We start from the raw sequence: 564,994 nt of genomic DNA on the forward strand, positions 1-564,994 counted from the left end.
TGCTCTGATCCCTATCACCCGTTCTCAGGGCAGGATCTGCAGCTCACCACTGGGAAATCCTCCTCCTGGAGAGGGTTCCTTAGCTGAGGATGGTGCCTCAGGTGGAGCATGAAGGCAAATCCTGCCTGTGCTCCTCAGCCCCACTTATGTCCTGGGATTGGGTGGGTGGAGGTGCATAAGGGCATTGGTGCTTCCTGGGACAAGGAATGCTCTAGATGGGATGAGTGACTTCCTGAGTTCAAGCAGGGAACCAGCAAGCTGAATCCTTGGTAGCCAAACTGAGGTGCCAAACTCTGACCAAATACAGCTGCTTCATTCCTGGGGGGATTCTGTGCACCTGCATTGATGCTCCTTGATACCTTGGAGGTGTCAGGGGTAACATCTGCAGCCTAAAGCTTCCAGATTTTGGAAACTAAATCTCCAGGTCTCCCGGGGGTTGCCTCTCTGGCTCCTGAACACACAGCAGGCAGGTCTGATGAAAGGTTGTAATTTATTGCTGAGGCTTTAGAAACGTGTTCTTTACACCAGGCATGCTTGGAAACTCGAGAATCAGCCCGGCCTCTGGACTGCTCACAGAACCGGTGGAGTGATGCAGATAGGGAAATGTAACAAAAATAATTATCCTTTTGATCTGGCCGAATCTCTAAATCTCCTCCCCACCTTCTGAACCTTGTTGAACAACCTCTCTGCTCCCTCCTGGGTTTCTGTCTCTCCGGCATCCTCCTGCTTTGCCACGTGTCTGCTCTGAACTCTGCAATTCACCCAGGACGCACAAGGAGCCAGGATTTGCCTCTGCCTTGCCCTACTTTTTTTTGTAGCGCTTTCTTAAAATTTATACAGGCGCATTCGTTTCACAAAAAACACAGTTTACATGTGCAAAAGAACCATATTATTCATGGAAAACAACTCGCTGGGACTCGGTTCCCCTCCAGGCAGAGCAGGCAAGCGGCGGCTGCTGCCGGTGGGCTTCCGATCGGGATAAAACAATTATGGAGACCTGCCACCTTGTGGGAGCTGCGAGATGTGGCAGGACCCTCCCTCCAGCCCCTCACCTTCTGAGCTGGCTGGGTTTGGGGGCATCTTCAGGCTGGATTTTGGGATGTGCACCTCTGTGGAGGCAAGGCACGAGCTGGAGGGTGGGGATGGGCAGTGCCATGTTTGACGTTGAGTTAGGCTGGATCCCTCCGAATGCCTCTGTACCCAAAAAGGGGAAGAACAGCTTTAGCCACCAAAAAAAGAGGCTAAACCCCACCTTCCCTTAGAAAAACAAAGGACGAGGAGAAAGAAACAAGTGAAGGGAGATGGTAGGAGGTGAGCCGTGGGGATGGGTTATGGGAGTGCCATCCATCATGTTCACTTCCTCCCGATGGGAATTTTCCACTCTGCCTCTCCAGCCAGCGTTCCAGCTCTGTGAGTGCCTCAGTGAGAGCCTCCCCAGTGCCCCAGCGCCTTGTCCTGGGTCAGTGGCCCATCTTCTCCTGCTCCAGAGGGCTGTCAGGGGGAAGGTGAGGAGCATTTGTAGGAGTCAAAACTGGAGTTTGGGGCAGCTTGTTTTTTCTCCAAGAGTTTGTGATCCTGGAAGAGAGGTGGATGTGGTGAGGCATGGAAAGCACTCCCCCGTATTGCTCAGAGGTTTCCCTCCTTCTGCTCCCCTCTCCTTTATTGAATTTCCATTTTCTTTTGAATTGGGGTAGTTAGTTTTTCTCTCACCTGGATGCCCATCCTCCCATGCCCAGCCAGCCTGTGCTCTCAGAGCATCCCCCTTTCCTGCAGGGATGGGATAGGATGTTGTTACAGGCATCTCTGACTTCAGGTGGGCACCAGGCAGCAGGAGGATCATTTTCCTCTTTCAGAATGATTCGGTCTGTGAGCAGCTCCAGTGACCGAGTGGGGGGAGAAAAGGAGATGCAGGAAAAAAAATAGAATGAATTAAGTGATTTCCATAAATAGCTCTGAGCTGTTAAATGAAATACTTTTCATGGCTGGTCGTGAAACATCTGCGGGGTTTGTTTAATGCCTGGGTTTCTCCATCTGTCCAGCTCTGCTGGCAGATCTGTCCTGCTGTTTTGGTTCCCCCATCTCATCCTGGTGGCTGGAGGCTGTGCCTGTGGCAGTTTGGGGAGAGGGGAAGGTGTTTATTGTCCAGCAGAGCTGTGCCTGCAGATATGCATTCCTGCCTGGATGCCAGGGCAGGAGGAAAGTGGCAGCCTGGGGGTGCCTCCCCATGCAACATTTTGGTGCCAGGAGCAGCCTGAGAGTGCCCAGCACTGCCCTGCTCCTCATTGGAGCTGAGAGGGCTGAGGAAAGGGAGAGGAGCAAGGGGACACACAGGGAAAGAAAAGTGATGGTTACTGGGTGAGTCCTGGGGTACCACAAGCCTTGGCTGGGCACAGAGGGGTGGCAGCCCCTCATCTCACAAAGGGACACCTGGGCTTGGTGCCACCCCAGGGCTGTGACTTGGGCAGTGTGGGCAAGCAGGGCATTACTGGGAGGAATAAAATGAAGCTCCCTCCTGAGTGGGAGGAGGGGATAAGAGAGGAAATCCTCATGGAAATTTCCTTTCCTAAAAGGAAAAATATGTAATTGCCCAGATGGCTGCAGGAGGAAAACTCCAGATGGGGCAGGCAGGACCCAGCCATGGGCACTGGGTATCCTTGTGGAAGTGGTGTCCATCTGGAAGGACCCAGGGAATGTGGTTATTACCACTTATTAAATGTTTTAAGCTGGCCAGCCAGACCTTGGAGCTCATCCCAGTGAAAACTCGAGTCACAGAAATCTGCTGGTTAACTGGGAATTCATCGGGCATTGAATCTCTGAAGGTTTTTGAGGTTTTTTTTGGATTAGATTGCTGACACCTCCCAGCTTCCCTGAGGCTGAGCAGGCACTTCCAGCAAACCCGAGCATCCAGATCCCCCCTGTGCCAGCTAAAACATTCCAGGATGCCTTGGGTCACCCCAAAACTTTTTCCTGGGCTGTGGCACATGTGCTTTTACTTCTGACAGGGACGGGGAGGCAGGAGGAAGGAAGAATAATTAATCACCAAAGATACTTTGCTCGTTTATTTTAACAACTGGAGTTTAGCTTGAATTATTTATGCTGAAGCTTCATAATGCACTAGGAAATGCACTGCAACATATGTCATCCAAGGAATGAAGCCTGGGAAATGTGAAACCACGCTCCAGCCCTATTAAACCTGAGTTTAAGTGGGAAGAGGAGGACCTTTTTATTTTTTTTTTCTTTCCAGCAAATTAATAATGTGTGCTGATTAGCACAAAAGAGATTAGCAAGGTTCCTCTCCATGTGCTTTGTTTCGTCAATAGAAAGTTAATTAACAGCCCTCTGCCTTCTGATACCGAGTTATAAGACAACACTCTGGACCTTAATCTTAGATTATGAGTTTGTTCTTTTTCTTTAATTTTAGATACGAGCTGGTCAGGAGGTGTTTTCAAAGTTTGGATTTACTCATGCTTGCCATAGTTCAGGGTGATGCCACATGGGGTAGAGCACTGGGGCTCTCTCTTCCAGCATGAAATTATGACCTGTTTTACCCCAAAGTGTTATTAAAACGGTGTGTGGAAAATTTGGGACATGCCACAGATAAGCAGAAGTGATAAAGACTGAAAAATACAGCATGGCTTGGGAGACAGAGAAGCTCTAAAGCATTTTTAATAACAGGATAAAACTTTGTAAAATAAGAACCTCACCCTGTTAGAGCCCCATGGACCCAGTGAGATACAGAGACTCCAGCCCGAAGGTGCAAATCCCTGGAGGGAGGTAAGGGTTTTCTGAGCTCAGGGGGAGGAAATGTCCTGTCCTGTAGCATTGTGGTGCTAGACCCAAATTAAACATTAAATGAAGGCTAAATGTCTTGGAAGCTTTGGCACCTGACTATGTTCTGCTCCCCCAGATAGACACATTGTTAGAGCACTGGAAAAAAATGACATTATACCATGGTCCTTTCTCATGGTGCCTTCAGCCAAGGCCTCTCTTTCTCAAATCCCTCAGTGGTTTGTTTTCCCACATTTGCCTTTACTTTCACATAATTAGCACTCTCTCTCCATTAAAGCCCTGGCAGAGCTGCAGGCCCCTTCCACATCAAACCTGCTCCTGTCCCCCTGCCCGAGGGGAGAGTCTGGACCATCATGTTTTACACCCGGGCATCAGCAAACCTGCTCCAGGTGCCACCCAAATTCCTCCTCTTGTTCTTCCGTAAAGGAGCCGAGCCCAAGTCCTTCTCCCAGCTCCCCCTCCCGGGTTTCAACCCTCCCTTTCCAGCCCAGCGTCCCGACCGCCATCCGTGGAGAAACCACAAAGAAGAGAGGCTTTCTGCCCAAAGACGCTGCCCAAATTAAGGGCGAGCCGGGAGCTCCCGGCCTTTGATCTCACACTTGGGGAAAATAGCTCATCTGGCTGGCAGCAGCTTCGCCCTCCCCTCGCTTAATTAAAGGGAACAAAGAAAAAGTTGCTAATTAAAAGGAACAAGGGGAGGAGGAGGGAGAGAGCACGTGGGAGGGAGAGAAGGGGCGGCAGAGCAGTGTCGGTACCGGGACACTGGGATTGGGAAGGAGCTGAAAACAAAGCTTTGTTACTCGTGTTACAGGTGCAGGCTGACCCGTGCTGTCGGATCTGGGAAAAGGGGTGCTGCTAAAGCACTCCAGCCCTCCAGGGGATTAAATCCAGGGGCAGGAGACAGCCAAAGGAGCCGTCTCAGGGCCTGCTGTGCCGTGATGCTGTTTAATCGCAAAGCCGCCTTTTCCCCACCCTCCAGCTGCTCTTTCCAGGATGCAGGAAAACATGGCCCGTGATTTTGGCTGGGTGCCCACTGGGCATGGCTCTGGTGCCTGTCTCCCTGCTCATGGCAGCCCATAAAGTGGAGGTGGTTGTGGAAGAAGGACTGTGAGGTGCAGTTGTGGAGTGAATTTGGAGGCAAATAAGTGGCGGTACTAATGTGTGAAACATTCGGATCTGAAAAGGTCTTCTGTGACTTTCAGAGAGGAAAAAAAAATTATAGCCTCTAGGTCCAAAACCCCCTTCTAGCTGTAATAGCCTCTCCTGGCTTTATCTCATATGCTTGCTCTTAAGTGACTTTGCAGAGTCTCTTCCTTCCCGAGAAGAATGACATGACAGCAAGGATCCCAGGCAAGGTCACCTGCAGGACAGCCATTCCTGCAAAGCTTCAGATTGTAGGTTTATTCCTGCTGCCCAAGAAGGCTGGCTCTCCTGTGAAAGGTCTGCTGATTTGGGAAGCAGGCAGGCCAGAGGAGCACCTCACTTGGGAATGTGCCAAGGGAGGCCAAGGGAGGATGCTCAGGGAGAAGGTAGGAGGCAAAGGATGGGTTTAGCTCTGCTCATACACAACCTGCCAACAACTTGCAGTCCCCAGCAGAGGTCCATGTGCATCCTCCCATCTTATCCCTGCTCCATGTGTTCCCATGAAGAACGTGTCCTATGCAGGGCCAGGAGCTGGACTCGGCAATCCTTGTGTGTCCCTTCCAGCTCAGGATATTCACAATTCTGTGTTCCCCTTCCAGCTGATGCTGGAGGGCCCTTTCAGAAGCACAAATCAAAGCTGTTTCCATCTTTACCTCCAAGCTGTCCCTGTGCCTGGTTTTGTGCATAATTCATGTCTTCAGGCAGATGTGGCCTGCCCCTCCACAGATAATGCCCAGCTCCCACTGAAGTTGTTCCTATCTCTACTGCCATGTGTCTGAATCCTACCACCTCGCAGGCCAGGGGCATTTTTGGAGGGAGACCCTTGAGCAATTCTGCATCCTCTCTGGGAAAGTCTCAACTCTTTGGGGGGATTTTTGTGTGTTTGTTATGATGGTGATGATTTTACTCCTTGTTGTCTTCCCTGTGAGTCATCCTTCATCTGCTGGCAACCTGATGTTGTGCTGACAGACAGTCTGACCTGACATCAGTGGGGTCAAAAAAAACGTTTAAAAAAACCCCAAAACAACCAAACCCGAAGTTTAACAATAAAATAAACAGCCAGGGCTGGCAGAAGGAGAGGAGAGAATCAGAAGGGCTGCTCAGGGAGCTGAGCAGCTGCCAGCAAGCAGAGGGGTGGAAAAGCAGTGCAGGACAGCAAGAGGGCAAAAATCTTGTGGAAGCCAAGGAGAAAAGGAGGACATGAGGAGCTGTAGGGAAGCAGGAAGAGTTTGTGAGGGTGTCAGGGCAGATTTCCTCAGCATAGCTCCATCTATGTGTGCCAGGAGTGCAGGGGTCCTGCTGAAGCTCAGCACTGCCCAAACCATCCTGGGCTCCATGGAAAACACCACTCACACCTGCACCCTGTCCCACCTGTGTGGCCATCACAGAGGAGCAACAGGAGACAAGGGAAACAACAACTTCCATCCAGGAGCCATGGAGGAGAATGGCAGGAAGGGTGGGGGGACAGCCCATCTCCCTGCCTCCTTGTCTGTCATTAACCCAGGTGTTAATGAAGTGCAACCAGACAGCTTCCTTCACCTGATGGAAATCTCACCAGGAGCACCACTGGCTAATGAGGACATTAGAGGCTGATCTCTCCCTTGTCACCCTCCCATCATTTTAATATCAGGCTAATTTCACTATAATGTGGATTAATTGGCACCTTTCTGCCTGCCAATTCCTCTGACAGTCAAAAATGTTTTTGTTTTTCTGAAATTGTACTTCCCACCCAAACAAGACAGTTGCCTTGGATTTGGAAGCGAGGCGGAGAAAAGGGGAGTATCTCTGCTGCAAACCAGAAGCAAGACCCAGATAGAGGCTGAGCAGGAGGAAAAAAAAAAAAAAAACATTTCATTATTCAGTGAGCAAATTTGTCTCCTCCATTCCCTCACTGGGCAAGTGCCATTCCCTCTTTGCTCAGTGTGATGGCAAGGCAGGATGAAAGGAGGCTAAATATGGCAAATAATGTGAGGAAAAGGCAGAGGCAAGCGTCATCGAGTGTCTGGCCCCGCAGACCAAAGGAGCCAAAAGCTGTTCTCTTTGTATAAATCTCTTTGCTCGTTTTCTTCCTGGGGTGAATTTGGCAATCCCTCCATTTCCATGTGGTGAGCAGCCACAATCCAAGCCCTCGCTGTCCCACCATTGTGCTGCAAGGCTGGAAAAGGGAAGGGTAATTGCACAGATCCAGATGCTGGCTGTGTCCAAATGAGGCAAAAGTTGTGATGGCATGGAAAGGAGCTGTGAGGGAAACCTCCAGCTCTTCTTTAGAAGGTTGTCAGAGCAAGGCTGTGTGGAAAATCCAACACAGGAAACCAACACAGTCCTCTGAAAGCTGTCTAGAAGCGGGACAGCAAATCTGGCACAATGGTTGATCCGTCACTGCTATGAGGGAGGAAGGGTGATTCAGAAAGGGAAACAACACTGGAGGAGTTTTGCAAATATCCCTCAGATTTTGTGGACCAGGCTTCTGGGGAATCCAGCTGGGATCGTGTGGAGTGTGGGCTGAACAGTCCAAGGCAAAGCTGTTCCCTTGGTGCATCCATGTGTCCGTAGGATGTGTAGGTGGGGGAAGGAAGCACAGCCTTGAGGAGTAAGGACTGGCTTGGCCATGGATCTCATTCTGTAGGCAATATGGACACACCTGACATCTGCCAGTGGGCTGAACGCAAGTGCAGCTGGTGACAGCCGTGACAGTTCAGGCAGGACTTTGGGATCAATGGTTTTGTGCTGTGAGAAATATTTTCCACTCCCAAGCATGCAATTCTGAGGTAATGCTTCCCATTAATAAGGGAAAAAACAGGTTTCTGCAACCTTGGATGCTCTTCGTATTTCTCATTACTGGTGCCCTAATCGTGTCCCCAGAAAGGAAAAGCAAGATTCTTTTACACCTGACTAATTCTGCTGCTGTTACTCAGTGCTGCTTTCACACCACTTCCCAAGCCTGCCAAGACACCCTTGAACCTGTTTAGAAAAGGTTAGGATGCTAATTAAGAAAAGCTATTCCCCCCCACCCCAAACCTGAGGGAGAGATGTAAAAAAGCTGTGGTTGGATCTATTATTGCTCTTTCTCCTTTTCCTGTGTTATGAGACGTGTGTCCTATTTTTCCCTGGGGGAATCCGCTGCTCCGGCGGGCCTCGTGTGCCAGTGTGGATACGGGACAAGAGGTTAATTTGCAGCCCTGTGATGCACGAGCTTTCCCTTTGCACAAATATTGATCCAAGGCTGTTCAAATATCCATCCTGGCTGGAATAGCAGCAGTGTGATATTGCTGCTGGAGATGCACAAGGACATTGGAGGGGAAGTGAACGGGTAAAGAATGGAGAGCTGGGTAGAGCTGCGGGTTGGGCATCCATGTTCTCCCTTTCTCCCCTCCCTTCCCAACTTAGATTTCTTTTTATTGACATTTGTCTCACTGGGCTGAGCAATCTTTCAAAGGAGAGGGAAGCAGCAGCGTTGCTCCACCCTGGGCATTCATTAGATGATATTGTTTCAGCACTTGAGTTGTCTGAGCTGCCCGGGCAGCATTTAGGAGAAGGTTAAATAGAGCTGTTGAGTCCTGGGCAAATAAATCTCCCTTTGCCAGCTCGAAACAGAGGAGAATCCTGCTCTCCTGCCTCTTGCCCAGAAGAAGAGCAGTCAGAGCAGCTTCCCCACTGAAGGGGCACGAGCAGGGCTGGTTCTCCCCCTGAGCAGCACAAAACCAGCCAGGCTGAGGAGATGCTGATGTTTTAACCCACCCCAGTGGGTTCTGAGCGTGCCCTGCTCTGGACGGAACGCCCACTCCCTCTGCCCGGTGGGCTCATCTTGCTCCACGCCAGGGCTCTCCAGAATTCCTTCTCCGTCAATACTAATGAGAAACCTTTGTAAATTAGCTGATTAGTCAGCTCCCCTAATTAACTAATTACCCCGCTCTGCTTTCACTGGCGCTCTCCCGTTGTTTCCCCAACCTCAGGTTGAAGGAAGGAGCGCACGTGGCTGCGCCGAGATCTTATCCTGCTTTGAGGGCTTTAAACTTTCATGATTCAGCCGTGCCGGGCTGACACGTGGCCGACCTTACACAACTTCTCTCTTTCCACCCTTTTGTGTGGAGTGCTGTACCTGCCTCCTGTGCCAGGGACCGGGAGTCTCCAGTGCCGGCTTATGCAACCGTTCCCTCCTCCGTCCCCGCTGCCAGCAGCTATTCCCGTTAAGCTCCGATCCCTCTCCCTGCTCCGTGTGACATCTTGCCGTTGCCTACGGATCCGGCAGGTTTCCCCCAAAGCTGGAGGAGAGGGGATGTGTTGTCTGGAAGCAGCGAGGTGTGAAGGCACGACAGCAGTCGTGTGGGGTCAGACCAGGCATCCCCCAAACACGAGATCCTGTCTCTGATTCCGGTAATGGAACATTCCTGGAAGCCTGTTAAAGTGCAGGGTCATCAGCAGTGGGGTTTCTCTGGAATACTTCCCCAGCCTCCCGTGGTTTGTAGATCAGGGACCTCCTCACCCACAAGCGATGTGTTTGTACGTAACAGCTTCTGTGCACACAAGCTCTCGGCTAGAGAAATCCAGATTTTTTTATGAACTCTTCTGAGCTCCAGGCAGGCACTATTCCTCTCTTGAGGAGTCCCATGGCATAGAGACAGGGGCTGGGTACAAAAATAGTTCATTTCGTTTGTTCTGAACTGGTGAGTTTCCTCTGATGCCCCCACTCCTTGCTCCAGGAGAAATGGAAACAGCTTTTCTTGTGATTCTCAAATCTCTGTCGTATCCCTTTCTGAGGCTGAGAAGCCCATACCCAGCTAACATTCCTTGTTCCTTTGATCATCTCATTGCTAGCCTCTGAAGCTGCTGCTCCCTGAATCTGTGATAGTTACCCTATAACCTTCGGATGGGGAGGAGAGGGACACAACTTCGTGGAGAACTCAAGGCTGGGACAGTGCTTTCTGCCTTGTCTTTTGCTCTTCCCCCTCTGCAAGTCTTTTCCTTGATCCTCCGTGGAAATTTATGAGCATGACAGAAACCTGAGAGGGTCAAGGAGAGGAGGCTGTCTTGGTCAGGGGGCCCCAGGAAGGGAGACTTCAGGGGGAAAGTTAATGGATTGTGAAAGAGAGAGAGAAGCATTAATGGGAGAGAGAAAAAAACAAGGGAAGCACCAGGAAAGAAAAGCTCTGATAATCTTCAGGTGGACGTTTTTATGTGGCTTTGGCTGTCGTCCATGTGTTACATCTTCTGTCCCTTCTGCAGGGAAGGTGTGGGAGTTGAGGAGGCACTGCAGGTCACACCACAGTAGGGACCTTTGCCTCACCAGGAGCGGCACAGAGAAAGCTGAGTTTCATTCCAGCAGCATCTTGGAGCCTGTTCTGAGGTATTCTGGGGTGACTACAAGTGTGGGTGACACACAGGGGTTGTTAAGCAAAGACCTTCCTCACCCCATACTTGGTGTTGGCTTTGAGAGTACTGTTAAGTTGACTTTACTCTTTTGTTGCTGTCACATCATCCTCCTGAAGGGCTCAGTGATGATCCCATCTGCAATCAGGGGCAGGATTCCCCCCTCCTGCTCCCGCCCTGCCTTTCCCATTTACGGATAGAAATGAAGTCTGTGGTACAGACCCTTAAGCTGGTTAGACACTTGAGACTTGGAAGTCCTTAAGCACATTAGCAGCTGGAGGTCCATTATTATTCATTGAATCTCTCCGGGCCGATTGGAATCCTCCTTTTAATTGTGTGCATTTCCCTCTGTCCTTTTATCATGGAAGAAAGAAAGAAAGAAAAAGGGCGAGAGGCACAGCAATCGTGTTATCTCATTACCCATCCTGGCCCTGGAATGGGACACAGGCTGGAGTCTGTTCTTCCCCTCCAGCAAAAGGAGGGAGAGGTGCCCATTTTACATATTAATGGCAAAATGTCATCCCCCAGCTTCTATCTCCCTTAGCACGCCGCAGTTAATAATTCACATTTCATTAACACGTCTGCCTGGCCTTAGAGTGTTTCCCTCCTGTCAATGAAGAGATATTGGGAAAGCTTAGAGGAGCAGGAATTGGGGCAGGACCAGATGAAAGCAGCTGCTTCAGGCTGGACTTGAAGCAGACAAGCTTTCAGAGCAGGAGAGTTTTGGGCTCTCCTCTATGTGTTTATGTATCAGAGGTGCCGGGGTCACAGCTCCTCACCAGCTCCTCAGGAGGCAGAGGAGGTCCCATTGGTCAAGCAGGAATAGGGCAGGAGAAGTGCTGTGGACCATCACAATGTGGCCTGGCTGCAGTGACAGAGGGCAGGGAGCTGGGGACACCACAGCAGGGCCACCCCACACTTGTGGGTCAAGCCCTGAGCTAACCATACTCTCAGAGTACCAAGGCAGGAGTGGTTTTGGAGGGGGTTAAACCAAACACACCCTCAGAGAAGTTGGCCATACAAGTCCTGCTGCCAGCTTAAAGAATTTTACATGAGGAAACTTGTCTCTTGAGCTTGGTTTTCCACACACTGAAACATTAATCAACTTTTGAACCATGTACTGCATGAAATATTCATCTTTTCTCCTTGCAAAAAACAAACCAGAAACCCCAGCTATCTTCAAAGCTGTCTCGCGGTGTTCCATGCTCTGATCCTTTAGGAATTGCTGTGTCATTTTCACCTAAGTTTATTCTGTGATTGCTCAAGAGCGAGCGAGCTAAAAGTCACTTCAAGAGGGACTGTACTGGTGAGTTTGGGTTTGAGAGAAAAGTGGGTTTTGCCTTGGAATTTGTGGGCCAGACCCAGGCTGGTTTCGTTTCCCTGAAGGAGAAGAAAGGGGTTTAATGCCATTTTCAAACCTAATTTCATGGGGAGCCAATTCATGCTGTGATCCATAGGTGGGTGATTTCTTGATTAAAATGTTGGAAGAGAAAGCAGCTTAGATCAGCCACCCTTGAAAGGGGAAAATTCTGTCCTGCTGGTCCTTTAAAGTGGTGGAAAACCCTTCCCCAGCAGGCATTGACGTCTTTCAGGAAAGGCAAGAGCCATGAGTCTTGAAGGGATGGTCTTTCCTTTCACAGAGATGGGTAAATATATCCTCAGCAAGGCTGCTCCTCTCAAACTTACTGAACTACGTGTGCTTGGAAAGGAGCCCTCATAAATAAGTGTAAAACAAAAGAAAATAAAAGACCAGATATAAAATGTCCCTTCCATTAGCAGACCTTAAGGCACTTTTAGAAACGTTGGATGAATGAAGTCTCTTCCTTGCCCTGTCTGGGGTAAACAAATCCATCCTGTCCTTCAGCTCGATCTTGCAGTAATGTCATAATCCCACCTTTATTGCATCACTGTTGTCATGGAAATAACTGTGATTTCATAAAGTCTCTGTAATGACTTTACCACAAGATCCATTAGGATGGGAAGATGGATTGTGAAGGCTAGAAAAATGCTTTCTTTAAGCAAATGCATACTGGATAATTAGCAAATGCAGCAAAGGGAAGGAATGGAAATTGGATGGGAAAAAATAAATGGATCCATCTTTAACATGGGCTATTTATGAACATTTTCTTTGATTTGGCTTCAAATGGCACAAAGGCACTATTATAATACTCCAAATCAGTCTAGAAGTCCCATACTTCAGGGCACAGTCAGCACATGTTGAACAAAAAGCTGAGCCTTGCCCTAACCTTTTCCCATACTTGAAATACAGGTTTTGGGCTTTCCCTGGTGGCCCAAGAGCCTCCTGCTTTACGTTTGCCTGGCGGAAGGGGGGAGCAGGTTGGACACATGCTGAGGAGGAAGATCCTGAGGGCTGTCTTGGCCAGGAAGACTTTCATGTCTCCAAGGTCTTTGGATCTGCCTGGACTAGGGAGCCTGGAGTAGGCAACCCCTCCAGGGCCAGAGGGGTGCTTGATGCTGGGATCCTGGACATCTGGAGGAGGCAGATGGTGGGATTAAACCTTGGATGAGCGGGAACTGGGCTACAAAGTGGCAAAGAAACTGCTTTGGCTTGAGTCTCGTTCAAGGTGTTGAAGGAAGGCTGTGTAAACATGCCGGGAGTGCTTAGAGGTGCAGTGCTGGATGCAATTCCTGCCTGGAATGCCTGCATGTGCCCCTTGCATTGCACCCTCAAAATACAATGGGCTGCTGCCCATTTCTTTGAAGGGAGACAGAGGCAGGTGATTAAAGGCTTGATGGAATATCAGAGCTTCCCAAATGAGAGTCCTGAATCTCTCAGCACTCCATGCATCAAAGTGACCTTGCACTAACAGTGACTGCATGGAGGGATTCCCACTCTGGCTTCTTCTCCCCAAGAACCTTCTGATGCAGATGGCTTTTTCCTTATTTCTGCTTCCCTTAGGAGTGTCTCAACCCCTTACTGAGATGTATTTATTTTTAATTTCTGGAGAATAATAGTGTATTTTTGATGGCAAGGCACACATGGCTTGATGAACAGCCTGGCCCACAGTGTCAGAGGAGGCTGCAAAGTGCTGGCAGTGGATTCCTGCTCTGACCTGTGCAATCTCCTCCCTCCTGTCCCAGTGCCCTTGTGGCACAGCTGGCAGCACCACATGTTCCTGGGGACACTCAGGGAACCAGGAGGAGCAGGGCACCAGGGTTCAGGGAGGAGGTGTGGGCACACCGTGCTTGGGAAATGCACGGAAACACACGGAAATGCTCAGCTGAGGGCTGCTGGTTCAGTGCTCACACACCTCTGGGTGAGCAGGGGCTGCTTGTGCTGCCCTTGCCTTCAGAGTTCAGCATCTCTCCATCTCCTCTTTGCCAGCTCTGCCTGGCCTGGGAGCAGAGATGCAGAAAAGCACTCGTGAGCTAATTGAAGTGGTCACATCCTCGCCAGCAGCATTTCCCACATTAGCCAAATTTGATCTAAAACTAATCTCCTAGTCAAGACAAATCTCTTCTCTGCAATCCTCTTATTATATTTACATATTGGAATCCAGGGATGGTTAGTGAACTGGGCCATGGTGACACTTGTGCGGATGGCTCCTGAAGTCCCTGGCACTGCTGGCTGGAGCAGGCACAAGGCACTAGTGATTCCTGCATTCCCTAAATCCCTGTCTGCCCCGAAGGGCTCTGAGAAGTGGTGTAACTGGAGCTCAGTTCAGCTGTATAAAGCAGTCGTGAGCTGATGCTCCCTGTTCCTCCTGGTACATGAAAAATACCAGCTAAGGGAAAAAAAGCCCTGTGGTTGGACTCGACACAGATACATGATGATCAGTGAACATTATCTTGTTAATCAGATCTTGCCTAACTTTAATTGCCAGCACTGTTACTGACTGCTGTCAGACCCGTGATGGAGACAGAACATGGCTTGGCTTTGAGAAATAGCAACTTTTGGTGATTAATTATTGCTGCCGGTCACGTGCAGTTGTTAATGATCTCCTGGGATGTCTGGCTGGAACAGGAGGAGACGGTAGGAGCCCCTCATCCTGGCTGGACTCCAGCTTTGGCTGTGCAGCTTGGCCAGACAAAATCCCTGCTGCACTGTCAGCCACCCATCGTGGTGAGAGCAGCCAGCCTCAGGTTGTGCCAGGGGAGGTTTGGGCTGGATATTGGGAAAAATTTCTTCATGGAGAGGGTTGTCAAGCCCTGGAACAGGCTGTTCAGGTAGAGTCAGCATCCCTGGAGGGATTTAAAAGCAGTGTAGATGTGGCATTTGGGGACATGGTGAATGGTGGGCTTGGCAGTCCTGGGGGAGTGGTTGTACTTGATGATCTGAGAGGGTTTCTCAAACCAAACAACTCCCATGTTCCTCCCTTCTTTCTGGCAGGGGCAGGGCAGGGTAATGTGTGGTCTGGAACGTCTGTTACAGTTCATAAAAGCAATGCGTTAAGGGGAGGGAATTATTCTGTCTGCCACAAGTGTCGTGAAGCAAGTGACCATCGATGCTGACGGGGGAGGGAAGAGATTGGCACAGCCAAAATGGGAATCACCTCACCCCTTCCCACGGCAATACCTCAGCCCCACCTATAAACCAGCTCTTGGACACATCCCAAGTTGCCTTCAGGTCCTTTGCTGGAAAGCAGCAACATCCCAGTGCTGACTCACAGACCAGGAATGCCACATCCTGGCGCTCAGACCCCAGCCCTGCTTCCGCTTTTATTCCTCCTTACATCACACTGGGGCTCACCACCCTGGGCCAGGGAGCTTCAGCTCAGAAAGGTGGTCAAGAGGGTTTTTTTCCCCAAGCTTCATATCTGAGTTTGGAAATAGGGCACTGGTGAAGGAAATAAATAGTGTTTTCATTTATTCTGTAAAAAATATTATTTTAAAAAACCCATGTAAATCAACTGAAATCAGAACCAAACCTCCATATTGAGGGTGAAACAAAGCATTTTGATTCACCTTGAAATTAATTTGTTGACTTCCAGAGCATTGGGTTTGGGGTGTATTTTTTTACACTGCTAATGATTTTTTACCTCTGCTAATGAGGTCCTGGGATCTGAAGAATTGGTATTGTATTGACACCTCACTCCCTTCCCGTGTCTGATCCAAGCTCTGTGGAAGTCAGTGGGAAAGAATGCCTTTAACAGGAGTCAAACCAAGCCTTTAATCTGAGTTTTGTTTGGGCCTGGCAGAAGGATGTGGCCATCCTTTAGGATGCATTATGAACAGAGTCCATCTTCTTCCTTCCCTGAAGTCTCTTCTTGGGCAGCTCTCAAACAACACTGATTTATTCAGATGGGCTGCTCAGGGCTGCAAGTTTTGCCTATTTATTACCAGGATTTATTTTCCTCTTTAAACATGCTCTGCTTTTGATGAGGTCTGTAAGGAATGCTACTTTTGCCAGTGTGGTGATGTCTCATGGAGACACCAAGGAGCAGCAGGACAGGACTCATCCTGTCTCCTTTGCTGCCTGTTCCATCCAGGAGAAGAAGTCCTTCCACTGGGAGAGGTGTCCCTGCAGCACCAGGCACACATGCTGCTTGTTTATGCACTTAGCTTATTAGCAGTAAGAAACGACCCTTTTGGCAAATCACCAGAGACTGGAGAACTGCTCCCTGCCAGGGCTGAGGCTGAAAAAGGTTTTAAACTTAGTCCTGATCTCAAACTTACCCTGCTGTGCTCACTTTGGAGCATCTTGTGAGACAAACACCTTATTTACCACCCGCAGATGAGTTGCAGAGGGGTCAGGCATGTCCTGGCTTTCTCCCCGTGTTTAAATGGACTTGGATCATGCAATTTGCAGAAAACCCTTGGGAAATCAATGACACATTAGTAGCATTGGGAGCAATCAGGTGTCCAAGTGTGCTTTTCTTAGGTACAGTCACCTTCACACCCCTCAGTGTACCCATAAAGGACACCCTGGGTCTCACAGAGTGGGATGGAGAAGGGAGAACACAGACAACTTTTCTTTTTTTTTTTTTCTTATAAGATGAAGTTCAGGAAGATCTGACTTGTCTTTTTTCCCTGACTAAAAGCATCCAGCTGCTGCCATGATTTTGCTGTCAGAGCCTCTGTTCTAGGCAAGGGAAACAGCCAATGCCCCTGCAAGTCCCTTCCCTCTCTCATCCTTGGAAGTGTTCAAGGCCAGGCTGGATGGGGCTGTGAGGAACTTGGTGTTTGAGGTGGAATTAGGTGATTTTTGGAATTCAAGCCATTCTAAGACACCTGGCTGAGGGTTATCCCTCTCCTGCTGAAGATGTGCTACATCTGTGACTGCACTTGTGTATCAGCCTTTAAAGATGATGGGGCTAATTTGCTGTGGTGCTGTACTCGTGTTTTCCCTATCCTTTGGTTTCCCAAGGAGTTCCTGCCACGCTGGAATCCTGCAGCCACAACCAGGCCCGTGTCTGACCCCAGGAGAATGGAAGGAGCGGATCACAGACATCCCGAGTGCAGCAAACACACGAGGCAGAGGGTCAGCCTCAGACCCGAACAGCCACTCCTGACCCAAACCTCGGGCCGGGCTGTGAAACCAGCTGAGACTTGTCCCTGCAGCACCGCAGGCTTGGAAATCAAAGCTGAGCTCCAGGGAGAGCACGGGCGGCGTTCGGAGAGTCGGGAGGAGCTGGTGGATCTGATTAGCCTGACACGCCGGCGGGGAAAGCGTGGGATCCCTCCAGCCCTTACCATTCCCCTCTCCAGCCCTGCCTCTAATCACGGCTGCCTTGATTTGCGCCGGGAGAAGGGCGAGGAGGAAGGGATGGGCTGGATTTTCCCCCTGTGCCTCTGCAGAGGGGCCACTGCAGGTCTGAGAGATCAAGAGCTTTCCCCAGAGCGGGGCTTTGGAGGCATCGCAGCCCCGAGCAGTGCAATCCTTTCCTGCTTCCCTTTTCTATTTTCATTTCATCACCATGTTCAGGGCTGAGTGGTAACGAGCAAGTCCCCAGATAACCTGATCTCCAGCAGCAGCCTCACTCTGCCACTGCGAGGAAAACCTGTTCCTGGCATAGCTCATCCCCATGTGTGTCCTGCATGACCCCACAGGAGCTGTGGGCTCTTTGTAGGGGCCTGGGACAAGACCCAGAGCAAAGCAAACCTCTCTGAATTCACCCCATGAGGTTCACAGCCCCACACACCAAAAAGGTTGAAAAATCCCTGGCTTGGAGTCCCGAGTGCAGGGAAAAGCCTTGGGAATACACAGCCAGTGGTTTGTGTGAGGGAGGATTTCGCTGAGCAATAAGGATTCAGACAAACTTGCAGAAGTGGAAGTGCAGCTTAACAGCAGAGCTGGGTTCATTTGTCAAGCCCCTTCCTTGCTTCTGTACTTAGGAGAGTGAAACAATAATTGGGAGCAAAGCTTAGGTTAATCTACGCTGAGAACACGATATCCAGTAGCTTTATTAAAAGGGGTGGGGAAGGAGGAGGCACGGGGCTGCTTTGGCTCATTTTAATTTCCAGCTTCATCTCTGGTGCTCACGAGTGCTGGAAAATAATAAAATAAAATAACCCCGTGCTCCCCCGACCGTGTGAGGAAGGAATCTCAGCTGGAGAGGATGGAGCAGTTGCTCCCTTTCAGAGCAGCCTGCTGATTGTGAAAGTGCCATTAGACAGCTTGTGGAAGAAGGCTCTTAGGTGTGAAAACTGCTTTTCCCCGTGCAGGCTGAAAAGGCCAACGTGGCATTTGCAAAGCCTTGGTGAGCGTCATGGGTGTGAAACTTCCCTCTGTCCCCTTTCCAAACCCAGCTCCCTGCCAAGCTGTCCCTGAGCATCATCCCTTCCCTTCCCACTGCAAGCCAGGGGAAAGCTGGCTTCTCCCCCTTGCTTGCTCTCACAGCTGGCTGCTTGTTCCTACATGGATCCTTACTGAACCCCCTTGGTGTCTTTTCCATGGGTTTGATCCATATGATCCAGGGGGCTTTGCCACGTCAATGTTCACCCAAGAGGAGGAATAAATGCCTAAATAATAAATAATATTAATAAATTAACATAAATAAATAAATAAGGCCTAAATAATAAAAAGTGTCTTCCAAGTCAGGTTTTACTGAAATAGAAGTGGAAGGGAACATATCAGAAGCGTGAGGGAGGCAGCAGGGAGGGAGGACATGGACATCCCCCTCCCCTTCCCTTCCACCCAAGCCTGGTCAGGCTGCCCTTGCACCAAGCTGATAAAAGTCTTCTCAGGTGTTGGGTTGTCCCTGGGATCCCTCAGAGGAATTATAGGACCATCATTCACAGCTGCTGTGGTGGGGAATCGCCATATATATGACCACCTGCCAGACATTTATCCCTTATGTATTTTTACAGCAGCCTTTACAAGAGGTAGAGAAAAACTCCAGCTGCCTCTAGTGACCTTTTAGTCACCAAGGGATGCCTTCAGCTAAAAGCCCTGCACCTGAGGTGACAAACACCCAGCCCATTGCTTGGAGCCACTTGGCTTGATGGGAGCTGCAGGGCTCGTTCTGTCTCTTGTGGAAGGAGAACAGAGCTCTGCATCCTCTGTGCCAGCAAAGAAATCAGTTCTGGAATGCAACGAGTGTGGCAATGCCTTTCCTGAGTCAGGAAAGTCATGGCATAGAGTTATTTTTCATCTGAAGGCCCTCAGGTGAGTACTTGGGTACTGTGTTTGCCAGCAGGCTGCCTGCAGTAGTGCTGGGGAATCAGTTTTCCTTGCTGCATGCTTTGGGAGAATCCTTGTGGTTGTATCAGTACCAAAGGAAGGGACAAGGGGCAGCCCACTGAGTTCTGCTCCAGCAGTTCTGGGTGCCAGTGCAGATAATGGGAAGGGATAAATGTCTTTGCAGGCTCTAGAGGAGCCCTCTCAGGTCTCCAAAACTGAGGCAGACCAAGATCTGCTCCAGGAGAGTCCCAGGCTGCAGGAGCTTGGATCTTCCTCCCTAAATAAATCCTGGTATCAGTCAAAACAAGAGAGCTACAGCAGTTTGCTCCAGATAAGTGGCTTAAGAGCCTAAACTTCTGTTCTCAGGGAAATGCAGGTCTCCTTACCAGGTTGGCTGGAAGTGTAGAGAACAGAAGTAGGAAGGAGATAAGCAAAGAGCTTGGTGCTCTAAAAGCCAAATCATTATCTCAGTGTCTCAATAACTGGAAGATGATGTATGAGCATGCAGAGAGATAAGGGCATGGGAGGTCCTGAGATGGTCTCATGCTATTTTAAAGGAGGAAAAAAGAAAAACAAAAAAAACCTGATTACTGGAGTCCCACATACACTGTAAGAAAAAAAACACTCAGGTTTTTTGGAGCTCTCTTCCCACTTGCTGATGGAAGACAAGGGCTTTGTGTCAGTGCAAGAGTTGGGCTTCATGTGACCGAGTGAAATCACCTTAGTAAAGACCTCCTTCTTGCCCAACAGGGCTTCCCATGTGGATTTTATTCCCCATTTTTGTAGAGGTGTCTTGTCTCTCTGCCTCGGCCAGCCCTGGCACCACGACAGGAAAGGGTACGGGTTGGTAGCAGGATGAACCTCACTCATCCCTTGGGTTCTTGTTTGCCTGAAGGAGTCAAGTGATGACAGCAGGAAAGAGAGAGGGAGTCTGCTTAGGGTTAACTGCTGCCTTTATTCATCCCCCAGTGGGGATAACCTCCGTTCAGGGTATCTGCCTCAGCAGACACCCCTCAGCAGAAGCAGCAGGGAAAAAAGAGTAGGAAACCCCCCAAAGTAACATCTTTTATTGGGGGGAGGAACTCAGGGATGGGTTTAACTGGGGACAAATCAGGGATCATGGGGGCATGGCTCTGCAGGTAAATGACACATATTACAACAAATCAGTAACTCTGCTGGGGAGACAACTGAAGTCTTGTCCAATCACTTGGGGTCCTTACTGGAACTGTCCAGACTTTTGGGAGAGACCCCAAAGTGACAGACAAGACCCAGGGCTGTATAACTTAGGATTGACATATAACTGGGGTTGGGGTAAAACCAAGAAGGGTTAAACATGGGTGACATGGGGCAAACCATTACAACTTATAAAAAACAATACAAAACAAGGAACAAATACATACATAAAACTGATAAAACCAAAAACACACCACTGCACATTTGAATGGGAAATTGAGAAGAAATGGGATTAAATTTCCGTTTACCAGCATTGCTGCTCCTCACCTGAGTTTACCACCCACCTATTTTAGAACCTAAAACAAGCACTGCCATGCAGATAATGGGGTTGGTGTCAAACAGCTTTGTGCAGGATCTTCTGGAATTCCAGATTGTTGGTGGGCTCCAGTAGTGATGAGACCAATCTGAAGAAAGGGTCCAGAGTGGGATTTTAAAGAGCAGCTAAAAGCCAGCCTCTGGCTCAGAGCATGGAGAGAGCAGGTTGCTGGGAGGGTGTTGGGTTTGCTCTATTTTATTCCCTTTCCCAATATTTTTGTGCTGGTGAGCACAGCCTGGGCAGGAGATGGGTTAGATGGACTTTGGGTGTGACACTGAGCAGCCACACTGATGGATGTGCCTCAAGGTGTGCACACCTGGTGACAGTGTCACCACTAGCTGACAGCAGGGAAGAGCCCTGCACCAGCCCTTTTCCCTAACACCCCTAGGAAATCCAGGCAGCTTTCTCTTGTAAAGCCTCTTCCAGGCTTTTGTTCCTCCACCAGGCACAGCCATAGCTCCTGGAAGCTTCCTGCTCAGCGAAGAGCCGGGTTAAATTCAGTGTTCCCAGGAAATGTCTGTTGATACATTTTACAGTTTAATATTTGTCCTCTGTGAAGCATCTTCCTTTCATGCTAAATGTGCACCTATTATACGCATGGCTTATTTTCAAATTCCTGGAGGAGGCTGGAGGCTCAGGCTGTCTGCAGCACAGAGGAATGCATCCCTCCAGCAGGAAGGCTCCCAACTTTGCAGAACTCTCAGTCCTGGGAGCTGAATTTTCCCTGTGCCTCCTGGATTCTTGACTAGAGGCTCCATGTGCAGGCTTTTCCCAGGTACAGGCCATGAGCATTAGCCAGAAAAAAAACATTCTTGAAGGGCAAGGTGGTGTTTTTTTCCACCTGCTGGGAAAAGCCTTTATCTCTGGATTTGGAGCCATGACCTCCTGCAGTTCCTCTGTGGATTTAGGAACCTTATCCCACTGACAGTGATATTTTTACCCAGCTTTCCAGGGCTTGATTTTTCCACTCTTAAAGCTTGGCTTATTTGTCATCAGCTCTGGGGTCCTGCTAAAAGAAAAACAAAACCTGAAAAACCAGCAAGTCCTAGATATTTTCTTTGCTGATTGATTTAGGACTGTAGGCTGTAGATGCCCCATCCCTGGAACTGTTCCATGCCAGGTTGGGTGGATCCCTGAGCAACTTGACCTAACCAGTGGCATCCCTGCCCATGGCAGGAGGCTGGAACTGGATGATCCTTAGGGTCCCTTCCAACCCAAATTATAGGTTGGAATAAACTCTGTGATTTTATTAAAAAATCTCCTCCAGTGCTCCTGAATTTCAGTGCAGGCTGTATTCTCACCTCCTTGGAAACATCAATCCCTGTTTCCACACTCCCTTTTTTCTCTTGACAAGAATCTGACCGTGCAGGAGATCAATCTCTTCTTTCCCCTGTGGAAAATGGACAGCCCAGAGAAAATTCCCAGGAGAAACAGCAGGTACAAAGTCATGGTGGGAAGCTGCTCCAGGTGGAGATCAGGGCCTGGGTTTGGCACCCAGGTGGTCCCCACCAGGAGCATTCCCAGTGCAGACCAGCTCCGACCACGACGGACTCGTGGGAAGGTCTCTTTCCCTTGCTGCTCATTCAGGGCTTGCAAGACAAATGTCGGATTTGAATGACTACACTGTGGGCAGCCAGTGCAGAAAATCAATTAAAATACCAAGCAGCTTAGAAACAGGAGCTTTAATTACTCACAGACAGGTCTCGAAAGGGGAACGAAACCATCAGCCCAGAGCAAGGCCTCCTCTGCCCTTGGGTTTTGTGTTCCAGAGGTCTCAGGACGTCTCCATGGAGTGTTTTCTGAGCATCCAGAATAGGTGGCTAGATCTCTGTGCCTCCTGTTTGGTGGTGTGTAGCTCTGTCACCCTGGGACATTGGTGAGGAGGGGGCTCTCTGCAGGCTGGCAGTGACCAGGTGTTGGCAGCTGGGTTTTCAGCAAGGGATGGAGCTGCCTGGCAGGGTGTCCCCATCTCTGTGATGGGATTTAGGCTCCCCATCCACGGGGAAGGCAGCCCAGGGAGGATTTTGTATAACAGTAGTTTGGGTCTGCAAGCCTGGGGGACAAATGATGCCCCAGCACACACAGACTTGCTGACAAAGTAATGGGCATTAGAGGGAAAAACAGCAGCAACAACAACAAAATCAACAAAAACATATTAAAAAAAAAAAAAAAAAAAAATCACTTTTCTCAGGGAACATCAGGCTGCAGAGCCTGTTTATCCTGTCTGCCTGTTTATTTGCTTTCTGCTGACTTGCTGCAGTGTCTCCAATGTGGGCCCTCAGTGAGGGCAGGAACCGCAGGGATTTCGGTGGCTCTTCGGTGGCCAGCTCCTCCTCCCCCTTCAAAGCAGCCCAGCGCTCTTTGTGGGGCTGTTGCACAACCAAAGCAGCGTGGTAATAACACCCCGAGTGTGGAAAGCACAGAAGAAAACAAAGCACTGATGAAACTCTTGCAGGCTTTCCAGATGCCTGTCCACATCAATGTCCTGCTGGGAAGCACACAGGGTGAAATAAAGCTCAGTGGGAGGCAGCCAGGGAACGGGGCTGAGCTTCTCCTCTCCTTTCCCAGCCCAGTGGAAGAGTCTCAGGACACAAGGTTGCTCTGCAGGATGTGCTGCTGGCTGCCAAAAAGGAGGAGGGAGCCTGGGTTTATTTTTATGTAACTTCGGGAAGGAAAGGCAAGACAAGCTTTGCTTTGTGCTCAGAATCAGAAGTTTGGACACACAAAGTTTTAGCTCTTCTTCCTGCCTGCCTGCCATAAGCAATTCTGAGTCCTCCTGGGGGCTGCCCCGTGACTGTCATTCCTCCACCCTAAAAGGAGACAGGATGATTTAAACTCCTCATCAAGAGGAAAAATAACAACAATAATAATAATAAAAGGAATCTGCCTGGGAAGAACAGAGGAGGCTTCTGCCTGCCTGCAGGGAGGAAGGCATTTAAAAATATTCCCTGTTGACAGTGAGATGAGTTATTGCAATGCCTGAGCAGCTGGGGTGGGGCAGAGCTAAGGAGCTGTGCTGGGCAGGGAGGGGGCTATTGGGGGTCTGCTAAAGGGGTTCCCACCAGAGACTGCTGCTTTTTGTGCTCCTGGCTTGGATTGCTGCAAAACTTGTCATGAATAGCTCAGGGTATTTGCACCACAGTCTGTGGTTTCCAGGGAATGATGGAGCCAGACTGGGGAAGCTGGAAGGGACACACACACTGGCACTGTGCTGTCACTGAGAGTGCTGCAGCTCTCTCCTGCTCTGTGATGTTCTCTGCTTTTCCTTTCTAAGGAAACTTCCCAGGCTTGAGGGTGCAAAGGACATTCTGCAGGCAGGAAGCTGAACTCACCCAGTGGGTTAGGAACAGCAGTGGGATCCATCACTTCAAATCTCTTCCTCCTGCTGAGGGGGAAAGGACTGAGTGTGCCTGCCTTGTGGATCACTGGGGTGCAGCTGGTGCTGCTCTGGGATAAATGGAATGTGGCTGTTGGAGAGAGTCCAGAGGAGAGGGCTGTGAAGGTGATTAGAGGGATGGAGCCTCTAATGAGGAGAGGTCCTCTCCTGTGAGGAAACGCTGAGACAATTGGGATTACTCAGCCTGGAGAAGAGAAAGCTCCAGGGTGACCTAGTGGTGGCCATTTAGAGTTTCTTAGTACTTAAAGGGGCTCCAGAAGAGCTGGAGAGGGGCTTTGGACAAGGGGAAATGGCTTCATGCAGACAGAGGGCAGGGTTAAATGGGATATTGGGAAGAAATTCTTCCCTGTGAGGGTGGTGAGGTGCCCAGAGAAGCTGTGGCTGCCCCTGGATCCTGGAAGTGTCTCAGGCCAGGTTGGATGGGGCTTGGAGAACCTGGGATAGTGGAAGGTGTCCCTGCCCACGGCACAGGGAGTGAAACTGGATGATCTTTAAGATCCTTCCAACCCAAACCATTTTGTGATGGTTTTATGACAGGATTCCCTCTGGAGTCTCTTCCATGTCCACATCAGGGACTTGGGGTGTGCAATATCCAGCATAACCCCCACTCCCAGCTGGTGTCCCAGCTCAGGCCTTTGGAGGGTGTTATTTGGGCATGGAGCTGTGTGCCACAGCCTTGTCCCCATCCAGGGCCACAGCACCCCTGGTGCTCCCAGTGCCTCAGGAGTGCCAGGACACGCGGCCCCATCGGAGCTGTGTGGTGTCAACACCGGCTGAGGAGGCTTCCCACGTGCTGGAGCCAAGAGATGACATTGCAGAAACAGTCTAGGTCAAAATAAATTGCTTTCTGGCATTCTGAGATTATCTAAACCCTTCTTTTTCCCAGGATGAAAGGGAACAAAGGCTCTTGCCTGCTTAGGAAAGAGCCTGGAATACCATTTGCTGTGAGCCACAAGAGCTTCTTAGGGGTGAGGGTAAACAATGAGACTTGGGGTTAATTCACTCAGGACAGGGAGGGGGGAAGCAGAAGCTGCTGGGTTGTGAATCCTGCCGTTCCAGGGTCAATAGCAGCAGGTGTCTGGTGTGGCTGTCACAGGCTGCAGTGTCTTTGCAGGGTATTAACTGGCAGGCCTGGGTGCTTTCTCTAATGGTGCATTGATCTTCCCCAGACCCCTTCCAGCTCCTGGGGATCAAAGTGATGGCAGCACTACCCTGTCACTGCTGACAGGGCTGGAGGGGGCTCTGACTCAGCCCTGCCTGCTGGGGGGGATTGGTTTTCCCAGCACAGGGACTCCTGTGGTCTTTTTCCACCACTGCTGACATTCCCAAGGCTCCCTCCTCTGCTCTCTCTGACAGCAGGTGCCGGAGCACCTTTAGAGCCAGAGGGTGCTGGATGTTTTCAGAGCTGGCAGGCTCTGAATCCACCAGCAACTCCCCATCCTGGGTAGGTACAGCTGTTGGCAGCTGCTGGAAGCTGTTGGTGGCACCCAACAGCTGTGCCAGGACCTCACCACCCTCACAGGGAAGAATTTCTTCCCAATATCCCATCTAACCCTGCCCTCTGTCTGCGTGAAGCCATTTCCCCTTGTGCAAAGCCCCTCTCCAGCTCTTCTGGAGCCCCTTTAAGTACTAAAAGACCTCTGATGGTGGCACTGGAACTTTCCCTTCCTTCTGCTGAGGTACAAAACCATACGGAAAAAAGTAATGTATCAACCTATATGTGGGCTAAAAGTAATTTAAAATTTAAAAGGGAATGACTATGTCGCCCTGATTTTTCAGCCTTCTGATTGTTTCTCATTTCTACTGAAGTATTCTCACACTTATAACAAAAACAAAGACTGATGTTTGGTAAATAATGCATTCCTTTCCAGGGAGAAAGACAAATTGATGGACTTCTGAGTTGACCTTCTGAGGTGTTACTCTCATCCCCCAATCCTTGACCAAATCCCAAAGACTATATAAGTCGAGATCCCCAAATAAATTTCCCTTCTTTTCTCATCTCACATCCGGAGGGGTGAGTGTGGTTCTTTTCGTGTCCTCTTGAGACACGACTCCTCTGGGACAAGTGGCAAAGTCAAGTCTTTTCCAGAGCAGTGTGCTGAGCCTCCACTGCTGCGGATTTTTCTCTGAAGTTTCATGAAATCTTCATTTTTTTGACAGAGTCACAGAATGGTTTGGGTTGGGAAGGGACCATTGAGATCATCTCATCCCAAGTCTCATGCCACGGGCAGGGATTGATGGCTCTGGCTGCTGCAGCCAGGTAACAGAGAGCGTTCCTAGGCCTTGGTGTAGCACAGAGAATTTGCTGTACTGGGTTTGGGAACTAGAGGGAGATATGGAGAGAAAAACAGAATTTTTAGAAATTCTTAAGAGTTTGGAATGCTGACCATTAGCCACAGCTATGGCTTTTTTTTTTTAACCCCTTTTTTTTTTCAAAAGTTCCATGTAACTGCAGTCCATGGAGAACCATGGCATGAAGGGAGAATTCCTTATTCTTTGCTCTGAGCTTTCCCTTGGAAGCTGTGAACTGAATAAAATCCCCTCTTCCTCTTCCTGGGATTTTTTTTTCCCCTTTTCCCCTAGTGTTTCTTCCTATTTGTTTTTTCCCTATTTCTCCCCTACTTCCCCTTTTTCCTTTAATGTTTTTTTTCCTGAGTTCATTTCAGCAAGTGCTTTTCTCCTGCTTGGAAATGGAAGGAGAAGGGGCTGTAGCTTAAAGACCAATCTTTATGTCCCCACAACTGCTGCTGAGAGGGCTGCAAGAGCAGCTTGAAGGGTGATTGTATCCACCAGAGCAGGGCTGACCTGCCTTTCCCCCTTGGAAGGAAACCTTTGACTTCCAGAGCAAATTTGATGCAAAATTGAGAAATCTTTGATTTAGCCATGGAAATACCTTGTTTTAGCAAAGAAAAAAAAAAAGAAAAACTTTCCTTTTCTCCTCCCCTCACCCCTGGTTTGTTATAGCACAGCAGATTTGCCTGCTGCTCCAGCTTCTTCCAGCTGCCTGTGGGATTCCTGGAGAGGAAAGGCCACAGTTCCCACCTCTAGTGTAGAGCTGTGCGTGTGGGTTGGTTCAGCAGCAAACATCTGCAGCTCCTCCTGCTCGGCAGCACAGCCACATCCTGCGTGGCAGGAGCAGCACGGAGCAGCAGGAAGGGCTGCCTGGGCCCCTGCCAGGTGAGTTGGCAGGAACCTGCACATCACTCCTTGAAATTCTCCACGGGGTTTGATGGATGCAGAACGTTTGGGGTCTGTTTAATTGGCAGGTTTTGGCCAAGCAGCCGCCTGGGCAGGAGGCTCTCAGCTCTCCCTAGGGAATTCCCAGGGCTGGCAGGAGCCGTGGGGGAACAGCCCCTCAAGTGCTTTCATTTCTGCATTTTGTGTTTGGAGCAAACAATTCCACATGGGCTGAATTTTAACAGGGTCATGCTTGGTTATCCTCATCCAACAGTAAAAGCTGGCTTTTGTAATTTGGCTTTTCCCACCTGCACCTTGGACAGATGAAGCTGTGTTAGAAACGGACCCTCAGTGTGTGAAAACAAAAGTTTTCCTGACAGAAAACTACCCTCAGCTTTCCATCAAATTTCCTCTGGAAGTCAGAGGTTTCCTTCCAAGGGGGAAAGGCAGGCCAGCCCTGTTCTGGTGGATACAAACACCCTCCAAGCTGCTCTTGCAGCCCTCTCAGCAGCAGTTGTGGGGACATAAAAAATTATCTTTAAGCTACAGCCCCTTCTCCTTCCATTCCCAAGCAGGAGAAAAGCACTTGCTGAAGTGAACTCAGGAAAAAAAAACCTGCTGGGAGACTGGAGCTGAAAGTCACCTTTTAGGGTGGACTCAGAGCTTCCAGAGAGAATCCCAGTTCTCATCCAAACCTAATAGAGAGAAAATTTCCCTAGGAAATAGCGACATGGACCTGGGAGCATTAAACTGGAACTTTACACCAATTAATAGCCAGATAATTACAACCCATCCCCTCCTACTTACTGCTGACTTCCCCGTGTAATTTTCTTTTAATTTTTGCTTAATAGGCACACAGGAAAGATGAGTTACTCAGTGTGCTGCTTGCATTTGATATGTGGAGAACTGAGCAGTAGGGAAGAGTGATGCCCTCCATCCACCCTGGATCAACCTCTGGGTAGGAGGAGTGTGCTGGAGGGACTGATGGTGCTTCCCAGATTGTCAAGGGATGGAGAAACTTAAAGAAAATGGAGGAGGAAAAAAATTAGGGCTGGACAGAAAAGGCAAAATGGTGAGTAGAACCGGGTGCTGCTTCAACAGCATCACAGATTTTCCTCCCTCTTCCCCCAGGCCCTTACTCTGCTCTGCGTCTGTTGTAGCAGCCAGAACCCTCTGGTCTTGCACATTTTCACATCTGAAAATGCAAAACTGGCATCTTCTCTACCCATAAGAGTGCCCCTCTCCCTTGCAGAGGGAGGTGAGGCCCTGGCACAGGGTGCCCAGAGCAGCTGTGGCTGCCCCTGGATCCCTGGAAGTGGAAATGTCCCAGGCCAAATTGGAAGGGGCTTGGAGCAACCTGGGATAGTAGAAGATGTCCCTGCCCATGGCAGGAGTTGGAACAAGATGGTCTTAAAATTCCCTTCCCACCCAAACCATCCTGTGAGTATGTGATTCCATGCCAGCCCTCACATAAAAGGCAGAGAAACTTCCAGCAGCCAGGCTCTGCCATACCAATTCCAAGGAGGGAAAAAGAAAAAGAAGAAAGCAGAATTGCAGACTTTCATGAGCAATAAATTAAAGCAGTGCACAGGGTCTGTTTTGGTTCCCAGGCACAAACACAAAGTCTCAATTCTCCCCCTGACTGCTCTCTGATAACAGTGGTACCCATAGGCTAAGCTCAGCCTGGGGGTGATATGCAAAAGAGGGAAAGAAATAAAAAGCACCATCCCTGTGTAGCCTGGTAAATGTAATTTCAGGTGTCTTGGCCTCCCTCATTGCTCCTGTTCCCTGGCTTCCAAGAAATTAATTCTGCAGAAGGAAAAACCCCAAAGGTCTGGGTCTCATTTCCCTGGGAGTGGTGGGAGCTGGGAGCTGCTCAGCAAACTCACCTGTGTTAGACAGTGGGAGCAGGGATTTCAGGGAGTCATGGAGTGGTCTAGGTTGGATCTTTAAAGCTCATTGTGTTCCAAGTCTCCTGTCATGGGTGCTCTGAGCTTTCTCCAACCTGGACACTTCCAGGGATGGAGCAGCCACAACTTCTGAACAGCCAGTGCCTGGGCCTCACCTCCCTTATGGTGAACAATTCCTTCCCAATATCCCATCTATCCCTGCCCTCTGGCAGTGGGAAGCCATTCCCCCTTGTCCTGACACTCCAGGCCCTTCTCCAAAGTCCCTCTCAACATCTCTTGGAGCGCTCCAGGCACTGGAAGGGGCTCTGAGTTCTCCCTGAAGCTTCTCTTCTCCAGGCTGAACAATCCCACTCCTCTCAGCCTTTCCCTATAGGATACCTGTTCCTTCCCTCTAATCATCTTCATGGCTCATCCCTGGACTTGCTCCAAAAATCCTGTCCTGTCCCTTATCCCAGGGCAGGTCGTTCTCCTGCTGCTCCACGGGGTTGGATGCCTCTCCACGATGCACTTGTTAAGGTAATGAGATAACTGCTGCCAACACACTGTTCATTTAATAACTATGCTAATTGCTATTGACCAACGTGTGGCAGGCACTTTGTCACGTGCCAATTAGCAGTGCTAGGAGCTGCTCCAGAGCCTGAGGATCCACAGGAATGCCCAGGCAGGGTGGAGTGAGCACAGGGGTGTGTCAGGGCCTGGTAATCAGCCCTGTAATCATCTAGGGCTTGCCTGTCAGGGATTAATGTGATTGGTATCAACCACACACACACACACACACACACACACGGTGGTTTTGGTTATGCCACCAGGGGTGTGGGAGGTGGGATAAAACACCTGGATGTGATGCCTTGGGAAGGCTGACCTGAAACAGAGACTGGGCAGAGCTAGTGAGGATAAAGTAGGTATTTATTCAAAGGCCTCCAGGATACACCTTGGGCAGGGCAGGGCCTGACCAGGGCCACACCCAAGGGGGACTAAGAATGGTCACAAAATGGCTGACCAGTCACAAGATCTTACACTTCTGTAAGTTTTGGTCCATTTTCAGATTGGGGTTTAATTGTTCAATTACAGCTCCAGGTTGTGAGGTCTCATCCTTGTTGTTCCTCTCTTCAGCCCACCCTTGTTTGTGCTGTTGGGCTGAAAGTTGTCCTTGGCCTTCAGCAGGAAAAGGATTTGTTTTGTTTCCCTACTCTATGCAGAGAGCTGGCTAACACTTAATATGAGGCTCAGAACTGCACCCTTGGGCAGCACAGAATCTGAAAAACATGAAAGCTCAAACTTAAGGCACAAGGCAGAGTCAGGGCAGACCAGGCAGGATTGTGGCTGTGGAGGAGAGTCCTTGGAGTCCAGCTGCACCTGGTGGCAGAGCTTATGCTGAGCACAGAAAAGGGACAAATGGCAGCCCCAGCTGCTGTTGTTCCTGTGGGATGCTCCATGCTGGCCCATCCTCCTCCTGCAGCCCCATATCACTCAGTCTACCCAAAAAAAGTGAGTGTGAGCTCTTCTCCATTTATGCCTTCCCCAGAAATGTACTGCAAAATGTTCTCCTTTCCCTGTTTTCTCTTCCGTTGTGCCGGTGGCTGCTGGGATGCTCTCATTTGTCTGGGGTGGTTTATTTATTGCCACCATTAATTAATTTCATTTGGCTAGGAAGGACACATCCTCTGGGATTGTCTGTGTGCTGGAGACCATTACTGCATTGGTGTCACAAAAGTCCCTGGCTGCTCCTGGCCTGGCACAATTAATCAAAGTGGCACCGCTCAGGCCTGTGTTTAACGAGGGATCTTTTCCCGAGCAGGAGCCCAGGCATGGCATGGAAAAGGCCACCTATTTCCCCAGGTGGGACTCTGCAGTTCCTACCTCCCTCCCAGCCCAAAATGGGAGCTCCTGCTCCTGCCTTCTGCTGTGGGATGGGCTGAGGGCTGAGCTCAAAAGCCAAAGCAGAAGTTTGTGATGGCCCCTCTTGTCTTGGCCCAAGTTCATCCTTTGCTGGAAGAGAGCCACCCTCGCCTTCCCCAGGCTGTGCTGCTGTCTTGGCACACGTAGCCGGTCCTGGAGCACCACAGGAAGTGTGAAGTTTGGGTTTATGAGCTATCAGGAGCACATTTCTCAGAAATACAGTGACCTAATCTCACTCCTATTGATTTTGAGCTATATTTGTACACACACATGGGGACAGACCAGCGCTGCTGAAAATACAAAATCCTGTACCCCTGGAAGGGCAAAAATTGTTTCCTCCAGGTTTGTTTTCAAGCCTAAGGAAACAAAGGAGCAGGCAGGGAGCCTGACCCAGTTTCTGGTGGGTCTGTGAGACAGACCATTCCCAACCCCTGCCAGCACTCAGGAGTATGGTCCAGGCTGTATTTTAAGGAGGTGCTCCTTCCCAATCCCAAAGGTATCCGGCTGCTCTCTGTTATTACTGCCTCCCTCCCTGGAATATGCAAAGTGGGAAGAGAAAAAGCCCCAGAAAATTAGGCAGAGCACTTTATCTGGCAGGCCAGTGCTCTCTCAGATAAAGGAACAAACAGAGTTTGTCTCCTGGTCAGGGTGACACTTTGCCACAAAAGAGGAGCAGGGAGAAGTTAATTAAACTCTGAAGAAGCCATTTATTAGGAAGGGGAAGTAAGACATGGCTTTTCTTCAATACTGCAGAAAGGTTCATTATAGAGGAAACCCATCCTTTAGCAGTTAATAAACTATTTTCTCCCACCTGGCTTTGAGGGATGGCTAATGGAGGGCCCATGGCTCATTTTAATGGGCACTTTTCCAAGGTGTCCATGGCCCATTGGCTAAAAGGGTCTAGAAAACAGCTGTTTCTGAGAACCAGGGAACCAGAGAGAATGGCAGGGCTGTAAACAAAGGCAGAGCTTTTTGTGGGGCATTTCCCATTTCCTTTTCCAATGCCTCCACACTTTGCTCTGCTGGATATGCCAGTGACACATTCTGTCACTGGGAAAAAAGGGTTTTTCTCTGTTCATTCCTCCAGTGAGAGGACAGGAGCCTTCATCAGGGACAGCCTTTTCCTGCTGAGCCTGACACTTAAAGGATCCATTGCCACTGGATACACATTTCAAAACAAACAAACAAAAAACCCTCAACCAAACCTGATTTTAGATGATGAGGCCCTAAAGCCCAGAACCTCCATGCTGGGAAACCCTTTACATCCTGAGTCTCTGTTTGCTCCCTGCTGCACTCGATTTACTCTGGTAACTCTGAGTTTCCCCTGGGGTGGGAAACTAAAACCTCTTGCTCTCCCCAGGCTCTGAGATCACCCACTTTCACAGAGTTGCTGGTAAACACCGCAGTGAGAATTCCAGAGGAGAATTTACAAGGAATTTGAAAAGCCTTCTTGTTTTAGAGTATTTTTCTCATTTCAGCTCATGTTAGCCATGCTAAAATTCAACAGCCTTGTTGCCTATAAAGCCACTGTGAATGGTGGTAGGTGTGACTTTGTCACCTGGATCCTCTGCCCTGTGGAACCTTGAGAAGGTGCTTTTGTACATAGTGACAATTTAATATTGACAGGCCTTTCCTTGTGCATCAGTCCCCTGAATTTGGGGAGTCCAGGTGAGTCTGGGAGAAAATAAAAAAATAAGTAAGAACATTTGATGGCAATACTTAGTTAATACCAAAGATATTAAAACACAGTCAGCCTCCAAGAACAGGAAAAGGACCTCATGATATTTAGTGAGCAGATAATAAAATGGTAGATGAAATTCAAGGCTGCTAAATGAAAAACAATGCACAGGGGGGAAATCACTTGGCTCTGAACTGGCTGCTACTGCTTGGGAAGGAGATCTGAGAGTTATGCTGGAAATATCTGTCAAAATGACACTGCTGATCCATAGTAGTCCAAAAAAACCAGAGAGGTAAGAGAGGCTGAAATGGGGAATGTTATTGTGCTGCTTAATGGATGTCTGGTTTCTCCTGCCTTGAGTAATTTGTGAGTAGCCCACAAAAAAATGGATGGGAAGAAGCCTAGAAAATTATCCACAGAAGGCAAGGATTGATAAAGGAAGGGCCAGACATGAAATCGTTTGTGTTGTAAAGCTGAAGAATTAATCAGCAATGATGGTTTAGGTCAAGAAACCCTTGGAATCAGGAGTATACAAAATCCCAGAATGGTTTGGGATGGAAGGAACCTTGGAGATTATCCAATTCCAACCCCCTGCCATGGGCAGAGACACCTTCCAGTGTCTCAGGCTGGTCCAAGCCCTGCCCAACCTGGCCTGGGACACTTCACCTGTTGAACTTCATGAGGTTCACACAGTCCCACCTCTCCACCTGTCCCTCTGGATGCCATCCCTTCTGTTCTAGATACAGGGAAGATCTCCAGAAGCTCCAAGAAGTGAAGGCAAACTCTTTACCCAGTAGCCTGTTAAAAAGCAGCTCTCATTGCCATAGGAAATTTTAGGTACTGAGGCTTACACAGACTGGGGAAGGGGCTAGGTATTTTCACGGGGGGGGAGGGGGGGGGGGGGAAGGGATGAAATGGTTGTTTCTCCCCATCCTGTTCCAGAGCAGTTGGTGTGAGAAGACAAAGGAGCTTTGCCAGAGGCTCACTAGGAGCTGCCTTGTGTCCCGTGCACTTGGTGTCTTGGACTCTGCCTTTTCCACCTCAGACCTGCTGAGCTGCTTCCTGAGGATTCCGAGTGGACAGAAACAGCCTCTGGAAGAACTTTGCTAGCCAAGGACGGAATTCAACTGGTTATTTTTACTGTGAGTGTTTAAACCATGTGCTGAAGGCTCTTGTGGTGTTTTCCCTGTGCTGCAAATCCATCGGGAGCAGCCTCTGAGCCTGACCAGCCACCCTCTCCCCAGGGGATCTGTGGGGTCTGAGTCTGGTTCCCTGCCTCAGGGGGACCCAGGCAGGGTTTTGCAGGCACAGCATGCTCTGGGAGGAGGGAGGTGATGCTCCATTCCTCAGCAGGGCCTGGCTGCCGGATACAATCTGCCCCATGGTCCCCTTTATGGCCAGGCAGACAGGCTGAAATTCACGGCCACCACTTACCAAAGAATAATGAAACATTTCCTGAGATGGCAATAAATATCCCCTGCCATGACAACACTCACCAGAGCCTCTTCGATCCAGGGAAATGCTTTAAAACTCAGCAAAGTGGGATTTTTTTGGTTTTGTTTTAATGCCTCTCTACTTGCTGGTTACAGCTGCCCTGGCTGTTCCCAGGTAGGGTGAGGGGAGCATGGATGGGGTTTGTGGTTCCCTGGGGAGGCACAACACTGGCCCAAGTGGCCCTGGAAGGCAGAGGATGACTCTGAGGAAAACTCCTGATGGAAAGGGACAGGTTTGCAGCTGCTGTCCCCTTCCAAGGGGGTTTGTTCTGGTCCAGAGCAGCTCTTTCCCACCACGAGGAGGTGATGACACCACAGTGTGCTTTCTGCACATCCAGCTCAGCTCCTTTGCCCCAAGGACAGCTTTCCAGGAGTAGGGGTGCCCAGTGTGGCCTCTTGGTTGCTGGGCTGATGCAGATTGCAAAGAAAAGCCATCAACTGGGACAGAAATTCTCTCTGAGGGTCTCTGGGCCCAGCCAAATGTGGTCAAGTCCTCTTTAGGCAGCAGCAGGTCTGACTGTACTGCAAACCAGTCTGTGTTGGTTTTCCCAGGGGGCTGGGCTTCCCTCACCCCACAAAATCAGAATTGCCACAGCCAGGAGAATTGTCCATGCCAGAGACCCATCCTGCCTCTCCTGCCCTGAGGAAAACCAGCCTGGAGCCCAGGCATGGTGGCTAAACCCAAGGCCTGTGCACAGACCGAGGCCAGGAGGAGAATGGGATGTGGCAGCACCAGGCTGGGGGGGTTTGCTCACTCTGATCTGGGTGAGAGCCTTGGGACAGCCCCCCCAGGGAGAAATGCTCTCAATGGCCACAGAGGGAAAAGGACATGTTTGATGGCAGGGGAAAAGCTCTTGGTGGGAACAGTGTGGGGAAGTGATGGATTTTTCAAACCCAGCCTCATGGTTGAGGTCACTTTAAAATGGATCAACAGAAATAAAAGTGGGTTTAGATCTACAGTGGGAAGAGGCATCACGAAGCAAGGGGAGACATCAGATGGCAGCAACCAGCAGAGAAGATTGACTTAATGGGATCAGCCCTCGTTTTGTTCTTATTATCAGCACCTTGGGAGTGCAGCTTCTCTTAATTAATTCCTTTGGTCTCTCAGATGTGCAGCTGAGCCCTGTGTTCCATCAGTGGCTGCTTGGGCTGGTGCCTGTGAGCCAGGACAGGCAGGGAAGCACCAAGGTCCCTCTGCAGTCAGTCAGTGCCAGAATCCCAGAATGGTTTGGGTGGGAAGTGACCTTAAAGCTCATCTCATTCCAACCCCCTGCCATGGCCAGGGACACCTCCCACTGGACCAGGTTGCTCAGAAGAGGTCTTCTTAATCCTGGTTGGGAAAGCCTGGGTGGCTTTTCCCACAAAACACTCGTGGAAGATTCCAAAATCAGCATCTATGTGAAATGCACTCAGTTGTAATGTAGAATTCTCTTGCTGGCTGCATATCTGGGCTGAAAACACAGCCAAACCTGGCTCTCCCTTCTCCTGCCATGGTGTGGCCACCAGTTCACTGGTTGGTGGGGGAAAGTGCTTCCCTCAGTCTCCCTTCAATGGCTCACAGGGTTTTTAATGTGGAGCAGAAAGAAAGAAAGAGAAAGAAAGAACAAACTCAATTTATGCTCTTGGTATCACTCAGCATTTTCTATGCCTATGGTTAAGTTGTGATTGCTATCAAGGCTATCAAAATCTCCAGAGGCTGAAAATCAAGGTGAAAGCTTGCTTTCATGGATTATTTCCAGTCACTTTTCTTCTGGCTGGGCTAAAAATAACACAGGAATAGCTTTCTTCGAACATTCCTATTCCCTCCTGGCTGGAACAGAGAAGGTCAGGAAGATGAAAGTGAACAGCAGTGGGGGGAAGGAGTCACAGCACACTCCTTGCTTGTATGGGTTTGGATGGGATTTGTTTGCTGGTTCGTTTGGGTTTTTCACTTTGATCTCAACCTGATTAACTTTCTTTCTGCATTTCTCCCCTTTAGCCCGTGATGGGGAAGGCTGGGTGCTTTGGTCCTACTGAAGCAAAAAATGTACATTTCTGTTTAAAAATCCATGAGAAACATCCCCAAATCTAGATGGGGATGACAGTACTGCCTCCAGTATTTTAAGATCTTTATCCAAGACTTGGGATAGTGCTGTGCTGAGTATCTTGTGTCAGGATAGCAGACCTGCTTTCCCTTGCAATGGTTATGGATTTTCTTAATTGCTGGCCTGGTCCCTAAATCTCCTGCATCTTTTTAGTCTGGAGTGTTTCATTGGATCTGACAGGAGATAATGGCACCCCAGGAGACAGCCAAGGTGTCAGGGTGGCATCCAGGAGAGGAGAGCTCCTGGAGGCCACTGGGAGGAGGAGATCCCACTGCAAGGCAGCTGGAGCAGGAATTTCTGCTGTGGCTTGGCTAATGAGAGCCTGGCTCCAGTGCCTGAATGGCCCTTGGGTTAATTAGAGGTGGAAACAGCCTTTCACTTGCAGATGAAACACATTTCCTGCTGCTCTGCTGCTCGCCCTGAGCTGGCACAGCAGCAAGAGGGAACTCTCAAGAGGTCCCAACCCTTCTTTCCACAAAATTTCTGCTCCTGGGCCATGCCAAGGACACCCAAAGAGCTGACTCCCACACGGAGGAGATTCTCCCACGAGAAATTTTCATCAGGGTGGCCTCTGTGGAGCCAGGAGGGCCCTGCTGGTCCCACAGGAAGGCTGGTATGGGAATTTCCTTTGGTTTGTGCCAAGTGCAAGTACCAAGTTTCTTTCATCCTGGGTTATTGATACAAGCACAGGAGTTTCTGCCATGTGTTGTCCCAACTTTTGCAAGGATGGCTTGCCAGAGACATGGCCCAGGATGCAAGTGGTGGGAGGATAACCCTGGAAAACTAAAATATGTGTTTCTCCAAGGGTTGTGATACAAGCCCTGGCTCAGGCAGAGCTTCCTGGAGAACACATTCTTTTTATCAGCTTTCTGAGGGGGGAAAAGCCAGAGTTTTCCCTGTTCTGGAAGAAAGGTTTAGGTTTTGAAGCAGCATGTGTATAAGACAAGGGTCTTTGAGGGTGTTGGAGATGGGCCAGGGGGGACTAGAAGGGAGCAACAGCCAAATCCTGAGGCAGCAATAATCCCTTCAGCCCTGGAAGGCACCAGGACATAACTCAGGGCAGAGGTAGCACCATGGGAGAGGATTCCAAGGCAGCTGGGAGCATCAGGTGGGATACCAAGAGCTCAGGTAGACTTCAAAAAGGATTTTTTAAAAAAAGCAACATGTGGAAGCATTTGGCAAAATTCCTGCTGAAAGGAGGAAATACATATTTATATTTATGTGTGTAGATATAATCCAGCAGCTCTGCCAAAACTGTGGTTCCCCTTATTTTTCAAAGGGGAAGAAAGCCTATAGCACACCTGACAGGTGAGATAAGGCAAATGCTATGCTGTATTTTTAGGGGCATGGCCATCATGAAGAGTTAAGCTGGAACTGCACCTGGAATATGTTTCCAAAGATAAGGACCAGGCAGGCATTTACAGTATGGAATCCTCGAGTGGCTTGGGTTGGAAGAGGCCTTAAAGACCATCCCATTCCAACCAACAGGGACACTTTCCACTAGACCAGACAGCTCCAGACAGCTGGATCCAAAAGCCTGCAGTAAAATTAAATAGCATTGTCTTGTGGTGTAGTTCTGTACCTCATTCTTAGACCAGGAAACTTTCTCTTCATAATAACTCTTTCTGTCATTCCAGGATGCAAGAGGCTTCTTTTATATTTTATCAATTTTCTCCTCATCTCCTGAGCGAGGTGCTGGCAGGCAGAGGAGGGAACTCGGCCCTGATCCAGAGGCTTGTGCTCACATCTGGAATGTGTAAATAATCCAGGCACTGATGGGATGGGCAAGGCTTGGCATTTGGGATGGCCTTGAGGGTGTGTTCAGTGGGCACTGAGCCAGCATCAGCCCGTGGATCATCTGCAGTGGTCACTGCAGCTGTTTGTCATTCCTTCCTGGAGCGTGTGACTGATCACTGGCATTACCTGCTCTGGCTTCTGTGCTCTGATTAGATCCCTGCAATTTGGGGAGAAGTAGGATAACAAATAACAAATCCTGAGGAGTGAATAACAAGTGCCTCTGCTTGTTCCAAGGGGTCCTTCTTTGCATGCCAAAACGAGGACTTACCTGCTCTTGCTCTCCTCTGCCCACAGCGTTTTATTGGTGTGATGGCTTTGGGGATGTTGTCCCCCTGGAACTGAAGGCAAAGAGCTGCTTGGATGTGCATTAGCCAGGAGAGCTGGTGGCATTTTGGACAGGGAAGTTGTGGGTGACACCTGGACGTGTTCAAGGGTGGAGCTTTCAGCAGTGGAAGGAGTCCATGCCCATGGCAGGGCGTGGAACAAGATGAACTTTAAGGTCCCTTCCAACCCAAACCATTCTGGGATTCAGCCAACTCAGAATCCACTGTAGAGCCTTTAGGCAAAGGAAAGCAATATATAATAAACCTTGGGAGAGAGGTGGAACCTGAGCCTAAAACTTTTTGTTCTACCAGTTAAATAAAGAACCAAATATGATCAGCCAGATAGCAAAATGAAATTAAGATGAGGGTTTGCTCAACGTTGCTGCTTTTTTGGCTGAGTTTTTCTCCCTGTGCACACAAAATGCCACTGCTGACATAGCTCTGGCCATGTCAGCAAAGGCTGGGAGTGTGTTGGGTTGTTTTTTCCTCTGGTGCTCTCTGCCTGCTGCTTTCAGCTGCTGGGATGGAGTCACCTCCTGCGTCACCCCTGCTCCAATGTCCTTTGAAAGCCAGCGGTGTCACCTTTTCAAAAGCCAGTGAAAAGCTGAAACTCTCTGCAGCTTTGCTGAAACACTGGGGGAAAGTGGCAGGAAGGGTAGGGGAGATAAATTGCCTTTTCCTGCCCACCAAAAAAAAGAAATAAAAAAAATCTGGTCCCCACAATGCTGGCTAGCTGTGCTGGGGATGTGATGCCATGCTGGAGTTTTTGGGGTGGCCGCAACCAGGTTTGCCTTTTTATTAAGGCTGTTCTGCATGCTGAGCAGGGCAGGGTGATGCTGGAGGCACCAGTGATGCTTGTGAGGCAGCTCCCTGGCAGCCCAAAGCATTCCCAGCCTCTTCCCTACCAAGCAGGGAGACAAAGCACCTGCAAACCCCAGTGTCTTGCTCTGGACTCTGTGCAGGGTGACAGCGTTGCAGGATCCTTCTCCCTCCTGTTTGATTCCCTCCCTCGCTTCTTATTCTCCCTAAGGACTTTTGAAATATTCCATTGATTTTTTATTTTTTTATCCCTTCTACTTTTAAAAAGGCCACCAGGAAGGTCTTGTCATCAATTTAATGGGGAGATAAAAGAAGATGGGGAAGAGGGATTGTGAGCAGAGGGAGAGCAAGCGCCTGACATCTGGACGGGGCTAACGTGTGATAAGGCAGGAAGGCTGTAGGAAATCTGCTGTGCTTGATCTCTGGCCAAGGCAAGGCTTGGACCCAATGGCTTTAAAGCCAGGCCTGTGTGGATGGAGCCTGGCTTGCCCAAATCCCTGGCAATGCCTGCAGATCAGGTAGAGGGAGGCCCGAGGTCCCGCTCGCCCAAGTTAAAAGTCTTTTCTGATTGACTTCAAAGGGCTGTAAGCCCAGATTATCTGCACTGTCCGTTTTGACTGGGGGAGATAAAGAGTGAAATAAATAAAAAGGAAGCTGCTGCTTCCAGCCTGAGTCCCCAGAAGATGGAAAATGCTTGTAGGGCCAGCCAGGGGCTTGGGTGTGCTGATGTCCTTGCAGAAAGCTCTGTGGTCCACCCAATCCTGCACACGGATGTGGTCAGAGCAGGCACTAGGAAGGGCAATCACTGCCTTTTTAGTTATTGAGCCTGTTAATTATTTAGTTTATCGCAATGTTTTTCCATTTCTCCAAGGACTTGGGGCTGGAGCAGCTGATTTTCAGTAAAATCCAGGCAACCAAACAGGGATGTGTTTGGATGCAGCTTTGGGGCCTCAAACACCCTTTGGCTGCTGTGGAATTAAGTGCCAGTGCTTCAGCTGATTGGGTTTGTAGCAGGTTCCTCACCTTGTCCCCAAGGATCTGTGAGGCAGCTCCAAGTCCAGGCTCAGTTTTGTCACTTAAGCCCCATTTTGGGTTTCTGCTGGTCTGCTTCTGCAAAGTTTTGCTCTGTGCCAGAGAAAACCCGATGACGGCAGCTCAGCTTTTGGGGAAGGAGTTTTCCCATGAGTACAGAAGTTTGTGTGCATGGAGAGCAAAGAAATTGTAGTCGTATGCACAATATCCTTTTTTTTTTTTTTTTTTTTTTTTTTTTTTTTTTTTTTTTTTTCTTTTCTTTTCTTTTCTTTTAAGGACAAAGAAAGCAATGATTAGGCATGGAAATAATTTGGGCTACTGCCTGTGTTAGAGATAACTCTCCATAAGAGATGCTGGCTCGGATGTTTATTTCTCTCCATCCACAGGTGAGAATAACTGCAAAACTTAAATCCAATACAGAAAGGCAGAGAGGGAAAGGTTTAATTGTCCCAACTCTGCTGCAGGCTGATAAGCTCCCATTGATTTTCTGTAGCCAAGTCTCCAGAGTGAACGTGGGTGATGTTCGTGCAAGTGAGTGCATGAAAAGTTTTCACTCCTTAGATATTCCTAATTCTCTATTTCCTACTTCTCATGGAGAGAGCTTGATGCTTCCTCCAGAAAATTACCATTTGCAGCACAATTTTTTTAAGGTTTGGGTGTTTTTTTACACCTCCTTTTCACCCTTTCTGTTGGCTTCCTATGAACTTCCCACCAGAGTAGGGAGAGAGATCTCAGGAAAAGATGTCCTCTCACCAACATGTATCCCTCAACCTGAAGCTCAAAGCAGCTTCGTATTCACCCTGTCGTTTAAAACCATCTGTTCCAGTGGTCTAATCCCTGCCCATTTCTGCCTGCAAACTCAGACAGAGGGAATAACACAAATAAGGGCAGTACCCAACCAAGGATTTCCCAGTAACTTGAACTACTTTGTCCTGGTGAAGACAAAAATATCCAGTTGACTCTTTATCTATTCATTTTGAGGGTTTGTTGGAAAGAAAAATAAATTAACACAGGAAGAAGGGATGGTCCAGCGAATTTTTTGTTCATTTCGGGAGCCTCCAAGCTCCAAAAAGTTTGAATGTCTAGCTGGAACCTGGCTGCTTATCTCACCTGAGCCTCCAAACCCACTGAGATTTTTTTCTGTCAGTGCTAATTATAAAAAATTGGTTTATAGTGATGGAGAAATGTCCAAAGGAGCTAAAAAGGCGACAAGCAGCATGCAGATGTGGGGGGGGATAGGAAGAAGAGAAAGCACCAACCTCCCTGGAGATGTAATAGGCTTAGTGGTCCTGCTTGACACATGTCAGATAAAATAAAATAAAAAAACCCACAACAATGTTTATAAGAAGATTAGCTCGAACACGGTGTAATTTCTCCAGGGACTGGCCACGTTTGAAGCTCAAACCACCAACTCCCTGAGCCTTATCAGAGTAATGAATTTCCACCACTTTGGGCCATTAAAAATGCTCAATGCAGCCCCTTTCCCCACCTGAAATGTCCTGGATTGGGGGCACGTCAGCTGGGGCTGGTGGGATTTGTGCCGTGCCCTCCTCGTCGGCCGGAGCGCAGCGTTGGGAGTTAACTCGCTGGAAATAACCCAATGTGACTGTCCAATTTGTGCCTGCCATCCCTCCGGGGGAAAAAAATCCCTGTCTCTGGGCAGCAGATTATCCTCGGGCTCATTACAACATTGTTCCCAAACAAATCCCCCAGGCTTCTGCCTGTAATCACTTTTACCTACGTGTGGGCAAATATCCCCCTGTCTGTGCCTGCAGGTGGGGACGGAGCCGCAGCCACGTGAGACATGGGAGAAGGGATGGGCCACAACCCCTTGGGCAGTGGCTGGAAACCAGCAGTACTGACCACTGGTCAAATTTTAGCCAAAACCAGGTTGGAATCGGGTTTGATTTCTCTGAAAAACAGCAGACATAGGGCTTGTTGGCCTTTTTTTTGGTTCACTGAGTTTGTTTGGTTTTTTTTAAGAAAGGCAACTAAACAGCAAATGTGAAGCAACCAGCTTTTAGAAATTCAGCGGAAATTCTCAGCAGGTATCAGTCTAGGGGAGAGCAGAGAGGTTATCCTGTCCTCCCTGTGGCTGTTTCAGCATGATCCAGCTGGGCCGTGGAGCTGCTCCAATGCTTGGTCCCTGCAAGCATTGCCTGGGGCTACGTTCCTTCAGCCCACTTTTTCCAGGAGTGGTCATGTGCTAAAATCCATAATTCTCATGGCTGTAACTCATATGTTCTGGTGTATCAGAGCCAAGACACAGCAGCCAAGTTGCTCTGTGATATCTGCTCATTAACAGAGGGGATGTACTGCATACGGTGCCAACCCCAAAAGCAGGAGGGTCACCTGTAGCCAGTCCTTAGAGCCTGTTTGGGGACCTCTTTGGTGATATTTTGGGGACAGCCTCTGGGGGAACATGTCGGGAGATCAGTGGGCTTGAGGTATTTTGAAGACGTGTAGCAATGGTGATGATGTTTGTAGGGTGTGGAGTGGGGAGTTTGTGAGGTTTGGGATGTGTATGGGATGTGGAGGGCAGCCTTGTGGTACTCAGGAAATTCGGATGGGATTTGTCATATTTTTGCCTTCTAGTTTGGAAGGTCTGAAAGAGCTTGTGGCATTTTGGAAATGCCCAGATCCACACTGGAGCAGCTGGTGGGGGAAGATCCTTGTATCCCACTCACCCATCCCTGCAAACCTCCTTCCCTGGGACTACAGGTGATTAAGCAGGCGTGGAAACACAGCCACCCTCACCTGGCAGGCAGAGAGGCAGGAGCAAAGGTGAGGAATCCCTTCACCCTTCTTCCCACTTTCCCCCTGCTCTCCTGGTTATCCACAGGGATGGATTTCCTGCTGGCCCTGCAGACTCACATGGGAAGAGCCATGCAAAGAGGCTTGGAAGTTGTCCTTGCTTTAAAAATTGGTTTTGCAGGGATTCTCAATGGCCAAAGTGCCCTAGCTGGAGCAGATACTTGGACTGGGTGGTGCTCTGTGAGAGACTCCCTGAGAGACCTCTGCCTTTACCTCCTTTCCGTGACTTATGATCCTCCTCCTGTCACCTCCCAGCTCCACACGGTGAAGAAATTATTTATTTAGGAAGGGAGGGGCTGTAAGGGAGATGGATTATGCATTTGTGGTTTAAATACAGGGAAAAGGGAGAAAATACTCTTCTTCCTTCTTCCCCCCCCACCCCCCTCCTCCATCTCCCTTGGTGGGCTTGGGCCTACATCCCCTATTTTTCATCCAAATGGAATGGTTTATTTTTATCTCTCCAGAAAAATAAGCGTTAAAAGTTCCAAGATGGATCACCCAGGTGCAGATCTTCCAGGGCTGCAGGGCAAGGAGGCTGTGGGGAATATCGCGGCTGAGAGGAAGCCGAAGGAATAAGTCAGGAATATGTGTGGAACTGAAGGGTGGCTGGGCCATTCATTCCCATTAGGGAGAGGTGCAGTGCCATTAATAATCATTTTAACAAGAGCTGGCCTGAGCCAGCAGGGCCGGGCTGCATTTCTGAAGAGGGAATTTTTGTTTAATAAAAGAAATAATGCCACGAATACAAATGAGAAGGGGCGGTGGGGCTCACTTCTCCTACCTGGTGTTTATTAGTGCTCCACCTGCCTTGAAATGGGAGCATTTCTTTGGCTAACACATATTAAGAGGGCTCTGCTTGCCGTGTCTCCTTTCCCACCCCAGAATCCTGGGGCTCGAAGCTCCCAAAGTGCTGGTTTCTGAGCAGCTGTAACCCTTCCCAGGGAGGAAAGGGCCATCTCACCTGGCTGAAAGCATCCCACCAGCAGAAATCCCATGTTTTCAGGGGGCTTTTGCACATCTCAAAAGCCTGCACAGCGAGGCTGGAGTTGGCCAAAACTTCTCATTTTGCTCAGGTGTGCTTTTTGGAGCTCATTTTTTCCCTGGAAAATCAGCGTAGCGCGGGTTCTGGAGATGTGGCGTCACTGCCTATTTTACCCATAAACCCATAAATGGTTTAAAATAGATAAGGCATTCCTTTTTAAAAGAATAAAGGGGAGTAGAAACCTTTTGGGTCTTTTATGAAGCAGCCATCAGGAAGAAAGCTTTTAATCTTGGTGATTTAAGAGGGCTGGGGAATTAGCTTTTAACCAGTTTCTCCTTGCCTACTCTATTTTTTAAGGGACAAAGCAGAAAGGCAAAGAGCCAAACCTGAGATGGGATTGGGAGCTGAATGAAGTGCTACAATCCCTGCTCCAGCTGTCTTCACAAGGTGGTGGGGATGTGAGAATGGGGAGGGATGGGAGCTCTCTCTGCTCTCAAATCACCCGTGCTCCCAGATTTTGTCATGGAGCCCCAGTATTGGTGTCCCCACGGGCCAGGGCAGGGATGTGGAGGTGTAGAACCAGCAGATGGGGTGGGCTGGGACACCTGGGAGTGTCACTGGGAAAGGTTTAAAAGGGCAGAGAGGCTGGGCAGTGCAAAGTTCATTTAGATATGAAGGTGGGTGAGAAGCCTCTCTGTCAGGAAAACCCTGGAGGAGGATTATCCCAGGGAATTTTCCTGCCTTGGTGATGCCAGAGCTGTCCTGTTCTCCTGGGAGCTGACTCCGTGCCACCTCTGTGGGCAGGCTCTTCTCACAGACAGACCTCCAGCTCCATTAAGGTACCTGGATTTGGATACAGTTTGCCTGATGCTGCTAGCACTTTGATTCCAAAGAATAAAACCAGTTCATCCTCAGGAAAGTATGAGGTTTTAATTAATACAGAAGAAAAAAAAGATTGAGAACACATCAGCTAGACTCCTGGTACGTCTGACACCTTCATCTTCCCCTCCTGGGGAAGCTCTTGGCCAGGTTGTCTAGGGAGCACGTTTGATGTTTCCTTCTCTAGAAAGGCAGGGATAAATGATCATGGTCCCCTGCTGAGCACAAGGAACCACCCCTGAAGTGACAGACCCACCCTGGGACCAGTACTGACTGCAAACCCCTTATTCCAGGTAAAAACAGGATCCAAGGAGATATCTTCTCCTCATTTAGCTGAGCCACTTCAGTCCTCTCTCCAGAAAGATCCTGTCCCATGGAACTCCTTGCCCTTAGCAGGGACACTCACAGGAACAGCCTCAAATTGAGGGAATCAGAACCATGGAGTGGTTTGGCTTGTAAGGGACATAAAAGATCATCTTGTTCCAACCCCCTGAAAGGGCTGGGACACCTTCCACTAGACCTCAGTGGCTCCATCCAGCCTGGCCTTGAGCAGTTCCAGGGATGAGGCATCCACAGTTTCTCCAGGCAGTCTGTTCCACCTGTTCTGGGGATTTGTTTCTCTCGGGGCAGTGGCCTCTCCACAGATTTCCTTTAAAAGAAAACAGGGTGAAAATAGCAGGGGCCAGGCAGACAGGAGGGAGATCCCACGTGCCTTTTCTCCGTAGGAAAGGAGAAAAAAAGTAAATTACTGAGATTTAAGTTTCCTCTCTGATGATCCACAGCCTCTTGCCTCGCCCAGTGCCCCCAGCTCTTATCTCATACCTGCTCCTTCCATCTCGGAGAGTTTGGAAATTCGGCTCCATCTGGTTTTTTCTGATGGAAAGATAGTGTATCACAGGCCAGGCAGGCAGGGCTCTGTTAATTAATGGTAATCCCTTAATCCCGGGGAGATGTGAGAGACTGAGCTGCCCACGGAGTGCACAGAGGTGCCAGACCCAGAGCAGGAAATCTGCCCATCCAACACAGAGAGGTTTTCTCTCCTCTGATTGTCTATATTTCTGTTTTCTATAGTTCAATAATCAGGTATTATCACAAGAGGTACCTTTTCCCCCACAGTTGGTTGTCATAATCTGGTGAAACCACTTTTTGCCACAAAAAAAAAGGAAGGAAAATTATTTCTTTTGCAGTTTTAAGGCGAATTAGAGGTGAAGTTTGCTAGGACAGCTTTTCTTCCCTTCTGCTTTTCCTCCTGGCATCAACATTTTTATTTAGAGAAGATCCCTGATGCCAAAAATCACCGTTTCACTTGGACAATTTACCACGTTTAATCTGGAACATTCTTCAGTGCTTTCATCCAGTCAATCAAAACTGTTCAGCTCTCAGCTTTGCAACATAAAAATACCCCTTTACTTTCTTTTTAAAAATTTTATGCATGTCAGTTCTTCAACACCAAAAACAATCAAGAGCAGAAAACATCCAGATTGTGTAATTCACATGGAAAATTGCATTTGAATGAAAAAAAATTTTCTCACTAGAATGTTAGTTTATATTAAAAAATAATTATATATATATATATATATATATATTTTTTTTTTTTTTTTTTTTTTTTTTTTTTTTTTTTTTTTTTTTTTGTCTAGTTCTGCTTCTGCTGGTGCCTGTGTTTCCTTTTCCAGCAGGAAAGCACCACATCCCAGTGCATGGCAGGAGGCACAATTGGGCTGTGGGATTAAGGCCACAGTGACACATCCTACATCCTTTACCTCTCCTATTTCCCACTGGCACACTTTGAGCCTTCAAAGTCACTGGCCCAGCAGGAAACAGCAGGGCAGTGTTTTGATGGCCTAAATTTCTTCTGAGTCACCTTAGCCTTGCCTTTCTTCTCTTCAATTAGCTCTGGGTTTGTTGTGTTTTCTGTTTCTGGGGTTTCCCATTGTCACTCAGCCCTGGGTGGAGGCCAGCATTAAGGAGTTTGTTGGGTCTGGCACAGGGGTGAGTTTTACCCCTGGATTGTGCTGACCTGGAATTTAACAAGGTTGGGAGATCTCCCCAGCTGGGGAGTGATGGAGCTGTGCCCAGGCTGGATGCTCACACCAGCTCTGTGGGCTGGGATGAGGTCAGGCAAAGCAGGGCAGGAAAAGGAGGGTGATGTTCTGCTAAAATTTGTCACCTCGTGGTGTGGAGCTCCTCGGGGTGGCTCACACCCTCTCCAAGGATTCTTGAGGGATCTTCCTCACCAGGGTGGTCTGTGGCCTCTGCCAGCATTCCCTACACCTCCCTGTGCTCCTCAGGAGAGGAGGATCCACCCTGGATTTGCCAGGGATGTAAGATGTAGCAGCTTTTACTTTTTTTCTCAGCATTAGCAGGGTTGTAGGAATATGAAAACCTGGCCTTCAAATGAAAAATTAAGACCAATACCATCCCTGGTACGTGCCATTAAAAACCTGCTGGGTTAAACTGCACAGTTCCACACACCCAGGAGTGCTATTCCAGGTCTAATGAAACCTTTCCCTCGAACACTGGGAAGCCTGACTGCTTCCCCAAAGCACTTTCCTGCATAAATCCATCTCTGCTGTAAATTCTGCTTGTCTTTGAGGGTCTCTGACCTTCCTTTGGTGTTCAACTGCAGGGGGGGGGGATGGGAGGGGAGGGGAGGGGAGGGGAGGGGATGGGAGGGGATGGGATGGGATGGGATGGGATGGGATAACAGGTGAGGCACAATCCCAGATAAGGCTGTTTTGTTGAGTGGACTCAGCTCCTGGGGGATAAGTAGGACCACCTGAGCAGCCCTGGGTTAGTTGGGGGGCTGCTGGCATGGCAGGAGCTCCTCTTTACTGGGTGTCTGCAGGAAAAGCTCTGGTCTGTAATTAAGGCCAGAATTTACTAACTTTTCCTTTACTTTAAGAGCCAAAGGAGTTTCTGGCTCTCTGCAGCTTTTCTTTCGTGGTACAGGAGAAGATTTTGGAGAAGTGGAGCTCATCTTTTCATCAGTTGTTAAGAGAGTGAAAAGCACCAGCTTTTCTTTCTCTTTGGTGCCTGAATTCCCTTATCTTGTGGCACTGGCAGCAGCCTTTTGGTTTGTGGAAGCTGCACATGGGGAAGGCTGGGAAGCCATAAAAGGTGCCTGATGGGAAGCCAGGAAAGATGCCTGCTAAAAAGCATCTTGGCCTGAGCATAGGAACAGCAGCAATCCTTGATATGGGAGGGAAAAATTAGCCCTGGTGCTGTGAGATGTGCTGATGCTCTGTGTGTGTAATCACTGGGATATGGATAAAACCCCAGCTGTGTTTAGCTTTAGTTTTATATTGCTTTGGATGGCTGAACCGGAAAAGGAAAGAAATGAAAAAAGAGCCGTACATGCATAAAAGATAGAGATGGATAAGACCTAGGTCATCTACTCAATACTTCCCTGCCACCAGATGATTGTTGCTGGACTCAAATCTCTGCTCTGAGTTGTGGCTGGGAATACATTAACCTTTAAAACAATAGTATTAGAATTTTATATGTTTTCTTTAACCAAAATGCTGCAAACCTGAAGGTAAATGTGAAGGGCAGGTCACACTGAGCGAGCGGTCCCCCAGGAAATTGGATTTTGGGGGGTTTATTTGTGAAGGAGTACTCAGTCTGTTGGAATTCCCTTGGAGGTGGTGCTGACCTGGAGTCCAGCTGGCCAGGCCCTGACCTGGGGGACTGGGCTCTGTCCTTCCAGGACTTTGTGGCCACCAGGGCGGCCCAGGCAAAGGCAACAGGGTCCCTGTGGCAGCAGTGCTGGTCCTGCTGCCTGGTGTGTCCGTGAGAATCCCAGCTGGAGCTGCAGGAGCAGCTCATGACAGTCCAGGAAGAGGAGAAAGTGTTGCCTCAAGGCGTGTGGTGGTTTTTTAACCTCTCACATAAAGTAATTAAAGGGGAGCTGTAGAGCTCTTGTGTGATTTCCACTCCTGTTTCTGTGGCTGTTTCCTGGAATTGGATGGGAAATCATGGAATGGTTTGGGTTGGAAGGGACCTAAAAGTGCAACTAATTCCACGCCCTGCCATGGCAGGGATGCCTTCCACTATCCCAGGCTACTCCAAGCCCCATCCAGCCTGGCCTTGGACACTGCCAGGGATCCAGGGGCACCCACAGCTGCGCTGTGCACCCTGTGCCAGGGCCTGCCCACCCTCCCAGGGAACAATTCCTTCCTAATGTCCCATACATGCTTGTCCTCTGGCAGTAGGAAGCCATTCCCTGTGTCCTGTCCCTCATTCCCTTGTCCCCAGTCCCTCTCCAGCTCTCCTGGAGCCCCTTTAGGTCCTGGAAGGGGCTCTAAGTTCTCCCCCAGATCCTTCTCCTCTCCAGGTGAGCACCCCCGGGTGTCCCAGCCTGGATCCAGCCCCCGGACCATCTTCATGGCCTCCTCTGGACTGGCTCCAGCAGCTCCACATCCTTGTGTTACCTTTTCTTCCTCTTTCCTCATTTCACAGCAGCATGGAAACCAGCAAGGAATGTGTCCCCTGGAGTTTTGTTAGTGCCCAGGAAGTGAATAGAATTATTTCAGTAGGAACGATTTGCTAGTGGCTTTTGAAGCTGTGGCCTTAAATTTCCATCATTGTTTTTTTGCTTGTGTTTCACAGGCAGGACACCAGGTTAGAGGAGCTCTGTCTGGTGCCTCATCTTCTGAGAATTTCTTCCCATCCTGAGCCTCTGCTTCTGAATTCTTGTGTGCTGAGAAGGTGCTGCAGTTCTAAGTGGCTGGAAACTTTTTTCCAAAGGAAGAGCAGGTCTAGTGTGGGAACAACATCTTTTTTAATCTTCTCTCTTGACTGTTGTCTCCTGCTTTTCTGAGTTATTCAGCAAGTTGCAACACAAAGACACAAAGAGAGATGTACTGCTATTATTGAGGTTGTTGTTCCTAAGTCTTTATTGATTTTTATGAAAGAAATAATAACAATGTGCATGAGGTATCCAGCTAACAAAAGAAGTCCTGGAGTACTCATCTCAAATTAAATATAGAGAAGCAGAATCCAACTGGGATATTGACAGAGAAACACAAAGCTTTGTGTTCCAGGGTAGTGCTGGAGTGAAAGCAGGGCTCTGCCTTGCCACAGCCCACCTTGATGAGGAGACAGCATTGTTCTTCTCTACAGCTCCTCAACAAACATGTCCAAAACGTCTCCTGAGGCCAGAGAGAAGGATTTATTGATGGGAGGGAGCTGCTCCCTGAGATTGGACTTTGGGGGAAACTGGGATGTCTCCAGGGCAGCAGGAGCAGGGTGTGCCCCCAGGTGACCCTGTCAGACAGCTGAGCTCCAGCTCACAGGTATTTCTACAGAGGGCTTCTGCTTTTCTGGTGTACATCAAAGCCAGGCTGGAGGGGGCTTGGAGAGACCTGGGATAGTAGGAGGTGTTCCCTGCCTATAGCAGGAGCTGGAAGATCTTAAAGGTCCTTTCCAACCGAGACCATTCCATGATTCTGTGATGAGCTCAGGGTATCCTTTCAGCAATGAGGAGGGAAAGCAAAGAGGAAATCTGTTCCTCATGGTTGGTCTGACCTCCTTCCTGGTGGATCAGCTTGCCAGTTCTGAGTCAAGGGTTTATGCATTCCCAAGCAGGGAAGGATGTGAGGGGCCAGCTCTGACATGCTGCTGGTCTGAACTCCATCCTCTTTACCCAGCCCTAACAGGAGGCTTGGAGAAGCTCCCTCTTCCCTCTTCCCTCTTCCCCTGCATGTTCTCACATGAGTCAAGATGGACACAAGAGGGATGGTGTTGCTGCTGTTCACCTGAGAACAGGAGCTACCAGACACCACATAAAAATAGTGTCACAGTCTTTGTTGTTGGATTCTCACTCCAAAAATACTCTGATAAGTTCAACGAGGCTCAGGTAATGTCAGAATTTGTCTCTCCCTTGGCTTCACAAGGAATTCCTGAGCACAATATTAAATCACAACCATATTGAATCACAACCGTATCTCTGCTCTTAAATCATTTCCTCCAGCCAAACATCACCCCACAGAGGAAGTCCTTTCAGCGAAGACAAAAATGAAAGTGTTTATTGGTTTGAAAAGATCCCTCTGTGTGCCAGAATCAGTGTGAGAGAGAATGGAAGTGTGAGTGCCTCTGGCAATCCTTTCTCAGGGCAGTTTGTCATCCCGGCACGAGAAGGAGCTGAGCAAACACAAATATTAAACTAATATTTTTGGCGCTTGGTGAATTTTGATTGTCAGCTCACGGTGCCTGAGGCAGCAAACAGGAATGAGATGCAGTATCCCTAAGCTTTGTATTCACGGCTGAATTGATGCTCCTTTTCTATTTATTTACAAGTGTGTGTGGCTCTGGGTATTGCTATTTATCTGTTGTGTGAGGGGGAGATGCTAAAGAGGATCCGGCTGAGGCTGCCAAGCCAGGAGGTAGAACAGCAAAATAAACGGAGTTTGGTCCTCAGAATACCTAAATCTACACCAAATTGGTGATGTGGCAGTTTTCTGCTCAAATGTGATTGGAGAGAGGGCCAAGAATGTGCAGGGGAAAACAGATCCCACGTTTTCCAGATCTCTGCACTTCAGTGTCAGAATCCTTCATCCTACCAAGGTGTGGGCCAAAAAAAGGGAAAGCTGAGGACTGCTTGGTCACCAGGTAAAGGCTAATCCTGATGTATGCACATCTGTGGGATGTAAACCTGTCCTCTTCCTCTAGCTGTGCCCCAAATTGGTGCTGCCAGGCTAAGCTTTGAGGAGCTGGGATGGTGTTTTTGGTTGGTTTGTTCTCTTCTCTTGGACAGACACTGAGGAAAATAAACAAGGTTGTCAACCTATGACCCTTCTGAAAAGACAGGGCCACCTTTCGAGCTCCAAATCGTCCTGCTGTTGGTTGAGAGGCACTTTGTGGAGGCTGCACCAATTATGTGGGATTTTTCAGAGTGTGGGAGCTGTTATTTTCTTGAGTGAGCGAGGAAGAGGCTGAGAGGTGATAGACAGCTTTTCATGGGAACTGCAGTTAACCTGGAGTTAAATTGAACTCCTTGGGAACATGGGGAGCCAAGGACAAGCTCTGTGTGTTGCAGCACGTGGGGAGGAACACTTCCCATCTCACTGCATGTGGCTCCACAGGGAAAGCTTGTCCAGCACCAGCTTTGTTCATCTCCCAGGTCTTCCTTATGAGAAAATGCTAGAACTAAGCTCCTTCCTGTGGGGAGATTCAAGAAAATTCCTATGTTGTGCTCCTTACTCAAAGCTGGGTTAAAAAAAAAAAAAAAAAAAAAAAAAAAAAAAAAAAAAAAAAAAAAAAAGGAGCTGAAAGACGAAGAGAAAAAGGACAAGAGGTTGTCTCTCTGTTTCTCTTCTCAGCTGTCTTTGAGGGTGATTCACCCTCCCCAAATTCCTGGCAATTTCTCTCAGTGACCAGCAGCTCTATCTTGTGTTTCTGACTCATAAACTGCTGGAAGCTTCTTTGGCAGAGTTCAGGCTAATGAAAATGTAAGCATTGAGTTTGATGCTGCATGAAGTTGTTTTGTAGAGGGTGAGGGGCAAACCAAGAGGAGAAAAAGCAGATGTAGTGAGGAAGAGGTAAAGATGAAGGAACAAGAGGTAAAACCCCAAAAAAGAAACCTGTATGTGGATTTTGAGCGATGGAGGAAAAAAAAAATCATCTGTTCTGAGGCCAAACAAATGAACAAAATGATGAAGAATCAAAACTCAGAGCTGTGGTTGGTTTCCTATTGTGGCAGTGATATTAGTAATAAAATCAATACCAATACTTAGCTCAGCCTAATAACTACACAGATCAGATTGGATTAGATGGATATTACTTCTCCTAATAACCTGCTTTTGTTGCCATTGAACTCTAGGATGGCACAGGTATCGTGTCTTTTAATTAAAGCAGCAGCTTCAGCACTTTGATTCACTTGTAGTCATAACTGGAAATGGCTGGTCCATACCCCAGCAATTAAACCTATCCTGAAGGCTCTTATAAATGAAAATAAAGGCAGATTCCATGGAGAATCCTCTGTCTGACAGCCTTGTCCCTTGTGGCACGTGTGACAACCCAGTGCAAGGCATTGAGAATCAAGGTAGTTTAAACTAGACTTGCCCTGAGCTTTGGACCACTACAACTCTCCCAAAACGGGCTTTGCAGTGATTTTTGGAGGTTCTAGCATTAGCTGCCAAGGTTCCATTTGCTGTTGGAGCAGCACCAAAGCCCTCTGGAGGTTTGTTGAAGAAGGCTGTGCTGAAATGTCTGCTCCCAGGTGAGGCCACGGGGATGTCACCTCTTCTCCCAGCTTGGGGTGACCAAGACTCATCTTGAAATCTTCCTGCCAAGCTCTCAGCTTCAGCCTATGCTCTTCCACAAGGAACACCAGCTTAGAGAAAACAGAATATTTAAAAGCAAAAGGCACACTTGGGTTTACTGAATTTGTTCCAAACACTTCTACATTCAATTACCCAGAAGCTGTCCCTCTGCAGGCAACAATATCTTTTACTAATGAGTCTATGGAATAGCCAGGCTTGTATTTCACAAGTTGTTCACTCTGACTCTGTGTTGGGGCTCTTCCATCCTTTTTTGGGGGTGTTTTTGGGCTGCTTTGTGTCAGTGAAATCATCAGCAAAGGTAGGGGAAGGAAAAAATAAGGGGCAAGGTCGCTTTAGGTCTGAAACAAAAAGGGTGTTCCCCTCAAATCTGGGCCCTCTGAGCTGGAGAAAGGGACTTTGGGTTAAATAATAAATAGTAATAATAAATTTAGAAATGAAAAAGGCAGATTGTCCACTTCAGCTGTAATTACCAGCTGGAAAGAACTGGTGGGGAACAGGAGGGCTGGAGGGTGTAGAAGGAGGTAGAGAAAGAAAGGGGGAAAGGGAGAAAGCAGCAAAGAAATGCATTGCAGGGTGGATTTGTATCTGATATACCAACATGTGTACAAATATAAATCTGATGTATAAATTCTGATTTGTGTCCCTCATCCAGGTTGCTGCCTGTGGACCCTGTGAGGGATCCCACACCAGGGAGGCTGGACCTGTGACTTCCCTGGGATGTAGAGGAAGGGCTTCTGCCCCAAATTATTCATCCACCCCATTCCTGCATTTCCCAGCAGGCAGGGCTGGCTGGGGTTGCTTACCCTTGCCCCAGGGCCAAGGCAGGCTCTTCTTCAGGCAGCATGGAGCTCTGTGGTGTCTTTGCCTGCTCTTCCATCAGTCCTGGCCAGTGGAAAATGCACATGGAAGAGGGAATTTCCTCTTGACAGAAGCCAGGACTGAAATACACAGGACTGCTGGATCCATGAGAATTTTTCAGGGTTTTTTGGGAGGCTGGGGTGGTTATTTTGCCACCTTCTCCATCCCATATGTGTCCTGATCAGTCATGTCCCCATTTCCCTGCAGCCTTTAAATACCAGCCTCCCCACCAGCCAGGTCCTATTTGTAGAGCTGTGGTCTGGATTGTGCTTATTTCTTTTCAAGTTTTTGAGTGTTTCTGCCTCACTGCTGCAGGAGCTGATGATCTGAGACTGGGCTGGTGAGGAGGGGAGTCCCAGTGGTGCCACCATCCCTTCCCCTTGCTCCAGCCTCAGGGAGTGAGGAGGTGATGAATGAAGTGGGAAAACTGGAGCAGCTCAAGTGACTTTTCCAGAGTTGCTGACACTTCCTGGCACTGCAGGATCCTGGGGTGACCAAGGGATCAGCCAGGAGAAGGCAGTGATGGTATGGCAGGGAGGTTTTGGGGATGCCAAATGCGTCCATGCCTGTATTTCCAGATTTTGAAGAGAGAGGATAGTTTAAAGTACTTTGTCGCACTGTTTAACTTCTTCGGTAGTTGGTGTATGATATATTTATTTAGTACTCTGGTTTTTTGGTTTAGGTGTTTATAAGGCTGTTTTTGAAATGAGTCTTATTGTTTGACTAGATTTTTAGCAGTGTTATGTGTTTACAGGACTTGCTTTTTAAGGCTTAGGATGGTGTTTTGAGTAGTAATGTGAAGTACAGGGTGGTTTTAACTATGGTTAGTACATAGTGCTTGCTTTGGTGGGTTTGGGGAGGGTGATGTATCTTTGTGAGCCAGGAATGCACCCTGGGGACAGTCACCCTCTGGCTTCCCACCTCATCCAGCACCCAGGAAGGCTGGGCAGCCCATGCAGAAGCCGCTGGGATCTCAGGGAAGCACTGGCCAGAGAGGCAGATGGAGTGCAGAGCACACCCCGAGCCCAAAGCTCTGGCTGTGCCGGTGCTCTCCTTTAAATTCCAGTGATGTCCTGCCGCTGTCAGCTAATGCCCTCTAATGGGTCCATTAAACAGCTCTGTCTTTGCCTTGGCTCCTAATTCCTCCCTCCCCTCCTCATCATCAGGCAGCATTACCTGCTCCAGAAGATACGATTACACTCCCTAAATCTGTCTAAATGACAGCCCTGAGCCAGCAGCAGAGACACGCTCACCCTTCCTTGGCCAAGCCCTGGAAGATCCATCTTTGGCACCTGGCATTCCCTGCAGGAGCCCAGGTGTCCCCGAGGGCACCTGCCTGTAATTGGAGCAGATTTACAGCAAATAGTTCCTCCATCCTTGCAGAGCAAAGGCATCTTTGCTTCCTCTCCACCTAAAGCAAGCCTTGCTAACCTGCTCTTGACCTCGAGCTTTTCTGCCCTTCCAAACACTCCAGCCCAAATCTTTGCTCACTGCTGGGGCAAAATCTTCCATGAAACCCAGCAGGACAGACACCCATCCCTGGACCCTGTCTGCCTCTGCATGGAAGCATCTCTTTAAACACCAGAGGAACTGGAATGACTCAAAATCGACTCCTTTTTGCTCAGTACTTGGTTGGCTTTTCTCTGGAGTTGGGGGAAATTTTTAATAGCGCTGACTATTGATAATCTGTCACTGGGAATTTGCTCAGTGCTAGGCGGCACCAGCGCTAAAAATACAAGGTGCTGCTCCCCAGAGTGCCTGGAAACACTGAGGGAAAGCAAATTTGGGGAAGTGGTAAGGTTACGGGCAGATGTGGAGCTCCTGAGAAGGCTGTGGGGACAGGACCAAGCAAGGCTTGGGGGGGACTTGGAGGAGAGAACCGTGGGTCTGTTGGAAGCTCACTGCCTGTGCTGAAGTAGCATCTTGATTTTGGGGTCCACCACATGACCTGGAGTCACATCATTTGTTTTTCTTTGCTCCCCTTTCCCTGGAGATGGGGGAAACGGGGCTCTGGGAGCTGTTTGAGGCCCACGGGTAGAACCACAGTGCCACTTTTGGTTATCAGGAGGATACAGGTAAGAGAAGCCCCAGACTGGAGAGAGATGGAGAAGGGCAAGCACAGCTCCGTGTCCCCTGGCAGACGGGTGTTTGTGGCAGCAGGCGAGGGCAGAAATAGCCTTTAAGGCAACCTTGCTGCAAACTTAAAGTGCATTTAGCTCTGTTTTAGTGTCAGTTTTATTCCTGCTGACCTGTGACCCAGCAGGCAGGCCCTCATTTGCTCCCATCCACGCTGGACTGCGTGCTCCCAGGTTTGTTTCTCCCCCTTCCCTGTGTGCTGCTCCCTGATAATGTCATGCTGAGCTGCTAAAGCCAGCTGCAGTTTTGACAGATGATGTACCAGTTCCCTCCGCTTCAGATTTGACATTTCCATGAGCACTAAACACACATGCTTACAGATTTTAAAAGGGAAGAGAAGCCCCACTGCCACTCTCTCCTGGTTTGGTTTGTTGGGGGTGGTTTTTTTGTGTGTCTGTCATTTTGGAGTTGTTGAAAAATGCTGGTGAATAGATCTTAGAATGAAAACCTTCTGTGTGGGGGCGATGGAAGCCACTGTGGGTGATGCTCCTCACCCCGGTGGCAGTGCCATCCATGGCACCTTTGTGCCATGACTTTTTTCCATCATCCATGCAGTTAGGCTGTCTCCCATTACTCCGTGGCTCTGGATTTAGCACACAAAGCTCTAAACATTTCAGGGCTGTGCTGCAAGACACAGCAGCTCCTTCCTTCTTTGCAGTGAAACACAATGGTTGGGGAAAGATGATCTTCTGGAAGATGGGAGGGAGGGCTAACCCCAGAAGTGAGCCTGTGCTTGAAGCTTGGTCTCCTGGCAGAGGAAGAACAGGGGGGAAAGGTGGGAAGAACTTTAAAACCACCAGCTGATATCCTCTGAGCTTTCATGCTTTCAGAAGAAGAAGCCAAGGGGAAGTTTTCCTTCCATGTGGATGGAAGCAGGATCAGGCTATTTATCTTTGATGAAATGCCAAGAAATGGTTGATTGTGTTTAGAAGCAGCAAAAATATGTAATAAATAGTGCTTCCTGCTCTGAGAAATGAGTGAGGAGCCCAGATCTGATAACTGCCTGCACACATCCATTCTTTTGTGCTGTGGGTGATGGGACACACTGCTGTGGGCTGGAGAACATGCCGAGGTCTGACACTTGTGCCGCCTGAAGAGCTGACTAAACTTGCCTTGGAATGTTACAAAAGGAGTTGTAGGGGTCCCATTTCCACAAGGCAGTTCTGGAAGAGGAGGATGCTCTGAGTCAGTCACTGCACAGAAGAAAAGCAGCCCCAGTGCTGGGGCTCACCTCACCTGGGGAAATCAGCTGATGAAAATCACCTTCAGACTCCAGCCAGGGCAGAGAAGAGCTCCAGGCTGCTATTCCTTGTGGGAAAGCACAGTGAAGAGAAGGCAGTGAGGGTTTGCTGTGGAATCAAGGGCAGCTGAAGGAAGAAGGAGAAGAAGCTCAATGCCTGTGAAGAGAATCCATCTGAATTCACAGTCAGCACCACCTCAATTCCTGTCTAACAAAGTGCTGCTCCTGTTGCTGTGGGACCTGAATGTGAGATTTAGGAGGTTAGTGAAGACATTGTGTTGAGCTGCTTGATGCCACCTCAGAGAGTGAACACCACCACTGCCTTCCCCTGAATATTCTGCATTGAAAATTGGTAGCAACTCATCAATCCAAAATCCCATTATTGGATTTTTTTTATTATTATTTCTTTTGTAACAGAGCCAGGGGAGCAGCACACCCTGCCCATTTCCAGCACCCTGGTTTTCCCTACGTTTTGCCTGCATGGGAAACACCAACCCATGGCATTACACAGGCAGACAAGCAGTATTTCCCTTCACTAATCACAGAAATGAATGCTGGCTCGGGCATAAAAGACGAGCAAAGCCAAAGGATTTGATCTTCCTTGCCCCAGCAGTGGCATTCACCTCCACCTCTCGCCTTTTGGCAGCTGGGCATCACATCCATGTCTCTTTCCCTGCCTGGAATGTGTTTGAACATCAGCCCTGGGGATGGCAGGGAAAGGTTGGAGGTGGCAGAGCCACCCCAGGCGAAGGGACAGGAGGTGACAGCTGCTCAGGTGACACCTCCTTGTTTTTGGAGTGATCCTGGGGAAACACGTTTGTTTGGGAGCTTTGGACAGGAGTGCCAACAGATGCACTGTGCAATAAAAACACCAAAACCTCTATTGTGCTTTCAGGAAGGGAACAGAGGGGAGAAAAACTGCAGGTACCGGAGATAAACCTGGGCAGAATTATGGAAAGGCAACATTTAATAGTTCACCAGTTGTGTTTCCAAGGTGTGTTACCCCTAGAGCTGAATTAAATATTGATCTTTTTTGTTGGTTTGTTAAAAAAAAAAAAAAAAAAAGAAAAAAAAAAAAGGGCATGAACCCAAGCATCTCCCACCACCAAAAATTTTAATGTTGGCTGCTGTCCCTCCTATTTCTCACATCTGAACAAGTGCATTCCCCCCTTTTTAGGCTGCCTAGGTCACGTGTTGTTTGGCATCCTCTGGCAGCCCTTTCCCATTGGCTCTGCCCAGGGTTTGATCACCCCACTGCTTCCTGGGGCTCTGCTGAGAGCCCAGAAAGGGAAATTGGGAAATGTTTTGGGAGACTTTTCATCAGGAGTGTGTTTTATCATTCACACCTGATTTTTTTTTACTAGCACAACTGCAAATCTAGAGAAACTCATGCAGCTGAGCGAGGATGGGAAGGTGCAGGAGCTAAAGGGCAGTTCTGGGAGCTTCTTGTACCAACTTCACCTCTAAAAGTTGTAACGGGGCCTTTTGACACTGCATTAATACCACAAATGAAAATAACCATGCCTGAGTGGTCTAGCTCTTTTGAGGAGGCATCAGCTTTGATAATTTTTAAATTTGTATAAGGCAGCTTGGAATTACCTCCAAAGGTCTCTCTGTAAAGCCAGGTTGTGCTGCATTTAATACATATACTTTTAGCCCTTTCTTCCCTGATTTCCTTGGACTTTGATTGATATTTCTGTTGAGGACTTTATTTTTTTCTCTTTTTAAGTGCCTGTGCTGGCTCACAAGTGACTCAGTACTTGATCAATACTGCTAGTGGCTGTTGGTGCAGCCACTGATGGGAAGCTGGAGGAGAATTATCCCAGTGAAAGCCTCCGAGAAAAATCAGTCAGAGAAAGCTGGTGAGTTTGCTTGGCTTAAATCTTCAGTGTTTTCAGAAATGAGGCGGGGAAACTGCCAGAAAACAGGTTTTGGAGAAGGCCAGAGGTATCTAAATACTCAGTGGAGGGAGTTTATAGTGACAAATCACATTACCAGCAACCCCTAAATAAGCATATTCCCAGTGCCTCTGCCCTTGGCAGCAGGGAATAGCCTGTAAGGACATAAGAAAGGCTTTTCTGGTTCAGCTGAAGAGCACGTCTGTGCTTTCCACAAAGGCTGTCCTGACCTCCAACTGTTTTCCTCTCCAGGGGATCCTGGAGTCTGATGTGATTTCTCTGCCTAGTAACACCCAGCAGATTTTCCTCCCTGCATCCCTCTGCGAGCCCACACAAATCTCCTCCTCCCCAAGGTGTAAAATGTGCAGAGCAATGCTGCTGAGATTTGCAGACAGGCACAAGGTGTGTCTGGGGGGAGGGAGTCAAAACCTCCTTAAAGGGTCAAATTTCCTGGTATCCCTTTATGGAATCAGACTGGTTTGGGCTGGAAGGGACCTTAAAGACCAGCTGGTTCTATCCACTGCTGGGGCAGGGACACCTTCCACTACCCCAGGCTGCTCCAAGCCCTGTCCAGCCTGGCCTTGGACACTGCCAGAGATGTGACTTTTACCTTGGCATGTGCCCTGCTTTCCTTTCCTCTCATTCCATCCCCAAGCTATGGATGCTGTCCTACACACCCTGTGGGCCATCCATCTTCCCAACTATGTGCTGTCACATCTCCCAGGAGGGGGCAGATTAAAAAAAATTGGTCTGGACAGGGGTCCTTTGTTAAATGGAAACAGTTTTAGTGGGAAACCAGGAGCCTGTGTCCCTCACCGAGCACTCACAGGTGATGTTTGTACATTTAAGGTGATGTTTGTACATTTAAGGTGATGTTTGCACATTTGAGGGGGGAGGAAAAGCTGTGGGGCCAAATTTTGGGGGGGGCCCTGCTTAAATCCTTGGCAGCACGTGGCTGCAGTGGCCTGTGAAGATGTGTCACCCCCGGGTTAAAGGCAGCCCAGAGAAACCTGACAGCCCAGGTGAAACCAGCCAGAAGTGACTTCTCCCGTCCTCCTCAGGAGGGAAGATAAATGTCATCAGTCATCAGCCGTCACAGCTTATACAAGTCACATTTTTCTCTCCCTGGTGCTGGGCTGGAACAGCTCTGCTGGGAGGAGGGAAAGCACGGGGAGGGCGAAGGGGAGCTGTGAATCCTCAACTCCTCCTGTCCCTTGGGTGGCTCTGTCAGTGCTGGGAGAAAAATGTGAGTAAAGCTGGGGGAAACAAGGCGTGTGACCAAGGGAGGCAGCTAAAGCAGGCAGATAAATGGATGCAAAAAACCAAAAAAAGACCCTCCAAAAGTTATCCCAGCTTCTCCCAAGCAAGGTGGGGGAAAGGGTTAGAGCAAGGGGAGGGGATGTGGAGCTGCTTCTCACCCAGCTCCCAGGTAGTTTAAAGCTAATGGTGAGGAACAATTCCTGCAAACCAGTTAATTCCGGTCCCCAAAGGCAAGGAAATGGTTTCAGTCCAGCGGGTAGTGCTGGGCTGTGCAGCTGGGCAGGCAGGGATGGGGATATTCATCCCAAGGGACAGGTGTGTTTTCTGGGAGCCAAGTTCTGATTGGAGTGAGCTTCCCCTGCCTTGAGTTCCTATGGGAGATAAAATAATGGGTCTTCTCTTCCTTGAAACCCTGGCTCCTGCTGCTCAGTGTCCCTTGGCAGGGCAGGGGAAGATGATGCTCTGCTCAATTCAGACATTTCCTCGGGGATACCTGGCACCAAAACCTTTTCTGTGTATTTAACAGTCTGAGGGGAGCCTTACCCATGACCTTGTCCAGTCTCTCCTGGAGCTCAGGCAACCTCTTGGTATCTGTGGCATCCTGTAGGAAGTGATCTCACTCCAGAGTCTTCTGTTCCATGGGAAGAGGTGGAGCCACCATCCCTGGAAGGATTTAAAAGCCGTACAGAGTGGCCCTTGAAGACATGGGTTGGTGCTGGATTTGGCAGTGCTGGGGGAATGGTTGGACTTGATCTTGGAGAGCTTTTCCAAGCTAAATTACTCTGTGAAGAATCATTGATCCCTTTGCAAGAGCATCCCCAAGCCATGGGCTCTGCCAAAACACCTCCACCCTGGGCAAGGCCCATCCTGGTATTTCTGCTCTCAGCTCACCCAGGGAGAAAAGGACAAATCCTGCTGAACCCAGGATGGCTTCCAGGGTGGTGCAGATAAAACTCCACCACCAAACTCTGCCAGGGACACAGCCTGCCACTTAATTCCATGTGGAAAATAACTTGCTAAGTGAATTGAACTCTCCTCACCTCTGGAAAACCACTCCTGAACTTGCTGCGACCCGTGGTGTCCTCGGGTAAACCAGATATTGGAAATCATTCCCTGCTTCAGGACTTGTTCTTGGGCTTCTTCTGCTCAATAGGTGACCTGAGCAGGTTGGCAGCTCCTGGTGGCAAAGACCATGGGGTGTTTCCTTCCCCTTCCCAAACAGGGCAGGGGGAAACAAGGGATGAGTCCTGGAAGCAGTGGACACATGGGATTACCAGATTTCAGAGTGTTTCAAACCCGTTGCCTCCCTGAGCAATTAAACTTTGTGTGACACATAGCTCGGAGGGAGAATGGACCCAGGCAGAGAACGTGGCTCAGATTTAATCACCTTGTGTTGAGTTCCCACATAAATAATTACCTGGGAACTTGCTGCTTCGATCTGCCCCACTGACCAGCCTCGGTCACGGCCTGGGAAATTCTCCTCAGTGAGGTGATCTGCATAAGATGAGCCAGAGGAGAGGTGCCAAGGAAAAGAATGGGTTTATTTTTATTTTTTTAAACGCATCAGGCAGCATTTGCAGCATTTGCCCAGAGGATATTCAGTTCTGGTATCGCTATTTTCGTGGTGGCTTCTTTGCAGTGATTAATTGAAAGTGCCAGCATCAGGAATCATGGGAACATATGAGAAACCCAGTTTCTCTTTTAAAATAGAAGTTAAGTTTTCTTCCCAGAGCCAGAGAAAAAAAAAAAAAAAAAAAAAAATCCTGGAAAAAGGTCATTATTAAAGAGATGCAAATCTCCCCTCTGCTTCTCATCTAATCTCATACTTTTTCATTCCATTTCTTAAATTGGAGGAGAAGAAACTCTCATGCTTGAAATGCACCAGATGGTTGCATAGCACCAAAATGGAAAAGCTGGTATCATCCAACCTTTGGGAGCAGATGCCCTGGTTTTCCACACAGGCATGGCAGCCACCACCTTTCCCTGTCTTTCAAGAGCCTTCCTGGCAAAAGTTGGGCTGGGCTGGTGGTTCCCAAACCAGTAAGTGAGATGTGAGGACTGGGGAGGATGTCTCCACCCATGCACATAAATGGAATTTCCCCCCTTCCCACCCAGCAGTCTGGCACTGAGCTGCTCTTGGTCAGGCAGGAGAAAGACAAGCTTTTCCCAAATCATTCCTAGACAGGGCCTAATGTGGGATTAAAGCCACTCAGGTGTTCAGGCTCAGGTTTGGTACAGCAGGTCCAGTGTGCTGAGAGTCATGTCCACCACAGTTTTCTTTATCCACTCACTTAGGGTCACGGAATTACAGAATTGTTTAGGTTGGCCAAGAGCAGAGCCCTCTCAGCTGGCTGCACCCTCCTGTCAGGGAGTTGTAGAGGGCAAGAAGGTCCCACCTAAGCCTCCTTTTCTCCAGGCTGAGCCCCCTCAGGTGCTCATGGAGCTCCAGCCCCTTCACCAGCTCTGTTCCCTTCCCTGGACACGCTCCAGCCCCTCAGGCCCTTCCTGAATGGAAAGCCCAGACCTGCAGTGAGGGTTTGAGGTGCCTCAGCAGTGCCCAGCACAGGGGACAACGTGTGAGGCATCAGCTTGGAGCTGGGATTTCTGGGGAGTTTCTGCCACATCCTTAAACTCAAACCCCTCCACTTTCATCGATGTGCCCACACATACACTGCTTCATTCCCAGTGATCCATCCCTGCCTCAGCAAGTCCCCTCCTCGTGTCCCCATGCCTGTCCCAAGGCTTTTCCATCCTCTTCTGTGTGTCACCTTGCATTTGTCATGCTTTGTGCATCCCTCCCCTCTTGTTTATCCCACTGTTTTAGCCACCTTGGGCTGAATCCCATCCCTGATGGCAAACCCTTCAGAAGCAGAGGGTCTGCAGCTATTTACCAGGGGAAGGATAACAAAAACCATAATTCTGCCCTTTCCCTCCGCATTTACCAAATTGATTTCTGAGCTGCTTGCAGTCAGGTTGTAATAAATACACTTGAAACCCCCTGCACGTAATGGTTGATAGATTGTGGATCATAATTCAGCATGGGTTTGGTTTGCTGGCTGCTGCCAGGCCACACGTGCATGCCCCTGTTTTCCTTTCTCCAGCCCTTCATCCCATGGAGGAGTAAATTGGGAATAATGGAAGCTCTGCTGGATGAATTTCACTTGTCAGTCAGAAAATTTAGTCCTGGGCATGAAGTTCTTGCAAATAGAGCAAAGTAAAAAGAGATAAAATGTCAACCTGGGTGGGAGCAGCTTTGCTAATCCCCCAGGAATTTGAGCTTTGGGAAGGAAGAGTGGCTTGGGAAGAAAGAGCATCCTCCAACAGGGCGACACCTCTTGGATGGGGATGGGGAGGATTCCAGTGAGATGACCTCAGCACAACCCTATCCCTGCAGCCACCACCCCCAAAAACGCAGTGGCAAAGGCAGTGGGAGGGGTTTGAGCAGACAGAGATCCCCTTGGGATGCAGAGTCGGAGCTGGAACTCGGCACAGCACCCAGGCAGGAAAATCCATATCTGCCTCAGCCTGATGATCTGTCGGGGGAAATGGAGCACAGGTATTTTTAAAACTTGGGGCCCATTAAGCTCTCCAAATGGGCCAGCTCACCTGCTATTTTAACAACACGCTGTGACAACATCTTATTTTATAATCGGTCCTTTCGGACTTATTAACTCTCAGCTGTCTCATCCCATTTGGAGCAAGGAAAATGCCATCGAGATGACCCCTGAAACTGTTTAATGAGCTTTTATGGGGCACAGGAAATTTAAACACCAGCCCAAGACTTCAGGAGTCAAAAAAAAAAAAAAAAAAAAAAAAGGATCAGGAGTGGTAGTTGTGGTTTTAGGTTTACACTGTTTTTCCTTTTCCTGCTCTTCTCATTCCCTCTTCATGGCCTTGTGTTTATTGTGGGATGGGTGTGTATGAGTCCATGAATTTCATCTGGAATCCAGTGGCTGCAACACGATGAAGAGGATGGGAATATTTCAAGCACACGTGATGTGTCTGCAATGGTGATACATCCCCCTTTTTTTTTTTTCTGCCAAAACCCCTTTTCCTTAAGGAATACATCCCCTGGGAGTGTGCCCTTGGGCAAGGGGAGAGGCAGCGCCAAGAGAAACGAGGGTGAGATCATGGAAAAGGGAAAACCAGCTGTCTCTCATCTGGGAATTGGCTGCCAGCATGGAAGAAGGGTGGAAAAAGGGACTTTGGGGCTTCCCAGCCTGTTGCTGGTAGTGGAGGCAGCCTGAGGGTGGGATTGGAAACTCAGCTCTGCACTGGGGTTTTCTGCCCAAACAAGTTTATTTCAGATAATAATAATAATAATAATAATAATAATAATAATAATAATAATAATAATAATAATAAATGAGAACAATAACAGGCTTCAGGAAAAAAAACATGTCTTGTAATGAAACTGGGAAGCAGGTGAATTTTCCCAAAGGATCCTGTGATGCTCCATCCCTGCCTTTCAGGGATAACCACAGCCACCTGCAGAGGCTTCAGCCACACCAGGGCTGAGATTCCTTCACCTTGTCCTGGCCCTGCTCTCAGCTCTAAAGGAGGCTTGTGGGAGCTGGTGGGTAAGAGGTGCTGGATGTGGGTGCTCAGAGCCTCTTCTGGGCCCTGTGGGATGCACAGGTAGGAGATCCAGCAGTTCTGGAACATCTGTGAGGGTTGAGTGTCACAGAGATTTTTTTTTTTAATTTTAAAAATCAGATAGTCCTTAATGATAATAATTTGCTGAGGTCTCTGCTCTGTTTCTAAGGGTTTAGATTTTCCTAGGGTGAGCACCTTCTATTTTTCACCCTTAGGAATGGAAAAGGAAACCTTGCTCCTAATTCTTGGCAGAGCATTCTCATGCTGTGCTCCCATTTTATTTATGTTACAATCACAGCAGAGCTTTGCTTGGGAAAACTGAGAAAGTAGCCAAGAAGAATACACACAACTGCCCAGGAGAGATAATCAGTTGTTAAAACATGTCTGCTGCTCTAATTAGAAAGGAAATGAAATTTGGTTTAAAGTGGAATTAACTGAATGCTCCCTTATCTTGTCCATCTCCTCTGCTTGCCCAGCCCTTCTGGACAAATATGATGGAAACAAAAAAAAAGAAAGCTGATCTCTGAAACCCTCACCCCCTGGGCTTGAGCCAGGGAAAGACATCCCTTCCAATCTGCTCATCCCAAAGGTACCTTCAGCTTGGGTGCCACCAGAGGTTCTTGTTCAGCTCATGGTTCTCCACTGCCTTGTACTAATTTTTGGCCTCCAGGGAATAGGCAGAAGTGGATGGATTGTGCCTAATAGGTGGTTTAAGCTGTTAGAAAGGATTTTTTTCATTTATTAAATCTGAGTTGATCCCATTTGATATTGTCTCCTTCTCCGAGGGAAGGGTTAAAAGGGTCATTGCTGCTGGTAGAATGGGAATAACATCAAGAGGCCCCTGTGAGAGAAGGAGGACTCTGGCCCTCAAAAAGGGGGAAAGGGTGGAATAGGCACTACTACTGCTGGCTTTTCCCTTGGCTGGAACTCACAGGATCACTAAATGGTTTGGGATGGAAGAGACCCTAAAGATCCTCTAGTTCGATTTGGGATTCAAACAGATCCCAGCCTTCTGCTTGGCTCTGAGGAGATCCTTGCCCATAAATGAGCCAATTGCTGGATGGCTAAAAAAGTGTCCCATCCACAACCTCTGTAATTTGTACTTCCACAAAACTGTCAGGGAAGCAGAATGCAATCGATGGCTCAGACCTGAGGGCTTCAATTTAATCTCTGCAAAGATTAATCTCTGAAGAGTCAAAGTTTTCTCTTGTTATCTCTTTTTTTTTCAGTGCCACCAGAGCCCCATCCCATCCCACTCAAACAAAATCCTCAGGTAATTTCATACCTTTGCACTTGTTGTTTCCTTTCTTTAAACACACCACCCTCCTCACCCAGAGTGTCAGAGGCACCAATAAATTCCCATTGAAATCCTGTTCTCTGGTTGAGGGATTGGCAAAAATGAACAAGGGGGATGTTCTGTTCCGGGGTGCCCAGAGAAGCTGTGGCTGCCCCTGGATCCCTGGCAGTGTCCAAGGCCGGGCTGGATGAGGCTTGGAGCAGCCTGGGGCAGTGGGAGGTGTCACTCCCATGGCATCTTGTTGGGTTAAGCCCAGACATGGCCCAGCCCTCGGATGCAGCACTGTGAAAGGAAATCCCATTCTCCAGGATTCTCTCTGCCCTCTCCAGTCTGCACAGCTGTGAGGAGTGCACAGTGTATCAGCTGTGAGGTGGCTGATCCCACCATTTTGTGGGTTTTTTTACTTGTTTCTGGGTATTTTAGTCTGTTGCCATCAGCTCACAGGCCTTGCTCCCTTTGTGACCATTTGTTGTGCTGATTGTTAGCCATGAAAATTTGGGGCTGAGCCAGGGAGAGAGGCAGTCTGTAATCCAGCTGGTACCTGGAGCAGGTCAGAGCACAGGGATGATGCACAGCTTGTTTTGTGATGACTTACTTCCATCCAGAGCCATCAAAAGGTGAAGGTTTGACCTTTACCAGATGGGAGTTATCACTCCCCTTAAAAAAAACCCACAAAACCACAAACTCCACCAAAAAACTTCAAGCTCTACTCATTGACCCAAACATTTGGCTCCTCCTTCAGGTCCTGTTCATGCTGAAAAAGCTGTGAATAGCTGTTCCATAGGAGTTGAGACTTTGTACTGGTTGGTGGTCCACAGGAGAGGGATATGGGTTTGACCCACACTCTGGGGCCAGCCTGGCAGAGATGTGGCTATAAAAATGAGTGAGAGGCTGATTGAGAGTGCCTTAAAAAAATCAAAAAGGTTTTAATAAAGATGGGAAATAATACAAAAAATAAAACAACAAAGCCGAGCACAGCACAGAGACAAACCCGTTGCTGCTACAGCACCTCAAAAAGCATGGAGTTCCTTTGTTCTCTGTCTTTAGTACTTAACAGCTTAGGTGGCTTTTTGGCCCTTGGCCCAATGCATGTAACAAGAGTCTTTGAGTTACATTCTCGGGGTCCAATCTACACTTCTGGGCTGCAATTGCAAATTTTTGCAGTTGCAAAGAGAAATCCACAGAACTTTCCAGCTAACTTCTTAACATGTCAAAACGTAAAGTGAGACCCTTCCCCTATTTGGAAGCACCTGCTAGAGGTGTAGGGATTGCATCACCACAGAGGGAGATTTTGGGGTTGCTCCATGAGGATGTTGGCAGGACATCGGGACAGGAGGAAGCATCACTGATAACTCCTGCTTATGTGACCCGATTGGTGCCAGCTCAGAAAAGACTTATGGTTTAAAAGACTGAAAATTTGGTCTCAGAAAAACTAGGAGGCAAAAAAAAAAAAAAAAAAAAAAAAAAAAAAAAAAAAAGGGGGAAGAAGATGAAGAAGGGGTGCTGGGAAGTGTGAGCAGTTTTTGGGTCTCCCTGTTGCCCTCAGGGTGCTCCTGCCTCCCCCAGGTGCAGTTATGGCAGGGGGATGACGTTCCCCCATCGCTCCCAGGGATTTGGGATGTCCATCTGGGAACTTGGACTGCTCAGGGCTCTCGCTGTGCAGGACATGGCACAGAGTCAGCGTGGGATCACAGTGCTGCTGGGTTAGAAAGAAGTAATAATTCATGTCTCTGTTCCTGGGTCACACTTGAAATTAATGAATGGCTTTGCAAAAATTGGCCACTTTCCTTTTATTAATATGGTTTGGACTCTTTCTTCGCCCATGGGTGTCCGAGCACAATTAGGTCATGCTTTTGAGCTCTCTTCCAGCCTGGAAAATACAAGGTTTTATTTTGTAATGAGATGCTCTGCTCATCCCACGACTCCTGAAGCAGGGTCTTCATTGCAGGGGGGAAAGCAAATGTAGTGAGCAAATTGTGGTAAGACTGAGATGTGGATATCCATCACTCACAGGCATAAAACTCCACACCAGGATTCTCACGGATGTAGTGAAGCCATCCCAAAGTATTTGCTGCCTGATGCAGGTCTAGCTTTTAAGTGGTCTTAAAGGGCCAAATAATAGGAGGCTGTCACAGGGAGGCTGAAGCAAGGCCCTGATGGTGAGGCAGAGGGGTGGAAGTAGCTCAGAACCCCGAGTTTTGTGTTACAGATGGACCCTTTGAGGCCTATCTAGCAAATGTCATCCCATTTCCTGCTCAAAAATATGCCAAAATTCCTCTAGAAGAGCGATTCCAAAGGCAGCAGTGGAGTAAGCAAAGTTGTGCTTTGTCTGAGGGGAGGGGAGCAGCCTTCCTCCCATCCCAAACAGAGAGGAGCAGGGGAAGTGTGAGGGCATTTCTGTGAGACCACATTGCAGAGGGGGATTTGGCAGGCACCATGTCAGGAAGGACTTCTCGCTGGGCAAAGAAATATTAAGGGGAGTTTGGAGGTTTTCCTTCCCTAGGAGACCTTGAGGGATGTGTGCATGTAAAAAGGAAAAGCCTCACAAAAACTGCTGTGGAATATTGATCATCACAACCTTGAGCATCACAACCTTCTCACCACCCACTGGGAGCCTCAGGCCACTATTCCCTCTCCAGCACCACCAATCTCACCCAAATCTCAGTTTGGGGGGATTTGAATGTTTAGGCTGACCCCCCTCCTCCTGCTTCACCCGTGGGGGCCGAGTGCCTGGCTGATGGTGACAGCAAAACAAGAGGAGATAAAAGAAACCACCTGCACAGGAGGGGAAAACAATCAAGCCGAGGGGAAGGAAAAAAAAAACAACCCAACTTGTCCTCTCATAACATCCAAGCCCTCCTCCCCTGGAAAGAAATAAAAGCCAGAGTGAAATGAAGGTAAATGCCAGAGGTTTAAGCACCGTGCTGCCGAGTGTGTTTTAAAGGTTACCTTTCAGGGGGCTGGAGAGAGAGAGCGGCAGAAAGGGAAGGAGCTGGAGCACTTCCCATTGCGAGGGCCACTCCAACTCTTAATGGGTTTTTACATCCCTGTCTGCTTTCTGTGACATTATTGAAATTGCTTATTTTTAATTTTTTTTCCCCACTTTCTTCATCTGGGGGAAGGGGTGGGAGAGGGGAGCAGGAGGACAAACTCTGTTGCCATGGCAATATCCAGCTGCACTCCTGCATGGCTGATTTGGAGCAAAAACAAAGTTTGGGGTAGTTTTTGAAGAGGAGAGAAAGGAGCTGTGTCTAGGTGCGTGGGCATGCTGGGACAAAAGTCACAGGGTTTAATTACAGGCATGGGGAGGTGACATTTCCAGCTCTTACCTGGTGAGGATCGAGAAATGAGGAGCCTGAAGGAAGGTAAACACCTGTGTATAATGGGAGTGCTGTATGGCAGAGCCCTCCTTTGAGGTCCTTCTAGTAAATATCATCCCATTCCCTGCTCAAAAACATGCCAAAGTTCCTCTGGAAGAGCCATTCCAATGACAGCACTGGAGAAAGCAAAGTTCTGCTCTGTCTGATGGGAGGGGAGCAGCCTTCCTCCTATCTCAAATCCAGGAAAACCCATACTAGGGGTGTAGTGCTGTGCTTAGGAATCCTGACTCCTCCTCCCAGTTCCTCAGCCCTTGGACTGGGTTTGCTGCCTTTAATTCCATTTCCCTGGCAGCAGCTCTGTGCCCAGTGGTGCTGGGAATCCCTGGTGGCCAAATGAGCTCCAGATCACTCAGAAGGAGCTGTCTGCCCCAAAAATCCCATTTCCCCCTCCTGTCCAGCTGTTGGGGAAAATCCTCTATCAACAAAGCTTTGTCATCTGCATGGGTGAGGTCCTTACCTCTCTAAGTGCCTCATCCTCATCTTCAGCTGAGATGGGAAAGGATCTTGGGGTGCTCTGAGTGCTGGGTGGGGGAGATGCCTCCCCTCCACTGCCACAAGAGCAGGTTTGCTGGAGCAAGAGCTCATGGAGAGCTGGGCTGATGTTCTGGGATGGTTTAACATGCCCTAACAGCATCCCACAGGCATTCCTGACAGGACACATAGGTGCCAGCCTGGCCAGGGGGGCTCAGGAGGTGACACAGAGCCCCCAGCACCACGGCAATCCCCACCCCTGCAGGCACTGCTGGGCACCTCGCTGGATGTCAGGTGGCCTCCCTGAAACGAATTATCACCCTGGCGGGGAGGCTGGTGCCATTTCAGCTCCTGCTGCTCTCATCAGGTGCTCCTGGAGCCCAGCAGCAGGGCGGGTGTGGCACCGGGGGAGGTGGGAGGGCACGGTGGAGGGGCTGCTCCAGTGCTGAGCTCAATTTTAGCCTCAATCCCACAGCTCCTGCAGTGAGGAGTTTGTGATAATCACACCTGCAGACAGAGAAAGGGCAGGAAATCCCTTGCACAGGGTGCCCAGGCAGAGCTGTGGCCCTTCCAGTGGGACATGGGGGCTGCAGAAGCCCCTCTCCCACCCGGCCACAGGCTTCCCTCCATGGAAAAGGCTGCAGCAGCAACCCCTCAGCTCTAAGAAAATGAATCGAATCTTTAATCCAAAGTAGTGGTGCTTTTGGTTGGGTTTGTTGTTGTTGTTTTTGGCTTTTTGGGGTTTGATGGTTTTTTGGTTTGTGTGGGGTTTTTTGTTTAGGATTTTTTTGTTTGTTTGTTTTGTTTTTTGGGGTTTTTTGGGGGATTTTTTTGTTTTACCTGCAGGGTCTAAGTGATTTCTTTTACTACTTATTCTCTTGTTCCTTTTGCTCTGATTTAATCTGAAATCCCACCATAAAAACACACTGGAAACAGGAGGGGAAAAGCAGCAAAACAAGCAGTTATCAGGAATATATTGAGCTAACACAGAAGTCATGGAACAACAGAGTAGTGACACCATGGGAAAGGTGTTAACCTGTTTGTTTGTTTGTTTGTTTTTTCTCCTTCTGTCTGTTTGGCTGGGTTTTTTTTTGTTTGTTTGTTTGTTTGTTTTTGTTTTGATTGTTTTTGTTTTTGTTTTTGTTTTGGGGGGGCGGTGTTTGTTTGGGTGTTGTTTTGTTTTTTTTTTTGTTGGAGTGTTTTTTGGTTGTTTTGTTTTGTTTTGTTTTTCCAAGAGCAGGGTTGGTTTGGTATTCTCCCTTAAGGGAAGGACCAGCTCCTCCTTGGGCTTGTTTCTGGGGTGGTGTCAAAGGAGAAAGGATGGGGTCTCCAAAAGGGTACAAAAGCACTGGTTTCCCCCTCCTGAGATTACTTGCTGCATGCCAGTGTATATATTTAGGTTGGGATGAATTTCTCCTGCCTCCCAGCAGCCCAGAGAGCCAGAGCAGCCCTGCAGGGTCCCCAGAGCCCACAGTGACAGCTTAATGTGGCCAGCACTCCATCAGCACCCGTGTCTATTGCTCTGGGTGATAATGCCACCCCAGTGGGAGGGGTAAAGCCACAGGAGCAAGGCAGAGATGGAGATTTAATTGGATAATTCTCACTGAAGCATCTCCTGGTTAACCAGGCAGAACCCCACCTGCATCTTTCCATTATTTTGCATGTTAACAAGGCCTGCATCCCGGGAAGTGGCTGGTGGGGCGTGAGGGGGGATTAAACCTGGCAGCTCCACTTCCATTTATTCTCCAGAGGACTAAAGGGTGGGGCTGGATATCACTGCTCCCATGCAGCAGCCCTTGGGGAGCTAGGTGCCTGGCTGGGCTCTTCCTTGGCATGCTCACACACAGGCTTGGAGCAAAATGCAGCTGCTGAGGAGCTTGGGCAGCTTTGGTGTCCTCAGGAGTTGAGAGCACCAGCAGCAGGGAGAGGAATGATGGGGTGTTGGCGTGGAACTGCCATCAAATCAATAAACAGGAGTTTATTTTGCCTTTTCCCCTGTGTTTGACCAGTAACAGCACAAAGCAGGGTAGTGGGAGCAGAAGCAAAGAATCATTTAGGTTGAAAAAAGGACCTTTAAGACCCTCAAGTCCAACCAACTGCCAAACCCACCACTAAACCTTGTCCCCAAGTGCCACATCCACATGGCTTTTACATCCCTCCAGGGATGGGGGGGTCCAGCTCTCCTCTGGCAGCCTGTGCTGGTACCTGATGACCCTTTCCATGAAGGATTTTTTCCCAGTATCTGATCGAAACCTCCCCTGGCACAGCTTGAGGCTGTTTCCCCTTGTTTTTTACCTGGTAGCAGAGCCTGACCCACCCTGGCTGTCCCCTCCTGTCAGGGAGTTGTGCAGAGCCACAAGGTCCCCCCTGAGCCTCCTTTTCTCCAGGCTGAGCCCCTTTCCCAGCTCCCTCAGCCTCTCCTGGGGCTCCAGACCCTTTCCCAGCTCTGTTCCCTGCCCTGGACATGCTCCAGCCCCTCAATGTCTGTGTTGACTTGAGGAACAACTGCAAATGTCTGGACCTGTTTATTTTGCACTTCTATCTATCCAAAATAGCCTGAATGGATGAGTTTCTTTCTCCCAAGGCCAGGCTGGGCACAGACATCAAGCTGAGTGGGAAAGATCTGCACAAGAGAGCCACGGGAACAGGTTTAAAAATACAAAGAAATATCCCTGGAAATTGCTGGAGCATTTCCCATCCCAGACAACCTGACCTTCAACTGGTTGAGCTCCCTCCCCCAGTTTTCACGGCTGTCAGTGCAAACACAAGGTGGCTGTTCCTGGAAACACTGAGCCATCCCCCCAGCCTCGAGAGAAATTCATGCTGCCCTTGTCCCTCCGAGGAGGTTTCGTTCCAAGAGCTTTATTTATCTCAGGAATATCACACTGTTCTCTGGGAGGTTGTCCTCTGCTTTGACCCTCAGGAAACATGTCCTGAAAGATGCCACTCGGTGGGGCAGCAGAAATGTCTTTGCCTGGAAAGCTGCAGGATCAGGCTGAGGAAACAAACCCCAGGAAGGTGCAGGAAGATCCCCAGTTCTCCCCAACAGTCCTAAAAACAGTGGGGAAAGCTGCTGTAGGACCCTCCTCTTCCATAGGACCCCCCACAAGGTGGATATTTTCCACACTGGAAGGGGAAAATCTGAGTAAGAAGCTGATAATCCCCAATTCTCAAAATGACTGTGGGTAGTACATTAGCAGCAGCAGGTGACTCAAGCTGACTCAGAACGAGTCACAGGGAGCATCCCTCTCCCAGAGCCTGGTCACAGCAGCCTCTCACAGGTGTCCTTTAGGCAGAGGGGACCTCTCAGAATGCCATCAAATGCCATCAGGTTTGCCCACTTTGGTGCTGAGCTCTGCTCTCAAGGCAATTAAAATTAATGGCCTCTTACAGCCTGGCTCCACCCAGGGTTCAGAGTCCACAGGAGAAGTGGCCACAGCAGGAGCTGCACAGCTCAGACTGAGAAGGGGCATTTAAAATCCCTGAGGACCCCAATCCAGATGCAGATTTTAGCCCAGGGGCAGGGGTGGCAATAGGCACTAGAGACCCTCAGCAACACCCACCTGCTCCACAACCTCCATCCCAAACCAGGCACCACAGAGAGATGTCAGGATCCCCCAAACTCCTGAGTGGATCATTTTTTCATCACCTGAGTCCAAATCCCAGCAGCTGTGACCCTCCTACACCTCTCTCCTTTCCCCAACACAGGGCTGTGGGTGCAGAGACCTCAAGCTCCATTTCAGTATGTGAGGATGAGAACAATGAGAACAGCATTAAAGAGAGCTGGAAAATGTCTTTGGACAAGGACATGGAGTGACAGGGTGAGGAGGACATAGGGCAGGGTTAGATGGGATCTGAGGAAGACACTCTTCCCTGGGAGGGCAGTGAGGAACTGGTATTGACTTCCCAGAGAAGCTGTGGCTGGAAGTGTTCAAGGCCAGGCTGAATGGAACTTGGAGCAACCTGGGACAGTGGAAGGTGTCCCTGCCATAGGAACAAGCTGATCTTCAAGCTCCTTCCAACCCAAGCCACTCTGTGATTCCATGGCTTCGGGTAGGAAGAAGAGCAGGAAATGCTGACTCCAGGCTCATCACAAATAGAGATGCACTGGGATGTGTGGCTGGAGACCCCAGCCCCTCCACCTGTGACCTCCCCAAGGCCAGGCTGCCTGGCGGGTCCCCCTGCAGAGCCCTGGTGTTGGTGGCAGGTAAAGTGCAGGAGGAAGCTGGGGAGCAGCTCATGTCACTCATCAAAGGATGCTCCCAGCGCTGGGCAGTGACACACATTGTTAGCAGGGCCAGGCTGAATCAAGAAAAACAAGTGAGATGACACCCAGAGATCAGTAATTCCTCCCCCTCACTCATAATTCTGTCAGCCCTTTCAGCTGGATTGTCAAAATACGTTTGTCACAGAACAATTCCTCCTCTTCTTTTATTTTCTATGATTATTATTTTTTCCTTTCTTTCTGACGCTGGCTGAACTCATCCTTTTGGAGCAAAACCCAATATTCATTTCCTCTCTGGGCAGTTGATTTTATTATTGGCTCACCTGCCCCAGCAGTTGAAAAGCTATAAGACTGGCTGGGTCTTCAAAATTAAATTCTGCTGGATTTTTTTTTTTTTCTTTCCCCCAGCCTCACGTATTCCATGACTGCAGGTTACTGGCAGGGATTTGAAGACGTACTTGGCAAAGGTACTTTCTGTCTGGGACAGGGATGAGCAAAACAGGAAGCCTGTTTCTTTCTAGATCAGCATCTTTCCAAAGGCTCAGGCTGTTCCAGAGCAACACAGACCTTGCCTGTGCCTTGCCCATCTCTTTCTGGGGATGAAGTGGAGCTGTGGGCAGTCACTGATGTTCTGTTGAGAAAATGGAGCTAAAAGAGGAAAATGTAGGATACTTTGAGGGTTTTTTTGAGGGGAGGAAAGCTGCAGCTCACCTTCAGCTCAGCAGCTGGGAGCTCTGCCAGGCTAGGAAGGGCTTGGGATGATGCTTGGTCTTGGGCTTCTTCCCAGGTTCCCCAATTCCTGCCACGGCAGGATGAATTTTGCTGCTTCAGGGAATGGGTTGAAGAGGCTAGGATAAATTCTGCCTTCCACTGCCAGCTCTGCTTATTTTAGCCATTTCTCGTCCCTGCTAGGAGAAGAGAAAGATCTCGGGATAGGGAGGGAGAGATCCATATGTCCCATTTCATCGCTACCACCGGCCCTCCCCATCCAGACCCAAAATACTCCGAGGGCTGCCGGGAGAGCTGTGGGGAGCTCTTGGAAACTCCACATCAGCCACCTCTGGATTAAACCCCTCACCTTTCCTCGGGCAGGTGATGTCACCTCCATCCTGCAGCTGGAGGGCAGGAACAGAGCCCTAATCCCTGCTGACACCAGCTTTCACCTCCTTGGTGATATTCTCTGCCTCATTTGTCCACACATCCTTTTCCACGCCTCTCTTTTCCATGGGGACATTTGCTCCCTCGGAGCTGCCCACAGCTGCTGAACCAAGGGCCCAGGAGCTGAGCTGGTTGTTCCCCAGCAGGAAATGTGTGTTGCCAACGAGGAGTGCTCTCAGTGCCCTCTCACCGTGGCAGTTCTGCCTCCCGTCCTCCCGGGAAGCGCCAGCCAAGAGACAGCGCCGGCAGCGGCAGCCGGCGCTTTTACTGGAAGGGATATTTTTAGCCTGGCGAGGCGTTGCCCGGGGAAGTTTATTTTTTCAGACAGTCGTACCTTGGTCTGTCACAGCCAGCACAGGGAATCTCCGGCTGCGGGAGCCCAGGGAGCAGCCCAGCGAGGAGGGGATGGCAGCAGCAGCATCCCAGCGCATCCCCAGCCGGGGATCCAGATGGATCCAGACCTGCCCGCCTGGATCAGGGCTGGGCACGTTTAAGACACGAAAATCAATCAGAGCCGAAAATGAGAGCAAGGGGAAGTGTGAAGAAAACCCGGTGGGTGTCAGACGAGCCTGCCATGAGAGATCTCCCACACGGATAACGCCCAGGGAGGGGGCTAACGCCCCTGGATTACTGCTCCGGGTGAGCTGGGGGTGCTGGGCGATGCTGCCACTGCTCCCCGAGCTGCCAGGAAATCCCTCACTGGGATCGGTATCCACAGGTGAGCAGGGCCATGCACCCACCCTTCCTTCAGGCTGGCATTTCCCCGGTGACCCTCCCGGAGAATGAGGAGCAATATGAGCTGTTATCTGCTGCTCCTGAAGGTCGGCTGAGGAGGTCAGGAGCTGGCAGACTCTAATTACAACTGCAATCAAGGAGTGGGCAGGGCCAGCCTCGTTAGTGGGACTGGGGGACGGGCTAGGCTGGGCTGTGCCTCTGTGCCTGCTCACCTGGAGCTGGCTCCCAAACTAGCCTGAAACCCAGCAGGAGAGGATCAGTCCCAATGGAGTGCATGAACCACCTGGATTTTAGGATGAGGCGGCTGCAGGAGGCCTGAGGGGATGCAGAGGATGTCTGTCTGGCTGGGAATACCTCTCTGGCCACACATCTGCACTCTCAGGAAACACAAAGCAGTTGCTGCCTTTGTGCTGGTCTTTTATCAAACCCCCACCACCGTCCCCCCGCTAAATAAAGACCTCCAGCCTCCCAGCCACCCTGCAGAGACCTTGGCTGCCCTGCCCAAGGCAGAAGCAGCCGGGACAATGAGCGGAGATGGGGCGGCGGATGGATCTGCAGGTGATTGTTTTATCCTTTTGGGGACAGGAGGAAGCAGTTGCCGTGTGGCACAGCCCGGGTTTACCTGGAGGGTGCAGCTGATGAATAGGAGTGTTTCACTCGCCGCAGGCTGAGCCACGCAAAGCTCAGGAGAGTTTTTTTCCTGAGCTGCTCCATTAACACAAACAGACAGCAATGCGAGCTGCTGACACCGGGGTTAATTAAATCCATCTCTCCATCAATTCTTATTCAGCTATTATCGATGGTCATTAGATCAGCGACAAAGTGACAAGCAAACAGTAATAGACTCATCTTAACCCTTGTGGTGCTGGAGGAGGGGAAGTGGTGCAGGTGAGTGGGGAGGTGGCCGGTCTGCTCAAATTCTGTCTGCTCTCCCCCAGGGCATCCCCACCTGTATCTGTGTGAGTCCTCTGGATAGGACAGGTCACCAGCCCCAGTCCTCCAGCAAGGGGTCTGTGCCTCTCTGTCCTTCTCCCACTTCATGGCCCAAGGTCACACAACCCCAGAAGGGTTTGGGCTGGAAGGGACTTTAAAGGATCTTCTTGTTCCATCTCCCTGCCATGAGCAGCAACACCTTCCACTATCCCAGGCTGCTCCAAGCCACATCCAACCTGACCTTGGACACTTCCAGGGACCCAGGAGCAGCCACAGCTTCTCTGGGCACCCTGTGCCAGGTCCTCAGAGGGGCTGCATTGTTCCTCAGGGATGCTGGAGACAGCAGAGTTGGTGACATGGTGACACAAAAGCTTAAAGCAGCAAGGTCCCACTGCCATGGCACAGACAGAGCAGGATGCTCTGGGGCACCTGCACCTTAGTGTTGGTCCTCTGGGTCACAAAATGCCTCTGGTCACAAAGCTGCCCCAAACTGCCAGGCAGAGCAGTGGGGTGATGCCACCCTCAGCAGAGACCCACAGAACTGCTGTGCGCACCTGAGCAACCACACAAACCATGAGAACAAAAAACCGGGATAACTCCACCTGAGAAAGGACTAAGAAGAAGAATAAGGGAATATTCAGCTCCCAAAGCCATTCCCTCTTAGAGGAGGCAGAGCTGCTCCCCACCCCCGCCCTATATCCGTGTCCTGCAGGCCCTTCCAGTGCCACTCACACTTTCCCAGTCAAGCTCATGGGGAAAAGCTGCTGCTGCTGCTCTCCTCTCTCTCCCCCTCTGATTAACAGCCTAAATGAGAACTGAAGGCTGCCCAAGGGCTGCAATACATTTTCACGCTCCCGCCGCCGCAGCCAACAAGGCAATGTCCAGCTCCCTCTAAGGTCATTCACAACCTTCAAGTGACTTTCCCGGTTTTAACTCCTGGAGGGAAGAGCTGGGCTCTCGCTGGGAGTGCTGGGGCTTGGTGCTGGCTCACATGATGATGGGCTGTGAAATGTCAGCAGTAAAATAAACAGGTAGTTTTGTGCAGGTAAATAACTCAGGATTTTTTTTTTTTTTTTTTGTCTGCTTGCATATCATAGAATCACTGAATGGTTTGGATTGGAAGGGACCTTAAAGGTCATTTAATTCCAACAGCTTCCCATGGGCAGGGACACCTTCCACTATCCCAGGTTGCTCCAAGCCCTCTCCAACCTGGCCTTGGGCACTTCCAGGGATGGGTCATCTTCCACCTCTCTGTGCCTGTATTCTACCACCCTCACTTAAAAATCTTCTGAACTGTGTGTAAGGTGACAGACAATAAATACATTTAAAAAACAGATTCATTACCACTTTTCTCCCTCTTACGATCCTCCTTGTTCTCATGCTGTTGGGATTGGTGTGGCCGTGGCAGTAGGGATGTGATTTTTCTGGAGAAGACGCCTGAAATCCCTCCCTCCAACCTTTGATGCAAGGACAAGGTTCCTGAGTGCTGGCACAAGTATCCCATCAGCACTGGCAGGGGAAGTGTGTGTTCCTGCAGGATTGTCTGGGATTCCTGGAAACAGTTAATGGCTCAGTGCTGGTTCATCCCTCTTCAGGACACGCTGCTGCATTGTCACTGTTTGTGTGGGGTTCAGAGATCTTGGTGTGTGCCACAAATAACTTTCTTTGTGTCGCTCTTCACGGCAGCTTTTAACACTTGCAGAAGCCGCAACGTGCTCGAGAGCCAGTGTAGAAACAATTTATGAGCTGGTGAAGCTTTCCTTGCCAGAGTGGGGAAATGGGCATGCACAGAGTGCATTCCCAGGGGGACAAGAAGGCAGGATGATGTTGGAGGTGAATGAGTGACACACCTTTGTCTCCAAATACAGAGAAGGACCTCCTGGATGGCATCCCAGCACACAGCAAGGGTGATGGAATAGGTGATGTTTAATGTCCCTTCCAACCCAAACCGGTCTGGGATTCTAGATGAGTCTAATCATCCCCCTGTGCACATAGCCAAGGTGGGATTTGATCCTTGCCCTTCTTCAGTGAAGGGATACAGGATGGGCACATCAGGGAATGTCCTTTATTCCTGAGGCAGGGGGAAAACAGGGATGAAAGTTGATTCCAGCTCAAGGGCTGATCTGAAGAGGAGAGGGATTGCCCCCTTCAGCACAGCCCCTGATCCAGGAAAGGGCCTGTGGACGTGTTTGGGATCCAGTTGAGCCTGATCCCACATCACTGGGGAAAGGGAAGAGGTGGAATGGGTGTGAGCAGGGGACAAACACTGCTGAGCCAAGCCTGAGCTTATCCCTGCTCTGGGAAGGGAGTGTGGCTCTGCTCAGCAGCTCAAACCTCACACACATCCCTCCCCTCCTCTCCCCAAAAGGGAAATAATTGCCATATTCATTTGTGGAGGGAAATAATCACTTCATTCATGACACAAAGTCAATTTTTGTCCTGAACCAGAGGGAGCCCTGCACTGACAGAGGGAATTTCAAGGAGAGCAAAAACCAGGCTGGCATTTATATCCTCAATTAAAGGCGAGAAGGAGCCAGCAGTGAGTTCTGGGGGCTTTTTTTTTCCCCTCTCCCTCTGTTTTTTCGCACATCAAATGAGATAACAGCTAAAATGTTCTGGCTTCTCCAGCTCAGGCTGGGGGGAGAGGAAAGGTCTCCTGTAACTTCGTTAGCCATACTGAAATCAAAAGATGACTGAGGCAGGAGCTCTTTCCCTCCCTCACTCCATGGCAGCTGGGTGAGGCCCCATGAGCAGATAGGGGCAACCTCTTGGTCATTTAGTGGGGCCAGGAGAGGCACAGGGCAAGTGCTTCACACAGGTGAAACTGTTTATAGGAATTAAAAGGGAAAAGATCTTTGAAAAGCACCTGGGGCCAGCCTGCTGTGGGTGATGGTGTCTGGGAATGTGGCTACTGAGTGGAAAGTGGGAGTCCTGGGTGAGGGGGAAAGGGGAGCTGGCATCCTGCACTGGGAGCACAGGTGCTCTTGTAGGTAAATGATAAACTGGAGCCTTTGGAATGGCTGCTGGGCTCTGGGATGGCTCGAGCTGAGTGCCCAGCACCTCACTGCAAAAGGTAGCCCGTGTTCCACCTGGATTGCCCTCTGCAGTCACTCCCGTGTCACCCTCCCCCAGAGGGAAGCTGGGGCACTGCTGCCTCACCCGGAGCAGAGGGAAGGGGATGTCTGCACGGGCTAATTGGTAGCTACCAAATTATGTGGGGAAAGAGGCAACTGGAGGTGGTTGGTTGTGTAAATATATCTGATTTTCCTCATCTGCACCACTGTGACTGAAGGTAGTGTCAGGGGTGATCTGTGATAGAAAACTGATGGAACATTGATGCCAGGTGGTGGATATTACAGGAGGAGCCATGTACATTGTATAGGGCTTTTCTTAAACCTTTAACCACCCTTGGGTAACCTTGAGAGGGGTGTTCAGGAGTTTGTTCAGCAGCAGTGGGCACAGGGAGCCCAAGGGAGGTTTGGGTGTGATATCCTTGTATGAGGCCCAGCACATCCCTTTGGATGGGGCTGTCCGGCTCAGGGACTGTCACAGAATCATATGATGGGTTTGGCTTGGAAACAGACCTCACAGACCATCTACTTCTAACCCAAATATCCTTAAGGCCCTCCATAGGGCAAACTTTCCTTGCCTTCAAAATCAACTGTGGAATGTAAAGATCAGCCCTGGCTCCATCTTCCTCCCTGCATCCCTCAGAGCATTCCCAGCCTGTGTTTCTCCTGGGCACGAGCTGAATCCATTTCCTGAGCCTCACATACTCGAGCACAACACTTTCAGAACGATGGAGAACAGCTTTGCAAAGCTGTATTTTTTTCTCCTCCAGGCTGACTTTTTAAGCATCAGCACCTGGCTTCAGCAAGGAGGTTGTCCTTGTTGGAGTGATCTGAGATGGAGGTTTGGGGCCAGGCTGGGCACAGCCAGCCCAATCCATGAGCATTTGCACCACGGGGGAAAGCTGGGAGCAGCTCACAGCCTGGTGAGTAGAGAAGTCCTGCTGGCTCGTAGCTATTTTGAGGTAAGGCATTAATTGAGGACCAGGGGGAAAACAATAAAGCCATCCCTGAAATAGAAGCTGTCAAAATGTCGTTGCTAGGAGTGAAGCCGAGCACGATTTGTGGTAATTTTTTTTTTTCCTGTTGCAGGGCTTCAAAGCAGCTGTAAGGAGCTCCAGGTTTGGGGGTTTCTTTGCTCCCACCAAACCCAAAGTTCCTGAAGATGTCGGCAGTGCCCAGAGCCGGCGCCGGGCAGGCAGCGACAGCCGGGCACGCGTTAGGGCTGATGATTTTCCCTGACATTTAGAAAACGCCGTCGGGGCCCTCTGCATTTGCTGCTGCAAAGATTTGCTTGTTTGTTTTGGAAATGAGCAGCGTTCAAGCTTTTTTTTAATTGAGAAAGCTTCTAAGAAAAAGGTTTTTTTCACATGGAGGGGGGATTGCCTGGAGGGCAGAGGTCCAATGGCAACGGGGTTTTGCTTCCAGGATAGGGAGAGGGAGGAGGTATTTTTAAGGAGCAGTTTTGATGTTTCATGTACAAAAGCAGTGTTGGTGGGTGTGTGGTTCTGGAAGCACGCCCTCCTGCTGCATCATTCCTGGGGTTGGGACCTGGGAAGGGTCAGCATCCCACCAGGACTGACTGCTCCCAGCAGCCCCAGGTGGGAGCAGGGTGCTTTATGCTTCTCCCACCCCACCTTGCCTCTCCATAAACAGCATTTCATCTGAAGAAGCAGGATGAAGACCAGTGAGGGCAGAAAGGAAGGAAAAATCCTGCTCTGCCTCGTGTCCCACCCCCAGCCCACATGTGAGGGCTGTTGGTGTCAGGGCTCCTCCTGCAGAGTCCTTTTGGTTTGTTCCCCTGCCACAATTTCCAAGGATCCCTCAGGAAAAGCATTCTCCTTCCACCAATATTATGTCACAGCACTTGCCATCTCTTTTTTTTCCTCCCCCCATGCAGAAAGCTGCAAATGGAGACCCTGAGGCACCTGCCCAGCGCCAAGACAACTCCAGTATCTCTCTTTTAAAGATATATTTTCCATTTTGCAGTGTTCAAACACCATCTGCTGTTTTGCACGGCGGCGCTTTCACAGGAGGGGAGCGTTTTTAGGTGTAAATTGTTCTTTAAAGTACATATTGACAGTGCTAGAGGCTGGAGAGGCTGGAAAAACCCCACAGAAAGTAGCACAGCCCTGGTCTGCAATGGCCACCCTCACTGTAGGGGGACTTCATGATCAGCTGGGATATTGGGAAGGAATTGTTTTCTGTGAGGAAGGCCCTGGCACAGATTCCCAGGGAAGCTGTGGCTGCCCCTGGATCCCTGAGAGTGTCCAAGGCCAGGTTGGACATCGGGGCTTGGAGCAGCCTGGGATAGTGGAAGGTGTCCCTGTCCATGACAGGGGCACTGGAATGACTCTTTAAGGTCCCTTGCAACCCAAACCTTGTAGGATTCTGTGAATCAAGGCCAGTGTCGCCCCAAAAAGACCCCTTGGGTTTATAATAATTAACTGCCAATGGTGCCTGTGACATGTAACTTTTGGAAGACCAAGGTTATTCAGAGCAACAAGGCTTTGTTTCTGAGGGGTACTCCTGGCAAAAACTGGGATAATGATACCACCCCTCAGCTAATCCTCTGTCTCTCTTTCAAGGCAAATAAAGGAACAGCAAATAACTGGTGAAGAAATTTAGTCCCTGATCTGCAGCACTTCAACCAAATATGATTAAAGTAATTGCAGCTGCAGGGTGGCTGCTCTCCATTCTCTGTTCCATGTCCCTGGGATGTAATGACCCTGCGCTGTCCCAGCTTTAACTGAGTGTCTCATTGCCACCTATCCCCTTATTTCTTTAAGGAGCTGTAATTTATGTTGGACCAGGTGTGCCAAGTGGCCCAATTACACCAAGGTCAGGGAGTGGCTGCTGTGGAAAGCCTGAGAGCCGGAGCCAAGCCGTGCAGCAGCCTCCTGCCCAGCCTCTCCAGGAGGATGCTCCCAGCTCCCTGCATGGCCCAGGCTCAGGCACACCCCACACACCATCCCCAGCCAAGTAGAGGGAAGCAAGCAATGATTTTCACATGTGATCTTTATTTTTTGTCCCATTTTTTCTATTTCGTCTTCTCTTATTTTTTTTTTTCCTCTTGTGCTGTTCCAGGTTCTTGCTGGCAACAACAGCAGTTGTGTTTTGACGAGTTAATAAACATCTCCCCCAGGAGCCAGGGAGCTCCAGCATGCTCTGCTTCACCGTGTTTTACGTCTGACTAACAGAGTTTGCCGAGCAAGAGGTGTTTTTCTAATCTGAGAACTTGGTGCCTCACGTTTCCCACCTCTCCCTGGAGCTGCTGCACTTCCCTGCTGATACTGTGATGCTTCTGTGATCTCCTGGAGGGCAACCCAGCCCCTTCTGCCACCCCCAATCCCAAGTTATCACTTGGATCCCGTGCCTTGGAACCCTTTATCAGCCTTGAAAGTTGAGATTCCAGCGTTCATCTTGCTCTGGGACCTGTGTGCTCCCACAGCACAGGATTCTTGTGCTGACAGGATTCCCTTTGGTGCTGAAGGGCCACCTAAAACACGACCAAGGAGCTGCTGCTGAACTTCAGGGCTCTGCACTGCTGACACAGCTTGTCTTGCTCCTCCCAAGCACCTCCATCACTGGCCCACTGACACAGAGCCCCACAGCGTGTGGGTTTTGTCAGTCTTGCTGACCAAAATGCAAGACTTCTTCATTATTTTCGGGCCAGCATGTGAGGAAGGACTTGGAAACCTGAAGAGCAGGCGCAGATGGACACTGCTGTCACTAGGATGCCCCCCAGGGCTGCATCCACCTGGAGGTGGCTGATGCCTTTGTGCTTTTTGGCAAGAAGGAGCGAGTCCTTGGAGGTGGCGTGAGGCAGCCCTGGGAAGGCGGCGTGTGGCCCACGGAGCCAAATTGCCAGTTCCGACTTGTAGAACATTATTGCTCATGAATTATAGATGGTTATTGCACCTCCTGGACAATAAATTATTGAGCTGACACACTGGGTGGGGAGTGAGGGGCAGGGGCCGTGCTCATGGCAGGTGGGTCTGCAGTGTGGTGTCTTCACAGGGAGTGGGGGAAGATCTTTTTCCTCCCTTCCTTCCTGAGCAAGAGCATCCTTCTAGCCTGAAGCTGTGGAACAGCAGAGCCCTGCTCACCCTGTCTCACCCAGCCAAGTGTGAGGGCAGCCCCAGACAAAAATCCCTGCTGAGAGGTCCTGGAGAATCCCTGCTCGGGACAGGGACAGAAACTCTGGGGTCCCCTCTCTGCCTTGTCCTGTAGCATCACCATGGGCACTTCTGAGCACAGTAACCTCTCTTTGCCCTCAGGGGGATTTGGGACATGGTTTATTTGGGTGATTAGAGGCCATTTATCTCCCAGGCTGTGCTGGCCCAGCACTGCTGGCAAGGCAAGGCAAGGCAGGTCTGAGCCCCTTGTCCGACACGTGCTGCCGGCAGCCCTGGGCTCTGGGGACTCCCTGCGGTGGCTGTTCCATCATGTTTAACAGACCTTGACAGACCCGTGTGCCCCGAGTTTGCCTAAATGCTTTCTGGGGGCCACTTAGGCTGCAGGTCTCCATAGCACCCTGTGGCAATGAGTTCCATAATTTAATCACGGGTGGCGTGGAAAAAGCGCCGTCTTTTGTTTGTCCCTAAATCTGCTCCTGATAACTCGATTTGGGCACTCCTGGTTCCTCTCTTGGAAGAAACAGGGAATTATCACTGCCTCTGCACCTGCTCCACGGCACTGGTGCTTTTATACTGTCCTGCTGTGGCTTTTCTTCCCCTCTCCCTTATTCATCCTTCCTGGCAATTTCCATCTCTCCTGCCAGCTCTGCTTCACACAAAAGGTGGAGATGGGAAGGTCCCTGCTTTGCTCGGTGGCTGTGCCGATCTTCCTTCTCCCCTGCTCTCTTCCAGATGCTCAGGAGGCACTGCTGACTCTGGTCCAGGTGCTGACAGCTCCCTCTGGAGCAAACCCTGGCCTCAGTGAACCCCAAGGCATTTTCTGGTGGTTTGGGGTGCTCGTCCTCCCCATCAGTTCCCTGTGTGCACACATGGAGCTGTTCCCAGCCACCCAGCCCAGCCCCTGGCATGGGAAAGGGTTCCTAACGTAGGTTACGGTCACCTTGGGAATCACCATCTCCTAACCAGGCTTTCCTGGCCTCGGGGGAGCAGCTTTCACCTCCACCCTCCTGTGGGACACAGATGCTGTGAAGCACCATCCAAGGTGGAGGAGAGAGGTGACATCCAAGAGGACACAGGCGCATGGGGGGTTTGTGCTTGCCTCTCCCCATGCCCAGCAGGATTTCCATCTCATCTCAAGCTGCAGCCAAGGAGACTCTGGAGTGGGGAGAAAGTGAAGTGCTTTCCTTAATCGAATCACACGCCAGTGTCACTTGTAAAGCTCTGCAAAGCAGAAAGGACTTGGGAGCCACTGAACCACAAACTCCCACTCCCTCCCCAGTGCCTCCATGGAGATCCTGCCTCTCTTCTTCACCTCCTGCCAATAAGCTCAGCCTAGGAGGGGGCCAGGACTCCCCTTGTTCCCCACACCTGGTGCAGGCCCTGAACACCAGGTATCCCATGGACTGGAGGATTTGGGGATATGTAAATGGTGTTTCCATCATCATGGTCTTCATCTTGGGGTGTTCTCTGGTCATGTCCCTGACAGGGAGGGCCCCTTGGGCATGCATGATGTCCTGCTAATCACGGGGGTCTTCTCCATCCTCAGCTTCCATGAGGGTGCTGCATCTTCTCCTGAGCCTTGCTCAGCTCCCTCAGGAGCCCCTAGCAGCCCAAACATGGAATGTGCCTCCCTGATTGAGGAGCAGGACAGTCCCTCACCTTCACCTCCCTTCTCTGAGCTTAAAGGCGTAACTTCGGGAGCCCCAGTGTGGGGTGGGGGAGCCCATGGAGAGGGGAAGGAAGGGAAGGGGCTGGGTGTTTTAGCCTCAGAGAGCATGGGAGAAAATCAGCAGGGAATCAAGGAATGGTTTGGGTTAGAAGGGACTATAAGGATCACCTTGTTCTATCCCCCTGCCATGGCCAGGAACAACTTCCACTGGGCCAGGTGGCTCCAAGCCCCTTCTAACCTGGCCTTGGACACTTCCAGGAATCCAGGGGCAGCCACAGCTGCTCTGGGCACCCTGTACCAGGGCCTCTCCACCCTCACAGGGAACAATTTCTATCTTACATCTCCTCTAAATCTCTCCTCTTTCAGTCTCAAACAGTTCTCCCATGTGCTATCACTGCCTGCCCAGGGAAGCTGGCCCATGGCAAACTGAGGGGACACGATGGCTCCATCCTGGTGTCCTCCAGCAACAACCTACCTGTCATAATACACTGGGCCACCTGTTTTGCAGAAGAGCCTGCTCTGTCCTCCTCTGACCCTTTTTCTGCCCCGACTTTCCCTGTGTTTTATAGAGGAGCAAATTCCCTGTCCTTTTCAGGCAGCATCCAGGACTTCTCTGTGGCATTAACAGCATCCTTGCAGCAGGTCTGTCAGCAGGAATTTCTGCAGCCTCCTTTGCTGCTCCCAAAGCTCTCAGGTGAGGAAATCATCAATAGTAGGGAAAAAAAATGGAACTAAGGACAGCTAACTCAGTGTTTACTTTGTGCAACAACAAGCTCCCTGTTAGAATTCCCTCTTTACAAAAAGCAAGGGGATTTCAGCCTGGTGGGATTCCCAGAGGAGGGAAGGAGCAAGAGATGTGGCAAGGTGAGCTGGTGGGGAGGCAATGCCAGGGCATGGGGGCAGCAGCAGCAGGGAAATCAGAACTCTGTGCAAGGCTTTTCTGTGCTGGGGAAGCCCTTCCCAGTGCCTCCAGCCCACGTTTATCAGAATCTGTTTCCCCTGTGTGCTGGTCTTCAGATGCTCTCTCCTTCCTAATGCCTAATGAGGTTGGCAGGGCTGTTTGTCCCGATAGCGCAGCTATGGATAATGCCATGCAAATTGCCTCCAAGACCTCTGAACCCCCAAATGAAACAGCACCTCTGGCTACCCCTGGCTGCAGCCTTTCCAGCCGATCACGGCTGTAAGTGATGTCTGAGGGCCTAAGAGAACAAGCTCTTAAAAAAAAAGAATAAATAAAATTGTCCTTCTTCCCACCGATTGAAATGTTTTTTCTACTGTAAAGATGTCTTGATAACTTGGTGCCAGCAAGCCCAGCCTTATCCCAGATCACTGAGATATTTAGTGAGGGGCAAGGTCTGAAATGAAAGGAATCAACAGAGGATGTCTCAGCCCACCTAAGGTCTGCTCTGCCTCCGAAGTTTGGGTGGGGAAAGAAACCCACCCCTCCCATGACGGTGCGGCCGGAGCTGAAGGGCGCCGTGACCTCGAATCCCAAACAAGTGAGCCTTTGTCTCACCTCCTGATTAAACCCTGAGAGTTTCCTCTGTTTATTACTCATCTGATTGCCATCTTTTTTAACGCTTTCGTGCACCCCCTCGCTCCCGGCTGTGCCGGAGACCCGAATGTCCAGCCCAGCGAGGTCCCTGCCCGCGTGCCGTGTGTGTCCCGGCGGGATGTGCTGGTCCTGCTGAGCCGGGAGCCGTCCTTCCCTTTGCCTGCTGAGAACGCCAACACCCCGGCTGCCAGGGTCCCTTTCCCGAGTGCCATCCGCTTCCCCCTGCCTGCACCCGGCCCCTCTGGGGTTGATGACGGGCTGGATCCTGCCGGTCCAGCGGAGCCCGGTGCGGCTCCTCACACCTCGGATGATGGATGGGCCGCTGGGAGCGGTCCTGCCGCGCCGGGGATTTGATTGACACGTTCATGCCTGGCCATCAGAGGGAAAACGAGGGCTAGTGCATAAACACCTGGGAGGAAAACCAGCCCTTTGCCTTAATGATAGTTTGTCATGTCGTATTTTTCTCAAATTGCGCAATAGGGGTAAGTGAACCTTTCATTTGCATCGCTTTAATTCGTATTTTGAATACCAGACTGCCTTAAACGCTGCCTGGTTTAACCCACCCGCTCTCGCTCATTTCTACAAGCGGCACACTCTGCTTCCCAAAGCAGGCACTTCGAAATTCCACTCATCTGGCCCGATCCAGCTGGAAAACAACTTTTCGTGCTGCTTTATTTTCCCAGAGCTCTTACCCCCGTGCCAGCACTGCTGGGTTTGCATCAGGTGCATCCCTTCTCCTCTCTGCCCAGCCAGGCTCTTCCCTCGACAGCAACTGGAAATGAGATTTTTTTTTTTTTTTTTTTTTTTTTTTTTTTTTTTTTTTTTCCGCTCTTCAGCCTTTTCCGGCACGTCCCACTGCTCTGTAAATCCCGGCTGAAGTGCAGCCGAGTGTGGGATGCTCGAGGTAGCACTCCAGGCAGCTGCATCGCCAGTGCTGTGCAGGTGGCCCGAGCGGCGTGCCACGAGCCCTTCCCGGGTTTTGGGGGTGCCTCTGGCCGAGGGAGGGGGCGAGAGGAAAAATCTGGGCAGCAGGAAGAGCTCACGACAGCTCCGGGAGGTCCCCAAAGGTCCATTTTCACGTTTGGGTGAGGGTTTGCACGCAGCATCCCGACGGAACATCCTGGCGGGGGTTTGCACTCGGCTCTGGGGGCGAGGAGCGGGCTGAGCCCCGGGACCGGCCCGTGGCCGGGGCAGCTGGCGGGGCCCGGGGAGCTCCGGCGCCAGAGCCGCGGCCCCGGCAGCACCGGGCTGGCGGCGAGGCACAGCCTGTAATTACCAGGGCGCCTTCGCCCCACTGCCCTACCCCCGGGAACTGAACAGCTGCCAGCAATTAAAAGTAGTTAGCAGTTCCCATGCTATTTTAACCATTTCTAGGCGGCCCTGGCACAGCCCCTCCGTCCTCAGTGGAAAAGAGTGGGTCTTGCTGGCACTCTGAGTGCACAGACGGTGCTGCAGCATGTGGCTTTGCTGAATTTGGGGGTCTCTCTCCCCCCAAAAAGCCTTGCCGAGCCCTTTTGCCCTCTCCTTCCTCCACTGAGCCAGGGTGGGGTTTAAACCCGTTCTCAGGAGGGACTCCCCAGCTGGAAAATCACAGCCCCACCAAAGCCTGCAAACCCCTGAGTTTGTTTAGAATTCTTTACAAGGAGGGAGATGCGGGCATATCATGGAATGGTTTGGGTTGCAAGAGCCCTTAAAGATCGTTCAGTTGCAACCCCCTCCATGGGCAGGGACACCTCCCACTACCCCAGGCTGCTCCAAGCCCCATCCAGCCTGGTCTTGGACACTCTGAGGGATCCAGGGGCAGCTACAGCCTCTCTGGGCACCCTGTGCCAGGGCCTCTCCACCCTCCCAAGGTAAAAATTCTTTCTAACATCTCCTCTAAATCTCTCCTCTTTCAGCTGAAAACCATTCCCCCTGTCCTTGTACTATCTGTCCCAGTAAAAAGTCACTCTCCATCCTTTTTATGAGCCCCCTTTAAAACCAAAAGGCCACGTATCAAGAAGCAGTTGCAGGATACCTCCCTCAAGTGCGTGAATTTTCCCTTTTATTATTTGTGTGTGTCTGCATCTGTTATTTTTATGCTCCTGCAGGTACATCCTGCAGCCTGGATTTTAATGCTCATTTTTTAGGAGGGGTGAGAGGAGGAGTACGAGAAAGATGGAGAAAGACCTTTTAAAAGAGCATGTAGTGATAGGATGAGGGGGAAAGGCTTCAAACTGAAACAGAATGGGGATATTACGGGAAGGTGGGAAGGTGCTGAGGCCCTGGCACAGGGTGCCCAGAGAAGCTGTGGCTGCCCTTGGATCGCTGGCAGTGTCCAATGCCGGGTGTGACGGGGCTCGGAGCATCCCGGTCTGCTGGAAGGCGTCGCTGCCGATGGAAGGAGATGATCCTGCAGTCCCTTCCAAGCCAACCGTTCCCGGACACCGTGACGGGAGCGCGGCAGGACGCCGCTTTCGGCGCCCCAGGGCTCCCGCGGGGCGCTCCGCTCCGCTCGCGTTGCGCGGCTCCCCCTGGTGCCCGCCGCTCCCACTGCGGGGATGCGCTCCCGGCTCCGGGCTGGGCTGGACCCGCGCATCCCGGGCTGGGCCGGGCGGGGCGCGGCTGAGCCCGGGCACAGCTCATCGCACGGCCCGCCCCGGCCCCGCCCCGGCCCGCCCCGCCCGGCGCCGGGCAGCCCGGCAGTGTGGCGAGGCGGGCGGGCAGCGCTCGGCTCCCGGTGCCGCTGCTGATCCCGCTGCCGCCGCCATGCCGCCGCCCGGCCCCCGCCGCCTCTCCCTCCTCCTCCTCCTCCTCTCCTTCCTCCCCGCGCTGCTGCTCCGCCGGGCGCTGGCCGCCGCAGGTAAGGGGGCACAAGTTTGGGGGGCGATGAGGGGCTGCGGGGTGGGCAGCGTCCCTCCAGAAAAGTTCGCTGCGGTTGAGGTGCCCGGCCTTGGGACGCCGAGTTGGCTTTTTTAAAAATTATTAATTTAATATAAAGGTTGAGGGGTTGGCGGTGGGAGGGTGGGGGGGAGCTGGCCGCCCTCCGCGCCGCTGCGGGGGGATGCTCCCGGGAGGAGGATGCTCGCGGGGGATGCGGGCTGGCAGCGCCCTGCGCGCCGGGGGGATGCTCCGGTCCGGGAGGGATGATGCTCTGGGCGGGTGGGGGCTGGCAGCGCTCCGGGGGGGATGCTCCGCGGGGATACGGGCTGGCAGCGCTCCCCGCTCCGGGGGGATGCTCCGCGGGGATACGGGCTGGCAGCGCTCCCCGCTCCGGGGGGATGCTCCGCGGGGATACGGGCTGGCAGCGCTCCCCGCTCCGGGGGGATGCTCCGGGGAATGCGAGCTGCCAGCGCCGCTCCCTGCTCGCCTCGCCGTGCCGCTTCCTTATATTTCTCTCTATGTGTGCGTATGTATATGTATATTTATTTATTTTTCTTGGCAAAAGCAAAACAAACCCAGCCCTGTTTGTAGTAGCGCCGGCGTGTGATTTCCCCGGCGGGTCAAATAAGTAACTATTCAGCGTGGATTTTTTAAATCTTTTTTTAAAGGTGATTGTTATTAAATCTGCATTTTTATAAGCTGTGCGATTGAAGGCCGGGCAGCCGAGTGGTCTTTTCCTACGGCTGTTCAAAGTTTCCTGTGCGCAGCCCGATCTTGTGATTGAGGTGCACTTAAATCCAGCCCTTCCGTTAGTAATCCCTGCCACGGAGGAGCGGCAGAGGCGCATCTCTCCTGCTGCCCTCTCTCGTTAGGACTCCTGGATCAACCTCAGCCTCTCCGCTGTATGTTCCCCCTCACACACACCCACTGCACGGCTCACGGACACCCTCAGCACCTCAGGACTTTGTCCTTTGTCATCCTCCGGCGGTGGCGAGGCAAAGCTGCCTGTGTTTGTTCTCCGGGTGTAAAAAGATGTGCTCGAGTGCAGGGCTCGGAAGAGAAGCCCTATAAAGTTTGATGGCTTTTTGGAGGCTGAGAGAGACCGCAAGCGCGTTGGGCAAGGTCGTCATCCCGGCGGGACTTGGGGATCCCTCGCTCCCCGCAGCCCCTGGCGAGGGCTTGACGACGCGTCGCGAAGAACAGATCGGTCTTGTTAAGGAGTTGAAAGCGTCTCCTGACAAGCTGATTTTCTAGGAAAATGAACCAAGCCTTCTTTTCTGAAGCGTAATTAAGGTGACGAGGAATTTTAGGGAGGGAGTCTAATTAGATTAATATTTTTTCCGCCTCCGCCACACAAAGATCCAGTGTGTTTCGGCAAATGGGAAACAGGAACGGCACTATTGACTTATCCAGGGGCCTGGACGTTGCTGCAGCAGCGTCCTCCAGCCAGGAGAAACTCTCCCTCCTCGGTGGGAAGGGAGAGGTTTGAGAGCTGGCAACTGGTGTCCTGCTTGGCTGGGAGCGGAGCCGCAGGGACGGGCAGTGAGGTGTGGGATGCCAGGGGTTTGGGAAGGCTGGATCAGCCAGGCTGCTGTGGGTCAGGGTTTAGCCGTGGATGCTGAGGGAAGCTGGGGGGAATAGCACTGTGTTCGTGCCTCCTCTTATTTTTGTCAGCTCCAGGTTCATGCAGGGGTTGAAATAAAACTGGGCAGGAGGGAGGGAGCGAAGAAAAAAAACAAGTTAAACCTGACCCACCTGGCTCAGTTTGAATCTGGGGAGTACTCTCAAGGCATGCTGTTAATCTGGCATATGTATGTGTGTGTATAATAAAGTTTTTAGCTGGAGAGCTATAATTAGTGTTTCTCCAGGAGGGTTGTATAGAGGTGGCATGTGATGATGCAGAGGAGGGAGCCGAGATGGGTGCTTAGCCCGGGTGATCATCCACTCCCTTCCCCATCCTTGCCTGGTTTTTAGGGAGAGGCATCACCCAGAGAACAATTTTCTCTTTCAATAACAAAGAATGTACACATTGTTTGTGTTGGGTTTGCAGTGTGGGGGTAGAAAGGTTGTTTTGGATGGGGGTTTGAACCCCAGAAAGCATCTGGTGCACTCATCCATCCTCAGGAGCTCTGCTGGGGGAACCCAGCCCCCAGCATGTCCCCCCTCCCTGAGCCTGGGGCTTTATCTGCTCTCCAGGCTCCATCCTGCTCCCGTGTGCGATCCTCTGGGTAGGAAAACTATTTGGTGTGAGGATTTGGAGTTTGCATGAGGGTCTTTCCCTGCAGGGCTGCACAGAGGCTGTGCAAGGGCGGCTGAAATCCTGAGGGTAATGATGCTGGAGGGGCTGACAAAGGACAGTGTGACACTGCCATCCTGGTGAGGGAACATCCTCCCACCCTCCTGCCCTACCACCAGCAGGAAAACACGCAGGGACAGAGGGATGGAGAGGGAATAGCAGCACTGCTGTCCCCCAGCAGCATGAGGACATGGGTGGCAGCCTGCCTGCTGCTGCCATCGTGAGCAGATGGCTGCGGAAAAGATACTCTAAGACCTGTTGCCCATCAAATGCTGCCCTTTGGAAGTGGAGGATTAAGGGCAGGGGTGTGTGGAAGGATCTGCTGGGGAGTTTTTTGTCTCCTTCTCCTTCAGCTGCTTGGTTGTGGAGCCCTCTCTCTCTTGGAAGCTCTCTGTGCATGGTAGCAGCAGAGCAAAGCACTGGAACAGCAGCAAAAAAAAGGAGAGAAATGGAAAAATACTACTTTAGAGAGGGCAGGATCACTTGGAAATGGTAGTTGTGGGGGGCAGGGAGGAAATCCAGCTTGCATTTTCTCTGCTTACAAACCCAAAGCTGACCCTGTAAGGAGCTTGGAGGGTCCAGCTGTGTCCTTCATCTCTGCACGGTCCCATGGGTCCCTTGGATGCTGTAGATGCTTGTTCCCTTTCCATCCCGTCCTAGTCAAGGAGGAATCATATATATATATATGTAATATATAAAAACCAGATCTGTATTTTGGGTCAGTTAAGTGAGCCAAGGTGCTGCAAGGAGCTCTGTTTTCCTTCCATTTCTAGCAGTGGCATCCCCAGGGCGATCATCCTGGCAGCCTTGTGGAGTTTTGGGAGAGTCCTGAGCTGGGCTCTGCTGGGCAAAGGCAGGCTGGCAGAGGCCAGTGCCAGGCCAGGAATGCTGTGAGGTGAGGACAGAAGGGGCTATGTGGAGTCTGAGGAGTTCATTACAGCAGATGTTGGTGCCATAAAGCCACAGGTCCCTGCTGTTTCCTATTCATTTATATCTTCCCAGCTTTGGCGATGCTAATGCAAGTGAAAACATTTGCTGGAGCAAGGTGGGGGGAGATAAATCATGAGCCCATTCCCTCTGCCCCTCCTGCCATCCACCCCGTGCATCTCACCCTGGGAAAGGGGGATTCACAGGGGTGCAAGGGAAGCCTGAGCCGCTCAGTGGCTGCCATCAGCTCCTCTGTGGCATTTGAAGGCCCACTGGCTCCAATTTTGGTTTTCCACCATCTGCAGAGCTGTAATTTGCTGTAATCAGTTGTATTGTGCAAGGCAGCCCTGCCTGTGAGTCAGAGCACGGTGGCACCGAGCTGACACAGCCCTGGCCCTCGGGATGCTGGGCTCTGTGCAGGGGGTCCGTGTGTGGTGCCATGGAGCCTTATTCCCCCTGGAAGTGTTGGAGGCCAGCTTGGATAGGGTCCTGATCTGGTGGAAGTTGTCCCTGCCCGTGGCAGTGGGGCTGGAAGGAGATGAACTTTAAGGTCCCTTCCAACCCAAACCAGTCTGTGACTCCCTTCTGTTCACCTTGGGCTGAGGGGAGCCTGGGTGATCCTTCCCTGGCTGTGGCAGAGCTCAGGACCTTGAGGAAGTGCTGTATGAGCTGCATCTCCAAAAAGCAGAGCCTCTGTGCTGTCCCAGAGGCAGTGAACCAGCAGCTCCTGAGCGATGTTTCTGCTCACATTAGGCTGGAGCACTGGAGAAAATCCTGTACGACCTGCAGTGGGGCTGGGAATCACAGGGCTTTGGCTCGGGAGAGGCAAGAAAGGCCCAGAGAGCTGCTCTGATGTTTGGTGTCACACCCACCCTCCCAGAGACCTCTCTGGTGGGAGCCTGGAGGCCCCTGGCTGGATGCAGCACCCTCCCTAACACTCCCTAAATCCTCCCTCTCCCTGTCCCCACAGCCCCGCAGGCTTGGCTGGCGCTGGGATTGTTACTGTCGAGGCAGTTGTGGAGTGTGGCTTTGCTCTCAGCCTCCCTTTGCCGGGCTCCCTGCACGGGGAGCGATGCTGTCCTGGAGGGTCCCAGCTGGGCTCCGAGATAAAGCAGCTCTGCTCCCTCCTCCCGCTGGGGAGCAACACGGGGAAAGCCAGAGGGCCAGCAAAGCATCCCAAAGGCTGCGTGGTTTTTGAAGCCTCCTGGTTTTTCAGAGGCCTGACTCACGGCCCAGGAATGCGCTGGGCTGGCAGCCCCAGACCTGCTCCTCAGCCAGGGGAAGAGCTGCCGTCTCCTCCTCCTCCGGAGCCCGTTCCCCATCCCAAACCGCTGGGCTGGGCTGGTAGCAGCCACATGTTTGCTGAGCTTGGAGTTTTAGGGGATGGCGTATTTTGGTTTTTGTTTTTTTTTCATCCCTCTCCTATTTGATTTTTTTTTTTTTTAAGGGGCTCAACCCCCCCTTTTTTTTTTTTTTTTTTTTTTTTTTTTTTTATTTTCACTGGGCTCAGCACCTCTGCTGAGGGAAAGGCAGAGATCAAACGCCAGCCAGGCTGGGAAAGGCTGGGTGAAGCCAGGCTGGAAAACGAGGAAAGGGAAGCAGGAATTATTTAGCACGGGGCTTGCTCCAGCGTGTCCTGCACTCTGCCTTTAATCTCCTGCGAGTCCCTCCCTGCTGCAGCCCGGCCCCGCTCGGGTCTCCTCTGCTCCCTCCTGCTTTGGGTGCCTTCTCCCACTCTTAGGGAGGCTGTTCCCAGTTTCAGAGGCAAAAAATGGATTTGTTTTGTGTGTCAACTCTGCTTCCCACCTTTCCATGGGCTTTGCCAGGCTTGCCTGGCTGGAGCACCTATGGAGGACTCACTGTCTTCTCGTGTTCCCCTCTCTGCTGGGGACTGATGGCCAAGCTCTCCCTTGTTTGGGTGCTGGGAAACATCCCCTTTTCAGCTAATTCCTTGCAGCAGGGAGGAGGAATTACCAGGTCCCAAGGTCCCAAGCCTTGGGAATGGCTGTGAAGCCACGTGGGGTACAAGTATGAGCATGGCAGACATGGCAGTGGCCCTGGAGTCCCAAAATTGGACTGTGTCCATGGCACTTGTGTTTTTCCAAGTAAAATATAAAATCAGGGGGTGCATCCCATTGTCTGCCATGCATAGCTTGATGTGGTTGGACATGACTGACACAGTCCCCCAGCATTTAAAATTCAAATGGTTTTGAGCTGTATTTCCTCTTTGGCTTTGCTTGCTATGTAAGTTTAAGGCAGTGCTGGTGTGTTGTCTTGTTTGTTGTCGCTTTTTATACCCTGGGAGATGAAGAGTGTGAGCTGAGACATTATATTATTACTTAAGAGTAATAATATACCTGGTTACACAAGAAGAAAAGTAAGCAGAGCTTTTCTCTCCTGGAATTCAAAGTCTGGGCTGTCCCTTTCTCCAGGGAAGCAAGTCCCTTCAGAAAAGGAAGAAGACCCTATGAATTTGGGGAGCATTTTTGCAGGGCTGTCCCTTGGCCCCACAAGTCCATAATACCTGGTACACACCCATACAGTACAGCTGTCCTCCCTCCTCTCCCCAGTTTATTCCCACATCTTGTGGGAGTAACAGAGGAGGAGGAAAAGGGCTGGTTTGTACCACAGGTGATCTCTTCCCAGTTGGAATACCCGGGGCCAATCAGTACAACCCCCTCATGGAGCCAGACACCAAAGTCAGATCCCGGCATTCTCCTGCCTCTGGGGGGTCCTGACAGTGTGGTTTCCACAAAGACCCCACAAATAACCTTTGCTGCCCCCAGCTCCCCTCCTTCACGGGCCTGCACCCAGTGTGAAAGCTGAGGGATTGTCCCCCTTTGAAAGAGCGTGGAAAATCTCATTTTGAGATGTTTAATGCGTATTAGATCCATCTGCCTCCGTGTCAAGCGGGGGCCACCACAGGAGGAGAGACAAGGACATTCCAGTGCAGGTGGGTGGGCTTGGAGAGCGCTGTGGGAATGATGCTGTGGGCATCAGCTGGGGATCCATGCAAGTGGAAAGTAGGGAATGCTAGAAAGAGGCTTGGGGAGCGAAGAAAAGCTTCCATAGAGGTGGAGAAATGCTCTTGGAACTGATGTTGCTGCATGTGACATCATTTTTGGATGGTTTGTCACGTCCTAGGGATGAGTTTCAGCACACCTTGATGTGTTCAACCTAAGGCTGTCCAGGTAAAACATGTGTGAGAGGGTTTGAGTGCAGGATGGGAAATGGGGAGTGCTCCTTCCTGGAAGGCACGAGGATGATGCTCCTCCCTGTTGGAGCTCTATGGAGACAGGCGTGGTGGCTCTTAAATGATGGGAGGTGAGGGCACAGCTGAGGTGAGAGCAAGGTTCTCTGCACCCAGACTTTGTCCTGCTACTGCTTTGTGTGAGTCTTTCCTTTTGTGGAGTGCCTCTGGTCCCTGGGAGCTGCCCCTGGCAAGGAAGTGACCCCTGCCTTCCCCCTTCTCACCGCATCAACAGCATTGAAATGCCTCTACAGGTCCCATCCCACCACTCAAACGAGGAGCAGTTTGGGCTTCCCGCCTGGCTGTGCCTGCACCTCCTGGGGGGGTGGCAGGTTGGAGGGACAGGACATTTCCAGGCAGATCTAGGCTCCCCAGCAGGGAGGCTTGTGGAGGCGGGAGGCTATTAAAAGGGTTGTGTTGTACTGTACAGCGTGGGAGTTTTCCTTAGGCAGGAGGTTGCAGAGCCCAGAAATTCCTCGGGACAGATTGAAGTGGGAGAAGGGACACGCCTGGGATGCAGCATTGCTGTCAGCAGTGTCCTCAGTGCTCTCTGGGCTGTGAGGTTTGGTGTGAGGACGGTGGGCAGTGTGAGGACATCCACAGCAGTGGCTGAAGGCACTAAGGTGAAGACTTTTTTTCACTGACCCTCCAGTGGACTCACGGGTTGTTTGGGAAACTGCAATTCTTCCTGACTGGTGGTTGGAGGACTGGGAGCAATTGGGATGGAGGACAATCCCATGGCCAGCAAGGTGGTGTTTGGTCCAAGGTTGGGCTCAGTGATTCTGGAGGTGTTTTTTAACTTTTCATGAGTCATACCAGGACTTCGGAGGGTTTTAGGGAGATGGATGAACCAGACGAACCACTGGGTTGATGGGCTCTGCCTCCCTGCCATCTTCAGGGGGTTTGGTCCCCCTTCTTGTGGCCTGTGAGCAGGGGCTGCTCTCCCGCGATGAGCCATCACCATCCTGCGCCATCACCCGGCTGCGTTATTGGCTCCATCTGTTTGGGTTGGCTTGGGCAACAGAAGGGAGGGTGTTTTCCAGCAGCCAGAAAGTGGTTGCTATTTAAAACAACCGAAAAAAAAAAAAAAAAAAAAAAAAAAAAAAAAAAAAAAAAGAGAAGAAAAAAATGATGCTTGCTTTTCATCAGTGGAGCCGAGCAAGCGTCCCCACCCTCACCTGGAGGGGCATCTCCCAGAGCTTTGCAGGGCCCTGCAATCAAAGGTGGTAATTAGTGCTGGTCATGAGGGTGGATCCGTGGCCATGCTGTCTGCCAGTGGTCTGGCCTGGGGCCACTGCTGCCTTTGGGATGGCTGCTCCCCCAGCTGTGGGATCCCAGCACCTCCTTCCACCCCTGTTTATCCCAAGCAGGCCGGGGGTGCAACCTTTGCCTCCCCGCTGCCACAGCTGGTTTGGCAGTTGCTGGATGGTGCTACAGTGTTCTTGTGCTGGAATATTACTTTTGAAGGTTTTTCTTTCCCCCTTTTGACAGATGTAAGATGTAGAGACAGGCTTAAAATGAAAGCATGGCTACCAGAGTCCAATTACAGAGCAATTAAAAGTAATCAGTGGTCTGGGTCGCTGTGCTGGAGACGGGGTTTGTGGAAGGGTTTTCTCTTCCAGCTTATCTTGGAGAAGCTTAAATGTCCTGTCTCTTCTGCTGTCTGGCCCCTGGCTAGGGGGCATCTTCACAGAGTGGCTCAAGCATTGCTGGAAATCTGAATTAAGCTGGGATTAAGCTGTTCCCAGTGCTCCCAGCTCCTCGCTGGGGCTGTGGCATCCCTACGCTGCTCTGTGGGGGTCTCCTCTGAGGAGTTCCATCACTCTGTTTTGGGAAGAAGCATTTGGTGACGTGGTGTCACTGCTGGGTGCATACCTGACTCTGATGTCACTGCTGGGGCCGCTCTGGGCTGGAAAGAAGAGGTGGCGTTTGGGGCCCCCCGGCCAGGTCCGTCCAAGTGCATCCCCCCAGGCCTGCAGTTCCTCCTGTCCTCCCCTAGTCTTCAGGAGGAGATGCTGACTCAGTTGTGGAAGCAGGTTTTCCTGCAGGATGTCTGATTCCTCTTGCGCATCGTTTTGGCCGCTTTTCTGCAGTCAGAGCCTTGCAAATGCCTCCTCCTGCGCTCCGGCGTCGCTCTAACGGGATTTGTTACAGGAGAGGGGATTTGGCTGCCGAGCTGCTCGGGTGACTGGGATCCTGAGTGTGATGAAGTGGGGTGTGGGCTGCCAAGGGCTATAAAACTGTTTTCCTCTCCTTTTTCATTCCCTCTTTTCTTTTTTTTTCTTTTTCCATGTGTGTCTGTGCTTAATGGTTTGCTACTGGTGAATGACTAGGTTTGGATTTCAGGACTTACAGCCTTGTGGCTAATCCCTATCTTGGGCTTCAGATCCTTTGGATACCCTGATATACATAAAATATATATATTATATGTATATGTGTGTGTGTATATATATATATAAAAAACAAGTCATTAAGGCACATATTTCATGTTTCTAAAATTTACACACCAAGATAAAAATGCTGGCTGTGCCCAAATCTGGAAAAGCAAGATCCAAAAGCTGGGAAGAGGGTTGGGTTTTTGCTTGGGCTGAACAGTGACTAACCAGAGTTGAGCTTTTAAAACAAATGCTTGGGATAAACTGGTTATGCAAACTGGGGCAAATTGGGCAGGTTCCTTTGTAGTTTATAGCAAAACCCCGGGAGTGTGGGGCGTGTTGGGGCCGGTCCTGCCGGGGATGGAAAAACCCACACACCGGCTTTGCAGATGGGGTCGCAGCTGAGGGGGCAGGATCCTGAGGGATCAGGGGTAGGGGAAGTCACAGGTTACTGCAGGGCCTCCTCTGTTCACTAAAACCTCCAGTGACACCAATCCTAAACACAGAGCGGGTCACAAACAGATGGCTTTTTTTTTTTTTTTTCTTTTGAGAGTGTGGTTTTTAATACCTGCTAAGAGGAATCCGTGCTGGCCTCCAAGGAGCTGTTGGGCTTGCTGGTCCTGTGCTGCTGAAATGCAGCAATTCATAGGATTGGGGTGGTTTCTTGCCTCAGACGTGGCCGTGTGGGACACGCAGGCGCGCCGGCAATGCTTGGCATGCCTTGGGAAGGCAGTGGGGCTGGCAGACCACAGGGCTTCTGGTTTCCATCACAGCCGCCGCTGTTTTGGCCAGGGGCATCCACCCATCCATCCATCCGTCCATCCGTCTGTCCATCCCACAGCCCTCCCAGGCTCCGCAGGGCTCCTCTCCTGTGCGGTGCTGTGAGGACACTGGGCGGAAGACGGGGGTGCCCTGGTGGATTTTTCACTCCACCCAGCCCCGTGGGCAGGGAGAAGGTGATGCCTCGCTTTTTGGTAATGCTCCATGAGAATCCCTTGCCCCTTCCCACTGGATTGGGCTGTACAAAGACCAGCTTAGGCTGCCGGAGTCATTTTGAGGGGGAAAAGCCTGGTTGCTGGACGAAGCAGAAAATTAGATGAGAACTGCCTAACAGGAAAATAAAAGATGATTTTCGCATGCAGGGAGGGGAAAAGAGGAGATGAAGTTGCTGCTTAACCCTGAATATCCTCTGAGCACTGCTGGACCCGTTTGCCATCCCTGGATCCTAAAGGATGCTGGTTTTGGCTTTTGCAGAGCGATGAGGTCGGATGTGGGACCCCAGTGGTCCCGGGCTGGCTGGGGAAGGAAAAGCTTCCCTTGTAGAGCGAGTTCTTGTTGTGTTGCTCCCCGCCCCTTTCCATCTCCACATCACCACGACACAGTGGCTCTGTTTTCCTCAGTATTTATGGACTGGCTGGAAGAGGCTGCAGCAGCTCCAGCCGGGTTGTTAATGACCCCTGCATGGAACAGCAAAGCCCACTTAGCGGTCTCGGCCGAGGGGTTTTACTGCAGCCTCGTCTCCTTCCCTTGCACAGGGATGGGAAGGGCTGCCGGCACCGTTCCCTGCTCAGAGAGAAAAAGGGCTCGGGTTTGTGTGCCACGGGGAGGCGGGGGAAGGAGTCTGTGGAAAGTTTACGGGGGGAGAATGCAAACCATATGTTTCGCCGAGGGTCGAGTTGCAGAGCTGAAAGCGGCAGGGAAGCCAAAGGAGCCGGAATCCTGCAGTCTGCCTGGGCTTTGCATCCCTGTAGGTGTGGGGGGGAATCCAGTGTGGCCTACTGAAGGATGATTTTATAAAATAAACCCTCCCTCAAAGGTCATCTGGGGCTCTTGCCTGGCAGTCTGCTGTTCTCTGTGTTTAGGATTGGGGTCCAGGGCTGTTTCCAAGCCTTGGGGTTCCTCTAAATAAACAACAGGAATTCTGGGAAGAAGCTTGTCTAGGTTATTGTGAGTTCACAGTGTTTGCAAGCTTGATAGGAAGTTGAAGGAAAAAATTTTTGCCAGAAAGGGAGTGCCTGCAGCTCACTGGAAAAGCAAGGGTGATGTGCCCTGTGCCAGGGCCATCCTTGTGGTCTCTTTCCAGCTACAGAGAGGAAAGTCAGAGGAAAAGTGGAAAAAGTTATGTGCAGGCAGCTTGTAGAGTTGTACAGACATCAGACCTGAGCGATCTGAGCTGGGTGCAAGTGCTTTGAAAAGAAACCCAAAAGCAGGAGGAGCACCAAGGTCTCCCAGCAAACTTTTTTTAGCTGGGACATGTCTTTTGTTCCCTCAACTAAAGGCATGGAGACAATATCTGATTCCCCAGCCGGCTCCTCGGAGCTGTTTGCAACCTGTCAGCTTGGAAACCATCTGCTCACAGCTCGTGGGGACTGTGCTGTATGTGGGACACAGGGGGAGGGAGGCACTGCCGTGACCCCCATGGGGTCCAGCCCCTCTGGACCACTTCATCCCCTGCCCCATGAGGAGCTCCTGTGCCTAAAACGCCAGAAGTCCCCACGGATTTATCTGTGGGCTTGCTGGATTGTTTGTTTCTTTTTGTTGCTTGTTTTTCTGGGGGGGAGGGGGGTTCTTTTTTTAGCTTCATTTCCTAAAAAAAAAAAAATTAAAAATCCAGACTTTTTTTTTTTTTTTTGTTAGCTGCCATGCTGTTTGTATGTCTGCATCCTTCTCCCTCTGACTCAGAAGTAGATGTCTCGTAATTAAGCGCCTGTCTGATTAGGAAATTAGCAATAAAGTTTTTTATCTAGGCTGGTCGGCCAGTGAGAGGGATCTATTAATATCCCACTAAAAAAAAAAACAAACCAAAACCCAAAACATCAACAAGATAACACTTGCCACCTACTATTGGGGAACACAAATGCCATGTGGGAGGGAGTATTTGGAGCAGCAGATCTATAGGAAAACAGGCTTTGCTCTGCTGCTCGTGGGACCACGGTGTGAGCAGAGATGGGGCACCTGCAAGTAAGTGAAGGACTGAGAAAAATGCTGGGAAAAACCTTAGGCAAGGTGAGGGAAGCACTGAAGGCCACTCTCAAGGCATGGCAAATGGCACTTGTTGGCAGGTGACCTTTATTTGAAGGAAATGATCCTTGCTAATGATGTTTGAGATGGAAGGGGAAGCAGAAGAGCATCCCACGTCTGGGTCAGCAGGGAGAGGTGGGGAAACTTCCTTCTAGCTCTGGAAAAAATCACTTGGCACGTTGGATGTGGGGTATTGATGTCAACCACAGGCTCCAAAGGTTGGAGGAGTTTGGGTCCTCATAGACTTCTGGGCCAGGATTATCCTGCAGCTTTGGCTTTCCATGTTTTTGGGGAGCAGCAGTTCCTGTCCCCTCTGAAAATGGAGCACCAAGGGGAAAGTTGGTGGGGGGAAGAGACTCTTCCACTGAGATGGACTTCTGCAGGTCCTCAGGGTGCCCCCAGGGTTTGATCTGGCTGGTGTTTGTCCCCTGGTTAGAATAAACCTGGCTCTTGCCTCGCTGGTTTGTCGCAACCAAGCTGCCCAGGAGAAGCTTTAATCCAAGAGGAGCTGAACCTCAGGGAGGACTGGGGTCACTTGGTGGTGAAAGGAATCCTTGTCCTATTGCAGAGTCCCCTGGGTTGTAAAGCACGTTATTTTTTTGCAGAGAGGCTCTTAATGCAGTGCAGGAGAAGTCTTGGAAAACCAGGAAGAGGTTCTCAGGGAGCTGGTGGGAATGAGAACCTGGAGCTAGGAAAGATGAAGTGTGCTTTCTCCCAGCACCAGGATGTTTATCCCAGATAATGCAGAGGGATGGCATCTCTTTTAATAATAATATAAAAAAAAGAAAAACAAAAAGAAAAACAACCTCTATTTTGGGACTGCTGAGAAAGTGACTGCCCCTTGTGATGTTTCACAGCTGAGATCATTTCTGGCTGAGTGAATCCGCTCTGGAGGTTTTAGGCTCGATGTGTATGAGTGAGCTCAGAATCTGAGTTTTTATGGGGTGTGGGGTGGGGTAAATCTCAATCACTTTGGACCAAAAGATAAAATAAAGCTGTGAAGATGCATCAGTGAAGAGGAGACTTTCATTCACTTTTTTGGGTGGATTGTGGTCTGGAGCTGCTCTGCTGTGAGGGAAAACAAGAAAGAAGTGTTTGCTGAGAGGCACATTAGCAAAAGCTGGAAGGAATTACTCCTCTTTTCAGAAATAGGCAATGGACATCATTTCATCATTTTGGGAGACACTGAATTTCACCACTACTCGTTCAGAACCAGATTCAGTCCGTTCCCTGTGCTGCAGACTTTGGGAGAAGAAATTAAGTCGGAGGCAAAGCAGGCTGCCTGTGGGAGGGACTGAGGCTCGGAGCAGGGCTTTCATTTCAGCGGTGTAGCAGTGTAATAGTGTTGTTTATAAGCTCCTCTTGCCACATGAAAGCAACGTTGCATTATCCTGGTTGGCCCTAAAAGCAGGGAAGCAGCCAGAAGAGGCCTGATTACAGAGCAGCAGCTCTTTCTTCCCATCGCTACAAAAGAATAGACAATAGAAACTGGGATCCAGTTTTAGCTCCAGCAATGCAATGCCCTCCTTCTGGTGGTCATGTCACATGCTGCCTGAGTAATTCCTATCCTTGTTTTGTCTGGAAAACCAGCCTTGAAGGGAGGGAAGGAGGGAGGAAGCCATGGCTTGGGCCGGATGATGCTGATAGAGGTGCCCAGCTGTGGGTGGACCTTGTCTGTGGCCACCTCTGGGGAATGAGGTGACCTTCACCATCTGTAGGGGCAGCAGTGGAGCTGGTGAGCTCTTGGTTTCCAGATCACCAGCCCTTGGAATGGGAGGTGGTTTGGCTGGAGCCTGGGATGTGCTCGGAAGGCTGAGCCTGAGGGGCTGGAATAGGAACTTACAAAAGCAGCTGTGTGGCTGCTACTTGCTCATGCCATGAGCTTCCCATCCACATATGAGGGGGGCTAAGACATCAACAACATGGGTTTCATTTTTTTTCCCCTCAAGAATAACTAACTTGACCATTTTAAGGTGGTTTGGAAGCAGGATGGGGGATGTTTCCAGCTTATTTTGTGTCGCATGGCTTCCCCAGGTTGGGTGATCTGTGTGGGATTTGAGAGGTGAGCAGAGAGCAGGTGATTGCCAAAGAGAAAGGGGACCCCTCTGAGGCTGTGTTGTCATCTTCATGGCTGCAGGAGGTGTGGAGATAATTTTTTCAAAGGTCATGGCTGGCTTGCTTTGTGCTCTGGCATTCCCAAAGAAGCCAGATGGGAAAGCAGAGAGAAACCCAGAACAGAGACCTCACAGCTCTTTGTGCCCGTGACAAAGGGCTGGTTTGGAGTTACAGGGAAGAAAAGAAGCTGTGTTTGTGGCAGTAAAGATGTTGTAAGATGGGTATTGGGACTGGGACATAGCAGGGGAGCCAAATGAGGCCAGAATGAGAAAAGGCGTTGTTGAGGATGATTGAGGATGGTGGCCCTGGGGAAATCTTTCACCAGCCTCGTGGTGCTGTGGATGCTGATTTTCCCACTTCTCTGCAGCTTTAAACATGCAGGTGACAAACTGTCGCTGGACATTTGTGTGGCAGTAGGTGGGTGCCCACTATCAGGAGTGTGTGCTGGGGATGGCACCGAGCCCCAGAGCTGCTGCTACTCCCCAGCCTTTGGCCTTTGTGGGTTTTTAACCCCATCTCCCCCTCCTCCCTCAGTCTGCAGTCAGGGGCACCTTTTATTACACCTTTCTTATGCCCAAGACTAATGGTTCAGCCTGAATATGTTATCAGAGCAGTGTCTGATAAGTTTTCTGCCTCGAAGCCCTGGGGAAGCGCTCGTTCAGGGCCACTGCAATAGATTTTCCTCCTCTTTCCCAGCTGCCTAAAAATGGTGTGATTTTTAACTTACTCCTTAACTGAGCATTATTACTTTAATCAGTGGGAAGAAAAATGCAGGGCCCAGCCAGTGTTGTCCATAAAGGCTTGCAGTGCCTCTTCCCCCTTTCATAAATCCATAAATGGTTGGCAGGATGTGCTGTGAGGATAGAATGAATCCCTGATTACTCGGTGTGAGGAAGGTGATGAGGTAAAGGGTTGGGCTGGGTGGGTGGTGGAGATGGTGGTTCCATTTTGGATGTGGAGGTGATTGAGGGTGGTGGTGGTGAAGAGGGTTTCATGTGGATGTGGAGCAGTGGAGGCACCAGGACGTTGTGTTTTACAAGAGGAGGGGGATGTAGAGGCCCCAGGGGGAAGCTTGGAAGACAGGAGGAGGTCCCACATGGAGTGGGATGCTGAGCATCCATGGAAGTAGCCTCATGTGCATTAATGCAGAAGCTGCCTGCAGCTCCCCTTTCGAGCTGTAACAGCCAGAGCCCAGAGAGTCAATCCATATCTATTTAAAGCACTTCAATAAATAAAGATACTAAATGAAATCACAGTGGCCCTGCACTCTCTCAGCGCTTCTAGGATTTCCCTTTCCCCTCCCCGCATTTGCTTCTGGATGCATCCGGAGGTGAAGAAAGGGAAGGGATGGGAAGGCTCAGGAGTCTCAGCTTGTGAGGGTGACCCACACCCCAGGCACCAGCCTGGGCATCCTCGGTGATGGCAGCGAGGGTGTGCTGAGCCCCTTCACCACCCCGAATGAGGCTGGGAGAGGGGGTTACATTTCCTCAGGGGTGTTTTATTAAAGGCAGTTTTCCCTGCACAGCAGAGGGGTTCAGGGGTTGCTGTTTTCTGTGCCAGGGAGGTGACACAGGTGGGAAGCTGTCTTTGCGAGTCCTCTGTAATGCTAATGGATATGCAGGTTGAGTTTTTGTTGTTGTTTGGGTTTGTTGTTAGTTGTTGTTTTTTTTTCTTCCCTCCTGCCCCTCCCTTGCCAAAGACTAACCGGGGAACACTTGTTGGAGGATACAATTAAAAAGCCCGTGGTGGTTTGTTTGGAGGGCAGCGTGTTTGCTTTCACTTCGTGCTGGAGGGAATTGCTCTGCTGCTGTCAGCAAATAAATAAAATAAGAGCTTTGTTTTAAATTAGACTTTCTTCTGGTAGCTAATTAGGCGAGCTGATACCTGCAGCTGCATTACCCAGGCACAGACTGTACCCAGCATATTCGAGGCATATGGCTGCTGTCTGCAGCTTCTAAACTTCATTAGCCCCTTATTATGACTTTTTAAAATATCCCCTTAATTGGCTGCGAATTCCCTGGGGCTCCGATGGCATCAGGAGTCCTCCCGGAGTGGCTGCCCGTCCTGGCGGGGATGGAGCCGGGGCTCGCTGTCCGTGCCCCTACCGCACGGATTCACCAGGGCACTGAGGGCAAAGTTCTGGGCTCCTAATTGTGAAAAGAAGCTCTTTTTGGGTGTTAAGAGCATCCAGCCCTGAGGCTGGGAGGGAGCAGAGGGAGCGCCAGGCTGGAGCCGTGGCTGCTGTCCCACCTGGCAGCGGGCGGAGGAGAGCCGGGAGCTTGGCTCTCCCTCCTCTCCTGCTCCCCGCCGGTGCTGGGCGGCTGGAAGTTCCTGTCGGTCCTGTTGGGGATGGAGATGAGCCCCGGGCAGCTCCCGAGCCGGGGAGGAAGGCTCTGTGCTCCCGTCCTCTTCTCCCTCCCACGGCAGACGCTGCGAGGGTCCCCGAGCTGAGCCGAGTGTCCTGGGCTGCTTTGGGAATGGCCCACCGCTCCCACCCCGCATCCTTTCGGAGCGCGGGGAGGGCGGGCTGCCCGCCGGGCTGGGGCCGTGGCTGTCCCGGCTGTCGCCTGGTGTCCCCTCGGCTCATCCCCGGGCTCCCCGCGCCCAGCCCTCGGCTTTATGGGGAAATGAAGAGGGTAATTATCCCCGGGGATAATTACCGGCCCTTGCGCAAGGCGGGGGGGCTTCCGAGCCCTCCGGCCGTGCCGGGAGCCGGGGCTGGGCCCCGAGCCCTGCGCGCCCCTCGGGGGTCCCCGGGTGCCCCCGGCCCTCCCCAGCTCCTGCTCCCTGCAGGGGCCATGGCACAGGGCTTCTCCCTCCCCCTCCTCCTCCTCCGGCTGGTCCGGGAGCCGCTGCAGGGGCAGCCCCCATCCCGCATTCCTGCTCGGGAGGAGATAAGGATCCAGTCTGGCGCCGGGGTTTCAATGCGCTCCCTGATTATCGGCAGGCGCCGGGCAGAGCCCCGGGCAGCGATAAGCGGGGAAGGGGAGCGGGGAGGGGGCTGCCCTGGCTCAATCCCACTTAGAAGGCTTTTGCTTTATTTTCCTTTTTTTTTTTTTTTTTTTTTTTTTTTCCTATGCGCCAGGGCTGCTGGGCGTGTGTGGGGATGGAGGGGGATGAGGAGGGAAAGATGTCCCCAAACTCAGCTGCTGGGCTTATAGAATCACTGAATGGTTTGGGTTGGGAGAGATCATAAAGCTTAAAGGCCATGGGCAGGGACACTTTCCCCTTTCCCAAACTGCTCGAAGCCCTGTCCTGCATGGCCTTGGACACTGTCAGGGATCCAGGGGCAGCCACAGCTTCTCTGGGCATCCTCTGCCAGGCCTCTCCACCCTACAGGGAAGCATCTCTCCCTAATATCCAATCTAACCCTGCTCTCTGGCAGTAGGAAGCCATTCCCTGTGTCCTGTCCCTCCATCCCTTGTCCCAAGTCCCTCTCCAGCTCTCCTGGAGCCCCTTTAGGCCCTGGCGGGGGCTCTGAGGTCTCTCTGGGTATTCTCCAGGTGAACACCACTAGCTCTCCCAGCCTGGCTCTGTGCAGAGCCCTGGGAGCAGCTCCATGGCCTCCTCTGGACTGGCTCCAGCAGCTCCACGTGCTGGAGGCCCCAGAGCTGGACACAGCACTGCAGGTTGGGAAAGCCACCAGGGATCATCGAGTCCCAGCCTTTGGGCACAAGGATGTCCCCACCTCCCCACCAGGCACACAGGGGTGCTTTCGTCCCCTGGAAGCTGGGGACATGCATGTCCAATGTCACTGCAGTGGTGCAGCAGCAGGCACTGTGTCACACTGCCATGGCACACGGCTCCCTTCCCCTACCAGATGTTGCACTGCACATCTGGGCCTCCCACGTTGCCCACCAGTCCCTTGCAGCTCTTCAGCCGAGGTCCCTGCTGGGTTTTAGGAGCTCAGGGCAGGGTCTTTATCAGCTGGATGAGCCCTCCACGGGGACAAAGGGGACAAAAGCTCTTATCATGTTTGTGTCAGGGCTGTGGCATCTCTATGTGCAATTAAACCCCATGTGTCTCCTCTCTGCCAAGGAATCTGGAGGCCAAGGAAGAGCCTTATCTTCCTGCTGGTGGCTGGAATGCTCTTGCAGCCCAAAGGCATTTCTCTGCTGTGCTAATGCTGGGTATTAAAAAAAGAAAAGAAAAAAAAAAAAAGAAAAAACAAATCAAAGCCAACAAAACCAGGGAGTTTTGCTCTCTCTTTTCACTCTTAAGCTTATAAATAACAGTGCAGCGTCCTGGGGAAGGGTGGTGGGGTTCAGATTCTTTTTCCTTAAGTTTTTTTCCTCCTCTAAGTGTAACTCTGGGCTGATATCCCAGGAATGTGATCCCTCATGCTCGTAAAAAGTCAGCTTCTGGCCTCCTTCTTCCTTCCCAGGCATTAAAGAGCCGGCCTTGGGGATGAACTGGTGGGATCTTGCATCCAGTGGGATACTCCACAACAGATGGGGCCTCTGATTTCCGGTGTGAGCTCTCTGAACCATCCTGCATTAATATTTGATGCTTTTCCTTGGGGTGAACATTAACAAGAAACGAGCACCACCAAAAAAGGTGCGTTTTAGTTTTAGTGGAGGGGAGAGAGAAAGGAGGAGGGGGAGGAAAAGCTGAAATGCAATCGTTTTTTATGGCTTTCCGGAATGGGCTTGGATGTGGGTTGGACAGCATCGGGTCAGGAGCAGAAGGAGCAGATAGCCCCCAGATCGTCCTGCCTACTTGCATCTTTCCCTTTCAGGTCGTAAATATAAAACCACTACTTGAAAAACAAAAAGCTCGTTAAGCTGTCAGCGGGCTCCCTCTTGGAGGGTTGTAAACGTGTCTCTTAGCAGTGGCTTTTGTTCCTGTCATGACTGGGCTTAGGAACTGGAGGGAGGTCAGGGGAGGGAGGTCACTGCCCGTAGGGGTGCTGGTGGTGGGGATCTGACCCCACTAACGAGGGCAGTAACATCCCACTGGCGCAGGTTGGAGACTCCCCATCCCTTCTTGGTCTTCCACTGGACTTTGAGCTATGAAGGTGCTCCAGGGGAGCTCGACTGGAAAGGTGGCTGCTGATGTCTTTACAAACAGCTCGATGAGTGAAGGTCTTCAGGAGAAATGGGTGCTAATGTCTTCCAAATGGGGTTATGTCCATACGGACCTCAAGTTTGTCACAGAACCCAGGCAGTTTGAACTCCTGAGCTTGAGGGTTATGGGAAAATTGGTCCACAAAGGCTATTGCAGAACCAAGACAGCCTGAACTTCAAAACTTTGGGGGAAAATTATGTGTTCCGGGGGAAAATGTGTGGTAGGCAGTTCAGGCAGGCTGTACCCTCCTCATACCTTAGCCAGAGGGGAAAGGAAGAGGGCAACACACGGCTGGGAGAAGCCTCCGAGTTGGGCGATGGAGTCCCCATCCCTGGGGGTGTCCAAGGAACACCTGGACATAGCACTCTGTGCTCTGTTCTGAGTGACAAGGTGAGGATATGTCACTGCTTAGACTCGATGGCCTTGGAGGTCTTTTCCTACTGAAATGATTCTGCAAGTCTGCTTTAGGGTTGTGCTGGCAGTGACAATCTCGGTGACTGTCCCCTGGCAGGGCCGGGTGGCAGGGGTAGGGGCTCAGACTCTGCCTCTGCATCACCTCATTGATTCCATCACAAACAGCTGGGCTCAGCTCCTTGCAGCTCGCTGAGACAGGTGTTAGAGATGATCCAAACAGCTCAGCAAACAGCAGGGAGGAGGAGGAGGAAGTGCTGGGGAGAGCATTCTGTTGTCTCCTCCTGGGAGATGCTCTGCAAAGGGGCAGCCAGGAGAGTTGGTTGCTATCAGGACTGAACAAAACTCAGGTTGTTTTGGTGTGTCTTGTGCTGGTGGGGTTTTCCCTTTGCCCCTGGATAGGCAAAACAACTTTGGAGATCCTTCCTATGGGCTGGTGAAGAGGCTGGATGTGGAGATGGAAAGGGAGGAGATGCAAAGCTGGCACTGATGTGACCCGTGAGTGTCAGGAAGCTGCTGGTGGCTGCAAGAGTAATCCACCTCGGTGTGGAAAGGAGATCAACATTTTACGGCCTGTTTTGCTTCCAGAGGGAGATTTTCCATGCCGAGAATAAGGACCCCCATTGCTGTGCTCTGGTTGTCATTTAGGGCCCCGATGTTTCTCTCCTTGCTCACACCACGAGCTGCAAACCAGCCGCCCCCACATTAACATCTAATTAGCAGCAGCGAAGGGAGGGGAAAGAAAAGGGTGAGGAATTAAAGATGCAAAAGACCTGTTAGATCATCTGGTCTTTCCTTTGGGATTGTTCCCGTGGTGTTTTGTCCAGTCTTGCTCGAAAGTCTCCAGGGCCATTACTGCTTCCCTCAGAGGGCTGTTTCATTGTATACTGAGAGAAACCTTCAATAAATGTAAAAGCTTTATACAATTGAGGTAAAAGAAACAGATTGAGTCATTGTATTGTTCTTTGTAATCAGCTTTGCTTTTCATTAATTTCCTCCCCAAAGCCTTATTTAGGCTGGGAATTTGAAAGAAAAAGCACGTGTGAGGGATGGTGGGAACAGGCTGCCTGGCTCCGGTGGGTTCCTGTGCATCACCCTCCTGCCCCGACAGCCTGAATGTGTTCAGACACCTTCAGGAGCTGGTCTGCCCCTGAGCCGGGCCAAATTTAGCTGCAGAGATGCTCTCAGCACCTCCTGCAGTGGGGTCTGACTCTTCCGGGCAGCTCCTGATGCTGGAGCTTCCTAATGTAGCTGGTTTTTAAAGTAATAACACACCAAAAAAAAGCTACGGGTGGGCATCAGCTGGTGCAGAAATGACCAGAAATGAGAAATCAAAATGCTCACCCTCAGTGGCAGTGGGGTTTGGGAGCTGTGCCCTTTGCTGCAGGGTGTGCAGTGACGCGGGATGGGACACTCAGCATCCGATGTCTCTGTCCCTGACACATCAGATGCTTTTTGCTGGTGGCGTGTTCTGGGTGAGGCTTCTTTAATTAGGTCTCCCTATCCTTCCATGCCTCAGTGTTTTTGGTTTTTTTAACCTTGCCAGCCTGCTGGATAATTTTTTCCTTTAATGTGCCTTGCTTGTTTCCCTTTCCAAACACTGTCCTTCCTCCTCTGGTATTTTAGTGGAAGGTGTCCCTGCCCTTGGCAGGGGGCTGGAATGAGATGCTCTTTAACGTCTCTTCCAAGCCAAACTATTCTGTGATTATTTTCCACCCTCTCTGTTTTTCTCCCTGACATCCCTAATGCTTCCCTTCCCTCCCAAGTCCCCTACACTGTGTCAGGGCTCTTCCAAGGGGAGGTGCTCCATATTCAGGCCAGCTGCCAGTGTGGCTGCAACACACCCCAAACAATGTGTCCTTGTCCTTCCTGTCCTTGTGGGACACCTGGGCCATGAGCAGTGTCACTGGTGACCCTCACCAGTCCCACGTGCTGCTGCCCACGGGTTCACAATGGGGAATAAATGAGCAGCAGTGCCAGATGTTGTGCAGCCAGCTGCTGCTCCCTCTCCAGCGTGGGTCCAGCCTTGCACCAGCTTTAATCCTCCCCACTGGAACATCCCAAGTGCTAATCCTGGGCTCTGCCAGAGCAAATGGCAGAGAAAATGCTGAGAAGACATTTTGGGAAGAGCTGAGGGTGCTTTGGGGTGGTTGGTGGGCTGGAGGGATCCCAGCCCATCCGAGGAGCTGAGGGAAGCTGGCTTCCCAGGAGTTTGGTGCAGCCAGTGTGGCAGTGAAGGACGATCAAAGGAGTCTCTCTAGGTGTCTTGAGTGTGGCTGTTTGCACTTCCTGGCTGGAAATGCAACTGGACTTGCACAGGGGGACAGAAGTGACTCCCGCTGTGATCCAGACCCGCTCCTGAGCATCGCTGCCCTTTTCACTACACCTTCCCTTGCTATCTAAGAGCTCTGTGGGGTTTCTTGCACCCCCCTTTTCTTGCCCCCAGAGCACCCCGTTGGCAGTGGGCGGGTGGAGAGGGAAGGTGTGGGCTGGCAGCTCGGGCCGGCAGCCACGGGGGAATTCCCCGGTGAGGAGAGCCGGGGGGTGATCCTGCCGAGCCAGCTCTCCTCCCTCACAGCCTGGCTGGAGCCTTCCCAGGCATCAGGCCCTGCAGCCTCCCCGGGCTTCCAAGTTCCTTGCATGGGGCACTGCTGGGAGGCTCTTTCACAGGGCTTTTGGAGGAGTAAGAGCAGGAGGTGAGAGCCAGAAGGAAGAAAATACCTCCAGTCCCTCTGACTGCTCAGCAGGACCTCCTCTGTCCTGTGGAGAAGGATGTGGGGCATCTCTTAGGGCTGGGAAAGAGTGTCCTGGTGCCAGCTGGCCAGCCTGCCTTCCTCCTGCAATACTCAGAGCCCTGGACCAGAGTGTCCTGAAATTGTCAGGGCGTCCTTTATTGCTCAGAACCTTTCTCAGGGCTGGCCTGTGGTGCTCAGAGCCCTGCACCAGGGTATCCTCCATCCATTTATGCTCAAAGCCCTATTCCAGGGATGTTCCGCAGTGCTCAGGGGGCGTCCTGAGATGCTCAGGGCCCTTTTCTGGGAGTGTTCTGTGGGTGCCCTGCAATATTCAGAGCCCCAGATCAGCCTTGCACTGTTCAGGGCATCCTTAATGCTCAGAACCCTTCTCGGGGGATGCTCAGAGCCTGTGCCAGGGTGTCCTGTGCTGCTGGGGCATCCTTGCCCTCAGCACATTGTCCCCTCTTGGAGCAGAGGTTTTGGGGACCTCCTCTGGTTGAGAAGTTGGGAACTGTAGGAGCAGGTACCGGGAGCTGTGCCGGCGGCCGGGCTCGCAGCTCAGCCGGGGCCAGATGTTTCCCAGATGTTACTCACTTCCTGTCTGGCTTCTCTGCATTTAGCTTTTTATGTACTTGTTTGTTTTGGACTACAAACAAAATAAAAAGGGTTTTTATAACCCTGTTCCCATGGGGCTGCGAGTTCAGGATATAATCTGGAGTCTATTCACTATTGTCTCGAGCCCCCCTTGCCCTCCGTGCCGTCCCCGGACACGCACAGACTCACACAGACTCACGCGCTGCTTTTGTTAAAATCCTGTTTTTCCCACATGACGTCTTCCCTCGGCGGACCATTCTTCCTTATGACCTCTCTCAGCTCCCAGGGAAGTGCTGGGAATATCCCTGGCCAGTTTGGGATGGAGGCTGGAGGAGGAAACACCGTGTTTCTCAGCCTCAACCCGCTGTATTGTTAGGAGAGTTCTCCAGAACACCTGAGGGTGGGAATCATCATTGCACTGATGATATCCAGCATCCTGCTGGGTTGCCTTTGTGAGGAATTGTAACCACTTTGCCTCGCTGAGGATGTTTGGAGAGGGAGGGGGCCGGGGTGCAGAGAGTGAAACAGTCGTGTAGACCACCTGAAATAGAAAAAAAGAAAGTGAAAACACTTGAAATAAATGTGTTTGTACTTAAATCAAGTTAAAAAAGGAATCAGGAATGGTCTTACAAAAGGGAATGCTGTCAGCTTAGGGGTAGAGAAGATGAAAAAAATTATCTAAAAGTGTTGTTTTGGCAGGCCAGGAAGTTCTGGTAGTCACTGTAACCAAGAGGTGTTACAAAGAAAGCCATGGAGTTTTTCTCTCTGGAAAAGATGTGGATCAGAATCTGTCCTGCTTGGTGGGGTTGATTGGTGGATGCTCCTCTCCCTGTCCCCCTGGATCTGGGGGCATCCACTGTAACACCAGCCTGGCTCAGACAAAATAAACCTGGCAGCTTCGCTTTAAAATGTGTATGTTCAGCTCTTTCTGCTCTCCTCACACTTCATTTATATTTTTTTCTGCCTGTTGGGGTTAAGGCCCCTTTTCCTCTTTTCTTTCTCCTTCGCTCTTAATTGCCTGTTAAATAATTTAAATATTTAGGACTAAAGGGCTTCAATTATCCATTAATTTACATTAGTAATTTATATATCAGGCTGAATGGACACACTGTTACTGTAATGGGTCCCTGTGGACGGCAGGGAGGGGGCTGCAGTGCGTTTTCCTGGAAGCATGGATGTTCCCTTACACCTCCCAGCCTGGACATGAAAGGTGTGAGAGGGACCCCTGCTGTGGAGTCTGGGGTCTCACCTCCTTGGGATGGAGTTGTTTGGGTGTCAGAGGAGTGTTTGTGCTTCTTTTTCAGTTTTAACTGTCCCTGCAGGTGGTTCAGTGTGTTGTGTGTTAAGGGATATCATGGGAGCATGGAATCGTTTGGGTTGGAAGGGACCTTTGAGGAACTTTCCAACCCCCCTGCCACTCTCCCAGGCTGCTGTTCAGCCTGGCCTGGGACACTTCCAGGCATCCAGGGACAGCCACAGTTTCTCTGGGCACCCTGTGCCAGGGCCTGCCCACCCTCACAGGGAAGAATTTCTTCCTAATATCCCACTGCTCTCTGGCAGCGTCCTGGCACTCCAGGCCCTTCTCCAAAGTCCCTCTCTTGCCCTCTTGGAGCTCTTTCTGGCACTGGAAGGGGCTCTAAGCTCTCCCTGGAGCCTTCCCTTCTCCGGGCTGAATACCCTCAGCTTTCCCAGCTGAATTAAGACATCTCCCTGAGCAGGGCCAGGGTTAATTTGGGACGTTCAGGGCAGGGCTTTGGGGGCTTCCCGAGGCTAAGCCCCTTGGCAGAGCTATCCCTGTGTGCTTTGGGAATGCTGGGAAGCAGATCCAGGCACGGGGCTTAGCCTGAGAGTCTCCTGGTCGGTGACAGCTGGCTCTTCCCTCCTGTTCCCCTGCCCCAAGACTGGGATGGGGCAACACCTTTTTCCTACGTTCACAAAATGTCTGAGGAGGATTTGGGGGTTTTCAGGTGCTTGGTTTGAGCCCAACCCACTCCCCACCAGCCCCGGGCGAGGTGGCGGTCGCGGTGACAAGTCACTGTGCGGTGGCACTGCCAGCAGCCCCTCCAGCAGGAACCCTCAGGATCCATCCCCGCGGGGGCTCAGGAGTCGGGCAGCATCAGACTCCCGCTGCAGGGCAGGACAGAGGCCATTCCCTGATGGGGCTCCAGGGAGGAGTAAATTGGAGCCGAGCGGCATCCCCGTGTCACGGCGGGGCTGCGGGAGCCGTGCCCGGCCCGCCCGGCCCCTCTCCCGGAGCAGAGGTCACTTAATGACTCTGATTACCCGCAGCATGGCCGTAGTTAAAGCAATTAGTGCGAATCGCTTATGGAAATGCAGCCGCTGGGGGACAGCGAGGAGAAATCACCGAGGCTGGGGGACACCGGGCTTTTCTCCTGCTTTTTTTCCATGACACTCAGTCTGGGTGATGCTTTGCTTCTGCTCCCTAGGGAGCGTTCTGGGTCACCCCCGGTCCCCCTCTCTGGCTGCACATCCCTCGGAGGTGCCCAGGATGTCCTGCACCCACCAGAGCCAGGCTCCTCTTTTGGAGATGCTCGGCGTGTTTGTCACTGAAACATCTCTGATTTCAACACCCCAGACTTCCTTTTACTTGTCAGTACTGCGTATAGTTAAGGTCAATTTTTATCAAAACTTTGGGTCTTGTATATTATAAATACATGTTATATTGTTGGCTTTTTGCAAGTATTAAGATGAGTGCTGTATGTATAATGTTAAAGTGGCTTTGCTGTATAGTTTTTATTTCTGTTTTATTATTTTTAATAAATAAATTTTTATTTAATTATTTTATTAAGCATACTAGTATACTAGTAATAACTAATATAGTATGCTTAAACTGTCTACTTAGTTGAGATAACATCCAGTGAACATATAATGAACATATAACATATAATGACATATAATATACAACATATAACCCTGCTGCTGACATGCCAATCATCAACATTTACCATCTATGGAAAGTGTAGACCACGACCCAAACTAAAAGTAATAATAAAAATAAAAACCAAAACCAAGAAACGTGCATGCTCTAAAAAAGCAGACCCAAAGAGTGGCTGTACTAAACAGTTCCTAAAAGATGTAAACTAGTTGCTAAAAAAGTTGTAGTATGCATAAAAGCCTATAAATATGCAACAAGCTAATATAATAGAAAAAGTATTTTAAAGGTATCTCCAAAATAATGAGTATGCTCTTGGCTGAATGCCAAGCACCCAGTCATTAACTCTTTGCTTTATCTCCTGTTGTCTTTAATTACACTTTTTTAAAGTTAAAAAAAAAAAAAAAAAAAAAAAAAAAAACAAACCCCAAAAACCAACTCATTTTTTACATGTAGCACCAGGAGAGGGAGAGGAAGGTGTGGGTGGAATTATGGACTTGTTGGTGTGTTGGACACAGGTGGCAGCATCAGTAGGAATCTTTCCAGGTGGAGTCCCAGCTGCACAGGGTGGCACAGACCCCCAAAATTGGGGCATTTCCAGCAGCCTGGGCACCAAGGGGTACCCACATCGAGACAAAAAGGATGCTTGTGGGAGTTTGGGCCACCTGGGAGTTTAGTTTGGTGCACAGGGGCAGGAATGTGTGTGCCAGAGGACAAAGGGAGGAAAGAGAAGCTTGACGGTGTGGGAACATGGGCTCTGTCCGGAGAAGAAAAGGTGGAAATTCCCAATGATGAGAAAGGAAGAAACCTGTGGCAATGTGGGGTCCCGTGGTATTGAAATGACAGAGAGGGGAGGAGGGTGCCAAACAACGCTAGGAAGCTCCTGAAGGCTCCCCACCTCCATGGAAATGGGAGCCTGAGGGGAAAAGGCTTTGTTTTTTGTAGGGGTTTCCTTCCATGGGAGCATGGCGTGTTCCTGCTCCCACTCTGGATGGTGATGCCAGGCACTGAGAACAGGCACCCCCCAGGAAAACCCCAAAACCTCATGGCTTTTATCAAATCACAGCTTCTTTTTTCCCCTCTGTGTTAAAGCAGGTGTGAGGTGCTGGGAGCCCAGCTGGCTGCAGGGTTTAGAGGGAAAGGAATAAAACTAATCAAGGTAATTGCTAAAATCCTTTTGCCACCGGCTGGACACCCTCTCTCTGTGCCACAAAGGGCTTGAGGTACCTGCCCTCCATCCCTGGCTTCAGGGATCAAATCCTAACACAGAAAAGGGGATGGGGGAGCCTTGTCATCTAAGCTAGTCTCACTGATGGTTTGGGGACTTATTCTTTAATAAGGATATTGCTGAAAGAGGGGGGAGAGAGAGAAAAATCTTAATATTTGACATTCAACATCAGCAGGGATTATTTTTTTTCCCTTAAATCTTTTTCTATCCCTGTTTCTCCCCCTCCTCCCAGTTTTTCCTTCTATTTGTCCCTGCAGTAAAACAAGAAGGGAAGAAAAGGACAGAGAAAGGACAACGAAAAGCAAAATATTTCCAGCCTCTGTTTATGGTCGTTATTTTGTTGTTGTTGTCATGGTTTTGTTGGTTTTTTTTTATCGTAGCAACAAATCCGAAAGATTAAGGGCAACTTTAAAGACTGTTTAATAAAGGGACCTTAATCAGCCTCTCCTGTGATGTTCCTCCCCCAGCTCCATTAATGGGGGATTTGAGGCACGGAGTGGACCTTTTCTCTTGTTGTTTCTTTAATGATTAAACAATAACGGTAATAATAATAATAATAATAATAATAATAATAATAATAATAATATTGTGATGATTAAAATTATTTCAAATTGGAGTGGTGTTGCTTGATTTGAGCAGCTCAGCTCTGCTGGGCTGGCCTGTCCTGGGGGGCAGGAGGTGATTCTGGAGGGTGGCACAGGGAGCTCCAGGACAGGGATCCCTGGCATAGGGAGCCCTTGGCACAGGGAGCTGTGGGACAAGGATCCCCGGCACAGGAGCCCTTGGCACTGGGAGCTCCAGGACAGGAATCCCCAGCAGAGGAGCCCTGGATGCTCCAGGTACCTAGTCGGGTACCAGCCCACGCCTGTCACTGAGCGAGCTGAGGGAGAAGAGTGGGAAACACGTCAGGAAAAGTAGGGCAGCAGCTGGCGAGGGGCCTGAGGAGGAGAGGCTGGCTGGAGGCGGCGAGGAGTGTCCTTCCAGCCTGCTTTGGCTTCCCGGGAGAGGAGAGTGGGCGAGAGAAAGACAAAAAGGATGGGGAATATAAAAATACCCCAAAACCAAACACAACCCCCCCGACTTTCTGTTCCTTTTCTACTGCTGCTCCCTTCTTTGTAGCCACTTGCCCAAACTTTTTGCTTTACCTTGTTGGGCTCGTTCCAGTGCCTCGGCTTCCTTGGGGTGGGATGTGCACAGCCACTTTCTCTGGGTTTTGGGACAGAAGTGCCATCATCCAGGGATACCAAACCTTGTGTGGCACTTTTAGAGGGTCTGGCTGGGTTGTCCCCACCTCCATGTTTGGCATGGGGGTGCTCAGAGGGTGAAACCTGCACCCCTTTGGGCCATGGTCCTGTGGGATATGCGTGCCCAGGGAGGGATGCTCCTAGCTGGGGTGCCTGATGGGCAGCAGAACATCCCTGTCTTCCCAAGGAGCACTAGGTGGTTCACAGCCCTGCTTGCTGCTGCTGCTGCTGCTTTAAAGTCACTTTTTGTGCCCAAAGCCAAGGTGGTCGCCTCCAGATTTGCACGTTCAGGGGAAGAAAAAAACCCACTCATTGCAAAATAGCCGCCTGAAAGTTGCACTCTCAAGGGGAACGCTGGGGAATTTACATTTTGAAATGTGTATGTAATTTGGGTGAAGGGGAAAACTCTCTCCGTCTGCAAAACCATCAGCTTTCTTTCTCCTAGAGTTAGCATTTTCCAAACTGCAGTGCTCAGTTGAACAAGACACCCTTTTTCTCCCCTTCTCCGTGTTTTCCAAGGAGAGCTCGCAGCTTCCAGTCGGTTTGCTGCAGTTTGAAGGGTAATTAATAATTCTTTGGACTTTCTGGCATTAACCAGGGCAACAAGTCCCTGTTTGTTCCTTGTTTTCTTCTCCCTCCTCTCTTTTTTTTGTAGAAATGATTATTCTTCTCACAACAGGAGCCCGGCACACGCCGTACATGTGAATAAACAGCGCGTTGCCGCCTTCTCCGCTGCTGGCGCTTTTCTTTCATGGGCCAGAGCAAATAAATAAAAAAGTTCATATAATTATTATATCCATTAAAAATAACGTTGTCGCTCAGTAAACAGAACAAACTTGACAAGAGGACCGTGACAATGGAATTAAAATAGCACAAAGGGAAGTGTCTTTGCCTGTAACAAGAACCAGCACTAGATGAAATTTGGAGATAGTTTTCCAACAGAACTGCTTCCCTGAAGGGAATGTATAAAACAGCACAAAAGAAGCCAGCACAATAGAGTGTAACAGGGATTTGCTACATAATTCCTCCTCCTATTTTTTCCTTTCTTTCTTTTTTTTTTTTTTTTGGTTTTAATTCACTCCCTTTTACGTGGGTATTTGCGGGGATTCGCGCAGCCCATGGCTCCGCTGAAACCAGAAATAAGGAACAATTTACTCCAATCTGCCTGTGTCGTGTTGTAAATCCATAAAATGAAAAATGAAGAGATTTGTACCATGAGGGATCTCAGCTGTTTACACTTCTCAGGAGGCTTCACCTTTGATTATCATAATCATAAAGATAAACAAAAGAGTAGTAGCTCCATAAATACTCTGGTGTAAGGCATAATCAACGAGATGAATCTCTCTCTTTCCAGCTCCCAGGACGGGAGGTGCTTCCAGAGCCCTGGGTGTTTCTCCTCTGGGGATTGGGGATGGTTGGGGTTTTGGTTGGACTCTAGAGGCTTGCAGGGACACAGAGGTGCTGCAGTGGGGTGTGCAGGGGTTCTGTGGCAGATGCCCAGGGATGCTGCAGGGGGATGCACAGGGATGCTGTGGTTGGATGCCCTATGCCAGGGCACCCTGCCTTGGTTTGTCTTTCAGGCTGCTTTGCAAAAACCTGACCTGAGGATTTAGCTAAAAAGTCGATTTATTTTTATACTTGTTTATAAATAAATTAAATAGATTTATTTTGGGGATTTTGATCAATAAGGCCGTTGCGTGCAGAAACATCTGTGGGCCTGCCCAGCTCCTCTTCCCCACCCTTTCCTCAGCACAGACTTTGCTTTCTTTATTCCCTTCCCTGTCCCCATCCAGTCCTGGTTTAATAAAGGTACGCAGCGAGGGAGACCAGCTGCAGGCTCTTCCTTTAGCTGGGAGAGGAGGAATCTGCTTATTTTTTTTTCCAAGGGTGTAATTAGGGCTGGCTGGGTGCACCCCCTCATTACCCACGCTGAGGAGGAATGCTCTCTAATTATGAAGTTTGCCTGTCGCCGGGCAGGAGGGACAAGGAGGGACTTCTAATCCGCTGGGAAATGCCTGTCTGTCCATCCCTCTCGGGCTGGGTGGGCTCTGGGAGGAGCTGGAGGCCGTGGGAGGGAGGGATGGGGCTGGCTCGGGGCTGGATGATGCCAGGTTTGGCAGGAAGGGACTGTGAAGCTGCTGGAAGAGGGCAGCCGGTGGGGGAAAAGGAGCTAGGTTGTCAGGCAGAGATGCTTGGGGGAAAGGTTAAGTGGTTCTTTCCAGGTTTAGTCATTGATAGGAGTGGTGAGAATGGAGAGGCCAGATGTGGATTCCAGGTGCTTTCCTGGCTGATGGGAGCGGGAGGGGGTGGGCTCCAGTTTTTGGGGGACCAGAGAGGCAGAACAACACCTTCTGCACACCCCAGCACACCCCTGGACAGAGCAGCACTCTTGTGCTGGGTTTCTGGCTCCAGCCCCTGCTGAGCTGCCAAGCTTGGGGGCATAAGGGTGGCCACCCCATGAGCATGGCATCCCCATGGCTTTTTGAACTCAAAATCCAGCCCTGCTCCAGACTGGAGGTGAGGTAGACTCGTGGAATGGTTTGGCTTGGAAGGGACCTTTAGAGATTGTGGACTTCCAACCCCCACCCTGAGCAGAGACACCTTTCACCAGACCAGGATGCTCCCAGCTCCATCCAGCCTGGCCTGACACTTCCAGGGATGGGGCAGCCACAGCTTCTCCAGGCAGCCTGTTCTAGGGCCTCACCACCCTCACAAGGAAGAACTTCTTCCCTAAATTTCACCTTGAGCCCGAATGAACCCAGGAGCTGGGTACTGCTGGTTGTCCTTGCTACCGCTGAAGGTTCCACACTCAGTTTCGTGGCTTCTGCTGGCAGCTTGGGGCTGCCCCATCCCGGGAGGGAGAGGTTAATGAGGCACACTGAGTTAATGAGGCCGGGGGTTACATCAGCCAGCTGCAGCCCTGGGGACCTGTTACATTCCCTGCATCTCACATTCGTCAGCACTTCCCAGCCTGTGTCTGAACAACCCCAGGCTTTCCAAGGCACAGGATTTTGTGGGCTCTTTGCAAGGAGGCAGCAGGGAGAGGGTTGGCTGTGAGTGCCTTCAAATCTCCCAGACCCATGCTCAGTTACACCCTGTATATTGAGCTGTCCTCCTTTCTCCCTGCTGTGTCTCCAATGGGATGTAACCCTGGAGAAGGGGCAGTGGGCTGTGGCTCTGCCTTGTGGAGACTTTGCCTTTGAAGGTGCCACCTGCTGCTGTCACCTCCTCAGAGATGGGGCTTCGTGTTGGGTGTCCACAAGGGTGTGTAGGAGGCTGAATTTGGCAGAACAAGGGTGAGAAGGGGATGGGGAAGAGTGGATGATGTTTGGGGGAGGAAGGATGTTTTTTAGGATGGAAAGTTTGGGGATTTTTTACCACTGGACACAAAATAGTCCCAATGGCAGTGAGAAGCCCATGGGAATAGGACAGGCTTGGGCTGGTGATGTCGGTTCCCTCTGAGCTCAGGGACAGACTGGAATGTGGTAGGATGCCTTTGTGTCCCTCCAGGGCTGGCAGCAGGGATGCCCTCAGTCAGGCAGAGAGCCATGCCATGGCTCCAGCGTCAAAATTTGCTGGAGTTTAAATGGCAACAGCACTAATCTCTGAATGATCCTGTTCATACATTCTCCCTGGCAGCAGTAGGAGGGGGGATTTGGGGTGGGGGGACAGCCCTGCTCCAGCCTTTCAGACACCTCCTGGAGCCAAGCTGGTGGCTGGAGCATTCCCACCATCTCTGTCTCTGGAGCCAGAGCCATTCCCATCCCTGCTGGGGGATTGGGAAGGGGGATTGGGAAGGCAGATGACTCCTCCTGTGGTGCTGGAGATAAGCTGTCATATATTTTTTCATTTCTACAGGAGGATTTTAACCCACCTGGCAGGTTTAACTCTTCCCTGCCAGGCCCTCCCAGGAGCCAGTGCCTGCCCTGAGGCAGGCGGGGACGTGGGGAGGTGGGGACAGAAGGGGTTAAGTGTCCACAGCCACCGAGATTTAGCTGGAGAAACCCAGGCATCCCAGCCTAATCCCTGCATCCTTACATCCCATCCCTGCCTGCCTGGTATCGGGAGGAGGGATGGTGGTGACCGTGGGTGATGGGCAGCCACTAATGCTCCTGTAATCTTCCAAATATTTGGAGGTATAACAATTGCAGGAGAGAGGATTTTAACGCTTTCCGGGGGAGGTTTCCTTGGCCATTGCTGCATGAGGAGTTGCTTCCCGGGCTGCCATCGCTGGTGCTGCGTGTTTGGGGTGATGGAGGTGGGGATTAAGGCTGGATCCCAGCTCCCTTTAGGGGTGGGGGGGGTTTGGGGTCACGGATCTTGACAAGTTGCAAACGCTGGCTGCAAACATCTGCAAATCACCCTCCAGGGAACAGATGCTGCGGATAATCCAGCTCAGCCCCAGCAGATTAAAATGTGTGATGAGGGATGGCGAGAGGAAAAGAAGTGCCTGTTCCCCTCCTCCCTTTTCCTCTCGTTGCTCCTACTACACTCATCCCTGAGGCTTCAAGATTTGGTCCCGTGGGTCGAGCTGGGAGCTGCCCCCTCTTTGCCTCTCCCCTGCCACAAAGAGCTGCAGACACCCTGTAACACCATGGCCCGAGTAGTGTGAGATTGTGGGATGGCAACAGCCTGGGACTTCCAAAAGAAAAAAAAAAAACAAACCAGGAGAGATCTGGGAAGCAGGCACCCACCTCCAGCAGGAAGGAGGGAAGCCGGCAGATGGGAACCCCCTGCAGACGTCTGCCAGGGAGATGATTACAGGCAGCGGAGCGCGCTCTCAAATATTTATTAGTTTGTCACTGCTGGGAGTTTTATTGCCGGTGTGATTGCAGGACTGGAAATCCCGGCTGTGCAGGGCTCCTTTCCTGCTTTCCCATGCAAAGGCACCTCCCGTGCCTGCTGCTCCTGCGGTCACTGGGCCACGGTGTCACTCGGGTGGGGCCGCAGTGGCCTCTGGAGGTGACGGGGTTGCGCCACCGGGAAAGTGCCTTTTTCTGGGGGGGTATTTTGCAGTTGTTGCTGGGCAGCCAGGGCACGCAGCAGCAGCAGCAGCAGTTGTTCCTGCACAAGCAGGGGTGTTTCTCCCCCCACCGACTGTTGTGTGGATTTTTGGGGGCCCCCCATGAGCGTCGGCAGAGCGAGAGGTTTCCCATGCGGCGGGTGGCCGGGCGTCGGCAACGGGGATGAAAGACTGGCTTGATGGCTTATGATAAATGTGCCCAGCATGGTTCTCCTCCCTTTTCTCATCTAAAGTCCCCGTTGTTCCTATGCCTTAATTCTTCCCCAGTGTGTTTAAATAGCAGCGGCCGTTTCATGCTGGAGGAGAACGCCCTGCCCAGCTGCAAATGCTTTTCCCCAGCTAATGTCTGAATGGAAAAATCACCCTCCCCCTCGATTTGCTCCCCTCCATGAGTCTGGGGAGTCTGTGGGGTTGGGGCGCCATGGCATGGCCCCAGTTGTGAGTCTGCCATGAAAAACCCATCATCCTTTTCCCCTGCCTCCTGTTAGAGCTGCTTTTTTGGCCCTAGATCTTTCCTGGCCAGAAACAAAAGATCTCTCAGCTGTTGTGAGTTTGCAGGATTTTAACTTTCCCAGCATGCTCCTTGCTTAAAAGGTTCAGATGGTTTGGGTTCAAACCTTAAACCCAGCAGGTTTTAGTAGCCATCAAAAGCAGATGTTGGATCTGGCTGGTGACACCATCCTGTTCCCACACCCTTGTCCCCAAAGTCACTGTGCCCACGTGGAGAAGAAACTTGAAGACCCAACATTTATAGGGGCAGACCCCTCTTGGAGCAGGGTCTGGATGGGATTTTGGGTACGACCAGGAGTGTCTCAGCCCCAAACCTTGTCCTGGGGGCCCAAGGTGGCTCCCACTGCAGCCTTCACCCTTCCTGCTGCCGATGATGCCCGTGAGTCACAAATCCGGTATTTTCATCCGCATCCGGACGTGACTCATCCCCTCCCAGTCCCAAATCTTCTTGGATGACCTAAAGTCTTGTTTAGCATCACCAGAGTGGTGGTGAGGTGGGAAAAAACATATCCTTGGTGTTGGCTGTTGGAGAAGGAACTCTCCTCCTGGCCCGTGGTTTTGGATCAGGGCCACATGCACTTCGGGATGTCACCTCCATAGGGGAAGATCCTTCCAAAAACTGGCTCTTTAGGACACCTGTGCCCATTCCCAGCTCCCAAGCCCAGGTCTGACTTTGCCACAGGGATGCAAGGGAGCATCATATCAGGGAGGTTTTCACACGAGCCCGTGAGTGAAGTTTTGTTGGCTGCCTCTGTTGCCAGTTTGATGATCTCCTGCCAGCCTCCTTTGCCAGGGAATTTAGAGCCGTGGCGTCGAGGCGGTTTTTGGAATTAACAAAAAAACCCAACACACGACCAACAAAACAACGACCCAGTGGATGAAAAATTGAGCAGCAAATTAAAAAAGGGGATATTTGCTGGTGTGACAGGTAAAAGGCTGCTCAGCAGGAGAAGGGAGCAGGAACAGCCTGAGGCGGTCACAGGGAGCAGCAAGTGGGATTGTTCAGGGTGGGGGTCGCACACCTCGGCATTCCCTGTCTCCCTGCCTGCCACAGGGCCTGGGAAAATTACAGGTCTGCAAGTGAGATGGGGAAGGAAATAACCAGCAGCAGAGAGGTGGGGAAGAGCCAGCCAGAGAGAGAGAGAAATTAGCCCGGAGTTTAATTCATTGTTTCCAAAAGAGCAGTTAATGGATTATGACAAATGTCCTACTGCTCTCCCTTAGTGCTGTGTTAAATGGAAATGGAAAGTCAATTTTCCTAAATGGATTTTAAACGACTGACCTCGTGCATTTTTTTTTTCCCCTCACTGATTTTTGCTCAGGAGGAAGCTTGGTCATCTTGTTTTCTTGATGCATCTGATTTTTTTTTTTTCTCCTCCTCCTCACAGCTTGGGATTCTGATCCTCTCTGTGCAGCACTGTTCCTTGCCAAGGGTGATGAAGGGAGTGGGCTCCTTTCTTTTCCCTGCCAGCTCTGGAGATGTTATCGCAGGGCTGGGGATATTTACTGTTTCCCTGCAGGCTGCAGTGCCTGGAGTTGAGAATCACAGCTCTGACTGGGGGAAGAGAGGAGGAGGAAAAGCTCATAACTCCTTTGAGTGTAAAGAAAAGCCTCGAGATGTGACCTGACTGCTAGTGAGATTCCCAGGAACAACAGGTTAAGCAGCAGCATCCCTGTGAACCTGTGTGGAGGGTTTTATTACTCCTGTGATATTTGGGGTTGATCTTAATGGGCTGGAAACAGGTCTCCTGCAGATGATGTTCAGCTTCAGTCAGAGCATCTTCCCAAGCTGCTGCTGGGCTCCCACTGCTAAGGGATAACATTCCTGTGTGAGCACTGAGCTGCTCACCCCTTTCCAAGATTTTTATTGGCCTGGCCTAAGCAGACATGTCCTCCAGTTGGTTTTGCATTTAAATGTTTTTTTTAAGCAAACAAGCAGGAATATGGAGCTCCCTGGGGCACAAGCCCATTTTCTGGGATAGTGTGAATCCTGGTGGCACCTTTGGGTGATGTTCTCTGGAGGTGGCTGGGCTGGGAGCTCACCTGTTGGGTGATGCTGAAATCCAAGTGTTGGCAGGGGGTGAGATCCCAAATGCAGCTCCAGTGGAGGTGGAGGTCTGACATTTGTGCTGGGGACGTGGTCAGCATTCCCAGTACAAGCCCTGCCAGCATTTTACTTGGAGCATGCCCATGCATTCCTCAGGGCTGTGAGGCTTGGACTGGGGGACACCAGCCCCTTTGGAGCCTCTCCGTGTCCTTGTCACTATCCCTGGGTTTGTTTTGCTTTTCCCCTCGCAGTGTCCCGCAGTGAGATCACCCAGGCTTTGGGCTCGGGATACAGTGTAACAGTGTGTCTTTTTTGGGGTGCAGCTAGGGCCCTGCTATATTCCAGTCAGCCTCTCCAGTGGAGAAACTCCTTGAGAACTATTCAGGCAGCAATTCAAGCTCACACATCCACACATGTTACAAGGCTGGCTCAGCAGAGAGGCAGAGGGCTCCCAGCCTCAGAGCAATTTCCAGCAAGTGTTTATTCCATGTGCCGAAGGTGAATCTGGAGCCAGGGAGAGAGACCGTGTGGTTTCTCTCAGTTATACAGGGTCTCAGGTTCATGGGTGGTACAATGGGCAGGGCAGGGGGCAAGTGACCATAGGAAAGACAGTAAACTGGACACCAGGCCCCATAACCAATGGGGGAACAGGGAAAGGGGATACCATGAGAAGGGTGATGCATTTGTGAAACCCAAAGAGAAGATTGCACAATGTTTGCAAGGAGCCATGGGGGCAAAGCCTTTTGTTACACCTGGGAGGGGAAATCTTCACTTTTCCGGTTGGGAATTCCTTTAATGGCACAAGGGATTCCACAGTACAGATGGGGGGCCGGTACCCAGGTGAAACCCACAGGGATCGATCCCATGGCTCCGCAGCTTTGCTGGATTTTGAGGAGCCTCCAGCCCTCTCCTTGCTTTCCCTCACATCCTGAGCTGTTGCTGCATGTGGGGCAGGGAGGGAGCAGCGGGGCTGGGGACATGGAGCACCTCCTGACCCTCTGGGTGTCCTGGCAGGGCCGGAGTACAGTGATGTGCTGCCTGACTCCTTCCCGTCGGCGCCGGCAGAGACGCTCCCGCACTTCCTGCTGGAGCCGCAGGACGCCTACATTGTGAAGAACAAGCCCGTGGAGCTGCTGTGCCGCGCCAACCCTGCCACGCAGATCTACTTCAAGTGCAACGGCGAGTGGGTCAACCAGAATGACCACGTCACCAAGGAGAGCCTGGATGAGGTCACCGGTGAGCAAAGCCGCCCCAGCATCCCTCTGCCTTCCCATCTCTCACTGTGTTCCACGTCCTTTTCCCTCTTGCCATGACCAGACTGGTGATGGTTCTCCTCCAGGTAGGCTTCCCAGGCCATTGGTGAGAGCACCCTGATGGTGCTGTGGTCACCACACACCCCCTAGAAGCTGGGGGAAGTCACCCTGCCTGATTTCATGCCCACCCTTGTGCAGGACTTAGGGTTCTTAAAAGGGATTTTCAAGGCAGCATGTTTAAATTGGACAAAAAAAACCAAAAATACACCCCCAAACCCAACAAAACACTTAAATAAACAAAACCAGCAATAACACAATCAAACAAACAAAAACTCCAAAAAACACAAAAAAAACCCAAAAAATAAAAACAAAAAAATCCACAAAAAAATCCCACAAACAAATAAAAAAACCCAACAAAACAAACAAACAAACAAAAACCCAACAAAAAGAACCAACAAAAAAACCCCACAAAACAACAAAAAACAACAACAACAAAAAAAACCCAAACAAAAAACCCGCACCAACAAGAAAACTAAAAACCAGGACTGCTTTCCTATGAAATGCCTAATCAACATGTAGGAGTCATTGCCAAGAGGGGTGGCAGAGGCTGGCAGCTTATGCAGGTTCGCAGAGGGATTAAGTGTTTAATGGGTAATGAGAGCAATTGCAGGTAGGATTTGAAATGCCTGTTGATGGCAAATGAGCTCTTTTCTGCCTCAGAGGATAAGTCAGCCTCTGGCTGCCTGGAACGGGGTGAGAAGGTGGCTTAAGCATTTTAGGGGGGGGTCTTACTCCATGGGATTGGGCTCTGCAGAGCTGCTTGGTCCATGCCTTGGAACATCCTGGCGTGAGAACAAGATGTGGAGTTGGATATAGCATGTAATCACATAGATTTGCTAATATTGGGATGCTTTAGCTCGACACCCATCTTTTCTGCACCATTTTTGGTACCTGTGGCTGATCAGGAGTGGAGGAAAGCAGTCATGTTTCCCCTGCAAGATCTGTCCTCTGCAAATCTCTGCACATGTGGCATCTGGAGGGCTTTAAATCACACAGGCTTTTGAACTGCAGTGGTGCTGGCCTTGGAAGACAGGCTGGCCTTAGAGGAGAGACTTCATCAGCCTTGGAGGAGCCACTAACATTTTGACACAATCTCCTCTTGTCCCTATGATTTTTCCCACAGCCTTGCCCTTCCCTGGTATCTCCACCTGTAGTAGCCATGAGCTGGTCTGTGCTCAGTGCATCCCTGAACGTGTTCTGTAAAGGGAAGATCCTTTCTTTCCTCTGCAGCTTTTGGAGCCTTTCCTCCTAAAGCTGTTTTAGCCATTCATGGGGTAGAGGAAAAACAGTGAGACATCCCAGGCAGGCTGTCCCTTTGCTTCTCTGGAGGCTGACAGGAGCAGGGGACACTCTGTTTCTCTCTCGAGGTGCATCTCCACCTCCCAGCTCTTGCAGAGGCCAGGTCTGAACCCCTCATCACTGTAGGGCAGAGTCAGTGCTGGTCAGTGACCGAACAGCCTTTGCCAAGGGGTTTTTAATTTATTTATAACATCTGACCACACTGGGTTGAGCCAAAGGTCTGCACGCAGCACTGGAGGATGCTTGGGGGAAGATCATGGAAGCAGGACAAGGAGGGAGCAGTGGAGATGCCCTGTCACCCTCCCAGTTTTCCACCATTCACAGTCAGGGACTCCCAGCTCTGGTGGCAACATCTGAACAGTGTGCTCCAGCCCTGAGTGGAATCTCCCCTTGTTAAGTTGTCTAATTGCTGTCAGGACTCATTTCTCTGAGGCATCCCAGAGAAAGGGATCCCCCTGTAGGAGGGGGTCTCATCCCTTAGTGATGTGCAGTTTGTGGAAAGAAACTCTATTTCATAGACTCATGGAATGGTTTGGGTTGGAAGGAACCTTCAAGATGATCTAGTCCAACCCCCTGCCATGGGCAAGGACACCCTCCACTAGCCCAGGTGGTTCCCAGCCTTGTCCAGCCTGGCCTGGAACATTCCCAGGGATCCATCTGGGCAACCCGTTGCTGTGGGAACTCATTTACTTTGGTCCAGCATCTCCCTCTCAGAATCCAGTCTGCTGTGTGCGGGCAATTTGGGAAGGAAGCGGCACACACCTCCTTCATCCAGGCTTCAAAGATGGCACTGCTGCTATCAGGGAGTGAACTGACAGCGCCTGCAGGTGATGTTGTGCATGTAAAAGCTGCTGGTGTGGGCATCTATGCACGGCAGCCTCCCTAAGGAAAATGGAGCTGGAACCAAAGTGGTTTAACATGCTAAAAAATCTGCATTTGCAGCGCCTGGCGTTGTTCAGGAAAGCTGCTGGAAAGGGCACAGGGGAGAGCCAGGCATAAAGGCACAGGTTAACATGGTTACTTTTCAAGTGTCCTTGGTTAAAAGCTTGGGAAAAGGGACCTTTAAGAAGAAGGGGAGAAAAAAAAAAAAGGAACTTTTAAGATGACGTGTCTTGAATGAGCCTGGCTCAGTAATGATCTGACTGCGTCTGATCCAAAACATTTCATGCGGAAGAAAGCAAAAATAGGCCAAGTCAGAGAGAATAATTCAGCTGGGTGAGGAGGGCCAGGCGGGAAGAATGGGTCTGTTTGGGTGCCTGGCAGCCCTTAGGAAGTCACTCCTGTGTGCCATGAGCTGGGTCTTCAGTTTTGGGTGTCACTGTTTCCAGTGGGGACAGAGGTGGGGCATTTGCAGGATGCTTCCCACCTTTCCAGGGTGCTCATCCCACCAGAGCTTCCCACACAGACAAGATGGATTGGAGCCATATCTCCGTCCTGGGTCCTTTTAAAATCCTGTGCTTGGCCCAAATACCTTTGCTTTTGGGTTTTTCTTATTGGGTTTTTTAAATATATTTTTTCTTCCCCTGAATAGTGACAAAATAAATTGTATTTCCCTGTCAGCTCTTCTGCAGGAAGGTGGCAGGGAGACAGTAATTGCTCCTCACACACTGGGAGTGAGCTGCAACAAAATTACAGCTGGGGAGCGTAGGGCTCTCGATCACTGTGAAATTGAGGCCTTTTTAAAATAGAAAATGGAAAGAAAAAATGGGCAGGTATTGCTTAAAATAAGGACAAGTAAGCCCTGAGTCCATCCCGGCCTTAGGGATCATGGACATTCCTGCAGTCCAGGGGGCCATGTCCTGGTTGTGGTGGTGTCACCTTTGTCATTGCCCCCCCCGCCATGGCCAGGCTGATTTCTCTGAGATTTTATTTGTCTTGTTATACTTGTATTCAGGTGGCCCAGACAGGAGTGGTTCCCCCCACAACAAAGCCTGGGGGAAGCTTTCTTCAAACCCTGGCAGGTGGAAAGGAGTCAGGTGGACAGGGATGTTGGTGGTGTGGGAGAGAGCTGGTGAAGGAAGGTGATGCCTTGAGAAATGGTGAAGAGATTCTGGTCCTGTTCAGGCAGACTGGGGGGAAAAAAGAGGCACTTCCATGTGATCCATTGCCCTGGCTTCATCCCCATCCTTCAGAGGGAACAGTCTCCCTGATTTTTCAGGTGCCAACCCCAGATGAGAAGCCTCCAACTCTCTGTCCTCCAGTGTTGTGGGGTTTTTGGTTGGGGTTTTTTTTTTTTTTGGTGGTGGTTTTTTTTGGTTTTTTTTGGTTTTTTTTGGTTTTGGTTTTGGTTTTGGTTTTTTTTGCTAGCGTTGAGGTTAAATGTGTGAGATAGTATTTTTGGCTTGGACTTAGATGTTTGTTAATTTTTATTTATATTACAGTTTTACAAACTGTGAATTTTACAGTACTTCTAGCTAATAAAGTAAAAATGGCCCCTATCTTTTTTTCTCTAAGGTTTTTTAAGGATAAACTGTTTAATTATTAAGAAATAATATTTATATTATTTTTACTTTTAATTTAATAACTAGCCATTTGTGCTTTGTAATGTGGACTTTTCCATTTAGTTATAAAATACAACTTAGATTTATGAAGAAGGGGAAAAAGAAGGATTAAGTTTTGCCTTAAAATCTTTATTATTCTTTTTAAATTTCTATTTTCTTTTATATATATAATAGATAATAGAAAATAGATAAAACCAAATTATATTTTTTATAAACAGAATTGTTATTTTTATAAAACAAAAATTATTTGTTTAATATTATATATATGTTATTATTATATTTTAAAACTTTTAATTTTAAGTTTCCTACTATGTGACATTGCACACTTTTATTTAAACTACGTACTTATAATCTTCGCTTTATTATTCAATTTTAGTTGTTTTTTTTCTATGTTTTTAGGTCAAATGCAGTGTTTTCTTGGGGGTTCAGTGCTTGTCAGCACAGAAAGTCTAAAACTCTCAGTGGCCAGGGTTCCAGCACGCCAGCTTTGCACAGGCACTGCCCCCCCGGGTGCTGCCTCAGTTTCCCCACTCCTGTCTGAGGGTGTTGCTGTGTCCCTTGCAGGGCTGCTGGTGCGGGAGGTGCAGATTGAGGTGTCCCGGCAGCAGGTGGAGGAGCTCTTTGGCCTGGAGGATTACTGGTGCCAGTGCGTGGCCTGGAGCTCGGCGGGCACCACCAAGAGCCGCCGCGCCTACGTCCGCATCGCCTGTGAGTGCTGCTCCCCTTTCTGATCAGTCTGGGATGGCCCATCCTCGCTGGAGGAGCCCGGTTTTCTCTCCCCACCCACCTCCCAGGTGTAGCTTTGCTGCTGAGAGTCCCCATCCCCACCTGCCGGGGGGGGGGGTGAACGCCGCATTGCCCAGCAGCGTGCTCAGCGCTTCCTGGGGTTTTATTATCCTTAATAACCTGGCGGATGGCACCTTGCACGCCTGAATCAGCAAGTCCGCGTCCTCCGGGTCCCTGCTGACACATGTCACTGCCTTCAGCTGCTGTTTGGGGCTGCCAGCCTGATGAAAGGCAAGTTAGTCAGGCTGGGCCCGCCTGAATTTGCTCGATTAGCACGTGAGATGCCGGAGCTGCAGGAGGACAGCCAGGCTTCCCCGGCCCCAAACGGATTTTGCTATTACAGGGGCAATAATCCTGCATGTTATCCAAAACAGAGAGAGCTGATGGATCAGCTGTGCTGCTGAAGGGTTTAATCTGGGAAAACCACAGACTCAGAGAATCGTAGAATCACAGGAAGTCTTGGGTTGGAAGGGACCTTAAAATTCACGTCATTCCAGCCCCATGCCATGGGGAGTGACACCCTCCTCTAGACCAGCTTGCTCCAAACCCCCCAAGCCTGGCCTTGAACATTTCCGTTTTTTGGAGCAAGGGGTTCAGGAGCCACATGGAGAGGTCTGGGGGTTGTAGCAGAGGATTGCAGCACCATCTAGTGATGCTCCTGCTCCTTCCCAGCCTCCGGAGCAGGACCCTGCTGTGTCCCCTACATCCTGAGGGATTCTACTGGAAGGGATGAAGAAACAGTGGATAAGCTGAGGTTAGCCCCAGAAAGAAAAGACAGGATGGGGTATAAGCTTGCAAGCACATGAAGGAGGAAATGTATCATCCTCGAACACTGTGCGCTGCCCCAAATCCATCCTGGAAAACATGGTTCTTCAGCTTCTTCCTCCCAGGGCACATTTTGCCCTCGCTGTCTATGCCAGAGGGACTTCCTGACTTTGAGGGTGCTTGGTGCTGAGGTGCTCACCAAAGTTTTGGAGGCTGCCCTGTTCCTGCTGCAGGCTGGTAACTCCTGGCTTTTCCTTCCCCTCCCAGACCTACGGAAAAACTTTGATCAGGAGCCACTGGGCAAGGAGGTCCCGCTGGAGCACGAGGTGCTGCTGCAGTGCCGCCCACCCGAGGGGGTCCCGCAGGCTGAGGTGAGCAGCTCCTCAAGGAATGCACAGTGGGGTGTCCCATCCCATCCCATCCCATCCCATCCCATCCCATCCCATCCCATCCCATCCCATGATCTCCTGTCAACTCTCATTCAGCAGAATGGTTTATTTGGGCAGCACCCACTCAGCATATTTCTTTCACACTTCCTGAGGTGCCTCAGAGGGAAGATCTGACAAGGAGGCTCCCAGTGAGTTGTCTGGAAGGGAGCGGTCACCAGTGGGAGCTGAGAGCTGAGAAAATCAGTACAGATGAGTTTTCTTTCCATGGTAGTGGAGCTTTCCTTGTCCACAGCTCTATCAGCTGCTGGGAGCTGTGTGTTGGAGAGGGGCAGAGGGTTTCATCCTTGGTGAAAACACCAGTAAGGTGCCCCAGTCAGGCCTGGTTTGGCCCAGTTTTTGAGGAGAAATAAATCCAGTCAGAAGCAAGGTTGTCCAGTCAGTGATTAAAGTGCTGAGGACATCACTGTTCTTGGTGATGGCTTAATCCCCACCTCTTCCCTTCCTGCCAGGTGGAGTGGCTGAGGAACGAGGATGTCATCGATCCCACCCAGGACACCAACTTCCTGATCACCATCGATCACAACCTCATCATCAAGCAGGCCCGGCTGCTGGACACTGCCAATTACACCTGCATGGCCAAGAACATTGTGGCCAAACGCCGGAGCACCACGGCCGCCGTCATCGTCTACGGTACCGGCCAAGCTCCGGGGAGGGGACCTTTGGTGCTGGCTGTGTCTCCAAGCCAGTGGGGAATATGGGCATTTTCTGGGAGTGGCAGGAGTGAATTGAGTGCATTACATTAGATGATAACCAATATCTGCAGAAAAGGAGCCTCTAATGGCTTCCACAAGCAGTAAGGAGAGGTTTGAGGGGTGGGGGTGGAGGTATTTCCAAGCATTCTCAGCTGGCTAGGAGGTTGGATCCAGATTGATTGTGCTGACTCTCAAAGAAGCTGGAAAGATGTATTTGGCTGAACTTTGCTATGAAATCAAAGCTCTCCTCAGGGCCAGTCACAAAAATACTTGCCAAGGGGAAAAAGGACCAAAGCAGTCTTGAGCATCTCGGGCATGGGGTGACACAAGAGGAGTTTTGTGGTTTTCTGTTCATGAGCCTGAGCTGTAACAGGGGGTCACAGAAGATATAAGAACTCAACGCTTAGCTGCAGTCCGAGGCTTAGGTGGTGGATTGGGCTCCAGAGTTAACTCTGCCCATCTCCCCTGCAGTGAATGGTGGCTGGTCCACCTGGTCCGAGTGGTCTCCGTGCAATAACCGCTGTGGCCGGGGCTGGCAGAAGCGCACCCGCACCTGCACCAACCCCGCGCCCCTGAACGGCGGCTCCTTCTGCGATGGGCAGCCCTTCCAGAAAATCACCTGCACCACCCTCTGCCCAGGTAAGGAGGGCTCAGAAACTGCCGTGCCCCCACTGCCTGTACCCCAGGCTGTGGTTTGTATGGTTGGGATTGTTCAGGCTGGACAAGAGGAGGCTCTGAGGTGACCTAATTGCCGCCTTCCAGTGCAAGGGAGCCTACATGAAACATGGAGAGACATTATTTACAAGGGCCTGGAGTGAGAGCACAATTGAGAATGGCTTCACACAGACAGAGGGCAAGATTAGATGGGATATTGGGAAGAAAGTCTTCCTTGTGAGAGTAGGGAGCCCCTGGCACAGAGAAGCTGTGGCTGCCCCTGGATCCCTGGAAGTGTTTAAGGCCAGGTTGGATGGGGCTTGGAGCACCCCGACCTAGTGGAAAGTGTCGCTGCTCATGGCAGGGGGTTGGAACAAACTGGTCCTTAAGAAGTGCAGGGATAACACTCCCCAAAAGTGGGAAGATTTTCCTGACACGCTGTGTCTGGTGCCCACAGTGGACGGCGCATGGACGGAGTGGAGCAAGTGGTCAGCGTGCAGCACCGAGTGCACGCACTGGCGCAGCCGCGAGTGTGCCGCGCCCGCGCCGCGCAACGGTGGCAAGGACTGCAGTGGGGTGCTGCTGGACTCCAAAAACTGCACCGATGGCCTCTGCCTGCACAGTGAGTACCCAGGAGGGTGGTCACGGGCATGGGGACATGCCACAGGAGATGCCACTGGCTGTGCCACTCTGGCATTTGGCCACGCTTGGTTGGCTGTGCCTCCAAGCTGATGGAGCAGCCACTGCCACCTGAGTTTTAAGCTGTGTCGTTAAAAAGGTGTTTTCAAGTAGATTCACCTCTTCCTGAGTTATTTCTTACCTGGAGGAAGAGATAATTGGGAAATTTGGGGGGTTTGGGGGAATCTAAATGTGCAGGGGCATTGAGGCCCCTGTTGTCACCCCCATAGGTTTGGGGTCTCTGCTGAAATAAAGCTGGTTGTGGGTAGACAGGGCAACAGCAGGGGTTTCTCAGCCACATAATGAGAACACCTACCCTGGGTCACTGCTGAGAGTTCTGGAGGTGTTTTTTTAGGAAATAAACCCATAATGATAATAACAGTGCTGATACGTGTGAGTGGGCATGCTGAAGGCAGCCAATGCTGCCACCTGCTGCTGTGTGACACCACTGTCCCCTGTGCTGCCTGGGCACGGGGATGTCCTTGTCACCATGCTTCTAACTGGCTTTTGGAATGCCCGAGGGAGTGATGCTGATCTCCCACACCCCACCCCGGGCTGGCTTACCTCCTACTTTCTGTTTCATCTCATCCCCATCATCACCTTCACCTTTTTCTTTTCTAACTTTGTTTTTCCTAACAGATAAAAGAATTCTAAACGAGCCCAAAAGCCACCGTAAGTGTTCATTTCATGGCCATTTTTTTTGTTCCTTCCTGTGGTTTTGTTCTGTTGAATCCATGGTAGGGGTTCCCTGGCAGCTGGGCAAGAACAGGGTGGGAAGACGGAACAAGTAAAGCCCACTCCAAAAGTCCTGTGGGCTCCTTGGGGTTGTCTCTGTTAGGATGTGATGGTTGCTCAGGGCTTCATGAACCTGAGCTGCAGAAACCTGATGTTTCTGGCACCCTTGGTGCTCAGGTGAAGTTTGCATGAGCTGTGGCCAGGTGTCCTCCAAAGGTCTGAGGGCTTCACCTCTATCTCATTCTCTGGCATTGCTCTTGACTTCCTGCTCTTAGAAAACACCTTCCATCCTCTTGCCAGCCTTTCCAGCAGACCCAGGGCACATCTTTCTGCCCAAGCCTGAGTCAGTGGTGGGACTGGGGAACAATGGTGGGTCTTGATCTGCTTTTCTGCTGCCCCTTTTTTCACCTCTGTGTCTTTAATTCCTCTCAGTGCTGGAGGCCACGGGCGATGTGGCCCTGTATGCCGGGCTGGTAGTGGCTATTTTCGTTTTCATTGTGATCCTCATGGCCGTGGGGGTGGTGGCGTACCGGAGGAGACGCCGGGATTTTGACACGGACATCACGGACTCCTCGGCCGCTCTCACCGGAGGGTTCCACCCTGTCAACTTCAAGACGTCCCGGCATGGTAAGAGCCATGGAGGTCCTCACCAGCCTCAGGTCAAGCAGAAAGAAAGTCACAGGAGAGGATGGATCCTCACTGGGCTCCCAGTCCCGTTTTCCCGGGGGAATATATCGATTTTTGAAGGCTGCATGGAAGTGGTCATGTGTTGATGGTGGGGCAGCCTGGTGTACTGGAAGGTGTCCCATGGCAGGGGTCTGGAACAAGATGGTTTTGAATGTCCCATCCAACCCAAACCTGCAGGGAGGAAATGGGTCACTGAATAACCGAACCAATATGATTCCAACAGAAGCCATTTATTGTTTACGTTACATGTCGGATATGGATTCTGGGTCTATTGTCCACGTGGGCATCTCTGGGTTGGCTGAGCTGCTTCTTCATGAGGCAGGCACACATCCTTCAGAACATCCAGTTGGTCAAATGTCCTTCCTCACGTGCTTCCCCTATCCAGGGTTTACGTTCTTTTGCAGACATTTTCTCAGGCTCTCTTCTTATTTTTGATCCTGTTGTTTTCTCAGTAACTTTGATGAATTCCTGAGAGCGCTAACAACAAAACTGCAGGTGGTTTGATAATATTACTCAAAATATTTGGCTGGTGCATCAGAATGGCCTGTTATACAGATACATTGCTACACAAACCATCCTGGGATGTCTTCCGCTCAAGCACTACTTTTCTGTGCCCTTGTTTCCACTGCTGTCTCCATCCCACCCGTGTTTCCTGCCCCCGCAGACAACCCTCAGCTGCTGCACCCGTCGATGCAGCCGGACCTGACGGCCAGCGCGGGCGTGTACCGCGGCCCCATGTACGCCCTGCAGGACTCCTCCGACAAGATCCCCATGACCAACTCCCCGCTGCTGGACCCCCTGCCCAGCCTCAAGATCAAGGTGTACAACTCCTCCACCGCCTCCTCCTCGCCGGGGCTGCACGACGGCACCGACCTGCTCGGGGGGGTCCCCGCCACCGGCACCTACCCGGGGGACACCACCAGGGACGGCCACTTTGCCAGCTTGAGGAGCAAAGGCCTGGGCTCCCAGCACCTCCTCAGCCTGCCCCGGGAGCACGGCTACAGCGCCAGCGGCACATTCGGCTACCTGGGGGGAAGGCTCACCGTGCCAGGCACAGGTAAGCCACAGGCTGGGCTTATGTGGCTGCTGAACCATCGAGGAGTTGCTCTTGTTCCTGCCTGAGCAGCTGTCCCAAACCTGGCTCAGGGAAGGAAGGCAGAAAGCCATTCCCAAGCCCGATATCTTAGGCTGGAGGTTACAGCCTCCCTGGTCTTTCCCTGCCATTGATCATGGCAGGGAAGGGATCATGCCAGGGATCATCCGTTGATCCAAGGGCCAGCACCTTGCAAAAACCCCAAGGATTAGGATTTTCCTTCCTAGTGAAGAAAAAGCATTGGCCTGGCTCATCCTTGCAAGCAGTGCAGCCTTGAGGCATCCCAGAGAAGCTGTGGCTGTCCCATCCCCAGAAGTATTAAAGGCCAAGATGGACAAAGCTTAGAGCAGCCTGGCATAGTGGAAGGTGTCCCTGCCCAAGGCAGGGGGCTGGAACTGGGTGATCTTTAAGGTCTCCCCACCTAAAGTATTCCATGTTTCTGTGATCTGGAGGTGTTCCTCTCTGTGCTGCCCTGGCTCCCTGCTCTCCTTGTGCTCTCTGTCTGGGGTGGAGGGTGGTTTCTCCCTCATTCCCCTCTCTGCCTGTGACTGACACCTGTGTCTGCCATTCCAGGGGTGAGCCTGCTGGTGCCCCACGGGGCCATCCCCCAGGGGAAGTTCTACGAGATGTACCTGGTGCTCAACAAGGCTGACACCACCCTGTAAGTCACCCTGCTGGCGACCCACTCCTCGTTGGCCACCACGGAGTTCCCCCTGTCCAACCTGTGTCCCTGTCTCTCCCCAGGCTGCCCTCTGAGGGCACACAGACAGTGCTGAGCCCAGCAGTGACCTGTGGCCCCACGGGCCTGCTCCTGTGCCGCCCTGTCGTCCTGACCATTCCCCACTGTGCCGATGTCAGCTCTTCGGACTGGATCTACCAGCTGAAAACACAGTCCCACCAGGGAAACTGGGAGGTAAGGGGGGAGTCCAGGTCCTGCAGACAGCAGGTGCCCACACCAGCAGCTTTTACATGCACAACATCACCTGCAGGCACTGTCAGTTCACTCCCTGATAGCAGCAGTGCCATCTTTGAAGCCTGGATGAAGGAGGTGTGTACTGTTTCCTTCCCAAATTGCCCGCACACAGCAGACTGGATTCTGAGAGGGAGATACTGGACCAAAGTAAATGAGTTCTCACAGCAACAGGTTGCCCAGATGGATCCCTGGGAATTTCCAGGCCAGGCTGGACCAACCTGGAATAGCCTGGGCTAGTGGAGGGTGTCCTTGCCCATGGTGGGGGGTTGGACTAGATCATCATTCTTTCCACACCACAGGGGCACAGCCCCTTGGATGACAGGCTGACCCTCAATCTTGATGTCTCTGTAGGAAGTTGTGACCCTGGATGAGGAGACCCTCAACACTCCCTGCTACTGCCAGCTGGAAGCCAAGTCCTGCCACGTTTTGCTGGACCAGCTTGGCACCTACGTCTTTGTGGGGGAGTCCTACTCCAGGTCAGCCATCAAGAGGCTCCAGCTGGCCATCTTTGCCCCCACTGTCTGCACCTCCCTGGAGTACAGCCTCAAGGTCTACTGCTTGGAGGACACGCCAGATGCTCTGAAGGTAAACATCCCCTTCCCAAAGCTGTTTGTGCTGGCAGCAGGATGCTGCCTGGTGCCTCTCAGGATGGCCTGGCCCCAGGGAGCAGACAGCCTGATGCAACTGCCTGCAAAGTGACCACAGTGAAATAATGAGGTGTTTACTGCTTTGCCTGTCCTTCCATGTCCTCTGCAAAGGAAACAGGGAGGGTGTTGTGTAGCTCCTCTGCTGAGGCCCCTCCTGCAGGCATTGCACAAGAGGTTGGGCTGCCGATCAGTGGGTTTTTTATAGATCCTGTTATTCCTGCATGGATCCATGTCTCTCCCTGCTGGGGAAGGGTTTTGTGGCATAGATAACATTCACTGTATCATGGGAAACAGGAGTTTGGGTGCTTTGGCTGCCTGGACCCACCAGTGCTGGGGCTGTTTGATTCCCTGTGACTTGTCCAGTGGGTCCTGTTGGGATTGATGTGGTGCCTCTAGGTGCAGATGTAGGCAGGCCTCTGGCTCCTGGCTCATCTTTTTCTCCTAAAAGTTGCTGGTGTGGTGAAAGGGTGGTGTTAAAAGCAGATAGAGTGAAACCCTTCAAGGGAGTGCCTGAGTGATCGGAGCTTTGTGTTCTCCAAGGAGTACGGACTCATTTGTGGATGCTCACATTGGGAAATTCAAGTTTTAGGTGGGGCTGGTGTATGAGATGATCTGGCAAGTTCTGTTGGGGTGACAAAAGCTGTTTTCCATGGGCTTGAGGCTGCTGCTGGCTCTTCTTGACAGCTCCTCTCTACACTCCATCCTGGCTTTGAGCATCCTGGAGGTGGGCAGAGGAGCAGCCCCTGCCCTTCTCCTGAGTCTTACCCTACCTGTCCTGCTGCCCACAGGAGGTGCTAGAGCTGGAGAGGACTCTGGGAGGGTACCTGCTGGAGGAGCCCAAGCCCCTGCCCTTCAAGGACAGCTACCACAACCTGCGCCTCTCCATCCACGACATCCCCCACGCGCTGTGGAGGAGCAAACTGCTGGCCAAGTACCAGGTGAGGGGCAGACCTGGGAGCAGAGGGGCTTCCAGACCAGGAGCACCATCTCCAGCCAGGCACCACAGGGCTCTGGGTGTCCTGAGTTGTCTCCCAAGGGGACAGAGGAGGAAGGAGACTGGTTTTCTGGTCTTCTTGGTGGAATGCTCTCTGTGAGGTCCTGCTGTCCCATCTCATGGGATAGCATGGGACTGATGGGGTGGCTGGAGGAGGTGGGATCTCCACGGGAACTGCTGGAGCCTTCTCTGAGCCCCTGCTTTGGTGGCCCACAGGAAATCCCCTTCTACCACATCTGGAGTGGCAGCCAGCGGGCACTGCACTGCACCTTCACGCTGGAGAGGTACAGCCAGGCCTCCACTGAGCTCACCTGCAAGATCTGCGTCCGGCAGGTGGAAGGGGAGGGGCAGATCTTCCAGCTCCACGTCACGCTGGGGGAGGTGAGCGGAGCGGAGGTGAGGGGACAGCAGGAGACACGCTCAGACATTTCAGTGATGCCTTGAGAGGCTACCTAGAACAGTATTAAAGGAATAAAGTAGGTATTTATTAATTTATTTTTAATAAATACCTACTTTATTCCTTTATTAAAGGAATAAAATAGGTATTTATTAAAAGGCCTGCAAAGGTTACACCTTGGGCAGTACAAGAGCCTGGCCAAGACTACACCCAAGGTGGACGGCGGGTCACAAGTTTTCACATTTCTATAAGTTTGATCCACTTATATATTGGGGTTAATTATGCAATTACAGCTTCAGGTTATGCAGTCCCATCTTCCCAGGTTGTTCTCCTCAGTTTGCTGTTGTTTATACTTTCTGGGCCTGAGGCTGAAACAGTGTCCTTGGTTCTCAGGCTGGAAAAGGATTGTTTTGTCTTACTAAACTATGAGGAGAACTTGCTAACACTCTATATGAAGTTCAGAGTTACACACTAATACAGTACAGAATCTAAAAAATATGAAAGCTAAAGCATAAGGCCTCATCAGCAGTGCCTCACCCTGTCCTTCCTCTTCCAGCACGGCTGCTCCTCCAACACCCTCCGCTCCCACCACAGCAGTGCCAGCACCACCACCACCACCACCCAGGTGGGACCCTACGCCTTCAAAATCCCCCTCTCCATCCGGCAGAAGATCTGTAACAGCCTGGATGCTCCCAACTCCAGGGGGAACGACTGGAGACTTCTTGCCCAGAAGCTTTCCATGGACCGGTGGGTTTCCCCAGAGTTTGCTTTCCCTTCCTGTGCCCCGGGCAGGGAGGCTTCACTCTGTGCTCCCTGTCAGCTGTGGACATCCAGTGGGGTTGTGTCCAGCTGTATAGGTCCATCCATAAATGGGGATATAGCTCTGTATAGTTCTATCCCTCTCTATCCTCGGATATAATTTTAAACTAAAAGAGGAGAGGTTTAGATGTGCTGTGGGGAAGAAATTCTTCCCCTGGGGGCAGTGAGGCCCTGGCACAGGGTGTCCAGAGAAGCTATGGCTGCCTCTGGATCCCTGGAAGTGTTCAAATCCAGGCTGGATGGGGCTTGGAGCACCCTGGGATAATGGAAGGTTTCCCTGCCCATGGAACTAGATGATCTTGAAGGTCTCTTCCAACCCAAACAATTCTGGCATCCATCTATGCCACAGTCCTGCATCTCCTGTCACTTTGAATGGCCCTTATTTATCTGGGACAATGGCTGTGCTGTTCCCACCTGGTTTCACCCCAGTACCAAAGGGAGAAAAGGGAGAAAGGGTAATTTCCGGCAAAACAAAGCTTACATTGCTTTTGCATGAATACCAGCTCTGTCTAAAAATTGCAGACGGTTTCTCGAGGGCTTTGGCATTTGTGTTACAGCTTTCCATTGAAGTTCATGTTCCAAACAGGTTTGCTGCTCCAGCATCCTGCCCCCTGCCATCTCCAAAGGGCACCACAGCAACCCAACCCTCTTCTGCTTCTCCCTTTCAGGTATCTGAACTACTTTGCCACCAAAGCCAGCCCCACTGGGGTGCTCCTGGACTTGTGGGAAGCCGAGCACCAGGACGACGGTGATCTCAACACCCTGGCCAGTGCCTTAGAGGAGATGGGCAAGAGCGAGATGCTGGTGGTCATGGCCACGGAGGGAGACTGCTGATATGGTGCTCCCCACGCCTGGGGGGCCAGGAGGACGAAACAGGGGGTGAGGAAAGATCCTCCCCCGATGGCAGGGGGAGGCACATCCGTCCTGAGCAGGGAGGGCCGAGGCTAGCGCTTCTCCCGCATCACTGTCAGCCTTAGAGACCCATCCTCAGCGTTTACAAGCAATTCAAGTGTTACAAAGCATTCCTCCTCCTCCTCGTGGCACAGGGGAGGAATTAGGGCTTCTCCAGTCGGGATGGGGGCTTTTCTTTTCCTTCTTCTTTTTTGGGTTCCCTTCCTCCTCCTTTAATAGCATTTTTGCGTTGAAGAGACGAATGCAATCCAGGCTTAACTTCTGTCAGAGGCTTCAGGCAGCTTAATGAGGCAAATAGGAAAGAAAAAAAGAAAAAAAAAGTTTCTTAGGAAACGCAAATAATTTATTATCCAGATCTTTGGATGTGTCCTTTTTAAAAAAGAAAAAAAAAAAAAGAAAAAAAAGAGACAGATTTATAAATCTTTTTTTTTTGGTGTATGAGAGAGCAAGAGCGTCACTGTGGTCAGGGTAGCAGAGAGAGAGATTTCAATGGACACACTTTTGTAGGGAAAAGCGTGTGATCCAAGTTGTGCAAAACATGTTTACATGTCTGAGGACCCCCAGGGAGTCCAGAGGGTGAAGTGCCTCCCCACCCCTCTGGTTCAGGGCCAGCTCAGACCTGTCCCAAGGCTCGTGTCCTTGCAAACTCCCTTTTCCCTGGCAGCGGGAATGACGGGTCCCACTCCACCTGCAAGGAGGGATGAGGGATGCTGCCCTGTGTTTAGGGTTCAGGGTGGGGAGACTGCATCCAGATATGGATATTTTTAATGAATTCTTCCCTGGCATGGTTTGGGGGAGCTTTTTAGGATGACTGCGCCTTCATTTACATAACTTCACTACAAACCAAAGATTTTAGTCCTGCACCAGTCTCTGGCCTTGAGGCTAAAGGGGTGGATCCCAGCAGGATTTTGCAGTGAGCACCCCAAACCTGGGCTTGGGGGTCAGAGGGAGGTGATAAGCAGGTGTGGAGGGGTCAGGGGAGAGCAGGAGTTGGTGGGCTGGGATATGGCCACGTCAAACCACCTCCATTTCAGGTCCGTGCACTCCTGCCTGGGTTTTGATGCAGTATTTCAGCATGGATTCAGGGAGGGATGCTCTGGTATTCCCAAGCTGCAAACTGGGCTGAGCATTTTCACATGAGGGACAGCATTGTGAGCAGTGCTCAGGTTTCCATCCTTCACTGCAGCTCCTGTTTTTCCCTGGAATAGGCTTTTTATAACAATGGAGAAGCTGTGGGGTGAACGGAAAGTAATCAAGTGGTAGGCAGGAATGAGGTTCCTCACACAGATAGTGTCTTGATGAAGGTAAAAAATTTAGGTTGCCTGCAGGTAGAAATAGTTACTCACCGAGTGCTGTATCTTAGAAATTTGTCTGTTCAAAAGAAATAAAAGAGAAAGGGGGTGGTAAGCTCAGGATTAGACTAGGTCACATGGTCAGGCTGTGGATTCTCCATCAGTGGAAGTATAAGGAGCAATGTCCTGCTCTGGGCTGCAGAGCCCTGGATCTGTGTCGTGGAATGCCTGTGTCATCACACATAGTGGGCACAGGAGCACACTCAGGGAGCCTGGAGAGCATCACCTGCACAGGGCAGCTCGGGAGGAGCTTTCAGTATTGCTGGAGTATGACAGGATTCCTCTGGGCAGCTCCTGAGGCACTGATGGAAAGCATTGAGCTGCTCCCTGCTGTGTCTCGGGGTCCCTGGGGTTCACTTCCTGCTGGCTTTTCAAGGCTGTGGGAGAGAAGGGATCTTTTCCCCTTGTGCTAGATGGGAAAACTTGCTGCTGGGTGAGCTCCTGTGTCACATGGGAAGGGGCTTATCCATCCTTTGCGTTGCATTTGACCATTTCTGGGACCCTCTGAGCTAAGGAAGGATAAGCAAATTTGGAGAGCAATTAAGACTTGATGGATCAATCCAGCTGCCCGTGGTTTCGAGGGCTCCTTTCTCAGTTCCATGGTGTTCTCCGAGGGATGAGATGCTCTTTCAGGTGGTCTCAGAATCTCTCTCGCTCCCATTCCCTGGTTGATGGATCACTGCACTGGGGTGTGTGTCTGTCTGTCCGTCCATCCATCCATCCATCCATCCATCCCTCTGTCCTGCCTGCAGGTGCCTCTCTCCATGCCCATCCGTCTGTGTTCATCTTCCCTTCCTTTGGGCAGGCAGCAGCCACCTGGCTTGGCTGAAGTGCATGTTTGGGGAGATTCTCCCCATTTTCCTGACCAGGGAACCTGCAGCAGGAGCAGGGCAGGGGGGATGCAGGGTTTGCCTCCATCTCCCGTGGGTGCCAGCTCCCAGAAGCTCCCTCCACACCTCCCTCCACGCCCAGGGGTTTCTCCAGCCAGGCATTTTGGCACAAGCAGCCCCATGGTCCGTGTCGTGCTAGCAGTGTCCATCTCTTGCTCCAAAATGTGTTTCCATATTTATATGTCCAGGGGATGGGCCTGGTGGCGTCCTCTAAACCCACATCTGTTTGTTCTGTAAACTAAAGAACTGTAAATAAAGTTTAGCATTCCTATTGTAACAAATTAATTTTTATGCAATAAATTATATTTCCTAGTCTAATTAAAAAAAAAAAAAGGAAACAATCTTCTTGCTCCTCTCCTGTTCATCACTCACCAGTTCCTGCCGCTTGGCATCTGCAGGGATTGGGGATCCCTGTGAGCATCCCTCCAACCTGCTTTGGGCTCCACTGCTGCAGGTGTGCCAGTGGGAGGGTGTTGCTCTCACAGTCCCTGTGTTGTGGTTTGAAAGCAAAACGAATGAGAGGCTCCAAGTCAGAGATATAATTTAATAAGAAGAATGGTAAAAAGGTAAAAGTAAAATAAAATAAATGCAATAACACGAAGGATCACTGACAGAGTCAGAATACAACCTGAGCAGGATGGTGGTAGCAGTCCAGGTGAGGTGCTCTTCCTGAAGCAGTGATCCTGTAGAAAGGTCTGGTAGCTCTGCTCCTCTGGGAATCCAGTGGATAAGTGCTACCTGCACTGTCCCACATACCAGCTTATATCCAGGTGAGAATGCTTGGCTCCTCCCCCTGGGCAGAGCATCTCACAATAGCATGAGAAGTGTGAAATGGGTCCTTGATGGCCCATTAACAGAGATAACCCCTGGAGGGAGTTACCTGTGACTCATGGGCCATTAGCAGAAGACACCCCAAAGGTCATTAGCAGAAGACACCCCAAAGGCCATTAGCAGAAGAGGCAGGGGGCTTGGGAAAACACTAGCCCATCTGGTTTCAACAGTTCATGAAGATGGTGATAGAATAAAGACTTTGTGTACATCCTACACTGCAACACACTGCAACCCAGGACACCCTGGTGGAAGTAAGCTGGAGATCGATGGATGGTTTGTTTTGGGCTCCCATGGCTGCTTCCAAGGCAAGAGATGAGGGCTACAGCTGTGGCTCGTGGGCTAAGCCAACCTCCCAAGCAGTTCATTCCCTTCCCCAAGGGCTAGCCTACAGAAAGCAATGCCCCTTCCAGCAAAGAGCGGGACTGGGGGGGATAATTTGAGAGGGAGGAATGGAGCACAGAGCTGCAGCTGCAAGTGGGGCTTCCCTGTTCTCCAGCATCCCACTTCTCTTCCTCCTCTGCTTCAGTCCCAGCAAGGGAACGAAGCCAGAAGGGTTTGCAGGGAGGTTCAAGCAGCCCACTGCCCCTGCCTGGGCCGCTCACCTCATCTTGCTCACGGGGACCAGTTGCTACCAGGAGATGGCAACATTGTCCGTGCTCTGGGCAGGAGTGGGAATTCTGCAAGCAGTGTGAAAACACGAGGACGAAATTGCTGTCCTGCCACCACAGTGATTGTAACATAGCCACACGAATATCCTCAACCTTCCCAGCGGGGCTTTCCAGCTCTGGTCAGGATGCCGAGGCAAATGCCTTCTCAGAAGATTTTCAAAGGGTCCTAGAATGGTTTGGTTTGGAAGGGATGGTATAGACAGTCTTATTCTACCCCCTGCCATGGACAGGGACACCTTCCATCAGACCAGGTTGCTCCAACCTGGTCTTAAACACTTCCAGGGATGGGACAGCCACAGCTTCTCTGGGCAATCCGTGCCAGGGCCTCACCACCCTCACAGGGAAGGATTTCTTCCAAATATCCCATACAAACCTGCCCTCTTCTCAGTTTAAAGCTATTCTTGCTTTAACCTCCACCTCCCATGTTGCTTTCTCTGGGCACTTTTTGCACTAAACCATTTTCCCAACGGCCCATATCTGTGGACAGCTTTGACCAGCTGGTGCTCAATTCCACCTGCTTTTCTCCCATTGGAACACCCAGTTTGCTAATTCCTCTTAGAATTCAGCTGCCCCAAACCCCTGCAGTGACACATTGAGCTCGGCCCCCATGGCAGGCTCAAAACCAGCAGCTGTCCCATGAAGTGCCATCAGATTTATTCTGCAGGAGAGAGGACACCCAGCAGCAGCACAGCGGTGTCCCCAAACCTGCCCCCGGCCCCTGTGGGGGGCTGTGTTGTTGCAGAGGGTCTCTGGAGTGTGGGTAATGCTGTCTGGAGGGGCTGTGGTGGCTCTGGCCCAGCATGGCCTGGCTTTGTCCCCTCCCCCGGGCTGTCACTGTCCCTGTGCTGATGTGATGCCAGGCTCTTCTCCAGCAGTGGGTTTGTTGACATGATGGATGGCAGCAGGTCAGAAATATCAGGCCAATCCCTCAGAGCTGCCGAGTTACTGACTCGGATAGGCCGTGCCATCTCCCCAGGTGCTTTCCCAGCCTGGCATGTCAATGCAGATGAAAATCCCAAGGAGAAACCTCTGCAGAGAAACCCACATGCTCTTCTCAAGCCTTTCCATTTCAGCACATCGCCCGTGGGCCGGCTGCGTGCTGCTGCTTGTTTTGCTCACAAAAGAGGAAAAAACACTGGAGCGTGCCTTGGGTTGTTGTGACATCTGTGTGGCCAAGGCCATCTGACCTGCTCTGCTCCAAGGCTGAGGCTGGAGATGGCTGGTGGCCAGCTGTCTGTGCACCGAGGCTACTGGGAGGTACCTGGGTCCCTCTGTATTTCTCCCATGAGTGAAAAAAACATCCGGACTAGACCATTTGGGGCCTTCTGCAGAAAAAAAAAAAAAAAAAAAAAAAAAAAAAAAAAAAAAAAAAAAAAAGTATTTTGCTTTGATGAAGGGTTGGATACACGTGCATGTCCCTGTGTGGCTGCTGAGGAGCCAGACACAGCTTTGGGGAAAGAAACAAGGAAAAAAGAGGTAATGATGTTTTCCTTCACAGTCACACCATGCCCTCAAGGTGAGTGTCACAGTGTAGTTTGCAGGGAATCAAGGACTTTACAGTGGAATTCATGCTGATGGGGCATTGCAGGAAGCACAGGGAGTAAAGGAGGAGCCCATATCCCATCCTGCAGAACCTGCAGAAGATGCTCCCCATTCCTCACCCTCCCATACTCAGGAGGTGGTGTTTTGCTAACTTCTGACAAAAATCATGCCCAGGCAAAAGCTTTTATTACTGCTGTGCAGTAATCCAGGCTGTGATTAACACTGATTTTCATGGAATCATGGATTGATTTGGATTAGAAGGGCGGGCATTTAGGATCATCTTGTTTCTTTCCTGTGCCATGGGCAGGGACACCTTCCAGTAGACCAGGGTGCTCAGAGGTCCATCCAGCTTGGGTTTGTACAGTTCCAGGGATGGGACAGCCAAAGCTTCTCTGGGCACCCTGTGCCAGGGCCTCCCCACCCTCACAAGGAAGAATTTCCTCCCAATATCCCATCTATCCCTGCCCTCTGACAGTGGGAAGCAATTCACCATTGTCCTGTCCATCCATCCCTTGTCCCCAGTCCCTCTCCATCTCTCCTGGAGCTCCTTTAGGGACTGGCAGGTGCTCTGAGGTCCGCCTGGAGCCTCCTCCAGGTGAACACTGGCTCCATACAGGGGGTTTCCAGCCCTCGGAGCAGCTCCAGGGCCTCCTCTGGACTCGTTCCAGCAGCTCCACGCCCTTCCTGTGCTGAGGATGCCAGAGCTGGACGCAGGGGCAGGTACAGGTGCGCTTCCATCGGAGCAGGGCAGAATTTGGGGTCAAGAGGCGTGGCCGAGGGGGCGTGACCAATAGGTACACACGGCCTCTGTCGGTGGGGGCGTGGCCAACGCCAAGGGGGCGTGGCCAGTATGAACATCCATCCCCGCCGATGGGGCGTGGTCAATACCGGCGGGGGCGTGGCGCTGTGGCGAGTGGGCCTGGCCTGCCCACTAAAGGCGCGGCGGGGCGGGGCCGGGGCCCTGAGGCGGCGGCGGGGCCGAGGCCGGGCGGGACCCCTGTGAGTGCTGCTCTGGCGGGGCCGGGCCGGGCGGAAGGGGGACGCGTGGGTACAGTGAGAGGCTGCAGGGAGGGAGACGGCTCTCCCCGCTCCTGAAAGTCCCCGTTTGTGTGCAAAATCCGCAGTTTCCGGCATTTCCGCCTCCCCGCGCCCTGCCCGGCCCCTCTGGGCGGGGGTTTCGGCTCCGGGCTCCTGGCGCGGCCGCGGTGGGTCCCGGTGTCCCCGGCCAGGCTCCTGCGGCGGCCACAGGTGGTGTTCCTGCGCCACGCCACGCCGTGCGTCTCTGTGAGGCATTTCACACCGCCGGGTGAGGTCGCGGTGGGTTCGGGAGCCCAGCCCGGGCGATGCTGTAGTAGTTTACAAGTCGTGTCGGAAAGCCCGGCGGTGTTACTGCGAGTTTACACCTTGCTCTGCGCAGCCCGACAGCGATGTTGGTTTGGCAGCTGTTGGGTCGTTTGGGGGGTTTTTTGAGCCTGACGTGAGCGAAGCGAGGTTTCTTACTCCTGCAAGTCCAAGGGGAGAGGTTAATTATTAATTATGGACGGAAGTATGGGTGGAATCTGCTGAGTCTCAGTCCCTTTCCTCATGCCTTTGCGTCCCTGACTCACTCATCCAGTATTTGGCACAGGGTGCCCAGAGGAGCTGTGGCTGCCCCTGGATCCCCGGAAGTGTCCCAGGCCAGGCTGGACAGGGCTTGGAGCCACCTGGGACAGTGGAAGGTGTCCTGCCCACGGCTGAGGGATTGGAGTGAGCTGGGCTTCAAGGTCCCCTCCAACCCCAACCACTCCGTGGTTCCGTGGTTTGCTGGGGCCCAAAGGGGGACGAAGCCACAGATCGTGAGCAGCACTTTGGAACCCTGTTGTGCCAACGTCCTTGTGGGCGGTTGTTTTTCCCAGGTGCTAGCACGATGATCCCGGCAGCCGGCAGCTTTCCCCCGGACCAGGAGCCCCTGCTGGAGGATGCCGCGGGGAGTAGGTACGGCCGGCAGAAGCCAAGGGACCGCTGGCATGGCGCCTACCTTATATTTTTCCTCCTGGGCATCGGGTCGCTTCTGCCCTGGAATTTCTTCATCACGGCCAAACACTACTGGAGGTACAAGCTGCAGAACTGCTCGGATGAGCCAGGCCCGGTGGGGCAGGCGGCCTCAGACCTGCGGGTGAGTGCTGCTTTCTAGGCTGAAAAAATTAATTCTTTTCCTTCCTAACTTGCTCATTTTCCCCTTCCACTTCCCCAGAAGGTGTGTGAACATCCTCTAGAGTCTCACCTGCTGCAAACCAGAGGGAAGGGTCTATTTGGTATTTATTTACAAATAACTGCAGGGAAGATGCCTCAAATAATTTTGTGGTCTAACTTTTGCCTGTATTTGGACTGCTGAGTGTTAAGGTAAAAATCTGAATCAAGAAACATAGGGCTTAACCTTTCATAGGGCAGTTTCTACAGTGCAAGGCTTCATTGTGGTGGTCCTTTTTGTGTCCTTCATGGTCTGGCAGGTGTGCCATGAGTATCTCCTTGCAGTGACCTATATCTGGCTTGTGGCTTATGGAGTGAGGAGCTTGTCCTGGGGTGATGGATGAGGCAGCCTTGGGGTGGCAGGTTGATGGCCTCTTTCTGTCCCCAGCAAGGCTGCTTTCTCTTGCTCCTCTTGCCACAGCAGGATTGTCTCCCTGTGCCTCCCTGACAAAACTGTGGGTTTTTTTTTTTGTGGCTGGAAGAAGTGTTGGAGTGATGAGGCTGCATCACATCCTCCTCTCATGGCAGAGCTTGTTCAGGTGGTTTGGACACTTTTGTTTTTATATCAACACAAGGCCAGGTGTGACACCCACATTTCCCCTCAGATTTCTCACTCCAGTACACCCACAGCTCTTTCAATTTTCATAGTTGTTAAGTGTCAGCTGCTTTTTTAATGGGGAGGAAGGGAAGTGCTTATACCAGGATGCCACAGGTGTGCTGCTGTAAAGCAAGAAACTGATTTAAACTGATGGTGCCCCAAGTCCTGCACTGCCTGAAGACCAAAATTACCTGTGTCTGTGCTAGTGAAGGTGCTCAGAGAGGGCTGAAAGGTGCTGTGTCACCACATGGCACGGTGTTCCCACATATTTCCTGCATCCCACATGTTCCTTACTGCCTCTACACTGTGCTGATCTCTTGAAAAAAAGCTGGGTTTAAGTAAAGTGTGTTAAAGTAGGTGTGTGCTTGCATAGCTGTACTCCTGGCTAGATCAGGAGTAGGTTTCTTTGCTGAAAAGATGTTTCTCCTCTTCCTGTGTGGCCATGGAGTGATGCTTTTCCCTTTCTCCAAGGAAAAGCTGCGTGGCTGTTGTGTGGCAGTCGAGTGGCACAAACCAGTCAGCCCAGTTTGTGCCCTGCTGCTGCAGCAGGAGGGTTCACCTGCATAGGGAGCTGGAAGGATGCACCTCTGACTGACAGCCTGCTCCTGGCTCCAGCCTTTCCACTGCTGCTAATTTCATGCCCCGTGCTCAGTAACACTCCAGTGCCTTCAGCCACCTCACAGTCCTGGATTCCTTTTCCAGCCTGGCAGGAACCCAGCTGCCAAGTCCAGGCTGGAGCAGAATAGAAACTACATTGCACCTTGTGTGGGATTTGCCACCACAATGCTTTGTTCTTGGTTTGGGGCTTTTTCAGGCATGGTGTTTGAAGTTAATATGGGCTTAAACGCTTCCATTGTGTGCCTCAGCTCCGTGGCTGAGGGATGGCACCTTCCCCCGTTAGACCTGAGTGTGGGAGAAGGTGTCAGGTTTGCTTTGGGGTTTATTTTAAGGGCTCAGCAAAAAGGGAGAGGAACTAGGTATATCCTGCAGTGCCAAAAATGAAAGCATATCTGTGATGGGTGGGAATACCCAAGGAGGGAGAAGAGTTGCCACTGGAGATGGATTAAAACCTAGCAAGCAGGAAAGATGAATATGGAATCTGATATTTTCCACTGGTCCAGGCATGGATTAAATTTGCCACCCACCATGCTGCTGCTGCATTAAAAATGTGCTGCAAGGGCTCTTAAGTACTTGCCCAATTCTCTTGTCACTGCTGGTGTGAGCCCATTTGCTGGGAATGAATGAATATTTCCCTGGGATGCTCAAAATGCAGCATCTCTGCTGGGTTACTTTGAGTACACTTCTGCTTGGAGCAAAGCTTTAGAAAGTAATTTTTCCTCCCCAGAAGCAGAAGCAAGTTAACTTGGAAGTTTATTGAGTATCCCCAGGATGATTGGGAGGTTTGTTTTAAGTAGGTGGGTAAATAAACGGGAGTTTTAGCAGCTGGCTTTGGATTTTGCTTTGTCTTTTCTCCTATGATTCATTGTGTGGCCACAGAGCTTCGAGCCTCCTGCTTGGCTGAGCTGATGCCATAAGCACAGGTATTTAAGTCTCTGCCTATCTGGACCCTCTAGGAGTGATTATTAGATTTCCTGTTGCTTCCAGTGAAGCTTCTGATAGGAAAGAAGAGACAAACGTGCTTGTAAACTGATTAAAAAGGATGCAATGCCATAAAAAATAATGAACTGTGCAGAGAAAACCTGCCAAGTGCCTTTTTCTGGTTAGAAATGATGAGACCCCCATCTCTGTAGCTGGATAAGTGCAGAAAATGAAAACCTGTCATGATCAGGGTGGACACATAGATCATCATCCCCTTTGTGTGCATCATCCTACCTGCTGGCTGAGATCCCTGCAGCAAAACAATGGGATTAAACCCCTTGAGGGGAGGAGAGGGAGCAGACATGCTTTGATGGTGCACAGCACCATGGCGGCTATTTCTTTCACTGTTTATTCTTTTCCTTCTGAATTTATGTCCCTGGTTTCCTGAAATAGCCCAGGGCTATGGGAGGGCAAATCCCAGAATTCCCATTGCCCTGAGCAGTTTGCAACATGGGCTACAATACAACGAGGTGGATACCTACACCGTAACTCCCTGTTGTGTCATATTCCAGACTTGAAGCTCATGTGTTATTCCCCCCTACAAAGTTTTTTACTTTGTTTTGGGGTTTTGTTTTTTTTCTCCTGGCAGGACTATTTTGAGAGTTACATCTCCATTGCTTCCACCGTGCCCTCAGTGCTGTGCCTGATTGGAAACTTCTTGCTTGTCAACAAGTAAGTGTTGCTCTGATCCCAAGTGCCTGAGCCATGTTTCTCCCTGGCTTTTCTCTTGTCTTCTTTCCAGTTTCCCAGCTCAGGCTGCCCTTCCCTCAGGGGGAGACCATCCTGAACTCAGCCTCCCTGTGCAGCCAAAATTCCCCTCCTGGCTCCTGCCTGAGTTGCAGCCAGCTGAGATGAAGTGGGAGAAGCACCTTGCTCCACAAGTGCCTGCAGTTGGCTTGAGTAAATAAATTCCTAATGAGTTCCTTGCTTAATTGCTTGGACACTGTCTCCCACAGCACGCTCCTGGAAAAGTTGGTAGCCCACGGCTTGGACAGGAGCACTCTTTGCTGGGTTCAGAACTGGCTGCATGGCTGGGCCCTGGATGGATGGGCAGAGTCCAAGGTGATGAAGTTTAATAAGTCCAGGTGCCAAGACCTGCATTTTGGCCACCTCCTGCAATGCTCTAGGCTGGGGAAGATGTGGCTGGACAGTGCCCAGGCAGAAAGAGACCTGGGGGTGCTGGTGACAGCGATGAACATGAGCCAGCAGAGTGCCCTGGTGGCCAAGAAGGCCAAGGGCACCTGGCCTGGATCAGGAATGGTGTGGCCAGCAGGAGCAGAGAGGTCATTCTTCCCCTGCACTCGGCCCTGGTGAGACCACACCTTGAGTGCTGTGTCCAGTTCTGGCCTCTCAGTTTAGGAAGGACATTGAGACACTTGAGCGTGTCCAGAGGAGACAACGAGGCTGGTGAGGGCTGGGAACACAAACCCTGTGAGGAATGACTGAGGGAGCTGGGGTTGTTCAGCCTGGAGAAAAGGAGACTCAGAGGTGACCTTATCACCCTCCACAACTCCCTGAAATGTGGTTGTGCTCAGGTGGGGGTTGGTCTCTTTCTCCAGGCAGCAACTGACAGAAGGAGAGGACACAGTCTTAAGCTGCACCAAGGGAAATATAGGTTGGATATTAGGAAAATGTTTTTTACAGAAAGGGTGATAAAGTACTGGAAAGTACTTCCAAGAGAGGTGGGGGAGTCACCATCCCTGGATGTGTTTAAAAAGGACTGGATGAGACACTTGTTGCCATGGTTTAGTTGAGATGTTAGGGCTGGGTTGGACTCAATGATCTTGAAGGTCTTTTCCAACCCAGTGATTCTGTGTGAAACAGAATCTTAAAAATACCTTTGTTGTCATCAGGGGACTGAAACAAAAGCCAAGTCATCCAGGTAGGAGTAACATCCTGCCCTGGTCTTACCAGCCCTTGAACTGGGATAAGAAATGGACCAGCTGCACCTTGTTGCAAGCTTGGCTTAAAATCCCCAACAGCCTCATGCTTTCATTTGTACCCTTCCTTATCCCATATCAAATTCCTGCATGCTTTACAGGCATGGGTTTGCATGCCTAATCTCAATTCCAGCTCCCTGCCTCACTGCTTCCTCCCACCTCTCTTTGTTTTCTTTGCCCCTTGTGCCAGCACAGGCGTTGTCCTCCGGTGTCCAACCTTCCCATTGTGGTTTGAAACGCAGGAGTGACTTCTTCCCCTCGTCCCCAGGGTTCCAGCCAGTGTGCGGATCCTGTCCTCCCTCTTTGTCATGCTCGGTGTTTTCCTGGTGATCACGGTGCTGGTGAAGGTGGACACCTCCTCCTGGACCACGCCCTTCTTCGCCCTCACTGTTGGCTGTGTGGCCGTGGTCAGCAGTGCCTCCACCATCTTCTCCAGCAGCATCTTTGGCCTCAGCAGCTACTTCCCCATGAGGAATCTGCAGGCTCTCATCTCAGGTTGGCTGATCCCATTGGGATTGTGCTCTTGGACTTTCCCTGCTTGGCTTTGTGGTTTTCTCTCTGGGGTTTTGTCATGTGGGGTTTGTTTTAGAGGTTTAACTTTGCCCTAATGATAAAGGGAAGTTGCTGAAGGAGAAACTTGCTCGGTCACGGAAGCTTTGGTTTCTGTAAATAGCCATAAACTGACCCTGGAGAGTTGCTGGGTGCAGGGGGGAAGGAGATGACAGCCCCCTGCCCTGCCATTTCCAGAGAGGGATCCGCAGCTTTGCCTTGTCTGCTCCTTTCTGATCAGCATTTCCATGAGGGTTGGGAGCAGTGATTGATGAGCTCCCTGGAGCTTTGATAACATTATAAATGTGCTGTGGAACGGTTGACAAACCAAGAGGAGAAGGGGGGGAAAAAAATCAAGACAAGGAAGTTTTTCCTGGGGCCAAGTCAGGAGTGTTTTAATGAGTCTATCTCAGGGAAGGAAAGCACCACGTCCCTGAGATGGCATTCCTGCCGCTGGTGGCTTGAATTCTCATCTGGGGGAGTGCAGAAGAGAGGCTGATTATATGTGTGCTGGTGGAATGCCAGGTTTCGGCTTTGGAAAAGGTCTGGACTTTTTCTGCAGGACTGGAGACCTGCAAGCCCAGCAGGCTGGGTCCCATCCTGACCCCTGTGTGTGCTGTACTGTGTTGGAAGGAGGTGCAGGGTGGCACCTGGGTTGTGCTGCAGCCCCACAAACACCTGAGAGGAGGAAAGAAAAAACGTGACAATCTTCAGGTTCATAAAAAATGTCTGAAAAAGAAACCAAACAAGTTGTTCTTCATCTTCAGGAGGGTTAGACAAGATTAGACAGAAAAACTTTTCAAGTCCTTAAGGGCTCCTCTTAAGACAGAGTGCTCTGTGGAGATCACACAGTCACAGAATGGGTCAAGTTGAAAAGGACCACAGTGGAGAGGAGGTGGTTTGTGCAGCTGCACCCCAAGCTGGCTTTGGGGCAGGGCCTGAGCTGTGTCCCCTGGGGACCTGTGTGCGTCACAGGAGAAGGTTCTGGGCTCCCCCCCCCTTGTTCTCTGTCCCTCAGTGTGCCCACCTGTGTCTCCTGCAGGCCAGGCCATGGGTGGCACCATCAGCGCCGTGGCCTCTGTGATAGACCTGGCAGCGGCGGCCGACGTCACTGACAGCGCCCTGGCCTATTTCCTCACCGCTGACATCTTCATCATCGTCTGCATCATGGTCTACCTGCTCCTGCCCAGGCTGGAGTACTCCAGGTGTGTGCCAGGGCATCCCACCGAGGGCTGGCACTGGGATTGCTGGGGGATCCAGGGGATGCCGTGCCGCTCCCTGCTCCACCGCCGCCAGCCACGCTTCCCCTTTCGCCGAAACCACAGGCCGAAACTGGGCGCGTGCTGAGTTTCTGCCAAGCTTTCCCAGGGCTGCTGCTGCTCCCAAAATGTCTGGAGTCAGCAGAGAGCCCTAATCTGGAGGCAGCCAGCCAGGAGTGTCTCCATATCCTGCCTGCTACTCAGATGTTTGTGCCCCATTGGTCTGATTGGTGCTTGTAGCCCCGCCCCCCCCCAGAGCCCCCTGCTCCCAAGTGCTGCATGCAGTAGGGTCCCCTCTGTGAACACTGAGGGTGCAGAGAAATGGGGAGAGGGGATGGTGGGTCTGCAAGGGTCACCTCTCTGTATGAAGTGGGAGCTGGAGGTGTGGTGGAGTTGCTGGGTCCAGCAGGCATACCTGTGTCTCCAGCTTCTCTCCTGCCCTCTCTCCAAATCTCAGTTGCATTCCTGCCATGCTTCCCTCTATCTCTTTATCCAGATATTACCTGAGCAGCCAGAAGGAGAGCCCCTCTCTTGTCACTGTGCCACCTGACACCTCGGCGGAGGATACGGCAGAGAACTCCACCACCAATTCCTCCTCCCTCACAAGAAGCGCTGGCATCCCCCCGCTCCGCCCCATCCTGCAGAAGACCGCCCTCCTCGGCTTCTGCCTCTTCTACGTCTTCTTCATCTCCATCATCATCTTCCCTTCCCTTTCCTCCAACATCGAGTCTGTCAGCAAATCCTCAGGCAGCCCCTGGAGCACCAAGTACTTCACACCACTCACGTGTTTCCTCCTGTACAACTTTGCTGACTGGTGCGGGAGGCAGGTCACAGCCTGGATCCAGGTGCCTGGCCCCAAGAGCAGACTGCTGCCTGCCCTGGTCCTCCTCAGAACCATCTTCCTCCCGCTCTTCATCCTCAGCAACTACCAGCCCCGGGCTCACATCCGGACCGTGGTGTTCAACCGGGACATTTACCCCGTGGTCTTCACGGCACTGCTGGGGCTCAGCAACGGCTACCTGGGCACGCTGGTCATGGTCTACGGCCCCAAAATCGTGCCAAAAGAGCTGGCTGAGGCCGCAGGGGTGGTGATGACGTTTTACCTCGTGCTGGGGCTGGCTCTGGGCTCTGCCTGTGCTGTTTTCGTGGTGCACCTTGTGTAGAGGGGTGGGTAGAGGAGGAGGATGCCCTCGGTTTGTGGTGCTGCTGCTGTTGTGGTATTTAGGGTTTGGGTTTTTTCCCAAAAGGTCAGGTATCCTGTGGTTTTGAGGCAGGCTGCCTGTCTGGGGAGGTGGGTAGCTGCATCCAGGGGGGATGCAGAGGGAAAGTCTCCCTTCTGGGAAGGGGCATCCCCTGTGCTTGGGAAGGTTGTGTCAGACATTGTCACTCCCCAGTTTAATGGAGCAGGGACCAAAACAGCCTCATCCTCCCCAGGGAACTCAGGGAAATACCAGGGATACCATCCCTTACTCTTGTGCCAGTGGTTTTAAGCTGAACCCAGGGCTTTTGGGGTCACCTTGGGTTTTACTGCCACGTTGTTTTGAGTGCAGCCCTTCAGGAATTGGGTGGTCTTTAGGGGGGTCACCTCTCACCAAGCTGTGATGGTGGTGTTGAACTAAAAGGGATTTGAGTCCTGGAGCACCTTCCCACAACTTAGGGAGTGAGTAGCAGCTGCCCCAGGGATCAGGGCACAGTTTTGAACAGATTTCATACAATCATTGCACAATATATATATAAGGGAATAATATATGTTTAAGGGAAACCGCTCCACTTGAAATTTTGCTTACTTTAATTTTTCCATGTGAAATTGAGTTGAGGGATCATCTACCTCCTAGCGTGGTGCCGCTAGCGCTGGGGACTATTCCCTGGCCAAGCTGAGAGGAGCATTTTTCCTGCTGCGACTGTGGTGTGACCCCCAAGGGAAGTGAAATGCGGAGTGGGCCTAACCTGAAGTTTTTGAGATGTCTTCAGTCTGTGTTCAGAGAGCTCTGTGAAAACCAGGGAGAGGTATGAGAGGGGCCCTGGTGTGAGGTTCACAGCAGAAATCTGGTTAATTCATGTAGACAGGCACCATATGGCCTCCAGATGTTTTCAGATGGGTGAGCTACTGTGACACCCAAAATTATGGCCCACCCAAAGACAACTGGCTTTTAAAGCCATTTAAACTCCCATATGCCAGCACAGCCTGGACTAAATCTGATTATTGTGTTTATTTTCTCAAATTGGCTGGATTTATGGCCTCCAAGAGGTGAACTGATAAGCAAGGGTGTAATGGCAGAGCTTGGCAGTGCAGTGATGCCTCAGAGATGTTGTCTGTGGAAATTAATTCCTTTAAGACTGGGTTAGGAGCAGATGCTCTGTTTCTGGGATGCTCTCTCAGCACCTCGTGCTTGCCCATGTAGTGGTGGAGCAGCAGGATTTGGGGCTCTGCTAGGAGAACAGCAGGATCCATGGTGGTTACTGCCCTGGGGTGCCATGTGGGTGTGGTGGACATTGGGTTTTTTACATCAGTCCTTTCCAGTGTTTAGTTTGGCAACACACACACGCTGTTTTTACTTTATGGCTGATTTTTATTTCAGTGTAAAATCCAGACACAAGTGGGGAATCTGTTGGGGGTGCAGTAGTGAGGAGCAGCTTTAGGGAATGTGTGAGCTCTTAATCCTGTCCCTTTGGTGGGTTTGGAGCACTTGGCCAGGAACTGCCTTGACCCAGGTGAAGGCCCAGCCAGGGGCTGAGGGTCGGGATGCTGGGAGCCCCTCCTGGGGGTCAGTGCTCCCATGGCCTCCCTGGTGCTGGAATAATGCAGCCTTTGGTCAAAAAGCCCAACCCAGCCTGATGTTGACAACCAAAAAGTCCCTTTGTGGCCTTCAGTGGGCCTGTCTTCAACCTGAGCATTTCCCCCCGATCCAAGGAATGATGAGATTTTGCCTGGATTTTTACTGCTTTGCATCTCTGATCCTCCTCTCCATGTTACAGACCAAATTCCTCTGGAGGGAGAACTTAATTATCTGGTACCGTTGCTAATAAAGATAATTCTTGATCCTCTACAACTGCTGGTGTCTGGAATAATTTCTCTTGGACATGCAATGATGCATGCAGTTTTAGCTTGCATTTTTCCTCCTGGTCATCCTTCTCTCCCAGCTTGGATTGCAGACTCAGAGAAATTCCTGGCAAGAGCTGGGTCGAGGAACCCTGAGAGCACAGTTATTCCAGTGGGATAACCCCAAAAGCCATGCAGGCAGGTGTGGAGAGCATTCCTGTGGCAGGGGGGAGTGAGCAAAAAGGGGATTTCTCCTTTGGTTTTGGTGGCATGCAGCTAAGGAAGGTTAAAAAATGAGGGGGGAAAAAATCCATACAGATGCAAATTGGGCAAGAACCAGGCCTGGGCATAAAGCAGGGAATGCTGGTGGGAATGCCATGATATGGGGGTGGCTGCTGCCAGGCCTCTGAGCCATGAGCTGTGGGTGATCCCCCTGCAAAAGGGGAGGGATAAGTTATATTACAGTGCCTGGGAGAAGCCACAGCTGCTGCTTGGCATGGGCCATACCAAGGAGCTCCAGGTAAGGAAAAGTGGGATGAGGAGGGAAATTATGATGGCATGGTGAAGTGGAGGCTGCTGTATCTGGGGTGCACCAAAGTGCAGCTCCATCTATGCCCTGGGTGGGGTGAAATGGTGTCCCTGCCCACGGCAGGGGTTTGGAACTAGATGATCAGCACAGTCCCTTCCAACCCAAGCTTATTCCATGATCCTGTGATAAATGCACCTTTGACAACAAAAGCAGCCATGGAACCCAGTTCCCAGGCCTGGAATGATGCTCTATCCAGGAGGAGCACTGCAGGGATCCAAACCTGCCTTCTTGGTCTCCAAGAGCTGTATGAGAGGGAGTTGCTCCCCAAAACTGGGGCACCAGAGTTCCAGAGAAAGGCCCTGGGTTGTGGGCAGGGCTGGAGCTGAGTTGGGTCCATGTCTCCTCCTCACCTGCCTAAAAATGCATTCCAGGGGGTTGCTTATGTGATCACCACCATCCCCTCGGCCAGCAGGGCTGGTTTCCCATCTCTCAGGTTGTTTTCCAATCTCCCAGCCAAGGAAGGCAGGTGTTGATCCAGCTGGAACGGGAAGGGCCTTGTGCTTTCCACAGGGCTTGGCCCCCTCTCAGCTGTGGGTGTCAAAAGAGCCGTGCAGGCACTGCAGAATTCCTGAGGGTGAGCCCACGATGTGAAATGGAGTCAGACACAAATCCCTGTGTGGTGCCCAGCACTGCTGGCACCGTGACTCGGGGTTTGGAGAGCCCCAGTCCTGCTGGGCCTGGCAGCCCAGCACAGAGAGGATGCTGTGCCTGCCCCATACTGCCTTTTCCAGCAGCCTTTGGAGTTCAGTCCAACTGGCCAAGGGGGAGAGAAAGCTGGGAACTGGCAAAGCAGCAGCAGCAAAAGCAGCAGGGTGCAAGGGAGAAGGAGAGGAAGGGATAGAAGGGCACAAAGTGGAGGAGATGCATCCTCTGTAGCTTCTGCTCCAAGGAGACCCACTGAGCCCACACCTGACCTGGTTTTGTCCCCTCTCACCTCTGTGGTGCCAGTTCCCCCTCCCTGCTTCAGACCTGGACCTGGACCCTGGTATTGAAGCAAATAAATGTGCTGGAGGAAGAAAGGGAATTTTTGTCATGTTGTAACTGGTTTTTCATCAGTTTACATCAGTTGCAAGTGATTTTTCCTCTTTCTGTCTGACCTCCAAAGCCTTGTCCTCCCTCAGTGGAGTTCCCATGGGGTAGGAATGCTACCCACTCTCCATCTGTGGCACCAGCCTGTGCAGTGCAGAGGTTTTGGTGGAGAGTTGTGGCCCGCTGGGAGGCACCTCTGAAATGGTCTTTAAGTCCCCTTCCCATCCAAACCATTCTGTGATTCCATGAAGCGTCACTGGGGGCTTAGGAAGAAGGGCCACCATCCCCAGCAGATGAGCTGAGCTGATCCTGCCCCTTCACGGGTGCCCCAGAGGAAAAAAAACAAACCTTGGCTTTGAAACCTTGCCAGCCAGCTGCAGGATTGCCCGGCTGCTGTTCTCCTTTTACATGTTTTATGGAGTAATTTGTACTATATTTACACAGCAGTGATAAACAGTTTTTAAAATGGAAGCAAAGAAAATGCTGCTGGATGAATTGTTACAAAAAAGCCCCGTTTTGCCATTCCAGCAGGGGGAAAAAAAAGGGATAAAAATCACCATCCTAGGGACATGCTGTTCATCAGATCTGGGTATTTTTTCCCTTGATTTGTGTGCCTAATGTGAGCAGAAGAAGTCGCAGATGCATGCTGAATTCTGCAGGGAACATATGCATGCATTTAAATCATTTACAGCATTTACTGGTGCAATTGTAAAGCACATTATTTTTCTGCATTTGTAATTAGGCTCCAAACAGATGGTGAAGGACTGCAGCTCCTGATTAGACAGGCTTGTGCTCTGTTGGACGGCGCTGCGAGAACAAACTGAGATGAGAAACTTTTCTCTCTAATTTATCATGCCAGGGCGGGGGAGTGCAGGAGCCGGGGCTGCCGGAGGGTGAATTGCAGCGTGCCCGGAGCAGGCTGGGCAGAGCTGGGTGAGCCATCCCTCTGCCATCCATCCCCCACTGCTGATGGATGGGGGAGCCCGGACCCCTCTCCCAGCTCCTCTTCCATCCCGGATTTTGTGATCCCGCCTCGCTGCACGGCTCGGGACACCCGGCAGGGCGGGATGGAGCGTCTGCTGTGACAAATGCCTTGGAAATGAAGCAGGAGCTGGGAGGTGAGAAGGGTTTTTAAGGCAGAAGCAAGCTCCGGGCTGGCGGCTGTGTCGGAGGAGGGATCCCACCTGCCTGGCCTCAGCTCTGCTCTTCTTTGCCAGCCTTGGCTTGGCGGGATGGGGAGAGCTTTCCTCCTCTCCTGGGAGCAGCCTTGAGCCTTAAACAGCACCACGAGCCCTCCCCTGGTCCCTGGCACTCACCCTCCTCCCCGCAGTCCAGGAGTTCCCCTGCTGTTGTCACCCCGCTGTCCCCTACTCACAGAGGGGACAATTTATCCGCTGTTATTTGCCTTTCTTCCTGCAGTTTCTTACTTTCCTGCCTCGCCTCCTTAAATCACAAACGTGTGGACCTGATCCAAAGGGGTTAAACGGGAGGCAACTGGAAGAGCAGAGGGGGCAGAAGAGGAGCCCGATGCCAGTCTGAGACCCACGGGGCTGTGGGACCCTGGGGGAGCAGCACAGGAGCCCCCCAGGATTCCCTTGAGGCAGCAGCGTGATCAAAATTCCTTTATACAATCTTTGCTGGTCCCCCCAGGCTGTGGAGATGGGCCATCACCTTCCCTCGGGTTTTTATCCTGTTCACTGTGTTAGCAGCGAGGTTAGACACAGGTGAGCCCCAGGCTGGCCAGGACAGAGCTCATCCTCCCCCTGCACAGCCCTGCGGTGCTCCCTGAGCCCGAACACGGAACGAGCAGCTCGAAGGGAAGATGGCCCAGCCGGGGGTGTGAGGGCAGGGGACAGGGGACAGACAGGCTGTGGTGTGGAGTCCCTGCGCTGTCCATGGATTCTCTGTGCCTGTAGATGGCACCTTCTCCTCTGCTGAGGAAGGAAGAATGTGGTTTATTCTTCCTTCTGTGTGGGGAAGGAAAAAGCCCAAGCTGCTGAGGTAGGGCTCAGGAGAAAGGTGCTTCGGGTGTGTGGCATGAAGGGACTCGGGGTAGTCCCACAGCTGTCCCCTCTCGCCGTCGCTGCTGTTGGTCCACATCACCTGGATCATCGCTGAACCCTCCCCGAGTTTACTAACATTGCCCAGCACTAGGAAATCGCCAGGGATTTCCTGAGGGAAAAGTGCTTCCAGCTGCACACAGAGCCGCTCCAAAGGGTTTTTAACCCTCGTTAACCCATCGTGGATCTAACAAACCCAGCCTGGGCCTGCAGGGCGCTCTCGGTGCCCCCAGCAGGGGACAGGTCCTGCTGGCTCCACCCTGGGATGGGTCCTGCAAGGCCTTTTGGGGCTCACCAAAATCACCTGATCCTTCTTGCCTTGTGTCATCACCATGGGAATGTTTGGTCCGGGGGTAGCTCACCCGGACCCACCTGTAAACACAAGCTGGAAGATCCCTGAGGAATTCCCACAGAATTTAGGTCTGTGCTACGAAGGTGAGCCCAGTTTCTGCCCCTCCTGCTGTCTCCAGAGGATCACCTTACAAAGGTGCAATTTGAAACCCGGTACTTCTGTATTTCTAAAAGGAAAAAAAACCCCAACAAAACAAACCCAGCTGCTCTTTCTGTGCTTTTCTCCTTCAGAGGGAGAATTCCAGCAATTCCTTAACTTTGCTCGGCTTTCTCAACAGCCTCCTTCACTCATAAATACCTAAACAAACAGCATGATTCAAATATTGGCCCTAAAATTCTGGGTGAAATGGACCTGGAAATTAATTTCACACCGGAAAAGCCGGCTCACTGTCAGCCACAGCACAGGTGGTCGAAAAGAAAACTCCAAGACGGCTCAACAAATTAATTCTGTGGCTCGGATGAGAGGGCAGCAGGCAGGGAGCTGCCTCATCTCACCATCCCAACCCACACTGCCCCATGGGGTGCTGGAGGGCTGTGGGACAGGGAGGATACACCACCCCACCTGGGGCTTGTGGTCTGGGGGGAAAAAAATCATCGTGTTTCCTCCCCCAAAAAAGTGGAAGCAGGGGCCATGGGCTGCTTTTTCCTGAGCACCAAAACGGCCTTGAATTTTACACGGGTCTTATTTACTGGGGAAACTACAAAAAAAAAAAACAAAAAAAAAACACCACACAAAGACACACAAAAAAAACCCCAAAACCACAAAAACCCAAAAACAACCCCCAAAAATCCAAAAAACAAACAAATAAACAAAACCAAAACACACACAAAAAATTCCAAAAAACAAAAAAACAAAATCAAAAAACACACACATACACACATAGTCCCCCCCTCCCCACACACACACACACACAAAAAAAAAAAAAAAAAAAAAAAAAAAAAACAGGAGGGTAGTTAGTTTGGGGAAGCAATTCCAGGGGCCCCTGTGGGAGACTCCTGGGGAAAAGGAGGCGTGAGGAAATGACTGCTGGCACAATATTGCACGGGCTGGTTGTCAGGCAGTGATGTCCATGTAGGCCCTGGAGCCTGTGGCAGAACGTGGTCCACGGCAAGCAGAGATAATTCAGGACATTAGCAGGGCAGGGGTTTACATGTATCCTGTGTTTTACCTGCTTTCCATGAGCTATCTCATCTCTTTAAAGGCAAATGGCAATCTCAGCTCGCAGCAGAAGGCAGGCAGGGAGTGAGGAGAGCTGGATGCGGGAATGTTCTGTGCCTGGCTGGAAAATGAGAGGGGGAGAAGCCCTGCAGTACAATTTCAAGGTTGAGTGAGTGGTGCCAGGAGGCTGTGAAAGGCTCTGCTGAGCTGCTCTGTGTTCACAGGCACGATGGAGAAGAGAGGTCATGGGATCTGCCTCCAAAAAAATCAGGTTTCCCTGCAATGAGTCTGTGGAGAAAGGCTGGGGTAGCAGGGAGGTCACCCAGCCCTGCAGCTCCCTGCTTTGGGGTTGATGTTGATTATGATCCCAGTAGCAATCAGGAGCAACTCTCTGCTCACAGAGCATCACTTTCTTCTACTGCCTTCTTTTCCCAGCTCTGAGCCTGTGGAAAGGCACATCTCCCATGGGCTGAGTCTGGGAGTGCCATGGATTTCTCCTCACAGGAGCTCAGGAACATCAGCTCAGCGTGAGCTGGTTTGAGGCCCGGGCTGCACACAACTATTGCTGTCCCTGCCTGATTTAAACCGACCCTGACAGGGAGGCACAGATCACAAGATACTGAATTCCTGTGTGTTCTGTGAACCCAGGCATTGAAATCCCGCCAGTCCTTCCTCTTCTCCTCAATGGGAAGGGCTGCAGCTTTTCATTGGCAATGGGACTGGGATCCCAGGCCTTGTTAGAGCTGATTTCTGTAAAACAGGTGACACATCTCCAAAGCAGTCAGGATGTGAGCAGAAATCCATGGTGTGAAGCCAAGGCACAGGAACCTAGCAGAGGAGAGGTTGTGCTCCTGTTTAAATAGAAACCCTGACCTGAATTGATCAGGAGAGGCTGTAAGTGAGACCTCACCTGTGCAAAGTCAGAGCAGCTAGAGACACCCAGGCCTGGGATATGTCTTCACCTCTGGTTTTGCTGTGGTTCCTCCCCTTTTTTCTCATTTATGCTGCCTGACTTTGTGGCTGGGATGACCACGGCTGAGGAGCCTGGCTGTGTACACGCTGCTGTGTGATGATGAAGAGGGCAAGGAAGGGATGAAGACCCCAGGAGAGAGAAAGCCCCCAGAGCAGGTGGCTCAGCTCAGCAGGGTGCTCAGAGCCCCAGGCAGGTAACAGCTGCACCCTTTGCACTCCTGGTGACCCCCAAGGTGGGTTCCAGCTACCCAGGCCAATTCCTAAAGGAACCTAACACAGCCCAGGTGTGATGTGAGGAAATTATCTGCCAGCACCTCCATTAGCTGCAGAGAGCTCAGTGCACTCACCTGAGTGCCAGGGACTTTGGGTTTTAGCCCCAAAGCAGCTGCAGTCCTGCCAGAGCTGGCTCTGGGGTGCAAAGTGCCTGTAGCTGGGGCAGGTTTGGTAGGGGAGTCCCCCATCCCCAGGGAGGAGAAGGAGCAGACTTGTGCCCTATTCCAACCAATCAGTCCCAGGGCCGTGCTAATGGCATAATTAGAAGAAGCTGCTCAAGAGAGGCAAAGGCTTAATTACCCGCTTCTGCTGCTGCAGGGGTATTTGCCTACTGGTGCTCCAGGACAAGGGCTGTGGAGGTGAGTGGCAGGGAAGGGTCATTACATCCCTGGAAGTGCTGGAGGCTGGCCGGACAGGGCTTGGAGCACCCTGGCCCAGTGGAAAGTGTCCCTGGCCATGGCAGGGGGATGGAACGAGATGATTTTTAATGTCCCTTCCCACCCAAACCATTCTGGGATTCTGTGATTCCCTGGCAAGGCTCCAGGATGGGCTTTAACAGCACAAGCTGCACTTTTTTCGCATTTTAAGCAAAGTTGGTCGTGATGGGCTCGGGTGCGCAGCAAAGCTCCGGCCCCACGTGGTGGTGGGAGCAGCAGGGCAAGACCCAAAGCCCTGCCCCGTCCCGGGATCCAGGAACGTGGAGTCACCCCCTGGCTGTGAGGATTGGTGTCACCACAGGTGCTTTTTAATGGCTTTGTCGCTTCCAAGGCGGCACGAAATGGGGTGAATCGGGGGCATTTGTCCCTTTCCCCAAAAGCTGCTCGTGGGGAGGTCTTGGACTGGAGGCAGGGATGTCCTGCCAGGCTCGGGAGTGGCGAGAGGACACGGAGGGGTTGGTGGGAATTGTGTCAGGGCAGCACGGCAGGTACAGCTCCGGGCAGAGCAGCTGGGCAGGAATATCCGTGCCCGGATCGCTTTCCCGCTCATCTATGATTTATTTACGTGCTCCGGGCCCCGCCAGCTGCTCCCGCGCACGGGTCGGAGGAATAACAATATTAACAAAAGAGAAAAAAGAGAATTAAACCCCCGAGGTGCAGTTAAACTTTCGGTACCCAGCTCGGGCTGAAGTTGGGTTTGAGGCAGGCGGCTGCTGCCTGGGGAGGGGAGAGCCCGGGATTTGGGGAGCGAGCCGGGGACTTTGGGTGGCTGGGAGTCCCCAGGGAGGGGTGAGGACGGGGGGGAGGTGGAGCCGGCGCTGAAATCCCGGGTACCTGGGCGAGGGGCGCTGCGCCGCCCGCGTCAGTGCCTCCCGCGCTCCTTCCCCTTCCCTCCCCTTCCTCCTCCTCCCGCGGCTCGCAGGGCGGCGGGGGGAGCATGGGGGGGTCGCCGCTGACACCAGGCTCCGAGACAGCCACCGCAGGTAATGCCCCGCCGCTTCTCCTCGCGGCTTTGTCCCTTCGGGAGGAGCGGGATGCGGGGCCGGGGGGATGCGCGGGCATCGCCCCCTCCCTTTCCCTTCGCGCGGGGTCCCCCCTTCCCAAACCTTGGGTTGCTTTCAGCGAGCCGAGGTGTTTTTCTGGGCGCCGAGCCCTGCTATTATTGTCATTATTTTGGGCAGGGGGTCTCGCTCGGCTCGGTGGTTTCCGCGGCACGAGAGGGGGAGGGCAACCTTTCTCCCCTTTTCCCAAAAATAACGCCAGAAAGGTGCGGTGGTACCCGCTGTCCTGCCCCCGGGGGAGCGGGCACGGTGCCCCCTCCTGCCCCCCTGCCCGGCTCTAATTTGGAGTTCGGGCTGCCGAGGAGCTGCAAAGTTTCCGGGATAAGCCAGGGCTGAACTTCGTCCCAGACGTGGGAATGCCGCGCCGCAGCCGCGCGTGGGGGCTGAGCCGCAGTGGAAGCGGTGGGATTTTTAAATCCCCTCCAAACATTTTTAACACGGGAGGGCAGCGTTTTAACCTGCCAAACTTGCCCTGAGCGTTTGGCGAAAACTCTTTATTTTAGGTTATTTCCCCCCCTTATTCTTTACTTGCTCTTGCTTTCCTTCCTCTTCCTCAAAACCTGCAGTCCCTCTTTTCTTTAAACCCATTTTCTGACCACCCTGCTGGCCGCTATCGTTTCCCCAAGCCGCCTCTCCTACCCCCCAGCGTTTCTCCAGCAGGAGAGGGATGCTGGAACGGGACATTTCCTATGCCCATGTGTGTTTTCTTTGTTGTTGGTTTGGGGTTTTTCCCTGTGGTGGGGAGAAGCCGCGTCTGGCATCAGGTTCCTTGGGCTGGCGGAGCTCTGGCTGTGCTGGGCTGCGCGCAACAAGCCCGGCTCCTTCCCGGGATCTTCCGGTGCATCCTGCGGGAGCCCGGGATGCTTCGTGCACATGGGACGGAGCTAGTGCATTGAGATATTTAATTTATATTTTTGGGGGGTGGGGGAGGTGGTGGGAGCCAGGGATAAAGTATTCCCACGGGATGCTCGCATTCGTGAAAATCCAAGTGGTTGTTTCGGTAGAGTGAGTTTTACCTTTGTCTCTTCTTCCCCCCTGTCCTGGGGAAGGAGGAGAGGAGAAATCGCTGTGCAGTTCCGTTTCCCTTCACTGCTCCCTCCATCCCCGGCACAAAGCTTGCTTGTTTCCCAAGGAATCGTGCCGTGTCATGAAAAATACGATGTTAAAGACCAAGTTGTATCCCCACAAGACCGAGTGTATTCCCATGTTATCTTTGTGGGAAACTGCTGTAAAAATTGATGTTGTCCCTTTTTTTTTTTTTTTTTTTTTTTTTTTTTTTTTTTTTTTTTGTGATAAGTGAGAGCTACAATGTTTGGAAGAGGTGGGAGCCCTGGTGTTTGGCTGGCTGCTGTGGCTGAGTCTGGGGAGGGCCCCCAGCCCCTGTCCCTTTTCTCAGGAGCATCACCTGGATGCAGCAGGGAGGCAGCACCAGAACCATTCCTGCTGCCCAGCTGCAATAATCTCCAGAGTGATGCCCAGGGCATGGCAGCTCTGCTGCCCTGGTGCAAGGAAAAAGGGCCCTGCAATCCTCTTCTGAGCACAGCCCTGGGCAGCTGAGGGGTGAAAGGACCTCTTAAAAAAGGATTCAGTTTGTGAAGTTTCTTAGATATTCTGAGCAGATGGTCTGGAGCACAGATTATTTTTGAATTTAAGAAGCTTTAGGCTATGGGATTGGCTTGATGAGGGAGCTGGCCTGTGGGCTCTTGTTAGGGTGTAAAATATCCCAGCTGCTTGCAGCCAGGCTAATTGAGCTGGAGCTTTGCTTTGGGAGCATGAACAGTTCCATGTGCAACCTAAAACTTCTGTGGTTTTTCCCACTACAGTATCCTGCTTCCTCCAGTAAGACTTCTCAAAATGTTGCAGGACAAATAGGGTTATTTTGGGGCTATTGTGGACCAGGACCTACAGAGGTGAAAATTCCTGCCTTTGTGCTGATGTTGTTCTCTGACTCTGTTCCAGTGTGTAGATTCTGCACCTGAAATGGGGAGAAACCGGGATTTCCAATGGTTAAGATACAAATCCTGCAGATGTCCTGGATCTTGCCAGGGGTTTGGTAAAGACCAGGGGCTGGAGTAGCATTTATCCATGGGCTGTGCTCAGTTTGGAGTTTCAATGTGGGCAGGAGATACTTGTTCATGGGTCCTGGTGACTTTCAGTCTGTGAAGGTGAAGATTAGATGGGATATTAGGAATTCCTTACTGCGAGGGTGGGCAGACCTTGGCGCAGGGTGCCCAGAGAAGCTGTGGCTGCCCCGATCCCTAGCAGTGTCCAAGGCTGGATGAGACTGGAGCACCCTGAGATAGGGGAAGGTGTCCCTGCCCACGGTTGTGTGGTCTTTAAAGTCCCTTCAGACCAGAGGGGCAATCCTGGCACATGACGTCACTTTGGCAGCATCCATTTCAATCCCTGTCCTGGGGCCAAGGACCTGGCTTGAGATGGAAACTGCTGTAGGTGTGGGAAGGCTGTGCTGTCCCTTCAGAGCCTGGATTGCTTCACCCTGATCTATGTGTTTGATAAAACAACTGCCCTCCCGGGAAGGGAGAGGTCCTGCTCGCTGTGTGCTGAGGAGAGTCACTGGGCACAAATTCCCAATGGAAATTGAGCTATGTGCCCGAGCATGCTGCACCTTTGGAAGGGGCATGTAGGAGAGGGACTGGACAGCTTCAAGGGCCCTCAGCCACATCTGGGGTCTCAGGAGAGCTCGCATGAACCAGCCTGTCACTGGTGATGAACTACTGTCATTAATCCAAATAACTTCATCCCTGCTGCGTGCCTTTGTCTTTCCATCCAATCCCCTCTCTCTGGGGCTGCTCTTTGGGACTGAGAGATTTCGAGGGGGTTCCTCCTGTGTATCCCCATCTCCCTTTCCCTGTGCTGTCTGTACTGCTTCCCTTTGCTCCTACACTTCCAGCCAGCGAGTGATTATCCCCAGCGTGCCCACGGTGCTGCTCTGCCAGGCAGAGCTTCCCTTTTATTAGCTGGAGCAGCCAGCGGGCCTTGGAGAGATCTGGAGCAGCAAAGTGCCTCTTGCTGGAAGTGAGCTTTGTGTGAAAGCAGCAAGGACACTTCCTCTTTATTTGGATGAGGCAAGAAATGGCTTGAGAGCCTTTGCAGCCCTGGTTCATCAGTGGGAAGGTTTTTTGTGGGTTTTCCTATGGTCATTGTATTTTTTTTTACCCTTCTTCGGAAATATCCCTTTTTCCCTCTGGTTTTAAGATCTACCATTCCAGTTACCATTGGCCTGAACAAAATAGCCTTGCTGCTTCTTTTTAGTGCTGCAAACTCCCAGCCTGGAGCTCAGGGGCAGCTGGAGGCAGGGAGGTGGGATAAAATCCCAGGTGCACACACACCCAGGGTCCTGGGCTTGGAACTGTGTCTGCTGAGTGTTTACCAAGAGAGATGGAGTTAAATTAAACTCGCCCATTTCCTTTGGCAGGGCTTTAAAATGCAGCTCGGTGACTGATTGGGAAGAGCTGGTGGTTCTGAGGCTGGTGACTTGAGGCTGATGCTGAATCCTTTATTGCTGCTGTAGGGGGGACATTCTGGGGCAAAGCCTGTACCCTGCTGCAAGAAGGGGATCCTTGCCTTGGAAGCTGCAGCTGGATGTGGCATAGAGGGAAGTGCTGAGGCAGTCCCTTCCAGCATATGCTTTTTTCCCCCTTTAATCCCACTTCACACACATATTGTCCTCTTCTTTCCCTTCAAACCCCTCTGAGCCAAGCAGGTCTTGTGCAAGATCTGGAGTGGGCTGGAGCCCCCAGGATCCATAGGCAAAAGGCTGGGTCCAGCAGTACAGGGTCCAGACACTCTTAGGGATCCTGTGTGGGAGCACGAGGATGTTGGACACTTTTCCTGCATTGTTTTGATGGCAGTGCTTGGAAGTCCAGCCAGGCTGCTGCCTGCCCTGGGTCAGAGGGAGGCCACCTCCTTTCCAGGCTGGGCACAAGGAAGGAAGTGTCTGGCATCCCATTGCTGAGCAGGCTTGGAGTCAGGCTTTCAGCATCCTTACATCTGCCACTTTGTCCATTCCTGTAGATTTTCTAAGAGCCTGGAGAGAGACTCCTGTCTTGTGAGACCAGACTGTGTGTGTCACTTCACTGCATTCAGCTTTCCACTTCCTCCCAAAGCAAGAATTCCCACCCTTCTTCCCCCTCCTCCTTTTTTGTCCTCCTCTCTCTTTTTCTCCTTTAAGCCAAGCTCTGTTGCTGTTGGCTGCTTTTTCACCTTTTCATCCCATGTTAGCATCATCTGCTCCACAGCTTTGCTGTGTTGCTTCCATGTGTTGGTGCAGCCCTGCTGGCTCGGTCTCCATGGCCCATCCCAGCTTTCTTCCCAGCTCAGGAGCTGCTGTTCCAGCTGAGGAGAGGTTTTGTGATGGAAAATGGTTGCTATGATGCCGATGGTGACTAGCAACCAGTGCTGGAGGCTCTGTAAAGCCAGTGCTGCCCCACTTGAAAGGGAAGAAATTGGGAATTCCTACTTCCCTCTCCCCAAAAATGGAGCTGCCCTCACCAGAGAGAGGTGGGTGGCAGTGACTGATCCAGCAGGGAATAGGGACTCTCTTCCCAAAGCTCTCAGGGTGTTATTTTAGTGTCCCATGGATGCAGAAGATGAGTTGGGTGCATTATTTGGCTTTTCCTTGGAGACGCCACAGTTGTGGGGAAAGGTTTGAGTATCGCCTCTGCAGAGCTGGGCAGTTATTGGGATTATTTTATATTGGGATTATCTTGGAGAACCAATTTCCAACCCAGGCACAGCCTTCCTGCAAGGACTGGCAAGTTTAAAGATGACATTTCCTTCTGGGCCTGGATTTTTGGTTAAATGAAGTCTCAATGCCATTTTGCAGCTAATGTTTGTTTCTTGTGGGAAAGCAAATGTCTGGAATCACCAACCAAAATACTTCCACTCCTGTGCTTGTTTTAAAATGGAAGTAAACTGCTGGGAAGGGAGGGAAACTTTTGGGTGTTAGTAGTTGTCAGTAAGGAACAGCTCCAGGTTTTTCCCTGGAAGAAGAAATGTTTGAGTAGCCCAGCTGGGAAGTGCAGAGCTTTGTGGAGAGAAAACATTTCTATCTCCAACCTCAGCTTTGATTTTGGGGTGAAGGAAGAAGAGGGAGGATTTTCTATGCTCTTTTCCCCTGCAAACACCATCTCAGGTGGGTGGTGACAGGTGCCAGCAGCTGTGCCCCTTATTCCCTGTGGGCATTCACATTCCCGCTCCCATGTGCATACCAATATCCTGGCCTGTATTTATTTAACAGGGAAATTTTATTTCCTTTCGCTGCAGGGAACAGAATGGAAAAGAAAAAAAAAAAGAAAAAAAAAGGGGGGGGGCCAAATTTTTTCACTGGGAACAAATCTCATTTTCAAGAGTCCTGACAAAATGAGCCATAAAATTACAATATTTCAAAGTGCTTTGTAATTCTAGCGTGGACGGCTCTTCATCATAGAATCTGAAAGCTCAGAAAATATAAAACTCATTAGATTAAAATAAACCACCTACCGCACGGGAGAAAAGCTTATTTATCAATATCAATTTACTTCTGATTACCCTGTTCTACAATTCGTTATTTTTGGGAATTATGATTTGAGTATGGCTCATGCCAATATGGGGGTGGGAATGAAAAAAACCTAAAAATCAGAATTAACTTGTAATTTTTTCCTTTTGAATCCTACCTTATTGTAAAGCCCTGGCCAAGAGGCAATAATGAGGAGAAAGGTGCATTTCTAGCAGTGCTTTTTTTAAGGAGCGGAGGGCTGGGGAAGCTGGGAAAGCAGGAGAGGCTGGTTGTTGTGGTGCCAGGGGTGGTGTTAAGCAATGTGCTTGGAAGGGGATCCCTGGGGTGGGTTTTTTTAGTGGTGTTTGGTGGTGGTCCTTGCTGGGCCATCTCCTGGCTGCTTTTCCAAGGGATGGGGGAAGCCTGGGGGAGAGGGGTCCTCCAGCAGCTGGATGGGTGCAGGGGCATCCCAGTGACACCTCAGGTCCTTCCACCTCACCTCCCACATCAGATCCTGTGGTGGGACAGGACTGTCCCTCTTTGGGGGGCACCACGGGTGTTTCAGTGCAGGAAAAGGGGCTTTTTGGGAAGGCACACCCAGTTCTCTCCTGTGGCAGCCGTTCGGAAGGTGCTTTGATTTACTCTTTCATTTCTTCCCCGTGCCCCTGGAGCAGCATAAGGAGCTTGGGACTGTAAATTCTGAGGTGCTGTTTGGGGAAGGGAAGACAAGGTTGGGAGGGACAGGGGTTCTGGGGGTGTGTGAGGATGCTAGCACCTCTGTAAAGGATGTGTAAAAGAGCAGCTCTGCCAGCCGGGCTGTGGAGCAGCAGCTCTGGCAAGGCAATGGAACATTCTGTGCATGCAGAGCAAACACCCCAGCAGTGTGCTAAACGTGAACCAGCCCAGGGGCAGAGCCTGGCAATGGCTGGAGCTCCCCAAGAGCACCCCGTTGTAGTAATGCACCCCCACACCCAAGCAAGGTGATGCTGTTTAAGGAAAAAAAGTTCTGATTTATCTTTGAGCGTGTAAGGAAGTTGAACTAGAATTTTCCACATTGTAATTAACCCAGAGCCAGCACAAGGGAGGGCACTGACTGGCCTTTGGAGATGGTCCTCAAAGCCTGCTGCCAATTTCATCAGGCAAGGTGCCAAAAGGCCCACCTAGACCATCAAGTACAAAAAAGACTGCACAGAACTACTCGGTCACTTTTTAAGGTGTCTTAGTGTGGTGGTTTCATGTTCGCTGAATTCTGTTTGCCAGTTTTCCAATTAGTTTGTCAAGCTATAACTTCCTGAAAAATCACTTCCTGCCCAAAGCACCACACTTAGCAAGGTGTCAGAGGCTTCTCTGACACCTGTGCTTGGCTTTTGTTTCTGTGTAGTTTGTTATTTTCAGGTTTTATTAAAACCTTTATTTTACAAAACACACCTAAAATGCCTATTTTAACAGCTTAAAATAAATTTTAAAGATTACTTTAAACCATTTCTCTGCAAGGGCTGGCCCCTCAGAGGTGACAGACCTTTGTGGGGTTTATCACATCTGACCCCACGCAAGATTCCATCAGCCCGTGGCCTGGGGTGGAGCAGTGAGGGGTGTTCCATGGGGGTGTGAGGTGCCAGAAGGCTCCTGGAGTGTGGCTGGGGCTGCAGCAGGTGGGGTTTGCCACGTTTAGGATGGCAGCAGTGCTGTTGAGGCAGGGAAAAGGCCCTTTTCCAGGCTTAGGAAGAAGGAGGCATTTGGAGAAAGCAGGCTGAAAAAACTTCTGCTCGACCTGAGCTGATTGCCAAACTTTCAAGCCTGGGATTTGTTTGCACTGTGGTGTTTCCTCAGCTTCCCACTTGCCTTGGGAGCAGCTGCCAGGGGATGGGGAAGCCTCTGGTTTAACATCAGTGCTTTGGCAGCCAGCAGGAGACAACACCTGAGCTCCCAGGGATGCCTTGCCCAGAGACATCATCATGCTGGAAACTGCACCGAGTGCTTTCTGCAAAGAGTCTCTTTCAGGCGCAAGGTGCAATTTAATCTGCTCTTAGTCGCAATTTTTTTTTTTAAGTTCTCCCCAGAGACTTCTCGATCCCATTCCTTAAATTTGCAGTATTGGAGTGAACCATCTCAAAGAACCAGTGAAGAGCTGCAATATTAATGAAGACAGAGAAAAATCAAAATGACATTTCAGGCAATTACTTACATAATGAAGTGACTGACTTGGAATATCCAATATTTAGATTTATCATGACACTCGAAAGAGGATGCTGTCAACTGCCTTTATTTCTGCATCACGTAAATTGCTTCTCCACTGCCCTGTTGCTTTTCAAGCATGGGCTGTGCAGCTGGAAAATAATGTTCACGCTCACTTGGGCTGATAGTGGTGCTGTTTGAGAAGAAAGTTAGTGTTTTCCTCCGTGGCATTTTGGCACTGCAGAAGGCAGAGGAACTCATTTCCATCTTGTGCTCTCTGGCTGCAGCACCAGGAGTTCGGGCTCTGCATCCCATGCTGGGTGCAGGGGTCTGGAACAAGGGTGCTGCCTCAGATTTCCTCCTCCCCAAAACCTATTAAATTGAGATGTTTGGTTTTTCTTAATCACAAGAATCTATTCTGCTTTTGTTGGCCGAATGTAAGGATTGAAAGGGCTTGTCAGGATGCCTGGCTCCTGGGAAAATGGCCATTTTTGTTTAGAAACTGGGCTTTTGGATGCTCTGCTGACACCAAAGTCAGGAGCTTGTCATGGGGTGGAGGTTTAAACTCTCCTGCCCTGACTGTTTTCTGGGGCAATGGGCATGATTACAGCTGAATGTCTTCTCAGGCTTGCACTGACATTCCTGAAGATACACAAAATACACCACAGCAGCATTTTTCCTGTCTAGGCATAGACCTCTTCATCCCAGAGCCTCTCTGTAGCAAAATAGCGGGAGAAATTAGAATTTCAGGCCCTCTCTGCGGTGGCAGAGTTGTTATGAGCTGTCATCTCTGACACATCCATCAGTAAAAGTAAAATAGGTGTAGTAGCTATTGCTTTGGAGCTCCTTTAGGAGCATCCATAAGGATTCCCATGAATCTCTAAGAGTGGGGAGGCAGAGCCCTCCACCCTTAGCTGGGCTGGGATAACTCTGCCCACTGCTGTGGGTAGGATGCTGTGCAGGGAAGCTCAGCTGGCTGTTGTCTCCCCTCCCTGTCCCTGGGGTTGCTGCTGTCCCCCCTCCCCTTAGCTGGTGGGAGAACATTCCACTGCCCCACAGCTCACAGAGCACCCAGGGAAATGTGGAGTTTCAGAGACAGGTCACTGGGGGGTCCTGTCAGCCTCAGGCTCTGCCTGAGGACACCTCTGGGGGTTTCCTTGTGCCTTTATGCTCTGTGCAATACGAGTGGTTCTCATTTGCCTCCAGGGTGGAATGATTTAAAATCCATGTGTGTGAATCTCCTCACAAAGGGGCTCCTGGCTGTGGTTTTGTGGGGTTGATTTGGAAAAAGCTTTGGTTTGATGGTCTGAACAGCAAGTGAGGATGTGGCTGTGCTGGCAGCTTCTGGTGCTGTTTTATTCTCTTTCCTTAGCATGAGGAGCCTTGTGCTCTGTTGAAAATTTGGGAGGCAGAGAGGGATGAGGGCACGCTTGGCAGCCTCCCTGCTTCCCGTGCTGCAGTGCCTGCTCTGTGGCCACCCAGGTGGTGTGAGAGGGACTCTGCTCCCAAATCTTGGTGCCTCATTAGCGATTCTGGGTCAAGCTTCTCACACAGCTCTGCCAAATCATGTCAAATCTGGGTGCTGGCAGCTCATGGCTGTGTCACTTCCAGGTCACAGCAGCTCCTCCTTTGCTCCAGTGCTGGAACAGCTCATCCCAGCTGGGGCTGCTCCTCTCCTGGCCACAGAGGTCACCGTGGTCCCCTCACAGGAGAGGAGCTTTGGGAAATGGAAAAGAAAAAATAGGGCACCTTCACCAGGTGAACCCTGGTTTCCATTGCCAAGAGGACATTTGAAACACAACAGTGATATCCTGAGGGTTCCCCTGCAGCATCGGGGAGCCAAGGCATGACCTGGGGTAGGGCTGCACCCTGGGCCTGATTGAGGGAGACAAGGTCGTGTCTGTCAGGGGCTGGACTTGACACTGCCTCTCTCCTTTGACAGGAACCATGAAGGGTCACGCGGCTGCTGCCAGCAACCTCCTGCCTCTCCTCTTGCTCCTGGAGCTGGTCTCACCAGGTAAGTCTGTCTGCTCTCCCCCTGCTTGTCTGCAAGGTGCAAGGGTTGGAATTGCTGTGTTTGTGGTCTCCTGGTGAATCTGCAAACTGCACTGCTGGGGTGATGTGAGGGGTGAGCAAATCTCCTGCCTCCATCAGATCTCTCCTGTCTCCATCCCATGAAATCGTGGGGACCTGCATATCATGCTCTCACTTTTCTTGCAGTCCTTACTGACTGCACTTGTGGCATTAGGTAGCCCTTCTTGGGAGAGAGTAGGTGGAAAAAGCCTTGGAGGATGGATGTGAACCCAGCAGTGGCAGATGCTCCCAGTGTATCTTGATGGAAAGCTCTTGGCAACTTCCAGATGTGGATTTATGAAAGCAAAGCTGGTGCTGGACCTGGAAACAAGTCAATTTACATAAATAAAACCTAAATAAAACTGGACGGGGGGATCACAGGCAGGGATGTAAACCAGAAGCTTGTTAGCTGTGCAGCAGCAGAATATTGCTGGCGAGGCTCTCCCTCTGCTTTCAGCAGCAAAATGATGACCTGAACTGTGCTTTAATAGATGCTGGGGGGGAAATAACTCCTGTCCAAGCTGCAAAACCTCTTTTCTAATTCCAGATGGGGGAAAAAGGCAGGGCTGTGGGCCAGAAGAGCCTCCACAGTAAGCTCTTTCCACTGATACTCTGTGTCTTTGCTGGCACGGGGGCTTCTGGGACAATGGCTTTTTGGTGTAGAAAATGTGCCTTTTGGGACAGGATTTGGCACATCACGGGGTGCACAGGAGCTGTAAATGTACAGCAAAGCCCCATGAAAATTGGGATTGTTACATGACTGGCCTTACCCCCCTGGGTGCTGTGTGGGGAGAGGGTGCCTGTGTGGCTCTTGCTGATAAACAATAGCCAGTGTGTGTCCATTTGATAGCACTGTGCCCTTTGGAATAAAGGCTTTTTTTCCCCCCCTTATTTCCCCTTCTGAAGGCTGGAGATGGCTTGCCCAGATTGGCAGCCTGATTAAGCAGTCAGTGGATGACATTAGCTGTGAGTGACAGGCGCAGTCAATCTCCCTCTGGTGTCGTGTTGGATCAAGGAGAGCCTCACTGGGTTACTGCTCCTCTGAAAAGGGACAGGCAAGGGAAAAAGACAATCCAGCAGGTTCTTTGCACTTGCCAGTCTGTCCCATTGGAAGGGGGCTGGTGGGGTCTGCCTGCCCAGCTGGTGGGGACTTGCTCCTTCCTTGCAGTGACAAACTGTAGAGCCTTGGACAGGCAGCACATGGAATGGAAACAGGGATTTGGAGGCTTTGCAGCTCAGCAGTGTTCCAGCCCTTCTCTCCTAAACCCTGCCCAGGGCTTGGGTTGCCATCTCTGTGATAAGCAAGTGCTGGCACAGCTGCTGTGCCTGGGATAGGGATAAGCACGTGGATGCCCTGCCATGCACTCTGGGCACTGCAGGTGATGGAGCAACTCTTCCCAGAAGGTTTGCAGAGCTCCTGGTGAAGCAGTGAGCTGGGATATAATGGGCAAGTGGAGCCTGAGTGGCCTTTGAGTGTTTGGAAGAGGATGGTTCAGCTCTGCTGATGCCTTGGGAAGGCTGACCTGAAAGAGAGACTGGGCAGAGCTAGTGAGGATAAAGCAGGTATTTATTCAAAGGCCTCCAGGATACACCTTGGGCAGGGCAGGGCCTGACCAGGGCCACACCCAAGGGGGACTAAGAATGGTCACAAAATGGCTGACCAGTCATGAGATCTTACATTTTTTGTAAGTTTTAGTCCATTTGCATACTGGGATTTAATTGTCCAATTACAGCTTCAGGTTGTGAGGTCCCATCCTCCTTGTTCCTCCCTTCAGCCACCCTTGTTTGTGCTTTTGGGCCTGAAAGTTGTCCTTGGTGTCCAGCAGGAAAAGGATTTGTTTTGTCTCCCTACTCTGTGAAGAGACCTCACCAGCACTTAATATGAGGCTCAGAACTGCACCCCTGAGCACCACAGAATCTGAAAAACAGGAAGGCTAAAACTTTAGGCATCACTGGCGTGGCAGTGGAGTCTCCCTGCCCCTGCCTGGCTGCTGCTGCAGGAGATGAGGAGAGACCTTATCACCCGAGGTCTCCCTGGAGCCTTCTCTTCTCCAGGGAACACCCTCAGCTTTCCCAGCCTGGCTCCAGAACAGAGGGGCTCCAACCTTCTCAGCATCTTCATGGCCTCCTCTGGAGTCTCTCCAGCAGATCTACGTCCTCCTTGTGCTGGGGGCCCCCCGATGTTGAGGGTCATAGGGATAGTGCAGATAGTGCATCCCAGGCTATAACTGGGTGGTTGTGGCAATCCCTCAGAAGGAAACTCCATCCTTTATCCTGGAATTTCAGCCCAAAGCAGTGTCCTGCCCCCAGACCCTCCCTCAGCATTGCCCAGCTCTCAGGTGCTCCCTCCTCCCTGAGCAGGCACATCCTGTGTGCTGGGTGGTTTGGGAGCCTCCCAACACCTGCTGCAGCTGGATTTGGAAAGTGCAACTTATTTTTAGCATGCTGGTGATATTAAGAAAAGTATTTTGGAACAGGAAGGCTTTGCAGAAGCGAGTCCTGTGTGCCAAGGGCTGCTGGGGTGTTTTAGCCTCATTTGCCCCTGGTGGAGCCTGCTGGCCCCAGCGTGGCAGCCAGTGACAAGTGTGCTGCCAAGCCTCTGGAGATGCTCTTAGCTCTCAAATATCCCATTTTGTCAGGTTCCTTTTTATTTTCTTTCCAGGTACTTAACTCCAGAGGCTGGGATTTAAATGTGCCTTTGCAACAGTGCTGCCTCTAGTGCTTTCCCATTTCTCAGGGTGTTTAACCAACTTGATGCCTCAGGAAAGAGGGCAGCCCTGAAAAATCCCTGTCTTGTTATGGAGGGGGCGCTGGGGGAGCTTGGGGGACATGTGCACGTGTCCCCAGGAGCAGATTTGTTGGGATGCACACCTGGGACTTGTGTTTGAAAGGTCTCAGGAGCATCTCCTTCCTTTGAGAGCTTGGCAGGCAAAGAGGATGCTGAAGCCTGGTCTGTTCTTGTTTCCTGAGGTGGGAATGCGGAACACGCTTCGCCAAACCTTCCTGGGAAATCACCGTGTGCCTCTCCTGCCACCTCTTTCCCTGCAGCCCTGGAACAGTAGATCTTTCCTGGCTGACTCTTTCCCTGGCTCAGGCTGCCTTTGTCACTCTCCTACGTGCTCTGCACTTGTCTCTGTCCCCTAATGAGGCTGCGGGCCAGGGGCAGGCTCACTGGCTTCCAGCACCGTGAGATCAGGAGGGGAAAGGAGCGAGCCTGGTTATTAAAGGTGAAAGGAGGCAATTAGAGGGAAAGGCAGCCGGGTGATGGGAGAGGGAAGGAGCACGGGGGTTTGCTGGGGTGGCTGACAAGGCAAAAGGCTTTCAGCTGTGGGAGTGAAGCCAAGGTATTAATCCTGGGCTAAACCAATAATTGATGCTCGTGGTCCCTGTGCTGTCGGCTTTTGCCTGCCCCTCTGCCTTTTTGGAAAATACCAAATCCAGAAAGGCTGGTGGAAGGAAGTGGCTACCCTGCCAGCTTTTATGGGGGACCTCATGGGGCTTTCTGTCCTCCTGCTAGCTCTCATCTTGGGGCTTACCCCTTTGCCAGCATGAGCCCGATGCCCTGTGAGCATTCCCGAGCCTTTCCCAGCCTTGCTGGCCCGTGCCAGGGAAGTAACTCCTTGTTTTTGTTCTCTTCCCAGGTCAGGGCAATCGCCTGCCCTACTTCATCAACTACTTCTTTGATACCTACCTGCTGATCAACGAGGACACACCTGTGGGTAAGTGGGATGGGCACAGGCTGCCACCACACCATGGAAAAGTATGGAAAAGGAATGCTTTCCTTTTGATTGACAGATGGAGCTTTTCTTTCTTTATTTAGCTGGGGATCGGTTTTTTAGTAAATGCAGAAATCGACCCGGTCATTCTTGGCGCCTTCCCAGGCTCTCAGTCCATTAAACTTATGGTCTTCAATCAGGGCTGGTGACTGGCTTTTAATGCGGGAGGAATCGATTGAGAGGCTGGGATGGAGCCTGTGGAGGTCCCTTCTCCCACCTCCAGCCTGAGCAGCACCTCCTTAAGAAGGGGCTGCTACTGCACCCACATCATTATCAGAGCTGCTGAGGGTTAGAAGAGCTTGGAAAGATCTCCAGTGACTGCTCAGCTCCACCAGCACTTCCAGCTGAGGCTTCTGTCCCTTCTAGGAGCCCCCTTGCAGCCCCTGTGGGGTTTGGGGTCTGAGCAAGCAGGCAGGATGTGGAGCCTTGGTTTGGGTGGATGGTGGAGGCTCTGCATGGTAGCTGAGCTCTGCACAGAGCTCACCCTCTGGAGAGGCCCTGTGAAGGGAGCAGGAGTGAGAGCTGCTTGGGAACAGCCTGATGGAAATGCTTCCTCACGGAGCACCTTGCTCTCCAAGTACTTGAGCTTGAAATACCTTATGGGAATTGGACTGAACTTCTATTTTGTCAGAAAATAGGGAGATTTCCTACTGCCCGCTTTCCAGCGAGACATTATGCGAGTCAAGTTGTTCTTGGAATTGCTTTGGCAGTTGAATTGCATTTTTTTTTTAACTTTGTATTACACTGTGTGGATATATATATATATAATTGACTCTTAAGAATATTGGCACCTCGAGATTTTGTTTCCAGATGCACAAGAGGGAAACGTCAGCCTGGGAAGTGTTGACACACACAGTTGTTTCTGTGTTTCCTGATGTTGGTAGGTGTTTTCTGAGTTAAGGTTTATTAGGGTTTTTTTTTTTTAAAAGGTAGCATCTGGAAACACCTTTCTGAGATCCTGAGTGTGAGGAGCAGAACAGTGTGTGGCGCCTGTTCCCTGGGGGGAAAAAAAAAAAAAAAAAAAAAAAAAAAAAAAAAAAAAACAACAACAACAACAAAAAAATGTCCTTTTTTTTGAGGTCTGTTTGAGCGCCCCTCCCTACAGCATCCCCTCCCTCCAAACCCAGCAGCTCCCTGCGTGCTGCCTGCCATGCCGAAAGGGATCTTAAGCAACAATTAAGAGATCATTCCCCCTCTAATCACTTACAAGAGTAAATTAGTCTTGTCAGGAGCTATTAAGACAGAGAGCTCGGAATTCATTAGGCGAGATTGGGCCGAGGGAGCTGCTGGCGCTGCCGCTGGTCCAGGCTGATTAATTTCTCCCAAAACATCATCAATGCCCATCTGTTTCATTTAGGTCTGGGGAGAGCAATTTTCAGGTGGACTGACCCTGTAGTCAGTTATTTCACCCAGAAGCAATGGAAACACACACGTGCAGAGAGAGTCGGTGATGGGAGCTCCAGGAGGGAATTGTAGAAGGAGGGAGATGCTGGAGAGGAGGATGGTGGTTGGTCGGGCTGTGGTGGGATGGGCAAAACAGGGCCCCAGGAGAGCCTGTGCCAGCTGCCAGCAGCTGTGTCACCTGTGTTTTACTTGGGAAATGGGAGGGTTATCCGTCAGGATAACAGCCCTTGGGAGAAGAGTGTGCAGGAGAGGGACTGTCCATCTCTATCCTGCTGCTCTTTGCCTTAAGAAAAATCATTCTAAGGGCCATTTCGCTTAATCCCAGACTTTTTGGAGGGCTGTGGGCAAGGAATTGGATGCTGGGGATGCCAGGTGAGTGGCTGGAGGGCCCTGGGGAGGTGGCACTGCTGCCACGGGGGTCACTGCAGCCCTGGATTTGTCAGCAGGTGGGGATGGGCAGGCAGCACTCCAGGCTCCTCTTGGTCGGGGTCCCTGCTGCTGCCAAAGGAGCGTCTCCTTAGCATAATGTAATGACTGGAGTCTAATTGCCCAGCAAATGGATTTGCTGTGAGCAGGACAGGAGTGGGAAAATGAAGATGATCCATCATGTCAGGTCTGTAAGTAGCCTTATAACCACCTAGCTTGGATTCACCCAGGTTTCTCTGAAAGCTTTCATGCCTCAACGCCTTGCAAAATGTGTGACAAAAGAGCCCATTCAGACGAGTGCAATTCCACTTCCCCTCCATCCTAGCGATAACATTGTAGCCTCTCTGGAATAATGTTGTCTTAAAAGAGTGGGAAACACTTAATCCATTGCACTCAAGGTGATAATGTGCACTTGGCCTCGCCCTCAGGCCATGTCATGTCAGGGAATGGTCACCCAGGTGGGGACGTGTGTCCCCTCCTGCCCATCACACCTTGGTAAGTCATGCCTTGCAGGAAACCAGCAGAGGGACTTTGGATCGTAGGTCAGGTTTGTGGGGCTGTGAGCACTTGGTGCCCCTGAGTATGGCAGGGGGGTGTACCAAGATGATCTTTAAGGTCCTTTCTGGTTGGAATTCTGGAAACTTAGATTTTGGGATTTTAGTATATAGTAGTATATGTGAAGTAATATGGAGGATTTGGGGCATTGTCTAAGTCCTTCTTTACTTTCTTCCTCCTTCTTCATGGATTTGGATGGTTTTCTGTAACTGAGTGACAAAGGCCTCCATTGCAGGCCTTGGGTGGTCATTATTGGGTCAAAAACATAAATAATACAGGTGTCACCTCGTTATTGGGTAATTAGCACTTAAATAACCTTGGAAATAGTTAGAGGTACTCCATTTTACCTCATTTCTCTAACTTGCTAGTTACAGCTCAGGGCTTGTGAGTCTGTAAATAGATAAGAAATATTAAATCTCCAAGTCCGAACACGAGCTGCCACTCCCGTGTATTAATCCCAACTTTGGCAGAGAAAAAAGAAGCCAGAACCATTACACCTTTCAACCCAAACCATTCCATGATCCCATGAAGGACTGGTATTCCCTGTGTAGCCTGCTGAGGCTGAGCAGTGCAGGGCCCAGGATGGGCTGGCCCTTCCCTGGGCAATGTGAGTGTGAGGACATGCTGGTGAAGCTGGTGACAGCACCTGGGACATTGGCAGGTGGGGAGGCTGGGCTCCCACGGGGCTCTGCAGAGGCTGCCTGCTGTTTGATCCCAGTTCTTATTCCTGGGCAGGAATGTCTGCAGCTGAGGCTCTGGCCTCTCCACCCCAGCAGCTCAGCTTGCTGTGACTGGTGAGACGCTCAGCCCCGGGTCCTCCTCCAAATTTGGCTGCCTCAGCACCTCCTATGAACTACCCTGGGACAGCCCAGGGCCCAGGAAAGCCCCCGAGCCAGCAAGTCCCAAGGTCAGGAGCAGTGAGGAGGGACATCCCCAGGCAGTGCCAGCTCAGCACCATGCCCAGTGACCCGGGCTGTGCTTGCTGCTCAGAGCCCCCTTTTCCTTCCCTCTGGCTCTGTGGCTGTCCCAGGAGGGCTGGGCTGTGCTCTCCATCTCTGTCTCTCATCCATCACAGGGCCCACCGTGCTCAGAGGGCAAGGCAGATGGATGGGTGGAATTTCATGGGTTGCCCTGCCCTCTTTCTGCTCCGTGCAGCTGTTGCTGAGCTGACAAATGCTGTGATCAGGGATATTTCTCCATTAAATTTGAATGGGCAGAGCTGAACTTTGCTCTGTATAAGACCTGCTTCGGAACGGGCTGCCCGTGGAGTTGTGGCTCTCACCCTGCCCCAGAGGCTGCTGCAGCCTGAGAGGAGCCAGGGATAGGGGAGTGCCACTGAGAGGTGTGGGTGTTCTTTGCTGGCCAGTGGCCACTGAAGGGTTTGGGCTGGTGTGTGACACCTCGTGTCTGCTGGGACACAATTATTTCACAGGCAAACTAAAGAGGAACGTGGCATTTCACAGGCAGGGTGCTCTGTGGTAACTCCTCACATGGATCTGAGGCAGCACATGCCTCTGATATTTGTGGATGATTTAATTCAATTCTCTGTCCTAGACAAGGAGCAGGCCAGAGGGATTTTCTTCTCCAGGCAGGGAAGGCTTCCATCCTCCACATTCTGTGTCTGTCCTTTCCAAGGCAGTCATCGCTTCCAACACTGCCTTTTGCTGCCGTGCTCTGGACAAGGAGATGCTTTGGCACCCAGGAAAGGTCCCTGGGGGTGCTGGGCCGCTCAAGCTGCTGCTGCTGATAGGGTTATCAGTGTGGGACTGAGCACGGGCTAAACCTGTTTGATCCCACAGCTGCCGGCATCTGCCTGCTGCCACCGCCGTGCCCGGGCTCCTCCAAATGCATCACTGGAAGGGAAAAGACAGGAAAAAAACACTGGTTCTCTGATCCCTGCATGCTTCTGGACTGATTAAATCGTTTCGGAGCTCGTATATCCCTGCACGAGGCTTGGGGACAGCTGTTGGGGACATCTTTGGGTGGAGCGCTGTGGTCATCGGGGACCAGACCCTTTTGCCTTTGGTGCCTCCGGGTCTCCCCTTTCGCCTGCAGGACGTGCTGCTGTTACTAGAGGTGGGCGGGGGGGGGAAAGTACCTGCTCTTGTGTCCCTCTTGCTCCAAATGAGGTGCCAAAGCGCTAAAGAGAAAATTATAAATTAATCTCGGTGTACCGAGGGGTTAAAAGCCGCAGCGGCAAGACCAGAAAGTACCCGAGGCACGCTGTTAATGAGGCGCTAATTGGTTAATGAGCAGGGTGGGACTCAGGATTAAAATTTGGGATCAATCTGGGAGGAAGGCAGTGGGAGGAATGCCCGGGAGCATTGCAAGAGTTCTAGTCAGGAGTCCCTGCCTTCCTCGCAGCCAGGTGTGCTGCCAGTGGGAAAACCATCCCTGTATTTGTGTATCTGCTGACACAGCTCCAGAATTGTTCCACGGAAAAGCTGCTGCCCAGTCAGGAAGGCAAAGGAGTGTGCAGTTAGGAGGAAGGTGGGAGCTCAAAGCCAGGAGACCTTTCCCCATGCCCGGGACAGCAAGGCTACATGTTTAGGTCTGTTTGTTAAGGGTTTTTCTTTGCAAAGCTGGGTTTCAGCTGGGCCAGCATTTAGCCTAGCTGATGGTAGGCTTGCAAGGTGAGGTGGGTTTTTAAGAGTCATAGTGGTGCTGCCCCATCCCTGCAAGTGTGCAAGGCCAGGCTGGACAGGGCTTGGAGCAATCTGGAACAGTGGAAGGTGTCCCTGTCCGTGGGAGGGTGTTGGAAAGAGATGGTTTCAAGAGTCCCTTCCCACACACATAATTCTGTGAGAGGACAAGGGAGGCTGCCCATCCATCCCTCTGCTGTGAGATTGTCTCTGATAAACTTCAGTTGCTGGTGAAACCAGACTGCTGCATGTAAATAATCCCCAGATGGGAGGGGCAGACAAGTGGGCAAGTGCATGGTGGCACTTGGTCTGTGGCTGGTTACAGAGCTTGGGGGCCAGGTGTAATGGCACTGACACAGGAGCTTGCAATTCATAATGGTAAAGAACCCCACAGAGCTGCTTTTGTTGTTTATCTGAAAGCAATGAGGTGAGTTGGCAAGCTCCAGAGGACCGTAAACCCCCTGGTTTGCTTGCTGGGTGGGCTGTCCGGGAAGCAAACACCTGTGGGGTGCCTGTGTGCAGCAGGCAGAATTGATTTGGCCTTTTAGGAGGCATAATTCCAGAGGAACACGCCATGGAATCTGGAGATTACATGTTTTTGGGCCTGCCTCAGGAGCTTCCTTGTGGCCATTGCTGAGATTCTCCTTCACAAGGGAGGCTGTGGCCACCTCACCCCTTTAGTGTTTGTCTATCCTCCAATGGCTGTTTGCTGCCTACAACTGAATTTTCAGGGTCCTTGGGGGCTCTTTGGAGGAGCAGCCTTGTTTCTAAGTGTGCTGGTGACCCTAATGAACAGCAATATTTGAGGAGAGCTTAGGGAGGGGATCTCAGCTCTCCCAATTTAAGCCCTTCTTCTGTCACTTGAAGACCCACTGATGAAATTACTTGTTGAGCTGCAGGAAGTACAGCGTCTTTAATGAAAACTTAAGGCTAGAAAATTAGTTATTCCCAACATCAGGAAACTTCAGATTAAAAAAAAAAAAGCCCCACTCCCACCCAAACCCTTAACCCTGCATCATTAAATTAATCACTTCATCAATCACTTAAACTTTCATATCTGCTTTGCTAATAGGCAGTAACATTAATGCTTATGTTAAAGAAGGGGAAGAGGGAGAAGGAAGAAAGTGTATTTGCAATATGGACTCATTAACATGCCAGGGTAACCTTGCTCCTGGCAGGCACCTCATCAAACCATCCTCAGGTTTGATCTCGCCACCTTTTGAGCCCTGGCACAGGGGCCAAGCCCTTTCCAGGGAGAGGGAGAAAGATGTGTGAGGTTGGTAATGAGGGCTGGAGTGATTTTTTTAATGTCTAGGATGGCTTTATCAGCATTAATTGTCTGTGCAGGGCTGTCTGTAGGAGCTTCATTTGCGGGCTGGCTTCTCGCTGGCTGTGCCCCTTTCCTTGTTACTCTGGACTGCCCGGGCTTGGATGTCAGCACTGTCCCAGCTCAGGTAAATTGGGCCTTCCAGGATGATTGGAGGCATTAACAGGGGTGGCAAAACTGATAAAGAGCAGGGATAATAATGTGAGTCAGGCTTAGCAAAGAGAAAAACATAAGGAGGGGGGGAAAGCACGTATATATGGATGTGTGTGTATATATTCAAGTTAGGAGACGTGTATATGTATGTATCATTGTGGAAGTATTTATGCTCTAAAGGAATATTTTTAGCCAGGGGTACTGCCCTGTGCTGGAGGGATATCCTTGCATTTGCATACACTCATAATTTTATTTTTGGTGGAGAAGGTGAGCTGTAATTTCACTATCAGAAAAAAAAAATTCTGGTTGCAGACAGTGAGCAACATGCTTGTGTGTTTTGCCAGGTCTTGATGTATTTGAGTTACATGAGATTAAAAAAGAAGGAAAAAGCCCTAACCATAACTCCTTTACCCCTTGCTTCTGATATTGGCACATCTGGATCTCTGCAGTCTGGATCTTCCCTGGAAGCGTCCAAGGCCAGGTTGGGTTGGGCTTGGGTTAACCTGGAGTAGTGGAAGGTGTCCCTGTCCACGGCAGGGGGTGAAACAAGACAGTCTTCAAGCTCTCTTTCAACCCAGACCATACCACGACACCTTCAACAGCTCTTTTTATAGAATTTTCAGGCTAGTGAGGAAATTACCTTTTCAGTTAAAACTTCCTATAATTGGGCACCATGGAAATCCTTATCTTTAAGAAAAAAAATTCAAAATATTTGCTGCCGCCACCACCACCAATTGGTGGTTGTTGCTTACTGGTGTAAAACAAGCCAAAAAACCTCCCAAAAACAAAACCAAGGGAGAAAAACAGCAACAAAGAATTAGGAAGGTCCAGCTTGATTGCCTGGGTGGCAGGGCCACCTCTTGGGCAATTTGTTTTGTCACCTTTTCCATGGGTTTGGGGGGTGTGGGTGGCCTCAGTGTTGCTGCATGACTCCCGGCTTTTAAACGGATTTATTGCAGGCGTGTGCTAGTGCACCCTCCTGCCTTTGAATGGCTTAATGTGCTTGATTGGCAGGGGGAGTTAATAAATTGGTTCCTCTTGTCAAACTGCTTGGGTACATTGATGGCTTTTGAATTAACTGTAGCCACTTGGGGAGGGGAGAAGGAAAGCTTTGTTGGACAACTGGGTGAAAACATCTGCTCCATTTGCAGCGCTGGTCAGAGCACTGAAAAGGCTCCGTGCGCTCCCTCTCTTAAAGATTTATTAATATTGCTGGGTACACGAGGGGGAAAGATTTCAAACACTTGACATTTAATGGTTAGTAACTCAATTTTATTCCATTCATCTGCATGGCTTTGTCAGGTGCCCGCTCTGTCGAGGCTCTGGTATTGTATCACAGAGGTTGTCTCACTGCCTGTGAGCAATTAGGAGGGTGATTTGGTACCTGAATCCGGAGAAACCTTTTTATTTTTCCTTTCTAATTGATTATTAGCTTTGGGGTGAGAGCTGGTGTCGTGGAACGTAATATCCCTTCATAAACAATGATGCGGTGGCTTGACTTGCTCTGCTGTTTTGCTTTCAAGCAGTCAATTTGAAAAGAAGATGGGGGGAAAAAGATTTTGAAATACACTAAGTCCAAGGGAGATGAACAATTTGGGGTATGGAGAGAAGCGAGGAGCATCCTCCCAGGCAGAGATTAATGGTTGTTACTAATGATTTTGGGAAATAGAGGGGAAGGAATAAGATGTGGCAGAAGACTGTAAAATAAGTAACAGCACTGCGGAAAACCCTGTCTCTGGAAATGCACCTTTCCCTGTATGACAGCAGCATCAAATTAAAACACATCCTGCCGGATAAAGCAGCATTTCCCTGCGAAGGAGCACTGGTGTGTGGTGGGGTGGTGAGGTAGGAAGTGAGGGGACCACACAGAAAGCACCATCCTGCCTCCACATCTCTCCCAGAAGCTTTTCTAGGGGCACAAAGGGTGGGGGAGGAAAAAACATCTCCCAGGATCTGCAAGTTTTTCTTTGCCTTGCAAAAATTGTCCGCACTCCCATCAGGTGCAGAGTGAGGCTTGCAGAGAGCATCAGCCACAAGTCATTGCCCACCTCTTTGCTGGGGTGGGGGGAAAGAGTCAAAAATTAAGGCTCGGTACCGGGCGGGGGGGGCGGAATTCCAAGCTGGTTTCATGACACTGCAACAGAATGGTCTCCTGGAGCCATAAAAATTGGCAACATCCTTGTAGTTCACAGAGCACTAGCAGGAGAACAAGTTTCACTGGTGCTGGGATGCTCCACAGGCAGTTTCTGGCAGATATAGGTGGGAAAGGTGTCTCCTAGGAGAGAGGGGAGATCTCCATGATTTTATATCAGGAGCTTGATTTTGCATTCCAGGGTGCAAGGTGGGAGTGTAATTTTTATTTTGTTTTGCTGATTAGTTAATCTCAGAAGCCAAAATTGCTGAGCTTGGTGGGCATCCCGCTGTAAAATTAGCTGGAATCTGTTGGAGAACTTGTTTTCCAGTGGTGGTATTCCCCCCTCCAGCCCCCAGAAGTAGAAGTTCACCCCAGGACCAGCAAATACTGTTGGTGGTCTGGGTTTGCTCTTTGTGTATCCTGTACCCAGTGGTGTTATCCAGGCGGGCAGAGGGACAGTTTTCACTGGAGTGTTGCTCCCAGGAGTGGAGGAATGCTCTTTAAAAGAAGTTTTCCTGTCGTGGATCTGCACTCAGCCTGTTTTGAACAAGATGCAACATCAGCATTTGGGGTGGCAAGGCAGGGCTGGACCAGCTGCTCTGCCAGGCAGAAGCTCATCCCTGCTTTCCATGAAAGCCACTGCCTGTGCAAGTGGCCCCAGGTGGTTGCATAATGGCATCCCTAATTGTGTTCTGAACGAGATTAACTTCTTATCTGGCAGCCTGACACCTTTATTGTTATTAATGTGTGAATAATGCACTGTGGAGGGGTTTTAATGCACAACTTTGGTAGCAAATATTTTCCTTTTGTTTACTGGTGTCTATCACTTTGCCACCGTGGGATTCCCAGGCTCCAGGCATGGGGATCCCCGAGGTCAAGGAATGCTGTTCCTGTTTCTCTCCTTACTAAATGGTCACTGCCATTGCACTGCAGCTCTTCCCCTTCATTTCTTCTTTTGAACTGTGGGTAGAGGTGGTGGTGAGCAATTCCTCCGCTGAGTCTGGAGTTTCTTGGGACCATGGGTGTTGGAATGGCACGTGGAGGACCAGGGACCATCAGTCAGATGGGGCTTGGGGTTTTGGGGTGCATACAGGGATGGGGAGGCTTGGGACACTGCCAGGTGTGGGTGCAGGTGCCCAAGGGGCTGAGGGTGCTCTGGCAGGGGCTGGATCTGTCCCTTGGCCCTGGTAGGGAAGGGAAAGGGAGCTGTGGAGGGTGGGAGTTGGCTGCAATCTGTCAACTCCAAAAAAAGTACTAGTTTCTGTGATGTAACTTGCTATTAAACAGGATAACAAGGTCAATAATGCCTTTGCCTGGGAGAGCTTCAGCCAACACTTCTATCAAAACCAATATTAATTTTCACTAATTAGGAGCTGCAGCTAATGAGTGTCACAGCTAATTTACCTCATCCATAACGAGGGAGAGGAGGGGGTCAGGCGCCTGGGATCAGAGCCTGCAAATCTGCCTCCTCTCTGCTCCCCCTTTCTTCCTGGCCCAACATGTGTTTGTCACCTGTCTGCAGGGACATGGGAATATGTGTGTGGTCCTCTGCTGCCTTCCTTGGAGCACGGGAATGCCTTGGGAAGGCAGGGAAGGAGCTGGATGGGGAGACGTGCTGTGCAGCAGGTGTTGGCTGCTCCATTGAGGAGAGGGGAAAAAGAGCTTGGAAGGATGTGCAAGGAAAGTCTTTGGGAAAGAAAAGGATGCCTGTTATCCTGAAGGAGAAGTTGTAGTGGAGTGTTTGCTATTGAAACTCTTTAATTCCAAAAGCCTTTATTGTGTGCTTTATCCCTGTTCCCTTCCATACCTTTTACCCACACAAGCCAGCCTGGAAAGCACCGGAGCAGTGAGTCTGTCACCATCCATAGTCTTGTGGCTTGCTCTAGGGAGTCCTTCTCTCGTCCCTGATCCTGTGACAAGCTGGTCAAGTGGTGCAAATGTTTGTGGGGAGTGAATTTTTGTAAGCAGATATCTTTGGTGCTGCACAGGTCACAGGCAGGAGCATTCCATGGATGTTGCCAAGAGTGCTAAGAGAAAGCAAATTTCTCATTTGGAGTTATCCCTGTTTGGCTTGTAAACTTGATCTGACAAGGGAAGGAAGGGCACAGTGAACATTGTATCCCTCTGAAACATCTTTATAGTCTGTGCTTCCTAAACAAGCCGGAGCCTAAGAATGATCCACAGGGATTATTGCTTCAAATAAGAATACTCTAGAGAAATTTGTGGTCTGCTGTCAGACAGCTCGTTGTTAGGGATGGCTAGAACTGACTGAATAAATGATTCACTGTTTTTATTCGCGTTGCCCTGACTATAAACCTCAGGAGTGTTCCCTGTCGGAATTGATCTGTTCTGCTGGCAAAACCGCAAGCGGCGCCTGCGCCACCAGCCTGTCCTGGCACCTTGTAGGAGGGCAGGAGGGCTCTTGCCTTATCCAAGGGATTTCTTCTAACAGACACCCTCCTCTTTGGGGTGTCTGGGGCCTTGGGAAAAGGGCTTGGCTTTTAGGCATGTCCTGGGAAGCTCCCACAGGGAAGTGATGTGCAGAGAAGAGCCTCTCTTGGGAACCTGGCTCATCCCAGAGCATCCTTTTGGGGCATCCCATGAAGTTCGGGAACTGCTTGTGGTCCTGGCTCTCATCCATGCGCATGGTGGGCTTTGCCTCCAGTTTTGTTGTCCAGCTGCCCAGCTAATCCTAGTTTAGGCAGATTTATTTGATTTTTTTTTTTCTTTAGCTGTTGGCCTGAAATTGCCACCCAGCCCGCAGCAGCAGCTCCTGGAAGGTGTTTTCCCTCTGTCTGCTCCAAGACTCACTGCACCCTTAAATGTCTGGACTTCTTGTTCTTCAGCAGCTCCTCCTGTGGCTGTCATCAGCCTCAGTGGGAAGAGGAGAATAGATAAGCATAGATAATTTTATATATATATATATATAATATACAGGAGAAATTTGTGCCCTCAGGCTGGGCATGTTATCTGGTGACCATCCCCATCCTGTTTCTCTTTGGTGGGGGCCAGGTTGGCTGAGAAAGTTTCTTGGAGCTCATTGCCCAGGGAAAAGCGACCTTCAGGCAGAGTTCTTGGGGGGAAAAAGCTTCCCCAAGCGTGACAGATTTGACTATAAATCTCCAGATTAATGCCCAGGTTCCCAAGGTCTGTCATCTTGCCTGGCACGTGAGCTGCTGGAAAACAACATATAGGCTCATCAGTCATTTGGGAGGCTGCAGGGAGCCCATGGACATGCCTGTGAGGGGACACGAGGGACAGATGGGACAATGTCCTCATCTGAGGGCACACACAGGCATCCCGAAAACTGAGGAATCCGGGATTATGTCTCGGGCAAGAGGTGGAGTTGAAAGAGAAGCAGGGCTTTTGTATGAGTGATACTTGGGGTGAGGAGATGGAGGGCCAGGGCTGGAACCCCCAGGGTCTCTCTTCTCCTCTCTTTTTTTTTTCTTGTGGAAAGAGTCAAACTGGTTTTAAAGTAGATTTATCATGAGTGTCTCTTATTGGTACAGGTATTAAGTTGGTTATTAATTTCTTGCACTTTCACTCCTAGGAAAATCCATCCCTTATTCCTTTTGCATTCACTTTTGATTGATAAGGTTTATTGTCACTTCTTAGTAACCACAAATCAGCCCAAATTTGAGGAATTTATGGGAGTTACCTAGACCAGGGTGTTCTCCATCCTGCCAAGGACAAGGGCTAGAAAAAAGGACAACCAAAAACGAAGAAGAATGTCTCTCCTTTAATAGGAAGGAGGAAGAGAAAAGTGCATTTCTTGCTGATGGTAGCTCACTGCCCACAAAGCAGCGCTGCATGGAAGTGCCTGTGGTATGATTGGATTGGTGGATTGAGTTTGTTTTGGGGTATTCTTTGAGGTTTTTAACTGTCTCTTGTGCTGTGGGGATTGGCAGCCTCTGGGACAGTGTCCCCAGGGCTGTGGGTTGGCTCATCTCTGGGCTGTGATGCACCAAGATTCCTTTGTGGAGATCCACAAGATCCTTCAGTGGTGCCAAGTGGCTGATGTGGATTCAATCTGGAAATCGGTTTTAGATGGAGAGAGTAGGGTGGGTTTTCTTCATCCAAGAAATGGTCCAATAGCACAGGAAAGGTTCAGCTCTAGTGAATGGGCTCTGAAGGGGCTGGATTTGCACAGGAGTTTGGAGCACTGCTGCTCCAAAGGGGCTGGGAAAATGGATGCGTGTGACACCTGTTAGGTCACAGGATTCTCTGATGTGTACAGGTAGCAGGGAGATGCTGAATTTGGTGGTCAATACCCATTTCTCCCTCAGTCAGGGCTTCAGGGGAAACAGAAGCTCTGAAAGTCTTCACTCTGCACAATTGAAAGAAAAAAGCCTAAAACTGGGACTTATTGGATCACTTTTCTCTTCATAAATTTCCACTTTTAGAACAGTCTGTGAAACCTCGGTGATTGCTTTCTTTTTGCTTTCAAACAACCCAGCAGCTGGGATTTAGCATGGAGTTTTGTGTTCAGTTTGGATTTTAAAATGTTATTTTGTTTTCCATGTGACTGAGGGAGGGTTTTTTTGAGCACTGGCTGATCTGGACACCGGCTGGGGGGTGTGTAGGCTCAGCCTCCCCTTGCAGCTCTGACCCAGCCTGCAGAAAGAGCAGCCAGGCTCTCACAAGTCGCCTTGGCCAGGGGGGAATTACAGAATCCTGGAATGGTTTGCGTTAGACCATCTCATTCCAGCCCAGGAATCTACTATCCCAGGCTGCTCCAAGCCCTGTCCAGTGTGACCTTGGACACTTCCAGGGATCCAGGGGCAGCCACAGCTTCTCTGGTCTCCCTGTGCCAGGGCCTGCCCACACTCACAGGGAAGAATTTTTTCCCAATATCCCATCTAACCGTGCCCTCTGGCAGTCTAAAGCCATTTCCCCTTGTCCTGTCTAGTAGAAGACGAGAACTGCTCCTGTAGGAGGATTTGTGATTTCAGACGTGTCACAGGTACTGTATAACCTACAATTTGTAGTATGCTGTCCAGGAGGAGTCTGGGCTCATTGCACCCCCAAGGGATTGCATCAGTCTTGGAAACAGCCCTTCACTGCTTCCCTTCTCACCCTGTTCTCCCTTGCTGAGATGAAATTCCTGCAGCAAGCCTTTCCTTTCCTGGAGTTCTGAGACAAAGGGCACCTGGGCGGGGAGCATCCTCAGCCAGGAGCCCTGTGGATTCTTGCAAGGTGCTGTGGAAGTGACTGAGAGATGCTTTTGGTGGTGTTCTGCCTAGAGTTACTTAATTCTGGTGTTCAACCCTGCTCTTGCTCCCTTTGTGACAACTTCTGCACTGTTACCTATAAGTAAAACCTTATAAAAGAAAGGCCTTATAAAATCAGACCTGGCTATTTCAGCTAAGCCAGCACCTAGCCTGACAAGTTCCCATGAGAAAAGAATCATGAGAATTAAAATCAGTTTGCATAACAATCTATTCTTGTGAGAAAACAGTTTGCACCTAGAAAAATAAAAGTCCATCCTATGAGAATCCTTAAAAAAAAGTAAACATATCTAGAGAAAAAGAAGTTTAATAAACATTTGCACTATTATCAACCAATATATTGAGTTTCAATAATTTGTCAGCCTATTAAATTTGAACACAGTACCTTCTAAAAATACCAAATAAAAATAAGTTGTGTACAATAAAGATTCAACTGTCCTACATGAAGAAACAAGTGTCTTTGTTCGTCTCTGTTACGGCACTGGGCAGGCTGTTCTGTGCTTTTTTGGGAAGCTGAGGCAGGCTGGATGCTGTGTGTTTGCATGAGGATACGTTTTTGTGCAGGTGCCTCCACAAACCCTTGGAAAGCTCTTTCCAGAGGTGGATTGCATTCCATCAATGTGCAAAGGCATTCCCACCTGACCACAGTGACCATTTGTGTGGGGTGAGCTGCCAGTTGCCAGCACTCAGAGCGACAGTTGTAGGAGCAATTAGCGAGAAATCCTTTGCCTGAAATATGTTTTTAATAAACCATTCACTGCATATATTCAAATAACAAATAAATCCCTGCAAACCCGAGTCTATTTGCCGACAACTAGCAAATGAGAAAAGCTAAATTAATTGAATGCTCCAGTCACTGGGGAGAATGGTCCAGCTGTAGCAGGGCTCTCCAGATGTTTGTTTGCCAGAAGAGTGTGCTTTCATAGGAAAAGAAAAACACTCGTGGGTATATTAACTCAGAAACAAGTTTACAGCTGTGTGCTCACACGCTCTGCCTGGCTCTCCCACCAGCCACTGTGGAGCTCTGTTCCAAGGCTTCCTCTTGCAATAAACAGCCTCTTTATTTCTCACTCATTGTCCTCTTGGCCATGTTTAGACATCTGTGACGTCCAGAGTGAGGCAATGGCCCTGTGAAAGCCTCAGGGGCTCCAGCTGATATCACCCTCGCCGTGCTCCAGGGTGTGCCATGTGTTGCAGGTACAGCTGCACCGCTGCTGCTTGCAGTTGAGGCTGCTGTGGTTTGGCCCTTCCCTGGTTTTGGGGTGGGTTTGCTGCACAGGGCTGTGGATTGGGAGAACAAGGTGCTGCATGTGGCTGGTGGGAGCTTACAGGGATGAGTGGAAGAGCCTTGGGTTTGGTTTAATTCCATCCAAAGACTGGAGCTTTGCCCAGCTTCTCCCGGAGGAGCTTGGCTTTGTCAGCACTCTGGAGGCATCAGCCCAGCACTCTCCATCCATTTCCCTGGGCCTTGTTTTGTTGCTGTTGTTGAACAGGCCGAGCTGGTTGTGAAGCCCCTTGGTTGAGGTGCCCCATTACTCATAGGCCAGGGGACAATGGGACGTGGGCTGCTCTTTAAATGTCTCTGGGTGTCATTAATAACCACAGCACCACCGGCTCCTAAATAGCCTCATTCATCAACAAGCAATTTACTGCGGGCCGCAGATAAGCTCCTGCCTCACACACCCAGGCACCACCTGCCAAGTCTCCCCTCACCTCCCCTTTGGCATTTCAGAGGGACAAAGAGAGAGGAAATGCTCCAGTCCCAGTTGTGACAGTCATCACCAGCCCCAAGAGCTGGGTTGTGCCTGGAGGAGTTGGGTTGATGGGGCTGCATGTGTTTCTCAGGCTCTGTCACCTTTTTGAGGAGAGGCTTCCGAGGCCCTGGTTGTTTCTCTTGGTTCTTTCAAAGGCTTTGTGGCTGCCCCATCCCTGGAAGTGTCCAAGGCCAGGTTGGATGGGACTTGGAGTGACCTGGGATAGTGGAAGGTGTCCCTGCCCATGTCAGGGAGGTTGTAACAAGGCGGTCTTTAAGGTCCCTTGTAGCTCAACTCCTGCCACAACTCTCTGATCCAGGGAGGAAGGGGAGCAGGAAATGTGACTTTTCCAGAACTGGCTGCCTTGGGTTTCTAATTCCTGCCCTGTTGCTCGAGTCCTGCTTTTACTGCAGCCATATCTTGGAGATCAGCAGGTACTAACTCAGCTCCAGAGAGATAAATCAGGAAGGGATTTCACTGCATCTTCATTTTAAGGAGGCAGAATTCATCACCCAGCGCATGTTGTGAAACCTCAGAGAGTTACGGTGACAGTCCAAGGCCGGTTTACCCGTGGAGCTGAGATCTGCAGACAAACCCTGACCGCTGCTACCATTTCCCGTGGCTTTGGGACTCGGATGCTCGCACCAAATCCCGCTTTGGAGCAAAACTCCCTGTGGCATTTGGGCTGAGGATGGCTGTATTTTTGTTCCCCTGAACCATTCAGAGAGCAGAGCAGCTGGGCAAAAGCTGCAGCAGGAAAAAGAGTTTGTATTCCCTGTGAGACTGAGAGCCTCGGGGAGGTTTCGGCTTTTGTGAGGCACAGATGAGATTCCAAACCAGACGTGAATGAATCCCGTTCACTTGCGCAAGTGTAATTTGCTGACAGGTTTGTTTTGTTGTTGGCTTTCTTTTTTTCCCCTCTTTCCCCCATTCATATTGATCAGCTCCTCAGCTTGACAGGGCTGCTGGTGGAGGAAGCAGTTCAGCAGCAGGACTTCTTTTAGCAGGGCCTGTTGCAATTCGAAAAGGGGTAATGGCTTTAAGCTGAAAGAGAGTTGATTTAGATTAAGTGTAGGCAAGGATTTTTTTACAGTGAGTGTGGTAGGGCATCTTGTTTTAGTGCTTTATCCCTGGGTCAGGTTGGACAAGGCCCTGAGGAAACTGGGCTAGTTGAAGATGTCCCTGCCCATGGCAGGAGATTGGATTAGGGGGCTTGTAAAAGTCCTTAGGAAGCTGCAGCATCTTATGACTTCTCCATCAACATTGCTAATGTCCCTGCCTTGCGGTTCTGGGGGTGTCTGACACCCCAGAGGTGTCCTGCAGTCCCGGGAGACCTGCTCCCTGGGCATTGCAACCTAACGAGCTTTATCTCCGACCTCATGTTAATTGCAGAGCAGCTTCTCTTTCCTAATTAACACGAAGCTATGTTACCTTGCCTGGCTAAAATGCAAAATACTGCATGTGTCACCTTACTCATAAATCATTTACTTACACCAAGCAGCAAAGCACCTCATGAAATGGATTTCTGGGGTTCTGCTCTTCTCCTATTTGCTCTGATGTTTTTTCTAGAAGGTGAGATAAGGCCAAAGAGAAGTGATGAGCTCAAGGGTTGTGGGTCAGCTGCACCTTCTGGTCCCTGCCCTCCTGCTTTCTGTACTGAGGGGGAGATGGCAGTGGGGGTGTGCCCCTGTTTTCCTGAGCTGAGACTTTTGACAGGGTTTCCTTTCATCTAAGTTAGTTAAAAAAATGAACATTTTGAAGGGAGTTGGGTAGAAGGCAGGAAGGAACAAAGGAAATACTCCTTGTTCTTTCTGGGGTGTTTCTGATTTCAAAAGTTAATTAGAGAAGGATATTCTGTGGATTTAAGGTTTAAACTTGGTGTCAGATGTGTTAATCAAGGCTGCATTAGCCAGGCTTTCCTGGAGGAGTCAGTGGGGAGGGTGTACCCAGTGTTCCTGTTTGGAGACAGGCATGGATGTGGAGCAGTGCTCATGGAAGTTTTTGGTTGTGCAGAGGGAAGGGATTTTGCCTCAGAGGTGGGGAGCACTTTCCTCTCCCAGAGCTGCTAGAACTGGGGCTTGGGTCTCATGCAACCAATGCTGCTGGGGCTGTGCCGGGATTGGGTTTGCTAACAGCTTCTCCAGGCCAGTTTTAAAAGCCCCCAGGCAAAGCTGGGATGTTTCTGCTAACCCCAGATTTATGTTTTCCTTTGCTCTTCCAGTTCATCCTGCCTCCTTCCACCATCTACGTGACTCAGAAGTAGTTGTTAGTAGTCACATGAAGGCAGCTCCGAGGAGTGAGGCTGCACCTGATATTTAGGGTTTTTTCCAGAATTCCCTTTCTCCAGCCTCCTGGGAGGTGTGTTGGTTCTGATGAAGATCACAGTCGGATTTCTGGTTGGCAGTGCTCAGGGATGAAATACATATTCGTGCTGAGCTTGAATTGGAAAAGGTCCTGCCTGTTTTGTACCATCTTGGCAGTGCTCCTAAGGATTTCTCCGGGAAAATTCAGGGTTGTAAGGTGCTAGACTGAGTGCTTTCCTTAGTTGATGGGACATCTTGTGTGTTTACAGCTCTGCCATAAAAAAATAAATTAATCTCTTGGGATTTCCTCCTTTGTGACCCCTTGATGCTCAGTGCTAATGCTTCCCTCCCTCCACCTTTTGTATTTATTTTCCAAGTTTACCAAACATGGACTTTCCACTCCGGGAAGTCGAAATACTTGAATTCCCAATTCCCTGCTGCTCTTCTTGTTCTCTGACCTTTCTCAGACAAAGGTGTGAGTGAGCCACCAGTTAATTTCCTTTGAAATTAGTGCCTTGAATGGTTGGTTCACCTGCAGAGCTCGTGGCTTGTGCCTTGGGAGCAGGATCACATCCAAGCTGGAGCCAGCTCCTCGCCTTCCCCCTCCTGTTGTGGGGATGAGGAGAGAAGGACAGATACCAATAAAAGTGAATGACACTTTTTGACAGAGCAGCTTCTGTGAGGGAACCTTTTTTTTTAGGGGTGCAAACAATGGATGGAGCAGAATTTGCATAAAACTCATTAGAAAAAAAGTACAAGTTTCATAAATCTTGTGATAAATTAATGCTATATCGTTCTGAACATGATGTATTAATTTTAGGATCAAATGAATGGGTCTGTGATCATTCTTGGTAATTATGAGGCACCCAGGCATTTTGGAGAGGAAATTATTTTTAAGGAGTTTTTTTAAGTGCTGCAACCTTTTTTTCACCGGAAATATCTTAACAGACCCAAACCCCTCCTTTTGCACGTGTTTCTTTTCTTATTCTATCTCCTGGGTGTTTTATTTGATGTGATTTTATTTACTTCCTTCTTTGATGCTGCAGCAGCCTCTTCCTTCCCAGACAAAAGGAAACAAAAGTCCTTTCAGTTTTTAAAAATTCTCCCTGTTGTCCATGGTCCCAGGGAAGGCCTGTGGGTTATGCAGTGAAGGGAAGGCAGGAATTGCTGGATTCCAGCTGGAGCAGGGAGAAAGTACCTGGGGCACTGCTGTTCAGGGGAGTGCCCAGGGATGAGCATTTTTTATTCCCTTTTTTCCAGGCAGGTTTGGAGATAGCACAGCGGTACTAAGGTGCATCAGTGACTTTGGCAGCAGTATCCCAGCCTGGTTGGAGAGTTTTGGTTAATAAACTGTCTTCTGCCCAAGGAGGTGCCAGTGAGTGAGTAAAGGATGTCATCTCCAGCCATGGAATCCTGGAATGGTTTGCGTTGGAAGAGACCTTAAAGACCATCCAGTTCCACCCCCTGCCATGGGCAGGGCCACCTTCCACTATCCCAGGTTGCTCCAAGCCCCTCCAACCTGGCCTTGGACACTCCAGAGGCAGCCAGAGCTGCTCTGGGCACCCTGTGCCAAGGCCTGCCCACCCTCCCAGGGAACAATTCCTTCCCAATATCCAGCCTAAATCACTCTCTGTCAGTGTGAAGCCATTCCTCCCCCCTGTCCTGTACCTCCATGCCCTTGTCCAAAGTTGCTCTCTTGGAGCCTCTTCAGGCACTGGAAGGGACTCTAAAGCCTTCCTGAAGCTTCTCCTCTCCAGGCTGAACGGCCCCAGCTCCCTCAGCTTTTCCATGCACTGCAGAGACACAGCACCAGTACAAAGCCACGTGTTTAGAAGTGGTTTTTGAGAGCTTGTGTGATACCTGTGCTGCTCTGAGACCTGCTGAACGCTGGTGGAGGGCAATTACTCTGTCTAACCCATGTCAGTGTCGATGTTGACTTTAATGGGGAGGATGCCAGGGGCTGCATGCACAGCATCTGCTGGGAGAGCCTCAGGAGGCCTGTTTATTTTAATCATAATGCTAATAAATTTCAGCATGCCATTGATATTTTTGTATTTTTCCTCCCCTTATTTGTGTTGTAAAGTTAACCAAAGTGATGGGTTCTGAGCAAACCAAGGAAGCCCTCTGTGTGTGGGAATGCTTAGCTCTTCTTTGCTGCTACTCTCTCTGTCTTAAACAGCTTTAAAAGCCCTTTCAAACAGCTTTAAACACCTCTATGAGAGCTGGGGGGTGGAAGGCAGGCAGTGCCTCTCTCTGAGGTTTACCCACTGGCTGTCAGCTCTGCTTATGGATTCTGACTCCCCACTTAAATAACTAAACACAGCAGAGAAATTACAGGCTCTGTCTCGGAGCATCTGAGGAGCCAGGAAAAGCTCTTCTGCTGTGCTTTTCTCTTCCCAGCTTGACAAACTCCCTCAGAAATGGTTTTGACTGCACAGATTTGTTTTCCCTCTTTCCTGTCACCTCTGTGTTTGGCTCCTTTCCCTCCCATACATGACAGCAGCTTGTGGTTCCTGGACCAGCTGGTCCAAGGCTTTTTCCTCGCACCATTGGTGAAAAAACCCTTCTTTCTCTGATGGCAGAATTTGGTCTTTTCTCGTTTATTTGTTATGAGAGCCTTTTTTAAAAGGTGCTGGTGTCTCCCTGCCCTTTCTGCAGTGCAGTAATTGGAGTGAGGCAGCCTTGGTAGAGGAGCTGATGCTCCCTTCAGCACCTGGAAAGAGAAACGTGTAACGTTGAGCCCGGCTGAATTTTAGGAGTGGAAACTTCCCTGGCCAAATCCTTCTGGAAAGTTTTGGCTCAAGTGGTTGAGCCCATTCCAAGAAGGAGGTCAGGAAGTATCTGTGGAGGTTGTGCTTATGGGATGAGCTATCAGACACCTGCTTTGGGACAGAGGGGGTTGAGTGGCTCGCTCGTGGAGCTGTGCTGTGCCTTCAGGTGCCCCTGGGCAGAGCTGGGTGCGGTTGGCAAAGCTTTAAGCTCAGATTGTGGCAAGAGATTTGCTATCCTGGTTCACCCAGGGAATGCAAGAATGGAGGTGAAGAGACCCTGGTGCCTGCAGGAGATGTCCAGAGCCCTGCTGTGCCTCGGTTGCCTTCCCACACTGGTGTTGTCCCCTCCACAAGGGTTTGCTCTGCACACTCTGTTCCCAGGTCTGGGTTTGTCCCCTCCAGGAAATTGATGAAGCCTCATTCCAAACATGGGAGCAGCTCCCACTTCCTGTGACCTCCTGTTTTGAAACTAGATTTTACTTTCCTTCCTTGGCCAGGGAGTCACCATCCTTTTCTTTCCCTCTCATTGCTCAGAGATTGCTGAGCAGCACAGAAATATTGGCATTTCATCTTTTCAAAATCTTTGGGAAAGCATCTACAGAAGGGCTTTCTATTCCTCCTTTTTTTTTTTTTTTTTTTTTTTTTTTTTTTTTTTTTTTTCCTGAGAGGTGAAAGAGAAAATGAATTAGAGGCAAAGAAAAAGGAGCAGGTGACAAATGACAAGAACAGGACTGGAATTTCAAGATCAAATCCATCAAATCCTGCCTCTGAGCATGTCTGGGGCCAGCCTGCTGTGCTGAACTGGGCTAACTGGGGAGGCCTGTGCTGGGGTGACTGGGGCAGGAAAGCAGGGCTGCTGGGAGAAGAGAATGGGCCTGGATTGTCCCATCTCCCTCATAGGGAAGAAGGGGAGCTGAGGAAATGTGGTGGCAGCTGCTGGAAGTTTTGCTTTTGGAAGTTAAGTGTGGTGGTGGTCTTTGTGTAAGGTGGAGGTACTAAAATTATTTTTAACTAATTTGCTGCTGGTCTGAGGAGTTGAGGAACAGCTGAGGGGTTGGTTCCCTGTCCCAGCTTGTGACCTTGATGGAGAAGCCAAATGGTGGTGGCTGTACCCACACTCATGACCCAGAGCTCAGGAGGGTGAGAACAGTGAGTCGAGGAGAAACTGGCGTGGCTGTTAAAATCAGGACTAAAATGTTTTTTTTATATTAAAGCCTAGCTGGTGCCTCAAGTCTTGAGCCCAAAAGCCATCACAGAAATTCCTATGAACCCCACATGGGTGTGAATCAGACCTCTTAAAAGGGAAGCTTATTAGGCAATTAATTAGAAACCTGCCCCTTCTGTGCCCTCCATCCCATCCCAGCCCATTTCTGCTGGTCTGGATCAGCATCTGGCTCTTTCCTTGGCCCTGGGCTCTGCACTTTCCAAAACCTTCCAGGAGCTCTAGGATCCTTCCAGAGACTGAGTTGGTTTTTTCTCCCTTTTCATCCTCCTCTTGAAAGCAAAACCAGTGGAAATGAATCATGGGGTGCAACCCCTTTTCCCCCTTTCCTCCTTGGCAAAGTGAAAGGGCAAGAAAAATGCAGAGGTTTACAGCTGCAGTGAGGTGCTGAGAGAAGGGTTCCTCAATGGGATGCAAAAGTATCCCCCTAAAACAGCCAGACCTAAATATATATATATATATATATATATATATGTATATATATGTATATATATATATAAAATACAGTCTGGTCAGGAAGAGAACAACAGTGGAAAAAAAAAGCTTCTGAGGTCAATCAAAGTTCAGCGCTTGGAGAAAGAAGAAAATCTGTGTATGTGTGAGAAAGAGGGAGAAGTAGTTGTGATTGAGAGAAAGGAGGCAAAGGGAGACAAGATAAATTCTGATTATCTGGTGGAATCAAGACACTTAACTGCCCTGTCTGATTCCTGAGAGGAAACAAATGGAGCCTATAACTTTGTACTGCAGAAAGATAATTTGTCCCTGTTTCCCCAGCCCTTGCTGGAGCCAGGTCGGTGCTTGGGCTTGAGGAGGCTTGAGCAGCATCTCCAGCACGACCCTGGGGAGAGATGGAAGGTGTTTTTCTTCGTGATAGCCCTGAGAGGGGCTTCTGAGAGATGTGCTGCAGCCCTGCCTCTGTGTGCCCTGTCCAGGCAGGACCCTCTGCTTTCTGAGAATGGGGGAAAAAGTAGGATAAAGTCAATAAATGCAATAAATCGGTGCTAAAGAAATCGGTGCAAGGTAACTTGGACAGGCTTTTGTCACAGTGGTGGTGAAAGTGGTGAAGCTTTAATACCATACTCCTAAACTTAGCATTCCCTTAGGGTAAAACTTAGAAAAAACTTGAAGCAAAGCAATTCTGAAGTCTCATTTCTCATTTCAGGCCTCTCTTTCTTATTATCTTCTATTTAATTTGTTATATTTGTTAATAATGTTATTTCTGATCTGTATTTTATACATTTGTAATGCTGGGTTTTTTTCCTAAACGAGGTGCTCTGAAAGTAGGACAGTGATTAATGCCTGACTGGGAGATAAGGGGAAGGGTGGAAGTGCTCTTAGGTTTTGGGAGGGTTTATTTGAGATGGAATTTTTCTCTGCTCACTCTGCTTCTGAGCTGTCCCTGTCTAAGCTCTAATGAAGTTTCTTGTTTCTAACAAATCAAAGCCCAGAGGAGTTGAGGAATCTGTCCTTGGTTTTGTTCCTTTCAGAGCAGAAGGTGGTCGAGCTCAGAGTGCTGTTTTCCATGGATCCTACTCCAAAGACTGACAGGAGCAAGGCATGGAGGTGTGATGATATGCTCTGCCCAGAAATGCCTCGCCTCCTTCTCCAGGCTGTCCTGGATTTAGGAACTCAATTCCCTGACAGTTGGGGGTAGTTGCAGTGCAAAGAGAGAAGAGTTAAATGCTAAATGCTTGTTTATTTATTTATTTATTTATTGCTACAACTGGGTCTGCAACACAGAAACCACTAATATGTTAGAAACTGGGTGGCACATGGTTTTCCTATTCAGCAGGAATTTTAAGATCCTTTCTCTTCCAAAGATTCAACCAGGACATTTGGAGTTTGAAGTGTTCGCTGTTCTGGAGGGAAATGATGACCTGTTGATTTGGGGTTTTTGAGTGGGGGGTAAAGGGTGGACGCCTGTTCTCCTGTTAACCTGGGCAGGATAAAGAGGCATGGTCCTGGATTTGTTTTGTCCTAGTTATTGGCTTTCCCTGCCATGGAGACTGAGTGTCTTCTTTTGTACTTGGGGCAGAGAAAGCTTTGATAAGGATGGCTTTGAACATCCTCCAGCATAAAATCAAGCTGCTACTGTGTTTTATACCAGGGCTACAAGGTTTGAGAGAGTGTAGGGACTTTCAGTCCATGGGGTTGGCTGTGCTGAAGAGGTGAGAACATTGCAGGTGAACACTCTGATCATGGGCTGGGATAAAGCCACTTGTTTTTGTCTTTATCCAAAATGCCTTTGGTTTTGACCCATCACTCACTTGCACCTGTTGGTAGAAGGAATGTTTTTATTCCCCAGTGGTTAATTCTAGCTGCTCCTTTTAAAACGACTGCTATTCCTCCTCCAAACAGGAATTTGTCCAGGTTTGGGCACTGAGCCTCGCTGCGCTTTCGTGCTTGTTGCTCAGTATCACATTTTGTCCTCTCCGTGGATGTGCTCGAGATGGCCTGAGTCATCTCACTCTTCTTAGTCACAGATGAGGCAGTTCAAGCTTTTAAAGCCTTTCTTTTAAAGGAAAAGCATTTTTGCCAGCTCTTGAAATTTTGTGGCTTCCTCTTGCGTCCAGTCCTGAAGGTGATGCAGCCAGGCAAGCAGCTTGTAAATTTGCAGCTGTGGCAGAAGCAGCTTTTTAGCCTAAAAGCCACTCCTGACTTCCCCAAGTGCACTGTGGCTCTCCAGGCAGGGTGTGGAATGACTCCTTGCATGCTTGGACCCCCATTCCTGCCAGCAGGGCTGGCCTGGGATGTTCTCCTCTGCAGCTGTGGCCCTCCAGCCTTTTGAGGGTGTTTGGAGCAAAGTCAAAAAATAATTTTTTCCCAAAAGAGCCCAGATCACCTGCTGCTGGCTCCTCCCTGTTATGTGCCATGCTGTCACCTGAGCTTGTACCTACAGCAATTTGACGTGGCACTGTTATGTCCCCAGAGGTTGGTGGCCTTGGGACCTGCCAGGCCAGCTGGGTCCTCACTCAAAATGTGCTTCACTGACATCCTAGGGCAGTAAATTTTTAATCACAAAGTCATGCAGGGCGAAAGCAAACGCCTTGCAGAAATCTATTATTTCTTCTTTATCTGCCAAAGTTGTAATCTCATCAAAGAATAAAATCAGGTTTGTTTGACAAGCTCTATTTTCCATAAAATCGTGTTGACTGGCATTTATTATGTTCCTATCATTTAATTCTTTATTAATGGAATCTCATATCGGCTTTTTCCATTATTTCCGCCGTGATTGATGTTGCACCAATCAATTGGGAATCGCCCACCTCGCTCTGCTCTCCAAACTGTGCTGCTGCTTTTGCCCTCTGCTCTGCTGGAGCTTCCCTCACCTTCCCAGAGGAGTGAAATTTGGGCCTCTGTTCTCCTTGGCCAGGAGATCTAGGGGCAGGGAGTGGTCTGGTGCTGCCCCAGGTGGCCCACACAGACTGTCTCCCCACCCATCCTCAAATCCACATGGCCAAGGAAAAATCTCATCCACATCCTCCCATCCTCAAGGCCAGGCAGCCTAGGGAATCTCCCATCCTTATCTCCATTAAGCAGCTTTTTTCCTCCTGTTTTCTCCCCCATCCTGCTGGGAGGGCAGCTGGGTGGGACAACAGGCAGGCAGCCATGGCCAGGCAGACATGTGAGTGCACAGAGGTGTCGTGGAGGGGCCCAGAATGATCTGGGGAGGTTCTTGTGGGACTGAAATGAGGCTCCAGGGGTGGTGGCTGTCCCCTGATTTTGTCATTGCAGCTGCTGGGGGTGCCCCTTGGCAGGAAGGATGTTAGGGAGGCTGGTCAGCCCTTACCCAGGGGAGCATCTCCAGTGCCAGGGCTGAACCAGGCTGACTTTCTCTTTTGATAAAGGCAAGGAAGGAGAGGATCTGTGGTTCAGTCCATCTGTGCCAGACAGAACAGTCAGACCACGCACAGCCTGACTCCCCTTGAGGCACTGGAGCACCGTGGGCATGATTCCAGGTCTTCCACAGACCTCCATTCTCTGACAAGCTGGGCGTTTTCAGCATTTCTTCTTTGCCTCATTTTGCTCAGGGTTTCTTTCCTCTCTGTGTCTCCCAGGTTCCTCAGTGACCCAGCTGCTGGCCCGGGACCTGGACAATGACCCGCTGGTGTTTGGGGTGGTCGGGGAGGAGGCCAGTCGGTTCTTTGCTGTGGAGAGCGTCACCGGCGTCGTGTGGCTCAGGCAGCCCCTGGACAGAGAGGTAAAGCTGGGGAAAAGCCACCTCTGCTCACATAAATGGTGGCTCTCCATCCTCTGTGGCAGCTGAGATGGGTGTTGCTCCCTGGTGGGGTTGGGAATCTGGGTGTGTCCACATTCCCTGGATGCCCTGTCACTGTTCAGTGGGGACACAGGCAATGAACAGTGTGCTCTGGTTTGGCCTGACATGTTGGGTTTCCTGGATGCTAGAAAAACATCTGTGGGTCTGGAAGTAAAGGAATTAATAAGAGGAGATGATCTATGAAGGAGCCAGGCTGCTCACAGAGTCAGGGAAATATTCAGGCTTCCTCTTTAAATCTCTATGCCAATTAAATCCTTTACTATTTAGAACAGCGTGTCAAGAGATGTGAGGTATCCCTGCTTATTCAATCTCATCAAGACTTTTCATCCTCTTGTGGATTCGGGCTGCTGGATGCTAAATTTGGCAGAATTCTTGCCTCAAAGCTGTTTCACCACTCCTATTTTCAATGGCAGCTTTGGTGTGCAAGGCTGGAATCCCATCCAGGTGCCTGCTTTGCTAAAACCTTGGCCCTTGCCGCGTTCCTGGAGCAAGGAGGAAGGGATAGCGAGAAGACTGGGAAAATGCCATGTGATATGGGCAACGTGTTTAATTTCCCCCGTGCTTCTGCTGCCTGTATTTAGTGCTGCCTTGGCCAGCAGCAGCGTTGGGAAGATCAAACCCATTAACACACCTCCGGTGCTGGCGTTCCCTGCCGGAGCCAGCCAGGCATTGGGATGCAGAGGAGCAGGGTGGTGGATGCTGCTCAGGCTGGGGCTGGGGGGAAGGCCAAAGCCAATTTCACAGTGTTAAGAGCGAGACTTTGGGAAAATAAAGTACTTTTCTTCACCCTTCTCCCCTCCGCCTCCCTGTGCCAACAGCTGCTGGCGTGAGTCATAAATCTTCCCTCATCCAAATGCCTCCTGCTTCCCGATGCTTCCCGTGCCAGCCTTAAGCCCAGGAAGGTGATCAGTAGGTTTTAGGTGTCTTGTGGTGTGGAGGGTGGGAAGGGAAGGGAAGGAGCTGGGCAGAGCTTGGATGTGTGGATGGGCTCAGCTGGTCCCAGAGGCCCCAAGTCAGCCACACATGGGGGGACAGTGAAGGCAGGCCAGTGCTGGGAATGGATATGGGAAAGGATGTTAGAGAGGCATAAATGACAATTTATGGTGAAGGAAGCAGTCAGAGGGAAGGGATGGAGATGGGCAGAGAGCTGGGAGCAGAGAGCACTGGTCTGGATGCACGTGTTCAAAAAGCCAGGGGAGAGAAAGGCGCTCAGGAGAAGCGGTAGGAAGGGAAAAGGAAGAAGTGAATTCTTCTACAGTGGAGGAGAAAGAAGGGAGAAAGGGTCATAGTAAGGTAAATGATGCAGGAAAAGATGAAATAGAGAAAAAGGAAGGAACAAACGTATAGAGGCAAAATGAATTTTAAAACATTTTTCTTTTTTTACTCCTATGAAGATTAGAAGAAGAGCAGATTTTTAAAAAAAATGGCAGGTCCTGAGGCTAAAGAATTGTGTTAAAATAATTTTAGAGACAGCAGTCGGTATGTGGACGCTTTCTCTGATTATTTTATTGAGTTTTTAAAATTTAAATGCTCAACAGGTTGCTTCTTATCTCCTACTTTTCCTTTCTTCCCTATTGCGTTGTCCGTCATGGGTAAGCGGGGGGGAAAAGAGGGCTGAAAGGCACTGATGCAGCAGGGTGGGATGGCACAGGGAGCAGAGTATCTCCCCTCCCCCGGGATTTCAGCTCTTCCTTCTGCCTATAGCATTGCCCCGAGGCAGGAGTTAGAAAGGGCGTTCCCTGGTTGTACTTCCCGGCTGTTTGGATGGAAATGTGGGAGCAGGACGGGGTACACACAGCGGGGAGCTTTTCCCCAAACCAGTCTTCAAGATGAACTTTGGTGCAAGCAGAGCTCCTGCTCTGGATGCTGCTGGCTGCTGCCTGTCCCTGAGCCCATCTCGTTAGGAATAAATCAACCAGAGCTGCAGCACGGGGAGCCTTTTCAGGCTGGCTTTTCCAGCCTTTCCTGCCTGATGCTTTGGAAACATCGAGCTGCTGTGCTCCAGCAGCTGAGGCAGGGCAAGGACACCAGAGGTGGGAAGGGGTTGGCAGGACTGGAGAGGAACAAAAAGCACCAGCTGGTGGGCAGGTACCAGATAGATGTGGTGTCCCGAGTCCTACTGTCCATCTTTACACAGTTCTTTGGTAAAATAGGAGCAAAAGCGATTGCTGGTGGGAAGAAAAGGGTCAGAAAGAGTAGGTCTGCCTCTACTAGCAATATCCCACTGCACTGACCCCAGAAAAATTCTCTTTCCCACTTGTTGCTCACCCCAGCATCAGTGACTTGAATAGATACCACTGCAAACTGTTAATTAAGTTAAAGCAATAAGGAGCAGAGAGCAAAGTGTGGGTATTTTAATGGAATTTCAGCCAGTTCTCACTCCACGGGCTTGTCCCAGGATTCCCAGCTGTGTGATAGGTGTGTTGGGAAAGAAGCAGCAGGATTTAGAGGTCCTCACTGAGGCTGTGTTGCATTGCCACGAGTCATGAATCTTCCCGTGTTTTAAATGCCCAGCTGCCAATCAGGGAGTCAGTTCCTTAGCCCTGCATCCTCCTGCCCCGGGGCAGGGCATCTCCCGTGCCTGTGGAATACACGGGAGCCCCTCTGGCATTCAGATTCCCCAGGGTTTTCTGCCCAGTGCAGGTAAATGGCACTCAAGCACCTCTCCTCTTCTGGAAGTTCCTGGAAGCATTTTGCGTGTAATAACATTGGCTAAAAGTCCCCAGCCTGCCATCTGCAGATAAAAGCCACAGTATCTTTAATTATAGGGGTTTTTTTATTTCTTCTCTTTCCCTTTCAGACTAAGTCAGAATTCACGGTTGAATTTTCTGTCAGTGACAGCCAAGGGGTGAGTGTGACTTCTCATTTCATGCTCTGTGGCACGGGCAGAGGGGAGCAGGGGGTGTGGGGCACAGCTGCACCAGGGGGGAGAGAGGGGTCACCCTCTGGCCCAAACCCCAGAAACATGGCCTCTGGCTGGCTGTAGGCTCTAAATCCACACCTAAAGCTGACACCCTGCTGTTGTCCTTGGCTCCACAGGTGATCAAAGGGACGGTCAACATCCAGGTGGGAGACGTGAATGACAACGCCCCGCAGTTCCACAACCAGCCCTACAGTGTCCGCATCCCAGAGGTAGGGATCAGCTCTGCCCGGCTTCTGCCTCCTCCCTCAGTGGCCATTCGTGCTCTCTGGTTGCCACCACGGAGGTGGCCACCAAGGCACAGGGCTGTCCTCTTGCCCTGAACCCTCACAAGGTCACAGGAGGATTAAACCTCTGGAAGCTACTGCCTGAAAATGAAAGCAAAGTGTTTGGGGTGCTGGGGGAGGGAGGTGGAAGAGGAGATGTGGCACTCTGGTGACATTTTTCCCATGACGATTGGGAAGTTTGCAAATGAGTGTAAATGAGGATCTGTGTCTTGTTCTCTTCCTTGGAGCTGGGGGGATGCACAGCTCTTGTCACAGAGGTGACCTGAGGCAGGGCCAAATATTTCTCCAAACACCTCAATTCTGGCAGAGTGCTGTCCAAAGGCTTCTGCCCTGGCTGGGGATTTCCTTTAACAGCTCCATAGCAGGACTCATCCAATAATGTCCCTGGAATAAAATAGGTGGGAAGGGGCCACAGGAGATCATCTGGCTCAAGCTCCCACTAATCCAGTGAGACTTTTCATGTTAGGTCAGATTGCTCAGGGCTTTATCCAGCCAAGTGTTGAATATCCCCAAGGACAGAGTTTCCACAACCTTCTGCTGCTCTCTGTGCTGGCCACTGCAAGGGAGGTGACATCTAGTCATCCATCAGGGACAACTTCTGCACCTGCAGCCTGACTTGGCTGGGAATTTACAGGTCTGATGTGAATTTAGGCTTTAAAGCTGTGGCTTCTGCTGCCAGGCTTAGAAGGTGAGGATATTCCATTTCTAACAGGGGGTTAGTAGAGCATTTGACATCCTCCAGTGGAGGAAACCTTTTTACACCACAGTGCCAGGGCAGTTTTCCTCAGGCTCTTCCTTGGGGTGTGGCTGAGGTCCCGTGTGCATTGTGAGTGTGTGAAATGAAGCACCTTTGGTAACTGAGAGGTGCAAATGATTGTGTTACCAGGGTGTATTTAATATTCCTGCTGCTGCTGCCCTGCCGTGCTGGGCTTTGATCCCTCCCTGTCCCTCTGCTGGAGGATGAGGTTTCTTCATTAGAGCTGCTTGTGATGTATGAGCCGGGAGCTGGAGGCTCATCTTTGCACCAAGTCATCTGAAACCTCCCCGTGAGAGAGACACTGGGTCAGAGTGGCCTCTGGAGCTGGCAGGTGGCTGCCGTGTCCTGCTGCTGCTCCTCCCGGCCACGCTCTGCCTGCAGAGGTCTGCAAAGCAAAAGGAATGGCAGTAGGGTGGGAGGAGAACAGCCTCCTCTCCCCTGCCCTCAGATTTACCTCTGGTTTTGTCATGGAATTCTGGGAACTGAGAATTTGGGGTTTTAGTATATATAATAATGTGTGTGGGGCAAGATGGAGGGTTTGAGGTGTTGTCTAAGTCCTTCTTCTCCACCTTCTTCTTCCTTCCTCTTCATGAGTTTGGGTGTTTTTCTGTAATTAGTCCTCATTGTGGGCCTTGGGTGGTCATTATTGGGTCAGAAATATAAATAATGTAGGTGTCACCTTGTTATTGAGTAATTAGTGCTTAAATAACCTTGGAAAGAGTTAGAAGAGCTCCATTTTACCTCTTTTCTCTAACTTGCTAGTTAGAGCTCATGGCTTGTGAGTCTGTAAATAGATACGAAACAATAAACATCCAAGTCCGAACTTGAAACCTGCATTTCCTGTGTATTAATCCCAACTTTGGCAAGGAAAACAACGAGCCAGAACCATCTCAGCTTTGCTGTTACCTGCCCTTCATGTGAAGAGATGGAAATGGGTGTCTGTGGCTCCCCTGGGAATCAGGGCTGCGTCAAGCCCCATTTTTTTATACACCTGGAGTATCTGTGCTGCTTCTCTTCTTGCTGATGGCTTCTGTCCTGAGAGCCAATATTGCAGGGCTTGAGTTTTCCCCATTTCCACAGGTATTAACCTGTGCCCAGCCTGGGGAGCAGGGAGGGCAAAGGTCCTGGTTTGGAATCATGGAACCTTAGAGTCACAGAATGGTCTGGATTGTAAGGGACCTTAAAGCTTCTCTAGTTCAGCTGCTGCCATGGGCAGGGACACCTGCCACTAGTTGCTCCAACCTGACCTTGGACACTTGCAGGGATGGGGCAGCCACAGCTTTTCTGGGCACCCTGTGCCAGGGCCTCCCCAGCCTCACAGGGAAGAATTTCTTCCCAATATCTAATTTAAACCTCCTCTCTTGCAGCTGAAGGCCATTCCCCTGTGTCCTATCTCTCCATGCCCTCACATGTAGAAAATTCAGGCTGGCTGAGGAAAGGGAACTGTGGGCGGGTGATCTGGACAGAAAAAAAACACACAAAAGAAGAGAAGGCTGAACCTCAGAGCCCCTCTGTGCCATGTCACACTGCTCTGCACGTGAGCTGTGGTTTGAAGGATTCCCAGGACTGCCTGGCTGTTTTTGGGGTGCAGCAAGCCCGGTGTTCTCCCCATGCAGCCCCCAAGCACCTGGCCTTGGGAGCTGCGCTCTTCTGGAGGCTGGCCTAATCTAATTACAAGGCAGAGCATGCCAGCTTCCAGTTTCTCCCCGTGATCTTTAACCAAGGGCACCGAGCAGAGGTAATGAGCCACAAATGCCTTGCTCCGCCAGCAGCCTGGAGGCACTCCTGTTCATTGCCAGGGAGAGAGAAGCCTGGCTTTGCCAGGCACTGTGGGGGCAGGGGATGGGGTCCCATCACCTCAAGAGGACTCTCCAAAGGCTGCAGGCCATGGGAGGTGTCAGCAGCAAATTTCTTCTGTGTGTGGTGGCACAGCTCTCAGGGAGATGTGCACTTGGCTTTGAGAGCTGTGCTGAGCCATGAGTTTTCCTTGTTGCTTGTCCATGACTGCTCGAAGCTGGAGGTGATGTGGCATGGAAGAGTAGCAGGGACTTGTGGGGATCAGCTGAGGCTGAGGAACCAGCCATGGTGAGGGATGACAGGTCACCCCATGCTCCAAACAGCTTGAGGGTGAGCACCAAGGGCACAGGTACCAAAATCCACCTCAGAGGGCACCCAGCCCGAATCAAGGGGCCTGTGGATAATGAATGAAGAGGGCTGGAGCTTGGAGAAAGAGAAGAGGCCAGTGTGGTTTTCAATAGACTGTCTCTGTGCAGATTTGGCAGCTAATGAGGGTTTTTCTCTTTTTAATTTTGAGATAAATGGACGTATCGATTTGCAGTTGTCATAGCTAATGGAGCAGCAACCGAAAGACTATTTAAACCTCGCTGCTGTTGTGTGGCACTCGGAAAGTCAAAAGAAGAGTGTGCATAAATAAATGGAACATGAAGTAAACTGACCTTTAAAAACAATACTGCCTCTAAATACCCATCCTGGTGTTTTACGTGGTCCGCTTGGTGTGAGAGCGGGAATTTATTTGGGCACAGGCTGCGGGTTGCAATCGCTCTGCGGTGTGGGGAGGGATGGAGAGGATGCACCACAGCAGCTCCCAGTGCCCACACGGGGACTGCTGGAGTGGCACCGATCCTCTGTGCTTGCTGTGTGCTAATCTCATCCCTGGAATAGCCGCCGGGGGGCCGGCAGAGGGACATTGCTCCAGCGTAATCGTCCGTCCCGTCTGGGCAAGGGCGCCCCGTGCTCTGCTTGTCAAAAGGCAGCCAGGCGGGGCGGGCGCTCTCAAGTCTGCAAAGGAAAGGGGAATCCTGCTAGAATTGGCAACTTAATTCACCAAGCTGGCCTCGACAGAGCTCATTAAGTTCCCGTGTATTCATTTCAGGCTAATGGCTGTCATGCTGGCCGCTGTTTGATTTGCTGTAATAGACTTTTATGGCTTTCCAGTTTGCGAGGACGTGCGTGCCCGTGGCTGTGCCCCGTGGTGCTGTTGTAGTACATTAGTTAGCTGCTCATGTGCTTGCTACTCTGACCTTCAGGGTTTGTTCTCCTCTAGGATGCATCCCTTGCACTTCATCTCCTGCTCACAGCCTCTTTTCAACCCCCCTCACCCAACCCCAAGGCACCACGTTTCTGGGAGTCTCTGGGAGGGTTTTGGCTTTTAAACAAGGAGAGATCTGTTGCCAAGCCTGTGTGGCGGGCTGTGGTGGCCATGCCTCAGTTTCTGTCAAGTCCAATCTGCTTTATCTAATATTTTTTTCCATTTGGCTGGATCTGTAGGGAACTCAGAGTTCTTGGATTGTCACACTTCAATGCTTTTAGGTGAAGCAAGCACGTGGAGAGGAGCCAAGCCCCTGTTTGTGGTGCCTGGTGTGATGGGGATGTCAGGGTGGACTGTTCACTTGGGTGCTTGCTGGGCTTTCTGTCCCAGTCCCAAGCAGGAAAAGTCCTGTGGCTTCCACACAACTTTCCATTTGCCTTTAACTCCTTGAGCAGTGGTGGAGTCCCCATCCCTGGAGAGGATGTGGCACCTGGGGATGTGGGTTAGTGGTGGCCTTGGCAGTGCTGGGGGAATGGCTGGACTCAATCCTGGAGGGCTTTTCTGACCTAAGTTGTACTATGAGGTAAACTAACTTCAAGTCTAGTACCTCCTTAGGAAAAGCTGTTTTCTCCTATAGCCCCCAACATCCTGAGCTTGCCAATCAAGTTTGAGCCATCTGTGGCCTTGGAGCATCAGCAGTTCTGACATGCTGGCAGACAGGTCATTTAACTGTTGGTTTCTTTGCTGCATGTTCTCTCAGGAGGTTTCCATGGGAGTTTTCTCTCCTTTTATGCTCTCCCCCACCTCATTCCTCCTGTTACATGTATAACACACTGAGTGATTTATGAAGTGACACGTGCTACGTCTTGAGGTTACACATCCCCATCCCTGGGAGTGTTCAGGGGCAGGGTTGGATGGGGCTCTGAGAAACCTGGTCTAGTGGAAGGTGTCTGTGGCGGGGGGTTGGAACTAGATGGTCTTTAAGGTACCTTCCAACCCAAACCATTCCCTGATCCTATGGTCTTCCAGCAAAAAGCTCGGCACTGAGCCAGAGATTGCAATTCAGCACCTCAGTCATTCATGAAACCTCAGCTGCACCACAAGAGAAGTACCTGTAACTTCACAAGGACACAGGAATTAGAACTCTGCTTTCAAATTTGTAACCACAGCCCTCTGCCCTGGGAATGTGTTCATCTTGTCCTGAATTCAAGCAAGCAGGGCTGTGGGAAAGGAGTTTAAAAATGGAAAGGAAGGTTTCTGGTCTGCACACAGCAGTGTTGAGGTGGCCACGGTGCAGCTTGCAGGTGTCTTATCTCCTGAGCTTAGCCCTGATTTGCCAATTTATTTTAATTGGGAGACAGGCGGGCACTCGCCATCAGCAGCAGTCCCTTCTGCTCGGGGAGCAGCCTCTGGGACTGAGCCTTCACAAGCTGCTGAGCACCATTTCCATCCTTAATATGGGGGTGTAGCTGGAATCGTGGCTTTTATGATGCCTTTTTCTTAATTGTGCAGAGAAGTATTTGGCGGGGAAGGAGGAGAGGAAGGAGGGGAGTGTCACAGCCCTGTCCCATCGCACAGCCTGGAACCAGACCGTGCTACTCAGTGAGCAGGGGCAGGGAGGAGCAGAGAAAGGCCCAAAAGCCCTTGCTGTAATTAAAATTATTATTTTGCTTTAAGGGTAATAATGTCAGTAATTACATCAGTTTCCCTGCCATCCTGCCGGAGAGTCTTCAGGGGCTCGTATAATTCTATTGCCATGGCTCGAGGCCTGATGCTGCGCATACGAAGCAGCTGCCAGGAGCTGAGCTCCCCCTCAGCTGCATTAGCCAGTCCCTTGCACTCTCCCAGACACCTTCTGAGGCTTTTTTTCCTCCTCTCCTTTAAATAAAGAGCTTTTACAGTGGAGGTGATAACAGAGCTGATAAGGAAGACATTCAGACTACATTGCAAAAATGGTCTGTAATCATTGCTGGCTGCTTTCTTTCCATTTTTTTTTTTTATTTATTTTTATTTTTTTTTAATTTTTTTTTGTTGTTGTTGTTGTTCTTCACTCATTGTTTTCCTTCTTTCCTTGTCCTTATGTTTCCATGTGGATTTTAGAAATAATTTAATAATAACTTATCCCCCAAATCCAGTCATCCTTTCCTTCCCTTTGAGTGTGCAAATTTACGAGTGTCTTGAACTTCTCCTCAGCAAATTGAATGCAGTTTTTAAAACTTATTTATTTACTTATTTTTTCATTGTGGGTTTGTTTTGTTTTGTTTTGTTTTGTTTTTAAAACTTCCTGGAAAGGCAGTAAGCAATTTTTATGACTTGTTGAAGCTGTGTTCATTTTGGACAGAAAAGCTAGTCCTCCTTCCTGGGTAGATCAAGCACTTCCATCTCCCCTCTATCCTGGCATCCCATTAGCATGCCCGGTGCTGATGATCTCTCACCTCCAGTGCCTGTGGACAAGTAGGAAGTGGGGATTTGAGTGGTGTTTGCTGTAGCAAGAGGGTCTCTGTTGCACAGGTGATAATCAGGTGAAGCACTTCCCAGACTTCCTGGGCATCCTCAGTTTTAATTGTCTTTATTGTTGCTTTCCATGTGCAAGCAAAATATAAATGGGCTGGGAAATGCAGGGCCTGTGTCCTGGGCTTTCCTTCTGGCTTTGGGATGCTGGTGGTGTCTTCAGGCAAGAGCTTGGAAACACAGCAGGCACCAGCTGTCATCTTCTCCCTGCTTTTTTTTCCACCAGGATTGGAGAAAAGAATTTAAATGAGACAGACTGCAGTGCACGGAGTAAAACTTGGGGTTTGAAGGGGTCTGCACAGCTGACATTGTAGATGTCAGAATCCTAGAAAGGTTTGGGTTGGAAGGGATATTTAAAGGTCATTTAGTCCATCTCCCTGTCATGGGCAAGGACAATTTCCACTATCCCAGGTTGCTCCAAGCCTTGTCCAGCCTGGCTTTGAACACTTCTAGGGATGGAGCAGCCACAGCTTTCCTGGGCAGCCTGTGCCAGGGCCTCCCCAGCCTCATTTTAAATGGCTTTTTCTTTTGGAGGTGTCACCAAGTAGGAGCTCAGACCTAGAATATCCTTCTCTCCAAAGGTCATCCGCGTGCAAGTGTTTTGTTGTTACTGCTGGTGTGTTTGCTATGACGCCAGAGGGTCTTGAGCGACGTCCTAGGGAGACAGAAAATGTCCCCTGTCCCTTGTCTGGATTTGCCAGCAAACAGGAGACCTTGGTCCTTTAATACACGTGACTGAGGAGGGAAATGAGAGATGCAACAGAAACTACTGGGGCGGAAAACTCCAAATGGCGTGGAAGTAATGTGTAAAGTGTCCTGGAGATAACAGTCATTTCCACCAGGCAAAACTTGGGCTCTTTCTGGAAGGGTACTGCAGCAAAGGAAGGGGGGGAGGACGGGGTGCAGCCTGAAAATTAGAAATAGTTGTGCTGTTGTGGCCAGTGCAGTGCTGGGCAGGACGAGGGGCACGGGGAAAGCAGCAGGTTTTGACCAGAAAGGGGAGCCAGTGTGGGGAAGTGAGGAATTTGGTGCCTCCATGGAGCAGCTGTCATGCTGGGAAATTAGGAAATTATCTTGAGGGAGAGGAAGGGAAAGTGTACGGCAACATTCTCTGAGTGAGGAGAACACAGGCAAAGAGGGGGAAGGTAACCTGGACAAATCAGTAATCATTCCTCATGGAAGAAATGGAAAAGAAAAAAACATCCGAGCTTCTTCACATGGGTGCTGATGGCATGAATCTGCTGATTTCAGAGCTCTGGTGAGTCTGTCCCAGTGTCATCCTTGGGGTCAGGACAGTGTCTGAGCTTAGAAGGGCTGATGCCAGGTGCTGGTGGCTCCTCAGGATCCTGAGCAGTGGGTTGCTCAGACCAGGCACGTTTCTCTGGAGCAGAGACAGTGGCTTGTGGTCCCACAGCACTTCCTGCTGCAGGAGCAGCTCAGGCCTGAGCTGGAAGGGCTCTTTTCCAGGGGACATTCCAGCCCAGCCCTTCCAGTGTAATTACACGTACACATCTGGGCAGCAGATGGCTTCAAGGTCTCCTCCCTTTCCCCGGCAGGAGGAAGGGCTCTGTGCTGCCGAGAACAGAGGGGTGAATGTGACCTGCTGGTCACAGAACTAACAAATCTGTTTTGTTTTATCTCCCTTTCCTCTGGTTACCATCTTCTCCCAGAAGCCTGGGATGTAACTTGTTATCTCATGCCAGCCAGCAAAAGCTGCATCCTCTCCCCTCACATCCCTGTTTTGTTTACCTGCCCCTCCATACCTTACCTTTGGAGTCACCAGCAGGACTGTGCCTGGATGTAGGAATGGTTTTTAACTCATTCAGTGGCAACTGCTCTGTGCCAGGAAGCAAAAAGCCCATCCCTGAAAATATATTTAACGTTCGTTACTCCCATAATTGTGCAGCTTGTGGATTTAGGCTCCTTTTTTAGTCACAGCACCTAAATTAAGGGTTGATTAAGGTCATGCTGAAAGGTGCTGTGTGAGGGATGCTGGAATTTTAGAGTCCAGGCCCTTTTCCACCTGCAGTAGCCAAGATCAGCAGCAGATCTGTGAGGTGGGCACACATTAGCATCCTCACTGGGGAATGTGAGGCTGCAGCTGGCACAAGAAGCACTTTCTTTGATAAAAACACCATTTTTAATTAAGATGGAAATATTTAGGGAAAATGTTGCCATTTTGACAGCAAAGCTGGGGAGAAATAGCATTTCAAAAGAACCATAAAAATCGCTCTTGCAATAGATTCATTCCAATTTCTTCTTGAGAATTGCATTTTGTGTTTTATTAGTTTGTAATGTGTCAGTGACAGTCATGTATAATAAGCTTTCTACTGCTGGTCAAACTTTGTGGTAAAATAATAGACTAAATCAACCTCTCTATAAGTTTTTTAAATATTTATGTCTGAACTGAACTGAACTGTTTGTATCAGTTTCAAACTGTTTTCATTACAAATGGAGGGAATTTGATCTAAGTAGAAGTTTCAATCAAAATTAGGGGCCATTACTTAATTTCAACAATTAATTGCTGTGGGAACTTAAAATGTGGGTGATTTATTTTGTTAGTGCAAATAATGGAGAGAGCAGGGAAGGTGAACAAGAGGGTTCAAGGCAATTTTGGTTCAAGGAGGAAGAAAATGGGGAGCTTTTAGTTTTGGAGATTTGCTTTATGGGAGATTTGTGAAACATATTTATTTGTTTTTCTGAGACAGGATGCAAACCCAGTGTGGGTGAAAAAGGAGAGGTGGTCATAGATGTCACTTTGTGTAGGATGATGGTTGCTTGTCCCTCCTTTTCCAGGAGATTGAGCTCATTCTGTGTGGTCAGGGGTTTTTGCTGGGGTGTTAGGGAGGTGTGTTTGGCTGTAGCTCTGAGCTCAGGTTATACCAACAACCCTCTTGTTTCTCAAACCTTGCCTTGGCTTTCATCGTGGTAATATGTTACTTCTTTAGGCTTGTCCTGCAACTGTAAACTGGAAAGAGTAGTGGGAAGGAGGGAAGGGAGAAGAGGAGGCATGAGTGAAGTCAGCCACCTCCTACCCAGCCTGTGTGTGAATAATCTCAGTCACTCACTCGTGTTTGGAGGCACCTCCCGACCTGGAGTCTGGCTGGTTGTGCCAGAACAGCCACCAACACCACCTTCAAACTGGCGTTTAAGGAGGGAAAAAAAGGAGTTTGTAACTGATAGGCTGGTGCGCTTATCCAAGGGATGCTTTTTTAGCCCTTCTCTGTTCATTGCCATCAGTGGAAGATGATCTTTCCCTAATTAGTAAATCTTTATTTAGAGGTAAGTTGAGAGCTGGTTTTCCGAGCCATGGAGAAAGAGGGATGTACCCCTGCTCCATCCCATAACCAGAGCTGATGAAAACCCTGAAAGGGGAACAATTTTTACTGGCTCTGTGATTTAGATGACCCCCGAATCTCCCTGGGTCAGGAACTGCTGGGGTGCTTGGAAAAGCACTTTATTAAACATGCTGGAAATGCACAGCCAGATATGTGTTTGCAGATTCCTCATCCCCCCAGGAGAAAACACTCCAGGATGTGCTGCCCGTGCCTTGCCTTTGAGGGGGCTGGGAGGGAAATAGCAGGACAGGTGCAGGGTTTGTTTTCCTGTGTGTAACTCACACCTGTGGGGAAAGAAATTCTGCAAAGAGGCTGTGCCTGCTGGTGTGAGCCTCACGAGGGTGGTGGCACTGCAGGTCACCCAGTCCTTGCAGCAGCAGGGAAATTTCATCCCAGTCCTTGCACTCAGCAGGGAAATGGGTGCTGGGGACAAAGGCCAGGAGCTGTGCAGGTGGGAATGTCTCTGCCCTGTCATGGCATTGCCTCTGAGCAGACCTGCAAGGTCCTGCTGGGGCCTGAGCAGTGCTGGAAACCTGGATCTGCCTCCAGTGATAGGGACCACCACCAGCCTGGTGTCCCACCTTGTCACAGGGCTTCACTGAAAGGCTTTCCTTTGGTGACCTCCTTTCTTAGGGACTCAAACACAATACCTGCCCTGTGGAGGCTGAGGGCTTATCCCCAAGGTAGCTGTGCCTCAACCCTGGAGGGACCGAGGCAAATGGGGAAAGACACACTTTTAGGTCATGGTGAGGAAAACCTCCCTCCCATCGGCCTTTGCAGATACGTGTTGATATTTCTTGGGTTTTGTGTTTATTGGTTTGTTAAGTTTATGTCACCCTGATCAGCCTCGTTCACCATATATGCACAATTCCCAGAATGTCCTTCCTTCCCTTGGACCCCACTGGATTATTTCTGCCGCAGTACCACACCCCTGTGATCCTGATTAGTCCCCCTGGTTCCTGGCCACCCCTCTGCAGCATTTTTCCCATCCCTATTGGACCCTGACTCTCAAGGACCACCCTTTTATCTGGTATATAACCCTGGATCCTTGGCCCCATTTTTGGCTCTCATCCCTGGGACACATTTGAGGCTGTACCTGATGCCTTGGGAAGGCTGACCTGAAACAGAGACTGGGCAGAGCTAGTGAGGATAAAGTAGGGGTTTATTGAAAAGCCTCCAGGATACACCTTGGACAGGATGGGGCCTGGCAAGGCTACAGCAAAAGTGGACTAAGAATGGTCACAAAATGGATGACCAGTCACAAGATCTTAAATTTTTATAAGTTTTGGTCTATTTGCATATTGGGGTTTAATTGTCCAATTACAGCTCCAGGTTGTCAGGTCCCATCCTTCTTGTTTTCTCTCTTCAGCCCACTGCTGTTTGTGCTGTTGGGCTGAAAGTTGTCCTTGGTGTCCAGCAGGAAAAGGATTTCTTTGTCTCCCTACTCTGTGCAGAGAGCTTTCTAGCACTTAATATGAGGCTCAGAACTGCACCTAAGCAGCACAGAATCTGAAAACGTGAAAGCTAAAACTTAAGGCAATCATACCCACGATGCAGACAATAAACAGAGCTTGGATTTCCAAACGGCACCCCATCTCCTCAGCCCCTTATTATCAGGGTGCTCCAGGCCCTGAAGGTGCAGGTGGCTCTCAGGGACACGCAGTAGCATGATGCCGCACTGCCCTGTGTGAAGGGCAGCTTTTTCAGCAAGCTTGCACCTCCAGAGCGTGTGCTCCATCATCTGCCCCTTGTCACCACCTCGCTGTGTGCCTGTGTGTCACTGCTGATGTGCCCAGACACACAAGGGCGGGCAGCTCTCCTCTGGCAGGCAGTAAACCCATTTCTCACCTGGTTGTACACAGCACACCTTCTTTTCTTAAAATAGCACCTCTGAAATGGAGCATGGGTGTCTGCACTCTGCTGGCCCCGTATCTGAGGGGTGGATGGGGTGTTTGGTGGCCCACATGCTTGCCCCTAACACCAAGGAGCCTGATCCCCACGTGTCTGGTGTTCTGGGCTTGGGAGAGGCAAGCAGAGGCTGGAAGAAGATCACAGAGGAGCCATGTAAATGGTAGGTGGTGAGGAGAGGAGAAGGCAACCTCCAGGAGATCTTTGGGGAAGGCAGGCAGCAGGGACAGGAGAGCAGACCTCACCTCCCTTCTGCACGTTCGAGCTTGAGGCTGGGCTGCGGCAGGCAGGCTTTATTTGGGGTGGGGGGGATCTGCTTAAAAAGCCTCAGTGGAGCGTTATGGAATCGGAATGTGAAGGGTAATTGAGCTGAAACCATTCTCCTCCCGCAGTCCGCGCGGCAGGGCCCGCTCCGGCACCTGGAATGCCAGCCTGGGATCCTGCTGGAGCTGGGGCTGCACCCCCTGGGCTGGGCCCCCTCCCTGGCCAGGAGATGGGCACTGAACACCCACCTAAACCAGAGCTGCAGAGGAGAAGCCGTGCTAGGGAGGGATGCAGGGGAAGGTTTTTCTTTTTTACAGAAAGGTTGAAGAGGTTCCTGAGCTGCAAATCTTTCTTGCAGGCATTGGTCTGCTCTCCCTGCAGCCCAGGTGCCATCACCCCGTGTCCTTCTGTGGTCACACCCTTTGGCTGTGCCCTTTCCCCACTCAGAGCAGCCCCGTGCTTTCTCCTGTGGAGCCCATTAAGAAAATGCCACCCACACACAGGGAGATGCTCCAGAGCACTCACTGGCATGGCCAAATGGAGGATCATTTGGAATGACCAGTAGAAGCAGATAATAAAAATCTTAACAAATAGAGGAATGTAGCCAGTCAAGACTGGATGCAATCATTAAACACGAAAGTGAGGTTTTAGTCACTGTCCCTTGTCTCTCTAGTCCTGGGAGTTTGTGGAAGGGGACAGGAGGTTGGAAAGCTGCTGGTGCAGCCCCAAGGAGGGGATCAGAGAAGACACCCCCCAGTTTGGAACCCAGCACAGCAATGGTGTGAGATGCTCAGCCCAGTTGTGTACCCTGTCCTGTGTTATTGATTGCTGAACAGGCACAGTTAAGTGCCTCTCATTAATATTTGTTTTGGTCTTTTCCCTGAATTTTGATGAGTGGAGGAGATGCTGCTTATCTCTCTGCTGCAGGTTTTCTTTCTAGAGGATTCCTCTGTCTGGTGACAAACCTGTGCTCTGTAGCCCTCAGGATGAGGGATGAGTTAGTGGCTGACACAAAATCTTGAGAACTCTGCAGAAAGAAAGCAAGGAGGCAAAATTAACACAAAATTAAGAGGTAAAAGCGCCCTGTTCACGTCAGACAGATGAAATATGGAATCCCAGGCTCACCTGTGTTTGCAAATGTTCTTACAAGGGACTCTCTGGGCAAGTAGGTTGTGCTGGCTGAACTTTAAGATGGATGAGCAAGGAGGAATGTTGGGATGTGGAGCAGGCAGCTAGGGACTGCTGCTCAGTCATCAGTGCTCTTGTAGCTGGTTTTGAGGTTTCAGAGGCTGTGGCAGTGGATATGTTCACAGTTTGGCTTGGAAGGAACCTTAAAGCTCATCTTGTTCTATCCCCCTGCCAGGGGCAGGGACACATCCCTCTATCCCAGGCTGCTCCAAGCCCCATCCAGCCTGGCCTTGGACACTTCCAGGGATCCAGGGGCAGCTTCTCTGGGCAGGCTATTCCACTGCCTCTGCCTTTTGAGGTGGTCCGTGTTCTCATTTCTCTTCTCTGTCCCTAACCCTGTTGTGGGTGGGTGACTCTTCCTTTGCTTTCTGTCCCCTTTTCCCAGGCAGCACACAATGGCCATGTGGGCCTGAATTGGTGGGTTATGACCAGTTTCTCTCATTGACTCAGTCATGAAAGGGATTTCTGAAACTTGCTTAAATAGGGCAAAGCACTTTTTCTTCCTGCCTTGTATAATAATGCCTTGTTTGTTAGGCTTGACTTAGCTGCGATGGGCCCACCCAAAGCCATTGAAATGATTCTGAGCAGCAGTTTCTGCCTGCTCAGGTGGTGCTCCCAGGCACTTTAGGTGCAGCTCCTCAAATGAAAGATTTCTGGTGTGCCCAAAGGCAATGAAGAGAGCTTTTTTAATGTGGTTGCTCCTCCAGCTTTTCAACGGAGAGTTGGGTTCAGGTTCTGCTCTGAAGCGATATTAGAGTCCATGGAGCATGAGAAACTGCATTTGTTTGTGGGTTACAAATGAAGACCTGTCAAAAACCTTTTTAAGCAGTGACAGAAGTTTTCTTTTTCATGATACATTTAACTTTTGAAGGCTTTTCCTCCCAAGGAGGCTTAGCTCTTCTCTGTCTCCCTTTCTGTGACTTTGGAAAAGGATGGTTGGCAAAAGTTGCTCTTCTCCTTTTCCATCTGCCTCCCCATCTGTTTGGTGGAGTGTTGAATCCTCCTGGGGTGCTCTTGCTTCTGGAAGATAGTGTGGCCAGGAATGAAGGGGGTGGCAACACTGTGGGAGAGGGGGAATGGGACATGGAGCCCTCCTTGTGCTTGAACCAGGTGCTTCACCAGCTTCTTATGGGCAAAGGGCACAGGTTATTCCCATAGATTTGGTGTCAAGAGAGGTTCTGCAAAGAGTAAATGTGTTTATAGGATTCCTATCCTTTTGTTGTAAGAAGTAGGATGCCATTCCTGGACACAGGAGTTTGCTAAAAGTGTCACATCACTTCTTCATCACCATGTTTCGTGCTGCAGCCCCATCCCGAGGTGCACGTGGTGTGTGAAACACGCTGTTGTTCCTTGCTGTCTGCTGCAGCTCAGCCTTTCATTCAGTGCAGGCTCTGGACAGGCGCTGGGAAGCTGGTTTCAGACACCATCCCTTGTTTTGTGTGCTCCCAGATACATCCATGGTTTCCATCTGAGCATCTGAAACATCTTCCTGGTGGTGGGTTTAGAAATATTATGTGACTGGGCACATACAGAACCAAAAATGGTTGTCAGAGCTGAAGGGATTGTGGGTTTTATTGCCTCCCTCCAGCCTCAGCTCAAAGGTTGTCTTAAAGCATTTGTGGGGAAGGTAAGCACTTGTCACTACCAATGCTTTTGTGTAAGCTCAGGAATGTAAGCTCCCCCCGTCCATCCAGGAGGTGGGAGATGCCAGAGATGGGCTGGTGGGTGTCAGCCTTGATGCAGAGAGGTCTCCTCTGGTTCAGGTCCTTCTGCACCAGCATTGTGGGGAGGATTCACAAGGATTTTCCTCCCATTTGTAGGCACAGGTAGTCATGGCCTTGGTGGGACTGGTTGGTGTCAGAAACCCAAAGAGCAGCCAGGTGCCCTGGCAGGGGCTGAGGAGGAAGAGCAGGAAGGAGAGGAGCAAACAGAAGGAGCTGCATGGCTTTTGTGAAAATAAATCTGCTTGCCAGGACCAAAGGACCTCCCTTTCAGAGGAGAGTCATGCTCCTGAATGTTTGGGGGGGATTTTAGCAATCCAGCAGGAGTCCTTGGAGAGGAAGTGGTAGTGCTGACACATGGTCCTTGCCTGGAGCTCCCAGACAGTCTGAGACAAGGAGGTTTTAATTAACTCATTCTTCTCACATCTAAAGTTTATTTATTTCAGTTTACTTAGACATCTGCTTCTTCCTTGGGCAAGGGGTGGGCATCCCTTCACTCTGGAGCTGGGGGAGCTGCTCCTGCTGCCCACCCACCATGTACCGCCAGAGCAGGGGGGGTTTAGCACACCCAGGGCTGCTGGGGTGCCCCAGGCAGCATTTCTGCTCAGCTGAAGCTTGTGGAGGTGCAGGAAGGATGGCCTGGTGTGTTTTGCTCCAGGCAGTGGAGAGGCAGCACCGAGTGCTGGTTTCCATCCTCCAGAGGCTGAGTACAGCTGCTCATGGCCAGCACCATGGAGCTGTCCCTGCTTCAAAAACTGCCCCTTTCCGTGGTTTTTCCCCAAGTTCCTTTGATCCTGATTGCTGAATTACTAGCAGAGTAGATCTTGCTTGTTTCCAGCTTGGCATTTTCCTGCTGTGTGTCCCTTCCAGTGCTGTGCTCCCACAAAATGCTTGGGCTGCTTGAGACCCTGTGGGGTCCTGTAGACCACAGACCTGTCCCACTGCCTCAGAACCTGTTCCTTGTAGGTCATATCATATTCTCTGCCCTAATGGTGAGTGCAAGACACCAAATATTTCCCCTCCATTCTTCCTTGCCGTATTTTTCCAGCAGGGATTTCTCTCACCAAGCTTGTTGTGGGCCATACATTTTAGTTGGCACACTGAAAGTGCTTTCATTTAATACATCTTTTAACAGGGTTGATTTTCTATTGCTTTTTTCCTTTGGGTGTGCTTGGGGGAATTTATTCTTTTTAACAGGTTTATTCCAGTGTCAGGTATTGGTTCTAAAAGGCTGGGGAGCAGGGGGGCTTTGATTTGTTGCATGGAAAATGCATTTGGCTTCTGTTCCCTTCCTTGAACTGGGAGGGAGGAAGAAATGGAGGGATGGAAAAGAGGAGGAAACTGAAACTTCTGCCTGCTTAGCAGCAGCTTTCTCACCCTATGTGTCTGTGTCACACTCCCTTGTCTTCCACTGTCACCAAAGGTTGGGTCCTGCAGGAAGCTGATGCAGAGAAGGTGCCAGACTTCTCCTTGGATATGTTAAGTGGCACATCCCTAATCCTTGCAGGTAGCCCATGCTGGCACAGTTTTCCCCTGCACAGAAGGTCTGCTGGCTGATGTTACTGTTCCTGGTGCAGCTGTGCTGGTGTTCTCAGTTGTGGCAGTACCTGTAGGAATAGGCACTTTGTCTCGTTGTGAAGGTGTGGAGAGAGTGATTTTATTCACGGAAAATGCATGAGCTGGTTGAAGTCCCCCTGTGAGAACTAGGGGAATGGGCACATGGAGACAGGATGATTTTATTATTTTATTGTATTTCTTTTCAGTGCTATTTTCCCTTTATTTTTCCATTATGTTTCACAAGTCTCGAGTTTCTCATAAGCAGAACTAGAAGCAGGGTTTGGGGTTGGTGATTTAGTTAAATCTCTAGGAGGGATTAAATTGAGAAATACCCCCATACATCTCCCTTGCAGCTGAGGGTAAATTTAACCACTGATTCCAAAGCTTCCGAAAATGGCTTTGTGTGAAAATGAATTTTGGCCTCTCAAAGTTCAAACATTTATCCTGAGCCAGAAATACACACAGATTTGCTCTCTAATTTAATAAAGCCATCCAAATAATATGATTTCTCCCATAACCATCGTTTATGTTTCACAGCGAAATGATAATGAGAAAGTCATTAGAAGTAATAAACAAAACAAAACCCGTGCAGCAAATCCTTCACCGAGCCTGACGGATGGGGAGAGGAGCAGCTTTTGAGTCTTAGGCCACGGAATGTTTGCTGGGTGCAGCTGTTTGGAGGGAGATGCCTTCTCAGAACATTATTTTTGCCTGTTGTGCTTTAATGGGGTTTTGCTGGCGGAGCAGGTCTGTGCTCGGGGTGGGCACTGCACCCCTGCCCAGCTGGCCTGGCTGCTCTCACCCCTCGGGGTTGGTTGCAGTGGGTGATCAACAGGCATCTTTCTTCTCCCCCTCCAAAAAAATCCCTCCTCCTTATCACAGCTTTGACAAGGGGCTTTTGTTTAAATTTCCTGGCTAAGTCTTGAACCGAGTACAGGGAATGTGTTGAGAGCAAGAGCTACATCCAGGTATCAGAAGTGCTCTTTTTTAGCTTTTATTTATAGCTGGCTGTGCACTTTGGGCTGCAGCCTTAACACTCACTTCTGGGTTATCCTCAGCCTGGTGAATTTTTCTTTGACTTCAGTGTTTTGCTCCAGTGGGCGTCTAGATTGGATATTAGGGGAAAATTCTTCACTGAAAAGGTTGTCAGGTTCTGGAATAGGCTGCCCAGGGCAGTGTTGGAGTCATCATGCCAGGAGGGACTCACTGGGTGTGTGGATGTGGTACCTGGGGACGTGGGTGAGTGGTGGGCTTGGCAGTGCCCAAAATATCCCAAATTTGTTTCTGCTGGGTGTTTATTCACTGCTTCTGATCCAGGCATTGGGGGAGGGACAGGATTTTGGTAACAGCTCTTATCTGGTAGTTTAATGGGGCTGTTGGGTTTCCTTATAGGTCTCATTAATTCGTTTTTCAATCAGAAGACTCTTTTTGGTGGTTTTTGTGTTTTTAGAATCACAGCAGAGATGTGTGGACCCAACACACACCTTTCCATCACACACAGGGGTGGGATGCTGGAGGAGGTGACATTTAGTAGTGCAGAAGGCTCTGTAGAGTCACAGGAGCAGAGAGGAAGGAGTTTTCCCCTGCTGCCCCCATTTCTCAGCTCCTCCTGTCCTCTGCCCGTTATCCCTGGGCTTCCCCATCCTCTCAGATGCCAGAGGAGCTCCAAGGGCTGGCTCTGCCACTGCTGGTGCCATGCATCCTTAGTTTTTGACCCTCCTTCCCTGGCCCGAGCCAAGCACTAGCAAATAACTCCTCCAATTAACAAAAAAAAAGTTTTTAATTCTTCTTACACTTTAACTAAAATAAATAACAATAGAAGAAATTCCACTGGATGGAGATTTTGGAGAGCACATTTTGTGCCTTGCTCTTTTTCTGCTGTAGAGTCCACCTGATGACCCGAAGGGTGCAAACCAAGGCATATAACACCTTTTTACCTTCCTTTGAAAAACAAATGGTGCATCTAAGCTGTCCTTGGGCAAACTCTTGCCCGCTGACATTTCAAAAATTGCTCTTTAAGGTTCCTCCCCACTCCCTCCTTGCTTGTGCTTCTCTGTCCTCCTAAAAGAAAATCCTATTTATGTGTTCACCTTTGAAAAAAGAAAAAAAATAGTTTAAATAAATAAATAACTGTGTGCAGGCTGGAGCTGCATGGGGGTGAGAGAGGAGAGAGCTCTTCTGCTTTTCACTCCTTTTCCACACCCTGATATGCTGCGAGCAATTGGTTCTCCCCTGGGAAAATGAGGCTCCTTGGCCTCGCGGCTGCTCTCATCCAGAAGGAACTTTTGTATTTAAACATGCTTAGCACTAAGCTGAACATGAATTCCCCCCAAGCCACCGAAAGCAGCTTCCAAGCTGCGTTTTCAGCAGCCCGCTCTTGGCAGAGAGATCTGCTGGGTGCATGAAACCTGTGGAAAGCTGGAGTGCCCAGAGGCATCCGTGTTTCAAATGAGCTCCCTGTTTGTGTCCAGAGGGCAAATCTTCATCTGGAGGCGCCTGAATTTGTGTTTTCCAAGAGACTGAGCCTAAGGATGGTTTGGCAGGTGTACGCTTGATGTATCAGGGAGAAGCAAAGTGATGTTGTTGTCTCGGCTGCTCGGATGCTGGGCTGTCCCTGGGGAGCAGGGTGGCTGCTGCAGGTAACCAGCTCTCCTGGGGCTGAGAACTGAAATCATTGTCCCTTGGGAGTGCTGGAGGAGATCCTGGTGGCTTCCCATGGCTTTGTGGAGAGGTGCAAAACAGATGCACTCACCGTTTTGGGGGGATGTTAATGGTTCTGTAGGATGGACCTTGTGTGTGGGGTTGAGCAAAGCATGGGAATTGAGATTTAAAAAGTGCTGGTAGGAAATGACTGCGGGGATCTGACAGATGTGGTTTGCTAATGACTGCAGAGATGCTTTGGGTAAAAAGAATTGCAACCCCTCGGTGGTTTTTTTTTTGTTGTTGTTGTTGTTGTTTGTTTGTTTGTTTGTTTTTTCCCTGCAGCCTCTTTTTGCTGCCTTTCTGAAGGAAATGCCAGTGCAGGGGCCAAAATGCCAGAGCTGCTTTCCCTAAAATCCCTGTCGGGATGTTACCTGGCACCTTCCAGGGGGCACCAAGGGAAGTGGAGAGCTCCCTTTTGCCACAGGAGGGCCTCAGGAAGGTGAGGGATGATGGCACAGCCGAGTTTTGCTGCCAGACTTGGCCGTTCCCGCCGGAGCATCCCCAGGCTGAAGGCGCACCCTGGGAATGGTCCCGGCATCCTCCCGAAGGCAATTCTCATTCAGCCAGCAGTCGTTTGGAAATAGTCACTCATCAGGCACTTATGGATCTTTCAAGCCCCTTTCTCTCCCTAATAATCCCACCTCTTGGGAGGTATTGATTCTCCGCCGTCGGCTGCCTCTTGGTATTCCACAGTCTGTGTTAGCCCGTGGAAATCGCTGCGGTGTCATTTTCACGCAGCAATTACCTGCTCCTGGTTCCTTTCATCCCCAGCCCTTCCTCGGAGATCTGTATTGACAAACCACCCTGGAAAAACGGTGGGGTCAGGGTTTGGGAAGAAGGCTCACACAGCAAAAACTTTGGGCAGAGTTTCCCTGCGGTGTGACCATCTCAAAGGTGCTCAGCCAGTTTCTGGGGGTGTTTTTTGGGCATCCAGCACAGGAGGGATGCCGTGGCTTCCCAGCCTGCAGATGTGACTTCATGCCTTGCTTTTTTTGTTTATGCCAAAAATGTAGGAAATTCTTCAGCTGGCTTCTGGGAAAAGGATCAGCCTGGAGAGATGAGGGCAGCTGCTTTCCAAGTCATCCTCAATCCTCTGCTGGGGTATGGGCTCCTTCCAGTACCTGGAGGGGCTTTTCGCAGGGGCAAGGGGGAATGGCTTCATGCTGCCATAGGGCAGTGCTAGATGATATGGGATGTTGCCAAAAAATTCTTCCCTGTGAGGGTGGGGAGGCCCTGGCATAGGGTGGCCAGAGAAACTATGGTAGTCCCTGGATCCCTGGAAGTTTTCTAGCCCGGGTTGGACAGGGCTTGGAGCAACCTGGGATAGTGGAAGGTGTCCCTGCCCATAGCAGAGGCTTGGAATGAGATGGGCTTTAAGGTCCTTCCCAACCCAAACCATCCTAGGACTCCTCTCACTCTCCACAAGGACATCCTTTGATTTGGGGTTATGGTTCACCCATCTGAGGAGGGGCAGATTTGGGAATTGGCTTTAATCCCATTTTTGGTGATTTTTTTTTCCTTTCTGGGTGAACAAAAGTTGAAGGGCAGGATGACTTGCAGCAGTTTCCTCCAGCCCTGTCTGCCATGGCACAGGAGCTGCAGCCCCCCAGGAGTGGCACTGAACTTGGCACAGAGTCACACCTCCAAACTCACAGGTATTTTGTTATTAAACCAGCATGCCTGGGCAGTGAGGGCTCTCACTTGAACAGAATCCTCATTCTAGCAGAGAATAAATTAAAAAGCCAACTGGCCACAGCTGCCTGAGGAGCACGGGGACTAGAGATAGGGCCAGAAGTCAGATAACAAACAGTGTCCAAAATTGCAGCGCCTGGTGCATGGCGTGAAATTAAAACCCTTTCTGCCTCCTCCTGCACGCTGTAAGAAAACAGCTCCTGACACAGTCTGCCGGCACCAGGAGTGAAGAGGAGAATAATTAAATACATGGGAGTTTTTGCATCTTTTGGAAGGGAAAGGATGAGGCTTTTGTGCCACAGACCTCAGTGGTTTGGTCCTGCAGCTGGACTTGAGCTGGAAGGGTCTGTGGGCTGCCTTGCTACCCACATGGGCAGGAATCTGCCTTTTTTCCCCGTGTTTTGTTGGGTTTTTCCTCTGAGTTTGGTCCCTCCACCTTCCCTGTTATGCTCAGCAACAGCCCTGGGATGTGCCTGTCTCATACTGGCTGTTCTCTCCCCAGACCTGGCTGGCTTTCCATCCCTCGGGAAGGACATTTCTCTGGAGTTACCACCCAGGAGTGATGAAGAGGGCAGCACTTTTTAATCAAAGTTACATTAGGTGAAGCTGATATTATTCACTCTGCTTTATTGCAGCTATTTTTACACGGGGGTTAGAAGTTAATACTACCCAGCGATCCTGGTTTTGCTGGATTCTGGCAAGCCCCAAAATCCATCAGCACATCCAGACAGGGCAGGAAAGAGCCCAAGCAAAAAATAAACTCGCTAGCTGAACTGGGAAGGAAAAAAAAAAAAACCAAAAAACCCACCCCAGCAGTTAAAAACCCAAACCTTTTATAAAAACCAGACCCTTGATAATTGAGGGTCTGGTCTGAAAGGGCAAAATCCAGCCAGGACCATCAGCTGCAATCAGCAGAAGGATGAGCTTCTCCAATCAGCACGGGAAGGGGAGCGGGAGCCATGGCAGGAGGGCTGGGAAGGGGGGCATGCAGGATTAGTTTTTCCCTGCCCTGGCAAATGATCCTGACTCTCTCCTGTTCCTCAGCCATAGCCACAGGTGATAAGGCTTGGTCTGATCCTGATGGGGAGATGTCAGCACTCAGGAAAAGGCTGGGACTGAAGACAGTGCCTCAAAGGGAATGGTTTCAGCCAGGAAGGTTTTGCCAGGGTTATGTGGGTTTGGGTCTGTCGGAGTTTGGGGCTTTTCCCCCCACTCAGGTAATGCCCTGTTAATTCCTTGGACCTGGCAAGGATGCTGGCAGAGCTGGGATCTCCTCTGCTGCTTGCAAGAAGATGTGGTGAACTGAGAGAGGGAAGGAGGGAGTTGTCCCTCTGTTTCTAGAAAAGAGCAAAAGTGCAGGTTTTTTCTTTCTGCTTTGTTTTCTCTCTCCTTTTCCTTTCCCACCTTGCTCCTGTTCTTCAATACAGATGTCCCATGTTGGAAGGTGCTTTCAGCTTTTCCTGCTGTGTTATCCCTGCAGGAGATGTTGTGGTGAGTTTTAGGACCCCATGGCCTTGGTTCTTGTGATGTTCCCTGGGGCCCTCAGAGACTGGGGCCCCTTTAAAACAAATCCCAGCACACCAGCCAAGGGCTTTTATAATAAAATACCAGGTCTTTTTAAAAACCACTCAAGGTGTTTTTAAAACCTGCTTGACACAACTGGTGTCGCCAATAGATTGTTTTGACCCCTCTTCTGATGTGACTTCCCAGTGTGCTTGACCAGTTCTTTGGGCTGGATTGTAAAAGCTGGTTCCTTTGGCAACACAAGGAGAAATTAGAGGGGAAAGATTGTTTACCTCAACACAGAGGTTATGAGACTTCAGGCAGACATACGCAATTGCAGAGAAAAAGGTTTTTTAAAGTTTTTGCTGCCATCATTCCCTGAACCATGGTCAGGGGGGTGTTTGAAGGAGAGCTTAGGTTTTCAAGGGGGTTATTAAGTTCTCTGGACAGTTAACGTTGAGGACTGGCTTCACACTGAGAGAGTGTAGGTTTGGATTAGATATTAGGAAGAAAATCTTCCCTGTGCTTCTAAATCCCCAAGGAACAGCCTGAGCAGGAGGTGAGGAGACCTCTCAGGGTGCCGAGGCAGTGGAGACAGTGTGAGGTGCCGAGGGCACAGCCCTGATCAGCCATGGACAGGCCCAGGGCTGGGGCCCCTTAAGTCATAGCACAAACACTCCATTTCTAATGACAGTTATCAAGAGAACAGCTTACCAAGTACACCCATGAAATAAAACAGGTTGAACATGGCTTAGGTACATCATCATGTTAAAAATAGATTTTCCCTTTTCTCTCCCATTTCCTAAATGCCTCATCCCCAAGTGCAACACAAGACACCCAGGAATCTTCAAATGGTTAAGGGTGGGAAGGGACCTTAAAGCTCATCTCATTACAGTCCCCTGCCATGGACAGGGACACCTTCCACTATCCCAGGTTACTCCAGGCCCCATCCAACCTGGCCTTGGACACATTCAGAGATGCAGGGGCAGCCACAGCTTCTCTGGGCACCCTGTGCCAGGGCCTCCCCTCCCTCTGAGTAAAGATCCTCTTTCTCACATCTAATCTACATCTCTCCTCTTTCAGTTTAAAGGTGAGCATTATGGGTTTTTCCCCTATTTGGGGAAAAAATCCTTTGAATTGCTGTCTTTGTTGTATGTCTAATTTGCTCAGCCTGGCTCCTGCCTGGGATTTCCTGTGGTTCAAGACCGAGTTAGCCTCCATATATTGTGTTTTAAGAGGCTGTTCCCTGCACATTCCAGTATCCCAGGCTGGGACAGGCTCTCTCTGCCCCTGAGCAGCCCAGGGGCAGTGGGAGACAGGGAGATGGGGTGTGAGCTCCCATGGGGCTCCAACAGGAATGCTTCCTGCTGGGGTTTGCTGTCTCAGCAAGGAGAGGAGACCCCAGCTGAACCTGTATCGATCCTTCCTCTGGTAATGAAGCCATCCACGGGGAGACAGGGAAGTATTTTTTGAATCAGCACAGCCATATGGATTTTGTGTTCACCCGTGTCGAGGGCGGTGCTGCGGCAGAGGCTTTTCCAGGAGTTTCTTTTTGATGGATCTTTGGGACTTAAATATCCCTGATTTCAAGGCGAGTTGTGGGGTTTTTTTCCTTAGTTTTCTGAGGACACGTTACTCGCTCCTCCCATGGTCAGAGGTGGGCTGCTCTGTGCTGGGAAAGGCGCTTTTAGCTTCTCTACCAGAACAGCAGATAAATAAGCAGTAAAACAAATAAATAAGGTAGAAAAGTGGGCAGGTTTATTTCTGCCTGGCTAAAAACGGGAATGCAAGAGATGGAGGAAGGAAAGGTGATCCTCTTTCCAGGATTACAAGTGCTAGATCAGAGGGTCTTTGGAAGATTCAAGAGAAGAAGATAGTGAAAAGTGCTGGGACAAGAGGAGATAGCAAGAAGGCAGTGAAGTGACAAAGCAAGTCCCAGTTCTTCTTGGCCAGCTTTGGTGGCCCTCCAGGGTGGCTCAGGACAGCTTGAGAGCCAGGGAGGAGGCATGGAGAACAGGGACATGTGGCTAGATAAGCATCCATAGATTTCATGTATATATTTGCAGTACGTTGTATAAATGAAGACAATACCTAATGATTCGTGGCTATTATTTGAAGTGTCCCACTGTTACAGATTTATTTGTCATTTCTTGTAGTAACACCGATGATAATGAATTCATTTGTATTAATGGGGGTGTCGTGGACTTCCGTTGATATCCCGCATTAATTAATGTACCATTAAAAGAAAGTGGCACCCAATTAATATCAAGTGGGAGCGGTACTGCTGGTGTCCTGTCATTAGGGTTTCATTTGTAATGCATTGTGTGAACACTCTGCCTTAATGGGAGTCATTTGCCATCCGGAGCATCACCCAGTGGGCTGCCATGGGGTGCCAAAAAGTGAAAGTTAGTGGTAACTGCAAAAAAAAAAAAAAAAAAAAAAAAAAAAAAAAAAAGACAGGATCTGTCTGGTTTATGGCATAGCCCTCAAGCAGGAGATTTCTTGTCTCACCTCACACTGACTGCTGGCTGGTAGTGGTAAATCACTCTGGTGGTTTGACTTTGCCTACTGCATTTTGATGTTAAGGGGAGGGACGGTGGAAAATCCCCCTGGGTTCTGTAATCCCCCTGCCTTTGCTTCCCTAAACAAAAGCAGACACTGCAGGAGTGCAGACCTCGACTGTGGCCACCTGGATCCACCTGATCCATGCTCACCATCTCAAGGAAGATGAGAGCCAAAGGGGTGCCGGGCCATCTGCCATGGATGCCCTTGCAGAGAGGGAGATTGCTCCAAACGCCCCTTTCCAGCAGGAAAATCACACCAGCAGGAGAGATGCAGTGCTGCTGGAGCCAGGGGCTCTCTGACTGACAGGTTTTCACATTCTTGGCACTTGTGTCTGACTTTCAAATGTCTCATTAGACCATCTTGGCTTCCCATCTGCTGTCTCCAAAACTGGGACTGACCTACCAGTAGCCGAGGAGGGGAGCACAGACTGCCTCCCAGCCCTGGTCCTGGCCCTGCCTGCTCCTTGAAGGCTGGAGATGCAGAATGGGAGAGAAATGTGGCTTTTGTGATGATATTTGACTGTGTATGCTGAGGTGGTGAAGTGGTGATTGTATCATCACCCTTTTCTCCTGCTACCTCCCAGAGCAGTGGGATCTGCTGCCTTTTGCCAGTTGGAACTGGGTGATCTTTAAGGTCCTCCTCTACCCAACCCCCAAACCATTTTAGGATTCCATGATTCCTCTCCCATCCACCTCTCCTGGGCTTTCCCCTCAAGACCTGTGCTGCAGAAATGGCTGGTGCCACCAGGAGCCCCAGCTCTTGGGGGTGCTGTGCCATGGATCAGCCACCGTGTTGGCAAGGCCAATGGGGGATCTCTGGGCTTATCCCATGGGATACCAGAGCATCTTCTGCTCCGTGTGGCTGTTTGTTCCTCTGCCTGCTGAGTGCCACTTTCCTGCCAGCATGGCAAGGACATCCCCTGTGGGCTGTGTGGCTGTGATGTCCCTTCCTCCAGCACTGTACTCTGGGTCGGGCCGTGTCTGCCGTGAACAAGCACTCTCAGCTCCGAGTGTGGTTATCCAGCAGCTAATTCCTCTCCAGCTCCTACAAAGCATCCATTCCAGCTGTGTTTATGGTGTTTTCAAAAGCTCCTCAATTGAATTATAGCTCTGCGGTGGCCGTTTGCCAGTGTCACCCGATAATGAGGGAGGTCACTTAATAGAGATAGCAACAAGAGGTACATATTAATGAGAGCTGATTGAAAGGTGGGGTGGATTTCCACCAGGAAAAAAAAAAGGATTGTAAGAAGGGAAATTATCAGGTTTTAAAATCAAACTTAGAAATTGGAAATTGCCTGGCTTGGACGAGCAGTAATGCAATTAATAAATGTAATTAAAAGTGCAATTAAGAACACAGGCATTGGAAGTCTGCACACATCCGTGTGAGCGTTCTGAGCTGGCACACGAGCGAGGGACCCAGTCTGGCAGTCGGATCGCTCCTGGGATGGAGCGTGGGGACAGAAACCAAAACACGGGGCTGTTTTTTTTCCTCTCGGCTGGGGCTGAAGAGGGCTGGCACTTGCTGTGACTCTGCTTCTGCAGTTCTTTCCTGCAGCGCGTGATACCTGGGCAGGAATAGGCGACTCAAATCTGTCCCCAGCAGCCCAGGGTGAGAGAGGCAGAGTCCCGGCTGTATTAGGAGCATACGTGGAATCCATGTCAGCTCTGTTCCGCAGCAGCCCGAGATGCCCTGCCTTCAGCAAGGGACACTGAGCCTTCCCTCCCTCCCGCCTGCCATGACTCGGGATCGGCGGGAGCGCCTTTGCCTGGGGCTCGGAGATGTCCGAGCCGGCTTTTAACAGAGCTCAAAGCTCCTTTCACCCGCCCCGCTGCGCGGTGCAGAGGCAGGGAGAGGGAAAAGCCGCCAGGACCGGCGGCAGGGAATTATTTAAGAGTAATAGTGTGGCCTGAGCTGTAACAGGAGCGCGGAGCAGCGAGACATCTCCCGATGAGAGCGGTCAGCTCCTGCCTCGATGAGGTGCGGAGCGGGACGGGGGCAGCGGAGATGGGGCTGTGCCAGTGGGGGGACCAGAGCAGTGCCTGCTGCTCCTGCCCGTGTGCCCCCCGGCCCGTCTGCGTCGCCTCATCTCACCGACCTTCCGACAGCTGCTCGGCCAGATTGCCTGCCGTTTCTCCACATTATTTGCATGGCTACGGCGTGCATCGGCATCCTAATCATCCCCACCAGCTTCTGCCGGGTGACTTTGCCCTGGGAGGTCACATGGAGGTCCTCTGCATGGCCAGCCACTGGGGAGGGGCCGCTGGTATGGAGGGATGAGCCCCAAATAAACCAAAATAGACAATTCTCTACCAGAGAACCTTCTTGTCAGGAGGTTGTCGTGGTTTAACCCCAGCCAGCAGCTCAGAGCCACGCAGCCGCTCTCTCTCTCTCTCTGTTGGAATAGTGGATGCATTGAAGGGAGAATCTGGAAAATGAACTCCCAGATCTCCTCTGCTTCATCTGCCACCTTTGCTTCTCTCCCACTCTGACCCTGCTGTAAAAAAGACAGCTCTCCATATTCCCCCTCTCAGCCCTTTGCCCATGGGGCTCCTGAGTCAGGCCAGTTGGACAAGAGTGATGGATCAAGGCACGTCTGGGGTGTTGGTGGCCCGTGGCCCGTGAAATGGTTTTGCTGTGGTGGGAAACTCTCAAAGGCACCGTGCAAATCTGCTCCCTGAGCAGGGTGAGCACTCTGACAGCCAGAGGGACTTAATGCTGTGGGAGCAGGTGCCATGGGCCTCAGGAAAGAGAATGGAAACTGGGTTTTCTGCAAACAGCTTTTTTTTTTTTTTTTTTTTTTTTTTTTTTTTTTTTTTTTTTTTTGTTAGCCCTGTGTGAAAGGAGAGCCTTTTCACGAGAATCATTTGAGTTGGAAAGGACCTCTAAGATCATCAACTTGAACGACTAATCCAGCACTGCCAGGTCACACAGCCACATCCCCAGGTGCCACAATCACACATCTTTTAAATCCCTCCAGGGGCAATGACTCCACCACTTCCTTGGGCAGCCTGTGCCAGTGCTGGACAAACCCTTTGTGTTGGGTTTGCATGGCCTGGTTTTGGTAGGCTACCAAAAAACAAGCCATGCAAATCCAGCACAAAAGGTTTGTCCAGCACAGAGGTGGCCACAGAAGTGGCTTCTGTGAGAAGCTGCTGGAAGCTTCCACCACGCTCAGTAGAGACAATCCCTGATGGCTCTGAAGATGGATTTGCTGCTGGCCGATGCTGGGCCAATGAGGGAGGCTAGTAATGCCTCTGTGATAACAGCTTTAAGAAGAAAATCAAAACAAAGTTCAGGGTGCAGTGTTAATTCCAGCCAGAGAAGAGGAGGAGATGAGAACATGTGAGGAAAACAAGATGAGAACATCTAAGTCAGTGGAGAAGGAGGGCCGGAGGCGCTCCAGGCCCTGGAGCCAAGATTCCTCTGCAGGCCATGGTGATGACCATGGTGGAGCAGCTGTGCCCCTGCAGCCCCTGGCGATCCACAGGCATGCAGAGATCCATCCACAGCCCATGGGGATCCATGGGGGATGCAGAGATCCATCCACAGCCAATGGGGATCCATGGGAGATGCAGAGATCCATCCACAACCCATGGGGAGGTGCCCATGCTGGAGCAGGTGGATGTCTGCAGGAGGCTGTGATCCAGTGGCAGACCTGCTGGAGAGAAGGGCCCTGCTCCCAGGCTGGAGCAGCCTGTCCTTGGAGGGCTGCACCCCATGGAAAGAGACACCCACACTGCAGCAGTTTTGGGAGGACTGTGTGCCCATGGGAGGGACTCACGTTGCAGCAGGTATGGTAGGACAGCTGCTTGTGAGATTTGGACCGACTCTGGACAAGTTCCCAGAGAACTGTCTCCTGTGGAAGGGACCCGATGGTCTCACAGAGGAAGGACTCCTCTCCCTGAGCAGTGGAAGAACTAATCAAAACCCCCTCACACTGTCTCCCTGTGCTGTCAGTGGGAGGGAGAGGCTGGGGAAAGAAAAGGTGTTTTCTAAAGACTTATTTTACTTCTCATTATCCTCCTCTGACTTTGGTAGTAATAAATGCATGTTGTACTTGTACGTTGAGCCTTGGAGTGTTCTCTCCCAGTCCTTATCTCAACTCATGAACCCTTAATTTGATTTTTTCTCTCCTCTGCCCAGCTGTGGCAGGGGAGGGTGAGTGAGCAGCTTTCGTGGGTGTCTGGTGTTTGGCCAATGTCAAACCATGACACCTTTCCATGAAAGAAATCTTTCCTGCTATTCAATCTAAATGTCTCCTGGCACATCTTGAGAGGAACACTTGGTGGCAGACAAGAGGAGGTGGTGCTCTGACTTTTTTCAGGTGTCCTACATGTTCAGCTGGGCCATGTAACCTGCCTGGCTGGACACATCATAGAAGGGTTTGGGTTGGAAGGGACCCTAAAGACCATCTAGTTCCAACCCCCTGCTATGAATAGGGACATTCTCAACTATCCCAGGCTGCTCACACTGTGACCCCAGAGGGGGCATCTCCTCTGGATTGTCTTCTATTTTGCATTGCCAAATTGCCTTGGAGCAGCATCCACCCAAAATTTTATTACTAATGCATAGTGTAGGAGGGTTCATAAGAAGATATTAAAGACCACCAGTGTGACCAGAGAGTGAGGTGTAAATATTTTAAAAGTCTCATTTTGGTAGCCTCTTCTTCAGCTTTAATTGCCCTTTTGCAGAGAATGTTACATAAGGCTTTGGTGCCCCAGCTGTGAGGGTTAACAGGGCACGTCTGTGTCTGGTAACTCCTGCTGAGGTCACACAGGAGGTGACAGCCCAGGGGAGCTGTTTGTTGTGCTGAGCTGTGCCTGGGCCACCTCATGCAGCTCTGGGATGGAAACACAAGTTCCTGGGAGGCCATCAGCTGGACAGAGCTGTGGGGCCCAGCAATGGGACAAGAGGCAACAGGCAAAAACTGATTCACAGGAAGTTCCACCTGAACATGAGGAAGAACTGTCCTGGGCAGTCACTGAGCACTGGAACAGATTGTCTAGAGAGGGTGTGGAGTGTCCCTCTCTATACCCTCTGGACACAATCCTTGTGCTCTGGGATATCCCTGCTAGAGCAGGAAGGTGGGACCTGAACACTCACTGCTGTCAGACCCATTCTGTGATCCTGTGATTATTTGTGATTGCTCACCTCTGCACGGCTCAGGGAGAGGCAAGGTCCTGATTTCTCCTCTGTCTCCCCCTTGTGCAGCAATATCCTTCCATGTCTGAACAGGCATTTTAGGGTTGCTCATTCCTTATTTTAATACAAACCTGTCCCTGCTGCTAGGGATCCACTGGAACAATGGAGCAGTCTCCTTATGATTCAGAGTTAGGGGCTCTTGCATTATGGTTCAGTATTTCTTTTTGGACCCATCCCAGACTTCTTCCAAAACGTTTTTTTTAACAGCTTGAACTTTTCTCTGTTCACTTATTGCAAAATAAGGTTGGCACGAATGGTGTCACTACTTAGCACCCCAGAGCCCTTTAATTCCTGGAGCTGCTCTGGGGGGACCTGGGTGCTGGAGCTGCTCCTGCTGAGCTGCCAGATGAAGGATGGGGAGCTGGAGACAGGTCGGGAGCAGGTCCCAGTCCCGTTTGCCCTCCTCCTCCCCCACAACAGGCGGCATCTGTCTGCATGTTTATTTTTAATCTCACATCTGCTGGCATCGTAACAAAGATTTAATGACATGACACAGTTTTGTCACCAGTTCTTTTTTCTGTAGTGAATGAAGCCTCAGTCGCAGGCTGCTGCAGAGAGCTGAAAGCTTTAAAAAATGACAGAATTTGGCGACTCGTGTAGGAAGCTCACCTGTTTGCCACGAGCCACCTGTAGGCTTTTGTCTGCTTGGACAAGAAAAATTATAGATTTTGTTATTTTTGCCTGTTGGTGAGATAAGCATAACCACAATTAGTCTTTGTTAATGAAGAAAAACCAGGAAGGATATGCAGAAGAGTCCTACAGATGGACCAAATGCTGAAAAGGCAGAAACATGGTCCAGCATGGGGCTTTCCAAAGGCATCTCCCTGGTTCGTGTCCTCCGCCTGGTATTTACCATCAAACACAAGCCCCAGGCTCTTGTGTTTATCCAGATGTTTTGCTTCATTGTTTAGATGATGGGCCAAAGCTTCTGAGAAATAAAGACGTCAGCTTCCTGCTGAGGAATTTCTTGAGCCTGTTTGACCCAGAAATGGCAAGAGGATTTTAAAGACATACTTTTTATGCTCTTTAAGGCAGATGGCCTTAAAATTCTGCTGGGTCCTGACTGTGCCTGCCTGGGCATGAGCATTGATGAGACCTTTTTCCTTAGAGGATTGTTGACTTGGGGTGTCTGCACCCTACAGCTGGTTGTGCTGGTTTGGAGGAGGGGTTTTTTGAATTTGAGCTGTGGAAAAAAAGATGCATTACCCAGAGCATTCCTTACAGGTCTACATCCTCTCCCCTGTGTGCTGTCGGGAGTAAGGGCATGTGTTTGGTAGTGAAATATTCACATTGACCTGTGCATTTTGGGCAGGATCAGTGATTTCCCTCTCTGCATCCGTGCTGCTCTGCTTCCTGCAACACTCCTCCTATTGCCTGGAAGCCCTTCTGCTCCCCTCCTAAATTCACTGGGGCTGTGTTTGGCTTGTGTGCCCACACTCTGGCCGTGGTGTCCCTCACAGCCCCTCAGGTGCTTTGGTGTTGTGTCCATGGCTGATTCCCAGGGCCAGACCTTTGTCCGGAGCTGATCCCCTGCTTGCATGGCTCTTGCTGTCCTGGCCAAGGAAGGGAGCTGGTGAGCGAAGCTGTAAAGCAGGGATAAAGCCAGGGAAGTCACCCGGCGGTGTCTGCAGGGCCTGGAGCTGACAGCACCAAAGCTGGTGACCTCCGTGTCCCCTCCAGGCAGCTTCTCCTTTGGAAGGACGAGGAGATGAACTCCCCTCAAAGCCTGCTTTGGGGCTATTGTATGGAGTACAATGCAGGGGGAAATCAAGCTCTCCTCTCTCACAGCCAGCCCCGTAATCACGGGTGACCAGAGCGGATTTGCATGTTAAAAGCAGTGGCTAGGGGCACTTAAAAAGGAGGGGAAACATATTCATCGAGGCCAGCTTTATCCTTATGAATATTATTATTCCCAGGGCAATATAGCCCAGACCCTTCAGTGCAACCCTGAATCTGCTCTTGCTCTGCCTCTCCCCATGAATGGTTAATTTGTAATGCTCTGTGTTGTGACATTGGTACCCCGGCAGCTGTGGGAAGGAAGTGGAGTTGTTGGAGCATGTGGAGTGAGGTGGTGGAAGCAGAGCCCTGGCAGCAGCAACTGGAGGTCTGTGGGATTCTCTGGGGCTGCTCCTAGTGGTGATGGCTTGAGGGAGGCAGGTAACCCAAAAGAGAGGCTGGGGAGATGCTCTAGTCTTGTCTGAGAAGGTGTTTTAGGAGTGCTTGAAAAGTGTGAAAAACGAGGTTCACTTTTTGGTAAATTTTAAGAAATATGTTTAATAAAATAATTAAGACAATTAGGAGATAAAAAAAGCCAAGTACGGCCGGCTGGGTGACTTGGCATTCAGCCAAGTTCCACACTTTGCTATCTCAGAGGCACTTGTTAAATACCCTTCCCGTTATATCAATATATGAATATTCATAAATTTCCATAAACTAGTTTCCATATTCCAGGAACTGTTTTGCATGGTCCCTCCTTGGGTCCGCCTTTTTAGAGCATGCATGGTTCGTGGCTGTGTCTTTTTTATCGCTTCCAGCTTGGGCCTTGGTCCGTGCTTTCTGCAGGTGGTAGATGCTGATAGTTGGTATATCAATAGCAGGGTCCTCTTTACATGTTTGCTGGATGTTATCCCGACCAAACAGCAATTTAAGCATATTACATCAGTTATTACCACTATGCCTAATTTTCTAAAAGCAGAAATAAAAACTTATATTCTATATCCTTACCACAACATTATTAACCATATAGCACACATCTTGTGAAAAGCCAACTGTATATAAAATATATATAACAAAAAGAAAACACCCACCACAGCCACCCATGAAGGGCTGCTTCACTCAACGCACCCCCAGCTGACAAAATCCTGGTTCCTGAGCAGTTTAAATGCCCAAGCCAGGATTAAGGTGCTGAGCGTGTGGCACAAAGTCAAGGGTTTACACGGCAGCAGGGCAGGGCTGGGTTAAGCCTTCCAGAAAATGAACAGCTGAAAGGCAAAGGGCAGCAAAATTCCAGGACAGATGGGCTGGGGAGGATGTGGTGTCTCCAGTGCTAGAAGGCTTTCAGGATGGGAATGATTTAGGTGGAGCATGGGGAACAGGTTTTCCCTCTCAGGTCCCTTCCAGCTATGTCTTCTATGTTTTTGTGACTGCTGATCACCAAAAATCTTGAAAATGCTTTAAAAAATAATCCTCAGGCCATGCCCTGCAAAGCTTTCTAGAGCAGCTTGATTTAGAGGAGGGATAAAAAAGAAAGGAAATGGAAAACCTGAGTGGGAGCTGCAACCTCTCACACCTTGGCAGAAGTGACACTGACGTAGGGGAAGTGGAATTTTGCTGGAGGTGAGCTTTGGGTGTCAGTGTCCCTGCAATGCCACGTGCCTGGATACAAGGGCAAGGGGGCATAAGGGTGGGATGAGTATCCTGAGCCTGGATTCATCAGTGTAAGTTGCAGAGTGTGCCCTGGGTTCTCTTCTCTGTTGTACCAAATCCTGCCACCTGCCTCGAGAGAAAATTTCTGCTGGCCTGAGCCTTAACTGGGAAAATTTGGATTTTTTGCTGATGCCATCACCCAGTATTACGCTGGTTAAATAAGATTCCCTAGTGTGGAGCCCTGCTTTCCTATATTTTCTAGTAGAAGTGTTGACTGGGACAACCTTTGGTTTACTGCAAGCCCTGTGGTTCCTAAAAAACCTGAAAACAGCTCAGTTTGTTTCACAGCTTTGGCCAAGGATTTTCTTTCAAGCAGTGCCCCATCCTCTAAGCTCTGCCTCTCCTCCAGCCTCCTTTTCATCCTCTCAGCACTTCAGGAGACTTCTCTGTAAGCTGAGGGCGAATAATTTAATACCAAAAGAGTTAACAATAAGACACAGAGACCTGGGGAGAGGTTTTCAGGAATAATCCATATTATCCCACCTGGCCATAACAAGCCTCTGTCAGGTCTCACTTCTGACCTTTGTTGTGTGCCCTTTTGGGGTTTAGCTTCTTGTCAACCCTTTTGATGGTGTCAACGGCAGAGGGACATGCCCAAGGTGTTGTGTGTACCTGGAGCCCCGGCAGAGCCTTTTTGCTGGCAGTCTGTGCTCGTGCCTTTAGGGAGAGACAAGAATATGCATTTTAAGATTTGCATAGGAACATGCAGCTGTTCCACCAAAAATGGATAATTGTTCTCCCCGCTGTGGAGTTAAACAATAAGAAGTGCCAAACTGCACTTGCCATTGCTGATTTTGTGCACTCAGCTGCATATTTTATGCATGTAGATTAGTTCCAGATTTATGACGATGGGACTGTTCATGCCTGCGTTAATCGGGCCAGGTTGTAGTTGCTGTGGAAACTACAACTTCGACTTTTACGTGAAATTCTGTGTTGCATTTAATGCTTTCTTTTTTTTTTTTTTTTTATTTCCTCTTATTTTTTAAAGCTCTCCTATATTTAATACTTTGTGTTGAAAACACTGAGGGAGTCAGCGTCAAAAATAAAAGTGGCTTTGGGCAACAAACAAGTTTCAGCAAAGAGCAATTTTTCTGGGAAGTTGGGATGTCTGGGAAAAACAAGGGTTTGTGATAGAGTGCCATCTTGACCACAGCTGTATAACTATTATTGTAAGTGTGTACCAACTATTATAGGCCTAGCAACACTGTAATAAAGAATACAGCTGTGTAATTTATGAATGTCCTGGAAATACAGGACTGGAGTTGCTGAGTCTCTGCGTATCACTGCTGGTGGGAAAAGGAAATTGCTAGTGTATGTTTGATATGAAAATACTGCACAGCATTACTGATATTTATTTTTTACCTCCAGAATACCCCCGTGGGCACCCCGATTTTCATTGTGAACGCCACAGACCCAGACCAGGGGGCAGGAGGCAGCGTGCTTTACTCCTTCCAGCCCCCTTCCAACTTCTTTGCCATTGACAGTGGCCGTGGCATCGTGTCAGTGATCCGGGAGCTGGACTACGAAGTCACCCAGGCCTACCAGCTCCAGGTGAACGCCACGGTGAGTCTTGCCCTGGAGGCTGCAGGCCTGCAGGCATTGTCTGGGGGTTGTTTTATTGCCCTGCTCTGGCAAGTCTTCTTTTGGGCACATCAAGCATTTTCTGCTTAGCAGGGTGTTGCAGCAGTGCAGTGTCTGGGTGGTTTCAAGTGGCTGTGAAGAATGGCTGCACCTCTCCAACAGCATCTCACACACGTCAGGGGCTTCTGCAGGAAGGGGCCCAGCTCCTGGGTGATGAGCCACTCACTACAGGGCATACAGACCACTCACAGAATCAGAATGGTTTGGGTCAGGCACCTTAAAGACCATACCGTTCCAATACCCTGCCATGGGCAGGGGCACCTTCTGCTAGTCCAGGTTGCCCCAAGCCCTATCCAACGAGGCCTGGAACACTTCCAGGGGTGGAACTACACCCACAACTTCTCTGGGCAAGTCATGCAAGTGCCTCACCACCCTCTGAGTAAAGAATGTCTTTGATATATTGAATCCTCCAGACTCACTCCTTGTGCACTGTGGTTTCACCTGTATTATGTTCAGATATCAAGAGCTAAAATTTTGGTGGACAGAGGAGAAACCAGGGTCTTAATTACAGTCAATGCCATCACTCTGGGAGGAGACCCCTGGGAGATGCATCCAGCACGGCCAATTCATGTCCCTTGTGAATGGGTGCTCAGTCCCTGGTGTTCAGTCTAGAGAGAGCTGGAGAACATGGAGGAGCACAGGCTGGAGCTCTGGATGGTGGCTCCTTCCCCAGCTCACATGCAACAGAGGAAGGTGAGATTCAGCCCTACAGTACATCTGCCCAACTCCACACCCAGGAGAGGGGGGGAGAAACCCTCTCTGCCCCCTCCAGGCAGCTGGCTAGAGCTCTTGAAGCGTGTGATTTAATCAAGATCATTGTCTTGATGCAAAACCACAAATGTCAGGAGGACACGGAGGGCTGTGCTTGGCTCTTCACAGCACCGAGCCCGGACAGTCAGGGACTGCAGGGCAAACACCACAGCCTTGCAGCCCGAGCCCTGCATGTTCCAGGCTCTGGAATTTTCTCTAGAAACCTGGCTTTTGTTGTTTAGTTTTTTGGGTTTTATTTTGAAACATACCTCATTTTTTATTTTTAATGCTCCAGTGGAAAGAGGGGCCTCTCTGTTTTTTGCTTCCTTGCCTTGCATATCACTGACATGCTTTCCTGGGATGTGTTACTGAACTGTCTAGCAGGCTGGAAAATGTGGGACCAAACATAGTCCTTGCTGGAAATGTAACTTACTTCCAGGATTCTGATTTCCTCAAGGATTCAGTGGTGTCAGCTTGGTCCATCCAGTTCCGTCTGGCCCTGTGTCCCAGCAAAGATAAAATGGGGGCGTATCCAAAACTTCATAGAATCCCAGAATGATTTGGGTTGGAAGGGGCTGTAAAGCCCAGTTCATCCCAACCCTCTGCCACGGGCAGGGCCACTTTCCTCTATCCCAGGTTTCTCCAAGCCCTGTGCAGCCTGGCCTTGAGCATTTCCAGGAATGAGGAAGCCACAGCTCCTCTGGGCAACCTGTTACTTGCCCCATACACTCTTGGCATCCAGTGATTTCCAGCTTAGGGAATCCAAGGACTTAAATGTTGTCTCTGAACTGGGCTGGATGGCAGCTGTGGGAATATCTCCTGGCTTGGTCAGTGCCAGTAATTCTTAGAAGAAAAGAGATGAGAAACCCCAAGGCAAAGATGTGCTGGGAAAGAATGGTGAGAGGTGCACCAGCACAGCAGGAGCTGGAAGAGCAAATGCAGATTTTTGCCTGCCTGATGGAGAGTTTGTGTGCTCCAGAGTAGGGAATGGGGTCATGGTGGGTTCAGGGTGGCTGCAGGAATTGCTGAGGAGCACTGGTGCAAGGCAGGAGTCGTTCTATCCCAGGGATGAAGGCAGCAAGCACAGAAAGAGGCTGGAGAGAACAGCAGGAGAAGCAGTCCAGGGAGGAAACTGGAAGCAAGCTTGCTTTTTTCAGTGCTATCTGTGATGCCCTAAACAAAATTTAAGAGGTGAAGGGGAGGGAAAGGAACATTATCTGAAGAAACAAAGGACTTTAACCTGATGGCCCTAACAGCAGAGTCGGAATAAGCATCCACCCAGGCCACAGACACCGAGCCCTGCAGGTTAAGAGGATAATGTACAAGCTGAGTTGTTGAATAGAGTTTAAATTAACATTAATCTTCTGGCAATCAGTCTCTGCCTCTGCTTAGAGCTGCTTTGGAGGAGTGTGTGGTAGCCTCTGATGGTCACCTACCAGCACAGTGCCTGATTGGGGGTAAGGAGATACTGATTTCCTTCCCTCCGTGTGCTCCCTTTACTCCTGCCCTTAGCAAAGGGCTGGAGGCGTTGGAGTCTCTTTTGAGCACCCATGGGACAAGGCTTCAGCAAGAAAACCAGTGGCAGCAGGAGAAGCTGGTGGCAGTGCCTACTGCTGTGGCACTGGCTGCTGGACAAGGGTCACGCTCAGAAAAGAGCCCGAGGCTCTGTCCTGGTAGGATGTGATGGAGTGAAAGGGAGGTGGAATCATGGAATCATGGAATGGTGCAGGTGGGAAGGGACATTTAAAGACCATTTAGTCCAACCCCTGCCATGGGCAGGGACACCTTCCACTATCCCAGGGTGCTCCAAGCCTCGCTGAACCAGTGTTGGACAATGCAAGGGATCCAGGGGCAGCCACAGCTTCCCTGGGCAAACTCACCACCCTGACAGCCAGGAATTTCTTCCTAATGCATGATCTAACCCTGCCTTCTTTCAGTTTAAAGCCATTTCTCCTTGTCCTGTCTCTCCATGCTCTTGTCCCCAGTCTCTCTCCAGCTCTCTTGGAGCCCCTTTAGGCACTGGAAGGGGCTCTGAGGTCTCCCAGAGCCTCCTCTTCAGCTGACAGAGCCCAAACTGTGTTAAGGAATCAGCACTGTGGGTATGAGAGAGGCTGCTGGCATCCATCCCTGGGTCTGACCGTGCAGAGGTACCTTAGGCTGTGTCTGCATTAGAAAGGAATTTACATTTTGAAGTAGATGTTGAACAGCATTGCTGCATTTTTGCTCAAAATGTGATGAAAACTAAATTGATGTTTGCTTCATTTGAAAGGGCTGATGCTGCAATGAAATGCATATTGTATTTCAGCTTAGAGGGAGGTGCAGTGGACAATAATTCCAGCAGGTAGCTTGAAAAAGAGATGATTACCTCCACTATTCAGAAATCCTGCCCGAACTACAACCACAAGAGACTTAATGCTGCTGAATAATTCTGTTTTCCTGATAGAAATCCTTTATCTTCCCTCCCTGCCCCTTCTTTTTTCAAGGACCAAGATAAAAACAAGCCACTGTCTACTCTGGCCAACCTGGCAATCATCATCACAGATGTGCAGGACATGGACCCCATCTTCATCAACCTGCCCTACAGCACAAACATCTACGAGAACTCACCTCCGGTAAGGGCTGTGCTCCGTGGGGTTTCCTTCTGGAACAGCACATTCCCAGCCACATCCAAAATATTCAGCCCCTTTTTAAAACAGGCAGCCAAAGCATGGGGGTTTGGGAAGCCTGGACCCCAAATAAAATATTTTCTTGAGGGTTTCTTCTTAAATTCTACAAAAGCTTTGTGTTGTTTGGGGCAGACAGTCACCCCGTCTCCTCCCCACGGTCTATCTGCATGCCATTTCCAATAGAGAACTTGAAGGAGAAATCTAAACGCTCCTGAAATGAGGCAGTTTTGAAAATGCCAGAATCATCAGCCATTTCAGCACTTTGAGTCTTTTCCCCCAGGTTTTGCCAAATTGGTCCAATCATTTTAGTTCTTCTGAAACTCGGTTTGTCAGCAAACTTGCTGTTTGTGGAAAAACGTCTCCCAGTCTCTGAATACAGCAGGGATATGATTTTTTTTTTCCCCTCACAGATGTCAGGGAGCGTGGAGGGCAGCCTGGGCTTTGGTAGCTGTTTGCTCTGCCCTCACCAAGGGCTTTGATCCAAGCACCAGCCCTTCTCTACAGCATCCACAGCTGTGCATCCCATCACTTTGTCCACAGGGAGACATTTTTGTGTGTGGAAGGAAAAACCCTTGCCTTAAAATCATGGCACGGTGGGCACCCACACCACATGTGCATCCCATAACTTGTCTGGCACTATGGATCTGAAATGCCTGTGGCCAGTTCAGAGGGAGAGGGAACTCCAGTGTGAACTTCAGTTTTTTATTCACTTGAGAGCAAAGCCCTGACATGGGAAGTGCTGGATCAATAAGGCTGAGTTGTGCTGTCTCAAATCCCATGGTGACACAGCACATCACCTGTCTGCTGGCCCAGAGGTGGTCAAAAAAACCCAGCTTATTCATGAATTACTCACAAGGTAAAAAGTTTTGTTGGTATTAAGGAGTATCTCTGGGACTGACAAGAGTGAGGGAAATAAAACCCCACAAATTAGGTCACATATAACTAGGAGGAAAACAACTTTAAATGATATTAGAGGAACAGAAGTGCCATAAGTATTAAAAATCGTAGACTGCATCACCTCCATGGAGTGCTCTGGTATCCAGGAAAGGGAATGTCTTCCAAATAATGATATATATTAAGGCTGAAGGATGTCTTTGTGTCAATACACTGACATGCATCACAGTTATTCCTGGAACATTAACTGTTTGCAGTCAGGAAAGCAGCAGATAACCACTGTGTAATGTGATACAGGAAAAGGAGGAAGGAATTCCCACCAGGTTTAGAGATTTTAATTTCTCTTGGCCACGTGCAACATCTCCAAAGGCACTCAGGTATCCAAGATGGATAGGTGCCACCAGAGGCATGGTAAAGAGGAAGATTGCTGGAGGTGGGGAACTCTTTTTGCTTTGAGTGGTGTCAGCCTCTGGTTTGGACCCAAATTCCCAGCCTTCCTGGGAGAAATTCCACTGCTGAAACAAGGACATGGTTTGCTTTGGCAAGCCTGGGGTTTAACACAGAGTCATTTGGTTGGAAAAGACCTCAAAGTTCATCAAGTCCAGCCTTTAATTATGTGCATTTTTTGTCTCCCAGTGTAAATCTCCTCATCAGCTCTGCCCTACCCCCTGAGTGGAGCCATGTGTAGAGTGAATGTCTTGGTTATCAAAATGATCACCACCAATTTGGGTGGGGAGTCTGGGCTTGGCCAGCTCCCATCCAAAACCAGGCTTGCAGGTCAAACCAAAAAACTGTAGTGCATTTTTTGGGTGATGTTTACCCTGACGTGGGACTCAGCAGGTCCAAATGTACTCCAGGCAGCTCATCCCAGCCCTAAATCCACGGAGACACTGCTCCGCGTGTCGCTCCCCATCTCTCTTCCCTCCTTTTATCTGTGGTGCACAGCATGTCTGTGCCACCCTATCAGTGTATCAGGCCACAATACCTCATCTAAAGTGTATACATTACCTAATAAAATCCTTCTTATTGGGATTATTGCATCAAATTTTAATTTCCTCACTCGAGTAACAGCATGTCAGCCAGCCCGTCAGCAGAGAGCCGATAGAAGGTGAAAAGAGTGGATAAACTGCAGCAAATTACCACAAACAGATCTCTATCAGCCCTTTGACTGGAATTGACTGGAATTAAGAAGTGAGAAATGGGATTTTTTTTTTGCCGTGGCAGCTTTCTGAAGCGCTTGCCCCCCGCCCCTCCTCCTCCTGCTGCAACGCTGGGCCGCGCTTCGCCTTTCAAGTCCCTAATCCTATAAGAGAAGAAGAAGAAAAAGAGGTGGAGGGGCACGAGGGGAGAGAAGTGCAGTTGTAGTTCTTATTTCTCTCAGGCTGGGAGCATAGCTGAGAAACGTTTTGGGCAGGTGCTTATTGTGACACTGAGAAGAAAGCAATTTCTTATCGGGCAGAGGAAGAGGACACAGCAGGGAGAGACTCTGCTGTCCCTGGAGGTGTTGTATCTTCTTTCTTGATGTTGTTTATCAACCCAGTATGGCTCAGACATCTCTCCTAGGGCACCCAAGTGCACCTGCAGCTGTGGCAAAGCTCCGAGGCATGTTTTTCATCCTCAAGAGGGTTTTTGGGTGTCTGTCCTCACAGCAGCTGGAGACTGGGTGGTTTAGTTGATGTTGAATGTCATGCAAAGGAAGGGTGGCCCAAGCACTGGCCCAGGCTGGCAGGGTAGTAGGGGACTCACCATCCCTAGGGATTTAAAACACACATGGAGGTGGCACTTGGGGATGTGGGTTAGTGGTGGCCTTGGCAGTGCTGAAGAAGCAGCTGGACTGGATGATCTCAGAAGGCTTTTCCATCCAAAATGATTCTGTGATTCCATGCCCTCCAGGCAAGCTGATGGGGGCTGGAGGAGAGGAGCCATTTCCCCTTGCAGAGCTGCTGTGGTTCTGATGAGCCCCTGCTCCTGCCCCTCAGCTGGAGCATGGTGCCAGCTGTGCTGCAGCTTCACTTTGTGGGTGCAAGAGGAGGAATTCACTCTCCAGGAGACAAGCTGAGGGCTGTGAACGTGTGCTCCATCCCACAGGGAGCCACGTGAAGGCAGGAGTGGGGCCAAACCCCACTGGGGCCAAGAGCAGCAGTTGTATTCCCTTGCAGTAGAATGGTACAGATACGTGTCAAACATCATTAAAACAATTTTAATTCCTCAGCACTATCCCCCTCCTCCTCAGAAACTCCTTGAGTTGAAGAAATAATGTAGAATCAGTACTGGTTTTGCCCTAGAGTCTCAATAGCTCAGAGTTAATTCTTTCTTACAATATTTCCAGCCCATCAGTGTGAACACTTTATTAAAAGCTCAGGCTTTTATTAAAAAAGGATTGATTTACCCCTGCCCCTCTTCAAAAAACCCTCAGATTTTGTTTGGATAATGTGCCATTCTTTATTTTCTTTGCCTTTTTTTAAGCATAGGCTTTCTCAGATTATTACTTTTCTAAACCTTCTTCCTCCTCCCCGAGAGGGGAAGAGTTATTCTGTTCTCTCTGTACCCACCAGCCGAGCCCTCTCCTTGCAGTCACTGCTGTCTGCAGTGGGTGGGCGAGGTGTGGCTTGTTTTAAAAGAAAAGTCAGGGATATTTGGGAGTTTCTAAGAGCGGCAGGGTCTTGCCACAGATTGTGCCCTGTGTCACTTCTTCAGCCCCTTCCCTGGGAGGTCAAAGATTGCTCCCAAACACCGTGGTTGCTCAGGAAGGGATCATCCACCCCCAAGAGGTGGCATCTGCCGGACTTGGAAAAGTGACTTGTGAAAGACTTGTCAGGCAGGATGGAAAACAGGTGGGATGTGAAGGATCTTGCCATGGTTCCGGGAGATGGCATCCATGGATGGTAGGGAACCCAGCACCAATGTGTTTCTTGGATGCTGGAGAAACGTGGCTCATCCCCAAGAGGTGCTTGGGGAGCAGGAGGAGAAACACAGGAGGCTGCAAGGAGAACGGGAGGAAGGGAGGGGGCAATGCCAAAACCCAGCAGCATGATATCACCATCATGGGCCTGCCAAGGGCAGAGGGTGAGCCTCAGCATGCTCCCTCACAGCCCTCTTTCCTGTGATCAAATGTCTGGATAATTTCTCTCCTGTGGGCATCTCTATGGCACGTGCCGCTGAGATATCTGAATGAGATTCCCCCTCCACCCCTCCCAAACTTCCCCTGCTGCCACATCCACCCTCAGCCTTTTATCTCTCCTTCCAGCCCTTCCCCTTGGCTCCTCCAGGAGGGGCCTCTCCCGCAGATAAAGTGGCCCATTGCTATTCCCCAGCCATCACAGGGCCCTGCCTTCCCTCTGCAGGAGGCAATTCCCATTCCGTGCTGTTCCTGAGCTGTGTGACAGGTGACCAGCTAGCTGTCACACAGACCTGGTGCTTTCACCCACTGCCCCTTCCATTGGGGAGCTCCTGCTGTGCCAGGGAGGGGAGGGGGCTCTTATCTGCCCCACAGGGATGGAGGATTAAAGATTGCATTGACTTTGATTCTGCTGAATATGAGCATAATTTATAATACAATATATAATATATAATAACGCATACAATATATAGTATATAATACTATTAAATATATATAGTATATAAAAATATATATAGTATAGTATAAAGTATAATACATTATAATTTAAGCACAACTATGCTGGGACAGAGCACACTGAAATGCATTGTCCTTTTTTTTCCCTCTGCTTTGCCCTGCCCTCCTTTCCACCTCCCTTGTTCTGCTTTCCCACCTGCTCCTTCCCCACTTTGGTGGTGTTTTTCTCTCTCTGTGCTGTTGGGAAAGCACAGTTATTGTCAGTAATTTAGAGGCTCTCCAGGTGGCTGCTGAGCCACACCATCCTAGTGCTGCTCAGAGGCCAGTGACCTGGGATTTATGGCTAATGTTCTCGGTTAATAACATGGATTTACTTAAGGAGTCCATTGAAATGCCCTCGGAGATCAGGGAACGGGCAGCCTGCCTGGCCCTGGGAGCCTTCTTTATGGCCAGCAGTGGCATTGAGCCCACAGGGACTCGGATCTGGAAGCCAGGGAAGACGGCGGGTCCCTGCTTTCCACCGGTGATGTTTCTGCCACAGCTTTCCCCTTTCCCTTTGGCCTTCAGATGATGGATGGTGGGGCAAGCACGAGGCTGCCGACCTCGTTAGATATGCAAACGCCTCTGCTGACATTTCCTTTGAGGGGAAAAAAAAATAAAAAATTTGCTGCTTTCCCCACTGTTAATAAGCCAATGAAAACAAGAACAGCTGAGTTGTAAATTTTTTCACACTACATTAATTACGGGCATGTGCATGTGTTGGTATTCACAGGGGCTCACTGCACTGCGGCTGGGGAAGTTGACTTATGGAGCAGGATGTTTTTATTTCAAGAGCTAAACAGGAATTTTGGGTCCCACTTATATTCCTCTTGTCTGTTTTGGGGGACTCTTGGATCTTTTTGCTGGGCTACAGAAACAGTGTGTCCTGCAGGATGGAGGATGAGGTGGGTGAGCTGGCAGTTGCAGGAGTTCCTGCCTGTGGGCAATCCCTGGTTTTCAGCATCTGTCCAGCCCTCCTTCTCCTCCTTGAGGGTTTCAATTAAAATCTCTGCAGCTCACTTAGTTGCTCAGCTGAATGCCAATGGTCAGTGTGAGCAGCCCTTATTGCTTGGGGTGCCACATTTGGGGAACACAGTGGGAGAAGAGGACAGGTTGAAATTGGGAAGCCAGTGGCAGATTAGATTGGTGTAGTGACCAAACTGAAGGTCATGGTGAGAGGGAGTTGTTTCCTCCTGGTCATGCCCTCAGCATTCCCAACTGCATCCTGGGGTGGGTTAGCAGAGTTCTGCAGCTCACACAGGAGCAATGAGTAGTGAGCCTGAACTGCTTCAAGGGCAGGCAGTGGGACTTTTCCCTGACCTGCCGTGTCCTGAGACAGGTTATCCCTCAGCACCTGGCCCATAGTGAGAGGTGCAGGTGGTTGTGGGAGCCCAGCAGTGCTGTGACACTGTCCCCTGTCCCTCCCCAGGGTACCACCGTGCGGATGATAACGGCCATCGACCAGGACAAGGGACGTCCCCGGGGCATCGGCTACACCATCGTCTCAGGTGAGTCTTGGGGGGCACAGAGGGGACCCCAGCAGGGATGGAGGGAGGGATAATAGATGGAGGGATAATGGATGGATGGATGGATAATGGATGGATGGATAATGGATGGAGGGAAGAATTGATGGAGGGATGGATGGATGGATGGATGGATGGATGGATGGAGGGATGGATGGATGGATGGATGGATGGATGGATGGATGGATGGATGGACGGACGGAGGGATGGATGGATGGATGGATGGATGGATGGATGGATGGATGGATGGATGGATGGGGTAGCCCTGCAGCAAGCCTTTGTACATCCCATCTCTGGGAAATCATGGAGTAAAATAGATAGAATGATTTAGGATGGAAGAGACCTTAAAGACAATTGTTCCAACCCCCCTACCATGGGCAGGGACAACTTCTACTAGACCAGGTTGCTCCAGGCAAATTTGACAGTATCTCTGGTTGAAATCTTTCATTCCTGATGATGAGCCACAAACAGCTCAGCTTCACACAACTTCACACAAGACCACAGAGGGGATTTTCTGTTCCAGGAGGGAATGGGACTGAGTATGGACTGAACAGCTCCTGGTGGTTTCTGTGGTGTTTCCCAAAAGTTTCAGGAGATATGATGCAAGGACTGGGCCCTGTGAGGGCAAAGAGCTATGAAGCTTAATTAATGAAGCCTAATTAAAGTGGTGGGGGTTTTTTTGTTTTTTTTTTTTCATTAAAGTGGTGGTGGCTTTCTGCCTTCTGACGGGCACATGGATTGAACCTGCCTTTGCAGTCTGGCTCTGAAGCCTAGGAATCCTTCTTGGTGTGGATGAGTGGATCATTGCTGGGCAATGTGTGGCCCCTTTGACTCCATAGCCCGAGGATCCTTTCTGATGGCACAGGGCAGGGCAGGCTGGGCAGATAAAACCCAGCTGCCTTGTGGAAAGTTTTGCCAATTTTGGGGGGTTGGGCCTATTTCATTTAAGACACCTTGAGCTCAGCAATCTCTGCCATACTCCAGCAGACTTTGGTGCTGCCAGGGCTGCACTCAGATGCTGGTTTCATGAGGACAGATAGACTGCTCAAGATGACCCAGGAGTCAGGGACCAGTTTGGTGGGTGTGGGTTGTAACCCTCTTCCTGGCATCACTTTTGGGGGAGCTTCTTCCCAGCAAGAAACCACGGCAGTGCCTCCCCTCCCTGCTGTGCCTCATGCTCTGGGTGCTGCCTCCACATGCAGGAATAATTTCCCAGTTTCTTTTCCTTAAAGCCCAGCCATTTCAAACCCTCTTTTAATCAGCCTCAAGGGTCAAGGTGATTTCACCCTGACTTTCAAGTCCACTGATCCTGACTGCAAGTATCCAGCCTTTGAAGATGCGAGGATTATTTATTCCTCTAATTCTCTCTGCAATTTATTCAAGAGATTCTCCCAGATTGTGGGTATCAGCTGGCCAAGGTGCAGCGGGGGCTGTCTTCTGGCTGATATGGGATCTTTTTCACTGGAGACCAGACTGAAACATCAGTCTAATTTTGCAGAGATTGCTAAATTATGGTGAGGATGGTAAAATAGCTGCCAGCCTGGATGGGCAGTGGGATGGTGGAAGGGGCATCAGTATGCTCTGGGATCCAGGTGGAACATGGAGAGACCTGCAGGCAGATCCCTGCACACAGCCTTGCATCTGCCTATGTATGCCAAGGGTTTAACCCTTGCCTGCAGTCCTGCCCTGGTGGGAGCAGCTCTCCTATTGGTGATTCCAGCAGAACAGATCAAAAGAGTGATTAAACTACTTTGCACTGTTATTTTTTTTTCCCCAACATGAGAATTATGAAGTGTTTTCCTAACTGGCCAAGAATCTTTCTGCTGTCATCACCAAGATCTCATGGAGAAGGGATGGGAACGATCAGCTTGTGGACTGAGCTAATGTTACTTTTTGATGCCTGAGAGTCCAGACACAGGACTGGCATCTAATGTGCTTCCAAAATCCTGCTCACTCAAGGCAAGCAATTTTCTTTTTGGCAGGCAGGTAAAGCCTAATTAATTTCTCATTATCCTCAATCACGATGGTAAAGGTCAGCGAGCAGATTTTTGTGCCTGAGCTGGAAATTTTTTATGGCAATTTAAAAAAAAATAAAAAACTTCCTAACATATGGGAATGGGGAAGCAAATTAAATTAGAAACCGACTGTAAGCAAAAGTGAAAGTGGCTGTTGGAAGTAGTAATTAAACCTGTCTCTTCAGCTCCCTTCCAGGAGGGGAGGTAGCAGTGATGCTGCTCCCATTCCCCTGCAGAGGTGAGTGATACCTTTTCCCAGCTCTCAGAGGTTTTTGGGCACAGGGTTAGCATGTGGCTGGTTTGATTTTGCCTTTTGGGCTGGTATATACAGCAGTAGAGAGCTGAGAAGCAACCTGGCCATTCATCACACCTTGGGTGTTAATGCCTAAAGCATTGGTGTGATTTGGAGGTGGGGATTAAAAATGAATTTGGAATTGTCCCTGTCCCATTCGGCTCCATCCCTCGGGCAGCCACGTCTGGGGATGTACTGCAGCAGCTCTTATTTATACAGCTATCTCCAGCACAAGGTCCTCCCGTGACAGGAGCACAATAAAACTAAAAGATTAGCCATAACCACATAAAATAAGACTTGAGATCTAACTTTATGCCGCCAGCTTACAAAGCTGTTAAGGCTGAGATGATGGAGGAGCAGTGGTGTAGCTGTGCCATGGCTTTGGCTACTTGTCCTGCCTGCACTGGGAATCATTTCCATATCTAATAGGGAAAAGCCATTCAGTTGTTTCTGTCTCTTCCTTCCCATCAGAGGCTTTTAAGTCCAAGAAAATGTACTTTTTCACTTCTCTCTTTACAAGGAGCCGGCTTTCTGCCCAATTGGAAAAGAAATCCAAATTGAGACCTCACAATTCAAGCCTCTCAGCCAACAGGCTGGTCAGTGCCAGGGCTCCCATTGCTCCAAAGGATGTTCCTGCTGCTTTTCCTGTGGCCAGAGCCCTGTGAAAGCCCTCCCTCCCTGGCTGCAGTGACAGGTTGGAGATGCTCAGCCGCTGAGGTCAGGACTCTGTTTGAAGGACAGATAATTAATCCAGCAAAGTAATCCACAGCTCCTTTTTGGCAGATTTATGGAGATAGCCTCTGTACCGGGGACTCTGCCTCATCATCTTTCATTTCCCAGGCAAAGCGAGCGACTTGTTGTATAACACGACCTGTTCTAGATAAGGGTTTTCATTTAGGGGAACTCTCCGGGCTAACAGAGATTGATTTTCCCGTCGGAATTCGGGAGGGCCCTGGCGTTTTGGGCGGCATCAGCCCTGCAGACGGCAGTGTGTTTTCACATTTGCCGCCTCTGCACATCGCCTGGGGGCACAGGGAATCCTCTGGTTCTTTAAGGGAAGGATTTTTAGCGTGAGTTTAACGCCAATTTAATTAATAGGCAGGAGGAGACTTTGGCTCGTGAGCTCTTTTTAGGAAAACGTATCGACTCACATGTTGCTTGCTAGCAGTAAACTTTGGGCTTCATTTATTTCCAGGATAGTCAGGAGACTTGGAGTCTTCTGGCCGGAGGATGTGAAGGTGACCTGTGCTGCTTGGGCAGACACTGAAGGGTTAACCCAGGGAAAGGGTCCCACACGTCAGTCTCTGCCTGCCTGACACATTTCAGGTGCGGTGATGGATGGGCAGTGGGAGATTGCACAAGGGCAATCTATACGTCCTTCCTGGGACTTGGAAAGTCCTTCAGGAGCTTTCAGTCAGAGATGGTCCTTAGGGCTATTCACAAACCCTCGGGTGGGGTTCTTTCCCCCCTTCCCAAGTGCATTGTTTTATGAGACTGATGCAGTTTCTAGCAAAGCCTCTCTTCCTTAAGCTGGTGCATCCCAAGGGAAACATGAATTAAAAATCATTATTTGCACAATGCAATAGAAGTGTGAGTTACAGAAGTGTGAGGGAAGCTGAAAAGAATTGCTCCCCATCTTCTGGATTTCCTGCTAAGGAATAAAATGTCACATATATAATTTTTTATATATATAATATAGAGTAATATAGAGTATAGTAATATAGAGTATATTTCTATATAATAGATGAGTAAAAAAAATCAGTGCAGTAGCTCTCAGAATATTTCCCATGCTCTTAACAAAGCCAGAGTGCCCCACTGCCTCCCTTATGGAAGTGAATCCTTGAGGAAAGGTCAAGTGGCCAAAGAGGTCTCCGAGCCCTCAGCTGCTGACACCCCTCTCTGTAGCTTGACCTGACTTAATAAAGGAGGCAGAGCAAAGCAAACCACTTCCCTAAAACCCTTAAACTGGGCACCAGGAAGAACCCTTGGAGTTGGGGACCTGCTTATTTTACTGTTCCCTATGTGGCTCCAGCTTTTTCCCACATTCGACTCGCTTGGTGAACTGCCGGGGTGTTGAAGCCCTCATAAATTCCAGCTGCTGGGAGGGCCTTCCTGCATGATTTAAAGGCAGCCATCACAGCAGAACATTTCTGTAGGAGGACATGCTGATGGGTGGAAAAGTGCCTTGCACTGAGTTATCCATCAAAAGCTGTTTTTCCCCACCCTGCCGATGCAAGGGGATGAGACAGCACAAAGTGAAGATGGTGGCTGCGGTCACAGCCCCTCTTTCCTTGGCTGACTTGCTCCCCACCTTCCTCCACGCTGGTTTTTGTCATCACGTTAGCATCTGGCTTTGGCTCCCTGGCAATCCAGGAATCATTGGGAAGAGATATGATTTGGGATAATTGGTTTGCATGGCAGGTGGTCCCCCAGCAAACGGCCCTCGGTAATTAAAACTATACATTCCCTTTTACGTGTAAATAGGAAACAAAAGCATATTTTCTGTTTAATTTCTGGGACTTCCTGTTTAACTTCTTGGGATTTAATGTGTATTCAAGGCTGAGCAACCAGGTCTAGTGGAAGGTGTCACTGCCCAAGGCAGGGGCTTGGAATGAGATGATCTCCAAGGTCCTTTCCAACCCAAACCAGTCTGGGATTCAATGTGGGCAACCAGTGGAGAACAATGAACCTGGACCACCTCTGTCCATGTTGTGGCTAGCAAAAACAACTGGTTCTGAGATGGTATTTAATGGAGGAATTTCAAAAAGCTGTGGAGCCTAGAGATGTGAGGTTCAGGTCAAAAAGCCCATTTTAGATGATGTGGGGGAATCACAGCTGTGGTCCAAGACTCAGAATCCTTTTGTGTGAAGAATTACACTCAGAGCAGAAACTCTGCAGGTTCTGTTCTCCTCTCTGGTACTTGGCCACAGCTCCCAGGGAATTTGGGAGGGGGATTGCACCTTGGGTGATAAATATCTCCTTTTATTTCCTTGTACTGTACATTCCATTCTAAAAAAGGGAACTGTGTGAGCATTTGATGTGAGCTCCTTTTGTGGCTGTGCAAGATCAGGAGCTATGCTGGTTGTGCTAGAATGGATAAATCCTTTGGGAAAGATACTAAAAAGGCCTGTTTGCAGAGCAGGCATGTGAGAAGGAGCTCTGGCACACAGCTTTGGGCTCAGATCTGTTATCCCAAAGAGCAGCAAACCAAAGTCCTGAGCAAGAGAAGGGAGCACTGTTTCTATAAAACACTTCGAATTCCCGGAAAGCTCAGGTTGTAATAACCAGTGTTCCTGTGAAAATGACTTGTTGCCTTTGAATTCAAGCATGGGGCAATGTCCCTGCCCTGGCAGTGCTTCCCTGCCTGTGGCCTGGGGGCAGAAACTCAAGGTGAAGAGCAGCGAGGTGCTCACGGCAGCTGATGGACTATTTATACGCTAATAACTGTGTCTGTTGCTGACTCCATGAACCACATCCAACAGCATCTATTTCGGTGCCGAGGAGCCCTGACGGAGCACATTTTGATTAATAAATTATCCGGAGCAAGGTGTGTGATGGGCTCCCCTTTCACATCTCATGAAAGTCACCCGCTCCAAGCTCAGCGGCGGCTTCCCAACGTGAGCAGCCCTTCCTGTAGAGGGGGGTGGGAAAATTATCCTGCCCTGGGAAAACGGCTTGCCTTGACATGACTGACAGGTAGCTCTTCACTAGGGCAGGGCAGTAGCTGCATCTCTCCCTCCAAGGGATTTGAGTGGTGCTCGAAGGCTAAAGGGATAGGGAGGAAGGAGGAGATATTGATGTGGGGATTCCCCCCCTTTTTTTTTTTTTTGTCCTTTTTCGTCTCCCCCCGCCCCTTTCTCTGGGTTTGAGCCAGTACTTTTAACGGCCTTTTTAAACTGAGAGCTTGGCTGAGGGCAATTAAACATTATGGCTCTCATCTATAAAACCCCTCGTTATAGCAGTGTTTCTCTAAAATGATGCCTATGCCACCATCCGTTCCTCAATGAGCTTGGAAAAACACTCTGAATGGGCTCCTGTGATCCATCCCAGTGCTCCCAACCCAGCATCCCGTCAGTGCCTGCCTTCCCAGGCCCCTGCCTGGCTGCAGTGTGTGCAGGAGCTGCTGCTGTCCCTCTACCTGCACACGGACAGATGGATGGGAAACTTCTTCTCCTTGACCCATGTCATAACAAAAAGCTGGGTTTTGTGAAAGACGAGGTTCACTTTTTGGTAAGTTTTAAGAAATATGTTTAATAAAAAAAATAAGACAATTAGGAGATAAAAAAAGCCAATTACGGCCGGCTGGGTGGCTTGGCATTCAGCCAGGTCCACACCTTGCTATCTCAGAGACATTCTTTAAATACCTTTTCTATCACAACAGTTTATGAATATTCATATAATTCCATAAACTAGTTTCCATATTCCAGGAACTGTTTTGCATGGTCCCTCCTTGGGTCCGCCTTTTTAGAGCATGCGTGTTTTGTGGCTGTGTCTTCATTATCATCTCCAGCTCGGGCCTTGGTCCGTACTTTTTTCAGGTGGTGGATGCTGATAGTTGGTATATCAGTAGCAGAGTCTTCTTTACATGTTCACTGGATGTTATCCCGACCAAACAGTTTATGCATACTTACATCAACTACTACCACTATGCCTTAATCTTTTTTTACTGATAGCAGAAATAAAAAAACTTATATCCTATATCCTTACCACAACATTATAGCACACATCTTGCAAAAAGCCAATTTTATAATCCACATTTATAACAGTTTGTAGGTCCTGAGGAAGGCTGCTCCGTGCCAGGTGGGAGCAACAAGTCTGCCAGAAGTGGATTCATACTGCTGTCCCAAAGTTCTCAAATTTTTTCCTGTTGTCACTCTCCCCTTTCCCTCTGTCTTTCTGATATTGAAAACATTTTCTGCCTTGTTTTCCTTCTCTCTGGCCCACATTTTGCTTCTCAGCCTTTCTTTTCCCATCCTTTAATTTCTGGTACATCCCCTGCGTGTACTTCTGGTCTCTCCAGAGACAGGAAATACAAAATTGGCTAATTTCCCCCCACCTTATTTTTTTTTCCCTTGTTCTCAGGAAAGTGACAGCAGGTGAAGATGATAAGAGAGATTTTGGCAAGGGAAATGTCTCGGGAAATGGGCATTGTTCAACAGTGTGAGTGCTTCAGCAGGGATCATTGGTCAGAGCAGTGAGGAAGTGGTGGTTGAAAAGGTATTGGAGACAACTCTTTCCCTAAATTTGCAAAGCCAGGAATTCTCTGCTGATAGAACAGCAGCCCCAGTGGGCATAGGATGAGTGTCTGATGGTGTTGGGGAGGCTGAGGTAGAGAAAAGCCTCTGATGTGCAGCCTGGGAGCCTTTGGGTCCCCAGTTTAGTTGCCCATCCTTCAAAGAGTGACTGTGGTCAAATATGAAATGCATAACCATCTTTAGGACATGGAACACAGTGCTGTGTTTAGTCAAATTCCTGCCCTATTGACCTAATCCCACTGCATTCCATTGTTCCTGCATTTTATTACACCTTATATTAGGGAGAGGTGACCCCGAGGCATAAACTTTACCATGGCAACCCGGTGTCCTGGAGCATTGAAATGCCTGGCAGCACAGTCCAATCCATCTCCTGGAGTGTCCTTCAAAGCTGGGATCGGAAGCAACTTCCTAAGGAGTCAGCCATAAATTACAGCACAAAAGTGGGAAGCCAGGATGGAAAGAGGGGAATTGTCCGAAGGAGGAGACTGGAGATCTTCATGTACAGCAGCTAAAGATTAGGAAAAAAAAACCTCAAGGCTGTTGCTAATATTTTAAGTGGCCTGGCATCAGCTCATTAAGCTGGTGAGCAGTCAATGGGGCATTTCAGGTGGAGAGAAGAGAGGAGCAAGGACAGGAATGGGAGGAATTCGGTCCAGGAGGAAGATGGAATGGCTCAGTAATAGGGACAAAGGTGTGGAGGCACTTAGGGCTCAGGGAGAGAGAGAAGAGGCCAGGTTGGGGGGTGGCCGGCCTCAGAAGCTTTGGCCATCCCAGGAAAGATGCAGCTGTGATCAAACAGAGCTTGGAAGGGAACAAGGTGGATGCTCAGTGATGGGAAACAACTTTCCGTGGCAGCAGATCTGTCTTGCAACTCCCTTCCAGGGAAATGACAAATGCTGTGTGTGTTTCCTTCATGCTGAGATGTATTGAGAAGACAGAATTTATTTTTTGCTTCCTTTGGACTGGGATGACTGGAATGTACCTGCAGGGTTTCCTGGCTCCTGTCTGTCTGGTTCAAGGGTTTCTGTATGCCTTCAGATGTTGAGGGGAGCTGTGTGGGTGACCATATGCCTGGATATAACCTCCCTGGTCATCACTAATTCAGCAGCCTGCGCTGCCTTTGTGTCAGGCTGGTGTCAGGTGTCCCAGGCTCCACACACCAACTGCTGACTTTTCTCTGGCTCACAGGGAGAGCACCTGTGACTGTCACAAGCACATTCCTGAGCAGGATGTTGTCCTTTTAGTGTCTGCTGGCCACTACACCCAAGCATCTTGCCTTAATCTTCTCTGGGTGTCTAATTCCAGAGGAGGATTCCAGCTGGGGATGGGATGGGATGGTCTGTGGAAGCAGCCCAGCACTCCATGGCATCCTGGCTGGTTGCTTGCATGTAGGGACAGGCACAGGGGCCAAATCTGGCTCCAGTAGAGGAAAACCAGGCAGCTGCTCAGGGTCAACACATACGGCAAGAGCATAAAAGCAGGGCAAGTGCCTACACTATTTTGCTGATACTTTCACTGGCTTCAGATATATCCAGCTAAGAAATTCCTGAGCTGTGTGAGGCTTCTGTATTACTAGATAGATTTTTTTTTCCTTCTTTAAGCTCTGCAGCCTCTCCTTAAATACACGTGGACTTGTATCCCCCTCAGCACCCTCTGGCAAGAGGCCCCACAGCTAAACCACCCATGTTATGAGGAGAATTCCTCATGAGCTTCCTTCCATCTGTGCCTCCCTGTGTTTATCCTGGACTGATGACCCTTAACTCCTGTCTTTTAGGAGGGAGGCCATGCCCACCTCAGGAACACAATACCCTGCAAGTGCAGGTGGTCACTCAGAGGAGAGCAGCTGCATTTGGTCCTGCTCTCAGCTTTGCTGTTGCAAATTTTAATAACTAAAAGCCTTTGAAATTCTTCAGCTGCCTCCAGCATTGGCAGCTTTTGGCTATGGAAGGTGAGCCCCCTTTTGAGCCCTAATCTAGGACAGATGAGAGGAGGAGAGGAATGTTACAGCCATGACATTTTAAAGCACATTGGAGTGACGTGCCAGGTTCCTAGAACCCACTGCTTGGAGCTCTTGTCCTCTTGCTTCCTTTGCTGTTGCCTCCAGCACTTTTGGGATCAGCTGTGCCAGCTGCTTGTGCTCACATTCCTGTTATTTTTTTTCAGGTAACACCAACAGCATCTTTGCACTGGACTACATCAGTGGAGCCTTAACCCTGAATGGGCCCCTGGACCGGGAAAATCCATTCTACAGCGCTGGATTCATCCTCACAGTGAAGGTGAGACCTGCTCCAGCCAGAAAACATATGGACAGAGCAGGGTGGGGGGGGACATCCTGCCTGGGGACACCCCTTCCAGGCAGTGCTGCAAACCTGGGATATGTTGTTCTCATGGGTATCCAGAGGCATGATGTGCTTACCAAGTGAGATGTTAAACACAGCCCCCTTGTCTGGTGGCCCAAAACTTGATTCACTCAATATGGATGTACAAGGGCATTTTTGCTGTCCTGCCTGTGTCTGGCTGTGTCTGCTGGCAGCCCGCAGATACCCCAGGGCTGCATATAGCACCAGACACATACTGACACCTGAATTGTGCCGACTTTTGCCTGTTTTCCCTCTTTCTCCCCACCAAAACCCTGGATAAACACAACATTTTGTCTTGTCAGCAGGCAGTGGTGTAATAGGGTGCCTGCCCAGCACAGGGAGGGAGGAATGCTGGAAGTTGCCTTGTCAAGAAAAGGCACTGGAGCGTGGCTTTCCAGCCCCACCAGCCCCACCTGAGAGCGGCTCCATGGCTCTGCTCACAGCCCTGTAATTAAAATCAATACCAAGCTGGGCAGCTGGTTGGAAACACATTTAGAAGTATAGATTCTGCTGGGCCGGGGTGGGGAAAAATCAGCAGCGTAGGAAGGGTCATTGATTGGGAGGGAGGCAGCCAGCATATCACCTTCTTGTTTTGGCAAGTGTGATGCTTCCTTGGAGGGGGGCAGAGGGACAAGAAATCACCCCTCGAGGTCCCAGACACAGTTCATACCGTGAGGCTTTGTGTGTGAGGAAGAGATCCTCACCCATCCCTGGTATCTTTTCATTCAGGCTTTTATAGTTTCAAAACTCAAGAGAGGGTGGATTGTCTGGTTTTAACAGGGACAAAAATATCTATTTAATCTTGGAAAGGTTTTTGAGCCTGAAAACTTGCCCACTTTCCTCCCTGCATGACAATGGAGTTCCAGCCACATTCTGTGGCTCTGATAGATTTCCATGTCCTGTCCCCACAACTTCGCATCCTCCTGCACATGCCAGCTCTCTGCGTCCCGCATCCCCAGGACGCAAAATGTTCTCTGCTGCTCTCATCCTGGAGCACACAGTGAAAATACAGCTGGATTGCTCCTTGCTGGGATCAGCCTGTTCCGCTGTTGTGTGCAGAAGCAGTGAATAGCAATGAGCCATGTGGGTCGTGATAGCGTTGCTTTTCCATGCCCACAGCAAAGCAAGATTATCCAAAGGACAAGAGGAGGGACTCGGCTTGAAAAGGCTGTTTCATGAGTCTTGCTTCTCTGGCATTAAAATCTGCACTCTCTCCTTTTGGGAAGGCAGAATTAAAATCCTTCTTGAGACAGAGGTGTGATGTGGACTCATGACTCAGCTCTGTATTTAGACACGTGTTGCCCAAACCTATTTTAAGGTCTAAGTCTTCTTTTCCTCTGGTGCCCTAGTTTTCCATCTCTGTTTTTCAGCACACTGTGTGGTTCACTGTCAGCTCCCAGTCCCACATCAGGGATGGCAGAGGAGAGAGCAGGAGTGCTCTTTGCCCTGTTGAGCCTTCCCTTATTTTGTGGACTATCCCCTACATCTCACAAGGGACATTTTTTTTTGTTCAAACACTTGTGGCAGGGAAATCTCCTACTTGTTCCTGTGTGACTCTAGATCCTGACAACCTGTTGCATGACAGAGGCAAGGAAGAACTTGGCCACAGCCATCCTAAGGGAAATGTTAAACCCCTGGGAAGGTTTTGAGAGTGTGGTAGGACCAAAGCATGACTGATGGGAGAGTTGGGCCAACATCTCTGCGTGTTAATGGAACAGCAGAGCCTATTGGGCATCCTTCTGTGGCAAAGCGGAGGAAGAGAAAGCTGCAAGAGTCTCTCACCACGCCATGCACACTTTCTTTGCATTCATTCTTTCTGGAGAACAAAGGCTCCCCTGTTTTCTCTCCATGCAGGGGACAGAGCTGAACGATGACCGCACTCCCTCCAATGCCAGCGTCACCACCACCTTCAACATCCTGGTCATTGACATCAACGACAACGCGCCCGAGTTCAACAGCTCCGAGTATAGCGTGGCCATCACAGAGCTGGCCCAAGTGGGCTTTGCCCTTCCCCTCTTCATCCAGGTGCAGGACAAGGACGAGGTGAGGTATCCTCTCCCTCCTTTGTGGGGTAGTGCTGGTTTGGTTTCAGGGCGGGTAGGGGAGAAGTCACTGCGGTACCTGTGATGGAGTGCACACTTCTGTCCCAACATCCCCTTTTTCAGCTCTCACTGCTGCCATTGCTCTCCTTGCTGTGTACCCCAAGTCCAGTTTCCTTCCCCAGTGCACAGGCACTAATGCAGCTAGGATTGCTCAGCCCCTGAGAGCCAGAAAATAGGATTGTCTGTGAGGCTGATCCCCGCCTGCCTCTGAGGGCTCTTGTCAGGCTGTGCTTTGCCAGTCTGGTTTAGCAAGGGAGGAGTTTTCCTTCTGGGCTCCAGGGACAGGGAAGACAGGAGCCCCCAGCTCTCTGTCGAGGGAGGGATGGGTGCTTTTGCTATCAGGGAGGAGGCAGGAGACGCCCCTCAGGGTGGGAAGGGCTGGGGTATCAGTTCATCACTACAAACAAGCCAGGAGCATTGGAGGCTTGTTCCTCCCACATGTCGATGGAGCTCCTATTTGTCACGCGCCGATCCGTGCCGTGTTAGGGATTGCAGCCTGTTTTCCAGCCTTGGGCTCCCAGCCTTCAATTACTCTGATTATTTGACTTGTGCAGTTCACGTCTGGCTGCTCCTGTGTGCTGGTCCCCGCCCCCCAGCCCCACCACGCTGCCGGGTGTCTGCTCCAAACCAGTGCTGACACCTCATGGTGAGCTGTCCAAAATCGCTTGGAAAGGCTCTGCCTGCAGGCTCCTCCTGTTCCCATTCTTCTTCAGGCTGAGCAGGAGAGGAGGAGAGAGGGTTTGTCAGAATAAACGACATCATGGAATGGGTTGGGTTGGAAGAGACCTGAAAGATATCTTGTTCCAACCGCCCTGCCACGGGCAGGGACAGCTTCCACTAGACCGGGTGGCTCAGAGCTCCATCCAGCATCAGGGCAAAACATCAGCAGGGTGTTTTCCTGATGTTTCAGGTGATGGGAAACAAAACATCCCCCCCAACCCCTGAAATCCTGGTGGGTCAGTTAAAATGTGCACCTTTTAAGTTGCCATTTCTGGCTGAGAAGATGGATTTGCTATTCCCCAGCCCTGGGTGGAGTTCACTCCATCTCATCAAGTCACCCAGAAACCCCATTTTTTTCCATCTGAAGTGATTATGACACAGAACTAATAACCTACTGGTGACATGATGTCACCATCCAGGAGTTATGAGTTCAGCCTGAAGAGGTGCAGATGAGCTATTAAGCAGATAAAGAGACTGTTTTTTCTTGAAAATGTCAATTGCTAATAAAGATATGGATATGACAGATGCTTAGGATAGTTTCTGAATAGAGCTGCTGTCGTGCTTGCTGAGAGATGTCAGCAGATCCATTCTTGAAGGGCATTGTAACACTTCTGTTTGTGCCACCAGGATGAAGGATCTGTCATTATTTCTGGTTAAACGCTCATTTTACTGGAGTGACTCCCATTCAAGAATTCACTTTTCAGCCTTGCTAATTTTAAAATGGGAGAATAAAAAATAGCCTTGCCTTCCCCATTGCACCAGCAAAAAATAGACGCTGTTCTTTTGATGTATTTCTTTAACTTCCTGAGATTTCCCCAAAAGAATTGGCTGAGATTTTTAAAACTGCTGAGAGAGGATGTCTTGTGCTAAGGGAGTCTGAAGGAGTTTTACTGTACACGTCTTCAGAGACCATCATATTAGCATGGATTGCTTTGACCATGGCATTATTTTCACTGATAAGCAGAGGAGAACTGATTCTTGGAATATCTGGAGGGAGGAAAGTTAGAAGCAATTGGTTACTTTTTTTTTCTCCACATTATCCTGTGATGGATGTTCCTTATTTTCTCTCATGGATGCCTGCAACTGGGTTAACTATCAAGGCAGCACTTTTGGGGGGAAAAAAAGTGAGATGCCCAGCTGGTGAAAAAGATGTGGATGAGATAGGACTGCACCTGCAGCCAGCACTGCTTCCCAGAGAAGTATTTGTAGAACTCTGAAGACCCACCAACTTACAGTGAAAAAAACTACAGAAAGGTTAGATAGTTGCCTAACAGCAGTATTTTGGATGCTCAAGTACCCCATGAGGGCTGTGAGAGTTTTACAAACCATCTGGATGTGAGGTAGCTGAGGTGGCAGTGGGCTCCCTTGTCTTTCCATGGATGCAGGGGTGCAGCGATGTGCTGGCAAGGACCGAGGTCTTCAGGCAGGGATCCGACTGAGGATGTGGCTGACAGAAGCTATTCTGGCAGCACTGGCTTCATACTGGAGATGACACGACTCATTTGTGTAAGGGGCAGAGGGAAACAAGAAGAGAATTATACACATCTCCAGGGAAAGCAGAGAGAGAAATAAATGAGAACAGATGGGTTGAGACACAGGAAATCAAAGCTGGAGTCTTTGGGAAGATCACGTTGCTCGAGTTTGTCTCCTGCCTCCCAACTTATGTCACAAAGTCCTGGGAGAGTCCTTTGGCAGATTGGTTTATTTCCTGAGCCAGGCCACCCAGCCTGGTTCTGGCCCCTCTGGAAAATCCAGGCACTGCTCCTTTGGCCCTCCAGCTTGAGGTCCCGTTGCAAGGGGGCAGCCCACACCTGGACTTTGCCCCGTGCAGGGGTCCTGTGGGTCTGGGGAGTCTTCCTGTCACTGTGCCTTTGTAGAGCTGGGGAAAGGGCTGTCACATGGGCCTGGCCTTTAGCACCCACTGTGTGGCCTGCCAAGGCTGTTAAACAAGGCTTTTCAAAACCAGGCCCACACAGCCTTTTTTTAACCATGGGGTTTTTGGCCTTTCTTTCTTCTGGTGTGTTTTGCACAAACTGAAATGATGGCTTTTGGAAGCAGTCAGATTAAACGATTCAGCAAAGCACTTAAAAATGCATTTCTGAGGCACACAAGACCACACTTGAAAGCCTGTGCTTGGATTTCCCTCTGTGCTCTAAGTGCCTTTTTGCAGCTTGGCTGGCATTAACCTCTCAGACAAGGTTCCTAAGCGCGTTTCCTCTGAGTCCAGCCCCTGCAAACTCTCAGCTTTCACTCCCCAAACCTGGCCATGGTCTTGCTCCAGGAGCAGCTGGCTGGGGCTGCAAAGTGGGATGGGGAGCGTCTCAAGAGGGAGCTGAGCTGAGGTGGCCCCACACCTGGATTTGGGGTGCAGCCAAGAGGTGTTCAACCTGGTGTGCTGGTTTTTCTTTCTGCATTCTCCAGGACTTATTGAAAGAGAAGTTAGTACACAGGGTTTTTATCTGGCCACCTTGAGCAACCTGTCTTGTGGAAGGTGTCCCTGCCCAGGGCATGGGATTGGAGTGAGCTGAGCTTTACGATCCCTTCCAACCCAAACCATTCTGGGGCTCTATGAGCGAAGAAAATGCATTAATTGCGGTGCAGCTGAGTTTCTCTCCCTGCCAGATAGAGAGGAGACCCTTGAACAGCTATCCCAAGCCATTCAAGAGCTGTTTATGAAAATCCATTGAGGTTTTCCAGTGTTTAGGCTGAACCTATACTCAACTGGACACTCCCAGCCTGTGTTGGGTTCTCATCTCACTCACATTCTGGTGGTTCAGCAGGGGGGAATAAATCCTGTGTGTGAGGTGGAAGATTAAAGCATTGAGTTACCTGCTTCAAGGTTTGTTTCCGGGTTGAGAACAAGAGCCCTGAGCTGTGGGACAGGTTGGTGTTGACTCAGAGGGCTCGTCTGCTGCTGGGCTGGCTGATTTGGGGGACATGGATGTCCTTTTTGGATATGCTGGTGTTCTGTACCTGGCAGGGGTTTGGCCATCCAGGAAAAGGACCAGGACATCCTTTGGGGCATCCCCCATTTCCTCAGGCCCCGAGATCCATGGATGCCTGTTCAGGGAAGCAGCAGCCTGCTCTGCCAGGGCATGCCAGGGAAACCAGCTCTCCCCTCGTGGCTTCCACTTGATTTTCCTCGACGCAGTTGAGTGAAGAGGAAGAAAAGGGCAGAAGCTGTCTGAAGCACCACTATCACGGCCTGACATTTTAAAATCGTTTTGAAACAATTCTCTAAAATAAGCATATCGAGGAAGATAAAATGGGGAATTTAAAATAAGGGAAAATCTGGGCCATGGGAATGTGCTCTCTTTGTTGCACAGAGCTGCACCAGAGACCCCCACCAGGATATCCTGTGTGCTCATGCGTGTGCAGGTGGCAATATATGATTCATCCAGAGCATATATATGCATATGACAGGCACAAGCACTATAAATATGATCTACATGGCAAGAAACTGTAAAGGGGAATTGACGGCACACGAGTATTCTCTCCCAAAAGTGCCAGCTGCCAGTCGGGCTGAATTAGATTTCACGGGGGTTTTTGCAATACATGGAATTCACCAGCAAATTACCCTTAAAGAGGGAAAATCAATCATTTGGAGCAGAGATAAGCTGAAGGCGAGGCAGCCTCGGATTGATCCCGTCTGTGCAGGCGTGTGTGGAATTCAGCAGATAACCTGGGGAGAGCGGGGAAGGAGAAAACTCCTCCCGGCGGGAGGGAGCAGGCAAGGACTGACACTTAGGATGGACAAAAAGATGGGAGAATAGGGCTGTTAGCGTGGGGAGCAGGGTAAGAAGGGCTGGGGAGCATTTTGCTCCAGGCATTCTGCATTACCCGCCAGCCCAGTGAGTTCCTTGGGGATGCAGGCGACAAGCAGCAGTGCCCAGTGAGCCCTCGACAGGGTTATTGGCACCGGATCCCAAGCTGGCTGGGCAGTGGGAGAGAGGCAGGCAACACCCAGAGAGGCTGTTCTGCACGAAATGCTTTGAAATGGTGCAGGGAATCACCCCCCATTTTCGTCTGACTCACTGAAGGCAGGCCTAAGCTATCCAAGCCCTACAAAAAGCCACTAATTACTTTCAAAAAAACCTCCAACTTCTTCTTTCCCCTTCCTTCACCTCCACTTCTGAACTCTCAGCTCTTTCCTTTCTTTGTAAACTTCCCAGAATGAGGAATATTAAATCCTCCTTAGCTTGTTGTAGGCAATAGCCCAGAAAGTGACTGGGATGAAAGCTGGACTTGCACTGTATTTTGTGCTTCAGGCAGGCAGGGTTCTCCATTTTTGGAAAAGCAAATTGCACTGAGGGACCCAAAGGCAGATCTGCATTGAGGCAGCATGAAAAGAACAAAACTGAGGATTTCCAGGCTGCTTTTTCCAAGTCTAGTTCACTTTCTGCTGAAAATGATGGCAGGAGATCAACCTACCCATGCACCTCAGGGAATGGTGTGGCCGAGGAAGGGTTGTGTGCTTGTCTAGGGATTTGGGTTATTTTATTTTTTACTTTGTTTTCTTGTGTAGCCATTGGTAAGTGATGGTGAATATTCACTGTGACTGCTGGAAGGTGGAATAATTCCTGATGCATTTCCAGGTGTGCTGCCATGAGGAAGGGGCTGGGTGGGAGCATTAGTGATGGATGAAGCCAGCAGGTGGTAGTGGGTGAAAAAGCAGCGATAAAAATGATGATCAGTCCCAGCTGAAGCAGCTGATGTGTCTGCCCTAGCCTCCTGGTGTGAGAAGGGATTTCCTGATTCTCGGTGAACCCTGCCACCTGAATGTGGATTGCAAGCTGGGAGAACAGATTTTTGTCCCTGATCCACAGCAGGTACATGAGCTGGTCCGACTTGAGGCTTCAGAGCTCTGGGGTGACAGCTGTACCCACCTGCTGGCATCTCACAGCCTCACACCTGACCCTTGCCTGCCAGAGTCCATGTTGGAACCCTGGTCACCAAGAATTTTTGATAAAAAGATGAAAAGCATCAGGTCCTACCTGTGCCCAGGGTTCTCCCCCTGGAATTTCAGAGGAATATCGGGCTGGCCACCAGGCCTGTCACAGATCGTCAAAAAAATCCTGCATGATCAGCCAGTGGTGGCATTTTTGGAAGCAGGGGATGGATGTGAGGCTGATGTGGCAGCGGGGCCACGGCACAGCTCCAATCACACGCCCCGAGGAACATGCACAGAGAACAAAGCTGTCATTGTGCCCAACTGCAGCTCCAATTGTCTTTTAGCTGAATCAACACGAAATTTCCCTCGGTTGTGGTAGTGGCTGAGAGATTTGATTGCCGGGAAGGAGGCAGTGGGCAGCAGCCTTGAGCCACAGCAAGGGCAAGCCCTGAGTGCTGGCGTGGGATGAGAGGAGCTGGAAAATGTGTGGCTGCATCCTAGCGTTGGGTGATAGCAAACTTCCCTCCAAAACCTGCTTTTTATGGGTCAATTTGTTTCAGAAGGAGACAGGTTTATTATTGTAGGGTTGCTGAGCTTTGGCAGGCTGCTCCTTAATTTGTGGCTCTAAAGGAAGGCAAAGGACTTGGTTTGTTTGCAGTGGTGGGGAAAAACTCGAACCATGCAGGAGCTGGGAGGTCAGGAGATGGAAAGGGGAATGAGCACGTAAAGCAGGTCACTGATAACATCCTCATCCTCATCTTTGGTGCTGCGAGGAGATGATGGTGCTTGGCTGTGATCACTGCACGCCAGGACCTTTGAGAGCCCGGGGATGCAGTGCTTGTTTTTCCTCTTCCCAACCACATTTCAAACCCATTGTTTGCTCTGGGTGGCAGGAGCAGGCAGGAAGGGGTGAGGGAAATGTAAGCAGCTCCCTGTGGCTTCCTCTGGAGTGGGGGGTCCTCGCTTTGAGCCAGGCTTAGCCAGGCCCTTCTGCTGGGCAGCTGATAACAATTTGAATATTCAGATTTGCTTTCAGGCATCCGCAGGGGGCTCGCAAGCTCTGGGAACCAGGAGCAAGGAAAGCAGCATGGGGGCCGAGGCAAAAAAATAAATAGCTGAATAAATATATAAATGGCAACTTGCAGCAGCCCTCCCCAGAGGCAGCTGTATCCCCCTTCTCCAGACCTCACATAGGGAGGCTGAGGCACTTGAGGGGCTGCTAATTAGGGATAGTGGGTATCTGGAGCTGATCTCCTTCCCCAGCTAGAGGGGAATTAATCCACCTGGCTCTGTTCCTGCAAATACTTGGATTTCTTTTGATGTTTCAACTTTTATCTCATGCCCCCAACAAACTCAGGTTTCTCTGGCTTCCAAGAAAGTCCCTTGCATCTCTCTGCCACAAAAGGTGCTCTCGTGTACTGCATGGAGGATGCAGGCCCTGGGAGAGATCCTGAGGGCTTGTCAGCAGAGATGGGCAGGAATTCCTCCATGAAGAAGCTTTTTGTCACTGGTGGGAAATGGTCATTTGTTGTAAATCGACATGCTGAGGATAGGGGACAAAATAGCTTGGGAAGCAATGCTTTCTTCTGCCATTCTCTGTATCCTCTGCTCCCTCCCTCCCAGGGGTGTGCCTGGAGTGTCGGGAGCATCCCTCACTTCCTCATTTGGAAATGAGGAATGAGCTCGTGGAAAGTGCCAGTCTACCCTGAGATGCTCCCACTGTCCACCAGCAGAGCACTGCTGGGCTCCTGTGGCACTGGGTGCCCTTGTGTGGTTCTGTGGGTGTCCTTGGGGCTTGCTCCTGCATGGGGCTGCACTGGGAGATGCTCAGTGTGCCCTCAGCTCCATGGATTTCATGGAGGTGTGCAAGGAGAAGGGCAAGGCAGAGACTCTGCTCATGTCACCCACTCTCAGCGGTCACACTTAGGCAGCTTTTGCTATTAGTGCCCCTTCGTGCATTTAATTGGCCACTTTTTCTGATAGGAGAGAGGTCATTCAGGGAAAATTGGAAATTCATCTCTGGCAGCTTCTGAGCTTGCTTTTCATGTGCTCTGCTGGGCAAAGCTCTGAAAGCATCAGTGTGCTGGCGGTCTTGCTGCTTTGCTGGCCAGGTCTCGGGAGAGGAGGAGTTCCCAGTTTGAGCTGCCTTACTGGAAAAAAACTTTCTGCATGGGAGAGGCACCCACACTGTGCCCCCAGCCTGAGGCAGTGAAATCCCTGTGTGGTGTGTGAACCGTCAACCAGCACAAGGGACTTTCCCTCTGCGTGCCATGCGGGGTCATCACAGGGATGCACTCCAGCTCCTCTCGTGTGCTTGTGGATTTTGTTAATAAAACACCAACCTTGCACTTTCAGGGGCCCAACAGCATTTTTGAGGTTTACCTGGTGGGCAACAACTCCAACCACTTCATCATCTCGCCAACCTCCATCCAGGGGAAGGCGGACATCCGTGTTCGCGTGGCGGTGCCGCTGGACTTTGAGACCATTCCTCGCTACGAATTTTCGGTAAGCCTGCACCCCTGGGCTCCATGGGACAGCCACAGCTTTCAGCATGGCCTAAGGTGACCACTGAATGTGGGAAATGGATTTGTGGAGAATTCTCAAAGTCTGACAGAAGGCTCACATGGTCTCGGGCATTTGTATGCAAACTCTGGGATAAAGTATGCTGGCTTAGAAAGGCCATGGGATAGGACAGACATTGCTGAGAGAGAAATGGAACTGGAAACAAGTTTCAAATTATGACCTTGCAACTCAACTAGATATTCTGGAGAAATAGAGCTATGAAAGATGCATTGTAGTGGGACCCACATGGGGTATTTTAATAGATGATTGGCTTAGAAGCATAAAGCAGCATTGTGGGGCAAAAGCTGATAGGCCAAAAAACACTTAAAATGTATTGTAATTAGGAAATCGTTTGGCTTCTGATTGTGATGGCATGAATTGTAACATCTGTACTATCTCACCCTTCTCATGAGACTGAAAATGGAATAAAAGTCTTTTAAAATGCCTCTCAGAGATGGGGCTATCTCTGGGTCAGAAAAAGAGTTTCCTGAAGATTAAACATCTTCCTCTCTCTTGTCCCATACTTGAAGAGGGCCTAGGAGAAAGATGGACAAACTTTTCAGCAGGGCCTGTTGCAATAGGACAAGGGGGGGTGGCTTTCGATGGTTGATTTAAATTAGGTGTAAGAAAGGTTTTTTCCGTGGGGATGGTGAAACACTGGACCAGGATACCCAGAGAGGTGGATGTCCCATTGCTGCAAATTCAGGGTCAGGTTGGATGGGGCTCTGAGTAACCCAATCCAGTGGAAGATATTCCTGCCCATGGCAGGAGGTTGGACTAGGTGGTCTTTAAAAGTTCCTCCCAACCCAAACCGTTCTATCATAATCCCCACTATGAAACAGCAGAGCACTACAAAACAGCCAAAAAATCAGAAATTATAATAAAGAAGGAGGTGGGTAAGAGATTTGCTCTGCACTTTCTCTTTCCAACATCCAAAGGCTCAGCTGCAAGAGCTTAAGCAGAGCAGAGCCATAAAAGCTTTATAGAGCATAAAACTTTGTTTTAAGAGCACCTATCAGGTGCCAAAACCCTCCCTATCCTCCTGCTCCAGCTCTGTTGGTGCTTTGCCTTGAGCTCGCTCAGCTGCTGAGGGAGCTGAGGAGAGCCTTGTTTACTCCACTAAAGAAGGGGAGGTGACTCTCCCAAACTTCCCAGCAGCTCCAACCCTCTCCTTGCCTTCCCGTTCTGCCCAGCTCTTTGCAAATGAGAGCATCCCGGACCATGTCGGCTTCGCGCGGGTGAAAATCAACCTCATCAATGAGAACGACAACCGGCCCGTGTTCAGCAGGGCCCTCTACAACGTCAGCCTCCTGGAGAACACCACCGTGGGCACCACCGTCCTCCAGGTTCATGTGAGTAGGAGCACCCCAGCTCCCTTTGCCGAGTCCTTGGCACGTATGTCGGCTCTGTGGTGTCCCTCGCCAAGGGTCAGCCTGGGAAGGGAGATGCTGGTAGCAGGCTGTGGACTTCTCATGGGCTTTTGGACCAGATGTCTTGACCTTTCCTGTTATCTGGAAGATGTGGTTCCTGCCACATCAGGGATTCAAAGAGAGTCCTGCACTGCATTTCATCTGCAGACACTGATCCCAGTGATCATGGTGCCCCTGGTGTGGCTTTTCCCACTGCCCTCTTTAGAAGAATCAACTTCCTCAACCAAACTGAGGTCCGTCACCTCATTAAAAGGGCGAAGGATGGAAAAGGAAGAGAATGGCTCTGTTTAGCAGAGCGTGGTATTGCATGGCTGGCAGCAGAACAGAGGCAGGCAGAGGTGGTGGTGATAGCAGGGAGCATTTCCATAGGGCTCGTTTCCTCTTCTGTGGGTTGGTTGGAATCCTCATGGAGAAGACTCATTTCCTGGTGCAGGAGGGTGATGTCAGTGCCAGTGCGAGGCACAGCAAGAGATATAACAAAACCCTGTGCTGAAATACCATTGGAAAAGGCATCAAAGCTCCTCTGGGATGGGAAATACCACAGCAGGGACCACCAAACCCCCTGCTACTCTTTGGGTGTGTTACTGCCACTACCATGAGTCATGAATGAGTTTGCTTGGCTCCCTCTCCAATGAATTTGCTCCAGCTCCCCTCCTGCCCTCTCCTTGTCCCGCTGCCCTCCCAGGACAGAGACCCTGGTCTCCCATGTGTGCAGGAATGCCAACTCAAGAGGATAAAAGCCCAGACAAAAGAGTTGGGTGTATGTGGCTGTGTGTAAGTGTGTTTACTTTACAAACAGATGGTGTGAAACTGTATAGAGCCCCTGAGCTGTTCCCATCTGACAGTTATTAATATTTCAAGCAGATGTTTAGCTAGTCAGGCCGTCAGACACTAAACAATGAGATTGTTACTGCGTCTCCTCTTTCCCCAACTTCCAGCTATGCCAGCATTTCAGAGTGAACACAAAATGCCAGGAGTTGAATCTTCTATGATAAATCAGAATGGATGCAATTAGCACTGAAATCCAAATTGCCCTCCCAGCTGATCCCAAACTTTTAACAACCCTCATAAAGTACCAGCTCCTCCTGCTGCGGCCGCTTGCCTTTGAGCTGCAGCCCTCTGGTCGTGCCACATCTCTCCACCTGTCCCACGTGCTGCAGACAGAAAGTCTGCTTTCCTTGCTAATAAATTCCTCCTCTCCTTTTATTCCTTCTTTCCTGCTTGCTTGAGAATATTCCTGGATATTCACTCATTGGGGTTAGGGATGGGGTTTTGGAGAAAGCCTGGCCAGCCACATGGCATGCCCACTTCTTTGATGGCTGCTGGATGACATCCTCATGGAAGGGGACTTTTGTTGGCTCCCCTCTTTTTGTTGTGCAAATAAGTGCAGGTTTGGAGAGACAACGGGGTTCAGGGTGCTAAAGATAAATCGTGTGGCTTTTGGGGTCAAGGAAATTGATGACCAGGGATGAACAGGGGTGTGCGTGGGCTGAGTGGTTGCTGAAGGGTGGCAGGAGGCTTCATGCCAGCTGCTGCTGGAGATGGCCAGGCACAGCTGGCAGGACAGAGCAGTGCCTGCAGCACCTTCCTGGCAGGGAGATGAGCAGCTAAAACCACAGGAGCTGAGGCAAGGGGAGGTCACTAATCTTCTGCCCAGCCCAGCATTCTCGGGGGGAGGAGGACAAGTTCCTTCCAGAAGCCCAAAAGCCCCTGGGCTGTTGTTTGCCCGTCTTCCAGTGAGTGCTTCCTGGCTATCTCACCTTGGCTGTGGCTTATGGGCTGTGTGCAGATGAGGGGAAAGGCTCTCCTCAATGCCACCCTCTCCAGGCTGGCCTCAGCGTGGCCAGCTGAAAGGGGAAGGCAAAAGGAAAGAGCAAGTAGACTTCATTTGCGGTGACAAATGGCCATTTGTTTCTACAGCATTTCAGCTCCTAATGTCAGTGACAGCAGAGAAACATTGCCTGTTACACGTATAAATCAACTGTAAAACAACCTCGAGTGCAGGCAGCCAGCAAGGACCCAGAGCTGCTGCCTGCTCTCTGCCTCTTTCCCTTTTTGTACAGGGATGAGTGGGCTCAGATCCGTGGATTCCTGGTCAAACCTCAGCCCCTTCCCTGGCACAGCACAACCTTGTCCACCCTCTCAGATCTTGTTTGCTCTCTGCTTAGCATTCTCCAGGCAGCAGCTGACAGAAGGAGAGGACACAGTCTCAGGCTGCATCAAGGGAAATATAGGTTGGATATTAGGAAGAAGTTTTTCATGGAAAGGGTGATAAAGTACTGGAATGGTCTGCCCAGGGAGGTGGTGGAGTCACCATCCCTGGATGTGTTTAAAAAGAGACTGGATGTGTCACTTGATGCCATGATCTAGTTGAGGTGTTTGGGCTGGGTTGGACTCGATGATCTTGAAGGTCTCTTCCAACCTACACGTTCTGTGATTCTGTGATTCCCTCCATCTCCCTGTCCATCCATCCATCTGTTTAATTCTGTCCCTGAAAGGCATTTATTGTTTAGACTCAGGTGGTCATTTGCTTGCACAAGAACATCTGGAGAGTCCAGGCGCCGTGGCAAACAGCTCCTGCCCTGCACAGGGAGCCCACAATGTGCCCAAAGGCAGCCTTCTCTCCTGCCTCCATCCTCTTGGAGCATGAGGACAAGCTGAGAGCTGGGAAGAGGACTCAGCCTGGAGAAAAGGAGGCTCAGAGAGGACCTTGTGGCTCTGCACAACTCCCTGACAGGAGGGGGCAGCCAGGGTGGGTCAGGGTCTCTTTCCAGTTAACCAGTGACAGGACAAAAGGAAACAGCCTCAAGTTGTGCCAGGGGAGGTTTACATTGGATATTAGGAAAAGTTTCTTCTGTGAAAAGGGTGTTCAGGCATTGGAATAGGCTGCCCAGGGCAATGGTGGAGTCACCATCCTTGCGAGTGTTCCAAAACCACATAAAAATGGGTCGTGGTGCCTGGTGAGCTTGGCAGTGCTGGGTTCATGGTTGGACTCGATGATCTCAGAGGCCATTTCCAGCTTTAATGATTCCATGATTGTTTACACATGTGGTAAGCCCTTTAGGTCGGAGATTCCTGGTTTTGCAGAGACCAGTGTGAAGGGCTCCTTACTCCAGCCAAAGCTTCCAGGTCACATAAATCGTGGCTGTTTGGAGTTACATGTCTATTGCATGTCTGTGACAACTGAAGGACAAGCAGCCTGTCCAGGGCTCTGCAGTTGTTAGAGGCCTCTCTCAATGCAAACTTTGTTTTTACCCTGTCCCAGACTCTGCTGTGCCAGGAAAAGGCAGCCTGGAAAGGCTTGGAGGTCCCACACAGCAGCAAACACCTTCTGTGAAGCAGGAGCAAGGCAGGGAGGTGAGCAGAGCTCATCCTGAAGAGATGAGCCAGTTCTGCCCCAGCTACCAGCAGATATTGAAATACTATTTTTTTTCTGAAACAACTGGCCATGAAGCCTTTTAATAATATAATAGAAAAGGTCAGAGAAAGAATTTCACACTTCTTGAGCAAGCACGCAGCCAGTATAACTTCATGCCTTCCAGGAATGAGGCAGTGAGAACATACACTGCACCCTGAATTAACTGGGGCTCTGACACCCCCTCCAGGTCCTGCCTGCCTGGTGGCCACTGGCTTTGGATGGCTGCAGGCTGGAAGGATGGACCCTAGAGAGGTGTGGTGGGGTGTGGTGCCTGCTCTGGCTCGAGGCAGAGGATGAGAGGCTCTGGGATAGGAAGCTCTGGGGAAGGACCATGCTGGGGGGATGAGTGGCTGTGTCCAGCTGGAGCGATGATCAGAGTCACAGAATGCTTTAGGTTGGCAGGGACCTTAAAGGTCATCTAATTGCAACTCCACTGCTGTGGGCAGGGACACCTGCTGATCCTTAGGTCCTTGAGTCCAGAGGCAGGAGAAGCCTGTTACTCTCCATCCTGCTCCAGGCTGCCTCATTGCCAGCAGCTGGGAGGAGTAGTGCCACTGCTTCACAAGCCCTCCTTTAGCACCTCACCTGGGACAGGAGAAGAAGGGGAAGTCTGAGGGCTCTGTGCCCAGTGAAGGGGACTGATGCTGGTCTGGCATGAGACTTCGGTGCCCAGGTCTCTGCTCCTTCCTCTCCCAGTCACGGAGGGTTTGGAAGCAGTCCCCTGGGCTCACTCTAGTGGGGCTTCCCTGAGGAGCTCTTCTGTGACCTGGCCAGGGGGAGAGCAGGAGGGAGCTGTCAGCTGGGAAGTTTTTTTGGGGTGGAAGAAGGGTTAGGGTTAGGGCCTTGCTTCTGAGATCACCCAGACCCAGCCCAGCTTCCAGTGAGCTCCCTCCAGCAGGGAGAGGAGGGGGCAGTTCAGCCCAGCACCCCCTCTTGTCTCTTGGCTGGGAAGCTCAGGGAAGGTGTGAGGCCGAGTTCACACTGAGCCCATGGCGTCTCAGGGTCCTGCCTCACTGCAAGGCAGCAGAGTGTGACAGCAGAGAAGCACAGTGCCCCTCCAAACCTGCCTTTGGACACTGCTGCTTTGCCAGCAGCTGCCAGGGGCCTCCAAAAGCTGTGCTCCAGTTGCTGATGTATTTGCTAGACCTGGAGAATGGGGAAGGGGCCTAAGACGACCCAGCAGGAGGCGGGAATTAAGGGGCAGGAGATCTCCTTAAGCTCCTCGTTCTCTATAGATCTGCACAGCAAAGTCCTCCTGAAAAGCTTCGATAACCAAAATCATTAAAGCCCAAACAAACCAAGAGTAACTTGTTTTTAACACGACAATGCATTTGATTTGCCTTGAAGTGTCTGGAGAAAAATGGTTCTCCAAGGGAGTGTGGAAAGTAATCCCAGCTCTGTGATCCCTCCTCGCCGTTTTATTTGCCCCAGTCTGGCTTGGCTGCACAGGCTGGGATCAGTGGCTCTGGGCTCCATCAGCTGGCTGGCAAGCAGCAGCAGGCTAGGGGGATGCTGCCAGCCCCCTTCCTGCTATCTCACCTTGGAAAACAGCTTGGATGAGGACTGGGAGGCATGGAGGGGCTTGCAGGGAGCGAATCGCCCGCTTGGCCTCCTTCAAGCCCCACACAAGCATCTCCCAGCAGGCATTAGTCCTGCTGTTCCTGATCCTTTCCTGACAGCTCTTCCTGACTCCTGCTGGGTCAGGCATGATATGATATGATTGATATGATATGATGATATGGTGATATGGATCAGATAGATGAGCCATGCTTTGGAAACCACATCACCACCTCTCTGGGATGGTTTGTGTACCTATTTGTCCTAAATCCTTGCTGAGTTAATTACTTCCTTCTCTGTGGGATATCCTCCTCCCAAATCCCTGTGAGGTAATGTGCTCTGCCTTGCCTTGGTGTCCTCCTTGCCCTGAAACAACTCTGGTCTGGGGTGGGGCTGCGTTTCTCCGATGACAACCACCCTCAAGGAGTCTGAAATGGGTGTGGAGAGTTTTCAGAGCTTTAAATACACACACACACACACACACACACACACACACACACACACTCTCAAAATACTCTTTTGGGCAAGCTGCTGGTGGGATTTCCAGAGTTACATTTTGGAGGCCCTCAGAAACAGTGTGAACATCTCCAGCACACCTCAGTTTATAAACTGTGGTGCCCGATTCAACCAGCAGGCATCGATTTCAGCACAGGAATGATTCTCTATATCTTGTGATATGTGGTAAGGCAGGTAAAATAAGCACCGTGTTCCCTCGGGGCCTGATAACCTGAATCTCTAAGGCAGTCTTCTGTGTAAAATCCCCACTACTTTCCCTGGTTTTTAACAAAATCTAGGTTAAAATTTTCAGATTATTTAACGGAGGAGATGATGAGATGGTTTTGAGTTTTTGGCAAATGTGTTTTTGGCAAATGCATTAGCCTGTATGTTCTTATGTATGCATGTGCTTTCAATATATCTGTACACATGTGCTCACATTCCTGAGCAGTCCCTTTCTCCTACCCTCCCTGGGTTGTCCCCTCCCTGAACATCATCCCCAGCACATCCATTCACCTGGATTCTCATCTTCCCCCTCCCTGGTGCTGCACTTCCTCGGGAGAAGCCTTGTTAGTAAGAACCTAATGAAGTAAATGTGCTAATTAACCTTCCATTACTCTCCTCATTAAATCAACCTTTAATTTGGTTGGCAAAGTTCTTCTCCTTTACCACCCAGCTGTCAGTTTTCTTCTGTTGCTTCGATCTCTCTTTGGCCTCGTGTCGGGGATGGGAAAATCAATCCCGGCCTGATTTCCTTTCCCCTTCTTTCCAGCCAGCTGTAAACGCCAGTCAACAAGAAAGTAATAATGTACTTTTCCCACACTGGCAAGGAGAGTTGCAGACATCAATAAACAGCTGTTTAGGATGCAAATCACTTTCCCAATCAGCCATCAGCCTTTGAGTTTGGCAGGGAATGCCATGGTCTGTGGGCACCCACATCCCTTCACGGCGCTCCCACATCCCATCGCGCTGCTTTGCAGCCATCCCAGAGCAGCTGTGGGATGCCCAGAGAGTTGCATCCCTCTGGGTTTGTCCCACTCCAAGTCCTGATGTGGGTGGAATGAGGCTTTACAAGCCTCTGGGGGTTCTGGCTCCCTTCAGGACTCACCCCACCCTGTATCCCACCATCCCTTTGGCCAAGGGCATTCTCTGTCCCCCAATATCTGTGGAGCTGCTGCTGACTGGTGTTTTTTGGTCATCTCCAAAGCTTTTCTTTCCCCTTTTTCTTGGAGAACAAATGAATGCAGGGGGGCAGAAGCAGCTGGAGACCAAAGGCAGCAGTGGAGGCTGCAGCTCTGAGGTGCTGGTGGGTGAGGGGCTCGCCCTGAGCTGTGTTTCTCTCTCACATGGTGATGGTGACTTGTGGACCAGCCTCCAGGGAAAACCTACACAGCTCCTGATTTTGGAAAGGTTGCATGGAATAAGGACACAGCCATCCAAGACAGGGAGTGTGGTGGGGAAATACCTTGCGAATCAATGGATGGATAAAAAGGCATCTGGGCTCTCTTCCATGGGGAATCAGTGTGGGATAAACCATCCCATTCCTTGGGTGGCACCTGGAGTGCTCTCCCCAGGAGAGCATTAGGAGCATTAGGACCAGAGACTGGTGCAGCCCATCATCCCATGGTGGTGGGCAGGGATGCCACCATGAGGAGAGCACAGGGCTTCTCAACCTTTTTCAACTGGCTGACCCTCTACATTTTTCTCAGGGAGTTGAGTTTGTGTCCTGCTCTGCGGGGAGTTACCTGCCTCAGCTACATGACGAGTAACTTGCACCTCCTCTACCTTCTCATGTGGGTTATGGAAGTACAGGATGGGGAAACACTGGGAGGACTCCCAGGCCAGTCTCCTCCTTTCCTTCTGCTTTACGTGAATGGAAAAATCTCTTGGAAAGTCCTAGCTGCAGAGGAGGAATGGACAGGGTAGTAGTAACTGAGGACTGCCAGCCAAATGTCTGGGACAAGCTGGGTGTTGCAGGAGCTCAGACATACAGAGGGACTAAGAAAGCAGGAACAGCATTCAGAGGGCACTGGTGGGAATATGAAAGCATGGCTCAGCAGCAGCTCTTGGAGGCTGAAGAACTTCCAGCTGGACATTTCTGATGTCCTCCAAGCCTGGACTTTGTCCCTTCTTCTAGCCCTTCTCCTCACCCGTGGGCCACACAGCTCTCCCTCCCTGTCAGCATCTTAATTGATCTTGTTGTTCTCAATGCCCCCCTCCCCCGTGCTCCATCTCCAGCTGTGCTTAAACAGAACAAAATCTCTTCCAATTTCCCTGCCACTTAAAAGAAAATTGAATCCTTTATCTGCAAGAGGAGAGGAAAACTGCAAACACACAAAACAGTAAAGAGTTAAATAATCAAAGCGGATGATTCCAAATTGCCTGGAAAGTTAAACATGAATGGCTTGGCTTCTTCCTTGCATGCTCCTTGGGTTTTCACAAGTGTAAAAATACGCTTGCACTCCTTGTTCCCGTTAAATATTCTTATCAAGTCAGCTCTGTAAATAAAGGGAAGGGGAGGAGGGAGTTACCAGGCGTGATTGACAGATCTGAAGTCCTCGTCTTTCTGTCAGGGCCCAGTGCTCTTTGGCTGTGTTTATCTCTTTAATCTAAATATCAATCCGTGAGACCGAAATGGGGTGGAATAGGAATCATGACAGCCCAAGCGCTGAGGAGAGAGAGAGACACTTATTGCAGCTTGTGCAGCCGCTCCCTGTCCTGATGGAGCTGTCAGGAAAAATGCACAGCAAGAGCACAGAGGTGGGAAAATAAAACAAAATCACACCCTGGCCCCTTCCCCCTGCCCAACCAAGAAAATAGGGGGAAAAACCCAACAATTCAGCCCGTGAGAGGGAAAAGAAAATCAGGGAGCAAATGCAGCCCTGCTCCTGTCCAAATTGCATCCTGCAAAGCACAAGCCAGGCAGCAGGATCCACCCATCATACCTCCCACTGTTCCCAGGAGGAGATGGAGCTGTGTGGTTTTCCTTTGCTGCTGGCTTTGCCTGGTGATTTGGGATGTGGCTGGGAGTTCAAGGGAGTATTTTTCCCAAGGTGGTGCTCTTTTCCAGGCAAACACCCTGGCCTCACACCTCCTTCTCAGCAGTCCCTTTAGGGCCATCACTGTCTTCACCTTGATACATCCTCTCCTAGACTCCTCATGCTTTTACACCCGCAGTGTTCCTATAGAGCCAACACTCCTGGGATTTTAATCTGTTTTCAAAGCTGCCCTCAGCCCCCACATCTCTCCCAAAGCATCCAAGGCTGTGTTTCCTCGAGCTTCCTTGGGAATCAGCACCCAGGGGGGACTGTTGGCTGGGTGACACTGTGACACGGGCAGTGTCACCCCTGGACAGATGGCCTTGCACTGCCCCTGGTGCTGCTGACATGCTGAGGTTGGTGTGTGAAGAGGAGGGTCATTTACCTGAACTGGGCATTTGGGAGCCATTAGATGTGCAAATCAGTTGGGTTTTGCTATTCCCGTTCTCTAGGCTGGGATGTAGCATGTTCATGTCCATCTCGTGGCAAGGACGTGTTCAGCCCATCTTTCCTCCTTTGTTTTCATCCCCCCTCTTCTCCTGGGGCTGTCACCTGGGTGAGGTGCAGCTGCAGATGGTGGGTGGTGTGATCAGCTTCCCAAAGCTCTTGCAAACACTTTAGTGATCATTGAGAATTTATATTTCTTCCACCAGACTTTGACCTTAATTTCTTCCATTTTGCTGGGCTGTAAAATTCATTAGAGACCCAACAGCGAAGCAATTGAGATGTCAAGCCGGGCAATTGTGAGGTTATTTAATTGCTGAGTTGTGCCACTTGCCATTTAGGTGGACAACAGGAGAACATGAAATCAGTGTGGTTCATTAGTGGGCACCCAGCTCCAGTAAAACCCGTGGGCATCTAAATGGTCTTGAGTGTCACCAGTGAAAACCCACACTGGAAAATCTCACTTTTGGGCCATCTTCTGTCCCGTGGTGTTTCAAAGCCCAGTCTCCAGCCGTTCAGCAGCCTGACTACAGTAAATCACTGCCCACTAAATCACGGCTGCCCAGGCAAGTGTTAACCTTGCTGGTGTGGAGCTGATGTTGCAGGGGCTGCTGTTATAAAACACAATCAGGAAGGCTCTTGTTTTCCCTGGTGGCTGGCACAAGAGGTGGGGAAAAGCTCTGCCGTTCCCAGGGGGGTTGATTGACTATTTTTCCCCCTGTAGGCAGGTTCAGCACAGCCCTCTGGGGTCATTAGCACCGATTGAGCTGCCTGGCTCCGGGTAGGGTTTGGAGCTGCTGGGGAGGCGGTGGTAGCCCAGCATTGCCTTGATTCCCCACTCCCTCTTTCCCAGCTAATCACTGGAGCCACTGGGCTCCGGTGCCGGCCAGCCCGCGGCTCTGCTCGTGCCTGATTGCCGCCTCCCGCCGGGCAGCCTCCTCCTAAAAGCCTGGGAGAGAGCACGGCCGGGCCAGGCAATGCTGACAAAAGAGCTGTTTTCCCACTAAAGCCATTCCATAATAACTTTAAGTAGGTTTTCCATCGGTTTTCCGTTCGGCTTTCGCAGCCCAGTGATTGCATCTCATAGAAGCCCTTGGCCCTTCACATTTGTCTCCGGCAAATCACAAATCAAATCCCAATCCCAGTGGCTACCAGCAGTAAGCTGTTATTCCCCTGGGACCTGAGGTTGCCTTGAGGAAGGGATGTTTGGATGGCTGCCTGCTTAATGCACACAGGTTTTGGTGGCTCCAAGAATCAGTAGGAAGCCAAGGCATGGCTCCCCACAATTCCTGTACCACAGTCTGAACAGCCTGTGGCTGCCCAGTCAGCCCCAAGCAGCAGCTACATCTGCCTCACTTTCCTAGAAAACAAAAACAAAAACAAACACAAACAAACAAAAATAAATAAATAAATAAATAAAAAAACCTAGGAAGCCGATGGGAATCCTCCTTGTGTTTGCTTTCCCAAGCCAAAAGCATCTTGCCGGAGCAAGCCAGGGGAGCAGGCAGGGACGAGGCTCTACTCGGTCACTCCAGTAGCCTGACAGCTTTTTGACGTCCTGTAATTGCTTTCCTGCCACAACTCTTTTAAGCAGAGAGCTCCTGGCCAAAGCAATTTGTTCCCCATCAATTTTTATTTCCTGCTTTGTGCATGTGAGGGAGGGAAAACAAAGAGGGCGAAGGAGAACAAACAGAGCTGGGACCTGCTCGGCAGCAGCACCCTGCTGAGGGAAAGGTGGGAAGGCTTTGGCTCTTCAGCCAGGCAGGACCTGCCAGCCCTGATCATCATTCCAATGTGCTCTGCTCACCCCTGCAACCAACTTCCCAGCTACTCATCCCCATCTGACAGTTTTGGGGGGGAGACTGCCATCCCAGGGGCTCCGTGGGGGATCTGAGCCACCTCGAAGGGCTCCCTTCGTTCTTTAAGCCCTTCTGACTCTTCCTGCCGAGCTCCCCGAAGCTGCTGTGAGTAGAGTTAATCTCTGGCAGTTTAAGGAGTCGTTGAGTGGGTCTGGCGGATGATGAATGTCTAAACCATTACCCGGTGAAGCTCCATGGAGCTGTTTAAAACTGAATTCTCCCATGTAAATTTCTGCTCCATCAATCCTGATGACATGTCAAACATTGCTATTGTTTCCCGAACAAATTGGACGACATGCCCTTTCCTGCAGATTTGCCCACGAGAGCAGAACTGCTCGCCAGCTCCTCGCTTTTGTCTCCAGCCCTGCCGGCCTGGGGTGGGGAAGGGTGGACGTGATGGTCCTTGGTGGGACAAAAGGAGACAACCCAAATATTTGTGCTTGGGGGATGCAGATGGACTAAGAGCCAGGCCGTGGGTATTTTTGTGTGATTCGTGTGCTGGGTGCCCACACCGTGCCGCAGCTCAGTAAATTAATCCTTTGGGTTATCCAGGCTTCCTCTTCTTGCCGCTCTCCCAGAGTTTAGCTGCACAAATGTGGGATTTTTTAGAGATGGTCTGCGCTGGTGACAGCTCATAAAAGTACAGATGTGGACCCGCGTTTCCATCCTGCCCTTTTGCAGGCTCCACTGGGCAAATCCCGCTTTAATATTCTGGGCAGGAGAGGAGAGCCGTAAAAGCCATTTGATTGCTTCTCCAGGTGGAACCCCGAGAAACTTCCAGCCAGATGCCTTTCCTCCCCAGGCTGTGGGAATGGATGCTTGCATGCTGGGGGGGAAAACGAGTCAGTGATTGGGAAATGCCACAGGAAAACAGCTGGCACCCTGGGATTGCTGACAGCTCGGTGGGATTTGGGGTGTTCTGCAGGCGTGTGCTCGCTCAGAGCCCTCAGCATCGCTCTGCAAAGGGAGTGTGTGTTGTCTCCCTGGGGGCTTGACCAGCTGAGCATCCTTTTTACCCTCAGAGGGGAAAAAGCTTGGTAATGCAGAAAAAGGAGAAGATCCTAAATTAAATATGCTGAGCGTGCATGGTTTGGCTTTTTTTTTAGCATGTTCCCTGTCACGCTCAACTAACCTGCTCCATTGCCCAGCATTATCTCTCCATGATGTTCAGTTGCCAGCAAAGCCATCCAGCTGGCCTCACCTTCCACCTCCCTGGTGTAAATCAGGGACATTAATTAGCCTGGCTGGTGAGGTGGTGGATGGGGCAGAGTCAGGCTGCCCGTCCTCCTGGCTCCTTGGGAGAGAGGCTTTCTGCCTCGCTGGCACTTTTGATGTCATCACAGCTTGTGCTCCAGCCACCCTCCTGGCTCCCCTCTCCCCAGGGCTCCCATTCTCTCCTCCCTAACCTTCTTTTAACCTTCCTCCTTCCCTATCTCTTTTTTTTCCTCGTCAGAAGAAAATTACACTTTCCCAGTGTTGTCTGTCACTGCAATAAGCACTTACAAGTGCAATTGTATGGGGCCAAATGAAGAGAATTTGTTTTGCCCGTGCTTTCTGGTACTGTCAGACCCCCTGTAAATCATTATCTCATCACCAGCCCATCCAGGTGCATGGAAAATGCTTTTCTGGGCTCTGCTCTCACACCAGCCACTTAGGAATTAATGGAACCGAGGGACTCACAGCAGTTGTGGGCACAGAAGTCACAAACAGGAAAAATCCTGGCTGGAGGTTGAAGGCTGACAGTGCTGAGGGTGCTTGAAGTGCTCAAGGATTCTGGGGAGAGAGGACGCAAAAAAGGAGCTGGTGGCAGGTGTTAGGATGGAGGATTGACCCCAGAATGAGTTGGCTGAAGGATGCTGGTGTGGGCAGGTGGTGGGTTGTCCCCCCTTCTCTCCAGGATGTTTCCATTTGGAAGAGTTGCCATGCTCTGCCTGGGATGGAGCACCTCCATGGATGTCCTCTGAGGGGGAAGATGGGCCTTAGAGGGACTTGTCCCCCAGGAGTGGGTGCTGCTTGCTCTCTGGGCATCTCTCCAGGCAGATTTCTGCAGATTTGTTCCATTTTACCCAACACAATTCCAATGCCCACGGAAAGGAAATCGCATTGTAGCAATGGGGAGGAGAACCAGCAAAATCAGGAGGTCTGGAAGGCTGGATTCACCAGAGCACCCTTTGGCTGGTATCAAGCAGCCAAAGCTCAGAAATGGTTTTCCTAACCAGGAAACAGGTTCTCTTCTCAGCCTGAGAAAATGTTTGGGGAGAAAAACTGAAATAATCCTGTCTGGTTTTCATGCCTTTTGCTCTCTGTGGCCCTGTGGTGTGGCAGGGGAGCAGCACACGGGGGTAAAGCTGTGCTCAAGCTCCTACTCTGCTGTCAAGGGTAATCAAGGCCATCGATAAATCAGGAAGGTTTCAGGAACAGGCTGTGTTCCATGCCACTCCTAAAATACAGCTTTTTCCTGGTATCTGGACATAAAATGTGTCTTTGACCCCGCTTCTTCACAGACCTGTTGGTCTTTAAGTAATCCAGACAGGACTCAATTTAGAAAATATACTGGGGGAGAAAAAGGATATTTTGGGGATTGCATTCCGCTTTCCTCACCTAAAAATAAAATTTTCTGTTCCTTTTCCCTGCCGCCGCTCATGCATATTTTATATATTCATTAGAGCAAAGACTTTAAAACACAAATAAATCTCGCTTTGCTCATCCAGAGCTGACACAGTGAGCTGTGAACACCTTCCCCAGAAGGTGCTGGTCGTTTAGCCGTGACCAGCCTGCTCCAGCTCTGGCAGCTGCCGGTGGAGTAGGTGCATCCCGCAGCATCCCGAGCCACTCCATCTATGGGAATGCAGCAGATTGCACCCCCAGGAGGGCTGTCCTTGTGGAAAGCAAGACCAAAATCACAGTTCCTTGCTTTTCCAGATCTGTATTTTAACCTGGGGGGAAGTTCTGATGTGTGATAGGTTTTTATTCCTCAACTCTTTTTGTGGTTTGATGCTGGCCAAACGTCAGGCACCCATATAAGACACTCACCCTCCCCTGCCACAGCTGGGCAGAAGAGGGAAAAAAACGTTTAACAAAGGGTTCATGAGTTGAATAAGACTCCAAGCACAGGTACAAAGTGAGTTTATTACTAACAAAATCAGAGGAGGATAATGAGATGTTAAATAGGCCCTTAAAAACACCTTTTCTTTCCCCCAACCCCTCCCTCCTTCCCATAGACAGAGCAGGGGACAGGGTGTGGGGGTTTCGGTCAATTCATCACCCAAGGTTTTCTTCTGTTTGGCTCAAGGAGAGGACTCCTTCCCCTGTGAGACCATGGTGTCCCTCTCACAGGAGACAGTTCTCTGGGAACTTCTCCAGAGTAAGTCCAAATCTCACAAGAAACCATCCTACCATACCTGCTGCAACGTGAGTCCCTCCCATGGGCACACAGTCCTCCCAAAACTGCTGCGGCATGGGTTTCTCTTTCCGTGGGGTGCAGTCCTCCAAGGTCAGGCTGCTCCAGCCTGAGAACAGGGCCCTTCTCTCCACCAGGTCTCCCACTGGATCACAGCCTCCTCCAGATGCTTTTCTTAAATTTCTTATCACAGAGGTGTTACCATCATCTCTAATTCACCCAGCAGCATGTCCATCCTCAGAGCCATCAGGGGTTGTCTCTGCTGGACATTTTGGAAGCTTCCAGCAACTTCTCACAGAAGGCACCTCTGTGGTCCCCTGCTACCAAAAACCAGGCCTTGCAAACCCAACACAGCTCTAGAATGCACAGGGAAGGATACGAGCTGTGGCTGCGGAGTCACAGCTTTCTGCCTTCACAGGGACAGGAAGGGTGGACCTCAGGAATTATCCATGAAGCCTGGATAATGGATAATAAATATTTCAGGTGTGCTTCCCAGGTTAGCTTAGTGTGTCCAGGAAAGGAGGTAGATGTAATGTTTCCCACTGCAAAAGTTTTTGGGAGAACTGCTGGGGAATGTTGATGGAGGGCTGTTAGCTAGAGCAGGCTGGGAGTCAGGGATGAGCAGGAGAGTGCAAACAGCCCCTGCCCTGCAGCTCATGAGGGGTAAATGGCAGCACACCAGGTCTGCAGTGGTGTGTTCAATGCAACGTTTCCATAAATACCTTCATTTATTTATTAAATTTTATGTTTTCCAGGCAACTGACAATGATGTGGGCACATATGGGAAAGTCAGTTATTTCTTCAGCGACGACCCTGACCGGTAAGGGTGACTGACTGGCAGGAGTTTGATCTTCCAAAATCCTCTTCTAACCTCACTAGGCGGTCTCAGGGTGATTAAAGGCACTGGTTATGTCCTACCCATGAGATGCTCTATGATTCCCTGTCTCTGCTGTCCCCAGAGGTGTGAGTTCAGCATGAATTTGATGCTCAGCACGTTTAATTGCTTTGCTAAGTTGGGACCTGCAGGCACCAGCCATTGCCTGAGACCAGTAAATGGTTTCACAGTGAGTTGTCAGCCTTGGAGCAACACCTGTGGTGGAAGGCTGGGGAGCATGCATGGGCTGCCCAGCAGAACAGATCTAGGGGCCCCTGCACCCATTTTTCTCTGCCTGTGGAGCAGCACTGAGGATTTCTCACTGCTCAGCTGTGTGGAGCTCTTGAAGTGTTCTGGGACCTTATATCCTGCAGAAAAAAGTCATGGACTTCACACTGTCAGCGTCTCCATCTCCAGTGTGTGATGGTTGAGGCTTTTCCCCCTTCCTTTGCTGTCCCCTCAGTTTCTCCCTGGACAAGGACTCGGGTGTGATCATCCTGACGGCACGGCTGGACTTTGAGACCATGCAGCGCTACACGCTGACCATCATCGCCCGCGACGGCGGCGGGGAGGAGACCACAGGGCGTGTCAGGATCAACGTCCTCGATGTCAATGACAACGTCCCCACCTTCCAGAAGGAGGCCTACCTGGGGGCCCTGCGGGAGAACGAGCCCTCCGTCACCCAGGTGGTCCGGCTCCGGGTGAGGGACTGCAATGGCTGCTCCGCTTGAGATGTGCAGTAGGAACACAGGAGTGGGTTAGAACCACAGAATGGTTTGGGGACCTTAGAGCTCAGACAGTTCCAAGCCCCTGCCACGGCCAGGAACATCTCCCACAAGAGCAGGTTGCTCCAAGCCCCATTCAGCCTGGTCTTGAACACTTCCAGGGATGGGGCAGCCACAGCTTTTCTGGGCAACCTGTGCCAAGGCATCACCACCCTCACAGGGGAGAATTTCTTCCTAATATCTAATCTAAACCTCCCTCTGTCAGTTTAAAATGATCAGTGCCTGAGATGGTTTTAATAGACATCTTCCAAAGTGGGTCCCAATGACCAGTTTCCTTTTTGCATGAGAGGAGCAGGTGAGAGGAGGCTGGTTTGCAGGTCTCCTCAGGGCCCCTGATAGGCACAGCTCCCTCCATCACTTTTCCAGTCTCCTTGGGCCCAGCCTGCACCTCTCATCCCCTCAGCTCTCCCTGGCACAGCTCCCATGCTTATGTATTCCCTCTGCTCACAACCTAGGCGTCTGATGAGGACTCCCCTCCAAACAACCAGATCTCCTACAGCATCGTGCAGGCGTCTGCCTTCCGCGACTACTTCGACATCACGGTGTCAGAAGGGTACGGAGGTAGGTGCTGGTCCTGGCACCCCAGGGGCACCCCTGAGCATGTCCACATCTGCTCCCCTGACCCCCTCACTGTGCATCCCTCCAGTGATCAGTGTGAACCACCCCCTGGACTACGAGCAGGTGGACAACGGGGTCATCTACCTGACAGTGATGGCCAAGGATGCCGGCAACCCATCGCTCAACAGCACTGTCCCCGTCACCATTGAGGTGTTTGTAAGTACCTGACATTCCTCTTGTGCTTTTGCAATTGCTCCACAGCAGTGCTATTAACTCATCAATAACCCAACAAGACTGTCCCACCCACTGTGGATGTGTGTGAGTGGATTCCTGTTACACATGTGTCATATGTGTCTGGTGCCACAGCTAACCACGGGGTGAGGAGCAGAGCAGGATCGGTGCGGAAATCCCTCTGGAGGAGGGGTTCCTGCTGGGAGATGCAAAGCATCACAGCGTTCCTTGGGAAGATCAGATCAGCATGTCACTCTGAGGCACATTGTGGTTTGAGGATGTCTGCAGGGAGGTATCAGTGATGGAGACAGTTGGGTTGATAATGTGTCAATCTTGCAGCTGTAGGATCTCTGCCAGGCTGGTGGCAGCGTCATTCTGAGAAGGTGAAGGAGATAAAGTCAACGATGCTGTAAGATGGGAATGAAGTCCCATGAGCATGTCTCTCCTTCAAATTCCTCACTGTGCTCGAGAGAGGGGGAACAAGGCAGTGCCCAGGGAGTTAGTCGTAGTTAAATACACCCTTCCCACACTGTGCTTTCGGCAGCATAAACACCTCTTTTTCAGTGGGTCATCTCTGCAGATTGGGTCTGTACGCTGGAAGGGTTTAAGTAGCTGTCACTTTTCCCACTCACAACCAAAGGGAATTTCTCTCAGCTGGAAAAAGAAAAGAAATAAAAGCCAAAAACTAGGAAGAAAATGAGGGGGAAGTGTTTTGTGACGGCACTTGAGGAACAAGAGCTGTGAGAAGGCAGAAGCAGAGAGAGTGTGGAGGGAGGTAATTTTTTTTCATCCTTTGGTTGTTGGTTTTTAATAAAGAAGTCAAACTCGCCTTGTAGATTTCCCATTAGGGGACAATACGCTTTTGTAGAGGGAGTCGCCGAGTCAGAACTAATAGCGCGCGCTGCGCCAGGATCCCAGGAAATAGCACTGCTAATAAGTTTCTGCCTCACTCCCTGCCACTGATGCCCTGCTCAGAGCATGAGTTGGTGGCTTACGGCCTGCTTGTGCCTGGAGGAGAGAGGCTGTGGGCTTAGCCTGAGCACCTGGCACTCTCAGCATCCTTGGAGATGTCGAGGAGTCACAGGACAAGGGGGATCAGCTCCAAACTGGAGGAGAGGGGAGGTTTATGTTGGATATTGGGAAGAAATTGTTCCTTGTGAGGGTGGGCAGGTGCTGGCACAGGGTGCCCAGAGAAGCTGTGGCTGCCCCTGGATCCCTGGTAGTGTCCAAAGCCAGGTTGGATGGGGCTTGGAGCAGCCTGGGATAGTGGAAGGTGTCCCTGCCCATGGCAGGGGGCTGGAATGAGGTGAACTTTAAGGTCCCTTCCAACTCAAACCATTCTGTGATTTTAGGATTTTATCTAGCTGTCCATCCATGACAAATCATTTCCCAGCAACAAGCCCTAAAGCAGAGCTGTCTGAGCTTCAGTGTCCCTTCCAATACAATCCATTCTAAGATTCTATGATACAATGGCTGTCTGAAGGTGAAGCTGTAGGGAGGAAGGTTGAGGGTCAGGAGAACATGGTTTTAGCTGGTTAGGTGGATAACATCTTCTGTGGGAGTGGAAGCCTGCCAGGTTCTGTCTGGCATCGCTGCAGGTGACTTGGGGAGCTCTGAAGCTCCTGTGGCTGAAGAGGGAAATGTCCTTCTTGAGTATTAGGCAGGTGCAGGTCAGCTCTGGCCAGATGGAGAGCCAGCCAGAAGCAAACCCTGCCTCCTTGGGACCAGGCTTGCCGGGCCGTGGCCTTGCTGAGCACGGCCTGATGATCTCAGGGACATTAATGACACGACACAGCATCTGCTCTGGCTTGTGTCCACCCAGCTGGAGCCCTAGCTCAGCCCCATCCAGCTGCATGTGGATGCACACTCAGCCTCTCCATTGCCTTTAACCTGCCCAGGCCTCCTGGGTTTGCCCTGGATGAGCCCAACCAATTCCTGGGAGGCAGAGGAGGAGAGATGGTGAGGACATCACTGGGACAGGCAACAAGTTATCCTCAGAGGAGGCACCGGGAAAGCTGAGTGACTCAAAAGCTGATGAAAGACCACCTGCTTACAGAGACTAAAGCAGGGGCTGGCAATTTAATTGCAGCATGATGGGCATCGTTGGCACATGAAATTGCTTCAAATCTCAAGTTCAGTGGCAGCAGGAGCAGCTGAGCCTGCAGGCCCATCAGTGATCTCTGGCTAGGAAACATCTCCAGAGCAGCCCCAGGGAAATGGAGAGGTCCATAACGGTGTTTTAATGTCCTGGCAGCTCTGTCCTTCCCTCAATAGGCAGTTGTTTCATTTAAGGCAGATTCTTAACGATGTTTAAACAACATTTAAAGCCCCCTGGGGGAGCTTTAAACCAGGGGGTTTAAAATCTGAAAATCTGTTTTGAGGGATTTTGCAAGCAACTGCTCCTGCCAGGTCTCTCCAGGGTGGCTGTAGTCACTGGCAAAGACAGTCTTGGAGGGAGCATGTGGAGATGCAAACCAGCTCCCCCCAAAAAAATGCTATGGCTTCCCTCTGTGTAAACACCCACAACATTGCTTCTCTGGAAGGAAGGCATCCAAAGCTCAGCAGCTTGTGGCCAGGGTGACCTGGAACACTAAGCCACCCCTGCACTGCTCAGGGAGGGAGGATCAGGTCTGTGCACAATGCTGTGGTTCTTCCTGTGGTGCCTGAGCCTTCCCAGGCTTGTGGCAGAGTCAGGAGCAGCTCAGAAGATGCTCCTCTCTCAGTGGTGGTGGTTCCTCAGCCTCATGCTGGGTGATGAGGTGACGGGGCAGTCAGTGCCATCCCCACTGCAGGGCTCGACAGAGTCACTGGCAATTGCCTCACCTCAGCCTCAGGTTCCTCCAGAGTGAAACCCTGCTCTCAGCCCCCCAGTACTTCCCCCGCCCAGGGCCATTTTTCCCTCTCTGGCACCATGAGATGTAGGTACCCGGGAGCATCCCCATACCACAGTTTTGCAGCTACTTGACCACTCTGCCTTTTTCCCAACCAGCCTCTCGACCTTCTCTTTGCTTCAGGATGAAAATGACAATCCCCCCACATTCAGCAAGCCCTCCTATGTGATAACCATCATGGAGGACATCATGGCAGGTATGGGGTGCACCCCATATGGGGCTCCTTCTCTGGGCTCCCAGGAGGGCCCTGGGTATTTTACAGCCAGAATGGGGTGGGTAATGCCTTTTGGGGAGGTAAAGCCTGGTAAAGTCTCATAGCTGTGGGGCCTGGGGGTTTGGCCACTTTGTGCATGTGTGGGAGAAGGGACCCCTTGGCTAGGTGACCTGCAGGAGCAGTGTGGGGGCACAGGGCAGTTCTGGCTCATCCCAGTGCTCATTTTTGCCTCCCCTAAGGAGCCACAGTGCTGTTTCTGAATGCCACGGACATGGACCGGTCCAGGGAGTATGGGCAGGAGTCAATCATCTACTCCCTAGAAGGCTCCTCACATTTTCGGATCAATGCTCGCTCAGGTGAGCCTCCAGACATGTTCTGCCCTTTTCCTTCCAGTTTCCTCCTTCACCCCCACCCTTCCCTCCTCTCCCCCTGTCAGCCTGCTTAGGAGACCCACAATTTAAGAGATTCACCAGATTTCAGACACCACCCCTTGCTCAGTCACCCTGAGCTTCAGCAGGGGCATGCATGGAAGCTCAGCTCCTCAGCCTAAGGAAAGGCTTGGCTGTGAAGGTCCCTGTTAGTTAAGGAGCTGCCAAAGCCTATCCATTTGGACCAAAAAAAGGGCCCATTTGTGGATTATCTGACCTTGGTTTTAAGTGTTTCTTTTTTAACCTTGTCATTTCCTGTGGCTGCAGGAGAAATCACAACCACGTCTTTGCTGGACCGGGAGGCCAAATCCGAGTACATCCTCATTGTCCGGGCAGTGGATGGAGGTGTGGGGCACCATCAGAAGACAGGCATTGCTATGGTGAGTGTGGGAAGAATTCCCATCTCCTTGAGGCAGTGGTGCCCACCTCGGGCTGGGAGTGTGGAGAGCTGCTGTGTTTCATTGTTGCTGTGTGAAGAGCATGCAGTGGTTCCTGCCCTCTGTGCTACCCCTGCTGCTGCTCCCAAAATGATTGTCCAGGTGGTGTAGACCTTGAAGTCAGCTTGCTTTCCTGGAAAACCATTCGAACAGGAGCCACTTGACTTTCCAGAGCCTGAGGATGTGGTAATGAGTCCTATTTCCCCTGCAGAACACTCCCTTTGTTCGGCTCCCTTTGTTCCTCTTGAGAAGGGGCTTACTCGGAAGCCTGCAGGTACAGGAGATTATTCCTTAGTCTGTTCACATGCTGTCTGGGTCAAGGGTTTCCAGCCAGTGCTCCTGGGAAGGTTCTGGTGCAGGTGCAGGTTGAAGCCTTGTGCTTTGCCTTGCCCTTTTCAGGCCTCAGGGAACCCCACTGTTGGCAAAGCCAAGAGGAAATATCAGGAGATCAAAAGCCAAAGATCCATCCTTAAGAACCTGATGATCTTAAAGGTCTTTTCCAGCCTTAACTATTCCATGATTCTCTCACTCCCTGCTCATGGTATCACACTCCTTTAGATATTTTATTCGTTTGGATGCTCCTGGGATGTTCAGTTGGGTTGCAGGAGAGATGTCCCACACAACACAGGGTGATGCAAAAAAATTTGTGATTGTGCTGAGGAGTAGCCCTAAAATAATTGTCCCTCCTGCCAAGGGCCATGAGGTGGTCTGTGGTAGCAGACTGGAAGCTCCCTATGGCATGTCCCAGAGACATGTGATGGCCTTGGCCGGGCAGCAGCATGGCCTGTGGAATGCTGAGATCTCTGGGGCTCCAGATGGGATTGTGTTCTCCTAACAGCCTTGTAAAAAGGCAAAACAAGGGGGAAAAAGACACCTCCTGATCCCTAAAAAGTTAAAGAATATTAAAACTCAGTGAGACTAGGGCAAATGAGTAAGTTTTTCTGCTGGGATGTACTCCCAGCACTCAAAACAATCATTTTTGATGGGGAATAAAGGTCCATTCAGGGCAAGGTCCCCAGGTGATGTAAAGCACATGAGCTGCTCAGAGTAGGGGTGGGTCAGCAACTTTCCCCAGGGACCACCTTGGGTGGTGCCTTGGCTTGTCCCTTGAGACTGTGGTGTCCAGAGTGGCCTCTTCTACCACGGGGTGGCACCAGCAGCTCAGCCTGGTGTGACAGCGGGACACGGTGATGTGGGAGCAGGGAAGATCCCAGGAAAAGCTCCGCCAGGACCTGCTGAGGGATGGCGGCTGCCAGGGGCTCCCCTGGAGCTGCAGCTTTTTCCCTCAGACACCTGTAGTTCCCCATAGGCTGGGGAGAAATGGATGCTGTGGGGAGGTGAGAGACTCCCAGGCAGCAGGATGCATCCCACAGGCTCGCTGCTGTCACTGGGATGCCATTTGTCACACTGAAAATGAAGACAGGTGACACTTCAGGGCACCTTCCTCGCCCCTGCTCTTGTCTTTGCACCTCCCACCCCCTGTTTACTGTACTCTCTCCTCGTTTCTCATTTATCCTTGGTTTGTTTTCTGTTGCTTTTTACCAGTCACTTGGATTTTTCCTTCCTTTCCTGCTACATTCCCACCACATCCTCTCCCCCACTGATTTTCATCCTCCCTCCAGTGAAGGAGCTGCTTGAAGACACACCTTGTGCCCTGTAGTTGTTCTTAACTGTGATAAATACACAAGAACGAAACCCAGTTCAGCTATGCCAAGGAGCCTTGGCTGCAAAGCTGTTGTTTTTTTGCAGGCTTTCCCTCCAGAGGGTGAACACAGAATCACAAAACCATAGAATAACTCAGGTTGGAAAAGGTTTCTGAGAAAATCAGGTCCAGCTATTCCCTCAGCGCTGCCAAGGCCAGCACTAACCCGTGTCCCCAAGTGCCACAACTACACGTCTTTTAAATCCCCTGAGGGATGGTGACTCTGCCACTGCCTGAAACACATGTTGGGTACATCCAGGGGACATTCCATGCCTCAGGAACCTGTATCTCCTGCAGCAGCTTTGCTTCCTTGGTCTTTCACAGGTGAACATCACGCTGCTGGACATCAATGACAACTATCCCACCTGGAAGGACGAGCCATACTTCATTAACCTGGTGGAAATGACCCCCCCCAACTCGGATGTCACCACGGTACGTGGGAGGCAAGGTGATGGTTGTACTGAAGGGTTGGCTGGAGCAGGGGGTCACCTCCAAACAGGTGTCATCTCCTAACTGTGGCATTGCCTGTGTCACCTTCAGTCCAGCACCATCTTGCAGAATTCCATTTGAAAGCTTGCTCCTGAGCCTCCCTGCTGCTGACTATCCCCTGTGTTTCTTCTCTCTGCTGGGATATTTTTTTTCTCTCCACATCATGTGGATTTTGGCCAAATCCTTCTTTTCTTAGCCTCTCCTGTGACCTCCTTCAAGGACCTCTCTGAAAGACTTTGATTTACAGCCTTTCAAGTCCCTCTGGCGAAATAAAAGAGAAGGAGAGGGGGAGGCTTCTATTCCATCACGCCGAGAGAAAAATGACGGGAACAAAATGGAAAATAAATGAGGGAAAAGTGAAGAGAATCCACAAAATCATATAAGGAGGAAGGCTGCAAAAAAAAAAAAAAAAAAAGGGGAAGAAGGGTCTTGCAGTGCTGCCTGAGCCAGAGCACAGTGGTTTCCTCTCCTTCAGCCCTGCTGCTCAGTGCCAGCTTGAAGTCATCTTGCCTTTGACAACCCAATTAGTTGCTGGGAAAATAATTATTTTGTCACCAATTCGATGTAAATTCAGCTGCAGGACAAGCAGCGGGAGCTGAGGAAGTTATGAGGGCAATGAAATTGGGGTGTTTTTTAGTGTAAATGTCTCCTGTAATTAAAAACATCACAGGGAGAACAATAAAGCACAAAATATCTGGCATGGAAGAGAACTCCACCAAGGAATTATTCTCAGCATTCCCAATGTGGCAGCACAAGTTCCTCAGAGTGTCTCTTAGTCCTGTTTACTTTATTTTTTCAAAGGATCCTTGTTTTTCAGCTGGCTTTATTCAAAAGGAGGAAAATCCAGTTTGATTGCTGCATGTTTGTATCTTGTCATGCCATTACCTCCTGTGCTCACAGGCCAAGTTTGGGGAGATCTAACACCACAGCAGAGGTCTCAAGGGTGCAAAACCCCTGCAAATGTCATGAAAATGCAGAGCTGGTTGAGGGAAGAACTTCTTTCTGCTGCTGGTGCAGGGAGGCCAAGCTCGACACCAGCAAACCTCTGCGGGGACTCCCCAGGGGAGTTAATTCCCAGCACTGTCCTGTAATTCTGCGCTGTTCCCTCATGGCAGGTGGTGGCTGTTGACCCGGACCTGGGGGAGAACGGCACAGTGGTGTACAGCATCCGGCCTCCCAACAAGTTCTACAGTCTCAACAGCACCACGGGCAAGATCCGCACCTCGGGAGTGCTGCTGGACCGGGAGAATCCCAACGCCCAGGAGGCGCAGCTCATGCGCAGGATAGTGGTGTCCGTCACCGACTGTAAGCTTCCGTCCCATGCCGACTGAGCTGAACCTTCCCCAGCCTGATTTTGCCTTTATCACAAAGTCTCCTGCATTTTCTTTTCTCTTGTTTTGAGCAGGAGTGTTTCTGAGGTTAAATAATGAGAGTAGCTTTAAACCTGCTGCTAAAACAAACTAGAGACCCTTCAAAACATGAGCGCAGTCGTTCGTGTAGCAGCCCTGAGAATGAGCCTGAGAGGCAGGAGCTCTCCCTCCCCTCAGCCTTACTCCACTGGCATCCCAGAAAAATCAATAGAGCAGGTGAAGGAAACAGAGCTGATGGGTTTTTCTCTGGAAATATTGCAGTAGGGAAACTTTTCTTAGGAAAAAAAGGGTAGGTATACAAAGATTCTTTATTTTCTTTATATATATATATATATATATATTATATATATTATATATATATATATATATGTAATTCTTTATTTTCAGAACAAAAGGGAGCGGTTTGAAACCAAAAGAGGAGAGATTGAGATTACATGTTGGGAGGAAATTCTTTACTAAGAAGGTTGTGGAACAGATTGCCACAGAGCAGCTGTGACTGCTCTAACCCTGGAAGTGTCCCAGGCCACGATGGACAGGGCTTGGAGCAACCTGGTCTAGTGGAAGGTGTCCCTGCCCGTGGCAGAGGGTTGGAATTAGATTATCTGTAAGGTCCCTTCCAACACAAACCATTCTGGGATTCTATCTAATTTTCCATCTGTGGCAGATCATCCATGACAAATCAGGACCATCACCCCATCCTGCACTGCTGTCTGCATAGGGGGTGAGGGCTCCTTTTTAGGGGAAAAGGGTGGAGAGCGTTAACCTTGAGACCCCATTTCTGGCTTCTGCAGGTGGAAGGCCACCCCTGAGAGCCACCAGCAGTGCCACAGTTTTTGTCAACCTGCTGGACCTGAACGACAATGACCCCACTTTCCAAAACCTGCCCTTTGTTGCGGAGATTGCCGAGGGCCTTCCCGTGGGCTCCTCCGTCTTCCAGGTGAGAATATCCCACTGCTGCCATTCCTCACACTGGGAGCTGCTGCTATGGCTGCCACGGCTTCTGCAGAGCAGGCCAGCAATGCATCCTCTCCCTTCTCCTCATCTTCTCCATCTCCATCCTCTCCATCTCCTTCTCCTTGCCATCCTCTAGATAAGGAACAGGGGGGATGCATAAAGGGCTGTGTATATTTACTCCATGGGCTCACTCCCAGTAGGGAGGATCCTCCAAGGCCATTTCATCCCTGCATCCCTGGGGCCAAAGGCACTTGGGGTTTCTGTACCATGACTTCCATGGCCAAGAAATGATCAGGGTGCTCTCCCCCCCAGGTGGTGGCCATCGACCTGGACGAGGGCCCCAACGGGCAGGTGTCCTACCGCATGCAGGTGGGGATGCCCCGCATGGATTTCCTCATCAACAGCACTGGTGGGCTGGTCACCTCCACGGCCGTGCTGGACAGGGAGAGGATCCCCGAGTACTTCCTGCGGGTGGTGGCCAGTGATGCCGGCACGCCCGCCAAGAGCTCCACCAGCACCCTCACTGTCAAAGGTGGGTGCACCCAGGCCCCGTGGGGACAGGGACACCTCCCTGGAGGAAATGCAGTTCCTATAGGAGACACACTGGGGCCTGAAAACAGGACCAGATCTGGCTTTGTGTACAGCAAGACATAGAGATGGTTCCCATCCCCACAGGCTCTGTATCTGCTCTCAACACACTGCAGAGATGGGGAAAACGTGGTGTTTCTGGCAGGGCCCCCAAATTCTCAATTTTTATTTTTTTTTCCATTCCCCCATCCCCAGTGTTGCTTTTTATTTTGCTTCAGCATGTGATTCCCATCAGCTGCATGCCTGGACAGCCCACACAATCCCAGTTCAGAGCTGGAGCCTTATTGCAGTGGCCTGTCTTTAATTTAATGCCTTGCTATTTACTGGCTTTGTGCAAGTCCACTGCTGAAAAAAGATAAGCATCATCTGGAAATAAATTGACCCTGGATTGTCCTCAGGCCTGAGTTTGGAAAAAAAGTTCCTTGTCCTGTACCTTCAGAGCTCTATGATATGCCCCAGGAAATACTGAGCTTATATTTAAGTCCCATATTTTCCTTTGAATGGGGATGGAAACAGGCTTGGTGAAAACAGTAACTTGAATTTCAGTGGTGTAATGGTTTTTTGGCTCTGAGGAGGGTGATCTGTGTCTATCAGAGGCAACCAAACACAGCCTACAGCCACTCAGCAGGAACCTCCACCGCACAAATGGCAGGGAGAGTCAGGCAGAGCATTCCCTGGGATGCTGAGAGCAGCAGGCAGGAGGTTAGGGAGCCCAGCAGAATCAGCCTGGCATCTGCAGGAGGGACAGTCCTGGCAGCACACTCAGCTCTGCTCCCCCTTTTCAGTTCTGGACGTGAACGACGAGAACCCCACCTTCTTCCCCGCCGTCTACAACGTGTCCCTGCCCGAGGACGTGGCCCGGGATTTCAAAGTGGTCCGGCTCAACTGCACGGATGCTGACATCGGGCTGAACGCTGAGCTCAGCTACTTCATCACAGGTGTGAGCCCCGTGCAGAACGGGAACTTTGGCTGCAGGAAGGCGCAGGCTGCCCCAGACCTCGGCCGGGGTGTTCTGCACTTCAGCGCTGCCTTTCCCAGGCCCTCCAAACCTTGTCCGGCATCGCCCTCTGCTGAACAGCCCCGCTTGGCTCCCGGCCGTGCCGGCCACTCTCCTGACCCCCGGCATCCCTAGAAAAGCATTGGGATGGGCAGAACACAGCTAGGGAGCAAGGGCTGGGGTGGCTTTCATGAGTGTTTATGGTTAGAAGCCATAAATAGAATCTTGCGGCATTTTCATAGCCCCATGGGCAGGTGGGATTGGGTGGGCAGGGATGCCGCCCAGGCAGTGCCCGCTTGCTCCGCAGCTGCAGCACCTGCAGCAGGAGGCTGGGGAATCCCCTGGCCATGGTTTGACTTGCAAACTGCACACTGAGCCCTCAGGAAGAAGGTAAAAACAGAAGTGCCACCACAGAGTCATTTTTCCCACAATAGCAGCGTGCCGTTTCATGTCACGGCCCCTCTTGCCTCTCCGCAAGTGAAACGGGATGTGTTGTCCCACAGGTAGCACGGCTCACGTGCAAAGTTACCCCAGCTTACTTCCAAAGCATTCAGGAAATGATTCACCACTGGACTTTCCCTGTGCTGTGAGGCAGAGGGCAGGTGCTCTTCTGGGGACAAGATTCAAAACTATCCTTGCACAACTGGACTGACCCTGTGCCCAGGCTGCAGAATCCAAGGAAATGGCCTCAAGTTGCACCAGGGAAGGTTCAGATTAGATATTGGGAAAAATTTCCTCACTGAAAGAGTAGCCAGGCTTTGGAACAGGCTGTCCAGGGAAGTAGTGGATGCTTCATCCCTGGAGGTGTTAAAGGTCAGGTTAGACAGGAGCAGATGTCCCTGCCCATGGCAAGGTGTTGGAACAAGATGACCTTTAAGGTCCCTCCCAACACAAACCATTCCAAGTTTCTATTCTACTTGTCCTTTGCTGCAGGTGGGAACCAGGATGGCAAATTCAGCGTTGGCTTCAGGGACGGGGTGGTCAGGACAGTCGTGGGTCTGGACAGGGAGACCGTGGCATCCTACACGCTGATCCTAGAGGCCATTGGTAAGGATTTCCCAGGGATCCCACGGGACCACAGCCACACCTGGTGGCCATGCACTGTCGAGCTCCCTTCCAGGTGTGTTGGAGGGGCAGCAACTTCCAAGGCATTCTGCAAACCAGAGCCTGTGCCTGGTGTTAACATGTCACAGCCCATGTGAATGAATGTATCCCAGTTCCATCGTGACTTTTGCAGAGGATATATTCTCCTCTCAGGTTTGCCCAGCCCCAGGGCTCTCCCTTTCACCTGGGAAGGAAGGCCCCCTATTCCTGAGAGGCTCCACACTGTCCAGGGCAGCCCTCTACCCAAAAATGCCAATGCCACGGCATCATTCCCCCCCACGCCACGCCAGCCCTTGGCTCTGTGGCTGCTGATTAACCCTGAGCCACCTGGCACAGGCAGAGGGTCCGTGTGCCAGACTCAGCTTGGCTGTCATCCCCAGAGCTTTATAATGATGTGCCTGTTCACAGATGACTTGGATGTCCCTTTTGAAAGGAGAAGTAAGTGGCCTGGACAGAAATGTTGGGGGCACAGCATTGCAGGTGCCACAGGGGTTGCAGCAGGGATGCTGCACTGCCTAGGCACATAGGGCTGGATCCCAAGGGGCAAAGGGTCTGTTGTGCCCCTCCGATGGGGATCACACTGCTTGTGTTTTCCCAGATCCCACAGGCTCCCACCTGGGTGGGTTTAGCTCCCCCTGCAAAACAGGCACGTTCTTAAAATCCAACCCCAGTCTATGCTTCCCAATACCTCATTCTTTCTGGCAAATCCAAGAGCTGTGCTGCCATGGCCTTGTCTACTGAGCATCAACCCATCCTGGTGCTCTTTGACTGAGAGCTGGGCTGAGTCTGTGGAAAACTCATCAGGCTGTCTTCATCTCCCAAATCCCAGCAGTCCTTTCACTTGGTGTATGGAATTGCAAATCCTCTCTAATGATCAGTTGCATTTCTAGCCTCACTGGGCTCTATGGCAGAGCTTGGGGGTGGTTTGGCTTTTCCTTTCTCTTTCAAAATAGGAAGGAAAAAAAAAAAGCCCTAAAACCCCATGGTTCAGTGTGGGATTTGAAAGCTGCAAAAAGATGAAATGTTTTCGTTTAGAAATATTGATCCTGTTATTTCAGCAGCCAGGGGCTGTGCACCACCTGTGCAAAGAGGTGATTGAACCTCCCTCCCTCACCTTTCTCTCCCTGCAGACAATGGCCCCACCGGGAACCGGCGCACGGGGACTGCTACCGTGTACGTGACTGTCCTGGATGTCAACGACAACAGACCCATCTTCCTGCAGAGCAGCTATGAAGTCAGTGTCCCCGAGGACATCCCCGCTGCCAGCAGCATAGTGCAGGCACGTGGCTCTTCCCCTGGCACCCTGGGGTGGGAGGTGGGCATCCCCCACCACCTGTGCCCTCAGCATGAGCTGCTGGAAGCCCAGGGCAGAGATTTTCTCTCCTTGTTGGTGGTCTGTTCCCTTGGGGCAGGACGAGATGTGTTCTTGCTCATCCACTCCTTTGCTAGTCCAGGCTGCAGGTGCCAGAGAGAAGGCAGCAAAGATCAAGGGAAAATTAAGAAACTCACCCCATTTCTGCAGGGGGTGAGAGAAGAGCCAAGCCCCGTATTGGCAAGGCCACTTTGGCTACATCCCTGCTTTCTCCCTCCTCCCAAACAGAGATTTCCATGGGGAGGGAGAAGAGTGCCTGCAAAGAGATGATCAGAGAGGGGGGAAAGCCCTCAGAGAGGGTGAAAAGCATTTGGACTTTGCTTTCATTTTTGTTCTTCTTTGAGGGAGCGGTGGGCAGAGCTGAATGGCTCAGTGAGCACCGAATGAATGCAGGCATTCACACAGGCTCCGGGGCCTTCCAGCATCCCTTCAAACCCAGGGCTCTTCTGGAGCGGGCACCAAAGGCTCTTTGCAGAGGGCCCTGGGAAGGCTCCTCCTGCCTTCAATACCTCTGCCGGCACAGGGAAAGGGGCAGCTTTGTCCCTGGTTGTGGTGGGCAGGATGAGTCACTGGCAGAGAAGAAAGGGGCCTTTTGCCTCTTGCAACAAAGGTTTGCTGGGAGCCGCCACGTGTCTGCTCGGGGCAGCTGGTCCCCAAGGAATCCTGTGGTTCCTCATCAACTATTGTGCCATGGTGTGGTGTACCTGATGTCTCTTGGATCAGGCACGGTGTACCTGATGTCGCTGGGATCAGACATCAGCCTGCAATCCCAGGATGGAGGTGTGTCCCTGCACAGGACTCCTAAAATTGAACCGGTTTGGCAAATAGGAGGAATGGAGGGAAATCAAGTGTGACTGGTGTCAAAGCGCCTTTGCTTAGAACCTGCTTCACAAAAGAGGGGGATGCCCTTGCAAGTCCATGGCAAAAGAGAGGAAGTATTTGGGGGAAGTTGATTTTCCACAGAACAACATGGAAGAGAAACAGAAATGAGCCATCATCTGGCTTTAGTTTAATTTACACCTTCAGTGTGGACCATGTGTACCCTTCAAATGCATCCCCACATCCCCAGGGCAGCAGGAGAGTTTCTGAATGTTCCCCATCCATTTCTCCCAAAACCAGGCAGACCAGGACCAGAGAGTAGGAATGGGAATGCATTCACCACAGCAACCCACAGCTGATTGCATGGAGAGGGTGACAGGGATCAGGCAGCACGTGGGAGCATGAGCCTCCCTGTACCTGCTCCAGAGCACAGCTTGGGGGGGAATCTCCACTGAGGATTGCTTTCTGTGCAGGTTGTTCCCACTGTCTTCCAGGCTGTTAGTTCAGGTGGAGCACAACTTGCACAATGTTTTCCAAAAGAAATGAAGCAGCAGGATTTTTTTGGACTGCCCGGTGGTAGCTGCGTGTAGGAGTAGTTTGGAAGCCTCCACCTTCCCTGGCAGGAAGCAATAACCTGGAAAGCATTTGGGAACCTGACACTGCAAAATCTCCTGTCACCTCACAGAGCCACTGCCTGGAAATGAGTTGCCCAAAGGGTCTCTGCCGGGTTGCTCAGGATACCAAGGGATGCTTGAGAAGGCAGCCAAAATCTTGGGAAAGAGCAGCAGTCCAAGATCACATTTTGGTGGACTCCATCATGTCCCAGTCCTGGCTGGTGGAGAAGCTTCTGGGACAGGCAAGCGGGCTGTGAGACACCAGCTGGCTCCTCCTGAAGCTGCTGATGGAGCACCTCAGGGAGCCCAGACGCTTCCAGAGCCTCAGCTGGGGCTCGCTGGCATCCTCGGGGTGGTGGGGCAGGCACTCATGGGGGCCGGAGAGGGACCGCCCCAGCGCCGCTGGCTTGCAGAGGGTGATAAAGACGAGGAGGGTGGCCAGGACCAGGAAGATGCAGACGAGCCCAGCGATGATGGGCAGCCAGTCTGTCACCTCAGGGGATGCAGCACTGGGTGGGACCAGCTCCGTGATGGGAACCAGAAGCCCAGGAAGAGGTGGGATGGGAGAGGTCCTGTTGCCAGAGTCCTCTGTGCTCATCTTCCCTGCAGGGCAAGGTGATACAGAGAAGTGGCACAGGTGATTACCACATGGAAGCCGGACAGACAGGCACCCTCTGGTTAAAACAGTGGATTCTTGTCATGCCCTGATGTCCAAGATTCTCCCAACCATGTTTTCAGTGGCACAGGGGACAGGAGGTGTCCACCTGCTTTGCCAGGAGGCAAAGCACAGAGGTGGAGTTTACACTTGCCAAGTATCACCGTGAACTGAAGTGCTAAACCACCCGGCAAAGAAATCTACCACTATTTATGGGTGGTACCATGGCCCCTTTTTTGGGGGCATGGAGGACACTTTTAGGGAAAGCACACACATTGCATGAAGATTTTCTGGAAGAGATAAATATCTATGTGCTACAGAAAGTTCAAAATCCTTCCCCCAAGCTGCTGAGGTTTGGTTCTCCTCTGTTCCCCAGAAATGCAGATTTGTTGAATTTGCTGTCATTTGGGGATTTCGTGGTTATTCTCCTGAAGAAATTGGCCAGTTGGTTGAGCCTATGCCCTGATAAGTCCTGATCAAGCTGTGGTATTTTACTAGCACTGTCTATATTATTTTGCAGGGGTGAAGAGTAACGCCCTCACCCTACTTGTGCCAAAAATCCTCATGTCAGGCATTTTGCTGACCTGCTTTCAGGCTCAGACATGTCACAAGTGATGCAAACCAGCTTCCCAAAGTGTCAGCAGTGATAGCTCTTACCTAATGCCTGGTGGAATCTGTCCTCTCTTTTCCCCAATGGATCAGGTCCTCCTCCTAAGAGCATTTTGCACCCAGTTTTTTACTTACATGCACCTCCCCCAGCCCCAGACAGGCTGTGCCAGAGGCTGGCATCTCTCCAGATGGAGATGAGGGCTGGGGAAATCCTGTTTGTGCCAACCCTCTGCAATGCCCTTGGTGCTCCAGTCTGTGTGCTGGAGGTAAAGCTTTATTATGCTGACTTTCCTGTGGAGATGTGGGAGAGCTGTCTAACTGGCCTGTGGCTGGGCAGTCTCCTGGTAAGCTTGGATTTGGATTGAGCTAATTTAAAACTGAGATCTTAGGAGGGGAAAGGCTGGGCTGCAGGGGCTGCCAGGGTCTCTGGGTCTGCTCTTGCATCCACCATCCCAAAGTCACACAGGTGTGTGTAGGGCAGCAGCCAAACGTTCACCATAAAACGTTCCAAAAAGTGGAGAGAAGACATCAGTGACATGGTTTTAATCACTAAGGGTGTGCCAGCCTGCCCAGAGCTTGGGGGTCTTTGGGGAGATGGTGCTGTTTACATGGGTCAGAGCTAGGTCTGTACCTGGGAAATGAGAAATGCAAAAACAAATGGGTCAGCGCTTGAGAGGTGAATCCCTGTGTGTACTGCAGTCAGTGCCAGGGACTGGGACTCTTGTCACTCCCTCCACAGTGATGTTTCCACCTCTCTTCACCCCGAAAGTATTTTTTTTATCCCCAACTGGCTCCGTCCTTTTCCCTCAGCTTTGGGAACAGAGCAGCAATCCCAAGGACTCCCTGTTCCATGGGCAGGCTCCTCCGTGCTGCTCAGGCATGAAGGCCAGCAGGCAGGGCTGCAGTGTGTCCCACACCAAAGGCAGCCAGAATCAAGGTTTCCACGGTTACCTTCATGCTGGCATTTGCTGACTGCATGTGTTCAGCGTGGTGACCTTACATTGCTCCTTCAGAGGCAGCCAGGAGGCATGGACAATTCCTTCAGGCTGTTTTTGCTCCCTTGCTCAGGGCTGCAGAGTTTGTCTTTTAAATTCACTTGACAGTGTTCCATAGAAACCCACCAGGAGAGATCTCACCAATGTTTTCCCAGGCTTTTTCAGCCATGCCCTGTTCTCCTCTTGCTTCCCATCCAGCCTCTCCTCACACCCAGCTCAGCTGGCAGAGCTTTGATAGCATTGCCCCTTCCCAGCACCACTGTCCCACCCAGGCTCCATATTCTTCACCCTGGTGGGTTGAAAGAGATTTTTCTGTCCTGGAAATCCTCCCCAGAGGTTCATCCCTGCCTGATCAGCTCCAAATATCACACATCCCCACAAGCAGTCAGGGTCCAGCCCTGGCCATGAGGAAGATGAGGATCAGAGGGAAAAAAGAGAAACAGCAAAAGGTAAAATGCCCCTGAGGAAGGTGGAAAGGAAGAAAAAAAGAATGATTCTCGTGCATGGGGAGCAGAGGGTTATTCCGCCCAGCACCAGGCACTGCTCCCTGGCCTGGCCCAGCTGCTTAGTTTGGCAGTTTTTCCATATGCTCTCCCTCCCTTTTCCTCAAATTCTTGTGAAGAAAAGGCTGTTTTCAGGCACTGCCTGTGACACAGCTCCATGAAAAGCAGCTCTCATTCCCCTCCCTGGCTTGCTTAGCAACACTTTTCCTGGAGCTCCCCAACTTTTCCCAATGTACTAAATCTTTCCACCGGCTTGCAGGAGGAGGTGATGCTGGGCAGTACCAAACAGCCTGACCCTGGTTGGGTTCCCGGAGCAGAGGGCCGAGAGTGATGCTGCTCCCCATCACCCTCGCTGTTAAACGGCACAGCTGCATCCACAGGACTCTCCCACCAGCAGAAGAGAGAGCAACGCGACTGGGAAGGGAGGAGGGATGCCTGACTTCATGCCTACCCCACACTTTGCATCCCCACCCATTTTCAGCCCTTTCCCCGGGCTGAGGGCAGCAACTCTGCCGCCAGGGGTCTGTCTCACTCCTGGGGGTGTCCTAAGGGGCCGGCGGTGGCTTTGCCGGGGGATTTGGGCTCCGTACCTCTCCGCAGCCGCCCGAGCCCGGGCTCAGCCTCCCGCACTCCCGCCTCGCCGCCTCTCCCACCGCGCTCCGCCGCCTGCCAGCCCCCTCCTCCCTTTGGGGAGGGTGGGACAGAGGTGGCAGCCGCGCTGGGGACAGCCTGAGCCAGCAAAGCCGAGGGGCCCCGAGCCCCTTCCCGGGCTTTACCTGCGCTGTAGCGCCCCGGAGCTGTGTCCTGCTGGAGCTGTGTCCCTTGCTGGGTCCGAGCACCCTGGGAAGCGTCCCTGCAGGATTTGTCCCTGTAGGATGACTAAATGGTACGGTCGTGGGCTGAGCCCCCTGTGGTGGGAGGGGTGGCACCTGGCCTCCACGTGCCTGATCCCCCCTTTTCCCAGAAAATCTACTTTTCCCCATTCTTTTATTGCCCCTCCTCATCCTTTTCTGACACCTTTCCAGTAGCTGGGGGGGAGTTGAAAGGGGGCTGTGACAGGCTGGCTGTGCCTGCAGAGGGATGAAATAGGCTGGAGCTCAGCTCAGCTGCACAAAGTGGTTTCCACCTGCAGCAAAAAGAGCTTTTCTCTCACTACTTGCCTTGCCATTGTTTTCCAAAGTTTGGGACAGTCTGTCAAAGCATCACTTTTCTCTTGGGACCTCAGCAGGTCAAACCAGCAGCTGCCAAGCTCTCCTTTCCAGGCTTCAGGCTGACAGAAGCACACCTTGCTTTAATGCAAACTACTGATTTTTAATAAAAAACAATTGCCCAGGCTGACCCATATCACCTAGTTTATGTACCAGAGCTCCAGGCTTGGGGTGAGCTGGGAAGAGGATGGGCCAAGGGATGTTTGCAAGGTGCAGTTGGCTCATCCTGAAATGCACTCTCTTGTGCAAGGAGTGGCACAAAAAGCTGCAAAGATTTGCCTCCCACCCCTTTGTTTTTCCTCCTCTGGCTACATGATACCCTCTCCCAGTGCCATGCCAAGGCAGCTGGTGTGCCTGGGCATCACTTGCCTGCTGCCGCTGGAGGAGCCCATCCATCCATCCTACGGGAGAGGAGACAGCCCAACTCTGCCTCGGGGAGCCCAGCAGGTGAAAGAGCTGGTGTGGGAGGGAGAACTACCCACTGTGAAAGGAAGTCCTTGAGGGGACATGGAATAAGTCATAAGCAAGATATTAACTGGTCTGGGACAGAGGAGAACAGCACATGTGGGCACAGAGATGAGAAATCCAGATAGAGGTCAGTATTTTCCAAGTGTTCTGCTGACACAAGTGGACTTGGTGGAAGGAAGCAGGAGCAGTTCAAGGTACCTCGAAAGCATGTTTCAGAGGAGCATCTCTGACTCCTGCGAGTGTTGTGTGGGGCTGGGGATGAAAGCCCTCACTGTTCCCATTGCATGTGCATCCTTGGCAGCAGCCTTTCCTCTTTCCAGCATGAATCTGGGTGCAAACCTTCCTGGGAAAAATAAACTGCTGGGTGGTATTGTAGGAAGGAGATGAGGTAGAAGACACCTTGAAGAGGGAAGCAGGGAGAGAATAAAGGCTCAGAGCATTCCCTGCATCCTCGCCCTGGTGATCTCTGAGGAGCCATGCTGCAGTCGAGCTTTGGGTGTTTTGTGGGGAGTGGGTTTTGCCCAGAGAAGATGCAGGGGCTCGGTGCCAGCTGGACTGGAAGCCCCGGCCCTGCTGGTCACTGCCAGGTCCCGCTTCCCATCTGCCGGCTGCTGGCCGGGGCTTCAGGAGAAGCTCTGCAGTCTTGTTCAGTGACACCAGAGGGGACCCGTGCCTTGGTTTTCCCAGGGCGGAGGGCAGACTCTGTCCGTGCCGAGACTGTGCAGTGCATCAGAGCCTCGGGGTGTTCCCACCCCTGCTCAGGGGCTCACAACGACGCTCTAGGCTGGTTGCATTCACATTTCCTTTGACTTTTTTTCCATGTGCTGCTGCTTGGGTGACTCACCAGGATGCCATGGGCTGCGTGCCCACCACACACGGGGGCAGCTTCCCCTGCCCAGCTCAAATCCCTGGTGGCAGTACCACTGGGAGAAGCATTGGAATGCAGGGTAGGATTGATGGAGGCACCTCCTCCAGCACACAGACCCGTGGGATTTGTGATGTGGTCCCGAGGCTCAGCTCCCACCTCAATCCAGCAGCTGAGCTGGCAGCCAAAGGCTCCTGACCCACTATCCCTGCTGTCCAGTGGTGAGGAGAGAGTAACTTACTTTGCTTTGTGTTTGGTAAGCTCCCCAGCTCAGGTAGAGAAGGATGTCCAGCTTTGGCAGAATAGGAGGACTAGTCCTAGTCTGGAATTCTGTGCCCTTCACCTCTGCTCCTCTGCTTTTCTCACAAAGGTGAAAGCCACTGATGCGGACGAAGGCATTAACGGGAGAGTGTGGTACAGGATAGTCAAGGGTAAGTCCAGGTACCCCTTTGTGCACTGGGGAATTTGTCCCAGGCTCTGCCCAGCCTTGGGCAGTTGAGCTCATCATCCTTTTGTGCTTTGGAGGCCACAGAACCATTTCTCCCAGCCCTAAGTAAAATTCAGCTTTAGGGCTCGTTGCTGGGAAATGATTTGTCATTGACAACTAGATAGAATCTTAAAATCACAGAATGGTTTGGGTTGGAAGAGACCTTAAAGTTCACCTCACTCCAACCCCTTGCCATGGGCAGGGACACCTTCCACTACCCCAGGTTGCTCCAAGCCCCTCCAGCATGGCCTTGGACACTTCCAGGGATGAAGCAGCCACAGCTCCTCTGGGCAGCCTATGCCAGGGCATTGCCACCCTCAGAGGGAAGAATTTCTTCCCAATATCACTTTTATCCCTGCCTTCTTTCAGTTTGAAGCCATTTGCCCTTGTCCTGTCCCTCCAGCCCTTGTCCCAGGTTCCTCTCCATCTTTCCTGGAGCTCCTTTAGGCACTGGAAGGGACTCTGAGGTCACCTCAGAGCCTTCTCTCTTCTCCAGACTGAACCTTCACAGCTCTTCCAGTCTGGATCCAGAGCAGAGCTGCACCAGCCCTTAGAGCATCTTTATAGTCTCCTCTGGACTCACTCCAACACATCCACATTGTTCTTATTTGATGGGATTCTGTAACTCCTCCTGGCTTGACCCAGGGCCAGACTGATCTAGCTCAGTCTGATGTATCCAGAGGTGATGGGGCTGAAGTTTTGCTCAATAGTTTCCCTCCAAGGGAGGGCGCTCAGTATGTCACCGGGATGGATGTCGAGCCAGAGGACAACATCCCTCCTGTTTTTTTCTCCCCCCACCAGGAAATGAGCACAACCACTTCCGCATCAATCCCAGCACGGGGCTGGTGATGAGGGGTGTGCGGCCCCTGGACAGGGAGCAGAACTCCTCCCACGTGCTGGAGGTGGAGGCCTACAACACGGAGCAGGGGCCCATGAGGAGCTCCGTGCGGGTGAGGACCCTGCGGCCACCGTGGGCTGCATGTTCGCGCAGGAGGTTTGGGGTGCTTGGCCTTCCCAGCACTTGCAGTTGTGCAGGAAATTAGAAAAATCTGGCACGAAGATGCTGGTGGAAAGTCTCTGGGGGCTGCTCATGGGTAGAGAAGAGCTGGTTGGTGGGGGTGGTTGTTTAATTTTATTTTGTTCCTGTGACATTTTGGTGCCATTAGGCTGCTGAGTGGTGCAGCAGTCCCTCAGAGGGCGTCCTGCTCCCTCGGTGAGATGCAGGAAGAAGAGTTGAGCCTCAGCCTGTTGAAAACCAAGTGTCCTGGCCAGACACTATTTAAATAATCCAGGGCCCAGTGGTGACAGTCCTCAGCTGCAGCACACCAGCTTCCCACAGTTCCCACAAACCCAGCACTGCAGTTGCTTCTATTCTTAGACCCAGGGATGGGGTGGGCTCTGGCTGAGTGTGAAGTGCCCCCAGAACTAGCGGCAAGCAGAAAACCAGGAGAAGGAAGTGTCTTCCCTGGGGAAACAGCACTGAACTTGGAGCAAAATTTCCCACCGAGTCACCAGCATTTCTGTGTTGCGAGGTCTCCAAGGGTTTGATCAGGCGATCCCACAGGATGGAGGAATTAATGTACCCAGTGTACTCCCCCCCCAGCAGGGAAAGACTGACTCACTCCAACCCACAGGGCTTGTTTGAATCTGTGATGTTAAACCACTTGTGTTCACTCTCCATCACATGGTGTTTGAAGAAGAGATTAGCACAGGATCATGGAAAGGGTTGAGTTGGAAGGAACCTTTAGTCTCCCCTAGTTCCAACCCCCCTGCTATTGTCAGGGACACCTCCACCAGCCCAGGTTGCTCCAAGCCCTGGCCAGTCTGGCTTTGAACACACTGAAATGTTTCTCCCACAAGCTCCATGAGGTGTTTGTTTCCCAAGCTCTCCCGGTTCACACCTGGTTTCTCCGGGGCTTCCCAGGTGATCGTGTACGTGGAAGACGTCAACGACGAGGTGCCAGTGTTCACCCAGCGCCAGTACAACCGCCTGGGGCTGCGGGAGACGGCGGGAATTGGGACATCGGTGGCCGTGGTCCGGGCCACCGACCGAGACACAGGTGGGAAGGGTGGGGTGAGGAGCACCCAATGTGGGGGAGAGCGCTGAGATCAGCCACGGCGCGGATCCTGGCTTGGCTGCGCTGAAATCCCATGGGATGGGCTCTGCCAGGGGTGGGCAGTGGTGCCTGCCTCTTTGGGGTGTGTGGTCCAGCCACCACCACAGCTCCTGCTGCCTCCCCAGGGAACGGGGGTCTGGTGAACTACAAAATCGTGTCGGGCGCGGAAGGGAAGTTTGAGATCGACGAGAGCACGGGCCTCATCACGACCATAGAGTACCTGGACTACGAGACCAAAACCAGCTACCTGATGAATATCTCTGCCACGGACCAAGCGCCCCCCAACAACCAGGGCTTCTGCAGTGTGTATGTCAGCCTGCTGAACGAGCTGGATGAGGCTGTACAGTTCTCCAACAGCAGCTACGAGGCCGTGATCATGGAGAACATCCCCCTGGGCTCTGAGGTACTCCGCGTCCAGGCTCGCTCCATCGATAACCTCAACCAGATCACCTACAAGTTCGACCCCAACACCAACCCACAAGCACTCTCCCTCTTCAAAATCAATGGGATCACGGTAAGCAGCCACAGCATGGTCCCTCCTGGCTTGTTTGGGCACTGTGGGCTTTGGTTTTGGTGGTCAATGCAGCTATTGCTCCTGCTTGGCAGGGTGTGATCACGGTCAGAGGCCAGGTGGACCGAGAGAAAGGGGATTTCTATACCTTGACAGTGGTGGCTGATGACGGAGGACCAAAGATTGACTCCACAGTGGTGAGTAGCTTCTCCCAGCTTCCCCATCACCCACTGACTACTTCAGATGCCCTCCCTCTCCCACCTCTGTCATGCCTGTCCTAGCTGAGCTTTCTGCTCCAGCTTCCAGGGTCTGGAAATCCTGTTCTGGGGGAAAACCTGCTAAAACAGTTTTGAAGGAGGTAAATTTAGGGGCCTTGAAATACTCCACAGTGGTTTGTGTTTCAGAGGGTTATATTTAGAAATTTCACAGGCAGCCCGGCAGGGGGTGATTTGCATTTCTCTGCCGAGTGCAGGGCCAGCCCAGGGGTGTCAATGGCTCTGCTCTCCACGCAGCGCCATGCTCTTGCCCTAACCTCTCCCAGGGTGAGAGGCAGATAACCCTAGCTAGAAAAAAACAAAGGGGTGCCCCAAAAGTGGAGCCACCAGATCACTGCAGAGAGATGCCCATGACCCCTGGCACTGCTGTGGTAGGATGCAGGGTTAACCCACACTTCCTCATCCCTCACTAACTCCTCATTGTTTGTGTTCTCTCTTTCTCCCTCTGCTTTCCTCCCACAGAAGGTAAGTGTGTCTGTTGTGCTGGGGACCAGAATCCCTCCCACGGTCCACACTGAGCTGCGGGGAGGGACTGGGGTGGAGATCTCCAGCACTGTCCCACCAGCAGCAGTCTCCCCGCCTCCCCCAGGACGTGGGGCGGCCCCGGGAGCCGCCCTGCTGCTGGCGAGCAGAATCCCGCCTCCCTGATCCGGCACTTGGGACAGCAGCTGCCGGATCTGCCGCAGGGGCTGAATGAGCTCTCCATGCTCCTGGCTCTCTGTTTTGAATTCAGCAGCAACAATAACTGAATCACCCCAGGGCGCACAGCTCGCTTCCCAGCTTCCTCCCGGGATGTTGTCGCATTCAGCCCGGCCGCACCTGGGAGCTTGGGGCACCCATAAATAAATCCCCGGGAACAGAAAGGCTCTTCCTCTCTCATTTCTGTGTTTCCCTGCAGCACTTTGATTACAAACCCGGTGAGAGCATTTCCTCTGCCTAATTGTGGCCAAAGGTAGCCAGGTCTCCTTCGAGCATCTCGTGCTCGTGTGTCCTTTTCCAGGAGGCAGCTCAGGTCTCCTCCACACCCCACTTGTCCTGGTTGAGTTAAACACACTCGGCTCTGCCTTCTTTGTGCCCGTTGAGCTTTAAAGCAAATCCTGCCCAACCCTGCTGCTGTGAGCGTGGATGAAATCACTGCTAGGAAAGTTTAGCAGGAAGGGGTCACCCTTGCAGCACCCGAGCTGCTCCGTGCCTGGCTATTTGGAAGACAAACACCAGAGGATGTTCCACAAATACACTGCTTGAGAGATGCAGTAACCTTGTGGTGTTTTTCAGTCTCCAAGTGTCCTTCCTCCTCCTCCTCCTTTGCAGGCAGGGATGTAACTTCAGCTCCTGTGCTCAAACAGCTGCATCGTTCCCAGAGGGGTGGATGACACGCTGTTGGCACCTCAGAGGGGTGTGGTGTGCTGGTGGTGTGTCAGGGTGGCTGTTGATGCCAGGAGGGCAGGGGCCTGACTCCTGTCCATGCCCTGAGCCCCGTGCCCCCCTCACAGGTGACCATCACAGTCCTGGATGAGAATGACAACAGCCCCCAGTTCGACATCACCTCTGACTCGTCTGTCAGCGTGGCCGAGGACACCGCCGTGGGCAAGAGGGTGGCCCTGGTCCTGGCCCGAGATCCAGATGCAGGCAGGAATGGCCAGGTAGGGAGGGAGACTTTTGGACGGTGCTCTCAAGCACGTGGTGTGATTCCTGGGGTTTTCCTGTGCAGGGCCAGGAGTTGGACTCAATGATCCTTGTGGGTCCCTTCCAACTTCCATGAGGCTGTGTGTAGTGTTTCACTGACACAGAAATCCTCCTGCCAGCCATCCCAACCCCTTCCTCTGCATCCCTTTGAGAAGAAGCTCTGGTCATTAATGCCAGTGGTTTCAGGGGAGTTGTGCAGTAAGTACCAACAGTCCTCAGTAAAGACATGCAGCAGGAGGGGGAAAACATCGTCCTTGGGCTGTCTGGGGCAAAGAGCTCTGTGGGACAAGTCTCAAAAGGAGCCCTGCAATCTGAAAACCAGCTGTGGCCTCTCCTGCCATGGGGGCCGGCAGCAAAGTCCTTGGCAGGCTGAGCAGGAAGCTCTCTGACATTTGTTATTTTCATTACACTGCCAGTGAGCATTAATGAGGTCCCATCACCCTTAATAATAAAAATTGTTGGCAGCATGGGAGCTGGCAGGGGGCTTGGCCCTGTTTTCTTTGGGGTGGCTGCAATAAACCAGCACACCTGTGGGTCCCACTACACTGGACCTTTTCAAAAGCTGAGATGTCTTGGGGAGGATGGGGGATTTGTTTTCATAGGGTCTCCTTTCTCTTCTTCCTCCTCACCATCATTCTGCCTGCCCTGGTTTTTCTTCCCTGTGATGTTTCCAGGTGACTTTCTCACTGACATCAGGGAATATCGGCCGGGCCTTTGAGATCCGTACCACCAACAACACCTACGGCGAGGTTTTTGTGGCACGGCCGCTGGACCGGGAGCTGCTGGATCACTACACCCTACGGGTCAGCACCAAACCACCCCTCTCACCCCTTGGCCTTCTGGTCTGAGCACGGAGGCTGTTTGCTTGGAGCTGTGGGCTTCAAAGTGGCACTTTTTTCCTTGAAAATCCACCCCGAACGGCAGATCCAAGCGTCAGACGGCGGCGTCCCTCCCCGGAGGAAGGAGCACATTCTGCGAGTGAACATCCTTGATGTCAATGACAACCCCCCTGTCATCGACAGCCCCTTCGGCTACAATGTGAGCGTGAGTGAGGTGAGCACCCAGCTCCTCTCCTTCCATCCTCCCAGGGCCAGGTCTGACCACGAGGCAAGTGGGGACTACAGAGTGTCCCTTGCAAATGTCACCTTGGGTCATCTAAACATCAGTACAAACCTCATCTTTGGTCCTTTGATGGTTGGCGTCCCCTTCTCACCCTCACCTTGGGTGATGGAAGGGTTGGCAATGCCTTGAAAGCCCTCACTGGTGATGCACTCCTAGTTTTGGGCTAGAAAAAAGCTCTACAAGCAACATAAGCCCGTGAGGCTGCAGGAAGGAGAAGTGGCTACACACCCATGGAAATGCCACCAAAGTGACACAAGAGACGGTGCCGTGCAGAATAAGAATGGCTTTCAGGAAGCAGCTTAGCAAGGCCTAGATAATTAAGCAATAAAACACAATCAGGCATGAGAAAAGACAACTTATTTCCTGACAGTTTAATTCCTGGACTGAGGCAGGGGGGGATTCTCAATTTGGTGATGAAAAATGAAATATGAGTAATAGCCAGTGCCACTTAGCTGTGAAGAACTTCTGGGCATGATTTATAGCTTAGCATTAAGGATATTGCCCTGTTAAGGTTTTCTTATCTATTTAATACATGTTCAGAGGAGGTTGAAGAAGAGAATTTCTGTTATGATTCTCCCCATAATGAGACTATCCAAAAATAATTAGCCGAGCTCTGGGTCCATTACACAGCCTTCACCTCTGCACACCCTGCAGGTTTTATGCTCTTCCAGGCTGTGCCAGACTAGATAAGGCCTAAATGTGCAGCTTTCCGCTGAGCTGCTCGGTGTTGGGGCAGAGAGTTTGGAGCCTCAAGCACATCAGTGCCCTCTCTAAATTAGAATTACATTATTAATTAGGTATTTTATATGTGATGAGGCTCGCGGGATTTACATCATGTATCTGCTTGCCCCGCAGAACGTCGGTGGTGGCACGGCGGTGGCCCAGGTGCGCGCCACCGACCGGGACATCGGCCTCAATAGTGTCCTCTCCTACTACATCACCCATGGGAACGAGGACCTGACCTTCCGCATGGACCGTGTCACCGGCGAGATTGCCACCCGGCCCTCCCCGCCCGACCGTGAGCGCCAGAGCTTCTACAGCCTCGTGGTCACCGTGGAGGATGAGGGCAACCCCTCGCTGTCGGTGAGCCACCAAAGCGGGCCTATCCGGGGCAGGGTGGGGCTGGGCAGCGCTGTGGGAGTAAGCTCAGCATGAGGTGTTGGACAGGAAAGGGGAGAAAAGGCACGGGGTGTGATGTTTCAGTGACTTGGGGTCCAAACCTGCTGTGCACAGATTTGGTTCGGTCTCCTTCACTGCCGGGTCCTGCAGGTCCCTCCCTCACAGTCATTCAGCAGGCCTTGTCTCCCATCTCCAAATGCAGAAAATACGAGCATCCCTATGGGAAATTGTGCTGGCGGCTGCTGCCCTGCTCACAGGCTCTCCAGGTGCTGGGTCTGCAGGGGCTCCAGACACTGCCCACCCATCTCAGCCTTGGGAGTGGCTGGAGCAGCAGCTCAGCCACAGTTCCATTCACCATTGACATACATGTCTGCTGTGGTCCTTGTGAATGAGAAGAGCTCTGGTGATTTTGAGAAGGGCCCAGAGTGCCAGGACAAGGGGAATGACGTCAGACTGAATGAGGGTTGATGTGAGACCCTACCCATCATCCCATGGTCTGGAGAAGTGACTGTCTTGCTTGGTTCGTTGTTTGTGCCTCTGAGGATGACTTTGGCATGTCAGGGCCAAAAGAGCAAATGCCATGTGAGGCATTTTCCCATCCTGAGTCCTTCTAACTCCACGTCTCTGTAGAGAGGTGAGTGAGCACCCACATGCACAAATGGTGAGACAGGCTGACACCTTGTGTGACACTCTGTCATCCTTCCTGTCCCCCACCTCCACCTACTATCTCTCACCATCTCTTTGCTCTGTCAACAGAGCTCTGCCTGCAAAGCTCTGCTCTACATTTTGATGAAACAGTTCACAGCAGAGCAAACTGTGGCTGTGATTCTCACTTCAGGCTTTGCACTCTCAGCTCCTCCCTCCCAGTTGGGTCACACTCCAGCTTCTGCATCACCATCTTTTCCATTAGTTGTGTTGTCACTGAGGCTTAAACCCAGGTAAGTCTCTTCCCCCAGAAGGAGAGAAGGCAGCTTCATGTGACTGCCACCAGCTCCTCCTTGTCCCCATCACTGTGTGATGGGAGCATCGCTGATCCTGGTGTGCTGAGGAATGCCGTGTGCTGAGCTGGCAAATCCCATTGCCATGGCAATGGCCTCTTCCCTTCCCTGTGCCAGTGAGGACAAGTGGCACAGCTTATCACTCCGTGCTGCCCAGGCAGTGTCCCAGCAGCCCTGCCTGTCCCCAGAGGCTCTGCTGTGTGCCCACCGTGTCACGAGCACACGTTGTGCCAGCAGCAACAACCCAAATCCCGGCGACACAAAGTGCCCAGTGACCCAATTCCTGAGTGGAGAGAAGAGTTTTGGCCCCTTTCAGAGCTTGAGGACACTCAGGTCTTGTGAAAGGCTGTCCAGCATGTTGCTGGGGACCTGCTGGCCTCATGCCTGAGTGGGGAAATGATGTCTGTAGGGCTTGCTGCCTGCCAGAAGCTCTGCTTTCACAAGGAGCTGTGAGCTGATGCAACAATGTACAAAAGGGGATGATTGTCTGTGATTTGCACATCCATCCATGGGTTTCAAGGTTTGGCCTTCTCTGTGTGAGAGAGGCAGAGAAGACAGAGCTGAGAGAGGACTGGGAAGTCCTCACGTGGAAGTGGTGATCTGGGATGCCCAGGACAGCAAGGGAACAGGGAAGACTGGCCAAGAGGCATCTCTTGAGAGCTGGAAATGCAGGAACAAAAGGAAAAAATGCTGCTGATAAAAGGAAAATATTTTCATTTAGAAAGCATTGCAGGAGAAAAACACCTTCACAAGCTGGTGAGCTGCAACTGGAAGGTGTGGGGGAATTGCAGGAGTCACCTGTGTGCTGTCTGACCCTGAGGCAAGGCAGAAGCTGCATCCCCCCAAGGGCTGCTCTGGAGGGGTCGGGATGCTTCCTGCAGCAGCAGGAAGGTCTTCCCAAGGAAGTTGCAGCACTCCTCTGCACTGGGCCAAGGATCCTCTGACACTCACAGCCCCAGGCACTGGTGGCTCCAGCAAGGCAGGATGGATCCTTGCTGCCCAGGCGTTGATCTTGCGGCTGGGTCACCTTCCCCATGAGCATCTGTGTCATCTTCTCCATGGCAGTGGGGGCCAAGGTGGGGCAACAGCACCCCTGTGCCAGGACTCTTGCTCCAGAATGCGCGGAAGCCTGGGAAGCCATTTTTTCTCTCTCTTTAGTTTTCCTTCTGGAGGGAAAGCTGCTGCCATTCAGTGCCCCAGCATGCCACACCAGAGCCTCTGGCAGAGAGTTTAGCTCTGCCTGCAGCTCCAGGTAGGCTGAAAAATGGGGTTCCTGCCATGCAGAGCAAAACCTGTTTCCAACAAAGCTTCCTTCTGTCATCAAACAGAGCATTCATTAGGGAACAGAGCGACTTGGAGAGGGTTCCAAAGCCGTTCAGACCTGCAGGCAGGCAAAACCCCGGCATGCCTTTCCAGCTGGAGCTGCTGAGACAGGGAAAAGGAAGTGCTGGAGGCAGCAGATGCTGGATTCCCCAGCAAGGCCGGGAAGGGGCTGAGCTGTGGGTGGCAAAGTCCTGTGCTCAAGATGTTACATCCGTGGTACATGGGGGAGTGGGTGCTGGCTTCTTCATCCCTGCACCACCTGGAGGGTGCTCCTGCTGGAGCCAATGCTGGGTAATCAAATCCTGCAGCAGCCCAGGGTCTCTCCAGCCTATTCCCGAGGCACATGCTGTTTCTTCCAGCTGTGTAGTGTGGAAATTCGTGTGCTGCCAGGAATGCTCTGCCTGGCCACACTGCCTGGTGTAGCTGTTGCTCAGGTCTGACACTGTTTTTGCTATGACTAATGTTTTTGTTTGTCTTGTGGCCGTTTTTTTACTCACCTTGCAACAAAAAGAGAAACAAGGAAAAAAAAAAAAAAAACAAAAAACAACAAACACACTGTGAGTAACAGTGTCTGCCACGAGGTTTGATATCATCACCAGGGCTGAGTCAGGCTGGAGCTGTAGTTTCTTTTGGATAAGCAATGCCAGATGCTGTGTTCAGATGTTGCAGGAGCACCCACATCCCCCAGGGCACCACAGAGTCCTCTTGCAGTGGCCTCAGCACTGGCTGCTGTGGCCCTGCTGGCCCCAGGAGGGCAAGGGGAAGCCATCCTTAGCATTTCCCACTGTGCCTCCACCTCTCCACAGGGGCCCTTGGCCACCTCACGGGAACATCCTCCAACGCCCTCTAGATGAACTTTCTAATTGACAGGCATTAAAAAAAAAAAAAAAAAAAAAAAAAAAAAAAAAAAAAAAGCAAATGAAAACCATAAACATCCTTTTTTCCTTTTAATCAGCACTGATAATGAAACAAACAGAAAGATAAATTGCCCTGATCCCAAGCCAGGGATAAAACTGCAGCAGAAATAAGGCTTCTCCCAACACATGTCCTGCTGGAAAGGCAGCAGCGTCACAAGTCCATGGCCATTTCAAAAGGCTGGTAAGGAAAGAGGGCTCTGGTGGCAGCAGGGAGCCTCTCCCCTTCCTGTTTTGCAAAGAAAAAAGGTAGTACAAGGCTGGCTGGTGATCCTGTTTTGTTCCACGCTGAATAAAGTATTTTACCATCCACTCCCAGAGAGGACGCTCAGTCAAGGATCCAGGAATGTGTTGATGTTGCACAGCTTAGACCTTGGCAATAAGTTAATCCTCAGGGAAGTCTGCAGGTGCAGGACATCCTTCCATCCTCAATTTTCAGCTAGTCTGCAAAATGTGAGCAGTACAGAGCCATGCACTTCTCCATGGAAACAGGTAGTTAAAAATTGAAATCCAAGCGAGTGAGGTTCACTTTCGGTCCCAGAGCAGTGGCAGGATGGGAGACAAGGGCAGGGATCCTGCACACAGCTTCATTTCTCAAGGCACTGATGCCCCTGGCCCTGCCACCTTCCCAGGGCTGTTGTCTTGGCATGGTCTGCTGGATGTGGTTTCCTCTGGGTCTTTAGGCTTTCAAGGAATTTGGTGAATCAGGAACAGGATCTGGAAAAAGACAGACCAGGGATATTAGTCCAGCTCACAGCTGAAGGGATATTAGTCCAGGAAGTGGCCAAACTGCTTTTGCGTGTAAGACAGAGGGTTTACGTCCTTCCCATCTTTTAAGCTATGGGACTTGATGTCCCACACAACACCACGTTTGCCCCTGATATTTAACCCCCCACTTTCTCCATTCCTTCCCACTTCCCGCCGTCTCCAGAGGGGCTCAGCATTGGCAGTCACTCACCCAGGGTGGGGAAGAAGCAGTCCCCGGGGCCGGGCGGGGACAGGGGGGTGTTGGGCTCCGAGAGCAGGTGCCGGCCGGACTCCGAGGGCAGCCTGCTGGCCACGTAGGAGAGCTGCGGCCGGGGCCGGGGCTCCGCGCCCGCCGACGGCACCGCCTCGAACACGGGGTTCTCAATGCCCTGGGCGCTGCTGTGGGACGGGAGAGGCATTTGCGGTTTTATTTCTGCAGCCTGGTTTATCCCCAGGGGTTTGGCGGAGCGTTGGGAACAGGCAAGCAGGGCAGGGAGCAGGGTCAGCACCTCAGCTCAGAATGGCACCTCACTTCCACCCAGCGCAGGGGGGAAGGTTTAGCCCTGGGGAAGAGCAGGGAGATCTTTTGTTCCTGCAAGGAGATGCAGGAGGCCCTTGAAAAACGGAAGGAGGCACTTCCCGCGTGGAGATAGGGAAGAGAAAGAGCGATTTCCCAGAAAGGAAAAGGACTCAGGGCGTGGGTGACACCAGCACCCCTTTCACTCTGCCGGGCTGAGGATGTGTGCCGGCTTCAAGGGGAAGGAGGAAAGGACAAACCTTTGCAGGGTCTGGGATGCAGGCTGCAAGGGCGTGTGAAGAGGTGGGGGAGCTGGGAGAATGTGGGTTTCCTTACCTGTCCATCCTGACAAGCTCGTGGGCACCTGCCAAAGACAAAATGTTTGGGGTGAGTGCTGGCAGCACAAGGTTCACCATCAGGCCCAGACCTACTGCCAGGGCTGTGTTCTGGTGTCTTACCCACCTCCAATTCCTCCTCTCCCTTTGCATTCCTCCCTCCCATACCTGCTCTGCTTTGCTCCCAAACCTCCTTCTCTGCATCCCTGCCCTCTCCCACCTTTTTCAGCCCCCAGCCCAGCTTCCTGCCAGGTTGAGACCACAGGCACCAAAGAATGGGAAAAGACACTTCTGCAGGCATGGGGTGAAGTGAGGTGCAGCAGCAGTCTGGCCCCACTCGTGCCTGGATGCACCCACCAGGCACCTGTGCCACCATCCTGGGGCTCTGCAAACACCACCTGCCCCTGTTAGGCTGGAATACTGTGTTGGGTATTCCCTCAGCCCCTTTGCCACAGCAGATCCCACAGTCCGTGTCACTGGGCTCTGCTGGGTGCCTGCCTGGCCACCACCCTGAGCTGAGCTGCTTGAGTTTCGACCCAAACTGGGCCAAAGAGAACTGCTGCCTGGAAATAACCTGGTCTGTGATACCTGAGAGGCAAACCCCCCTGGATTCTGACTGCCCTCTGGTGTAAGGTAGCATCCAGGTGGTGCTTTGCAGATGGAGGTGGGAGCTGCAGCCCAGCCACTGCTAAATGGGTGCCTGAAGGGGATGGCTGTTGAAAGCACAGTTCCCATTCTCGTGGCTGGCACTGAGCCCACTGCTGCTGCAGAAAACACTTCTCCAAAGGTCTCCTCGGAGCTGCACAGCCGCCCACTGGGCTGGGAGAGGAAAACCGCAGGGCCCCCGCTTGCTCAAGGGCTGAAGAAATGGCTCTGCCAGTTAAGGTGGTGCCCCTTTCCGCTCCACTACCGAAATCTCTGGGAGCCAAGCACGGGCAGGAGCTGGCAGCCTGCTGTGCCTCAGCACAGCCTGGGATTCCAGAGCTGGGGCAGCAGAGGGGAGACCTGGCTTGCTGCAGTCCTATGGCCATAGACAGGGCAGGGGTCTTTTTAAACAGCAGGGTGAGAAAAAATGCAAATGATGCTTTTCAGTCACTTAGAAGGCAAAGCTTCTATTTCAAGCATGCAGCGGAGGGAGGGATGAGTAAATGAGATGCCTCTCACAGTGGATGTGGAGGAAAGGGCTCAGGGAGCATCCCCCAGTCTGTCCCCAGCACACTGCTGGTGTCCCGTCCTATCCCACACACCTCACCAGCAGCCTGCAGGCATGCCTGGTCCTTCCCAGGACAGCTCTGCAGGAGGCACCTGGCAGGGACCTATCTTTGGGCCACCTTCCACCACACCCACGGGACTGGGGGCAGCCAAAGCAGCTGATCCCAGTGGGGCATATCCCATCAAGCCTTGCCCCGGTACAGCCCAGGGGGTGAGATGGATATTGGGGTACATACGTCTGCTGCTGGCAGCATGTCTCTGCTTGTAAATGAGGAGCAGGATGAGGGGCAGGCAGAGGATGCCCACGATGCAGGCGCCTGTGGCCAGCGCGGCGGCCGTGATATCTGCAACAGAAGAGCGCAGAGATGAACCCTCCTGTTCACCTCCCCTTCCCTTGGCTTCCCCAAGCCAAAATCACGGGATTGTTTAGGATGGAAGAGACCTTAAAGATCATTAAGTCCAGCACTGGGCAACACTGTGTTGCCTCAGAGCTCATGCAATGTGGCTCCCACACACACGGGATTCACGCTGGGATGCATTGCCAGCTGTGGAGATAAGCTCTGAAGTATCCTGTTAGAACTTGGACCAGAGTCCTTCATTGCTGCAGGACATCCCAAGGCTTTTGGTCTTCTAGATACGAGAAACCATGATAAAGGCTCCCAGCAACCTTGGAGCATTGACTCTGACCCACTGCCAGCCTCAAAGTGCTCAGGCATCAAAGGGCTTGTTACCCACAGCCTCTGCTAATTAATGTGCCCCTGGAGAATGTCACCCACAGAGGCTCCCAGAAAGGCTGGCAGCCTGCAGGCCCATCTGTGGCCATCAAGGTGAGATGGCTCATGTTGAGGCTGAGGGCTCATTAAATCACAGGCAGGTTCAGCTCCTCTCCTACACATCCCTTTGAGGAAGCAGCTTCTTGCCACACATGTCTGTGTTTTAGGAGGGGACATTTTTTTCTTTTTTTTTTCCTGACAGGGCAGAGTGACCCAACACTTGAGACTGAAGTTTAGGGACAAGAAAGCACAGCTCATGGGGACCAGGAGCTGCTTCCCTTGTCTGGGCATGCTGCAAAATAATTTTAGCCAAATCTGCCCTTTTAGGAGCCAGCAAAGGGGAATAGACAGAGCAACCCAGCAAGAAACCAGGTGCACAGTGAAGTGTGGGCATCTCCATGTCTAGACACAGCTCTGGGGGAGCCCCACATTGTCTGAGCACTCAAGCAAAATTTGGGTTTCCCCTGCTCAAGGCAGAGGTGGCCCAGGCTCAGGGTGTAGCAAGGGGTTCCTGCAACTGTTTACCTTTCTGTCCCTTCCCATCTGCCCGTGGCAGTGGCCACTAAATCCCTTTTGTGGGAGGGGCTCAGGTGCTTTAGAACAACAGGGTGAATGATTTCCACGGGCTTCAGGACCATCATATCCAGGTGATGGGCTAAAGAAGTCTCTCCTTGGCCTGAGGATGTGCCTGTCATGCCCACCCAGTTGGAAGAGCATTGGAAACCCCCCTCCCAACACCTGTGGGCACTGATGTGCTAGCAGTGATCCCTAGGGAATTCATGGGCCAGGATGGTGAGCAACACGTTGGAAAGAGGGTTTTTTTCCTTTACCTTTGCCGGTGGCAGTGTGAAATGTGCAGTTTTGAAGCCCTCCTTTGCCTGCAGAAGAGAACAGAAAAACTCAGGGTTCACTCAGGTCCCAGAGAGCACCCAACCTGCTGGCTGTCTTTGCCTTTTCTCCCTGGTATTGAGAACATCATTCCAGAGCAGCCCAAAGCAGGAGTTTAATCCTGGGAAGTGTTCACTGAGATCCCTGCTGCAAGATCCTCTTTCTTCACAGCAGCAGGGCCCATCCCTGACCATGCAGCCACTTTTGTTTTAGTCTGAAAGAAAAGTTATCTAATGCTGCAAATCAAGGCCAGGAGATGCCTTCCCCTCCCTCATGCCTCTCCCACTGGGCTGCTATCCCAAGGTTATCTGTGAGCCCTCACTCAGGCTTGCACCACCAGCCAGCTTCTTTTAAGCTGAGGCTTGTTTTCCTCCCTGCCAGAAGGAGGTTGAAGATCAGTGAAACTATGTACCATGGATTTTATTGCATTCCAGTCTCTCGAGTTATTAAGATTTTTTTTCTTTTTTTGATGTTTCATTGCTCTCTAGCTCTAATTCAAACCTTCAACATCTGCTGCTCTTTGACTTCTGGAACATGCCCTGCACTTCCAGCACCAGCACACGCTGCCTCCCCAGCCCCAGTGCTGCATCCTTCCACTGCCCCTTCCCTGGCCCTGTGCCCTGCCATGGGATGCAGGGCTGGCAGGGGCTCCCTTGCCCCCCTCACCTCGCTGGATCTGCAGCTCCACAAAGCCGTGGGCCACCTGCATGGTGTGGGGCTTGCCGTGGCCTTCTCTCCTGACCTCCACGGCGTAGCAGCAGTAATTCCCACTGTCCTGCAGCGTCAGGTTCATCACCACGATGTGGAAGGCACCGTGGCGGTCAGGCACAAACTCCACGCCATGGTGGCCGCTCGGCCGCCCCGGGGGGGATTTTTGGGAGCCGTTGGCCGGCAGCTCGTGGTGCCTGCTGGGGTCGTGGTGCAGCTCCTTCTCAGTGACGTTGCGGATGTGCCTCTTGTCGGAGCAGCTCTGGTCTCCGGTGCTGCTGAAGTACCAGGTTTTGTAGAGAAGGTCGTGGTGCTCGGCCAGGGCGCCGCTGACCCGGCACGTCAGGGTGACGTTCTGGCCCTCGGGGCAGACGCACAGCGAGTATGGGGTGGTGATCAGGAAAGCTGCTGCTCCTCCTGCCAGGGAGAAGGTGCCAAGTCAGAGTCTGGGTTCACCCTGAGTTCGTAGCAAAAGTGCCCAAAGAAGCACTGCAAACCCATCACCAGTGTTGGCAAAGGGTGGGCAGGCCCTGGCACAGCGTGCCCAGAGAAGCTGTGGCTGCCCCTGGATCCCTGGAAGTGTCCAAGGCGAGGTTGGATGATGCTCTGAACAGCCTGGGATAGTGGAAGGTGTTGGAACTACATGGAGTTGAAACTACATGATCTTTAACTCCCTTCTAACCCAGATCATTCCAGTATTTTGTAGCGGGACTGGGAGCACAACTTCACCCTAAAAATCAACTCTGCAGGATAGACAAGCTTGAAATACAGCTAAGCATCAGCAGCAGGGAGGCAGAAGATTCTCTGGAGCCAGCAGAGGCATGGGGCAGGTAGGCAAAGGAGGACGAGAGGAGAAGCAAGTCAGCAGGCTTGTGAAGGAGGAAACACAAGCACTGCCGGGCCAGCTGCAAAAGAAATAAAAGGGGCAAAAACAAACAGAAAAGTTCTAGAAGGAGCAGTGCCCCCCCCTTCTCCCCCAGATGAGGCAGGGAGCAGGTCCCACCCTCCTTGTTTTTCAGCCTTCAGTGAGGAAAAGGGGGAACTGGCTGATGCTGACAGTGAGGAGCTGCTGGAAAATGAAAACAATTTTCAGAAAGAAATTCTGGAATGCGGGCAGGAGGCGTGGCAGATGCGGGAGCAAGGGACACACTACGGCATTGCTGGTCTTTCCCCAGCACATGAGTGGGGGGTACTGCTGGGTAAGGGGAGCTGTGCATGAGGGAAGGGAACAGTGCACAGACAGGAGAGGTTTTGGTGCTCTGGCCCTGCCACTCCTTCATGTTTGCAGAGTGCTAACGTCACTTCAAAAGCTGGAGAAAAAGCAGATTTTCGGTTTATTTTCTTCAAATTACTGTGGAAAAGAGGATTCTGGGGCTGTTTTACAGCAGAGAAGATGTTACGAGGATGAGATGTTGGTGTTTTTCTTTTTTATTTTGGTAACATCCTGTTGTGCCATTAGCTCCGCCGCGTTTTGCTTTGAGGTTTCTCGCTTGCTATATCGAGAGGGTGTCAATCACAGGCAGGGCGAGATGTGCCTGCCCGCAGGCATCCAGCCGGGCCAGAGGCTCCCCACTGCTGGCCACCTCGAGAGCATCCTCCTCCTGGGAGCAGAGTCACTCCTCACCTGCCTGGCCCGAGGCTCTGCTGCAGAGAGTGAAACCGAAAACGTGCCCGCCACCCCTTGTGGTTATTACTGTTGTTATTGTGCAAGAGCAGCCGTGAAGCCCCGAGTCCCCGCCCGAGGGTGCTCTGCAAGGGAGAGGGAGGCTTTGGGAAGGAGATCGGCCCCGTTGCACTCCCTGCTCCGGAGGCCGCAGTGCCGAGGAGTCCCCAGGGGCAGGGATGGCGTGACCTTTGCCTGACCACTCGGGCTAATTGCTTCCTGCGCCCTGCAGCACATGCAGCGGCACATCCCGGAGCTGCTCTGGGGCAGAGGTTTGCGCGGCCCGAGCTCACCGCTGCCTCCTTCCATCTCGTTTTCAAGCCCTGACTTCTCCTTATCCTCGGGTGCTGCTGGGGCCAGGATGCACAGCCGGGCTGGATGGGTTCTGGCAGGCGGCAGAGCGGGTCCCCCACCTCCTGCCAAAGCATCGAGCACAAAAGGCACCTCAGATGTGTTTCTCGATACCTGCTGCAAGGGGAAGTGCCCCATTCACATCGGGCGTCTCCTGGGAGCCAGAGGAAGGGAAGCCAGGGCTCTATTGGAGGAAGCCACACTTCCAACACCTTCCAAAAGTATCTGCAGGAGTCTTTTGTTTTCCACACACCCCTTCCAATGAAGTAGAGCCGTCCCACTCATCCCCACACAGTTTGTGAACCTCTGCCTTGCTAAACCGTCCAGCCTCCACCTCCGGAGCTTGATGGGAACCGTCTGGATGGAAAGTCAGCACAGCCCACGCTTTCAGAGAGGAGCAGAGGTTACCATGTGTGCAACCTTCAGCATGACATGCTTCCCTTCCTTCTCCAGAGCGGGGGAAGGCTCTCAAAGCTACTGAGTGGAGGAGAAAGCAGCTGGCAAGGCATGGCCCGGCCCAGAGCAGTGCCAGGGCAGTTGGTGTTCTCTCCCCAAGATGTACCAAGGCTTCAAACACATGCTGGATGCCAGATGGAGCCCAGAGGAAACATCTTCTGGTGGTGCCTTTATCCTGAAGCCCATGGATCTTTGCTCTCCTGGGCTTCTTCCATGCCCAAAGCCCAGCCTTGGCCCCTTCCACACCCCAGTCAAACCCTTTGAAGTCAGAGCTGCTGGCAAATGCCAAAGTGAAGCCAGATGCCCATCTCTGCACATCTCCAGCTGGTTGGACCAGTTGAAGGTTGAGCTGAGAGCTGTTGTCTTGTCACCATCTGGTAAAGACAGAGGAGGTCTCAAGCAGGTGCCAAAAGTGCTGGCATCACTCTCTTGACACCTGGGAACTCTGCTTTCAGACAAAACAGAAACACAAAAAACGTGCAGAAACCTGTGTTGCTTGGCTGACCAAAAGCTTAAATAAATCAGGATTTCACACCACATTCTGGGTCAGTGACCAAAAGCCTCTCCTGGCTGCTTCTCCTCCGTTTGGTTCCCAGCCCTGGCAAGCAGGTGTTTGGTTTGCACTCCTGTGCTTGACAAAAGTGATTTCCACATCAGGCCACCTCTTTCCACTCTGAGGAAATCTGCAGGGATCAGGGGATGGAGCCTTTGGAGGGGCGCACCTGCTGCAGAGGAGGGGCTGCTGGACACAGAGGTGGAGCAAGGAGCTCTGCTTTTTCCCCCTCTGGGAGTTCTTGTAACAGGCTCACATCAAAGTGCCCCAAGCCCTGTCGTCACTGTGCTGTGATTATGCTCCAGAGTTATCAGCCAGGTGAGATGTGCAGGGGCATCCATAGCTCTGCAGAGGTACCTCGAGCACAAAAGAAAGAGGAGAGAAAAACCTTGCTGAGGATGCCCGAGACATGTTAACAGCTCTCATCTCCTGCACCCCAGGGGCCAAATGGCTTTCCAGCAGTGGGGGTATTCATGGTCCAGGCAGTGGAGTGAGCAGCCTCGGGGGGTCCTGCCTTGCTCCTGAGCACAGCCCTGGCTCAGGGACAGCAGCTGGGATGCAATTTCGGAAAACCCAGCTCATCTGCATCCTTTAGGTGAAGAGGAGCCATATCCCCATCCACCTTGCTGCCAGCATCCCCAAGCTGGGTGTCTCCATCAATCCCTGCTAAGATTAGCCAGGGGTTCAGAAAGTTTTGCCAAGCATGGGGTTGCACAATGCTCAGTTCCTCGGCACCAGCCTCACACTGAACATCAGCATCCAGGCTTGTTGCATTGCAGAAGGCCTGAAGTTCTGTCCCAGCACTCCAGATGCATAAACGGAATCATTCAAATCCCTGTGGAGATGCTGGGAATTGCTCCCTGATGCTGAGACTTGGATGAGAAGCAAAACGTGGTTCAATCCACACCAGCCTTGCTGTCCCAGAGGGGAGGAGAAGGGACCTCTGGCCCCATTGCAGTGGAGCATCTTTGGCCATCTTTTCTTCCTGGAGATGCACTGGCAGAGATCGTGGGGGCCGCCACTTTGTCCCGGGAGGGAGGGTGAAGCCGAGCCCGATGCTCGTCCTCCGCCTTCGCAGGGCAGGGAGGGATCATGATCCTTCCCAGCTTCCTTCTCTGAGTCGTCGTCCAGAGTGGAACCGCTGTTTAAATGCCACCGCCCCAGTTTCACAGCCTGGCCCCGAATCCCCGAAGGGAAACGCTGCCTGCCAGGGCTGGTGCGGAGTCAGGCATGAAGCAGCCCCCTCCCAAAGCATCCCCCTGATCAGCAGCCAGCGAGCTTCCAGCACTGGGAAGCGCTCACTCCGGGGAAGGGGAACACGGCAGCCGCTCACGGTGGCCCTGGCCACGGCTGGTAGCCCACCCGGAGAAGCTGCCCGGCACTTCCCGGCGGAGCGCAGCATCATTAGAGAGGGCATCCCAGCCCCGCTCTCACGAATCCCCTCTCTCCCTCCCGCAGGGCTGTTGGAAGGGTCTTCTCGCCGTGGCACAGCCGGGGACCCCCGCCGTGCCAGGGAAAAGTGCCATGCGGGAACGGAGCAGCTTTTCCAGCCCGGGGTCTCCAGCGGGAGGCTGGCGGGGACAGGGGGCTGCTTTCCTTCCACACATGTTAGATCAAAGCAGAGGAAGAAAGAAAAAAAAACAGTCTCAGAGTTTGAGAACAGCAGTTCCCCTATGGCCCCTTTACCCTGACACAACCAGCACCGTGTGAAACTCTGGCTTGATCCCCTCGCGCACCAATATCACAGAGAGGAAGAGAGCAAATAACGCCCCAAACACCCCAGATTCCTTGTGCCGAAGCACAGCCCCGGGCAGGCAGGCAGTGCCCCAGTGAGGAGAGTTTCACCGGGCAGGGAGCAGAGGAAAGCGAGCTGGAGCTTACCGTGGGAAGCCAGCAGGCAGAGCGCAGCCAGGAGCAGACCTGTTCGGGGGGACGCTGTCCCCATGGCGGCGGGGTGGCCGGGGAGAGGTGGCCTCTGCGAAGCCACCGCTCGCTCTGAGCAGCCCCGCAGCGACAGCGGACTTGCACACACAGGAAATTTCATTGCGATTCGCGCAGCGCTGGAGAGAACGGCGAGCACCCCCCGGAGGTGAGAGGCTGCAGGGAGCTGCGGGCGGGAGCGCCCGCGGGTGGGGATCGCTTCGGAACTCATCTCGTCGGGCACCCGCCTCTGCTGGGTTTCTTCCCTTACAGCCTCACTTAGAGCCAGCTGGTTCCCCTACGTGCGTTTTTGGGGTGCTCGCCTTGCCAAGGGGCTTGCGGGTGCTGGTCTCCATCCCTTTCCCAGCAGGAGCTGACTCCTTGGGCCGGGTTGTAACTTTGCTCGCAGTTACTGGTTTTCCCTTGTTTGTGAGGATTAAGGAGGCAGAAACTCTCCTGGGACGAGCGAGCAGCAGGTACAGGGCAGGGTTACACAGAGCAATGCTGACTTGGAAAAGGGAACAGAGCTTTCCCCCAAAAAAAATGGGAGCAAAGCATCCCCCTCCTACAGCCCATTTACACTCTGCCCCGAAATAGCAAAGCAGCCCCGTGGTCTGACACGTAATTCCTTCTGGAGCTTCTCTTCAAATTCCAAAGGCATCAACAAAATCTCTGGCTGCAGCTGAGAGCTGCCTCATTTCCAGTCAGCCTTCCCTGGAAAGTGAAGCTCGCAGACAAGTGGAGTTTCGCAAGCCGCAGGAAACTTTGCTGCTTGCCTGCTCCAAATCCGGAGTGTGCAGGGAAATTGAAAAGTACCTAATTATTGTGTGGCATTGTGGTTTTTACAGCAAACACGGCTGTGATGCTCCTGCCAAAAAGGTAACCCTTGGCTAGCTGGAAGAAATTTGTTGCTGGGGGAAGGTGTAGGCATGAAGCCCAGACACCCCAAAGGTAGTGGTTTATTGTTCCAAACCCCCACCTCTGTGCTGAGCCCTTAGGCAGAGTGGTGTGCCACTGCCACCTCCCCATCCCCAGGTGAGGTGACACCCCATAAGACAGCCAGGACATCCAGGTGCCCGTGCAGGGCCAGGGACAGCTGGAAGAGGCTCCAATCCAGCTGAGGCTGACCAGCAGTGATGCTGTGGTCAGCTGAGAGGTGGTGGGACCATGGGAGGTCAGTCCACTTGTCCAAGATGCTCGGTTTTGTCCCTCCCCTGAGCCCTGGCAGCATCGTCTCCAGGTATTTTCCATCAGTATTGCCACCCTCGTCAGTAACAATCAGGGTGTCCCAATGCCAAGGCAAAGACTCACACATGCCTCCTCCAAAGGCAGGGAGGCACAGTGGGGTTCAGCACCTGGTTTTCTTTGCGCCATGGGCTGCTCCCTGATGTTGCCAGCAATGGTAAACTGTGAAAAGAGGAGGGATCCCATAGAGGCACACTTTGCTTGGGAACAAGGGTGTGATTTAATCTCAGTACATTTATCTCTGTAGCCAGCCGTTACCTGGGAATGCATCTGAAGGCACGGCTCATTTCATCTGGAGCCCTACACTCTGTGTCTCTTGGCAGTGTTAAGCCCATGTTGGTCATTGACCTTGACAGATCCAGCCTTTCCCAGCTGGCTCCAGAGGCTGCCTAGCAAATGCCTCCATAGTGCTTAACTAACACAGTGTCCCATGTCCCACAGGCCACCACCACGGTGTACGTCACCATCCTGGACGAGAACGACAACGCTCCTGCCTTCCGGCAGCAACTGTACGAGGTGACCCTTGATGAGGGCCCCTCCACACTCAACGCCACCCTCGTCACCGTGCAGGCCCTGGATCAGGATGAGGGACCCAACGGCACGGTGGCCTACGCCATCACCGAAGGCAACACCTTGGGTACCTTCCACATTGACAATGCCACGGTCAGTACGGATGCCGGCCCCGTTCCAGACGCACCCCTGTCCTGCTGCCTTCACTCCCAGCTGCTCTCCCCTGTCCTTGCAGGGGGAGATCCGCACGGTGAAGGAGCTGGACTACGAGATCAGCCACGGGCGCTACACGTTGGTCGTCACCGCCACTGACCAGTGCCCCATCATTTCGCGCCGGCTGACGTCAACCGCCACAGTAAGGAGCTGATGGGGGGTTGCAACACTGTGGCCTCTCTGGGGCCAAGGAGTTCCCACTTTGGGAGCAGTTTCACATCTCTTTCCCAGTGGCCACCAGTTGCTTTTCCCAGCTGTGGCCGGTTTGCCCAGTTGCTGTCACCTTGCCCCCTCAAGGGTGTTTCAAAACAGAGTCATGTGCAAGAGATGCTTTTGGGTTAATTAGCCCAGTTATTTGGTCCTGCAAAGACAGAGAAATTCCTGAAACTCCTTTTAAATTCCTTCTTGAGATGTCCTCTTGGTCCTTCCTGATTGAAGGGGCAGCAGGTAGTAAAGCATTGCTATAGCATTAATTTCAGCTTCATCTTGACCTTTTCTTGTTATTTATGCTTTTAAATTTTTTATGTGCTTTTAAAAATCCCTTTTCCCTTGAAAGGAGGTTATTTAAAGGCTCAAGTAATTTTTATGTTGCTTTTCTCTGTAGCACTTTCTATTTTCCTTGGGCCACAGTGACCTGAACTTAATGCACTGCTCAAAGACTGGGGAGGGCAGGCGAGCAGCTCCAAAGCAAATATTTTGCTGGAATTGAGTACACTGATTATTTTTGGGACCAAAACCAAAATTCAACAAATTGTACATCATACCCAGATTGATTTGGTGGTGCACAGGTGGCAGGGATGGGTTGAATCTTCTGTCTTGATTGCTATGGGCCATTGTACCTCACCCTGATATCGAGCTACAGGTTTTGTAGTCCCCCAAAAGGAGATAAGTTCTTGTGTGTGAAGGGGAAAAAAAAAAAAAAAAAAAAAAAAAAAAAAAAAAAAAAAAAAAAAAAAACCACCACGAAGGGGAGAAACCAGTGTGGGAAATTTCTCTGGATAAAATCTGTCCCCACAAGCCTGGCAGTCAGACTTCATGCTTGGACAAAGGAACAGTCTTCAGATTTGGGCATCTGATACTGCTGGGGATGACGTCCTGGCCCAGAACAGACCCAGGGTTTAACTGCAGGCAGCGAAGGCAGCAGCTGCCTTGTGCTGAAGGCAAAGGCAGAGCTTCTCCTGCACTTGGCTCAAGCAGAGACATGAACTTGGAAACCCCTTCAGCAACAAGCACTGAAGCCAGGAAAGATAGGAAACACCCTCCCTCCACTGCTCAAGGAGTTTGTGCCAGCAATGTATGAAAACACAGCTTTTAGGAGGAGGTTTGGGAATTATTTGAGATCCCCAGTGATGGGAAGTCCATCACCCTGATAAGGCATGCCAGTGTTTGTTTTCTCCACTGCTAGGAAACAGAGCAGAAACTTGGATATACTGTCTGTAAAGATTAGATTTAACCAGCAACAAATGCCCGTCTGGAGGATTTCACTGTTCTTCAACCCAGGACATCAGAAAACTCCTCATTTCCAGTGTCTTTCTCATTACCACCTGTACCGCCAGTGGTGGTGGTGGCTTTGTTGCACCAACAATGCAACCTGTCAATTTCTTAAAGTTTGCTCAGCATTAGGAATTGAGTATTTGTTGAAGGAAAAGGAGTGAGCCAGTGTGCAGCTGGCTGCAGGAGACCAGGTGTCTCCAAACTCATGTCTGTGGTTTTGTCTGTCCTGTTTGGACATGGATTTGGAGGACATTGGGTTTTTTGCACTGAGTTTCCCCCGTGGTGTGTGGCCCAGAGGTTTAGCAGTGTGCAGCTGAGTCCTGTAGTGTGGCTGTAGGACAGGCATGATCAGGAATAACCGAATCTGAATCTCTGGGCTGTGAGCTGGATGTCTGGCGAACCCAGAAAAGACAGAAATTACAGGAGGCATTTTGCCGTGTCACCCATCCACAGCTTCCCATGCTCCTGGCCAGCGGTGTGGTCTTCCCTTCCCCTTCCATCCCTCTCCTCTGACAGCCCTCATGCTTCTCACCGTGGCTGCAGGTGCTGGTGAACCTCAATGACATCAACGACAACTGTCCCACCTTCCCACGGCCCTACGAGGGTCCCTTCGATGTCACCGAGGGGCAGCCCGGCCCTCGTGTCTGGACTTTCCTGGCTCATGACGGGGACTCAGGACCCAGTGGACAAGTGGAATACAGCATCGTCGCCGGGGACCCCCTGGGTGAGTGGGGCCAGGGGGCATCGCCTCTCCTGCTGGCTACCCCATGGAGGAGCTGGGCTTGCAGGGGAGAGCACAGGGTGGAAGCGCTTCAGAAAAGCCATCCTCCCTCCCAGCTGAGCCTGTCGACAACAGGAAATCCTGTTTTGAGCAACAGGAAACTTAACCTGTTCGTGCCTGGACAGGGGGTGGCTGGGGCTTGTGGAGGGAAGGGCAAAATCTGCTAAACAATGAAGGCAAAAAGAAATCAAAAAGGCAAAACAACAAAGCACAGAAAGAGAAACTGAGCTGAATCCCTGAGTCTCTGTGGGGTTTGCATGGTGCTGGGGGACTGAGTTGCTCTCCAGCTCTCATAGCTCCACCAGCACCATGGTGCAGATGGCAGAGGAGCTGGGCGCATTCCTAACCGTGGGGACATCTGGATGTCCCTTGGTGAAGGGAGTGGTGACTTTGGTCTGGGGAATCTGGGAGGCAGAGCTCAGTCCCATCTCCCAGCTGACCCCACTGCAAAGCTTTTCCAGAACAAGCAGGATGAGGCTCATGGGAGGTCTGTGCTGTGTAGCCCACCCTGCTCTGGCCATCCCAAGGCATGGAGGGGCTGTTGCCATCTTTGGAAAGGCCCAGAAAACAGGGACAGGCACCTCTTATTTGGCTATTCACCCCATCCCTGGCTCCTGCTGCTACCTAGGAGTGCATCCAGAACAGTCCCCAGCTGTCACAATCCTCCTCTATCTGCACTAATGGGGCATGGGTTTGTCCCCAGACCTGCCACAGTGCCACAGCTCCCAAACAAGCCACTCCCTTGGGGAGCCAAAGCATGGTGAGAGCCAGGGGCCCTCTGTCTCTGGCAGGGGAATTTGTCATCTCTCCGGTGGAAGGAGAGCTGCGGGTGCGGAAGGACGCTGAGCTGGACCGCGAGAACATCCCCTTCTATAACCTCACCATTGCCGCCCGGGACCGGGGGGTGCCTCCCCTCAGCTCCACTGTGAGTCCCCCAGGCTTGCTGTCTACCATGCCCAGCTCCTTCTCTTTTGGTCTCTGGCTTCATCCTCCTCCCCTCCACCTCCTTCTCCTTGTCCCTAGGCCTTTCCATAGGGGGCTGAGTTGGGGAAGCCCACCTCTTGCCTGGGGAGTGCAAGAAAAGGATGGGAAGGCATGGAAATACGTGCCACAGGCCTGCCCTGCTTCTCTCCCTGGCAGATCCTGGTGGGTGTCCGTGTGCTGGACATCAACGACAATGACCCTGTGCTGCTGAACCTCCCAATGAACCTCACCCTGAGCGAGAACGCCGCCGTCTCCAGCTTCGTCACCCGCGTTCTCGCCCGGGATGCGGACCAGGGCCCCAACGCCCTCCTGACCTTTGATATAACAGCGGGGAACACAGACAATGCCTTCTACATCAACAGCACTGTATGGCCCGGGGGGTGGGATGCTGGTCCTGGCAGGAGGTGCCCCAGGGGAAGCATTCCTCACATCCCATGTGGTGTTTTCTCCCTTCAGAGCGGCGTTGTGTACGTGAACCGCCCACTGGACAGGGAGCGAGTGGCCGAGTACAGGCTGACGGTGACGGTGAAGGACAACCCCGAGAACGTGCGCAATGCCAGGCGGGTAATTACGGACACTGCTGGCACCTCCAGCCCTGCAGGCAGGAGGGCAGGTGGGAAAAGGGGCTTTTGCCATGGCCAAAAACTAGCGGTGCCCTTACCCACAGTGTCTCTGACAGCAACCCCATCCCCAGAAAGCATCTGGGGATCACAAGGAGGAGGCTACAGCCCCATCCCCAGCAGAGAACAGGACCAGTAGGATTTAGGGCAAGTCCAGAAATTGTTTGTTGACTCCATGCAACAGCAAATGTCATGGAAGGTGGGACAATGTTGGGCTGGAGAGTTGGGCAGCCACAACGATAGTGGAGCATCCTTTGGCTGACTGCCCCAACAGGAGGGTCCCTGCACACCTTCAAGGGTAGTCCAGGGAATGCAGCTTTGACTAGAGGTGGGAGAGGGGGAAGGTGAGCTCAAGGAAAGGACATTATGGTCATCACCCTCTTGTCTCAATTTTCCTTTAGGATTTTGACCTGCTGGTCATTTCCATAGCGGATGAGAACGACAACCGCCCCCTCTTCACCCAGAGCTCCTACCAGGCTGAGGTGATGGAGAATTCGCCTGCTGGTAGGTCTCTCTTCACTCCCTTTTGTGGTTCCAGGAGAGTCCTTTTAGGGCTAGGTGAGGGGACGTGTCTCCTGGCCGTGGTGGAGCAGACAGGATGTTGAGCAGGGCAGGGCTGCAGCTCAGTGGGACAGGGGTGCTGAGTTGGAGGAGCTTGTGCCTTGATCAGCCTTGAGGAGACCGTAGCTTTGGTCCATGCTGCTTGTGAAAACCCTTCCTGGCACAGGTCAGAAATTGGCACCATTTGGGATTTGCTCAGCTCCAGCAGGTGCCCATGGGCTGAGCAGAGCCCTGGGGACAGCCTTGAGGGCACCCATCTGCCCAATATCCTGAAGAGGATGGGCTGCCATCTCTCCCTCACCTGAAACTTCCCTGCTCCAGGGGTTAAATGAAAGAGTCCAGCCTGTCCAGATAGACACTTCCCAGACAGTGAGCTAGAAACACTATTCTTACAATTTTGTTTTGCCTTCCTGCCATTTAAATTGCTCCCTGCTCCAAGACCTCAGGTATCCTGTCCTGCCATTGAGCAACATCTCAAGCAAAGGTTTTGGGTGCCTCCAGGTGACACCCTCGGTGGCGGGGTGCTGGTGCCACCCCTCTGATGGATGTGTCTGTCTGTTTGCTTTTAGCTGGATGTCCCACCACCTCTCCTGGGCCTCACGAGTCGGTCTGCAAGGCTGCAGCAGCCACCCCCCCAGTGCCTCATACCCCATGAGGCCCAGCTCTGTCATCTCTTCCATCCATTCATTGCTGTCCCTCGTGTCACCGGGGTGGGAGGAGGACAGGGGGGGCCTGCAGGGGACTGTCACACTCCCTAATGTTTTGTCATCACATTCAGGGACTCCAGTCACAATGCTCAATGGACCCATCCTAGCTCTGGATGCTGACCAGGGCAGCAATGCCGTGGTGACCTATGAGCTCCTGAAGGCATCCCCAGACCTCTTTGCTATCAACAACAAGACAGGTGGAGTGGCTCAGCTGGTCTGTCCCTAGCCCAGGGCCACCAGGTCCCTATGTGGTCTGCCACCAGACTTTTCCCCTTCTCCAGGTGTGATTTCGGTGAAGCCTGGTGGTGTGATAGACCGAGAGGCTTTGCTGGACCCTCACCTGGAATTCACACTGGTGGCTCGAGATGTGGGGGGGCTGAACAGCACAGCCAGTCTGGCAGTGACCATCCTGGATGACAATGACAACCGCCCTGTCTTCCAGCCAGCATCCATCACGGTGCGGCTGTTAGAGAACAGCCCTCCAGGTCAGGACTGGATGTGAGGGTGGGAAGTGGGGTGATCTGGGTATCCCCTTGGGACTGTGAAGATCTAGCTCCCAATGACACAGTTGACCAGGGTGGGGTGAAAGGGAAAATCTGGGAATTGAGGCTGCCCATGTTGCTTGATGGTATTTGCCTTTGGACCAGGGGCTTGTTACTGCTGCCCTCCAACCCTTGCTTGAGAGGGCTGTGTCCTACCTTTCCAGGCTTCTCCGTCCTCCAGGTGACAGCCACAGACGCTGACAGTGGCCACAACCAGCAGCTGGACTACCGTATTGAGGGTGGTGGCCAGGACAGGTTCCTGATTGATGCCACCACAGGGGTGATCCGCGTGGCCAACATCACCATCGACCGGGAGGAGCGCGATGCCTACCGGCTGACGGTGGTGGCCGTGGACCAGGGCACCCCCGCGCTCTCGGGCACCGCCACCGTCAGCATCCTCATCGATGACATCAATGACTGCCGGCCCGAGTTCATCAACCCCATCCAGACTGTCAGCATCCCCGAGTCGGCTCCCCCTGGCACCGTGGTGGCCGAGGTGACCGCTATCGACAGGGACCTGCACCCTCGCCTGGAGTACTACCTGCTGGGGATCGTGGCCCGTGATGACACGGACGCACTGGTGCCCGAGCAGCAAGGAGCGTTCACGGTGGATTTTAGGACAGGTAGGAGAGCAGGAAGGGCAGAGTGGGCAGTGTGGACCTCTCTCCTCCTTTCTGCTTTTACTTCTTCTCTGTCTGGAGGTAAGTGTCCAAGGGAGGTGGTGCTCCTCTCTTGCCTCCCTGCTGTCCTCCAGCTGCCCTGTCTCACCCTGCCCTGTCTCCTGTTCCTTGTCTGAATGACTTAATTTTGCTTTCTTTTCTGGCTTTCAGCCTGCCAGGTTTGTCTCTGTCTGTGCTCATTTGTGTCTCTGTGCCACCCGTGGCCTCCCTCCATCTCACGCATCTCCATTGGCAGACATGGCCTCTGTTGCAGGCTGGGGGCTGCTCAGCCTTGGCAGACTGGACTCAAGCACTCTCACTGGGGGAGCAAGGGGGCACTCCAGGGCAGGTGGTGGGCTTCTTTGGGGAAGGAGGGCCAGGAGTTCCCCACATCTCTTTTGGAAGCACTAAGCTGATCCAGGAAAGAAAAATGCCCTTGTTGGAAAAGATACAGGACAAGGTTGTTAAAGATGCTGAGCTCAGGTGGATGGGGTTGTGCAGGGGAGCAGCAACAGCTGCTCCCAAACCCCTTTTGGATGCACAGCTGGAACCACCTGAGGCCATGTGGAACAGGCAGGTAGGAAGGATGTGGAGAGAAGAGAGAGAACAGCTGTCTCTTCCTGTATCTCTCGAGTGTTTTCCTCATTCATCCTTTGGAGAGGCAGGAGAACAAGCATGGCGCACGGTGCAGCAGTCAGCTGGTACACATCTCCCTGCCCAGCCTGGGGTACAGGCACAGCCTGTGACATTCATCTTTTTGGGGTTCCCAGGAGCTGTGAAGATCAAAACTCCCCTCAACCGTGAGCTAGTGGCCACCTATGAGGTCACCATCTCTGTCCATGACAACGCCAGCGAAGTCATCGACCGCTCGGTCAGCGTGCCCAACGGTAAGGGTTGTCCCCAGGCAGTGTGGGGACAGGGACTGGCACAGCCCTTCCCAGGCACCGGCACAGCCCTTCCCAGGCACCACTGCAGCTTCTGGGCAATCAGCAGCTCTCCCACCTTCCCCTCCATCCTGACCAGCAACATTTTCAGTGGGACTGGTCCTGCACCAGCTCCCATCACCTTCATGTTCTCCCCTCAGGACTCCTTTAGAGAATTCCCCAGACATGCCAAGGCTGCAGTGGGTATGGAAAGGACAGTGTGTCCATAACCTCACCATGAGCGGCACTCATTTCTTCATTACCATTCCTACCACATCTTGCCACCCCACTATAGGTAAATTCAGGTTCATGTGTGAGGAGACACACAAAGATCAGGAGCAGGTGTCCCACTACAGCATAAGGACATTCATAGCATGCTCAGGGCACAGTGGCTTTGGGGCATATTGCAATTTTTCTTGATGAACCAGCACCAGCTGGTTCTCCTGGGCTTTCACACTTGTGGCTTTACAACCCTCCTTCCTCCCGGTCTTCCTTCCCTTCTCTTTCTCACTTGTTCTCCTTCTGTTCTCTCCCACTATGGTCTCCACCATGGCTACAGCCAAGCTGACAGTCAACGTCTTGGACGTCAATGACAACACACCCCGCTTCCGCCCCTTCGGGGTCACCTATTTCACTGAGAGGATCCTGGAGGGAGCCACGCAGGGCACCACGCTCATCTCCATCTCAGCAGTGGACCCAGACAAAGGTGCCAATGGGCAGATCACCTATGAGCTGCTGAACCTCTCTCCGGAAGGTTACGCCTGTCTGGAAGACCATTCAGCAGGTTGGTGGTCTGGGGAGGTGGGAATCTGGGGCAGGTCGGTGACCTGGGTCAGGTTTCTCATTTCAGGGTCTGCCATCCTCTAGGGAAGGTTGTGGCCAATAGGACAGTGGACTATGAGGAGGTGCAGTGGCTGAACTTCACCGTCCGCGCCTCCGACAACGGCTCTCCCCGCAGATCTGCTGAGATCCCCGTGTACCTGCAGATCGTGGACATCAATGACAACAACCCTGTTTTCAGTCAACCATCCTACCAGGTGAGCTGGGCTCCTCTGTTCAACTCTGTGTGGTGCTGGGCATTGCCTGCATGGTGGGGACAGGCACAGAGCTCGGGGTTCTCCAGAGACACCTTCTCCTCCCACTGCCTGTACTTGAACCATTTGGAGAAGGTGGCCAACCCTGCCACATGCTTTGAGCTAGCACCTTGTTGGGAGTCTGGCTGTGCCCAGTTCTGGGTGTCCCCTGTGCCCTCGGTACACCCTGCCCAGGCTGAGCCAGCCCTGCCTGCTCCCTCTGTTGCAGAAAGCTGTCTTTGAGGACGTGCCATTGGGTACAGTCATCCTGAGCGTCACAGCCACTGATGCAGATTCTGGGCAATTTGCTCTCATCCAGTACAGCCTGAGCGATGGAGAGGGCAAGTTTGGGATAAATCCCAACACGGTAAGGAGACAGCTGAGGCTGGATCAGAGCAGGGAAAGGGAGGGGAGGCTGAAATAGTCCCAGCTTGTGCCTTGCTCCCACACCTCACCTTCTGCCCCTTCTTGAGTACCAGCTCTGCCAGACGAGGTCCACCTGAAGGTCTCTGTGTGCTGCAGGGTGACATCTACATCCTGTCAGCCCTGGACAGGGAAAAGAAGGATCACTACACACTGACAGCTGTGGCCAGGGACAACCCTGGGGATGTCTCCAGTAATCGTCGGGAGAACTCTGTGCAGGTAAGGCTCTACTCTCTCTTGCTGGTCACCAGCAAGAAGGTGTTGAAGCTCCACCTTTCCTCCCCAGTGGCTGGACCAGGGGGGAATTAGGCAGAAGGATGACGCCAGGAGCTGTGGGGTGGATGGTGCAGGGCACTTTGTGCAGTGGGGACAGCATGTCGGCAGGAGGGGCAGGGGAGGGTGACACTATTGTCTGCAACTGCTGTGGCATGAATGGGTGCCCCAGCCACGGTGGCCTCCATTGTTGGAGGCAGGAATTCAGCTGGTGGAGCTGAACAAATAGCAGGAAGGGCAACTCTCTGTAGCAGCAGAGCTGCAGGTCACAGCAGGGGTATGGCCCCAGGGCTGCCCAGCCTTCCCCAGCCTCACATCAGCCAGCTGGCTGTGATTTGTCACAGGTGCTGATCACAGTCCTGGACATCAACGATGTCAGGCCTCAGTTCAGCAAGAGCCAGTTCAGCACCAGCGTCTACGAGAATGAGCCGGCAGGGACATCAGTGATCACTATGAGTGCCACCGACCTGGACGAAGGGGACAATGGCGTGGTGACCTACAGCATCGAGGGTCCTGGAGCAGGTAGGTGCTGGGGGCAAGGGGCTCTTCCCCAGGAAGTAGGGTTATGAGGAGGAAGGAGTCATAGCCTATACCCCATCTCCTGTGGCTGGTTTGGACTCCTGGGAGCAATACTGAAAGCGTGGAGGTTTCTCTATTGCTCTGCGGTTTCCAGTTCCTCATGCTGTGGGATGTTAGGACTTTGCCCACCTTTGTCCTGCAGTCCAGCCTTGGTGTATGCTCTTGTGTTCCCCACCCCAGCAGGACTTTCTATATACACCAGTATGCCTTGGAGCAAGCTCACTGCCTGCTTTAGGTGAAGGCTTTGAAGGGCAAAGAGTGTGAGTGGATAGTGATAGTGCCTGAAATCCAGTATATCTGCATGCTGAGAAATTACAGAAATCAGGCAAAAGCTCCACTGTTCCAGCCTGGGCAGGAGTGAACTACAGACAAGGCTGAGCAGGGAGTAGGTCCCAGACACAAGGATGTGGCAATGGGCTGGGATGCTCTGAAAGCCCTGAGACCACCCACATCCCTGACCTACTGTGGGGGGTGCACTTCAGCTGGTATACTCATTTTTAGTCATAATTTATCTGGTGCAAAGTGTCCTGAGCCAGAGATGTGGGGTTTTTTTCTGTCTCCAGATGCTTTCAAGATCAATAAAGACTCTGGACTTGTCACATCCCAGCGGCGCCTGCAGTCCTACGAGAGGTTCAACCTGACTGTGGTGGCCACGGACAAGGGGCATCCCCCTCTCTGGGGGACCACCATGCTCCACATCGAGGTCATCGACATCAACGACAACCGCCCCGTCTTTGTCCGCCCACCCAACGGCACCATCCTGCACATCAAGGAGGTAAAACCCTTGTGAGGGTGCAGGGTCATGGCATGTTGAGATTGTGTTCAGGAGCATTCCTGCCTATAACAGCAAAATCCAAACTCCATCTCCACTGAGGATGCAACAAGACTTTGATTTAGTATGTGACAAGAAGGTTTGGGTCATGGGGGTGGACATTCAAAAACAGCCTGCCTCCATACACGCGAGCAGGGTGATGGGGCAGATTTGGGGAACAGAAACCCCAGGAGCATGAAGAATTAGTAAACAGACAATGCGTGCAGAGCAGGTTTATAAACATGGGCTGGAAATGCTGACGGTGTTTCTCCTTTCTGGGAAGCCAGGCTTGACTCAGCCAGTCCCCACCCACCAGGCCAGAAGGAATCATGGCTCTGTGTTACCAGCCCCCTATTGGGTTTCGGGTAGTGGGAGCTTGCTGACCTCCAGTCCCAAGGGGTTTTAACCAAGGGGGTCTGGAGGGACCAGGGGAGCAGGGGGTTTGCGTGCAATGCCAAGGCTGAAGAGCGGTGTGTGTGCAAGCAGGAGATCCCCCTGCGGTCCAATGTCTACGAGGTCTATGCCACGGACAAAGACGAGGGTCTCAACGGAGTGGTGCTCTACAACCTGCTGAAAACCGGGACCGGGAACAAGGACTGGGAGTATTTCAGCATCGACTCTGTCAGTGGGCTGATCCAGACGGCCATGCGGCTGGACAGGGAGAAGCAGGCAGTGTACAACGTGAGCCAGGCAGGGGCCGGGGCGGGCCTTGAGGCTGTGGGTCTGGCATGGGGTGGGTGGGGTGCAGGTGATGTGGTGGGGATGGGGTCAGCTGACACAATTGTGGAGATTTCACACCTTCGCAGGAGCTGGGTGGCTATCAAGTGTCATAGGGGGGTTGCATCCTGGTGGGCCAGCACCCAATTCCTTGCTAAATCCCCCCCAAATCCTCCACCATCCAGCTGTGCTCTCTGTCCCTGCCTCAGTGATGTCTCCCAGCCCGTGTGGTTTTGCCCAGGACAGCCCTTTTGCCTCTCTCTCCAGCTGATCATCGTGGCCTGTGACCAGGGCCAGCCACCCTACGAGACCATGCAGCCCCTCCAGGTAGCGCTCGATGACATCGATGACAATGAACCCATCTTCCTCAGGCCACCTGTAAGGCACCAGGGTGAAGGGGGTGGGATGCAGGGGATGCAGGAGATGCAGGGGATGCAGGGATGGGGATGCCAGCAAGCACATGTGATGGAGTGTGCACAGCTGGGCCACCATTGTGGTGTGTACCGTGGGATTTGCCCGCTTTTATTTGAAGCGACCTCAGTGCTCATAGCATTTCTTTCCCTGGGGTCTCTGGCAGAAGGATAGTCCCCAGTACCAGGCACTCTCTGTCCCCGAGCACTCGCGGCCAGGCACTGTGGTGGGGAATGTCACCGGCGCGGTGGATGCCGATGAGGGCTCCAACGCCATCGTCTACTACTTCATAGCAGGTGGGTGTGGGGATGGTGACTCTGTCCCACACATACCCTGCACCCAGCATGTCCATCCTCTCCTCGCTGCCTCTCTGCCGTGCTCAATGGGCAAGGTGGCGTTTTGGAAGTGCCAAGCCCAAAGAGAAGTAACTGGGGATGCCTTTTTGCACCCAGCTGGGAACCAGGAGAGCAACTTCCAGCTGAGCCGAGAGGGGAAGCTGAAGGTCTTGAGAGACCTGGACCGGGAGAAGGAGCCGTACCACTCCATCATCGTCAAAGCATCCAGCCAGAGGAACTGGGCTCCTCCTCGGGGCCGGCGGGCGGGAAGAGCCCAGTTCTGGGATCTCAGTGAGGACCTGACCCTTCAGGAGGTGCGAATCTTCCTGGACGACATCAATGACCAGTCTCCCCAGTTCACCAAGTCGGAGTACACAGCGGGTAAGGGGTGCCAGGGGCTGGGGGAGCACCAGGAGCCAGAGACACTTCCAGGAAAATCCATCAGGATGGTGGGGCAGAGAGAGCCAGCCTGGCCCCAGGTCCCTTTCCCATCTCTCCCTCAAAGGGGTCGCCACCGATGCCAAGGTGGGGTCGGAGCTGATCAGAGTGCTCGCAGTGGACGCCGATGTGGGCAATAACAGCCTGGTCCTGTACAACATCCTGGGCATCCGCTACATCAAGCAGCACTCCAATGACTCTGAGGAGGTGGCCAACATCTTCAGCATTGGTGGGTTCCCAGCCTTCTGCAGGAGCATGGGGCCTTGGGCAGAGCCATCCCCATGGCTAAAGATGTCCCCACGGCTGTGGTCACTAATCCCAGGCTTGTGGCCATCCATTCCATAGGAACCCTTGATGGCATCCTGCGAACCTTTGACCTCTTCACAGCCTATAATCCTGGCTACTTTGTGGTGGACATTATGGCCTCTGACCTGGTGGGCCACAATGACACAGCCATTGTGGGGATTTACATCCTGCGGGATGACCAGCGGGTCAAAATCATCATCAATGAGATCCCTGACAAGGTCAGGCAGTTTGAGGAGGAGTTCATCAGCCTGCTCTCCAACATCACGGGCGCCATCGTCAACACAGATGACGTGCAGGTAACCATCCACCTTGGAGGTTGCTTTGAGGGGTAGATAACCTTCCACATGCTCTTTGGGAGGTCTCCTTCAAGGGAGTCCTACCTGGATAACTACAGACACTTCTGGGTTCTGAAGATGACAAATACACCCTGGGTTGGGGTGTACTGAAGGGATCCAGATGGATGCTTGAGGGTCTCCTGCCACACGAGCACACCTCAAGGCATGCCCAGGAGGAGACTCCTCTCCCACACTGCAGACCTTGCTGTCTCTCCCCAGTTCCATGTTGACAAGAAAGGCCGGGTGAACTTTGCCCAGACGGAGCTGCTGATCCACGTGGTGAACAGGGAGACCAACCGCATCCTGGACGTGGAGCGGTACGTCCCCGGCCCCCCACCCAGCCTGGCTCCTTGGGGATCCTCATTAATGCCAAGGTGCCCAAGCAACCCTTCTCTTCCCAGAGTTATTCAGATGATAGACGAGAACAAGGAGCAGCTGAGGAATCTCTTCAGGAACTACAACGTGCTGGATGTGCAGCCTGCCATTACTGCCCGGGCACCAGACGACCTCTCGGCCCTGCAGGTGAGGGTCCAGCTGGGGTTGGAGATGCTGCTCATAGAGGGGGTGGTGTCCCTTTCCCATGGGGACTGGTCAGTGCCTGAAGGGATGTTCCACCCATATAACTTTGGGCACGTGGCCACCAGCAGGTGCTGGCTGCATGCCAGAGGTTTCCCCCGTGCCTCTGTCTCTCCTAGATGGCAATCATCGTGCTGGCCGTCCTGCTCTTCCTGGCTGCCATGCTCTTCATCCTCATGAACTGGTACTACCGGACAGTGTGAGTGACTCCCAGGCTCTGTCCAGCCCCTGCAATGTCCCCTTAGACCGGGGGGACCAGCGTGGCTTCTCCTGGCCCTGGAAATGCCAGCAAGCAAAGGAAGGCATCAGCTTCCCAACACCTCTTCCTCCAAAATGCATGGTTTTAATACTGATGGTACCTCTCCCGTCCAAGCTCCCCAGCCTTATTTAATATTTACTATTTAATGCATGCCCTGTATGAAAGGTTATTGCAAATCTGTGTGTCCTTCTCCTTTCCAGCATCTTCCTTATTTTTGTAGCTGATCAGCTGTGTTTCTTTTGCAGGCACAAAAGGAAATTGAAAGCCATCGTGGCTGGCTCCACTGGTGAGCAGTGTTTGGGGTGTCCCAGCTGCATGGAAGAGTGGGGTGCATGGAGAGCAGGCAGGGGGGTCACAGGGAGACACAGGGGATATCACGGGGTGTGTATCAGAAGTGATCCTGCCCAGCAAGGTGTGATGGTGGGAGGCTTTTCTCAGCATCAGGCTCTGTATTACTTGCCACACCCCACCTTGTTTCTCACTGCCTTTTTGGCTGCTCTTTATCCCTCCCTGATGAAGAAGTGTCACCCCATGGTTTGCTGCTAAGCCCACCAATGTGCTGCCCTGTAACTCTCATCCCTGCAGGGAACAGAGGCTTCATGGACATCATGGACATGCCAAACACCAACAAGTACTCCTTTGATGGGTGAGTGCCACCTCCTGGAGTTGGAGGCTACTCCTAAGAGAGGGATGCCTGTGTTTTGGAACGAGGAGGTGGAGACATCATGTCTCTTCTGCTCTGCATGGAGCATTACTGATCCTGGGACAGTGCTTGCTCTGAGAGCTTCTAAGCTAAAAAATATTATTCTTTCTCCTGTGACTCCCTCTCTGCCAATCCTGGCCAGGTTCGGGGTAAGCAGAGATAATGGGCGGGGTTTGACACCCATCTGGATCCAGAGCAGCCAAATTCATACCTGCACAGGGCAGGAGGAGGCAGTGCAACCTCGGGGTTAGGGATGACGCCTCTCTTTGCCTGCCCTGATGGCTGTTCCTCCCCCGCGGGCAGGGCCAACCCGGTGTGGCTGGACCCCTTCTGCAGGAACATGGAGCTGGCGGCGCAGGCGGAGCACGAGGACGACCTGCCGGAGAACCTGAGCGAGATCACCGACCTCTGGAACAGCCCTGCCCGCACCCACGTGAGCCACGGCCCCCGCCGGGACACCGTGTCCCCCTCCCTCCCCCCCCCCCCCCCCCCCGCAGCTCCTGAGCCGCCCTCTCCTCCCGCAGGGCACCTTCGGGAGAGAGCCCTCCGCCGCCAAGCCCGAGGACGACCGCTACCTGCGGGCTGCCATCCAGGAGTACGACAACATCGCCAAGCTGGGGCAGATCATGCGGGAGGGGCCCATCAAGGTGAGTGTTGAGGGCAGGCGTCCTGCCCCCAGGAGTCTTCTCTTAGAGCTGGCGCCTTCCAGGGTCACAGCGCCAGAGGGTGATGTCGCTCCGAAAAAATGCTGGGATGAGGCCGGTCTCCCTCTCATCAAACTACCTCCCCTGGATAACCCATAGTCTCTCCCCCTCCGCCCAGGGCACTCTCCTGAAGGTGGTCCTGGATGATTACATGCGCCTGAAAAAGCTCTTTGCCCAGCGGATGGTGCATAAGGCCACCGCCAGTCAGGGGGACCGCTCCTCGGTCTCGGAGGTAGATGGGCGTGCTGGGTGTGGGGAGATGCTTGCTGTGCCCTCTGGGATGCAGTGTGTCTTCCTGGCCCCACAGGCTGTGGTCACTCCTTGTGGCCGTGGTCCCTGTCACCCCACTCTCTGCTTGGTCAAAACAAGCCAGATACTGGTATTCCACTGGTTCCCACTGCTGTTTTTTCATTGGTTTTCAAGGCTGTGGGTTCCCCACAGTGACTCCTGTGTTTCCTCTGATCAGCAGCAACATCTTCCTTGGTCTTTCTGACCCCAGGGAGGGACGCCCCTCTTTTCAGATTGGGCTTTATCCATCAGCTCCCATTTCTGCCAAAGCCGGCCAAGGCTGTGGGGGGTCATCTTCCTTTCCTTCTGCTTCTCTGTTTTTTGCCTCAAAAAAAACCTGTGTTTTTGAGGCAAAAATGTTGGGATGGAGGGTGTTGGTGCAGAAGAGCTGGTATGGGGAGAAGGAACTCCTCCTGTGGCCTTTTACCCTTCATGGGGCTGCAAAACAAGGGGCAAACAGAGCAGAGAAGAGCAGTGGGGGGGGAATGCCTTCCAGCCCTTCTGCCCTCCATCTATGCCGTTATTCTCCTCCAGCCCCATCCAGCCTTCCTTCATCTTCTTTCCCTTTCTGCCACCTGCCCCTCCACCCTCATACAACCCCAGATTCCAGCCTAGGTCAAAACTCCTCCTTGGCCACTCTGTGGGTGGCTGCAGGATGCACCACCCACCTGGCAGCCAGTGCCTGAGCTGGGGCATCCACCCAAGGATGGAGCGATCCAGGTGGAGGTCACCTCCTGGTGATCCTCATCACTGTGCTCTGAGGGTGCTTCAGAAGAGGAGGGCCCTTCTCTCTGGCTGGACTCCAGCATTGCAGGAGTCAGGGAAGCCAGGAGCTGCTTTGGCTGCACTGGTGACTCCCTGCTCCATGGCTCTCTTGCAGCTGATCCAGAAGGAGCTGGAGGACGAGGAGGAGGAGCGCAGCCCCAGCCAGGGCAGCCTGCGCTTCCGACACAAGCAGCCGGTGGAGCTGAAAGGTCCCGACGGCATCCACGTGGTGCACGGCAGCACGGGCACACTGCTGGCCTCCGACCTCAACAGCCTGCCCGAGGACGACCAGAAGGTGCTGGGCCGCTCGTTGGAGACTCTGACGGCCGACTGCGGGGGCTACAGCGACCACAACGCCCGCACCGAGTCGGCCAAGTCCACCCCCCTGCACAAGATGCGGGAGGTGATCATGGAGAGCCCGCTGGAGATCACCGAGCTATGACGAGCGGTGGTGCCGCTGGCACTGCTCTAGGCCAGCCGGGGCCGGCGGGGATGGAACACAGACCGGGGGGGCCGTGGTGGGGGCCAGGGGCAGCCTGAGACCGGTGCTTGGCCCCCTCTTCCCCTGCAGGAGTCCAGGCTGCCCGGCGCAGATCGCTCCGGCAGCCTTGGAGAGCTTGGCCCCGGGAGAGGGCTCTCAGGATCGGAATGCTTTTACTCGCCTGTCATTTATCCATGAAACCATTAAATTTTTTTTATTTTTCCTATTAAAAAAAAAAAAAAAAAAAAGTTTTTTTTCTAATAAAAAAAAAAGGGGAAAAGAAAAGAAAAGCTAAAGAAGAACCTGATGAGTCCAGACTGGACAGGGCAGGGGAAGGTGCAGTGAGGATGCAGATGATGTGCTGCCAGAGCATCCTTGGGCACAGGCTGGGGACAAGCAGCTGTCACACCTTGATCACAAGCTTGGGGAGGGCCAGGGAAGTGTGTGGAGAGACTGAATCCTTTTGGCCATTAATGTCACCTTTCCAGTAAGGAAAGACCCAAAAAATTAAAAAGAAAAAAAAAAAAACCCGACCCAAAGACATTCCTCCATTTTGCTGGCTTGACCAAAACTTATTGCAATGTTGAAAAAGAGAGAGAGTAACTGGGGCTTCTGGATGTGGAGTGCTCGTGCGTGTCTTTTGTTGCCCTTTTCTTTCCCCTTCTCTCTTGCATTTGGGTTTGTTTGTTCGGGGGTTTGTTTCCAGTCGTAACCTTGTGGAGAGTTTCGGGCACGGTCTGTTACGTGACTCAGAAATACACTGTCTATGGCTTTGGGTAACCTGTCTGTCATCCTTCCTCCCTGGATCCATCAGGCCCAAACCCCCTTTGGAAGGGAAGGCCCTCTTTTAACTCACCCCTCAATCCATCGTCTTCTAAAGATGCTACCCTGGGTGTTGCTGCACCTTGGATTCTAGGTTTACCCACGCTTCCATTGCAGCCCCCAGCATGAGGAAGGACACAAGCAAGCAGGCTCATGGAAAGAGTTTATTTGTGATGGGATGCTCCCATGCACGCTCAGGACCAGGCACTGCTGGCATCCCCCCAACACGGCAGGGAGGGACGAGCCAGCACCCTGCTGCCCTCACCACCACGGCCGGGTCAGCACAGGACCCTCAGCAGGGATAGGGGTGTGGAAGGAAATCCTTGCACCCAAACTCATTAATTTTATGTTCAGGTGAGGCTGCTGCCAGCCAGGAGCAGGGGGCCGGCGTTTGGGCAGCAGAACCCAGCCCAGACCACAGGGACAGATCCACGCTGCAGGATCTGCGCTTTACGAATGGCTCAGGGTGGGATGGAGAGGTAGAGAAGGGACTGGGGGTGGAGACGGAGGTGGGAGTAGATGTTGGGGGTTTTGCAATCACCTTGAGAGACTTCAAGGCTGAATCCCTAGTCCTGAAGATATTAACAAGTCCCTTAACCTGATTTGGAAATCCAAGCCCCAGGAGTGGAAGAGGAAGTGGCCGGGGCCGCTGGGGTTCCCCGCAGCCCCGCCGGCGTGATGAGGCCGGTTGGCTCCTGCCATTGCCGTCTGTGAGTGCAGGCACGTCCCGAGGGAAGGGAGCCAGGATCCCGAACCAAACGGCAGAGCAAGTCCAGCCAGCTGAGGATTCGGCTCCTAGTTCCACACGTGACGCCGGCAGTGTGCCACGGCCTGCGGGAGGGACAGGGCAGGAGGGGATGGATGCAGGGCCTGCCAGGACCCCGCCAGCCCCGGGGAGGGGACACCTCTGCCACTTACACTGCACTCCACCGCCGTGGCCATGTTCTTGCACCAGTACTGCGGGCCCCAGACACAGGGGGCCGAGCCCAGGAGATCCTCCTTGCCTGGCTCACAGGCTCTGATTTTCTGCGTTGCAGAGGAAAAGGGCGGGAGGGAGAGGAAAAAAACCTCCACGAGGGGCCTCTGACCACCCTGGCCCACTCCCAGCCCACAGGCTTGGACAAAGGATGCCCATCTCTGTTGGGGCCACCCGAGGGGTGGGGACACTTACAGTGCAGACGAAGGTGGGGTCCATCATCTGCACGAAGAGCCGCACGACCGCCGGCTCGTACTGCAACACGAGCTCCTGGCACTGGGAGAGGGAGAGGGGTGAGCCCGGCACGGCCGTCGTGGGTGTCCCTGCTGGGCTGGGTGTGCCCCCCTCAGCTCACCTTGGTGGTGAGGGGCATGGGCAGCATGGCACAGCCCTTCTCCAGCACCTCGCCCAGCTCCTCCAGAGTCTCGTTCTTGAGCAGCTCGTTGTCGAAGTAGGTGATGACGATCTGGCAGACATTGCAGAAGGCGCCCGAGGTCACAGCCAGCTGCTCCAGGGATTCAGCCCCTGGAGGACACGGCCATCAGCACCCAGCAGAGGGATCAGCCTGCTCCCCACCCGGGTCTGGGTGCCAGCTCACCGGGCTGGGTGTCCCCGCTGTGGGGGCAGCAGTGCACCAGGGAGCAGATGGCGGCGGGGTCAGTGGCCTGCAGCAGCATGGTCACCACGGCTTTGCCGTAGGAGTTGACAAAGTCCTTGCACTGCTCGATGACGCTGTGGGGCAGCATGTAACACACCTTCTCGATGTCATCCACCAGTCGCTCCTGCCGGCACAAGGCAGAAAAGGGAAACCCCGGCTCCTTGCTGCCCCTTTGCCCCCTGTCCCAGCCCCCCCAGCACCAGTGGGACTCACCTCTGTCATGTTGTTCTCCAGGAGGCTCTCGACTGTCTTCACGGTAAACTGGCACATGTCACACAGTGGAGTGCTCCTCACCCTGTCCTGTCGGGATAAGGGGGTGGGATGCACACCAAGCCGCCCCAGAGCCACCCTCAGCCTATTCCACCATCATCTCCCCTGTGAGGCATTCCCCACCTTGGAGGTGCTTGAGGAAACAAAATACAAAATAAGGCTCCCCCTGTCACAGAGTTTGGATTTTGAGGAGCACAGCAGAACTGAGGGGGTCTCCACTTACCCCCAGCATGCTCAGGGCCTGCACCACCTTCTCTGTGAGCAGCGTGTGGAGGGGCAGTGCTGATGTGGAGGAACAGAGTCCCAGCTGGCCACACAGCTCCACTGGGTCCTAGGGAGAGAGACATCCCAAATCAGGTGGGCTTTGACCCCAGGGAGGGGAATTCCAGCGCATTAGGGTATGGTTCTCACTTACCTCAACCTGCTACCAGTGGAGGGGCCAGAAAATGGCAAGAAAAAATGAAAACAAAATATAATTGCAGCAGTTGCAAGGTAGAGAGAAGGGGGGCGGGGGGGGAATTAATATTTTGTAGGAATATTAAGCAGTGAGTTGATCTAAAAAAAGAGGACCATTTGCTGCTGAGGCCCCTTGGCTGAGCCACTCAGGCCCCCAGCTGGCCCCCAGACTCCCCTGGCATTCCCAGGGAGCTCTCAGCCTCTTACCACGAAGCGCAGGAGCTCGGCAGCCGTGTCCGTGTACTTGGCCAGGGAGTGCTTGCACTGCGGAGGGAGACACAGTGTCAGGGCCCAACAGTGCACACCCCTCCCTGCACAGGCATCTGCAAAAGATGCTCCCACTGAGGAGAAGGGAGCCTGGAAGTGTCCCTTCCCTTCCAGCCCATCCCTGGAAGTGCCCAAGGCCAGGTTGGGCAGGGCTTGGAGGAGCTTGGTCTAGTGGAAGGGGTCCCTGCCCATGGCAGGGGGCAGAGTGGGATTGTCTTTAAGGCCCCTTCCAGCCCAAACCCTTGTGTGGTTCCCTGCTGGCCCTCACCTGCTGTGCCAGGTCGGGTGTCAGGGTCTCACACACCCTCTTGGCGTGGCCCACCAGCGCCCAGGTGAAGGCAGTGTTGGTCCCCAGCTCCTCCTGCACAGCCATCACCAGCTGCAGGCAGTCCCCACACACCACTTCTATTCCCTGCAGGATAACAAGGGCAGGGACACTTTGATACCCAATAAAATAAAACAAACCGCCCCCCACCTCCCCCAACCTGCATTTGAAGGCCGGGATTAAAATACTGGCTGCAATTCAGGGCAGCATGCTGACCAGCATGTCTCTAGTTCCCTCCTGCAACCTGAAATATCTCCCCAAATTGGTCACACTGCCAGCCAGCAGTCATTTCAACTCTGCAGAAATTTTAGAGGCTTTCTCTAATTGCTCTAATTGCTGTTAAGTAGGTGATGCTTTTAAGGGGATTCTCATCCCTGAGCAGCATTAGGATACTGGCACAGATTGTCCAGAGGAGCTGTGGCTGCACCATTCCTGGAAGTGTCCCAGGCCAGCTTGGATGGAGCTTGGAGTAACCTGGACGCATTCCCTGTCCATGGCAGGAATTTGGAAGGAGATGATCTGTAATTTCTGACCCAAACCATCCCATGATTCCACAATCAGCACCATTCTTGCCTGTGCCACAGTACCTGGGCCTCGCTGTGAGGCAGATCCTGGGGATGGAGCAGGAGGGGCACGTTGGCCATGAAGGGAGCGATGAGGTCAGCAAGGTCCTGGGTGGGGCCTGTGGCAGCTGGTGGTGCCTGCTGATACTTCAAAGTCCCTGTGGGTCTGTTCCGGGGCTGGCACAGCTTGATGGTCCCACACACCACCTTCGGTTGTGACTGGGGAAGCAGAGGGGTGGGGTGGGAGCTTGAGGCTGCATCTCCTCCATCACACCCACCCTGGGTCATTTCCCTCTCCATCTTGTCCTTCAGATGGTTTGCCCCAGGTTGCTTTGGAGCATCCTTTGCTTTGCAAGCCCCCAAGACATCCCACACTATGAAAAAACCCAAACCCAGGGGCTTCCCCTGCATTACCAGCACTTGCTTGCCCAGCTGGACAAGGATGAGGATGCCAGTGTCCACCATCCTCTTGCACTTGACAGACCAGTCCTGGAAGGGCAGGTACTGGCATCTCTTATCCAAGAAGAGCCGCAGCTTTTCCTGGGTGACACAGAGAGTGTTCAGGGCTTCAGTGATGTTATGGTTCAGTGGTGTTGGGAGGAGGAACACCAGCCCCATTCCCCCTCACTCCTGAGACCCACCTCAGTGCGGTTGTCCTGCAGGATCTTGCCCACCACAGAGACTGCCACCTGACACAGGTGACAGGGGATGCCCTTCTGCTGAGAGAGAAGGGACATGTTGGGATGCTGTCACAGCACCCATACCCTCCACTTGCTCCCCAGATCCCAATCCTCCACCCCAAAAACACTCCACGTGAACGTCAATGGAGGGCATCCGTTGACTTTTTCCATTGACTCTGCAGCCCCGCTGCTGCTGGATGCCGAATGCTGGGGTGGGCAGGCTGGGGTTCTCCCGCCATCTCCGTGCTCTGGGGCAGATGGGCACCAATCCCGCAGTCCCCCCGCATTCCCTGCTCCCCCCACGGTTACCCCCAACGCCCGGTCCCCGGTGGTGAACCGGCAGAGCTCCAGGGCCCTGCACTTGGCTGCGGTCTCCACGTCGCGGCACCAGTCCTCCGGCCGCTCGCCACACTCGTGGAGGGGGCTGGCCCCAGCTGTGGGAGGGGAGAGGAGACTGTCAGCCCTCAAAGGCATCACGAGACACCAAACCAACCTCCCTGTCTGCACCGCAGAGAGCTAGGGGTGATGCTCTGTGGGAAATGGATTTGTAGGGAATTCTCAAAGCCTGACGGAAGGCTCACGTAGTCTGTATCTGCCCACAAACTTTGAGATAAGAATAGCTGACTTAGAAATTTCATGGAATAGGACAGACTTCGTTGAGAGAGAAACGGAACTGAAAACAAGTTTCAAATGATGGCCTTGCAAATAGACTGGAAGATACTTTGGAGAAACAGAACTATAAAAGATGTATTGTAGAACGACCCAGGAGGGGTAATTTTAGATGACTGCCTTTAAGGCATTAACAGCATTGTGTGGCAAAAGCTGATAAACCAAAATATGCTGATAATGTATTGTAATCAGGAAATAGTTAGCTTCTGATTGTAATGCCGTAAATTATAACATCTGTACTTTCTCAGCCTTCACATGAGACTAAAAATAGAATAAAAATTTTTGAAACACCTTTCAGTTGCCCCATGTCTGGGTGAGAAAAAGGTATAATCTGAAAATGCTCCTCATCCTCCTGTTGTGATTTCACCTCAAACCCCAAAGTTGAGTGGGGGAGTGTTTCATTTATAAATGTTTTTTTAAGGTCGGTTTTGCCAGGTGCCAGCTTTTCCAATGGGATGTCACAGGGTGGAAGCAAAGGGAATTTGGAGCTCACCCTCAGCCTCTCAGCACCCTCCTGTCACGCTGCGGAGGCGGCTGCTTATAAAAGCAGCAATAAATCTTGCAAAACGGGCAAACCCGGGGCGCGGGCGCTCAGCCCCGCGCGGTAGCCAAATAGTCACGCCACTTCTCCCGGCAACGATTGAGCAACCCCAAATTTGGTGGGGTTTTTTTTGTTCTATTTCCTCCCCACGACAGCATTTTCTCCTGGCTGTAAATCCGCGGCACGGCAGCGGCGGCACGGCACGGCACGGCCCGCCCCGGCAGCGCGGCGGAGTGGCGCAAGAGCAGCGCTCTAATTGTCACCTTGGTGTGTCAGGATTCATTTTGGACGGGGCGGGGGTTTGCTTCCACCGGGAACTGTGCCCACCCAGGATGCGGCCGCGGAGGAGGCGGCGAGAGGGTGCAACCCAAGCCCTTCGCCGCCTTGCTTTGGCCGGAAGCCGTCCCGGGAATTTGGGGGCCAACGGGCACCCGAGCAGAGGGACAGACAGACCCTGCTGCAGACCCTTTTGCAAGAGGCGTTTCTAAGCACAGCACAACCCTCCCCGCCCCAAGCATTTGCATCCGGCTTTTACCCCCCAGCCCTGGCTGTGATTTTGCAGAGCAGGAATAAAGCCAAAGGCAGAAACTGTTCCTTCCATCCAACTCTGCCCTTAGCAGGTTTCTCCCCAAAAGCTGCTTTCCCTGCGAGCTGGACTTTGGCAACGCCTCCGGCTCATCCGTGAGACTGCAGCGTGAGGTGCCCAGGGCCACCCTGCCAAGTCGCCGGGGCTGGGGGCTGTGGGGAGCGGGGTCCCGAGCCCCCCACCATTCCCCCTGCCCCCAAAAGCGCTGGCGCAGCTCGGCGGGTGCCGGCTGGTGTTTCAGCCCCGATTTCCCCATCGGGCTGACAGCAGCGCTGGGGCAGGCGAGCCCCGGGGCAGGGCGAGTCCCCCCCGGTTTCCCAGGCTTCCCACACACCTTCCCAGCTGCGCGATGCCGCGCTCGCCGCATCAGCTGAGAGGGATATATTTATGTTTTTCAACCCTGGCCCCAGCATCAGGGCGAACAGGAATGGCAAGTCAGCGGAGGCATTAAGGAGCAGCACCAAAACCAAGGAGACGGGGCACAACAACCCCACAGCTTTTTTCTGAGCTGGTCCCCCAGTGTCTCCCACAGACCTGTGTTGGACCCTGAACCCCGTGTTGGGGTCGGGAGGATCTAAAAGACGCGGGTGGTTTTGTTCTGCACTTTCCTGGCTCGCAGAGATCCTCAGCTCAGCACTTACTCCTCACCCAGCTCAAACTGAAAGGCCACGAGTGCTGGGCCAGAAAGTAATTAGGACTAACACCCAACAGCCGAGAGCAGGGGGAGCTTCCCCAGGTGGAAACCACCGCCACGGGGCAAGCAGCTGGGGCAACTGCTGTCCCGTCAGCTCTCCTACAAGGTTCTAAGCCGTGCTGGAGCCACCTCATGCTGCCAGGCACACAGGCAGCAGGGTTATTAAATGATGCTATTTTTGGCAAAGGAGCAAGGCAAGCGATGCTCCCGTGCCATTTCAGTCCCGGGCCAGCCACAACTGCCCTATTCCTGTCTGTCAGGCCCGGGGGATGGGGTGGGCTTTGCTCAGGGGGGATGCAGCACCGAGCTCAGCTCCGGCAGGGCTGTGCTGGCGTTCCTTGGAGCCCCGGAGCGCCCCGGCCGAGCCGGCAGAGCCTGGCGAGCCGGTTGTGACGTAAAGCCCGGGGGTGGCAGCGTGGGCCCCAGCGCCCCAATTCCCCGCCCGGCGCACGCCCCTGTTACAGCAAGGACCATAAATACACTTTTCCCGGCTCCCAAACCCTTCTCCAAAGCTTGCAGGGTCCCCGGTCCCGCAGCACCCCCGCGCCGTGCGGCCAAAGCCCCGCCGGCTCCCGGGGCAGATGTCAGCCCAGGGCTGGACGTGCCGAGCACCGGTGAACTTTCCTGCTCTGCCTGTTGCTGGCTGGAACACCCGGACACGTCCCCCCCACCCCGGGCCATGCGTGCACACCCACGAGTGCTCCACCACAAAACCTGGGCACTTCGGATCAGAGAGCCCAATGGGCCAAGCCTGGGGTACTGGGGAGCGAGGGGGGGGCCTCTTCGTTCTAAAACTTGGGGGGGTGTTTCTTGCAACAGCAGAAACTTATTCCACTTATTCCGGGGAAGATTTCCCCAGGAAGCAGCGATTTGCCCCTGAGCAAGGACCAGAGGTTAGGAACAAGCCTGTCCCTGTTTCTTGGGGATGGGCAGGGGATGGCTAAGGGACGGCAGCAGAGGTTTGCCCGCAAGGAGGATTCGCTCACAGATCCAAGTGTCGATGGTGAGAGGGTTCCTGAGGTGAATAGAGCACATCACCCTTCCCAGAGCTCAGCAAGCCACAGCAGAGACAACTTCCTGCCTCCTGCAGCTCCTGTGAGAAGCCTCAGGAAAAGGGCAGCTTGAGGTGGCAGCACGGTCACGTTGTCGTGACAACCAAGTCGCTTCCCCAGCTCACACAGCAGCCAGGCCCCAACACCAAGGGCAGTGGAGAGAGCAGCCCCTCTCCCCCACTACTGCAGAGACACTCACTCTATCGACTGCCTTCCCTCCTTCCATGCCCCAGCACACCACCCGCTGTGCCTGAATCCCAGAGAAGGGAGGGAACAAACCCCTTGTGCCCTGAGATCACCTTTAAGGGCAAAAGTTCCAACTCTCTCCTTCAGGTGGGTAACACAGATAGAGGTGCCACCTTCCCCAGCTCTCCTCTGCCCAACTCCAACACCAGAGGAAGCACATTATGGAGCTTAGACACCAAGGCTGGGAATAGTTTTGGGATTCAGCAGGGTTTTCTGGGCTCTTCATGTCCTACTTACCCCCAGGCCTGGCCTTACCTTGGTAGGAGCCCAGGCACACAGAAAGGATCAGCAGCAAGCCACTCCATTTGCTCTCCATGCCGTTCCTAGGAGTCCTCAGTGGCTGGTTCCTCTCCTATGCTGCTCCCAGACTGAGGAATCTTGGATGGGCTGGGAGAAGCAGTGAGAATCCACACCTACGCAGGGCAATTACCACACCCCTCACTTTATGCCTTGATTATAAAATCATCACCAGGGAGGGAGGGACCAGAGCCAGGCAGGTATTCCCAGGAGGTCAGAAGAAGCCCAGAACCTGCTGCTCAACGCTAACCTGGCTGCAGAGGGTGGGCACAGCCAGGGAGAACTCTCCTGGAGCCATGTGACAGCACCATGTTCCCTGCCTTTAAATGACATTTTTATATTTTATTTGCAATCAAGCAAGGAATGAGGACACAGGGAAGCCACACTAAACACGAGTCAGCAGGGAAGGCCGGTATCAAGAAGTCCCTCTGGCCTGCGCAAGGCAGCGATTGCAACACGGGGCTCTTGCCTCACACCAGGCATTGTGTTTGTCCAGGGAAGAGCAGCAGCAATCCCAGGCAAGCCTCTTCCACCTGCAACCATGCTCAGCAGAATGAAGGCTTGATGGGACATGCAGCAAAATGGGAACCTGAATCCATTCAGCCCCAGATTCCCAGTGACACCGCAGGATGCTTCCCTGCGGCCAAGGGGAACTTCAACATGGAGCTTTGCCAATGAGGAAAAGGAAGCACATGAACTGTCTGGTTTACAGAAGTTTTTTATTGTTCATTAAGGAAGCTTTTGTGCAAAAAAAAAAAAAAAAAAGAAGAAAAAAATCAAGACAATGTTCTTTAGAAAGCAACTGCACAGTGTCCCCCCAGCATGACTCAAGCAGGTCAGGTGCCACAGTCCACAGGAAGGGAAAAAACTAAAGGGACTCCCAAGTAGCAGCACAGGACTTCCCTTGGTTCACCTTGCCCAGCAGGTTGCCAGCATGAATCCTACTAAAAACCCCAGGAAAATAAAACCTTCCTAACCTGCCAAGTTGTCAGTGCAGTCCCACCTCCCCCCAAGAAAGAGCCCCCCCATCCAGTTTAAAACACCAAATACCACTCTGGGCCGTGGTGTAACACAACCCGCCCCTCCAGGGCAGCGATGCCTAAGGGACAGAGCCTGTCTCCTATCTGCTCCATCTACCCCAGCTGGGATACACCACCAGAACCACTGCACAACCCTGCCAGGACAGAAAGCTGCAGGTATTTTGTCTTTAGGGGAAATTTTCCATTTTTGTTCCTCGTGTTTAAAGCCACGAATGCTTCAGCATTCAGGAAACGGGAGAACAACCTCTGTTGCCATCTGTCAGCACTGCCCAGTCTTTTAGTATGTACACAGATCAACCAGAAACCTGCAGTCTAGTGGTTTTCCAATGAAAAATACTCTACTGTGCAGCTACAGCATTGTTACTGGAGCTCTTGCACACCCCACACATCACAGGAACAGCAGGAGTTACCAGCATTTTTCTGAACAGGACTGGAATTTTCAAAGCTCCACATCTGCTGCTCCTTCCCAAAGGTCTCCCTCAGAGCTACTTCAGTGCCTCTGCTTTGGGGATTAATTTGATCTGAAGTGCACACCCAAGGCAAGGTCTGTCCCAAGCAATACAAGCAGGATTCTCACTCCCAAGGACCCTTCACATTAAGGGCCTGCCATGTTCCCAGGGTAGCAGCCTGCCTTGAAGGATTTTTTGGGGGGGATTTCAGGGCATTTAAGTGGAATTTCAGAGAGGTGCGAAAAGCAGGCTTGTCAAGTGTGCCAGCAGAGCTTTAAATACCTACTTTAGTGCTCCTACCACCTGCCATCTCTGCTTGCTGCATTTCCCAACAGAAACGGGAACCCTGGATAACAATTCACACCTCCAGTTACTCAGAAGGGCGTCAGTGAGAGTGGGTGAGCAGCAGAGGGAGGTGCCCCCAGGCCTGACAGCACCTCTCAAGTTTTAAATGACTGAAATACCCTGTGAGAGAAAGAACAGATCAAGGAACAAACAGGTTACAATAAAACCCATTTTTCCACAAATTCCACCCTCAGTGCTGAACTCCCTTTGATATATTCCCAGCTCCAGCTGACTTGATCCTCCTCCATCTTCCAGTGACAGCTCACGCTACCTCCTCAGCACTCAGCTGGCTGCTTGTGGGAAGCTGCAAGACCAAGCAGAATTGAGCAACTAGGATAAGAAAAAAGGAGTCATTCCTCAGGTAAGCCAGCATGCTTCAGGAAACTGATATCCTGCTGGACTGGGCTTGGCAGCAGAACACCCGTGCTAAGACCGAGCTGCCCAAGGGAATAAGAAGGATGTGATCGAAGAATGAGGGAAAGTTTTCCTTAGCTATAACAACACCATGAGCCACAAGCGTGGTCACTCAACTGCAAAAGGCTGATCACTCAAATGCATCTTTTTAAGTACCAGTGATTTTGAAAGCTAGCTGGGCGCACAAAGCCCCCTCCCTCTGCATCTGTACAGCTTTGAAAATTCCAGCCAAAAGGATTCCTGGATTCAACATTATCCCTTAGAGCTCCCATACAAAGAAAATAAACATTCCAGCCAGATGTTAAAAATGCAAAGCGTGTAAAATCTTCCCAATGCTGCCTACAAAGACAATTGAAAGTTTAGTCACTAACGTGCTCTTTTGCTCTTTTTTTTTTAATTAAAAGATAAGAGCCTCATCTCATTTCACCATCTCTGTCATTCTTCCCAGCACATAAAAAAACCACTTCAGCCGACCAATTAAAAAAAAAAAATCTACAACACACTGACTATTTTTAGGAGCATAATGGGTTAAACTGTACAATCAGAAGTATCTTTGTTAAGTCAACAACGAAAATCTGATCCTTCAACAGCAGCACTGCTACAGAAGAGTTACAACAAAGGAACTTGAAGGTCAATTTGTTAATGAGGCAGAGAGGAGGGACAGGTGAGATACAGCTCTCCGCCAACCTCGGCCCACATTTCCTAAGAGCCATGGCAAACTTTCAGAACTGGAAATTCTTCTTCTAGTTCCACACATGACGTTTGCAGTGATCAACAGCCTAAAGGGGAAGAAATAGCTGATATTAGTGGAAAAAAGCCAGTTAGCAAACAAGCAGTTTAACACCTTATCCTGAGCCAAGATCTTGGGAGCAAATTTGTTTTTCTTTAAGTAAGTGATTTCAAAGAGGACTAGAATAAACATCCTGAGCCTCACCAGCCAGGAGCTTTAGGGAAGAAGGCTGATGACCCTTAGCCATTAAGGCCTGGCAGAAAAAGCCATACTGGAAGCCAATTTTTAGAGCTGACTGAGAGATTGTGACATGGTCTGTTGGCTGCAGGAACACTGACTAAACAAAGTTTACACTGTACCTTACTATAGATTCTGAAATACTAGCAGACAGGTGTGGGACACAAAAAAGAGAGGAAAGACAGCTTTGAGAAAGCTAAGAGCCATGAAACACCCTCTAATCAAACTAGTACCCTTTGGCTTTATTTGAACTGGAATTCATCCACTTTGAAGAGCAGCAGAAGCCAAAAGCAGCTCAGAGGGAGGTGTCAAAGATCAACAGGAAACTGGAAGCAGAATGCTGCTGTACGTACGTTGCACTGAGCTGCAGTGTCCATGTTCTTACACCAGTAGCCTGGACCCCAGACACAGGCATCATTCCCCAGGAGAGGCTCCTTAGCTGACTCACAAACTCCAAGTTTCTGGGAAAAGAGCAGCAGCAGCACAGTCAGCACCTTTCTAACTGCACCAAGAGATCTCCAGCCTGATGACTGAGCTTCCACCTGAGTGAGTGTGAGAGCTGCACTGAGGCAGCTGCAGGAGCTCTCACTGAGCTCACACCTGCAGCTGAACCAGCAGTGAAGTAATCTGACCCAGGGGAGGGTTAAGTTACTGGAACTCCTTCGTATCATGTTTTGAAAAACAGATCTTCTAGAGAGGGACCTTTCTCAAGAAATGTCACTTCACCTCCCACCACATTCAGGGCACATCACGCCCTGCCACTGAACCTCAGCAGTGGATAACCACTGGCAGCTCTCTCCTTCTGCCCTTCCTTGTGCTGGTCTGGCAGGCAGACAGCCGTCCATTCAGCAAGCCCCAGGCCTTGCACAAGGGGCTTGCTCCAAGCATTCAGCATGCTGATTTTGATTCCAGCAGAGTTTCTGCATGCTGGGCACTGAAAGGCACCCAGGACAGTAGGCAGGACTGTATCAGAGCCCGCACTCAATAAAACCAAATGCAATACTCACAGTGCAAACAAAAGTGGGATCCATCACCTCTGCCAAGAGTTGCACAACCACGGGTTCATACTGTTCCACAAACTGCACACACTGTAACAAAACACAGGGTGAGAGATTCTCCTGCTACAGCCTCTGAAAGCAGAGGAATGTGTGGGCTGAAGCAGGCAGGCCTGCGTGCTACCCCAAACACCCCAACAACACATTCCACAAGGATAAAGCAGAGGCTTGAGCTCTGCACATGGCAAGGGAGTCAGGCACTAATCACACAACTACATCATTGCTTCTGCTAGCTCACACTTGCCTGCAGCTGTCTGTGGACACACTATAAGGAGATAAAGGGGTCACAAGGAAAAGAACCAGACAGGACAGGCTCTGGGAAAAGAACCAAGCAGAAGAAGCTTTGACTGTAAAGCTTCGCCTCTGACAGTGGAGATCACACCTGTCTCAAGAGGAAAGCACACAGAACCAGCTGGAGACAAAACATCCTGAGCAGGATAGCAGCAAGGGCTCCTAAGCACTTGTACTCCAGTTGTTCCCTCAGTCAAGGCAGCAGCAGGAGCACTTCCTGCCAGAGCAGCCTCTCCCTCTAGTGGAGAGGCCAGCTCCACAGCTGAGTAAGATGCTGCTGCTCTCAGCAGAGACAAACAGCACCGATTAATAAATCAAACACAGCTATTAAACAGCCTCACAGCAGGAAGAGCTGTTCCACAGCTGCTTTAAGCCTCTATATTCTATCCTCAGTAAAGTTACAAGCAGTTGCCACTTGCTGACACTCAGCAGCCACTTAATAAGATTTTCAGGTAAATCTTGATATCAGGGGTCTAACAGGTGCCCCACTAGAATTACACCAGCCTACTTCCAATTACTGCATTAACCCCCTGAACAGGATCAGTGTTGAGGAGAAAAAAACCACCACACCTTCAACAGTTCCCACCCACTGTTCTCTGAGGATTTCCAGGCAAACCTTTCCTGACTGCAAATCAGCACAACAATCCAACCAGTCAATTCAGGCCCTTAAAAGCAGACATCTATTCAAGGGACTGCCAACTCCCAAGGATGGAAACTGAGCAAACCTAATCCCCCTGCACCCCAAACTCCTCCCAGCCTTTAGCAGAGAAGACTGTTACAAAAACCAACAAGAGAAGCTGCTCTCTAGTTTTCTCAAATACTCTGAAAGATGTCCCTGCCTATGGCAGAGGGAGTTGGAATTACATAGTTTTTAAGGTCGCTTCCAACCCAAACTATTCCAGGATTCTGTGTTTCATCCTTTTGTTCATCTCCATCTGCCCTGCCCTGACTGGAAGGCAGGCTGCCATACTGCAGTGTCTGTGAGGTCATTCAACTGCCTCAGATCAAGCCTTTTTTCACTCCCTTTTTTTTTCTTTTTTTTTTTTTTTTTTTTTTTAGCTCCACTGCACAGGAGAAGCTGCTATGCTTTGGTATTAGTAAAGGGAAAAACCTGTGAAAGATCAGGTTGCTGGACACAAGCCAGTCCCAGCTGCACCTGTGGACAGTTTGTCTCCAGCCAGAGACAAGGCATTTGGCCAAACACAGAGACCTCTGTTAGGAGTACCTGGACATTTATAGCAGAAGTAGAGACACTTGAGAGACGGACCTAAAATTAGCATACAGACAGAATATCAGATGAAACACTCAGACAATGAGGTTAAGCGTAACTGTCACTGTAGGACCTATGTAAACCCGACAAATCAACAGGGGCAGTTTCCAACCAAGACCATGGCTTTTTACTCTGCCTCCAGCACAAGCACCTTACCTGTTCACTGACAGACTCTGGCAGGAAGTGACAGACTTTTTCCAGTAAAGCTTCAATTTCAGCTGTTGTGGCATTCTTCTCCAGCTCTTTGTCTGCATAAGCCACCACCATCTTGCAGATATCACAGAAGCCACCTGCAGGTTTCACTACAACTAAGAAGGAAAATAAAAAACAAACCAAACATCAGCACTTGGGTAGTTCCCCCCAAAGAGAAGAAAGGAGGCAGCATCAGCAATGTCCTCAAAAGAGATCTCATCATAGGTGAACCAGCTTATTTTGAAAGCCACAGACCCCTCATCACCCACCTGGCTGCTGGGGAAGCTTGCTGGCTGCACAGCATTTCAGCATGGCACACACAGCTTCAGGATCTGTTGCCTCCAAGAGCATGTCAATCACAGCCTGGCCATAGACCTCGATGAAGTCCTTGCACTGATCCTTGACACTCCCCGGGAACAGGCGGCAGACCACCTCCATCTCATGCACAATCTCCTCCTGAAGCACGGGGGAAGTGAGGTAAATCAGGGAGAGAAATGGAACTTGGTTCATAAACACACCTTTTCTGACCCACCCAGGATAGAAATTTCGCTGTTGTGAGAACAGGCAGCTAAGTTGACTTTCCTTCCCCCCTCGGTGCAGCCCCGTCTCAACCAAAGCCCAGGAAGGGGTACACTGCCCACCCCTCACACACCTCTGTCTTGTTGCTCTCCAAGAGGCCAGTCACTTCTTTCACCATGGTCTCACAGATTTCACACAACGAAAAAGTCTTCTCTTGAACTGAGGCTTTCTGAGTACACGGAAGAAACACACATGCAATAAATCAGCACTGGACCACACCTGACAGGGACAACTCCTAACAGCATTTGCCTAGCTGCTCAGTTTGGGCAGTATGCAAAAGGTCACACTGAACCCAAAACCAGCCTCAAAGGTCTCAGTAAAAAGCCTGTCTGAATGAACGGGCATTTTGTATGACTAACTTTAAGACTACAATCCCCAAGCTGAACAAAGAGATGAATTTAGTAGATAAGCTATCCCACAGAGACAGAAGTCAAGGGAAATATATAGTGGTTTTTAAAATAGATTAATGGAGGACATTAATTACATTAAATAACATTTCCTAGAATTGAGAGCATCTCTGTTTGCAAAAATAACCTTTTGGAGAAGCCAAGGTGCTTCTTCAAACTCAAAGCTTCAGCATTCTGACTCTGATTTCTCATCTGCACATGCAGAGTGCTGCACCATTTTTAAAAGGGATCAAAGTATTACTCCAAACAAAGAGCAAAATTCAAAGTGAGAATTTACATTTAAGGTGTCATTCAGAACTGCTAGAACAAGAGTTCCCCTTTCAATCCTGAAGCATTGCCTTCTAGCTCTGGTTCAGTGCAGGCTCTGCTGTTCAAACAAATCAATCAGCTTTCCTACTTCACAAATCAGTACCAGAAACAAGAAAAGGCCAGGAATTTATATGCAGGGAGACTTGGATTATTCTGTACATGAAAGGTCATCTTTTTCACCTAGTTTGTTACACTAAAGCAAAAGGGAAAGCAAAGTACAAAAAGCCCATCTTACCTCCACAATTTCCATTTTCACCTCATGAACCACCTGAGCTGGCACCAGAGGCTGAAGGGGAACAGACTTCACAGAAGAACAGAACCCAACCATGGCACAAATGTCCTTTGGTTGCTGGAAAGAGATGTATAAGCAATTTTTTTTAAGTCTGGAAGTCTCTGCCCTTTCTGCAGAACCTGTGAGCAGGCACAGAGAGCAAAATTTTAAAAGGCTCCAACACAAAGTTTCATGACTACTTCTACTTCAAGTATTGCCAAAGCATTTGGTAAGGTTATAGGCAGGACAGCTACTGGATGGAATTTAGCAGTTCCTGTTAAAGAGGGAGAAATTAAAAACACCATTTAAAAAAAACATGTCCCATGAGGCACACTACTCAAGCCCTTCAAAAGGAGTTGACTTAAGAGCTACCAACACCAAAACAAGCCACCAGCAGCATCACATCAGAGCTGCATCCACAAAGCTGCTCCCCAGCTTTAAGTAATCACAGGAGAGGCCAATTATCCTGACTGCAGACTTCACCCAAAAGCTGAAAGAAATCCCTAGAAGAAAGAACCTCTTTCCTCATCCACAGACTACCTTCTTTAAAGCTGCCAGAAACATCACATTCTGCAAACAGAAACAGTTTCTCGCATTAGTGAACACAGCCTACAAGAAACAAAAGTTGAGCTTGTTAAAACCCAAGCCTAATCATTTGTACTGCAACAATTGAACTTGCAGTATGTTCTCAGAGTAAGAGAAAACAGCAAATAGAAACCAAGTCTTCAAAAAGGCTTTCTTAAAGAAATACACTCTTTATGCATTTATTTTCTGAATATACATTACTAAATGGACAAAGAAATGCCAGACACGAGGCAAACTGCTCTAAGGCGGATACCCAAAGTGAGAAAGGCTGTAGAGTGAGGCATAAAACTTGAGTTTTCCCACTTAAAGTCTCTTAAGCTAGAAAAAGATACCCTTGGTCCTACAGGTAATTAGAAGATCATCTCTCACCCTGTTACAAGCCTCCTACAGCTTATCCCAGAGTTAATATTAATACATCATGCCACAATGTCATGCACAAGCAAAAGCAGCACCTCAGAGACACTGTGCTGCTTCAGAATACTCCAGGCAGCACCTTTAAGTCAAGCCCTTTGGTTCATGCATTGTAAAAGAAGCAGTTCCAGGTATTAATGTTACAGCAACACCCACATACACACATGTTCCCTCACAGAGAGGTGACAGACACAAGGTCCCACAGGACAGGTTAAATTAAAAGCCCAAATTGCTCTAGGAAGCCTTAATCTCTTCAGTTCATATACTTCAAACATCTATACCATGGTCCTAGATTTAAAGGTTAACCAAGGAAAGACCTGGGGACAGCTTTGCTCAAGCCCTTTGGAGCCCAGACTTTAAACCAGTAACTGTCAGGAGCCACTGGCATGCTTTTTTCACATCTATCCTTCTTCTATAAGAGGGAGGATATTTTCTGCTCTACTGGCCAAAGCAGTCAAGTTGAAATCTTAGTAGCACAAAGTGGTATCTGGAGCTGGAAGTAGGACTGATGCACTGGAGGAAGCTTGTAGCCTTTTTCTGTTTTAATCACATAAATATCCCTTGTATCTGTCAGCAGTGAGTACAATCACACCAAGTGTACAGCTAAGAGAGCAAGAAGTGAACTACAAGCCCTTTAAGAGCAAAGGGTGAACTACAAGCAGGCTATCACCACAGGCAAGTTGCTCACCTACCTGATCCTTCTGTTGACAGAGGAGATTGGAGACAGAGCAAGAAAGGAGAAATTGAAGATAACAGTTAAGAGAAAAAACACATCAAGCACTTGGAACTGCATATATTCTTTCCACAAAGATAATGGAATATGACACAGTCCCTCCCCAAATATCCTCAGCTACAGCAACTCACATTTAATTGCACAGTGCTAACCAGCATTATTCATCTGCAGTTATTGAGGCATCCTGGGCAAGACTACTTCCAGAGAGTCTAGACAACACTCAGATGCACACAAGGTGTAGTCATATTCCAATTTCAGGTATTAACAACACACTGCATTGCAATGCTTAAAATGAGAAACTAAGTGCTGTTGGAACAAACATTGACTTCCTCCCCAAACGTTTAAGAAACAGGATGAGCTTCTAAGTAGCCTTTAGCAACTGGAACCAAAAATGGCCACTATGTTGCCAAACTCAGGGTCAAGTCAGCCACATATTCACCCGTAATTTATGTCCCCGTGGGATCTACAGACTGTACTGTCTAAGGAAAGGATTAGCTATTTTTTTTAAAGACTCTCGGCTCTCTGGATAAAGAGGGGCTGTGTATGAGGTAAATGTATGCTGCTGCAGAAGGTACCACTCACTTTCCATGGCTCCAGTCAAGAGCCCAGAGAGCAGGAACCCTGGGACAGCAATTCCAGACGGATGTTTAGCCTTGCTTCCCAGGAGACACCTTATCTCTCACACGTGAACTAATTTTGCAATACTTTGACAAAGTCAACTCTAACATCCTTAACACATTTTGGGGGAGGGGGAAGTGGTGTAAGCACAGGACTGAGGTAAAGGAATACGAAGGAACATGTGTAACGTATCTTCCTATTTCAAAGGATTAGAGTGCCTTTTGCACTGCAGAAGTGGCTATAAAGTGGAAGGAAACATGGTAAAGAAAGCACCCTGAAACTGAAATTACTATCCAATTAAACATCAAGTTCAAAGCATTAAGTTTTACTGCACTGCATATTTCCTGTTTCCAAAGTTAGCTACACAAGCCAGAAAAATTAACTGAGAGTAAATACTACACTCTGCTGATCTTACCATGTGCATCATCATCTGGATGGCCAAGTCAGAATACTCAGAGATGTAGGTCTTGCACTGCAGAAAGTGGGAAAAGAAAGTCTTGTGATGATCAAACCACCCATGCTGTAGAGTTCACCTAGAATGTTTGCATACATCTTAAGGTATTAATTTACCTGCTCTACTGCATAACAACAGGTCTTTCAGAGCTTGGCCCAAATACAAGATGGCATTTCAGGTTACAAAACTGCTGCACAGGTCACTGCTTAACCTTTTCTCTTCCTCTCAGGGCAAAAAGCCCCCATCCACCCATTGATATGACCACATCACCCACCCAGACAATTTTTGTGAAAAAGGCCCTCAAGGGTTAGAAGCAGTTTGGAGTCTTTCTCCTTCACCCCAGTCCCACACATCCCATCCAACTTTCCTGACCCTGAAGTTTACAATTTCAGTTTTGTTACTGTTATACTGTGTTAAAACATACGACAGAGTCTCCTTTGTGATATTAAATAGAGAATATGATCAGGGGATTAAGGCACTGAGCAAACTCTTTTATATTTGCTTACAGAACAGAATTTTTCAATAAAAAAGGACAGTTTACCATGTCGGACACCCCAGGCCCCAAACGGTCACACTCCTCCTTGGCATGAGCAACCAAAGACTTCACAAAAGAGGAGTTTGTCTTCACAGCTTCCTGAACATCAGTGACCAGCTGAATGCAATCTTGGCACACATCCCCACTGGCCTGGACAAAGAGTGAAAGGAAACTGAAGTTGACACAACTTCACATGACATGTTTTAGTTTTACAAGCTATTCTGATCTATGTACAAACCTTAATAAATTCTCTGGAGAATACTTTGAAGCCTGAGCTATTGGGGAGACGAGCTACTGCTGGTGTGTGCACCAGCCACTAGATGGAGATTAGGTACCTACTTGGCTCCAAAGCAGAGATAATAGTTAAGAGAAGCAATCTTCAAATCTCTTGGTTTTGTTACAGACCACAGTGGGGAGCTTTCTAAATCTGGCACAGATCTTGCCTGATCCACCCACAGCAGCTTGTTCTCAACCCACTCACTGCTCAACTCTTGCACCCCGGCTCACTGTCAACACTCAGCCTCTGCACCCGAGTTCATTGCCTCATCTATTCCCCTTTGTCAACTATTTGTTCTTTTCCAATCCAGTCTGTCACCCCTACAATCAGAGACAAATGCATCCCCTGAGGGGCACAGCTAGTAGGTTGCTAAAAACATGTGCAGGGTTGCTCTTCTGCTAAACCCCAGGGCCACCCTTTATGTCAGAAGAAATTGTTTCTAGCAAGACCTGCTTGATTACCACAGTCCTGGATGGCAACAGCACAGCACAAGACCTGCCTTTACAGGTCTTGTAGAACTTAATCCAAGACTACAGACATGGTCCACACTAGAACAGCCCTGGCACCCTTACCTTAGGCTTCTGCTTGGGCTTGTCCTGAGGGTAAAGGAGAAGAGGCACGTTAGCCATGAACGGGGATGCCAGTTCAGAGAAATCCAGCTCTGGGATCTTATTGGTCTGGAGCTGTTTCTGGAGCTTCATTGCTGCCAGGTGCTTCTGAAGGGACTGGCACAGAGCGAGGGCACTGCACACAACCTCAGGTTTATCCTGGGGGAGACAAGATAACACAAAAAGCTCCAAACTGATGTCACTTTTAAAGTTCAGAATAGAGAGTCATTCAGCTGAAACATGGTAAGACAGGGAATATGTTTCATAGCAAGGAAGGAGTCTTCAGACTAATAGTACCAGTGATCCACACGGGACTGAAGCATCATATGCACAATCTTAGGAAGAAGAGAAATTTGGGCACCAACAGGAGCATAACTTTTAATATCAGCAGCTGAAAATCGTTATCTACTTACAAGCTCTTCCTTGATCATATCCATGATGACTGGTAGGTAGGAATCCACAATTTCTTTGCACTCAGAGACAAGGCCTGGGTCAGGAAGAAACTCGCAGGTCTTTTCCAAGTAAGAGCGGATCTCATCCTATCAAAGATGAGGTGAGCAGAGATAGATCATATCCCTCTCTCAAATGTTCCTTCCACTCCCAAAATGCACAATACAGCGCCTGAAACAAGCTCCTCATACTCAGGTAGGTCCAGGCAGCAATAGGCAAAACTAGAACACGGTTCTACACAATAGATACATTTTCCCCAGTTCTGGACCTTTGATGAGACCCTGTCACAGCACAAACACATCATGCTACCTGTGTGGCCTGCACAGTCCAGCCTCACCAGAACAGAACACTTAAAACTAAGAGGAGAAAGTGAACTTCTGGGCTCATGGGACAGTGACTTGTTTATTATAGCAAGTACACACATGTTCACAAAAGAAAAAGGGAAGCAGTGCCCACAAATCAAAACAAAGCCGCGTGGTGTAACCTAGAGACCACAGTACCCCACCTTTTCCTACTGATGCCCCACTGGGACAAGAACAACTTTATTAAGAATCTACAGCCAATCAGGGACATGTTAAGGTATGGGAGGCTCTAGAATTTGCTAATTTCTAAACCAGCAGAGGCTGCTTAAAAGCCTTTTCCCATGCACTCCAGTCCTTTCAACATCTGCTGCTTATATCAGGAAAAAACACAGACTACTCTTCCACCCCCTCACCACAATATCTTGAAACCAAATAGTGTTTTGGGATAAGGAGAAAAGGAGCTCTGCTTACCTCAGTGCCATTATCCTTTAAAACTTTGCCAGCAACTGTCACAAGCTCCTTACACAAGTCACAGGGAATACTGCTCTGGAGGGAGAAGCAGAGAGTTACTTGGAGAAAGAATTAAGTGTCTGTAAGAGTATAATGTGAACAATACCACAAAGAACAAACATTATATCTGGAATTAAGGAAGAAATACTGGTTGAGGCTAGGGTGGGAAGAGGTATTCGTAAACAAAGAGTGAGGCTATTTCAAGCATCTCCAGCTACAGTTTCGTCAGTAAACCAATGCTGTATGAAGAAGCTGGCACACTACCACTTGTTCATTTCACCTCCTCCCAGTCCCTTGAAACAAAGTTGATTGTCCCAAGACACCTTCTCCTTTTACCTTTTCCTACAGAGTTCACACTTGCTAGAAATCTTAGAACATTTCAGGCTGCTTCAACCATTGCAGTTGTGCTCTGACATTCCTCCCTTCCTCTACTTTTCTTAAAACTGAATAATCTCTGCACAGACATAGCCAATGTGGACTGAAAGCACCTGTAAGTAACACACCTTTTTTCTCCCCCAGAAAACTGTGAAACAATACCCAAACTACAGTTACATCTAGTAAAGCAGCCCTCACATTTAGTGCAAATGCAACTTGAAAAGCTGCACTAAACATAACATTTGTACTATTATTTACTGTCAGGCCTTCCATAATTTAGCATATACTGCATCTTTCTGGCAATTTTAACCTTTGAGAAAGACCTAAAGAAATACAGCTTTTTTTGTAATAATTGCTCAAGTTCAGAAAAGACTTCTACGAACTAGGAGTCGGTAACAATACAGAGGAGCAAGTGAAATCCACTAGCCCCATTCCATACATTGCCGGGTGCTTGTGCAACAGGTCACGGGAGAAGTCAGCAGACAAGTTGTGCAAGGCAGAGCTGTGAAAACCAACCTTTATCCAGCACCCAAATTAAGGCACGGCAACCTCGGCAGAGTGGGATGCAGCACTTAACTCCAGTCAGAGACTTAAGAAATCTTCCTCAGCATGTGGAAAGCAGCCACCTGAGCCCCAGGCATGCCTGGGAGCTCTCAGGGGCTGGCACTTACCACGGCAGGCTTGTTCCAGACGTTCTGCTGGCAGTGTTTCAGCGCCCCGCACTGCGAGGCCGTGCGAATGCTCTGACACCACACCTCCGGCCCCTTCACACACTCCTTCTGCCACAGCACAGGGCTCGCCACGGCTGCCAGAGAGAGCAAACAGAATCAGCCTCTGCAGCTGTAGAGCGTTGCTTTGATTTTTCAGCATTCTGATCTTTTCACATTTCTACTGGAGCTTTCTCACTCTTGTAACAAAAACAAAGACTGATATTTTGTAAATAGCACATCCCTTCTAGGAGGAAGAACAAATTGATAGACTTCTAAGTTGACCACTGGGGTCAGAGAGGTGTTGCTCTTGTCCCTCAACCCCTGATCAAATTCCAAACCCTATTTAAACCTCAAACCATAATAAATTTCCTCTTTTTCTCTTCTCATTTCTCAACTTGACAGGTGAGTGTGGTTCTTTCGTGTCCTCTAGCGACAGTAGAGCTAGCAGGTTAACACCATAACCAACTGTTTATTAGTCTGTAAGCACATTGCAATTATTGAAATTATTGACCTGTCCCAAACACAGGTTATAGAGTCAAAGGAAAAAAACTGGAAAAGCTGTAAAGGTTGAACTTCCCAAGTCTCAGCACCTCAGCAGTCCTCTCCCCCAGCATCCACCTCTTGTAAAAAAACCCTTAAAAATCCAAAATACAAAACCTCACTTTGCTTAGCACACAAGAACTACCAGATGACTTGAAACACAAAACCTGCTCATTACAGAAATCTACCCTACAGACAGCTGACTGCCAAAGCTACAATCTCCCTGTTCTCCTGCCCTACTGGCACTTCAGCTCTGAACCAGCTTGTAATTGCTGTCGGCATCCCTCCTCCCACATGAAGCATCCTGTTCTCACACAGCAGCTGAGAGAGTGAGGAAAGAAATTAGATTAGGAGCCACAACAATGTATGCATTACATGGAAGACTTAAGAGCAGGTACAGTCCAAAACACTGACCATAAACAGAAAGCTTTAAGAATGTTCTTAAGGAATGTTCTATCATACTTTTTAAACCCACTAAATCTATTTAGACGTCCTTTTTTTTCTTCTTGGTCAAGTCTTCAACTGTGTACAGAAAAATCTCTGGGGGTGAAAAAATGTATCAGTACTTTTTTGGACATTACTTCCCATCCCATGTGGGACTGCCATGCAACCTATGAAGTTCATAAGTAAGATACAGAATATCTTTTCTGGACAGTCCTGGTAAAGAAATGTAAAGTATCTGCACCATGAATAATCAGTAGGACAAATGAATCAAACCCATGTTTCTGCTGACTTTCCAAGCTTCTTTTTTTAAAAATTGTGCTGTCTTGACCTGACACCCAACTTCTCTCAGTTTCTAAAACCATCCTATCTGTCAGTAAGCTCTGTTTCTTCAGCAGACAATGTCCCACACTGCACTAACCAATCAAGAAACATCTCCTAAAATCGACATCAGGCAGGCTCCAAAGAAATCCACCATGGTCCAACCCCACAAGGCACTGCTGCCAAAGTTTACAAAAATTAAAAACACCAGAACAAACCATAAAGTCAATCTGTTCAAACCTATTAGCTGTACAGGTGTTCTCTTAACATCAATGCTGTTTACACATCACAAAACCCTGTAAAATTACACTGTCAACCACGAGGCAGGAGTCCAGCTGTTTCATTCCTATGAAGCTTCTAGTAATGCTACAGCAGATGAACAATCACTCTCCCATTTCTCATGCCTTGTTCTAGACAATTAGAGGATCGATTTAAAGCAGAATTAGCAGTGCATCTACAAGGTACATGGCCACCACTCATCAAACAGCCAGATAAACACTGCTTTATAGGTGGCAGTCTGCAGCCTGCTCAGATGTTTATTTATAAAGCCTGTTTACACTGGATTTCAGAGGAATGACCCATTTATTTTAAGAAAAACGTGCTCTGCACACCTGATTTTTTACACAAAAGCTTGAAGCTTGTCACCCTCTCTCCCAGTAAAAAGCCTTCATTACATATTTTTCTAGAGAAGGACAGCACACCGGTACTGCCTGAGAGACTGCAGGAGTAAGATTTCAAAGCTTCTAATAATGTATAGTTAGCAAAATATTTACAGCCTATTCTAAACTTCAGCATTATTGATTTGGAAGCCCTAAGAATAGTTAATTTTCAAAGTCAGACTGGCCAGCCAAAGGGCTGTCAGCTCTGGCAGGGTGACAATAAACAAGAATACACTTGGTTGAGGGAAAGTTATTCTTCCCTTTCAGATACTGGCATTGAACAGTGGTAGGAAGGCTCTGGAAGGCAGAGTCAAGCTCTGAATGAAGTCAGTCAAGATCTGGATTTTAAACAGTGGAATCAAGGGTTCCCAGCTATTTACAAGTACAGCTTTTAACCTAGGCCTTTATCAAAAGACAATTACTCCTCCTACACTGAAACATACTGTGAACTACAAAACTGAACTATAAAACTCCAATAATAGTTATTCCGAGCAGTCTCTCAAACTCTTGATTTAGGAGAGTGTTTTAAAGCCAAATGGAGGCATTCATGCTGTAACTTGTATTGGTTTGATCAGGCTCTTAATGAGCTTCCAGGTTTTGTTTGACTTTTTACTTTTAAGATCCTGTCACTGTATGACTTTTCAGATCTGTACGAGCTCCAGCACCCTGTCTTGTTCCTTCCTCCTCACAGCCTTAACAATAGATCATTATTAAGTGTACGACAAAAATACCATGCTTTAGATTTATTTTTACTTATCAGCTTTGCTGGCTGTGTGTCAAGACAACTCTAAATTTTATGTTTTCAGTACAGATCTTTCTGGTCAAACAGTGACTAAGCAAATTTGTTTGTTAGAGCCACACATGGCTGGCACATTTCAGAGCAGCTACAGAACAAAGATGACACACACTAATCCTGGCTTCTTTTCTGACACCTTCCACAGCAACTTCAAATACAGTTAAATTTTTATTTAAATTTCTGTATTATGGGGAAGTACCTTTGTTTGAACTATTATATCTAATTCGAAAGAATGCACCTTCATTGCAACAATATCCACCCTCCCTTTCTGAACATCCTGGGAAAAACAGAAACAAAGCTACAAAAACTCTGCATAAATTCAGATCCTGCAGATTCAGAAAAGAATAGCTGGAAACTGTCTACTGTTACCACTTTTTTCCCTTTTATCTCGTTCTCCTATTTAACTGTGAAACAGAATTTTCCCCTCATACATTAACTTGTATTACAACAAAAGCAAACATTCCAGTGAAGTCTGTCAAGACCTTGTGGTGTCTCAGAACAAACAGTTTTGAGTTTTAACTCTTCCCTTCAAATATCCTTTGCCACAAAAGGAACGACACCTTAACATGGTATTTCACATCCCCAGCACAGCAGCAACCCAAGAGAAAGCAAAGCACCAGCAGTTACCTCACAGCTCCCAGTGCTCAATGGATAAACCCAAGGGAATTACTTTGTTATCTCTGCCATCTCTTTATTTTATAGATTGTTCTTTACCTAAGGTCATCCATTTATTAATAGATTTCTCCTTTCTCTGTAGATCACCTCTCACCAGTCACAGTCATGCCCACCAAGACCTGTCCCTCCCATCTCCTGAAGTTTTTGCAAGTCACTATTTTTAGAGCATCAAACAAGTTTATCTGTGAAGGCCAAGGTGTTTCTTTACTCATCCTCTTCACTGGTTTCTCCCTGCTTGAACCCCTTCAGATGTGGCTTTTTCAATGTAGGAAAAAACAGCCTTTGCTTTATCAAGCTTATCCCAACATACAAACACAAGTTTGGGAAGTAGAGGTGATGGCCCCCTCAGAAAATACCACCTTTTCCACTTGGCTTATAGAGCCACGCATGTGAAAACACAGCTCAGTTCTCCACTCCCCTCCAGGAAACAGGAACCTAAAAGGAAGGAAGCTTATAATGTCTGGATTACCATTCTGCCAGGAGAGCTACAGGAAAATTGCTAGGCAATTACCTTTCTTGGAAAACACCTTCCCTTCCCTCAAGCATTTGTCTCACTCTTCCTCCACAGAGAGCCACTCTGAATTTCTTCCCCTAGATTCTCAGAAAAACACCCTAAGAAATCCCCTCCAAAGCTGCACTGAAGCTCAAATGAGACTTAAAAGTTAACACCATACACAGGCTTCAATAAACAGGGATTCTGAGGGGCCAGACCAGATTCCCTAAAGAGCCAAAGGGTGAATCAGAAAACTACCATCCAGAACACAAAGAAATTCAACCTGAAGACTCCAGCCTCCTCCAAACCCAACTGCTAGAAAAACCCTTTGTTACAGACAAATTAACCTGTAATTTGGAAAAATAATAAAATTACATGAGTGCTGAGCTGCTGTTCAACTCAATGGATTGAAATAAAATGTGACGATAATTTAGGTTGCTGCTAACTCTTACGCTTTTGTGACAGTTCAGCCTGCCTAAGTGTATTAACCTATTCTTTAGGAAGGATGTTATTCTCAGGCTGTCCTACTTGCAGTGTTAGAAAAAAAAATAAATTTCATTATCTTCCAGGGACACCACAGACCAAGAGAATGCATCAGCCTCTGCCATCTGTGCTCTGTTAGTTACTGACTTTTCCCCATCTCCTTTGAGAGTCCCAAAAGCAAAGCGGGTTTAAATTAAAGAAGTCAAGAGGGATCAACTTCCCTTCATCAAAGTTTACAAAGTGTGAAGAAGTAAAGGAGTGACCCTAATCTGAAGTTACCAGAAGGAGTCAATAACTCCACAGCCTCTCTGGTCAGTTAATGAGTAAAACTTCAAATGCTGTAACCACATCACACACCAGTGCTCTTTCCAAAGGGTTCCTATGCCTCTGGATTAATGAGGCAGTAAAGTGACCAGAAAGTTTGAGGGATTACAGGCAATCTGAAGAAAAACTGGAAGAAATGTGGCTAGCCGTTACCAGCATTCCAGTTAAAAATTAGTCTTTCTGTCCAATATCTACCGATGAAGAACCAAGCTTTAAAAGATTTCTAATTATTGTGATGGGCAAGAAATTAATTTGGAGTAAGCACCACAACCAGACTCTTCTTCAACGCTGGGAACTCATTCTCATTTAGGCACACTGCCTCTGCCTCAGGTGCTCCCTTGCCTCCCTCACCAGAACACAAGCATGGCAAGACAAGCAGTTTGTGTAGGTACAGGCAATCATAGCAAAGTTAAAGAGAGCAGACAACTGGATGAGCTGGAACAGTAAAAGCACCTCTACTGGCCCAGTAAATTCTCCCAGGTAACTGCAAAGGTTGCAAAATAATAATTTCCAAGTTGGCCAGGAGTTGCCAAGCAAGGTCTGGCTGCTGCCTGAGATTTCTCTATGGCAGAATCCAGAAGAGATAAGTGGATGTTCTAGGGCACCTGGTAGTTATCTGGGGTAAGTGGTCCCATACAGTATGCTAAGATATTCCCAGAAGGCTATGAGCAGCATTTTTCCCTGCAGCAGATGCCTGCTTGGGGCATACTTGTTGTCCATCTCCATTCTTTCTGGTTTTGTTCTGAGGGTTTTTTTGAGGGGATGCAAGGAACAGATTTCATGTGAGTTTCTGCAGAAAACCTGTATTTAACATTTCTTGTTCACCAGACAAATATATCCACAGCAAAAAGACTGGGATAATCTGCTATCAGGCATATGAAACCAAACATTGCCTCATGACCAAACAGAGAGAAGCCCTGCCCTAAAATACATACACACACTTCAGTGTAGCCTTTTTAATTGCAATAGGACTCTGATATTTTAGTAGCAGCAAATGAATTGCATTTAAAAGCTGCTTCATTACAAAAAAAAAAATTAAACAGAAAGTGAGTAAATTCTTTAAGGAAAAAACCAAACTCTTTTTACGTCATAAAGTTCTAAGGTGTTGTCCTAACCTGCTTTGAAGAATCAGATCTACACAAGATACTGAAACAAAAGCCCATGGCAGCAGTAGCTGGCCCTGTTTCCCCCACAGATACAAAATCAAGGTGTCCTCACATTTAAACCAGAAAAGCCTTCCCTGAAATAGCACAGTCCAACCTCCCGGGGAGCCTCAGCTGACATCAGGTGACACATCCAGTTTGGCTGACAGGCTCCCTCTCTCTTGCTCCCCCCTCCCCATCCCCTCGGTGTTTGGGGGCTTCCAGAGCAGCGCCCTTGGAGTGCCTGAGCAGCCCAGGGTACAGAACGGCCGCCCCGGGCCCAGGCAGCTCTGCAGGCGCATTCTGCCGGGTGTGACCGGGCAGAACGGCTGGCTCGGCTCCTCCAGACACAACCAACAGCAACCTTTCTATTTATACCTGCCTGGCAAACAAGCAGGGATTGTGCAAGGCAGGTTTACACAAGGCACATGACTACTGTGCTATCAAAGCACTGGCCTGACGCCTCCTCAGAGCCAGTTACTCCCACAAGAAAACACCTATTTTATTTCTATATAATCACTGCACCATTTAGGTCGGAAAAGACCTCCAAGAACATCAGGTCCAACCTGTGACCAACCACCCCCTTGTCATCCAGACCAGAGCCCTGAGTGCAGGGTCCAGACGTTTCTGGCACACCTCCAGGGACAGTGACTCTGCTGCCTCCCTGGGCAGCCCATTCCAGTGCCTGACCATCCCTTCTGAGAAGGAATTTCTCCTGACTTCCAACCTGGACCTGCCCTCCAAACCCTTCCCTAGCTCTGTTCCCTTCTCTGGACACACTCCAGCACCTCAGTGTCCTTCCTGTAGTGAAGGCCCAGAACTGGACACAAGATCTGAGGTGTGGCCTCAGCAGTGCCCAGCATAGGGGGCAGTCACTGCCCTGGTCAGGCTGGACACACCATTGCTGGCACAACACACCTTCTACTCTTCTCCTAATTTAATATGCAGCAGTGGGCTGCACCAGCCAGCTTGGTTTTTTTGGGTTTTGGTTTCTTTGTTAGGAAACCACATTCATAGCAGAACAAGCCTGCAAACTACAGAACAGTCCAACTATCTGCTTTATCCATATCCTCAAGAAAATGCAAGCCAGCTTAACTCGGCCTACAAATTTCCTGTCCCCAGATGTTCTGACCAGCGTTTGCTAGAGGAATTACACATTAACTTGAATCTTCATTCCTTACAAGGTTTTAAGTCTACTATTTTATGAGAGAGGGCATGTGAAAAAATCATATTCTCAAGGTTTTACTTTCCACTCCCAGCTTAACTTTTAATTTAGCAAAAGGGGAGGAAATATTCACTTTAAGAGAAACTGAGTCCTGCTTTAACAGCACACCCAGCCTTCCTCCTCCCTGCCTGGCCTCAAAGACAAGAAATAATCAGAGTGCGCATCAGTAGTCCAGAGATGCCAGGACCTGTACATCCTGCTTTAATTCCTCCATGTCTCCCTTAAAGGGAAGATGCACAGAAGCCCTGGAAGTAGGTCAACCAAAAACCCTCACGGCCTGTAAGGCAGCCAAGTGACTCCATTAGGATCTGACAAGAGTGGCTCAGTTTGTGCACAGCTAATTAGCGAGCTCGGCAGATGAAAACGGTGTTTCAGGCTGTCACAGCAAAATCTTCAGGAAAATCTGCAAGGTAGGTGAGGCAATTAGCATTCATAACAGGACCCTGGTGAAAAAAGACAGCTGTTTATTTGTGTTAGAAGAGTGACTTCCTAAGGGAAAACAGGCCTGACTAGTCTCCTGTTACCCTCAGCTGCATACCTTGTCTTTAACAGGTAGGCCAAGCAAACTCTCATTGCTGAACTGGTTTCTCATTACAATTTCCCTAAATACACTAATGGGAAATCTGGTGAATACTTCAAGGTGAAGCCTTTTCACTTTCAAAGCGCAAGAAACTGCAATGATTTCAGCGATTTGGAAACAGTCCCAGAAGGAGTGGTAACTGATGGCAGCTAATTCAGGGCAGAGCAGACTCAAAGGACACTATGAAAGCACATAAACATGCAGAGTGAAAGCTGATATTTGCTTTCTTGCTTCCTGCCTGAAAAGTCTGAGATAATACATTAAACTGTCCACAGATCAGCATATTAAATATTATCAGTATATCTAGGGGAAGGGGCACCTGTCCTCAGAAGAGGGTTGGAACTAGATGACCTTTAAGGTCCCTCCCAACCCAGGCCATTCTATGATTTTATGACATTAAAACTACAATAAAGTTCAAGACTCACGTACAGTCATGAAAAAATTCACAGGATTATTTACTGTACTATGACAGCTGGTTGCTCCTATAGCCTTTAAGCAGCCAGTTGAGCTTTTTTTTTTCTCACTGACTTTTGAAATGCTGCAGGTTAAACTTTGAGCAGATAAGCTTTAATATTAAAATGGCCTGATTTAAAAGAAAATTCTCCAACTGTGCAAGTCCTTACATTCTGAGGTTTCTAGCTATTCCATCCCACAGCCAAAAGGTGTACTACCACTCGTCTGACTATGAATCATTCTGTACCTCTGTCAAGCTTCTGCAATGTACAAAACATAAGCATTGCACGTTCTAACCTCTAATCCTTCAGCTAAAGGGAGACGACTCCCCCATCACTTTCACCTCGGCAAAAACAGGTAACGAGATAGCGAGCAGCAAAATCAGTGGAATTTTCCATATGGAGCCGGCGATCCTAACGCAAAGAACTCAACAGCAACGGCAACCTCCCGCCATCTGCAAGAGGATTAGCAGCCATCTATCCCTGAAGTGGCGGAGATAAACAGCGCTGCCGGCAGGAAAAACAGTCCTTCCCACTGGTCCCCACCAGCCTGGGGTCTGAGCTGCCCGACTCGTGTGGGATGTGGGCGCACACCGAGCGCGGCTCCGTGGGGCAGTCACTTCCCGGCCAGCGGCGGGAATGGCCGGCTCCTCACGGCGACTCTCCCCCTTCTCCCTGCCTTCCCCCGGCGCTATTTTTGGGCGACTCTCCCCCCCCCCCCCCGCAAACACAGCCTTTCCATCACAGCCACCTCGAAGGCGCCCTTGAAAACCTCAATCCCCCTACCCCCCCTCATCGCTGCTTCCTCTGTTTGGGATCTGGGAGCGGGTCCTGCTGGGGGAATACAAACAGCGCCAGGACCGGCCTTCGCCCCCTCCGCGCTGCCCCCGTCCCGCGCAGGCTGGGCCCGCAGAGAACCTCTCCCCGAGCCCGCCGGGGCTAAGCTGGATGGGGAAGGGGCTCGGGAGGGCGGCGCTTACCGGCGGCCAGGAGCCCGAGGAGGCTGAGGAGCCCGAGGATCAGCGGCCGCGCCATCGCTCCCCTCTCCGCGCCCGTCTGCAATGCGGCGCCGCCGGCACCGCCCGCTCCCGCCCTTATATAGAGGCGGGCCGCGCACGCGCGCACACCGCCCCGCCCCCCGCGCGCGCGCACTGGCGGGGCCCGGGGTGGGGGGGGCAGGGGGCGTGACGGGGCGCGGCCTCGCAAAATGGCGGCCGCGGGTGGAGCCGGCGCTTTCCCGGCTGTCAACGGCGTTCGTTGTCTGTCCGGAGAAAAAAAACGCATTCAAGACGATTTTTGCTTCCACGGGTGCTGCCCGGAGGCAGTGGGAGTCCCAAAGACTGCTGTCTCCTCCACACAGACCAGCCAGGCTGGCAGCCTCTGATTGAGGCACGCATCAACATGGAGACACAGTATTAAGGGGTTGCAATGCAGCTTTTCCAATCCGCTGCCGTGCCCTTCCCACTAGACCAGGTTGGTAAAGGGTGTCTCCCAGCTGGCTTTGAACAGTTCGGGGGATGGTGCATCCACAAACCTCCCTGTGCAGCCTGTGCCAGTGCCTCAACCCCCTCACAGTAATCAAAGTTTCCTCCTCATATCCAACCTCAGCTGCCTCTCCATCAAATTCCAGCCATTCCTCCTTGTCCTGGCACTACAATTGTTGATGAAGGATCCCTCCCCAGCTCCCCTGTGGCCCCCAGATAGCGGGTGTGCTGTGAGGTCTCTGCAGACATGACATTGGGAATGTGCCACCACAGAGCTCCCCATCCTGCTCGCCAGGCAATGGGAATGCTGGTTTTTCCTTGACGTGCAGGGAAGGCTCCCCGTTGTCACAGGGCAGCCAGGTATCCCTGTGGTCCAAATGAACAGCAATTCAAAGTATAATTAAGAACAGCAGCCTGAATTCACTTGCTGTCTCTTACCCTCTTGCTTCTGCCTTGCCACTTACACTGATTCAGCTAACTGGAAAAACTAACTAACCCAGAGGGAAAACAAAACAAACAATAAAACCAACAAAAAACACCAACCAACCAAAACCAAACAAACACCCCCCCACCCAAAACCCCAATGTTTTCCTTACTGGATCAACAAACTGAACCAGCTCAGCTGAGGGACAGAGCAAATCCCTCATGGGCTCCCCAGGACGGGGCAGAGCAGCCAGATCAGCTCCCCTCCTCTTCTAAACCCACAGTCAAGCTGCAAGAAGGGCCCTTGTTAATGCTTCCCACAGCCTGGGAAATTGGGCATTCCCTATGCCTCAGCGTAACACAAACTTATTCCATCTAAAGAGCTTGGCCTCTGCCAGGCTTATCCTGCCCAGTTCATGGAGACCTTCCAGGTGCTGCCCTTCATCTGAGGGCACACATGTTTTTATCATGTTAGGTCCTTACCTACATGTTCATTTTTCAAGGACCAGACTTGTTGATAACATTTAAGGTCTACTTGCAGCACAAAGGTTAGGAGGAAGCAGATCTGTTCTGTTTCACTTTGCCAGGCTATACCAAACAGCGTATCACACATTTCTCCTTTTCTTATAAGGACCTTTTAAAAGCCTGGCTATGAAGCCCCAGTTACTGTGATTTTCTTCACAAACCACATCAGGATAACTTGATGCTTACAGAGGGCCTTTGCCCTTCCGCAGGTGAGCACAGCTCCATTGGGAGCCTCCAGAGTCTCTGCTATCAGCACCATCGGGAGCCAGGGTTCTTAGGTAATCCCCAAACTGGAGCCAGGTGCACCCAGACTGAATCAAGGAGGTAGAAAGCCACCCCCAATTTTGGCCAGACAAAACAAGCAACCTTTACTCCAGCTCTAAAACCACCTTGCCTGGGCAGGGCACAGTGTGCTGTCCTTATCTCAAAGTGTTGACGAGGCACCTCAACTTTCCAACCAGCAGCCAGCAACTAACACAGGAAAACACCAAAAAACGGAGCTTTGTGAAGAATATTTAAAAGGAGGTTAAGTAAGACTGTCTGGAACAGGATAGCTATTTCAGCAGGCAGGGTGTTTTTTCTTCTGAGAGCTGAAGGACAGGGGGAAGGAAGAAGTAACTTGTAGCTAGCAGGTTCTACCCCCAATCTGTTATCGTTTCAGGCTAGCCCAGGTTTTCCTGGAACTTTGCCCATTCCCATTGATTTGGGACCTCTTTTTCTCTCTCTCAAGCACACAGCATATAACATTTGACTATAACAAATTGTGTCCATTGCTTAACTCTCCTGGTCTAGCCATACTGTCTGCTAGTTTCCTCACTTAAAAATGGAATTAAACAAAATAAAGCAGCATCAAGAGTTCAAGCACCAGCTGTCTGCTGTGGGTGTTTGGAAGAGTGGGAAACTCCAAAGGATATCTCAGCCTCTTGGGACCAGCCCAGCTCACAGATGCGAGGTGCAGCCACCAGCCACTGTCTGCCTACCACCTTCTGCTTTTGCTGAGCTTCTGCTGAGATTTGCAGTTTTTCCCGAAGGTAAACCTCACAGATAAGGTACCAGATGAGGCTTCTCAGGAAGGATCATGGCTTGTGACATGCAGCTGAGTCACTTGGCTGTGGCTGAGGGAGAAGGAGGCCCTCCCCAGCCTAAACTTGGTTTTTAGCCCCATTTTCTGGGAGACATATGCTCTGCATGGAGAAAGTGAGTAGGAAGAGCTCAGAAAGCTGCAGCCAAGTGAGAGACTTTCCTGAAGCTAAGCACATGACTCACTTTCCAGCTGCCTTCCCTACCAACCAGTTGGACTGGGCCAGCACCAGAGCCCGGCTAGTTTTGATGTTCAGTTTTGTCCTGCCTACAGCACACAAATTCCTTCCACGTCACCTTGCCCTTCTGGCACCCAATTCCAGCCTTTTCATAAGCGGGGCACGTGAGGAATCTCTGTTTGGCAACCCCGGGAGGCCAGCCAGAGGCCCCTGCAGGCTCTGGTTTTGCAGCCAGCTCTGCAGAAGAAGTGTTCTATTTGCAAAAGAAAAAAACCTAAAACAAGTGAAATAAATAAAAAGAGGCATTTTCCGCAGCAGCCTGGCTTTCAGGCTCGTTTGCATTTCCACTCAGACTGCAGCAGGAGGAGGAGGAGAAGCAAAGCCAGCCACAAATTACAGCCTGACAGCCTCGTGCAGAGCCCTGAACACGTTTGAAGTTTATTCCAGCCCAAGAGCAGCCGTGCTGTGATTCACCAAATGGTTTGGCTTGTGGGTCCCACTGGAGTGCGGACAGACACCCACACACACCCATCCTTCCTCACCACTAACAGGCTGCAGAGAAATAGCTCCTGCTCTGACATTCTTCCCAGAGCAGAAAGCACCAGAGCATGTTCCAAATGGGATGGCAGTGCTGCAGGGACTGCATCCAAGGGCAGAGCTGCAGCTCAGCAACACCGGCAGCAGCCAGGGCACACGGGATCTGTCCACTCCTCCTGGCACACACACAAAAAGAGAAACAACCAAAAAACACAACCCTGACCCACAGAAACAGATGGTTCTGGACTGGATCAGGGGCCTGAGGGTGCAGAGAGCAGCACATGATGGGCCAGCTGGGCTGTAAGAGCAAGACTACAGTAGCTTCAAAGTGAAAGAGAATAGTTTTAGGTGAGATGTGAGAAAGAATTTCTTTCCTGTGCGGGTGGGCATGCGCTGGCACATGTTGCCCAGAGAAACTGGGGCTGCCCCATCCCTGCAACTGTTCAAGGCCAGGTTGGACAGGGCTTGAAGAAACACAGTCCAGTGGAAGGTGTCCCCAACCCATGGCAGAGGTTTGAAACAAAATGGCCTTCAAGGTCCCATCCAGCCCACACCATGCTGTGATTTTATGACCCTACACATTTTCAGCCTCTCGGTCCATGGCATCAGCACAAACAACCACTCACTGCTGAGCCCAGTGGCTGATGTGGCTTTAGGAGTGATCCCTTCCTCTCCCCAGGCAGTTTTTTGCCTGGATCAGGGACGCCTGTGGCACAGCACAGGGTGAAAGCATGGAGGACCATCCCCCTTTGGCAGCCGTGCCACAGCAGAGCTCTCAATTAATGCTGGCATGGTCACAGGCTGCATTCCTTCCCACGTTCAGCTGAGCCACAACTTAATTATCAAAAGGGGTCACATCAAGTACACTGGATTTTCCAAGCAAAGCATAACATAAAACCTCAAATCACTGCAGCTAATTCTCATTTCAGTATTTCCTGGGTCAGCTGTCACAAGTTGTGCATTTTAGTTACAAGCTGTGTTTTGTTTCCTGGTTTCCTCAGCATTTTAGGTACTACTTACTAGGATTAAACTCCTGTTTCAAGGCAAACCATATCCCAAGGCAACTGATACTTCAAACCAAGCAGATCAACACAAAGAGCATCAGCAGCCATAAAAGCTTTGCCCTTGTGAACCAGGATTTCTGACCAGCTCTAGCAAGGTCTGGAACATTAACAGAGTTGACAGAAAAGCAGATGATTCCTCCTAAATACAAGGGAATCAACAGTGCAGCACCAGCTCATCAATGTTTTAAAGGATATGCACCAAGATGCAGAATTCTGTTCCTGCTCCCATTGTGTCATCTTGTCAGGGTCAAAAGCAGTAAGATTGCAGCCAGATAAATCTCTGCCACAACCTTTGAAGCAGGGTTTCTTTTTATAAATGTAAAGTAATATGTTCCTCTAAATCCTATTTAACCCAACCCCCCCAAAAATTTAGAACCTATACATCTATGTTATCCAGGAAGAAAACAAACAAAAATGTGTAATAGATTTTAAAATATATTTCAATACAAATATATAAAACAAAAAGTATATACAAAATATATACAAAATACAGAGATGAGATACTTTCATTCGGTCTTAGCTTTGCAGGTTTTCAAGGATTACACTTAGAAGCTTTTTTTTTTTTCTTTTTTTTTTTTTTTTTGCACTTAGGGCTCTTTCAGCCATGGAGGTTATTGCCATCCAGTGTTTTCCATCTGCTGTGAGTCATTTGGACTCACACAGAAGTGATTAGATAATCACGGGACACCAGGAGCTGTGGCTTTAAGGAAAAGCACCAAGAATTACAGCTTTTGCAGGAAAAATAAGAGCTGGCAGAGAACAGCTACAAAGGCTGCTGTAAGGAACTGGGCTGAGGAAACACACCCACCCCCCCCAACTTTCTTCACACAGTTTCCTTCTCTGTTGAAATACTCATTTTCTCTTCCTCCATTATCCAAAGCAAAAAGGAAGGGGCTAAATAGAGCCTATTATTTGGGGAAGAAGGTACAAAACAGAAGAGTTTGGACCAGAAATAAAAGCCCAAGTAAGCTGTCCTCAAAACTTTGGACAAGCTAAGAGCTAATTGTGTAGGAAAGAGAGAAGGAACAGAAGATCATGTAGTTGAATATCTTAATAAATAGCCTGAGAAGTCAGGCAGCGAAGACTGCTTTCCTGCTCACTGGATCTGTGCTATTGCAAGGTCTACAGTTCTTTTTTTAGGTCACAAAAAGCATGAGGCAGCACCTCCTCACATGTGATCTCACCTCAGCTGCATGCTCATGGCTCAGGACTTTTAAGCCAGGCTCTGGATTTCACTGAAGTTTGCAGCAGCAGCCAGTCACTGTGGCCAAAAGTGGCACGGGTTGGGATTAATCAAAGTCACAAGGCCACAGGGGAGAAGTGGCAAGTGGCTCCCACCACAAAGTCTTTCTTCATCATACCAGTGGATACAGCCCACACCCAGAGTCGTGGGCATCTGAATAGCTGCTCTCTGGCCTCTTCCATAAAAGGACAAAAATACAGCCAGAGACTCAATCTCTTTCTTCCTCTGTCCCAGCTAAGTCTGGGATTTTAACCGTTTGGAGCCAGTTGCCCAGCATAGTGTTCATCCTTTGCTTGCTTTAAGTCTGACACGCATCCCAGAGCAAACTTCCTGAGCCTCTTCTAGGGTTTCTTTACCTTCCAGTTTCATAAAGCAAAAGCTTTTCACTCCAGGAAAAGCTTCACTCCAGGGGAAAAACCCACCAGGACTGTGGCACAAGGAGGGCAAACATCTATGATTCAATACCTTTGGATTTCACAAGAGGATTCCCCGGAGTAACCTCCTTTCCTGTGTCCTTCCCACTGTTCTCCCAACAGCAGCTGGGGAAACACTGGAGCATCTCCTCAAAACAGCAAACACAGGCAATAGAGATGCTTTATGAATTCCATGGGCAGTGCTGACTAATGAAGTATTGGCAGCCTGGTTTTCCATGGCAGTCACAGTTTCCATGATTATCACCTCATGTGTGTCTTTACACTTGCTCTTCACAGGAAAAAAAAAATCAATAAAGGCTTATTTTCACCCTCAGTTTGTTAATCCTGGCCCTAAGAAAGTCAGCATCGTGTACCCACACAAGCTCAGCTACTGCCAGGAAATAGCTGGAGCAAAATTCACCATTCTGCTGAGCTTCATTTGCCATGGTGAACGTCAAAGGAGAAACAAAACCCTTCTTATCCTTCCTCAAGGAAGGGCAGAGAGGCGTAGGAGTTAGCATTCAACCTTGGGCACTGCCACCCAGTCAGCTGCAGAGCAAAAGCATGGCTGAGCCCATGGAAGAAAGAGGAGGAAAAAAAGGCAAAAGCCCATTCTGTGGAGAGCAGCTAATGGCATTCCTGGCTTAACACACTGGGTCACACTCAGCACTTGTGGAAAGACAGGAAGAAAACCCAACCCAAAACACCTCAGGCGTCTACTACAAACCTGCTGAAAAATAACCAATCCCCGTTTCCCCTCACTAGGCCACTGCAACTGCCTTTTAAAACTTATCCAACAGCTGCTTCCCCTCAGGTTGTAATTCTCATTCTCAGCTGCAGCTGGTCTCTCTCTGTGCTCCTTTAGTGGGACAAGGTTCAGAACCATGTTCTGTCCTTGCTAGCAGATCTGCGAATGAGATTTAATTAATCCTGAGAGATTTGGAAACTGTTTTTTCCATAAAAATGAGGATTATCAGGTTTGAGCTGCTCCTATTTCACAGGGAAGCTTAGAAAGCAAACAGGTTTTGCTCTTATTTGGTTTTCCTGTTGCTGCCTGGGGCAATCAGAAGATAACATGGAATTTGTAGTGATTTCTAGTAAAAGTGTTTGGGTTTCCCCAGATTGCTCTGAACAGCTGTTCCAGTGACAGCCTCCCTGCTTGCAGCAATGGTTTCTCTTACAAGTGTCCTCTCAAAGCAGGTGATCTTGGTGGAGCTCATCCTGCTCTCTCCCTGAAACCCATGGGTTCTATAGCAGGAGAGTCCTCCCCTGTGTCATGCACCAGCTCTCATTCCACAATGCACCTTTCAAATGAGACCCACCACAACTAGAGCAGCCGAGGTGGAGAAGCAAGTTCCAACCTTCCAGGCTGCCAGGATGCACCAGTGCCATTTCCTAGAGGTAGATCCTCCAGAGGTCCAGCTGCAGGTCTTGGCTGACCCTGTGGACATCCCAGTGAATTCCCAAGGCTTCTGGGCAGATACTTGTTCTCTGCCCTTTATCTGCTCAGGTGCTTTCGTTTCAGATTCTTTTTTGGAAAGACCCTTCTCTGTTATGAGCAAGGCTCCAAAGGTCCTGGTGTCCTCATTGTGTGTAAAGCAGGATTTGGTTATCACCAAGCTAGAAAGGTCTCCAGGCAGAGATGGTATCTTCCCTTTGTAAACAGGCCACAAGGTTAAGCATGACTTTAGGGGATTGTCAGAAGCCACCCAGGGGCTGAGTAGTGTTCACAGTGGAACTGTTGCACTGCTGAGCTGGCGCTGGAAGGGGCTTCCCTGCTGCCCATCACACCCTGGCCACACATTCCTGCTTCCTCCCTGCCGAGGGACAGGCTGACCCTAAGTAGACCTGATCAGCTCCTGATCTAGCCAGATCAGGAGAATCAGGGGAATCCAACTCTAAACTCCCCCTGCAAAGGAAAGGCAATAAAAGATAATATTACAGGCTCACTTTGCTGCAGGTCTCACAAAGGGAGGGAGAGGGAACTTGTGTCAGGGACAGAAAGAGAGCACAGGATGGTCCTTCCCCCACACTGGGTGGATTTAAGCATCCCATGAAATGGCAGGACAACAAAAAGTTGGGATACAAATAACACATTAGGGCAAGGAAATAAGCTGCACTAATAAACCTCACTGATGAAAGCATTCAGCATGAGGAACCTCTTCCAGCCTAGGGTTTCTGGAAGGTTTCATCAACGTCTGAGAACATCTTGATAAAACCCCACCATTCCATAAACATCTTGACACCAAGGGTTTGGCTTAGATATTAATAAGTCACTGGTGCCAGAATTTATTTCCATACTCTTAAGATTCGTGATATTCTGGGTGAGGAGCAGAAGAGGACAGCCTGCAGCAGGGACCACACTTTGGTCTGTGCCTGTGGCCCTGTGTGGCGCTTCCCAAGTAAAACCAAGTGGGCACTCTGGTTGAATAACTCAGCACCTGAGTCACTCCTCAGGTTTTCTGGGTGCTCAGAACTTTCCACTACAAAGTGGTTCTCACTTTCTTCTATTTGGAGGTGAGAGAACGAGACAAGTCACAAATTTGCAGGCATTTCCTCTCCCACTGAGGCCCAGAGCGGGTAACTGCTGCCATTTAGCACAAGCAGCTCCTTTTGGCTGGGGTTTTCTCTTCACATACAGGCTGCAAAGAAAGAAAAGGAGCTATACTTGGTTTATCCTAAATAGAGCTCCCTTCCTTAAATGGTGTGTTGGGAAAGTGGGTTGGTCAGATGGGGAGTTTTCATGTCTGTAGAAAGCAGGGAAACACGGATTTTGCCCAGCTGAGGATGCTGCTGACCTCACTGAGATGCTGACAGCCACATGATGGCATTTTTTTCCCTGCAGGGCTGCTCCAGAGCCAATGACACTGGTACAAATGCACTTGTAGCCTGCACGTGATCCCCCCTCTCTTCTCATTTGCCTTTTTTCCTCCATGGCAGAAGCTTCAAAAGCCGAACCAGAAAGCACAAGGCTTCCTGCTCACCTGGGAGAGCAGCAGACTGGCCTTGCTGGGATAGGGGACATCAGAGGCTTTTTCTACTGGTGTCACTACTTTAAGGTTTCCCAGCCTTTCTTCTCAACAGAAAACCCCCTGGCTCAGCTGCTCTCATCATGTCAAAAGTGAATCTTTTCTGTTGCAGGTTTGGAAAGCGTTTGCGATGATTAAAAATAAACCAACTTCTTTATTTCACCCTCAACACTTCTAGAGAAGCGGAACTGAAAAAGGAACAGAAAATGAGGTGCAGGGTCATTTGAAGACTCTGCAGATGTTTGTGGGGGCTGAAGGAGGCAGTGAAGGAAGGGTGAGTGGAGCTCAGTCAAAAGCACATCAGTTGTCAGCACCTCCATTCCCACTGAGCTCCCACCCTCATTATGAGGGCTTGTTTTAATTACACCTGCTGTGAAAGTGGGGGAAAGATCCACTGAAAGTCTCTCTGGAGAGCTCAAATAATAGGATGTGCTGAGGCTGTACAGGCCAGGAAAACGAACATGAGAAATCAGCCATGTCCAGAAAGTGGACAAGTATCAGTTCTCTGTGGAGAGCAGAACTCCTTCCTCGGGTGCTGAGCAGACAGCAAGTCCTGCTGGCTTAGGGACAGCCCTTTTCACACTGTTTGCTGGCTGTCATCCCCCCCAGCCCCTGGGTCCTGTTGCCAGGGCCACTGTTCGGGCTTGCTGCCCTCTTTGGGCAATTTGCTTTTTCTTCTTCGATGGCAACACTGTCCCCTGGACAGCTGATGCACCAGGGCTGTGCATCATGGCCTTGGGTCCAGGGGGGCTCAGCAGAGGTCCTGAAACAGGAACAGGCACTGCCGTGGGAGACAAGGGTTAGACAGGGAGCAAACAGGAGCTTTTTTGGGTTAATCCGTAGAAGAGATGGGGAAGGAGGAACAGAAAAAGCAGATGTGGGGTCTGGCAGCACTCACTTTCCCCCTCCAACCTGCAGGGCCAGGAAGCATGGGGGGAGCTCAGCTCCCTGCGAGAGGAACCCTCCAAACCCCCAAGGCAGCCCTCGCTCCTGTCAGGGCTGCAGCTGTGAAACTGGGACTGATGCCTGCAAGGCTGACCTGAAACAGAGACTGGACAGAGCTAATGAGAATAAAGTAGGTATTTATTGAAAGGCCTCCAGGATCCACTTTGGGCAGGACAGGGGCCTAACCAAGGCTGCACCCAGAGTCTACTAAGAATCACCACACACCAAATGGCTGATCAGTCACGAGGTCTTACATTTTTATCAGTTTTGGTCTATTTGCATATTGGGGTTTAATGGTCCAATTACAGCTTCAGGTTGTGAGGTCTCATCCTTCTGGTTTTGGATTTGTTTTGTCTACCTACCCTGTGAAGAGAGCTTACTGGCACTTAATATGAGGCTCAGAACTACATCCCTAGGCAACACAGAATCTGCAAATATGAAAGCTAAAGCTTAAGGCATCAGGACCAGTTCGGGAAGAGGCGAGGGGGCGGCGGGCGGTCGGCAGGTGGCAGCAGGAGCGCGGTGAGAGGAGCAGCTGCAACCCAGGACTGAAAATGCGGTAAGAACACGGGGTTTCCAAGCTTGGCTTTTTTACAGCCTTCTTTGGCGTAGGACCCATCAGCGGCGGAGAGGGTGGAAAACCCCGTTGATGGTTACAAGGAGAGAGGTTTCGCAGTAGGAGGGAATAGAAGTGTTTAATTATTCATAGAAACATAAAAACGACAGGCAAAAACCCAAACAAACAACCAAAACCACCAAACAAACAAAAAACCCTAGAAAAGTTTCAGTTCTCAGTTCTGCACTCCACAGGAAAAGCAAGGCAACCTTGGCACAGAGGATGGAAACTCATTTATGAGGTTTATGCGGGAAGGTTCAAGAGGAAAAGTCCAAGGACAGGTGGATCAGTGATTAAAAATGGCATTCAGCCCTTGGAAGACAACGAGGATTTTCACACTGTCACCCTCCTGATACCAGCCCATAGCCGGGGACTCTTTAGAGCTCTCATTAAAGCACTGAAAGTGCTGTCCTTGGCAAAGCCTGGTGCAGGTTATGGGAAACTGGAGCCCCTGAGATGGCTGGGATGCACACACCCACATACACCCTGCTCCCAGCTCCGGGGTGATACACCCACACCCTGGCACTGACATGAACCTGCTCCCTCTTCAGAGGGTGAGGGAAATTGTTACTTATTGTTTATGATCCACAGGGAATTTCCTTTGGGAAAAGGAAAAGAGGAGGAATTTAAAAGTCTTCTGGCAATAAATTGCGACCTTTAGGGTTTTCTATTCTCACACTCAGCATCCACATGAGGCATTTTCTTTTAAACAAGCTTTGGAGACTCAAAAAGGTGCAGAAATAGCAAGGCTTTATTATGCCAAAGGAAAGCTCAAGTTAGCCTGTCCCCCGAGGATCAGGAGATTTGCTTTTTACTCTTACCATCCCAAAGGGCTTTAGATAATATAGCGGGGGAAAAATGGTTGGAGCTAGGTGATCTTTTAGGATTTTCCCAACCCAAACCAGTCTGCAACTCCCTGATATCTTCCTACATTTATTTTGCATGTTTTCCCACTGCTCCCAGCAGATGAAGCCACTGGTGTTCAAAAGGTGTGGAAGTGGTTTGGGACATGAATCAGTCCTGCTGCTCATTGAGTTAGATGTTTTTAAAACTGAAAAGATGATATTGTGCAATAATCTGTGAGGAAGACTTAGTCCCCTAGAGATCACCTCACTTTTAGCCCTCAAAAATTCATTTTGTTCTCTACAGCTTAGCACAGATTTTACCATAAAAAAACCCTCTGACTACCTCTATCTTATCCCCAAAATGTTCATTCTCTCCTTGACAGATTGCCTGCATTTTACCACTAAAAAAACCCCTGCTGATTACCTCTTGATTATTGCAAAAATGTCATTCTGTCCCCTACAGATCATCTCAAAGCTTACCCCCAAAATATTCGCTGTGCCTTACAGATCACCTAAAGTTTTCTAGACAAAATGTTTTCCTACCTGTTGATTACCTTATTTTTAGGTAAATTCGAGGTTGATTACCTCATTTGAGGTTGATTATCTCAATTCATTCTCTTCCCTACAAACTAACTCGAATTTCCATACACCCCCCCCCCCAATTTGTCTCCCACAGTTTAAGTAGATTTTACCACCCAAAACCCCCAACTGATTACCTCTATTTTGTATCCAAAAGGTTGAAGCAGATCCTGTGAGGTGGGACAATGGTTTTTATCATGCCAATGTCCTAGGCAGCTGCTGACCTGGTGCTAACAGAGGAAAGACCAGCGGAGGCTTTTTAAAATTGAAGTCCGACCTGGTCACTGCCACATCACCAACTTGTGGTGAGGGCGTAAAACCGGCAGCAGATGCCTTTATTCCCCGAAAACCCAGAGCATCCTGGTTGCTATAGAGACACGTCGCCCTTTCCTTGCTCCTGATGTCGTTCTGGGGCTGCTCCTTTGCCTCCTCCCGCACGCGTGTGCACGCCCCTGTGCAACACGGGGAGCGAGGAGAGAAGCGTCTCTGTTATCCCTGGGGAGGAGGAATGGGCAAGGAAGGGAATGTGATCCCTCAGGTAGTGAAGGGTGGAGGAAATACAGCTCTCTGCCACTTCCGCCGCCTCTCTCGGCAATGTGAGGGGTGGAGGAGACGCTTTGTTCCTCCCCGTGCCAGCTTTATTATTGATGAAGCGGGAGGGTGATCTCTGTCCCGAGCCCCACGTGTGCATGCAGAGCAGGAGGGAGCACGGCCCGGGCTCAGGCTGTGCCCCACAGCAGGGAAAGGACCCTCCTCTGCTCCTGCCACCCCCGGGACTGCCACAAAAGCATCCTACAAACACTGTGACATCCCACTAGTATGGGTCTTCAGCTGCCCAGCAGCCTCTCTCTGCTCTCATCCCAAAATTATTTACATGTCAGGGTTGTATTTTTGCCAAGATCTTTGCCCACAGAATCCGAGGCAGAATGCCCTGTTCCAGTTGAAATAACAAGCGAGGAGAGGAGAGGAGAAACATTAAAAGTGTCTCAAAACCCCACAAAACTCCTGTGGTGTGTGGCCAGCCAGACTTATTTGCTCTTTTATGACATGATCAACCTGACAGCTTACACAGGCCTGATCCTGCCAGCCCTGGGTTTGCCTCATCTGGGCAGAAGATGCCCTTCACCCCAGCTCCATCAGCAACTCTGCAGAAGCCAAAGCCCTGGAGTTATCAGAGCTATCCTGCCTATCTACAGCTGGATTGCAGAGCCACTGGCTGTGGGTGCCTGCTAAAACCAGGAAAAGGAAGGAAGGAAGGAAGGAAGGAAGGAAGGAAGGAAGGAAGGAAGGAAGGAAGGAAGGAAGGAGGGGTCACACCCAGGCTTTCCTGCCTTGCATTTTTCGTACCAGCTGTGCCACCAGGTGCCGGCACTCTCCATGCAAACCCATCCCCATCACCTTGGCTCACAGGAGGCCACTGAGGAGCGATGAACAATGTCAGTCATCACACTTAAATGCCAAGGAAACTTGCATTTTGCTGTCTATGCCACATGCGTAGCAGAAAAACTATGCCAGGAATGTGAAAGAAGGCTTAAAGTTTTTATGGGGACTAGTTTTTTGGATCTCTCTCTGCTTGCAGAGTCAGATGTCTTTCAGCTCCCCAGTGTCTAACATTACAGAGCTCTGAGGGAGCTGGGTGAATTTCTGCACTTCAGGCAAAATATTAATTTCTGTAGGATTTAATGCTTCAGACCCTAAGGATGCCCTGCAGGGACAGTGAGAGCCAGTGTCCCCCAGTGCTCCTGGGCTGCTCCCAGTAGGATGCTCTCACTCCCTGCCCTCTTGGAGCATGGAGATGTGACCTCACCAGCACAGGACACTGCAGTGGGACCAACCTCCCCCCAGCTCCTGTATGGGGACAAAGTGGAGTTTGAGGAGAAAGGTTCTGACCTTTAAGCCAGTTTTAGCTGAGGATAACAAAGAGAAACCTTGCCACAAGGTGGTCACAGAGATGGAGCCAGGTTCCTCATATGATGGGATGGTGAGAGCCAGGACAGGAGAGGTTTGGAGTGGACAGAAGAAACAATTTCTCCAGTACGACAGTGAGCAAACAGACGTTGTACTAGTTCCATCCTTGGAGGTTTGCAGGATAAAGCCCTGACCACCGCAGTGTGACCCTGCTTTCGGCAGGAAGCCTACAGCCCAAATCCCCCCGTGGTGCCCGGGAGGGGACTCACCTTGGCCCAGATAGGACAATTTCGCGGGTTGTCTGTCACTTTCCCCCTTTCCCCACCCCAGCGCCCAGGCGGCCCCTTCCAGCGATCCCGAGGCTGAGGCCGACAACTCCCGGTTTCCCGGCGTGGCGTGTCGGGGCGGGGGCAGCGGGGGGCTTGGCCCGGGGACCCTGCCCGGCCCCGCCCCGGGACCCGCGTCCAGGCGCCGGGACCGCTCCTCCCGCCGCTGCCCCGGGAGGGAGGAAGGAAGGAAGGAAGGAGGGAGGGAGAGAGGGAGGGAGGGAAGAGGGAAGGGAGGGAGGGAGGATGACAGCACCGTGAAGAAAAGCAGGGGACCCGCTTCTCTCTCTCCTCCCGCACGGCAGGACCGGGCGAGCTCTCCCCGCGGAGCGGTCGCCGCCGGGTACGTGCAGCGTGGGTCGGGACCGACGGGGCCGGGGCCGGAGCGCGGCCGGGGTCCGGGACCGGCGCGATGGGCAGCGTGAGCCCCGGGGCGGGGGAGAGGATGGCGGCGGGGATCGGGTCTTTCCCGCGGGAGCGGCGGGGAGTTGCGGGAAGTTGGGCGTGCGAGGAGGGGCCGCAGCCCCGAGCTCTCCCCCCATCCCGGGCAGGGGGAGCGGGGCCGGCGAGGATCCCGGGGCTCGGTGGCCGCATCCCCCCGCGGGCGGCCCCCAGCTCCGCCGGCTCCTTTGTGCGCCCTCCGGCCTCGGCCGCTCCTTTGTCTCGGTGCAGGGCCCCCCGCCGCCCGCTCCCGCAGCGGGGCAGCGCCGGCGGTGCCTCCCCTCCTCCTCTGCCTCCCTCCCCTCGGCGGACTGCCGGATCCCAGCGCCCTGCCGCCCAAAGTCCTTCCAGCAGATGACTGCTCAGCAGCTCTCCCCGTGCCTTTCTGTCGGGGAAAAGAAAGAAAAAAAAAAAAAAAAAAAAAAAAAAAAAAAAAAAAAAAAAAAAAAAAATCGATGGAATAGGATGGAGCTCTGCGGCGGCAGCGCCGAGCCTCCGTCCGGAGCGGAGCGCGGCTGGGGCGACAGAAAGAGACTTTGGAAAAGGAGACTTTCTCTCAACCATCCTGGAGTTGCATCATCCGTCCTGTCAGCCCCTACCAGGGAGCACTGGAAAGTTCTTCGCACCCTTTCCCCTCCTGTCCCGGGGCCACCGGGGCACGCTGGCCCTCGGCCGGCTGCCGGCACCCGGGAGCCAGCGACATTTCTGCCGGAGCCGGGATTCTGACACCCTCACGGCCCCAGACGGGACCCGGATGGCATGGGGGTACCTTGGGAAGAAAAGGCCATCCCAGCAGAGTCCCCCCTCCGTGCCTGCCGGGATTTCAGCAGCTGCTCCCGGCCACACTGCGGAGAGCTGCCCACACCCCACTGCCTTTGCACCCTGGTGCCTGAAGGAAAGCATCTCCTCTTTCCACAGTCAACGATTTACAACAGTGCACCACGACAGGGATTTAACTCTTCAATTTTCCCACATCTGCCATGTTGCTTCAGCATACGGCTCGATTTCACACCCTCAGCCTCCCTGTGCTGACTCGAGCACGAGTCACTGTTCCCACGGCCAACATCCCTTGCCACCAGTCCCTTCTGCAGCCCTGGAGCGCTACAGACGCCTGTCTAAGGCTGGAAGGGGAGCAGAGGCGGGCACAGAGAGCGCGGTATCCCTGCTCTTGGGGTGGGTTTGGCGGAGGAGCTTCCAGGCGAGCGTGGAGCAGTGAGAGGAAGGAGTATGGGGCGGTGGGAGGGACCGTGGGCTCCGTGCCCCAAAGAAAGGGCTCATTGAAGCGTTTGCGGTTCCCAGCGTGGCCGGGGTCGGCCGGCACGCACAGCAGCCAGCATTGTGCCACCGGCGCCAGGAAAACGGGGCCGGGCAGTCCTCTCACTCGTCTTGGTGGTCTGCTCTGTAGCTCCCCTCGCTGCCCAGCAGTTCAGCCCATTCAGTCGCTTACCTTTGCTGCAGGTGGTGCTGCAAATCCCACCCCGCCCTGGCTGTGGCTTCCAGCGGGTTGGTTTCAAGGTTGAAGGTGTTTTAGGCGGGTCCTGGTCCAGATCCAACTCCAGAGGCTGGTCCTTCCTGGCAGATGCACGTGTTTTACCCCCAGGCCCAGCAGTGATGTCTCTGAGTCCCATCAGGTTCACCAGGGGCAGGAGCAGCAGCTCTCTTCTCTGCTGGGTCAGGAGAAAACATCTCTTTGGACACCACCAAGGTGAGGGAGAGAAAAGACTGGTCTGTCCTGGCCCATGAAGCCTGGTGCTGGTCCTGTCACATTACAGTGTGTTGGGACAGCTGGTCCCAACATTACAGTGCCCTCACCAGCCTCTACACCCCTTCTGCACAGTGGTTTTTGGGACAAAAGGAACAAGGGCAGCTCACCTGGGTCATCACAGAGAGCAGGTGGGACAGTAAAGGGTGGACAGGAGACAACCTCATGCACCTGGAGTTTGAGAGCGCGTGCAATGAAAGCAAAGTTGTTTCAGTGGTGCCTGCTTGTACCAACAACTGCTCCTGCTGCTGCTCCTGAGTGTAACCTCTGAGTCAGAATGACTTTCCATTCCCAGCTTTCTCCTCCAATGGGAAGGTTCCAGGCTTCAATTTGATGAGGCTTGTGACTATCCTTGGCAACTTCATAAACATCGTAGGAAGTGACTTATTTTCCCCTCTTTTTTTTCAGCTTGACTAGACATGTTTTTAACCAAAAACTACCTGCCTGGACAGGCTACTTAGCTGCGCCGCAGGGTAAACCGAAGCAGTGCTGTGCTTGTGCCATGCCTTGGAGGAGAGCCAGGGCCAGGATGGAAATTGCTGGGAGATGAAAGCAAAGTGGGAAGCTCTGGTGGCACGTTTCCCAAGTCCAGCCTCGGGAGGAAGTTGGGAGCGGAAATAGTTGAAAGAGTAAATAGAGAGGGTTTTTTTCCCCCAGGTTGCAGACAAAGAGCAAGCAGGGAGAGCAGATAAGCCCATGTTCTTTATCTCTTTGTTGTTCCTTCCACCCCTGTGTTTTGCTGGTCCAAGCGTCTGCTGGAAGCCTGATGAAGCTGGAGGCAATTAGTCAGAGCAGCAGCAGCACTGGGGGCAGCAAGCTCAGCCACAGGTCACTGTGGACTTCCATGGAGGGATGCAAGGGAGTGGATGGGGCTGGATGGACAGAAGGATCTCAGGCAGGGAGGGAACTCTTGCACGTGGATGCTTCATTGCCTTTCTATGTCCAGAGCTCAGTTGTTGCCTATTGAGTCACCAGAGGAAAATGTGACTTCATCCAGTCTCACCTCCAGCTGGCTGCCCCTGGCAGCCATAGGTGTCTTTCTTTCCTGGATCTCACCTGGTGGGGGTTCAGGACAGCCAGAGTCGGAGAATGAGAGCCCCAAGGCTTTGTGTAAGACCTTTGCTTTCCCAAAACTGAGCTGAAAACCCCTGATCTGCTCTTCCAGTCAGGCAGTCATGTGGAATGCCCTGCAGGAGGGTGACAGGAGCATCCCTTCCCTCCTTCCTCTCACAGGGCCTCTGCTCTTCTCACCCCACCTGCACCACCATCATGGGAACATCCATCCTATGAATCAACTTGCTCCAGTGGACTGTAATGATTTGGTGTCTCCATTATTGTCCAAGTCCTTCCTTCTTGCTGTGGCAAGATTCAGTTAACTTGCTGGTAGTGGTGGATCCCACCTGGGCAGATTTGCATGGGAGCAAATCCCCAACACCACCCAGAAAAGCTCCTTTTCTGGCTTTAACTCATCTGGGAAATCCATAAATCCTGTTATCATCTCCCCAGTGGGAATTGCAGCCATCCCTGCTGAATTGAAAAGCACATCCAGCCTGAAGGACAGGAAAAGGCAGGGAGCAGCATCTAAGCTGTGGTTGCTGCCATCCAGGGCATCTCAGTTTAGTGTTCCTGAAAATTATTCTGCTTTGTTTTGGGACATGGAGACCAAGAGGACACTGCCTGCTGTCTCCAGGGATGATGTCCATCCATCTGTCTGCCCTCACAGGTGCATTCCCCCGGAGTGGATGCTGGCAGGGCACCCTGGGGTGGCAGCAGGCTCCCAATGGTTCTCCTCATCTATCCCATCCCAACAGAGCCCTGGAGGGGAACATGCTGGGGACACAGAGCCCCTCTGTTCCCACTCACAAAGGGGTGCTTGTGGTTTGTGCAGTGCCCCAGCTGGGCTGCGCCTCACGGGCTCTAGTGAGGAAGAGCCTGAGGATGCCAAGTAGCCCCAAGCAGCCTCACCAGGTCACCCGTGTGTCCCCAGCCCCAGGGCTCAGCCCTGACAGGGCCCCCGCGCCTGTCACTGCCGCCCCGCGGGCCCAAGCAGGACGTTTGCAGCCGGCTGTTTGTTTAATGAATTTTGTCTGCCCCGGGCCTGTGGACGAGGGTTTTGCCAGCGCTGCCGGACATGGTTCTCTGTGTCATCCCTGTGAATAATTCCTGGTCTGTGGCTCATTTGTGGTCAGGCAGCTGGGGGTATTAGAGGGGGAAAACGCCGGGATGGCTGTGTCTGAGGAAGCGGCTGATGCCATCCCCTGCCCGTCCTTGCTGCGGGCATCAAGGGGACTGTCCCCAGCCCCAGGCGAGGGCAGGGATGCAGATCACCGCCCCTTGGGATGCCGTGACTCCGCCAGGCGCTGAGAGATGCGGCCGCACACCAAGGACTTTGTGTATTTGATTTTTCTCTCTCTCTCGCTTGCTCAAATACTCCGACAAGTCCTGTCATCGAGGGGGCATGGCCAAGGAGGGGGGATATGGGTGGTGGCTGGCGAAAGGCACCTGTCCCGGCTGCTGGCCTGTCCCCGAGGAGCAGAGTGATGACAAACTAAACTAACAGGGCTGTTGAACACACGCACACATACACACACACGTGTGCCGGGGATCTCGGTGCCGCTTGCTGAAAGAGGGGAGCTGGGGGACCCCTGTGGGAGGGTTCTGGGGCTGCCAGGGCTCTCCAGAATCCCTGCATCCCACTAAATCCTGAGTTTCCTAAGTTTCCTGGGTGCGTGGGTGTGGATGTCTCTTTTTAGAAAGTTTTGCTGGAAAGGAGATGGCTGGAAGCCAAGCCTCGGGAGCTGAGTAGTTTGCTGAAGCTGGGAATTCCTGGTCCTCACACAGAGGACTGGGAACCTGACAGGCTCGGGCGCTGCCCTGGCCGCAGGGCACATCCCACCCCTCCTGCCCATGCCCCCTCCTTCCCAGCCGGAGGGGCATTCAGCGAGCAGCACTAAAAAATGCACATTTTGGCCGAGCACGACGCGGAAGAGGTTGGGACGTGACGCAATGCCTGGCAGGGCTTCCCCGCTTCACGCTCTGCCAGGGGCTGCAGATACCGAGGCTTGGCCAGGGCATCTCCCCTCCAGCAAACCCCGGGGCCCCCTCAGGATGGGGCTCTGCCTGTCTCCCCTCCTTCACCCCAAAAGCAGGAGTGGGACGGGCTGCTGGAGTTGCGCTGGTGGAGCCAAGCCAAGGCTAAATAGACTTTCCCTGAGTCACCGAAAGTCTGGCCAACAAAGCGGGACGAGAGAACGGCGTCATCCACGCGGCCGGCCGGGCAGGTGGCAGGTGCCAACAAAGCTTAAGAGTGTAAATCTGCACACTGGGGACCTGCCCCAGAGCCCCAAACAGCAGCCGTGGCCCCCAAAATCTCCATCTGGAGTGTGGGTTTGGTGTAACTCAGAGCGGTTTCCAGCAACACCCCGATTCAGGCGCGGAAGGAAAGACCGGGGGCGGGTCTTTTCTGCTGGGCGATGCAAAGTCTCCTGCTTTTGCATCCCACACCAGGCAGCTGCACCATCATTTAAGTTTTTTTCTTTTTTTTTTTTTTGCAAAACCTCCCCCGGAGCATTCTATTCCCCGAGAGGCACTGGCAGCAGCAGTGTTTTCCGGCCTGCCGTCATCCCTGAAAACTCTCTGGGTTTCATTTTCGAAGCTCAGCAGCTGCTGCTGCCATGCTGGGGGAAGGCGGAAGCTGGGGCCCTACAGCGGAGCCTCCAACCTTCCCCTTTCCAGAGGTTGGGAGCCACAATGCACCAGAGATCCGGATGATCCAGGAGTTCTCTCGCTGGCAGCAGCAGGCTTTTGCCAGCGGGAAGCAGGCAGCTGTCGAGTGGCAGGGATTGGGTTCCAGTGTGGGTAGGGGTCGCTGGTGGAAGCGTGGGAAGGGGCCCTGTCAGGCAGATATACTTTGGGAAGAAGGAAGAGCAGCTGATGGGGCATTCAGGCAGCTGCTCCTCGAGGGGTGGGATGGAGCAGTAGGGAAGAGCTCCCCATTTTTTACTGCTCTTGTCAAGCCTTTGTCAGCCTCTGACCCTGCCTGCAGGGAACCACCATCATGCTGAGCCTTCTTCTCCCCACAGGCAGGGCTGACAAGGCCTTAGCCCAACACACCTTCCCAGCGTGCAGGAGGGACCTGTGTGTGCTCCCCATGGAGATCCGATGCGCTTTACCCCAGGATATCCGGGAGCTGCTGCACTGCTTGAAGATGAGGAGCAAGTATGCCATCCTGCTGGTCTTCGTCATCAGCCTCATCATCATTGAGAAGGAGAACAACTTCATCTCCAGGTAGGCAGTGGGCAGCTGAGCCACTCCATGGTTTGCAGCCCTCTCCCCCTGTCCCAAGCTCCTATGCAGCAGGAACCCCCCAAGTCCCCCTCCGGGATGCAGGGTGGTCCCGCTGTCCTCCAGGCTGGGCTGGGTCTCCCCACAGGGTGTCGGACAAGTTGAAGCAGTCCCCGCAGGCACTGGCAGAGGCCAACAGCACAGAGGTCATCCCAGGACTGGCCAAGAACAGCTCACTGGCCTCGCTGCAGGAGCTGGACGCTGCCTTCTCCCAGCTGAGGTCCCACCTGTACAACATCACCCTGCAGCTGGAAGGTGACGGGGACCCGGGGCCACGGCGGCACGTCCTGCTGATGGCCACCACTCGCACTGGCTCCTCGTTTGTTGGGGAGTTCTTCAACCAGCAGGGCAGCATCTTCTACCTCTTCGAGCCCCTCTGGCACGTCGAGAAGACGGTGAATTTCCTGTCAGGGGGAGCCAGTGCGGTGGGCTCAGCCTTGGTTTACCGAGATGTCCTCAAGCAGCTCTTCCTCTGCGACCTCTACATCTTAGAGAACTTCATCTCACCAGTGCCCGAGGACCACCTGACGCCCTTCTTGTTTCGGCGGGGCTCCAGCCACTCGCTGTGCGAGGAGCCCGTCTGCACGCCCAGCACCAAGAAGGTCTTTGAGAAGTACTACTGCAAGAACCGCCGCTGCGGCCCCCTCAACATCACGCTGGCGGCCGAGGCGTGCCGGCGCAAGCAGCACGTGGCCCTGAAGACGGTGCGCATCCGGCAGCTGGAGTTCCTGCAGCCGCTGGTGGAGGATCCTCGGCTGGACCTGCGCATCATCCAGCTGGTGCGAGACCCCCGCGCCGTCCTGGCCTCACGCATGGTGGCCTTCTCCGGCAAGTACGAGACCTGGAAGAAGTGGGTGTCGGAAGGGGAGGCTCCCCTGCAGGAGGAGGAGGTGCAGCGGCTGCGGTACCACTGCGAGAGCATCCGCGTGTCGGCGGAGCGGGGGCTGCGGCGGCCGGGCTGGCTGCGTGGCCGCTACATGCTGGTGCGCTACGAGGACGTGGCGCGGGCGCCGCTGCGGAAGGCGCGGGAGATGTTCCGCTTCGCCGGGCTGCCCCTCACCCCGCAGGTGGAGGAGTGGATCGGCAAGAATACGCAGGCTCCCCGCGACGGCAACGACATCTACTCCACGTGCAAGAACTCCTCGGAGCAGTTCGACAAGTGGCGGTTCAGCATGCCCTTCAAGCTGGCGCAGGTGGTGCAGGACGTCTGCGCCCCAGCCATGCATCTCTTCGGCTACAAGCTGGCCGGCAGCCCCGCAGCGCTGGCCAACCGCTCCTTCAGCCTGCTGGAGGAGGCACAGCCCGCCTGGGTCACGTAACGCGCGGGCCGACGGCGGCGGGGCGGAACGAGGGGCTGCGGCCATGCTCCCGGCCGGTCCGGAGACGACCGGTGGGTCCCTGCTCCCAAAAATGCTCCTCGCTGCTGCCAGATGGCAGCCCCAGGAGCCGGAGCGTGCTGAGCAGAGCTGGCCCCGGGTCCTGCAGAGCCTGAATGACACAATTTCCCCAGGAATGGGGAAATGGTAAGGGTGAGAGGTGGTGGAGTCGGCAACAGGGCCACCTCCCGAGCTTGAGGGTTGCATTGAGGAAGAGGAGGGTGACGGTAAGCAGAGGGGGACAGGACCAAGCACCTCTGCCCTGTCACCCTCCATGGCAGCTGGGACGGGGCAAGGACAAAATCCCTGTGGTGCCAGCAAGCACCCAGACCTCAGAGACCTTCTTGGTTTAGTGCCTTCATACACCAGCACAGACTGGAAACTGCCCACAGAGCCCTGGCTGGCACCTGGGCTACAACAAAATGAGGTGACTATGGTTTGGTGCTCTTCAAACTTGGTTTTGGAGGTTTGGGTTTATTTCCTTTTTGTCCCCGAGTATTTGCATACCAGGCAAATTTATTTATTTATTATGTGAAAAGGAGAGGGAGGCTGGTCAAGGAGCTAAGCCCAAAAATAAGAGCAGCACAACATACCACAAAGGGAGACACCCAGAACAGAGGTCACGTTTTAGCTGGAGACCACCACATGTCCTTCTGTATGATCTTGGGAGAGCCCCCAGGGACTGACAGGCTGTAACCCCCCCAGCCCCGGACTGCAAACTTCGGTGGTGCTGAAAGACAGTCAGACTTATCTGATTAAAAACAAAACCAACAGCACCGAGTCAAAAGCATCTCCTGTCTCCTTAGCATTGGTGGGCATCCCCTGCACGGGAGGGGCCCAGAAATACCTGCTAACAGCACTGGTGGGTGACCATACCTGGCAGAGGCTCGGGGAGTTCCAGGGTGTTTGCCATGTGCAGATGGTGACCCAGTGCCGAGCTGCCCCCTCCAATTCACATTTCATTAATTAAATGATAATTAAATGCCTATTTTTAGCCCTCTTTGTAGCTCATTCTTTTTCTCCCCCAGGTATTTGGGGTTATGGCAGCCACCTGAGGGAGAAGTCAAGCATTTCGGTGGAGAGTAGATGTCTCCACTTCAGGCTTGCCAAGGAGCCCAGAGGGGTGCCAGCAGCCGCATGTCCCCTTCTCCTCAACTAGAGATGTTGGCCAAAAGCAAAAATAAATAAATGAAACGAGGTGGCAGCTGGCCACAGCTGGGCTGCACTCTGCCGGCCGAGAGGAACGCGCTGGGGCTCCAGCAAAGGGCTGCGGCTGGGCTGAGCTCACAAACGCTGCGTTTTTGACCCAAGAGGGAGAACAGAGGCGGCATTGAGGAGCGCGGGGCCGGCCGGCGGGGAGCGGCCACACCGGAGCCCCGGGCAGCCATCCCCCCGCCCGCCCCGGCTGCGGAGGTTTTCCGAGCACGGCCGGGCGGCATCTGGCTTCAAGGTGTGATCTCAGGGTGCTCGGTGCCAGCTGTGGAAAGGTCGCAAAAGTGGGGATTTCTTTGGCATACCCTCATCGCTCCCAGGCGATGGAGAGCGTCAGCCTCCTCCCCGCCTCACACGCAGCTCTCGGCATCACAAGCAGCCCTGGGGCTGCTGAGTGAATCGGGTTTTGTTCGGAGGCTTCCTGCTGGGAAAGCGGCAGGGTCACTGAGGTCAGATGGATATTCCGCAGCTGCGCGCTGGGAAAAGCCCACAGAGCTCAGCCAGCATGAGGGGGAACACAGTCGTATGTAGGTTACTGGTAAAAGCCTCTGGAAAAGCACCATTATGTTGGCTTTTGCAGAGAAAATAATTTTAGGGTAATTGTTTGTGAAGCAGCATGAGAGGTGAGTAGCTGCTCAGCTGCCAGACCCGAAGAGGGAACATTAGAGAGTGCCCAGCAGCCCCCTCCCATCCCACCGTGGGTGGAGGCGTTTCGGGGCTTGGAAAGCCGGGTTCAGGGGGCAAGGGCAGGCAAATCTATGAACACGGACAACAAGCGGCGAGGGGAGCGGGAGCTGGGCTGAGCCGAGGCCAGCGGGGACGGCGACGCCGCCCGTTCTCACCTGCGCTGCCTCCGCCCCGGCTGGCTCCAGCCCGGCACTGCTCGCCAAGCATAAGCATTTGCTCCTGGACAGCCTCCAGCTTCCCGTCAAAACCGTCACAGGACAGAGAGAAAACATGTCCCCGACCCATGCACGTTTTCACGGGGCTAATTGCTCCCATTAAACACACGGACTCCCACGCGGTGCCAGGGGCATCGCCAAGCCACAGGGGACACGGCTCCTTTCGAGGCTGGAGCAGCTGAATTCCCCCTGAGCTGGCTAGGGGGAGGTTTGTCCCCCCACAAGAGGGGCCTCCTGCTCACTCTGCGCTGGCAGCTGCCAGGCCTTGCCCGGCTCTTTCCCTAGAGGACAAAAGGCACGGATTTGGGAGGAAGGGCATGGATTTGGGAGGAAAAGCACAGATTGGGAAAGTCGTAGCAAGACAGTGCCTTAGAGCAGAGACATACCTGCATCCAGACAGACCACGCAGAAAGCCCACAACAGAAGCTGCAATGGATGCAGCCTCACCCTTTCTTACATCTGTAATTAAAAAAAAAAAAAAAAAAAAAAAAAAAAATTCAGTCCTCTTTTCAAAATATCTAAGCTTTCCAAAATAGAGCAGTATTAAAGCTTGGTTTAAAATAAGGAAACAAAAGAAACCCAACCTGCAGCTGTACTGCCTCCAGACTCACCTCCCAGCCTGCTGAACCTGTGCTTTGGGGGAAATTCAGGAATGTTGTGGTGATGCTAACTGTCACCAGAGAAACCTTTTCCACAAGCAGCCCAGAGCCGTGAGGGGACATTTGTCCCATGGGACAGTGCCACCAGCCAAAACTGCTTTCTCCTTGGGGTCATTGCAGGTGACACTAGATGATGTAGCACAAGATTAAAACAATGAGAGCTTTAACAAATGATGGATGTGCTGTTCCCCTCTAAAAGGGATCTTTCTGGGAAAGGATTCCCTTGCAACCAGTCTAATCCGGAGTTGACTTTGGACAGCAGGTACATCCTGCTGTTTCTCTGCCTTCCTCTCAGAGCACTCAGGACTGCCTGGGGCCATGCTGGCATGGCTGGGCTTCCTGTGGAGAGGCAGTTCTTGCTTGAGGCAGAAGCTGCTGGTGCTAAGTTAGAGAGTGGTCAAGGTGGACAAGTCCCTGAAATGCCGCCTTAGATGCCTTGCAATTTAACACCCAGGTAGCCCTGCTGGGCCATGAAGCCAAGCCACCAGGTTGGTCCATAGAAATCCATAAAAAGGCCTTTTTTCAACCTGGCATGAGGTTTCTCCCAAGCAGCAGAAGTGGTGGCTGCTCTGCTGGCTGTCCTGACCCCACACCCCCTTCTCCTCACTTGTTCCAGCTCCATTTAATGGGATAGGATGAGTTAATCCCCCATGTCTCCTCACAGCCCTATCAAAAGAGGATTTCTGCACAGGGGCTGGAGGGAAGGAAATCGATCATCCCAGCAATTGCCCGTCCTCACCCAGACCCACTGGCTTCTGCTGAAGGCCAGATCAACCCTTCTCTCCATTGTGGGGCTGGGTGTGGTTCTTGCAGGGAGCTGGTCCATGGCTACAGCTGCACCATCCAAACACTGTGTGGGGAGACCCGTGGCCAGAAAGGGACCCACGAGGGCTGCAGCACAGGTGGACATTACAGCATTAAATGGCAACCTTGTTTTCTGTTGTGTTTTTCTAAGAGATTGCACTCCTGACCAGACTGCATTTCTTGGTCTGCATCCCATATTTATCCTGTAATTACACCTTCAGACAAAGGCTGCCTGTCTGTGAGGCCCATTTTTTTCAGGACACAATTTTATTCTATGCTCTGCTTTCACTGTAATAAAATCTGGGGGGCAAGGGGAAGAAAACTCCCCACATTAGGAGTGAAAGCTGTTCTTTCTCAAAAGCTGCCCCAAGAGCAAAGGAGCTTGCTCAAGCCGTCTCCCTTTTCCCAAAGAAACCTCAGCCACTGACATCCTTTATGCTTTTCTACCACCCCAAAAGGATTAATGGCACAAACCATGTTATTATCCCATAAAAGAAAGTTGCCACCACACTGTCAGTCTCTGGGCTCCGCTGCTGCAGGAGCTAGAGAATTTCCAAAGAGATCCCTGCAATCCTTATAGCCAGGCAGTTGGCATGAATAAAGCTGATAAAGTTTCTCATTGGCACCTGCCTGGATCACAGGGATGAATTCCCACGAAATGGCCTTCCTGTAAAATTCCCAATGTTGCTATGTGCTTGGCTCTGGAAGGGTTGGAAAGGTCTGCAAGGCACAAACTCCAAAGGCAGTTGCAGCAGCTGTCTGAGCTGGGTTTTCCTTCAAGGGGAAGCACAGTCCTACTCAGTTCCTGCTCACACCATGCCAGGAGCTGACATGAGCCTGGCCACCCCCATTTCCCCAAAAACTGCCTTGGGATGAGCCCCAATTTGTTGGTGATGAGGTGAAGCCTGTCACCACATCACACTGAGCCTTGCAAACTCATCCTGCTGTATTGTGCAGGAAAAGAGGAGCCAGGGAGCATCTTGGCACAGAGCACACTGTGATCCCAGGAAAAGAACAGCATTATGGGACAGCCCTTAGGTGGAGTGGAGGGAGATCGCAGCTCTGCACAGCTCTTCTCACTGATGCAAAGATCACCTTAATTGCAGAGACCATTGCATTTTACCCTTGGGGTTTTCCCACCCTTTTCTGGCTGGGATCTGCGACCAATTTATGGACTGGCATGTACAGAGAGGCTGCCCATAATAAACCTGACTGGTCCATCCTGACCAAAAAAAGGGTGATTTAAATGCTGTCGTCCATGGGAAGCAGCTTGTTTCCTCAAGCCACTGAAAACTGGAATTGAAAAATGAGGTTTGTCAGGGAGAGAATAAAAAGAAGTGGGATTGACTTCTTGTTGATTCCTGCTAGAAGTAGATTTTTATGTATAAGGTATAAAATAGCCAGTAGTGATGTTTAAAAGCAGCCAGAAACTGTTTGAATTGGTTTTTCCAGGTGATTCTTTGACCTGAACTGACAGGATTCCACCTTGGCTGAAGCAGAGTTTCCTGAGGCACGTGGGGGCAACCAGCTCACCCAGGCAAAGGGGGAAGCTGCGGGGCAAGGATAGGCCAGGGAGTTTGTCTAGAGCAATCCCTCATCCCTGGGAGGCTCAAAATCCTCCTTTCCCTGAAGCAAAGCCTCCAGGGGCACAGCCAGAGAGCTGCAGCCACACTGGTGCCACTGGGGCTGTCACAGGACAATGTGCAGGACACGTCTGTGGGCAGAGGGAATGTGGTGTGTGAGGCTGCTGATACAGGAGAGGATTTGGGGTTTTGCAGAGATGGCTGTGAGCCAGAAACACAGTCTCCAGCAGCTCAGGGTTGGCAGGAAAGGATGGGGCCTTCAGCCTGGCCCAGGTGGGAGAACTGCTCTCTAGAGAAGGGTGAAGGGAGGAATGTTAATTAACCCTCTTGCAGCCTGTCTGGGCTATTGCAAAGTTAACAAGACCAAACTGCCCTGACAGTCAGGGAAGGCAGGACAAAGATGCAGAGGCTTACAGGGATTTGGGCCAGTGCAGAACAGGGGCACTTGTGGCATTTTAAAGTCTCTCCAAACAGCACTGTTGTACCCATCCATGGATTAATCATCCTCACAGGGATGTCGCAGCTCTGGATGATGTTGGATTACACCTGATGAGGAGAGGACTCACGGACAGGTACATACACCCATACTGCCTGTCTCAGAGTGGCAAACTAGGGCAAGACCATCTCATAGAGCCCCTTCCCTACACCTCTCCCTTCCCTCTGAACCCCTGCCATCTCGCAGGGAGCATTTGGTCCATGGAGCAGCTGTGAGGAAAAGTCCAGGGAGCCTGGAACAGGGCAGGGCAGGCCAATCACTGCCCTAGGGCTGCCCACTTGCCTCTGACCCACTGATCACCAGCAGGAGACAAACCCCTCCTGAGGCTGATGAACTTTCACCACCTGCCCACAGCCAGCTGGAGAAATGTCATCCAAACATCCTATCTGCCAAACCTGAGCCCTGATCTGCACAACGAAACACTCTCTGGCCATAGATTTGGGCATCCCATGTTTCTTCCCATTTGCCTGGGGTTTGATGTGAGGTTTTCACAAAGGCTCCTTTTACCCTCCGTGTTTGCTCTGGGCACTCTTTTTGCCAGCAACCTTTTCTTGCTTGTTGGTGCACTGGCTCAGAAGATTTTTTCCCCCTTTTTTTTTTTTTTGAAGGTTGCCCTGATCTGTTGTCCAACAGGATTTATCCTCATGTATACCTGGCAGGAGAAAACATCAGGTGACAGGGGAAATTAACACAGTACTCACTCCTGGTATAAGAGATTGCTCCCAGCAGTGGGTATGTGCTTCAAAATATAGGAAAATGCCTGGCATGAAAAGCCCAAAATTCCCTCTGGAAAAGACAGGGCTGGGCAGAAAGGTGCAGAGGAAGTGGGACAGGGAAGCAGCCTTTGGGTAGTGGCAACTCATCCTCAGCATCCTCATTTGCTAGGAATGGGCTTTTGATCCAGCTTTGCTCCAGCAAGATGAAACACCAAGGAAATTAATATTACACAGGTAAGGACAACCCTGCCCTGACTGGGATGGCTTCACACACAAGCAAACCTGTCCATGTAATTTGAGGGGAGAGCTTAAACTGGATTTAAATTGCAGAGTTCATTCCTTTAGAAATGGAGGCGGGTTTGGTTTTTTACAATTTTTGCACTGAATTGTGCTTTCCCAAAGCCAGACATTGCCAGGCTCTTCCAGGAGCCTCCTCACAGAAGTACCATGCCAGTACCAGGAGAAAAGACAGGGAGCAGACTTGGACCTGGAGCACTGTTACTCTGGGTACCTTTTCCAGCCTCTGGACATTCATAGCTCCTGGATCTCCTGGCCAGGACAGGTGCCTCTGTTTAGCAGCTCTGAAGGTTTATATTGCACAGTTTAATCAAAATTTTCTCCCGTTGAAAACTTTAGCACTTCCAGTGGAGTCTTGTGTAACAAACAGCACCACCCTGCCTGGGTGTGTTTCAGCGGAGCCATGGCCTTTCCTATCAAAGGCCTTCATTCCAGCTCTACTGTTGGCTGCTCCATCTCTCCCCTCCCAGCTCTCTTCCAGGCTGAAGAGCGTGAGGTGCGGGAACATCCCCCACTCCTTTCGACCTCCTTGTCACCCTCCTTCCCCAGCTCCGAGCCCCTCCTGTGGCCGAGGCAAGGATGCGCTGGACTTGGCCACCGTGTCCCACGTCCCCACGGCCGAGCTGGCTGCACCCTCTGGCGGCAGTCCTGAGTCCAGGCCCTGCTTCTCCGGGAATATTGCTCCGTCGTCTCCGGGAGGGGGTTTTGGCACCGGGCTGTGTTTCGCTGAGGGAGGGCTGAGGAGCAAGGGGGGAGCAGGGGGGTGTGGGGGCAGCTCTGCCAGCTCACAGCACCGCAGTGTGTGCAGCAGCTATTTTTATCCACAGGGCCAGCAGCTATATTTATCCAGAATGCCACAGGAGCCGAAAGTCTTGGAGGCAACTTCCGTGCTGCGGAAAAACACGATCTGGATGTCCTTTATACTGCCAACCTTCTCCAAACCCTACTCCCCTTCTCCAGGGCTCTTTGCTACCTCCTCAGCCCTCTTTATGTCCCACTAGCTCCATCGTGGGGATGCAGAACTCTTGTCCCTGCCCACGGTGAGGAGGTTAGAACCAGATGGTCTCTAAGGTCCCCTCCTACCCAAACCATTCCGAGATTTTGTGATCTCCCCTCTTGCACAGCCATCTCTGGACTCCCTTTCCTGCTACACTCAGAGCAAATACAGGTTTTCTGTGTTTAAGCTGAACATCAGGAAGAATTTCCTTACAGAAAGGGTGATTAGACTTTAGAATGGACTGCTCGGAGGGTGGTGGATTCACCACTCCTGGAGGTGTTTAAGGAAAGACTGAGTGCCATGGTCTGGTTGGCATGGTGCTGGTTTGGTCATAGGTTAGATTTGATGATCTCAGAGGTCTTTTCCTAATTGATTCTGTAATTCTGTAATCTTAATTTCCCTCTCCAAGGGAAATTTCCGCTGCATTATCCACCCAGCCTGCCGACTTGTGAAGTTAAGAGCAGAGCCCTGTTTGTAAAACCCTCGCTGCCCTTCTCGCGGCAGGACAGGTGAAGTGCTCTGCGCTCGGGACGCGGAGCTCGCCTTGGCAGGAGCCATTCCCTGCCCGCGGGTGCCCTTCCCGGCAGCGCCGGGCTCTGCAGGCTCTGGGTACCGGGCTCTGCCAGGTCTGGGCGCCGGGCTGAGCGCCCAGGAGGAGCCCGGCTCCGCCCGCAGCTCCGCCCGGGAGGGCAGTGCCTGCGTGCCCCGGGCCGGCCCCGCCGGAGCCCCGCCGGAGCCGGAGTTGCCCCGCTGGCCATGGGCTCCCGCCTGTCCCTGGACGCCTCCGTGCGGGTCGTGGTGGTCGGGGGCGGCTTCGGAGGGACGGCGGCCGCCAGGATGCTCAGGTCCTGGGGCGTGCCCTTCGTGCTGGTGGACATGAAAGATGCTTTCCATCACAGCGTGGCCGCCCTCCGGGCCGCCGTGGAGAGCGGTAAGGGCTGGGGCAGCTGCCCTGTCCCACCGGGGCCTGCGGAGGGACGCGGGGAGCGGCCGGGAACGGGGTGCTGGCACTGCCTTCCCCGCCCTGCCATGGTGAAATGCTTGATGTTTTCCATCTGGAAAACAAATACTTGGCACCGGGAGGATCCACAGCCCGTCTGTGGTTAAGCTAATTGCACATCTACTGGGAAAACTGAGCAAAAACTGCTCAGACCATCTTCCAGCCGCCCCCCCACCCCCACACCCTTGTCTTCTTTTTCAATTTTTTTTTTTAATTATTATTTCAAGAGTTTAGAAGGTGACTAAGCTAAAAGCAAAGGCGGAAGAGGTGAGTCAATCACTTTCTGAATCTTGCTCTTGAAATGTGGAGCAGCCGAGCCTTGAGGCCCTGGATGATAAAACCCTGTCAGAGCTGCCCAGGCCTGTATGGGCCCTCGCTTGGAGGCCAGGCCAACTCCATTCGTCTAGTCACTGGGGAATTTAGGGGTAAAATACCACGTTTGAGGCTGGGAATAAGCATCAAAAGGATAGCAAAAGTTTGGTCTGAGAGGCAGATTACATGAAAAAAGCCTCTGACACCCAGCCTGAAACTGCCAGGACCACAGAAACAGTTATTGGTAAACCAGTACAGGAGACATGAGGGGCAGAGACAAAGCAATCTGGCCAAACACGTCATGTGATGTGGGGCTAAGGTCTTGATGCTCCTTGATGGGCAGAGATAACACCCAGCAAAAGCCCAGCCCACAATCCCAGACACCTACCATTGTTTTTCTGAGCAAGGACACCATGAACAGAGTAGATTGTTAGCCTCCAGAGGAGAGTTCTCCCATTGTCTCCTCTTCCCACAGGATTTGCCAAGAAGACTTTCATCTCCTACTCGGTCACCTTTGGGGACAGTTTCCGACAAGGCAAGGTCGTGGGCATAGACCCTGGGAGGCAGCAAGTTCTGCTCAGTGATGGTGAGGTGGGTGTTGCAATGACCTGGCTGCCTTTTGGGATCACCTGCTAGTGCACAGAGCCACTTCAGCAGGGTGTTCCATCCTCCTGAAGAACGTGGCATTTTTCCCTGCACAGCTCCATCCTTTCCAGCTGAGCTAAGTGGCCTTGTACTGTGCTGGAATGTGGGTGTGCAGTAAATACCCAACCCCATCTCCTGCTCAGCTGAGCTTTTATTCTTAGAGCTGGATTTAGAGCTCAACAATTAAATCTGGGGCTCAGATTCTTAATTAACTGCAGGAAGAGCCAAGAGCAGCAGCATCAATCACTCTTTTTACCCAGAGGATCTCACCTCTGTTAAGGAGAGAGTGAAGGAGAAAAGTTAGTCTCTGGAACCAGCTGTGAGTGTCCAGCATAAGTATCATGTTATTCCCTGTGAATTTAGGGTAATTTCTTTAAAGCTCTCAACTTACCTGAATGGTGCTTAGCTCAGACCTTGAGGAACAGTTATTTGGTGTGACCTGGACTGGGTCTCTTCCTAAAGTCACTTCCTGACAGTGGTAAGCACTTTCCTAGTAATGAGCAAGGGATGAAGATGAGGGAATGAGTGACAAATACCTAGCAATAAACCACTGTGTTCTAGGCTCTGCTTTCAAGAGGTCTAAAATCCCATTCTACCTTCTGCCCTCCCAGGAGCTTCACTACTCCCATCTCATTCTTGCAACAGGCAGTGATGGGCCATTCCCTGGGAAGTTCAACCAAGTCATTGACATGGAAAGTGCCATCCAGACCTATGAAGACCTGATTAAAGAGGTGAGGAACCAATTCTTAGGAAATGCTGCCTGCCTTTGTTCATCCTCCCTGTCCCAGATACCACTGTGGCTATCTGGAGCCAGCTGCGTCTAAGAGAAAGGCACACAGGGAGCAGCCAGAACAAGGAGCTTATCATGGCTTCTCCAGCACAAGGGGAAACCTGAAATGCTCAACACAGTGTTATGGGGTAGGCAGGAGGAGTGCACAGGGCACTCCTTTCTCGATGCCTCTTAATGAGCTAAGAGGTTTATTGCTGTTGGGCCTGTGCTGTGTCCCAGAATGTCCATGGAGTGACTGAAGATATCTGGCTTCCTGCCCTCTGCAGTTCTTTTAACACAAATTTTCTCTTGAAGATTGAGAAATCTCAGCGCATCCTGGTAGTGGGAGGGGGTTCTGCTGGAGTGGAGATGGCTGCCGAGATCAAAACCGAGTACCCAGACAAAGAGGTAGGAGCATCTTCATCACAATTAACTTCATCCTGGTTTCTGAGACTGTTCTGTGATGGTGCTGCTGGAGGTACTTGAGAACTGCACATTTGATTGCTGAGCCTGCAGCCAGCCACCAGCAAGGACTGTAGCACTAAGTGCCCCTTCCTGGCTTGTTCTTGCAGGCAACAATCAAGGTGAAGGGAGGCCAGCTGTAGCTGCTCCCACCTTGCATGCACTGAGTCCTGCTCTGTTCCTGTGTCCCCATTTGCTGTTTTGTCCCTAACAGGTCGTCCTCATTCACTCAAGAACTGCACTGGCTGATGTGGAGCTGCTGGCCAGTGTCCGTCAGGAGGTGAAAGAGATTCTCCTCAGGAAAGGAGTCCAGCTTCTGTTAGGTATGTCCTTAATGATGCCTCTGAACCCCCACGAGCTGCTCTTCCTTTAGCCAAAGCATCTCCTGCTGCCCTCTTTCTGACTTTTTTGGTTACACATGGCTCCTTTGAGTTCTTCTTTCTCTGGGTTAGCTGAAAACCACAGCCTAGCAAAGGTTTGTGACCCAGGGCTCTCTGTTGCAACAGGTGAAAAGGTCAGCAACATGGGAAACCTCAGGCCAAACCAGTTTCAGAAAAACATGTTAGTAAGGACAGAGAAGGGCACCGAGGTGGTTGTTGACATGGTGGTGCTGTGCACAGGGATAAAGATTAACTCTTCTGCATATGCTGCTGCATTTGGTAAGTGAAAAAACCCAAACTATGGGGTGGGGAGAAGCAACACATTTTTTCAGTGTCTGGTGTCTGAGGGGTGTGAGGTGGGGAATGGGCTGTGTACAACCTGTGGGGGTGATTCTACCGAAATATCAAAAGATGATGCATTGCACAACACTACAGTGATTAATTACAGCAAGGCAAAAAGCATCTCTTCCCTGACACATAGAAGAGAGGGTGAAAAACAACCCCTCACTTTGTGTCAATTACATCAGCAGTATTCTGGGGTCTCAGACCACAACAAGCAACACAAAGCTGCTTCTAAAAACCTGCTGTTTGGCAAAACAGGTGACAAAATGGCAAGTAATGGTGCTTTGAAAGTCAATGAGCACCTCCAGCTTGAAGGCTACGAGAACATCTATGTCATTGGGGACTGTGCAGATCTCAAAGGGCCCAAGATGGCCTACCATGCTGGGCTCCACGCCGACATCGTGGTGACAAATATCATCAACAGCCTGACACAGAAGCCTCTCAAAACCTACAACCCAGGTAAGGTCAGCTCCTAGCACCTGGCTTTAGGTGTTGGACTGCTTTTCTGCAAGGAAGCTGACTCTCATGGGACTCTGAACTCACTGAATTCACTGTGAAGGAATTCACAGTTGGGCTTGTCAGTTTGTAGCTCAGGCTTCAGATTAGTACTTGCCAAAGACACAGCGTCATTCTATCACACCTGTCCTTTCCACACTAATGTCTTGATAAATCTACTAGTGGGAGTGTGCTATTCATCAAACTTATTTTCTTTTCTTAAAACTGCTCACTGTCCAATTAAATCTTGGGAGTAAGATGACTTGCCTTTTCCTTCTTCCCTTAAACTACAACAAACACAAATTGAACAATCTGACATCAAAAATCTAGTTGTGTAACGGGTCACCTTCTTCATGAGCACTGATGTAAACACCAGAACTATGCTGAAAGCTGTTCCACATGGATACAGGGGAGCTGGACAACAGTTGCTTCACTTACACCTCTACATCTTCTTTGCAGGATCACTAACATTCCTGCTTTCCATGGGCAGGAATGATGGTGTAGGCCAGGTGAATGGTTATTACGTGGGACGTCTCCTGGTGACCATTGCCAAGAGCCGGGATCTGTTCATCTCCAAGAGCTGGAAGCTGATGGGACAGACAATGCCCTCCTAAGAGGGCACCAGTAACAATCCAGCAAGGAGTACAGCAACTGGAAGAGGGTGCACTTCTATTGCTTGGACTGGCTGATATTGTTCTCTGCAGCACTTCCTCAAACCACTTGTCACTGTGACACATAAATGGGGTGCCTGCCTTGCTGTGAAGGGGAAGGAGGCACTTCCCAAACTAACTGCACAGTAGTTCCCATACTAAAAACCAAGGAAGAAATGTTTCTTTTACTCCCTCCGTTAAGAGAACTCTGAGGAACAAGTTTGACTTACCTTGATTTGTAACAATAAACATGGTAGTTTTCAGAATCTCTCTTCAGAATGTTATGTGTCATTTTTTGGGGGAGTTTTTTTCCCTGGCTTTTTCTATTCTTGCTCTTCTAAGGACCTGCTTCTTACAGATCTGGCACCTGCTCTGCAGCTTGCAGGGAGAATGGCTCGCAGTTCTGCCAAGCTAATGCCTGCCTAAAACCTGGAAGGGGACGTGGTAAGCCTGGAATTCAACAGAATATAATGCAGCTTTGTGTCAAAATCTCCTCAGCAGCTTTAATTACGTCACTTACAGCACCAAACTTCAGCCAGAAAAGCTGTTGGTTCTGATACAGCAAGCACTTAATTACAGACACTGCTGCTTTCTTTTTCCTTCTCTTTTCCTTTTTTTTTTTTTTTCCCTTCTTTTTAGGGTGAGAAATCTCCAGAGCAAAATCAGGGTTTATAATAATAACCACACTTGACACATCTTTTTCTTTTTTTCTTATAAAACAAACAAAATCACCATGAAATACTCTCAGTAATTACAGAGGTTATTGTGAGTTAAAAGCAAAACAGAAGCTCCTCATGCATCACTTCTAAAACCCTTTCCACCTCTCTGTGGGGTGAAGGCAGAAGTTTACCATCTACCTCAAGGGAGGGGAAAAAGGAGCAGAACATTTTTTAGAGCTTTCTTGAACGTGGTGTGTGTGTGTAAGAAGAAATCATCACTACAAATCTAAAATGAAGTTACTCTTTAAAAACTTCTAAACTAAAGTAACAAAGGACACTAAACTCCTGAAGCCAGATGGTAACTCAATTGCTTAAGGTGATAAAAATGGCATGAAGAAACCGGACTAAACCCCTCTCATCTCTAATCACAGCTCTCCATCAAGTCACAACACATCACACTACTACCACTCCCCCTCATCGTCACATTGAAAAAATAAAACCCACCTCTAATGCTTTTAATGCTACTCAAGTTTGTTGAAAAATAAAGTTTCATTTGGCTGCCATTGCTACTTAGTGTCTAGCTTGGCCATTTCTTGCACGTAGATGCCGATGCTTTCACTGTCGAAGAGCAGAAAGTAAATGTTCTTCAAGGAGGAAGAGCTGGTGCCGTCGAAATGGGTGGAAATAGCTCTGAGGGTCACCTGGGCTGCCGTCTGTTTTGGGAAGCAGTTTCTGTGTGGTTGGGGAAGAAAAGAGAGCAGGTGACTGAGTGTTGGGCAGTGACGTTGAGAGAAGCCAGCCAGAGCTGCTCCAGCCACAGGCTGCTAAGGTCATGACAGCTGCACTGTGGCAAACCCCAAGGTTTTCATAGCAACATTTACCTGCTGCTGAATTAAGTTTCCTTGCTGGCATAGCTGCTGTTTTCATTTGCTTCTACTTCTTACGACCACACAAAATTTTTTAATGCTTGCCCTTGGAATTAAACTTTGACATGCTATGCTGGGCAGGCTAAAAATTTCCAAGGATGTTTTTTTTTTAGCTGAAAACTGAAAAAAAACCAAACCCAAAACATCACCTACTTATCTGACTTCTCCACTCTGTCATTAAAATACCTTGCTTGAGATTTCCATGAAAATAATTGAAACTACAACACCAAGCCAAATTAAGGTCAAGATGCATTCATTCACTTCTCTTGATGGTAATATTCCCTAACCTACAATCATATTTGTATTTAAAACCATCAAAAAGATCTGGCAAAATGGAAGTATTCCATCTATTCCAATGTTACATCAGTTACTGTAAATAGTCCCTAAGATGGGACAGAGGAAAATGAAAATTCACAGAACTGATACAGTATAATTCTTTATCTACCCACAAAAACAGCATTTCATGTGTAGACATGTAGGCAGAGTAAAATGACAGCAAAACCAGGAAGTCCTATTTGAAAAACTGCCTTTTTCCAGGAAATTTTGAAGTCCTTTGATAAACGAAGTGTAAACCAGCAGCACTTGGCAAGACTATTTCTGTTAGGAGGAGTAATTGTAAGAGCAACAGAGTGAAATGGAACAAAGCACCAGAAGGATCTGCAGTAAGACTAATGGTCCAAGAATGGACTATTCTGATTCTGTTTTTAGGAGACATGAAGTCTAGAAACTGTTTCTATTGGCATTTAAAGCTACAGGTAATTTTTAATATACAAAAGGATTTGTCTATTTAAAAAATGACTAAAAATTGCTCTGCCCCTCTAGTTATTCTTTTGTCCTATTCTTTGATCTGTAAAAATACATTTTGCTTTGAAGAGTACCTGTGTAAAAATGGCATTTTCACCTCCTGTGTAATCAGTGATGTGTGGTGATTTCACTGATCAAATGCAGTTTTACTTTCATTTTATTCACTGTCAGGCCAACACAACAGGACTGTACTATGTACTCTACTCTTTGGGCAATACTACCAAAATCAGTACATACATTTCAAAATAAATATAAGCACATGAACTCTAACATAAAGTAACAACTACTGCAGTTAGCAGGGCTCGTGTAAGATTTCTTGTCATAACAGGCCAACAAACAGTTATTTCAAAAAGAAATTTGAAAGGAAAAAAACCCCAAAGTTCAGATTTCTTATTCAAGCACATTTTGCTTGCTAGTTACTGAGAAAGAAATGTGTGGCTTCACACTTGGCTTAATACTTTTCCCTTTTGAAAGCAGAGCTACATTTGAGAAACAGATTTTCTTCTGAAAGAAAAGTTTTGTGTGACAAGTCTTTTAAATATCTATTATCAGGAGGGTTTAAGTGAAGACCCCACATCCACATAGCTCAGGTGGCACCACTGTTACCTGCCTTCAGTATTATGCTGGTATAATCTTATTAGTACAAATGCAGGTTTAATAAGACTCCCCACAGCAAAATGAAGGGCCACAAAACCCCAGGTGGTGCAGAGGAATGAAAATGACTGCCTAGCAATAGAAAACACAGCAAGCCCATTCAGCTCTCCTGTGGATTGGCTAATTTCTCTTTACAAAGGCTCTCTGGCAGTTTCATGCAAACACTGCACTTCAGGCTGGATTCCTCTGGAGCAGCCCTGTGTCAGATGGCAGCAGCAGAGGCAGGGTCACAGAGCAGAGGGCACCTTTCTGTCACAGAGCAGCAGCTCTGACAGCCAATTCCACCTCTGCTACCTCGCACAGAGTCCTACCTGCCGCTGGGAAACGGGGGGAAAGCCACAGACTTCAACTTCTTGTCTTCTGCAGCTGTTAAGCAGTTCTTGACAGTCTCCTCAAGCTGCTCTTCACACTTGTCCGAGCCCCACTGTGGGATGTGACAGTGGATGACAAACTTTGCTGCTAGGCCGCTAGACTGAGTGAGTGCAGCTAACACAAATGAAAATATAACATTTAGTTTGGAACAGAAACCGCCCTGCAACGACCTCTCAACCCAACGTACCTTCTTCATTACATCATCTCTCCAATGAAATAATTTAATCCCAAAAATTTGGGATTAAAATGCCAACACCACAATGCCTCACTTGCAATCATGACCTGTCTCATCATTCTTTTTGTGATCAATTGTTATTTCTTTGGAGACCAAAGAACCTTGCGCTCATTTGGTTAGCATGCAGCTACTCAATAATGGTTTTCAGCTCTCTCATTCAGCACAGCCTCTGGGTTTGTTTTATGCAAAGTACAAAAATCTCTCCCTAAACACAGTATCAGTAATCCCCACAGACATTTCTGCAGTGTTGTCACTGAGTGCTTTGCACAAATATACTGCATCATCATCTTTACAACTCCAGAGTGCTGGGGAGTAATATTTATACCCACTTCACAGCTGGGTAATTTCAGACAAGGACATGAAAATCAAAGTTGTTTGTTGAAAGTCCCCACCAGTTATGTCCAATTAGGAGTCTCAGATTAATATTTCAGAAAGCATTGTATTTCTCCAGGACCTGCAGAGCTTACAGCATGGCATCAGTTTGCTTTTGTTAAAATTGTCACCATCGGCACTACTGAAAGTCTGGGTGACTTGGTAATCTCAGGTTAAACACTCTGAAATTAGCTGTGCAGGATGGAATTAGCCAAAGGATGAAAATCCTGGGTGTATTCACTTGTTCTCCATCACAGAGGAATTCTGTTACAGGCACAAAGGAATTCTGTGCTACTTAAATTTTAACCAGCTGTCTTAATAGTATAAAACAAGTCTATCTTCTAGTTAGGTAGAGATGCTGACAGAGAAAAGTAGTTTACTTTGACTTTACGGCATATAAATTTGATTTGATATGAAAGTGAAGCATATTATCTTGTATAAAAATTTCTCTGTCATTTCAGATTGTAAGACTAGGCTACTCAATTAGGAAATTTCCAAAACTAGACTATTCAAAGCATTTCTTTTTTTGGGTATAGAGATACTATGCCAAATAAGGCATATTGTAACTTTTCTCCATCTGTCTTCCAGACACCTTCAATTGGTTGAATCTGTCCACAAAGGAAGCACAATCTCAGGTCCCAAACTATTCCCTGCTACAAATCTGTTAAGATTTGCTCCCTTGAAAGGAGCTCTTATAATAAAGTAGCTGCAGTGCTTGAGCAATTGCTCTTCCAAAAAGTGTGCCAGTTCTGCAGCTCGTATCACATTTCATTTGTGCTTAAAGTAAGGTAATTATTTGGGTTATACACATTCATCAAACATGCATAAAGGAGAATAATTTATAAAGTATCACTAATTTTTCCTATGCCTCATATGTTAGGCTGAGAACTGTTTCTGATTCTCACTAAGGCTGCAGTACAAACAGGGCAGGAAAGATGGCATAAGATTTCCTTAATTTTTGGACTCTCATGGTCAGAAATTGCATATGACAAATTGATCAGTGTAAAGACAGAATGTGCACAGCACACAGGTATCCTATTTTTCATTTTTTTTCTTCTCAGCAGGCTGCCCATATCAGCAACAGCTTGGGAGAAACATTTACATCACATAAGCAAAGACACATAACAACAGGAACAGATCAGAATGTCCAGAGAAAAGAACATATAAAATGAGCTGTGTCCAAGAGAGAGCAGAGTATCCTTTTTACCTTCAGCAACTTCCAAAGGTCCTTGAGATTTGCGAAGTTCTTTCACTGTTTCCAAGAACTCTTTGCCTCCAGCCTTTTCCAGTGCCTTGCCTGCAAGGACATAGAGCAAAAGGCCTTGGCTTCAGAGTATCAGTGTCAAAAAACAAGTCTACATTATTTAAAAGAACACTGTATGCACACTATCCTGTCTCCCTCTATCAGCAGCTGATTTTTATGTTTACCACTCTGCCTAGACACAGATAAAGTTTACTTTGGTTTTTGAAGAACTCTGTATGCTGTTACTGGAAATTACTTTAATATAAATATCTGTAAGAATGCTATTTACTCTGACTCATGGCTGAAATAGTGTGGAGTGGGATTTTCAGGACTCAGGCTTTCAGCCTCCAAAATGAACCCAACATACAAACTCTACTAATTACTGAAACAAACACAGCTGGGATACCAGGGAAAGTCTTGATGACTAAAAACCAAGCATCCAAAAGCCTGCTAACTAGATTCTGTGCCCTCTATGTGACTGGCTGAATAGCTTTTTACCTACCTCCTGCTTAAATTTCCATATTTGTAATAACAGTATTTCTTTAATTCACATGAGCAGTATAAGGCTTTATACATGAGTATTTCTAAATTATGTAACATCCTACAATGAAACTCATAGTTAGAAGTGCTATTAATATATAATTTTGCAATGCAATTTTCAGATGCAAATGTAAAGATAAGCCATTGAACAACTCAATAATAATTATTTACACATTTGCTGCTCTTGTGCTTCAACAAATTATTTGTGTTTTGCTTGTCATTAAAAGAAGACAAATTAGTGATTAGCCTATTACACCTAGCCAGATCCAGCCTGGTTTTCAGGAGCTGTGAGTGGTATTTTATGGCCTGGGGTAGATTCAGATGAAATAGGATGGGATCTCAGCAGGCAGCCAGTAGCCCAGCCACTGTTCCACCTCTAGATGTGGTTTTTCTGCATGTACAGAGCCTCACCTATTTCTTCCTTGAGGTCTATTTCAGCAGTTGTAGGGTGAACAATGCCTTCTACCTTCATGGAGCCAATATGGCTGATGTCACTCTGTGTCAGAGAAAGCTGAAAAATAATAATGAGGGGGAAGGAAAAAATAAATAGTAATCCAAGTGCAAAATCATTTTCATACCAAAAAGTTGAAGTGAAAGAAGGCTGGATTCAGTCTTTCAGAGACCAGTTATTTTATTCTGTTCAGTATGTGTGATTCTGACTTCTAGCTTTTAATTAATTAATTTGCACACCAGTCAGATTATTTGGTGGTATGCCCACAACTTGGGAGCTTGGTCCAGAGGACGTTATTGCTAGAAAATTAATGTTCTAAAATCACAATTTGAAGAAAAAAAGGCTGATTTAGGAAATGCTTTGGTTTAAGAGAAAAACATTCTTCCTTTCATGTTAAGCCCCAGTCTGTAATTGCTCTTTACTACCTTTTGTCCTGGCACAAGGCTCTTAGATGACAAGATAGTGAAACCATCCCCAGGTCCATCTTCAGTTGTTGAATTTGAAGCTCCTTCTTTTTCATTCTCCTTTTGTTTGTTCTATTTGGTGGGAGAAAAAAAAAAAAGCAAGACTTCTCAAAGGAAACAAAATAATCAACATCTAGCATTATTCAATAATGGAGAGATTTAATAACTTATTACAAATCTTATCTTCTCAGATCAATACATTACTCACAGCCTTCTAATCCCCTAAGATTATGTAACAACAGAGGTCTGCACTGTTTATATAATGCTAAATCAGTGGTTCATCTGAGGCATTACATACTTTTGTAGTCACATTCAGAGGCAGGGCACCCACACCCATCTGTAGATTTACTGACAATTAAGGTTGTATTTATATGGGTGGGCATGTGTTAGTTTATTTTCGTTGCTAACAGAGCAGAGCCTCATATTAAATCAAACTTAGTCACTTAGTAACCCAGTCAAACGCTCCAGTTTGAAGAAAAAACAACTTTGTGATCTGAAAAACAAATGTTCAAGTCTCAGCTATTAAATGATAAAGCCTTCTTATAGCTTCTTACCTCCAGAAGCATCAAACCTATCAGTCCTAGAGGCTGAAGGAGCATCTTCTCACATCTCTCAATATTTGCTTTGAGGTATGTCAAGAAGCTACCACCTCCTACCAAACTCCACATGTGCACAATTCAAAGTAAGGTGGTAGCTGAGATCAATACACAGAGGCAAGTTTTCTTTTTAAAGGCTGTTTCTGCATATTATCAGCTATGGAACTGTACTGAAACTTTGAGGCCACTAGAAGAATGTGCTTAATCCAAGTTTTAAAAGTTGAAGTCAAAGCTTGATATCATTTAACCCTACCCAATGAAAAACTCAGCAGTGTTTCAAGGTGCGTGCTCTGGAATGACAAGCCAAGAGCACTGACCTGGGTTGCTGCTTTACCAATTTAATCCATTTTGGATAGTGATAGAGAATGGACAATCCTAAGGGAAAGTGCAGTGGTCAAGAAGTTCTGATTGACTTATTCTTCTTTTAAAAATCACTAACAACAGCACAGCTAAGAATACATGAAACAAAGAGCTTGTCACAATGACACTGATGTTCCATGTCAGGACAACTTCTCCAGACAGAGAAAAATCTTTAACGGCAACCCAGTAACTGTAGAAGGCTGGAGGCATGATATCTCTCTGGTAGAAAATGTTTTAGAACACAGCTTCCTTTATTTTAAAAGGGCTCACTCTCACAGAATTAGTGTGGAGGTAAGAGATTCTACACAATTATCAAGCAAATATTGCAGAGAGTGACACAGAATCTGTACCTGTCCTGTGCTTACCTTTTTGGACGTCCGGGCCTTGGGAGACTTTGCTTTCTTCCCACTCTTTTTGTTCACAATGGATTTCCTCCCCTTCTTCTCAGGAGCAGGGGAAAGGATGGTCTCAGATTTGCCTTTGGCACCTCGTTTCTTGGCCAGAAGCTCAGGCTGAATTCTGGGCAGGACACCTCCACTTGCAATAGTCACACCTTTGAGCAACTGCAAGGAGAAGCAGTGTATGGAAGCATATTACAGATCCTCTTAGTCTGCACCACCAAAAAAACAATGAGGGAGAAAATCCACAATAGTAAGGAACTTGGCAGGTGACAGCAAAGTCAGCCAGCACATCCTGGAGAATTCTGTTGCTTTACAATCATTCCTCACTCTTCCAGTGCAGGTCTTAGTGCAAACCTGTCCTTGGTGACTCACAAGCAGTGAATAAGGGTAAAAGAAGAAGAGTGTCTGTGGGCTACTGAAAAAAATGACTGCACCACAGCCCTGCTCAGAGGAGGACTGGATGCAGACCTCTTTGGCAGGGAAACAGATGCAGTGAAAGCAAGGAGAAACTCCAAAGACCTGCTTTGCAGAGGTAAACAACAGGAATGGGCTGTGATGCCATGTAGAAGACAGTCTGGCTAATTCCTAAGAGACAACACTGGATCTAGATCCCAGTTCTCAGGTCACTGAGCACAAACACAGAGCTGGGAAAGGGCTGGTAGTGTTAGCATACTTTCTCTTTTGGCCTGTTTCAAATTTTTACTCCACTTGACTGGAAACAGAGCCACATGACTTCATGGGCAACACATTTTCATTATTTAAAGCAGTCTTATTAAGTGCAGGAGTATTCAAAGTGTGAACGACATCATCCATCTTCATACAGAGGAGATACTCTGATGCTCACTGAACCTTTTCAGCAGCCCTGAATAGCACAATCTGCAGCCCATGCTGTGATCTCTGTCCTCACTCAACAAGTTCAGCAGAAGTGATCCCACAAGCGATCCCGGGAGTCAGAGTGCTGAAAACCACAGTTTGGGCAAACAGACAGGGAGGCAGCAATAGCAGAGAGTGAGCCAGATCCCTACCCAACACGGGCCTCGCAGCCAGTATAATAGAAAACACACATTTCTACAGCTTTTGGGAAAAGGTCTTGCATGTTTTCTTTAAGTAGTCAATGTCCCTGAGGAAAAAGTGACGCATCAAGACTACTTGTTTCAACAGGACTCACAGGTTAAGAAGAACCAAAGTTTATGTCCATAAGGTTCAAGATGAGGTATTTCAGAACCTTTGCTTTTGCTTGTTTTTATTTAAGAGGGCACAATCTTCTGCTCTAATAACTGTGATCTCATTCATGTCTCAGACTGAGCTGTTTGTAACCTTTCCTGGCAGCAACTTCACTCAAGCCACAGCACACAACTCCTGCATCAAAATGTAAACAGGCACCTGATTCAGTTCCTCATCATTTGCAACTGCCAGGAGGATGTGTCTGGGGGCAATCCTTCCCTTCTTGTTGTCCCGCGCCGCGTTTCCTGCCAACTCCAAGATTTCGGCTGTAACACATCAAGATAAAAACCAGTAACAAAAATGCAGCTTAGCCACATGCTGCATACACCATTTACACTGTTTCTTAATATCCATTTACCTTTTCAGGAATGTTTCCAGATTTAAAGGGTTCTTGCTAAAGAAAGGCAGAAACCAAACCCCACTCAATATATCTGTAAATTTAGATAAATTCATTTGTCCTTCCTAACTCCCTAAAGGAGAAAACATGCTAAGCTTGGTTCACATAATTTAAGAGTCTCAAGTCAGAATTCTCTTTCAAAAAGGCAAAAAAAAAAAAACTAAAAAGGTACATCAGCAGTCCAAAATTTATCAGCAGCCCTGTGATAACAGAACAGTCAAGCATGCAGTGAAACCCCCAACCTGGAACAGACAGCTCTGACAAACAGCAAGGATTCTCAGGACCAGGGAAGATGAAGACTGAGGTGCATTTGAAGAAATACTTGGAAAGCCAACACACTAGCCAGGAACTGCTGGAATTCTGCATTAAAGGGCACTGAGAATCTGTGAGAAGCTTCATTTCAGAACAAGATATGAAAGGTTTGACTCAGATGCAGGCAGAGACAACGTGAGAGCTTCAATGCATGAAATATAGATAGAAGGGTCCTTCTACATCTCTGGGAACAGGAGGTCACTTCAAAGGTAGTTTCTCTAAGTTAGCAATAACATTTATACTGTAACCAAAGTCACAAAGCTCTTCCTAATTATTATAGAAATATAGATACATCTTCTTAAGTTTATTTGGACTGTAGCAATCAGTATAATTCATTAGCTTACATAGTTTGGCCTCTACTCAGAAGTTATTTCTCACATAAGAACTCTACTGAAACACTGAGAAGGAAGGAAAAAAGGAATTTTTTTTCCTCCAATTACTCCTAAAAATCATATTCACACTTTGTTTCATTTTAAAAGTAGAGAGAGTCTGTGTCATCTGGGTTTTGGGTTTCTGTTTGTGTTTGGCAGTAACATGAATATGAAAATTACAGCCAATCAGAATCCCGTTGATAACTTATTGATGTCTTAATGACATCCTACTCCTTTTTACAAACTACATAAAGAACTAACTATAACTATTATAAAGAGAAGAACTTTCATGAAAAATCTAGTGGAAAGATACATAATGTTTGGCAAAAATTAAAACAATTTCAACATGAGGCTTAGCTCTGGCTCATGGGAAAAATACAAGCTTTCAATTCCACTCTGTTAGAATACAGAAGTACAAACTTGTCTTCCAGTTTTCACTACGACACAGCATACATATTTAACTGAATGTTGGAAATGTAAAATGCATATGCATATTCATATGTACTATATGTATTACATTCATATGTATTACATATATATATATGTATGTATTCATACTCCTTTTTAAAAAATGTATATGCATATTCACAGTGAATTGTAAAAGTTAGTGCAGGAACCTTTCAGCTCTATCACTTCCTAGTCTGTCCTGGATTTTAAAGGAGGAAACTGAAAAGAGATCCCACATAATCCAGCTATATTCACCCCATGGAGCTGGAAATGTCAGACCCTCTCCCAGACCTCTGCCAGCAGAGCTAACACAGCAGCAGACAGCAGGAACAGATTCCATCCATTGTGCAGACCAGCAGAGAGCAAGAAAACAGATCCAGGCTCCTCCAGTGGGTTTTGCAGATGTGTGCTGACAGCAGAGGAAAATTGCATCGGGGGGAAAAAAATCCAAAAACCAACACATACTTACCTGTGTGGAAACTGAAGTTCTTTCAGGTGTGCCAACAACAGGCACATCCTGCTACCTGTGTGCTCACCCCACTGCCCCAGGTTTGGGTCCTTTGGCCAGCAGCATCCTGATGGTGCACTCTTAGTCCTCTGCCTAATGTTAAGAGCAAAAAAGGCAGAACACTCAAATGCCAGCCATCCATCACAGGACACTGGGAAGAAGGGAATCCGAGGCAGAGGTGATGTATGGTAGACTGTGGAATATGTACATGACTTACCAAATGCCAAACATTTGCATAGGTAAATGATTGCCTTACCTCCTTCTAATGAAGGTTTCTATGCATATCTTTTCTAATGGTGGAGGCAGGGGCTCATATTCTTAAGAATATAAAATGGCATTCACAAAATACAATATCAAAACTTCAGAGGCTTCAGTTATCACATGCTCTGCTGACAATAACATATCCCTAAAGAAACTGCTTTACGTTTCAAGTAGAAACATCTTAACAGCTGGGGTTTCCTAAATTCTAAAAAGACTGATCTGAGAATATAGGTCCTGTAATAAAGTCCTATACCAAAACAAGCTCTCTTGGAACTGGCCATCTTGATATTCGCAGCCATAAGTTGGTTCTACTTTCTGTGCTCTAAGCACAGGCATTAAGAATTACATTGAAATCTCAAATAATATTGCTTCCTGCAAGAGTCAAAATCCAAAAAGATGCCTCCACATCAGATGTTTAACTTCAGATCCAGACATCTTCAGAAAAACACAACTCTCTTCCAGCAGAGACACGATGCATCCAAGCTATGACCTGAATGGAATTACATCTTGTCATCCTGTAACATACAGGGAAAAAGACGTTTCTTTAGTTGATGGATCAGCAGATTTGAAATGTCTGGGAACTAAAGCATCCTAGCTAGGTCAAAGGTTTTTGTTCAGCCGAGCTTGTGGAAAGGTGGACTGCTAAGAAAAGCCTATGAGAATAACTGATAGCAAATTGGAAAGACTTCATACAGGTTGTTTTGTTTTCCACCTCCCCTTCAGGAGAAATTGTGTCAGCTCCTGTTACACTATCACATCAAAATCTACCAGTAATACCTTTACTCTGCAAAAATCTATTGATGATGGAGTCCTTGGTCCTCCATTTGCAGGTGGAAAACTATCTGCTGGATTTGTCTCTGCATGGCAGATGAGCACAGAAGATGAGGCAGAGGAGTATTCCAGGTGATTCCTGTGAAGGAGGAAGCTTTTGCTGGTGCTCTGTTCTGCCCTAATTTAGACAGGATGGCTTTCCATTGAGCTCTTCTGTAAGTTCCTCTGACCAGCACACCCTTACATGACTTGTGCTTCCTCATCAAGGGGCTTCTGTATTCTCTACCTACTTTTTGGGAAGATGGCCTGTGGGGCATAAGCAGCTGATGTTTGATTTAGGTGGTTGTGCCTGAAGTCAGCTCTATGCACACTCAGAGCATGAGTCTTGCAAAATCCACCAATCAGATGGGACTCAGGCAAATTTTTCACAGAATTTTAACTCTGAAGCCAGTGGAACTCAAACTTGTTTCAGCAAACACAACCTTCTGGATAGGAATTAAGAGGCAGTTTTACAAGATGATTTTCAAGCCTAAAATGTAAACCAGCATAGAGAGATTTAAAAGAAAGATTTAAACAGTGAAGAGATCCTCAAATTAGCTGATCAGTAGAAGTAAAAGTATCTTCCTGAGATTCCACCAACTTTGCACTGTGGTGATTGTTGGCATTTTAATGACGGGGTTGATAAGGCAAAGTGCAGATTTGGGGGTGATAATGGCTGTGAGGTGCTGCCATGATCAATCTTGCTTACAAAGGAATAAACCAGGGGTCCAATATCTTGTGACACAGAACACACAACAAAGCCAAACAGCAGTCTCAACCTCATAAACTGGGAGTAAGGATGCTCCAGATGTACCTGCACCCTCTGGATGATACCAGCCATGAGGCTCAGTGCTCTGGGGCAACACAAATAAGGCCAACACCAGACCAGGCAGGACTGGTCACTCACAGAGATCTGCTGGCCCAGGCCAGGCCTTGGAGGAATGCAGGCACTCAGGTGTTCTGGCCCTGCTCGACCCTTCCAGCCTCATCCACCTTCCCCCTATCCCAGCCATGACTTGCTTCCCCACAGCTCCACAATCTCCTTTCCCTGGCAATCCACACCAAGACTTCTATCTCAGTGGCCTTTCCTGCACGGTCACCATTTCTCCTGTCTACTCAGGCTTAATATTCCTGCCCAGATTCTTCATTACCAGCACCCCCTCCATCCAATTCTTGGCCTATTTCCTATTTTTTTCAACTTGCCCTCCAGCTTCCTGGCAGGATATTTGGACACTCCTCACCATTTATTTGCCTAGTGGTCATCAGTCCAGCTCTTCCCACTAGCCAGACCTATCCCTGTCTCTAATATCAATATTTTTCTTCTATAACCACTGCCTCCCCAAAATGTTATGATCCAGGAGCTCAGAGTGGCTGGAAGGTGTTCAGTGAGGACCAAGTCTTCAGAGATTTTAGCTGTTAAAGTCAAAGAAGTCTCTGCTGAGCATGAGCAACCTGTGTTTTATCGAAGTTAGAGCCTAGCCAAAGAGAGAAGATTTCTCTGAGGTGGCTGAGACCACCCTTCCCCTTTTGTAGAGCATCAAATCTCTGCTTAAACACAGAGAAGCACTCAGGAGTTTAGAGGAAAAATTTTCGTGAATGTTTTACATTAAAAAAAAAAAAAAAAAAGTTTAACCTGTTTCTGTGAAACAGCTAAGAAGTGACAGTACCTTACTGCCACCTTCCCAGATTTAGCCTGAAGCAGTTCCCATGCCTGCAGCCTTTCATCCCAAGGAACCACCACTTCACAGCTGCAAATCCAGGAGAAAAGAATGGCATTTGTAATAGAAAGATCAGATAATGTTAAGAAAACTTAGCAGTTTGACATATAATATCCCCTTTGACAACATCCTTGAAAATGTTTCTACATTTCTACAGGCTTCCCAAAACCAATGACTTTATTCACACATAATATTAGAAATACCTAGATCAGCAGGATTAGGTGCTGCAACACTGTTTTTTTAAGCTCTCCGCCTTTGTAATATTTCCAAACAAAATCCTGGACAGAGCACAGGAACTTTGGTTTGGAAAGAAACACAATCCACCAGCAACAGACATTTGCTCAGAAACATTACTCCATTCTATCACAATATATACAAGAGTTCTCTGCTGAACCCAGCAGCTGAAAATAGCATTCCCTTACAATTTATGTGGGCTCCCAGCCTACACCTCTAGCAATTTTCTTGCCTGATTGACTACACATTCTTTTTTTTCCTAAGGCAAAGTGTAGGCACACACATAATCTGCTCATATCAGATTAATGATTTAAATTAAACTGCACTTACTATCCAGGAGCAGAGCCAAGACATACATTGTTCTAGTTCAGGTAATAAGCAAACAATGCTGACCACAAGTCAGTCTGCACCACTGAAATGTTGCACATACCAGATGTGCTGCTGACAATTTTTGTAAAAAACTGCCACAGCTCAGAACAAGCATCTCTAAATGTTTATCTTAGAAATATCTCCCTGTGGAGTAGGAAAAAAAAAAAAGCTTTTCTCTCTAGACAGAAGGTCAGCAGTCACAATGCATCACATTATGTTATAGAAGTTACTGTGATTTCTTCAACACAAGCAATACTTTGTCACTCCAGCTCCAGAAGTCGCCTCAGGGAAAAAATAATTAAACTTGATTCTCATCCTGGAATGTACTGCCACAAACATGGAAATTTTTGCAATGTACTATTAGGCTTCATGGTAAATTTAATTTTAATATTGAAATTATGAAATTAGTGAAATTTATTAGTGAGATCTCAGATTTTCTCCACACCTTTGAAAGAAAATAATGCTTTTATTGTCTGGTAATGAGAACAAGCTTCATGTGTAAAAAATACAGCAGTGTCTATATAAAACCTGTTGCATGGACAACCAGGCTCCATGCAAGCTTCTTCATGCCACATTGGCAATGAACTACACTCCTGAAACACAACTCACTCAACTAATTCCATCCAGGCTGTGACTCCTCACAGATTCTCTAATGCACCTCAGTCTTGATCTATAACCCCCAAGTAACCTGAACCAGAATCCCGCTCTGCACCGTGACTTCTAACAATTTGCTGAAGTGCTATTTTCCATAATTAAACAAGAAACTCAGCAGATATGATCATAGGACACTCTGAAATATTTCTGTACAGAATCACAGTATATTGTATCACCATGGGACACCTGCCCCTTCCCCAAAGTTCAATTTCAGAAAGGCAGGAAAAAGAAAATTCAGGACAGGTCGGAAGATTTAAACCCTGGAACACTTTCTTTATACACTTAGGCAAAGCAAAAGGGTTTTTAAAATTAAAGAAATCCCCACCTTTGTATTTCATAACACTTTGACACTGTCCTGCAAGAAATGCAGCCAGCAAAACATTTTAAAAGCACACAAGCAGTACAAGGTGGGTTTGCTTTTTTCCCTCCTATTACTCACATTTAGGCATATCAAAAAGCCTAATTAATACCAATTTTCTCTGAGACAGAAACTACACAGGTGTGACTCCTCACTCTGCAAAGCAATAAAAAACAACACTCCCAGCTAGTGACCAAGCATGGTGCCTCTAAAGGAGAGAATTTCCACCCTCAGCCTCTCCAGGAGACAAATTACCCTCCCTCCTTAGCGTTTTCAGCAGATTTCAACAAATCCTGCACTTGGCAGAGCCTGATTTCCACAGGTGCTTCACATGTTTGCATGCCCTGGCCTCTGTGTGTGAGCAGCACTTCCAGGAGCAGTTCTGGGTTTACCTGCGAGGTACTCGATGACAGCTGCCATGTACACGGGCGCCCCGACCCCGATGCGGTACTTGTATGTGCCTTTCTTCAGGTAGCGCATCATCCTCCCCACGGGGAAGATCACCCCGGCCCTGCTCGAGCGGGACAGCTTCGACATTTTCTTCTTCCCGCTCCGCCCCGACATCTTGTGGCCTTGTGCTTCTCAATCTCCTGGTGGTTCTCAGTGCCTTGCTCCAAACCCGAGGGCTGCAAGAGAAAACCAATGGGATTGATGAGAAACGTCTCCATGCGCTGCTGCTGCTCCAGAAGCAAAAATCCAAACCCACCCTCAATGCCTGTAAAAGTGCAGGCATTATTCGTTAAAAGGGGGATAACTGGAATATTTGCTGTAACTTTGCTTTTGAACTGCACTGTCAGTGTAGCAATATCAGGAAAACAAATCTTGGTTTCTCCTTATTTTTCTGGCAACCACAAGATTACAGATAAACAGACAACAAACTCTGGAATCCACTACTCCACTCCAAAGCTTGCATGTGGTCACAGTTACACCCCTAGTTCTCACTCTCAGTCAAATAATGTTTGGGAAAGACTTAACTCTATTTACAAAAATTGCTTTTAACTCCATTTCGATAGCTGCCCCAGAGGCCTATTATGAGCCGGGTTACTCCTTGGAAGCAAACAAAGAGCAGGTCTGCCACAGATGGTATTTCTGTCAAAAAAGGCACAATTACCTCACTCCCAGCACTCATCACCTCAGTGAAACAAGGGAACACAACGAGGCAGACACTTTGAAAAGCATTAAGATTCATCTAGTTGATACTGCTACATTTTATCATAATCTTTTCATTTATGATATCAAAGATATAACATCAGCAGTGACCTGTAAAACCTTGGCATGTCCTTGTGTATCAGCCAGACAATATTTTTCTTTCTGTCTGCAATGTATTATTTGGGCATGATATGAAAAGTTGGCAAGATTAAACCAGTAAACCTATCAGACACAGACACGTCAAAATTGGCGTTGCTCATCATCCCACTCCGAATTCTGCCAGCCTGGAATCACAAGTGGTGGTAACAGAGCTCAGAGGGAAGGTGAAAACAAGTGGGGTGGCAAGATAGTGATCTTTAGAGATGCAAGAGGATGCCGTGAAGGTGGAGAGAGCAAGTGTTCCCTACAGCAGTGACTGTTACAGAGGCTGTATGGCAGAGGAGACAGAGGAGCACAGAACTGGGTCAGACAGGGAGGCAGCAGAATCTTCCCATCAAGACAACTTCAGAACAATTTGAGAATGTATGTCAAAAATCACTCGAGCAGCACTGGATCTGCTTTGGGACTGGAGGCTGGACAAAGTGATGTTCCAAGGTCCCTTCTTCAATGAAACTTGCCCTTTGTGACAACTTCAATTTCATAATAATAACAACTCTTAAAATGTGTCCTTTTCAGTTTGTGACAACTAACATCCAAATAATAAACCTAGGCTGGGAATTAGGCTTCTAGCCATCAGAGGAGCCAATTTCTGGAACAGCCTTCTCTTTAGAGCAACAATCACTCATTTTAAAGTGGAACTTAATAAATGCATGCAGTAGGGTACAAACAGGTTCCTGCAATGCTGGCAGGACAGTTCCATCACCCAAGAGTTCAGTCCAGCACTGAAACTCCTGCAAGAGAGCCATGCTGAAAGAGTACACTACCTGTACCAAAATTATATCAAGCTAACCTCTCATATATTTGTTCCTATAGCATCAAATCCCAGCTGAATGAAAATCAGTGGAAAAAGGCAAATGTCAAGGGATTAGATCCACAGAAAACCATTGTTGCACTTGATCTCTGTGACAGAAAATCAAAACATATTTGTACACAACTAGCCACACTGCTCTGGGCCATGCTGCTGCATTAGATAAATTTATGTTTAATTATTCACTTTTCCCTCGTCCTTCTGTTGCATCACGGAACTTTCCACCCCTGCCTACTCCTCTGTTTTCCCTTTCTCTCTCACAGGAAACCTCTGCCATTACTTACTCCCTTGCTGTCAAGCCAACTTTTGGAATCCCAAAATATTTCCCAAATGCACCCCAGGTTACGTTTGCAGAATTTTGTGAGAGCCTAAATACAAGATGTTTCAAAACTCTGCTAACGCTGTCTGCTTTGCAATTTACATGGGCCAGGGTGCATTGTGGAGCAACAAACACAACAGTGTGCTCTTGTCTTGTTTTGACTCCTACAGGAGGCATTTTTTGGTAGAAAGCCAAGATCAGGACCCGGATAAAAAACATGCTGAGAAAACTCCTGTGGATCCGGACAAAGAAATCCCACAGACAGGGATCTAGTTTCCTTGCAGGAAGGGGAACATGAGCTCAGCCCTGCCACACTCACCTGAACTGTGACCAACAGGTAAAGAGCTACAAGTTGAGCACTGCTGCCCTAATTGCCCTCTTCTGATGACACAGCCAAGCCTCAAGGGCTTATAAGTTGAAAAGTCTACCCACATTTGCTCCCCCGCTGCCAGCTGATTCACCATCTCTATGTTTCTCCTCATGAAGTGCAGCCTCCATTTAAAAATAAACGTGTGTCACTCGTGCTAAGTCCATCCTCACTGAGCTACAAGGGCTGTGTCTATATCTGGCTGCCATGACATCAGGCTTGGGCAATTTGAAGCAATTATTTTCCCTATCCCTTAATTGGTCACAGCACACTCCCACTCTGCCATGACTCCAACATCCCTGTGTTGCTATGGGGGATTGAGTAGCTACCACATCTCTCCAAGTCTCTATAACGTGACTGTGAGCAGGGCTTTCCTCTGTTGAGTTCTCCCTTCTTCAGAGCCCAAGGCAACCAGTGACATTTTCCTTCTGCCTCCTGGAAAAATACCTGACTCCACCTTCCACTGGACCAGGTTGCTCCAAGCCCCGTCCAGCGTGGACCCGGGACACTTCCAGGGATGGGACAGCCACAGGTCCTCTGGGCTACCTGTGCCAGAACCTCCCCAGTTTCACAGGGAAGAACTGAGGGAAGAGTTCCTTCATAACATCTGACACAAATCTCTCCTTTTTTAGATTTAAACCATTACCCCTCGTTGTGTCACTATTTGCCCATGTAAAAAGTCCCTCTCCCTCTTTCTCACATGTGCCATTCAAGTACTGAAGGTCTCCCCAGAGCCTTTTCATGGCCAGGCTGAACATCCCCAGCTCTCCCAGCCCGTCTCCTGAGCAGAGGCTCCAGCCCTGGGACCACCTTGACTCCCAAACACTGAGAGACCTGGTACTCAGCAGTCAAAGACTGAAATAAATGCAAGACTACCCACACACCTGCACCTCGCTCATCTCCAGCTGAAGATCTATTAGAACAACTAGGAGTTGACAAGGAACCCACAGACATACCTTGGATCCTGCTTAGGCTGCACGTTCATTTAAAAAAGAAATATTTGTGAAAAATAGAGTGGAAGACATAAAGCAGGGGCTCATTACATGACGGAATTGCTAAGGCACCAAAACACAAACATAGTGCTATATTCAGGGGGCAGGTGGGGTATCTCCGGCCTGCAGAACCACACACACAGAGGGCCTTTCCACTGAAAAAAGCTCCCAGGGCATCCCAAACCCCGGGGGTCCCAGCAGAGGCAGCTCCCACTCATCGGGCGACCCCTGCGGCGCCGCGAGGCTGAGAGGACAGGCCTCGGTACGGACCCACACCGAGCCTTTGGACCCCGCTGAGAGGCGCCGAGCTCGAGGGACACCGGGGGGACACCGCGGCCACCCCGGAGCCGCCCGAGCCCCCTCAGGGCCCGCCCGCTGAGCGCCGCCGCCCCGCCCCGCGCACGCCTCGCCGTTGCCCGGACACCGCCGCCCCGCCCATTCCCGCCGCTGATTGGTCGCTGCGGCAGTCCGTGCTTGGGAGGGAGCGCGGTGATTCGCTGCGATCGGCTTGATCGACAGGAGGGGGCGGGAGAAGCAGCCGGGCCGCGCAGGCGCTCCCACGCGCAGTGGAGAGTGTGTGTGTGTGGGGGGCGTGGCCGCCGGCTTTCCCGCGCAAACGCTCCCCCCTCACATCCCCCCCCCCACCCGCCCTTAGCGAGCGCCGCCGCCGCGGAGGCTTCGCTCGCTGCCCGTGGAGGGCCGGCTGTAGCGGCGGCCCCACGGCCCCGGAACGGGAAGCTCTGCGGGGGCCGAGCGGAGGCAGCGAGCGAGGAAGAACCGCCCGCTCCCTTCCCCCCCCCCCCCCCCCGCCCCCCACCTTACCCGAGGCCGGCCCCGCGCGCGCCGCCGCCACCGCCTCGCACCACCCCCCCATGGCCTCCCCTCACCCACCCCCCTCACGCCCCCTCCCCTCACAGCCTCGGCCATGGCCGGACTCTCCCGGAGAACGGCAGCGGCGCCGGGAAGAGGAGGAGGAAGAGGAGGAGGAGGAGGTGGGTCGTGCGGCCGGGGAGACAGGGAAGGAGAGGATCAGGGCCTCGCCACGGCCCCCGGAGTCCCCGCGCCGCCGCTCCCCTCACCTGCTGGCGCCCGCCGCCGCTGCCTCCTCCTTCTTGTCTTCCCTTCCTCTTTTTCCTCCCCCTCTTTTCCTGCTCTCCTTGCCCCCCCTCCCCTTTCCTCCCCACTTTCCCTTTTCGGCTCCCCCCGCCCTCGCTCCGCCTCAGCCGCTCTCCCCGTATTGTATGTTTCAATGGTGATGGCGGCTGCTGGTGAGGGGGGCGGCAGGGGTTTCCTACCGCTCCTCACATACCGCCTCTAGGAGGAGTCACTGCAGCCCGGGCCCGCTACAACCCCCCTCTCTTGGCTGCCGCCCTCCTCGCCCGGGCCCCAGGGCCCTGCAGTGGGGGCAGGAACCCCCTCCCCGCCCAGCAAAGGGCCCCCTGACCCTAGTCCCAGTGGGCTTGTGGTAGCCGGGAGCATAAAGACAGAAAGCTTTCCCGGGGTGGAGTAGTTCGGAGATCGAGAGGTTTCAAGGCAATCCCAGACTGGGCTAAAGCTCAAGGAGCGCCTGCTTTTTGTTAGAGAGAGCCACCCATCCCTCTATCCCTTTGGCAGGGTGGGCTGCGTGCCTTGATGTGGTGCCTGTAACCCAGATATTGCAGGATCCCCAAGTCGGCGTGGAACGGCTGTAACAAAGAGTGCCAGCGGCTCTTTGTGTTGTCTTGCGTTGGAGCGTTCTGGGCGCTCCCAGGCTTTCCAACTCATCCGTGAGGGCTGCAAACTTCCTTTCTGAATGGAGGCTGAGGGTTTTTCTTTTCTTCCCTGCAGCCGCACGGATTGAAGAGCTCGAGCTCCAAGAGACGCAATAAGCGGTTGTGTTATGAGTCTTGGCAGCGCCAAATCCGTGAGCAGAGGCTGCTGCAAACAGGAGAGTGCAGGGCTACACCTCTTTAACTCATCTCAGGTATATTTTTACATCAAACTGAGTTTATATCATCATTCCTATACAAATACTTTGCATTGTTGCACTGATTTCTCTGTAAAGACGTTTATTTGGGTGCTACTGTGATGCACTAGGAGATACATTATTAACACAGAGCACTCCTGCTTGCTTGCAGTGTCACTTTAGGAGGGAACAACAGAGAGAAAGAGCCATTCATGCATTCAGCATTCTCTGCCACTGTATAAAATCATAAAAGATTCTCTTGAGTTTGGTTTTTGACTCTGCCAAAGTAAGCAATTTTGTATCTGCATAGAATTGGATTTGGTGGGTAAAAAAGCAACGGAATATTTCCCCAGGTTATGTTAATTGTGGATCACACCATCTCATGAAGAAAGAGGGCATGAGTTCAGGACCTGCGTTTTTCTGGGCTGCTGTGCGACCTTGGGTAAAGCAGTTCACTTTACACAGCTGTATTTTGACTGTCATTGAAATGGAAATAAAGATACCTTTTCTCTTTTCAAGCATTGAGTAAGAGCCTCAAAGCATTGCTTGGATTAATTATTTGGAGTCTCTTCTCTTTCCCACTTCTTGAAAACAAGGTCAAGATGCTTTGAGACTATAGAAGAAAAAACTTGTGTATGAGCTTGACTTACTTTACATGTAAGAGGAAACCTTACCTAGATCTTGCCCTCTGAGAGTTGGAATTTATCTAAGGAAGAAGATATCTGTAGGCTTGTCAGTGTATTGAACCATATTGGGAGGGTAGGAGGAAGCTCAAGATTTTCAAGCACTAAGCATAAAAATTAATGCTAATGTAAAACCCATGTGAAAAGGAAAAAAAGCATTTACATTTTTCTATTTCCAGATACAAGTAACCGCATCCAGTAACCCGTACAATCGTGCATGCAGTATGTGGCTTTGTAATTAAAAATAAATTGAGATGAGGCAAAATAAAGCATCCCCAGTTTTTGAAAACATTCCCAGTTTGTTAGAGTTTAACATCAAATAGTTGCTGTGTGATAAGAACACGAGCATGTGGGAGGTCTTTCAAGGGAAAAAAAAAGCCTTTGTGTGAGGCAAACTTTCAACATTAGGAGAACTCACTCTGTTTATAACAACCCTTTTCTGTTTATGAACATTCTCCTGAAGGAAGCAGGAGTGCTGGAGAAGTGCAAGAGAAGATACTGAGGATTTTTACAGTGTAACAGTTTTTAAGTCAGTCATAGATGTCTGAATTTTAATACCAGTTTTCCTGCTGTTGTGATTTTTAATACTCTTCACCATAAACTCATATTCCACTCTACTTCTCCAGTGGATACAGCCTATTCTTAACCTAAATATTAACAGCATTACAGGGATATTTTATGTTGTTTCAAATATTTCTGGAAGATTCAGAGTCACTTTGTGACACAATAAGGAATTTTTGAGTAGAGCAGATCAGAGCAAGGCAACACTCAACAGTTACCAGGTGTGACTTGTTCTGCAGTAATGGTACCCTTGGAACCAGCTGCCTTTTAGAGCAGGTAAGAGGCTTCTGGTCACAGTACCTGTATGTTGTGGCTGTTTAGGTGAAGTTGTTCAAGGAAGAACTGTTACTAACTATAATTTGTGCCATGCTGGAGTCAAGCAGAGCTTTCCCCACTCAGCAGGAGCAGGGCCTGCCCTCTTTAGGTTGTGCAAAGACCATCTGCCTGTTGCCTCCTGAGCGCAAATACAATCTGTTACTTTGTCAAAATAAACAACACATCTCTCTGATCATTTCTAGCCTGCTGCCTGCCTGACTCCCCAGCTATGGGGGAAACAGCCTGTTTATGGCACTTTCATTTTGGGCCAGAAGCTGTTATATCTCAAACATTGCAATGAATATTTCATAGCTCCAGAACCCAGGGATAGGGCTTTGCTCTCACTCTGGCAGGCGTTCAGGGTCATCCAGGCAGGACAGGAATGCTGAGTACTCCAAAAACTCTATTTTATGTCTGTATATAATCCAAGGAACTTGATCAAATCAGTGTAAGCATTGCCCTGACATTAGGATAACCAAATACAATCCAAGTTGATGTGTGTCTGTACTATGGTAATAGTGAACAGCTGTAACAACCAAGTTCTGCAACTAATCTATATTTCTGTAATGAATGATTTTTCCCATTTTTTAGCGATTTTAAAACCCTTTCTCCACCTTTCATATTGCTCATGTGCTTGTTATTCCAGTAGATTGGATACAATGGGTTAAAGAAGCAAAAGCTACATCCTAACTTCTGGAGAACTCTCTTTTAGTAGTACTTTAGTAGTACTTTAGTAGTACCATCCCACATACTTCAGAATTAAAATACTCTGTGTGTCAGATTCTGACATGTTGTTTTATGTAGGCTGATTACCTGCAGTCACAGGTTAGCTATAATGTGTAAGCAAGGGGAAAGGTCTTTCCTCCCCAAACACCAACTAATTTAAAAAGTTAAATGTAGCTTATTAGCTTAACATAATGCCTTGGGAAGGCTGACCTGAAAGACAGACTGGGCAGAGCTAGTGAGGATAAAGCAGGTATTTATTGAAAGGCCTCCAGGATACACCTTGGGCAGGGCAGGGCCTGACCAGGGCTACACCCAAGGGGGACTAAGAATGGTCACAAAATGGGTAACTGGTCACGAGGTCTCACATTTTTATAAGTTCTGGTCCATTTGCAGATTGGGGTTTAATTGTCCAGTTACAGCTTCAGGTTGTCAGGTCCCATCCTTCTTGTTTTCTCTCTTTAGCCACCCTTGTTTGTGCTTTTGGGCCTGAAAGTTGTCCTTGGCCTTCAGCAGGAAAAGGATTTTTTTTTGTCTCCCTACTCTGTGAAGAGACTTCACCAGCACTTAATATGAGGCTCAGAACTGCACCCCTGGGCACCACAGAATCTGAAAAACATGAAAGCTCAAACTTAAGGCACCAAGCAAAATATCAAATATGTCTTTTCATCCTAAAAGGAGTTTTTAATCCTTGTCACTTATCCTTAAATGCAGCTATGCTGACTGCAGAGATCATTGTCTTAATTATTCCTTAATCATATAAGTAAAAATGTTAATTGAATGTTTAATCACATGTTGTTTAAGTAATCAGCATTACTTTTTTTTTTTTTTTTTTTTTTTTTCCCTAATGGAGATTTACAAATAAACCTTTTAGAATGAAAAAGAATAAGGTAACAAACCCCAGAAAAATAACATTGTTTTCAGCTGAAAACAGTAGGATCTCTCTCCACAACTCGGAAAGAGTAGCCAGAAAGGGATAGGGAAAATTGTGGGAATCATGAGTATGGAATAGCTTCTCCAAAGAATTAGAACAGGTCAGGACTTCTAGCTAAGGACACTGAGTGGTAACTTCAGAAAGGACTGATGCTCTTAGCTTGGTGCTCTGTGCCTCCCAAGGATTGCAACTTTTACATTAGCTACTAAATACCTGTTTCAGTTTGTGAGTTTGAGGAAAGCTGGATGGATAAAACGATACATTTGTGAGTGGTGCTTCTGGCCACAGATCAATGTGATAAGCAGGTACTGCCAAGCTAAGAGGCAGAAAAAACCTCCATCCCTGTGAATTTCTTACAGAAAGCTACTTGCAACAATGTTTGTGCATTTATTATAGCACAGCTTTTTGGTGCAGAAATTGACACATTCTTTGTCTGGGGACTCCTGATGCAATGATTTGGGTTTGGAATTTGCAGAACTGAATTTGTTTGTCAGAGGAGCAAAGATGTAGCAATGTGTCATTGGGCTGTTTCATCACTGTCACTGAACTCCAGATCTCTACTGAATAGATCCCACTTCTCACCGTGTTGCAAAGGGAACTTAGATGTGATTGATTATTCCTGTGCTGTTAAGGATGTCTGTCCCTTTGCTGTTACACCCTCTGGTGTAGTTTGGAGCAGTGATATGCATTTCCTTTCTCCTCTGGTGACATAGACAAGCACATTGTCTCCCTGGCTGGGACCATTAATTCCATTTTTTTTCCAGAGCAGCTTCACAGGTAAGGACAGCACAGCACTGCTTGTTTGTCTGCTTTCATTATTGTTCCTGAGTTTGATTTAAAACAAGACAATTTACCTCATTAGCTGTTTTTTTTCCCTGCTAACTGTAGAGTCCTAAAAGAAAAAAAAAATCTCAAGTGTGTCCTATAAATAAATAAAAATGCTTTGAAACAAGCCAACCTTTGGGTCTCACGTTTGAGGCAGGACAGAGCAAGCCTCCAGAACATTTATTTATTGCACAAATGCAAGATTTCACTACTCTCCCAAGGTAGAGCAATTCCAGGAGCCATCACTTCATAAAGCAAGAGTGACCTTGAAGCCTTAAGGAATGATAAAAGCCAAAGCTTCAAACACACTCTCCATTCCAAGTTGGACCATTAAAACATGTTTGTTTTCCTGTGTAACTCTATGCATCAGTCACTGTTAATCATCCAGATGCAGATCTCTGAGGATTTTGCCTCACACTCCAAGCTCACTGTACCCAGAGGAGGTCAGGAGTGAAGTCCACTTCCACTGTCTGGCCACTCAGAGCTAATGGTTTTTCATCACATCACTCATTCCAATGAACCTCCACTGCACTGGTGGTTGGGCTCACACAGGAGAGGGGAGAGAAAGGGCTGTACCCCTAAGCTGAGGGAAGGGAGAGATGGATGGACACCTTCCCATTGTTTCTCTCAGTTTCAAGAAAAGATCACAAAGCTGATAATCACTGTAAGTTTAGCATCAGCATAACTAGAGAGAATCTGAATCTCCCCTCTTTGCCCTTGCTCTATCAGTTCCACAATTAGTGTGCATTTGTGACTTATGGTTGATTAATTCCTGCTGTTACAGCAAGCTGCTGTTCATGCCATGGAAGATTTCAGGCTGTCTTTTCCCATGCAGATTCCAGTGTCCAGTGCTAGGGCTCAGCAATGTTGCTGCCTTTCCCTTAACACAGGCACTACACAGGACTCTGACCTCTCTCCAGCCATCTAATTTTTTAGTGATAACTGCCTTTTGAAGTTTCTGTCCTAAATCCATTGTGGTTTCTCTCCTAAATCCATTGGCTTTTCCCACCAGTCCCACAGTTGCCGGGCCTGACTGGCAAACAGCAGATGGCGTGGTTGCCTCAACACAGGAACCTAAAACCCACCGCCCCCAAAGGGGAAATGAGTTCACCTGTAAGTGAATTTATGGGCGATGATTTGCATATGGTGTCAGTTACAAACGACACAAACTATGTGTAGGTAAACAGGCATTTTTATAAAAGGAGAAGAAAGTATGTACATCATAGGGAACAAATGCAGACTGTACTGGAATAGGTATTGATGGATGTATTTAATGTATAAATTAAAATAGAAACCTCACTAAAACATTGACACAAAGGAGTAAAGCTTCAACACAAGGCACAGGAAATTCCTCAGACTCCTCTTGGAAAACAATGGGATGACACTTTAAATATAATGTCATGTGTACCCCCCAGCTAGAGGTATTTTTCATAACCTCCTGCCTGTTTTTTTAGCCCACTTTTCATTATCCAAAAAAACATTCCTGAAACAAACTTCCTCCTAAAATCTCACATATTTGTTCTCTTAATGTAGATAATTAATGTAAATACCTTACTAAGGTAAGGTATTTGAAATAGTAATACACAGCTCTGCATAGCAGTTTTTATCAGAATATAAACCAGCACCTCTAATAGTACCAGCACTGGCTTCTTTATCTGATAAATGGGTACTTGGTGATTAAACATAGAATTCTCATCTTTTACAAGAAGACAGAAATTCTTTGAAGGTGCTATGTTTAAGCAACACTACTTTTACAAAACTCAGCTTTATTTACTGAGGGATTGAGGGGGTTCTTTAAGTGTATCTCTGGCTTCTAGGACTGGGATGGTTTCATTGAAGTCAGTGGATTAATTAATGGACTCAGGAAACGTGTAACTGAAACTCAGCTTTTGTTCTGATATAAAAATTCCTAAGCTAGTTTTCACTCATACAGATGGAAATCATTTACCTGAATCCCTTTCCCTGTACATGTTGAGTGTTTAGTCCTTTAGTGTCTTTTTAATCTTATATCACACTGAGAAAAGATTTGCTTAAAAACTTAATAGTGGAAAAATATTTATAAAGAAACAACAAATAATTACAATATTTCAATTCTGTTATGATCAGTATAACTCCTTATGGCACAGCTGTCTCTGCTTTTCTAAAATATTGCTAGGAATGGTCAACATGGAATTCAGAATTCCCAGGATTAAAAACCAAACAAATCGGCACTATCGTATTACCAATAAAAAAGTGAAAAACAAAAGTCCAATGCTCATTTTGGCTGAAGAAGCTCCTACTGAGGTTGAAAAGTTTGTGGAAAAGAACAGCTCTTTGTTCTCTTCATTCTAGCAATTATTTAGTGTGGAACTTTGTGGAAGTCCAAAAAATTCCAAGTACCTAGACTATGTCAAAAGGAGTTGAAATAATGTCTTAGAAACAGCACAATGACAGTAAAAATTACTGGTAACACAAAAAAGTATACACAGCACATACATGAATCAATGCCAAATAACCATAATAAATAATAATATTGGATATTCAATATACAGGCTGAAAAGCTCAACGTGAAAAAAAAGTGTACAAAATGTATTCAGATTTAAACATCTCAATAAATCAGTGTCTGAAGAGAAACATAGAAACAATGCCCTGTCAAGGTCTACTCACAATTCATCACTTTACTACAGCTACAATAAATACTCTACATCCTATGCCATCAAAGGGGAAAAATCTCTCTTGTAAAGTACAAGAAAACCAGATATGTAAGGACACAGAGTTGCTTCAGAAGTCATTCTCCTGCGGGTCATTATTGTTTGTCTGGTGTTGGCTGGTGAGCACATCTTGGACAGAAAGTGTCCCAGTACCAAAGAATTTGGTGTCCAAGTGACAGAAAGATGAGAAACAGGAGCAGTGCCAATGACACAAGCATTCCAGGTGTGGGAAAGGCCATCAGGGGCGTGTTTCCTGTTGCTCTGACGACTCTGAATGCCAGGGGGGATCAATGTGACTTTTTGGAGGAGCTAAGCCACCTGAATGGGGGACAGCTCACCCACCTCCAAGGCAGAGCATGGAGAGAAACCCCTCCCCACAGCCACTCATTGCACCCACTGGTGATGGCAGCGTGAAGTGCCCGTGGGATCTGCAGGCTGTCCCCAAAAATGAGGAACTCCCTCCCACTGCTGCCCTGCTCAATATCTGCAGCTCATTCTGCATCACTAAAGTCATGAGAGTGGTGTGGGGTCAGGCTGTTCCTCCCTGCATCGGGGAGGGGGGATAATCTCAGCCCTTTTGGGGCGGGGTTAAACATAACAATGAATGCTCTGCTTCAGTTTGCCCATCTTTAAATGTAATGGTGAGTGAGAACAAGGAATAGCAGAGCCAAGGGAGTAGGAATGGGACAGGTCATGAATGAATGTTGAGGGTCCAGGCTCGGAGAAGGAGTCTGCTTATGGTGGCCTCCACAGTCTTGCTGCCAAGTCTCTCCCTCTCCTTTTCACTGACAACACCCAGAAAAGGCTGTGGAATTTAAGGAGCTAACATTCTTCTTTTGGAAGGCTCAAAAAAAAGGGTGAAACTGCTCGGTCTGTGGCACTGCTGGTAGGGTGCAACATCAGGATAAAAGCAAATCTTTGCAGGAGAGCAAAAGGGACGATTTACTGAAGCAACATTTTGGAACATGACTGGAAAAACAATGGAATTATCACAAAATGGAATTTCACACTCCCAGCAAACCCCCACCGGAGACAAGAGACTGACAAACAGCATACCATGGAAAGCAATAGTGTAAGTTGCACTCCACAAGCTCCACAATCAGTCCTCTCCTACCTGCTATTAGGATCTAACCTACTAAGCTTTGAAACAGCAGTTCAACAAACTCATGTTTTGTAGGAAAAACAAAAGTTTAGCAGGTTTTTCTCAGAAAAAAAAATCTGCAATATTCTAGCTCAGTTTAAAAAAGAACAAACAAAATCATAAGAAAGCTAAAAAACTACACTGCCCTTGCTGCCTTTCAAACACTAAAGGCTTTTACAGTCAACTCTAAAATAATGCACAAACATCTACAATCTTAATTCATGTTTTGTCACAATGTTCTCATCAGACCAAAACGTTTACCAAGGCAGGCCTACAAGAAGGGAGGAAGGAAAGCAGGAAGGGTAGATAATAACAGTGAGTGGAAAATGATCAAAACGTGACCAACAGAAATTTTCTGAAAACACAGAAAAGAAAGCAGTTATTTTGTCTTGATCAAAGACATCTGGAAGATATAGGGACAAAAAGAGGGGAGAGGAAGAAAAAAACCCAAGTGTCAAAGAAGGGGAGACCTTCATCCAGCAAAGCATTTGCACATAGGCTCACTGTGAAACACAGCCTAAAGCTAAGCTTGAACCTGAGTGTGCTACTGGATTCAGAGGAGGGAAAACAATAGCAACAGACAATAATACTTGAGCAGGTACCCTTCCAGAACTTTCCATCTTCAAATAAATGTCTTTCTAATTTATTTTTTCAGCTTTTTCTAGCCAAGCCTGTGATCTCAGGCTGTAGAACTTTGCTGAAGAGGACACAGTGACTCTTGCCAGACTTCACTGCTTTCAGACAGACCACCTAAGGTGGGAAGAGACCATTTCCAATCGGCTGGTTCCCAACGTAGCCCTTTTCATCTTTGTAAATGTAAATGAAGAGCTGTGGAGGGATCGTTTTGTCTGGGAGAGGTCACTAGCACCTGGTCCCTAGGTGTGGCCTTTGGGGGGATATGTTTATCCCCACTAAAAACGCGTTTGCCGATAGAAAGCACCTTTTCACTACTGAACTTGGGGAGAAATAACACAACAGGAATGTCCTTAGGACATTTTGGGTGAGGAACTTTTACACACTTATTCCAAAAGCCCATTAAAAATATACCTAAAAGAAAACACAAGAAAACAGAAGAGAACAAACAAATTGCCCCCAAAATCATTAACAAAAAGTAAAAGCAACATTATCAAACTATATATATAATGGTTTTCATTTAAAAAAAGAAGGGAAAATGCATACCTACCGCCTGCAGTTCTGGTCAGGTTCTCCCTCTGCCCACCCAAAAAAGTAAAAATAATAAAAAAAATTACAAATAAAATAAATTAATCTTTCCACCAGCTTGGTTCCCAACTGAAAGAATTTCTTCCCCCACTACTCTATTTCCTGAACACATCAGTTAGAAACCTTAAGAGAAAAATCTGCAGTTCTTCAGATGAACCTGAAAGTAGGACTTTTCCCCCAATCTTTGCAAACCTGGACTTATTTTAACAGTAGATTTTCTGTGCATTGGAGAGAGGAGACAGGTGTCAGGTAAAGGTGTCCTTATCAGAAGATCAGAATGATTCCACCTGTGCTCACAAAGAGCGTTTGAGTCTGGAATTGCTCTGGGTTAATGGCATCCCTTTGAGCTTGAAATCAGCACTTTCTCCCCAACTGTAATGTGAATTGCTTAGCACTTGTATCTAATGTCTAATGATTGAGATAATATCATTCATTAGCTCTAATAACAGTGGCCCTTGCTCACCAAAGAATTTTAATATGCAAATGGTATCATTTAGGCCAGCGGGAATCACTCCCTCAAAGTAAATATGTGGTTTAATACTTGGAAAAACGGGATTCCCAGTGCACTCAGGGAAGTAGAGATGTTTTGTCATGTTCAAAAGACAGGCACTTATTTTAAATTTTGGGGTTTTTTTAAATAAAATGCAAGAGCTGTGGTGAAAAGATGCTTGAGCTTACATGTTAACCTTCAGCAGTGGGAGCTGAGTAAAGGATGCCAGGTTTGCATGGCAGCTGGTAGGAAGTATCCAGACTTGGATATTCTGCCCTTCAGGCAGCTGAAAAACGTCCTCTGAACCCCTCACCACCTTTTCCAAATCTTTATCTCCCTTTAGTGAACATACTAAAATATGTAACAGTGGAATTGAACCTTTGTGATCCTTCTTTTCCATCTGGATTTACATCTGTGAAGATGTACCCACAGAAGGGCCTTTATGGCCAGCAGAAAACATTTCTGGAGCGTCCAGACAAAGTATATCCAGAGGGTGCAGTGGAGACCAAAGCACAAGTACAGGAAGCAAAGGAAGTCATCAGTGAAAACAGACTTTTTCCATATTTTCCTCTTCTGACAACACATGCCTTCAGAATCCAGTATTTAAAAAAAAAAACAAAAACCCAAACAAATCATTGTCATTTCCTTATAATTAAATGTGAGAAGAAAGTTTGTGATGAAGAGGTTAAAGATGGAATCATCAATGATACAGGTGGAAGTTTGTCACCTGGTAACCAGAAATGGAGAAATGGTAGCAGAAAGTGTTATCACATCTTCTCTGAGCAGCACTCTGAACTGAACACAGGGATTTCTCAGCTTTTCTAAAGAGAATTGTTCAAGAAGGGTTTCTTTCTTGGATCAAAGGATTCCCTCCCAGAAATATTGTCTAAGTCTTGCACTCATTTATGTAGCTGCTGCTGGAAAATGAGGCTAATTCTTCATCTGAAGAGTCTGACCACAATGGTAGAATGAAGTGAAAATGACCAAAGAAAAAGAATATAAATGGTGCCATTCTCAACCCCTGCCACTGGCCTCTGGGAGAAAACAGAAAGCAAAGCAGAAAGCGCTGGCACACTGAGCACTCACAGCCCCAGCATCTGGGCACACATTCCTGGTGCACTGCTGAGGAACTCTTCCCAAGCAGTTCCTCGGGGAGGGAAGTTGCAAAACATCTCCAGCAAATCTTCAGGAAGGTCTTCTCCTTTCACTTTGTTGCCATTTCCCAAGCTTCTCCACCCTCAGACTCACTTTCTGGCTATCAGCCAAGGAGTTTGACCCTTGAAGTGGCAGACAAAAGGTTTCACGTGAAAACAGACAGGCAGAATTGACAGGAACCCACAGCAACGGCAACCTGGTTACAGATTTTAGTAGGGACAGAGCCTGAAACTAAATCGCCAGACTTGGGGTGGTACAAACGCCACTGCATTGCTTGGGCAGCTTTCTTTTGACATGCGAGGAGCTTAAGTTTGGGCAGAGCAGCAGGTCAGTGTGGTATCACTGACTTGAGCCCTCTTGTCTACCCCCAGCAGCTGAAGAGCTTGTATCACTACTGGGGCTATAGAACAGCAATCCAAAGTGATTATCTGGTACTTCAATTAAAATCCCAGGCTATAATTTGCCACAGCCATAGGGAACATTTATCACCATTTTCCCAACCTTTAAATGAGTGTGTACCTTATACATTTTCCCAGTTGTAGGTAAGTCTTTGCTGACCCAAGTCAAGTACTTTCAAGAGTTCTGGCAATTTCACTTCAAGGTCCCTTACATCTCAGGCAAGAGCTCTCCCACGAATACAGCAGTCAATAAATAGTCCAAGAAATAAAACAGGTACAGCATCATCTTGAGAGCCTTAAACTTTTCAGGAGCTGTGTCAGGACAGGGTAACAGATGTGCACTTGCTCTGCTCTTGGATCAGATAAAAACAACCAACAACAACCCCATACAGTGCAATCACAAAAACCATGCTACACAGACCAAATGGAACAGGAGGCATTGGCAGGTTCTCTTAGGGATCTCTATGTTTTTAAGGATTAAGGATAGCCAGGATTTTTAGAAGGGACATGCAGACATCCTACCTTGCAGCTGAATGCTTCAAGATCTGAGCAGGAACTCACTACTGCTACTACAACCTTCCAAACCCAACACAGGAGGAGTACACCTAGCTGGGTCTTTAGTAACTGTTTTAACAGGTGTGCAATTAAAACATAAGTGGAACATTAACTGTCCCAATTAGCTCAGCTTCACTGCTGCAAAGCCTTTTAACAGGGAACTGGAGTTTATATTACTTATATTACTTCTATTACTGAGAGAACCAGCAAGAATCCCTCAGTGCTCTGTAGTTCATTTTCCTTCTGTGCCGTTTCAGCTCCAGTACACTAAGCATCTCATGAAAACATTGTGCATGGACACATTTCATCTCAAGGACAATGTTGGCAATAAGAACAAATGGTTGTAAATACCATGAATTAGTTTAGGTTGAAAGTTGCAAAGAATTTCCTAACTGTGAGAGCACTGGAGTCAGAATAGCCTGCAAGGCAGGGAGGGAAAGGACACAGGACAGTGGAAAGCTCACTGGTTTTTAGATGAAATTCAATAAATTTCTTAAAGGGCAAGGTGACAGATGGATTGCAGCAGTCAGAGGCTGTGCTGGGTTCCTTGGGCAGTCCCCAGCAGGCCTTTCCCTGGGTACAAGGGAACTACATCCCTTACTCTGTCACTTTGTTATGACGGTGCTAAAACACTGCCTGGAATTCTCTGGAAAAATAACTGATTCATAGTTTGTGAACAGATGAATAGTTGAGTATGGCACAGCTGTAGCCAGGTGGAGCCAATTTCCTGTTGTAGTGGCAGCATCATGAAAAGAGCAAGACTTCAGTGGATCAGTCTCACTAACAAGCACCACTCGTGTTTCTTCTTTGAGATCATTAAATACTGGTAGCTTCCCCCTGCGACTCTTCCATTGCCCACGGCCTTTGCCCCCCTCTGTGAAGGGCCAAGGCAAGTGGATGTATTTTAGGAAATATATTTAGGCTTCCACTTTTCCCTTCACTTTCTAAGGAAAGCACACTTCTATGTTCACTTTAGTCTGGTAGTGTTTTCCTCCTTGAGTAGTTTAGACTTGAGACATCAACAAAGGTAGGTCAGGAAGGATAATTATGATTTGCGTATACAAATGATAATTACACACTGCAAATTTGCATGTGACCTTTGGTAAACATTTTAAAAAGCCACGTGGATTGATTTCACAAACACACATTTTTTAGGATATCAAGATATGCTGCATTATGCTTAATTTTAAATAAGGCTTTAATTAAGCTGCTTGAAAGCCTACCATTTAGAAAGGCATTAGACTTTCTTGCCAACCAGGGCTCATTTTCATAAGGGTTATTCCAGCTCATGGGAAGATAATTACTGTTCATGGTGTCTCTGCATTCCCAGTTCACAAGGACTACCATGAGGTTTTTCAGCAACACTTTAATTCATCACAACAGAATTGTTAATATTTCACTTTAATACAAAATACATAATATTTTGAAATATTCTTGAATGAAAAATGAAAATGACCTTTAAATCTATACAGGGCAGTTCCTTTGGGCACTTTTAATGAAATAATTTATTAATTTCCTATATTCATCATGTGTACACAAATACTATGTAAATATTACAGCTGTACTCCATGACAAAACAAGCGTTATGCAGACATAGAATCATACAGAGAACTGACAAATGGGAAAAAATGGAAATTTAGTATTTTCTGTACAAAAAAATATGCCACTTTTTGATAATTTGTAAAAATGCATAACTTTTGGCATTTCAAAGAAAAACATTGTATAAAAATAAATATTCTATGTACAGTAACACACTGTCAGTCCAGGGTTAGAATCATCACTGCAAAAGAAAATATAAACAAGTGTTAGTGACAGCTCACAAGGGAAGGACCATGCCATGGGGGGAAGGACACTGTTAGGGAAGCTGGCTCTGGGTTTTCCAGAAGGAAAAGCAACGGTGATGGATTTCAGCAGGGGCCCGTTCCACCTCTCCAGGTGCCAAAGTGAGGGCGGGAGATTCATCCCGGGCTGACTCTGCCTCCACCCTCTTCCTCCCACTGTGGCTTTAACACCCACAGCAGGCACTGAAGGTGGGCCAGACCCCAGGAGTGCAGGGGCTTTCTGAGGGAATCCAGGTGGAAATCTCATCTTTGTGCAAGGATTAGAGAGTTTTGGGGCCAGGCAGCTCAAAGGCCATGGATTCAGTTCTCTCCTTTGTAGCCCTTAGAGCTGAACTGTGATATACAAATAAGGAGGAGTTTTGGTTGCCAGTTTTCTGGGATACAGTCCTGGAAATCCCATCCATGTATCCACACCTCTTTTGCCCTTAGTCAGATTCAGGGAAAAACATCAGCAGGAGCCATGGCACTGCCAACTCAGCACAGCAACATTTCCAAGATTACTTTACCTTATTCCAGCAGCCTTGAACTGGAAGGCCATCTTCCCCCTGTGAAAAAGATGGATGAAATAGCAGTTTAGGACACAGAAAGTAGTACAGAGATGGAGAAAGGAAGGCATGGGTTAACTGGTTAAACAGTTTGAACCAGGGCTGGAGGAATAGTCTGAGAGACATTCCTCATCCTTTGGATGACCCAGACTTCTGGCTGGCAGAACCAGCCTGAAGCAGGAGCTGGGGTGAAGGGGGGAAATGCCTGCAGGCTGTGCAAGAGAGTTATGTACCCGAGAACCACTCTCCCCTAAGAAAGGAGTCTATCCAGGCTTCCTTGAAGGAAGAAGAGAAGGAACACAGGAGGTCCAACTCAGCCAGATAAACACTGCCACAGGCTGGCAGTGGAAAGTGAGAGGTGGCTGCTCTGTGTCCTCAGGCTCTGTAACATGGAGCTTAAAAGGCAATCCCAGAGTCAGCACTAACCTCAGCCCCTGAGGAGGGTCTGGAAAGAGAATCTCCATTTCCTTTCTGCCCTGTCTGTTAAAGGGCTTGCTTTGTCATGTAAGACACTGTCCAGTTTTCCCCCCCTTGCCTCTGGGGAGATGCTGCTCCAGGGAAATTAGGAAGGCAAGCAGCTGAGCAGCCCCTCTGCTGCTTCAGGATGTCTCAGCTGATTCTCTGAAAAGGGACTTTTCAATAATATCAGTGGGATTTCTGTGAAAAGCCCCTGGCACTTCTGCAACCAGGATGTCTTGAGCTCCATGACTGGGAAACGCTTTTGTAAATGACTGCCATTCATTTCAACCCTGTGCAGCCCTCTTTGATGGGCTAGATATGACACCAGTGCTAAGGTGCTCTGGAGCAGCAGATAAAGTCAGGTGTAAGGAAATACATCTCTGACATGAGAAGTCAAATTCTTATGCTGTGTGCACATGGCAGATTCATGGTCTATCACTATTCCCCAGGAAACCCCCAAAAATACAAACAGAAAAGCAAATGCACAGTAATATATTGAGAAATGAACTATTTACTGGAGATGCACTTCCAGGAGGCTGATGAACTGAACTTTGCCGTGATGTTATAACAATATTGCTTTTCAAATGCATTTTTTGGATTTTGGTATCCTTGTGCTGTTTCCTCCCCTTCTCCCAAGTATGTGGAAATACAGAATTACAAGTTATTTACTGAGTAAATGGTGGTATTCCCATTGGTACACTGGTGGTGATAGGAGTGACTGGTATAGTGCATGGCAGGAGGAGATGGGAAGTTAGGTGTATGAAGGAAGGGGAGGCCAAGGAGTCACAGCTTAGGGATCAAAGGAAGACCAGGGTCACAAGGAAGTGTTTGTTGTGTGTGAATGTGCCGAGAACGGAAACATGACATGCTTATTAGTGCCAAGGATCTCCTTCCACATATCTCAGATGTGCAAAGAGTTAGTTCACAGCCTCCTAAGCTACACACATGGATGTGTCAGCTGGATGCTAAGCTTTTAACCTAGTTGGATCAAAAAACATGCTTATTCACGTTCCCAAGCTAGCTTGCATGCCAGAACACCATGTATAAAAAATAACAGCATCCATATTTAATCAGATTTTCTAGCAAGTTTCCCTTAATGAAAATACTTTTGAAAAGAAGTGTGAGTTCTAATATGGCCATGTGGGGTGAATCCTCACTGGAAGCAGTGACAAAACCAGAAAGGTTGTCTGCCAGGGCACTGGAAGCCTTGCACCTGTGAAATTAGGTGCCTTACTCAGCCAGAGGTTACTCCACAGAAACCTGGCTGTGATCACTGTGAGACGAAACACATGGCTCTGTGGTCTTCCTCCTTTGTGCACTGTTCTGGGAAGATACAGTTTCATCTGTGGGACTAGAAGAAGTTTCTACTATTCAGAATTTACAGAGCAGAAACTGAGACTTCACCAGTGGTCACTGCGCCCAAGAGGCAAGGGCAGTACACAAAAAAGGGAACACTGGAGGGAAAATTATGTTAGTTCTTCACAAAGCTCAAATAACAAAGACTTTTAATGGCAATTTCATGGTGCTTTTTTTTTCTTTTTTTCTTTTTTTCTTTTTTTCTTTTTCTTTTTTTTTTTTTCCCTCAAGAAACTAGGAAGACCCTTCAAATTAAATGTGGCTTTTTCCTTTGGGATGCATTTTCCCAGCTAGTTGAATCAACAATATCCCATCCCTTGTAGATGGCATCAAACATCCTTAAGTGAGCATAAAGCTTGGAAGCACCATCCTCAAGAAAAACCTTATTATGCCAAACAGGGCTGGATAGGCAGGGGAGTACAAGTTGCTTTTTATTATGGAGATGTTGAGACTGCCCCAAGGAGCAAAAATGTCACCTGAATGCCACATCTCCAGAAAAGTCAGAGAAAATAAATAAATTGGTGACCTTCACTGGGACACTAAGAAATCAGCTGCGGTTAAGTGTTTCTGAATACTTTTGTCCTACAACAGTTGGGCTAGATCAGGCACTAATGCAATAATCATTTCATCTTTTTATCATTTTTATCATTTTACTTGAATAGGATGGATATTGGGAAACGGGCAATTCTAAATTCAAGTTTTTTGGATGCTATGGGGTTACAATTTAGAATTCCGGGGAGAGTCATAAATAGGAACTATTCAGCAGGGAGATTAAGTGTCCCCATTAATATGTTTCACATAGGCTTACTAATGGGATAACTACTATTTTCAGTCATCTTCATGTATGGAGTGACTAAGGTCACGTGGAACCATGTCAGGCTGTGCTCAACACACTCAAGCACTTAAAAATAGAGTTAATGAAGGACACAAGCACTACAGCTCCTTGTGAGGAAGCCAAGCCAGTGCAGAGCTGGGTTTGCATACGTTGGTTTACTGGAAATTGTCAAAGTGAAGGCAAAGGAAGAAGTGAAGCAGTTGTAATAAAACCACATTCCAACTCTATTTTTTCTCATGCCACAAAGTACTGCTGACAGCAGCTGGGAATCAGAATGGAGGGAAGGGCCTGGGTCTGACAGCAGCAATGAGAGGAAAGGAGTATGGAGACAGGTAAGGAAGGAACTGCCAGGTGTTTCTATGGCATGCAGCTATTTGGGGACATCAGAAAATAGCACCAAGAGCCAAAAAGCAAATGAGCATGCAGGAAAGGGAAGGTACACCATACCAATGGGCATGGGGCATCCAGGCCGTCCAGCCCAGGTAACCCCGGCTCACCCTTCTCGCCTTTAAAACCTCGGAGACCCTGTTCATGAAATCAACCACTATCGTTATTTCAGTCAGCGCCAGCCAGCTCCATGAGCCAGGAGGAGAGACCAAGGCCCCTCTGGGAATGGCACAGGGCACTCAGCTGCACTCCCAGCACAGACCCCTATCTGCACAGTGAGCTGTGTCTGCATTATCAGCAGGAGCAGTTTCCTTCCTGATTTTCTGTCATCTGCGAGCCAGGAGATGCTTCTCTGAGTTAAAGCTTGAGAGGATGGGAATGGCGTTCCCTCCATTCCAAAATCATCCATTCCTTCAATCCTCACTAAGAAACCCAGCAGCTGGATTTCTAAAAGCACGATCCCCAAGTACTCCTGGAATTTGTGGCACTGCTAGCAGATTTTTGGCAGCATTTGCTGCAGCATATGAATTTAGATAAAAATGTACACATATTTCTATATTTATTCATTTGCCTAGATTTATAGCAAATCTGTTTTGACAGAAACACCTCCCATTTAAGATAACTGAGACTTGTTCTCCTTCTGGGTAGTGCAGCTTGAGTGCCCTGTGTGCTCTCAGGCCATCACATCAGCTGGCTGTTATTCCAAGGCAAGGAAACCAGCATTCCAGTTTTGCTGTCACATAGATTTGATCCCATTGAGCATCTCCAGAGAAGAGCCATGACCAGCAGCAAAGGAGACAGGGCTCTATCCACAGTGGAGAAAGCCCTGAGCTCCCAGCACATGGGACACCCCATGTACCCAAACTTTGTGAGGTGTGGAAGAGGAAGGAACATAACCATGGTCACTCAGCAGCTTGATCTCAGGATCAGCTGGTCCCACAGCTTTGCCACAGGCTGTGGTGGGAACCCAGCTGGGCCTTATCCAAATGTTGTACTTTTGCAAGGCCATTATTTATGTTATGATTTCCTTCTGTCTCCCCCATCAACACATCTTAAAACAATACATTTGATGAAACAGGACATACCAACGGACAGGGTGCATCTAATCCAGGTGCTCCTTGGTCTCCCTTATCCCCTTTAGACCCTCTAGAGCCTTTCTTGCCCCTCTCCCCCTGTAAATAATAGTTTAGGCCAAGAAAAAAAGAATACACAAAAGCTTTAGGATCATCCATTTCAAACAAATGTCAGCGATAGTTTAAAAAAGGATAAACATTTAGGAAACATTTAAAAATAAATCTCCCTCTGAGATGTTAAGTGAAGATCAATGGATGGAGCTGCTGAGCTGTAACTGAGCTGCATAAACACTGTGGCTGCAGTCCCACACTGACAGACTGCGAGGGCTCAGCATCAAAGGGATCATCACACCACTTCTCAGGGCTTCCCATACATAGAGAGGGGTACCTTGGAGAACTGGCTGATCCCAGACACACAGCAGTGTGCCACCTTATCTCAATCTCCAGCTGGCTGGGAAGGTCTCTCTGCCACTGGAGCTCTGGGATAGCACTGAGATGCTTTTTTTACCCCTCTGAATACCCATTCTTAAAGAAAGTCTCACTCAGGGAACTGTCTGCCAGGGAATGAAGTATTCAGCTCTGAGTCTGCACAGTCTGGCTGTCTTTTGGGATGCTCTGAGTAGTGCTCTCCCAAAAAACCTGTTAGACCAGAGAGTAGTCCTAGGCAGCACAGCCACAGGGGCAGCAACTGGCAGCATAAGGCAGGGCATAGTGTGGTATTTGTCAGTTACAGCCACACCAAATCCTTCTGTATAGCAGGAAAATCTCAAAGCTGCTGAGCATGAAACAGGGAAGGGGCTGCTGCACAGGGAACTGAACTTAGGGTCCTCATGGGGAGTGTTAAAGGAATTAAGGGATAAAATCAGACAGCACAGGCTGCTGCTTCTTCTTCTTAAAAAAAAAAAAAAAAAAAAAAAAAAAAAAAAAAAAAAAAAAAAGTGTTAAACCCAAAGCTGGCAAGAGAAATGGATGGGAAAGGAGAGGCAATGAGGAGAAGTCACCCAGAACCAAGCACTGGAATGGAAAGGATAATCCAGGAAAAATGCAGCATGGATTGCTCTGGAGGAAGGAACCAGGAAGAAAGGTGGAAGAGGAGGAAGGGATAAAGCAGACAAAGGAGCGAGGAAGATGCACAAACATGACCTGTAGGAGCAAGGAAGATGCACAAACACACACAACTCACCCTTCCCCCCCAGAATTAAAATAACAGCAGGACAAGTTCAGGGTTCAGACTTTTTCAGCTGGATTACACAAAATGCTGCCTGTTCCCAATGCCATTAGTGCCACAACTCCAGGAACAGCTAGGATGATCTGCTCCACGCAGAGAGCATTTCTGGGATTTAAAAACCATAGAGAAAAAGAGAGGATCTTGGCAAACTGGAACTTCAGAGTAAGGGGAAATCCCTGTACAAAAGCTCAGTGGCAAAAGGGGTATTTTCTAGGGTCCCCTGAGATATTGCACTTGCCCGTTTACACTCCTGAGTTTCCATGGCCAACCATGGGCTGCAGTGAGGCAGAGTTCACGCGTGCTTCAAGGGGCCAGCAAAACTCCCCCCTCATGCTTTCCAGCTCATCCTCTACAAGGAGCTGCAATTTCTCCCAGTTTTCACTTGCTTTTATGCCAGAGCTCAGAGAAATCCCATCTAAAGAAAGATCCTTCTTTTAACTAAGTTCAAAAACCAACTGAAAAAGTATAGGAATTAAAAACTACATTTTTTTAGAAGCCACACAAGCAAAACAAAAGTGAAGAGAAAGTCAAGAAGCAAAGCCAGAAATGCAATGATTAAAAAAGGGGAGAACTTTGGTGCTTCCATGAAATTTGAACCTTCCTCCCCTAGTTTAAGATGCCAGTTGGCTAGTGCTGTCCAAAACTGCCCCTTCTGGCAGAGTAAGGTCAGAAATCCATTGCAGATAGAACACTCACTATATATCAAAAGCAAATGCATATAATGAAATCATCACATGGGCACATGCACTATAAAAAAAATTACACCTCCAGATAAATTTAGGTGATGCCAGAGTCTTATGAATAAAAGGTGTGACTACATACACTTGTACCGTATTGAACTGCTTTACATTTATACAATTGTAAAATTGCAGACTCAAATCCAAAAGTAATTTATACTTCTAAATATAAATTATATCCAACCATAGCTCTTAAATATTTTTATCAAAAAAAAATCAGATTCAAAGCCTTAACAGGCAAGAAAACCTGATGAAAAAGAAGGAGCTTCTCAACATGCACTTTTTAGCAACACGCACTTTTTAGCAACGTTTATCTTTCAATGGCACAGGTGGTACGATGGGAAAGCTGCCATTCCTGGTACTGGGTTTGACCCAGCTCTTCACCATCACATCCATTCAGGACAATGCCTGAGGAGACTTCAGGCCAGATTCTTAAGGACAGGCAAACTTAATTTATCTTTTCAAAATTTCCATCTTTCAAATTCTCTGCAGGATTGTTTGCTACAAGACAACCTTCTTTTTCATTCAGGGACAATTCAGAAGTACCAAATTAAGATTTGCTGGCTGCACCTCAGCTAATCCTCCCAGGAATCCTCCCACACATCAGTAACTAGATAAGCAGGATTTCCTAAAGCACACCATGTTGGCCTAACTCAAGTCCTGTGTTTCAGTTAGAACAGAGGTGTGACCACAATGAACACATCAGAAAATCCCTCTGAGTGTCTTCAGAGAGATGTAGCACAATGTTCCAGGTGATGGAACAAGCTATGGGTATCTTTTCTAAAACAAAGGTGTGTAAAGTTGCTTGGATGAAGGTCTGGCACACAAACACATGCTGGCTGCAACAGCTGCTCAGGAGATTACTGGGCTGTCACTGTGTACAGGTGTTAGCAATTAAACACAAGGAGCTTTTCTGATAACTTACCCGGACTCCCTTGTCACCAGGTAGACCTTGTAAACCCTGAAATGCATCAACACAGAAGAAATATTTGAAAACAAGCAGATTTCACCATATTCCCACTAAAAAGAGGAATGTGTGCTCAGCATTTGGGGTTGGTTTTTTTTTGGTTTTTTTTTTCCATTTGTACCAATGGCTATGTCAAAAATAAACAAAAGTTTTCCAGCAGGCAACCTCCTCTTCACCTCCATCAGACCATGCAGGCAGAAACACCACTACTACCTACACTATGGACTCCTCAAATAAGAAACAAATTAGTTATGACAATGCAAACTTTTTTGTTTTGTGTTAAACAACAAAGCTGCTCCATGAGTGCATTAGACCACAGCACCAACACTGCCCCATTTTGCAAAAAAGCAATCCCAGACAGTGGAATTAACGTCACTGAGGGCAGCTTTTGTCCCTGCAATGACAAGACAGGGCTCTCAGGCAGGAGGCAGGCGCCCAGGCTGTGAAAGGTAAAGGGAGCTGCTCAAAAGCAGCATTTTGGACTAAGAAATGCACCTTGGGAGTCTCACACAGCATCTTTGGGTAGTTCAAGGACCAAGGTGAATTAACATTTCCTTTCAGCCTCACCCACATCACTCTGAGGCTGCTCTGAAGCTACTCAGCTTTTTATGTCACTCTCATGGTGAACAAAATCTTGTAACTTGACTTATGTGTAATCCAGCTGTGACTGCAAACATTGTGTTACAGCAGCATCTTTAGCTGTCAACCACAGCAAGGAAACAGGCTCTGGAGATAAATCCCTAGGATTCCCATACTTACAGGAAGCCCTGCTGGCCCCATTGGTCCTGCAACTCCGGGATCTCCTTTACTGCCCTAAAATGGACACAAAAGAGTAGAAACTGTTCACCTTCCTATTCAGTACAAACAGGCAGCAGAGCACCATAGAAGAAAAAGCAAAGAATGCATTTTAAAGCACCTGAAAACCCCTAAGGATGAGATACTCAAGCACCAAAGAAGCCCAACTCACGGTATTTTATGCACAAGGAGAGGGCAATTCCAGCTCTGGAAAAGCTTAGAGCTCCTCTATCCCTCAGAGCTGTTGTACCTTCAGAGAAGGTGCAGTTCTGAAGCAAACTCACCCTTTCTCCTTTTGGTCCTGCTGGTCCTGAAACCCCAATTGGTCCTGGAATACCCTGCAGTTGTAGAAAGGAAAACACATCAGGACTCTTTTATTCCAGGGCCTCCTTAAAGCCAGGAGACACTGCTGCTCCTTTAGGAAAAGCACAGCTTGGAAAAATAGGCTGGTGGTGGAAGGCACCTAGCATCACTACAGCTTTCAGTGTTGGTGGAGATGGATTTGAAGTGGTTGGTAAGGAAATTTGAAGAACACGGGAACTGCTATGTTAGATCACACCAGCCCACTGTACAGAGCCTCATTTTTAATTCTGAAGCTCTCATGACAATTATTTCAGCAGGCATTTCTACCAGCTCCACAAACAGGAATCCTTTCTTGATAGTTTATACCAGACATGGCTGAAAGCTGTAGCAGAATAAAGGCCATTTACACTCATGATAAGCAATTCGCTTTTCTTTTTGCTTATTTCCTTCTTTTCTTTACCCCCTCCCAGGGTCAGCATAGTTGAGCTATATGGGAAGCGCTGGGTCAGTGGTTCATGCAAGCTGACAGACCCCAAGCTGCAGCACTGAATGCAGATGTGTGCAGGCACAGATGTGAGCTAGGAGGGGTATCCTCTAGTTCCTCTGCTCCCTTTTAGCCCTTCCTGTCACTTCACCAGGCTCCCAGTCATGCTGACAGGAAAGCCCAGTGTTTTTCTCCCACCAGCGCACCAAACTTCCTTGCTGGTGCTCCTGAGACTCGCTTGGCCTCTGGGAAATTAATCAAAGCAATCTTTAATGTTGGCAACATGGTGGTTCAGTAATAGTCCCTCCACAAACAGGATTCCAGCATCTCCAACTCAGACTCTTTGAACCACACAGGTATGGGTCTACAATTCCCTCAAGGAGCTTCAATAAAGGGACACTTTTGAGCCACATTACCTGACTCCTAGGAAGAGCTCAGGACCAAGCTTCCCAAATGGGAGAGTCTTTTTCTAAGAGCCTTAAAGCAAAGGGCCTTGCACTTTTTAATGTCAGTCTGCAATCCTCAGTCACTAAAGTAACCCCCTCTGATGCAAGCAAGATGGCTCATGCGGATGAGGAGAGCTTTTCAGAGAAGTCAAGAGCTGCAGAATACAAGTGGAGGAGTAGCTCATGCAGCACACAACTTGAGCATGGTGAAGGAAGAGAGAAAAAACAGGCTCTCTTTATTCGTGCAATTGTGGAAATCTCAATGGCCTTCACTTATGCATCATTTAGTGCCATGGAATACATTGAAATCTCCCCTGCACATCTATAAAATTGTACCTACAGTTTCCCCAAGCAAGTGACTGTATAAGCTGCCATTCAGATTCTCTTCAGAAGTCAGAGCAGCTGAAATTATTCTCAGCTACACTGAGAAGGAGAAATTGCTTTTTGTTTTTGAATAACCAAATGGATTGTACATGGGTGATCTGTGATTTCCCAAGAGGGATTAAAAATATTTGGCTGTTATTTAACAGCTGTTCTCCAAGAATAGCAAGAATAGCAGAGTAGTTTGCAGAAGGAGGTTGGCATTACTTAGAATCATAGAATGGTTTGGGGTCGGCAGGGCCCTTAAAGATCACCTCATTCCAACCCCCTGCAATGGGCAGAGACACCTTCCATTATCCCATTTTGCTCCAAGCCTTGTCCAATCTGGCCTTGAACACTGCCACAGCTTCTCTGGGCAACCTGTGCCAGTGCCTCACAGTAAATCACTTTTTCCTAATATCAAATCTAAACCTATTCAATCTTTCACTTTGAAGCCAGTCCCCCTTGTCCCTGTGACTACAGTTCCTGATGATGAGTCCCACTCCTGTCTCATGGAGAACAACATGTTGGAAACCCCTCAGGATAGAGAGGACAGGAGAACAAAGCATCATGGAACCATGCAGAGGTTTCATTCCTCTTGTTACTGAGACAGAGTGGAACAAGTAGGCTGTGACCCCAGGATCCAGACTCGTAGCACCAGAGAAGACAGGTGTGTGACATCACTCCTCATTTTAAATTTAACCCCCTCCCAAGCCTGCTTTGGTAAAAATAAGATTATCTCTGGTGTAAACAAGACTCGTGCAGAAGACACAAAATGAGTCACAATACTGGGGAGGACGAATGTGGGGTAACAGAGAAATGGAACTCACCGGTGGTCCAGGCCTGCCGTCTAAACCTGAAGCACCCTGAACAGGTGGGGAGGGTTCACAAAAACAAGGCAGAGGAGAGGGGAGGAGGGTGAGGGGAAAGGAGGGGAGGGGAGAGGTGAGTAAAGCAATGACTTGACACAAACATACACTTGCAATTAACAAAAATTAAGATCTTACAGACAGGTCATGGCACTTACAAGCAAACCAACAAAAACACAGAAACATTGAATACATATAATGTTGACCTGCAACTTTCAGATCCTCTTAAGAGTACCAATTTCCCTCTCTCAATGCCACCAGGAAAACTCCTGAGGAAGCAGCTGTTGTGTGACAGGTGATGAAAAGGACAATGTGACAGTGGAGCTGGAATCTGTACTGCCTTTGTGGCAGGCTGGGCAACACAGGTGAGACACAAGGCTCAGAGGCTGCTGGTCACCAAGGCATTTACAGACAGTGCAGAACCATCAGCTGTTCAAGAAACCCAGGCTATCAAGAAACCCAGGGCTTGTGGTGCCCACTAGGACAGCTGCAGGCTTGCTCCACTCCTCATGCAGTTGTTTGGGGGCTTACGAAACAGGTGGCTCATCCTCCTGTGTCACCAGTGCAAATTTACACCAGACTGAGATCAAGTGGCCCTTTGCTGTCTGCTCAGCTCTTGCCCTGAATTTCCTCATCCATAAGACCTAACAGTGGTTCTGCACAAGGCCCATCAAGCCCAGTGGCTTGTCTAAGAGACAGTGGTTGGGAGGGGAAGCTGTGGTAGGAAATAAGTACCAAATACTGAGCTTTCCTCCACTTGAGCATTATAAACTCTGCATCCTGTCAGCCATGGAAAAGCCCAAGGCTACCACAGACAATCAGGACTGGAATTCCAGCATGATGTCAAGCCCCAAGTCAGATAAAATGGCAGCAGATCCAGCTGCAGAATTTTACAGTCTGAAATATTTCAGAACTTGCTTGGCACTGCATTTAGTTTGAAAGGCTGAAGATACACTGGATCAGGCACGAAAAAGGTTATGAAGAGAGTTCAGTGGCTCTGAAGGATACGAGTTCCACAGTACTGGATCTTATGAGCTGTGGCCTGGTTGGCCAGCTGATGTTGCTGATCCAAACAAAATATTCCTAAGAGGATCCTTCTGAGACAGACTTCCCACCTCCACAGCTCAGGAAGAGTGATGGGAAAAGCCAAGGGACCTTTGAACCCATGGGGCTCACTGCTGTAGTAGAAGCATAGCAGTGCTCCTAGCAAATTCCCTGCCACAAAGATGAGTCGTTGGGATAATTGCTACAGCAAATTCTGCTTGGACTGTCACAGCGACCTCCTTCCCCTATCGGGATATCCCACAGGCTTGAGAGAATAACCATTCACACAGAAAACTTCCATTTGCATTTCTCAGGAGACTGGGTTCTGACTTCTCACTGCTTCACTGAGGCACAATCCCTTGCCTTTGAGCCTTCCAAAAGCACCCTTTTCTCCCCACTGGCTCTGCCTGGAGCCCCAGGAAATGCACTCATGTTGGGCTCATTTGAGCACCTGGAGTTAGAGGGGATTCATTCAAGCTCTAGAAAGGAACTACTGTTCAGCACAACTAAAGGAAGAAAACATTTTACAAACAAAGACACACAGATTTCAGCCAAAGTCAGGGACAAGGGATCTGGGTGGTCAAACACAGGACAAAGCCACACAGTACATGAGAGACACTCCACAGTGCTCATTTCAGGCAGAACATTTGGAGAAGGGGGAAGGTCCACTGTGCCACCAGTGCTTTTTGTGATGAGAGAACTTGGGGGCTGGTGGAACAATTGGGTGGGACAAAGCTACCACCAACTCATCATCAGCTTTTTATCTAAAGCTCCTGCAACTTCTCTATAATACATTGTGCCCCAATTCCTCTCGCTAAGCCAAGCCGTGCTCTAACTCCAGCCTAATGGGACCGAATTCACACACAGCAGGGACACGCTGGGTCAGAGGGAGCACTGATTCTATGGCAGAAGGGACAGGAATGTTTCAGCTATCAAAGAAGCCGGTTGCATTAAAAACCACCATGCTTTGTACAAAGCTTAGCCCAGGAAACAAATAGCTGGGGAAGGCGTTTCCCTTTCCACATCTCTGACTTATGTTTCTGGCCTCGCCCTGAAGTGCAGAGAACCCCCAGGAAAGCTACTGCTTGTTTTTCCCAGTCCTGCCAGAAGCAGGAGGAAATAAAGTGGTCACTGATCTGTTCAACAGATCTAGAAGTTGAAGGCTCAGTACAGAAATTGAAGCTTTGGGTTTAAAAAGCAAAGGCACTGTTATTTATAGACCATCTCTTTCTCTGACTTTACATACCAAATCCCCACGTGCGTCTCCTATTGAGGGATCTTTTTACAGCTGATATTAAGTTTGGCTCGCAAAGTGCTGCTTGCTTCCTGGATACTTACGGGTAATCCCAGTGGCCCTCTGTCTCCTTTTTCACCTTGGGCACCCTTCTCTCCTTTCACTCCATCAATCCCTGCTTCCCCCTAAAGGAAGGATGAGCAGAAAATAAACCCACTGTAACAGCACTTATATAACAAATATTCCTGCCTCCAGAAAGCGCCGGATAGCAGTGGGAACACCAGAGACAGCAGAGTAATGCTTTAGCCCAATTCTCAGCCTAATTTGAAGAAAACCACTGTCATTCAAATTACCCCAGTGTGAGCACCTGTTTTAACTCAGGGGCAATAAGAGAAGACTCAGACCCTGTGGGTAAAAATGTTCAGAGGAGAACTGAGCCCACTGCAGTGCTGCTCTCCCTGCTGTTGTTGCTGTATATATATTTATGCATAAATAACCAAAAGTTATCTGATACGGTGGGTTTACATTTTAAGATGTGGATCCATACAAGTGAATGACAGGTGTCTACAAGTCTTGAAGAAAAATCATACAGAAATGATGTTTGGAAAGACTTTTGTAAATGCTAAGGCAACAGTTTCAACATTTCAGAAAAAAAAAAATCAGCATTCTTTGCCCAGTTGTATTTTTAAAATTCTGAATTATAAATTATAAACCGATATTAAACAAAATACTCCTTTTTCTTAAATTCAAAATGTAACCCAAAACTTTTCCTCCTCGTTCATGTTCATAAGGGTATTTAAAACACAGCCATCCCTTTTAGCCCCCAAACAATGCTGGTGGCCAAATACTAAGGATAATCAGAAGAATGAGACACTTTTCCCATTTTCCAATCTTTGCCCAGAACATCACTAGAAAGATGCAGCTCTCATCGAACATTTCCACTCTGCTATTTTTCATGTAGGAGCTGTTTTACAGCAGGCAAACCCATGGTGCAGCCTGAGCACTTAGATGGAGGTTAGAAAGATTCTCACCACCAAGGACAGTGAAGTTCTTGGGTGCTTTACAGCAGAATGTACAAGGTAATTTTAAGATAATTTTTAGCTAGAGCTCAGTTCCTCAGGACTATGTGGCAGACTATTCATCCCACTGTACAGATCTCCACCCCCCCCAGACAAAGATTTCAATTGTGTTCTCATGGGCAGAATTCCATGGACGAATGAATTCCCACTTCTCTGGGTGAAAACTGGAGGGAGTGACCATTTTTCTAGGCCCTAAAATGAGAGCTGCTAATCCATTTCCTTCAAGAAAATATCCAGAAGGATTTATCCTCTTACCAAGATGGAAGAGAAGTACCACCTGAACACTAGGAAGTTGTTACTAAAGGGAATTCTAGCACCTGGGACAACTTTTGTTACATTTCAGTATGTAATATTTTGTACTCTTACCTTAGGTCCAGGAACACCCTGAAGACCCTGTATTTGGGATGAGAGACAAGATATAAGTAATGTTTCAGGAAGGGCTTAAAACTCCAGGTATCTCAGTTAAGCATGCAGGTTTCTCTTTCTGGGGCATGAACCCTGAGCCCAGAGGGCTCTTTATTTGTGTAATGGGCACTTCGTGTACTGTTCTCATCTCTGACCAAGAGCCTCATGCCAAGCACACCCTGGCAGGGTGCCAGGTGTGCTATTAAGACAATTTCTGCAGTTGATCCCTTTAATCCCATCCATCCCATCTCACTACTGTCTTCCCTTTCATCTCAGACTAACAGCCTTCTTTCTTTGCCCTCCCAGCCCACAGTAGGTCTGACCTACCCTGGGGGTGGGTTTGGAAGTGATACTAAGCATGTTCCCATTTCAACACTGCAGTGGTTCTGGCTGTCTTCACAGAGAATCCTCCCCAGCCACTGCCTGCTCTAATCCCATTCCCAGTGCCTTGATCCTCAGGTGAATCACTCAAACTTACTGGAGGTCCTGGAGGGCCTTGGGGTCCAGGGGGCCCAGATATCTGGAAAGCAATGCAAGAGAAGTCACCATCAATGTGCTGCCCTCGGGGGCAAAGTGGGGCTGCTCAGAGGGGAGACAGGACACAGAGTGCAGCAGAGCTCCTCTGCCAGGCTGGGAAACCTGGACTCCCCTCAAGGACTGCATTAGGAAGCAGCAGCAATCCAGGACTGAGTAGCTGGGAAGCAGCAGCAGGACTCAGGGGAGGGTTGTGCAAAAGTTGCCAATATTTAAGAGGAGGGAAAGCAGTGAGGATTTTTACAAAGAAAGGTCGACTTCCAGTACTCTACTACCATTCCTACAAGGAGATATAAGGTCAAAGAGTAAAGGACAAGAAAGGTGGTGTCTGGCTCCACACGTGTCAATAGCCTGTGGGACTCAGCTGCAGGGCACTCCAAAGCTAGGGGTGAGGGAGGGGAGAACGGGCAAATTCAAGAATACCAAAATCTTTTTTGGGGAAAAGATTTACATGTATGTGTATATATATACACATAAATAATGGCCAGGAAATCCATTTATTGCAAATGATGAGGGAAGTATGTTTTCCAAGATCTGTTCTTCCCTAAGCACTCCTTATTGATTGGTGCTTGTGAGAGAGATTGGTGTGGTGTCAGGGAAAGGAGGCGGCTGCCGATCCAGCCGCACAGCATGAGGCTTGCTGTCCTCAGCGCAGGGGTATCACCAGAGGGGGCTGTGCCAGTTTCCAGCAGCACAGCCGCCAAATCATCCCTCCCCTACTGCCGAGATCACGAAGGAAGGAGGGAACAGTAACCTACCGATTCTCCGGGATTTCCTTTGTCTCCTCGCTCCCCAGGCTCACCCTTCTCTCCCTGCACACAACAGCAGAGCCTGTCACCACCGGCTGCGCTCTGGAGTCTTCCTCCATTGAGGCTGCCTGTGAACCACCCATGTGCTGGCAAACAGCAGCTCCCCCAGGAGAAGTGGGAGCAGACCATGTGTTTCACATTCCCCGTGTACTGCTGGAGGCCTGATGGATACTCTGTGACACCTAACAAAGGGCTAGGGCTCTGAGGCTCCCAGGACACTCAGCACTTTGGGAAATGAGCCCCCGTGTGCTGACCTATGCTCTTTTCTCTTTACCAAGCAGGAAAGAGCAGCCTTTTCTTTTCCATTCTTACTGTCAATCCTGGAAGTCCAATGGGCCCTGGCAATCCTGATGGTCCTGGTTCACCTCGTTCACCTTTCTCTCCAGTGGGGCCATCTAGACCCTATAGATCAAGAAAGATTTGTGGAGTTTTGCACAACCAAGTCAGGCAGACATATAAGATATCAGTGCAAGAGCCATGACTCTTGGGTCATCCCAAGAGTACTCTGAAAACCCTGGACACCCACCAGGTAGCCAGGGAAATGCAGGGCTTCACTAGTATTGAAAGTGGAGGGGCAAATGGCTGAACATCCTCCTGTCACTGCGGATGTACCAGTCCCCAGAGTAGGGATGGGGTACTGCTTTCCTGCCTCCAAGTTCTGCTCAGGGTTATGCAGTTTGCTGGAGTCCATGCTAGGAATCACCCCCCACAGCCAGCTGTTGACACAGCAGGAGGTTCATCCTGGTAATCCCATAGAGAGGCAGGAAGTCATTGCATAACCGCCCTGAGCAGTGCTGGGGACACAAGCTGTGACAGACTGAGGCAGAGCACTATGCCCCAGTTAGGGTTGTGAGGGGTTACTCCATGCAGCTGCCCTCCCAGGAGGAGGTGTGCTGGTGCCTCAGCCTCCTGGCTCAGCCAGACCTGTTTGCTTTCAGCAGCGTTTCAGTGCCAGCAAGACACCAGGCAGCAAGCTGAGGAAGGGACATGGTACCAAGAGCAGGGCACCTGGGGACAGCCACTCCAGCAAGGAGACAACACACGTGCCAAGAAGCCATGATCTCCCATATCATTCAGCACACTTCATACAGCAGCACCCACCTTGCAGGGGCTCTGAGGCATCCAAGGAGTCCTAGGGCCTTGCCCCATAAGCTGGGTAGCTACCAGTACTCAGAGAGGCCTTGCTTTACTCACCGGTGGGCCCACTTGTCCTGGCTCTCCCTTATCGCCCTTTTCTCCTCTGACCCCCACAGGGCCTGGCTCTCCCTTTATCCCAGGAGGTCCATCCTTTCCTGGCAGTCCGTGAGGGCCAGGGGGGCCCATTTCTCCAGGCTTGCCGCGTGGTCCCTAAATGAAATAAAGTGAAACATTTACAGACAGAATAAGGCTACACCTGCCTGGCCCAGAGCCCCTTGTACTGCTCATCCTTTCCCCCACGGCTATGCCCTTTGGAGATAGGACAAAGTAGCCTTGCAGTGACAAATGTTAGGACATTGACAAGCCATTAATGCTCCTTTTTGTGAAGCAAAATACTTTTTTCCCTCATGGGAAAAGCAACCGTGTGATGTCAGTGACATAGATGACTCCAGGTAAGACCTCTGAAAGGAAGAGCATCGTGCCTTACCTTTTCTCCATCATGGCCTGGAGGACCTGGCAAGCCAATTTCACCCTGAAACACAGAATTGTTACTCTGGCAGTTTGAAAACAGCTATTCTGACTCCTTCTGTAGGGCACTGGAACAAAAAATGGCAGGCATTGCAGAAATACCTGCATGGACTACTCACAGGGGAAAAAAAAAAACATGAAAAGTCCAGGTTTTTCTTGTAATCACAAAAAATAAAGCACAGAAAACCCTGGGTTTTTCTGCAGTCATAGAATTAAAAAGAAAAACAAAACAAAACACCCATGGAAAGAAGGAAGCCCCTGCTGAAACACTACATTATTCGACTGCCTGAGAATTTTCCCAATCTTGTTGACCTTGACTGCCAGCTCACAGCCCCAGTGCAGTCATGTAGTCCCCAACCAACACAATCCTTCAGTTTGGTTCCCACAAGCTGCTTCCTGAAGAGGAGGGCAAGTAGAAAGGATCCTTCATCTTTCAGATTAGGCATTATCATTGTGGGAAAAGAGATTTTCAGGATATTGTGTGTGAGGAGGAGTGGCAGAGGACAGCAGGACAGTCTGATAGGGCTAGACAGGAAATATAGGAGCACTGGGAAGAGTTTGGGTGGGAATTCTGCCTGGGTCACTCCCGTGTTTCCCTGAGGTCTGCAAGTGCTGAACTGAGACTATACCTTCTGTCCTGGTGGCCCTGGAGGTCCAGCCACACCTGGACGTCCTGGGGGTCCCTAGAGAAAGAAAAAAATTATTTTCACATTATCAACAGGGTTTGCATTTTTGTGTTTTGAAGCCAAATACCTCTCCTAAGTTTAAGGGGAAATCAGAGAGGAATATTCCAAGAGACTCCTAAAATCGTATTTTGTTGGGAAGATGAGCAATGGAGAGCCCTGAGAGTTGCTCCTCCCTGCTCCTTCTCAGCACTCCCTGTTCTGAGCAGCATGAATGACCTCTTAAAGCAGAGAGATAAAAGTCCTGATTAGAATTCAAGTGCCAAGATCAGAAGGCAAGATGAACTCTCTTTTCAGCTGTCAGCTGCCCAGCTTTAGCTCCCAATGGTAAAGGCCAAGTGTTTTAGCTTCACCTAAATTGTCAGGCCATCTGCTTAGGATGGACATACAGCTACTTGCATAAAAGCCCACAGCATGGACAAGAACTCACCATCAAGGCCAAAGTTCGTATTTCCTAGGAAAAAAAAAAAAAAAAAAAGTAAAAAAATTAAATTAAAAGAGAAAAGAGCCATTGGAAAACTAAGCTTTTACCTGGAGTTGGCTTGTTCTCCACTAATGTAACACTAGCCCAAATGAGTAAGAGGCTTACAAAATTAATAAGAGGGAAAAAAACCCCAAACACAGTCCAAACTAAAAACTCACTCTATGTCCCACAGAGCTCTTATTCTGCAATTTCTCCGTTTTCCAGTGGAACCCAGGCCAGCCTAGAGCTGGGCACAGCCACTTGCTCGCTGTACTTCATCTGCACATGCTTGGGAGGAAGCTTTGGTGACTTTATTCACCACCCACTCCACGTTGTAGGCCACTCCCAAGGGCATTCAAGTGACTTCTGTGTCCACCAGTGTCAATAACCCAGCCCAGCAAGGTGCACAGGTATTTACCAAAACACTGCACTCAGTGAGCTGTGGGATGAAGGAGACTATGGCACAACCCAGTGCTGCCCTTCACTGCTACTGCCAAGGAAGCAGACCTGCACTGTTCCCTGTATGTATCCCTTGGGAAATAGTAAAGCACCCACCAGTCACCTCACAGGACGGGAGGGCAGCTGCTCACCTGGAGAGCTTCACTAATGTTCCCATCATAGTCCATCATTTCATCCTTCCCAGGCTCTCCTTTGGGGCCCTGCAAAATACCAGGTCTTCAGCCAGGGTTGGGACAGCCCTTCCCTCAGGGTGTTCAGAGCTGTGGTTCAGTCTGAAAAAGGGGGCTCAGAGGGGTCCATTTCATAAGTGTACTCTTTTCCATTTATTAAAGAAAACCTCCATAGTGCAGGAGATTCTACAGAATTGTAGTCAGCCCAGCTCAGATCACCATGTCATGACCATCAAAGCTGGCAGTTAGAAAAGAGGTGACATTGAGGCCAGAACCCAGGAACTGGATTGTTTGACCAACTGCTGGATGTGGCATGCACCCACCCTCTTGTTGCCCTTTTCTGGTAGGTCAAGGGCCTGAGTCCAGGCTGGGATGTCCAAACCCACCTCCTCCTATGAATGAGCCACCCTGAGATGGCCTGGGAGAATTTTTTCTCTAATGCAGGGGTGAGTGTATGGAGTAGAGAAACAGCCCATCTCAAACTCAGCCACTGCCCATCTATGAGTGCTTTGATTGACAGCAAGATCCAGTCTGAACTGACAGTGTGGTCCCACTATCCTTAGACCCCTCTGGAGGGCCAAAACTCTTTGTTAGTGAAGGAACACCTACCCTTGGGCCCATGGGTCCCTGGTCTCCTGGTGAACCACGTTCCCCCTGAAACAGGAAGATCACAGGTTTAGCAAAGCCTGTCCCTTCACTTTCTTGAACTCCAGGAATCATGCTCTGCTGGTTCTTTGGAACAGTCTGGACTGGACATCTTGATTTAAAAGTCTCCTTTTCAGCTAAGTTTTGTACATATAGGAACAAATCTGCAGCTACTGAACCTCAGAACCCAGAGCTAGGTTGTGCAAAAGCACTCCATACCTTTTCTCCCTGTGATCCTGCAGCACCAGGCTGACCAATGTCACCAGCTTCTCCCTGAGAAAGGGAAAAGGATAGGTTTGTATTATGTTGAAAAGGTGCAACTTCACTGCTGGCTTCACATTTGCAGAAGAAAGAACTGCAGCACTGCACCAGCCAAGCACCCCTCCTATGCTTCCTTCTCCTCAGGTAGCCCAAATCTCCTGCCACGACTGCCCACCAGGCACCCTTCTGTTCCACCCAGTGCAGAGGGAGTATTCAGACTGGTTTCTTAGAGCCTAGAGGGGAGTTATTTGAGTACAAGAAGGGTATTTTCCTTCCAAAAACAGTTCACAAACTCTCTCACTGCAGCATATAGAACAACGGTATTAAAAAGAATCTGTAGAACCTGATATCCCTCCAGCAAGTAATCAGACATGGGCACAGATGAATACAACCTTTGCTCCTTCCTACACACCTTGTGCTGGGCGCCATCCCTCCTCAACATGTAACTCCATGAAGGAAAAATCACTCACCTTTGGTCCAGGGGGTCCAGGCAGACCTGGAGGGCCAGGTTCTCCTTTAGCTCCCACCAAAGCATTCTCAGCAGTTCCCTTCTCTCCCTGTTTGTAAAGAAGAACAAGCCATGTGTCACCGTTCAGACTCTGCACTTCTGTAATTTCACTTATCAGGCTTAGAGAGACACGGCCAAGCCAAGGCCCATCACCTGGACTCCTGATAGCCCAGAGAGGCACTGTTCCAGAGGCAGCAGCTGGCCAGGAACCAGGACAGCATGGTCCTGCCTGAGGGTCCTTGTGGAGCCCTGCCAGCAGCCACAGCCACCCTCATCCCTTCGGCTGCACACAGCAACACAAGGCTGCCTGTGGACAGGCCTCATCCCCCAGCCTCCCTTTGAACACTGTGGTCATCTGTTGTTGAAACTGAGCTGATTAAGCCACCTGATGATGCCTTCTTTCAGAATGTCTCTCTCTGGAGCTGTAGTCATCAGCCACTCAGCCCTGCACACCATGTCCTTTGCACAGAGTAGATAATAAGGCAGTGACAGGAAAGCTTTGCCTCTACACCATCATCCCTTCCTGAAATGGCCACTGGTATTCACTGCACTGTCTCCTTTCCCAAAGAAAAAGCACCCTGTGCAAGTTTGATTTTAAAGGTGTTTTTTTCTATCTGAAAATCTCAGAATATAGGGGGAAAGCCAGTTTCAGGGTTTAGTTTTATCTGACCTGCCCTGGGTCTCTCTGAGCACAAAGCTACTCCTCCAACTCAGAGCACAGCAGTGCGGCTCCCCAAAAGCCCATCTCCTCACAATCCATGGATCTTGAATCAGGAGGGAGGCTGAAATGCCATGTTACATCTGAGGTCATGCCTTTAAAGGGGAACTACTGGAACAGGATTCTGTGGTCCTGCTCCCAGAACCACAATCTCCCCCTCACTGCATGAGGGCATGCAATTCCTGCAAAAAAGACATCTTTTGCATGCCTCCCTCACATCCCTGTCTGAAGATGACACCCAGCTGAGCAGTGCAGAACACACTGCCACAGTCAGATAAGAATGTGAGAGCTGTGCACAGGAGGGAGGGAGGAAAAGGGGTGAGTGACCCCACCGAAAAAAAAAAAAAAAAAAAGGAAAAAAAAAGGAATTCAGGAAAGAGACAAACCTTTGGGCCAGGGAGTCCAGGAAGCCCAGGGTCACCAGCTCGTCCCTTCTCACCCTGTTGGCAAAACAGACATGGTCAAGGCTGACTCTGCAGGCTCTCCATCCCACAGGAGCAGCAAAAGGGTGAGCTGCTCCTGGTCTCGCACCCTCTTTCCCTTCCCTAGGGACTTTATTTTGGGCATAGAAAAAGCATCCTTTTTGAGCAGTACCAGCTCAAGACATTACATGTTTTTACCTATCCTTTTGACTGTCTCTGCACATCATTTCAATTTCTTTGAAGAGGAAGGTGAGTGGGAAAGGGATCCAGGGTCCCCCCTGTGTATCCTCCTTATCCCTCTGGTCTGCTAAACACTTTTCCCTGTCACTTCTTCTGTGCAGGCTTTCCATGATCCATATGCCCACAGAAGCTGTTGCCCAGGGTGAATTTTATTTGGAGTGCAGGACTTTCTCCATGCCTTGCCCCTCTTCCCTAGCTCCAAATCCCAGATCCATCATGCTCTCAAAAAAACCCAAGCAATGCAGTGTCTCAGCTGGCAGCCAAGCTCTAGGACACGCACTGGTCATGTAAGCAGCAAAGGCAGGAGTGGCAAAAATGGCAAAGACAGCAGCTGATGGTGTAAGATGATGCCTGGAGAGCTGCAGGCTGAGCTGTACAAGGCACCATGGAGCATGGAGGATGCCACAGGCAGTGAGCAATGGAGAGAATCCAGCATTCCCTTGGTGAAGTGGCTTTGCTCAGTTCACCATGACACCTGGGCCATATTTTGAAGGTTGGAGCTCAATTACTGGCCTTTATGTTGAAGTTAAGTTCTCTTCAGACCATTCCATCCAGCTGCTAAGCCCATGGTTTCCAGGTACAGTGTCCTGTTTGGGGGGTCTGCATTTTGCCAGAACAGAGGGAGATATTGGAAGTTTCTGTCACCCTGAAGAAATGTTTCAAATGCATCACCAGGGAAAGGTGTGTTCTTAGACACCATCCCCACATCTCCAGGACTCAGCAATTTGTACAGATTGTACAGATCAATTCAAACCCTCCTTTCCCCCACAGGTGCCCAGCTCTCTCCTGGAGCCACACTGCTAGCCTGCAGAGGCTGGTGCTGCTCATCAGAGATCAAGGGCACACATCTGACATGCAGAGGACTTGCATCAATGCTCCAGGAACAGGCATGCACTGGTGGCTCCCTGGAAAATAATCTACTAGCAGCAATCTTTTTGTCAGGCAATTCTTGAGTGCAGTGACCCCTTTCTCCAAGGTAATTTGGCTTCCAGCCACCTGTAAGCCCCTGCACCTCCCCCAGCTTTCTTTCCCTGCCAGAGCATGCACATTGTTAAATTAATGCTTCTCTCTCTGGAAAGAGGGAAAACATTTTCAGGACCTCATACCCAAGGAAAAGGTTCTGCATTGGAGGTTTTTGTAAAAATATAACTCCTAATCACGTCCCAGGGCTCTGTGAATCCCTGATTCCACCTTGGCATCCCACCTTTCATTCAAGGACTGTTTTGAATACACGTGTCCATAAGGACTACTGAAAACATCCTGTGCTGCCACAACTAGGGTGCAAAGCAGTGGATTTCTTGAGGAAGGAGGTCAGATTACTGAATCCCTGTTTAGGGTGTTATTTCTGGAGCCAAGAGATGTGGCACTGTCCTTAATCGTCCCCGGGACAAGACTACATCCCAGGCATCTCATGCTGCCCTGCCTGCCACCAGCTCCCACCTCCCGCAAGCGGGAACACGCAAACACACTTCACCAAGGGGCAGGAGCCAGCAAAGGACACATAATCCCTGCAAGCACAATAATGCAGCACACAGCAGCCCCCGGCAGCTCCCGCTCGCAGAACATGGCACAGCCCTGCCAGGACACCCAGCCCAAACACACAGTGTCCTACCCGCTGCCCCCTCTTCCCTGGCAAACCTGGGGGGCCCATCCTCCCTGGGACTCCAGAATCTCCCTTTGTGGGGAAGAAAAAAGACAGAGAACGTGTCTGTTACACGGCTGTCACAGGCTGTAACACAACCCAGCAAGCCTCAAACAACAGGAGCCAGCTGCTCTGGGATGGAGAGGATGGCACTAGTGCACCATGCCTGCCCCGGGAACTCACACCAGGTCACACTACACTGGGACACTCCCCTCTGCAGGGACATGGGAAGGCTTCTGGGGGCACAGAAGCACTGGGAGGCAGAAGGGAAGGAAGGGGTAGAGGGAAGCTACTTCCTAAGCAAAGTGTGCCCTGTGTCTCTAGTGGAATAGGGAAGAAAGGAGGAAGGCAGCTGGAAGGTATTTACATTGACAGACATGAGCAAGAGGATGGAGATATTTGCAGTATGGTCCCTCTCTCCCTTGGTATCACTGTATCCTACTACTATTTTGCTTAGAGTGGCAGGTGCCATTAGGGCCTGGATTCAGGCACTGGGAAGTACAGAGACATTCCTCGGCCCCCTCAGCTGCTCAGGTAGGGGAAAAATACACAAACCAACCCAAAGTACAGGCTCAGAGCAAAACCTTCTGAGAGTACCTTTTCTCCTGGAGTCCCAGGCTCGCCCTGGTGAGAAAGAGACAGGAAAACAGAGTGACAAACTAGGAGGAGAGAGTACAAATCCTCCTCAAGCTATCAGAGTGGGGAAAAGAACATTCATCTATGGGAGCCTTGAGCTGCTAAGTAAGGGCACAAGAGTGCTGCAGTTGCAGGTATTTTTGTGCCTGGAACTTCTTTTATCTTCATTAGCCAGCTCCCAGGCTGCCATAAGAAATCACCAAACCTCAGACTCATGGCTTCCATAGAATGGAGTTACCACTTTGCAGTACTTGCAGATGTTTACCAGATACAAAAGAGCAGAGCAAGACAAGCCTCATGCGCTGGCACAAAGGAATTTGTTGCTCCTTGCTCTGTTTTCACAGGAGAAGAGCAAGGCTGCGGGTGTAGCTGGGGAAGGCTGTGCTGATACGAGTTCACCAGACCCTCTGCCGGTAGCAGGGGTGAGGCCGGAGACAGGTCCGGTACCTCTGCCAAAGGCACGGCAGTTCTGATATTCCCCATCAGTGGGAGCTGTCCGACCATTTTCTAGGGCCTTGCACTCACCCAGCCCCAGCCCGTGCCCAACTGAAGGCACTGCAGCGCAAAACTGACCTTCATCCCTGCGGCAGCCATCCCTGGAGCGCCCTGCCAGAGATGAAAGACAGCAACACCTTGTTTGAAATGAATCGGACATATAGCTTTTAAAACGAAACAGTATCAGTCAGGTGAAACTAAAAATGCAAAAATCCACATCTTTTCCTTTCCACAACTCAGAAGTGGTGCTGGAACACCACACATCCCCATTTCCTGAGCAGCTGTTCACCCATGGCAGTGGGTCTGGGTTCCAGAAAGCTCTTCCAAAGGCAGGCGCCATGAGCATAACCCAGTCAAGACAAATGGATTTCCACCCCCACTCCCCTGGTTTTAGTCCTGCAAGTGAAGCAAAGGCCAACAAGCAGAACAGTGTCAAATAACTGAGGAATGCAAAGACAGACCAAGGAACAAACCCTCACTCCAAGGCTTGAGCCCAGATACATCAGCTCAAGCATCCTGAGAAGGGCTGGCTCATACCCCAGAGCCTTGGCTTTGCTATTCCCTCTCAGTCTGTTTTTATCACAGAAGACGAATCCTGCAGTAAAATATTTCTAGGAGAGTTCTGAAGCCAGACACCTTAGGGGAAAAAACAGACTTCCAAGCACTGCCATTCAGGTGTCATTCTGCAGTGCAGGGCAGGCCATCACCACAGGACCGTGGGGTGCAGGCTGCCCTGCCATCCAAGACAGGTGCTCGGAGCCTCAGGAGACAGCTGCTCTCACAGAGACTGTCACATTTCCCTCCACAGTACTGATGCAAAAAGCAGGTTGTCCCTGTCAACCATCCACTCTGAAATCTCTGTATCCCCTGTGTTAGCATTAGTTAGGTCCTGGTTAGAAAAGGTCCAGTTAAAAGAGAAAATATAAGGGATAACTAAGGAGAGGGGAGGGAGTGAAGTAGTGTTAGAAGTTGGGAAATATGAGGGGTTGGGATGTAGCACATAAGGCAGTAGGGAGGACTGGGAGTCAAGTTCAAAGTGGAAAAAGCTTGGAAAAGTTCAAACAAGGAGAAGTGGGGAGCCAGAGAGAGCAGCAGGATCATACCTCTCAGCTTTCTGAAACAGAAATCGGGGACAAAAGCTAAAAAACACAAGGACAGAAGATGGAGATCAGGGATTCTATGCAATAAATGGGGGGAAAAAGCATTCCAGATTGTCTCAGGGTCAGTAGGTTTTAGCAAATACAGGCTGGACAGAAGATGGAGATCAGGGATTCTATGCAATAAATGGGGGGAAAAAGCATTCCAGATTGTCTCAGGGTCAGTAGGTTTTAGCAAATACAGGCTAGAGCCATGAAAGGGATAACATGCAGTAAGTGGCTTTGGTTAGGCCTTCGCAGAGCCTTGGGATGGCTGTTCCTCATTTTTCAGCCTTCAAACAGCAGTGAACACAGATCATGTTATTTTCTAGTATTTACCCTTAAATTGCAATCCACAGACATGCAGGGCTGCTTACACACTGACCCTGATTCATCGCTGCATTAGCCCAGGTTCCCACTTGGGCAGCCCTGCTTATCCCAGCTGGGCTAACACACATGTGCAGCAGTCACCTGGGAACCCAATTTACAAAACGCCAATTCCCTTCAAACATCAGCAACTGGCTGCTCTCACTGGCGTTAAGCATTAAGATACTGATGTTGCAAGTCAGCATCAGACTGGGCATGCCATTTGATCTGTAAAACACTTCTTCCCCCACCACTGCCTTCATAAATTAGGCCCTGTATTTTGCAATTTAGAAGCATAAATAATTCAGCTGAGGACAGTCACTGACTCACAGACACACACACAAATGCCTGTGCGTCAGGGGCAGTCGAGTGCTACGGGTGAGATCAGGCAGACAAGCACCACTCCTCTGGTTACAAGGTACCTTAGAGCCATGTCTTCCCGGCAGCCCTGGCATGCCTCTCTCCCCCTGGAAGCAGAGCAAGACACACAGAGAAAGACAGCAAGAGACAAGAGATGAGTCCTCCCAGGGCTCCAAGAGGAGTCTAGGACACAGGTGATGAGAAACCCTCCTGAGCCCTTGAGGTGAGGCACCTTTTTCCCCACCCATCACCAAGCTGACTGCCTTAACTGGGGCCATTTCCCATCAGTGACACCTCTCAGGCCCTACAGCAAGACTGACCCCACTGGAGTGCCACAGCCTCTGTACCCATGTCACAGCATGCTGTAGGGCACAGGGAGGCACTCGGCCTGCACTAATTCTGGGATGAACAAACCTATTTGGAGAGAAAGAGAACCCAAGGGTTGCCTTGTGCTGTTAGCCTGAATTTTGTCTGCTGATAACTGGAAAATAAAACATCTTCAGGCAATCTGCATATTGCTGCTGTAATTTTGTTCTGAGTGTTTAGTCCACGCTTAGAAGGGCTATTTAGCAGGGATATACGTATGTGCTTTTCTAAAAAAGAACATTTTGTAATTACAGATCCTATGGATTGTATTTTGTAAAACACCTAATATCAGAATATACATGACCTAGTGCAGGCACCTCCTGCCCTATACAGCCTACTTAACTACCCTATTTTCAGCAGTAAGGAAAGTAAAGCAATAATTAGGAATACTTTATACTGAAGAACGTGGATTGGTCTCTCTCCTCCTCCCAACTATGCTCCCTGTCTTTTTTAAGTGAGATCCAGCAGGGAAAACCGATGCTTTCTGCTGGGAGACACCCAGTCTGCTTGCAGAGACCGTCCCCATAGGGCAGCCCAGCCTGTGACAGTAATTCCCCTTCCCAGAAACTTTCTTGGAAGAAGTGCCTGCCTGAAGAGCTGTTTAATTATTTCGCCCTGCAAAAGCAAAGCCCCCTCGGTGAGAATGAGCACGATAACCCCCACAGGGACAACTCAGAGCAACCACCCTACGCTGTGTTTCCTGATGACGCTGGCACAGCCCCCGGCACCATCGCACAGGCACTAGGGCTAATTAGAGGGGGCAGCAACAAACGTGACACTGCGCCACTGGAGAAGGGAAAGAAACCCAGCGCCGGAGAACAAGCAGGAAAAACAGCTCTCCAGAACATATTTAAACCCTTAAGTGTGTCAAAGCCATTTGTAGCCCAGCGGATACCCGCTGGGCTGCTCCCTTTGTGATCCCCAGTGCCCCCGGAGCTCCACATGGTGCCGTAGCCAGGCAGCAGCAGCCGCACACCAAAGGCAGCGCTGGATCGGCGCTGCCAAGTCAGGAGCTGGGTACAAAAGGCAAAACATCCAGCGCAGCTCCCCAGGAGGCTTCAGGAAGGCCAACCAGTAGCATCTCCCAGCTCTCCTGAGCTTCATGCCGATTCAGGAAGCATCTCCCCGGTGTCTCTGGAAGAGTTAGGCTACGCCTCTCCCCTCCACACAGAAACCTCACACTCTCCTCCACCTCTACCTGGTGTGAGCAGCTTTATCCCCACTGGGTGCCAATGATGGCTCACGCCGATCAGCTCATTAGCTGCCAATTAAAAGAGACACCCTTCCTTTTTGCTCTTTGCTGTGAGAGGCAACTTATCAGGGGTTCATTGAGAAAGGCTGTGGGGACTTTATGGCTCCTTCCTCAGAGCATGAGAAAAAGCCTTATCCTATGGATCTTTCAGAAAAAAATAGCAAGAAAACATCAGAGAAGCTGAAAGTGACAGGCTAGGGGCACTGAGTCAAATGCTCATTCAAGTGGCCCAGGTGATCACACTCACTGCCTAATGACCTTCACGAGATACAGATTTAGGTCCTTACATGATCAAAATACAAATGGTGGCCACAGAAAAAAACAGCTGACAGACAATCTAGGTGCTGTTCGTGCCACTGGGTGGGGAGAGGTGGTTAAACGAACAAGGGGTGTGTGTGACACTAGAAAACCTCTTCAGGCCAGAGATATTCTTTACTGCCAGCCAAAACAGTGATATTCCATGCAAAATTGGCCACTACTAGCTAACGTATGAATCAGAGTGTTTGTCCAGGACTCTTCAAGGCAAAGAGAAGGTAAAATCTAGTCTAGGTAATTGGATCCAAAGCTGGAAGATTTGAAAGTCTTCCAGAGTCCCAATCAATTCTCCTAGGTGGGAGGACAACAGAAAGAAGCAATTTCCAAAGACAACAAATGCACGTGCTGTTGGATGCTCAGGAACTGCTACTGGGTGAGGTCTGGCTGCTGATTTAAGAATGTGTCTGCACTTCCCTTTTAATTCCTCTGAGCAAAAAGAAAGGAAGTTAAGAGAAAAGTGACCTTGACAGTAACAAATTATAGTCTGTGTGAAAGAAGCTGCTGCTTTGGGGCTGCAGGGGTGCCCCTTTGGAGCTGCAATTTAGTATCGCAAAAAGTGTGGTTCGTTTCGTCTCCACTCTTCCTGAAGTGGGGTGAATAAGGGAAAAATGAAGGGCTAAGTAGCAAGACTATGTCTCCCGGGTAGCCCCGAGTCAGGGAAGGCTCTCACCCTCTGGATGACCCTGAGACTTGACTGCAATACCTGAAGACTTCCCCTTTGCCAGAACTCACATGAAGAGCTGGCTAGTCCTTGTACATGGGCACGAGCAAAGCAGGTATTCCAGTGCTAGCAGTGAAACATGGGAGTTTAAGCAAGGGCGCAACACAGCTTCTTCTTTCAGCCTTTTCTCCCTCCCAGGCCATACTCTGACTTCAGTCATTCAGTTCAGCTTAATGGGAGACCTGCTGTCCGGAGAGCAGCAAACTCCAGGCCCTCAAAACACATCAGTTCTGGATGCAATTCCACCTTCATTCACACTGGCACAAACAGCAGCAGTATCTTTGTGCTTGATAGAACTACACCAGTGTGGGGATGGACACAGGGAACCTTTGGACTCTACATGCACTGTAGTGTTTCTGAGGGGGTATTGTTTTCTCGTAGGAAGACAATCACTGCTGCTCTATTCAGCTATGAACCCAGAGCCTGCATTCCCAAAGAACATGTCTTTAAACTCCAAGTAAAGCATCCTTGGTAAGCTCTGAAGGAGCCTTTTCTCTCTTCAAACAGTAATCCACCCAGATGGAAAAAATATAGAAAGTGTATGTGCTGCACGATAAATGAGCTGCATGCCACACACTAAATACTTGAAATGTACGTGTCACAGTTAATGCCTTTCCAAATATTACAGGACCAGTCTTTCCTCACGATGTCTAAGATGTATGGCATGACACAGTGTGCTCTGACTGCCATGAACACTTGCCAATGTTGTAATGTTTTAAGCACAGTCTGCATTGAGTAATATACTTTAAATATATGGGTACAGTAAATTTCAGTCAAATAGATAACATCTGGGCAGAGACCATATGAGCCTGTAAAAAGTGTCCAGAAACAGACAGAAAAGCTGGTGCCAAACCTCAGCCTGAATCGCGGAGTTTGAGTGGATTTGATGCGTCAGCTAACCAGAGTTTATGAGGAAACCCCAACCCAGCCCATCAAATAGAGAGATGTAACAAATCACCAGCAAGCTTCATAGTCAGAGAAATGTCTTTGGTAAGAATCGAATTCCACAGAACGGATAAAGGCTGCGTTTACTGCCTGAGCTTGGAGTGCCTGTCTGTGGTTAATCAGAGCACAGATGTGTACGCCATCAAATACCCCACAGAGCTGCCTTGGACCCAACTTCTCCTTACAATCCATCAGCCCAAGGAGCAGTATCTCCCAGGTGATCTACTGTGTGTTAGAAAAACACATTTGTCATGCCTACCTTTATGCCAGCATCCCCTTTTTCACCCTGCTCAGCAAAGAGAGAGAAAGAGGGGAAACAGAGAGGGACCGTGAACATAAAGGGAAACCAAGCAAGCAGTTCAATTCTAACAGCAAGAGACAAAGAGAAAGTAGCCAGAAGAGGGGTGTGATAAATGCAACCTCAGCAGTCCAGTTCTCCTCACAGCAACATGGTACCAGTCAATCACTGGCTGCAGCACTCCCCTCCCAAGGAGTGCAAAGACAGTTTAGGTCCTTGGAATGGATGCTGAAGGTTGCCCATACTAACACTTTTCTACATGATAAGGGTGTAGAAACCATTAAAACATTTCATGGTCCAGAGCACCCTCATTTTCAGAGCTCTGGCGCAAAAGCCTCTAAAGGCTGGGTTGTTTTTATTCTTTAATGGGGGACTGTGTAAGTCCTGGTTCAGGACAGCATGTAATCACCTTCGCCAACAATTGCCCAGATTCTTCACACAGGAGCAAGTGTCCCTGGCTACATGGTTCATTCCAGGCTCTAGGGTACTATCTCCAGCCCCTGGCCTTTGATATCCCTTTAGGACAGGCTTGTGCCACTTATCTGTCCCTGAGAGGTGCCCCCACTGACTCAAGTTTAGGGGTTACCTTGGGGCCAGAGGCTCCAGGGAGGCCATGGGCACCGGGCAGGCCTGACTTGCCCACCTCACCCTGAGGAAGAGAAGAAAGGAGACAGCAGAAGAAGCAAACAGCAGCAAAAACAGGAGCTGTAGGTTGCCAGAAATATCAGCAGGGGTGTGAGAGGGATGTCCCACACCAAAGTGTCCAACACACGCCAACCTACCCTTGGGTGTCTGGGAGAGGAGCACCACTCTGCCTCAAGAAAGATATCAGTGGCAGGAATGATGGGTGGAGGAGGACAGTGCCATATCCTACTATCTGACTAACAACTTCCCCTTCCTTCTCTCCTTCTTCCCTTCCTTCTTCTTCCTTCCTTCCTCTTCCTTCCTTCCTTCCTTCCTTCCTTCCTTCCTTCCTTCCCTTCCTTCCTTCCCTTCCCTTCCTTCCCTTCCCTTCCTTCCCTTCCTTCCTTCCTTCCTTCCTTCCTTCCTTCCTTCCTTCCTTCCTTCCTTCCTTCCTTCCTTCCTTCCTTCCTTCCTTCCTTCCTTCCTTCCTTCCTTCCTTCCTTCCTTCCTTCCTTCCTTCCTTCCTTCCTTCCTTCCTTCCTTCCTTCCTTCCTTCCTTTCCTTCCCTTCCTTCCCTTCCTTCCCTTCCTTTCCTTCCCAGAGAAAGGTCACAGCCTTGGGCTCATCCTTCCAGGACCAGTGTGGGCTCCTTGCTCAGAAGTGAATTAGCCAGACAAGTTGTTTCCTGTCAGAGGAGCTGGTAGCAGAGGCCCTCGCTGTGAGGTCGCTGCTGTGAGCCGCCTGCCCTGCATGCACAGAACAGGATGGGCTCCTAATGGAAAATCCGACCGTTCACTGGGAGAAGGGGCAATAAATTGTGTCTGTCTGCAGGAGTGGGCTGTGGTCTGCAGGGGCTATAATTTCCACTTCCTGACATTAAAAAAAACTTCTCAGTTTATACAGAGCTAATTAAAAAGCTCTCAGGTCTTGCCATTTTGCTTGAAGAGCACCCATAAAAAAACGTGGAGATAACAGGGGACGCAGGATTCCTTCCTGCTGGGAACATTCACCTTCCCCTTCTCCAGCTGACATCTCTTTAGCAGTATCTCTTCATTCCCTCTCTCCCGTTTGATCTTCCTTTGTGTCTTTCCCCTGTCTCTCCTTCTGTCTCTTCATTACACCCTCTGGGCTTGACAACCCTGCTGTTAATCAGCTGCTGAAGGCATTTGGGCATTGTCAGTTTCTGCCTTTTAATCCAGAGCAGGACTGACTCTTTCCTGTATCCCAGAGAGCAACAGCCCTTTCCAGCCTCCCATATGGGTCTGGATGCACAAGAAATGTATTTCAGCCTGGAAGTGGGTGTACACACATGCAGAGAGATACTTGTTCCGTAGCTGCTGGAGAGTTAAAGATAATTCTGGGCCCAGGCTCTCTTTACACAGGTGACAGCAGGGAATCTGTGGGCCTGTTGCAAATCCAGCAGGAACAGAGCTCCACAGGAGGCTCCAGCATAGTCCACAGATTTTCAGCCATTATTCCACAAAGCATCAGTGCACTCAATTCATTTAACAACATTGGAACTTCCCTCCTTACCTTTCTGCCGGGGTATCCCTGAATCCCAGCGTCCCCCTGCAAAAGGCAAAAAGGCAAAAGAAAGTGAGGCTTGGCCTGAGAGGGACAAATCTCTGCGTTTTTTCCGGGGGTATTGCTGGGATGGGAGAGCATTCTATAGGCAAAACTTGCCTTTTGCTCAGTGATTCCATAGAGCTCCTGTCCTTTCAGACCTACAGGTCAGCATTACTGGCACTGGGCTGAGCTGTGCCAGGAAAGCCCTGGCAGAAGGTAACGGGCGTCAGCTCTGTGCCCCAACTCCATGGTTCCTATCTCCTCACCCTGGCCACGTATCTCAGATCAAAACAAATTAGGTTGGGTGGCTGCAGCTGAAAAACAACCACCATCCCCTCCCTCGCACTTTGGCAAGTGAATAAATGGGAAACCATGGCAGAGTTAACAATAGCATTGCAAAATCCATTCCTGAAGCACTGGGAAATGCTTTGAGAATGGAAGACGCCAATAAAGCTGTGTGTGGCAAACAATTTTGCAAGATGGGCTGATGAGGCGTGCCTGGCTCAGTTGAGATGCAACTCAGACGTGTCGCCTGGACGAAACTCATGAGTCAGCACACGGGCTGGGCCCCAGAGGCAATGCTGAACTGGGGTAGGAATCTTTCTCAGCTATTTGATGTAACCTCTTTTACCCGTCCTCCATCCATCAAAATGTACACATCTGTCCTCATCAGGAGAGTCCATCTCTGTTCATCATCTTTCTACACCTCTTAAGTGAGGTGAGATGTCTCACCTTTGGTCCAGGAGGCCCAGGTAAGCCCTGTGGATAAAATTGAAACAGACACAGGGGTTGGAAAGTGTAGACATTACATGGACAGCAGGGTGATGGGGGGATGCTGGCTGGTTTGATTTGAAACACCCCTTAGAGATTCACACTGGTGCACTCAAACCTCCCCAGTCTATTCCTCATGTAGTCCATACACCCAAAATAAATTAATGTCCGTAGTACTCCATCCCCCCAGGTTTGTTCTTGCTGAATTTGAAGACTAAAAAGCTGCTTTGCCTTATGCATTATGCTCCAGAATCTTTTCTGTTTCTCTGGCTTGCTTGGGGAACTTGTTCCCAGCCCACTGCAGCTCTGCAGTAAATCAGGCATTTGCAGCTTCCTCTGGCAAACTAAACAGAGAGAATATATTAACAAACAAACCACTTGTGTCTTTAAATGAGAAATAACCAAACAATTTACCTGATATGAACCATGAAGAATACCAGACATATGTGTGTGTAAATATAAATAAACAAAATATCTGTGCAGAAGCTGCCTGTGAGCAGGCAGGAAAGGAAAACTACTCTAGATATGCTCTGATGCCTATGCCACCTTTGATGTTGCCTGCTTTGGCAATTCAGATGTTTACCCGTCCTGTCCTTGGCTCCTCAGAGAGAGATGAAGATCTCTCAGAGAGAAATTAAGATGCTTACAGGATCCCTGAGCCCTGTACTGTGTGTGGAGAGGTGCATTTTTCCTCCAGGGACAAGACTTGCTTTTCCTGCTAGCAGGCCTTGAAAACTCTTTGAGATGGAAGCTCCTTTCATTCCACAGAGGCTGCAGAGCCAGCATACCCATGTTTGCCCCCGGAACAGAGCTGGTTTCTGGTACCCACCTTTCCATCTCTGCCAGGCTTTCCAGGTTCTCCCACTCTGCCCTGTTGCAAGAGAGAGGTACATTAGCAGCATTTTCTGTCCTCTGCCCCACCATTCAGCAATGGTATTATTTTATAAATGGTGCTTCTCTTTCTACCCTCCTCAGCTGCTTGCTAGGACAGGGCCAGGACTTCAAAGGGGTGGCAGGGAGCACAACAATTATACCCCACGTGTTAATTTCTCCCAGGGGCCATCTGCAGGGGCTGAGGAGGAGGAAATGAGCCTGGTGTCACCCACTGTGTGTCCAGATAGCAGCAGTGCCCAGTTCACATCTCTGCCTTCCCCCTCACTTCCCTCCTTCCCCGGAACTTCTTCCTCTCCACACACCCACATTCTCTGCAAGCCTCCAGTCCATGGCTATCTCAGCTTCACTAGAAGCAACAGAGGCCAGAGGAAACAGCCTGTGCCCTAGGGGATGGGGAAGCAGAAGGATATGGGTTTTGATAAGGACTTACAGGGGGTCCAACTGGCCCAGGACGTCCTGGGATTCCTTCAGGTCCAGCTGGTCCAGTGGGTCCTGGTGGACCAGGGGGCCCTGGGGGACCTTGGATCCCTGCTTGTCCTTGTTCACCCTGCAGTTTGTAAAACAAGAGTTAGCAGCAGGCAGAGCAAACTCTTCACACCACCACCCTAAGGGCCCAAGGCAGGCCAGCCTGACTGAAGCAGAGGAGATAGAAGCAAGTCCCAGGTTACTGCCAGGAGAAGTTTCCAAGAGTGATGGAGAGCCTTGCCAAGGACAGCTGGGCTGCCTGGGAAGCAGGAGCCAGCACCCAATGGTTTGCAAAGACATCTGAGGTCACCTGCTCAGAGCTCTCCTCTAAAGGGATCTAGTGATGACAGAGCAGTCCAAAGAGGCCTTTTTCTTCATTGAGCCAGTCAAGTAAAATTTATGTGTCAAAGACCAACATCTCTTGAGTCTCTGAGGAGGCTTTCCAAAGCACTTGACAGTCACATGTGAAGCAAAGCATCCCGTGATGACACTGGCATGTCCAGGCAGAGCTACAGTGTCTTACCTCAGCCTGTTTTTCCCCCATACTATATTTGTTGGACAACAGTCCCTCTGTTTTGCCAAGGACCAAAAGTAGAATTTCCACAAACCCGAAAGAAAATAACACGATCATCATGGCATTCCTGGAGCCCACCCAAGGCAGGCCCATGGACACCAGGCAGAGCTGTTTTTCTAAGCTTTAACAAGGCAGTGCATGCTGAGCCACCTGCCATTTTCAGCTCCCTGAAATGGGGCCGTTTGAGCCAGTTTCTCCCCAGGCCCCTCAGTAGCCATTCGGTGGCTGTGGCTCATGCCTCAGCAATGTCATCTGGCCCAGAGGACCTGCACATGGCATCAAGAGGCACTGAGGAGACAGTGGGTTGAAAGCACCACGTTTGAATACCAGACTGCTGATCTATAATTGATTAATCCAGTGGGCTCCTAGGGCACTGTGGTAGCCATGCTAAGCTGTTCACTTATTAGGCTCATCTCCCTAGATAAACTACCATGAGGGCCTACTGCTAGTGATCCAATTTAAATCTGAAACACTTTCCTTGGTGGATCCTTGGGAAGCTAGAAACCAAACATGGGTGTTTCTCAGTTAAAAGTCAGTGGGTGTGCAGTTGGGTCTCCTCTGCATTTATCCTCCCTACAGCCTTATACTCTGGAGGAAATGCATGAAATCTGTCCCCTGTGTTCCTACCAAGTGCGCTGTTTATCCTGGCTGCCTTTAGTAAAACATGCAGATACAGGGATGTTTGCTTTATTTAGAATGATAAATGAAAGTAATAAACTGCAAATTTCATCCTTTCTGCCATGAGCTCTATTTAAAAGAAAATTTCCAACATGCGGGCCAGGCTCACAAGAAGCTCAGTCGTGTGTGGAGCAACAGCCCTTTTCTTGTGCCTCACTGCCCAACCCGCAGCCCACGCTGGGAAGCCTGCTGGGCCAGGCAGGAGGGGTGCCCTTGCTTCTTCCTGTTTTTAAAGTGGATCTTCATTCATCCTGTAGCCCTTGCAAGGGAATGCAGGTTCTTTTCTAAGCTTCCTTATCCTCCATACTCAGTGCTATTCAACTGTCTGGTAAATGGTCTCACAGCTTTTAAATATGGTAGGTAATTTGGATCTAATGAAGATGTTGGGAGGACGCTGGAATATACTTCTAGATTTCCTCTCGTCTTGACCTCTCCTTCCAGCTTCAAAGACTTTTCTCTCACTGCATCTTACAGCACCCCCAGTATGGGTGCACCATGGGAAGGCAAAGGGGGCTTTGCCCATCTCACTTTGGCTCTCCCTCCTCTATTCCCATCTCACCTGCTCTCTGCCAGGCCAGTTCACACTCCAAATTTAGGGCACTAAAGTGCAGCATGATGCTGGGATGGGGTGCTGATAGGGGACAGGGAGCTGGGCAAAGCAGGAGCCCTGCCCCAGCACAGGGAGTGGCTGGAAGGAGCTCACCCAAAGTCCCATTTGCATCACCCTCACTTTGTTGTCTTGGGCACAGCAGGCTTTGTCTAGGCAAGTGCCCATCCTTGTAGATCCCTAAACACATAAAGTGTTATTACCACATCATTATAGTCTCATTAATGTGTTCAGCACAAAAAGGCCCCCACAGAGCTAAATAGACAGTAAGTCAATACAGTAAGTAGACACAAGTAAGTGGGAGATCAGGTGTCATTTTCCTCAGTTGTCATTCTATATTTTTAGCTGTCGACTGGAACTATTTCTCAGTTCTTTTAAACACCAGCTAGCTACCCTGCCTACACCCCAGCAATGCAATGCTTCCTCAGCCTCCCCATGGAGGACCCCACTCAGCCCATGCCTCAGCTAAGCCCCAGTCCCTGGGCAAAACACTCCTGCTGATGTGCTCAGAGTTAGCAGCAAGATTTTCCTCTCTTCCAGGTGCTGGTGCTAACATCCATTTTGCAGCCTCACTTTTTTTGTTAGCATTAATACCCTGGGCTCCTGGAATTGCCTGGTGCTGGCAGATCGGTAGGAGCAGACCACACCCTGTTGCATTTAGAGAATGAATACAGCAAAGGCAAAACAGATCATGGCAAAACTCTACGGTGAAGTTTTCCTCTGCGGACAGAGGGAATTTGCAGCCCTGGCTGACGACAGGATGTAGGGCAGCTATTCAAGTTTCCCACTTCATCCTGGAGAGGAACTTCAGCTTTCAAAGCCTTCCCAAGAGGTCAGTCCTTGGCCTGGCTCTCCAGACTGTCACTTTGAAGGGCAGATAGCACAATCCATGGGGCTCTGTGTGGTGTGAATGCTGAATCGAGAGAAACTGAACTGAAACCACGGGCTCAAGTGGTAAGGTCAGGATTTGTCCAGCGCTAGGCAAGGACCAGGCAAATTTGATCAGGCACCTCATGGTAAAGGAGGTGCAAGAACCAGGCACCTCTTGCATCCTGCAGTTCCCTGTTAGCATCTGACTGTCTAGACAGGCGCAGGATGACCAAACCCAGCCATTTAAATAGAATGCCCAGCACACTTCAGCAGGGTAATTCCAGCAGTTTGTCCACACAGGAAAGCAAATCCCAGCTGATGGAATGAGGGAGCATAAAGTGGGCTCATGAAAAGCCACATGAACTCTTACTATGGACACTCTTATTCACTATTCATATGTCCGTAATTCACTTTATGAATTCGTTCCCAAAATAAACTGTACATGAATTATGGCCCTGGAAACCAAAATAAATGTGTTTACACAAAGATTAAATGCAATTTAATGAAACTATTCTAAAAGCTTATTTAAACACATTTCCCCAAGTGCCTCAGACTAGACTAGCCCTTAGAAGAAGCATTTGCCTATTCATTCGTCTCAGCCAAATTTCACAGACATTAGATGTATTTCAGCAAGAGGCTTCCAACCTCTTCTGGAGATTGAATATTCAGGAACTGACTCCTTAAGGGAGGAGGCTTCTTGTCAACAGCCCCAAGAACAGCTTCATGGCCCATTTCTTTTAGTTCCAAAAACTGGCTTCACTGCATTTCTTTTTAGCAACATTTTCACATCAAAGATTTCCTCTGCTTTAAAGGAAGTCCCTCAGCTCTGCCTGAAACTCTTGGAAAGCCCTCTGCAGGGGAAGAAAGACAGGTAGCAAGCTGATTAACTGCAAGCATTGGGATAAGCTCAGAAACAGGCGACAAGGAGGAGAAGTCTACCTGGAAAGTGCGTCTCTTTATGACCGGAGGTGGAGCCAGCCGCACTGAATTGAGGAGAGGCAACAGCTGAAGAAGATCAAACCAGAAGGTCGCAGGGCAAAGGAGGCCATTAGGGCACCGAGAGTCAGAGAGCAGCCAGGGGAGAGAACAGAGAAGAAGGGAACAGAGAGATTGCCATGAAAACAAAGCCCAGCATGAGAGCGGCGCAGGATGAGCACAGTGCAGGCACTTGTTGGCAACACCTCTGAGCTCCTCCCTGCCGCTCACAGGGGCACCCACCTGGTGCCAGCCTGGCAGGTCTGGGGTGCCCCTTCACCATCCCAATGCTCCCACCACACAGAGCTTTCACAGCTTCCTCTGTTCGGAAATGGAACTTACCCAGGGAATTTTTGACTCAGCTCTGCTGATCTCCTTAGGAAGTGCTCACTGCAAGACATCCCCTCACTGGCTCTGCTAGGGTGTCCAGCATTGGGACTGTTTCTCTTAATTTACCATCATCACCACATTTGGGGCAACTATCAGAATTACAATTTTCTCCAAGTTTTCCAAGTGCAGTTTTCTAGTTCTCTTACAAGAAGCCCAGTGTACTTCCAGATTTCACCCTTCCTCCAGGTATGGAAGGGAGTGGATAAAGGCTAGCTGGGGTCAGCACAGAGGTCCTGGCCTGGTTCACTTAGCTTGGCAGACACAATCACCATGGCCAAGGGAGAAGACCAGGCCGTGGAGCTGGGCACCTAAGCAGGGCATTGCCTTGGCAGCCTGTGCTTTGTTTTCCCTTGCTCAAAGTATCATCACCCTCTGACTGCTTATAGCCAGGAATGCTGCCTTAAGGCACAAAGCTGACCCGGACACACAGAAATCAAATGCACTAAAGCTCAGGAGCATTTGTTCATCCTTTTGCTGTATCCAGTTTCCACTTGCATGTACGCTGCTGTCACCCTGGCACCCACCATGCCGGCTCCAGGCCCAGGAATGCTGCTCTGGCCTGATCCACTTTCCTGTTCCTATCAGTTTTCCATTGAAGCTGCTCTTGATTTACATAGGGAGAAGTGAGAGAGCCTTTCTTTGCCTGGGCATAAAAACGTGCCCCTGTGTGTGCTTAGATCCCAGAGGTGTGCCCACAGGTGTCCCACCACAGAAACCATACACTTCCAAGCAGCACATTTTATTCCCTTTAAACATTGTCCTTCACGTGTGCAGTGAAAGCAAGGATCCAGTCCTGTTGCAAAGACAAGTGGTAACTCAATTTTGCAGCATCATGATCAGGTGGTTTTGTTCAAATGCACTGATCCAGACAGCCACAAGCTATCACTCCAAAAGCAGTGCTGCTGGAAATTCAGCTGGGCTGATTTTATCTGAAGGCAAACCTCCCCTTTCTAAAAGACAGTGCAAGAGGCTCCTTAGCTCAGGAGAGCCAGCTAAGCTGGCTTTTCCTGGCTGCTCAAGTGCTGAAGGGTATCTGAAATATTATACAGCTTACAGGGGAGCTGAGGAAGGATGCTGGAAAGGATAAGGAGGAAAATGGAGAGAACCAGTCCTGAAAACAGGCAAGACAAGACCCTGCAATGGATTCAGGTGCAAGTGGGAGAGTTCAGAGGAGAAATCTGAAGGCATTTTCACCCAGCTCCTGCCCTGCTGCCTCTGTGTTCCAATGGGAAGTTTTTTTCAGAAGGCAACATGCAATATTGGATCTGCACCCTCGAGCCTTTGCATCAGAACTGGGTCCCTTCAGACTGCTACCCACAAACCTTCAGCGTAAGGATCTGGTTAGAGCGCAGAGCTGCGAGTGTGGTGCTTAGGTATTCCTGGGGAACAGTGAACACACATCAGACAAACGGGGTCAGTTAGACAAAAACAGCACCTCTGAGAGCAAACACAGCACAGCTGATCCCCCTGTTTCCCTGAGTGGCACTTTGCAGCAGCTTGAGTGGCCCTCTCACCCTGAATGGGCAGCCATCCCTCACAGCAGCACAGGCCACACAGACTCATACAGACAAAAAAAATAGGAAACTACAGCAAGAGCCAAGGCACATATCCTAACCTTATATTTCCTTTCTAAGAAAACAAATATGAAACAAAACTGAAACAACATCCCCAGTTTTTCAGGATGCTGGTTTTCATTTCCTCACCCAGGACATCTGACAAAGAACCTTATCAAACAGAAAAGCAAGAATAAATTGCAATTTGGTCAGCAGTGTCGCATTTTTGCAACAAGGTCCATCCTAAGTTTCATTCAGGGAGGAAGAACTGCACCTCTGCTGGCTGGTCTGTGCCTCTTGACTCCCTGAACTTGCAGCTCAGGACAGCCTGTCCTTGAGTTGATCTGAGGACAGTCACCTTTCTCGTGAGCATGTCTCAGCCTTGAACAACTCATGGGCTTTTTATAATGTTGAGCTTGGTGCCTCATGAGACCAGAAGTATCTCCATGAGAGGCAAGGAAACACTGCCAGCATGTTAGGCTTTGTACCCACCCTTCTGCTGTCACAGCCCTGCAGCTCATCAGTCATCCTACAACCTTGACCCACCAAACCAGTGTGCCTCTGCCCCCAGGCCTGAGCCCAGGCTATTTCCAGGGATGCACCAGCTCCCTCCTCAGTGTTGTTTTGGGTCCTGCCACTGCTTTTCACCTTGAGCACTGGGGACAGGCAGAGCCAAGGGCTGTAACAGGAACTCAGGACACTGCTCGGGTGACCAGTGTTGTTGGCTTCTTTTTAACATAACAATCTAGTGACCCGGCCCACTAAATAAACACAGCTGACCGGCTGTTTCTGCACGAGGACTGGCACTTACCCACGGCCCCCTCCTCCCTTGCTGCCAGTCCAGCTCTCTCCCCATAGCTCTGCTGCTCCAACCCTGCTCCCTCGGGGCCAAGGACCAGAGCCCAGCTGACTATCCAGAGGCCCATCAAAAATAAACAGAAAGCTCTTAAGCTTGTCTCCCTGTACACCCAGATTACAAATTCCAGCCACTTCATATGATGTCGTTCCAATGCATTTCCAGTGGATTTTCAGCACTCCGGTTGTTTTTAGAACTGGTTAAATCCCCTCAAACCCCATGATGTTCTCTCTCCACTCTTGGCTGCAGCACATGCTGGCCAGGTCATGAAGATGAAGGGGCAGGTGGGGCAACATCCTGGCTTTCATTAAACAGTTGCTGGCATCAGCCCTCCCACTCAGCCTCTTCCTTGCAGGCAGAAAGTCCATCAGGCTTGGAGACCAGCATGGGGACCAACTCACTGGGGTCCTGACAGACCACCATGGCCAGGGGGTGCAGGGTTACCCTCAGGCAGGGAGCATGACCCTTCCTCTTTGCTCCATGCAGGGATGACACCAGCATGAGGGAGAAGAAAAAGGGAGGAGTAATGATAGTTTCCCCCAGGTCTTCAAACCCCACACTGCTGCCAGCCACACAACCAGAGCAGAGGCCCTGGAAGCAGCACGGAGCCAGTGCAGCAGCTCGACTTCTACTGACCCCCCCAGGTTCCACTGGGGTTTGGGGTGAGGACGTGGACCTTCCCCTCTCCAGCACAAGCACAGAAGGGTCTCCAGGAAGCAGAATTGACAGCAGCTATCTAGAGGTCAGCTCTGCGGGCAGGAACAGACCGGAGAACCAACATCCCTCCTGGAAAACCTTATCTGCTGCTTTTCTGCGAAACACATCCATCAGCCAAGCACTGCCCTGGGGGCCCAGATGACGCATCCTGTTAACGAAACGATCTCTACTTCCAACAAAAAGCCTTTCAAACGAATGAGGATTAACATGCAGGAAGGCACGGGACAGAGGATAATAACGCTAATGACTTACCCTGTGCGGGTACTCTGCACACTGACCCTGTAAAAGAAGGGGATTAAAAAGAGTTTAAACCACAAACAGAGGCGACCAAAATAGGCACGCAGGGTCAGATCCAGAAGGTGTAAATCATTGTGATTGCATCAAACTCAATATAGTTATGCCAATTTGCACCCGATAAGCACCCTGCCTCCTGTCCCCGATCCCCTGAGCCCTCTGTTCTTGGTACTCCTCACTCACAGTCAGATCGAGCAGTACCAAGTCCACCAAGTCCTTCCCTCTCTTTTAATTTTTAACAAGGCCTCCATTGAAATTACCTTCTCTCCTTTTTGTCCTGGGAGTCCCTATAAAAGAAAAGTGATCAAAAAAGGCCTCAGTAAATGAAAGAGTTCAGTGAATGCAAGGGGAAAAGGCTTAGGGGGAAGAGATGAGATAGGGATGAGATACGTACGGGTTCTCCTCTGGGACCTGCAGCACCCTTTAAAGAAACACAGAATTTAACATGGGATGGTTTTCCATTTACAGTGACAAAAAAGCATATGGAGTAGGTGAAAAAATGAGTTTTTAAAAACCATTGTGAAGAAAATTCCCAAGAGACATCTGGGTTCCCTTTGTTACTCTGGAGGAGTGAAAATGCACACATGCTCTGGCTGCACCACGGGGGGAAATATTAAGAGGAGAGGGGAAAAATCATCAGGAAAACACACCCTTATTGTTCCCAGGACCTCAGCTGACAGCGCGTCTCCTCGACCGATGAGGCACTGGGATGGAACCAGAAGCAGCCAGGACTGAAGCCTGAGCTGGGGTTGCACAACAGGGGAGTGGGGATGGGGATCTTCAACATGTGCTTGCCAGAGGGCTATACTGACACTCAGGCTCAAAAAATAGAATTACAGAATTAGCAGAAGAAAACATTCAACACTTTAGTGAGCGAAGGTGATTACAGAGCCTCTCTCCTGCCATGCTCATATTTGGGATTTCATCATCAGAGACGTCAAGAGGAACAAGACAGCATTTGGGCTTCCATAAAGTGCAGTCTAAGTTTATCATTTTCAACCAAAAGCATTTTAGTATGATGCACATATGAAACAGAGCTTCAAGGGGGTGGAGGGGGAACCGCATTTAATACAAAAAATATGCTTTTTTTAGTTGTTGTTAGATAAGTTGAAAGTTGCCAGATTGGTTTTCAGAAATCTTTCCATCAACTTTTACTTGTCCTATGAGGCAAACCACAAAAAATGTCAGCTCCCAGAGTATATTTAAAGAACATAATTGCTAACTGCAAGGAAAACACATCCCATGCGTAACTAGAGAGTTGCTGTTGTGACATGACAAATGTGATAGCCATAATGCAAAAATTACAGACATGCATCCCAGCACTGCTATTATGAAGTTACAGAATTAGGGATGCAGCTAGTGCATCAGCTGAAGTAAAATTGCTACCCTGCCCATGAGCTTGTTTCCAGCTGAGGCACATCATTTCAAACCAACCCACCACCCACAGACAAACATATGTATTTTTACCATCTCTCCCTTCTGTCCAGGATGGCCCTGCCAAAGAAAGGAAACATACATCAGCTTTGGCCACTGCAGACTCTAGATGATGTTTGATTTAACAGCTTCTGCTGAGTGAAGTGTGTGCACCCAGAGCAGTACAAGAAAGGTGCTGCTGCATCTCTCTTGAGGGTGAGGTTCCTCATGGCAAAACCAGGATCCTGCTACAGGAAATTAGAAGCCAGAGGTATGTGCTACCAGCTCCTTCTCCATTACAGCACTGGAGGAGTGTTGTGGGGAACCTGGCTACATGGCTGCTACGTGGAGCTATGGGTTTCATGTCCACTGGGTTCATAGAGAAGTAGCTCATTTGTGCCCAACTCTCTGAAGGATGGGAGGAACTTGGATTTCTACTGCAAATCTCTACGGACAGTATGGAGGTCTCACAGAGGTCTTTAGGATCCTTCCCTCCTCCACTGCAGCTCTTTTCAGCACAGCAGCAAAGAGAAGGAAGCTGTTGCCTAAGACAGAGGGCTGATCCCTTGGGGATCTGCTCTGCCTGTCTGATTCTGGATGGGAGTGCTTGCTAAGGCTTTCCCTGCAGCAGCCTGGCTGCTGCACTTGTGAACTGCTATTTTATAGATTTACCTAGAAAAGAATAGGCCTTGCTCTGCCTTCCTTAATCTCCTGACTCCTGCATCTCCCCCAAGGCATTTGTGGCATCCTCCTGCCTGCCAACCTCCTAATTTTCTTTTAATCCATGCATGTGCATGGTGTTGCAAAATAATCCACTTAAAACACAGGGTGTAAAACACGCTAGCAGCACAGTGGGACCTGGCAGGAGGCAGGGCAGGAAGCCTGCAGGGAAGTTCTTTGCTTACCGGTTTGCCGTCCAAGCCAATAGGGCCCTGAAATAAAAGATAAAAAATGATGAGAAATGCTTTCCCCAGGGTGTCTGTCCATCTGTCCCAGGAAGCACTATGTGCCACGAGACTGCATGGGCTGAGGTGACATGAGGTGACTCCCTGCCCTCCTGTCGAGTCCTGGCAGGTCCCTGGCCCACCGAGTACCAGCCCAGACTTCAAACTGCATCAGCAGCGACCTGCTCACTGTCAGCACATTTCAGCAGCAATGGAATAGAAACAAGGAGGGATTAATAGGAAATTTGCAAAAAAACCTCAGAATTTAAAATTTTACAGTATTCAATAAACTAGTTGAATATCAGCAGTTTTCTCAAGACTGATTTACAAGGGCATCCACCTTTGGGAGAAGAGGAATTTTTGTAAATGACAGAATAATTAAAGTGTCCCAGGGAAGAGGTGACATACAGCTCAGCACATGCTGAAGGTACTGTTTGATGAGAAACAGGCTCCACAGCGCTGTCCCACCCAGCACTTTCTCATGAGCTGGGCCGATTTGTTTTCTGCTCCTCCAAAAGCCAAAGACCACAAGGGCCTGGAGAGCTCTGCTTCTCCTCATCCCAGGGGAGCTCACAGTCCCCCTTTTCACAGCACTCAGAGGCGTGGAGCACGGTCAGACAGCTCAGAGGCTGCCAATCCCTCCCGTTTTCCAGGCGTGAGAGTCTCCCCCGCAGCCCTGCTCTGGCACATCCAGAGTCCTGGAGCGGCAGCTGAGCTGCCCAGTGGGAGCAGGGATGTGGGGGGTGTTTGTGTTTGCCTCAGGCTTCCTAGTTGTCCAGAGTAAATGCATATGAATAAATAGCAACTGTTTGAGTTCTTCAGCAGCCTCAGTGCTTTAGAGAGTACTGCCAGCAACTGTAGGACTGAAATGAAATATGCTTTCTCCTCTCCTGGGCATTATCTCTGTTCCCTTGCAACTGTGCTGGAGAAGAATTCCTCCCCATGTCTTATGTCCTTTCCCTTTGGCATGACCAGGGTGTTCAGCCTAGCTGAACAGTCCCCAGCTGACCCTCAACAGGCAGGACCTTTTTTGGATCCCAGGCATTTGCTGGTATTGAATTTTCACCTAAAAGTTCAATTAAAGTTGGAATTTCCACTACCTAGGGGTTGATTCTTTGTTTGGGATAGGGGTATTTCTTAGGATGGTTTTCTTTTACTGAACAGATCTGGCATTAACTATGTTATTTTAACACTTGGAGCCTTTTTTTAAAATTAATTTCCTTTCAGAGTTGTGTGGTTTGGTTTGTTGGTTTTTTGGTGTTTTGGGTTTTTTTTTTTTTTTCCTCTCCCTAAGTATTGTTTAAAAGGAAAAAAAAAAAAAAGGCAGAAAAACAAATGAAGAAAACATTGCTTTTTCCAGTGATATCAGATCAGGTCATTGGTTTCAGGAAGAAATGATGAGATACAGCAAGCACTTATGAGGCTTGCTAGTAATATCACACATCCGTACCTCATAAATTAAGAGTTACACTTACCGGGAATCCAGGAAAACCTCTTGTTCCAGGCTGTCCCTGGGAAGGATGAAACAGAGACAGTAGTTTAGAGGAACTGAAATCAATTTTGATGGATCCTAAGTTCTCTCTACAGAGCCTTTCCTTCTGCCTCTGACCAATTATCCTACAGCTCACTGAAGAGATACCCAATTCCTCTCCAAGGGGAAAGTGTCATGGGAAGGAGGGGAAATCTCTCCTCCTCACTCCAATTTGCACAGGGCCAAGAAAATGCTGGAGCAGCTCCAGTTTGGATTGCAAGCAGTTTCCTTGAAGTTTCTACATTAATTAAATGGGTGTCCCTGGCCCATATGTTAGGCTTTTGGAGTACATTCCAGAGGCTGAGCTCATTTTATGGCAATTCTTGCTGCCATAAACCTGAGATGTTTAATGCAGGGTGCTGTTCTGTGCTAGACAAGGCTTGCAGGTCACTGATGTCTAAATACAACCATCCCTCTCCTCCTCCTCACCTCATCTTATGTCTAGGCTCATTAATTTTCCTCACAAATAATTCTGGAGATGATTTTTTTTTTTTAATGTGTGTGTGTGTGATTTTTTGTTTTGGAGTGGTTTTTTTGTGGGTTTTGTTTTCTTTTTTATCCTCTGAGAGCTAAGACAAAAAGGAGAGTTCAGCTGTGTGATGAGAGGAACAGGAGTACCAAGAGTTTTCCCCCCATCCCTTCCTGGATAGCTAGCTGTGGCTACCAGTTTGGAATCATGTACAGCAAACACTGGCTTGGGATGTGTTTGGCAGCTCCTTCATCCCCTACTTAAAAACATCGAAAAAAGAGAAAATGTCCTGGCTGTTAATTTTTCATAGTTCTTCAAATTTTGGGGCCTGTGACATCCCAGGTCACAGTTACTGTAGCTTTGTTAGTATCCAGGAAGGATACCACTTCATTTAAGGATTTTGCAGTCTGTTTCCCAAGAAAAGCAGGAGCCAGGTCAGGAAGCATAATAGTCCATTTTGCCCAAACCTCAGCAGATCTCAAAGCACACTCATGTAAATAGAAACAGCCAGATGAGGTAAATCCTGTGCCATGCTCATCAAGTGACCACTCTGGTGTCTTGCCTACCCTGAAAGCTGTGCTATGATGCCAAAATGCCCAGCTTCCTTATGTGTTCTCTCATTTTGGGGAAAAAATATGCTTTCTTCAGCAATTTGAGCTCCCATGACCAGACTGCTGGAGTCCCACAGGGGTTTCCTAGGAAAGAGCTGGGCATAAACAAGTGCATCTCTGCCTTAACTAGAGTGATCCCATGTGGTGCTGAGGGAAGGGAAGGGGAAGGAGGGGATGGGCCTCCTGGGCTGTAAGGTTGAGGTTTGCCACAGTGAAGCAACAACAATCCTTTGGGAGACCTCAGAGCTACACTGATAGGGAAAACCTTCACCTTCAGGTAACATCTCCAGCCACCCTTTGTCTGCAGAGAGATTCAGTGAAGGTTTACCCCTGCAGAGGATGGGCCCAAATAGCCTCTCTGCAGGGTTTGGGGGATGCCCCCACCACAAAATCTCTCATGTCGCACTGAAGAGTTCTGGTTTTGTACACAATCTAGCAGGACCTAATCACATTTGCACTGTTTCTTTAGTTCTGCAAAGTTGAACTTGGTCAGCTTTGCTTTGCAAGATACACACAAAACCACCTGGCCCTGTTGGCCGGTGACCAGGAGGGAAGATAGACCATAAATTAAAGGATCTGTCCACCGCTCGCTTCTGAAAAGGCAAGAAGCAAGAAGAGCCTAGCCAGAATTCATTAATTTTGGTTCCCTGTTGGACACCTCCCTGACAAAAAAGTGCTAAAAAAAGAATTAGGGAGAAAAGCCTGGAAATGGTGCAATTTGGCTTCCTCTGTAGACTACAGACTGTTGCCTGTTTCTCCTTGGAGGACAGCAGAATGATTTGCACGGTATCATGCCAAGACAACAGTTCAGCAGCGAGTCCAAGAGACTGTTTTTGTTGGGTGGCTGGTTTTCCTTGTCTCCTTTTTAAAATGTTGATTGTATGAAGTATGTAATCCCGGCAGCTGCCAAATCATGGAGACCGTCTGTTTCTGCCACTATTGGTGCACTGTCCCTCTCTAGCCAGGAGTTAAGCAGCTCTGAGCTCAAGCAAAAACTTTAACCTCCAAACAAAAATCTGGAAACTATTTGTCATCCCACATCTTTCCGAGTGGCCCCTTGGCCAGGGTTTCCGTGTTTGTCTTCAGTGCTCAGCCATCCTTTTGACCTATCACCAGCTCCGCAGGAAACTGGATCATTTTCACAGTAGGCTTTGCAGGGGAAAAGTGTGGAGTTAGGCCAGTCCTGGCACCTCAGGGCTTTGACTGGTGTAGGCAAAACCCTGTCTTAGATACCATTTGCCATCTAATTTTTCTATTGTTTTAAAGATGCAACGTGTTCTGCACTTTCCCAAACAGCAGCAAAGGCAGGAGCACCAAAGCAGACAAAATTGTCCTGCAGCCCAGGCACGTGTCCTTCAAGAAAACTGTCTCCTTTGCAGGACCCACATGGATAGGAACTGATGGCTTTTCTCTCTGATTACTATAATTACACTGTTCAGAACGCTGAGGGCCAGAGCTTGTGAGAGCAACAGGGTACTTACCCTCCAAAATCTGCTGTTTGTGGAGCAGGGTGGTCTTGCTCAGGCCCTGGCTTGAGAGACTTGCCAGCCCTTCTTCCTTGCCTGGACACAGGGCCAGGGACCATCTGCCAGGCATAAAAAACTTGGGGAGACCCATTTGGGTCTTGGGCTTTGGTTCTGTCGCTTCTCAAACTCCAGCATCCCCGGCAGGTGGGCCTGGCGACCGGCAAAGCTGTTTTTTATTAGAAACACTTGTCATGGGGCTTTTGGGAAGTTAATTGGAAAGCCAGATGTAGCCAAGTGTTTGCACTGCCTAGGTCTCTCTCACTTGACCTCCGCTGTGAAACAAAGGTTGCCAGCAGCCCATCCTCTCTGCAGGTCAAGGATGGTGCTCTTCACAGGTTAATCAAAATCGGAAGTGCCCACTGGGAGGGAGAGAATTGAATCTCCAGGTCTTTTTTCATGGAAATCTCTGGTGGAGGCTGTGCAGGGATGGAGTGGAGAGGTCTGGCTGCACCCACATAAAAGCAGAGCCTTGATGGCTGAACCACAGTGCAAGAAGCAACCAGCATTTAGGGCACATAAACACTCCGACCCTTCATCCTAGTCTTTTTTTATGACCCTGTCCTTGCAAGAAGTTTTGTCTGGCTGACTCGTTGCGCCTTGTAGAGACACTTTTACTGGAAGAGGGTGCAAAATCCTGCCTTTTCTCAGCCAGAAAAGCAGTAACCATGCTGACAAACAGCTTCCAAGATTTTGGGTACATGACAGAGACCTCTGCACTACTCTTTGTCTTTGTGAGCTCCCCAGTCACCGGCTTAGCTCTGATCCTGCTCTTCAGTAAAATCAGGGGGCTTGTTCCCTGCTGATTAAGCCAAAGGCTGAAATCAGCCAGGCAAAGGGCAGATTTTCTCCAAAAGTGATAGCAGCCCTGTTGCATAAAGGAAATATGTTTCTTCATTTTAAATGCAGGAGTTTGGTTTCCTTGCCAAGGGAAGGGTTCCTCATTTGTTGTAGAATATGAGCTATAATTTCATTATATATAGTATATAATAGCAGTATAAAACCAAGGCTGGCTCAGCATGAGAACCACATTATACAGGGCTTTTTGCTCTTTCCAGCTGATGCTGAGTCTTAATGCCCCTCCTAAGTCTTTCCCAGTAACCTGCCCACATCCTGCATCAGACAAAAAATAGAGAGAAAAGCCACTTACAGGAGGACCGCGGGGCCCGATGATTGACATGCCGGCTTCTCCTGGAGCACCCTGCAGAGAGACAAAGCAGAGGAAAAGGGGTAAGAATAGGAGAGGAAAACACAAAGACAACTATATTCCTGTCAAGACCGGGGTTAAATGAGGGTGCCTGAGGTGTGAGGTCTTCAGGGTTTATGGGGCAGCTGCTGCTCTGGCCTCCCCCAGCTCCTGCCTGACACTTTGGGAGAAAAGATGTCCTTCAGAGCTGCTCAGATGTGCCAGAAAATGGAAGCTGCACAGCAAGGAGAAGTATAAAACACATAAAACACTTTCTGGCAAAACAGAGGTTCTGCCCCATTGCAAGTGTGAAAGATGGCTTGAAACCCTTTCTGTTTCCTTCCTGCGAGTTCCAGGAGGATTGTGTCCTGCAGAAGAAAGGAAAAGAGGGATGTGCTGGGCTCCAGGGAAATGGGAGCTGCGGGCAGCTTATTTGGTTGCCTCCAGAAATGCCTTGCTTGCATACTTCTCAAACTCAGTTGAGATGTGGATGAAAATGAAGCAAAGTGCTTGCTGGAAAAGGAAACAGCTGCCTCTCCAACTCCTAGCCACCCACAGCGTGTGATGGGCAGGACATGTTGCTCTCTCTGGAAACATGGTGTATTCCTGAGAGGCAGCTTCAGAAGTGCCCAGGGCTGAGGAGCTCTGGGATGGAGCATCCCATAAGCCAAACAGCCTGCAAGAAAGCAAAGCACTCTGCAAAGCAAAGCTATGGACTGCCAAAGACTTAGGGATCTCATGGAGGGCTTTGGGGAAGTGGAGGCAATTAGGAGTGATTTTCCCTGTTGTGTTTTTCTCTCTATCTATTATGAAGAGGAACAAATGGGTCTGGTAGGGTACTGCATAGATGACCCTCCTTGTCAGGTAAATATCCATACCTTTCTAAATTTCTACACATTGTAACTCAGTTATTCACAGATCTCAAGCACCTCAATTTCCCTGCTCTCACAGGTGGAAGGTACTCACAGCTCTGGGGAAAACATACTAACACTGAAATGCCAAACATTTCAAAACGGGGGCCAGCAGCAGGATCACTTTGTAAACCAGCACTTCTTTGTGGGTACAAATTGCAACTCACTGCACAGCAAACAGTCTGTGAGATGGTGTCCCACAGACTTAAACTGCACCATCAGCTTTCCTCAGGAGAAAGAGGCCCCACTGTGTCAGAAATAGGAGCATGATGTGCCACTTTTATTCCTTGCTCCCACCTGCACCGGAGATCAGGCTAACCTGGGAGATAGAGAGGAGCTGCAGGTGTGCTGGGGCAAGCAGAGCTGCCAGAGGGGAGAAAGTCAATGGTTAAAATCCAGGAAGCCTTGAGGGAAGCCCTGCATGTGCCCACTGGCTCTTATGCTGTTAGTAAATTGTCATAAACAAGAAACACAGCATCTTTGGAGGCTGACTGGTCTGGAAGGAATTTGGGAAATATACTTGCACTGACACGGAAGATGGGGTAGCCCAGGAGTGTGGAAGCCCAAGGCGGGCTGCAGTGGCCATGACTGCGACCGGGGAGCTTGGGCTGGCCCTAGAAGAGGACAGTTTGGGGGTGCTAAAAGCTACAAGGAGCTGACTCACCTTCTCTCCGGATTGCCCTTTTAGTCCCTGGGTCAGCAGCAGCCGTCACAGCCACAAGCAAGAGGGTGCAGGGAAGAGAGAGAGAAAGGGAGAGAGAGACAAACAAAGGCATCAGCGGCAAAGGCACGCTCTCCCACCCAACAACCCTGGCTGTGGGGCTGAATGAGCAGGGGGGCCTCAGCTCCAGCCCTGGCCCTCTTCCCTGTCCTCACCATGGGATGCCTGAGCAAGGAGCAGCTCCAAAATACAGCACTCAGCCAGGCAGGGGATGGCTCCCTTTGCTCAGGGCAGAGTTATTTGGGAGGGGCAGCTCCAGTGGCAAGCAGGGGTGCATGTTAGGAAACCCAGGGTTAGCAAGCCCAGCTGGAGCATGAAGTGGCAGCGGGAGACACCCAAACGGGGGGATGCTGAACCAGAGGAGGACCTGGATAGTACAGCAGGTGAAATGGAAACACCTCCCCAGCATGTATGTGGCTTTGCAGGACTGGTCACCTGGCTGAGACCAGGGGAGCCCTCAGGTGTGGGGCTCAGGGAAAGTAGTTTTGCCCGAACTGACAAGGATTATTCCGAAGGCCACCCTCCCCCACCCCCAAATCCTGGGGGCTGGAAGAGAATGGGAAAGATAAGGCACACAAAAGAGGGTTTGACTTACCGGCCGCCCAGGGATTCCCATCGCACCTTTGTCCCCCTGGCAATTAAGGCAAAAATCAGAGGCAATTGGTATCTGGCCAAAAGCTATGTTATAAAACAGCACAACTGAACTAAGCCACAGCAGCACCTTCACACTGGGGTGCAAGTGTCCAGGGATTTTGAGAGGGAGAGAGAGAAAGTTAAAGAGTAAAGTGTGTTTGTGTGTCCTCGAACCTGTCTTTAGGATGTGTGAGCCACCAGTTTATTTCCACAAACCCACACATCTCACAACAGAAATTACATACAGCAATTTAGGCAGCAAAAGGAGGACAGGAGTCTCCAGTCAAACAAAGTACAATCCCTATTTCCAACACTCCATAAAATCCAGGTCCTGGGAACTGGCTTCCTGCAGTGGCCAACTGTCACGTTTTTCTCTTTCTTGACCAAAGTCATCTGGGTGTTAGCTATTTATTTATAGAGTTATCACTTTAAAACACAATTCTCTTAGATTTGAAAATATGATCCTGTCCAGAAACAAGAGAAAAACGTGAGAACACAAGCTGACACAGGAAAAAGCATGTCTGGAAGAAGACATATGAGCAGCTGTTTTTAGTGTCCTCTACCCCTTTGAGATACTTCCCAGTGCATTATCAGCATGTGAGTGATCCTAACAGTGGTTTTGGGAATGACTTTGGGTCAGGTGACACTGCACAGAGCCTCATAAACACATGAACATAGGACCAGTGACAATTTTCTTCACTCACTTACCTACAGGGCAGTTGGCTGCCTCTTACAGCTAAACTATACTATGCAATTAAAAAAAAAAAAATTTAAAAAATTACCCCCTCTGCATTCCTGGTCTCCAAAACTGAAGGCTGTGCAGATCTGGAAGATAGCAGCTCATTGCTAAAGGATCTTGATGATTATGGCTTCAGCAGTCATGTAGCTTTTGCTCTATATTTGCAAAAATGACGTGATAATAATCCCTCAGTTCTGTTTCCAGCGATGTTTAGGGTTTCCTTATGTAAAACAGAATGTTCCTGCCCCTGGCTGACTGTGTCTGTAGACATAAACCTGGTTTTCTGGTTTCTGCAGCTGGAGACACCAGCCCCACTGGTGCCATCTCTTCATGCTTCCCCACGCGTTCAGTCCTAGCGCGTGTGAACATCATTTGAATTCTTGGGAAGGGGAAGGCACTTAGCTCTGTTTGTTCTTCTGGGTGTACACAAAGGCTGTGTATCCCAAACTCAAACATTATTGCTTGGGATCAAGCCATTCCCTGGTGGAAGTTTGGCCACTTCCCTCTGCAGAGCTGTTCGGTATGGGGGGGACATTCTTTTCCACACAGCATCTGTTGTGATAAATTGAAGAGCCACATACACTTTGCAAGAGCACCCCTTTCAGATCAATGAAACCCTGAAAAGCTTCTTGATTTTAAGTTTCGTTGAGGATATATTATGGGAAACTGCTTTCTTCTAGGGTTTTAGGTGAGTTCTTAGTCCTGCTAATATTTGCCTATCTCTGTGTGTCGGCAGTGAGCAGAGCTCCTGATGTCAGCATCTGGCCCTGGGATTACTTTGCGGCTGCTGGAAAACATAATGCTGAGCTTTCCTCTGCTTTTAGTCCCTTAAATGCTGCTTTCCACCAGACTTGAGCCCAGGCTGATTTCCCTCATGGGTTTTGAGGTAAAAGCTGAATTTGCTTCTTCTATCTCTGCTGTGGCTAGTGCCCAAGCAGGAAGAGCCCAAGGTCAGGGCTGAGCTGTGTCAGGTCTCCCGTGAGTACCTGGAGTGGTACATGACGGCTCCGTGTCTGGTATGTGACTGTGCAGAGTTATAGCCCTCCAAGCAACAGCAGCAAAAGGGGAACAAATAAATGCCAGATGTTTATAAGGAAAGGTTGTCTGTGACAGGGAGCCAGGAAAGAGCACTCGTGGGTGGATGATACCGTGTAGGTTGGTTACAAAGTCATGAAAAGCTGCCTGAAGCTCCCACATTGGAGTTAAAAGAGCATGAAAGGCAACCAGCAGCCTCTGTCCTGAGTCAGGGGAGAGCCACCAGCCCAGTTTACATTTGCTTCACTGGGAAACAGCCTGTTATGGCTCGTTCAGTCTCCAGGTGAGCCTCAGCCTGGGGAGCAGGGAACCACCACCAGGAAATCATGCTGCCGTAATTCCAAAACCCACGCTATTCCTCAGTCATTACTAACTCAGAGGCAGATACTGTTATTATGGATTTTTGCATTTGTCCCAAGGTGACTTAGGCCTTCTAAATCCTGCTGCAACTAGCAAACACCATCAGCGAGAACACTGCACACTTCGCCTCTTCAACCAGACCCTCAAAGACATCTTCAAAAATAATGTTTCCCACACACAGGAGGGTCCATGAGGATTATGCTACCTGTTAAGTTTGGACCTACAAAGCTTCTGTGGTCCCTACTCTGTATGGGCCACGTCCTCTTTGCAATATTCTATTCCATGTCACATTTTTTATGCAAGTCTACTTTCAACCACTTTAGGAATGCTGGAGGCCTCCTGATCAAAGTGCTGCCAGACAGAAAGAATGAAGGGATGAAACAGAAATGATGACGTATTTACCAGGAGCTGTGGCGTTTCTGAGGCCCTGGAACAAAATACACTGAAACAGCAAAAGCTAGCCTCAAACTCTGAAGGGAGGGCTTGATAAAGACATGGAATCACATGGAAGGGTTTAGGAAACAGAATGGTTAAAAAAACTCTCCACGGCTCCTTGACCATCAGCTCTGATTGCTTTGGTTTCCTAATCTCCTGCTTGTGAAGTTTTCTCTCCTTTTGGCACGACTCTATCCACAGCTCTCCACACCAGCTCTGAAGGTATCTGCAAGTCCACGGAGAACAATCTAATTACAGGGCCTTGACTTTCTTCCTTAGTTTCCATCTGCTAAATATTATTTTTTCATGTATGGAATTGCTGCAGTTGCCACAGAAATGTTGCATGATCAGAAACGGGAGAGAAAATGTCCGTGAGAGGATCATTTGCTTCGGATGTGGTCCAGACGGCAAAAGGACTATTGCACGATTTCATCACTTCCTTCCTTGCTTTGCCCCTTTTAGTCCCAATCTCATCAAATATCTTACATGACTGCGGGTTGCCCTTGCCTTCACCAAAGCCTTGACTGACTTCAGGAATAAGGGTGGAAGTGTTGGTTGGGTAAGAGAAGAACATGAAGTTCCTTTTTGCCGCTGTGGTGTGCATCCATTTCCCTGGCTTTTGTCTTGTTGTCCTAGATAGCAAGCAGGGCTCAGTGCATTTTTAATGAGTATTTCTGCCCATCTCCACACTCAAGCCAACACTAGCACTGGGAGCTAAGCCCTGTCACACAGTTTGTTTTCTTTTGCAAGCTGGGAAACAAAAATGGGAGAGAGATGTGGGGTGGTCATTGCTTTGGGGTCACTATCCAGAGCAATGTGTATGACAATCAGTCAGGCAGGAGCCCAGGTTGTTGCTCATAAACCCATTTCCATTTCAATCAAGAGAAATACAGAGGGGTGGGAGAATATTGCCTACAGTGACACGTAGGGCTCACTCAGTTCTTCAGAGGTGAACTTTTGCTCAAAGTGACTGAGCAAAAGTTGATCTCGCTCATTGGCTGATCAGAAACCCAAGAGGTTCTGAATGAGATGAGGGTCCTACTAGTCCAAGACAAATTCCATTTTGGCTAAGAACACTCAGTCTGCCCAACTTCCTCTTGTTATTTCCATTGGCTGTAGCGTTCCTCACAGCCTGTCCTAGAAGACTGCTTGCAGAGACAGATTTAAGGGTCGCAAAAAGCCAGGATACGGTAGCATATAATGTCAGCACTTCTCTGGTGGTCCCATGTGCTTCTGCCAGGCTTCAATCTCTCATTACAATATTAGGTTTCTAACCCTTATTGCTGCAGAGGAAGCCTGGAGCACGTGTCTTCCTCACCCCACAAAGGCACTGACAGCTCTCTAGAAGATGCCTGTGTTGATCAAGTGATTTCTCTCTAATTTCTCACAGCAATAACAGAAATGCCAATGCCACTAACAATTCTGTGCCCACCTCATCCCTTTAGTGCGGACATATGGGCTGCCCAGGCTGAAGTGGCAGGGACAGCCATGGAGGGACTCCAGTTGCAGCCGCCTGCAGAGATGTGCTCTCCTCCCAAAAAGCCACAGCTAATGCTGAAACACATCCACTTCAGCAGCCAGTCCTGAAAGCCCCTGGGATAAGCTATCGCTGAAGTTTGTGTGGATCAGGGCTTCCAGCTGTGAAATGATTTCAGACCTTTTGGCCTAGAAGGTGCAACTTTTTGGAAGATTGCTGTCATTAAATAGGTTTGTGCTCGTATATCTGTGGGAGTTCAATCTATAGCATTTCAGCCTGATGAAAGGGGAAAGAAAATAGGTTGTGCAGCAACTACTGCTCAGAACGTCATCTGCAAACTGTTTAAGACATTTTTGCGTGAACAGACAAAAGATGACTACCGTATGTTTAACTTCTCATGTTCCTTCACAGAAACCCTGAATAGTCCCTCCATTGTACACGAATATAAACCATTTCCTCTGGAAGGACTGTGCTAGAGACAATGCAGCATTTCTTTACAATGCTGAGAGCTACTGATGCATGGCTTCAGTCCCTGCATTGCTGCTTCTGGTTCACTGTGGGTCTCGTAATAGCTGCGAGAAAATTTCTGCAATAACCTAGCTATTTTCCTGAAGCCTAAATTGTCTGTGCTGAGGTTTTACATTAGCTAACATTTGAAAAGGAAGCTGTCAACACAATTTTTCCTCTGAAATTGATAGTTGCGCAGCTATACTTGAAGGCCCAGCAGTTCAGGCAGCCTGGGTGAATAGTAGGGAACAAATCCCTCCAGCTCAGCTCCTGCCATGTGTTTGTGATCTATCTTTCCGTTTTCTGCAAACCCATCTCATTCAGCACGTGGCATCCAATGCATGTGAAGCGCATACAGGCAGTTCCCCCAGAGGCTGCGGGGCCAACTGGTAGCACACAGATCTCTGCACCATGTGAATCTGCCATGTCCTCATCCCTGCACTCCCTCCAGCTCACTCTCAGAGGCTGAGCTGCAGCCAACAATCCCACCCCAATCCAGTGCTGAGCTCCCGCAGTACTTGCTGTTTGGGACAGCCCAGGCTGCCAGGACTGCAAAGGTGGCTACCAACCAGACACCACAGACAGGATGATGCAAGTTCATGCCCCACAGACCCCGTGCCAACAGCTTCTAAAACTGTAGAGGTTTGGTACTTACAGGTGGACCTGAAAGAGAGAAGAAAAAGAAACAATAATTAATTTTTTTATGCAATAAATCCTAACAAGAAGACCTAGAAAAAAACATTGCACCATCTTTTAGGCTTAATCCTCAGGCTGCTCCCATTTGCTGATGCACTTTCACCAACTCCCTGCCTGTTAATTAAGATATCCCCACGATTAGCAGCTTCTAATAACCACTGTGAATGCAGGGCAGCCTCTGACAGCCCTGTCAGAGCCCTGTGTTGGGAAGGCCATGTAAGTCAGGCTCTTGACACTGTCAAACACGGTTTTGGTCCTCCGGTACACATGAGAGTGGGGAACTTGTTATTTATATCACTCCTCCTCACATCCTGCCCACCCCTGGGGGCTGAGAAAATTGAATTTGAGGAGGTAAGAGCCCCTCGGCTGCCAAAATTCCTACCCATTTCTCACCAGCATCACTAATCTTGCGAAGGTGTGAAATGGTTAACGAGGAGCTATTAAAAGACATCAGGTACCTTTTCTCTTTAATACAAGCAAATTTTCTCCTTTTCTTCTGCCTCTGATCCCATAGAAGCCAATCTGCCCTCTTGGAAGAAATTCCCTCAGATCCTCTGGGTTTCTTTTATTTTGGAAACCTTTTTTGGAACATGCCGGTGTGGAGCACTGCATCTTCCTCATACAGAATGGTTATACAATGTATATATCAGGGCTTAAAGAGCACATTTCTTTCATCAGTTCCCAGAAAATTCCTCAAAATCCTGACAGATATTGTGTGTGTGGAAAGAAACCCCTGGACTCACTATTTTGTGGTTTCCTCTCTGTGGGAGAAGCAAGACACACCATACAACTGTCAGGGGTTTCTACATTTACCATACTTTATAGACATTGTGTTTTCTTTTTTTTTTTTTTTTTTTTTTTTTTTTTTTTTTTTTCCTTCACACAGAGTGCCAAGAAGTCAGGCTAAGCAGTAAAACAGGCGAGCTGACAGATAACAGGCAGCAACCTCATCTTTGCATGGGAGGCGGATGTCACGGTGAGCACCTGCAGAATAGTCGATGCCCCTGGCTGAAAGTCCACAAAAGAAACTGGAGACTCTGGATGAACAAATGTTTTCCACATTGGAAACCTCTCACTTAGCATGACTCTCTCATACCAGGTTTAGTGACCTGAAACTGCCCTGTCAAATGCCACTGATAGACACAGCTTTCATTGTGGTTGATCAGAAGAGGTTATCTTTAGAAAGTAACTTTTGGTTAAAATACAAAAAAAAAAACCATCTTCATGATGGCTGACAGAGCTGAAGACAACACTCACAGCTGGAAACCTCAACTACTCAAAACAACTCCATTAAATTTAGGACAGGAGCTCGGGGCAACCCAGATTTGGTTGGCCTGGCAATCGCTCACCACTGGTGTCGATGCTGAGGTCACTGTCCTACTTGATACACCAAATCTAAGCAACAAAAGGGCTTCTCATCAGACAGTTCACTTAGGAGGGCAAGGTCAGATTGATGCTGGAATCCTAATTTATGCCAGACTGGGAGAAAAGAAGGACAAAACAAAAAGAGAGCTTTCTGAGTCTGGCTTGGATGACAATAAAGTTCTGTGAGAGAACTGTTTTGGAGAGATTTTGTTTCAGACTGAGTGCCCTGTCACAAGGTCAATGTTTACAGCTTGCAAATACACGGACTTTATTTCCATTAGCAACACTACAGACCCTTAATAACCCACCTACCTTTCTGCATGGACCTGGGGCACTGAACTGTTGAGCTAATATTAAAAGAAAAATTTAAAGACATGCAAACCCTGAGCCATCCCTGGCCTTCCAGCCCAAACACAACCAGCCAGCAGCACAGCCTGTAATGGTATTGCTATACCACTGAGAGCAAACATAAGCCCTTGTCTGCTCCAGAAGCTCCGTCCACAGAGCGGAGTAAATCAGCAATGCCAAGAGCCCTGGGCCATACGCCCCACACAGATCAAAGGCAGGAGGAATAGTGGAGGCCCATCTCTGTTACGTGCCCCCTATAAAATTAATGGTTATGTGAAGGGGACTGAACAGTCTTGTGTAAACACTCATCAGAAAGCTGCAGGGACACAGTCTTGGCTGCAATAAGTCAATCAGGAGAGACCGTCCAGGGACTGGGCTTCAAATGCCGGGATTGCCTGTGTGACCCAGGAGAAAGCAAAGCCCTCAGACAGAGTCATTTCCAAAAGCAACATGATCTTGCATGGGCTGGAGGAGGGGAAGGAGGAGGAGGAGGAAAGATGTCCTAAAGACAGCAGGAAGGGAGGAAGTGCTGCTGGATAAGCTGTTGCAAAGCACAGGGGATTTTACAAAGCAAAATAAAACTTCAGCAAAATGCTTTGGTCATATTTTGTCACAGTGATAAATGGCAAGGTGGAGCAGAGGTTCTAAAGTGGCTCGGTCCTCAATACCAGGAGTAAATTAATGCACAGTAGAGGAAAGAGTTGGTAATGGAGGATGTAGATTCTTGAGCCTCTGCTCTCAACAGCTCCAGCCATTGTCAGTACAGTGAGCTCAGCCCTGGCCACAGCTCAGGCAGAGCTGTTCTGGCCCAGAGAGGATGCTGACAAGGGAACAAATACACAAGTTGACCAGGCTGCATGGGACCCTTTACAAAAGCCACATGAACTGCAATAGTCACCACACCACCACTGCATGTAGTCCCTGTGTCACATGTCTCTTGCAGGCCCAGCCGGTTTGGGGAAACCATATGGAAACAGGCCTGCTTGCCCCCACGTGGGCCAGGTCTTGGTGGTGAACTCCAAAGAGCTCCACAAACAACCTGGAGCCAACAATCCTGAGAGCCACAAGTACAAATCACACCTATTGGGAGGTCCTCCTGTCCTTACAGCAGGCTCTTTTGGGGTGAGACAGAGGTGGTGCTGCACAGGAGATGAGCTAGATCCTCTTTCATATAAACAGTCAACAGAGAAAAAATGAGTCAACAGAGAAGTGATAAAAGCCACTGTGAACATTTCCAAGCCCATTCCACAGAGAAACCCAGTCAGCAGACAGACCCAGAGCTTCAAGATCACCAAATTCCTCAGCCTTGCACGGCCAGAGAGCCCACACTTGCAATTAGCACCTCCAGCCCCTGTGTGTGTTGAAGCTGATCTTGCTGGGAGCAGTGCCGGCGCTGGCATGCAGGCTGCAGCACGGCCGTCCGCCCACGACGGGCTGCTCAGGAAGCACCTCTCCGTGCCGGCGCCTCGCTGGAAGGCACTGGAGGGCTGTAAGTGACTGCAAGAGCTGTTTATCCAGCTGCGAGGCTTGTGGAGCAGCAGGGGATGGAGGAGGGGATGGACAAAACGTGTCAGGAGTGGACGAGTGGGAGGAAGCAGTGGTCTCCTGCAAAGAGGAGACCTCCAGAGTACCTTTGAAACTGAACATTGAGAAAACAAAGAATTCTTGTAGGGGTACCCAAGGTCCCTCCAAACATATGGCCTCTGGAAATTAGCACCATCTGCACTGTCCCTTCTCAGCTGCTCTGGTTTTTATGCAGACAGAAAACTTCCTTAAAGAAGCTCTGCCTTTCCATAGCCCAAGTGAGCAAGTGAGCAGCCACCTAAGGGTAGGTCCACCTTATTGCACATGCAGAAGACCACACCTGTGGTGAACAGCAGGGCCATGCCACAGAGCCTTCTGCTCACTTCATCTTCCTCATGGCCCGTTGAATCAGCCACTGACCACAACAGAACTGCAATGATTCCTTTTCTCTCACTCACTAATAGAGATAATATGCCACCCTCCACACTGTCACCTCTCTGGCCTCAGAAAAGGAGAGGCTTCGTTCTGCAAGTGGGTCAAACTTATCCTAATCTGGAAAGTCTCATGTTCCAGACTATCAGATGTTAAAAGCTGGACATAGAGAAGCAAGTTTGGTAAGAGGCCTTCTGCTGATGACAGAGATATTCTCCACCTTGAGACAGCAGTGCTCTCTGGACCAAGAGGATCATTGAAATTATCCCATTCACTTACAGGCATTTCCTGAAGTCTGGAAAAGTGGCCATGCTCAAAAGGTTCCCAAATGCTGTTGTTTATTTTTTTTCTCCCTCTAATTTCTTGGATTCAGGCAATACAGTGTCTACAATGTGTGTATCTTCCAGCCTGCTCCAAGGGCTCACATAAAAGGGTTTTTTTTCCTCTTGTGGAGCATATATAAGACAAGGAGTAGAGAGGGAACATGAAGACGTTACTGTTGCTTACTTGGGTCATCCTCACCACACACTCTGGCAGCAGGGAAGATGTAAACATGTAATCCATCCCTGTGAGGAAATCCAGCCATTTCACAGACCCAGAAGCCAGCCTTAGGGAGTTGGAGAGATACAGTTACTTCCTGACATTCAGGGCTATGTTAATTGATAACAAGATAGCTGTGGCCAGGCAATTAGTTATGAAATGCTGATTAAAATGTCAGTGGCCTGAGCATGACCTTAACTAGGGTGGCATGGAACCCCTAATTCATGGTTCCATGGGCATTCAGTGCAGATTGACTCCATTTTGGAGCAGCCATACTCCAGCAGGGTGCATGAAGCACAAACCTATTTTAGGGCTTGGCCTATTTCAAATACTGGCCATGCTGCAGTTTTCACACAACAGGTCCAGAGAACTCATATTCTTCTAGAGCCAATTTCCCTACCTCCATCAGGGACAAATTATACAAGGGGAGGGGGAGGGAACATTAACTCAGAGAACTTCAAATGAAAAAGCAAAAATGCCATATATCTTGCCATACTTTATTTTTATTAGCTGTAGGTGGAATTAAAGACAAAAAAGTCTTGAAAATAATAAGAAGAATTTTAGGCACTGACTACCCAAAGCACAACATCCAGTAATTTTGCTTCAGGTTTTGTCAGCAGTGGCAGACAATCTATGTAGATAACTCACTCCGGAGAGCAGAAGGCCCTTGCAAAAGGCCAGGCTCCTCCATCTCTAAAACATTCCCTTCTCGGCTACACCCTTACAGAGTGGCAAGAGGTTCTTCAAAGGCTTGCAGAAATGTTGGACAGTGAAATCACCATCAGGATTTCACTGCCAAAAAATCTGACCAATGCTAAGCTGAGGCACCAGGTTATTCCAGTCATTCAAGCTCGCCCCCAAAATCAAACCCATGACATCACCGAGACTCGGCAGTTAATATCAGCAGCTGTTGAGGATAAAAGTCACTGCTCAGGCACTCTGAGCATCCCAGTGCACCACCACCACCAGCTCAAGGCAAGCACAAGGCCACAGGCATAGCACCAAAAAAAGTCCAAAGGATGCTATGATCAAAGTAGACACCAAGGTGAAGCCTCACAGAAAAATCAACATGATTAAGCATTAGTCCCAAAAATAAAAGAGAGGGTCTGATAGAGGAGTTTAATCAGAGATTCCAAGTGCATCTCCAAACATCTCTGCTTGTTTCAAAACAAGGACAACAGGAGCCAGTCAGCCTCCAGAGCCAGAAGAATCTGACAAGGGTAGGTGGGGCCATTGACATAACCACAGCCAGTCTGCTAGGCAAATTAAAATGCTCAGCAATAGACAAGCAGAACTATTCTGACAAACATCTGTGAGAGCCCCTTGTAAAAACAAAGGGCAGGGAAGGGTCAAGAGCAGATGGCCCACACAGTGCTGGCTGCACCCAGGACAAACAGAGCACCTCTGGCACTGCCAGGGGAGAGATGGTGGGATGGCCAACGCTTGGCAGCACAATGCTCGTGTTGGGCAGGCATTCATCGGTCAGCAAGCTCTTCCTAAGCAGCAAACAATCGCATTTGTCCCTGCCATGCTGAAGCACTTAGCACCACAGAAAGCAGAGAAATCCGGCCTTGGGAAGGACTCCCAGGGTCAGCTCACCCAGTGGGTTTTCATGCTTGAAGGCCCCCCCCAAGGTTTTCCAGTAGTGGTGCGGACCCCTGGATGGTAAATGGAAACCTTATGGTGTCAGGCTCATTCCACTCCACCACCTTCTGCCAAAGAGGCAGCATGCCCCCAGGCTCCAGCAAACCACCAGCCCCAAACCACTGTTCTTGACTATCCCCCTTTCTCTTCCCCTTCTGCCTCCCCTGAGCAAACCAAACAGAGATTAAAGGATTCCTGTGAAATGAGAGTGACACGAAACTGAGGAAGGAACATCTTCAAAGCAACCAAAGGAACAAAAAGTCTGTACCTAGCCCATTTGGGCAAATATTTCTCTAACCTGTTACTGTCCCCTGGGGATAGCAACACCACATGCTTCCCTAGTGATCCAGTCCAGGCAATACGCAAGCCCTGATTCATATTTATTGTCTTTCTTAGAGACTACCCAAAATTTCCAGTGTTGTTGTTTAAGTCAGTCAATGACCTCTGATGCACAGCAAATTCAAAGAAGAAATATTTTTTTTCTTTTCTCTCCTTTTTGCGGTTACCTCATGTATTTGATGTCTGCTGTCCTGTTCCTCAGTCTTCTCTTGTCTTTAGACTAAACAAAACCTAATTCTTCCAGTCTCTCTGCAGAGGCCATGTTTTCTGGACCTCTGGTTGTCCTCATTGCTCCTCCTCAGTGGCCTTTTTGCCTCTTCAAATGTGATTCTCAAACAGCAACAGCCTCTCCAGTTCACTGCATGAGTCAATGGCAGACAGCTTGGTGAAGGCAGAAGACGTGGTGTCTATTTACCTTATCAGCAGGGTCTTACTCACAGAGGGAAAATGAGTCCCTCCCTGTCACCACCTCTACCTTGCCCTCAGTTCTGACATGTCACTTGCTCTCCATGAGCCCTCAAAGGCTCTTTTTTGATGATGCCCTGATGCCCTGTCAGGTGTGACTGGCATTCACGTTCCAGTGAGGAGGAAGGTCTTCTCCTCACTCACGAGGAACAACTTCAGTCTTTTCTTGGTGTCCTTGACAGTCCCACCTCCCCCTAGCCTCTCAGATTTTCATCTTGCTTACCCATTTTAAATTCTTCCAGCTTTACTTTCCTCCTGTCTGGAATTTCACCGTGCTGAGGACAGTGTGATTTTCTTTAGCTGACCTCTTCCTATAGTTCCTTTGCATTCGGACAACTTCAACTCGTGCCTTCAACCATTTCTCTGTCAGGCTGCTGAATTTTCTCAACTTCTTCCCCAGTTCCTGCTCTCCAGGGGCACTACCCCACCAGTTCCCCAGCTCCTTCTGTGTTTTTGAAATCCACCTCAAACACCTGAGCACCAGAAGCATCTCACAACTCTTAGTCTGAAGATGCACATGCCAATTCAATAAGGTACCACTCCAACAAACCCCACCCTCTGGCAGATGTTTGACAATCTCTCTGGAGCACCGACCCTACATCCCCTAACACATCCTCTTCCATGCCAGGAATAAGAAGGTTGCATTTGAAAGCTCTGGAGAGATCCAAAACAGTTTGAAAATTGCAGCTGGTTGTTCAAGAGGAGGCTCTCATTTCTGCATAGAGGAGCTGGCCACTCCTTCAGCACTCAGCCAAGCCCTGCACAAGCCCTGTTCCTCAGAGAGCTGCAGAATTAGGAAGGAACCACAAGGAAAAAATGGATGCAGTAAATCATGGCTGGCTAAAGCAAAAACCAAAATCCATGGCATTTTTACTTCCTGTTGAAAATTACAATCTCTCTCAACGTGGTTGCCTGGGAAAAGTAGAAAGTTGGACCTTACTATAAGTAATAATTATTTGAATAAATTCTCTGCTCATGCATTTCAAATGCAAATGGCACACGTTATTCACTTGGCAAATTGCATAATTCATTTTAATCCTATATAATTTTTGCTATTAGCAGCTGATTTTAATAACTAGTGCACTGTTACTTTTTTCTCCCCCCTAATTTTTGTTATTCTTCTCTCTTTTCCATCTGCTAACTCTTTTCTTCTTCCTTCCTCCTTCCAAAATACTTTGCAACTTTTATAACAGCAAATTCTGTCACCTACCCAGGGACGAACAAAAGACCATTGTGTTCAATTTATCTTTTAATAGACTCCTTCCTCAAATACCTCACGGACTGCCAGTACTGTCTTCCAGACCCTGTCTCACACCCTTTTGAGTTATGAAAATGTTTGGGAGGGTCTTTCCTTTAGCCCAGACATTTTTCCACCCCAGATGATTGATAGGTCCCAGTTACCACTAATTACCCTATCAGCAGTTGGACATGAGCCTAGCCACAGTGCTCTTCCTCTAGAGGCCAGCAATGCATCCCTGTCGCTCGTTATCCTCTCCTTCAAGGATGGAACAAACTGACTAATTAGAGACACCATAAATTCTTCCTTCAGGCTCTTCCTGATCTGTTGCCTTGTTTCCAAACAGAGCATGTGGAGGAGAGTGGGGCTGATGCTAGTCCTTTCAAAAGGAAAAATGTGATGGGGTTTATGAGCCTAAGTGCGTTTGCTCAGCGTGTTTTGTGGAGCAGAAGAGCAGAGTATTCATTCAGCCAACTCTAGCTGATGCTTTTTAGCATATCTCAAGCTGGAGATGTTGGCTTGGCTACCCCATGCCCAGTGGGAGCCAGGCTGGGGCAGCATGCACATATGGAGACAACCTGGGCTGGCTTACAGGGATAAAGGACTCAAGGCTTCCCTTACCTAGAATGAACTGAGCGTGCAGATCCCTTCCCTGCTGCCTCCAGTGCCAACACCAGATGCACAGCACACACTATGGAGAGAGCCATCGAAGTTGAAAGGCAAAGAAGCAACAATCCCAACCAACTGCTGCTTCCAGCTGAGCCCGGTCTGGAAGGCACCTGTATTCTCTCATCTTCCCAACATGGCAAATTTGACCCAGTAAGTTTGCTAAATACTGTCAGGACCTCCATCTTGTTTGAGAGGGCAAGATTTTTTCTCATTTAGGCACACAGGTGGTTATTTTTTAAGGCAGTGAGAGATCCCATTATAATCTCAAAAAGAAAAGGGAACACAATGAAAATGGACCAGAAATACTTTCCCTTCTCCCCAGAGCAGAGAAAAAAAAACTTGGAGGAAAACCAAGCAAATTTAGACATCAGTTACTCTGCAGCTCTTCCTCCCAGACAAAAGGAAAGGCCCTGAGGGCACGAGGGGAAAAGGGCATTGTATTTACAGAGAAGTTTCTCCAAAGTACATGGGCAGTGTAGTGCACCTGGTAAAAAAAGGCCGAGGCTCCTCAGCCACTGCTAAAGAGGCAAATTCTATCAAAACGGGAAACCCTCACTGTTCTAGAAAAGGAGAGAGCAGAGGAATGAGAACCATGGTCTGCAACAGTTTGCTGCATGGGAAAGGCACGTAGAAAAACTCATGGGGGGGGGGGGGGGGCGGGGGGCGAATGGCTGAATGCATGCCAAACCATGTGGGGCTGGGAATAGTGCATGCCCCACACCAGCCCTTGAGCCAAGTCATATGTTTGTAGCTTCCCTTCCTAAAGGGCCTGAGAGCCACTTCTCATCACTGTCCCAAGAAATTCCTGGATCCCGCCTATTAAGATACAGTTTAGTGCAATAGCAGAGCATGAGGATCTATCCAGGATGGCTCTGGAATTTAGAGACAGAAATATTCACAACCACACATGATAACCCCCATCTCCATCTGCTTCCCCAGAAAATAAGCATTTTCTCTAAGCACTCAGGTCATCCATAAGCAAGAGATCACCACATACATGAATTGGGAGTAAACTAAAAAACACAAAAAAAAACCTTTCAGAAAAAAACCACGTTTCTTGCCCCCTTCCTCTCCTTCTGCTTTTAAGCCTGCATTAAATCACACTGCACAGGGTATGGCAAAGAGCCTCACAATACCACAGCTTCTCCCTGGGTTTCAGAGGGATCAAAGCCAGGTACACCTCTCCCTGTTGAGCAGAGAGCTGACATGTGGATCCCTCGCTGTGGCAAAGGCAGTGCCACAGACCCGTAAGCTCTGTGGGTGCTTTTGGGGTTTCAACCCCTCTTTCATGTGTGTGGTAATTGTATATTGTAGGGTCTAAGGAGAAGTTAATTTGTAGGCAAGGACTGCCATTTTGGAAGACATAACTACTCCCTCTTTGCTACCAAAATCACTCTAATAAGGAGCTAATATTTAAAATCTAAAAAAAAAAAAAAAAAAAAAAAAACAACCAACCAACCAAAAAAAAACAAAAAAAAACAAAAAAAAAAAACCAAAAAAAAAAAAAAACCAAAAAAAAAAAAAAAGATTAAAAAATTCCTAGCCCATTGTGTTCCTCAGCTCCATTAGGGACAAGGCAAACACACAACTCCCAGCAGCTGCTGTTGCCTCCAGCAACATCTCCTCCCTTGGACAGCAGCGGAAGATGACAGAGAAGAAGGACAAGAAAAGAGCAGCCACCAGCATCTGGCTGCATCCACCCAGTGCCACATTCCAGTACCAGGTTCAGCCTCTAGAAGAGCCCTGCCAAAAGGTCCTGTACCTGCTGGTGGTTGAGCCGCCTAGCAAGGGTAGCCTGGTGTGGATGGGACAGCTGGGTGGTCCCAGTGAGGCGGACACACTGCCCAGAGCAACACCAAATCATAATAAACAAGTCCCTTGCACAAAGCTCTGTCAGTTCAGATTCCAGTTCAGCTGATATAATCTTCATTTTCTCTTTGAAAGAAAGAAAAAAAAAAGAAAAGCAAAAAGAAAAAAAACAGACATCCTAAGGGAGAGGAGTGAGGCAAGCGATGGATTGATACTGCCCGTGTGTGCCTCAGCTCCCCATGTGCTGTTAATCAACTGCCTCCGCCCCGGGGAATACGCTGATTTAATTACCGCCTGCTTGCACAGCCCGGCTGCGATGCTGTTCGCCCAAGACATTGCATGAGGAAGAAACAGACACTGAGTCTCAGCAGCCAGGCTAGAACAGGATGGGCAAGCAGAACAGGAATCATCCCAGGCCAGGTTTGGGGAGTGAGGGGTTGAATTGGTCCAATTCAGGGAGCACATGCAAATGGGCTGCCACCCAATCTCTTATGTGCAAGAGGTAGATAGCTTCAAAGGGCACATCACTGCCTCACCAGAGCCTTGGGCACTGCAGAGAGGATGGATGGATGCATCAGGATGTCACCTTTCTTCTATCTGAAACACACCCTTATTTTGAGGGGAAAACTAAGGATATGCAATGGGTAACAAGGGGGTTTCCAGATTGGAAAGGAGAGAAATAGCCAGATGCAAAAAAGGGCAGATTCCCAGTTACCAGGTGTCATGTCACAGCCCACTCCTCTCACCAGGTGCACGGCACAGACCCCACACGTGAGCACACCTCTCCAACCCCACAGACTGTCGTGCTGCTGGCATTCTGCAGTGTTAATCTGGGGTATTTGAATATCACTCGAATGCAAATAAATATTTTCCAGGGCTTCTGCTTCACAATGCATTCATAATGTCAAAGAGGCTGTGCACAGAGGGACACAAATGTGGTACAGCTCCTGGAAGAGAAGAGCTACATCAAGTGCATCCCCCCTCAAAGCGACTCATCAGGCAGTCACTTTGGAGGGGGTTCAGCACAAGATGTGTGTTGCTGCTCTCCCACCTGGGGGACAGCCGGGAGGTTTAATAATTAATGGCCGTACGCTCGCCTGCAAAGGCTGGCACAAAAAGCGTCGCTGCGTCTTTAACAGCTGCCAGCGATGTGAAACTCATTGGAGTGTATGTTCGGAGGGGAAGAAGGTTAAGACGATTAACTGGTGCTAACAAGTTTAGGATGTGGAAAAAGTATTTTCTTGGACGTCCATCAAAGAGAGGATTGAATGTTCCCCGGCGGAGGGGGGGCGGTATATGTTTAACAGATGAGGTTTCTGCCTCCCGAGGCCCGCCCAGCCCCACATGATGCAACCTCTCCCTTTTAAAGGCTGACTCTGCCCCTGTACCATCAGCGTACCTGCGGCCCCAGTCTGGCACAAGGGCTGAAAGGCGATCCGGGGGAAGGAAAGCCGCCCCTCCCCTCTTCCTGTTGATCTGCGTCCTGGGACACCCTCGGGCACTGGCGGATCAGCCTGGTCCTTGGTCCCCATAGGGGAAAGGTGTAGGCAGATGCCCGGAAAAACCAACAGGGAATCGGGTATCACCACGCGGAAAGCAGAAACCTCGGAGAGGACGGCTCCTCATAGGCCTCTGCGTCCCACTGTAAAACCCCTATCTGCCCCACCATAGGGACACCCAACAGAGCCACTGGCCCGGCCACCAACCCACTTTTTACCTCCCCATTGCCCTAAGGCACATGGCATCATCTAACATGGGCACCGACACAAAGTCCCCTTGCAAACAGCTTCAGAGTGAGCCGCTTGGCACCTGCACCCTCTCCTTCGGCCCATGGCGGGTATTTTCAGCGCTCCTCGGCGGCTGGCGGGCGCCCACGCTTTGCACAGGGGCCGGGCCGGGCACTGTGCCCGGCCGTGGGCCCAGGGCCGGCACAGCTCGCCCTCATTCCTCCGGCCGCCGCAGAGCCGCCAGCATGGGCAGCACACGCGAGACCCACGTCGCGGGCCCGGATGTGCGTCAGCGGCTGACGCAAACCAGCCCGGCCATGTGCACACAGCCCGGGCCTGGGAAAAATCCTCCACCCTGGTAGCACGCTCGTGCTCAATCAAAGCCGTTGCCATACAGTAGCAGTGCAATGTGCTCTTCGGGTTTCCTCAGCCAGCTGGGATGTTTTTGCCTCACTTTGTCAAGGCACTGATTTATGCCCATATGTACCATATACATTGTAAGCACAGGCACGCAATGGTGTAAACACTTCTACCAAACATCTGTACACAAACCCGTCAAACATGCAGAAGCTCCCTGCTGCAGGCCTCAACATACGCCCCAGTGCCCCACAGGCAACCTGTCGGGCCCCAGTCTGCACGTGGGGTGCTATGTGCCACTGGATTGTTATTGGGACATGGACATTAAAGGTCACATCAGGACCACTGCCTGATAAAAATCAGCACAGTCACAATGCTTTTCTCCTGCCTCAGCCTGTGCTTTGGCCAGAGCACTTCACAGTGGGTATCTGCTCCAAAATCTCTTCACCATGTATTTAATCCTCAGTGTCTTTCTCTGCGTCATACCTTTGCTTGAGGAATAGGTTAGTTTATCCCTAGTTTTGCGTGGGGAGCGGCTGTTTCAAACCAAGGATTGTACAGGGCTGAGGTAGAACATTTGGGCCATAATATACAAGCACCATTAAAGTTAATGCTGGTGTCACCAGGACTCATGCACTCCTAAATAGAAATGTTCACCTGTTTGCACCTTTGGGCAGAGCTGAGGCTCCAGAGAAAAAGCCCCAGAGCAATTCCATGTCTTTGGAGGAAATTCTTCCCACCTTCCAGCCAGTTTAAAATTTTAAAAAAAGACCAAAAATAAAAAGTTTAAAATACAAAGGCCTATAAAAGACAAAGTGGGGAGCCTTGGGGTGTACAGGAGGCAGGCCTGGGCATGGCAAGGAGGAATTATCCGAACATGTAGATGGTGTAAATAAACAGGCCACCTTCTTTCAGAGCACCGCTGTTCCAGGGCACCTTCCCTTTTCAATGCTTTGGCTGTTTCTAAGCATATTTGGGATAAAGAGGGAAAGGCTGAGGTGTTTGCCATCCTAACTCTATTGGATGGTAGCACCACAAGGATGCTTTGAGTCCTCCAACCATTTTGCAGCACAGGCCATGCTCACAAGTTATGCAAGCCCTCCTAGCCTGCACAACAGTAGGTTAATTAAAATCAATTAAATACTCCTTAATAAAGTCAGTTTAAATCCCAAAAACAGACTAAGCCAGATGAGTTGATACTTAAAGGTTTAAGGAACATCCTTTCTTCCCCTTCCTGTCCCTCAGCCATGGATGTGGCAACATACAGGTGACAAAAGCCAAGGTTGGGGTGACTCCTCAAGCTGCTCCAGTTAAGAGCACAACAGCCTACAATGTTCAGAGAAAGAGAGTTAAGTGACCAAACAAACTATTTGTTTGGTTTTTTCCTGAATTGTTCATCCCCATTTATTCATAACTGCTCACAGAATCCATGGAATTCATTGTGTGGTTTGCATCTTCAAAACAAATGAAACAACAGTATGTCTAAACCAAACAAACCCCAACCCAAAATACAGCCAGCAGCCCAGGGCGCATGAGCAACTTCAGTCCAGGCTGAAGTGTGTATATACTCTGGAGGACCCAAAAATGTGGATAGGGAATAATAGAATTCCCAGGAAGCTACCTTACAAAGAAGGGAAAAAAGGAGGGTAGTATTTAAGCCATGATTATGCTACATTTTTTCTTCCAGATGTGCTACGGGGACGGTGTGCCAGAGAATCCCATTTTCTGACATGGCAATGTGCTGCTGTGGCTGCAGTGGTGCCGGACGCCCATTGCAGCAGCCCAGGCACTGCTGCCTCCAGATCCCGGCTCTCTGGTCAGCCCTTCCATGAGGGCTTAGTTCTTCCAAGGGAAAACACAATTCAGAGAGCTCAAAGCTTTTTGCAAGGAGCAGCTGCTTGAAACCAAAGTCCTCTTTTCCAATTTTTTTGTTAGCGCTTGTCAAAAAGCTGCTTTGATCCACTTTCAGAGCAGAAAACACCTTTTGCACAGTCAGCATAGAAAGCCACGCTGACTTACTGTCCTCAAAAGGGGTGAAATACAAAACCATAGCATTTCAGCCAGTTCAATGCACCTCCTGACAGTAGGGCCACAGGGCCAAGGGTGTTCCATTGCACCCTCCCACCTCATCCTCCTCATGGCTCTGAGCCAGGGCCACTGACTGGGCTTGTGGCTGCTGGTATTTAAATAGCTGGATTTGACCTTTCCACACCCTCACCCCACACCAGGGATCCCAAACACTCCTTCACCTCTCAGGGCTCACCGGTGTGTACATGTTTTTAATCACATGGGAGCCCTTGAGCAGCATTAAAACACTGCCAAGAGAAGCTGGGGCTGCCCCATCCCTGGAAGTGTTCAAGGTCAGGTTGGACAGGGCTTGGAGCAACCTGGCCTAACAGGTGTCCTTAACTGTGGCAGAGGGCTGGAACTAAATAATCTTTTAAGGTCCCTTACAACCCAAACCAATCTATGATCCAATGATCTGTCCAAGCAGCCTCGGCAAGCTGAAAAAGGATCACGTTAAACATGACAGCGAGAAAATATAAAAGCCATGAGAACAACCTGGCAAGAGATAGAGAACCCCAGCTGGGATGTGGGGAGAAGGCAGGACTTGGGCATTGCCCTCCTTTTTGGCTCATCTTCACAGAGATGTTTGGGGAGAAGATACAAATCCCAAGTTAGAAACAGATGCATCCACTTGGATACAACATCCTGCCTGTCTGCTGCAGGGCCAAGGCTCAGCCCACACTGCCCAGGAGTCTCCCTCTGCTCCAGCCATCCCCCCCAGCCCCTCGTCTGCTGCCTTTCTCAGCATTTTTTCATTCCTCTGCACCTGTCTGTGGGGACAGGCACAGGTTGGGATGTGGGAAATCCACTTCCCATCAGCTGGCCCTGGTGGCTCTGGGTGTCACATCCTGAGTTGAAGCCAACACCCCAGTGCAGCCCTACACTGTTTCTTGCTGGCCTCGTCCAGCAGCTGCCAGTGTACCAAGAGGTCTGGACAGCACAGGATGGGTGTAGCCAGGAAGAAAGCGGAATACCTGGACTGAGTGTGAAGACACGTCCCCTGGTGCAACTGGGGCCACTGCTGCACCTTGGCTCCAGCAAGCCTCCTTGCAAGAAAGGGAATAGCAACAACAACTTTAAGTTGCAGTATCTCCTACTGGTATTTCTGTAAAGTTCTTTGCGGCTGAAGGGTGGCCAAGCAGCTTTCTCTGTGCCCCATGCTGGGGCAGATAGGAAACGTGGGGGAAATTTTGTATGAGAAGAAATGCCCAGGGGACATTCCTTTGCAAAGCCTCAAAGACATTCCAGAGAAAACATCAGTTCCTGGCCACTGCCAAAATCATTGCAGCTGTGCCACACCATCCTCCAAACCCCTGTAACAGCAGAAGATACAGTGGTTTGTGGCAGGGCTGTGCAACTTTCTTCTGACTGCCAGTGCCAGTCCCTGGGAGCTGCCTCCTCCTGCAGCCCAGGTCCCTCCTCTGCCCCCAAGTGCTGCCACAGGGAGGGATGGAAAAGTCATTCAGCATCCCTCTGAGCTGCTTCCCTGCTTGCATGGCTGACCGCCTCCAGCACTGCAGGCTCCCAACCTGACCAAGGAGAAACTGGACCAAAACAAGCATTGTGGAGGCAGAGGGAAAGCAGCCAGCCTTTTTTTTTTTTTTTTTTTTTTTAAGGGATATTGAAGACGGGAGCAGAGAGCCAGCACAGTGAAAAACATCCACGTGGGGACTGTGAAAATCAGAGCTGAGGAGAGGAAGATGGGAAAAGTCTAATAAAGAGAGTCACAATATACAAAATACACAAGCACCCACCTCCACCAGGAAAGCTGTGGGAAGGGATTGTGGTGTAATCCCTAGCTGTTTGAGGCTTCCCAGGCAGACACAGTCTGGGTCTGCAACTGGATCAAGATTAGACCAGGAAAGCTTAGAGGTTTTTTTGCCGTGTCAACCTGAAACAAAATGCTTTCCCCTCAGAGCATTTTTTTACTATGTGGAGGAAATTAAGGGGCGTCAGTTGGCTGTAAGAGGATCCTCCATCCTCAGGTAGCTCCTGACCACATCCACACACCATATGGAAAAGCATCTGCTCAGTCCCAGAAAAATTCCCCAAGTCACATCCATGCATGCAACAACCTCAGATCAAAACCTGTGCCAAGCTCCCTGCCCACACTTGGCCCCATCCCGGCACAGGGTCTGGGGCTGGAGAATAGCTGGGTATAGTCATTGCTGCCACTGAGCTTTCTCTTCTCCAATCTGTACAAAGTAGTCCCAGATCCATCTAGCAGTAAGTAGGGACAGAAGGAATGACAGCAGTTATCTGTTGAAGGGAACAAATTCATTAATTACCCAGGCAGGTTATGTTAAACTTGAGGGTTATGTCCTCCCCACCAAGACACTGCTGGAGAAGCCTACTGTGACCTCTGAACTCAAAAAACACAATGCCAAGGAGCAACATCTCACAGGTAGTCACACCCAGTCCAAGTGATCTGAAGTGGCCACTTTCCAGTCAAAAGCAGCTTATATTTCCTTATTGTTTGCTATAAATACAGCTGTGCTGTTTTCCTGACCCTGTTATTTCTAGAATCCTTATCACACGGTCTCAGATAGCCACAGCACAGTCACACACTTCACAATCTTCTTTTTCTCCTATTCCCAGCTTTTCCAAACCATTTATGTTCACAATCCCATCTGTTCTGAAGCTCTTCTGTGGCAATGGCTGACACTGCCCTGGACCTCCACATCCGCACTGAACAGGTCAGCAAATGAACTTGTCTTCCTTTTCCCCTTCTCCACCATGCAGGGACCTGACTCACAGTTAGGGATGAACTCAAATGTCACTTCTGATAAACATTTTTTTTGCTGAGGAGCAAGATGTGTTTGTAGGCAGTGAAGTGGGCCAGTGAGAAGGAACAGGCATGCGCCACGTCTTGCAACATCTTGACGCTTCTGAATACCTTGGTCTCCCGCAAAAGTCGTGTTGTCTGGTGCTTGGGGCATTTTAAACACAAGGGAAAAAATGCATAGAGGAAAAGGATTCCCAAGGTCTTGTGCTGGAAGAGAGACCACGCTGAAAAGTGGTCAGGTGGCCTGGATTGCACCAGTCTGAAGACCAAAGGGAAATACCCTGGAGCAAAGGGTCTAAGAGGAGACAGTAGCTGGCTCAAGGTGCCTTTGTTTCTGTACTTCTCCAAGCCAACCAAAATCTCACTGGCTGCAATATCAGCTGTAGACCATGGTTTCATTTCCCTCAACAGATTAGCTGACAGTATGGGGGAGAATTTTATATGTAGTTTCTGTATCCACAGAATGTTTGATGAAGACAAGCAAGTTTGACAGGTAAAAAGGAAGTCTCAACCCTTATGAGAGTTTTAGAAGACATTTATTATTATTGCCCTCTTGAATCAACGCTGTTATTCAGCAATACTATGAGCTTAATGGAATGAATGAGAACCTAAGAGTTATGAGAAATCCAGCACAGACTGCTGCCAAATTATCCCAAGGGATGTGGGTATCTGTAACCAAGTGTTATGATCTTGATGCTGAAATACCTGGGTGATTCATGGATTACACAAATGGTGTAGGAGTGGCATTCAGATGGCCTCAAAAAGGAGCAAATCTCTTTTTTCTCTGCTCTGCATTCAAGTTCAAAGTTTTCTTCTTCCAGCTGGCTCAGAAACACCAGGAGGACATTCACTCCTGTGGTTTTATGGCATTTATTTGTCAGGTCCAGGCAAGAACTTAAAAAATGGAGGAGGGCTGTGATTTTTGTTCCCATTGAAGGGAGAATGTTGGTATTTAAAATAAGTTGAACTCAGTTTTGAGAAATGATACTGAGAAAACATTTCATTTGTGCCATCCTTCAAATTTAAACCAAAATTGCCCCCGTTGTTTCTTTCTGGGACTAAAAAAAAAGTCCAGCAGTCCTGATGTGGACTAGTCAAATCAGGCTTTTTCCCATGTTCTACAGTTCTGTATCCTGGATTTTGAGCTCTTTTCCACCACAAACCTGTACAGCTTTAAGTCTTGCTTTTAGAAGCTGCTGTGTTGCAGATCTATTTTAGTCTGGCAAGAGACTGTGCCTCCTATGTCTGTACAAGCCTAAATACAATGATCTTGAGACCTTCCCTACAGCAAAGACAACCCCTGTGTAATTTTATCCACACTTATCTCAACTGTTGACCACATTTAAATACCCTTTGATAAGCACACCACCAGATATTGCCACACCGGACACCAAAGAGAATCAAAAGAGAGACCACTGAAAATGGAAATGCTACTTTCATGTGCTCATTACTTTCCCTCCCACGTTCTTTGCAAAATGAGTTTCAGTCACCCAGTTTGAATATACAGATTCAAATTCTTCCAGAACTTCAACTTTGGATGTGAGTGGTAGCTGGTACTTCTCTATTTTTTTCTAGTCAAATGCATCAAAAGATGAAGAAGGCTAAATGATTCATACTTGTGGAATGAAATGCCATTCACAAACATTTCTTTCCATAGCAATTTGTCACTTATTGTATTGAAACCACTTCAGAAGATGTATCTCAAAGAGCCTTTTACATTAACATGATTAAAACCATAATGAAATTAGGCAATCCCATAATATTTCTGTATGTTATATGAGTGGAACCTCAAGTGACCACTTTATTCAAACCCCTCATAAATGGCTCCTTCTAGCAGAAAACTGTTAATTCTGCAAGATGCCTCGGATAGTTGTAGAACACCAAGGAATTCAGATCTTCTCACCCTAGAGGCATTTTGGCTCACCAAAATTCAGCTTTAGCGTTGGTTCTAGCCTACATGTCTCAAATCTTCCAAAATTAGGCAAGAAAGATGCACTTCTCAAGAGCTTCTCTGCCCACTTCAAAATTGATATCTAAAATCAGTGGGAACATTGGCCCTCCAGATGTATCCTTCTCTCTTTATTGGCTATCTAGACATCCACCAGGATGTCTATCACTTTTCCTGTTGTTCCTGTCACATGTTGGTATCTATGTACATACCAGACTTGTTGCCCACATCTCCATATCAATTTCCTATACCTCAAGCAAACTCATAACTTTGCATTCACACAGGAGACTGCATTAAAAAAAAAAAATCCTTCAATAAGATGTAGACAAAAAAGGTCCTTCCAAAAAAGTGCCAGCTGTCCCAGATCCCTACCTGCCGGGCAGTTGCATCGCTGGTGTGTGTCTCGAACTTCTCGATGTCTTGGCAAGTGGAACTTTAATTTCTGCCAAGAGAGAAAAAACAGAAAAAGGATTCATTTATACCATTGAAACAAAAGCCTCAAATTCTTAAAAAAGTGGGACTGGGAGGGGATGCTGCCCAAGTAGAGATGGCAGAGACAGGCCAGAACAATTTGGGAATGAAGAAAGGCAACAGAGTTCATAGTCTTTAACTAGAAACGCAGGGTTTGATTGAAAGCAGGCTGAAGGAGTTTCGTAATGGCCTCCAAATGTGGTCGTCCTGACAGGCATTACAAAACCAGAGCCGGCAGCGGCAAATAAATTGGTGACTGTGTCCTCGTGACAAAGCCACATTCCTCAGAAGACCCACTCGGTGGGCAGAGAATGGAGATCTGAAGCAGGTCCTCTTCCATCCTGCAGCAGACTCCTCATGTTCTTGGAGACACCTGGCTATACAGGAGGGTCCCACTGCAAGATTGTGGCTGGAGATGAATTGGAAGCAACAACAGCATCCCCTGAAATCTTCAGATGCTGTGAAACTTAATTTTTCCCCCAAGGGCAAAACACGACAAAACCTATCAAGAGCTTCCACAAGGTGGAATTTTGTCAGAATGCTAATTCCATATTTGAGTTTGGATTTCTAATGGCATCAGCATGTCAGTCTCCTGCTCTCTGGGCCCATCTGTGTATCACTTGAAGGGCAAATAAGGTCCACTTCAGGTCACTGCATCTTCCCTCGCTGGGAACATCAACAAAATTAACCCATGTCCTGAGCAAAACGTGCTTCAGGGATAGCATCCTCACCACCCCTCACAGACTTTATAAAATAACCGTAATTTAGTGAAGAAAATGCAAAACAATCTAAATAAGTTATTAATTAATGCCTGCAAACCACACTTGGTTAATGATTTGAGAAGGCTGAGCTGCTGGGGTTCCTAAGCTCCAGAGTCACTCTCTCTTCCCTCCTAACCTTCAAGCCCAACTTCCCATCCCAACTGAGCCTTCCTATTTTTTGAACTACTTCACAAGTGGGCCAATATTTCAAAAGAAATAGCCTTATATAGGGCACAACAGAAGCCCATGCCCAAGGTCATATAGAAATTGCTTTATTTTCACAAGTAATTGAGCATCTTCCTGCAAGAAGGCATCAGTTTGGGGGAAAATTCTTTTAGAGGGGATAAAAGTAAATCAACTCGTTTCTACCTGGGATGAAGAATGGCTGGAACATTTCCATTTTTTCACTTCGAAAGGACTGGCTTCCTCATTGCAAGTCAAAAGAGTAACGGTTGTTGTGACTGACTCAAATATTTTCAGAGCTTTATTTTGCATGGTAGATTGAAATGTTTTGATAGCAAGTTGATTTGATAACAGGGTGAGGAGAAGGTTTTAGGCAAGGAAAACTGCCAGTTCCCATATAGCATTTCATTGGTGTTTAGGTTCTCAGTTAAAAGCACAGATATGTGAATCTCTGCTTTTGGGCATGTTCCCATCCTGCTGCCAGCCCAGATGGCACAGCTCTGCTCTGCAGCAGTACTTGGCTTCTAACTGCTAGTGGTCAAACATGGGCACAAGTAGGAGAGCAGAGTCTTTTTTTGGATATTCACACTGGTACATGGACATACACAGCCCCATTCCTGTCTACACATGTGCCAACCAAAACATCCCAACACGAGACTGCCACATTTGGGTGGTGTTCCCGGGTTTGGGAATCAGGCTCAGACAAGGAATGGGTGATGGTTTGCAACGGCAGGAGCAGAAAGTCACTTCCTAGCCAACAAAGGTCCAAACACCCTGGATGCAATGGGGCCTTTACAGAACACAAATCTCCAAGGAAACATGGAACAAATCCCTGCCCCAGGTGCAGAGGCACTGAAGGGGCTAAGTGGGAATAGCTGAGTTAGGCTGTGCTGCAAGAAGCCTAAGCTGGGTTGCTGTGCAGGCTTACAAAGAGAGGAGCAGCACAACCAGACAGGGAAGTGATGACCTAGCAGGACTTGAGCACGACCGGGAACGGAACAGGGCCGATAACATTTCCCTGAGGCTTTATCTGCAGGGTCAGGGTGGTGGAAAGACCTGGGACCAGTGAAATAGGCTTGTCAAGGACAGGGGGCCCTGGGGAAGGAGGTGCAGGTGCTGCTGGGCAGGCTGGAGCACAGCCCTGTGTGCCATGACCGTGCAGCCATCCCACACTTACCAGCATTTGGACACTCTCTCCCGTCCCTCATGTCCACCTCAAGCCCAAGAGCTCTGCAATCCCTGGGGAGTGCTGTGGGATTGCTCCCCTTTAGTGGGAGGCAAAACCTACCAGGGATTTAGGCGTGCCTGGTGTTCATTCTCCTGCACAGTCTATTAAACAAACACTGCCACAGAAAAAATCCTTGGCTCTTGGAGACCTCAGTTCAACTTTGGGTGGAGATGGTGAAACAAAACAACCCCCCCAGCCTTTTCTGCTTCCCTCATTTCCACTGTGCAAAATACTGCCTGGTCCAACGCAAAAAGCTGGCTTTGTTCAGGAGAGCAAACCAAATGTACTTCCCTCTAAAAATGTCATTACCATGAGAAAACCTTCATTCCCAGGCAATAGAAAACCATTCAATTTTAGGGCAAGGTTGGCTTCTGTAAGCAAAATTAAAAAAGAAGGTGGGCTCTGGGAATCTAGTGTTTGCTGCAATCTCCTTCCTGGGATCTGGGGTTTGCTTTTTCACCTGGGGGATACCTGGAGCACATAACATCAAGAGCAGCAACAGGCTGCCTTCCAGAAAGGTTAAAAACACTTCCTATGGAGGGGATTGCTTTGTCAGCAGAGCCGGCTTGCTCTCGTCTGTCACATTATCCAGTGTCATAACAGCTGCATCTTCCCCCTACACCACGGCAAGTGGCTGAAAAAAATGGCTGGAGCCACAGCTGATCCCCTCCCGCCTGCATCTCTGTCGATTTCGGGAGCCATCGCACATTGCTGAGTGCGAAGAAAGGGAAAATCCCGTCTGCAGGAGGGCAAGGCCAGGGGGTCGCGCTGAAACACCTGCTGGGAATGGGCAGTAAACTCAGCCCGAGCTTTTCCCATGGGTTTTGTTAACTCACCACAAGCGTGACAGGACAGGGCTGGCATGGGTGGACAGAGCAGCGACAGCAACACCACTTCTGACATTAGAGGACTGTGGCTGTGGTCTCCTAAACCTTGCAAGTGCCTGTCTATTTTGGATGGGCACTTGAGATTAGGTGAGAGGAAGGGCACTTCTCTCACCTAAGGAGGCAGATTAATAGGTCTTTAGCATTCCCAGTGGTTTGCAGTCACCCGGGGAGGTGAAATCATTTCCCACCACTATCTCCAACAGCTAAGAGAAACACATTTTAAATAGATAATCTATTACAACCATCAGGAGGATTTCAGGGGTGGGTGGTTTTGTTAACTCTTATTGTTTTACCTCCAATTTCCCTGTTTTTTCTTAAAGGCCCAGCTCCTGGGATCATGGGACCATATGGCACAAAGCAAAAGCTAGCAGCAAATCTTCCCAGATCGAGCAAAAAGCTTGGAAATAACACCACCTAGGTACAGGGACTGCAAGCAGCTGAAAGGAAATGGGACTTAGCTACCAGAAAAGTTGAAAGAAAAAAACCAGATCTCCTGACTGTGGGGCAAAGAACATTAAGCTAAAGATGTAGGCAGGAGATGCTTAGAGCAAGCTTGCAGACACTAGGAAACAATTGTGCAGTGTGCTTTGAGATATGGAATAAAAGGAGAGGGGGGGAAACACTTCAAGTCAGGAGGGAAAGGGAGTTTTCTTATGGTTTCCCTCCTTTGCTTGCATAAGTAAGGAAAGAGTTCCAGGGAAATGAGACTATTGGGAAAGCAGTGAAGATCAGTGTTCCCTCCCCATTCACAGGCACATTCACGAATCCCCTCAGAATCACTAAAGCCACAACAAGCACCTTCAACATAAGCCCCTGAGAAGGCTGAGGGTCAGCTGATCTTCCCTCAGCATGCACAGGATTACCTGCTGTTGCATCACACATATACATTTCAATCTCTACAAACTCACAAATTCTGGGATTTTTTTTTCCTAGCAACAGCATTGAATCCATCCTGTTTCCACCCTGATGAGTATTTGGCAAATGAAATAGCACCAAATGTTACCTAGCATGGGAAAGGACCTTGTTTTCTTCTTTGGAAAGCTTTGCCTCTCTTGCAAATGCCAGTAGTGAGTTTATTTGTGCTCCTTGTATGATTTTATGATGTCTCATAAATGCAAAGGAATTCGAATTCCTATATGGAGTTAAAGTTCTCCCTGTACTACCTGTTTCTGGCCCATTCTGCACAGATGTTTTTACAAGAAAACCTAGTCAATTTGAGTCTGGTAGAAAATTCCCTTGTGGTATTCGCCTACACCAGGCAGAGGTTTAAACAGTAGCAAATGAAGCACTGGTCAGGCTGCTTCTGGGAAAGCATCTGCCGCCCTCTCCTCACTCCTCCTGAGCTGAGATGGAAACTCCACCATAGCCAGCCACCAGTGCTCGAAAACCAGGCTCCAAGATCGAGAAAACATCCCCACCAGCTGCCTGAAAGTTAACATCTTAAGCAAACCAACCCAGCTTCTCTTGCTGCCACTTGGCTTTATTTTTGCATGTCTAGAACAAAGGACTCTGAAAGGACTTTGGCAATACGCACTTCTCAGTGCAATCTGTATGGTATCTCTTGCAGACCCTTGGGAACAGCCAGAGCACACCTGGACAGGCATGGCCCAGACTGGAGGGCATTACATACTCCAGCTCAGAACAGTACAGGTTTTGAGCATAACCTTAAAGTTCCTCTATCAGCCTTCACAGACTTGACTCCTTCACATCCCTCCAGCTCAATTTCACAGCCACCACAGCTAGGAATGTGCTCCTGTGCTTGCCTCCCCTCCCTCCTGCCTACCCACCTCTGACCAGCTTTTTCTAAAGCTGGGGTTCCTTTAAAGCTTTGCTGTTTTATTTTGTGATGGATAACACCGAGCTGGCAGCTGTGAAACCCATTAAGGTTGAAACACCAGGAAACTGTGAGGATGTGGCAATGAGAGGCGGTGAGGGTCTGAGCGGGGGGAGATGACTATCCCACTTTCACATCCATCACAGCAAGCCCATCTGCAGCCTCTCTCCCTCAGTCGTGATCAGCACAACTTATTTTGCTTTCCTTACTGTTTATTATCTACCCTTGTTTTTTCCATCCTTGCCCCTCACCAGTCAGTCCAGGGCCTCATTTCAGACATAATGAAAAGGAGGATTGGAAAGATTTTTCTTTCCTGTTCGAAAGCCTCATATGTCACCCCACCATCTGTCCACCAGCAGCCCCTTGCCCTGGACCTCGAGCTGCTCAGTCCATGCCAGTGCTTCTGGCTGAGCGTGGAGGTCTGAGGTTAAGATGCTTTGCAGAAATGGGCAGCACAGCTGGCAAGGGTCTCTTCCCCAAGGGACAGAGCCCTCCTCTCCCATGGGCATCAGACTTTCACAGGTATAAAGGGACAGGAGATATGGGCCGTGCATCCCTCCTCTTCCATAGTCTCCGGCACTTTTCTCCAAGCTCTTTTTGAGGCTGCGGCTCAGGATGGAGCTGGTAACCCTGGTGATACTCAGAAGCAAGTGCTGGCCCCTCAAGCAGTCGTTCCTGTCCTACAGCTGCTCCCCACACTGGCTGCAGTGGGGATTGTGGCCACCCCCAGGAGCACAGTAAGGGCTGCTGAGGAAACAGGGGTGCTGCTGGGCACAGGGCATCACGAGACCCCCATTTCCTTGCTAAGCTGAGCTATAAAAAGGTGTAAAGGTGCCACTGCCAGCAGAGCCAGCAGAACACAGGGCCATCTGGCCCCAGGCACCACTCCTGGGAGGCCTACTGTGGCACTTCTCAAATCTCGGTAGAGATAAACGTCGACTTCCCAGCAGACCCGTGCCAGCAGCAACAGAGGGATTGCTGCACTTATCCCCTGCCTGGTGGCAGGGAAGGAGTCCCCGCATGAGAGTGCAACCACAGGGCACAGATCCAATCACTTGCAATGCTTCTGCCTCCCTAAACCCCTATTTAAAGTAGGATATTGCCCCATGGAGTCTGTCTTTCCCTTATTTCTCATCCAAAGAGGCAACTCAAACCCATATCCTTCAGCTCCTGCAGTGTTTGCTAACTCAAGGTTCACAGCTTTTGGCTGCACACCCCAGCAGATCCAGGGACTGCTCTCACAGGACCCATAAACAGAAGCAGAGCCTGTCAGCTGTAGGTTTAAACTCCTCACCACAGACTTTCACTACTCCTAGAAAGCAGGAGGGGGTCCAGGTCACCCCAGGTGCCAAGCAGCACTGCCCAAGACAGGTCCAAGTAGTCACCCCTCTGATCAACCCATTCCTCACCTCATTTGGCAATAGCAGGCCATGAGGGACTTTTTCAGATACAAACAGCTTTTGGGCTAGCCTCAGGGATCTTGCCAGCATGACTCAAGCCAAAGCTAGAGTAAACAGAGAAAAGAAGAGGTGGGTGGAAATAGCTCCAGCCCTGAATTTCACTCCTAAGCCTTTCCTAGAGCTGTAGGAACAGGTCAGTGGGGACCTGTCTGGAGAGTTCAGAGACATGAGCCACCATCTGCTCCCTGACACATGTCAACACTATTTCAAAGCCCAACAAGGCAAGGAATACTCATCGCAGCCAGAGTAGAGGAACACAGACAGCCCCGAGCAGCATCAACACAGCAAAGCAGAAGGTGTCAGCAACAATAATCTGCTCTTTTGGGGCCCTCTTTATTGACCTGCTGAAGCCAGTAGCAGCATTCCTCCATCATCAGAGGAGAGCCCACAGGGTCGAGTGGAGTTTGTATAGGACCAAGTGAGTATAAAACAGCCATATGCTCCACATTGATGCCCTGGCAGTACCAGAAACCATCCTGGCAATGCCACTGTGTCTCATTTTCCTGAGCCAGGAGCCGTGGAAGGGGTCAGGGCTGGTACAGCAGCAATGCCAGCCCATCACAACATTGGCATGTTTGCAATTACCTCTTCCCATAGCCATGCTGACTGCAACACGCCTTGCCTGTCCCTCACCTAGGGCTCAAACCTATGCTGAATCCCCAGGTGTAACCTCTAGCTCTAATTCTAAACTCTTTCAGCATGCACGACTTCTGAAGAGAAGGGCTGGAGGTTTTTGCCTCCCCACCAGGATCAGAGATGAGGTTTTCCTCTTTGCAAAGTGCAGGCTTCAGCTACAGTGTGGGCTGAGAAGAGAGAAGTAAACGCCAAGCAAGTTTGAGAGGTGGGAAGGACCCAGAGGAACAGGGAATTCAACCTAACAGAAGCATCACTTGTGCAGAGATCCATTTTTAAGGAAGGGGAAAAAAGTGGATAACGTGACTATACAAGTGTGCATATGCCTAAAATCCATAATACTGCAAACTATACATGTAAAATGAAAGAACACCGACCTCGTTGAGCAGTTGGTCAACTCTTCCCAAAATAGCTGTCTCCATTTGGTCTGCTGAGAGCCAGGCAGGGAGCTGTGTGGGTCTGTCTGCTTCCAAGTGGGACACCCGGGACTGCAGGTCGGAGGTCCGAAAGTACAGCAGGAGGCTCAGCACCAGAGAGAGCAGGGAGATGCCGGGCAGCCCCGAGCCCAGCAGGAAAGGGAGGCGGCAGCATCTCTCCCCATCGCCTGTCCTGGGGGGAGCCACACACCCCCTGTCAAAAGCTGCTTCGTCGACGCCTTTCCAGCTCTTCTCCTCCAACATTCCCTCCCTGTCCTGAGAAACAATGAATAAATAAATAGAATAAATACAGCTTCACTGCTACTCCAAGAAGCACAATCCAGAAGGCATAGAAAAAGAACGTCGAAGGCGATCTCAGTGCCAGCAAATCACAAGTGACAGCAATAATGACAAAAATGGACTGGGGGGGGGGGGAGAGGTGTCTTTAAAAAAAAGTAAAAACAAACCACACACACATAAAAGGGGTGCAGAAAAAAGGGATCCAACTGCAGCAAAGAGTGCCAGGGGAAAAAAATAATCTGATCGAGATTTTTTTTTTTTTTTTTTTCTCTCCTGTATTTCAGTCTTTTGGTTCGCTGGTAGGTTCCTGATTCTTTCTAAGCTGTCAGTTTCAGTTCCTTCGCAGACTGGCCAGGAGCTCGCACATGAAAGTCCCCATTAGAGAGAGGTAATTCTCAGCTGCTCCGGCGACGTTGTGCTCTGGCTGATCGTGGCTCCCCTGTAACATGACACACTCCCTCCGAACTACGGGGCTGGGATGAGCGAACTGCGCGGCTTCCCAAAGTAACCTCCTCTGCTCGCCCTCTCTCTCCACCTCTCCCTTGCTGCATGATTTATTTATTTATGCAAAGCGCCGGGGTGGGATCGGGCAGTGGGACGCCCCTGTCCCGCTCGGTCCCCAAACCACCTCTCCGCCGCCAGCCCTTCCCTTTGAAGTGACTCGCCGAGGTTATTTATAGTGGCAGGAAAGAGATTGTAAAGCAGAGGCTGGGCTCACACCAGCCTGCGTCTTCCTTTGCTCCAGGCAGCCAAGAGCACGTTATGGGATGGTACAAACGGGCTGTCGCGTCCCCCACGCAGATCCTGGGGCAGCCCTGAGGCACTGGCAGTGGGGTATTTAGACCCCGATTTTGAGGAGAGCAGCCAGGCAGGGTGGGAAGCGGAGGGAAACATCTGGAAGCAAGAGCTGGCAGCTGAGGGCTTCGCAAGAAACAAGCAAAGGGCAGCAGGGAGAAACACCCCAGGCGGACAAGCTGCAGTGCAAGGGGAGAACATTTGGGGGTTCAACCTGCCAAGGGTCTTCAGAGGAACTAATCTGCTGAGGCCCTCTAGTGAAGCAGAACTTCCCATCATCTCCGTGTCCCACCGAGCACAGGGCACCAGACAGACAATCCCCTTTGGCAGGGAGCAGTCTCCCCAAAACGTGCTGTAGGGCAGCTCCGAGCCATGCATCTGGGAAACAAAGCCTCCTTCTGTTCTTCAGGAGCAAGGGAGGGCCACCTCTCCCAGTTTTTCTGAGCATAACATACAATATTTTATCCTCCGGGGTGACATGCAGGCTCTGCTGAGCCCCTGCCTGTCTGTCTGTCCATTCTTTCATCCTCTCCTTGAGCACGCTCAGCAGTGAAGCAGCACAGAGCTCACCATGGTGCACAGTCATTAAAACCCAGGCAGCAAATTGGTCTCTTAAAATCTGGCTCCCTTGTGGCTCTTTCGCTGTCATTTACACATTTTAAATGAAGATTTTGCGTGCAGCCCGTGCTGGAAATTAACTGGCAGAGAAAACTCACATTCATCTCTGGCCTGGTCTCTGTTTCAGGGGGCTGGAAGAAATAGACCTTCTGGGAGCAGGTTAAGGCAAGCACGAGCTGTTTCTCCTCCACGAGACAAACCCTCGGAGGGCCCAGTAGCACATAGCCCCAATTCTTTGAATGGCCTCATGCCTTCCACAGCCACTCACTTCCCAAAATGGGGTTTTAGCGTCTGCGAGGCAGGAAATCCTTTCTTTATTTCTTTTAGTGGCTTTCTTGTCATCTCACTGCTCAAATTTGCGTTGCTGTTCCGGCACGCACGGCAAACACCCCTCTGATGGCTGCAGCCTTTCAACAGTTTTTCATAAGCGGGGCAGAGATGTGTAACCCACAGACCTGGCGCACAAAGGGTGTCTATTCGTTTAGGAGGTGTAGCCACCTCGGTCTCCTACCGCCTGCCCAGCCTCTCCCTGTGTTAGCAGCCTATTTCTTTACAAAGGGAAAAGAAGTCTTTGAGGCTTTGGCTCTGCCAGAGGTAAACCATAGTCCATGGGAGTTACTCAAGATACCACCTGCAATCACGGCAATTAAGTAGACAGAGAGAAATGAAAGGGAGATGCTTAGAGGCTGATGATACAGTGTTGGAGAAGCAGAGATCTTCTCAGGAAAATACCAGTTAGCAACTGGTGCTGAGTGTCCTAGAGGGTAATGCAGTACACTACCTAAAGACTGGGGTTGAACTACTGATGACTGCAGCTACCTGCCTGTGTTACACAATGTTTCACCTAAGGCTGTGTCTCTCCCCCCCTTTTTTACTAACCTAAGCACTGAAAATGCACTCTCTAAGCTAAAAATGTAAATCTGCTGGGTGTCTACATCTCATTTCCCCCCACTGGCTGGGGAGAGCTCTCTGCTCTTTCGCGCTGATTTTTGATACAGATCCTGCTGTCCAGACACGAGCATCGCCTGAATGACTCTATAAGTGCCTTTTCCTGCCTCCCCGCCAGCCCCTCTCCAGCTGATCAGCTCATTTAGAGGGTATGTCACAGTTGCTGCAGGCTGGGGAGCTGCACTCAGATGGGTTTCATGCAGAAGCCTTAGCTGCAGATGTGCAGGAGGGTAATTTTTCTATCCATGAGATATTAAGGAGCCCTGTCATCCCATGCCAACAGAGATGGACTAATTTAGCCACAAACCTGAGCCAGCTGTACACGTCAAGTCTGCAGGACTGCTCAACAAAAAAGCTGCCTCCAGAGACAGACCTGACACCTGGAATCATCTCAGCATTCCTTGAGTTGAGCACAGCCCAGACTTCAGCGCTCTCAACATCCTGAGAGGAGGTGAGCGCTGGCCTGAAACCAGTCCTCCTGCAAGTTCATGATTCTCAAAGTTGGTCGAGTAGAAACAAATACTCACTTGCAATCAGGAGTGATTTCACTAACTGATGACTCTTAGAACACCCTCCATACCCTGAGCTTGAGGCTGTATCCCTCTTTCCTGGGGGAGGATGATGAAATTCCTTCCAAGGACAGTAACCACACACTTCTGTCACTTCTAACAGGTCTTCCAGGGTGGTTAAGGACCTCAACATAAACATACAAAGAACTGGAGCAAACAGAACTCATATATAACCTCCCAAAGCAGCTGAAACTCCTCTGTACAATGAAAAAGCTTCACACCTAGCACATGGCACTGGATCAATTGACCAGTTACAAGCAGGTGTGACAAGACTCCAGCTTGGTCAGTCTCAGGCTGGCACAGGCACTTAGTCTTTCTCAGGGACATCTGTCCGTGGACTAAACTCCTCACAGAGTCTGCCCAGCACTGCTCTGCAACAGACACACAGTGCTCACAATGTGTGGGGATTCCCTACAAGGCACAAGGTGGTCTCGTGGCAATAGACCATGAACCCTCTTTGACCCCAGTCAGGTACTGTGGAGATGAAACATTCCATGCCACAGGCCAGAAATGGATAGAGCTGGGCATGGATGAGGTTCTTGCTTCTATGAGCACAGTTCAAACCAGCGAGGTGTCTACAAGTCTTCATCTGAAAAGAGATAGATAACAGCAGCAGGCTCTACTCACCTTCCTTCACTTGAAAGACAACCTTCCATTAAAAAAAATAACGTGTCCTTCCTGTCATCAACTGAAAGTTGAAGCCAACTGCCTGGAGATGGCCATGTGCTCCATCCCACCACTAACCTTCCCCTTTTCAGACCACTTATTCGGAGAAAAACCCCACCCCACCTCTCTTTCTCTTTCTGATCTTCTGCTTTCCCCCTTCCCCCCACCCCGAGCAGGAAACACAGGGGTCTTGGTGTGCTCAAACGAGCCATTAACTAGCAGCCAACATGTCCAGCTATTGTAAATATATTAACTCAAGGCCTTTCGCTGCATTTATTAGACTCAAGAACAACATCTGGAAACAGATGTTTTCTGAGTGGAGAAGAGAGGAGGAAGGAGGGTAGCAAAACAAGGGGGTGGGAAAGGCTCTTGCAAGTGGAAGTACATGGTCTGCAGACCATCCCTTTGCAAAATGCTGCTCAGATGGAGCACTGCAACGGGCTGAGGCAAGCGCAGCCACATCCCTCTAAGGCAAGGCAGTGAGAGTAGAACATCTTAGTGGGGCTGCCTGACAGAAACAGCAATGAAAGAATAGAAAAACTCACATCAGCTTTCAGGGCCCTTGTGAGGAAAGGTCAGAACACTCTCACACAAATGGGACACTGGGGCAGAGAGATTTAGGTGGGTTTTTTTCCCCTCCTGGTCACGGACCTTCCCAGTCCTCAGGTGCTCTATATCCCAGAGGCCGCCAGGCTTGTAGTGGGACATTGTCACCTCCATAACCATTTGGCAGCATCTGTCACTTGGTCCATAGTGCAGGCAGGTCCCACAGTATCCTGTCTGTCCCAAGCAGCCTGTTTTCAAAAGGCAAGCAGAGTGAAAACCTCCCGTGCCAGGCACTATGAAGGACCAAGGGGTCCTACTCTGATGTGAAGTCTTGATTTTATGGCTCAAATTTAGACAATATTTAGAAAATTACACAGTCTTAACTAGGGACAAAAAGCAAGCATGCACATGGATACTTAAAAATATATCCCATAGCATTATTGTGAAATTCCATTCTCAACTAGATATACTTCGGCTTAGGGTACCAGAGAGGCCTAAGATACAATAGAGGTCTGAGATCAAAGCTTCCCTGCATTTCTTTTGTGGAAAATGCACAAACTAAAGCCAACAAACAACTCCAAAAACTAAAACAGAAAGAAACAAAACCCCACAAACAAGTATTTTGTCATCTTCAACCTCAAGTTCACAATGGGTATCTCCACCCTTGTCTCTCTGAGATGCAGTTACACATACTTTGCAAGTAAGGTCAGGAATATTGAGTGTTACCTACCTAATTTGGTATTTGTTTATAGGAACTATTAAGTGGCCTATAGAGCAAAACAATTCCTGCCTGAGGAGCTGCTCTAACCCATTGTGGAGTTATAGAATAAAGACGCATTTGATCCTTTGGGAAAAGGGTTATGAAAATACATGGAAAAAATGTACTGTCCATGCATAGTAATATCATGGCTGTTTTCAATCACTTGGTCTCCTATAAAACAAAGGGGCTCACTGCACAATATGAGCTCCTAGCACTGGTAGCAGCAAAGGAAGTAAGAAAGAAGAAAAGTTAGTAGTATCTGGTTAGGGTTTTATATTTTCATAACCCTAAAATGCCTGAGCTCATTGTTGCCTCCCTCCCAACAAAGCCAAACTGGCTTTGTGCAGCTGCAGTGGTGGGAACCTGTCCCCAGAGCTGTGAGAGAACAATCAAGCAGAGCTGAGCTGCATGCAGGGTGGGAGCCTGACCACCAGCAGCTCCTGCAGAGGTTGAGTCAGAGCTTCCAAGGGAGGATGGAGCAAACACAGGTTTTGCACAGTTTGGAGCCACCCCTTCTCCCGCACTCCCCGCAGAGGGAAGGCTTTGCTGGAGGAGAGCGAGAGACAGCAAGTGGTGGACACACAGTTAAACTGCCCACGCCTGTCCTTGTGTTTCCAACTAACCTCTCACCTTTTGTTCAGATGATGAGGGAAATGGCTCTGAGCAAACCCGGCTCTGCACCCTTCTTCTTGGAGGAACTTTTTTCTCACAGCAGAAGCCCTTCATGGCCAAGAAGCATTTCACAGGAAGAAGTTTTATTTCTTTGTTTGTTTTTTTGTTTGTTTGTTTGTTTGTTTGTTGCTGGACTTTTTCTTCTTTTTTTGGAGCCGATTTTTAATTTTCAGTTCCATTGGAGTCTGCAGAGATGATTTTCTCTGCTAACCTGTTTTTCACTGTTATCTTGGTTCCTTCAGAGCCTGGGTGGGAAAGAGAAGTTAAATTAAGAAGAAAAACATTGCTTCAAATAAGACAAGAAAAAGCCTCCATCCCTATGGTACTATTCCCCAGTATCTTGCGAGCCTAAGAATTCCCACAGCAGCCTGTGGGAGTTGGGTTTTGCTCATGACAGAGGTGTGCCTACACTGGGAGAGCTGCCTTGGAAATTCTTCGTTTTGGTGAACCTGGAAAATCCCTGAGCGGTGCAGAGCATTGCTACCGGCTCTCAGCACAGCTAGAGCAGTATACAAAGCTTTAGCTGTAGCAAAGAGGTTCTTAGACTGAACGCTCAAAATTTTCTCATCCACGTAGAAAAATAAGGGTGATATTTTCATTCATGAAATCCTCAGGGCACAATGTTCTCCATCCCAAGGCTGGGGCTCTGAGGAAAAGCTCCTCTGTTCCCAACTGCAACTCCCTCGGCCCCTTGCTGAGCAGAACACCTCCCTCTATTAAAACCAAGCTCAAGCATTGTATGCTCAGTTAGTTACTTGTGCACTGAGGTGTTCACCACAGTGCATTGGCACGTGTGGGACTGATAAGCCAGAGCACTGATTTGCATTTAGATTTACCATTAAACAGTTTAGTGAAAAGCTACTGCTGAATGCCTTCAGCCTCACTGCACAGCTGGGCTATTTCACCCACCCCAAAGTGCACCCTTCTTCTCCTGCTTCCCCCTCCCTTCTGCCAGGCAGAGGGTTCCTGTTAATCCTCCACTACCTGTTTCCACACGCATCACCAGGAAAACCCTTTCTCTTCAGCTTTGGCAGGTGCAGATCAGGCCCAAGCTGCTACCAACCCAGGACAACCAGTCAACATATGCAGGGTGAACACCCTACAGGGCGAGCTGGAAACCCCAAAATCTTGGGTCCAGCTCAGGGCTGACATGCATAGGGGAGGGAGGCAGAGCTGTGTCACAGCTCTGTCTAGGAAAAGCAAACCCTGCAGTGCCGGGGCAGGCGCATATCCCCGCGCAAGCAGCCGGGAAACACGCAGCAGTTTTGTATGAACTTTGAAGTTAATGAATCAGAGCTGGGAGGATTGGAAAACCCAGACTAAGTGTCAACTGCACTGGGGGAAGCAAAAGTAATGAAGCAACGCTCTCTCAGACCACTAATTGTTTTTGGAATCCAGAAGTGAGGGAGAATGTATATAGCAAGCTCAGGAAATTGAAAGCAACTTTAGGTAAATACTTCCTCCCATTCCAACGTTTGGTCTTTTATCAAAGCTGATTCAGACCCTGACAGCAGCACACAAGACAGCTCTGCTCCATCGTAATGCAAAAGACAGACCCAGCAGACGAGAGGTTAGTGGCTAATGGAGCAGAGTCGGGTTCAATTTCCCTGGAAATTACTCCGGAGAAAAGCCAGGAGACAAGGAGCACTGCTAATGTCCTTCTGCAGTGCCACTGTTTCCCCTGTGCAGGGCAAAGCCCTCACTCATGTCCTCTGCCCCCCACGGGTCACTCCTGCACACCAGTGTGAGGGAGAGGAAAGCGAAGTGAGGCAGGAAGGATGTGAGCCTGGGAGCAGATTGACGGTGTCAGAGAGCAGCATGGCTCCATGGCAGAGTTTTCCCTCCCACCATCGTTTCTTTCATAGCACCTGATGTAAATCCACCCTGGCAGAGTAATTAACCTGCTTTATTAAAAACAGTTCTACCAGCTATCTAGAGAGTCTCTTCCAGCTTGTTGGGTTTTTAGCTGCCACTGGAGGCTTTTTACCTCCTTTTAGCAGCATCACAGGGGGATTATGGAAAGATGCTTTTCTGTCCCCAAGGCACACTTGGCAAGATCAGTTCACATGATGGCTGCAGTATTCCAGGATGTAGCATCTCCATCAGGCTGGGCAGCCAAAGGGCATGTCTGAAGCTGAGTGCCAATAAACAAACTTGTTTTAAGAGAAAGGGTCCAATCCTTCTTATTTGGGACTCATTAAAGTCTATGGAAAAAAAGCTCTTTTTAGCTTCCTTAGTCTTTGCCACTTAGGTCTCGTGCCAACTTGACATCAGTGTAGTCACTCTAGATTTATGCCAGTCCAGAAAAAGGGAGTCTGTTGTGACAGGTCCCAATGAGAAGAGGGGAGAGCTCAGTCCTCTGACTACAAAACTCACTGTCCACATGGCTAAGCCAGCCACTCATTTTTTACTTCAGAAATCTGAAACCTCATCTTGATGCATTGTAACATTCTTCCTCTTTCTCCTCAATAAATCAGTGCTGTCCACTTCATGTGCATGCTTTGTGCCTTCTTCAAGTTTGAGAGGCCTGTTGATGGTCACGAACAGCAGGAAGTAAAACATATATAATTACTAGATCAGTATTAAGTAGTAAACAGACCCTTGCAATGGCCCTTGAAGGACATCAGTCTGAAATGGTCCTTCACTTCCTTCAGGCTCAAAAAAAATTTTTCTTCAATTTGGCCACATACCGCTACCAATACAGTGATTAAAATAAACTTCTCTGCTTTAAGAGGTGTCACCTAGGAGAAAGCATGGAACCGTTTGTTTACAGGGACTGCTGCCTACCACACATCTTGCAAATCACAGAATTGTTTAGGTTGGAAAAGACCTCCAAGATTATGGAGTCTAACCTTAATCCAATCACCTCTTTGTCAACAAAACCATAGCACTAAGTGACACTCAGTCAGTCCTTGAAAACCCCCAGGAATGGTGACTCCACCACCTCCCTGGACAGCCTGTTCCAATGCTTGAAAACACTTAAGGTGAAGAAATTCTTTCTGAACTGCCCATCCTGCCTGTGTCAGTGGATGTTGCAATGGATCTGGGCAAAGCCACCACAACCCATGTTTATCCACAGAGGTTTGCCTTTCCTGAGGGCTCACATGTTGGTGAGGAAGGAGCTGCCTCCCACTGGCGCCCCAGCAGTAGGGAACACTGCTTGGCTCTGCACACAACTGTCCCTGCATATTTGGAGCATGGGGGTTTAGTGCAGAGGCTGAAATATCACGCCTATCAGTAGGGCCCTGTGGACAGAAAATAGCAGAGGATCTGGTGGCAGTTTCCTTTCAAGACATACAAGAATAGCAGCACACATCTCTGCTGGATCATGTGGGCTGAATTCCTCAGCTGAACCCCTTTAGCTCTGAATTCTGCAAACCAATTTTTCCCTCCTTGGCTTGTTTGTTGTTTCAGGACCACTGAACTGCCAAGAATGGTTTACATTATATAACCACCCTGTCCTTATTGCATTTCGAGGAGGAGACTCTGACAAACAGCCAGATCTAATTTGTTCTTTAAATTGGCTTCTAGGCCAGACAGTCATGCCTTCCAGATGGAAAATCCAGTTGCACTCACCACCAGATATCCCAGTGCATTCAGGTCCAAAATCTGCTTTGTCCTAAGCATGCTCTGGCATGCAATTTGATTTTTTTACACCCTATAAGAGGCTAATGGTCACTTCAGTCCCTGGTGAGGCAGCATCACTTTTTGTCACCTGTACCAGTTCAGCTGTCAGCTCTGTCCTGCTGTCCTGTTATTTTTCCTAGAAGCCTATCTGACAGCTGCAGCAGCTTTATAACTGCCAGATTCAGAATTGGTCTTCTTGGGAAAGTCCTTTCAGGTTGTCTTTTCCAAGAGTGACTCTCTCTGCTAGGCTTAGTCAACCTGTTTAACGCTACCCCAAATCAAAAACAATTTTAAGAAAGCAAATGCCATGCTGCTTTTGGATTTGGATTCTCTCTTCTCCTGCCAGGACAGAATCAAGGATACGTTCAAGGCTGGTTTAGGTTACAGCCAGAGTATGGCCAGTGGCACACTGTGCTTGGGACACTAACATTTCTGACAGCCACAAGGTCTTAAAATCCTGCCATTGACAGCAACAAGCCTGAGCTGCCATTTGCTTTGTTAGAGATGAGTGAGGCAAGGTGGCAAGGGCCTTGAGGCAGCCCCCAAACCTGGCTGGGCTTGGGGAGCTGGTGGGAGCAGCAGCTCAGGCTGAGACACAAACTGTATCTCACAGGCAGGCACAATGCCAGGGGGTGACCGCCTGCAGGGAAATAGCACTGGAAGATGCCCATTGTCAGCAGCAGAGATAGGTGTAATCTACATAAGTGGCCTCAGACAGTCAACTGCTGACAAGGGTCAAAGAAAGAAAGAGATGAATAGGCAGTCAGCCCCAAGGAGTTTCAAGGCAAAGTTATCAAACCCTTACTTTGCAAGTCGTGAATCTCATGGTGCCCACAAAGGCATCCTTCTCCAGGTCTGGAAAGGTTCCTATCAACCAGGACATCACTTAAAAGCCAGTTTATATTCAACTCACAGCTCCAAGACACATATGCCATGTGTCATCCAGGGAAAGGCAGTGAGTGGTGCTGAGGGTGACCTGAGAAGCCCTTAGGGACACCAATGAGTAAGCCTCCCTCATTCTTAATGCTTTGAAGCTGATGGAAGAACAACCATTCCATTGCAATGACTCTGTGCCTTTCCCAAGTTCCTCCATGTTTTCAAGGACACTGTCAGCCTAGCAGCATGCATGGCACCAAAATTAGCTCTTTGGGAAAAGGTTAAGAACAAGCTTTCTTGGGGCCATCATCTCTGGACAACCAGAGCTTGCAAAGAAGGTCAGAGGATTGTCAGTCATTCTGTGGATGGGCAAGATCACTCCTGAAAACCTTTAGTGAAGCCCACACCGCAGCTGAGTGGGTGGACTCACTTGTAACAAGCACTGCATTACACAAGAACGTGACCACAGTGGTTGGCCTGGAAAGAGAGGCTCAGCCAGGCACGTTTTTTGTGTGGGAGAGCCAAGGTGTTGAGCAACACCCAGGCACATCTGCTGCCAGGTCTCCACTACACAACCTAACAGTACACACGCATCTCTGAGTCTCCATTTCCCAGTACCTCTTGTAGAGAGACACATTTAGCAAAGAAGTGTAAACCACCATAAAATCTGAGTGGTTGCACTTTACAGCCACTTCAGCTCAGGCACAAACAATTGCACGGAGTCCACACTGGCAAAGACCAAGCCGGTGTATTTCTTGAAAGGAATAGTTAGTTTTGGTTTCACTTCCCCGCCCACACCTCTCTGAAACTGCCCTCTGTTTGTCTGGGATATTTGCAGGCATGCAATGTTTTCCTGGCTGACTTCACAGGGGACACTGTGCTACACACAGGTCCTTTGACTCCTGTGCTGCTGTAGCCAAGTCCTTGGATTCCTCTGTGGAGTAAATCAAATAATGTGTGCAAAAGCAGATGTGAAAAAAATAACATATGCAGAAGAACTGACATGTTTAACTATGAGCAATAACTGCAGGTGTGCAAGAGAGCTCCAGGGCTGATGCTCATTGCTCCACCAGATTAAAAAAAAAAAAAAAAAAAAATCTGGAGGACTGTGCAGCTAAGCAGTAGGATCCAAGTCAAATTCAGGCAATTTTCCCCAAAAGCTGGCATTTTGGAAAGTATGGAGACTGCAGCACCAAACACTCTCAAGGCTGTGAACAGCTCCCAGCAGGCCCTGTCCACTTTGATGCTCCCCTTGCACAGGACTGGGAGGCCCAGTAGCAAGGACTTGCAAGAACTGATTTCTAAAATAGGGAAAACAAATTTCCTGAGGGAAAGAAAACTCAGGCTTGTTTCACTTTGAGGGCTTGTTAGCTTGGTGCCTTTGGAAAAATGAAGAAAAACAATGATGGCTTTGATGAAAAGAATAGCCCAAATGCCAAAAGAAATAATGAAAATTAAGTATGTCTTTTGACAAAAGCCTATTGCCTGGCTGCAGTGCTGTGTCTATGTCAGAGGTAGCTCAGAATCAACAAGAGTCCTCACAACCATTGCAGGCAAGAGCCACTAAAAATCCCACTCTGGCCTGGAGCTCACACCTCTGCTATTTATATAAATTGTGTGCAGTTTCTAGGAATGGTATGGTCTCAATAGCAGGCATATTTATCAATCTGTTAATGCCAAGCTGTTGCCTGCCACACGCCAGGGTCACCAGCTCCCTCTTCTTGCTCTGCCTCCATCTAGACAGAGCCCAGTTTTCAGTTTTTCCACTCCCACTACACCATGCCAAGAAGACCTGCTGGGGATCAGAGCCTCCTTTGGTCAGGGAGTCAATTTCCAAAGTACTCTTATTGGGCAGATTTCTTGGGGCTACCCCTCTGAAGAACTATGCAAGGGTTGTTATGTTGGAAAGTGCACAGAATCACAGAAAAAAAATCTAGAATTATTTGGACTGGAAGGGACCTTAAAGATCATCTCATTCCCATGAACAGGGACACCTTCTGGTATATCAGGTTGCTTCAAGCCCTGTCCAACTTAGCCTTGAACACTTCCAGGGATCCAGGGGCAGCCACAGATTCTCTGGACAATCGGTGCCAGGGCCTCATCACCCTCTAAGAATTTCTTCCTAATCTAGATCTCTCCTCTTCAATTTGAAGCCAGACACTAAGCAGTTAAATATTGTTTCTGGTGAGAAAACAGAGCTGTGCTAACAGCAAATCATTCCATCAAGCTGTTTCATGCTCCCAGCCTCATGAGGACAAAACCCCAATGAATGATCCAAAGAAGTAGTCTTCAATATCCCCTTTTAGCCCTAAACCAACTAATCTGAACAGTCATGAACTATACACAACTCTACAATATACTGGAGGGAGGGATACCTTTATTGGCAGAGCTGTGTCTCAGTTTACATCACAACTGCAATAAAATCACGCTATCTTCATTTAACTTCACACAAATCTATCCTATAGTCAAAACTGATTGTCTCTCAAAATACACGTTATCAGTTGCAAGTGCCAAAACAACTTTTCTTCCTCCTTTCTTAGACAAAACACATTCTTGCCCCAGAAAATGAACACATTACAGGGTTTCTTACATCATAAGAGAAACCTGTGTTGTCATCAGAGCATCTAGTAGTCTGAAACTGAAAACCCACCCAAATCCTTCCCTTGAAATGAGAACATTGAACTAAAAAGCTGTGTGTGGAACCAGCAGTGGGGTCTGCAGGGCTTGAGCTGACCCTTCAGAGTCCATCACTTGAACCCAGAGCCATACAGATGAAACTCAGGTTTCTGGGCTTGTTTTCCACCATTTCCTCACATAAATGATATGACCCAAGCTCAGGTTGTCAGGTTGGAGGTTCTGAGCTGTCACCCACAGAGTCACTGACACTCCTCAGCAGGACAAGGAGAAAATCGGGGGGCACGTACCTGCCCCATCACGGTGTCTCCACAGGCAGCAGGGTAGGACCCCCACCTCCTCCTCAACCCCCCTGGTGCTCACTGGGCTGTTCGTCACTTTTTTCCCCTAATTCCTCTCTGTTTGCCAGCCCTTTCTCCCTCCCCTACCTCAGTTTGCCCAAGGTGTCACAACTGCAGGTCTGTGGGGCAGGGCTGAGCTGCCAGAACCGGCTGAAACCAGCTGGAACCGGCTATACCTGAGGCCACTCCCGCCTTCCCTCAGAGACCCCTCAGCCCCACCGCCATCCCTGGGCATTCCTGCCTGTCCTTACAGAGACCCCTCAGCCCCACTGCCATCTCTGGGCAGAGGGCACCTGCTCAGCCTTGGTGGTCTGCATACCTGGGATCAACTGGTGTCTGTGCTCAAGGAGCAGCCTGTTATTCACAGAGACCACTGAGGCCTCTAGTGCTTCACCTCAGCCACCATCTCTGGTGGGTCTCACCCTGTGCACAGATGCATCCCCATACTCAACACACCCCTCTCCCCACCTCAGCCCAAGTTTCACAAAATGACAGCCATTACATTATAAACACTGCCCTTCCTTCCCCACCACCACCTTCATTCGTTTTCACTTCAGATAAACAGCAGAAATATTTCCTGGCAGCTGTCTTCAGTTGAGGGCAGGGAGGGAGGTGAGTTGGTGGAGAGGAGACCTGTGGAAGGGACACACTCTTTAAGCCTCTTCAGAAGGAAAAAAAAAAAAAAAGGGGGGGGGGGGGGGGGGGGAAGGGAAAGGGACAAGGAAAGGTGTCATCACTCAGTTTTTGATATCAGTAATGCTACAGACAGCCATGGAGAAGGCAGGCAGTGAATACCAGCCCCTGTATCAGGTTCTGATGGCAAAGCCTGTGCATCCAGTGCAGCTCCTGCTGCAGGTGCATCAAAGAGAGTCTCCATGGCTGGGGTCAGAGGATCTTCATAAGAGATAGAGAAACTTTCCAGAAACCTGTCTGGAATAGGAACCCACTGACAAATCCCTCCAACTGCAAGAAATTGGACAATGGTAAAATTGTACAATAATTTGGTGTCTTAGGGGTGACAGGTGCTTTCACACACTACTTCCCAAGCCTCAGAAACCTGAAGTGTCCCTGAAATGCCTCTCCCCAACTGGCAATCTCCTGCATGAGGTGTGTAGAACCTGCTGGCAGCAAGGGGTAGAAAGTGATGCTGTCTTGACTTTATTCACAGAAGGCAGGCATTGCAGGCTGAAGATCAGGGCTAGACAAATCAGGGACTGCAACAAGGTGGAGGATCATGATGCAAACCTGCTGTGTGTCAAGGAGCACCTGGAGCTGGACAAAAACTCTTCAGCTCCTCTTTGGGAGCCAGGGCTCATGGCATCACATTCCTGTGCAGAACTGTCCTCCAGCAGGAGTGCAATATAGTATCGCTGGTAAGCAGGCAATGTCACCTCATCCCCATTCTCCCCATCCACACATTGCACTTATGTTCCTCTCTTTCCATCTGCAGTACATGAGTGTCTCTTCAATATTACAACACTTTCAGCTGATCCTCTTGTACTTTTTTTCATAACCTTGCTGAGACATATTAAAAATAAATAAACAACTCTGCACAAACCTGTTTTTCATGGCATAACTTCCTGGCTTCCCTTCTCCTTTCTATAATCCCCACTTTTCTGGGACCTTGTACCAAAACCTGACATTTATTTACATTTGAAACACACTCCTACCTTGTCCCAGGCTCTATGTTGAAGTAGCCATTTCCAGAGGGAAAGTCCAGTAATTTACAACCATCAGAACCTTGGCGGTTAATCACTCTGCATGAGTTATATTTGCACTTGCATTTTCAGACAGCCCCATCCTTCCTCTATTGATTCCCTCATAAAAACCAGGTCCCAACCAGTAGCCCGGATCTTTCCAGGCTACTCCAGCATTTATTTTGCTGCACCAGAGGCTTGAAGGGCAAATGTCTTATGCAGGTTTCATTATGCCACAAAAACCAAAATATCTCAACTGAGCACTTCAATATCCTGCAGAAACTCCCAAATACACTAAAATGTGCATCACAGTTTAAAAATAGGCAGACACAGCCAGCCTTGTTCAATACTCAGAGCTCTGCCTGCACAGGAACATCCAGAAAATCCTAATTTTACAATGTCCTCTTTACCCTTCATCTTACTCTAGCTCCGCAGTCCCGCAACGGGAGAAGCTGAGCCCCACCTTGCCACACAAGCTCTTCTCCTTAGTCCTTAGGCAGCATGCAACCAGGAAGGTTACTCTTGCTGCCACACTTCCTGGTGGTCCCAATTAATCCCACGGAGTCAGAACACAGCACGTAATCAGGAGCTCGCCCGCACAGCCGGCAACTGGAAGCCCCAGACACGCTGTATTTATCTGTAAATCAAAGTGAGGCTAAGCAGCTCCCTGGCCCTGACAGCATTGGTGTGTCTCCCAGAACGTTTTACAAATTGCTTCTATGACATGCTCAGTGTCTTTCCACGTTGGACAACATGTTTACTCAAGGGTTTCTTCTGAAAAAAATGCCAAGGACAGCCTGTTGGGACCAGAATAAATTCAAGAGGATATACTGCCCTGTTTTATTTTTTATCCATCAATAGCTATTGTGCTGTTTAAAGAAGTCAGAAGAGTTTTGTTACTGGAAAGCTTTTCAACACTTTGATCTCTATTTTTTTATCTTTCTTTTTCTGCAAAATGCCACTTGCAATTATGCCCCCCTCCTGTCTTTTCTGGGTGATTATGCTAAAACTTCTGCTCAAAGGCTTTTGGCCAAACTTTGCCCTCAGATCTGCACATTCAACTGCCAGTGATATTAGTGGCTTGTTTGCATGCAAGTTGGAGGAAAGAATTTGGCCCCATTGGCAACATTTTCTGAGAGATCACAGAGTGCATGCACACCAATTTTTTGGACCTCTGCTTCAGACACCATGTCCAAGAGGCAGCTAAATTCCCTGACCACCTCAAGTAGCATACCAAAATCTTCACACTGGTGAGTGGTGCAGGAAACACACTCAGGCCTTGGCACTGGAGGGGTTGTGACATATTCCCATGGAATGCCAGCATGGGAGCCAGATGCTGGTTTTGCTCTCCAGGACCTCACTGCTTTTCTGGTCACAACCCAGCTCAGCTGCAGGTGGGGTCAGCATGGAGGGAAGTTGGTGTTACGAATTAAAAATGTGCATTACCCATACACTGAGAATCTCCCTGAGGTTCTTGGTGGGTTCATGAGTGATTCACTTCATGTAGGAACAGCTCCCTTGCTCTCCCACTGGTTACAGTTCTCCCAGGGAGATGAGTGTCTCCATGAGCTGCCTGGAGTTACTTCACCAGACATCCACAGGCTCAGATGTCACATCCCATCCAATACCCCCCACAAAGGCAGAGTGGAAGGAGGTTTGCTTTCATCTTTCCTGGCATCTGGAAATGTAACAGCTTCTCTTCGATCCTGTGCTCTCATTCAGGCTTGTACCTTCCATGTGTGGAGGCAGAAAAAAGGATCTCAAGAGTGGCTCTTCCAGTCGACCTAGGCAGGAAGAACAGGTCACAGGCTGTTTTGAGGACTGTGCAGACTCAGGTAACAACTCAATTGACTTCATGCCCAAAGTCAGACGAGACCAAGCTCAGACCTTTCCCACAGACATGTGTGCATTTAAATGTGAGCACACACACGCATTTAAATACATACAAACATAAAATTAACATCCCTCAGCCCTTATTGATTCTAGTGAAAAGGAATTAGCATGCAAGCTAGTCTTGTGTTGGGATCCTGATGTGACCAAGCCATTTTGGGAAGCTTGGCTCCTTTCCTATGGCTGTGCCTGCTTGGTGGTCTTCATGGACAAATCTGCCTCTACATGGAAATTGGGACAGAGGAAGCAGCGCTGTGCGCGGCTGGTCCCCTTGTTATTTTGGTTAGTGGCAATGAATGGTAATGAATTCCAAGATGGGTGGAGGATGGAAAAATGAACCAGCCCAGTCTTAATCCTTTTTGTTTGTTCAGCTAACAGCATAATCTCCAAATGTTCACAGACAGTTCTTCAGAAAAAAAGAGGATGTAACTTGCACGACACATTTCCAGTCAAAAGGCCTTCCTTGTACTTCTGTCTGTCTGTGTTCCAAACTACTCCATGCTGAGATGGTGTTTTTTTCCCTATGCATCTCTGACCCAGGGCCCAGCCAACATACTTTTCAAACTCGATTTTTCCCTCTCTTGGGTTTTAGGAACCACCCTAAAACACACCCTGAAATGGGCTGTTTGTAGAAATCTCCCAGGTTAGCTGTTGAACAGAAGACAAGGTATTTCCAGCCTACAGAATGGAATCCTGATTTTTGTCAACAGGATTTCTTAACACCTCTGGACCAGTACTTTCTTCCAGAAATACACAGACAATTCAGTCGTTAAAGCTGCTAAATCTTTCAGTCATTCCATTGATTTTCTCAGCCCTTATCCTGCAGTTCATGCTCTGCAACAGTCCCACTGACCTCCACGAAGCTGATCATTGAATAAACATCCCTTGCCATCAAAAAGAGCATCAGAAGGTGGCTTTGTAGGAACACACAGGACTTGCAGACCTATTGGGATAGTGCAAGATCTTCTACCCAGACAGTGCTCGCAAATAGACTGCAAGAGCTTCACTTTGATTTTTGACCTGGAAATATTCCTACTCAGAATTCTCTACCTCAGTAAATGTGAGGGGGATTTTTTTGGACTGAACTTGTCCTCTGGTATCCAAATAGTCCCAATGGATCTGAACCAAAAGTAACTTCAATAAACTGCTCAGCTAACAGAACAAAAATAATTGCCCCCAAAGGAAGAACCTCTCCAGTGTCATGGCTACATAACACAGTGATAAAACTGAGTAAAACTTGTCTCGGTCTCTGTTGACTCCTGAGACCTGGATAGATTTTTTGCCATCACTTTGAACTGAAGGACACAAAAGACCTCATTTAGTCTTACTTTTTCGTTGCCTGCCATAAAAGCCAGGAAATGCAGTAATATGGCATTTCCAGTGCCATTTCATTCACTTTGTGCCTGAATTATTTTTATTTCCCAAGGCAAATGGAGAAGCGTGAGACAAGCATCCGTCCTTAATTCCAAATTTCCTGCCATTGCCCAATTTAAACCATAGATTTAACATTGTTAGGACAACGTTTTCTTCTATATGTGTCTTACTATTGATGTTAACCACTTACTGTTTATTTCCTACAGCAGCTGGGAACATGGAAACATGTACTGAAAGGACTGAGTCACCTCCCTGTTGTCTCATGTCAGCCTTGCATGGCTCAGTAAGGTCATTTTTGACTCCAAATTCAGGAGCTCCTCATTGTAGCTGAACATAGACCTTCAAAGAGAAGAAACAAGTAGCAAGGAGCCCTGCCAAAACACAGAAGGCCAAACAAATAGTGAGCAGGGACAGGCAGTGGACCTTAAATCCCACTAAATGCAAAGCAAATAGCGCTGAAGGAAAGGGATCTCCTGCTATTGTGTCTGGTTGTCAGAACAGCCAGGATTCCAGCTCTTTGTGGAGAACAAGAGCCTGGCAAGGATGAAGGAGAAGCCTTTATTTTCTCCTCAGTTTACACCACAGGCTGGAGGCGAGCCCCCAGCAGCAGCCCCTGGCACCAGCCTGAGGACCCCTCCATGGACTCAGCTTGGATTAATGACATCCATCTTCCCTGGGAGCTAGGGATTTGTTGTGGAAACACTGCCAAAAGAGCCTAACTTTGGCTTCTCTTCCCAAACATTTGTGGAAAGGCTGCAAAGCATCTGCTAGGGCCCAAAGCTGAAGATAAGCCAAAGGCAAGCAGGGATAGATGTCCCTTTAGGATTATAATTCCTGCCACAGGTGTGGTGCAGCATCAGACCTTGAGTCTCCTGGGTGAGGATGGGTAGAGGATCCTCTTCTTCCTTCCCTCCTTTTTTCCAAAATCCTTCTCCAGAAAAAAAAAGGGGAAAGTCTAAATCTAGGGGGCCCATAGGCATCAGAGGTGAGAGCTCAAGGGTTCATTGCTGCCCACACCGCTTTTGCACTTGGTAAGGAGAAGTAAGCAAGGGTGCAAGGAAAACATAATTACCTTCCTATTTTTTTAGGGAAATAAACAAAAACAAAGATGGAGGATATGAGACTGCCAGCAGGAAACCAGGATTTGGCAAAGTGAGGTGTAATGAACAGAAAACACCAGTCCATAGGGCTCTCCACAGGGGATGGTCACAACTGTAATGGAGCCATCAAAAAATTATTGTTTTCCTTACAGTAACACCTCAAGCTCAATTTACAACAAAGAAGAGAGAGCTGTAAAAGAGATGGAAGTCTCTTCATCCACTGCTGCGTCCCAGGGACTGCATGAGGCCAGTTCAATTTGCACCTTTTATCACCCCCACCTGTGTTTCACTTCTTTGCAGGAACCCTCACCTCTAGGCAATAAAACCAAAATGACTACAGAAAGCAGAACTTGGAAACTGCTTGCTTGGAATCCAAAGGGGCTTTACTGAGGCAAGAGCTGCCAAAAACACTGTTGGACCCCTCTGCCCCAAGCACCCAGCAGCCCTGTTCCCACTAGCACCCTTCATACAAAACTGGAGCGGTACAAGATGAGCTCCCCCATTTCCTCGAGTGCTTTCCCATCCACACATTTCCTTCTACCTCCACTTGAAAGCCCCAGACCAACAGGAACCTGGAGGCTGAACCCTAACCCTAAAAATATTTTTTTCCATGTCTTAGGGAGCTGCAGCTGCTCAGCACCCGGCAGCACTGTGCCCGTTTTGGGTCCAGCCCAAAACAAAGGAAGCTTACCAGCTCTACTCTGTTTTTCAGTTTGCAAGCTTTTCCCCCAGCTTGGCTGCTTGGTCTTGTCATGGAAGTACAGACCAGCCCTCCAAATTACAGCCTGTTTTAGGGCTCAGCTGCTAACCAGGAGAGCAGCAAGCCCCTCTCAAAACTTTTTTCTATCATTTGTCTTCTCCATTTCTGAAAATTAGGGTCCACACAGCTCCCTGCCTCTCTCCCAGTGCAGCACTGCTGAGGATGTGAATCACCTCCAGGAGCTGATGCAGTCATCAGCCAGGACACATAGCACCTGCATGGAAAGGCAGCAACAGGGGAAATAAAGCTTTTTACCAGGAGGTAGATCAGGGTGGATTTTAGGGGCCTGTGTTAATGATCCACAAGCAGCCAAAAGTAATCCCCAGCTTGCTGCAGGATGCCAGAGGCATTTTTGCCCATCATCTGCATGGTTCTGTATAGACAAGAAATTAGAAATACAGGCAGCCCTGCTTCTGTGAGCTGATAATTGTTGTGAGCTGATAAAATGCAGCTCTTCAGGCTGCTGTGACCTGCCAAGCACCTCTTCCCTGACCCAGAACTCCTCTCCTACTCAGCTTTGCTTTCAGGGAAAATTAGGCTGAGTTTCAAGGAAACCTGGGCTGAGCTTCAAGTGAGCCTGAGCCAACTCCTAATTTATGCCGTCAGCATATTGTTTGGGGTCAAAACCATAAGACACATGGAGGCTTTGCCTCATTTCTGCTCCAACCTGCTAGCACATCTGAGACATCCCGCCCACAATTCTCGGCCAGCAGTGCTCTGGATCACAGCACAGCACAGGGCTCGGCTGGGAGCAAAAGGCAGCAGGTCTCAGAGGCCAGGCTGGAGCAAAGGGTTAATGCACGCAGGGCCAAGTCCAGCCCAGGCAGTTCTTTCAGCATGGTGCTCCAGAGTGATGAATTCTCAAAAAAACTCAAACCTCACTGCAGGGAAACATGCTGTTACTCTTAATTAGGCAGAGCTGCACCTTTACAAGTAATCCTTTGCCTGCGAGGGCACTGCACAAAAGGTGAAGTCAGAACCAGGCTTCTGAAAGCCTGGGCTAGATGGCACCCTCAGTTAGTAGGGTGCAGGGCCAGGGCATGGAAGGTAAAGATCAACTAGGAAATGCTTTTTTTTATTTAAGGATATTCCAGAGACAAGTTGCTTTTTACAGACAGTGGGGTATCTCAGGGGTTATCATACATGTCTGTTCCACTGCAGGCATAAGGCGCTCATGATACTTACTTACCTTTGCCACTTTTTCTCTCCTCCCAGTCCCTTTTGAAACATGAAAACTGACTCCTCTCCTGGTCACTTCTTGCAGGGCAGGACAGAGGAGCCTTGCACTGGAAATAAGGGCCAGAAAAGCCACTGAGTCATTTCCACAGCAAGGGGAGGGCTGCACATCCAGAGCCTCTCTGCTCCCTACACACTGATTGAGACCACTTGCACCACATCACTGCTGCCAGAAAGACAGTTACAAGGAAAAGGTCTTTCACATCATAACAGATCTGCCAGGTGAACTGAAGAGCAAAAAGTCAGACTTTTTCTGTTTGAAACCTCTATTCCACTCCTATAAAATTCACAGAGAAAGGTTTGGCACCATAAAACCCCAAACCACCTTAAAATAGCAAAGAGGAATGGTTAATTAAAGCAGTGTCGGGGGCACTAAGGTAGGACCCCTATTCTCATAAATTGTAGCAACAGCACAGCTGGAAAAATTGGTCAAGCTTCACCCAGAACATCAGTTCCATGCAAAAATTCCCATAGACATGTGGCATATTGGTGTGAATACAAAGTACATTCAAGCTCCTCTTCGCAGCATCAGCAGAAGAGGCAAACCATTGTCTGCAGTGGCAACCAAGGGGTCTGTAACTGCTTTCACAGCAAACACTGGCCTGAAAGTGGCTACCAAGAAAGTGTCACAGAGGTTGCCATCTCAGTGGAGGAGGACAAAGGAGAACAGCTCTTCTCCTCTGAGAATTTTGCTCTATGAGAATTTCTATGAGAAAGTTTAGTCTTGCTGGGAGGTTGCATTTATATTGTGGCTGAAGGACTGCTCCAAACTGGAGACCAAAAAGTTAAACAATCTCCCCAGCTTGTCTTTGTGCTGCAAATATGTTCCACAGTGCTTCAACAGTTTGGGCAACACTGGGGCTGTGTGTCATGTATTATTTCTGTCCATCTGGAAGAAGCATTAACCACAAATAAGCAAATTTGCTTGTTCTTTACTGCAAAGAAAGAAGAGCCTTGCCAGAGCAATGCTTGTTTCCACCGATAACAGATGTTTTGGGCATGCTGGGGTACCAACGGCTGCATGTAAACCAAGAGTCACCCTCCTCCACCCTGAGGAACTGCCAAGTTTTATGGACTGAGATTCTGAAAAACTAGAAAGGGAGGGAAGGGAAAAGATATTTTTTTAAACTGGCCTTTTGATAGGACTCGAGTTTACTTTTTCCCTGGGTTTCTGACCTGGTGTCCCTGGGGAGTGAAGCTTACCCAGTGGGTCTCCTCTCCTCCTTGCCCTGCCAGCTTTTGCAACCTTGGGCAGCTTGCAGGCGAGATAGAATGAGCTGGCCAGGATGGCTGCCTAGTTGAGGATAAAGGCACAAGCACAAAAGTAGGCCCCCCTGTGGACCATCTGAATGGGTGCTTGAGAAAAAAAAAGAATCCCCACATCGGGAGATTACAAACTTCAAGTGCCAGTCCCACATTCCCTGTATCCACACACCCTTTCTCCTCCACCTTCTAATACACATACAGGCCACTGCTCTCTCTCTCTCTCTTCCAACCTCCCACATGAGCCAGGGAGACGAAATGAAATCAATAAATAACCACTGTTAGCTCCTGCACTTTCAAAGTGGTGCTCAGGGAGTTGAGTACATGCAACTTTCATTAACCTCATTTAGAGTCAAAAACGTAACACCTTGGCCACCGCTCTGCAAACACTGAGACTTTGCTGCAAGCCACTAGTGCTGGCAAGCCCTCACTGTTTCTTTGCCCAGACCAAAGCTGAGGTTTGGGTTTGTTTGGTTTGGGTTGGTTTTTTTTGTTTTGTTTTTTGTTTGTGTTTTTTTTTTTTTTTTTTCCAATTGCTTTCCTTGGATTGTTTGGGTTTTTTTCAAAGAGGAACAGTTGGTGTCCTGAATTTCTCATTCCCCTGTTATTGTTTTTGATTGCTGACATTATTCAGAGGTGATCTAAGATCCAAGACTATCACATCCCCATATGTCAAGATTTCAGCAGCAGGCTGACAAAGAGCTCTGTGCTTTACTGCTATCTTACATCTGCTTGGAAGGGATGCCCAGACAGTCTTGTTTCTTACAGAAGGTGCCCCAAAATTGTGTGAGCCAGGAGCTCCTGGCTCAGTGCAGGAGAGGGTTTAGGTACAGACTTTGCTTCCCTTCCAAGACTTGTACAGATGTTTATTCCAGGATGCAGTAAGAAATCAGCAAGAAAATTAAACTGAACAGAGCCTCTGAGACACTGCATGTTCACCACTGCTCTCCCAGAAGCTGAGAACAGGGACACATACAGACACATCAGCCTCACAGTGCAGCTTTTGGAGAGCACATCCCCTCTCCCATTCCACAAATTCAGAGGATTTCCACAAAGAGCCATAACACGTCAGAGTGCTGACAGCAAGCGCTGCTGCCCAGAGCTGTATCTCACCCAGCTCCAGTAATCAGGAACGCACTGCTGCACCCCAGCAGCACAGGCAACTGTCATTCCTTTTATAAACAACTCTTCCTTTACACCAGGTAAAAACCAAGGGCTTACTTGCTCCAGGCATTACTGCAGCCTGAGAGCAGAGGATTTCTGATTTCTCTGTTTTTCCAGCCTTGATAGGCAAGGTGTGCGATCAGCAAATTAAAGCAATCACACTGATCCTTGTCTTCACTCTGAGTGCACTGAGCAGCTCTCCAAACCACACCTCAGCAGCACGTTGCTGTACATTTACACCCTGATCAGCCCAGACCTTTGATTGTGCATTTTTACAGAAGCTTTAGAAAATACGGCAATTGTCTTCCTTTTTGGGAAGTCCTTTCCCAAAAGGATACTAATTTCTAATCAGGTCTGGGTGCAGAAGACAGGATCCTTCCACAGGAAAGAGTCTTCAGAAAGGCTTCCAAAATGTTCAGCAGCAAGTTTGGGAGGCAGGTGAATTGTTCATAGAATCCTAGAATGGTTTGAGTTGGAAGGTACCTTAACAATCATTGTGTTCCAAACCCCTGCCAGGGGCAGAGACACCTTCCACTAGACCACATTGCTCCACCTGGCCTTGAGCTCTTCCAGGAATGTGGTATCCACAACTTTTCTCAGCAACTTTCAGATGTTCCTCACAGTAAAGAATTTATTTCTAATATCTAAGCTAAATCTACTTTACTGCAGCTTAAAGCCATTCCTCCTTGTCCAGAAAATTGCTGCAAGGTTTTCCTTTGTACTCATTTTCTCTTCTTACCTACTAAAAAGTAGACAAGAAAAATAGAGCAAATATGAATTTCTCTAAAATGACAAAACAAAACCAAACATGTCTGTAAGAGAAATGGTGAAGAAATAAACATGTACATGTAAATTTCACATAACTGAAAACCCTACTTCAGGTAAAGATACTTCCATAAGTTCATTCCCATGGAAATAAAACCCAAACATAAAACATTTGTAACACTTTTGTCAGAATGTTTTTAAACAAATGCCTTTTGTTTAAAGAAATTCAGCTGCATCTCAAGCAGTTTAGCACATGTAAAGAAAGTGTGCAGGCTGTTGGCAAAGTTGCTTCTCTGTCACAGCAGTTGCAAGGATTTCTTATTAAAGAGAGCAGCTCTGGGCTCTTTTCCTCTCCCTCAGCATCACCAGGGTGGATGATGAATCCATGAGCTGGGTCAGTGAAAAAAACTTCATTATTCTATACATTAACTAAAAAAAAACTATGCAAAGACTGGTTTTGCTCAATGAATGGCTTGTCTTCAGCTACACTTAGTAAAGCTTTCAGGTCATGTCTGGAGACGAGTGAACAAACCCCCAAAATCCGTATTTGTACACATGGATGCACTTGCACACGCCTGGTGAGAAAAGAACAATGCCATCTACGCAGAACAGAGCCACTGGCACAGGAGGATACACGCTGTTGTACAGCTGTGAAGCAGTGGAGTTTATGAAACCCCCTTCACTACATCCTCAGACATCTGGCTTTGCCTCTCTGGTGTCTCATACAAGTTGTACTCACACAGTGTTCCCCTCAAGCACATGGAAAGATTGTGCTTTTCCTTTTCAACTTTGTTATAAGGTCACCTATTTTTTTCAAACCCTGAGAGAAGTGAAAAGCCTTGGGGTTTTCTCCCTCCCTGCCATCATAGCTCAGGCTGAAGCCAGCCAGTGAGGAAGACACATCAGATGCCTGTGCACAGAGGTGCTGCCATCATAGCTCACTTCATTTCTGCAATAAGCTGACCAAACCCATCACCAGATAGAACTGTACGTAAATACTGAGTCTCTGCTCAGTTCTGCACCTACATCCAGGTGCAGAGGGGTATAATTTACAGTAGAAAACACTACCTGGGGTGCAGGAGCACACACCTCTCTCACCATCAGCCTTCTCCTTGCATAGCACAGGATCTGCCACCCTAAAAATAGGCAGCAATTCGACAGCTGATCCCCACACAAAGGGCCCTCCATATCCCAGGAATTCCACACGGCTGACAGACAGGGGAGCAGCCCTGCTTTGTGCCCCGAATGCTGCTGTCAGCCCGTCTGTCCCTGCCCAGCACTGCAGCATCCCCACAGCTGAGCTGCAAGCCCCAGCAGCCCCACACGCCCCCGCAGATGCCTCTCTCCATACCCCACTGCCGAGAAAGCCAGCATGGATTCACGCCAGCACATAAAAACTTGGGCTTTTCTTATTCTCACAGGCTGGGCTGATTTGCCATAGAAGAGGTCTTTCCACTCCTTTTACTTTTTCAGCCTAAATCTGTTCTTTTCACCAAGTCGTTGTAGTCTTTATGGTGGAGCTTTGCAGCTTCCATGCAAACTACTCAGAGCAGGACATGCTCATCATAGGAGCCAAAGCCTGCCAAGCCCGACAGCAAGCTAGGAGCCAAACTCAGACCCCAACTGGCACAAAGCTGCCTGAAAGGCATCAAAGTGGTGCCATGGGCAACATTATGAAAAGTTGTTAGGGTAGTTTTATGAATTTTATCAATGTTATGAAATGTTATGGTAGTTTTGAAAATAGCCAGCAAGTTTGGAAATGTCTTGTTGCCTGCTAGTGCACCGCTCTTGGTATTTTAAGCACCCTTGGACTGCCAGTGCTGCTATGGCAAAACATCGCAACACCTCATCAAAGTCATAGAATCATTAGGTTGGTAGGTCTTTTCCT

General features: G+C 49.8%; 11 protein-coding genes across 38 annotated transcripts; 5 read left to right on the plus strand and 6 right to left on the minus strand.

The window, feature by feature from the left end:
* Nucleotides 1-127,035: 127,035 nt before the first annotated feature.
* UNC5B (unc-5 netrin receptor B) lies at nt 127,036-145,299 on the plus strand (the record flags this gene model as incomplete). The annotated part of the gene is made up of 17 exons (XM_083866292.1): nt 127,036-127,054; nt 127,229-127,450; nt 131,892-132,035; nt 133,146-133,249; nt 133,777-133,957; nt 134,491-134,658; nt 135,131-135,295; nt 135,991-136,023; nt 136,519-136,713; nt 137,438-137,830; nt 138,440-138,527; nt 138,611-138,779; nt 139,191-139,424; nt 140,275-140,424; nt 140,697-140,861; nt 141,434-141,624; nt 142,365-145,299. 17 exons carry the CDS (start codon nt 127,036-127,038, stop codon nt 142,528-142,530), a joined length of 2,787 nt encoding a protein of 928 aa, XP_083722418.1. The 3' UTR covers nt 142,531-145,299.
* A 3,543-nt stretch (nt 145,300-148,842) lies between these two features.
* SLC29A3 (solute carrier family 29 member 3) lies at nt 148,843-159,102 on the plus strand. Of its 3 annotated transcripts, none has more exons than XM_083866096.1 (6): nt 148,843-148,890; nt 149,787-150,046; nt 152,907-152,989; nt 154,526-154,752; nt 155,849-156,011; nt 156,562-159,102. In XM_083866096.1, exons 2-6 carry the CDS (start codon nt 149,798-149,800, stop codon nt 157,226-157,228), a joined length of 1,389 nt encoding a protein of 462 aa, XP_083722222.1. In that variant the 5' UTR covers nt 148,843-148,890; nt 149,787-149,797; the 3' UTR covers nt 157,229-159,102. The 3 variants fall into 3 exon arrangements, with proteins under 3 accessions (XP_083722222.1, XP_083722221.1, XP_083722223.1); XM_083866095.1 differs by lacking the exon at nt 148,843-148,890 and adding an exon at nt 148,897-149,175; XM_083866097.1 differs by lacking the exon at nt 148,843-148,890 and adding an exon at nt 149,489-149,637.
* Nucleotides 159,103-166,773: 7,671 nt separating this feature from the next.
* On the plus strand, nt 166,774-352,079 carry CDH23 (cadherin related 23). The gene is made up of 68 exons (XM_083865855.1): nt 166,774-166,958; nt 176,651-176,725; nt 180,423-180,500; nt 206,538-206,680; nt 209,559-209,606; nt 209,798-209,890; nt 244,718-244,912; nt 248,224-248,352; nt 254,343-254,421; nt 264,162-264,274; nt 266,213-266,401; nt 274,427-274,576; nt 275,827-275,985; nt 291,030-291,094; nt 291,612-291,849; nt 292,389-292,494; nt 292,580-292,707; nt 295,737-295,809; nt 296,067-296,183; nt 296,523-296,635; nt 298,719-298,826; nt 299,999-300,188; nt 301,045-301,190; nt 301,520-301,739; nt 302,581-302,733; nt 303,726-303,839; nt 305,027-305,175; nt 312,375-312,435; nt 313,293-313,441; nt 314,416-314,551; nt 314,734-315,122; nt 315,215-315,316; nt 316,888-317,037; nt 317,755-317,883; nt 318,005-318,133; nt 319,058-319,285; nt 334,366-334,587; nt 334,670-334,789; nt 336,685-336,865; nt 337,714-337,847; nt 338,063-338,272; nt 338,363-338,470; nt 338,928-339,030; nt 339,866-339,991; nt 340,076-340,279; nt 340,501-340,959; nt 341,766-341,882; nt 342,478-342,702; nt 342,786-342,955; nt 343,221-343,358; nt 343,514-343,633; nt 344,032-344,209; nt 344,830-345,041; nt 345,564-345,758; nt 346,062-346,172; nt 346,372-346,501; nt 346,658-346,921; nt 347,046-347,207; nt 347,324-347,580; nt 347,839-347,936; nt 348,021-348,141; nt 348,315-348,394; nt 348,700-348,740; nt 349,040-349,100; nt 349,461-349,590; nt 349,682-349,804; nt 349,980-350,093; nt 351,030-352,079. The coding sequence occupies exons 1-68, from the start codon at nt 166,913-166,915 to the stop codon at nt 351,354-351,356; spliced, it is 10,131 nt and encodes a 3,376-aa protein (XP_083721981.1). The 5' UTR covers nt 166,774-166,912; the 3' UTR covers nt 351,357-352,079.
* On the minus strand, nt 306,883-310,101 carry LOC310912248 (uncharacterized protein C10orf105; the record flags this gene model as incomplete). The annotated part of the gene is made up of 2 exons (XM_083866684.1): nt 310,054-310,101; nt 306,883-307,304 (listed from the first exon to the last, which is right to left on the minus strand). Exon 2 carries the CDS (start codon nt 307,297-307,299, stop codon nt 306,883-306,885), a length of 417 nt encoding a protein of 138 aa, XP_083722810.1. The 5' UTR covers nt 307,300-307,304; nt 310,054-310,101.
* Nucleotides 322,153-332,775, minus strand: VSIR (V-set immunoregulatory receptor). The gene is made up of 7 exons (XM_083866930.1): nt 332,641-332,775; nt 327,695-328,153; nt 326,971-327,018; nt 325,604-325,711; nt 324,157-324,184; nt 323,515-323,702; nt 322,153-323,273 (listed from the first exon to the last, which is right to left on the minus strand). The coding sequence occupies exons 1-7, from the start codon at nt 332,702-332,704 to the stop codon at nt 323,236-323,238; spliced, it is 933 nt and encodes a 310-aa protein (XP_083723056.1). The 5' UTR covers nt 332,705-332,775; the 3' UTR covers nt 322,153-323,235.
* Nucleotides 352,080-353,012: 933 nt separating the features above from the next.
* On the minus strand, nt 353,013-360,516 carry LOC310911907 (prosaposin-like; the record flags this gene model as incomplete). The annotated part of the gene is made up of 14 exons (XM_083865942.1): nt 353,013-353,048; nt 353,136-353,243; nt 353,389-353,469; nt 353,549-353,718; nt 353,792-353,975; nt 354,065-354,151; nt 354,345-354,452; nt 354,785-354,841; nt 355,113-355,256; nt 355,757-355,951; nt 356,147-356,272; nt 356,374-356,448; nt 356,722-356,846; nt 360,456-360,516. 14 exons carry the CDS (start codon nt 360,514-360,516, stop codon nt 353,013-353,015), a joined length of 1,557 nt encoding a protein of 518 aa, XP_083722068.1.
* A 2,555-nt stretch (nt 360,517-363,071) lies between these two features.
* Nucleotides 363,072-383,862, minus strand: LOC310911961 (prosaposin). Of its 2 annotated transcripts, XM_083866057.1 has the most exons (14): nt 383,766-383,862; nt 374,616-374,749; nt 373,531-373,605; nt 372,721-372,846; nt 372,272-372,466; nt 371,429-371,572; nt 370,849-370,905; nt 368,051-368,164; nt 367,173-367,268; nt 366,790-366,976; nt 366,485-366,636; nt 364,720-364,800; nt 364,066-364,173; nt 363,072-363,524 (listed from the first exon to the last, which is right to left on the minus strand). In XM_083866057.1, the coding sequence occupies exons 1-14, from the start codon at nt 383,818-383,820 to the stop codon at nt 363,489-363,491; spliced, it is 1,560 nt and encodes a 519-aa protein (XP_083722183.1). In that variant the 5' UTR covers nt 383,821-383,862; the 3' UTR covers nt 363,072-363,488. The 2 variants fall into 2 exon arrangements, with proteins under 2 accessions (XP_083722183.1, XP_083722182.1); XM_083866056.1 differs by lacking the exon at nt 363,072-363,524 and having other exon boundaries at nt 364,006-364,173.
* Nucleotides 383,863-398,221: 14,359 nt separating this feature from the next.
* CHST3 (carbohydrate sulfotransferase 3) lies at nt 398,222-405,847 on the plus strand (the record flags this gene model as incomplete). 3 transcript variants are annotated; one of them, XM_083865924.1, is made up of 3 exons in its annotated part: nt 398,222-398,324; nt 404,267-404,471; nt 404,617-405,847. In XM_083865924.1, 2 exons carry the CDS (start codon nt 404,335-404,337, stop codon nt 405,845-405,847), a joined length of 1,368 nt encoding a protein of 455 aa, XP_083722050.1. The 3 variants fall into 3 exon arrangements, with proteins under 3 accessions (XP_083722050.1, XP_083722051.1, XP_083722049.1); XM_083865925.1 differs by having other exon boundaries at nt 398,231-398,324; nt 404,271-404,471; XM_083865923.1 differs by lacking the exon at nt 398,222-398,324 and adding an exon at nt 401,499-401,550.
* Nucleotides 405,848-414,269: 8,422 nt separating this feature from the next.
* AIFM2 (AIF family member 2) lies at nt 414,270-418,839 on the plus strand. Of its 2 annotated transcripts, XM_083866106.1 has the most exons (8): nt 414,270-414,501; nt 415,358-415,473; nt 416,139-416,258; nt 416,612-416,704; nt 416,973-417,081; nt 417,265-417,417; nt 417,739-417,939; nt 418,435-418,839. In XM_083866106.1, the coding sequence occupies exons 1-8, from the start codon at nt 414,327-414,329 to the stop codon at nt 418,587-418,589; spliced, it is 1,122 nt and encodes a 373-aa protein (XP_083722232.1). In that variant the 5' UTR covers nt 414,270-414,326; the 3' UTR covers nt 418,590-418,839. The 2 variants fall into 2 exon arrangements, with proteins under 2 accessions (XP_083722232.1, XP_083722233.1); XM_083866107.1 differs by lacking the exon at nt 416,139-416,258.
* Nucleotides 418,840-419,017: 178 nt separating this feature from the next.
* On the minus strand, nt 419,018-439,423 carry MACROH2A2 (macroH2A.2 histone). 2 transcript variants are annotated; one of them, XM_083866896.1, is made up of 9 exons: nt 439,239-439,423; nt 434,758-434,991; nt 428,086-428,192; nt 426,667-426,864; nt 425,307-425,417; nt 424,842-424,941; nt 423,855-423,944; nt 421,980-422,154; nt 419,018-420,016 (listed from the first exon to the last, which is right to left on the minus strand). In XM_083866896.1, the coding sequence occupies exons 2-9, from the start codon at nt 434,927-434,929 to the stop codon at nt 419,851-419,853; spliced, it is 1,119 nt and encodes a 372-aa protein (XP_083723022.1). In that variant the 5' UTR covers nt 434,930-434,991; nt 439,239-439,423; the 3' UTR covers nt 419,018-419,850. The 2 variants fall into 2 exon arrangements, with proteins under 2 accessions (XP_083723022.1, XP_083723023.1); XM_083866897.1 differs by lacking the exon at nt 439,239-439,423 and adding an exon at nt 435,072-435,131.
* Nucleotides 439,424-453,173: 13,750 nt separating this feature from the next.
* Nucleotides 453,174-506,119, minus strand: COL13A1 (collagen type XIII alpha 1 chain). 21 transcript variants are annotated; one of them, XM_083866655.1, is made up of 39 exons: nt 506,090-506,119; nt 505,438-505,464; nt 503,827-503,877; nt 500,018-500,053; nt 498,504-498,530; nt 497,653-497,679; nt 496,580-496,606; nt 496,446-496,472; nt 496,144-496,170; nt 494,088-494,144; nt 488,637-488,753; nt 488,142-488,183; nt 487,274-487,300; nt 486,509-486,544; nt 480,517-480,561; nt 478,671-478,703; nt 478,059-478,085; nt 477,432-477,494; nt 475,544-475,597; nt 474,402-474,488; nt 473,890-473,943; nt 473,635-473,679; nt 472,987-473,055; nt 472,364-472,387; nt 471,880-471,933; nt 471,210-471,254; nt 470,780-470,932; nt 469,898-469,987; nt 469,535-469,588; nt 468,721-468,762; nt 468,204-468,230; nt 466,863-466,943; nt 464,442-464,477; nt 462,303-462,356; nt 461,983-462,036; nt 461,182-461,217; nt 458,304-458,390; nt 454,143-454,181; nt 453,176-453,575 (listed from the first exon to the last, which is right to left on the minus strand). In XM_083866655.1, the coding sequence occupies exons 1-39, from the start codon at nt 506,108-506,110 to the stop codon at nt 453,573-453,575; spliced, it is 1,905 nt and encodes a 634-aa protein (XP_083722781.1). In that variant the 5' UTR covers nt 506,111-506,119; the 3' UTR covers nt 453,176-453,572. The 21 variants fall into 21 exon arrangements, with proteins under 21 accessions (XP_083722773.1, XP_083722778.1, XP_083722785.1 ...); XM_083866659.1 differs by lacking the exon at nt 464,442-464,477 and having other exon boundaries at nt 453,175-453,575; XM_083866644.1 differs by lacking the exon at nt 458,304-458,390 and having other exon boundaries at nt 453,175-453,575.
* Nucleotides 506,120-564,994: the final 58,875 nt, after the last annotated feature.

Source organism: Zosterops lateralis (genome assembly GCF_965231275.1).
Source record: "Zosterops lateralis genome assembly, chromosome: 8".
Classification (NCBI taxonomy): domain Eukaryota; kingdom Metazoa; phylum Chordata; class Aves; order Passeriformes; family Zosteropidae; genus Zosterops; species Zosterops lateralis.

What these genes read in the sequence shown, in the direction of transcription:
- LOC310911961 (XM_083866056.1), bottom strand. Translation starts at nt 383,820, where the DNA reads ATGGCGCGGCCGCTGATCCTCGGGCTCCTCAGCCTCCTCGGGCTCCTG. An exon ending in ATATGATCAAGGAAGAGCTT is followed by an intron (nt 372,467 to 372,720) that starts GTAAGTAGATAA and finishes TGTCTCCCCCAG; the next exon opens with GATAAACCTGAGGTTGTGTG. An exon ending in GGCCTGGGGTGTCCGACATG is followed by an intron (nt 370,906 to 371,428) that starts GTAAACTGTCCT and finishes CACTTTCTGCAG; the next exon opens with TGCAAGACCTACATCTCTGA.
- CDH23 (XM_083865855.1), top strand. Translation starts at nt 166,913, where the DNA reads ATGGGGGGGTCGCCGCTGACACCAGGCTCCGAGACAGCCACCGCAG. An exon ending in AGGTGCAGGACAAGGACGAG is followed by an intron (nt 266,402 to 274,426) that starts GTGAGGTATCCT and finishes TTGCACTTTCAG; the next exon opens with GGGCCCAACAGCATTTTTGA. An exon ending in GATGGAGAATTCGCCTGCTG is followed by an intron (nt 339,031 to 339,865) that starts GTAGGTCTCTCT and finishes CATCACATTCAG; the next exon opens with GGACTCCAGTCACAATGCTC.
- VSIR (XM_083866930.1), bottom strand. Translation starts at nt 332,704, where the DNA reads ATGGGGACAGCGTCCCCCCGAACAGGTCTGCTCCTGGCTGCGCTCTGC. An exon ending in TCACACTGCCACCGGCAAAG is followed by an intron (nt 325,712 to 326,970) that starts GTAAAGGAAAAA and finishes CTTCTGTTGCAG; the next exon opens with ATATCACGGCCGCCGCGCTG. An exon ending in ACATGCTGCCAGCAGCAGAC is followed by an intron (nt 324,185 to 325,603) that starts GTATGTACCCCA and finishes TGTCTTTGGCAG; the next exon opens with GTGCCCACGAGCTTGTCAGG.
- AIFM2 (XM_083866106.1), top strand. Translation starts at nt 414,327, where the DNA reads ATGGGCTCCCGCCTGTCCCTGGACGCCTCCGTGCGGGTCGTGGTGGTC. An exon ending in CCGGGCCGCCGTGGAGAGCG is followed by an intron (nt 414,502 to 415,357) that starts GTAAGGGCTGGG and finishes CTCTTCCCACAG; the next exon opens with GATTTGCCAAGAAGACTTTC. An exon ending in TGCATATGCTGCTGCATTTG is followed by an intron (nt 417,418 to 417,738) that starts GTAAGTGAAAAA and finishes TTGGCAAAACAG; the next exon opens with GTGACAAAATGGCAAGTAAT.
- COL13A1 (XM_083866640.1), bottom strand. Translation starts at nt 506,110, where the DNA reads ATGGGAATCCCTGGGCGGCCG. An exon ending in TTGGACTTCCAGGATTGACA is followed by an intron (nt 469,589 to 469,897) that starts GTAAGAATGGAA and finishes TGTTGTGTGCAG; the next exon opens with GGAGAGAAGGGTGAGCCTGG. An exon ending in AGGGTGTTCCTGGACCTAAG is followed by an intron (nt 466,944 to 468,203) that starts GTAAGAGTACAA and finishes TCCTTCCTTTAG; the next exon opens with GGGGAAGCAGGGATTGATGG.
- MACROH2A2 (XM_083866896.1), bottom strand. Translation starts at nt 434,929, where the DNA reads ATGTCGGGGCGGAGCGGGAAGAAGAAAATGTCGAAGCTGTCCCGCTCG. An exon ending in AGGCCCGGACGTCCAAAAAG is followed by an intron (nt 425,418 to 426,666) that starts GTAAGCACAGGA and finishes CCCACCAAATAG; the next exon opens with AACAAACAAAAGGAGAATGA. An exon ending in ACCTTTGGAAGTTGCTGAAG is followed by an intron (nt 422,155 to 423,854) that starts GTAAAAAGGATA and finishes CATTTGTGTTAG; the next exon opens with CTGCACTCACTCAGTCTAGC.
- SLC29A3 (XM_083866096.1), top strand. Translation starts at nt 149,798, where the DNA reads ATGATCCCGGCAGCCGGCAGCTTTCCCCCGGACCAGGAGCCCCTGCTG. An exon ending in AGGCGGCCTCAGACCTGCGG is followed by an intron (nt 150,047 to 152,906) that starts GTGAGTGCTGCT and finishes TTCTCCTGGCAG; the next exon opens with GACTATTTTGAGAGTTACAT. An exon ending in CCCAGGCTGGAGTACTCCAG is followed by an intron (nt 156,012 to 156,561) that starts GTGTGTGCCAGG and finishes CTCTTTATCCAG; the next exon opens with ATATTACCTGAGCAGCCAGA.